Source organism: Misgurnus anguillicaudatus, chromosome 19 (genome assembly GCF_027580225.2).
Source record: "Misgurnus anguillicaudatus chromosome 19, ASM2758022v2, whole genome shotgun sequence".
NCBI classification, from domain to species: domain Eukaryota; kingdom Metazoa; phylum Chordata; class Actinopteri; order Cypriniformes; family Cobitidae; genus Misgurnus; species Misgurnus anguillicaudatus.
The window spans coordinates 47,084,119-47,659,218 of record NC_073355.2 but is presented as its reverse complement, the minus strand read 5'-3'; the positions used below and the strand labels follow the sequence as shown (position 1 = coordinate 47,659,218).

The following is a 575,100-nucleotide window of genomic DNA, read 5'->3' as shown; positions in this document are numbered from 1 at the left end:
CGTGTGCCATCAAACTGTTGTATAAAAGTAATATCGCTCTCAGAGTCATGTGATATACTGTAGGTCAATAACGTCAAGGCTGTGATTAAGCCAGAGGCACGAGGCCACAGGGCAATCACAGCTGTACATTAACATTTAGTATATTTTACTACCTGCTGAACCAATATGCAAAATATATTAAGTGGTGTATTAACTCTCTCCCCGCCAATGACGAGATTTTCCGTCTTTCCGCAATACCGCTTTTATCCACCAGGTGGCGCACTTCCGCAACTTATACAACCCGGAAGTATTGCCCTCTGACAAGCGGCTGCATGTCCGTGTCTGTTTTAGATCGCTGAATGGGATCTCTATGAAAAGTCTGTCACAAAAATGGAATTATCTCTGCTTTTTGCTCAAAATGTGGTTTTTGCAGAAACCTACCCATATTCAAAAGCTGATTACAAAAGAACTACTCAAGGTAGGATGAAACGTTTTTTTTTTTGTTTGAAAGCAGAGGGTCTGTTCTTTCAGTTGGTATATTGTATGTTTATATATCTGAAGAAGAACATTTTCTGGAAGGCATTAAACTTTGGTGAAAATCATGAAAAACGCTGGCGCTGGCTGGCAACTTTTTAATAAAATGCTGGCGGTGAAAGAGTTAATGAACAATACAAAAGTCAAAAAATCACATTGTACTTATACAGCTTTGGCACATTGTAAGCTGACTTTTGTCAATAGAAACATTTTTTGTATCAAATGGGAGGAGATGTAGTCCTATCTGCACATTTTATAAAATAAATAAGCAAAAACATTTTTTGAATCAAATGACTGTATTTTTTCAAAGTCATGACCTGGTATGGCCATAAACCTGTACAACATAACATCCTCAACCTTTAGTATAAAAGTATAAAGTATATTGACAGAAAGTACTAAACACTGTGAAATAAATTTACTAACCCCATTCGTATTTTTGTTTACAGAGCATATCAACAAAATTAACAAGTTCAATTAACAAGTTTGGTAATAGTTTATGATTCTTACCATTCAGAACTTCACATAAGATGCCTACTGCATCTTTGATTTAATAGAAAACCACATGAACAACCAAAACAAACCTTTCCATATATGCTTTGTATAAATGCATAAAATTGTCCTTATTTCAAGGGGGCACACAGGAAAGTACCTTGTGCAGGCCTGTAATAACAGGTAAACATTTTTCTGAAGACAGAAAAATTCCCCACAGTCACCTCTCTATTACCCACTCAAGTTTGTATCTGTATCACAAATCAGAGACAATATACTGACAGTAACGGCGCATTCACACGGGGCGTCAGCGTTAACGCTTAACGGAAGGCTTGTCTGAAGCGTGGCCAACAGCCAATCACAGTGGCCGCTACACATGCTCCGTTCTTCCATAAACGTAATTGGCTGGCTCTGTCTAGGTAATTTGCATAAGGCGATCTGATTGGCATGACGCACGCATTGCCGCTTGAAAAGTTGAGAAATGTTCAACTTCTGCCGCAAGCAACGGTACTGACGCAGCGCCGACGGATCCACAATTCAGTTCGGCAACGCATGACGTCACCCATTAAAAGTGAATGGGAAGCGTTAACGCTGACGCCCCGTGTGAATGCGCCATAAACCCTTAGACCTTTCAAACAATGTAGAGTTTAGTATAGTCTTAGACTTTACGATTCTGTCTTTTTGATGACATCACAGACACATGCACACTCGCATTAGAAGCAGCACTGGACCTCTTTCCCACAACAGCATTCATTTAATTACGTACCCAGAAACATGATCCATTTGACAAAGACTGCGAGGCAAACCGCCCCCACAAATTGCACTGTAACTATAAACCTTCAGACTGTGAACACAAATAAGACTTTTAAAAACACTTGCCTTTCAGTGTGTACGGAAAAAAAGTCTAAATTTACGGTTTCGGAATCTGCAAAAATCACACCTACAGAAAAATTGATTCGGCCAAGAAAATTGCAATCAGTGCATTTCTACTTAAAATAGATCAATCCTTAACAAAGAAGTGAATCAGTCAGAACAGTGAGTAATTTTTTTCGTTGTCCGTTGTTGTTTGATTAATCTACACTGACACTAGTGCAAAATGTATTAACCAAAACACGTTGATCCAATATACTGAACACATGCATGTTATTTCTGAAGTGTTAGCATTTACTTAGACATAAATGACTGTTTTATGGGGATAATCACGGGATACTTTTGTGTTATTACGTCTGCTCAAGTTCAAAACACTTTCTGGGCGCTTGCGTCAAGTGGCCGTGCAAGCAAATCTTTTCAAACAGTGCATTTTCATCGGTTTTGAGTCTTTTTTGATTAAATATTTAAATCTTTCCCCACAATGGACCAGTTAACTTGTCAATTGAGAGAAAACACTTCCCTGCCAATGAGGAGTTTTTAGGGCAAACAATTTTTGCTATTATGCACTAGTTGGCCCTCTTACCCAACTTTAAAAACACAAACATTTGTGAAAATCATAAAAAATGCTGGCACTGTATGGCAACTTAAAAAAAAGCTTCGTGCAAAAGAGTTAAATTGACATGGTCTTAAAACATGTGCAAACTTTTATGAGGGTGCCGCACTGGCCCAATCAGAATAGTGACAGTTCTGTCAACTGGCCCAAGCATTGCTCACGCTTGCCCTGGGGCATTGGGCTGTCTTTATTGTCGAGCCATGAACTATGGTGACACAAAAGGTTAAAACAGATAAAATCTAAAAGTACTGATTCTTCATAATTGTACATTCCAACATACTCTCTCTTTAGGGTTTCTGCAGATTTCACCAAGTCAAATTTAAGACTTTTTAAGATCTTTTTGAGACCATTATGAATTAAATTTAAGACCTTTTATAGTCCAGTGTGCTAATGTCCATGTGTTTTTTTAAGACCTTTTATCTTTCATGACAAAAAAATAAAGAAGTATTTTCTCGACAAGATTTGAGACTGGGTTCACAAAACTAAGATGAGAATAGCCTTAGAATAGAAAATAGCCTTTTATTTAACTGAAATCACAAAATTTTAAACAATCTAGGGTTTTCACTAACAATCATTTTGGTAATTAATAATGATCAAATAATCTGATATTTTTTGGTAAAAATAGACATAAGTAGACAATAGAAGTGACAATAGAAGTCCAAAAAGCTTGGCCATCATGTGAATCATGGAGACTTCAGTTAGTTCCATGGAAGCTCATAGTGAGCCATTGAAGTACACTTTGAGTTAGAGGCAAAGAGCTGTGATTTTTCTTAATTCTTAATAGTCAAGAAATGCATTGATTTACAATATTTATATATCACACTAATATAAGTATTTTTTATAAAATTCTATCACCAATGTTTTTGACATATAAAAACCTCTAATATTACAAGATTCGTATGATCAGCTGCTGGTTTGTGTCTTGTTAAAGGAATAGTCTACTCATTTTCAATATTAAAATATGTTATTACCTTAACTAAGAATTGTTGATACATCCCTCTATCATCTGTGTGGATAAGAGGAACTATATTTTATGGCGTAATAGCACTTTTGGGAGTACTTCGACTCGGCGCAGTAAGATCCTCCCTCTCCCATTATGAGAGGGAGAAGGGGAGCGGACTTTTCAGGCGAGTCGAAGTACTCCCAAAAGTGCTATTACGCCATAAAATATAGTTCCTCTTTTATATCCGCTTAGAAAAGCGCTACGTTTTATTTTGTACCATCAAACTTGCTCGTATAACTACTCGTCTTAAATAGGAAAAACGTTGATGTGTTTGGTCACTTCTAACTTTATCTCTAAATGGTACCATTGAATGAATGGGGCTAAGCTAAATGCTATCGAAGTGTCGCAGCGCGCTCCAGCGCTTACGTGCACGCACACAGATGATAGAGGGATGTATCAACAATTCTTAGTTAAGGTAATAACATATTTTAATATTGAAAATGAGTAGACTATTCCTTTAAGATGTTTTATGCTGCCTCATACAACTTTAAGCTTTAAAATGCATCACACTGTGTAGTATGTAAGCTTATAGGGGCGATTTCCCAGACAGGAATTAGACTATAGTCGTAAAATACTTCAGTCCCCTTGTTTTGCCTCAAATGCACACAAGTAATGTTTTTAGTAAGGCATGTTTGTTAAAACTACCGGTAATTATATTTCCTAGGGGTGTGATGGATCACAGTTAATCCATGATCCGTACAGATCATGACCCATGGTTCGGCACGCACGTGACCTGTGGATTAATTGCGGGGTTTTTTCACTTGTGGATTTATCTTAATTGTTTAGCGATCGCAGAGTAAAGAACGTTTTTCATGCCAATATTGCTTTTTAAGTAATTTCGTTCCTTTAAAGTTAATGCCGAGTTTAAGTGGAACTACACACAGCAGTCACAAGTTCATGTGAACAGGGTATGTTAATCAGTGAACAATGGCGAGCGGAGGAGCAGAAGAACTTGAAAAGCCTCCAGCATCATTTAAATCACATTTATGGGAGCATTTTGGCCTTTCTGTAAAATTGAATGATGACGGAAGAAGGGTGGTGGACAAAACTGTCACAGTATGTAGGCACCGTGGCATGAGAAACCCGTATGAAAGTGGCAACACATTGAGCATGGCTATGTATTTGAAGCGATATAACCCTGGTGTGCCAATGACAGGATACAAAATTCCACAGCAACAGCAGCTTCTCACTGCTCATTTAAACAGCCATTACTGCTCTCACTTTTTATCTGATCTGAAAAATGATCCGATCCATGACTCAAAATCCGTAATGTGATCCGTCACACCACTAATATTTCCTTATTAAACTAAGTCCTAGTCCTTTCTTAAACTAATCCCTGTCCAAGAAACCACCCCATAATGTTTATGCATGTTTATGATGTTATGCAAAGCCTTTGCAATTTGATGTTGAGGAACATTGTTTTTATAGGAACAATATGTACTTGCAGATAAAAGTGTGGTACTTACTTTTCAGTATCTACATGGTATTTAAATGGTATCATACTTACTAGTGGTACATTCTTGGTAGTTATTATGTAACTCTAGATAAGAACTGGGTAATACCAGATACACACTTATAGTGTAGGTATACTGTAACTAACAAGAAACACTACTGTACTTACAAATGGATGTACAATATGTTATAGACATAAATGCATCATATTTTATGGTTTTACTAGTTAAAATAACTCATAGTGGTGTATGTATAATATGCTATATCTAAGGTGGTAGGTCCTATGTAATAACTGTGTAATATGCAGCACTTTATTTTACAGTCCTGTTTCCATGTAGTTACTATGGACACACTAGTAAATGTACCCAGTAGGTAATGTGTATAGTATTCAATGGTTGGGGTTGCCTCACAGTGGCATATCTATATTATGCTAAATCTTAGGTGGTAGGTTCTGTAATAACTGTGTCAAGTGCAACACTTAATTTTACAGTCCTGTTTCCATGCAGTTACTATGGACGTACTAGTACCCAGTAGATAATGCGTACAGACTTAAATGCTTGGGTTTAAAGAGTAGAATAAAAGACAAAGATACGGAGAACAAATGGCACATCAGTAATGTTTGTTATTAGTTATCATATACGTATTTTATAAATACCTTTCATTTACTTACATTGACCAGTAAGTACTACACACTTACCATGTACAGTAATGTTTTTCGTTATTTCAGTATACATACACTATATGTGCTGTCATTAACGTACACTGGCCTGTATGTACTACACACTTATGTACATTTGTAAGTACAGCAGTGTTTGTGTACACTATAAGTACCTGCCATTAACCCACACTTATATGTAAGTACTAAATATTTGTATTGTATATTCATGTGTACAGTAGTGTTTCTTGTTAGTTACAAGTATGTATCTGTTTTTACCCAGTACTTATCTATAGTTTAATAACTACCAAGAATGTACCACTGGTAAATACAGTAATGATACCATTTGATTACCATGTAAGAACCTCAAACGTAAGTACCACACATTTATCTGCAAGTACAACATATTTACCATATATGTACAGGGTAAGTACACGTACTGTAAAATAAAGTGCTACTGGGTTGGTAAACTACAAAAATATGTCAACTGCAACGTCATGCACTGTTGCAGCACCCCCAGGCATGGAGCCAAGAAAAATTAGACGTGCATCAATAAAAATGTTTTAAAATAAAAAAACACGTCCTGCAGTTTTGTTTTTGGAGTCATTTTCGCAGAAATGTCCCCCTACTTTTTAGGTACTCTTGACAACTGAATATTTGTAAACAATAAAACATTGACTGGACTAGAAATGGTTCTACCTGATCACAACAACTTACTTATAATTTAAACGCCCTTATAATTTAAACGTCATCAGCAGTACTAGATTTTAGGTTTAAAACCTGGCTAAGAAATGTAAGAACAGTAATAAAATTTGGCTTTAAATGTGGATCATTTTTTGCCAGTTGCACAGAGTAGCCACTAGATGCCAGTAAATTCTTCACTAACAATGTTGCCTTGAGAAAGCCAACATACTGTTGTTTGACTTCTATAATAAACTTAGTATGAGTGGTGCTTGCAGTCATTGTACAGTGTATAACCATTCATGCTAATAACAATTGTTATTCGTCATACAACACATCAAATAAGGGCAGTCATATAGCCTAGAGGCTAGAGAGTCGGGCTTGTAACCCGAGAGTTTGAGTTCAAGTCTCAGGGCCTTGAGCAAGGCACCTTAACCCCAATTGCTCCCCGGCTGCCCACTGCACCGGGTGTTTAGGAGTTTACTACTCACTGGGATGGGTTAAATGCAGAGGTCACATTTCGCGTATGTGTTCCATACTTGACAAACATGACTTTCACTAAAAAGAAGTGATGTGCCAAAAAGAAGTGATGTGCAAACAAACATTTATGTCCAAACACTGTGTAAAAGTGCATCATGTGTGCCATTTAAGTTCTGCTGTCACTTTTGTTGCAGTAATTCTGTGTTGTTTGGATACAATCCAACCTAGTGTTTAATGTTCCTTGTTATTAAGTTCTGATTTTTTTCCGTCATTTCCCGTCATTCCCTATGTTTGTTCCTGAAGCACAAGTTTATGTACGTATTTATGTATTGATATACGTGCATACACACACACACACACACACACACACACACACACAGACACACACACACACACACACACACACACACACACACACACACACACACACACACACGTTATAGACATTACCACATCAGATTCCAACCCTATTATTAAACCACACCTAAACCAGCTAATCAAGGATTTCAGGATTTCTTTGGAAATTTGGATTAAGTTCCTCATAGAATAAAAATAGCGGTATGTTCATGGGATTTGTTGATAGCTTGGAGTCAAAACATATACCATACAATCATTGTAGTAACAGAATCACACACAACAACAGGTCCAAATCAATTGTTGCAGTGTACATAGGGAACCATATTTACTTGTGTTAAAGTCCCAGCATGCACTGGTACATTAACTATGAGTTGTCATAATATTGTGCAAAAACTGAATTTCCTTCTAAACTAAATTCTTTGTGAGGTTTCCAGTAACTCCACCTACAAAACTCCTATGATGCTTTTAGATTGTTGTTTCTTATGTCATATGACTTCGGGGAACACACACATTGTTTACAGGTGTGTATAAGAAGGACAGCAGAGAACAAATTAAGGAAACAGAAAACCACCAGACAGAGACTTCCACACTCAGGTTTGGCTTTATTTCTTTATAAGATCTATTCTGTTTGTTTTAAATTACTTTGTGTGTTACTATATTTGATTAGGCGAAATTCAAACTGTAGAGATGGGTTTTTTTACGATTTAATGTACATGTACAGGAACATTTACAATACAACATACAGCAGAACAATGTGTATGAAACAATGTTTGACATACTGTAACATGGTGGATATAACTACGTCAACGAGCAATTAAGACTAAAGAAGCCATTGGGATTGTAGGCATTTAACCTGAGAAATTAAAGGCACACAAGGCAAGTCTGAGTATTATTTCTCTACTAGCTCCCCCTAGTGTCTGGGAGTAAATGCTTTCTATATCTGAGACTTTACGAGACTGAAGGACACCGGGTCAGATACAGCGAACTTGCAAGTGGGGTATTCTTCCTACAGACGGTAGGGGCGGGCGAGAGAGTCTTCATTCGTCATGTAATGAGTCATTTAAACATATACCGACTTACGAAGATGATTTATTAACATAAAAATGCTGCCTTGTGTCCCTTTAAAAAGATATTAATCTTTATTACTCTGTTTATTATCCACATTGTGTAAATTTGACTCTGGCTTCACAATAAATCAAAACATAACAAAGAAAAAAAGAAAAAAAGTAACACACTGAAATTTTTTTTCATTCAATTTACTCAGTTTTTTTTAGGGTAAGTGGTCACACTCACTTTATTTAAGCTACATTTAAAAAAAATTAAGAATAAAACATAAAACAAAAAACTTTTGTTTAAATGTAGCTTGAATAAATTGATTGCAACCGCTTACCTTAAACAATTGAGTAAACTGAATGAATCATTTTTTCAGTGCACAACAAATTAAAAAACCCATTACTCATTTACATTAAATTAAATGTAAATGACTTATTGCTTTGCTTATCGACCATGCCAGATGGAATTTGCAGTCTTTTTTGCTTTTTCTGTAGAAATGTTTTGGAAAATCTGCGAAAAGATTTTAAATGTATAAAAAGATATTAGAGAATTTAAGCTGTAAATATTACAAAATTGCATCTAAAATAACTACATTTTAAATGTAGTCCTCTGAATTAAAATAAACCAGCATTAACCAGATAATGTGCATGTCAAGATAGAACTATTCATTCAGTTTACTTAATATTTTTAAGGTAAGTGTCGCAATCAATTTATTTAAGCTACATTTAAACAAAAAGCTTTTTGTTTTGTGTTGCATTCCTAATTTTTGTTTTGTTTAAATGTAGCTTAAATAAATTGATTCCGACCACTTACCTTAAAAAAAATGAGTAAATTGAATGAATCATTTTTTCAGTGTAAAATTCAGTGTAAGTTCTCATTATGAATTAAGCATTATGAAGATCATTTCAGCATTTTTACAACACAATGTAAACTTTATATAACAAGAGCATTCGTCTTGTAAACGGATTTGAAATAATCATAAGCTGAATGCTGACTGTCGCGTCACATAGACGACAGAGTCAGGTCTGCTTAACTTAGTGGTAAGTTTCATTTCATCTCAAATATCAAATGGTTTGTGCTCTCTATCATTAAAAACCGTCAAAGCAAACACCACACGCATAGTTTATGTACTCAGCAGAAGGGAAAAGCTGGTTTCAAGCAGAGGCTGGCACACAGGATTGTGGACACCATTGCTCTGGCTTATCAAAAGCAGGACATGCTATGCCCGCTCAGGTTATGGTCGCACTTCACCAGGAGTATAGTGTAGTATTGGCTCGCAGCGCCTCGCTAACAGACATTTGCAGAGCTGCAGGCTGGGCGACACCTAACACGTTTACTAGGTTCTATATATGTCTCCGGGAGCCCTGGCTTGTGTGTTGACTTGCAGTGCCATTATGGCGCTACATTATTGCCAAAAATCTTGTATTGTAGAATTTAGTACTTCCTCTAATGCCCTTGGCAGTTGTATCCAATGCCAGCCTTTTATCAGCTGAATTCTTGAAAACGTATGCTAGGTTTGGCATCCATGTAAGCCAGTGCTTCTCAAATAGTGGGGCGGGACCCCCAGGGGGGGCGCGCGAGACCCCGGGGAAAATACTTTTTCAGGAAGTGATTTTTTTTTGCATCGTCACTTAAAGACATTACACCCCAATCACGCTGATAAGCTGCTTGAATTATTTATTATTATTTATTGATTTATTTAATTTAATTTTTCAGTATCAAATGGTCAAAAAATATTATACTTTAAATAAGGATTGTTTTTTTATTTCAGGCAAATTGATGCATTTGAAGTCTTTTCTGTTACAGACTAAAAAACAATGTTAATAAAGTTATTCTTTGTTGTAAGTTGATCGTATTTCTTTTTTTGTTTTCTTTAATGTTAATAAGGATACAATGTTTTGCAGATGTGTAATTTTATAGACAAATTATACTATTTACAGTCGCGGTGGAGAGTTGGGGTGCGCAAAATGTTTACTTCTTCCTGGGGGGGGAGGGGCGGGGTGTGTGACAGAAAATAATTGAGAAGCACTGATGTAAGTGACCCCTATGGGACAGCAGATTTATTATCAAACTTAAGAAACTACCTAGCATTATGGACTAACATTATATTAAACTGTCATGTGGTGACAATCGCACAGTGCGAACATCAAAGGCACGATCTGAAAGAAAAAAATAATGATGAGACTATTAATTGTCTTTTTCAGGATAGTAAACAGAAGAAGGAAGCAACAACAAACCTGCAGACACAAGTGCAGAACCTGATCTGTCTGACTCATGGGTAATAAAACAAATAGATCAAATAGAAAACAAATAGAGTTTGTGTATTATTAATAATACTCATCATGAGTTTGCTTTTTTATAGATCACAAGGTTTCTAGACAGCCCTTTGTGGTATTTGGAAACTCCACATCAGTTCGGTTTGATCATGACAACATTCTACTGGGAGAAGAATCACCTCCTCTTAAAGATGAACTATTCTCCAAGATTGATCCTGTACAGATGAAGATATCAGGAAGTCAGGTCTCAATCATCAACATGATTAACCATGATACTAAACATCACCTGGACTCTGCGGATCATCTCATTGGTCAACTAATGCATGACAATGAAATCTCTGCCTTCATCTTTGTTGTGCGTCTGGGTCAGTTAACAGATACTGATAAGATGTGTCTTGAATGGCTACAGAGAGTATTTGGCGACAGTGTTCTTCAGTTTATGATGATTCTCTTCACTTATGAGAGAAAAGAAGAATTTGGATCCATAATAGATGATCTGAAGAAAAACACTGTTGAAGAGAAGCTGGTGAAGAAATGTGGAGGAAGATATCACATCTGCAGCAAAACCATGAACAACCAATCAGAGATGAGTGAACTGATGAGGAAGATTGGCCGTCTGTCTAATGAGAATCAAGACAAGTACTACACTGAACAGATGTACAGCACACAGTTAAGAGAGAGAAAAAAACAGAAAAAGAGTGAGTATCAGAGAGATGAGAACTGGAGGTTACATAGGTAACTGTCCCAGATAGCATATCATAGACCCGAGCTCGGCTGCCCTGCGGCAGCTGCGGCGCAGACTCGGCATCGGCGTTTGTTAACCGGGCCGATTATGGCCCACAGCTCACTCTGACACACATATTATCCTTATTTTTGTTTACTTCCGGGGTTCCGTTGGAATTTCGCGCATGTTGATTCTGACCACTTGGGAAGCAGTTTAGGAAATACGTTCAAATACATGTGGCCAATGAGTGATGTTGATCTTATCACATGACAGAATTTTGGTTCGTTTCAACTGGTGTGGACCAGAGCAATCAGTGTGGTGTGAAAAGGAACCAGAATTGCTAAAAAAGTTACAATGTATCCATTTTTGCTTTTGGTCCGGACCAAATGAACCGAACTACAAATGTGAAAACACCCTTAGTAGATGTTAACGATATGCACAAGGAAAAACCCCAAAGTAAACAATGATGCGAGTTATCATCTCCAATGTAAATCTCTTTTCTTGGACTACAACAAAGACACACATTGTAGGCAACAGTTTACTTCCTGAGATTGGTGATGTAGAAAAGACCGACATTATCATAATTCCTCCCGCTTTAGGCTCACAGCCCGTTAGCATTGCATTGTGACTAACCCCCCAGTCACATTAGCTACAAGAGACAGAGCGACAGGCTACCATTCATTTTCAATGGGAGTGGCCGTTTGCCAGCAACAAGCGACGAACTCGTCGCTGCGCGAGGAAGGTGGGGCCAAAATAGACAAGCAGGCTATTTTATGCAAATGCTGAGCGATGAGACAAAGCAACTTCCAATCGGAGTGAAGGAGCAGCGGGCCGTAGATCTGTGGTCGAGTCGGAGAAAATAATTCAAGATGGCGGAAAATGCGTATTTCTGTATATATCTGATACGTTTTATCTCATATATTTTATATATGACAAATAAATACTTTTAAATCCAAAAACACCGTTCTTGTAACTTAACAATACCTCTAAAGTGACTTTTGATACCGCTTTTAGATACTAGCCAAGGAACGCCCGTCCCTCGGTGTCGCTCCCTTTTGTAGCTAACGTCCGAGGTATTCAGGCCAATCACAGGGTACAGATTAGCTGGCCAATCAGGGACACAACATTTTTCAAATCTGTGTGTTTCAGGAAGAGAGTGAAATCTTATACCAAATACACAAAATAACGTTAATGGGAATTTGTCATTGATCAGAAGGTGCTCCTAATTTTTTCACTGTGCTCCTAAACAAAAAAGAAATGTACTGTAAGCGTAGAGCCCTGCATCCAAATTAAGTTTTGGTGGTTTCTGAGTAACATCACGTGGTCATGCTGATCTCCTCTATCTTGTGTTTTTTCCAGATGCAGTCCGCCGGAATGCCCTGACCAGAGGTCATACAGAGAAGGAGACAGAGCTCCTCATCGCCAGGTGGCTGCAGCTAGCATCTGATAGGAATGGTGGCTGAAGCCAGAAGGCGAACAGGCAGACAACGAAGTAAAATGTTTAAAGTTAAAACTGTTGATATTGGAAAATAGTATTTGAACTCATTGATTTTAAATTAATGGGGTGTGTGTGTATACCTGGTACATTTTGAGGTCCCCATTGTTTTACGGTTCGAAAATTAGTATCTTTTGCCTATTCTTTCTTTTCAGGGTAGGCAAGGATAGTCGAATCTGCAACTATATCCCTAAGTATATCAATCACATTACTTTAAGTAAAGTAGTACTATAAGATTAGATCATACTCACATCAATTTATAGGGAAGGTCTCAAAGGCCAAATTCCAGGATCATGTTCAAGGCCTCATGGCATGCCTTCGATCCTTACGTTTACTGGGGAATTCCCTTATCATCTTCTTATATATACGACAAAGTCTCTTTGTTCTTCTTTGTTTTTATGCTCATTTAACATTTGTTCCACATGTTCAGAACACTGTTAAGATATCTTTTTTTCATCTTAAAAGTATTGCAAAATTGCGTCCGATGTTGCCACTTCCGGTTGCTGAAAAGCTGATCACATTTACTATTGTAATGCTTTATTGGTAGGGGTCCCAAACGCTACTCTAAATAAACTACTGACTGGAGCCAGGATGAGGGATCACATCACTGCAGTCTTGGAGTCTTTACATTGGCTCCGTGTCAGATTTTGGGTGGACTTTAAAGTTCTCATGCTTACATATAAAGCTTTAAACGGTTTGGCTCCTCACTACCTCATAGAGCTTTTAGTTGCCTACACCCCCGTGCGTGCTCTGCGCCCCTCGGAAACTGGCCTTTTAGTTGTTCCTAATACCCGTTTAAAGCTTATTTCTTTAGGGTAGCTTTTACTTAAAATTGATTTCTTTTAACTCACTGATAGTATGTTCTTATTTTGTGTGGTTTTATATTTGACTTGTTTTATGTATTGCTTGTATAATTGTTTCTTTTTTCTTTTGTGCAGCGCTTTGAGATGCTACTTTTAAAGGTGCTATAGAAAGATGAAGTTTATTATTATTATTCTCCAAACTCTTCTGCGCTTTCTCCGATGAAGACAGGTCTTTAAATCATGCTTTAAACCTTTATGTATCTCTTATGTTTTGTTCTATCTAATACATGTATCAATCTCTCTACTCTTAATAAACTAGTAAATACAAAACCATATATGTGTCAAATTGTTAAACATACAATTTAAGAGCTGTCATGTATATATTCCCAACTCAGTGATTATAATACTTTGCAATTTATGCAACACTTGGCATTTAAAATAACAAAAGGAGTATAAAATAACAAACCACAGGTTTATATTGCTCCCAAGGATTACATATAAAATCAGTTGTTACGGCTTCCAATAAGCTGTATCGTTGGGGAATGTAGTAAGGGTATTTGACACGTGATAAAAAAGGTCCATGCAGTCGGGAATACGATTAAAGACAGTTCTTTATGGCTTCATCCGAAACATTCTTCAAGAACAGCAATTTATAATCCATATCTTCAAAAAGGCATAACATCAAAAACAATGAAACTTAACTCCCTGCACGCTACCAGTTCTCACTGTAAAAAAAAACTTAAGCTTCCTTACCCAACTATGCACCTGTCTGTCATTAGACTTGTGCTTAATTATATAGTTCACCAAGTGCCACCTAGTGGACATGAACAAAATGGCTCCTACAGTACTATTTGGCTTAAAAATGTTGGATAATGTGTATTGTATCTTTCTTAAAGGCTGCTCAGCAATTTTAGTATTAACCTGACATGAATGGAAATCAATAAAGTTTAAATAAGCCCAAATAGGAACGGGATTGGAGGAGAGCTATCTGACCTAAATTTATGCCGAGGATCGGTTGAGTGTTTCAGCCTTAATCGCCCTGCTTTCTCTGATGTACAATACACAAAAACAGACACTTAACTGAATCCAGAATACATTTTTATTCAATTTGTGACTCTTTTTCAACCATCACAGAACACACTGAAGGCATTAAAGCCACATTAAGCCTGTAAAACAAATGTCAGATATTGCACACCATGCAGGACTGCTCAGGAAGTGGCAACTGCATGCACTGAATGGCACTTCACAGAAGCTGGAACTTCATTAAAAGCATGCATGATCTGTAACCCAACGAGATAATCTATTCTTAGACAAAGCCACATCCTTTTTGTGATCACCATAACACACAAACATTTGATCAGTGACCCGCCAGGCTGCAGTAACTTCAACATACTGCTGAAGCGCCCTAACTGAGCACAGGACTGAACTTTGTTCATCTGTAAAAGTTGACAGAGTAAAGGGCTTATTTATGTATTGTGGTGACAATACCTTTGGAAGAAATGCAGGATTTCAGTGTTTATACTCAGGTCCCCAGAAAAAACACTGCAGGCTAACTGACAACGCATGCAAATCACTAACAAATCGTGCAGTGAACAATGCCAGCAAAAAAAAGAAAGAAAGGAAATCATACAAATAAAAAGAATAAAAAGAAAAACAATTATTATGCGTTTACAAAATGAAATACAAAATAATCAAAGATATTTTTCAAAGATATCAAAAACCCTTTAAATAGCCGACCTCCAACTCACGCTGCAGTCATGAACCGTAGCACAACTATTATTGTTTTTATAATACTCAATTACTAGCGTGCACTCTAGCCAGACAATTAATATAAACAATATATCATGCAGATGTATTATAGATCAAAATAAACCTCATAAATGTACAGCTTCTTTTTAGGTACAAAGCAAATTTATAAACAAAATACTGCAAATACAGAAAACAAAACACTCTACAGAATAAAAAACAACTTTCAAAAGAAAACAACTATCTAAAGAAAGATGAAAATAAACGTATTGTATTAGTGTGGCCTTAGCCATCACATCCACATTAACTAACGTCTCAAATGGTGAGCACAAGAGGCTACTTAAAACCAAATTTAGATCCCATTGAGGAACCACAGGCTTACGGCTGGGTCGGAGTCGGCTAACACCTTGAAGAAACATTCTAATTAAATGATGTGTGCATACTGACACACCTTCTACTGGTCCTCTGTATGCAGTAAACGCTGCAACATAAACTTTAATTGTAGAACTAGACAAGCCATGTTCTAATAGGCTTTGCAGGAAATCCAAGATGTTACCAAGAGTGCAAGAATGAGGATAAATTTTCCCTTTTTAAAACCACAGAGAAAATGCTTTCCATTTATCTGCATACATTCGACTTGTAAAAGATGCATGTGCATTCACTAGCATGTGTCTGACCCCTTGTGAGCATTTCAATATGATTAGGTTGCCCCTACAGGCCAAATCCATAAATTCAATGTGTGGGGCCTGTTGTGCCACAATGTCCCGTTCATCTGAGAAAGCAGATCTAGTCTTATTGGCAGTGGGCATGGACTGCCCCTCAGTAGCAAGAGATAAAACCATGGGCTGTTTGGCCAGAATGGACCTATCAGTAGAACAGACTGCCTCATTTCCTGAATTTGTCACAATGTCATCTAAACTTGTTGCAGGGGTAGAAATGCATACAGTTAAAAAGTTAAACTCTGTACTTTATGGGATGCAAATGAGTTCCTTAAAGTGAAGAAAGGGGGACCACCTTCTGTGGACTTCCTCTGACATCAACAGCCAACCACGGTTCTGCATCAGGAAAGCGCCAACATGCAAACTCCTCCTTATCTAAAGTTATAAAAGTACCTTTTCTCCCCCTGAAAAGAGAGACATTAGAAGAGTTCTGAGTCTCTGGCCCGTGCGTCCAGAGACTGAGCGGATCACACCACGTTTCGAGCCTCACGTCCAGAAAGGCAATAACCTACGTCTGCAACAAGGTGAAGCTCAGAAGAGCAAACCTACACTTCAAGAGGCCTTTACCTGCGGGCTCCACCTTCTGCACCGGCTACCAGATCACATCTGCATGTTCCAGATCGCTAGAACCCTCTCTGTGCTTCCCGGAGATCAGCATTTTCACAGCACTTCGTGTTCAAGGCTGTTGAACTGAACCTGACTCTTTCCCCATTGCAGTACGAGAAAAGCCTTATACCAAAGGACAGCTCATTCGACCGCACAGAACGTAAATATAACACTCATATATAACGTTCATCTGTGTGCTATTACTTACCAGTTCGTTATTCAGAGTTTTGTGTTAGTTAACACAGTTTTTTTCAGGGGTAGTCTACAGGAGCAACATATAGCGCCCTCTCATGGCTGTAGACAGTAATGTTTTCCTTTGATTCATGTTAGTCAGTATGAATTAATTTAGACATATAAGTCGCAACTGACTATAAGTCGCAGGACCAACCAAACTATGAAAAAAGTGCGACTTATAGTCCGAAAAATACGGTATATATATATAATAAAAGTGCATAAGGCACATGACCCAAGTTCACAGTACTTAAATTGATTTGTTTTAAAACTTAAATGGTCTAATATATATATTGGGGGGGGGGGGGGGGGGCATTTCAAATGTGGTCACCCTGGGGCACTACACTGTGTTAATCCAGGCCAGCTTTGTCAGAGGTTGTGTGCTAAAAATTCTGTTATAGTTAGGGATGCAAATGTTATCAGGGCTCTGAGAAAATCACTTTGTTACTTTCGCCCCCACTCTCCCCTATTTCATGTGACATACTGAGCTGGTCCCATCAAAAGAACTCAAAAACCAGGTATCAAATTGGTTGATTGGTTGAGGTCGAAAAAATAAAATGCCAGCAAAGAAAGCTGCTGGAGCACAAATTTTGTGTAAATAAAGTTATAGTTTCACTTTTTACACCTTTTAATTTTAGTGTTCAAATATGGGATTAGTTCACAAAGGCGATTAGAGCACAAACAGACATACAAAATGTGCAGAGCAATGAGGCACCAAGACCAGAATTTAGAACCACAATCCATTATAATTTTTAGCATGTAGAGGTTGTTACTTTATGTCATGTGATATCAGAGAACTGTTTTCCGGTGTGTAGGCTATAAAAAAAGACACCAGAGAACACATTCAGGAAACAGGCAGACAACATCTATACACACAGACCTTCGCACTAAAGGTTTGGCTTTATTTCTTTTAAAATCTATTCTGTTTGTTTTAAATAACGTTGTCTTATGATAACTGATTATGTGATATCCAAAACTGTAGGTATTGGTTATTGTTTTTATGATTAAATGTACATGTTCTGCTGTATGTTATTTTGTAAATTTTTTCCTGTACATCTCATAATATGCAATAAATTTAATATGAAACAGTGTCTGATATACCGTAACATGGTGGACATAATTATGTTAATGAGCAATTAGGATCAAAGAAGCCAATGTGATTGTATACATTTAAACTGAGCAATTAAAAAGAGAATTATTACTTTACTTTGCTTTTTTATCCACGTTGTGGAAATTTCTTGGCTTCACAATACATCAACATATAACAAATAAAAATAAAGAAACACGTAAAACATAACACATTAAAAAACACATCAGTTATTTACATTTTATGTAACTTATTGCTCGTGGTTGCCTATATATCCTCTTCCTGATGGCAACAATTGAATCTCGCAATGAAGGGTGTGCGAGACATCCTTAATTATCTTTAAACCCTTTTGCTTGATGCTGTCAGTATTTTCTAAAAAATAAATAATAATAATAAGTTGAGCATCAGTGTATGTCCCCAGATACTTAAAATTACAGACAAATTGTTAAGTCTGACTTTATGCACTGCTTCCAGGTTCAAGCTTACCAGAATCAAGCTTACAAATTTTTACCAGACATAGATGTGCATTTTTTACGAATTATTAAAGCTCACGTAACACACGCTGTTTCTGCATTTCTGGAGTACCTATATAGTAGTATTACATTGTTTATATCTCCGAAGAGTCTTTAGTTTAATCAGATTTATAAAAGAAAGATCAGCCTTACAGATTATTTCCGATAACATACAAAACTCATGCAAAACTCCGCTGCTACCCCGGATAAACAAAATATATCCATTGTTTTCATAATGCTGGCTTTCTTCTCCTTATATCCAAAAACACATTTATTTGGCTTTTATTTTAGAAATAAAAGCCAAATGCTTGAACATTTTACAGCCACGTCATTTTCATTATGCATTATTTGTTTTGGTTGTTTAAAAACACACAAAAATTTTTTATCCGATTACTCGATCGATTCAGTGCTAGATTAATCGATTACAAAAAGAATCGATAGCTGCAGCCATACTGAAATTCAATAGACCATATACACAATTACCATTTTAATGTTTGAAATTTACTGACTCTGCATGGTTTTGATGAAGTCAAGAGGAATGCAACAAATGTTATTTCACAATATATATTTCGACACTCTAAAACCATGTCTTGATTATGATTCATGGACCCTTATTATAAAGTGTAACCATAATCTCTTTTGTTTGAAGGAATTGATTTAAGACATCCTTAATATGTGGTCTGACTTTGTACAAGCATGTATTATCATCTATCTCCCCAGATAGACTAGAAGATGTAAACTATAGCTGAAAGGTATCTGCAGATATTATTATCTAGGTTTGTCAGTCTGTATCACCTAACATGTTTTTGCATTCATATGTGAAAGACTGTCTTTTAGATTATAGACCTGTCTATTCATGTTTGGTGCTTCTCTATTAAAAGCTTTAAAATGTTAGGGCAGAATCATAATAACCACAGAAACAGTAAAGTTCAAATCATGAGACATTAACAATACAAGCAGCTTCAGATTCCACTGATTTATGAACAGAGGTGGGTAGAGTACCCAAAATCTGTACTCAAGTAAAAGTACAAGTACTTATACAAAAATGTACTCAAGTAAAAGTAAAAGTATCAATCTAATTATTTACTTGAGTAAGAGTAAAAAAGTATTAGATGAAAAAACTACTCAAGTAGTTAGTTACTCGTTACTTCTGATCTGATAGAGAAGTAGCGCAAAAGCACTGAATTTCAGACTTCTTGGAGGGTTTTCACAAACCTCTCCTTAAGAGTCTCATTGTTCTGCTTATATACAAGTAAGCAGCCTATCTCAGTCCTGCAATGGGTACATTAACATCACATAATGTGTCGTTTGAGAAAAAATCTCAAACACACACACACACACACACACACACACACACACACAGAGATGTTTTTCTGACGGTTAACTCTGTATTTATTTTCATGTTCACAACACAAACTTGTCAGCGTCTGCCTTTAAACATGCAAACAGTAAACAAATAAGAACGTGTGTGTCTGTTTGTTATCATGTTTTTATATAAATAGGTTATTTTCATTGCCATTAAAGTGCAATTACTGAACATAAACAGGAGCTTAATAAAAATGATAATTTTAGAATTTCATATTGAACTTACAGTATCTGTTTTTGCAAATCATCTCTACATTTATTATAATTTATAATACATGTTTCTTTCAAATCAATCTTTATTCTTTTATTTTTATTCATTCATTCTTTAGGAAGGATTTAAATAAAATACAATTCCGTTTTTATTTGAATGTATTTTCTACACATTAGTGAGGTGTCCGGATTTGTGTATAAATGCAGTCATTACATTATGCTGTTAAGTTTGTTTAGTTGTGGGGAAATGATATGGAATTGGCAGATGTGAACGTGCTGTTTGTATGGTTTAACTTACATTAGGATTTGTAATCGCTTGCACAAGAGTGCATATTGCAAAAAAACTCCGACAGTGTGTGAAATGACCATTAATACTGTTCAAATAGACAATACTATGACACTTACTTCAGGCTGGATCTTGAATTCCTGTTCGCTGAGATGTCAGCTCGTTTATTGAACAAAGCACGCATCACATTATGAAACTATTCTTTTTGACCTCTTGGAGTGAAAACATGGACCGAACTTGAAGCCACGCATGATCTGCCTCCGATAACTCGCACAACGCACACGCGCCCTCATCTACTTCTCCTATCCCCTACGCGGCCGCGCGGTCGCGCGCGCTAAAAGAGTGACCTCGCGGTCGCGCGCTAAAGGGTGACGCAGCCTTTTTCGCGCAACTTTCGAACACGCCCTATAAACTTTAAAAATATATATATATTAATTAATTAATACCATTTGACAGTAGCGCAGTAACGCCGCCGAATGTAGCGAAGTAAAAGTACAGTTTTTTCATTAGAAATGTACTTGAGTAAGAGTAAAAGTACCCATCCTTAAATTTACTCTAAAAGTACTAGTTACCCGAAAAATGTACTCAAGTAAATGTAACGAAGTAAATGTAATTCGTTACTACCCACCTCTGTTTATGAATATGGTACTTGAATGGTTTTTGAATCAAAATACCCAGATCTCATTTGAAATGCTATTAAGCAACTGCCCCATGTCAGGATGTTGTGCAAATATCTGAGACATGGTTTCAGAGTGTCAAAATATATATGGTGAAATAACATTTGTTGCATTCCTTTTGACTTCAATAAACCATGAACAGTCAGTAAAGTTTACACATTGTATCTATTGAAATTCAGTTATTTTGAATGGTGATAAGTTTCTTTAAAGGCGCAAAAGAGGATGTTTCCGCCGACTGAGAATCCAAAGATCGTTACTGAGTTTTTTAAATAAGCGCATGCGCAAGAACAGCCTCCCTCCTTCACAGCTCATTTCTAGGAAACGCCTTCCATAACTCGTGCACGAGTATTTGAACGCGAGTGTTTGTTTACCACGGGCATATGCTGTGTCGCGTCAGTGGATTCATTATGTGAAAAGATATGATAATAAACACATAAGACGTAAAGTTAGATCAGTCGACGCTACTCCCATTTCAACTAGCATGTAGCAGACTGGTCACTGCCTTACAACTACAGTACAAGAACAACGTCACTATACCTGAATAACAGTACAACAATAATTATTCCACAAAGAAAGAATAATCACTGTTACCTGTCGAAGAGAATTTTTGCGACCTGCGCGTCTGACACCTCTCTGTTCCTTCATTGCTCTCCAGTGTTGAAATGTTTCTCCAATAACGACTCTGGTTAGATAACATTCTTCTGACAATTTTCTCCTCTTCTCAGCGACTTAAAAACTCTTTCTTTTACGTCTTCCTTCGGGTTTCTTCTCTTCCATGGTGCAGATTCGAGGAGGAAAGCAGGAGCGAAAATGAAAACAAACCGAAACTTAAGACGGATTTTTATGCGCTATGCGCATGCGTCACTCGTGTAACGTTACTGGAGCGCGCACGTCTCTCCCAAGAAACGTAATGGCAGTGATTGACAAGCCAGAGGGCCAATGACGATTGCGATGATTGCATCAACGATTGGCTGATGTTTATAAGGCCCTACCTTATGCACAGATGACATATATTAATTTATTACTTTCAGTGCGCCTAATAAATAGTCTTTTATCATTTAGTAAAGACAGTTTCAGGTAACATTGCAAAAATGTATTAAACAAACATCCTCTTTTCCACCTTTAATTAAAATTACATTATATTAATAAACATGTTCAGTAAACACTAGGGATTCCACAATTCTCAATATAATATTGAACCGTTCGGTTCAATCCCCACGGTCCAATACGTGCATGTGAATTGTGGTTGTTTGGTTTATTCGAAGGTATCAACAGTTTCATCGGACACACGTGCGCTGACGCGATACATGTCTGGATCCGAACTTTCTTCCGGTTTCATTTTTTTAATGGTCTGACTAGTTGCTAAACTGTCTTGAACAAATGCCTCGTCGAAAATAACAAATGTTTTGGTTTCCTATGTAATCTATGTGTTGTTTTTTGCTTGTTATATAAATGCCAACGCTGATTACAAGGGAATGAGCAGCAGGTGTGGCAAATTAAATGGAGCAACCGGTGATTGGAGGTGAGGGTGAAGGCAAGCCACATAAAAAGGGCCAAGGAAGCACAAAGAGGGGAGTTGTTTTCGGGTGGGAGTCCCTTTATGCCTTAGGCAACGCAACCACACGCCCCGTCCCTGGAGGAGCCGAAAGGATGCCGTTGACCCGCGATTCACTTATGGTGTAAGGGAAGAGTGCGGCTGCCAGAAGAGGCGAAAAGGACGGGGCTGTGGAAATTAAAGGGACACTACACCGGGTGCTGGTGGTATACTTTGTGTACGCTGTGTTGCTGCTTTGCAGACGGACCACGCTGGTCGGATCCCTCTCCTGGGGAAGAGAGGAAGAGACAATCAGCTGACGAAGGAATATTGTGGGATTTCAGTGAGAAAGAGTGGACACAGAGCCATCAAGAGCGCAGTGAACAGAGGTTATTGGCAACAAAGCGTGAGTAACCGCTGTGGTACTTATCTGTACATAACTTGTATGAAGAGTTGTCCTGGTGTGTGCTTTTTGTGTCTCTTGAGGTCCCTGGCCCCACTGGAGAGGAAAGCGTGGGTGAGCCGCGGGTTGACCGGAAGCACGGACGAAGCACCGTTCACCAGTAAGCCAGTGGCCCTGTGGGAAAAAGGAAGTGCAGGTGAGCCAGGGGAGTGATAACCAACACGCCGGGCCTGTGAATATCACACATCTCTCCCTCATTTGTGATCCAGTTGTTGCCCAACCATCCTCTCGAGGTCGTCGTAGTCAGGTGGCAAGGACGATCTAAAATTCACGTGAAATTGTATAAGAGTGCTGTGGGTGAGTTTCACTGATTGATGGTGTTTACGCTTTACTTGCTGTGTGTATGCTGTGCGTGTAGCGTTCAAACTGCCGAGCCTCCGACGAGTCACGAGATGACGACATCCGTTGTGGCCTGAGTCCTACAGAGAGAGAGAAAACCAAGCCCTGTGCCCGGGGTGTGACAACGAGAGCTTCGTTTGTACACAGAACAGACAGTGGTAAAACACAGTGAGTAGTATCAAGTGTGTACCGTGCGGATTGTGGGTCGTAACGGTGTGTGTACTGACCTCTTCAACAGAAGCTTGTGGTGAACGGAGCCCCGACGAAAGTTCGCCCCAGCTCGTGACCCCGGTCGTGGAAGAAGGAGGGGGAGTTTGGGAAGCGTTCGGCTCCGGTCATCGGACCCATTAGTCCCTACGACGCCCGGACAGCCAAAGTGGAGGGGCGAAGGAATACGGTACACCGACACTGTAGCGAGTCCACTGTTTGTAGCAACTACCTACCTGTACAAGTGAAGCTCTGTGTGGGACCGAGGATCCCCCGGCACTGTGAGTAACGCAACTTGTGAAATAAACCTGTTCTATGCTTATAGCAACTACCTACCTGAAACCAGTGAAGCTCTGTGTGGGAACGAGGATCCCCCGGCACTGTGAGTAACGTAGCCTGTGAAATAAACCTGTGCTGTGCTTATAGCAACTACCTACCTGAACCAGTGAAGCTCTGTGTGGGAACGAGGATCCCCCGGCACTGTGAGTAATGCAACCTGTGAAATAAACCTGTGCTGTGCTTATAGCAACTACCTACCTGAACCAGTAACGCTCTGTGTGGGAACGAGGATCCCCCGGCATTGTGAGTAACGCCACCTGTGAACTAAACCTGTACTGTGCTTATAGCAACTACCTAATTGTACCAGTGAAGCTCTGTGTGGGAACGAGGATCCCCCGGCACTGTGAGTAATGCAACCTGTGAAATAAACCTGTGCTGTGCTTATAGCAACTACCTCCCTGCATCAGTGAAGCTCTGTGTGGGAACGAGGATCCCCCAGTACTGTGAGCAGCAAAGGAGTACTTACCCTGGTCTGACTGTGTTTGATTCTGCCTCCAGGAGGAGCGGAGCGCGCCACGGATTGCTGGGCCAGAGCCCCGGTCCCCAGTCTTTTCCCCAAGTGGCCCTGGAGGCAAAGAAGAGCCACATTAGTTTTAAATTTCCCTTTTTCCCTTCCCCATTTTCCTTTTTTAAATATTTAATAAAGTTTATTTTAATTATAGTACACTGGTCTGTCTGGTCATTGGGGTGGTCTTGGGAACCTCCTCGAGGTGGAAGAACTGAGAGGGGTGTGACCTTTAGTTTATTCGGGTCTGCCCCCGGCTGTGACATAAATAAACTACGTTTAAAGGACTTTGTTGTTATTTATTCTTACCGGAGTTTACCGGAAGTTACGTGCGGACCACGACAGCCGCTTGTTTATGTTGTTACTGCTGAAACCGTCTATAAAGAGAGAGTTATGACACTCACATAGACGTCGTTGTAAGAATGGAATGCGGAAGTAACAGCGTGTCATGTAGTGACCCATAGTTCGAAACGCAGCACGTAGGCCCATTTATTTCAATGGCACCTGCTGGTAAATTACTCGATGAAATTACTGTTTCTCTTTACATTTTCTGACATTTCATGAATAAGTCAACAGTGATATTTTATGAACTCTGCTGTATGTTTATCATTAATAATACCTAGTTAACTTCTTATATTTGAATGAGTTGTGTATAATGTGTGAATAAAATTGATTTAATTGTTTAATATTTTATTACTGGTGGCCATCTACTTTATACTTATCTTTTTTATATATTATGAGTAACACTAGGGGGCAACAGCGACAAGCTAAATGCCTTATAAGAAAGTCACACTGCTTCACAATTCTGCTATGTGTTTCATTGTGTTTAGTAGGTAATACGAGTGATGTATCCTCGAAAATCATGTATAATTATATTAACATTTAATGTGTACTGTAAATATCATTAAATATGAATTTAATGTGTTTCTGTTATGTTTCACTGTTACAAATAACCGCGTCGGCGATCTTTATTGTGATTTTAATATAGTGAAAGTGTAGGAATTATGTTTTTAGCAGATTAACAGCCATTTATATAGCCATATTTTTCCTACAAATATAAAAGATAAACTGTGTTGCTGTAGTTGGTATAGATAACCACAGTTACTTTGGGTCACACCATTAACTGTTTACCTTTATTACTGTAACTGATTTATTGTATTTCCATCAATCCCTAGTAAAAAACGTTATAAACATAGTAGGGATGTGCCCGAAGCCGAATGCGTTATTCGGAAGGGCACGGATAATGGCTTCAAAACGAATAACGAATTCTTCCGAATAACAGAGAAAATATTCGGCCGGGCATAATCACGTGTTTACTGGAACAGCTGTAAATTATAAACCCCTTAAAGCCCGAATAATGTGAGTGTGAAGTGAACGAGTGCAATCTATAAAATGACATGAATGACATTTTCGGCGCAACCCTTATTTAGAAACGCGAGTTGTTTTGGAATTAGTTTAAAATCTTAAAAACGCTGTTGTATCAAACTTCTTTAAACCCAGCTGTAAAAATGACCCTTTTAGTTTTTTTTTCGTTTTATCTAATTACACAAGACCAAAAAAGCTTAATAAAATGCTGCACTCTAATAATAAAATATTCGTTAATAACTTTAAGTATTGGTTTATACTATTTTTCTGATTAATTCTTTTATATTTTCTAAACTTTAAACAATTGTTGCCTGGCGTTGGGGTTAGAGTTGGGTTTGGGTAGGGATGTAATTTTATGTAAACCTAAACCGAAGCGACAATGGTAAGAAAATAGGTCAAAACATTTGAGTAACCAATCCGTGAAAATGCCACGGAAAAGAAAGTCCGTGCCAGAGCCCCGGAAAAATGCGGAGATCCGTGAGAATCTTGATTGAGGAACAAATTTCTGGTTCATAGAATGATGTTGGACTTAACAGTAGTGCAGTAAGGTATAGCCTTCATTTACAATGAAGTGTTTAATTTAATAAAGTACAGGTATATAAAATGGCAAATTTATGTTTACATGTGTTTATTTTCAAAATATAAGAATTCACGTGTTCCCCAGATTGAATGAGATATCATTTTTTATATATTGTTATTTAATTATATCCAGTGCTTTAAGTGTCCCAAAAGAGGTGCCGGTACTCAATTTTTTTTTTTTTTTTTTGCTGACTCGACTCCTATATTGAAGGGGTTTTGTATTCAGAAGTCAACATACGACCTTGTAGAAAAAAAATAATAAATCCTTTTATAAGTTTGTGGATTTGCTTGAGCTAGAAATAACTAAAATGTGCAAAAGGATTTTGAAAAAAATAAAAGAGCTACTGTAGAAAGAGCTTTTGAACATAAATAAAATGTGCAAAAGGTAGATATGTGAGTAAAATGTTCAGCATGGTTAAATGCTAAAACTAGTTTTTGAGATAGAAAGAGCTTGAAAAAAAAACTTTAAAATGACACCAAGACCATGTCTATTGGTTCAGAATAACAAAATACTGGCCATTTGAAACTCCAAAGTCATTTATTTTGTCCCATTGTTTTCCATTTTGCGGTCGATAAAACTACTGTGCACGTCGTTCAAATTCATTGAAATTTCGTTCACTTGTAGTTTAGCAATTAAACTAAATGTATATTACAATTTCAAGAATGTTTTCTGCACATCGCCTGAGGAAATCCGAAGTTGCGTCGAGGGGAACCAAACTGACAGCCGTGGCAGCGGAGATTATCACGTACCTACAAGGCTTGCGTCTGACCTGCAGCTATCATTCTGGCTTGGTTGGATGTCAGCCAGCGAGTCCTCTGATTCTGACCTTGTTCTTTTATTACTCAGAGTCTAAAACAAGGAGGGCATATTAAGTGTTCATTGTATTTTCATTTTAACCGAGCAGCTATGGTTGCCCGTTTCACACACAAACACACACCTCTCCAGTCCAGAGCACGTTGACACTGACTGACCGACGCATGCGCTTTTAACTTGTAAACACAAGGGTGTATGGGCAATGTAGTCTCTACTCTCTGTGGGAAGAATTAGGAAGCGTACATTAAGGGCGCTCTGAAAAGCCGCAGCGCAGCCAAAGGATTAACTTAAACCTCTGATTTTTAAACAGATGTGCAAATGAGCGTTCCGGTACGCTCATAAAGCACTGATTATATCTTATATTATTTTATCAATAGCAGTGGTGACTGGTCACGAGGGGGCACTGGGGTGCCGCCCCTAAAGTTGGCCAGAAAAAAAAGCTACTTTAACATGTTACAAAAAAGTTAAAAACCATAAAACTTGAAATAATAGCCCGGGCTTTTATTTTCCCAAACCTATCGTCACACCAGGTGTCTAAAAGAGACAGGCGTCTATAAGACACAGGCTTTAAATTTTATTGTTCAAGCATGACAGCAGGAGGTTACCACATATTACGTTTTATTTATAATTTGAATGTGTTTAACAAATTAGTTAGTGTAAGAATAACAGTCTTAAATTATTGGCATCCTAAATAATGCAAATGAGAATATGCTTTTTTATTGATTGTTGCGTTAAATCTTACCCAGATAAACAGTGCTATTTTCTGATTGGCTTTTGTGTAGCCTCTTTTTTTTGATTGGCTGATAAGTGGCATGGCAAGATACATTTTCACACGCAGTTTTTCTGGTTGAGAAATACAATGTGTGGCGGTAGTGCATGTATGACAAAAGACTGAAAGCCCAGCTATTATCAGACGCGGCCTCAAAACACTACCGGCGAAAAGTCCCGACTCTCTCGATTGCTACTGTCATCATCACTGCAATCCTGACGACAAACCTTGTTGTGTTGTCATGAGTAACGGAACGATTGTGTCTGTCACGTGACATCTACCGGTAATCAAAACTTTAGTGTGTGCAATCTGCACCATAGAACTGGCTTAAACAGATGATCTGACGGGTTTTAGAAGATTAAATACAACCCGAAACTAAAAAACAGACCAGGTCTTTATTCAAGATAGGCGTTTTTTTACCCAAACCTGTGGTCACACCAGGCTTCTAAAAGAGTCTCGGCTATTATTTGAAGTTTTACAGTATATAATACAAATACAAAATAAAATTGTTTTGTTGTACTATTTCACTGTTAGTCATGTTATCATTTATTTAAAAAAAATGTAATCGCTCGTTGTGTGTGTGTCATGTTTGTGTGTCTGGGGGGCACCCCTAATGAGTGTCTATGTAGGTCATTAAAAAAGGGTAAAAACATGTGACCTGAGGCTGAGCTCTAATTGGCTGGTTTTGTATCGACCCTGGGGCGCAGGACTGTGTGCCCAAACCCTCCCACTTATGTTGTAAGCGAATCAGAATAGTTTTTTATGTCTTTGACCTCATGTGATTGGATCGTTTTCAGAGTCTCATAACCGCATTGCAGATTGCCATGCAGGGTTTCCCGCAGAAAATTTGTTAGTTAAGGTAGTTTTTTGGGCTGGGGGCGTGACAATCAAAAGGGCAGGGCTTATGCGTCATGATGAAAATCTAAATATTTAAAAAAAATTGAACTCAAATAAAATTAATTTTGAAGAAACTATGACAGAAAATGAACACAATCTAAAGCAGATGTTGTAGAACGTCTGGCGAACTATGATAGATGGTGCAAAAATGGTAAAAACTGATTATTTCCCACCATTAATTACATTATCTTAAAGGAGTTTAACTACTGTAGCATGTTTATAATGCATATTATTATTACTAATATACACTATTATACACTAAGTTCCCATTGATTTTATGTATGTATGTATATATATGTATACAGAGAAGATCATACATAGAAATACACTATATAATAATAAAAGGAGTTTAACTACTGTAGCATGTTTATAATGCATATTATTATTACTAATATACACTATTATACACTAAGTTCCCATTGATTTTATGTATGTATGTATATATATGTATACAGAGAAGATCATACATAGAAATACACTATATAATAATAATTTATACTATGACTCCTCTCAGAAATCGTTTTGCTATGCTGATGTACACTAACTCATGTAATTTTAACTTATTTTTCTTCACCAAAAAACACAAAAATTGGATGAACAATAATCATTATTCAAACTCATGAAATTAAGGACTTAAAGGGCGTGTTGCAGGTTAACCACCACTGTTGATTAATGGGTACATAAATCACTCAAGATATGTATATCATTTTTAAAATGTCTCAAAAAAGGTCTTAAAGACCACTTTTTTAAACGTTTCTGGTATTAACCAAATTCGGCGATGACGTCACGTTGGGTAGAAGTGGATGAAAGCCTCAGCCAGAGCCATAGAGATAGATGAGACTTTTATTGCCGTTTTATTAATACTTAAGTTTATAATATGGAAATCATATATACATAATAGGAAATATATAATGTGGTATACTGCAAAGTTACCCTGCTAATTATTATTTATGATATATGTGGCAATAAATAAAACTTTGCAAATCTGCTGATTTGATCCATTCATGTCCTGACCACTAGGCTAGAGAGTTTTAAACATCCTTAATCCACACTTACTAGTCTATCATATAATATCTAAAATTTATTTTTATGTGAAATAAAAGCAAGTTTGTTATAATGTTTATGCGATTATAACGAATCACACGATCATTTTATACACAGAGGCAGCAGTCAGCAGCTGCAGCGGGCTCGAATCCGACTGCATACATACTGCAATAAACAGGCATTCGGCGGCTTTTTACATCAAAGGACGACAGGCTAGAAACCAATTACTGATCCCCGTATTTTTATAGATCCTGGACATGAGTGGACCGGCCGAACGGGTTGAGCACTTTTATATTTGTTGAGCAGAGAGGATGCACAGTTTGACCAGCGGGCTGCGGGAACCAGCCACACATCAGACCGACAGACGGTGTTGCTATTATAACTCCAAATGTATACAGTAACTATTATCAGACCAGCCAACCGGGAAAGTCCCGACTCTCCCGATTGACACTCCGCTACTGGCTGTAGGGAAATGTGTGTATTTTGATCGCTGTTCGAGGCTCTTACCCCGCGACCAGATGTGACGACGTGCCTCACGCAGCTTCCAGGATTTGAGTCATACTGCCTGAATTCGTTTGTGCTGAAGATCGCATACACCCATTTCAGCAGGATTATGGTCCCCCTCAAACCAGCACGCACGAGTATGTTAATTGTTTGTTTACTTTCTACACAAAGTTATGCTAACGCTATCTGTCTGCCTATCTCTCTATCTGTCTGTCTATCTATCTGTCTGTCTGTCTGTCTGTCTAGTCTATCTATCTAGTCGATCTATATCTATGTATTTATCTATAATTTGCATTGATATAATTTTTGCATTGTACTTTACTCATCTCTCTAGTCACTCTCAATGCTCTTAAGGCAAATTCTCTCCCCAACGTGACGTCATGCAGTATGTTGAGGGGGGAAGGAGAATCCTTGCAAACCGCTGTACTTTTTCATATTGTATTCCGTGTTGTGATAACCAACAACATAAAATACAAAGGATAACAGTTTAAATGTTTATTATCAACAAGCAAATTGCCCAAATTCGTGGAGAAATTTACCCTGCAAAACGCCCTTTAACTATCCTCTGTACCAATATTATACGTGTTGTAATTGTCTTTATTTCTGTCAACTTGTCACATTTGTGTATATGTGTCTATGTATCTGTATGTGTGTCTGTTACCACAAAAAAAAAACAATAATGCATATAAATAACGTGAGCAAGAGCGCTCAACAATTATCACAAATCAACAGGCACATAAAACCTAGCTAGCAGGTTGCTCAAACAACAAAATCACCAGCTAACTTACTTTAAATTTGCAAGAACTATAGACTAATACAATAATAGGCTTAAATAAAGCCAAAACATAAGTCCACTTACAGTTCTCATGGACACGCATTTTATCAACTGGCTATCCTCCAGACATGAAGGACCACGTCTTTATCTCATTTTGGCCGTGTGGCGCGCATGTGCGCTCGTGGTATGAAGAGCATCCTGCTATTCTCCGAGATGCACTTGACGGCCTTTGCGCAGCAATTTTTTTTTAATACACATACATAACATCCACCAGTCCTATATAAATCCAACAGTCCTATATACATCTATCAGTCCTATATACATCCACATACTGAATGTAACATCCACCAGTCCTATATACATCCACATACATAACATCCACCAGTCCTATATACATTTAAATACATAACATCCACCAGTCCGATTACTTTTTTCAAGTAACGAGTAAAGTAAGGGATTACAATTGCAAAAAACAGTAATAAGAGTACTGTTATTTCCCCGTAAGCAGGCTGCGTTACTGCGTTATTTAACCTTGATTTTGTTTCGTTAGACTGTCTCGTGACGTGACGTGAGTCGAGTGACAATGACGTATGAGCGCCGCACCGTCAGTCAGTGTAGTGTTGAACGTGAAAAGACAACATGGAGCGCGGAAGAGAACAAGACTCTGCAACGTTTAATGCTTGGAAGTCCCAACATTACTTTGAGTTTAACACATTTAAAGGTGACAAAAACATCAGCGTCCGCTGTACACTCTGCGTGGGAATAAAACTTTTGTCTACAGCGAAAAATTCCACCTAAAATCTGAGCAAACACCTAGCAAGCCGGCACAAGAATGTAAAACTTACTGAAAAAAAAACTAAACCCCCACTTGACATGACCGCTGCGGCTCCATCTTATACACGTTCACACGAAATCTAATGTAAGCAACAGACTATACTGTATATCTATATTTTGATGAAGCAAAACAAATAGCTTTTTTAGCAGCAAACACTCAACATTAGTTTGGTGCACACAGGGGTAAAATGTACCCCATGTGTAAAATGAAATATACTGCTGTATCTTTAATGTTGTGGGCCTAATTTTCTGCTGGAGGTCCTGGACATCTTGATCATCATGGAATCTATGAAATACCAACAGATAAAAAATAAAAACCTGACTGTCCCTGTTTGAAATCATATACTGGGCCATGGTTTGATCTTCCTTCAGGGCAATGATCCAAAACAAACCTCAAAACTAACACAAAAATGAGTCACTGAGCACAAAATGAGCTTCTGTTATGACAATCCGAGTCCCCTGACCTGAACCCTAAAGAAAATGAGTGGGATGAACTGAAGAGAAGAAGCACCAACATGGAGCTGGAATCTGAAGGATCTGGAGAGATTCTGCATGAAGGAATGATCTCTAAACTCTTGTCTGGTGTTCTCCAAACTTATCAGGCATTATAGGTGAAGACTCAGAGCTGTTCTCTTGGGAAAACGAGGTTGCAAAAAAATTAATAAAGGGTATGATTAATTGTGAGCAGTGTGTATTAAAGAAAAATATTTCTCTCATAATGAGATTTTCACCCATTTTAAAATGATTAATCTCTAATGAAAGGTTGGATTTTTGTAGATTTTTTTAATTAAAGAGTAACTAAACCCTAATCCAACTTTTTTTAGTTACTGATCTGTAAGAATGATGGTTTATTAGTGCTGTTTATTGATTTTAGTAAGTTTTTTGACATTAAGATATAAAGTGTTTCAATACTGCAATATATGGTGTAAAAACGTCGAAGTGCTGCCCTCTTCAGGTTGAACGGTGGCTACTGCAGTTGAATTTTCCTATTGGATGTTGGGTACAAAAAATGACTCGTGACGTAAGCAGGTTCAAGCTTGTTACGATCTCACCACACACTTGGTATGAGCTTAGTTCGTCCCCTCTATCTCTGTTGGGATCTGCCCACTTTTCTTGCATTTTTCAAATATTGCCAGTGGGTAGAGTCAGGCTTTGACCAGGGGTTTAGTTACGCTTTAAAGAGCAAAAGTATTAACGATGCAGATTTATTTTCACAGCCTTCTTTGGTCATATTTACAAAGGGTATGAATAATTTTGAGCTTGACTGTATATATAAAGAAAAACATTTTCTGGAAGACATTAAACTTTTGTGAAAATCATAAAAATGCTGATGCTGGCTGGCAACTTTTTTTTATAAATGCTGGGGTCGAAAGAGTTAATAGATAATAATTATAATGAAACTGAATTATCTTTTTTAGGATAGTAAACAGAAGAAGGAAACCTGCAGACACAAGTGTAGAACCTGATCTGTCTGACTCATGGGTAACACAACAAATAGATCAGAGTTTTTGTGTTATTCATTATACTCCTAATAAGTTTAATAACAATTCTTGGCTGTTTGTTGTAGATCAAAAGGTTTCCAGTCGGCCCTTTGCGGTACTTGGAAACTCTACATCAGTTCAGTTTGGTCATGGTAACATTCTACTGGGAGAAGAACCACCTCCTCTTAAAGATGAAGTATTCTACAGGACTGACCCCATACAAATAAAGATATCAGAACATCATGTCTCAGTCATCAACATGATTGACTTCACTGAATTTCACCTTGACTCTGTGGATCATCTTATTGGTCAACTAATGTATAAAAATCAAATCTCTGCCTTCATCTTTGTTGTGCGTCTGGGTCAGTTAACAGATGCTGATAAGATGTGTCTTGAATGGCTACAGTCAGTATTTGGTGACAGAGTTCTTCAGTTTGTGATGATTCTCTTCACTTATGAGAGAGAAGAAGAGTCTGACTCTATAATAGATGATCTGAAGAAAAACACTGTTCTAGAGCAACTGCTGAAGAAATGTGGAGGAAGATATCACATCTGCAGCAAGAGGATGAACAACCAATCAGAGATGAGAGAACTGATGATGAAGATTGACCATCTGTTTAATGAGAATAAAGAGCAGTGTTACACTGGTGAGATGCATAACACCCAGTTACAAGAAAAACAGAAAAAGAGTGAGTATCACAGAGATGAGAACAAATATTTTCTTCCCTGATGTATCAAATGATTGTTTTCAAAGGGTTAATTTTGCCCCACCTGTGAAAACGTAACTAAAGTCATTTTAAAGGAAAATCAAGAAATGCCCACTACAGTACGTTATACATGAAAAGTCTACACAAGTATTATTTCTGCTAACAAGCAAAATAAATAACCATTAAATAACCTTAAACTAAAGCATATACACTATTACACAGGGCTCCAGACTAACTTTTTTCATTAGGAGCACAGTGGCCCCCAACTGGAAATTTTAGGGGCGCAACCAGAAAATTTAGGGGCACACACTGTAAATCAACATGCTAACCAAATATTCACATATCTACTAATAGGCTTTATGCCCAGCTGCACTACTTATTGAACTTCAGCCAGCTCCTTGTTTCCTGTCTGCCATTATTGGACAAACTGATTAATCCAGGTGTGTCTGATTATTGTTGTTGTGACTACTGAGGTCAGGCACACATGGATTAACCCTTGTGTGGTGTTCATAGTGGTGTTCAAGACGATGTTTGTGGGTCTAGTGGACCCAGAGCATTGTTAGTATCTTAAACAAATGCAGTCATACAAATTTATGTAATATTGTTTACAGATGTTTACTTTAGCCTTATTGCAAGTAACATAGACATAATTTATGGTTAATATTTGTCATTTATCACTGGAAGAGGACTATTAATAAACTAAAGCGCCATTCGTTTTTGTGTTTATATGAAACAAAAGAAGAAAATTGTATTCTGATCCAGATATTGGGGGAAAAAACATGTTTATCTTAAATAAGTATAAATGAAACAAAAATTTTCATCACTGTTGATGTTTAATCTTTGAACTTTTTGAAATTGCACACATTTTTGTCAGTCTACACAGCACAGGCCCCAACTGAACACATGCCGTATCATAAGACAACATCCAGTGTTGGGGAAAGTTACTTTTAAAAGTAATGCATTACAATATTAAGTTACTCCCAAAAAAAGTAACTAATTACGCTACTTAAGTAATGCTTACGTTACTTTTAAGTTACTTTGCGTTACTTTTTCTTACTTGGCTGAGACTTTATCTCTTTCAGGCCTGGGAAGTGGCTTTTATGATCGCAAAAATGTCAAGCTCTGGCCTGCCATCTCCGTTTCTGACTCAAACTGTTCCCGCTCAGGGGCACAGAGTGCATAATTCTATGTTAAAGGAATAGTCTACTCATTTTCAATATTAAAATATGTTATTACCTTAACTAAGAATTGTTGATACATCCCTCTATCATCTGTGTGCGTGCACGTAAGCGCTGGAGCGCGCTGCGACGCTTCGATAGCATTTTGCTTAGCCCCATTCATTCAATGGTACCATTTAGAGATAAAGTTAGAAGTAACCAAACACATCAACATTTTTCCTATTTAAGACGAGTAGTTATACGAGCAAGTTTGTGGCACAAAATAAAACGTAGCGCTTTTCTAAGCGGATTTAAAAGAGGAACTACATTTTATGGCGTAATAGCACTTTTGGGAGTACTAACTTTATCTCTAAATGGTACCATTGAATGAATGGGGCTAAGCTAAATGCTATCGAAGCGTCACAGCGTGCTCCAGCGCTTACGTGCACGCACACAGATGATAGAGGGATGTATCAACAATTCTTAGTTAAGGTAATAACATATTTTAATATTGAAAATGAGTAGACTATTCCTTTAATATGTTCAGTTTAATTCATAACATTATTTTATTTTTTTAATTGAATGAATTAAACTGAAAAGTAACTCGCATTACTTTTTAAAAAAAGTAACTCAAATATTAATGTGTACATTTATAAAGTAATGCGTTACTTTACTCATTACTTCAGAAAAGTAATATTATTACGTAATGCGCGTTACTAGTAATGCGTTACCCCCAACACTGACAACATCCATACTGAACACTTAACCTGTTCATGCCAGCCAACACAACACATAAGAAGCAGATTTTTACTGTGTAGCTGGGTTGTGTATGGATTTCTTGCATTTTATACACATATACTGTGTCCATCTATGGTCCACACACATTGCAATGTGTTGCTACTGGCCACATATTAGAATGATGAAATTACATGGATAATATTTTACTTTCTCTATTATTAACTCTCTCTCACACACACGTCTTTGTGGGACATTTGGTCCACACAACGTGATAAATACCAGGTACACACACACCACAGTTTTTGTGGTAAACCCATGGTTTTACAAATGTTAACCAATATACCAAATAACCATGATTACTACTCTTTTACTACAATAAAACTATGGATTTTTTTGTAAGAGAGATAATGGTAAAATGTAGAATGGTTCCTGTTAGACAGAAGGTAAAGTGTTTGGGACAGTGGGTACAGACAAATGTTCATGCATGACATATAACATGATGTATCCTTGCGGCATTACAGCAAGAGAAGAATGACAAAACTCTGACATGCATCCATCACATATGTACAGACATAAATACAAACACACTCATGCACTCACAGGAGTCACAGGAAGGAGAAAAACAGAGTGAAGTTACATAGCACATTCAATTTTTACACTCTTATTAACCCTGGGTCCAGTGGACCCGAACACCACATATGTAATATAAATGTGTAGGGGGGGTACACAGTGTACAGTAATTATAAATTTCATTATTTTTATGTTCTTTATAGAAAATGAGCCAAGGCCAATGAATCTGAGGTTGAAACAACAACTAATTGCATAATTTTTCTTTCAGTAAACATTAAAAACGGGTCCCACAGACCCGAACATCACACAAGGGTTAATCAGTTTGTCCAATAATGGCAGACAGGAAACAAGGAGCTGGCAGAAGTTCAGGAAGTAGTGCAGCCGGGCATAAAGCCTATTTCCACAGTATTACTAATAAATACTTTAATGATAGATGCAGAAAGTACAATGTGCTGTTTCAAATTCATTGTCACATCACAAAAATGGTCAAATTTACTGGTTGCACATGTGCGACTGGATGTTAAATTCAGTGGCACACTTTCAAATTTATGTGACAGTCTGGAGCCCTGATTACACTAAGCCAGCGGTTCCCAAACTTTTTTTTCTTGTGCACCCCCTCAAATGTCCCCACTTAAAAAAAAAACGTAACAAAGCTTTGTTTTCTTGCACCAGCCGGAAGTAAAAAAGTTGGGTGTAAGTCCTATGTCGGGCTTAGCTACGTCTGACATTGTAAAAAATATTTACGCCTGTTGCACCATCTGAACTACGACCAGACGCAACATCAACAACGTTTCAATTTAATGCAACAAAGCTACGCACAAGCTTCCACTTTTAAGACGTCTGGTGTTCACTCTCATCACCTTTTTTTTGCCATCTCCTTCCCTTCTCTTCGGTTTCCTCCAGCACATCTTCTGACTCCCGCTCATTTTCTATCTCTAGCTTTCTCTATTCTCTCTGCCTCCAAATCCTCACTCTCTCTTGGTCCCTCTCCTCCTTTGTGACTAACAACTTTATGCAGCTGCAGTGCATAACAGAAGAGCAGTGCATAGAAAAAGACAGCAGCTGTCTTCTACGTTTCTATCAAAAAATAATAAATTATAGTTTTTATTTAAAATAAAAGCGATTACAAAGGAAATGTTTACTGTTCATGTTTTTTATTAATTTATTGTATGGAAAAATCCCACTTAAAGAAACAGACTGCCATTACATTTTTCCTCTTGTGCACCCCCTGGTGGCAGCTACTTAACTTTTCTTTAATTATAATGAATTTGAAGTATGTTAAAAGTTTTATTGTAAGCAAATATGTTGTAAGCATACTTTCATTATATTTAAAGAGGGTACATTTATTTCTAAGTATATTTGTAATGTACTATTGCAAAGTTAAATATACTTGAAATACAATAGGGTATATTTATTTTTCACCAGGGGTATTCATGTGGTATTTTGCAGCTTTCTTGATGTAGCTTTTGTTATTGCATTTTGACTTCATACTTTTATATGTCAGTAAACAAGTATAGGCCAAATATACTTAGACATTTGTAATGGCTTCATTTTGAGTTTAGCCATTTCTAGTCGGAAAGTAAAATTGGCACTACTCCATAGCTGAAATGAGGATGATTTATTTAAAAGAGTTAAATTCCAAGTGAAACATACATCCAACTCCATATTGTGTATGTAGGTCAAAAAACTGTATCCCTTCCCACTTTCCCTTGCCACATTACTTCCTGTCTAATATGTCTACCTATGGGAAGTGCCAAGGCAGGTACAACTCTTACCATTCACCACAGGGGAGCACAAAACACCATAAAACAAGTGAACATGAACATTGAGATATGAAATGTCTCGGGTTACGTATGTAACCCTGGTTCCCTGAGAAGGGAACGAGACGCTGCGTCGCCATAGCAACGCTTTGGGGAACGCCTTGGCGTGACTGATCTGAACCACGTGTAACACATAATCAATAATTTGATGATTGGATATAGGCTGGATGCCGTGCGGACCAAGGGTATAAGAAGGCATCCCACACAAACACACTCGCTACCAGTGCCGAAGCAAGTGCCTACAGGGATGCAGGGAGTATGGCATGGGGACGCAGCGTCTCATTCCCTTCTCAGGGAACCAGGGTTACCTATCCCTGTCGAGAAACTCAAGCTGCATCGCCATAGCAACGCTTTGGGGAACAAGATGCCCACGCTTCCATACTACCAAATGCCTGTAGCGTGTATAACTGAACACAGTCAAGGCAAAATAACCTGGGACCCTAAAGAGGAGTCTAGGTCTAAATTATAAAACCTAACGACGGTGAGCGGCAAAGACCAACCGGCCGCATCACATACGTCTTGGAGTGACCCTAAGGCCTTAGTGGCAGCCATACCCCGAGTAGAGTGGGCACTCACAGCGACGGGTAAGGGTATACCCTGATGTTCATAAGCCAGTAAGATAGCATTCACTATCCATCTGCTCAGAGTCTTCTTGGTCACCGGTAAACCTTTTCTGGGTGAACCATAGCACACAAATGACTGCTCGGACTCCTTCACTGAGCAGTCATGTGAACATACGTATCCAGTGCTCGCACAGGACACACCAAATTCAGCTTTTCCTGGTCCGCACTCCTGAATGGGGGAGGACAAAGGGCCTGCAGAACAATGGGCGTCTGCACATTGTTCACCACCTTGGGAACATAACCTGGCTTTGGGTGTAGAAAAGCCTTAGCCATCCCTGGTGCAAACTCAGACCTGCAGGGGATACTGACAGGGCCTGAAGGTCCCCCACTCGCTTTAAAGAAGTAATAGCCAGAAGGAACACAGACTTAAAGGCCAGAAACCTATCTGGTGAAGTCTCAAGTGGCTTGAACGGAGCCAACGAGAGCCCTTCCAGCACGACCGCTCGTTCCCAAGTTGGCATCCTAGTGCGGCTAAAAGGTCACAACCTGCGAGTTCCACAAAGAAAGCGAGCCACTTATGGGTGTCTACCCACTGATCAGCCTTCCACAGGAGTATGGTAGGCAGAAACTGCTGCCGTTAAACCTTAATGGTGAAAGGAGTAAACTCATCAGAGAAACACTCCTGCAGAAACCTCAGAACTACGTCGACAGGGCAGTAAACTGGGTCTGTCAGATGAGCTGAACACCAAGAGATGAAAATTTCCCACTTAAGGGAATAAAGTTTCCCCATGGAGGGATAAACACATCCAGGGGGGGCCTCGGCCACGCCTGTACCATGGAAACCACAGTGGGCAAAGTGTGGTTTCCTGGGATGCAAACAGATCTACCTCTGTGTGTCCAAATCTTTTCCAGATGTGGTTCACCACATCTAGATGTAGTCTCCACTCCCACTGGAGATGTCTGTTGTCTCAAAGGGGCATCTGCCACATTCAGGTGGCCTAGTATGTAGACTTCCCTCAAAGAGTCCAAAAGTGTATGGTAGGCAGAAACTGCTGCCACCTATACGTTAAAGGTGGAGTAATGATATGGTCTCCACAACCTCAGTTGGTAGCATGACATTCTTCCAAAGGAGTATGGTAGGCAGAGACTGCTGCCACCTAAACCTTTGTGTGGAAGGAGTTAACCCAGCAGAGAATTGCTCCTGCAGAAACCTCAGTACCACGTCAAGGGGCAGTTGACTGGGTCTGTTAGGTGAGCTGAACACCGAAAGGTGAAGTTTCTCTACTGAAGGGCATAAGCTTCCTCGTTGAGGGAGCTCTGAAGTGATCATCTGGTTCCCACAACCTCATTTGGGAGCATGAGGTCCTTCCAAAGGAGCATGGCAGGCAGAGACTGCTGCCACCTAGACCTTAAGGGTGGAAGGAGTTAAGCCAGCAGAGAATTGCTGCTGCAGAAACCTCAGTACTACATAAACAGGGCAGTGACTGGGTTTGTAAGGGGAGTTAAACCCCAATAGGTGAAATATTCTCCACTTAAGGGCATAAAGCTCTCTCGAGGGGTTGTCCAGATGAGATATGAGGTCCTTCCAGAAGGAGTATGGTAGGCAGAAACCGCTGCCACCTAAGCCCTAATACGGAAAAGAATTAAGCCAGCAGAGAATTGCTCCTGCAGAAACCTCAGTACCACATAAACAGGGCAGATGACTGGGTCTGTCAGGTGAGCTGAACACCATGAGGTGAAGTTTCTCCACGTAGTGCCTAAGCTCCTGAGGGAGCTCTGGAGTAATCATATGGTCTCCACAACCTCAGTTGGAAGCATGACATCCTTCCAAATGAGTATGGTAGGCAGAGACTGCTGCCACTTAAACCTTAAGAGTGGAAGGAGTTAAGCCAGCAGAGAATTGCTCCTACAGAAACCTCATCACCACATTAACAGGGCAGTTAACTGGGTTTGTCAGGAGTAAAGTATGGTCTTCACAACCTCAGTTGGGAGACCTGAGCCTACGAGCCTGGCCCCCTCAGCGGCCAAACCAACAGGCCATATCTCTGGCAAGCTTCCTCCAGAACTTCTGTGGCAGAGTGATTGGGGAAAAGAGAAAACCATATTGGGCAGTGTGTGCGGTCCTGAAACGCAAACAGATCCACCTCTGCGCGTCCAGATCCTCTCCAAATGTGATTCATCACATCTGGCTGGAGTCTCAACTCCCCAGCAATGGGTGTTGCCATACAGGGCATCTGCCATATTCAAGTGGCCTGGGATCTAAACTGTCGTCAACGAGCACAGTTTGTCCAGAGACCACAATGCCATTATCCCAAAATCAATAATGTAGTGATTTTGTCCCCCTCGGCTTTCCATACTGTACTCCAACCTGTGGGGAGTGTGTCTGGTCAGCGTCACACGCCAGTAGCGCGCACCCAAAAACAGGCCTTAGGATGGAAACCAAGGTTTTCTCCACACCACCAGAGCACGCAGGCAACGATGCGTGACTTTGATTGCAGACCTCCTTAGAAATTTATTTAAGAAACCATCAATGTGATGCCTGTCTAGACAAACACATGATGGCTCCTCAGGTCTAGAAGAAAATGGGACTCCAACCCATACCACCATCATTGCCAAGGCAATTTCAGTGTCATAGCCGATGATGAGTTCCAGCGATTTTGAACCTTTTGGCTTTCCATAATCGCAACAACCTGTGAGGGATGCATCTGACAACGCGCACCCAACACAGGACCTTGGGACAGAAGCCAGGGCTTTCTTCCTGTTACCAGAGCATGCAAACAACGGTGTGCGACTTTGATCATGCGAGATGGGTTTCCCCTCGGGGAAAACCCTCCCGTGTTGAATTGAGACATAAGCTCTAATGTATGCATTACAATCCGTTTCAGTGACAGCATAGAACTGAGCCGCATCACTGAACGATTCCCCTCCTTTTGGAACAATAAAGTAAAGGCTGTAAGCTGTCATTTCTCATGTGGAAGTTCTACAGCCTCCTGCACAAGAATGTAGCCATGCTCCACTACTGGAGCCAGCTGTATGCAGATGAAGGTTAATGGCGGCTGCCTGTCGTACTACGCACCGAAGGGAAGCAGGCACCATGAATCAGGTGTGAGCTGCTTTGCTTCAATAAGAAAGTGAGTGCCATGAACGAAGATGTCACCCGCCTCAGCAGATGAGGGTCTCGAATCGTAACACACAAAATCATTATCTGACTAATGGCGCACCAGCGGCCGATCAGGAGAATAAATGCTGTGCACAGCTAGCATAGACACAAACTGTTTGACTTATCAAACAATGACAAACAGCTCATGCAGGCTGTGACAGGCAGATACACATACATAGCCTACACATACAGGTGTAAAAAAGTATGTATATAATACCTCCATACTGTAAAAAGAGGAGGCTTCACGTGGAAACTGCACGTTTAGCCTCAAACAGTAGGCAGATTAAGAAGAGGATCCATCGGAGATAGACAGCTGAAAATATATGGCTCTCACGCAGAGCGCCTTCCCGATCCGGCGAGAGAGAGAGGAACTTCACATGCAGGCGGAGATACCGAAATCATATGGCGACTCCCACGAGTGCAACCGCCGCTGAAAAGCGGGATCGCAACCGCGAGCCCAAGCTTCCTAGAGAGATGTCACCGGAGTAGGCGGGGATACTGCCGCCTGCACGCACGAGTGCAGTCACCGTTCTGCCTCGACAGAAGCGGGACCGGATCCGTGAAGGCGCAAGCCTGATATATCCTTCTCTAAGCGCGAAGCTGGAGCGCAACACGTGCACAGGAATGCTCACAGAGCACACAGCCAGTTTCCTCAAAAGCCAACTGTGCGTGCTGCGCTCTAAGACACATATACATGTGTATCCTTGTCTGTGATATTGCGCTGACATGGAGATACACATACTTGAACTTCTTAACTCTTTCACCGCCAGCGTTTTTAAAAAAAGTTGCCAGCCAGCGCCAGCGTTTTTCATGATTTTCACCAAAGTTTAATGCCTTCCAGAAAATGTTCTTCTTTGAATATATAAACATACAATATACCAAATGAAAGAACAGACCCTCTGCTTTCAAACAAAAAAAAAACGTTTCATCCTACCTTCAGTGGTTCTTTTGTAATCAGCTTTTGAATATGGGTAGGTTTCTGCAAAAACACCACATTTTGAGCAAAAAGCAGAGATAATTCCATTTTTGTGACGGACTTTTCATAGAGATCCCATTCAGAGTGATCTTTAAAACAAACACGGACATGCAGCAGCTTGCCATAGGGCAATACTTCCGGGTTTAAAAAGTTGCGGAAGTGCGCCACCTAGTGGATAATAGCGGTATTGCAGAAAGACGGAAAATCTCGTCAATGGCGGGGAAAGAGTTAAACATACTTCAGATTTATTCAAACATACACGCAGTCACTTGCTGATTTAGTACAATTTTAAGTATATTTCTGAGAAGTACCTAAAGTACATTTTAGAGAAGTACATAAAAGTAAACTGAAAGTATACTTTCTTATTTTAGTTTAAAAGATGTATACTTTAGCACACTTGAATAAACTTATTTTTCGAAGGGCTGGCTGCCGAATCCACACAGCAGTGATCCATGATCACTGTCGCCCTTCGTCTTTAACTCTCAGCCGGCGTTTTACAAAAAAGTTGCCAGCGCTAGCATTTTTCATGATTGTCACAAAAGTTTAATGCCTTTCAGAAAATGTTCTTCTTTAAATATATAAACATACAATATACCAAATGAAAGAACTGAGCATCTGCTTTAAAAAAAAAAGTTTCATCCTACCTTCATTTGTTCTTTTTTTAATCACCCCTCAAAGGTAGGTTTTTTCAAAAATATAACATTTTGAGAAAAAACTGAGATAATTCCATTTTTGTGAAGGACTATTGATAGAGATTATATTCAGAACAATCCTCAAAACATACAGTTTGAACTGTTGTCTAAGGGAATACTTCCAGGTTTTATAAGTTGGGGTCATTGTTTACTTTGGGGTTTGTACCTTTTGCATCTAGTTTAAATGTACTAATACACAACTACACACTAAAAAAAGTAAAATCATGAATCGGACCATTGGTGCTCTTTAAAGCGTAACTAAACCCCTGTTCAGAGCCTGACTCCACCCACTGGCAATATTTGAAAAATGCAAGAAAAGTGGGCAGATCCCAACGGAGATAGAGGGGACGAACGAAGTGTGTGGTGAGATAGTTACAAGGGCGTGGTGATCTTGAACCTGCTTACGTCATGAGTCATTTTTTGGACCCAACATCCAATAGGAAAATTCAACTGCAGTAGCCACCGTTCAACCTGAAGAGGGCAGCACTCAGAAGACGTTTTTACACCATATATTGCAGTATTGAAACACTTTGGGATCTATCTTGCACCCAGCGCAATTGACTTTGTCAGTGACGCATGCATTTCGTATTTTGCACCGGCGCAAAGCGGGTTTTTCCCTCCACAGACGCACATTGGCAAACTAGGGAATGAACTTGTGCTCCCTGGGCGGTTCAGCGCAAAAAAGGAGGCGTGTTCCGGCGCAAAACATCTCTTATGCTATTTTGCAGTTTCAAAAAACAATTGCGATACTAACCAAAAAAAACTAGTTTAAAGTCAGTGGCGCGTTGCGCGTGGTTCATTATGCTATTTTAAGGGCGCATGCTTGACCATAATGTATAGCGTGCACAACGCGCATTGCTTATCTAATCTACACAGATGCAACAGTTATTTTTGCAAATCATAAATTGTTACAATAAAAAATATTAACACATGAGATAAGGTAAATCATTGTGGTGAGCATTGTGGTGATAGTTGTTATGTATTGTGTGGCTGCTTTAAAAAATTCTCATCCAAATAACGATTAAAATATTTTCATAAGTTTGTTTAGTGGCTGTATTACGTTTATTTTATGTAAATAATAATTAAAATGTTTTCATAAGAAACCTTAATGTATGTGAACTTGATTTGTAAGTGTACTTTGGGGTTGGACCTTGCTTGCGTTTCCGATTTCAAAGCCCCAAACACTTTCAGCGGTGAGGGTGGACACAGCGATGTCCTCTGCTGGCGTCAGGTCATGTGTACAGGCAGATCCACCTCCCGTTACACGGCGTGCCCGATTTATGCTGGAAAGCTTGGGATTCCCCCGTCTCCCTACATCATTGTAGCGCTTGGTGCAACGATGGGGAAGCCAGCTGATGAGACAATTGTGGCTATTTCCTCTCACGGCTGTTTAACCGACGCTGATTTGGGCGGGTTTCTCTTATCCCCATACAAAACAACTTCTCTGTCTTTGACTGCTCTTACAAGAACTTGGGTCTCCTTGGCTGTGAACCGCTCCTGGCGTGCGCCTGGTAAATCCGTCATAATAATAGCAACCCGCCATGGAACTTGCACCCTTGCGTTTAAAGGGAATGTTGGATAGCGTTCTGATTGGTTTATTTGACGTTACGCCCAAACCACACCTATGAATAATGAACCTACTTCAGACCAACCCCTTATTGATTTGCGTCTGGCGCAAGAGTTATTTCTCCCGCCGTGAAAATAGCAACAGCGCCCAAGATCCGCCCACAAAGTCACTTGCGCTTTGCGCTTCGCACTTGCGTTTCAGATGGTTAAAATAGGGCCCTTTATATCCAAATGTCAAAAAACTTACTAAAATCAATGAACAGCACTAATAAAGCCCCATTCTTACAGATCATTACCTAAAAAAAGTTGGTTTAGAGTTTAGTTACTCTTTAAGTGCTATAATTGGGTCCCCAGTGCTTCTATCAACCTAGAAAATGTGAAAAAGAACAACCCTTAAGCCCAAGTTATAATTGTGCGTAAGGTCTACACTGCAAGTTATTCTTAGCCTGTGCGTATCCTGACGTGCCCCTTGCCAAAATTTCAACAATGCATCCATTCTAAGCGGAACGCAAGTGCTGTGATTGGTCCACAAGAACCCTTCCCCTCAAATAAAAAAAACTGTCATAGGTATTTCCGTTTGCAACAGTGGGAAGTTTTTGGAACAAAGATGGACCAACTCAAAGTTGAGGGGTGATTTAACTCAAACTGCAACAAAAGTCGCTGGCTTACTTCCATCACTGCTGGTCTTCTAAAAAAAAAAAAATACACAGCAAGCTGCTTCTTCTTCTTTGTTTGTGGGTTAAATGGCCAAGCTGCTTCTTTATTAAGCTGTCTGCATGTGTGTTTGCACATCGACGCAGATGACAACACAAAAGCATATATGAAAACCTAAGCGTAGCCTATGCCGTTGTGCCTAAGCGTAGGCTATGCCGTAGGACGTACACAAAACTATAATGAGCCCTTTTATATGTATTATCCAACTATGGCATTGCCATTTAGTGCAAAAAAAAAGAGAGAAAATAATTGACAGCACAATTGAGTTTCAATTTTAACAAACCACCATCATTGTGATCAGTGTTTGCCTTTCATCCGCTCATTTGCATTTAAAAGAACACACCAAAAACAGCAAATTTTTGGTCACACCTACAATATGGCAATTTTAATATGCTATAATAAATGATCTATGGGCTATTTTGAGCTAAAACTTCACGTATGTAGTCTAGGGACACCAAAGACTTATTTCACATCTTAAAAAGGTCTTATAATATGTCCCCTTTAAAAGTACTTGCTTTATATGTTAAAATATTCTAAAGGGCAAAAGAACATTAACATTTTTGTGTGTTATTTCTGTTTCTTTTGATTTACAAGACAAACCACAAGGCTGTGAAGACAGCATGAAACTTTCCCCAAAACAGAAATGCATGATGAATACAGGGTAAGTGTTGTGAAATTATTAGACAGACAAACTTTATTTCATATTAACTTTCATACATGTTTACAAATTTATGAAGTAGGTTATAGTTAGATCCTTAATAGCTTTTCAAACCTGTCTCTTTTTCAACTAGCTATAGTCTATTCCAAGTTATATCAATTAACTGACTGATTTTCGATATCAATAAGTCTTACATGAAGTATTTTTTTTCTGGGTTGAGGGACAATGACGGTGTGTTCACACAGGGTTTGGTTTGCTTTAAATTTATCTAAATTAATTACTTGTTATAAGCCTAAACGAAATCTCAAATCCACTAATAAACTTCTGCTATGTTCCACCCAGTGGTGGCTTTTCACGAAAACCTAGGGTATGGCAACATTTCATTGTACAAAAAGGCCATTCCCAAATAACGAATCTATGAAACCACATTATATGTGTACATACTCCACCAACCTGTACAAAATCATACTAAGATTGTACGGATGTACACTTACAGACAGCAATATGGAAGCAATACAAACGAAAACAAAAATAGAAACTGAAAATCATGGTTGTTTAATAATGCTTTTCAAATGTTGTAATTCTAAGTGCAACTCCAGCAACAGACAAACCAAAACAATACATATAAAAACAAAACATACTGTGACATCCCTTCACAAATCTTGTCATGGCAACTGCCAATATTTACCTAATAAACACACAATAAAGACTTTTAAATGATGTGATAAAGCTACTAAGCTTAGACAACTAAGTTAACCAACTAAGACTAAAACACTAAATAAAACTCTTAGTAAAACAGTAAATGCAAAAACTAGTCTTACCTTTTGTCGTCGTGCAGTTTTTATTGCACAAGTGACCATATTCAAAAATCCATGCAAATAATTAATACAATTCACTTCGACTGCACTACAATTCCCAGTGGAACAGAACATGTTTATTTATTAACAGAAAACAAATTATATTACTTCTGGAATAATAAATGCAATATGCATAGCGCGAGTGCTGGTGAGAACCGTGAGTCTGTTTGAATGTTAAAACAAAAAAGGATTTTACTTGTGAAAATAAAGATTAAAACAGCAACAGTCATCATGACACCTCCTGCAAGAGGAACCCACCTATTACAGATTGTTTTCAACTTCAAGCTGCGCTGCAAGGACGACAGGCTGATGACATTAAAGTACAGCGAGGGTGAGTCGACAAATCATCGGAAGAGTTTGCTTTCAAACCGATCTAGCGGAACTTGGATGTCATTCGCCTGTCAGTTCCTGTGTTATAGGATGAAATCGAACCTACGTGTAATTATCACTATTAGGGATGTACCAATATTCAGATATGTTTTACTAAAAATATTTTAAATTATCTTCAATGAGCATCATTATAGCCTGTTGATTTCTGGTGTTTTGTATGAATGCTAGGGTATGGCAACATATAAATAGGAAAATGTTGGCATTATATTGTCACTTATTGTTAGCAGTATGCAAGCTGGAGCCATTTGCTTCCAGTCTTTGTGCTAAGCTAGGCTAGCGGTGGCTGCGTCAGACAGAGTTACGGCATGCACAGAGATGAAAATGTTATGTATGGACTTATCTGGGGGATACGGTTAATAGAGGATATGCATGTGACGTCACCTTCAGCAAAAGTGATTGCAGTTACGCTCACTGGTGGCAAAAGACAAAGCGGCAGCATTTAAGTACCGTGTGAAATCAGCAGAAACACAAAGACAATGGGTCTAAATGGGAAAAAGCTGTTGTGCGTTAGACTGTACCAACAGATCACAGACCACAGGTGGATTGACAAGTTGTTAGGGTCACTATCAAGCAGAGGTTTTCAGTGTTGGGAAAGTTCACATTCTACATGAACTAGTTCAGTTCACCGCTCACAAATTTTGAAATGAACTACTTCAGTTCATAGTTCAAAATTTTGAACTAGTTCACAGTTCCAAAAATCAGAGGTGTAAAGTACTTAAGTAAATGTACTTCGTTACTGTACTTAAGTATTTTTGGGCTACTTTGTACTTGTACTGAGTATCAAAAATATAAGCAACTTTTACTCTCTACTCAATTACATTTTTGATTGGGTATTTGTACTCTTTACTCCACTACATTTGAAAAGACACTTAACGTTACTCGCTACGTTGATTATTCGTCAAATAAAAACGAGACGAAAGTGTCAAAGGGTTATGATGGATAGAATCTGTTGTCGCGAGGTACGCACACACACAACTGAGGGACCTCATGTGGCGCCACGCAGGGCAATCGTATGAAATCAAAGTACTGCGAGAGCGAATCAAATGCATATGGAGAAGTCTGGTCTCGCGGTACTTTGATGTCAAACGCTGAATGGCTTGCGTTGAGCCACCGTAGCGGGACATCTGCGTGCTGCGTATGTCATAAACTGTAGAGAAAAGTTAGCGTCTTATCTGAGAGAAGAGATAAAGCGCAAATATGGATGCATATCACATTTGCTTCTGTCAAGGGACCCTTTGTTAAACATGTGATGCTGCAATCAAAACAAAAGTGATGCGCGATTGCAGGAGGGCCATCCCGCACCTCAAAGGCAAGCACAAATGTTTTATATACTCTGATGCTACTTTATCAGCTAACCTGAGCTGGTTGATATAACTTACAATCAGTGTTGGGAGTAACGCATTACAAAATATAATATATTACAGTAATATATTAGTTTTTGCTGTAACGCAGTAATATAACGCATTACTAATAAAATTTTGGTAATATTTTACTCGTTACAGTCTTAGTAACGAGCGCGTTACAACAATGCATTTCAAAATTAGACTGTGTTATTTTAATTATTTTATTTTTGACCAATGCGCGCGACCAGCATCCACACATGAAAAAGCTGCGTGTAATAGTTATGGCTGCGTCCCAAACCGCATACTTCTATACTATATAGTGGGCGAAAATCACTACTTCTCGTACTCTTTGCCTACCATATAGTATGGAAGTAGGCGGTTTAAACCGCAGCGTATGTCTGTTTCCATGTGCTGTATGCAACATGTTAATTTTTACTTTAACTTTGTATTTGAAATGCGATTTGGACGCGGTGCGCGTCAAATATAGACATGTAGAAGTCCGCGGCCGTAAGCATTGACTAAAGTGGTCGCAATCAGGTCCGGTAGCGCCGCACACGCATATAAGAGCACTAAGTAAAAGCAACAGAAAGTTTCTATCGGTCTCCTGTGCTGCTTGAACCTCAGAAGTAAAAAAACTTTTACAAATGTTGCCAGTAAAATCCATATCACACCAGCAATGACAAGGTAAGCTTTGCTATGATTACAGTGCTAGGCTATTCCTATGCTATCTACAGTTTTATTACAAACAGCAACCTAAACTACAACATAACATAGTGAAGACTTAAACATGGTTATCTAAATATAATTTAGTACATTTAAACATCACTGTTTAAAGTTTTACCAGCCTTTGTATGGGAGCCTATATTCATTGTTTGGCAAAAGCAGTGTTCCTCTGTTTGTCTGTGTTTTATTAAGCAATTATATGTTAGCCTACATGTTATCCTTATATTGTACTGAAATGAGCTGTATAGGGCTTGGGCGCCGCGTTGCATTCTGGGACGTGGCGGCCATGTTGGTGGCCTCGCGAAGGTAAACATACAGCAAGTTGAACGAGGAGAAGCGGCAGATTTGGGAGAATTAAAAGAAAGAAAAAAGATGTTAAAATCCGAAAAAGGATGTGGAATTTACTGGAATACGTTAAACAGGGAAGAAGGGACCGGTATGTGGACAAAATCGGAACTATTAACGGTCTGGATCCTTATGAAAAAAGAGTGAATAAAGAGCCTTTTAAAATAACAGCGTGGTTGTTGTGAGAGCACGATTTCACGCCAATCTGTAAGCAAAGTCACGTACGACCTAGCTTCACAACTAGTTAGTTAATGCAGCAGTTTTTGCTGTCAGCAGAGGGATAGCAACAGAAAGATGAATGTTGAAATTTTCCCGTATTTTGGGCGAGTAAACCGGGACATTTCCCTTATGTTCAATGTTGACATAAGCTATATAAATTAATATTCAGATGTTATACTTCACTTTCGTATATATAAATGTAATTTATATGTCATGTATACACATTACCGAGGGGTTGAGGTTGATGTTTGGTTTCCGATATCGAATAAAACATAATGAAGTTTTGTCCTTATCTGTCATTTTTAATGTAAATTACTTTTAATGTGTTACTTTATTATTAATACAGCAACGGTTTACCATGGTTGAAAAAATAACGACAAATTAATCAAATTAAGACACACGATTGAGAGAAAGTATGACTATAAACAGAGCTCAGCATGGAGCGCAGCAGTAAAGGAGGCTATCAACATGGCCGCCACGACAAGTAATGACGTCACGACGCCCAAGCCCTATTCCTTGAGGCCTGATCCTCCAATAGCACTTTTTGATAAGTTGTGTCAATCCAGTGCATGCCAGGTTTGTGCTGTGAATCTGAATTAAGAGTGATCACTTAAGAATAGAAATGAAAAGAGGTTGCGTGTCTTGCCATGTTATTAGGCTATAGGTTGCATTATAGTGGGCTCTATTGTGTTTGGTATGTGTACCATAATTTACCAGACTTTTACCAGATCATTTGTCTATGTTTTTGATTCTGACAGTGATTGTTACTGTATTTTGCCATAAATCTTCACTTTGCCTATTCAAAGCTCGAGGGCCAACACATAACTTCTAGATTTATAAGCAGCAACAAACTACATTTTAACATTTTATAATGCTTAGTCATACTTCTGTTTTTTTGATGAAAGTAACTCAAAAGTAATGCAAAAGTAGTGTAACTCATTACAGTTCAGAGACAGTAATATTGTAATGTAACTAATTACTTTCAAATGACAGTAATTTGTAATATATAATGTATTACACTTTGGAAGTAACTTGCCCAACACTGCTTACAATATAAGCCAAAATAAACCAGCGATGTCCTGTAATGATTGCCTGAGTAACTTAAGTACATTATAAGATTGATAATAAGTGTACAATTTCACTGTCCTCACATTTAATCAAGTATGCTGTAATGTATTTACTGTAAAGAGGGATGCATGACTGAAGGAATGTAGTGCACTTAATGTGAGATAGTGGTGTTACGTCTACTAAAATGTGTTTTCAATTAATGTTTCAAATGAACAACTTCACATTTTTAATGTGCAAATTTCTGTTACTGTATATTAACTGTAACAACCTACTGGACTCTAATACTGGAATTTTTGATATATTTAGATTATAACTTTTTTAGGATTGGCCTATGTAAGAATATTTGGTAACACTTTACAATAAGGTTGATTAGTTAACATTAGTTAATGTATTAACTAACTTGAACAAACTATGAGCAATACATTTGTTACAGTATTTGTTCATCTTTGTTAATGTTAGTTAATAAAAATTTAAGCTTTAATTGTTTGTTCATGTTAGTTCAGAGTCCATTAACTAATGTTAACAAGATTTTAATAAAGTATTAGTAATTGTTGAAATAAACATTAACAAAGATTAAAAAATGCTGTATAAGTGCAGTTCATTATTAGTTCATGTTAACTAATGTAGCTAACTAATGTTAACTAATGAACCTTATTGTAAAGTGTTACCATATTTATATAACAACAGTTAGGCTATATATTTGTCAGCATGGCACATTCAAGTACACAATACTTGACTAAAATTAAATGGGTTTAAATTAAATTTAATGTAGACTAAAATCTCATGGCATTTAGTTGAATAAAATTAGACTAAAACTAAATGAATTCAGATGACAAAAATGTCTCTTTGTGTTGAGGACTAGTGCATCTTTAAGGCAACATTCAGAACGAGTAAAAATACTTAAGTACTTTTAAATTGGGTTACTTTAATACTTTTACTCAAGTTGTATTTAAATTGGTGACTTGTTACTTGTAGTGGAGTAATTTTTACAGCTAGGAATCTGTACTTTTACTCAAGTATGGCTTTCAGCTACTCTTTACACCTCTGCCAAAAATGAACTAATTTATAGTTATTTTTTCCCATATTATTTTTTAAAAATGATTGCCATTATAGCCCACATAGAACCCAAGGCAGCAATTATTTGATCAGTTTTAACACTGAAGCTAAATGCGTCAGATTTCATCTTCATATCCAACTTTAAATCCTTATCCAACCAGAGTTTACATTAGCATTGACTGTCTTTTAATTTTTGTATTTGCTTGCACGTACCTTGAAAGGTAGCCGGGTGCTTCAAGGCAGGGCCGGAGCGAGGGGGTGGCTCCTGGGGCTCAAGCCCTGAATGTTTTGTCAAAAGCCCCGAATCTTTTCAGATCTGGAAAATTCCTTCATCCAGGACACTAGGTGGCGGCATGCAGCTTTAACTCTCCAGTCCCCCACTCAGTGAAACTGAATGAGAGATTGAAGTTGAAGGCAAATTCATATGCTGAATCCACCCACAGTAAACACATTTTTCATAGTGTTTATTACATTGCCTTCGTTATTACTGCAAAAGTGTATATTTATAGTTATGTGATGTAAATACTGTTAAATAGCGGCAACTAATATATTATCTGCATGGCTAACGGCTAATGTTAATCGTTCTAATCTAGTTTGCCTGCTCTGCTTGCACACTGTTGTTGGTAAAGTCATATTTAAAGTACATTTAATCACAGTGAATCAAAACTATGAAAAAAAGTTGCTAATTGCACATATCCCTTTTTTATACAACCCCAAAACAGAAAAAGTTGGGACACAGTAGAATTTGTGAGTAAAAAAAGGAATGGAATAATTTACAAATCTCATCAACTTAAATTTTATTCACAGTAGAATATAGATAACATATCAAATGTTGAATGTAAGATATTTTGAAATGTCATGCCAAATATTGGCTCATTTTGGATTTCATGAGAGCTACACATTCCAAAAAAAGTTGGGACAGGTAGCGATAAGAGGCCGGAAAAGTTAAATGTACATATAAGGAACAGCTGGAGGAGTATGGGGAGCCAATTCTGCCATATTCATAAATAAATAAATACATAAATAAATATACAAGGAAATGTAAAAAAACAAAAATACAGCAATAAATAAAGAAATATATATACATGGAAATGTAAAAAAACAAAAATAAATGTGTATTTATACCTGTATTTCTTTATTTATGTATAATTGTATTTTTTCACACTATTATTTATTTATTTATTCATTTATTTATACATTTATTTATTTTTACTTTTATTTATTTTCACATTTATTTATGTATAAATGTATTTATGTCTACACGTATTTATTTATACATTTATATATTTCTATATATATTTATTTCCACATTTATTTATTTATTTATACATTTATTTATTTATTCTTTTCTTCGTCTGTATGCTAATGAGGGGGGCGTGTTTTACCTCAGACTTAGCAATCGATCTCTGAGTGCCAGTGCTGAAGCTTTGAGGCCACAGTGACACCTGGTGGTGTGAAAAGCTAACAAAGTTGCACATGGAGTGAATGACTTGGAGATGTGTAATATCCAAAACCTTATTTCAAGTTTTAAATCATTTTGTGTCACCATAACTGTTTTTAATAAAGGGTCACTATACATAGCATACATACTGTACTCAGTACATGGCCGTAAATCGCCATCCGGTCGTGATTTCTAAAATGTCTTGGCATACATAAATATCAAAATGTACGTTATCAACATATCTGATGACAGACCCTTGTAAGTGGACAGTATGCTCCAGGGCATTTACATTAAATGTTATTAATAGTGCATAATTTCACGCGTTTCCATATTAAAGTGTCCACTTACAAGGGTCTGTCATCAGATATGTTGAAAACGTGCATTTTGATATTTATGTGTGCCAAGACATTTTAGAAATCACGACCGGATGGCGATTTACGGCCATGTCCTGAGTACAGTACGTATGCTATGTATAGTGACCCTATATATACACAGTTATGGTGACACAAAATGATTTAAAACTTGAAATAAGGTTTTGGATATTGCACATCTCCAAGTCATTCACTCCATGTGCAACTTTGTTCGCTTTTCACACCACCAGGTTTCACTGTGGCCTCAAAGCTTCAGCACTGGCACTCAGAGATCGATTGCTAAGTCTGAGGTCAAACACGCCCCCCTCATTAGCATACAGACGAAGAAAAGAAGAAACAAACAAATGTACAAACAAATAAATGTGGAAATAAATATATATAGAAACACACAAATGCATAAACAAATACGTGCAGACATAAACACATCCATACATAAATAAATGCGAAAATAAACAAAAGTAAAAATAAATAAATAAATGAATAAATAAATAAATAATAGTGTGAAAAAATACAATTATACATAAATAAAGAAATACAGGTATAAATACTCATTTATTTTTGTTTTTTTACATTTCCATGTATATATATTTCTTTATTTATTTCTGTATTTTTGTTTTTTTACATTTCCTTGTATATTTATTTATGTATTTATTTATTTATGAACATGGCAGAATTGGCTCCCCATAGATGGAGGAGGACCAATGTTTAGGAATAGGAATGTTGTCCTATTCTTGTCTAATACAGACTTCTAGTTGCTCAACTGTCTTGGGTCTTCTTTGTCGCATCTTCCTCTTTATGATGCACCAAATGTTTTCTGTGGGTGAAAGATCTGGACTGCAGGCTGTCCATTTCAGTACTCAGATCCTTCTACCCAGTCTTGATGTTTTAATTGATGCAATATGTGGTCTGGCATTGTCATGTTGGAAAATGCAAGGTCTTCCCTGAAAGAGACGATGTCTGAATGGGATCATATGTATCTAGAACTTGGATAAACCTTTCAGCATTGATGGTGCCTTTCCAGATGTGTAATCTGCCCATGCCACACGTACTCATGCCACCCCAAACCATCAGAGATGCAGGCTTCTGAACTGAGCGCTAATAACAACTTGGGTTGTCATTGTCCTCTTTAGTCCGGATGAAATGGCATCCCAGTTTTTCAAAAAGAAATTCAAATTTTGATTCGTTGGACCACAGAACAGTTTTCCACTTTGCCACAGTCCATTTTAAATTAGCCTTGCCCAGAGAAAACACCTGCGCTTCTGGATCATGTTTAGATATGGCTTCTTTTTTGACCTACAGAGTTTTAGCTGGCAACAGCGAATGACACGGTGGATTGTGTTCACTGACAATGTTTTCTAGAAGTATTCCTGAGCCCATGTTATGATTTCCATTACAGTAGCATTCCTGTATGTGATGCTGTCACGACTGGAATTAACAAAAGACAGAACCCAAACGCAGACACGACTAAAGTAATAAATAAACTAAACGTTTATTTAAAGCATAAACACAAAAACCCACGTGGGGTAAAACAGGTAAATAAACATGGATGATAACACGAAACAAGAACAAACCACTGGAACTAAATAAACACAGAATCATAAGTCAGAACACGGATAACATGAAAACCTGACTGTAGACAACTGTAGACAATGAACGCGCCCACGACAGACAACCAAAGGGCATTATAAAGACACGATATCAATGGGGAACAGGTGAACATAATTAATTACGTAAGACACGAGTACATAAGGGAGTAGGGTGAAAGTGACAAAACACTGGGAACACGTGTCACACACACATGATGTGAAAACACACGTGTTCCCACATAAACACAATGCTGCCATAATCTTGCCCTCTGAAATAAGACCTGAATCTACACCAAGGTCTGGCAAGACCATGACAGCAACAAGACACTGGGAACATGTGGAAGCCACACATATAATATCACTCCACATGTCCCTCACACAGAACATAGTACTGTCATGGTCTTGCCAGATACACTCAGACCTGAGTTTAATACAAAAGATCTGGCAAGCCCATGACAGTACCCCCTTCTTTAATGACGGATACTAGACGTCACAAAACAAAACATTAAACACGAGGAACGAGAGACTGCACAACAGAAGACAACCATGACAAAATTACAATAACTAACAATGGTAAACAAACATAAGTGACAAACGGGTTGGGGTGATTTAACAGAAAGAGTACATGATGAAGGGGTGGTGGGGCAAAAACAGGGGGAACAAAAAGTCCAGGGTGCTGAAAATGAGTCCCACAACTCTGCTGAAAAGCAGAGGGGTGACGTGGTCCAGGTTGCGCAGTTGGCTGCGCAGGCGGCTGCGCCGGCGGGTGACGTGTCTCCGGCTGCGCCGGCGGGTGACGTGTCTCCGGCTGCACCGGCGGGTGACGTGTCTCCGGCTGCACCGGCGGGTGACGTGTCTCCGGCTGCACCGGCGGGTGACGTCTCTCCGGCTGCACCGGCGTGTGACGAGTCTCCGGCTGCACCGGCGTGTGACGAGTCTCCGGCTGCACCGGCGTGTGACGAGTCTCCGGCTGCACCGGCGTGTGACGAGTCTCCGGCTGCACCGGCGTGTGACGAGTCTCCGGCTGCACCGGCGTGTGACGAGTCTCCGGCTGCACCGGCGGGTGACGAGTCTCCGGCTGCACCGGCGGGTGACGAGTCTCCGGCTGCACCGGCGTGTGACGAGTCTCCGGCTGCACCGGCGTGTGACGTGTCTCCGGCTGCACCGGCGTGTGACGTGTCTCCGGCTGCACCGGCGTGTGACGTGTCTCCGGCTGCACCGGCGTGTGACGTGTCTCCGGCTGCACCGGCGTGTGACGTGTCTCCGGCTGCACCGGCGTGTGACGTGTCTCCGGCTGCACCGGCGTGTGACGTGTCCCCGGCTGCACCGGCGGGCGACGAGGCTCCGGCTGCACCGGCGGGTGACGAGGCTCCGGCTGCGCCGACTCCGAAGCTCTCTTCGTCCTCTTTTTCCTCCGTCTAGAGGCAGGGAGGTCAGGACGGAGACTGGCCGCGGAGGTAGTTTCCCGCGCCGGGGGAACGAGAGCAGGCTTCCCCAGCTTGATCGCCACCCGTAAGGATACCCCCTAGCTTAGGTGCAGGTGAAAGGGGTCGGGCAGTCTCAGCTGGGCTCTGTCGTTGAGCGAGGCAGTCTACCAAATCCCAGTAGGACAGCTGGAGTAAACTACCTCGCTCCTGCATCGGTGGAGGGTCATCCATACCCGCCACCAGATAGGCGCTGGCTAAAAACTCCGGGTAACATCCCTTCCTCTTCTCGACCGCCCGGGCGTAGTCATTAAGGGGAAGCCCCTTCTGCGGTGGGAAGGGACTACTGCCGGAGAGAGTCTGGTTGGCAATCGAGGACCACCATTCCGGGTCCGACACACACTGCATGCTGTGTCCGCTGGGTTCAATTGGGCGCGTTCATTCTGTCACGACTGGAATTAACAAAAGACAGAACCCAAACGCAGACACGACTAAAGTAATAAATAAACTAAAAGTTTATTTAAAGCATAAACACAAAAACCCACGTGGGGTAAAACAGGTAAATAAACACGGATGATAACACGAAACAAGAACTAACCACTGGAACTAAATAAACACAGAATCATAAGTCAGAACACGGATAACATGAAAACCTGACTGTAGACAACTGTAGACAATGAACGCGCCCACGACAGACAACCAAAGGGCATTATAAAGACACGACATCAATGGGGAACAGGTGAACATAATTAATTACGTAAGACACGAGTACATAAGGGAGTAGGGTGAAAGTGACAAAACACTGGGAACACGTGTCACACACACATGATGTGAAAACACACGTGTTCCCACATAAACACAATGCTGCCATAATCTTGCCCTCTGAAATAAGACCTGAATCTACACCAAGGTCTGGCAAGACCATGACAGCAACAAGACACTGGGAACATGTGGAAGCCACACATATAATATCACTCCACATGTCCCTCACACAGAACATAGTACTGTCATGGTCTTGCCAGATACACTCAGACCTGAGTTTAATACAAAAGATCTGGCAAGCCCATGACAGATGCAGTGCCGTCTTAGGGCCCGAAGATCACGGGCATCCAGTATGGTTTTGCGGTCTTGACCCTTACGCACAGAGATTGTTCCAGATTCTCTAAATCTTTGGATGATGTTATGCACTGTAGATGATGATAACTTCAATCTCATTGCAATTTTTGTCTTAGAAACTCAGAAAACAATTTTTCGCTGCAGCATTGGGGGAATTGGTGATTCTCTGGCCATCTTGACTTCTGACAGACGTTTTCAACATATCTGATGACAGACCCTTGTAAGTGGACACTTTAATATGGAAACGCGTGAAATTATGCACTATTAATAACATTTAATGTAAATGCCCTGGAGCATACTGTCCACTTACAAAGGTCTGTCATCAGATATGTTGATAACGTGCATTTTGATATTTATGTATGCCAAGACATTTTAGAAATCACGACCAGATGGCGATTTACGGCCATGTACTGAGTACAGTATGTATGCTATGTATAGTGACCCTATATATACACAGTTATGGTGACACAAAATGATTTAAAACTTGAAATAAGGTTTTGGATATTACACATCTCCAAGTCATTCACTCCATGTGCAACTTTGTTAGCTTTTCACACCACCAGGTGTCACTGTGGCCTCAAAGTTTCAGCACTGGCACTCAGAGATCGATTGCTAAGTCTGAGGTAAAACACGCCCCCCTCATTAGCATACAGACGAAGAAAAGAATAAATAAATAAATGTATAAATAAATAAATAAATGTGGAAATAAATATATATAGAAATATATAAATGTATAAATAAATACGTGTAGACATAAATACATTTATGCATAAATAAATGTGAAAATAAATAAAAGTAAAAATAAATAAATGTATAAATAAATGAATAAATAAATAAATAATAGTGTGAAAAAATACAATTATACATAAATAAAGAAATACAGGTATAAATACACATTTATTTTTGTTTTTTTACATTTCCTTGTATATTTATTTATGTATTTATTTATTTATGAATATAGCAGAATTGGCTCCCCATAGCTTTACATGAGTAGATGTAAAGGAGAACACAGAAAATGAATAGATAATATGGTCCGTGTACTTTTGCGTCCATTCATTTTTCTTTTTTAACCAATAAATATAAAAACGAAAAATTTGATTTTCTCTTTTTCTGTTTTTAAACTGGTGAAAAGATAATCAAAATACAAAGTTATTCTAATTATTTAATAGTATTTTACAATTGAAAAGCAAATAATTGTAATTTATTTACTTTACTTACACAGTTTTGCTGTTTCACATTAAGGCTTCTTCTGGCTGTGAATTCGCAGAGCGCGGCTTTATGCACGTGAACATCACAGCCTTTCTTACTCATTTAGACTATATTAAACGCGTAGATTATAACTGGCAAGACTGAACATCTACAATTTTTGAAATTATAAATGTTGATTTGTGATAATGGGCTCTATCTTACGCCCGGCGCAATGCAGCGCAACAAAAACCTGGTCTAAAGTCTAAAGTCAATGGCGCAATATGTTTTTTTTTTGTTATTTAAAGAGCGCATTATATGCGCCGAGACGGGACGACAACGCGGGTTTGCTTAACACATATGATACATGAATGCGCAGCAGCACGAAAACGTTTTTAAATATGAAAGGTTTAAGGATTGAATGTGAAAGATTATTATTGAGTCTCTTGGACATAAATATGGACTAATTATGAGACGTTAGAAGGCACAAAGAGCTGCTTCACCTGCAGCCTGGTAAATAAATGCTTTGCTTTAAACAAATGCATCTGTTTTTAAATGTTTTTAAATGCTAACTCACGGATTTATTGTATATGATGACTCTGTACCTGTGGATATGGTGAGATGAGAAACATTTTTAAGTAATGCTTATAAAAAACTGACGCTGTCCAAGTGCTGAACCTTGCGGAGACTTTGCGGTTTGTAAATTCTTTATCTCCTGTTTGTAACAACGTAACAAATAAAGTATTTTTACAGTACAAACCTTTTCTTATATACTTGTAAATTATTTTTTGATGATATAATGGATAGCCATTTAAAGCAATTAAAAGCCTGCTTTTTTACTTCCATGGGGCAGGTGGCCTTTCTGTGTGGAGTTTCTGCATGTTCTCCCTGTGTCAGCGTGGGTTTACTCCAGGTACTCCGGTTTCCTCCCACAGGCCAAAAACATGAAAGTTAGGCAAATTGGAGATACCAAATGGTCCCTCCCCCAACTTGTGTATAAATCAACTTGTCTGAATAAACTTGTTTATGGATTACCTGGTTCTCGCCATGAATATAGCCGTAGATGCTGGAATGGCGTTAAGAAATAAAGGAAGAAGATTTTACTTCCATGACTAAATGAAAACGGGTTTTAAAGGTTTTAATGAAAAAATAAAAATTTCAATACAAGTGTAAAACAACACATTTATTTTACATTAATCTTAAACTGGGGGTCTTCTTCCTCCGCTTAGTTTTCCAGTTTCAATTGAGGGGTTTTACGATTATAACGGCTATTTTCAATCAACAAGCAGTCGGTGTTCATGCCAATTTGACTGTTTTAGATAGAGCATGATTTGTGAAAATTATATCATATATATAAATAACAAACTACTTTTTTTACTGTTTCAGACGGACGTCAGTCTTTTTTTATACTGCATAATCTCTCTATTTTCGCACAGTCCTTCCCGTTCACTTTGAACATTTCTCTTTGTAAATGAATGTTGATTTGCGTTTAAATACCTGTGTCTGAACCATAACTTGTTGCGATGACAGATGCGCACAGGCTGAATCTAAAACTAGTCAATTGTTTCTGACTGCAATACTGCATGTTCATTTAAATAGCCGTTAATTATAAAACGTGTATCTGTCTTCCGCATGCACCGGCTTCCCAGCAAGCAATTTTGGCTAAAACAAGGCAAAATTTAGGTTGTCAGTGAAAGTCTAATAGTCTAGCCCAAGAATAGACGATGCGTATGATTACAGCATGTAAAAGAAATTAAAGCACACACATTGAGCACCTGTTGCTTACATGATGGAATACAGTAGGCCTACTTCTCCAAGTTATTTTGACAAGCGGCATGTAACCAAATTTAAGGTTATTTAGGGTAGAAGTGTGTTCCTATTGCACATGGCCGGACTAGAGTCTCGGTTTTTGCTTGCTGTGTTAACATAATTTGACAAAACTTGAAGAAATGTACAAAATGCGTAGAATGATGATGTTTACATGCATGAAGCAAAGCACTGCGATCACTGCCAAAGAAGTCTGAATGTGAAATAGCTAATAATCGCGTTTTTAATTTTAGTTTTAAATGTATAATAAAGGTGCAAAAATCATAAACAAAAATCTGAAAATACATCAATATTTGTTTTTTTTGGGTAGGATGTTCTAAAAAAATTTTTTTTATTTTTTATTTTATTTAACCTTTATTTTACCAGGTAGGCACGTTGAGAGCAATCTCTCATTTAAACTACCCGTTCTCACCAAAAAAAACGTACAAATGACACGCAGTGTCATTATCGTGCAATAGATACGCCAAATTCCGATTTTGCGTGCATATGATACGCCAGTCCTTCCCATTCACTTATATGGCGAATCGTTTCGTGACGTTTTATTTATTGTTTTCTCATTTGTTTTCTGTTTTTTTTTTACCATTTTTGCTTGGGTTTAGGGTTAGAACAACTTTTTGTTATATAAAAATGACATCCTAACCCAAACCCCAACTCTAACCCCACCTCCAAGCGACCATGGCTTAAATATAGACAAAAACATAGAGAAACCTGTATTTTAAATAACCTGCTTAAACAAATCTGAAATCTAACCCTAAAACCAAGCGAAAATGGTCTAAAAAACAGAAAACAAATGAGAAAACAATAAATAAAACGTCACGAAACGATTCGCCATATAAGTGAATGGGAAGGACTGGCGTATCATATGCACGCAAAATCGGAATTTGGCGTATCTATTGCACGATAATGACACTGCGTGTCATTTGTACGCATCTTGGTGAGAACGGGTTCCATTTAAAACGGCGACCTGGCCAAGATAAAGTGCCGAGTGCAAACAACAAATAGTTGCACATAAATAACAAGACAAATTTACAAAAAGACAATACAATGTACAAACATTCGTAAAAACTACACATCATTGCATAAGCCCCAGATGATAAGTAAATGGCTACCACCAATAAGTAATCAGAGTTAAAATGACAAGCAGTAACATACAAACAACATGATAAAAGCCAATACTGAGGTAGCGTAGTACAGCAAAATATAAAGTGACAGTACAAATTAACACGAACAGCTATGAGTCAGTAGGTTAGATATTAATCGTTTGAAAGTAATCAGAGGGACCAAAGATTCAAGCTTCAAAGATTTTTGTAACTCATTCCAGTCATTAACTGCAGAAAACTGGAAGGAGAGACGACCGAAAGAAGTACGAGCCTTTGTGGCAGCCAAAGAGATAAACCTTCTTGAACGAAGATTTATAGAAGGAGTGGCTATAGTAATTAAATACAGTTTGAATTTAAATTTTGAAATGTAATATTGCATTTTAAAAATACAACAACCGTTTATATTTTATTTTTCATATCATGGTTTATAAAGGAAACATGAATGGACGCAAAAGTACACGGACCTAATATAAGCAGTAGAATATAGCGGCTAAGGTTAAACCGTTCAAGCGTGCGTATTAATAATGTTACATATACAGTAAAGTGCTAAGTTAAGCCAAAGTTGGCTGACTCTCCCTGGGACGAAAACCCCCCTAGGAGAAAACCCTGTGGGAAAAACTCCTAGAAGGACAAAAACCCTTGGGAGAGATTAATATATGTATATATATATATATAGATACAGTAGGGATAGGAAGCTGGTAAGCGGATTAAACTGGTTCAGCCGGTGGTCGTTGATCGCGCATCGGCTAGGCATCACATTGAAGGACAGCCAGTAGATCAGTGGTGCGATGACCTTCACAGCAACAGGAACTGGGTCTGTTTGTCTCATTGTCCTCGGGTCGAGGACGAGACAGGGAGACAAAAGCAGAGTTCTATTAGCGTAGGGGCTGTTCGCATGTAATGCAAGTGTCATACATTATAGTTGTTTAAGTCAACTCAGTTCCAGACAGGCTAACTATTGCGGCAATAGTGTATTAACCATATGAGGTATGCGAGTGCTTTGTTCTAGACAAAATAACTAGTGCGGAAAAAGTACATTTACTGGACATATTTTATATGAATGCTTTGTTAAAGAAGAATGTCTTAAGGTTACAGGGCTCGACATAAGGGACTGCCCGGTTGCCCAATCGGGCCAGTGCTTCACCCTCAGTCACTAAAATATATTTTCAGTCTGCGGCCATTTGTCTGTATGTACTCTTACGCAATGTTACCATCGAGACGCATTTTAAGCGGCGCGAACGTAAACTTCTTAGCAACATCATAAAGTTTCTCTTACCTTATTGGCTGTTGTGGTGACTGTTGCAAAAAAAAAAAAACGTCGAAGCCCATGAGAAAAGTCTGATAACTCTTTATCTGGTCCACTGAACTTAATGGCGAGACGTATGAATGAGGAGAATTTTCAGCGCATTGACAGACATATCGACACAGCATATCACGTCATCAAGAATGAACAGCCATTGTGTCATTCGAACGTATTGACTTGCTTAAAAAAATAAAAACAGAGTTCATATGGGATCTCAGTACTACACAGATATTGCATGTCCGAGGTAAGAAATATTTGGTTTAACGTCTTTACTAGTAGTTAACTCTTTCCCCACCAATGATGAGTTAAAGGCAATCTATATTTCCGCTATTACCCAATAGGTGGCGTGCTTACCCAACTTATGAAACACTGGAGCATTCACTGATATTATCTGATCTCTAACAAATGTCCTTAAAACCCACCCATATTTAAGAGGTGATGAATAAAAATGAAGATGTAATGAAACTGTATTTTGTTTGAAAGCAGAGGGGTAAGCATTAAACTTTTGTGAAAATCATAAAAAATGCTGGCGCTGGCTGGCAACTTAAAAAAAATCAGCTGGCGTTAAAGAAATAAGTCCACTAAATGCTCCACTATTTGTTAAAATGGATAGAACTGCATGGAAATATATGCAGTATATATTTTCCATACTTCTGTTTGTTTGATTTTGATCTATTATAACATTTTCTAAATATTTATAATTCTAGATTCACAGACACTATCTTTGAGGTTCTTTGGAAAGAGATTAAGGCACTTTATTAGCGTGCTGGCAGAAAAAAACAACACTGTATAAAATGTAATAACACTGTTTTAGTAATATGGGTTAGTTAACGTTCTTGCAACAAGATTTCTTTTATGAATTATGTTTTGTGCAGTTTTTGTGAAGAAATATCTGAGACCATAGCCATGACAGGCTAATGATGAATACAATGTGTAAAATAATATTTGATGTTTGAATTATTTTTTTTAATATGTGAAACAAAAATATTTTTTTGTGGGGCCAGTGAAAATTTTGGCAGGGCAAGTGAAAACCTGAACCACTGGAATTTTTTTTGCGTTGAGCCCTGCGTTATATTTAAATTGATCGATTGATTCTGATACTCAAACATTATTTGGCAGTCTGGCTGCCAAATATCGTAGTCTGGCGGATTAGGAATATAGCTTTCCCAAAGCATCTCTATGGCAACGCAGCGCGAGTTCCCTCGAAAGGGAACGTCTCAGGTTACGTATGTAACTCTTGTTCCACCATTGGTTGGATTTGATATACACATTCAGACACATTCACACCTGAAGGTGTTCCCAAAGCGTCTCTATGGCGACGCAGCGTCTCATTCCCTTCTCAGGGAACAAGGATTACATACATTACCTGAGACATTTTTTATAAGTGTCAGAGATGTTTTTTGCATGCTGCTTATAAATATATCAGTGGTGATATCTCATAACGTGTTTTAATAGTCACAATAAAATAAATAATCAATTGACCAAATTTAAAGGCTGCAGTGCTTACCTGCAGTTCCACAGTGTTTTCGCGTTCTGAGGAGAGAGATTGCTTATTGTTTCCTTTTCTTTTCCAAGTGTTAATTGTCCACACAATGTGACATTATTCCACTTAAAGAGCATTTCACCCTTAGAAACATTAATCTTTATTGAAAGTGCGTCATATTTGTAGTCGAAATATGGTAGTTTATTCAGTGCCGGCCTGAGCCTCTTGGGGGCCCTAAGCAGAATGTGTTTGGGGGCCCCCCTCCCACCACGCGGACACAAATGTCACGCTCTAATGTTACATTATAAATGAATACAGTGAGGTTAAATAATGAAAAAAATCTATACTTAAATAAAATACTTTATTCTTCAATGTGTCATGTCATATTAACAGGCTATGGAATGTTAACATTGGCCAGAAAGAAAAACCTCATCTGCTGCATCATCAGCTGTGGAGGCACTGACACTTGATGAAACATCAGGGGCGGGTAGAGTTGGTTGTGCTCCAAAGTACTTCAACAGTGTTCCTGAAAAAAATAGCATTGGATAAGTGCATAGTTGATCGAGTAGAATTAGTTTATTTTGCTAATTTTTTATTACTTACACAACAAGCAATAAATAAATAAATATGAGGATAGCACTGTTACATCACTACCCACCATATAAATAAGATTGAAGTCTATTTTCATCACAGAAATCTCCCTACCCAACATGGTATTGGTATATATTCTCATAAAGTCCAATACCATCTCTTACCAAAGATCTTAGACAGAGAGCGCATGTGCTTTGCCTATGAAGCTGGAACGTTACCGATGTTGGAACGTTCACTTCAACACATACAGCAATGCTAGCTAGGGGTGTGATGGATCACAAAACTCACGGTTCGGATCACATTATGGTTTTTGAGGCACAGATCTGATCATTTTTCGGATCAGCAGAATAAGGGGTTGGAAAAACTAATAAAAAATGAGGAAATTACTTACAAACATTTATAAAAAGAACAAAGTTGCACATTAAATAAGGGCTAAAATTAGCATTAGGTACAGAAATCAAATCAAATGAATCATAACACCTTATTGTATGAATTAAATATAATTATTCTTTTTTAGAGCTACAGAAGTGATTTTCTCTTTGTCTTGGAAGGTTTGATTAACATTAATGACAGAGATTTAAGTAGGTTAATTAAGGCTACTGTCTCTTTAAGGGAAGCACGGACCTGGTTTCTGCCTAATCTATACATAAACCGCCCAAAGACATAAACAAATGTTTTTATTGGAAAAGAGTACTGTGGAGATCACTTTGTTTGTATGTGCCCTGTCAAGAACAGAAAGATTTTATGTTCGTCTCTCCATGTGTGCCCTACTAAGTGCACTTATACGCGGCGCGCTCACACAGACGGAAATACAGACGGCGGAGCATAAAACCGTTATGTTATTTTCAGTGCTCTATTCCTCAAATGTATGTTAATGGACTACAGTATGACACAAAATAGCGTAACTCTCTCTAAAGTTTAAAAATCAAGTGTTAGTGTTCTGATCTCTGAAGGGAGCTGGGCTGGACAATTTAAACCGCATGGGCATGCAGAATACTGCTCACTTTAGCGCCTTTTTGCGGGATAAATTGTTTAAAATCACTTGAAATGTTAACTTTTGCAAGCCTTTGAAACACGTGCAAATGATAAACTTTCGCTATTTGAGCGCATGCGAGCCGAACCGTGAGTCGATCACGGTCTCGGATTAACGTCGATCTGTCACACCACTAACACAAATTAAACATAACGTTACTCTATATAATCATGCAAACATACCTTTATCTTGCTCTTTTTTTCCTCATCCTCGGTCCTTTTCTTTGTTCTCTTTTCGGCCCCAGAGGGATATATCCTTTTTTGTGACATGTCAAATGGCTCATCATTGTTTACAGTGAGTGACGACGTCGTGCACTTGCGCGCTGACGCGCAGGTGGCGCAGGTGTCTATGTTGCGCCTGACTAAAACGCTAGCACTGCAGACACATAGTTGTCTGCAAATCAAAATTTTCTTGTCTTTAATTATTCATTTATAAATTCGTATTCATTCATTCATCCATTTATATTACCTGTTTAAGTTATTTAATTGTATAAAAAAATAAAAATTAAAAACGATTGGGGCGGGGGCCCCCTGGTGGCCAGCGGGGCCCTAAGCAGCCGCTTGGTTCGCTTATGCCTCGGGCCGGCCCTGAGTTTATTAGAATAGAGTAGAGAGATTGATGGTAACACTTTATTTTACGGCCCGCAAAGTACCGCATAATTAAACCGAATTTACAGCGTACCTATTTGTAACAACAGGGTACCTCTACAGTACGTACTTGTAGGTATAAGGGAACAATATTTTAAGTTTGGGGTAATAAGGGGGTAAGAATATGAAGAATTATAAATTATTTATACTCTAAGTATTTTATAACTATAGGGTACCTATTGTAATATTACGTGTTATGTATGACTTGGTCAAGTCTATTGGGAAATTATGTTTATTTTTTTATGATTTTAATGTGAATTTTTCATATTGACTACTGAATGTTGTATACAGTCGATGTCTATGAGCAACATCGGTAAATAAATAAAACAGCACATCGCTTTTATTTTAGTAGCCTATATTACTTGCTTTTAATAACAAAAGTCCAGCTGATTTAATGTGGTTATCTTTTTTTTAAGGTAAGTACAATAAAAATAGCAACTTATTTCCTATTTACCAGGAACTCTAACATTTGTGAACATATTTGAAGTGGTGCTTTGCAATTTTGACTCTGAAACTCTTATTTCAAATGACACAATAATGGCCACAAAGCAGCACGCTATTTGTTTATTTTTAATCGGTGTTATCATTGGTAGAATAAAACTTTGCAACATGTGTAAACACAAGTATTTTAGCCAAATGTAATTTATGCAATGGCAAACCAGAATGAAACAACAGCAGATATCAGCTCCCGCTAAAGCAAAAGACGACTACATACATTGTAAAAAAATTCCGTAGAAATTTCAATGTTATTGCAGCTGGGTTGCCGGTAATTTACCGTAGATTTACATTTATGTTATTTACTGGCAAGAGTTTGTTCAAAGTTAAATAAATTTTAAATATTAACAAGTCTTTATCTCGTCACGAACCCATCACGTCTAGGGTGGGAAAGTAGGGATGCACCGATCCGATATTCTGGATCGGTATCGGGGCTGATCCGGCCTTTTTTGCTGGATCGGATATCGGACTAACAGGACCGATCCAATTCCGATACTGCACGTTACCCATGGTTGTCACTGACAAGTGTTTAAAATGACACAGTATTATAAAAGCACCATAAACGTTTTTATGCACTATAATCAAAGTCATCTTACACTCAATGGCTTCATGTGAAGGAACAAACGCACATTTAAAATTATTCATGTTCACAGAAACACTGTAACTTACTTGCAAACTGAGTTAATCCACTGATGAGAAGCGGATGGATGAAAACGCGTCATTCAACACACGCACACACACAATAATTGTAACGTTAGGCTTTATTAAAGATCTGATTTTATAAAGTCTCAGTAAGCTGTTGGATGGATGCAATTCAGTATGTGCTGAGCACACGATGCATCAAATCCCTTTGTGTTTTAATAGTTATGAACGCAACTTTACATTGCGGTGCGAGGATTCCCATGTAAGTGTGAGGACGCTTCTAGAGCATCAATGCTGCACCCAGAAAGAACAGTATTGCGCAGAATGCGCACTCAATATGATTTAGGCGCATCAATTCTGCACCCGAAATGTGCATAAAAGGTCCGGTTAATTTCCAAAATAACCATCTGCAAAACTAAAGCTTTTTTACTGTGACGTTTTGCGCAATTAAGGAAAACTTATTTGATCAAACGTGCCTATTTTATTTTCTCCTAAACACTGCCATGGTTAATAATTGCTAATGTTCTTGTAACTTGTAAATCATTTTAAATTATTGGTTTTTACTTTAAAATTATAATTATATATTATATAATTATATTATGCTAGATTTAGCAGAAAGCACTATACACATTTATATATAGTGTGCGTGTGTCTGTTTGTGTGTCTGTGTGTAATTTAAATTGCTCAAGAAAAATACAGTAGTATTGGATCGGCAGGTATCGGAATCGGCCGATACTCAGAATTCAGGTATCGGAATCGGATCGGAGATGGAAAAAGTGGTATCGGTGCATCCCTATGGGAAAGGTCCGATGACAAAATACTAAGAAGCTAAATATTAGTTTTCCCCCTCCCGCTCCTGTCCCATCTCACCACAAAACACAGAAATACGTTCAAGAGTTTTATGTACTCTGTGTGGAGCATCTCTTCGGAAAGGGATAAAGGCCAAAATAACAAACATAACAGGAATTTAACTTAAATTTAGATTATTAACTTACCTACCAAAATAAATAAAACTAAACAAAAGAATAACACTCCATCCCAGACCTACAGCTCGTAAAGTAATTAATTTAACAGAGGAAACAATTATTGAATGAAATTACATCACATTAATAAGAATAAGAAATGAATAGAAAAATATTTACAAAACTCTAATTTCAACTGGAGCCGATCTTGGAGACTCTATAAAGAGATTCAACTCTTAAAGCTAGTAATCTACAGTTGCTAGCCCACACATGAGTCACAATAGACCCTTAAAGAGGAGACAGGAGCTGGAGGGTAGAACGACCGAATGTGAGCTCCGGAACGCGCTCTACCGAAGCTCCCGCACACGGTCTTCTCTCGTGCTTTATCCCGTGCTCACTCATTAGCTGCAGGTGCTTCCAATCACGCGACACTGCCAGGGATAATGAGAAAACAAGGAAGGGGAGAGAAACACATATAGAACAAGGCAATTTTACAAAGACATCACCTCTCTCAACTTTAAGTCCCAGGACGTAACAATCTTTACAGAATAAAACTATACAACAACAGCCTCATGCAAAGCATTCTGGGAATCAGAAATCATAATCAACCTTTTTCTGTTTTTTGCTTCAGATTTTGTTTCCCAGAATGTTTTGCTTGATGCTGTTTTTTAGTTTTACTCTGTAAAGACAAAGACTTTATGTTTAATGTTCATTTAACTTTGAACAAACTCTTGCCAGCAAATAACATAAATGTTAATCTACCGTAAATTACCGGCAACCCAGCTGCAATTGCTGCTGCGCAAGTGTAGAGCGCGCGGCCGTCTGCAGGAGGTTTGCTGGAACGTGATCCTGAGGTGAAATTTCTTTAAGAGGTTTTAAAAACTTTCTACACAGTGGAGTACGGCTGCGAGTGATGTGAGCAGGATCCGCATGCTGGATAAGGTAACTGTAAATATTACACATAGACCATATTACCCATAGACGTCATACATACCACGTAATATTACAATAGGTACCCTGTAGTTATGAAATACATAGAGAATAAATCATTTATAATTTTCCATATATTCTTACCCCCTTATTACCCCAAACTTAAAATATTGTTCCCTTATTCCTACAAGTACGTACTGTAGAGGTTCTCTGTTGTTACAAATATGTACGCTGTAAATTCGGTTTAATTACGCGGTACTTTGCGGGTCGTAAAATAAAGTGTTACCAGATTGATACATGTATTAGATAAAACAAAAGCATAAGAGATACATTACCCTTTAATGCGTGATTTACAGACCTATTTCAGAATGCGACAGCGGATACGGGCTCGGAGAAGTAAAACAAAGAAACTTCTTCGTATATATAGCAACCCAGTATCACGAAATTACGTACTTAAAGTCACGTAAATTTGTGAGTCTTATGCGTGACACTGACATGGTTTTCCACCTTTTTGTGTGAACGTGTCACTCATTTCTGTTTACGTGTCACAGTCACGTGTTTGTTGCTCAGCTTTTCTGTCCTACTTTTTTACCATTGTCGCTTCGGTTTATGGTTAGATTTACATAAAATGGCATCCTTATCCAAACCCAACTCTAACCCTAATGCCAGGCGACAATTGTTTAAGAATGATAAAATATAAAAAATAAACCATGAAAAAAGGTATAATCCAATAGTTAAAGTGACATCCTAATGCAAACACCAAATCTTACCCTAAACCGAAGAATCAATAGTTTGTGTAACAAAGGGGCTGCTTACACAAAGCGAGAGAGAGAGATGAATCCATATGCTGAAGGTTTTATTAAAAAATCCCAAATAGGGCAGGCAAACATATCCAAAGGGTAATCCAAAAGCGTAATCCAAAAATACAGGCAATGGGTCAAAATCCAGAACATGAAACACAAGATACAAGAACCATGAAACCAGACAATAAACACTCTGTAATGCAGTGTTATAAAGACAATACTTCGCAATGTGACTATAAGTATGAACAGGTTTTAAAGTAACAAACAGGAAGTGCGTGGAATGTAAAGCATGATATGACCAGATTTCAAAATAAAAGACTGGAAACAGAACATGATATCAAAATAGACCTGACAACAAAACACAAGACAAAACCATTACAGATTGAAAATAGGACAAAACAGTTGAGTAACAAATACGTGACAGTGACACGTAAACAGAAATGCGTGACATGTTCATGCAAAAAGGTGGAAAACCATGTCAGTGTCACGCTTAAAGGCGGAGTCCACGCTGTTTGAAAAACGCGTTGGAAAAGGAGGCGGGTCTATCAACAGAAGGTCCAGATTCTATTGGGGTAGGGGCGTGTTTGTTTAGGTGATTTCAAATATCAACATTGGCTTTCAAACATCATGGACTCCGCCTTTAAGACTCACAGATTTACGTGACTATAAGTACATAATTTCGTGATACAGGGTTGTTATATAGCCACAAATATATAGGATGACATTGGGGGGCTTTCCCCAGTGCATGTAAGATGAAAGCATCAAAGGCCTTTCAAGTTCTTTGATCATTGGACATGATCAAAGAACTTGACCTTGAGAGTTTGTCTATAAATTGATGAAGTTGGGAGGCTTAGCCAGATCTGCCACCAGAATCTCTGTGGTCTGACAGCCTGAAAATTGTGTGCTTTTTTGAACTTTTAATTGGTAACACTTTAAAATAATGGTCAATACTCAATAGGTAGCCACACAGGAAGTAATGCAGAACAAATGACCAGCGCTGCATCAACACCGCTATCACCACTGGCAACTAACAAAGAAGAGCGACCAACCAATCAGCAGTTAATAGCATACTAATGTTTGGGTTAAGTAACAATTAGTTACTTATTACTTATTTAATAGTCATTATTAACTATTACATGTTGAATAAATCCTGGTGAACAATACATCAACCAAGACATACTTTTAAAAAAACTATAAATTAACTACATATTTACAGATGCTGTAAATTAATTATGATGTGCGTGCGTGCGTGCGTGCGCGTGCGTGCGCGTGTATAAGCTATATGATCACATTTTGATCCTTTATGTTATCTATATTGATTTATGATTAAATCAAATCCAGAACGTAGAATTAACGTAAGACTAGAAACGTAAGAATTAACCCCATCTTAATTATTTAATTATTATCACTTGCTTTTATGGTAAATAGTTAATAAATCCATGTTTGATTTTGAACCCATACGCTGTCGGTTTAAGGAGGAGGTGCATGACGTCATGCGGAAGTCACTCAGACAGCAAGCGCGCGCTGCGGCTAATATTAGAGTTGTTGTGTGATTAATTGAACACATCGATTCAACAAGAAATTTGAGTTGTCTTTTCACAAACTGCTAAAGCTACAGAGAAGAGAAACGGAGAAGAGAAGCAAAACAGAGAAGAGATTTTGCGGCGATGCAAAGAAACAACCAAAGCCAGGCACATGGATTAACAGTTGCCATTTTGTGTTAAATAAGTAATGTTAACGTTAGCCTTTTTGAGTAAAATCTTATGTAAAATATGGCACTGACTACTCATAAATTAAATATTTAACATTTAGTAATCTGTGTAACTATTAAGTATTTTTAAAGAATTTATTAAAAATATATTAAATATGATGAGTCGTATGTTTCTACATGGATGCAGACAAAGGTCCGCTCTACTGTTTGTGTTGTTTCTCGCTTCAGTTTGCATCAGGGGCGTAGGCAGAAATTGTATTTTGGGCGGGCCAGGGCAAAAGTGAGTGGGCCAATAGTTTATCCTAGAATAAAATGACTTAAATAATAATTAAACATTAGAGTAGAAAAAAGAATAGACAATCTGCAAAAACAGTGACATCTTTCCTTTGCAAAAACAGTGACATCTTTCCTTTGCAAAAACAGTGACATTATTTCCTTCCGAAGGCAATAATAAAACACTGTCTAAACATGTTCAACCAACACATAGCTCAATAAAGGCTGGACAAACCAGGCCAGGCAGTCTTATTTAGGCTAGTCAGTACTGCAAAAACAGTTCACCTGAAATAAAGTAGGCTAAAAGTAACAGGAAATTAAAAAAAAGAAAACTCTCAGCAGAGCACGGTTTGAAATAAATAACAACACACTTAACTGTTTTTGCATCACTGATAACGGCTCTCAGTGATGTGTGTCGAGTTCCTGCTATGAAAATACTAATACTTTTATCAAATGTTTACAAAAGCAGGAACTCAGTGTGCCTATATCTTTCTCTATTTCTGTTCTAGTACATGAAAGAAAGCCTAAGGCTGTATCAAACCGTGTGGCAAATCATTCTAATCTGCTGCCTGTGATATATCAAACTAAGATCTCTGTTAGGGAAAAAATTAGTACTGTTAAGTTAGCACTTTTAAACATCTGTTCACTTAAAAATAAATCACTTCTAGTCAGCGACTTAATAACCACAAACAACCTGGATTTTATGTTTCTAAATGAAACATGGCTAGAAGAAAGCTACAGTGCAACAGTCCTTAATGAAACAGCCCCTCCTAACTTTACTTTTATGAATGTCTGCAGAAATGCTAGGAGAGGGGGAGGTGTAGCTTCTCTTTTTAAAGATGTCTATCAATGTAAGCAAGTGTCATTTGGGAATTACCCGTCTTTTGAATATCTAGGTATTGTGTTGAAAGGTACCCCACGCATTCTACTGATCATTATTTACAGGCCCCCAAAATACTCTCCAGCATTTGTTGAGGACTTTACAGAACTGTTATCAACGATTTCCTCAGAGTTTGACTGTTTTGCTCTTGCTGGAGATTTTAACATCCACATAGATAAGCCAGACAGTATTATGGCAAAAGATGTCACAGCTGTTTTAAATACTTTTGATCTGACTCAACATGTACATGGACCCACACACAATCGTGGACACACTCTAGATTTAATTATCAGTAAGGGTTTAAACATCTCATCAATTGTTATTAAGGATGTAGCACTGTCTGATCATTTCTGTATTTTCTTTGATATATTAATCTCTCCTACTATTGAAACTAAATCTGTGTCTGTCAAAAAGAGATGCTTAAATGAGAACACCAGTGTGCTATTTATGAAGGCTATATCTTTAACACCAAGCATATCTGCAGACTCGGTTGATTTTCTCCTTGATTCCTTTAATTCGAAAGTTAAGAGTGCAATCGATAATACTGCTCCTGTGAAAGTCAGGAAGAAGAATGGCAGGCAAAAATCACCTTGGAGAAACTCAACAGAGGTGCAGAATATGAAGAGACAATGCAGAAAAGCTGAGCGCATGTGGCGGAAGACAAAACTTGTAGTCCATTATCATATCTATAAAGACAGCCTTCGTGCTTTCAGTGTGGAACTAGGCAAAGCTAGACAGACTTTCTTTTCAAATATTATAAACAACAACATAAATAACACACGAACTCTTTTTGCTACTATAGAGAGACTAACAACCCCCCCAAGTCACATTCCTAGTGAAATGCTCTCAGACAGCAAATGCAGTGAGTTTGCTAACTTCTTCTCTGAGAAAATCAATAATATCAGAAAGGTGATCAGTACATCCTTGAGCTGCGCAGGGGTCGGACAAGTCAGATCACAACATCAGAAAGTAGTTACGATGTCTGACTTCGAAGCAGTTGATGGTAAAATTCTGGAAGAAACAGTACAGCATCTTAAAACATCAACCTGCGCCCTTGACACAATCCCAACATCTTTTTTCAAAAGTGTCTTTAACTGTTTAGAAGCAGATCTCCTAGAAGTGGTAAATTCATCACTTATCTCTGGGACTTTTCCAAAGTCCCTTAAAACTGCAGTTGTTAAGCCCCTCCTGAAAAAGAGCAACCTAGATAACACTGTATTGAGCAACTACAGACCAATCTCAAATCTTCCTTTCATAGGCAAGATCATTGAAAAAGTTGTTTTCAATCAGCTGAACAAATTCTTAATTTCTAATGGTTACCTTGACATTTTTTAATCTGGTTTCAGACCACATCACAGTACAGAGACAGCGCTCATAAAGATAATAAATGATATTCGCCTCAATACAGACACAGGCAAACTATCAGTGCTGGTGCTACTCGACCTCAGTGCTGCTTTTGACACTGTCGATCACAACATACTTCTTGACAGGCTGGAAAACTGGGTTGGGCTTTCTGGGATGGTCCTAAAATGGTTCAGGTCATACTTAGAAGGGAGAGGTTATTATGTAAGTATAGGTGGCCATAAATCTGAGTGGACATCCATGACATGCGGAGTCCCGCAAGGCTCAATTCTAGCGCCACTCCTGTTCAACCTGTATATGCTCCCACTAAGCCAAATAATGAGAGAGAACCAAATTGCCTATCACAGTTATGCAGATGACACTCAGATCTACTTAGCTCTATCCCCTAACGACTATAGCCCCATTGACTCCCTGTGCAAATGCATTGATGAAGTTAACAGTTGGATGTGCCAAAACTTTCTTCAGTTAAACAAAGAGAAAACTGAAGTCATTGCGTTTGGAAACAAAGATGAAGTTCTCAAGGTGAATGCATACCTTGACGCTAGGGGTCAAGCAACTAAAAATCAAGTCAGGAATCTTGGTGTGATTCTGGAGTCGGACCTTAGTTTCAGTAGTCATGTCAAAGCAATAACTAAATCAGCATATTATCATCTCAAAAATATCGCAAGAATTAGATGCTTTGTTTCCAGACAAGACTTAGAGAAACTTGTGCATGCTTTTATCACCAGCAGGGTGGATTATTGTAATGGCCTCCTCACTGGCCTTCCCAAAAAGACCATTAGACAGCTCCAGCTCATTCAGAACGCTGCTGCCAGGATTCTGAGCAGAACCAGAAAATATGAACATATCACACCAGTCCTCAGGTCGCTACACTGGCTACCAGTTACATTTAGGATTGATTTTAAAGTATTATTAATGGTATATAAATCGCTCAATGGACTAGGACCTCAATACATTGCTGATATGCTCATTGAATATAAACCCAACAGGTCACTCAGATCTTTAGGATCACATCAGCTAGAAATACCAAGGGTTCACTCAAAGCAAGGAGAGTCAGCTTTTAGCTATTATGCCAGTCGCAGCTGGAACCAGCTTCCAGAAGAGATCAGATGTGCTCCAACAGTAGTCACATTCAAATCCAGACTCAAAACACATCTGTTTAGCTATGCATTTACTGAATGAGCACTATGCTGCGTCCGAACTGATTGCACTATATTTTATATGCACTATTTTAATTATTTTTATTTCTCTTGTTTTTATTCTTATTTTTATTTTTAAAAGTTTTATACTTGTATTCCTGTTTTATTCTTTTTCATACATTTAAACAGTTTTTATTAAAATCACATTTATTTTCTTTTAATTGATATTTAAAATTCATGTATATTTGATTTTTTGTTTTCTCATTTCTATGTAAAGCACTTTGAATGACCTCTGTGTATGAAATGTGCTATACAAATAAACTTGCCTTGCCTTGCCTAATAGGGGTGGAACAATACATGTATTCGTTTCGAACCGAATCGGTACGGGGGTCACGGTTCGGTGCATGAATTTAAACGGAGAATACACGGTATGAAAATAAAAAAACTTGCGTGCAAAATAATTAATGTAATGCGGAACTACTGTTAGATACGTGGGTTCTTTATGGACAGCTAATCTGTTGCCCCGCTTTAGCTCTGAAGCTCTGATTGGCGCCAATGCAGCCGAGCTCCGCCTATGTATGCGCTCTATCAGAGACCGTCTACATTCTGGCACTCTGCATTGTTTTGTTTTGACAATCGGTCCAAACAGTGAATGAGCAGCCGACAGCGAGTATGGCAAGTGGTGGTGTTCCGCCAGCCTCTTTAAGATCGCAAGTTTGGCAAAACTTCAGTTTTCCAGTCAGTTACAATAGTACAGGCGAGAGAGTGGTGGAAAAGACGAGGACTTTGCATCGCCGTTGTTCAGCAATTGTTAGGTATGTGAGTGGAAATACATCTAATCAGGGCTCTCAAGTCTCACGCATTCACCTTGACACACACGCATTTCAGTAAGTTCAAACGCCACACTTTGTATTTCTCACGCTGAGAAGTAGGAGATAAATTGTCCTGCTATATACAACAGGCATACGCAGGGCAGTTCTGTCGAGTTCAGCTGCTTTCAGTTTTTTATGCGTGCTCAACTTTACACAGCGCCATCAGCGTCAGAGTACCGCGAGAAATCTTGCGGAGGAGGCTGATTTCAAGTCGATCTCGCGTTACTCTGACATCATCCACTTGTCGTTTCTTGCAGCGCCTCGTGAAGTCGTACACACCTATTAATTCATTCTACAAGCCTATTTTTTTGTTCTTTAGTACATTAATATGAAATAAGGCCAAAATGTAATTTTAAAATGTATTTAGGTAACACTTGTAATACATTTGAACCCATATTTGTATGAAAGATGAGTACAAGATTACTTAAAGAGGTATACATTTTTGAAATACGAGATAGTATGTTAAATGCATTTCAGTTCATATTCATGACATCTCAAAATAACACTGATAAGGACACCTATGTTTTTAAGATTATCTTAAGTACTAAAAAAAATGCCTTCTTCATTTTTGTTTTGCTTTTCCCTCCATTGTACCGAAAAATGAATCGAACAGTGGCCCCTGAACCGAGGTACGAACCGAACCGGGACTTCTGTGTACCGTTCCACCCCTAGTGCCTAATTTATATTAAATCAACCATATACAGTGCAATCAGCCTGGTGGAAATTAAGCTTTTGTGCCAAAAAATAGCAACTCGTTTAAATTAAACAATGTAACTTAACCTATAAGGCATACATCTATACACAACACACCACTTAGTTAAATCACTTCCCGAGCAAAAATTAAGGAAATGAGTTAAACAACAGGCTTAACTTTGTTGTTTTCTTTCTACAAAACGCAAACGCCTGGGTTTAACGTTGAAAACAGAAATTATCTCATTATACTCCAAAGAGTCACAGAGTTATTTTTCAAAAAACAAAAGGCACAGGTTTTTGAGGCGAGTATACTCGTGGATTCAAATTGGGTTGTACGTGGTTCCAGTAGGGCCGTTAGATCGGCGGGTCAACCTGTGTCAGTCTGACCGGGAGAGCGCACTGGAACTGCCGCCAGGGAGCAAGCGGCAACCGGCGCCACCAGCGCGCCTGACTAGCCGCCTTGTGGGTTGATGAGTCTGAAGAACTGAGCTGGTAGGACTCGGCAGATGGATGCAGTGGCGTATCGTCTTCCTCAACTCTTGCTTTTTTAAATAACACATTAAAGAAACTTTAGCCATTATTGTGGCAATTTTAATATCAGCTAAAAAGGCAGTTAGCAAAGTTAGCTGGCTGGCTGCCAGAGCCCGTCGCTCCCAACAGAGTCTACCTGCCAGAACCCCTAGCAACCAATTACGTTCCAGAGGGCGGAGGCTTCCTACAACTTGCTTTAACAACTCCATTTTATTTAGAAAGCAAATTATACACACACCGGTCAACAAAAATCCGGATTATATTAATATATTTTCTTAAATACATTTGAATAATAAAAATAAACAAAAAATGTATTTTGATTAAACTTGCCTGGGCGGGCCAGGGACTTATGTGGGCGGGCCAGTGCCGTCCTGGCCCATTACTGGCTACGCCCCTGGTTTACATAACGTTACTTTATGCCTTTACAGTACCATTTCTTTTATTTGTAATAGTGTTGTTATTATAAAAGTACAGGATTGTGTATGTACTTTTAGAATACAATTTCTTATAATTAATTGTGCTAATTACTAGTACATTACCGTGTTTTTCACTTTAAAATAATGGTCAAGATTTTAAGATTTATGTCTTAAGTCCTGAGTAATTACTAATAAGTTACCGTGTTTTTTACTTTAAAATAGTGGTCAAAATTTTAAGTAATTTCTTAAGATTTATGTCTTAAGTCCTGAGTAATTACTAATAAGTTACAATGATTTTCACTTTAAAATAATGGTCAAAATTTTAAGTAATTCATTAAGAATAGCGTGGTAATACTTGAATAATTACTAATGGGTTACCATGATTTTCTTAATATTAAGTCAGTCTTCCACACTTATAAACATCAGTAAGGAGGAATATATCTAACAGAGGTTGAAAACATGGAATCTGTATTTTGTGAGGTAAGTTAGTTAGAGATTAAGAGATGTATTCCTTAGGTTGTTTATGGTTAAATCAACAGGATAGAAAACAGAATAAAAATGCTAAAAATTAAATGTATATGGTAATATAAGAATTGAATCCTAAAGAGTTACCATATTTTACCCTTTCAGTGATGATAGGTAACATGAATAATTCAAAGTAATTAAGTAAACATATATTTTTTTCAGATTGTATTATTTATAGTTACAGCAGTGGTTCTCAAACGAGCCCCAAAATTTTATAACATTTTGTAAAGTACATTATCATAAATTCTGTGTAATTAAACCTCAGAAAAAATAAAGCTACTAACCAACAGCACCAAATTGTAGAATTTAATATGTTTTGTGTAATAAAAAATAAATAGATTTTACAATTTCGGTACCTTACACAAAGGGGGGCGGCACGCCGAAAAAGTTTACAGGATCAGACTTTATTTATTGGTATGTGACTGTTGATATGTATTTAATTCATAGTTACTTGAAATAAGTCTTAGTTAATGTATTGTTCACCAGGATTTTTCAACATTGCAGTAGTTAATATGTAACTAGTTGTTACTTAACACAAACATTAGTATGCTATACCTACTGATTAGTTAATCGCTCTTCTTTATTAGTTATCAGTAGTGATTTCAGTGTTAATGCAGCACTAATCGTTTGTTCTGCACTAGTTCCTGTGTAACTAACTATTAAGTATTGACCATTATTTTAAAGTGTTACCTTTTAATTTAGTACTTTTTGTACTCTGTATTTTTGTTTCTCTTATTTTTTTATATTCAGTTCAGAAAAACTTGTAATCGCAAACAACCAAATTCTATAAATACATTTTTAAAAGACAAGAAGAGGTATGCGTGCTTAAACTCAGAGATAATAACCACGGGGGGAGTCTTCTGCCAGTTTTGTGTGAGTATGATTTAATCTTGGAATGTTACTTTAACTAGAGTAATGTGATTGGCATACTTAAGGAAAAGATTGCAGATTCGACTATCCTTGCCTATCCGTACCGTAAAACATTGTGCCCAATGTGGGGCTCGATTTGTCATTGATTTCTGGCCAGGATCAGTGACAAATTGTGTCATTTAAAGTCAATTGCGAGTTACTAAGTGTTGGACTTTAAGGTGTCCATTGCATGTTCATAATTAGAGGAAAGACACGGTATTAAAATTAAGTTATTTATTGATCAGATATGAAAAAGTTTTACAGCGCGCTGGGTCATCTCAAGCAACGAACAACCAGCTCAAAAAGTAACATGCATATTCATAAAATATATAACGTCGATCTTTCTTCTTAGAATCTCCACCCACAAAGGCCGTTCCCCTCGTCAATCTGACTCCATCACCACACCCAGTTTTAGTCTGCAGAAGATAGACACACACACACAAAGAAAAAACAAACTTTTCTCCGCTCATCCCTGAGGGCCATGCAGTCTGTCACTTTCTCCCCAGTACTCCTCCACTTCACATATGATTGACTTCACATAGAATATAATAATGCTTTCTTAAAAACAAATCATTAATAAAACATTCATTTATTCATAAAAAACATAAGCTGTAAGATGAAAGTGATTATTATGTAAAACACATTTCAATATCATGACATCATTTCATTATTCGTAAAATCGGTTATATGAATAAGGCACACATTAACTTCTTTAGATAGATAAACACATATTAAATCTTTTACTGCAATACTACTTCTAAGCAAAACACTTTAATCATTATTAAAAAACATCTGTCAGGGAAGAAAAGACACACACACACACACACACAAAGAACAAGCGCAGGACATTTTGTTCTTCAAGGTTAAGCTGCCATCCCCCCATTAGGTTGTTCTGTATGCAACCTTCATTTCATTGGTTAATACACATTTATCAAAGACAACATCATATCTTTATTACATCAATTGTTCAATGATTAATACTGATTAAGTAAGAAATATATTGCATATTTTATCCTGTGAATATTAAAGGATTAGTTAATACATGGTTGTCTGTTTGCTTTTCCTCTTTAAGCCTCACTCTTTATCTTGACCGTTGCCACCGGCAAATTCCTCACTAATCCAACCACGACCTTGCAACTTTTGCAAACACAGAGGCTGCTTCCTCTCAGTAACTTTCCACTCTCTCAGACAAACACAAACAATCTTTTACTTCAGCATACTATAATGATTATTGAAAACACTTCTAAATACAATATTAATAAAACATATGACATTAAAATCCCACATAAGCCTTGTAAATTGTTAAATTATTAAAATCCAGTAAGACCCAAAAGAATAGTTCAAAACAAACTATTATTACAACCCAGAAAGGGTTGTGTGCGACACAAAGAAGGTTCATTAGGGCTTAATGTATGGTTGCGTTAAGCTTTCAGGAAGGACACTTCTTAAAATGACAAACAGAGCTAAGACCCATATTTCCGTGTATGCAAGAGGTGATCCTCGTGCACATGAATGAGATGGTGCCGCTGGAAAACTTGTAATCGCAAACAAACAAATTGTATTAATACATTTTAAAGAGTAACTAAACCCTTAACCAACTTTTTTTAGTTAATGATCTGTAAGAGTGATGCTTTATTATTGCTGTTCATTAATTTTAGTAACTTTTTGACATTTGGATATAAAGTGTTTCAATGCTACAAAATATGGTGTAAAAACATCTAAGTGCTGCCCTCTTCAGGTTGAACGGTGGCTACTGCAGTTGAATTTTCCTATTGGATGTTGGGTCCAAAAAGTAACTCGTGACGTAAGCAGGTTCAAGCTCACCACGCCCTTGTTACGATCTCACCACACACTTGGTACAAGCTTAGTTCCTCCCCTTTATCTCCGTTGGGATCTGCCCACTTTTCTTGCATTTTTCAAATATTAACAGTGAGCGGAGTCAGGCTCTGACCAGGGTTTTAGTAACGCTTTAAAAAGACAAGAAGAGATTTGCGTGCTTAAACTTAGCTCGGAGATAATAACCACAGGGGGAGTCTACTGCCAGTTTTGTATGAGTATGATTTAATCTTAGAATGTTACTTTAACTAGAGTAATGTGATTAGCATACTTAAAGGAACAGTATGTAGGAAAGGTATATCAATTAATCATAAAATGGCCCTGATATGTCACTAGACATTAAGAAATCATTTTCATTTCAAATACATATATAACTCACAACAGTGGTATGGCCAGGATATTGTCATTTAAAAAGTGGAGTTGCAGCCCTCAACTGATGTTTATGTTTTCATTTTGTGTATTGGTCACCGGTTGTGTGATTGCAGTACCCGTTTTAGCCACAAGTGTTGTGATTGCAATACCAGTTTTGGCCACAATCCTACATACTGTTCCTTTAAGGACAAAATTGCTGATTCGACTATCCTTGCCTACCCTGAATAGAAAGAATAGGCAGACTGTACTTGAGAAGTGAGAATACTGCCACACTGTAAAAAAAATTATAAAAACGGTAAAATGACTGGCAGCAGCGGGTGCCAAACAAAATCCGTAAAATTAAAGTAAAATTTTAATCTTAATTCCAATAACATCCAAAACAATAACTTTACAGTTTGTTTCTTTAAAAGTTCTGCAGCCAAATGCTTTTATTTTACAGAACTAACAGAACCCTATTCTACAAGTGTGAACACATCCTAAAAAGTGAGGTTGCTAAACACTAAGGGCCCTATTTTAACGATCTAAGCGCATTGTCTAAAGCGCACAGCGCAACGTCTAAATGGGCGTGTCCGAATCCACTTTTGCTAATTTAACGACGGGAAAAATCGTTTTTGCGCCGAGCGCATGGTCGAAAAGGGTAGGTCCTATTGTAATGGGAGTATTTTGGGCGTAACGTGCAGTAAACCAATGAGAGTCTCATTCCCTTTAAAAGCAAGTTGCGCTGGCGCTATGTCTAATCCCTATTTAGATGACGGACTTTGTAAACTGAAAAACTAAGCGGAGGTAGAAGATCCCCAGTTTAAGATTAATGTTAAATAATTGTGTTGTTTTTCCCTTATATTGAAATTGTTATTTTTTATTAAAACCTTTAAAACCCGTTTTCTTTTAGTCATGGAAGTAAAAAGCAGGCTTGTAATTGCTTTAAATGTATGGCTATCCAATATCATCAAAACATAATTTACAAGTATGTAAGATAAGGTTTGTACTCTAAAAATACTTTATTTGTAACAAACAGGAGATAAAGAAATTACAAACGGCTCTCCTCACGTTTCAGCACTTTGGACAGCAGTTTTTTTAACAAAGAGTTTTTTTAAGCATTACTTACAAATGTTTCTCATCTCGCCATATCCACAGGTACATCATATACAATAAATCCGTGAGGTAGCATTAAAAAAAAACATTTAAAAACAGACACATTTGTTTAAAGCAAAGCATTTATTTACTTATCAGGCTGCAGGTAAAGCAGCTCTTTGCGCCTTCTAACGTCTCATAATCAGTCCTCATTTATAAATATGTCCAAGAGACTCAATAATAATCTCTTAAATTCAATCCTTTAATCTTTCATATTTAAAAACATTTTTGTGCTGCTGCGCATTTATGTACTTTGTGATAAGCAAACCCGCGTTGTCCTCCCGTTTATAGGCGCATATTACTAATGCGCTCTTTAAATAACATAAAACATATTGCGCCATTGACTTTAGACTTTAGACCAGGTTTTTGTTGGTCAATGGCGTAGTCTATTTTAGTTGCCTCAAAATAGCAACGCGCCAACAATGCGCCTGAACACACCTCGTTTTTCAGACCAGAACGCCCATGGGCGCAAAGGGGGCGCAAATGCATTTGCTATTTAAACAACGCGGCGCTAAACGTGAAAATTAGGGTGGAAACTAGCGAAAGACACTTGCGTCGCGCATTGCGCTGCATTGCGCCGGGTGTAAGATAGAGCCCTAAGTAGGCCTATTAGACAAAGTCTCTGCAACATAAAAATACCACATTTTATTTTACAGGAAACAGCAAAAGGATGTTGAACAAAGGAGGGCCCTGGATTTTTACACAAAGAAGAAACAAATGCAGAATCTATTTCAAAGGCTTCAACTTAAAAACAACATCTACAAGAAACTGAGAGCTCCAGATGTTCTTCAGATATCTACACATTCATTACAGTCTTGTGAGTCTTGTGCTGAAAAAGAGTTTGTCAAGAATTATCTACAGAAACTACTGATGATGAACTACAGAGCACGATACATTGATATTAATGAGACCAATGAACAATATCACACACAACAAACAGACAAAGATACATCTGAAAATGGGGGGGATTTTTTTGAAGAAGTATCTTTTTCTAAAATTGTAATGAAAAAAACAAACTCTGTTCACCTGATGGATGTTCAGATGGCTGTGTTTCATTGTGCTGATAGTTTCCTAAAGCAGCTGATGGTCACTAAACTCTCACAGTGTCAGTTTGCTCTTCCTCTGCTTGTTCCTCATCCAGTCACACAACAGATTGAGTTTCCTCTCTGGACATTCAGACACATCAACAAGAGCTGGAAGATGAGAAATACTAACAATGATATCATCAGTAAAGTTCAGCCAGTGTACAAAGCAGAAACTCCAATGGTGTTGTTCTTCAGGTTTGGTTCTGTGTCTTCATCCAAGTCTCAGCTGATGAACAATCTGATCAATGAGAAACACAACACGTTCTTCCACAGGAACTGTCCAGGGAGCAGTGAAACCAGACTACTGATGGATGGAGTGGTGGAGATCGCCTGGTTCTGCCCATCTGGAAAAGACACAGATAAATTTAATAACTGTGTTGCCTTCTGTAATCTTCATGGTGATGCAGGAGTCCATGAGAAACAACTGCAGATTCTGACTGAAAAGTCTTCAGTCAATGTTGTTCTTCTGTCACAGCTTGATGAGAATGATGAAAATGCAACAAAAATGCAAAACCTGTACAAGGACAAAAAGCCACTTGTTTGCCTCTTTACTGAGGATGAATCTGCTGTCATTCGGACACGGAAGGGAAAATACAAAATTGGTCTGAAAGACAGAAATCAGTCAGATGTATCTGAAGAACTCAGAAGTGCTATAAATGATTGTCTCTCATCTTCAGCATCAGCTTTCATGTTCAGACTTGAAAATTTGTTTGAACACTCAGATATCAGAGTAGATGAGGAAGATGATGAAGATTGCAGGAGAGGAAGAGAAGCAGCACAGCAGATGATGAGTTTACTGAAGAATAAAAATCTGAGAGAAATCAAAGAATCATTTCTGCCTCATCAGGGGAAACTCTGGCATCAGTGGTGTCAGAAGAACAAAGAACTTCATCGACCTCAAGGGGAAGACATAGAACAAGAAATAAGCAGAAAACAAACAGAAATGAAGAAAATTCGTGAAAAGCAACATGAACTTAAAATAAGTGAGTTTATAAAGATCTTTATTGAACAAATGTACTCACATCATGAACACGTGAACATATATTTTCTAAAATGGCTCAGATTCCTCCTGAATGAATGTACGTCAGTTGATCTTTCTGCTCTACATCACAAGTATAATGAAATGTGGTCAGAAGTATTAAAACTGAAAGAAAAAGATAAACCAGAACAATTCAAAGCTAATCAAAAAAACCTTAAGGAAATATCTAAAGAACTTCAAGCAGCAAGCTTTGGTTTGGAGCACATCATTAGAGAGATCGGTCAGATTTATGAATCATGTTCATCTGTGAAGAAGAATAAGACAGATCTTGACTTCTCTTCTCTCCCGAGTCTTGCAGCAGAGATGATGATCAGTGGATTTCCACTGGAGCTGATGGATGGAGATGCTGCTCATGTTCCTCTGATCTGGATCACTGCTGTTCTAGATAAACTCATACAGAAACTGGGAGACCAGAGAGTCTTTGTGCTGTCAGTTTTAGGACTTCAGAGCTCTGGGAAATCCACCATGCTGAATGCCATGTTTGGACTTCAGTTCGCAGTCAGTGCTGGACGATGCACCAGAGGAGCTTTTATGCAGCTGATCAGAGTATCAAAGGAAATGAAAGATCAGATGAAGTTTGATTATATTCTGGTTGTTGATACTGAGGGCCTTAGGGCTCTAGAACTGTCTGGAAGATCCACAAGACATCATGACAATGAATTGGCCACATTTGTTGTGGGTCTTGGACAGCTGACATTGATCAACATCTTTGGAGAAAACCCAGCTGAGATGCAGGATATTCTTCAGATTGTTGTTCAGGCCTTTCTGAGGATGAAGAAGGTCAAACTGAATCCCAGCTGTATGTTTGTACATCAGAACGTTTCAGACGTCACAGCTGGAGAGAAAAACATGGAGGGAAGGAGACGACTGCTGAAGACACTGGATGAGATGACAAAACTCGCTGCTGAAGAGGAAGACTCTGATGCTGAATGTTTCAGTGATGTCATTACATTTGACGTACAGAATGATGTGAAGTATTTTGCTCAGCTGTGGGAGGGAAGCCCACCCATGGCACCACCAAACCCAAACTATTGTGAAAATATTCAAGAACTAAAAGAAACTATTCTTTTACAAGCCTCAAAATCAAACGGTATGCGGTTGACACACCTGCATGATCGAATTAAAGATCTCTGGGAGGCTTTACTGAGTGAACAATTTGTGTTCAGCTTCAGAAATTCTCTGGAGATTTCAGCATACAGGAGACTGGAGACAGAATACAGCAAGTGGACCTGGACTCTTCGCAGTGCCATGCTGGAAATTGAGAACAAACTACAAAACCAAATAGAAAATGACGTAGTTCATGAGATTGAGGAAACTGATCTTCAAAAAGAACTGATGGAGAAAACCAAAGAAGTGAATAACTCAATGTCAGATTTCTTTGAGAAAGACATAGATGCTTGTATACTGATTCAGTGGAAAACTTCATTTGAAATAAAAATCAACTTCAGGAAAATGTTGTAAAAGAAACAAAGAGGAAATTAAATGTGATTCTTCAGCAGCGAGACCTGAAGAGAAAGATTGATGCTCAGAGAACACAACATGAAAACGCTCTCTTAGAAAAGAGTAAAGAACTTGCATTAAAACTCAAAGACAAAACAAATAATGAAGAAACTCTGAAGAGAGAGTTTGATTTGTTCTGGGAAGAGTGTTTGAAGAAGATCATCAGAGATACTCCTCTGATCACAGATATTGACATATTAAGAGATGTGAAAAACCTCCTGAGTGGCATCTATGGAAATCTCAATGTGGAACACAGAAGAGAGAACACAAATATTTTCTCTTTTACAAGCTATTTAGATTACATAACAGTTAAAAAATACAGTGGAATTATAAGACCGGTTAAAAATGTGTATAAAACAGCAAGAGAGAATCTTGGTTTTATTCTGTCTAAAGAAGATGAAACACAAATAACAAACTGGATTACAGATGTTGCTCAGCAAACAGACAAGACGATCAATTCATTTAATATTTCAAAGGTGGGCTACAACATCAGCTACATTCAAGAGCTCACAGATTACATCAAAACAAGAATAAAAGATTATGAGAAAAATTCAGGGAAGTATCTGTTCAAGAAGGAATTCTTCATAGATTTGGTATTTTCTATATTTAAGAGAGCAGAAAAGACATTCATTGACCAACTCACAATGTTCAGAGAAGCCAATGATCCTGTTCTCTATCTGAAGAAAAAGAGAGATGAATACTATAGTATTTTCCAGAAATACTGTCGTGGAGCAACATCAGCTGCTATTTTTGGTGAGATCATCTGTCAGAAACTGAAGAGATTCATTGAACAGAGTCTCTATAAAAACATTGCCAGAAATTTAGCAGATGAAATCAGATCATACTTTCCATCACTGAATGGAAACAGATCAAATATGGAGAAACACATCCTGAAGAGACTGGCAGAAGAGGAGAACTTTTCAGCATTCAATGACTACATTCATAATCCAAAAGATCACTTCAAGAGTTTCATCAGAGATGAAGTCCATCAGTACATCAGTGATAAGTTCAGTATCAGTGTTCAACCCAAGATGAATCAGAACATTGAAGTCCTGCAGCAGAAGATCCTGACAGCAGCTCATGAATCTACTGAAGATGTTCAAGTGAAGAGTGGAGATGTTGATTTGTGGTTGAAGTTTTTCACACAGAAGCTCTCAGGTGATCTGATATTATCTGTAAAGGACTTCAGTGGAGTGAATCATGATGATGTTGATGATTTTAAACTCTTAGAAGATGTGATGAGAAAGGAACTTCCATCTATAATATCTGACATCAGCAGAGAGTTCAGCACAGATACACTTGATAAAAAACTGGATCTCAACTACAGACCAGATGAGATTCTGATTGATAATTTCTGTCAGTGCTGTTGGGTTCAGTGTCCGTTCTGTAAAGCCACCTGCACCAACACAATAGAAGACCATGATGAAGATCACAATGTTCCTTTCCATAGAGTGAATGGAATTAATGGATTTTATTATGAAAAAACACAGAATCTCTGTACAGATTTTTGTTCAACTGTAGTGTCAAGTTCAAAAAGTTTTAAATCATCTGATAAGTGGATAACATTTAACAAATACAGGACAGCAGGAGGAGTTTATGCAAAGTGGAGCATCACCCCCGACTTCTCACTGATGCCCTACTGGAAGTGGTTTGTGTGTAGATTCCAGAAACATATAGAAATGTACCATGAGAGAAAATTCCAGGACAAGATTCTAGATGAATGGAAAAAACACACAAAAGAGGACGCAATCGAGAGTTTAGATAAATATTTCTAAAAAATATGTGTTGTGATATCTGATGTGAAATTCCTTAAACAGGAGGATCTTGACAACATTTTCCCAGTTACTTTCACCTTTAAACCAAAATGAGCACTGTACTGTACACCTGATTATCAAAGTATAATGAAACAAAAAATATTTAAGGACATTCATGAGGATTGACAGTGACAGTTTGTATAGAAACAGTACATTTTTTATATTGATTTTGGAATTATATTTTAGTTAGAATAAGAATTTGTTGTGAATTTCTGAACTTACACATAAAAGGACCAGGAAATATTATACACTTACATAGGTGAAGAAAACAGCAAAATGATTAATCAGTGGGGAACAAAAACATAAGAAGTGCTAAACAAAAGTAATTTCAGCTTACAAAATGTTAGCCTTTTTAGAAACAAATCCTGTTTAGGAAGACAGAGACAGAAACAATGTAAATTTATTCAGCGTTTTCAATGCTCTTGTCAAGAACTCACTGAAAAAAGGTTTTTAAATGTTATAAGAAATATGTAGAATCATGTGTACAATTTCTTTAATTGACATTTATTGGTTTTCATGTATTCAGTAACTTTGGAGTAAAAGTAACATTTTATCTACAAGAGTAAAACGTGGATTCAATAACATGTAAGTAATCAGAATTGTCTCTGTCTTGTAGGAGCAGATAAATCTCTCTGCTGTGATGGTGATTACCTGTGAAATGTTCATTTTATCATTTTAAATTACTATACCTTCCTTTCATTATATCCTAAATGAGTGTTTTTAATTACTTATTAATTGGTTACTATTAAATATTATTTCATCTAATAATTAAAATAATTTGAACAAATTCTGAGGTCAGTGTGATTTAGTAAGCCGTTTCTCCATGACCATGTGTCCAACAATAGCACACAATTGCTGAACATAAGCTGGAGTTATCTGCTGTCTGGGTTTGGATCTAAAAAAAGCGTCTCATACATTAACCTTCTGTTGATGTTGTTGGATGGTGTCCAATGTTCATTGGATGTTGCGACATTGAACCATGACACCCTTGGTCAAGAGTGGGGGGTCAGGAGAAGTGGCCAAGTCACATCTTCTTCCCTGGTGTTAGGCTTTCACTCCTCTTTCTTGTTCCATATAAGAGCCTTTTCTGTTGCCTCCTTCAGCTTACAAACTGTGGACTTTCTCTTCTTTTCTGTCAATTTAAAGGCTATAAACATTCTTCACACTGACTAAGTAAGGAATCCTTTACAGTTGACATCAACTAGCAACAGTCATACCTGCCATCCTTTCTCTTTGCATTGTTGCAAGAGATCTTGGTAATTAACACTTTCCTTCTTCTAATGGATCTGTAAATTCAATCAAGATGGTCTTCTTCCTTTCCTCAGACAACAACACCACGCCAGGGGTCTCATTTATAAAGTGTGCATATGCAAAAAAAAAGTAATCATCATATTTATAAAAAGGGTCGAAAAGTGCTTAGCGCCACGTCAGGGTCTGATCAGAGCATACTTTTGATTGTCAGATTGTTGAAGGTTTTTGGAAATATAAGCCATTCTTGCCACTAGTAATGGATTTGAGAGGCTTACGTATGTTTTTGGTTCACACATTCGTTCTATGAATAACATGCACATGCCATTGGAAAATGATTGTGAGAACTAATTTAGAATGGTTCACACACACCTGTTGTGGTCTATGTAAAAAGTTCTTAATCCATAAAATCAGTATTGGGTAGGGATGGGCATTTTCCAGTAATTTACCATTCGAATATTTAAGCTCATAAAGATCGAATATTCGAATATTCGTTTATTTAAATTATCTTAATTAAGACATGTGTGTTTTGTATTTTTCATTTTGTCATAATTATACAGAAGGCTTATAATTAGGAAATATCCACAACAAGCTAAACTTATATTCTGTATGTATATATATATATATATATATATATATATATATATATATATATATATATATATATATATATATTTATATATTATGTATGTATTTTTAAGTTGAAAACAATGTAAACAAATGTATATTTTCTTAAATTCTTCTTAAAAAAATATCCTACAGAAAAAAGACGTTAAAACCCCACACGGAGCGAAGTCTCAGTCAAATCCTTAGTTTCAAGTCGGTCAGTATGAATTAATTACTGTTTGATCTTACATACATTATATTATACCAAATATTATATACTAACCCCAAATCTAAGCGAAGTTTGAGGACTTGCTAAGTTTAAAGTTTGAGGACTTGACAAAGTAGGCTATCATCAAACAGACTCAAAACACCAAAGAGCCCGGTGTTGTGTGAAATTCTGTTCCCGTGAAAAACTGTCCCAATGGGCGGGGCATATATGCATATTCATAGGTTCGCTTCGCGTTCGAACAAGTTATTGGATTGCAAATTGTTGTTTGTTTTCCAGCTCTTTTTTGATATATTATTTCTATAAGGTAGTAAAGCCGAATGATCATATGCCTTGTTTAGATGCACAATTGTTTACATTTTTCACATAATAGGTTAAAATGCTTTGCATGTGAGTTTTGTAAGAACACTTTTTCATGGCTAAACAATGTCATTTTTGCTATTTAGCCTATAATGCTAAACAGCAAACTAAAGCACGGAAAGAGCACGTATTTCTCCTCATTGTTTTTTTGTTGTTGCGATAGTTCATCTCTTGTTTTGTAGTGTATTTTGCTGCATTATTTGCATGCACTGCAATAAATCATATATGTAGCTAACTGCATGTTTAAATAAAGATTTTTATTATTATTATTATTATATTTATTTATTATTATATTTATTATATAATGTTTCCTGGTGTTGTTTTGCCTCTTGGCAGTTTTTAACCCCAGTTGGAATTTATAGAGCCTTAACGAAAAAGCCTTGCAATAATTGAAAATGACATTTCTTATTTATTTAGATTTGCAAAAACATATTTTCTTACTGTTAAAGTAAAGACAAGAAACTCACTCACGAAGGCCAGATTAATCACATATCATGATAAAGTTAGTTATCTTTATTGACAGACTCGAAGTCCAAATATAAAAACACACACAATAAACAAACATCCATAAGATATAAAAGGCTCACACAATATACAAACATCCATAAACAACCACAATCAAACATAACATAAACTACACATAGCACAATGTGCTCACTGGTTAAAGCATACTCATATTTTCTTATAAATTATACACATGTATGTGAACATTACTCTATTTACAGGATTTCTGTAAATAAAAATGGTCTAACATATTTGAAAAGCTATTTACCTAAATACAAGTCTTGCCTAATGCAAAATGTGGTTGTTTCCCTGTGTGCTAAGAGGCTAATTTGGACCATGACAAAAAGGTTATTTTGAATCTAGGCCATAAAAAAGTTGTAGTCACTTGAAAACACACACAACACACATGAAGACTCAACTTTTCTCATTGTAATTACTGGACAAATACATTAAGAATTACATTCCATATGTAATATGTTCTTTGTTTATGCACATACACAAGATGTTACAAAATAAACATAAATGATTAAAGTAACACAGATGTACTACATCCAACTTTTGTACATAAAGGCTATTGCCTAAACTGGGTGATGCAACCACTGCTCCTGTCTGAGCTGTCACCATCGAGCATCCTCTCTAGACAAATCTGTATGTAGTGCAATCTGTATGTATTTAATATATGCCAGATAAAACTGTGGCATAATCTGCACGTAAATCGACCCACACAGAGTATTTACATGTGATGTTAAATGCCTTACACTTGGGGAAAGTGTTAAAAGTGAGGTAAGTTAGGGGAAGCAACCCATTCATATTTATACATCTAAACATTGCACTTGTTTTTTTTTATCAATTGCTTTCGATGTGTAAATCAATCCTCTGTTTAGATAGAAGGGTGAATAAAACTTATCAATGCATTATCTGGTAACTCTGACATTACTTACTGAAAAATCCTTTCAGCCATTGAACCTCTGGAAGGGCAGTGCCATTTTAATGAAAAGGCTTTAAGAAATGCTGATTTCTTGAAATGGATATTTTATGTTAGCAATGAATTAGTGAAATAAACTCTTGTTACAATATGCATATGTACTGCTGTTGGATTCAGGGGAGTATGATGTGCTGATTGGGTCAAATAATGAGAACAACCACTTGACACTCATGGTCAGTTTCTTTTCATTATCATCTTCTCTTTATCACTCTGTTTAAAAACATGTCATTATCTCATTCGGGAAGAAAATTAAAATGTTGTTTTTATATTTTGGTCTCTCTTGTTAGGCCATTTTTTTTACAGGAATCCTGCTTTAATAGAGTAATCATGCATCATGTCTTTTGAATGATTGCAATGCTCTTTTCGTTAAGGCTCTATAAAGTCCAACTCAAAAAGGAAACAAAATAACACCAGAGAACATGTACATTTTTTTATTTATACATGCAGTTAGCCATATCCCTGCCGAAAAAAAACAATAGAAACCATTACAGAAATTATAAGGGTTTTCATTACAAAACCATTACAGACCATTAACCATTAAAACTTTAAAAACCATTACAGATTGCGTAATGGTCTCTATTGTTTTTTCAGCAGGGATTTTAGTTTTATTGCAGTGCATGCAATAAATGCAGCAAAATACACTACAAAACAAAACATTAACTATGGACAAGATACAATAAAAACAATGAGGAGAAATATGTGCTTGATTCGTGCTGTGGTGTTTAGCATTATAAATGTAGGCTAAATAGCATATTGTTTAGCCATGAAAAAGTGTTCTTACAAAACGCACATACAAAGCATAATGTAAACAATTGTACGTATGAACAAGGCATATGATCATTCGGCGTTGTTACCTTGTATAAATATAAAAAGGAGCTGGAAAACACACAAGAAATTGCAATCCAATCGCTGGTTCCAAAGCGGAGCGAACCTATGAATATGCATGTATGCCCCGCCCATTGGAACAGTTTTTCAGGGGGAAAGAATTTCACCGGAGCAAACGAAAAAACACATCTACATAACCGACTGCTCAGTCGCCATATAAATATCTTCTCAGTTTAGTTTGACATGTATTTGTGAATAAAGAAAACCATATTTATCCAACCTGCTTAGATGAAAGCAAGATGAAAACTTCTAAGGCCCATTGCTTTTACACAAGGATATAAGACACCCAGTTAAACTTTCGTTTCCTCAGTTAACTTTCGTTTTCTCAGTTTCCTAATTAAAAGAGACCAGGTGCTATCCTGCAACTATACCCCGATTATTCTCGCCACGATTAGTTTGAGAAACAAGGTCGACATAAGCGATAAAGAAGAGGACGCCATTTCAGATTAGTTATCTTTCGTTTTCTCAGTTAACTTTCGTTTCCTAATTAAAAGAGTGCAGGTGCGATCCTGCGACTATACCCCGATTGTTCTCGCCACGATTATCTTGAGAAGCAAGGTCGAAACAACCAATAAACAAGAGTACGTCATTTTAGATTAGAGAATTCGTCCAGCTGTACTTCGCTACATTAACAATAAGGTATCTGTGCAAGCTAGGCCAAGGCCATGAAAACCAATAAGCAGAATATATCACTTTAGATATGAGGCAGGATGCAGCTGCACTTCTGCTGCATCAAACAAATAAAATTAATTGTGGCAGACCGAGACCAATGAGAAGAACATATGTCATCTCAGATAAGAAGTGTTTGATCTTACTGTATAAAAATGGAGTCAGATGTTGGGAGGGCAGATGATCTTTTAGGGCCTCTATGAGGGGTATTGATTGTCTCACTTTGTTGGCTCGAGCGAATAAAGTAATTTTTGTTTGGCACCTGGAGCCTTTGTCTCCTGAGTATTTTTTCTTATGAAGATTCAAGCTAAGACTTTTTGCCACAACAAAAACAACAAAAATATTTTTTTTTAAATAGATGACAGAGTTTGACAGATTATTATTTGGATTATCACTATCATTGGATTGTATATATACACTGGAGAACACTGCACATTTGGACTTTTAACACGCTTGGACTTTTAGATTGTTTTAGGTTTGGTTTTATTGAGTCTTAAAGGTGTAGCGGAGGATTTTCTTGAATTTAAGAAAAGAACAGCCTTCTCCACTTTATTAAAAAATGCAATTGCGCAAGACTCCTGATTGACTCCTGGAAAAAAAAATCCTCCGCAATACCTTTAAGTTTTAATGTGTTGTTTAAAGTTCAATGTGATCCTTGTAAATACACTTTACATTTAATTTAATTTCACTTGTTTGTCATCCTTTTAACATTGTTTTAACCTCACACAGTAAGATCTGACCCCTTTTAACTATTTGTACATCAGCTAATAGGGCTGACCGTTACAAGCTAACCTTAGGCTGTAAGTAAACAACACCTTCATTACCACCAAGATTTTGACAGCTTTAAAACTTCATTAACCCCTTACGTTTCCAATCTACCATGGGATCAAGACAGCATTATTTGACAGAAAACGTCATGATGTCACAGGAGTGACAATCTTTTGGGCGGAACCAAAAGTTGGGAAAGTTTGGTTCCGCCCGGATGTTTCCGCCCGAACCGGGAAGAGAAAACACCGGACATCCGGTAGCATCGTGAGGGCTGTAATCAGCCAAACTACGTACAGCTGTGCGTTGTTAAGAGGAGCGCCGGGTGATTGGACGATGGCAACACCCAGCAGAGTATTTTAGAACAGTTTAAACCACAGTTTGGGGTTGACGTTATCACCGTTGTTGGTGTGTGCCGTCGTGCTGAGTTGGGCTCACCTGGTACGCCATTTGGATCGTTGTACTCGCGCTCTCTCTCTGTTTGCATCATTGGATTTCTGTTGATGGAGATAACGAAGACCTTATGGGTTGGAGAGTAAACGGATACTGACCTTGGATGAGAGAAACAAAGGAAGAAGGAACGTGCCATCGTGAGTATCCATCTGTGGAAAAGTGGTGTTGGCGACTGGAGAACCGTTTCATCTATATAGCTGGAGTTATTATAGGAAGAAATCAACCTAGGGAAGCGTGGGACGGAGAAAGCACCATAGTCGTGAGTAACAGCATCCATTTATTGGAAGTGAATTGCATGTACTTGACCTGTATATCTTCTGAGTATTTCCAAGCGAGAGCGGGTGGCCCTGCCCCTGAGTCAGCGTGGTGGGTGAGCCAAAGGATCTTTGTGTGAAACAGCTACAGTGACGAAAACAACCACTAGGCCGTGTTACCAACTCCATATTCTCGCCCAGAGCGAAGTGAAGGAAGACGGGCGTCTATTGTGTGCACTGAGCGTGGTGGATGAGTCTTGGATGTAGAAATTTCACTTTGAAGTGGTGCTGTGTGTATTGCAGTGAGATTGCTGTGTCTTGTCAGACGTACCCCGTCTCCAGTCACTCGCCCCGGGGCGCTGAAGAGGAAAGCGGTTCTAGAAAAAATAATCTTGTGTATGATTATGCTGTGAGTGTGTTTCAGCCTTAAAATCACGGAGTGGCCTCCCGAAGTATTTTCGCAGCCAGACGCTTGGCGGACTTGTGTTAGGAGTGGCGGTGAAGAGCGGTACGATTGGCGGTGTGTGAGTATTACGAATTACATTGCTACCTTACCTGTATGTTTTCATCATCGCAGAGTTAGAGGCGAAGGAGATCCGCTGCCCCGAGGTCTCTACGAAGGGGCGCCCCGGTCCGGTTTTCGATTGCCAACGGGCATCGAGGAAAGGGCAGCGCTCGACCCGGTGTGACGGCGTGACATTCTCGCCCCTCTGTTGGACCAATGAGCTCGCCGAGAGGGTTTGGTCCCCGGCGCCATCTTGGAAACCACTGTCCAGTCGACGCATCGCGCATACCAGCTATCGTAAGTCCGCCACCCTGTAAAGTATAGCGTAACCTGTTAAGTCTGTTGATCAACAGGGAAGAGGAGTGTGCTGAGAGAGTTGTGAAGAGAAACCACACCTACCTAGAAGCTGTAGTCAGCGGAGAAGTGAGAGAGCCAATTGAAAACGAGTCACTGTGTCCCTGTGTCCCAGCCGTCGTCTGTGGGAAGTGAGAGAGCCAGCGTGAACGCTAAGACACCGAGCTGTGAAGAGAAATAACACCTACCTAAGAAGCTGTAGTCAGCGCAGAGGTGAGAGAACTGATTGAGAACGATTCACTGTGCCTTTGTGTCCCAGCCGTCGTCTGTGGAGGAAGAGAGAGAACAAACGTGAGCACTAAGGAGGCCAGCTGTGAAGGAGAACCATACGTACCCGAAGCTGTAGTCAGCGAAGAGGTGAGAGAACTAATCGAAAACGATTCACTGTGTCCCTGTGTCCCAGCAGTCGTCTGTGAGAGGAGAGAGAGAGCCAGCGTGAACGCCAAGACACCGAGCTGTGGAGAGAAAACCACACCTACCTAGAAGCTGTAGTCAGCGAAGAGGTGAGAGAACTGATTGAGAACGATTCACTGTGCCTTTGTGTCCCAGCTGTCGTCTGTGGAGGAAGAGAGGGAGAACAAACGTGAGCATTAAGGAGGCCAGCTGTGAAGGAGAACCATACGTACCAGAAGCTGTAGTCAGCGACGAGGTGAGAGAACAAATTGGAGATCGATTCACTGTGCCTTTGTGTCCCAGCTGTCGTCTGTGGAGGAAGAGAGAGAACAGGTGTGAGCGCTAAAGCAACGAGTCGAGAAGGAAAATCTATACTTACCAAGAAGCTGCAGTCGGTGGAGAGGTGAGGAGACCCTTGTGAGAACGATCCACTGTGTCTTCGTGTCCCAGCTGTAGCCTGTGGAGAGAGAGAGAACAGGAAGGGAGAGTGAGTCGATAACCAAGGAGCTGTGTGGAAAGACGGCGACGCGCCGTGAGCTACACACAGGTACACGGACAGAAAAAGTAAAGCACCAACACTGATTAAGTTTTGTTCTGCCTCCAGGAAGGAAGACGAGCGCGCCACGGGCAGAAGGAACCAGAGGCGGGAGCCTGTGCCTCGACGCAACCCCCCCTACCCTCTGTCACTCATTCGGCCGTGGCCCCCTGGAGGGGAGAGCTTGCCATTAGTTTTAATTTCCCTTTCCCCAATTCCCAGTACATTTTAAATATTTAAATAAATAAAGAATATTTTTTATACTTACCTGTCCTCGTTGTTGTCTGGTCATTGGGTTGGTTTTGGGGACCTCCTCGAGGTGGAAGTTGAGAAGGGGCGTGGCTTAGTTACTAGCAGCCAGCCCCTGGCTTGTGACAGATTTTGGCGTAGTCGGCAGGGTTCCACCTCAAGTTGAGTAACCAGACTAGCCCAATGACCGACAACGCGGGGCCCGCAGCCCAACCCCGTGCGGTGCCTGTCTTTATGGGCAGCCCTTGGGTCCAAAAGTACGGAGGGACAGAGTCAAGAGTACGATTAACGGAACGGAAGGCCCAGTTAGAGTATCTAGCCGACCTACAAGGCCTTAGTGTAGCCCAGCGGCTCCAGTTCGTGCTGAACTCCCTGGAGGGAGAGGCGCGGCGAGAAGTACAGGCCGCCCCTGAAGCTGTCCGAACCAATGCCCAAACTATATTCCAGTTTCTCACCGAGCAATATGGTGACCACACCCCCGTAGCCGTCCTCCGTTCTCAATTTTTTAATTGTTAACAAGGCCCCCGACAACCTATTAGAGCAGTGTTCTTCATTGTGCGGCTCGCGAGCCGCATGCGGCTCTGCAAGCTTTAATTTGTGGCTCGCATGGCAGTAAATAATACAGTGATATGATCATGGAGAAATGCGCTTTTACTGTCTTTTCTGCTCCGGACGCTAACTTTGTTAGAAAACATACCTATTAGATCAATATGCACGTCAATAAGAGTGTTCAATCGCATGCAGCGCTTGCACAGAGCGATCGTCATATGACATCAAAGTACCGTGAGATCAGACTGCTTGTTATGCTTTCGAATTGCTCTCGCGGCACAAATGTCACTCGCCAACCGTTCTGTGCAGGGCCGCATGAAATTACAAGAAAGGTGGCCTCCTGGTGGTTTGGGGAGCACTGCATAAGCATATTATAAGAATGCTTAGCATTAAAATCCTGTTTTTGTCATTAAGGGAAATCATCTTGTCTCAGTTACAAAATTGACTGGTAATTGATAAAGAATGATTTGCCCTTGTATTTATTGCATTGCAACAGATTGACAGATTGATAAGCAGACATGCTATTTATCACTGGATGTAACTTTTGATACTTTGCGGTAAAGGCGGCTCTTCTATTGACCCTGACCTATTAGTGTGGCTCTCATGAAAAAAATAGTGAAGACCACTGTATTAGAGCTTTTGCCCTGAGACTGCGAGAGCAGTTCACCCAGCTGCAGACCCCCCGCGATCATGGGCTGGGAGACGGAGAAACCTTGATGCGCGACCAATTCCTTCTGGGGATGAAAGAGGGCCCCGTGAGACAAAGTCTGAGGGTCCAGTTTCGAAGAGACCCCGACCTCACATTTGAAGATCTAAAGAAGGAAGCGCTAGCTTTGGAGGGCGACGAGGTTGAAGTGAGTGAGACCCCAGTATGCGCGGCTGTAAATGAAAACGTGCCAACACAACCTGAGCGCACGGATTGGAAGCAGGCTCTGAAAGCAGAACTTTTGAAAGACGTCCGGGAACAGATGTCGGAATTATCGAAGACTCTTCTGGGAGAACTGCGCCAAGGTAGGGCGCGGGAGGAACCAAGGCCGGCACCCCGAGAGCGAGTATACTCGGACAGGAGCCGAGAGCCACCTGGACGACCAAACCGCTATAATCGGCCCTGGTTCGAATGGGATGACCAGGGGCGACCGATTTGCAACCGTTGTGGTGAGCCAGGACATTATAGCCGTCAGTGTGGGCCCTGCAGGGCATCTGAAGAGGGTTTTTAGGATGACCGGCCACAGTGGGTCGTGTGGCCGGGACCCCTCGAGAAGACCCGGGAAGAAGGGACAGCTCTAGGCAACAGATGGTCGGGCATAGCCCGGTAGCAGAAGTAAAAGTGTGTGGCAAGTGGATTCAGTGCCTGGTGGACACGGGCTCACAGGTAACGATGTTTGCAGAAAGCCTCTCCAAGGAGATATTCGGACAGGAAGGAATACAAGGAACGGAGGCCCCCTGGCTGACGTTGAAGGGCGCTAACGGCCTCGAAATCCCCTACATTGGCTATCGCCTGACGGATCTTGAAGTGCATGGGGTAGTCGTCCCCCAAAAAGGTGTGATCATCGTTGAAGATAAGTGTTTGGGCGCCCACCGAGCCCTATTGGGCATGAACGTCCTCTCCGAATGCTGGGAGGAGATATTCCAGGCTAGGCCTGGTCCGAGGATCTCACCTGCTGAGAGGCCCAAGTGGGAGCGCGTAGTGGCTGACTGCCGCCGGGTCCAAATGAACCAGGTGCGTAGAGATCGGGAGGAAGTGGGAAGAGTAATGTGTCGTTTTGCTTTGTCTATTCCCCCTAGGAGTGAGGCTATCGTATGGGCAAGAGTGCCCCTTCGGGAAGCGAGCCCAGAGGAGTGGGTGTTGGTAGAGCCACATACAGATTGCCCACAGGTGGAGGTAGCACGGGGACTAGCGGCGGTCCACCGGGGAAGAATCCCTGTGAGGGTACGAAACGAGCACCCCTATGCAGTACAATTATACCGACATCAACGACTGGCCCGGCTGACGATGGTCACGCCCCACCAGGTGAGGGAAGAGAGGGACGTCAGCTTCCGTCAGGTGTGCCCCACTGTGATCGAGGTGGCCCTGACTCAAATGGATGCCCCGTCGAGTAACCCGGGGAGAGGTGTGCCAAAGCACCTAGCGGATGAGTCATTGCAAGGGGACGACCTGGGACAGGTACAGACACAGAAACTGCAGGCACTCCTTCGGAAGTGGCAACATGTGTTTGCAGGGCACGATGAGGACTATGGATGCACCAGGGTGGTGGAACACCACATCCCCACTGGGGACGCAGGGCCAAGTAGGGAGAGGTACCGACCGATCCCACCTACCTTGTATGCAGAAGTACGTACACTTCTGCAGGGCCTGTTGGGCCGGGGCATCGTCAGGGAGAGTAGTAGCCCCTGGGCGGCCCCCATCGTGCTCGTACAAAAGAAGACGGGAGCCTGGAGGTTCTGTGTGGACTATCGCAAGCTGAACCTGGTAACAAAGAAGGATGCTTTCCCCTTACCACGAATTGAAGACTCCCTTGCTAGTCTCATGCAGTCAGCCTGGTATTCTACCTTAGATCTGGCCAGCGGATATTGGCAGGTGCAAGTAGCCGAGGTAGACCGGGAAAAGACTGCCTTCACGACCCCGTTCGGACTATTTGAATGGGACCGGATGCCTTTCGGGCTCTGCAACGCTCCGGCCACGTTCCAACGCTTGATGCAACGCTGCCTTGGAGGTCAGTTGATGGAATCAGTATTGGTATATTTGGATGATGTGATTGTGTATTCCCCAGATTTCGACTCACACCTCCGGCACCTAGAGGAAGTCTTTCGAGCGATGGAAAGATATGGGCTGAAGCTGCAGCCGGACAAATGCCATCTGCTGCGGCGAGAAGTGAAATTCCTAGGCCATGTGGTCAGCGCAGCGGGGGTGGCCGTGGACCCCGAAAAGGTCTCTGCGGTAAAGGATTGGAACGCACCTAAGACTGTAAGGCAAGTACGATCCTTTCTGGGGTTTGTGGGGTATTATAGGCGATTTATTAAGGATTTCTCGAAGATCGCCAAACCCCTTAACCAGTTGCTGGTTGGCACGGGACGAAGCCGGGGCCGTGGGTCACCCTCTATTAACTGGGATAATGATTGTGAGACGGCTTTCCAGAAGCTGAAGCAGGAATTGTTACAGGCCCCCATCTTGGCGTACGCTGACTTTTCCAAACCTTTTGTTTTATATACAGACGCGAGCAATCTGGGACTGGGGGCGGTACTGGCCCAACGGCAAGAAGGAACAGAGCGGGTGATCGCTTACGCGAGCCGAAGCCTCCACCCGGCGGAGAGGAACGATGCCAATTACAGCTCCTTTAAACTGGAACTGCTGGCCCTGAAGTGGGCCCTGAGCGAGAAGTTCAAGGACTATCTTTGGGGAGCCAAGGTAACAGTCATCACAGATAACAACCCTCTGGTGCATTTACAGACGGCGAAGCTGGGGGCCGTGGAACAGCGGTGGGTGGCTCAGCTGGCAAATTTTGATTATCAACTGCAGTATCGGCCCGGGCGAGAGCATACGAACGCAGACGTCCTCTCGAGACTACCGGAGGTAAAGAGCCCCAGACGCCGGGGGTACCAAAGGGGAGATAGCCATGAGGAGGGCTATATGATCGGGGCCGTGGAGGCGCCAGGAGGCCAGCAGGAGGCCGTACCAGGGAACTGGGGGTGGGACCCCCGCCGCTGGATAGAGAGGCAGGCCCAGGACCGGGACGTGTGCCAGGTGAAGATGTGGGTGGAGCAGGGCCAACGGCCGACGTTGGCAGAAAGACTAGCCCAGACGGAGACTGGGAGAAGGTTACTGGGACAGTGGGAAAAGCTGGAGTTACAGGAAGGGGTGCTTTGCAGGAAAACCCGCGACCCGAAATTGGGTGAGGAAGTGTGCCAGATCGTGGTACCCGCCGACCAGGTAAATGCATTAGTCTCAGCTTATCATGACCAGTTGGGACACCAGGGACAGGAGAGGACCGTATCCCTACTACAGAGATTCTTTTACTGGCCTGGGCTGGAGGCGTCTGTGCACAATTTAATTCAAGCCTGCCCCCGGTGCGTGCTGTTTAAATCTAGACGAGAGGCCCGAGCGCCGATGGTACCCATCCACGCGAAAGCCCCCCTCCACATAATGGCAATGGACTTCCTGACGCTGGGCCGCCCTCAGGACCGTTATCAGAACATTCTGGTGATCACTGACCTGTTCACCAAATACGCCTGGGCAGTCCTGACGCTTGATCAGACAGCCAACACCACCACCACAGCTCTATGGCGAAATGTTTTTCAGACATTTGGATGTCCCGAGTTTCTGCACTCCGACCAAGGGGCCAATTTTGAATCCAAGGTAATCCGTGAGTTATGCCAGTTGTATGGATGTACTAAAACCCATACGACGTCGTACCATCCCCAGGGGAATGGAAGCTGTGAGAGGTTTAATCAGACCCTATTGGGGCTACTGGGGACTTTAGATCAACGACAGCAGAGCGACTGGGTGAGTGCTTTGCCAAACCTTCTGCAAGCATATAATAACAGTGTTCATAGCACAACGGGGTATGCCCCTACTTACCTGATGTTCGGCAGGCACGTACGGATGCCCACTGACCTGGTCCTGGGAGTAGCCGCAGACCGGGAAGAAGTGAGTGTGACGGAGTGGGTGGGGCGCCACCACCAGCGCTTACACTTTGCATACGAACAAGTGTCAAAGAAGATACAGACGGCGGGAGAAAGGAACAAACGGTTGTACAATCGGACCGCTCGAGATGCCCCCCTGTTACCAGGTGAGAGGGTCCTGGCGAGGGATAACCGGTGGCAGGGAAAAGGAAAGCTGAGCGACCGCTGGGAGGCTATCCCGTATGTGGTTTGCAAGCAGCAGAGACCGGGACAACCGGTGTATACCATCCGGCCTGAGGGAAAACCTGGCCCCGAACGTGTGGTACATCGGAACATGCTTCGCCCCTGTCCGAACTACCCTGAGGCTGTGAAGGAGGGGCCCACAGGGCCAGTGCCGGTGGCCCCCTGGATGGAGGGATGGGCTGTGGTACCGGGTCGACCTGTGGTGGCGGAACCCCCGGCGGCCCAGATGCAGCCAGAGATAGCACCCGAGCCAGCTGAACCCCCGGCGGCCCAGATGCAGCCAGAGCTGGCACCCGAGCCGGCTGAACCCCCAGCTGCCCAGATACAGCCAGAGTTAGCACCCGAGGCCAGCCTAACCCGATTCACCCGTGAGACGCTCCCAACGGGAGAACCGAGGACGCCCCCCGGCCCGGTATGGTGAGTGGACGACACCGAGGCATTCCAGGGACTAGAATGCATTGGCGGGGGAGGATGTCACAGGAGTGACGATCTTTTGGGCGGAACCAAAAGTTGGGAAAGTTTGGTTCCGCCCGGATGTTTCCGCCCGAACCGGGAAGAGAAAACACCGGACATCCGGTAGCATCGCGAGGGCTGTAATCAGCCAAACTATGTACAGCTGTGCGTTGTTAAGAGGAGCGCCGGGTGATTGGACGATGGCAACACCCAGCAGAGTATTTTAGAACAGTTTAAACCACAGTTTGGGGTTGATGTTATCGCCGTTGTTGGTGTGTGCCGTCGTGCTGAGTTGGGCTCACCTGGTACGCCATTTGGATCGTTGTACTCGCGCTCTCTCTCTGTTTGCATCATTGGATTTCTGTTGATGGAGATAACGAAGACCTTATGGGTTGGAGAGTAAACGGATACTGACCTTGGATGAGAGAAACAAAGGAAGAAGGAACGTGCCATCGTGAGTATCCATCTGTGGAAAAGTGGTGTTGGCGACTGGAGAACCGTTTCATCTATATAGCTGGAGTTATTATAGGAAGAAATCAACCTAGGGAAGCGTGGGACGGAGAAAGCACCATAGTCGTGAGTAACAGCATCCATTTATTGGAAGTGAATTGCATGTACTTGACCTGTATATCTTCTGAGTATTTCCAAGCGAGAGCGGGTGGCCCTGCCCCTGAGTCAGCGTGGTGGGTGAGCCAAAGGATCTTTGTGTGAAACAGCTACAGTGACGAAAACAACCACTAGGCCGTGTTACCAACTCCACATTCTCGCCCAGAGCGAAGTGAAGGAAGACGGGCGTCTATTGTGTGCACTGAGCGTGGTGGGTGAGTCTTGGATGTAGAAATTTCACTTTGAAGTGGTGCTGTGTGTATTGCAGTGAGATTGCTGTGTCTTGTCAGACGTACCCCGCCTCCAGTCACTCGCCCCGGGGCGCTGAAGAGGAAAGCGGTTCTAGAAAAAATAATCTTGTGTATGATTATGCTGTGAGTGTGTTTCAGCCTTAAAATCACGGAGTGGCCTCCCGAAGTATTTTCGCAGCCAGACGCTTGGCGGACTTGTGTTAGGAGTGGCGGTGAAGAGCGGTACGATTGGCGGTGTGTGAGTATTACGAATTACATTGCTACCTTACCTGTATGTTTTCATCATCGCAGAGTTAGAGGCGAAGGAGATCCGCTGCCCCGAGGTCTCTACGAAGGGGCGCCCCGGTCCGGTTTTCGATTGCCAACGGGCATCGAGGAAAGGGCAGCGCTCGACCCGGTGTGACGGCGTGACATTCTCGCCCCTCTGTTGGACCAATGAGCTCGCCGAGAGGGTTTGGTCCCCGGCGCCATCTTGGAAACCACTGTCCAGTCGACGCATCGCGCATACCAGCTATCGTAAGTCCGCCACCCTGTAAAGTATAGCGTAACCTGTTAAGTCTGTTGATCAACAGGGAAGAGGAGTGTGCTGAGAGAGTTGTGAAGAGAAACCACACCTACCTAGAAGCTGTAGTCAGCGGAGAAGTGAGAGAGCCAATTGAAAACGAGTCACTGTGTCCCTGTGTCCCAGCCGTCGTCTGTGGGAAGTGAGAGAGCCAGCGTGAACGCTAAGACACCGAGCTGTGAAGAGAAATCACACCTACCTAAGAAGCTGTAGTCAGCGCAGAGGTGAGAAAACTGATTGAGAACGATTCACTGTGCCTTTGTGTCCCAGCCGTCGTCTGTGGAGGAAGAGAGAGAACAAACGTGAGCACTAAGGAGGCCAGCTGTGAAGGAGAACCATACGTACCCGAAGCTGTAGTCAGCGAAGAGGTGAGAGAACTAATCGAAAATGATTCACTGTGTCCCTGTGTCCCAGCTGTCGTCTGTGGAGGAAGAGAGAGAACAGACGTGAGCACTAAGGAGGCCAGCTGTGAAGGAGAACCATACGTACCCGAAGCTGTAGTCAGCGAAGAGGTGGGAGAACTAATTGAAAACGATTCACTGTGTCCCTGTGTCCCAGCAGTCGTCTGTGAGAGGAGAGAGAGAGCCAGCGTGAACGCCAAGACACCGAGCTGTGGAGAGAAAACCACACCTACCTAGAAGCTGTAGTCAGCGAAGAGGTGAGAGAACTGATTGAGAACGATTCACTGTGCCTTTGTGTCCCAGCTGTCGTCTGTGGAGGAAGAGAGAGAGAACAAACGTGAGCATTAAGGAGGCCAGCTGTGAAGGAGAACCATACGTACCCGAAGCTGTAGTCAGCGATGAGGTGAGAGAACAAATTGGAAATCGATTCACTGTGCCTTTGTGTCCCAGCTGTCGTCTGTGGAGGAAGAGAGAGAACAAGTGTGAGCGCTAAAGCAACGAGTTGAGAAGGAAAATCTATACTTACCAAGAAGCTGCAGTCGGTGGAGAGGTGAGGAGACCCTTGTGAGAACGATCCACTGTGTCTTCGTGTCCCAGCTGTAGCCTGTGGAGAGAGAGAGAACAGGAAGGGAGAGTGAGTCGATAACCAAGGAGCTGTGTGGAAAGACGGCGACGCGCCGTGAGCTACACACAGGTACACGGACAGAAAAAGTAAAGCACCAACACTGATTACGTTTTGTTCTGCCTCCAGGAAGGAAGAGGAGCGCGCCACGGGCAGAAGGAACCAGAGGTGGGAGCCTGTGCCTCGACGCAACCCCCCCTACCCTCTGTCACTCATTCGGCCGTGGCCCCCTGGAGAGGAGAGCTTGCCATTAGTTTTAATTTCCCTTTCCCCAATTCCCAGTACATTTTAAATATTTAAATAAATAAAGAATATTTTTTATACTTACCTGTCCTCGTTGTTGTCTGGTCATTGGGTTGGTTTTGGGGACCTCCTCGAGGTGGAAGTTGAGAAGGGGCGTGGCTTAGTTACTAGCAGCCAGCCCCTGGCTTGTGACAATGACATACAACAACAACTCAAAAGCAAAAAGCTAAACATGTCACATATATTTGGAAAGCTGAGATTCTTGTAATGTTAATGATATAAACCCTTTTGATATATAATCAACACAGGAACAGTTAGTGTTCTTTTAGTTTTGTTTTGTTTTTTGCCTTTTCAGAAAAGCCAAAGGGTTCAAACCAGCTACATGTTCCATGATAAAGAAAAGTTAAGTAAATTAATATTGTTTGGGAATTGTGTCCACGTTGCACTGTTTTTGAAATCTTCATGCGTGATGACATTTAAAATTCTCAACAACCTCTGTAGTCCTTTTTTAAGCATGGGGTCCTACTGATGTGTTTTTATTTTGTAGAACATAAAATAAATGAGCTTGTGTTAACCAAATATCTTAAGACATTTAACCAAAACCCAGATTTAAAAAAAACATTGTCAAGTGGGTTGAGATAAGAGCTAAAATGTAAACTCATTTCTGTGTTTTGCTTACAAAAATGTCTTAACTGCAACGTCATGTACCCGTGGTACATAAAAAACTCACACCACAACATGTAGTTTTGTTTTTGGAGTTATTTCCGCAGGTACCTTTTTATTCAGTATTTTTACTTATCATTTAATCATCAACAGCAGTATCAGATTTAAAGAGTAGCCACTAGAGGCCAGTAAATTCTTCACTAACAACGTTGACTTGAAAAAGCCAGTGGGGCTTGCATTTAGTCTATTCATGCTAATAACAATTGTTATTTGTCAAACAAGGAGTGGGTGGATTTTTCATTGTAGGGTGGTTGTGTTCACACACTTTTATGTGCATGAGGGCGTGGAGTAATCATAGCCTAATGATTAAAGCCTGAAATGACAGTTGATAAGCCACTTCATGGGGACCAATAAAGCCTGATTGCATGGGTGTGGTTTTGTCAACTCGAAACTAATCCTGTAACATTTAACCACCTTCAATGTACAGGCTCCAGATCTCTACAACAAATACCTTTTTGAAAATAAAATGTTTTGACTTGCTAAAGATGAGGGGAGACAATGAGCATGTAACAAAAGAATTTAAAAACCTGTAGCTAACATTGAGCTAAGTTATTTAAAAAAAATATTGTATACAGTGTAATAGCTGATGTGTTAGATGCGATATATGAATGAATGTAATTTACTTATTTCCCACCTTAAAGGACTGTTGTTATTAATTCTATTCATGTGGAAGTCTACAGGAAGTTGTGTTTAGTCCACGAAAGCCATTTGTTTATGATGTTGCTGCTGAAACGTAAATAGGACTAAATTTAGGCTATTTGGTTTAACATGCGCATTAACATAACATAATCATCTTTCTCCAATTGTTCTTTTTTGCTTTGACAGCAGCAGAGAAACAGTTTATAATTCCGTGCCTGCAATACATTTTTGAAAAACTTAGTATTTGCGCATAATTATTGAGAAATAATTACAGAGCAACATACAGAACTCACTCTGTCCATGTTGAATGCAATTTGTCATTCGGTTCCGAAGCCACCCTTTCACGTAGACATGCTTGCGGACAAATTATACGTTTTAGATCAAAGCCTGAGTTGACAGAGAAAGTTGAGACCAACACTGGTTTGGTTTTGTCAATTCAAAACTAATCCTTGAATTAGTTTAAACATCTTCATGGTACAGGCCTCTTTTATTCACTCTTTATCTTTGCTGATAAAGTCTTGCCATGCTTTGTATGCACAGTAGTAAATTATGTTTAATTAAGTTCGGGAGGAACACATTCAAATAATTTACCTTATCACCTTGTAATTACGATCTGCTGTCAACAATCAGCAATCAGGTCAGGTGTCCACTTGATCAGCATCAATGAAAACCTATATAGACTGGCACTCAACTCACCCTGGTCCCTCGATAGTTTCAGAATTCGGCTCCTCCATTGCTACAACGCCAGAGAAACCATGTCCACAAAATATGTTTTTTCATCCGACGATGAATCCCTCGTCGGCCTGGATGTGACTGAAACGTCAGCGCCACTTTCCACCACAGCAAAGAGCACTCATGCTCAGATAACCACACCGAAAGCCTCAGCAGCTCAACACGATCACCGACCCAGATGCCCAGCGTCTCGTACCCCAAGACGCCGAAGATCACCTTTACCTTCACCATCAAGACATCCAATATCTTACCCAGCATTGTCCTACGCTTCAGCACATCTGTCAATCCCTGCAAAAGAGAAATGGATAGCGTTAAGCCTAAGACAAGCTTTAACCAATGCTGACATCAACTTCTCTAGGAAAATGAATAAAGCAGAGCTCTACAACCTTTACATCTCCCTCCAACCAACTCATCAATCTCCAAAATCAACCCCCCACCGCAAAACCACAAACAAAACAAATAAACATCATAAAGCTCTATCTCTGCACTCACCAAAAGGCCATCCTTCCTCCCTCGCAAGAGCGGTTCCATTATGCCAAACCAGCAAGGCTTTAGCCAGTCTATGCCATGCTCCACATCCCGTCCCCAAACCCCAATCATGTTCCCACTCCGCCGAGCACGACAAAGCAGCCTGTCGTGCACCGCACACCGCAACACTTTTCAGCTCAAGGATGTTTCAGCCAGCGGTGATGGCCCCGCCTACACATGCCGTTTCTTTGTTTTTTTCTAACCCTTTCCCCTGTCCGTGGCTCCACCATCGGTCTCAAGCGCAAGGCTGCCTCCGCTTGCAGCATAGGCCCAGACGCCCCTACAATTTCACCAGCTTAGTTAGGTTAGGTTACTTTATTGTCCCCGAGGGGCAATTATTTGTACAGCCAGCAGATAAAAAAAACACATAGTCACAACACACAACAATACAACCTAATACACACACATAATAAAAATACCTTAAAACAGATCTGACAAAGTGTTTAAAATCGAGACAGAAGTCGGGATGAAAGAATATCTTAAACTGTTTGACCTGCATCTGGGCATGGAGTACCTACGGCCTGAGGGAAGTAGCTTAAACTGGCAACACAAAGGATGACTAGGATCGGCTGCAATAAATTGGGGCTTGTTTGCTACTCTTTTGGATTAAATGATAGATATCGATGGAAAGTTAGTGCCTGAAATTTTACTACATGTCCTCACAATACTCTCTAGTCGTTTTTTGTTTTTTGTGGGCAGGGAACCAAACCAACAGATAAAACAAAAGGTTAAAACAGACTCAATAAAACAAAAGTAAAACATTCTCATCAAGGTATGGTCAATGTTAAAATTCCTCAATCTACGAAGAAAATACATGCGTTGCTGAGCTTTGGAGCAAATAGCGTCAGTGTGTGACTCAAAACTTAGCTTGCTGTCAATTATTGTGCCAAGGTACTTGTATTCTTTAACTATCTCAATCGGTTGGCCATCAATAATAGTGTAGGGTAGAGAGGGGCTCTGTTTCCTAAAATCGATAATTAATTATTTTGTTTTAGAGACATTGATGTTTAAAAAGGAACGCTTGCACCAATCATTAAAATCATTCACTATTGGACCATGGTCAATCACACTTCTATTTAAAAGAGACACAATAACTGAATCATCTGCAAATTTTAAGATCTGTCTACCGTCATGTTGTGAGCGGCATTCAGTGGTGTATAAAACAAAAAGAAGAGGAGAAAGGACACATCCTTTGGGGAGAGCCGGTAGAAGATAAAAGATTGCCAGATAAGGCACCATTGACTTTAACCCTTTGAGATCGAGACGTTAAAAAATCAACTAACCAGGCTATCAACCCTGGGTTGATATTGTAATTTTTTAAAAGTCTATCAGCTAAAATGTGGGGTTGAATGCAATTAAAAGCTGACGAGAAGTCAATAAATAATAATCGCACAAATTGATTTGACCCTTCCAAGTGATTAAAAACTGTATTGAGCAGACTGCCCGTCGCATCCTCCACTCCCCTACCTGCCCTATAGGCGAATTGTAAAGGGTCCAATTGAGACTGTGTTAATGCTACAATCTCCTGTTTAATAATTTTTTCGAAAGATTTCATAATAAGTGAAGTAAGAGCCACTGGCCTAAAATCATCAAGTGATTTGGGTCCTTTGGTTTTCGGGACAGGCACAATCACTGACTCTTTCCAGAGACGAGGGACCCGATGTAATTGCAGTGACTTATTAAATATAAAAGCAAATATATCCGACAATGGCTCCGCGCAGCTTTTAATAAGACGACCTCCAATATTATCTGGTCCAGGACTCTTCCTTTCCTGTACCCCCCTAAGAATTTTGTGAACCCTGTCCTTGCCTATAATGATAGACACGTTTTGTTCTGAGCATGGTTCCTTAAACACAGATAATTCTTTGGTGAAATCGTAAACATTGAAGCGGTTATAAAAAGTATTTAATACCTCAGCGAGCTCAGAATCTGTCTTACCGTCAAAGGAGAGTTTTTTTTTTATAATTAGTTTGTAAACCTATCATAGATTTAACACCGTTCCACGCGGGGCGAGACTGGCCACTGCTCAGTAGAGATTCAACTCTATCCTTATATTTAAGTTTGGCTAATTTAAGCTCCATCTTAACTTGCTTCTGCAGGTCATTATACACTAAAACATCCCCCTGCATAAAGCTAATATTCCTCTGGTTGATAATATTTTTAACAGATTTTGAAACCCATGGTTTATTATTGGGATAAATAGAAATGGCCTTTTTTGGAATTATTTCATTTTCACAAAAACTTATATAAGCAGAAACAGTCTCAACAAGTTCATCCAAATCTGAACACTCTTCCTTAAATACATCCCAGTCTGTGCATGAGTAACAGTCTATTAGCTCCTGTGTAGCTTCATCAGACCAAACCGGAACCAAACGTCGTTCGGGTTTTGTTCTCCTTAGGACAGCTTTGTAGACCGGAACCAAATAAACAACGTTATGGTCAGACAGACCAAGGGGAGCCCTACTAAATGACCTATAGGCTCCTTTAACGGTACCATAACAGAGGTCTAAACATTTCATATGTCTTGTAGGACAGGTGACATATTGAGAAAAGTTACTTAGCGACTTACCTAACTTACACTGATTAAAGTCGCCCATTATAAAGTTCGGCGCGTCAGGGGCGATACTTTGCAACCGTTGCACAGTTTTTACAATTGTCTTTGATGCAATATCAGTGTTCGCCTTCGGATGAATGTATACGAGTGTGACAAATATCTGTGGAAATTCTCTCGGCAAGTAGTGAGGACGGAGAGAGACAGACATGAGTTCAATGTCAGGGGCGCACACCGTTTCTCTGACCATAACGGTGTTGCACCAGCTGTTATTGACATACAAACACAGACCACCACCAAGAGATTTTCCTGTTGCTGCCGGGTCCCTGTCCAGTCGCAACGGTACTCCAAAACCATCGATTTCCAAATCGGGTTGTAGATCATGCTCTTTAAGCCACGTCTCAGTCAGTGCAATAAGACGTCCCTGTAGTCCGATACAAATTTGACATTCGCTTGGAGTTCATCCACCTTACTCCGGAGGGATTGTACATTGGCGAGGATTATTGAAGGCAAAGGGATCCTCCGATGGCCCTGTCTTTTGAGCCTCCGACGAACCCCGCCTCGACTGCCTCTTTTCCGCGCCCTTGTTGGCCTCGTTCCCTGGTCTCCATTGGAAGGACCATGCCCAATGATCTCCGCCGGGAAGATTCCAGCTGGGTCCACGATTCCTCCTCCAGTATCCCGGAGTAACAATAGGAACTCCCGATTGTAACGGAGGTGGGACTCAAAACAGGGCACCCGCATAAAATGGCCAAAAAGAGTCAGAATGAGCAGAAAACCGGTCAGTCTGAGGTAGGTCATAGTTCTCTGTTATCCGGACGAGGTAGTAAAAGTAACAGTGGGTAACTATATTGGTAATCACACACAAACGTTAGAAACAAACAGACAAACACGACGTGCACCTGCTGCTGCGTGTCGCCATAGAACAGCGCCACCATCATGAGAGAGCTTCCCCCTTTCCCCTCCCATTTTTCACCTCTCAAGCCCCAGGACATCAGAGCACAGATCCTCACAGGTGCAGATATAGATATGTCTTCCCTCCTATCTCTACTTCCTCCTCCTGTTTAAAGCAGCCAGCGATTTTGCAGTTACCCTTAAAAATCCACCACATAACCGTTCATGTGCACTTTCTTTTTGTGTTTTTGATTGCTTTTAACCACTATAGCAAAATTATTTGCTCCGCCTTTCCCCAAAGAAGGCAGGAATTACCTTGTGATCATAGTGGTACCCGCTCTATCTTATGGAGGCGCCCATTTCCACACATAACACAAGCTTTTTTCAGCAAAATCTGCCGTCCATGTTTCCCAATGGAACCAATGCCCATACTGGGGCACTGAAGACACCGATCTCCACACCAGAGTATTTTTAGGTTGTCACAACATCACAAGTGCAGTCTGAAGATCATCCGCTCATTTCACTACAACCTGTCCTCTCATTAACCCATGCCCAAACTCACCTCAACCAAAATCAACCAACAACGTCCCACACCCGGCAAACACCAATTTCAACTCCCCAAGCTCCAAAAAGAATCACGCCTACAATTTCACTATCCAAGTCTATAATAACTTCAACACAGGACATTGCACAAAACAACACTGCCGTTAGATGCACATCTGTAATTATTGTGGCGGCGCTCGTGCTCGCATCATTTGACCTATGAAAAGGTCTCAAAATAAAAATAGTAGACATATTTCCCATCTGTCTGCAGATTTGTCTCAACAATCCGACCCTAACTTTTCCAATTATTTATTGACAGGGCACAGACAGGGTTTAAAACCTGGTGTGGAACGCCTCCCCACACAGAGCTTAATTTGCAATAATCTCCAGTCCGCACTCGCCGAACCAGAAACAGTTGATATGCTTATTAAAGAGTAAATAAACCCATGGTCAGAGCCTGACTCCACCCACTGGCAATATTTGAAAAATGCAAGAAAAGTGGGCAGACCCCAACAGAGATAGAGGGGACAGGGTGAGCTTGAACGTAGTACCACAACATCCAAAAGGAAAATTCAACTGCAGTAGCTATCGTTCAACCTCAAGAGGGCAGCACTCAGACATTTATGTCACGGAGTGACTTTTTAAAGGCGGAACTAAAAGTGATGGAGATTAGTTCCGCCCGGACCATAATCCCCAAACACGAGCTACTTCCGGAAACTCCGGGCAAACGAAATCTGTGTTTCATTGATCGCAGGTGTGCAGATGAGCATGGTGATCGTGGATTGATCAATTCAGAGAAGAGGAGGCGTATAAAGGAGGAATCCGGGGAACAGCGGAGCAGAGTTGTCTCAGGAGCCGTTTCCGGGTGGTCTTGTTTCAGCCGCTCGCGCTGGGCGGCCGCAGGGATGCAGTAAGAGTGGGACGGCAAATGCCGGACGGCAAATGCCGAACGCCAGAACGCTGAACGCCGCAGATGTGTGTGACGCCAAGGGCGTATAGACTGTAAGCCTTCTAAGAAGGAGTCGGAAGGCCCCGTTGATCCGGTGATCACGAGGAAGCGAAGCGGAAAGAGGACAGGGCTGAAGAGAGATGACAATTACGAGCAGTTTTATTCTAGCCAATACATTGGGTGAGACAAGGCGCTTGGATGAGTGAAGAAGTGTTGCGGATATTGTTGTTTGGGCAAAGAAAAGCAAGGATTTGGCATGTGCAGAGACTGGGCTGAGTATACCCTTATTGTTATCTACCGCTGAAAATTCTTATGGAAATGTGTAACGAGCTGTGAATTGTAAACAGTAAGACTTACCAGAAGTACAGCTGAATGAGGTCGCCCTAACAGAGAGATCGCATGGTGAGCTGTGTTGCCATTCAGTATCTGAAAGAATGAGGAAGAGACCTCATGTCAACAAACGTGTGAGTACCCCAAATAATCACCATTGTGTCATCGTGTCCTTATGAGTGTGAAACAACCAGTGAGCCTTGTGTATGAGAGGCCCCACCCTGGGAAGGAGTTGTGGGTGAGCCAGGAACCACTAGAGAGAGAGAACGTTGGATTATCGTAGCGGCAACGCTTTTATCTGGTCACTTGTAGCATCAGTGCTTCCACGAATCCCAGGACGAGTCCTCGGCCCGATGTGGTATTGACCTTATTTTCACTAAGAGTCTGTGGAGTGCAGTGGGTGAGTCTCCTGCTTTGCTGTGTGTTTACAATTGGAACTTTCAGTGTCGTGCTGTGTCCATGTTATCAGTATCCACTCTTTAGGCTGGACAGAAATCCTGTGAAGAGATTAAGTATTGGTGCTAGTGAATGACCACCTTCTCATATATGCCGCTTGTGATTCCTGATCCTTTTTTCCCTCACCCGTACGCCCACGTAAAAGACCCAGTTGCCCTTATGTATACTCGCCGTACGCCCAAAGCTAAAGCCAGCATATTGTATTGTATACTCACTTGTATGCTCAAGTAGGACCCAGTTGCCCTTCTGCATGCTCACCGTACGCCCGGAGCCAAGAGCCCAGTGCACCTAATGCCCCCCCCCCCTTGCTCTGAGAGCCCGAAAGGACTGAGACCTTTTTTTAGTATTTAACCCCCCCCACATGCCTTTTAATATTTAATAAAACTTGACTGGCTACTGGCTACCTGAAAATTCTCAGGTAAGATACAACATAATTCTGCACTGCATAATTCCATGTTCCCGAGCATAAAGAGCCTTATTTCTAAGAATTTTCTCTTCATTACCACACCATTGATCAAGCTATTACCCTAATCAAAATCCTCGGGTATGGCACTGGTCTGGGAAAGGTCAACATCACCTCTGCTTTCAAAGTTATGCCCATCCACCCCGATTCATGGCATCTATTTCATAAGCTGGCACAAATTTAATTTGCCTAACTTTCAGCATGTTATCAGAAGCTTATCAGAAGCTTTTTGCTGGATTCTTCTCAACAAACACGGCATTCTTCACATTGTTCACTTACTTAATGATTTCTTAATCATCTCACCTCCCGATGCCATCCCAGTGACCCACCTCCTCACAGTCCAAGGGTTTTTTCTGAATTAGGGATCCCTATCACCCAGGATAAAACCATGTTCCAAGCCACAACCATTGAATTTCTGGGCATTAATTTGGACAGTTAAATTACAAGCCTCACTACCCCCCCAAAAAAGTCAACAGGATAATTCTGGTAGCATCCACCCTCACAGATAAACCTAATTGAGCCAAACACGAGCTGCTTTATTTACTCGCCGGACCGCCCCTTCATTTCACATCTCCTCTCTCTTGCGTCTTCAGTCTACGCACTCGAAGACCATATCAACCTTAACAGCTCATGGCACGATGAGCTAAAATTATGGATAACCTTCCTTAAACAATCAAACGGTCTATCTTTTCTACAACTATCTGGTGTCTCTCCCCAGAACCCTTTAAACCTACCTAACCACTTGGAAGTGCTTCAAGACCTTCCACTTTTCTTACCTAATTTTCCCTGACTTTCCATACTCACCATCACCTCATTCATATACTACCTCAATCACTACAAAAACCTCTAAGCCAGCTCCATCAAAATACACCTAAGCGGAATCAAATTTTCCATAAACTTATCTTTGTCGTCAATCAAGAGAAAACGTTTCCCCGCCAATGACCAGTATTTCCGTCTTTCCGCAATACCGCCATTATCCACTAGGTGGCGTCCTTTCGCAACTTTTTAAAACCGGAAGTATTGCCCTATGGTAAGCAGCTGCATGTCCTTGTCTGTTTTAAAGATTGCTCTGAATGGGATCTCTATGAAAAGTCCATCACAAAAATAGAATTATCTCATTTTTGCAGAAATCTACCCATATTCAAAAGCTGATTACAAAAGAACTACTGAAGGTAGGATGAAACGTTTTTTTTTTTTTGGTTTGAAAGCTGAGGGTCTGTTCTTTCATTTGGTATATTGTATGTTTATATATTTGAAGAAGAACATTTTCTGGAAGGCATTAAACTTTTGTGAAAATCATGAAAAACGCTGGCGCTGGCTGGAAACTTTTTTAAAAAACGCTGGCGGGGAAAGAGTTAAAGGTATCCAAAGAACTCACCCTACCCGTCCCGATGCAAGTCAGCCAATAACCCTAGAAATACTCACCAAATGCATCTCCGCCATCCGTTGAGGTTACCACTCCATTAACAATGCCCACACACTCGACGCAATGTTCATTCTGGCCTTTTTTCTGTACCTCAGATGCTCAGAACTCTCCATCACCTCCAACTTCAATCCATATAACCAACGTACAGTTTCAGATCTATCACTTCTGGACAACGACACAATTTGTTATTTCATCAGAACAAAGCATAACGACCAAATGAGGAAAGGCCATTTAATTTACATCTACCAATTCAACTGTACCAGACTCTCCTAGACTACCTACATTTTTAAAACTTCCAGGATAGATCTACGTCAGACCCACTCTTTACATACGACTCCAACCGCACAGTTACACAATTCTGGTTCGAAAAACACCTTAAAGGAAAAAAACACAGTTTTTCACTATTTTACTATGTTCTTACCTCAACTTAAATTAATACATGCCTAACTTTTTTCATTGCATGCACTTTAAATCTTTGTACAGCGCCTCATGAATGTGTGTGCATTTAGCCAAACCCCATTTATTCCTAAGGATCCAAACAGGGATGAATTTAAAATATTCAATCAAACTTCTCCCACATCAGAGAAGCCCAGCGAACCCTCATCAGCTCATCCCACCAGCACACAGACAACACAACTATAAGACTCTATCCACTGCTGCAGCAGTGACCATTCTCTGCTCCCGCAGGAGCCTCGTCTCTTCACCGCCGCAGCGGTACTGTTTTCTCTGCTCCCACAGAAGCCCTGTTTTTCACCATCTCCACTGCCACAGCAATGTCATTTCCTCTGCTCTCGCAGGAGCCCTGCTTTTCACAATTTCTGCTCCTGCAGCAGTCTGTTTCTCATCCGCTGCAGCGGTACTATTAACTCTGCTCCCACAGAAGCCCTGCTTTTCACAATCTCCTCTGCCAAGGCAGTGTTATTTTCTCTACTCCCGCAGGAGCCCTGCTTTTCACAATCTCTGTTCCCACAGGAGCCCTGTTTCTCAACCGCCGCAGTGATACTTTTCCTTTGCTCCCGTGGGAGCCCTGCTCTCCACAAATTCTCCACTGCCATAACAGTGATGTTTTCTCTGCTCCCGCAGGAGCCCTGCTTTCCACAATTTCTCCACTGCTGCAGCAGTGATGTCTTCCCTGGTCCCGCAGGAGCTCTGCTTCTCCTCTGCCACAACGGTGATGTTTTCTCTGCTTTTGCAGGAACCCTATTTTTTACAATTCTCCACTGCCACAGCAGTGACTTTTTCTATGCTCCCGCAGGGGCCCGTTTACCTCGCACTTCACGTCCCGCAATTTTGTGTGGGGACCTACACAGTTCCCGGCTGCTGTCCGATGCTAATTTTGCAATCTTTTGGGAAGTGTTCTGGGTTCGGGCCTAAAGTTAAGGCCAAAGCCCTCTCCTCACCAGGAAGCGATTCGGGCTCAGCGCAATAACAAGCTCGGAGCCCTCTCCTCGTACAGCATGCAAAATATGCATTGCATTCTATATGACCATTTTTTTATAAGTGTGAACTTGTGAAATTATGTTTTATAAACAAAGTTTGGGAGGATCATGTTTAATTAATTTACCTAATCACCTTGTAATTATGACCAGCTGTCAACAATCAGCAATCAGGTGTCCACCTGATCAGCATCAATGGAAACTTGTATAGACTGGCACTAACTCACTCAGGTCCCTCGATAGTTTCAGCATCCCCTCACCACCCTATCTTTGCACTCTTGCCTGGTCACCTTCCTAACCAGAATGGGGAGGTGTTCTGGGTTCTAAATTTGATCTTAAGATCATATTTGAAAAGCATGTAAGTGCAGGGATGGGAATAAAGGCATTATAAGTAATCTGCGTTACTAACAGCGTTATTTTTTCAGTAACGGGTAATCAAATAAAAAAATTTTTCCCCCCGTTATAACCTTGTTACCGGTACTGACAATAAAATGCTGCGCGTTAATATAATTGATCTTACTGAAGTGATTTTCACCAGAGTAGGCTCTCTCTCTCAGCCAGACAAGTGTGTGTGTGTGTTGGGGATGGGACAACCACATAGCTGATGATGATTGGCTTAATTTCCATCGCTAGCCAGGAGTTCATACACAAGCACACGCACAGTCAGTTTGAGCATAAAGAGTGTAAAAAAAGAGCAGTGTTGTTAACTTTGTCACTGGATTTACCAACTTTCTAGACCCCTTTAGCGACTTTACCTAGAAAAAACAACTAGGACAAATCTAGCGATATTTTCTGGCGTGGTTGGAGAATTTTGGAGATTGATGTGATCACATTTTATTCATTTTGATTTGTGAATTCATGTGATGTTGGTCCCAATGCCACATATTCACATTTTATTATTATTTATTCCCCTTTTACGTTAAAGCGTGTATACCTCCCAAAGCTGAACACCTACAAAAGTGAAACTACCTTCATTTTGTTCAGCTTGATTTGTGAATTTTTTTCACAATACAGTTTTTCACCGTCAAGTCAGGTTAAGCTGTTTAATGCAAAAGACACATAGTCAGAATTTATGTCAATTCACTTGTTTTAGAAAGAGCCAGATTTGTGAAAACTTTCACAAACGAATTTGCTTGTAATTGACACTATTTTACAACTGAATTGTTACTTTGTTGTGTAATGCGGTAAATCACACAAGTCAAATTGCACTTTAAATATTATATACACTTCAGTTCTATTTGTGAAAACTTTGTACAGCACAATAATGATGATATCTCTAAAAACAAGTGAATTGACATGATTTCTGACTGCGTGTGAACTGTACTGTGAAAAAGTTCACAAATCAAGCTGGAAAAACTAGCCTGAATTGTGTGGTCTAAATTGTGGGCGCTGCGGGGCTGCAGTTGGATACTATACATGGATTTCTCTGCAACGTCATCACTGCTTGCGCACGCAACTGAGACGCAGAACGAAGAGACGTGCCTTGTGTTATAGGGCTAGTAGCGGTGTCTGTAAGTCAAAATGCCAAGGAGTTGTTGCGTGGTTAATTGTACCAACAGAGTCAGTCCTGGGTGCTGATCTTTAACATACCAGAAGATTCGGTTATTACGTTACTAGCCTAAAATGATAATTCATACATGTATCACAGTAACACTGCAAAAATAAAGACAGAAAAACAGATCCAACTAAAATCACGTTTTATTTATATACAAACAATAAAGAACGCTTCAATAATTAAGGTTGTTGCAGTAGTGGACCAGCTCACCAATCGGGCTTTTTTGCCTCCAGGATGCGCTCGCATCCTGTTATGTTTGTAAACAGGAAATCCGTGTATTGGAATTGTGCACAGCCAAACAGTTTCATTTAAATGATGCCTAATTAATGTCATTGACATATAAAAGACCCTGACGTGGTGCTGATCATTTTCCACATCAAAGTGTGAATGTTGCTTAGGATGCACAGTCTATGATCAAATCTGTCCATACGCAGTCTTTATAAGGCCCAGGTGCATGCACGCATGTTTGTATGAATGTACGTGCAAAAAAGTAAATGCATGTGGCTGTGCGAATGGCACGCAGCTGGCAGAGACCCAGAAGATCCGCCTTCTTTACCTTTATAGCCTCGTGTTCCACCTCAGCCAGTAAGGAACTAAAGAAAGAATTTTTTATTAAATTAATAACAACAATTATTTAAAGACTCTGGACAGAGTGTTTGTGAAACACACACATAACACCCCACCTCCAGATGGTGAATGGTGTGCCCAAAAAACTCTACCAATCAGCATGTAACAGCATGCGACAATGCATCTGCCAATACATTATTCTTACCGGCCACATGTTTTATTTACAAATTAAATGCTTTGACAAACAAAGCCTACCTCATTAGTCGCTGATTGGAATTGCGCATTTGATGGATAAAATTAAGGATTGTGGTCTGTATAAACGGTGACGATGTGAGAAGGAATTAATATAAACCTAAAATTATTAAGGGCCATGATTAACTCAAGCGCCTCCTTCTCAATTGTTGAATACGACTTTTGATACTTTTGAAACTTTTTAGAAAAAAAGAAACAGGATGCTCGACACCATCAGGCCCATCTAGGTGTGTGCATCAGGAGGGCTTTAAGAGACTCAAAGGCATACTGGCATTCTGGTGACAGCCACAAATGAAAAATGTATACAAAAGCTGCTGTAATATCCCGCCATTCCCAAGAACCACTGCAATTAACGGCTAGTAGAATGCACTGATATTTAGCCAGATTAACCGTTTTAAAACCTGTGTTAACTGATTAATGTGCCCGTCACATTTTGCAGAATGACGACTAAAGCATGTCCAAAATATAAGAATACGTTAAAAGAACAGCATAAAACAACCGTGTCCAAACCCGCATATTTCCGTTTACATATTTCCGCTTACAATATATCACCAAGTTACGCACGGGAAAACCCCTTTTGGCAATTACGTCACTACCGTTGCGGCACTTAAGAACTGCAAACATAGAACAAAGAAAGTAGCAAAAAACACACAAAAAACATTCAATCCAATAAAAAAAATCATATACAACTATGAATGAATAAAGTAATTTAATACAACAGCAAGAGACGAGTGAGCTCGTAAATAAACTGCATACCAATTGACTCAAATCATGACTCTAACTTTAATTTAACTTTAATTCGGCTTTGATCTCGGACGAGCCCCCAATTATGTTACGGTCCCTATCATAATTGTCTACGAATCATGGGTCACGTAACATAATAGAAGGACAACAGCTAGTGTATTTCAAATTAACTATTTATTTAAACATACTCACAATAATAACAGAAGAAAGAACGAGATGGGGAGTCCTAAAACATAAGACGAAAACAGAAACTAAATAACCAAACTAGGACTCCCCGCTACAAACAAAAACAGAAAAGTAAATGCATGTGGCTGTGCGAATGGCGCGCGGCTGGCAGAGACCCAAAAGATCCGCCTCCTTCACCTTTATAGCCTCGTGTTCCACCTCAGCCAGTAAGGAACTAAAGAAGACAAATGAAATTAAATTAATAACAATAATTATTTATAAAGACTCTGGGTGCAGTCTTCGTGACACAGACATACGCAAAACACACACCTAAACCAGAAAATCAAGGCTTTCAGTATACCTTGGTAATTACCAGTTGGATTAAGTTTTACACTGAATACAATACAAACGGTATGTGCAAGGGATTTGTTGATGTTTTCATGTATCCATGCAGTGCACATTTACAAATATAAGCACTATACAGCAAATCTATACTGAGACAAAACGGACCATACACACATGATTGTAGCAACAAAAGCACACACAACCACAGTTCCTATCAGTTGTTAGGGTGTAGAACGAGGAACCATATTTACTTGGGTTTAAGTTCCAGCATTTACTACATAAACTATGGGTTGTCACATTATGGTTTTTTTTCCTCACTTTAGTAGTTCTCTTCTTGTTCAGCACCTGCCAGAAGGTAGGATGTGAGCACTTCAAATCTTTTATACATATTGTCACAATACTGTATCTCAGAGCACAAACAAACTTCTTTCTAAAAGTAAATTCTTTGTGTGGTTAAAAATAACATCCAGTAAGTGCACCCACAAGACTCCATGGTGCTTTGATGCCTTTGTGCTTGTTTATGTATCTTTCTATGACCATAAAGAGGGATATGGTTAATATAATGTGATAATAGAATGTAAATAAAGGATATTAATAATAAGAGTTATTAAAATTTACTTATATAAGCATTAAAACAAAAGTTACAACAACTTTCAGCATATACATACAATCCAGCCTAAAATTTAGCATGCATTTGGTTGTTCCTGTATGTCATGTGCCTTCAGAGAACACATACATTGTTTACAGGTGTGTATAAAAAGGACAGCAGAGAACAAAAACGAATTAATTAGATAGACAACTCACACACACATTGTTTACAGGTGTGTATAAAAAGGACTGCAGAGAACGGGAAACAAATTCAGGAAATCGACAAACAACCCACACACACAGACTTCCACACTCAGGTTTGGATTTATTTCTTTGTCTATTCTGTTTTTTTTAGTTACTTTGTGTTTTCTGTATTTATTAGGTGAAATTCAAAACTGTAGTGATGGATTATTTTCACAATTTATCCTATAACCAATATGATTGTTTTGTCACATTTGTGGGAATGGATAAACAAACTAAGATGTGTTTACTAAATTGGCACCTCAACAAGAGACAGAGAAACTTAATATATTGGTGTACCATTGGGTTTAATTTTGCAATGATTTTTAATTTAAACCTCCAAGATTAATTGTATTTTTAATACACATTACACTATTCAGGCAATTTAAGCAAATAATGTACCTATTTATTTACTATATGATATAAAAAGCAGTATACAAAACGATCACCAATTTTTTTTTCTTAAAAAAAAAAGAAAAATATTCCAAGTGCATCAAGGTCAAACAATTGATTTATATTAAAAAAAGATGCAAAAGCAGATATCATGTCAATTCACAATCTCAGATCTGGTGTGTACACTCTTTCAGAAACTTCCGCAAGATGAAGCGATTAGGAAATGGAACAGTACAGTTAATCCACGGATTAATACATACCTCGGTTTTTTGGCTATTTAAAATAAATATACCTATAATTAAATTGATTAGTTAATAAACTTAACAGTACTGCAGTACAGTAGCCTTCATTAGAATGTAAAGTGCAAAATCACTTTATGCTGTGTACACAGTACATCATATATTCATATCTTGTTCATCGCTCTAGATAACTTGTGGAATTTATCTTTGCGTCATGTGCGTTCTCCACTTGAGTTAAAAAAAAATTTCAACTTGCGCGAAAGATGCGTTTGAGGCGATAAGCCTGCGTTTGCCTCATTCACAGTACCCCACGCAAATTTGCATCTTTGCATTAACTCAGGGCCTGTACTACCTATAGGCAGAGTAGGCAAATGCCTAGGGCCTCAGGTTTGGAGCGGAGCTTCCATAACAGCTAAATCCATATGTGCTAGGCTACTGACAGCAATAGACAAAGTTATAAGGTGATTTTGTCTTTATGTGGCGCCGCAAGAATCGCAAGCGGATGACATCAAGGTACCACAAGAACAACTGATAGGCAGATTCCTCTGAATCATTTCTCGAAACGCTCTTGCGGTACTTTGGCATCATTCGGCTATCGGTTCTTGCAGCGCGAGAAGTCAAATTAGCCTAGCCTATATGATGAACAACATTCAAAACTTTGCAGTTGACTGACTTTAAGTGACATTGAAAGCAGCTTTCACATACATTTTTCCTTTCAACATCAAAATTTACCTGCCTTCAAACACATATGGTTTTGCTAAATTTTAACATTTAATCCATCTGTTAACTAAATTAAAAAATAAAAGTAAAGGTGAAAACATGTTTAATAACTGGCAGTGCTTAAATATTTTTTTACAGGGTATGAAAAGCACTTTATGACACTTTCTCTCATTATTCTGAAAATTAGAGGGGTGTGAGGGGGCTCCAACATAAATTTTGCCTTAGGCCTCCAAATATCTAGAACCGGCTCTGCATTAACTTACTCGTGCAAATAATTAACCCTCACTACTCGCACACTCATTGTGCAAGTTGTCTTTATAATACCTTGTATCATGTTGTTGCTAATTGGGCTGGCATTTTTGACACACCCACCAAACAAGAGAAAACATATCTCAAACATGTTGCACATCATTTACAGGAAATATGTCATTCAACCTGAAAACTGAGCAAAACGTTGCGGAGCAATTTGAGCTTAAACGTGCCCCTGACTGTGTTCATTATGTTAATGGAGTTCTTTGTTTAAAGCAGTAGTGTAGTTTCCGTGACCTTTTCTAGTGGGTATACGGCGATTACGTTAGTAACCGTCAGTTCCTCTTTCAGCATGTTTGCTTGTGCTTTAGTGCTAAACTTTGCTAAACTTCTGTGTTCATTTTTATATCTACGTTCAATATTTTAATGTAGCCTATACTGTAGGATCTTAAACTTCTGTGAGAAAATTCATGAATGCGTTGATGTTCATATCAGAACTGTGAATTATCATCTTCACTTTGGTTTTTATTAAATTATTTGATTTTGCCATAAAAATTACAGAGCAATTATTTACTGTTTTCCGCCGACTCAGAGGTCCTCTAAGAAATTTAATATATAATGGTAGGGGAAACACTGGTTAGGGTTAACTAAGTTAGCAACCTTGTTGGTTGCAATACAATTTCCCATTGCCAACCAACTAAGTTGCTAACAGGTTAGCAACTATGCTTTTGGGAAACGCACCCTAGCTCAGTATCAATTAGCTTAGCTCTATCGTTTTTCCTTAACTAACCTAAATGTTGGTGATTCAACCTCTGAAAAGGGATGCAGTGACCTTTCTTTCTCTCTTCCTTTTGTTGTTCCGACATCTTTCCCGTTGTGGGCTAATTTGTTAGATTTTTGAACGGTTACGAATCAAAACAACTCACTCCAAGCATAAAACACAAGCAAGATCAGCATCTATTTCTAGTTAAATGCTGTCGCGTAGCTCTCTCTATCCAGATAATGCAACACTGATATTGATCCCAAACTCTTCTTGGATCATTTGGTTGGCTCGTACGCTTACGGGAGCTGTCTTTGTTGACACAACCAGCGACAGACGGTAAAGAGTAATTTTAGTCCATAAACAAGTGCGTAGCCCGACAGGCGTTAACGCATACTTCCGCATTTGTACACGACACTGTTGTCATGTGTTTTTTACATCAGTAAAGGCGGTAACAAAGGGTCCAATGGATATTAACGCCATTGACAGGAGACTGCACTGCCCCGTGTCACTGTTTACAATGGCAATTCTTCACGATTTAGTGGTTTAAAACATTATAGATATTGATAGTAATCAGCTGGACAAAATATATACAGTGGAAAAAAGGTATGTGAACCCCTAGGAATAAACTGGTTTTCTACTGTGATTTGCCATAAAATGTGATCTGTTCCTCATCTAGGTCACAACCAGTGTTGGGCAAGTTACTGAAAATTAGAAATTAGTTACAGTTACTAGTTACTTCTTTTAAAAGTAATTGAGTTACTTTACCAGTTACTGTATATCAAAAGTAATTAGTTACTAGGGAAAGTAACTTATAAGTTACTTTTATGTCTGCTTTTTAAATGTAAATATGAACAGTACTAAACAGTCAAACAATAAAATGATATGGATGGGTTATTTTAAACGTAAGACTCTAATATATCACATACTGTAGGAATCTATTTTGCTTTAGATTCAGCCGTTGAATATTTTTGTTAGACATTATCTTAATATGTAAGCTTAGTTTTATTATGTATATCATTTAGACAAATATTCTGTGTGTTTACATTGAAAATATATAGGCCTAGTGTGTTAAAATTGTGTATTGTCTCTTTAAGAATTTGGAGACAATTGTGTCAACATGTCATATTTTCTAAAATAAATTATAATTTTTCTGATTCCATATTTATTTTAATAAGCCAGAAACCTCTCTGATGTGTCCTGCTGACAGGTGCGGTGTGCACGTGCAGCAGCTGATGCAAATGATGGGTCCTCCGAAGGTTAGACCGTCTCTTTTCAGTTCTCTTCGCGAACTTCTGAGGCTTCCACCTTGAAAGACCGAGTGCTCAATTTTTTAAGTCGCATGCTTGGCAGGGCGCGGCCATGGAATTGGAACACAGCTTGTGAACCTTGCGGCGGTAGTGCGCTCTTTGGTCATATATTGTTTGTATATGTTTTCTGTTGGATTTAAATGATACACAGGAAGATATTTAATCAGGAAACTGAGTATGTGAATTGTTTTGTCTGACGGACACAGAGCGAGTGGATTGTTTTGTCGGATACAGAGCGAGTGAAACTGAAACTGCGCACTCACACATATGGAGTTTTAACACGTTTTAACAGTTGTACAGCGCATATTTTTCTGGAAACAACAATCGTGGATCGTTCTCTTCCATGAAGCCGATGTAAACATCTAAGATTTATATTAAAATTTCTCAGATTTATTGCTTTTGTGGACTACACATGCAAGTTAATGTCATACTGGGATTGCTTGGCAAAGATTATTTACAAACATGAGACCGGATGGATTATGACGCACAATTTTTAAACAAAGGTATGTGGTCCCGTTTAGATTTTTCACGTTCATTCTATATGCACTGTCAGCCATGATAAAGTTTAATTCATTGCGCCGCCCACCACGGTCATGCGACGTTAAATCAAAAATGTCTTGTCTGTAAGTGTTATTTTTTTACAATATAGAGTAACGCGAGTAACGAACTCATTTAATTTTCAGTAATTGTAATTGCGTTTCTTGATTTAAAAAAATACTTTGTTACATACTCGTTACTGATAAAAGTAGTGGAATTACAGTAACGCGTTACTTTGTAAGTTCTGAATTAGACATGCGCATCGTTCAGAAGCAATTTTTGCTCATTCCCCTTTACAAAACCGCTTTAACTCAGACACATTTGTAGGATGTCTGGTGTGAACCACTCTCTGGGGGTCATTCCACAGGTTAAGGTCTGGGCTTTGACTAGGCCACTACAAATGGCGCATTTTGTTTTTCTTAAGCCAGTCTGTAGTGGATTTACTACAATGCTTAAGGTCAATGTCCTGTTGCATCAACTAACTTCTACTGAACTTCAACTGGTGGACAGCCACCCTGACATTATCCTGTAGGATTTTTTTTTAACTTAATTCATTTTACCCTCGATGATGGCAAGTGGTCCAGGCCATGAGGCAGCAAAGCAAGCCCAAATCATGATGTTCCCTCCACCATACTTCACTGTTGGGATGATGTTTTGATGTTGGTAAGCTGTGCCCATTTTGCACCATAACATTTTTCCCAAAAAATTCAACTTTTGTTTCATCAAACCATAAAATATTTTCCCAGTAGCACTGGGGTTTGCCAAGGTGCTCTTTTGCAAACTTCAGGCTCACAGCAATGTTTTTCGGGAGAGCAGCGGTTTCCTCCGTGGTGTACTATCATAGACACCTTGCCTGTCCAAAGACTTGCGTATGGTAGACTCAGGAACAGAGCTGTGTGCCCGTTCCAATGATGTCTTCAAGCCTTTAGCTGTTACTCGTGGGTTCTTCTTTACTTCATTGAGTATTCTGCACAGTGTCTTAGGAGTCATCTTGACTGTGCGCCCACTTCTAGGAAGGGCAGCTACAGCATTTAACTGTCTCTATTTATAGACAATTTGTCTAAGTGTAGACTGATGGAGGTCTAAACATTTTGAGATTGTTTTGTATCCCTTTTCAGCCTTATGGAGTGCAACATCTCTTGATCAGATATCTTTATAAGAGCATGGTTCAGAAGAGCTGATGCTTCTTAAGGACAGCAATCTTAAAATGTGTGAGTGTCTTAATATCAATCAAAGTTTCACTAAACCACACATTTAAACTCATTTTATTAATTGAACTCCAGTTTGCCAGCTTCTGACAAAAAAGCTTTCAATAAAGTAATTAGTCCATGGGCTCACTTACATTTTCCTCCAGCACTGTGAATGTTTAATGGGTGTTTCCAAAAAAGACACAAGAAACTGGAATTATTTATGTCTTGTGAGCTTAGGCACACCTTGTTTGTTTATGCTTGTTACCTAGATGAGATCAGATAACATTTTATGGCACATCACTGTAGAAAACCAGTTCATTCCTAGGGGTTCACATACTTTTTCTTGCCACTGTAACACTGGACTAGTGGTTTTTGGATATTTTACTGCAAATATCTTACAAATTGCACCTTTAATGTTAGAAATGTATTATCTTTCTTCAGGATAGTAAATAGAAGAAGCAAGAAACTGTAAACCTGCAGATACAATTGTTGAACCTGATCTGTCTGGGTCTGCTGATTCATCATTCATGGGTAATAAAACAGCCACATTGGAGTAAGTAATAATAAGATTCTAAGAACAGTATGATTCAGTATGATGATTGGTTTTTATTATAGATCACAAGATTTCTAATCGGACTTTGACATTATTTGGAAACTCTGCGGCTCTTCAATTTGGTCATGGTAACATTCTACTAGAAGAACCACCTCCTCATGAAGATGTAGGATTGTCCAGGATTGATCCCTTACAGATAAAAATATCAGAACGTGATATCTCAGTTTTCAACATGATTGACTTCACTGAACTTCCCATGGACTCTGCGGATCAGCTCATTGGTCAACTAATGCATGACAATGAAATCTCTGCCTTCATCTTTGTTGTGCGTCTGGGTCAGTTAACAGATACTGATAAGATGTGTCTTGAATGGCTACAGAGAGTATTTGGTGACAGTGTTCTTCAGTTTATGATGATTCTCTTTACTTATGAAAGAGAAGACGAGTCTGACACTATAATAGATGATCTGAAGAAAAACACTGTTGTAGAGCAACTGATAAACAAATGTGGAGAAAGATATCACATCTGTACCAAAACCATGAACAACCAATCTGAGATGAGAGAACTGATAAAGAAGATTGACCATCTGTTTAATGAGAATAAAGGGAAGTGTTACACTGAAGAGATCTACAACACACACCTTAAAGAGAGAGAAGACAGGAAAAAGGGTGAGTAGTCTCACTGCTAATATGTAGTAGGGTGTGGGCCGATCCACTTTCCATTACAAATCCGATTTCGATACCTGAATTCTGAGTATCGACCAATACCGATCCAGTTCTAGTATTTTTCTTGATCCATTTAGTATTGTGGGTGTGTACACATAAATATATATACACACACACATACACACAAAATCACAAGAATATCATGTCAAGTGTAAAAAATTTAGTCAAGTTAAAAGAATGGAAGTGTTAGTGTTCTTAAATATTTGTTAATAATGTCAGTTTTTGAGTGGACATAAGACTGAGCAAATAAATAGTTCAAGTACATTTTACTTAATTGAACAAACTGTCACAACACGAAAGATTTCAGTGCGATGCACATCCTGGGAGAAGAATAATGCAATTGAATCATTCTGTCCTTTTTGCACTTCTGGGGCATAGGACAATGTGCTTAAAGCGTCTTCTCACAGATCTTGTATATGCTAGGCATGTAGTGTATTGCATTCATCCAGTGGTTTACTGACACTTTTTAATCAGATGTTTAAAATATGGTTAGTGTGTGTGTGTGTGTGTGTGTGTGTGTGTGTGTGTGTGTGTGTGTGTGTGTGTGTGTGTGTGTGTGTGTGTGTGTGTGTCTTGTGTGTGTATGACGCATTTAATTCACCGCTACTCCAGTGTTTAAACTCTGCGAGCACCAGACCATTGAGTTTTTGTGACCTTTAATATCTTCATATATGCATTTGTTTTTTGCATAAAGCTGTTGAATATATTAGAAAGACTTTGAATATAGTGTATAAAAATTTTAATGGTGCTTTTATAATAGTCTGACTTTTCTATAGAATGACAGTAACCACCACGAGTAACGCACAGTATCGGATTTGGATCGGCCCCGTTATTCCGATATTCCATCCAGCAAAAAAGGTCCGGATCAACCCAATATACGATCCAAAGTATTGGATCGGCCCACCCCTAATACATAGTAATAATACATAACTTTCAAAAACACAAAACATATTTTTTTGTAAATTTAAATAGATGCTGAAGCGTACAGTGTATTTGCAACATTTAATTGTAGCATTATGACATTTTTACATCTACAAAACGTAAAACATTTACAAATATTTTAAGATTGCTGTATAATTTTCCTTTAACCATTTTCCTTTAACCATTTTTTCGATAATGTAACCACCCTACCCCAAACTTACCCTAAACCCAAACCCTTTTTATACAAAAAAATGTATGTATTGTTTTTTATACCTATAATGATGGCTCAGAAACACTGGGACGCCATGTCAGTACTCCGGTGAGGGCTCCCTCTGGTGGTGTGGCGGTATGGACCTTACAGAATCCCTCCCTCTAGGAGCGCCTCCTGACGCTCTACGGGGTCTTCCTCAAGGGCGTGGTGCAGGACTGTCGGGTCTGGCTCGGTGGAACTCTGTCCAGGGCAGTAATTCTGACCAGCGATGCTGTTCACGGGTGCAATAGGATCTTAAGTAGCATCCAATCTCGTGATTTAGCCTCTCCACTTGGCCATTAGATTGGGTATGATAACCAGACGTTAAACTGACATTAATATCCAGATGATTACAAAAAGCTTTCCAAACCTGAGAGGTAAATTGGGTTCCACGGTCCGAGACGATGTCTTCCGAAGTTTCGAAACACATGGTGAAACATGGCTTTAGCTGTTTCCATGGCTGTGGGTAATCCCTTGAGAGGTACTGAACGGCAGGACTTGGAAAATGATCTATAATGACCAATATGGCTGTGTAGTTGTTAGAGCGGGGCAGATCAGTGACAAAATCAATGCTAAGATGGGACCAGGGGAGTTGTGGTATGGGTAAGGGTTTCAGGAGGCCAGAGGGTAATTCCTTGGGTGTTTTGGACTGAGTGCAGACTCTACAGGATTTGACAAACTGAGTAACATCATGGTTCAGAGTGGGCCACCAGAAGGATGCAATGGTGTGAGTGATACCAGGGTGACCGGAACTGAGTGATGTGTGGACCCATTGCATAATGTGGGGATGTAGAGTAAGCAGGACGTAGGTCTTTTTAGGGGGGCATTCAGGTGGTACAGGATCTTGCAGGTGTTCTTGGATGATCTCTTCCATTATAGCCCAGGCTATGGGTTCGATGATGTGAGTGGATGGTATAATGGAGATAGGTGTGCAGTCAGATGGCATGGGATTGTGATAATGTGACAGTGCGTCAGCTTTACCATTCTTGAGTCAGGGTCTCTACGTGATGAAAAGATTAAAGTGAGTGAAAAACAGGGACCATCTTGCCTGGTGTGTGTTCAGCCTTTCAGCTCCCTTGAAGTATTCTAGGTTCTTGTGGTCGGTTAGGATGATAAAGTGATGCTTTGCACCTTCTAGCCAGTGCCTCCATTCGTCCAGGGCTGCCTTAATGGAGAGAAGTCCTTTGTTCCCCAAGTCATAATTACACTCTGCCTGTGTAAGTTTCCTAGAGAAGTAGAGCCAGGGTTAGAGCTGTAATCGGGCCTTAAAAGCTAGGCCCGAAATGTCCGGAGCCCGACAGAATGCAGCCCGAACCCGAACGTACATTTAGATTGACAGCTTGTTAAAAGCCCGAACCCGTTTACAGCCCGACATTATTTAAATGTGCGCACACACACAGCTTTTGTCAAGAATGAGAAATTTACACAGGTTTTAACATTATTTATTAATGACTAATAATCTACACGCCACTTGGAAGTTGAAACAAAGAAATAAAATAAGTCATCTGTAACATTGTAACATCTCATTCTAAATAGGCTTATGCAATACACTATAAATATGCCAATAAAATTATTATTTCTTAATGAATTAAATTAAGATAATACATTCTGAATTAAGATGGGTATTTGGCAATAACGAAATTAAGAGAAAGGCTCCACGGGATTTGCGTCGGCACTTCTCTCCATTACTGCCAACATTAGTCTATATCCTCTGTCTAAATTATGTATTTAAGACTCGATTCATATTTAGTTAAACATTGAAAAACCTACTCACCAAGATTAGGCTACATGTTTTTTATGAGGAAAATCATTAAATCCACTGTAAATAAATTCAGCACGGTCCTGCGCTACTTGACCGCTCATTTATCTCACAAAGCCGGAGCACAAGCCCGAGCCCGCCGTGTAAAATGTTAGAAATGAAGCCCGAAACCCCCCCGAGCCCGTCGGTTCCCGACGGGTCCCATCGGGTTCGGGCAAAGATCTTCAGCTCTAGCCAGGGTATACTTTATTCATCGGACCATGGCGTTGAGACAGAACTGCTCCAATTCCAGTGTCTGTTACGTCCACCTCCACAATTAACTGTTTTTTGGGATCAGCATGCTTCAGAATCGGGGCTGTGGTAAAGCAGGTCTAATTTCTGGAATGCGTGCTCGGCTTGCGGGTTCCAGGATAATTTCTTCGGTTTGCCTTTCAAGAGGGACATCAGGGGTGCTGCCACCATACTGCAGTTACGGATGAATTGGCGATAGAAGTTAGTGAATCCCAGGAATCTTTGTAGGTCTTTCAACAGTGCGGGGTGTGGGCCATTCTGTGACTGCCTTGACTTTTGAGTTGTCCATTTCGACTCCCTGCGAACTGATATTATAACCCAGAAAATTAGTCTTTGTAACATGGAATTCACGCTTCTCAGATTTTGCGTACAATTTGTGCTGGAGGAGGCGAGACAGGACTTCCTTGACATGGCAGATATGGTCCTCCATACTGTTGGAGTAAATCAAAATATCATCAATGTAGGCTATGACATATACTGGTTCAGGAGGTCTCGGAACACTTAGTTGATGAACGACTGGAACACTGAGGGAGAGTTAGATAGCCCATACGGCATCACAAGGTATTCGTAGTGCCCTCTAGTGGTGTGGAATGTAGTCTTCCACTCGTCACCTTCACGGATACGAACAAGATTATAAGCACTGCGGAGGTCCAGCTTGGTGTAAATCTTGGCTTCTCGTAGTTGTTCTAGGGCAGAAGGCACAAGATAAGGATAGGGAAACTTCACAGTTATATTATTCAAACTTTGATAATCAATGCAGGGTCTCAGGCCACCATCCTTCTTTTCCACGAAGAAGAAACCAGCTACAGCAGGAGAGGTAGACGTACGGATAAACCCATTTTGTAGTGCTTCAGAAATATAGTCCTCCATAGCGCGGGTTTCAGGTTGTGACAGAGGATAGACTTTACTCTTGAGGGGCATGGCATCAGGAAGCAATTCAATAGCAAAGTCCCAAGGTCTATGGGGAGGTAACTCGGTCACTTTGGTCTTACTAAATACTTCAGAGAATTCATGGTAGACATCAGGAATCTTAACATTCTTACCAGTCGGGCTTTCTATGTTGGTTGACAGACAGGGTTTGGGTTTCAGATGGTTGATGCAAACCTCCATACAACGAGAAGACCACTGTAGAAATTCTCCAGTCCTCCAGTTAATCTTAGGATCGTGTGCTACAAGCCATGGGTGACTTAAGATGATGTTATAGCAAGGAGAAGAAATTATATACACAGATATGGTTTCTTGGTGAAGGGATCCAACTTGGAGTGTGAGGGGAATAGTATGATGAGTAATGCCATGACCAATGGAAACATTATTAACTGCAATAACTTTTATTTATTAGTGTCAACATTCTATTGTTTATGTTTAACAGCTAACACATTTGAAGTTACTCATTCTAAAATAAGAACAAGAGACTTTGAAGACACTTTATTATAACTAAAACTTCGGTGTAGCACATTTCTGTTACTTGAGTGCAATAAATGTTTTTTGTTGTTGTTGAAAATATGAGAATCGTTTGAGAGAATCGGGATCTCAATTCCCATGGAGAAAAATCGTGATTCACATTTTAGCACGAATCGTGCAGCCCTTCCCATGGTATAACTCCGCTTTGTGTCATGCCACATTACCACCTTGGGTATGCATTATTTTCTTATAATTCAACGGCCTGTCGTCAATTATTCCTTACATATTATGCAATATAATGAATGTGTAAGGAAAATGTTTGTAACAATAGCAACAATATAGCATTTAAAATATATTTTATGCCACTAATAGAGTCCTACCCCTAAACCTGGTCCTCTCTGGAGTATATTATTGTGTAAGATTCAAATTATCCAACCTTTATAAGCCAAATAATACACCTAACACTTAATTTTATATGTACTCCTTAGGAGCAATATAAACCTGTGGTTTGTTATTTTATACTCATTTTGTTATGTTAAACTCCTTTTATTATTTTATACATCAAGTGGTACTTTTAATGCAAAGTATTATAATCACGGAGTTAAAAATATATGCATGACAGCTTTTAAATTGCATGTTTAACAAAATGACAGTTTATGAAGAGTAGAGAAAAGAGATTGATACATGTATTAGATAGAACAAAGCATAGGAGATACATTACGTTTTAAAGCATGATTTAAACGGTGTTGGGCAAGTTACTGAAAATTAGTAATTAGTTACAGTTACTAGTTACTTCTTTTAAAAGTAACTGAATTACTCTACCAGTTACTGTATATCAAAAGTAATTAGTTACTAAGAAAAGTAACTTTTAAGTTACTTTTATGTCTGCTTTTTAAATATAAATATGAACATTTACAGTCAAACAATAAAATGATATGGATGGGCTATTTTACACGTAAGACTCTAATATATCACATACTGTAGGAGCCTATTTTGCTTTAGATTCAACCTTTGAATATTTTTGTTAGAAATTATCTTAATATGTAAACTTACTTTATTTATGTATATCATTTAGATAATTTAGACAAATATTCTGCATGTTTACAAAATATATAATGTGTTAAAATTTTGTAGTGGTTCTTTAAAAATTTGGAGACAATTGTGTGAACATGTCATATTTTCTAAAATAAATGATCATTTTTATTATTTCATATTTATTTTAATAAGTTAGAAACGTCTCCGCTGTGTCCTGCTGACAGGCGCAATGCGCGTGCAGCAGGTGACGCAAATTATGGGTCCTCCGAAGGTTAGACCGTCTCATTTCAGTTCTCTTCGCGACCTTCTGAGCGCCTTGAAAGGCCGAGTGCTCACCTTTTATCGCATGCTTAGTAGGGTGCAGCCCTTGAATTGGAACACAGCTTGTGAAGCTCGTGGCAGGGACTGTGCTCTTTGGTCATATACTGTTTGTATATATTTTCTGTTGGATTTAAATGATACACAGGATTAAAGGAAGATATTTAATCAGAAAACGGAGTAGGCTACGTGGATTGTTTTGTCGGACAGACACAGAGCGAGTGTATTGTTTTTCGGATACGGAGAGACTGAAACTAAAACTAAAAGCGAGCTCACACATACTATGGAGTTTTAACACGGGCGTACAGCGCAGTGTGAATATTTTAGTGGAAACAACAATCGCGGATCGTTCTCTTCCATGAAGCCGATGTAAACATCTAAGAATATATGAACATTTCTCAGATGAATTACTTTTGTGGATTACAAATGCAAGTTGATGTCATAATGCGATTGCTTGGCGAAGATAATTTACAAACATGAGAACGGATGGATTATGACTTGCGCACAATTTTTAAACAAAGGTATGTTGTCCCGTTTAGATTTTTCATGTTCATTCTATATGCACTGTCAGCTATGATAAAGTGTAATGAATCATTGCGCCGTCAACTACGGTCCTGCGACGTCAGATATTTTTTACAAAATAGAGTAACGCGAGTAACAAACTCATTTAAATTTCAGTAATTGTAATTGTGTTACTTGGTTTTTAAAAAATACTTTGTTACATGCTCGTTACTGCTAAAAGTAGTGTAATTACAGTAACGCGTTACTTTGTAGGAGAAAGCGCAGAAGAGCTTGGAGAAGAACAAAGAGACTTTGTAAGGATCGAAGGCGTGCCATGAGGCCTTGAACATGATCCTAGAATATGGCCTTTGAGACCAAGATTTTCCTGAATTTTTGAAAAGAACCGGTTCGTGACTTGGGCCAGGGCTAGCATCGCTCATCATAGCTTACATCAACTTTTAATAGCAGTGATTTAAAATGGATTTCTCCAAAAAGCATGCCAAACTTTACCTGTCAAGTAGAAACTTCGTGACTGAGGCATCAGTGGGAAGCCCAACCTGGTCTTTTTAGCGCACGCCAACGTGTGAAATATTCTCCCAAATACACTCTGGTCTTGTTTCTTTCTTCAGAAGTCTTTCTCTTCTTGTAATACAATTTGTAAACACTTTTTCTCTTGCGACATTTTGAAAAAATACGGTGAGAACGCGAGCTTCAAAGAATGGTTGAAACCGTAGCCCACCACACATATACACCTGAAAGTGAGCCAAATGCAAACGCCTGTGATTTTAAAATGTATTGATAGAAATACATACAAATTTGTACATCTGTCAAGCTGTTAATATGCTTCAGTGTGTATGAAAATGTAAGTAAATGTAGTGCATGTGTGGTACAACCACACCTTATGTAAAAATACACACACTCTCATGAGATCATGTTGGATTTTTTATGAGGATAAAAATATTTTTTTTTATTATAGTGAGGATTGTTCTGCTGGGTAAAGATGTGTCGACAAACAGTCGAGTTGGAAACTTCATGTTGGGAAGATCAGCGTTTGAGAGTGAAGCTCCTCCAGATGATCATCAGATTGAGAGAGTCAGAGGAAAAGACATGATGATCATCAACTGTCCTCATCTGCTCCAGCTGAACCTCTCATATCATCAGATCATACAGACAGTGAGAGAGTGTGTGGATCTGTCTCATCCAGGACCTCATATCATCCTTCTCATCTTTAAACATGATGAGTGTTCAAGAGAAGATCAAGAGCATGTGGAGATGATCCTCAACTCTTTCTCTGATAGTGTTTATCAACACACACTGGTGCTCACAACACACGACTCACACACTGAGGAACAGACTGAAGTCAATGACAACATACAGAAAATCATAAAAAAATGCTTCAACAGACACTACAGACTGGAGAGAAACAGCTCTCCTGATGATCTTAAAGAGACATTTAAAGACATTGTAAAATCAAATGATGGCCATTATCTGATTTGTGATGAATATGAAGATGCACAGAGATTCACAATGAAGCAGCAGACAGATGAAAGAGGTGAGTTTGAACGTAGGAGGATTTAGAATTTGGAGGCTTCTGGGCACAATGTCTTTTAGGCCCCCCATGCACACAATCAAATTATATATATATATATATATATATATATATATATATATATATATATATATATATATATATATATATATATATATATATATATACAAGCATTATACGTTTTCATGTTTTTATTAAACACAACATGTAAACATTCATAGTGCAGGGTGGAAAAAGTATGTAAACCTTTGGGTTTAATAACTGCTTGACTCTCCTTTGGCAGGCATAACCTCAACCAAAGGTTTCCTATAGTTGCAGATCAGACCTGCACAACGGTCAGGAGCAATTTTGGACCATTCCTCTTTACAAAAGTGTTTCAGTTCAGCAATATTCTTGGGATGTCTGGTGTGAATTGCTCTCTTGAGGTCATGCCACAGCATTTTAATCGGGTTGAGGTCAGGACTCTGACTGGGATACTCCAGAAGGCGTATTTTCTTCTGTTGAAGCCAATCTGTTGTTGATTTACTTCTATGCTTTGGGTTGTTGTCCTGTTGCGTCGTCCATCCTCTGTTAAGCTTCAGTTGGCAGACAGATGGTCTTAAGTTTTCCTGCAATATGTCTTGATAAACTTTGGAATTCAATTTTCCATCGATGACAGTAATCCGTCCAGGGCATGAAGCAGCAAAGCAGCCCCAAACCATGATGCCCCCCTCCACCATATTTTACAGTTGGGATGAGGTTTTGATGTTGGTGTGCTGTGCCTTTTGTTCTCCACACATAGCGTTGTGTGTTCTTTCCAAACAACTCAATTTTGCTTTCATCTGTCCACAGAATGTTTTGCCAGTAGTGCTGTGGAACATCCAGGTGCTCTTTTGCAAACTTCAAACGTGCTGCAATGTTTTTTTTTTTTTTTTGGACAGCAGTGGCTTCCTCCGTGGTGTCCTCCCATTAAGTCCATTCTTGTTTAATGTTTTCCTTATTGTAGATTTGTCAAAAAATCTACAATGTACAAAAAAATGTTAGCATGTGCCAGAGATTTCTGTAAGTCTTTAGCTGACACTCTAGGATTCTTCTTCACCTCATTGAGCATTCTGCACTGTGCTCTTGCAGTCATCTTTACAGGACGACCATGCCTAGGGAGTGTAGCAACAGTGCTGAACCTTCTCCATTTGTAGACAATCTGTCTTACCGTGGACACATGGACATCAAGGCTTTTAGATATACTTTTGTAGCCCTTTCCAGCTTTATGTAAGTCAACAATTCTTTATCTTAGGTCTTCTGAGAGCTCTTTTGTGCGGGGCATGGTTCATATCAGACAATGCTTCTTCAGAACAGCAAACTCAAAACTGGTGTGTGTTTTTTATTGGACAGTGCAGCTTTAACCAGGTTGGCTGACTCCTGGCTCCAATTAGCTCTTGGAAAAGTAATTAGCCTAGGGTTTCACATACTTTACCACCCTGCACTATGAATGTTTACATGTGTTCAATAAAAACATGAAAACGTATAATGTTTGTGCGGTATTAGTTTAAGCAGACTGTGTTTCTCTATTGTTGTGACTTAGATGAAGATCAGAACACATTTTATGACCATTTTATGAAGAAATCCAAGTAAGCCCAAAGGGTTCACATACTTTTTCTTTCAACTGTATATATATATATATATATATATATATTAAGAGTTTGGTTCCAAAACGCGATAAACGCCATTTTTGAAAAAAATGAGTTACTGCCAAAATCAGTATTATATTAGGTCAGTAGTTAAAAGTAAATAATTAATTTTACGCAAAATCCAATACCCGCCGTGATATTCTGTCATCTTTTCTCCCTTTTTTCCCAAAATGCGACAAACGCCACTCCTGCCTTTTTACAGAACGCAATAAATCCATTTCTGATATTACAGCGGACCATTCACGCAATGCAAACAACAATGGCGGCGCGCTGAGTACACGGAGTCCTAGTTTTCCTCATCTACTTTGTACTTCGTGATCAACAAACAAAACAAAATAATACTTTAATAGCATTGCCAAACCTGTGATGGTTTTCTGTGACGGGAAAGAAGCCATCAACAGCTAATAATTTCGCGAGAGGCACTTGGTTGCTTGTTCTCCAGACAGCATCAAGCTTCTCATGCTAAAACATTGTGTTCTTACAAAGTAAGTGTTTTGGTTAATGCCATTAATGTTTATTTTTTAATCATTGTATACCACTAGTCAACTAAATAAATATAAAATGGTAAAGATGAATGCACATTTATACATTGATTTAATAGATTTATAGCATTTTGAAATAAAAAACTGTCATGGATTTATTGCATTTTGTGGAAAAAAGAATTCGTTTTTATAATAAATCTTTGAAAATCAAGTTATGGATTTGAATTTTGTATGTTTTTATAACCTAAAGATGCTATGTGAAAGTTTGTAACAGAAAATAGTGGTTTTCATCTTGTCACTTTCTTGGTATAGAAAACACGTTTTTACCGAAATTTGTCAAAATGGATTTATTGCGTTTTGGAACCAAACTCTTCATATATATATATTGTTGTTTGATTTACTAATCATTATTCAACATGTTTAGACTGTGCAAAAAACAACAACATTTTAACAGAACAAATTGAATATTCACAAAATGTGTGGGTCTAGGTAAAAAATGACTTTTTCTGAAAACAACGGATTTATAGCATTTTGGAAAAGAGCTCCTCATATAGACGTTTTCATCAGACGCATGTGTGGTGACGCGATATGCGTCTGGCCCGAACTTTATTTCTAGTTTTTTATGCTCTGACTCGTTGCTAAACTGAACTCTTGAACAAATACCTCGTCGAAAATATAAAATGTTTTGGTTTAGTAGGTAATCTACGTGTTGGTTATTTTGCTTGTTATATAAATAAACTACATTTAAAGTACTTTGTTGTTATTTATTCTTAGAGTTTACCGGAAGTTACACGTTGACCACGAGAGCCGCTTGTTTATGTTTTTACTGCTGAAACGGTCTATATTCCCCACTTTATATGAATGTTAACCCTTCCTGTCTTTTTTTGTAATTTGTTGTTTTCTACATACAATTGTCACGGAGTGACTTCAGCAGGGCGGAACCAAAAACGAGAGCGCAGCAGTTCCGCCCGGACCCGTTTGGACGAACACCCATACTTCCGGGGTTCCCGGGATCCCCGAAATCACCGAAATAAGGCACAGCTGTACCAATAACGCGGCGAACGGTGATTGGGTGAGTCACGCTGGAAAAGGAGGTATAAAAAGGGAAGTTAGAGGAGACACAGGGTTCGTCAGATTTGAAGCATATTGGGCAAACGCTGGGACACTTCCGCTGGGCTGAGCTGGAAAGACAGGAAAGTAGCGTAGCGCTGGGCAAATGCTGGAAATCTGCAACGAGAGAGAGACACAGTAAGAGTCAACAAAGGGTGAGCAACAGAGTGATACGAACCTGGTAAACTATTGGATTGTTGTTGTGTTGCACGGGGGCTTGGGCAAGTTGTTCTCACGGAGCCGTTTGGATTCGAGGACGCCCTGAAAAAGAAGAAAACAGAGGGACAGAAACAACAGAGCCGTGAGTAACTGTAAACATTGTTGTGTGAGAGATCTGCAATATTAAAGGAGTGTGTGTCTTGCCTTCTTAGCGGCCCCACTCAGTGGAAGGCGGTGGGTGAGCCGGGAATTGAGCGTGTTGGACAGAAACAACAGAACCGTGAGTAACTGTAAACATTGTTGTGTGAGAGATCTGCAATATTAAAGGAGTGTGTGTCTTGCCTTCTTAGTGGCCCCACTCAGTGGAAGGCGGTGGGTGAGCCGGGAATTGAGCGTGTTGGACAGAAGCAACAGAGCCGTGAGTAACTGTAAACATTGTTGTGTGAGAAATCTGCATTATAAAAGGAGCATGTGTTTTGCCTTCTTGGCGGCCCCACCAGTGTGAAGCCAGTGGGCGAGCCGGGGACCGGGTGTGTCCACAGGCATTGGACATCGAAGCCTTTAGCCCGGTTGGGACATTGTTAGCGTGACCGACGAGGTTGCCTCCCTTATCCAGAGCTGGTCTTGCCTAAAGAGGAGCACGGACCTTAATTATTCACTGGAGTGTGTGCTGTGCAGCGTGAGAGTGATCATTTGACGTGAGTACACTAAGTTTGTAGTGTGGTGCCGTGTCCTGCTGTCTGTGCTCCCTCTCAGGGAAACTTGGCTTTCTGTGAAGACCATCGAGAGCCGTTACGCTGACAACCGTCCAGCCAACCTTCCATACGCCACGGCCCGTGTCCTGTAGGAACCCGCGGATGCTGCAACAGAGGTACTGAGAGGGAAATAGTAGGTTATTCGACAGCCAACGGTAGAGGAGCCGCCACGAGGGGGGACCGGGGGTCCGGAAGCTGTGTATGTGCCGTGTGTGGTTAGAGTGCATTAACAACTGCTAATCTGTCTAGATCAGTGGTCACCAATCCTGGTCCTGGAGGGCTGGTGTCTCTGCATAGTTTAGCTCCAACCCTAATCAAAGACACCTGAAGCACTTTAAGAGGCCGCAGCGTCAAGAGGAACCCCCCCCCCGCTCCCGTGCCCTGCTACGATCGGTGGTGTGGTGATGTATAACCCCTTTTCTCCACCCCCTCCCGTACCACACTAACCCTCCCATGTAATCTTGAATGTCCAAAGAGTTGTGTAGAAAGAAAATACTTACTGTGCAGCGAGCTAAAGCTAAACCTACCTAGCACATCCTGAATGCCCAGAGACACCTGTAGAAATAAAATACTTACTGTGCAGCGAGCTAAAGCTAAACCTACCCCGCATGTCCCGAATGCCCAGAGACACCTGTAGAAAGAAAATACTTACTGAGCAGCGAGCTAAAGCTAAATCTACTCCGCACATCCTGAATGCTCAGAGACACCTGTAGAAAGAAAATACTAATCTACCCAGCACGTCTTGGATGTCAAAGAGATACCTTAGAACGAAGATACTTACCATACAGTGAGTTAGAGTCGAACCTACCTCGCACACCTCGAACACCTAGCGTTATCTGTGGAAAGAAAGACACTTACCGTGTGGTGAAACGAAGAACACTTGTCCAGTGCGCCCAGAGAAACCTGTAACAAAAAGAGGAAGGATTCAGCGAGACGTCGAACTGGCCCAGTCTGACACATACTTACCTTGAGTTTTATTTTTGCCCACAGGAGGACGAGGCGCCCCGCGAGGAGTCTTTCCGCACAGGAGGTGGGCTGAGGACGAAGGAGCTCCGCCCGGCCCTTGCCCTGTGATTCCTTGGCCCCATAGGATTGACCTCTACCTTCCAACGTCCAGGCCCCGTAGTGTTCCCCCTGAGGGTGAGAGGATATTTTTAGATTCTCTTCCCCATTCCCTTGGTGCTTTTAAATTAAATTAAATAAAGAGTTGTTTTATTTTTACTTATCTCTCGTTTGTCTGGTCATTGGGGTGCTTGGGGACCTCCTCGAGGTGGAACTCTGGTAAGAGCGTGACACAATCATCCATCATAATGGAAAACACACTATATGAAAATAAAATCTTTGATGCTCATTATCAGAGTTTGATGCTTCTAATCTCAGAGTCACAAATATTCAAGACTTCTAAGATTTATACAATTTTAAATCGGTTTGGTTTTAAAGTCAGTTTTAAATATTTAGTTTAGAAAAATGTCTTCACAGTGGTGCAAAATAAATAACTATACATCAGTAATGAGAATTAATTCTTCTTCTTCTTCTTCTTCTTCTCTGTGTTGATCAGCAGTGTCCATTTAGCAATATACAGCCACAGAGCCAATAAAAGTAAACGCAAAACTATTAAACTATTAAAAGGAAAATTAAGAAATGCCCACCATATAGCCTACTTGAAAAGTCATCAAAATTCTTATTTCTGCTAACAAGCAAGTTAATAAATACCCAGTAAATTACCTTATCACCTATTACACTGAGCTAACATTATGGTGTAAATATCATGTAAACAATGTTAACTACAGATCCTTGAATTCTTGCCTGACTGCCGAAACCACACAGATCACTGTCTGTGATCCATGCTCACTGTCACCCCTCGTCTTCAAGACATAGAAACATTTTTATTTGCCACAAGGTGTTTGTTCTAGAGGTCTGTTTAGTCACTAGCCATATATGCCGCACAATCTAACGCTTTTTGGTTTTGGCTCAATCATTCAAACAATTTTTGAGTTTAATTAATTATATTTTTACACAAGCAACACACACAATATATAATAGACAGGTATCCACACTGTATTCATTCATCCAGCCCTTTTCTAACAATAGTTCAATTATAAATGGAGCCAGCAATCATTTGTGTGTAGCCTATTTAAAACAATGGCAAGAATTACGCTAACTTTAGCGGCTTTTACAACCCCAAATCAGAAAAAGTTGGGACACTGTAGAAAAAGTAATGGAATAATTTACTAATCTCATTAACTTATATTTTATTTACAATAGAATATAAATAACATATCAAATGTTGAAAGTGAGCCTGAAATGTCATGCCAAATATTAGCTCATTTTGGATTTCATGAGAGCTATAATTCCAAAAAAGTTGGGTCTGGTAGCAATAAGGGGCCAGAAAAGTTAAATGTACAAATAAGGAACAGTTGAAGGACCAATAGGTCAATTGGCAACATGATTGGGTATAAAAAAGCCTGTCAGACTCTGTCAGAAGTCAAGATGGGCACAGATTCACCAATTCCCCCAATGCTGCGGCAAAAAAATAGTTTTCGAGTTTCTCCGGGAAAAATTGCAAAGAGTTTGAAGTTATCATCATCTACAGTGCATAATATCATTCAAAGATTCAGAGAATCTGGAACAATCTCTGTGCGTAAGGGTCAATGCTGGAAAACCATATTTGAAGCCCATGATCTTCGGGCTCTTAGACGGCACTGCATCACATACAGGAATGCTACTGTAATGGAAATCAAAACATGGGTTCAGGAATACTTCCAAAAAACATTGTCGGTGAACACAAACCATCTCATTCGCCTTTGCTGGCTAAAACGCTATAGGTCAAACAAGAAGCCATATCTAAATATGACCCAGAAGCACAGGTGTTTTCCCTGGGCAATGCTCATTTAAAATGGACTTTGGCAAGTGGAAAACTGTTCTGTGGTCAGACGAATCAAAATTTGAAGTTCTTTTTGGAAAACTGGGACGCCATTTCATCCGGACTAAAGAGGACACTGAGCTCGTTTACATAATCCGAAAATAAAAACTGCATGTAAACCGGAGTGAAGAGGTTAGCTCCAGTCATGTAAACATCTTACAGCGATTAAGACCTTACTCGCATTATTGGAAATAATCGCATTATTGGTGTGCATGTAAATGAGCTGACTGACAACCCAAGTTGTGATTAGCGCTCAGTTCAGAAGCCTGCATCTCTGATGGTTTGGGGTTGCATGAGTGTGTTTGGCATGAGCTTACACATCTGGAAAGGCACCATCAATGCTGAAAGGTTTATCCAAGTTTTAGAGCAACCTATGCTACCTATGGGTTAGTTGTAACACAGCGTTACAATTAACCCCGCTGGGTCAAAATATTTTCAAGCCCACCAAAAAAGTTGCTAAGAGCTGCAGACATATTTCAAAACAATGCTATGTTTTAGTCAACAAGACACTGATTAATGAGACATAACATTGGATTTGGTATCTTACACACCCAACTTAGAAACGGAAAAAACATATGATGAAAAAATTTACTTACATGCCACCAAAACACTTGTTCATCAATAACTGTCTGGAAAAACACTATACATTTCCAATAATTTGCATGAGATCGTCTTTTGGAAGCATGAAAACAATACCGGAAAAAAATTATTTTACATCTTAAATAAGTCTCATAATATTTTCCCTTTTAGAAGTACTTAATATAAAAACAAAATGGTCAAAGAAACATTACCTTCTTGTATGTTTTTTGTTTCACAAGACAAACTAAGAGGCTGTGAAGACAGCATGAAACATTCTTCACAACCAACATGCAAGATAAAAACAAGGTAAGTGTTGTGAAATTACAGACAAACTTTATTTCATGTTAACTTTCATACATGTTTACAAATTCACAAAGTATAGTTAAACCCTTAATAGCTCTTCAAACCTGTCTCTTTTAAACTGGCTATAGATTTCCACGTTATATTAACTGACTGATTTTCAACATATAATATAATATCTAACATGAAGTATTTTGTTTCTGCGTTGCGGGACAATTACAATGTGTTCACACAGGGCAGGTTTGGTTTGCTTAAAATGTATCTAATTTAATTTCTTCTTAAGCCTACACAAAATCTACGATCCGCTAATAAACTTCTGCTGCATGTTCCACGGTCTTGTCACAAGCGCAAGGTTGATTGGACCTTCTTCAATGCCGGAGCTTCATATAGCATTGCTCCCTAACAAGCATTTCACCTTGGGGCGGCAGTGGCTCAGTGTTTCATGTAGGTTGTCTACAAACCGGAAGGTTGGTGGTTCCATCCCCGGCTCCACCGGACCAAGTGTCGAAGTGTCCTTGAGCAAGACACCTAACCCCAGCTGCTCCCGACGAGCTGGATGGCACCTTGCACGGCTGACACCGCCATCGGTGTGTGATGGGTGAATGTGAGGCAACATGTACAGCGCTTTGGATGGCCATAGGTCTGTTAAAAGCGCTATATAAATGCAGTCCATTTACCATTTGAAACATGAAAAAATAGACATGAAGACCATAAAGTGTGATTTATAAATATTTTAACAAAGTAAAATATAACAATTACACTTATTTTATTGTGAGCAACAATTTCAAAATACTCCCAGACATGGGAGGATTTCCTCTTTCTTGGTGGCTCCAGATTACAAAGCCAAAATAATAGGTCACAAAAAGCAAACAAATCAATTAACAACCAGTCCAAATCCAATGACATCCAGTGGCATCGATGATTGATCACGAAAACGTCATCATGTGGATCAAGTGGGTTTATTTATTGTGGTTATGGCGGCATTTGGATGTCTGGTAGGGTAACAAGCGCCTGTGGCAGTAAAGACTTGGTGCGTGTTTGACGCTTTGTTGAGCTACGCAGACCGGCATATAGCATTACTATGCATGATTAAAAAATGGCAACCCGCCAAACCGCGCAATGCTGTGAAGCCGAACACACCTCACATCACCGGCACTGAGGCACTATGGTTTAAAAGGATGCTGTGATTTTCGAATTTACTTCAGTAGGATGAAAATACAGTCAGTCAGGTGCAAAATGTACAGGCTGTCACAAGTTCAATGGGTTATCTTCAATGGGCAAGTTCAATGGGTTATCTTCTCATATATAAACACCAAAAGAAATACCAGAGAGCGATACGAGCATTGAATCTTGACTGAGAACAGGTGAGAGGACGACACGACACAGCTATTAGCTAAAATTATAGAAAAAACGTAAAGCTGCTTAATGTTATGAAGCTTGTGCTTTGACTGAAGGGGCGATTCCAGGGGGCACTGGGGGGACCAAGAACCAGTCAGGAGGGGCAATCAGAAAATTAAACTGAAAATAAATACTGGTTTAGAAAATATTAAGCACGGCTTGTACTGGACTGCTCTGTATCTGACTGTCCCTGACATGGTGTCTTCTGAAAGAAACCTTGTACGTCTTGTTGTCATGTCTAACTCTGTCTTCTTTTCATTTTTAACTGTTTTTCTTAATTCTGCCTAAAAATAAACAAAACCCTTAGCCTGACGTTGTCATACTCAATTCTAGTCAGAATTTGAGTCTGATACCGCTCCATTAGGCTATGATTATGAGATGTGTCTCAACCGAAAAATGCCTCTGCACTCAATTGGATAGACCTATCACCAATAGGAGTAAAGGAGTGTGTGACGTATGTTGAAATGGCGTCTTTTGCAGCCTGACCGAACTGCTAGTTATTTCGCTACAATGACACTAACATTGTGATTATACTAAGTCTGAGTAAGTGAACGTACATCAACACCTACTATGTTCACAACATTTCATGTATATCACAACATGAAGGATATACTAAGTCATACAGTACGACTATCTCTTACCATTTGTACGTTAGTTGAACTTCATCCACGACGATACCCATTACGCTTGCTTGAAAAATATCAGAGCCTAGCATGTCACTCCACTTATTCAGCAGCCATGATTCCGGGGTTCAGAAAAGAAGCTGGCAACGACCGCTAATTATATCCATCTCGTCGTGCACGCCGAGTTGCATCGCCATGATACCCATTTCAGTTGCTTCTTTAACTTGGTTCTCCATAAGTCCAATCAACTGTTGCTGAATCACGTAGGAAGGACGGCAAAAATATCTTTCCGATCAACAAATGCCTTGATCGCGTTTCTCTGTTCCTCTTAAAATCAATGCTCTGTCGATATCTCTTAGAACAGACTCAATGTCAGAATCCACACATCTGAATTCTACAGCGGCAGCCATTTCGTTGTTAATAGATTCAACACACATGCTCTTTGGTGACGTGGTTGGATACCTTACTGTTGATCATCTGTCCATCAACGTATAAAGCCTACCCTGACAATTTGATTGGTCGACCAGCTTTGAGACTCGCATAGTAGATCCTCAACGCAGAAACCCCAGACCGATCTTCCTGTCCTCAAAATGAAGATCGGCTGGAACCCAGGCTACAAAACCCCATTTAATAATAGGAATATTTCACTTTTAATAAATTGTCATAATTTACTCACCCTAAAGTTATTTCAGTTTTTCAGAGTTTTTCTCCTGCTCAACACAAAATAAAATATTTTAAAGAATCTTAGCCAGAAAGTTGATGAACCCCATTGCATTGTTATTTTGTTCCTATTATGGAAGTCAATGGGGTCCACAGAGTTACATGTAGCTGGTATTAGTTAACATTCTCACATATCAGGACCGTTTGGGAAAATATTATTGTGCCTTACTGCCTTTCTTTAGTCTTTAAGACAACAGATAAAGTAATATTTATCTACTTTATATGTACAGTATGGTGTGTGCATTGCTGCTGAATAACACTGACAAAGTCAATTCTATTCAGTAGTCTGCTGAAGTTATGTCAGATAATGTAGATACATGCAATAGCTTGGTCAGTCACACACATAAAAGTTTGACTGGACATGTTTTAAAGCGCACTGTCACGGTGCACATCCACAACAGGAGTTGAACTTTCTGTCCAGTACATCACTTAGTTAAAACCCACTGTGTAGTTTTTTGAGTTAATTCTTAGCAAAAACCCATGTGTTCTTTCAAAAGTATGTGCTCATTTATGTGTAATTACTTCCACCTACTAATCAAAGTATTCTCGTGTGTAGAATCTGCTATTTAGATTCTAACATACGGGCGAGTCGCTCGACTGGCTGAATCCATGTTGTGCCTCCATCTTTGAAATACATTCGCCGACGAGGGACATTCCTGAAATTCAAGCTCCGCCTTTCGCGTTTTCAGATTACACTCACGCTGGCCGCTAGCTGAAGCCTCCCGAGGTTGCATGTGTAGGCGGTAAACGTCATTGAGACTTATTTCAGAATATTAACAATTATAAAGCTGACAATTATTCTAAGTTAATTGTAAATTGATGTAATATGCTTATGACTTGCGAATGTAATGCTCAGTTAATTTAAATAAACCAGGCTTGATGACGTATGCAGCCTCCATATGCGACATGCATAGACTGAAATCCTTCGAATTAAACAATAGCCGCAGACCGTGATGATTCCGCGATCTAATGCTTTGATTTGAAAGTCTGTTGAAGAACTATTCATGAGGACATTAAAACAAGTCGCCAAGGAAGCGAAAAAGAGATTTAAAACGACAACGCGACAGGAAAAACAACAAGACCAAAGTCAATATTAGAGTAATGTTAGTTTTCCAAGATCATGAGGCTCAAGGGACACCGAAGTTGCCTGCTTTCTATCTTCTCCACAGGTAATTCAGCATATTAATTTAAATCTATGCAGTCTATGGTGTAAACTCGAAGTTTTATAGTTCCTTGGCTAACTATAGCATGGTTATTATGCATAACACTTGTTAGTGTGAACACGCATATGGTTTAATGATTTCCAACAACCACACGCCGTCTCTCCAACCATTTATGTAATCTGAGGTGCTGAGATAAATGTTTTTCATATTTTCTGACCTCTAGCACAAACACACGGTGACAGCCCTATTTTTAGCCTTTCATTGATAAAACTAATGCCACTGATCTGCGCGTCTTTCGTTTCATTTTACAAGCGTGTGAAAGTTGAGCGATTTTATTTCAGCAATAGCAGAGAACGCTCTCACGGACATGTGACATGTTTACTTAAAACATAAGCATTGGACTCTGAGATAATATTAGTTTGTGTCCATTTAAACCCATCATTACTCCCGCTCATGTTTACAGTAAATGACAGGAGAGGGACTCGTCCACTAACCGTCCCGTCAGTAATTTGGAGAGAAGCGGTCGAAAGTGGACAAAATTGACGGATTTACATGCCAGGTGTAAACGTGATGTGTTAACAGCCCCTGGGATATTTTTCCTCGCGTCGATGAAAAAGGAGTGTCAAAGCTACATTTATGGTTGCTTTTGTATGTGATTTAAAGCGGACATATCATGACCATCTGACTTTTTCCATGTTTAACATACATCTGTGTGCTTTGATGGATCACAGGCAAAGGACACTGTAAATTGTTCATTAATTTTCATTGCTTTTGCTTTGTACTGGAAGCCATGTTAATCTTGGCATGACACGGCCACCGTACGAGTTAAAACATGCTCCTAATGGGGGGTGGGCACTGAAAGTAATATTCATCCAATCGGGTGGACGTGAAGGCATAAAGTCAAGGGAGATTATTAATCAGAATACTTACCAAAATTTGCTACTGTTCACGCTCACCGTCTCTGCAAGATTCTGTGGGTGATTCAGATTTCTCATGGCACGGCTATTAGAAGACTTACAGTTGTCAGACAGGTTGCTCACATGACATCTACGTCATTGAGCTCAGTTTGAGTCTGCGCAGTACGCTCGACACCCAGTAAGTGCGTGCTTCTAATCGACTTCACTTGTCTCCGTTGAATCCAATGGGGTCGCTGTGTCCATTTCTTTTACTGTCTATGGTTCGAATCCACTGTGATACACCATGGTGTCCCTGAGCAAGATACTTAACTCCTAGGTGCTCCAGAGGTGGGCGACCTCTGACATATATAGCAATTGTAAGTCACTTTGAATAAAAGCATCAGCTAAGTGAATAAATAAATAAAAATAAATAAATGCACTTCCCTACAAAAATCCAAAGCAATCCAACTAATCGTATCTAACTAATCCAACAATAATATAATATAGCTAATAATTAATCAAAATATATATACTATAACTAATTTCTAATGACATACTTTAACTAATAATCAACTCTCCAACACTTTGCTTCTACTACTCCTAATACCTATCCAACACTAAAACGCCACAACACCCATGACGTGGGGCGACTTTTAAAACTCCTTTATCCAGAATCAAGGCCTCATTTGTCATTGGTCACATGATTTCTACGTAAACAACACAAGCCTCAAATCAAGGCTTTATCTGGCATGCCTATTTATTTTCGACATGAGCTCTGAAGCCTTGCTTCAACTGTCCCATCACTAGCCATCCATGCTGCTTATCAGTCCTTCCAGAAAAACACAGAGTTTTTTGTGATTGTTGCGGGCAAAAACCTCGATTTTGCGGCACGTTTTCTTAAAAAATGCGATGGAATATGCGGGATATTTATGCAATTTATGCGATGGAATTGCAGGAATTTGCGAAAATTGCGGAACTTGCAAAAACTGCGGAAACTTGCAAAAGCGGCAATGATGTTCACGTCACATAATCACGTCACTTCATAATGTTCCCATGGCAACAGAGGACACGGCTGCGCTTGTGTGAAGTAAATGCAAAATTTTTCAACTTTCCGCTAATATACATGTGACTTTTTGCTACGAAAATGCGGGGATTATGAAATCATGCAAGCGCCGCATATTTTGTGTGTGGAAATCTGTAATTAATGCAGCGAAAGTGCGTCGTATTTGGAAAAAATGCAGCCCCGCATAAATATGCGGACTTTGGCTGATTATGCAATAAATCGTGCAATCGCGTTTTTCTGGAGGGACTGGCTTATCAATTTTTAGATTTTTATTGAAACACTTCTATAACAGGGGTTTACAGCTGGTGAAACTGGACTGATGTTTAGACTGGTTTAGTGTTAATCAACATCTAACTCAGGGCCAAAAGTTACTCAACTGTTAATTAAAATAAACTGTTTACAATCTTTAATCCGTAGCTAAATCCACTCTTTCAATAGCTATTATCTGATAACTATTGATAACATTACCATGTGCAATTTAATGGTGTAAATGTTTTTAATTAATACACATTTAAGATGACCATAAATGAACTCTTATTTGCATAGTCATTGATTAATAAACTTATTTTTTGCATATAATACAAGCATTGTCTAAAAATGAAAATAGGCTTTTACTTAATTATTATTACAAGATTATCATGTAGCCTAATACCAGACCCCCAAACCAAAGTGAAGAATATCATCTTGAATTTGCAAGTCTGAACTGAACATCAACACAGACATGAATTTCCTCACAGAAGTTTAAAATCATACATCTTGAATATATATATATATATATATATATATATATATATATATATATATATATATATATATATATATATGAACACAGAGAAGGGAAGTTTAACAATGTGAAGCACAAGCAAACATGCTGAAAGAGGAACTGAAGGCAGCTAAAAACCATCAGGACATAAACACAAGGCTTATTTTATTGCATTTTGGAGCCTTACCTACAGATAAAGTATTAAACTGGATTGATGATTTAAATGTTGTTTACTCACATGTGCGTTGTTAACTCTCCGGATTTTATGTTGCAGCACTGCTCCACTCGTTCACTTCACTGTTTGTTTACAGTGTCGCGTGAGCAGCTACACTGCAGGTTTGACTTCATTTGGCGCTAAGCAGACCTCTTGGTGATGTCAAAGTACAGCAAGAGCGATTCAAAGCAGATTTCTCCATGTTATAACTGGAATCGCTCTCGCTGTACTTTGCTGTCACTCTCATGGGTTCTTGTGGCGCCACAGCAGTCTGCTCCCCAGTCACTTTCGCGTCGCTATAGTAATTTGATTTCATACGCCGATCGGATCACGCAGTTCGGCAGGAAGACAACACACCAAATATATAGCCTAATATGTATATGCATTTCAACCCACTAAAGTAGCAAGTGTAGCATGCTACTGGTCAGTGCTTTACATCTGAATTATGACTAAAAGTTTGAAATGTCACAAAACCATGCTGTTACGCACCCTCACGCTATTTTTAGTGGGTATACGGAAATCCTTGACAATTCCTAGTGGGTATACGGCGTATATCTGCGTATCATGTAGACTACACCACTGGTTTTATTTATTTAAAAAAAAAAATGTACAGCTTTCTAGCCTAATGACCATGTTTTGCTGTATTTCTGCATTTTAATGTTCCTCTGTACAGCACTGTGGGCTGTCCTAGCGACTGTAGAAATGTGCATGATAAATAATTAAACTAAACCTCTTTGAAAAACAGTAAAAAAATCGATATCTTTAAAGTGACGTCACACAAAAAGACGTGATCATGTGTAAAATCGTGCTTAAATCATTGTAATACAGAGGCGAGTGAGAAAAGAAACAACAATGTCAAGGCTACAATTAAATACACAGTTAAAGAAACAAAGTGCCCTCATAAGTCTTTATTGATCTCCGCTAAGTTTGCAATAGCGACGTCATGTGAAGGGGCGTGTAAAATCACCTGATGCTTTTCTGTCCAAGGCAGTTTTATCTGATGTCTGATTGAGTGAGACCTGATGCCTTTTAGTCCTATGCCCAATGCCTGATGTGCGTAAAAACGTAGTGTTTGTTAACAGACGCCATCACTCAGTCACGTCTTGATTATGAAAGCAACAAAAAGGAATGCCTTCCCATGCGTGTGAACCTGCGTTTAATAAACTAACTGTGCAGATATATACCCGAGTAAACAAGGTTTTACAAGAATACCACAAAGTGCTTCAATTATGAGGCAATTTGTGGGGGTTTTTTTGTGTGCGTTTGGCCATCGCGTCACTGTCTTTAAATGCTAGATGTTAGCGTTGTCATGGTACTAGAATTTCTAACTTCGGTACTATACCTGGAAATTTTGCGGTATTTAATACCATTTTCGGTACCACAAGGGATAATCTGCGACTGCTTTAAGGCCTTAAACTTTTTTAATTATTATTTTACTATAAGACACATATAACAAGACAGAAATTGTAACATGACAACGAGGTCATTGCATATTTATTCTCCTCAGCTTTTGTCTGATGCTATTAGGCCTATTAGTCAGGGGGCCAATTCTGAAAAGGGCTTCCGTTAAGACTTTTGCGGACATGTTTTGGTACAAGCTGTCACCCTATTTTTTTTGTTAGAAGACACCTATAGGTAAGAGATTAGGGTGGTTGTCAAGCTGAATTATTATTTTTTTTACTTGTGCAAGCGATTTCAGGACAATTTTTTTGGTTTCCAGCTCATCTCGACAATCCAACAATAAATTTTAAAATCTCCACAACCACAAGGACCATATACATAAAAATGGTATCAAATGAAAGCAAACACTCATGGGATGCCTGCTGAAGTGTCAAAATGAACATTTATTGTACAATTTAAGAGAAAACAGAACTAGAACATGAAAAAAACAATCTCCGCCTAAAGAGAACCAGTTTTCAAAGTGAATTTCAGCTTGGAAACATAACATAGTATCCCAAAAGTTCTATCTATCAGTACCCCTATCTATGGGAATGAGTCAAGTCAAGTTTAAAGCTTGTAGGGAGAGACAGTGCAATGATGCACAAGTTATAAAACTTTAATGTCAAGCCGAAATGTAGAACTGTAGATGGTGGTCTATGGTGCTATTTGACTTCATTAATGAACCAGGTTGTAACACATACTATATTTAATTGACATATCACTATAGTTAATAATTCTATCCTAACATAACTGCTCTCTCACTTCTGGGGTTAGGGGTTAGTAACTAGTTAGTAGTAATACATGGTAATGAAGAGCAGCTCGAACATTAAAAAGTAAAGTTTGATTTAAGTTCAGATTTAAAGACTTTACCGCATGTCTGGATTTTAAACTTTATACATACACACGTGAGGAAGATCTTCATTTATGTCTGGACATTGAGGAAGCATTTATCGTTATCGTTACCTAAGAAGAACAATGGAGGACGCACTGGAGGAGGATATTGGAAGTAAGTAACAGTTAATTTATACTATTTATATTTGCTATCATGTAATATGCTCATGGCTTGTGCAGTTCAGCCTACGCACAGTAAGCATCAGCAGACGACACGCTTCGGATTGAAAAAGTTTTGCATTGTTTACAAACGAGGACGCGATCTCACGTAATGGCGGATTTCACTGTTGTATGCTGTACAATGTTAAACACAGTTATTCACTTATATACTTTATGGCAACTTTCAGTAAGCCTGCACTGCTGTATCTTTTAAAGGGATAGTTCGCCCAAAACGATATTAAACCCATGCTTTACTCACCCCCAAGCTGTCCGAGTTGCATATGTCCATCGTTTTTCAGACAAACACATTTTCGATATTTTAGAAAATATTTTAGATCTTTCTGTTCATTAAATGTAATGTTACGGGGTCCAGGAATAGTCCACGACCTTCAAGTCCAAAAAAGTGCGTCCATCCTTCACAAATTAAATCCAAACGGCTCCAGGATGATAAACAAAGGTCTTCTGTGGGTAATCCGTGCGGTGTTGTTGTAGAAATATCCATATTTAAAATGTTATTAACGTTATAAACTACCTTCCGGTAGCGCCGCCATCTTAGACTCAGGAGAGAGTATTAGCGTAGTGTACGCACTTTTCTTAGTGACGTATGACAAATTCGGAGGGCGGGGGCACCGAGCAGCAGCAGAGAAACTCTGTACGCTGCGTAAGCGCTCATCCTGCATGCGGATGACTCTAAGATGGCGGCGCTACCGGAAGCTAGTTTATAACGTTAATAACATTTTAAATATGGATATTTCTACAACAACACCGCACGGATTACCCACAGAAGACCTTTGTTTATCATCCTGGAGCCGTTTGGATTTAATTTGTGAAGGATGGACGCACTTTTTTGAACTTGAAGGTCGTGGACTATTGCATGGACCCCGTAACATTACATTTAATGAACAGAAAGATCTAAAATATTTTCTAAAATATCCGAAAATGTGTTTGTCTGAAAAAAGATGGACATATGCAACTCGGACAGCTTGGGGGTGAGTAAATCATGGGTTTAATATTGTTTTTGGCCGAACTATCCCTTTAAGTGTGTGCTGTAATATGATTCCATGTTTACATGCTTATTTACAAACAAGTACGCGTGACCTCCCGTAATGGCGGATATCTGTTACATGTTGTACAGTGTTAGACACAGTTGTTCACTTTCGTATCCTTCATGGCAACTTTGAGTAATGCTGCACTGCGGGATTTGCTGTAAAATGATTCCATATTGTTTACATGCAAGGCAATTCCATACATTGCGCTTTACACGCGACACCGTTTTTATGAGTGCAGCGTTACACGGAGACGCGAGCCCGCGCACATGGCCGCCATATGCAATGTGTTTTTAAAGTTCATACGCGCTTACAGAAACACGTTTAAAACAAAAGCTAGACGATAAGGGGATGGGCATCTGAAAACAGCTTTTTATATAACTAATCACTGCAGATGTTTATCTGAGATGTTCTGAATTTAGTTTGTGTACATGATAGTTTATATGAATGTACTATCAGTGATATTTACCCATCAGTTATATATGTAAGGGTATTTCTGTGGACAATTTATGCTAACAGCTGTCCATAACTCTATTACAGGTCTGCATCCCTCTCATCAGTACAGAAACTATGAAGTGGAAAAACACTTTTTGGAAATAAAGTTATATGGTAACATTAGCCACATGACCAGCTCTGTTGTTTATCAGTTTCTTATACAAGTTAAGTTTTTGAATTGAGTTTGTTTCTAAATAAACTGAAAATGTCCTACTGACCTTCATCTCTATTTTTATTATATTGTTAACTTCTTAATAAACCTCAAACAAACATGTATACATTTGTCCTCACATTCTTTACTGTAGTTCCCAACATTCCTGCCTCATTATGCAGCTCATTATGCGAGCCTTTGTTTGCTAGCTGTAAATCAATCCTTTCTCGCATACGGCCCCTCTAAACAAAAACTGTCTTACAACTTCTAAATCAATATATTGGTTTATGTGAATGAGTAAGCAGAATGATTTTCACATCATTTTAATGAGAAAACTCTTGACGATTAGATTCAGTTTAGGAAAGTCTTGTTAAAACATGTTTAGTATGGGTTTTGTGGACTTATATCAGTGACTTAAAATTTTTTAGCTTTTTTAAAAACCACGCATAAACATTTTTCTCTCAAAAATACAAACATGTACATACATGTAGCTCATATAATATTTTAGCCCAGTTTGTGCTGAACGCAGTGGTATGCGACACTTGCCATTAATATGTTTAAAGCAACTGAAAAAAGACCAAATGTAAGAGCATGTCAGAACCTCTGACAGTGTCCCAAAATGGTCGGACCCCAGAGGGTTAATGTCCTAATGATCAGCATACTTATTTGTATGTCCCACAGCTGACATGGAACGTTATTAACCTGTTCGGGAACTTCATTTTTTTTTGCTCTAACCGGTTCAGGAACGTCAGTTTTAGGGTAGAATTGAAAACCGGAAACTTTAAAATACTGCTTCTGTTCGGAACGAACCAATTGGGAAAAAACCTGTTCAAAGCCCTGGTTTGCAGACAAACTGTTCTTTATGTGCAGCCCCTATGTGGGCAACATTAATCATCAATCCCAGCTGCCGTTGCCACTTTTTCATCATCATCGGGCGGCAGTGGCCTAGTGGTTCATGTAGGTTGTCTACAAACCGGAAGGTTGGTGGTTCAATCCCCGGCTCCACTGGACCAAGTGTCGAGGTGTCCTTGAGCAAGACACCTAACCCCAGCTGCTCCCAACGAGCTGGCTGGTGCCTTGCATGGCTGACACCGCCGTCGGTGTATGAATGTGTGAGTGAATGGGTGAATGTGAGGCTAATTGTAAAGCGCTTTGGATGGCCATAGGTCTGTTAAAAGCGCTATATAAATGCAGTCCATTTACCATTTACCATCATGATTAGAAAGTTTGGTTCAGACTGTTCACTCTGCTGGATCTGCTGCCTCATGTCAAATCACAGCTAGGCTGACACAACAGTGCCCAATGTGGTGTGGTACTCTTGTGGTATTTATTGATTATTATTTTTTAATGATCATGCTTGCACATAAATTGGATTATATTGCACATTTGCCCAAAATTACAGTAGGACATAGAAAATGGAAGCACTTTGGGGGGGATCCCCTTTTACCACTTTTAAGAATATAATGTTAAAATGGTCAAAAAAAAACATTTACTAAGCTGACAACCTGGCTAGAACACATGTTGAGGGGTTAAATATTAATACTGGATAGGTTGTATGCTTGTACCAAAAAGTGTCCGACAAAGTTTTAATATCAGTTTTGGCCTCCTGACTATATCACACTTCAGGAAATATTTTTGTTTTTCTTCAGGCCTTTAAAATAAACTAACTTACTATCTAGGTAATGGTAATGGTCCAAATGTTAAAATGATTAAAAATGAAAGCATTTATTAATGTAATGTTAAAGCAACACTATGTAGTTTTTTTCCCTTTAAATAATGTCTCTAAAATTATTTCAGTGATAGAACAACTTTTAATTGGACAAATTGTACTGTTGCTGCAACCTGAGCAGCCTCCTAGCTGCTACAAGCACACTCTGAAAGTGGTGGTGGAGGGTAGAGCACACAGCCCCGCCCCTCACCCTGCCTGCAGAAGAGTGTCTGATACCAGGCACTGTTGCGCTTTTTAACCACATGGGGGAGCTGTAAGTCATTTTTACATGGAAACTACATAGTGTTGCTTTAATTTCAACATTTTCTAATACATTTACTTATTAAAATCAAAAGTTGTAGCTTAACATTATCTAGCATAAACAGCATAACAGTAAAAAAGATAAACAAGTACTTAAACAAATGTATGTTTTTTTGTTTTTTAATGTTAGTTAATACATTAACACTTATATGATAATAAGATTATAGTGCCAATGTAAAACTAAACCTCACTGAACGAAATGAGGGTTAATAACTGAGATGTTTGAAACTTTGAAAGACTTTTTAGATCATATACACGTCCAGGTTGTCCCAAGCGGCGACACTCAGTCCACAAGCAGGTGTTGGGCGGGGCCTTTTAAGTTATTTCCGGGCGCTGTGTACTCTTTATCTGCATCACCTGCCATCCACGGATCGTAGGCATTGTGCAGGCACGCCTTGAAGGGTTGGTTCCACATCATATCGGGGGCTTGGATATTTAGTGCAGCCTCCCGGGATCCCACTGTTGTGATATTGTAGACACATTTTAGTTCCTCTTTGATGGCGGCACTGATGTGGCAGCGGTATGAGTCCCACACCAGCAGCCATGGGTTGAAGTTACATTTTCCACCACAGACTTCAGCCAGTGAGCTTTGAGGTTGTCATTCATCCAGCCATTCACAGAAGTGGCGATTACTGCACTGGAGATCTGCTTCTGCATCGCCTTCCCGTCACGAATAGCCCCTTTAAAAACGGCATACGGCTTGAATTTGGTGCCGTCCCCCTCCCCAGTGGTAAGATGGCTTTCTCATGTCCTGTGGTTTTTAGAGCGACACTTTTTGCTCCTCGTGTGTCAACAGTAGTGGGAGACACCATGTCAAACCAAACTGCAGTCTCGTCCATTGCAATAAAGTCCTTCTCTAAAATCTTTTAAGAACTGACCACTGTGCTTATGTAGTCAACATACGAAACAAGTTTCTCAGTTAGTAGATCTGGGTCTTTCTGGACCATGGTAGTGCGACGTCGAAATGAGAAACCATTGCAGTCTAGAATTTTTTGTAGCCAACCCCTGCTAGCCACAAACGAATCTCCTCCATCACTCATGGAATCTCCAACACTTTATTTTGTATCATTTTTCTTGATACTCGGTTGTGTTTTACACGCATGGCGTTGATCCATTCTGGTAGATTTCTTTCTAGCTCCAGGCAAACTTTTTTTCCCACATCCAGCTACACTTGCTCTGCTCTTGTCGACTAATCTTGTCAGCTCATCCTTCTGTTTCTTCCAGTATCGGATTCTCCTGGAGTTAATGTTTAAAGGTCTTGTAGCTTTTTCATCTGAGTTTTTCTCTGCATATTTTAAAACACTTTTCAAATTGTCTTTTGGCTATGCTCCACAAGTTCGTTTTCAATATATATTGTTTTCAAGGTTGTTGAAAGGTCCGTCACTACCATTAAATGACACTGATCTAATGTAGCTACTGCCATGTATGCAGCTGTGCATTGTGATGAACTTGAATGCATTTAGGCAATTACGGGGATTCACAGTCATTTTTTCCTGGCCTTAATTTGAGACCGGCCTTTATTTGTCCGTGATGACCACACCCCAGGCATGACCACACCCCGGGCCGTACCAGAGGCCCAGCGTTTATTTGAATACCAGTAATCTTATACACCCCTTAACCACTTTTATATTGGAAGATACTCCATTCATGCCTTAGCCTACTAAATATGATATGATCTATAGTGATATACAGTACCAGGTATATAGAAGCTGATATATGTAGTCTTAATTTGTGTGGTCAATCTGCATTTAACTTTTTCACCGCCAGCGTTTTTTAAAAAAGTTGCCAGCCAGCGCCAGCGTTTTTCATGATTTTCACCAAAGTTTAATGCCTTCCAGAAAATGTTCTTCTTTAAATATATAAACATACAATATACCAAATGAAAGAACAGACCCTCTGCTTTCAAAAAAAAAAAAAAAAGTTTTATCCTACCTTCAGTGGTTCTTTTGTAATCAGCTTTTGAATATGGGAAGGTTTCTGCAAAACACCACATTTTGAGCAAAAAGCAGAGATAATTCCATTTTTGTGAGAGACTTTTCATAGAGATCCCATTCAATGCGATCTTTAAAACAGACACGGACATGCAGCCGCTTGCCATAGGGCAATACTTCTGGGTTTAAAAAGTTGCGGAAGGGTGGCCACCTGGTGGATAATAGCGGTATTGCGGAAAGACGGAAGCGTTTTCTCTTGATTGACGAGATATCTCGTCAATGGCGGCGAAAGAGTTAAAAGGGTTTTTAATCCAGCTAAATCAAGTAAAACTACTCTAAATCAAGTACTTTAAGCATGCCAAATTGTCAATTTTAATCTAAATATATTTTTCCCAACAACAAAATTGTGGCGAGTGAAAATGGTGAGTGGCTAGAAACTTGAGCAAAAAAAGTTAATGTCAAGCCCTGATAACTTAGAAATTTGATTGTGACATAACACATACTTACAGTGTCTTTGAAAGAAGGACATTTTCTGGCTTTTTCTAGGGTGCATTTAACAGGTCCCAAAAAGAGCAAAAGTGCAAAGAAAAATTGAGATTTGTGTTTGGCTGAATATTAGTTCACTCAAATCTGAAGGCTTGTTCAACTTCACCGACTAAGGATTTACATATTCAAATTAGAATTGTCAAATGTTGCATAAACTTGACTGAAAGTGGAATCATCTATGTATGTGTGCATGGTATGATGCTTATGCACGTGGCTGCCCTGCTTCCATAGCCTCGAACACCTCTGGGGTGGGGGAAGCTTATAGGGCGGAGCGCCTTGCACTGCTGTTCTCTCTCTGCAGTGCGTGTGTATCTCCGGCAATTCTCTTCCCTTAACTTTTTCCTTGAGGAGCGAAGCAATATATCCACATAAATGTCAGCCGGAACATGTGTAAGGGACGTGGCCTACACACGCAATACTCTACAGCGATGATTCACAAAGTATAACAATCACAAAGTATACAATCACAAAGTAAACAGAAAGAATCTGAGGATATGCCTAAAGACGGTCCATATATAACATCAGCTTCTGACGCAATGTCAAGAGACTGTTCTCGAAAGGAAACAGAAATTATGCCAAATGTCTTTCTTTCAAAATCCCAGACGGCAATTTTAAGTGCTTTAATTGTGTGGCATGCAATTACATGCTCACTGAAAAAACTTTTACTCATCCAAAATCAAACAGGACGTTCAGAGTGAAAGGCAGAATCACTTGTTTAACTTCCTTCGTGGTGTATTTACTGACATGCCCATGTGGGTTATTGTATGTGGGCAAAACTAAACGCCAATTGAAAACCAGAATTTGTGTACATAAGTGTAACATTAGGAAGAATGATGAAAGGTCCCCAGTAGCAAGACACTTTAACAGCGCAGGACATGATGCTAACACACTTAGGTTTATGGGTTTAGAAACAGTTAGTCGGCTTATTAGAGGAGGAGATCGTGAGAACTGCCTTCTACAGAGGGAGGCGTGGTATATTTTTAATTTGAATACATGCACACCTAATGGCATGAACGAAGAATTGTCATTGACTTGTTTCTTGTAAAAAATTGTTATTGGTTCATTTGATCTGAGTAACTTTGGTGTATTTATGTTGTAGTTCTGTGTACAATGTGTTAGAAAACAAAAAATGATGATTGTTTTAATTGAATGATTGAATGAATGGGATGACACTACATTATCATTGGTCGATTGTGTGGGTGTATGGAAGGGTAGGAATATATGAATGAGTTTGGAATGTTCATTCACTTAAGCACACCGAGGAAGGCGCAAAGCCGAAACGCGTCTGTGCCAATAAAAATACGTTTTATATGCAAAGTGCGGCCCTTTTCTTTGTTCTTTGCATTTTGGGACACTGTCAGAGGTTCTGACATGCTCTTACATGGTCTTTTTTCAGTTCCTTTAAAACATAATAATGGCAAGTGTCTCATACCACTGTGTTCAGCACAAACTGGGCTAAAATATTATATGAGCTACATGTATGTACATGTTTGTATTTTTGAGAGAAAAAGGTTAATGCGTGGTTTTTAAAAAAGCTAAAATTTTAAGTCACTGATATAAGTCCACTAAACCCATACTAAACATGTTTTAACAAGACTTTCCTAAACAGAATCTAGTAGTTTAGAGTTTTTTCTTTAAAATGATGTGACAACATCCTGCCTACTCATTCACATAAACCAATATTTTGATTTAGAAATTGTAAGACACTTTTTGTTTAGAGGGGGCGTATGTGAGAAGGATTGATTGACAGCTAGCAAACAAAGGCTCGCATAATGAGCTGCATAATGAGGCAGGAGGGAACTACAGTAAAGAATGTGAGGACAAATGTATACATGTTTGTTTGAGGTTTATTAAGAAGTTAACAATATAATCAAAATAGAAATGAAGGTCAGTAGGACATTACCAGTTTATTTGGAAACTAACCCTATTTAAAAAACTTAACTTAAGAAACTGATAAACAACAGAGCTGTAAACTTCATGTGGCTCATGTTACCTTATAACTTTATGCACAAAAAGTGTTAATATGTTTTTCCACTTCATAGTTTTGTACTGATGAGAGGGATGCAGACCTGTAAGAGAGTTATGAACAGCTGTTAGCATAAATTGTCCACAGAAATACCCTTACATACATAACCGATGGGTAAATGATAGCACTACATTCAGATAAACGATCATAAACTAAATTAGTAGGCTATCTCAGATAAACATCTGCAATGATTAGTTATATAAAAAGCTGTTTTCAGATGACTGTTTTCAGATGCCCATCCCCTTATCGTCTAGCTTCTTTTTTAAACGCGTTTCTGTAAGCAAGTATGAACTTTAAAAACACATTGCACGTGGCGTCCGTGTGCGCGAGCTCGCGTCTCCGTGTAAACAACGCGGAGCTCATAATAAAACAGTGTCGCGTGTAAAGCACAATGTATGGAATGCGTTGCATGTAAACAATAACATATTACAGCAGATCCCCCAGTGCAGCATTAGTCAAAGTTGCCATGAATGATACGAAAGCGAATTAGTGTCTAACACTGTACAGCATGTAACAATGAAATCCGCCCTTACGTGATCACACGTACTCGTTTGTAAACAATGCGAAAGTTTTTCAATCCGAAGCGTGCAGTCTGGTAAGGTTGCTTATGTAGGCTGAACTGCACAAGCCATAACATATTACATGATACCAAATATAAATGAAGACAAATGTTTCTTCAGGAATATATCTTCCTCCATTGCTGCGTCTTCCATTGTTCTTTTTCTTAGGTAACGTTAAAGATAAACGCTTCTCTTCCTCAATGTCCAGACATAATGTTAAATGAAGATATTCCTCACGTGTGTGTATAAAGTTTATTAAATTCAATTCAATTCAATTCAATTCAATTTTATTTATATAGGGCTTTTCACAAGTGTTAATTGTTGCAAAGCAGCTTTACATGAGAAGATGTAGAGGAGAACACAGAAAATCAATAGATAATATAAGAAGTAGAGAAAGCGGTTAAACCGTACAAGCGAGCATATTAATAATGTAACGTATACAGTAAAGTGCTAAGTTAAGCCAAAGTTGGCTGACTCTCCCTGGGACTAAAAACCCTCTAGGAAAAAAAACCAATGGGAAAAAGTCCTAGAAGGACAAAAACCCTTGGGAGGAATTAATATATATTTATATATATATAGAAACGGTAGGGATAGGAGGCGGGTAAGCGAATTAAACTGGTTTAGCCGGTGGTCGTTGGTCGGGCATCGGCTGGTCATCACGTTGAAGGACAGCCAGTGGATCAGTGATGCAATGATCTTCACAGCAACCGGAACTGGGTCTGTTTGTCTCATGGTCCTCGTGGTCGAGGACGAGACAGGGAGAGAAAAACAGAATTCTAATAGCGTAGGGGCCGTTCGCATGCAATGCAAGTGTCAAACATTATAGTGGTTCAAGTCAGCTCGGTTCCAGACAGGCTAACTATTGCGGCAATAGTATATTACCCATATGAGGTATGTTAGTGCTTTGTTCTAGACAAACTAACTACTGCGGGAAAAGTACATTTACTGGACATTTTATGTGAATGCTTTGTTAAAGGCGGAGTCCACGATGTTTGAAAAACGCTTTGGAAAAGAAGACGGGCCGACTACCAAAACACACTTATAGCCAATCAAATCAAATCAAATGCCGGGTTGCGTATGTGTGGGGCGGGTCTATCAACAGAAGGTCCAGATTTTATTGGGGTAGGGGCGTGTTTGTTTAGATGATTTCAAATATCAACATTTGCTTTCAAACATCATGGACTCCGCCTTTAAAGAAGAATGTCTTAAGTTTAGATTTAAATTGATCGACTGTGTCTGATACTCGAACATTATTTGGTAAATCATTCCAGAGCTTAGGGGCTAAGTAGGAAAAGGATCTACCACCTTTAGACACTTTTGATATTCTAGGGATAATTAAGTGACCAGAATTTTGTGAGCGCAGTTTACGTGATGGATTGTATTCTGATAGTAGTTCTTTAATATACGAGGGCGCTAGGCCATTTAAGGCTTTGTAGGTGATTAGTAATATTTTAAATTGTATGCGATATTTAACTGGTAGCCAGTGTAAAGATGCCAGAATTGGACTGATGTGGTCATACTTTTTAGATTGAGTAAGCACTCTTGCGGCGGCGTTTTGAACCAGCTGTAGCTTGTTTACCTGATTTGCATGGCATCCCCCGAGTAACGAGTTACAATAGTCTATTCTAGAGGTCATAAAAGCATGTATAAGCTTTTCTGCGTCTGATGCTGACAGCATATGCCGTATTTTTGAGATATTTCTAAGATGGAAGAATGCTGTGCGGCAGATGTTGGCGATATGACTATCAAAAGATAGATTGCTGTCGAACATTACGCCTAAATTCTTAACCGTGGAAGATGGCACCACCGTGCAGCCATCTATGGGCAACTTGTAATCTGACATATTATGTTTGTAGCGATTCGGTTCAATAATAAGTATCTCTGTCTTATTGGAGTTTAGCATAAGAAAGTTTTGTGCCATCCAGTCCCTAATATCACTAATGCAGTCTGTTAGCTTAGAAAACTGGTGGGTTTCGCTAGGATGCGACGAGATGTAAAGCTGGGTATCATCCGCATAGCAGTGAAAACTTATGTTATGTTTCCTGATAATGTCTCCTAGAGGTAACATATATAACGAGAATAGGATAGGGCCTAGAACTGATCCCTGAGGTATGCCGTATTTAACGGGGGAGTGATATGACTCTTCCTCATTTACATAAACAAAGTGATATCCATTGGTTGGATACGATCTGAACCAGGCTAAAGCCTGACCACTGATACCAACATAGTTTTCTAGTCTATTGAGTAAGATTGTGTGATCTATTGTGTCAAAGGCTGCACTAAGGTCTAGTAATATAAGGATTGAGATTTCACCACGATCGGATGTTAATAGGAGGTCATTTGTAACTCTAAGCAGCGCTGTCTCTGTGCTATGGTGGGGCCTGAATCCTGATTGGAACTTTTCATATGTATTATTATTTTCTACGATTGTGCGTAGCTGGCTTGCCACTACTTTTTCTAATATTTTAGAAAGAAAATGTAGATTTGAGATTGGTCTAAAGTTATTAAGATCTCCCTGGTCAAGGTTTTGTTTTTTAATGAGCGGTCTAATAACTGCTTGTTTGAAAACTGTTGGAACGTATCCTAATTCTAGAGATGAGTTAAAGATATTAAGTACCGTGTCTGACACTACATGAAATACCTCTTTTAGTAATTTTGTGGGAACGGGGTCTAATATACAGGACGATGATTTGGATGATGTTACTAGTTTAGAGAGCTCTTCTACTGTAGTAGGATTAAATGACTCAAGATGTTCGTTTGGTAATCTAGTGGAAAATGTACTATTGGGTAGAGTGGTGGCTGCTTGCGTAGTTTCAATGTTTTCCCTAATAAACATAATTTTGTTAGTAAAGAAGTTCATGAAGTCATCACTATTGTGTTGGAGTTTACTATTGGTTTCTGTTTGTTCTTTGTTTCTAGTCAGTTTCGCAACTGTGCTAAATAGAAAACGAGGGTTGTTATGATTTTCTTTAATAAGCGTACTGAGATAGGTAGATCTGGCAGTTTTAATAGCCTGTCTGTAGTGTTGAACACTCTCTTTCCATGCTGAACGCCATACCTCTAACTTTGTGCTTCTATAATTTCTTTCCATTTTTCTAGCTACTTTTTTAAGTGCTGCAGTATGATGGTCATACCATGGAGCTGGCGGTTTTTCTTTGATTCTCTTTTTTCGAATGGGAGCAACGGCATCCAACGTGCTAGAGCAGACGTTGTTCAGGTTTTCTATTATAATATCTAGATCTTCACGGTTATCTGCTACATGTTTCATTTGAGACAGGTCTGGAAGAGTGCTAATAAAGCTATCTTTAGTGGTGAAAATTATTGTTCTGGCTAATCTGTAGCATGTTGTAGACTGAGCGGTCCTATCTAGAAGTATTGTGTATGACAGAAGGCAATGGTCTGAAACGGCATCGCTCTGGGGTGATATTTCGATGTCATTAATATTGAGTCCGAGTGACAGAATTAAGTCTAGTGTGTGATTACGAGTATGCGTGGGCCCTGACATGTTTTGTTTAATGCCGAGAGAATTAGTCCAAACATGCGGTAAAGTCTTTAAATCTGATAAAACTTTACGCTTTGTTTATTATTGTTGGAACTGCTGTCTCTTCATTACCATGTCAACAGCGTGTGGGCGTGAACGAATTAGAGATAATGAGCTCAGCCAGGAAAAACGGTACTCTCTTTACTTCAATGCAGATTATATAAACAGGAAATATTTGTTTTTGATTATAATTAGCTTGTCTAAAAGTAGACATTTCAGGCTTTCTTTGGATATATGTATCATGTTTGTGTGACGAGTATTCACGGAGTTTCAACCAATTTCTGTAACGTGATTTGAGAGACAGCTGGTGGAGACAGAAATGTTTGAATGCGCACCCTGTTTATTTTCTTTATTTGACAAAAACATAAAGATCTCTTGTTATTGTGAATGTACACTAATTAAAGAAGACCCTTCAGAGTTTCAAATGATGTCAAACACGTAAGTGTTTGATTATTAATGATGGAGTATTTTAAATTGATTCTGCTATGATAAGGAGAAAACACGTCAAAACGCGTCCCCGCGTTTTTGGACCCCTGGGGGTTAAGATTACACAAGGAGTCTTTTGATGTTGTAATCACCTCCCAGCACTCCTGTACTTCTTTGTCATCATTACCTTTTAAAATACATTTGTACCCCCCCCCTTGCACTGTAGTATTTCAGAAACTCTTTATTTCTGTCTTTCTTTAACTGTACTTATAAATAACTTATAAATTCGTCCATCATATAATGCAAAGGCAGAAACAGCACGTGTTTTGAGGATTGCTCTGAATTTGATATCTCTCAGAAGTCTTTCACAAAAATGCAATCTCAGCTTTTTGCTCAAAACTTGGTGTTTTTGAAAAAAACTACCCATATTTGAGAGGTGATAAAAGAGAACAAATGAAGATAGGATGAAAAAAACTTTGTTTGAAAGCAGAGGGTCTGTTCTTTCATGTGATATATTGTATGTTTATATATTTAAAGAAGAACATTTTTTTGAAGGCATTCAACTTTTGTGAAAATCATGAAAAAATGCTGGTGGGGAAGGAAAGTAAAAACAAATGTATAATAAACATTCTGTTTATATTTTAAGTATATTTTGGTTCATTTAATACTATGTCTTTTTGACCTGGGTAGATTTGGTCCCCTTAGGTTCTCGGTTAAAAAAAAAACGCAAGCAGAGCAGAATTTTTTGGTCCCAACCAAAAGAACCAACAGAACCCCAATCTACAAATGTAAACACACACCATAAAAAGAAGCTGAAGCATTAAGTAGGCCTATTAGACAAAGTCTCTGCAACTTAAAAATACCAATTTTATTTTACAGGAAACAGCAAAAGGATGTTGAACAAAATATGGCCCAAGTCTTCAACACAAAGAGGAAGCAAATGAGAAAACAAATGCACAATCTATTTATCAGGCATTATCTTAAAGAAAACTTCCACAACAAGCTGAGAGCTGCAGATGTTCTTCAGATATCTTCACATTCATTACAGTCCCGTGAGTCTTGTGATGAAGAAGAGCTGGTTCAGACTTTCCTACAGAAACTACTGATGATGAACTACAGAGCAAGATACATTAATATTAATAAGACCAATGAACATCACACACCACAAACAGAAAATGACAAATCTGGAGATGTTGGGGATTTTTTTAAAGAAGTGTCTTTTTCTAATAATTTGATAAGTAAAGACCCAGTTCACCTGATGGATGTTCAGATGGCCGTGTTTCATTGTGCTGATAGTTTCCTAAAGCAGCTGATGGTCACTAAACTCTCACAGTGTCAGTTTGCTCTTCCTCTTCTTGTTCCTCATCCATTCACACAACAGATTGAGTTTCCTCTCTGGACATTCAGACAAATCAACAAGAGCTGGAAGATGAGAAATACTAACAATGAAATCATCAGTAAAGAAGAGCCAGTGTACAAAGCAGAAACTCCAATGGTGTCGTTCTTCAGGTTTGGTTCTGTGTCTTCATCCAAGTCTCAGCTGATGAACAATCTGATCAATGAGAAACACAACACGTTCTTCCACAGGAACTGTCCAGGCAGCAGCAGAACCAGACTACTGATGGATGGAGTGGTGGAGATCGCCTGGTTCTGCCCATCTGGAAAAGACACAGATAAATTTAATAACTGTGTTGCCTTCTGTAATCTTCATGGTGATGCAGGAGACAATGAGAAACAACTGCAGATTCAAACTGAAATGTCTTCAGTCAATGTTGTTCTTCTGACACAGCTTGATGAGAAAAACAAAAACGCAACAAAGATTCAAAACTTGTACAGAGACAAAAAGCCACTTATTTGCCTTTTTACTGGGAATGAATCTGCACTCACTGAGAGACGAAAAGGAAAATATAAAATTGGTTTAAAGGACAGAAATCAGTCAGAAGTAGCTAATGAACTCAGAAAAACTTTAAATAAGTGTCTCTCATCTTCAGCATCAGCTTACATGTTCAGACTTAAAGATTTGTCCAAACACTCAGATATCAGAGTAGATGAGGAAGATGATGAAGACTGCAGGAGAGGAAGAGAAGCAGCACAGCAGATGATGAGTTTACTGAAGAAAAAAAATCTGAGAGAAATCAAAGAATCATTTCTGCCCTGTCAGGGGAAACTCTGGCATCAGTGGTGTCAGAAGAACAAAGAACTTCATCGACCTCAAGGGGAAGACATAGAAGAAGAAATAAGCAGAAAACAAACAGAAATGAAGAATATTCGTGAACAGCAACATAAACTTTACATAAGTGACCTTATAAGGTTCTTTATTAAACAAATGGACTTATACAATGTAAATGTGAATATATATTTTCTCAAATGGCTCCGAATGCACCTGGATGAATATACTTCAGCTGATCTTTCTGCTCTACATCACAAATATAATGACAAGTGGTCAACAGTCTTAAAACTGAAAGAAAAAGATAAATCAGAACAATTCAAAGCCAAACAAACAGAACTTGAGAGAATATCTGAAGAACTTCAAGCAGCAAGCTTTGGTTTGGAGCACATCATGAGAGAGATCGGTCAGATCTATGAATCATGTTTATCTGTGAAGAAGAATAAGACAGACCTACAGTTTGACTTCTCTTCTCTCCCAAATCTTACAGCCGAGATGATGATCTTTGGATTTCCACTGGAGCTGATGGATGGAGATGCTGCTCATGTTCCTCTGATCTGGATCACTGCTGTTCTAGTTGAACTCATACAGAAACTGGGAGACCAGAGAGTCTTTGTGCTGTCAGTTTTAGGACTTCAGAGCTCTGGGAAATCCACCATGCTGAATGCCATGTTTGGACTTCAGTTTGCAGTCAGTGCTGGACGATGCACCAGAGGAGCTTTCATGCAGCTGATCAGAGTATCAGAGGAGATGAAAGATCAGATGAAGTTTGATTATATTCTGGTTGTTGATACTGAGGGTCTTCGGGCTCTAGAACTGTCTGGAAGATCCACAAGACATCATGACAATGAATTGGCCACATTTGTTGTGGGTCTTGGTAATCTGACATTGATCAACATCTTTGGAGAAAACCCAGCTGAGATGCAGGATATTCTTCAGATTGTTGTTCAGGCCTTTCTGAGGATGAAGAAGGTCAAACTGAATCCCAGCTGTATGTTTGTACATCAGAACGTTTCAGACGTCACAGCTGGAGAGAAAAACATGGAGGGAAGGAGACGACTGCAGAAGACACTGGATAAAATGACAAAACTTGCCGCCAAAGAGGAAGACTCTGATGCAGAATGTTTCAGTGATGTCATTAATTTTGATGTACATAAGGATGTGAAGTATTTTGCTCAGCTGTGGGAGGGAAGCCCACCAATGGCACCACCAAACCCAAACTACTGTGAGAATATTCAAGAACTAAAAGAAACTATTCTTTTACAAGCCTCAAAATCAAACGGTATGCGGTTGACACATCTGCATGATCGAATTCAAGATCTCTGGAAGGCTTTACTGAATGAACGATTTGTGTTCAGCTTCAGTAATTCTCTGGAGATTTCAGTATACAGGAGACTGGAGACAGAATACAGCAAGTGGACCTGGACTCTACGCAGTGCTATGCTGGACATGGAGAACAAAATACACAGCAAAACAGAAAATGAAGCAATTAATAATGAGATTGAGGTCACTTATATTCAAAGAGAGCTGGAGGAGAAAAGCGAGGAAGTGAAAAACTCAATGTCAGAATTCTTTGAAAGAGACCCAGATAAAGGTATACTGATTCAGTGGAAAACATCATTTGAATTAAAAATCAAAGACCTTGAGGAGAACATTGTGAGAGAAACAAAGAAGAAATTAAATGTGACTCTTCAGCAGCAAAAGCTGAAGAGAAAGACTGATGCTCAGAGGACACAACATGAAAACACTCTCTTAGAAAAGAGCAAAGAACTTGCATTAAAACTCAAAGACAAAAATAATGAAGAAATACTGAAGAGAGAGTTTGATTTGTTTTGGGAAGAGTGTGTGAAGAAGATCATCACAGATAATCCAATTAAAGACATTGACATACTGGGAGATGTGAGAATAGTCTTGAGTGAAATGAATAAAAGTGTCTCTGTAGAACACATAAATGAGAACTACTGCATTCTCCATGTTAAAAACTATTTAAATTATGTAATGGTAAAGAAATCACCCATAAAAAAATCCAGTGGACTTACAGGACAGGTTCAAAATGTGTACAAAGTGGCAAAAGAGAAGCTTGGTTTCATTCTTTCTAAAGATGATGAAATACAAATAACAAACTTGATCTCAGATGTTGTTCAGCAAACAGACACGATGATCAAGTCATTTAACATTTCAAAGTTGGGCTACAACATCAGTTACATTCAACAACTCACAGATTACATTAAGAAAAGAATAACAGAATATGAAGAAGAGTCTGTGAATTATGTGTTCAAGAATGAATTCTTCATGGATTTTGTATTTTCTATATTCAAGAGAGCAGAAAAGACAATCACTGATCAACACAGAATGTTCAGAGAAGCCAATAATCCTGTCCTCTATCTGAAGAAGAAGAGGAATGAATACTATAGTATTTTCAAGAAATACTGCCAAGGAGCAACATCAGCTGCTATTTTTGGTGAGATCATCTGTCAGAAACTGAAGAGACCCATTGAACAGAGTGTCTATAAACAGACTGCCAAAGATTTAGCAGATGAAATCAGATCAAACTGTCCATCACTGAATGGAAACAGATCAAATCTGGAGAAACACATCATGAAGAAGCTGGCAGAAGATGAGAACTTTTCAGCATTCATTGACTACATTAATTATCCCAAAGATCATTTCAAGGATTTCATCATTGGCGAAGTCAGTCAGTATATCAGAGATCAGTTCAGTATCAAAGTTCAACCCAATATAAAACAGAACATTGATCTCCTACAAAAGAGGATCATGACAGCAGCACATCAATCTACTCAACATGTTCAAGTGAACAGTGGAGACGTTGATTTATGGTTAAAGTTTTTCACAAAGAAGCTTTCATATGTTCTGAAATTCTCTGTGAAGGACTTCAGTGGAGTCAAACATGATGATGTTGATGACTATAAACTCCTAGAAGAGGTGATAAAAACAGAACTTCCATCTCTAATAACTGAAATAAACAGAGACTTCAGCACAGATACATTTGATATAAAACTGGATCTCAACAAGAAACCAGATGAAATTCTGATTGACCATTTCTGTCGATGCTGTTGGATTCAGTGTCCATTTTGTAAAGCCACCTGCACCAATATAGAAAACCATGATGGAGATCACAGTGTTCCCTTCCATAGAGTGAATGGAATTAATGGTGTTTATGACAACGAAACACAGAATCTATGTACAGATTTTTGCTCAACTGTAGTATTAAGTCCTAAACGCTTTACATCATCAGATCAGTGGATTCCATTTAATGAATACAGAAAAGCAGGAGGAGTTTATTCAAAGTGGAGCATCACTCCTGATCTCTCTGAGCTGCCTTACTGGAAGTGGTTTGTGTGCAGATTCCAGAAACAACTCGAAGAGTATCATGAAAAAACATTCCAGGACAAGATTCTAGATGAGTGGCGAAAATACACAAAAGAGGATGCAATTGAGAGTTTAGATAAATACTTCTGAATGTGTTGTGATATATGATCTGAATTTCTTTAATCAGGAGGATCTTGATCATATTTTTACAGTTACACTTTAAATTCTGCTGGGTTATAAATATAACTATGCTGGGTCAGGCTTGCCGCCATAGTCGGTGAAGCGGTGATAACCGGTGCTTCAGCCTCTCACTGGTTAGAACACTTGCCCACCGTGACACTGATATTTTCGTGTAATTTAATCATTTAGTTTCGTTAGAGAGAGCAAAAACACTAAGAACTGAATGTGTCTGCTGCCTGAATTCAGCGGAGCTGAACGCGCGTCACATCACAGAGCAGCAGGTGTCAGGTTTCATTTATTCCTGAGTGTGCGAGGCAGGCTGACTGACCAGACAATGGCAGAAGCCGCGTGCTTACTCGTTTTTGTTATAATATACATATATGATGTTTAATATAAGTGAGATCGTTTTGTTGTTGTGTTTTTCATCAAGAAAAATAATAAATCCATCATTCAAGCAGCGCTTCATGGAGAAGTAGCCAGTTGCTCTGCTTGGGACTGGCGGGTTCTTACCTGCGCACATTGACTCAAGCACTTAATTAAACCAGCTGTTGGACTCACATTGCTCGCAAATGTATACGCGATTTAACGCAGCGTACGCAAACGCTGCATTTAAACAGTTGCGTAATTCAAAAGTGAAAGTAAAATGTGCACGTCTGCAATCACATTTATAAGCCCAATTTTGACGCACCGATTAACTGGTGGGAAAATTCTGTCATCGCGGCAAACCTATGCTGGGTTGTTGTTAACCCAACCATGAGTTCAAACAACCCAGCATACACTGTAAAAAAATTCACTAGAAATTACAATGTTATTGCAGCTGGGTTGCCGGTAATTTACCGTAGATTTAAATTTGTGTTATTTACTGGCAAGAGTCCGTTCAAAGTTCAATACATTTTAAATATTAACAAGTCTTTATCTTTACATAATAAAACTATACAATAACAGCCTGGGAACCAGAAATCATCATCAACCTTTTCCTGTTTTTTGCTTCAGATTTTGTTTCCCAGAATGTTTTGCTTGATGCTGTTTTTTTTTTTTTTTTTACTCTGTAAAGACAAAGACTTGTAAATGTTTAATTTTCATTTAACTTTGAACAAAATGTTGCCAGTAAATAACATTTAAATCTACGTAAGTTACCGGTAACCCAGCTGCAATTTCTACGGAATTTTTTTACAGTGTAGGAATTAAAATTTAGGCATTTAGCAGACACTTTTATCCACAGCGACTTACAAAGATACAGTAAGGAAACAATCAAGCGGGATGGGATGTAGACATGCAGGAAAGTATGCTGGTGAAGTGCCAGTGAAAGTTCTGTAAGTGAGCACATGCTAAAAGGAGCTAACAAACACAAACAGAGCCAAACTATAACACTTAAAAGTAAATGAACAAGTATATTAAAGCAAGCAAGTTTTCTTAAATCACAACAGATACTAGTCTAGGCAATAGAAAAACAAGGTATATAGCAAACTCGTGTACTATTGTGTTCCATTGAGTTGCTTTCTCCATTTATTTATAATCCAACATGTGTTTTGTCCAATATTTATCCAGCATTGGGTTAAAAATAATCCAGCAAAATGTACGTTTCTTTAAAGTTTTCAGCATGCTCCTCTAAAAACTCACTGAAAAAAAAAAGGTTTTAAGATGTTTTCAAATGTTGTTAGCATCTATCTATATCTAAAAGCATGTGTACAATTTCTTTTATTTTTCATATATCCAGTAAATTTGGAGTGAGGGTTACATTTTTATCTGTAGGAGGAAATAATGGATTCAATAATATGTTAGTAAAATTATCAGAAATGTTTCTGTCTTGTAGGATAGAGGAGCAGATATTAAACTGTCTACTGTGTTGGTGATTAGGGAGACTGTCCTCCAAAAAATAACGACCTCATAAGTCGTTTGTGCAAGCACCTTATTACGACGTAGTGTCCTCTAGCGACAGTAGCTTATAAATACTGTACAACATGTTGTTACGTTTTAAGTTTTTTTGCCTTATACATCAGATTAGACACATTTAAATTTATGAATTTGTAAATTTAACCGCACCCTCAACCTTACAGTAAACCCAACCACTTCTCAAGCATATAAACACAACACGCAAGTAAAATTACAGTCAGGTATTTATTGCATAAAACAAAGTTTAAAAGTATTACAAACCATTTGCATTGCAAACTTTGCAAACTGAAGCCATACAATTATGAAAAACACTCAAAACACAGTCAGCTCTCATTCAAACATAAACCACCATGACATAGTCGGTCACAAGAGCCAATAGCGCATCATATTCTTAGCTAACGTAATGATGCAATCGGTCACAAGACACACGAAAGCTAATGCCTTTTCACAATCATGGCAGTTATTGAATCAGTCTACACCGAATCTGATACTTACCGCGGATTGTCATCATTTTTGCATCTTTTCTTCAAATAAATTGATCGTTTGACCTTGGTACACTTGGTCAGGGCTCAATGCAAATAATTTTTTTATACTGGCAGCTTGGGCCAGTGGTTCAGGTTTTCACTTGCCCTGCCAAAAATGTCACTGGCCCCAATAAAAAAAAGTCAGTGTCACATATTTAAAAATAATAATATAAAAGTCAAATATAATTGTATACAAATACAACAGACATGTTCCTAAGGCTCCCAACTTTTCAGCTTTACCTGTAAACTGACAGCAAACTGTGCAAAATATTGCAAAATATGTCTGCTTCCAAGATGTTAATTGATGAAAATATATTTCAGTGACTGAGGGTGAAGCCCTGGCCCGATCGGGCAAGCGACAATACTTTTTACTTACCCGAACGTCTCTCACGCTTGCCCCGGGCCACAGGGGAGTCCTTTATGTTGAACCCATATTTTAAGTAAATTTTTAAAAGGTTGTGACTGTTTTGTATGTTGTGTTTATATCATATAATAAATAAATGGGTATGTTATTTGCCCTAAATGCCTGAATAGTGTAATGTGTAATAAAATACAATTAATCCTGGCAGTTTAAATTGAAAATGTTATCCCTGTACATGTCATCATAGCAAAATTATACCCCAAAATATAATCTTATAACCCTAATATATTAAGTTTCACCTGCTATTAGTAAATGCATATGTTGGTCAAACGACCAAAGCAATCGTATAGGTTGGAGGATATGTTGTGATTAGGCTGCGAAGTATTCATTTTATCATTTTAAAATGGTGGAGTTCTAAGCTACACCTTCCTTTCATTATATCATGTATGAGTGTTTTTAATTGCTTATTAATTGGTTATTAATAATTAAAATGATTTGAATAAATTTGTTATACATAGTAAAAATGATTTGAACAAATTCTTTATGTGGTCAGTGTGATGTTGTTTCTCCCTGTCTATGTGTCCAACAATAGCTAAAATGTTTTTAATTCTTTTTGCTGACTGCTATCTAGGTTTGGATTTAAAGGTCTCTTATATTAACATTCTGTCATTAGATGGTGTCCAACATTCATTGTGTGTTTTGAGCCTAAACCGTGACACCCTCCAGTTAGTGGGTCAGGAGTGGTTTCCAAGTCACATCTTCTCTCCTGATGTTAAGCTTTCCCTCCCCTTCCCTGTTCCATATCTAGCAAGAGTCTTTTCTGCTGCCTCCAAACTGTGGTCTTCCTCTCCTTTTCTGTCAATTTAAAGGCTATAAACATTCTCCACATTGACTGGGCAAGGAATCCACTATAGCTGACATCAACTAGCAACAGTCATACTGCAATCCTTTTTCTCTGCATTGTTGTAAGAGATCTTGGTGGGTTAACATTCGTTCTATGTATCACAAGCACATGCTATTGAGCAGGGCTCGAAACTGCCGTGGTGTGTGACTTGATTTAGAATGTGTATGCTGTGTGCTGTACCAGGTTCAGTGTTCTCTCCAACATTACATAACCAATCAAATTTTACCATTAAGTTCTTGCGTTTAAGGAAGACCGCAGATTGGCTAATATGAATGTGAATCCTTCCTTGTTGCAGTGCTACGTTGGTATGCAAATCGCTAAAATGTGAGCCAATGTTACTACTGTATTAATGCACAACGGTCCGGATTTAAATGCAACTTCACCACCGAAAAAAATGGCTTAACGTTAAACCTTTCGGAGAGAGAGGCTTAAAGATTACGAGTGGCTCCGCTATAAAAATGGCTCGATGTTACTGTGTTTACCGTAAATCCTTTGAAACAGAGGTTTCAGGTAAAACGGCGTTGGTGGGGGAATTCAAACATTTTAAGCATGAGACCTTGCTTAAACATGGCGAAAGTGCCAAAGACACAAAAAGTGTTGTTGACAAATGTGTTCATTATTGATGGAGACACCGACCTGTCAAAGAGTTTTTGATAATGTATGTGCGCATCATGCTTGAGGGACATCCAACATCCTTGTATGTATTCCAAGTTGAGGTGGACCTTTTACAGTCTATACGGACTACCGGCACATCCGGGAACTTGACTGTAAATTTCGTCACCGCCCCTTTTCGGGGGATAAAAAAGCAGCGCTTCCATTGGCTTCCATTCAAAATAGCGGAACAAAGCAACATTTTTACACAGCCGGCAGGCGTAAATAACTTATGAAATCACTCAGATTAAACATGTTGAGTATTTATCTGTCCATCCTGCCTGCCATACAGCGCGAAAGGTACATTAACACATTTAATTTGGTCAATATAAAAACATGTCCCTTTCATTCTCACAGCGTCAAATTTTGTGTAACAACGCCATCCAGTGATCGCTGGAAATATCGCTAAGCCAGTTAGTTGTATAGCTGGACGGAAAAGTGCACTCATTACTCTAAATATAAAGACATAATGAATAAATACGAAGTAACTTTCAAATACGAAGTAAAATCATTCACTTGCTTCCCTGTTGACTCGATGAGGTATGAGTAAATGTCCGGGTAAGATACCTCTGGCCAATAGGGAGCGTTGTTACACAAATTTGATGCTGGGAAAATGAAAGAGACATGTTTTTATATTGACCAAATTAAATATGTTAATTTATCTTTCGCGCTCTATGGCCGGCAGGGTGGACAGACAACCACCCAACATGTTCAATCTGAGTGATTTCATAAGTTATGTACGCCTGCCGGCTGTGTACGAAGGTTGCTTTGTTCCGCTATTTTGAACGGAAGCCAATGGAACGTCTAGTGCGATTTCCCCCAAAAGTGGGCGTGAACCTGTTCAGAGACATTCTATGACGTTGCGCCGGTTGTGCGTATCGATGGAACACGATAATGCTGATGGTATGTTTTTGTTGTATTTTTAAAAACATTGCCTATTTATCAGTAATAGCATCCTGGTAATGCAGTTAACAATACCAATATATATTAGCATTATATATTAGGGTCAGTTTTGTCACAATTAATCAGTGGTTTACGTGTTTGCTAGATTTTCTATTGTAATCATAGTTATGTTACCAGTAGGGCTGGACCAGAAAATTTGAATATTCGTTCCGTGGGTTGACATTCGATTTTCAGTTTTGAGATTGGAATATATATATAAATATTTTTCAGCGTTAATAATGCAGAGCTTTTGCCAAGCAGGACGTGCGCTTCACGCTCCCGCTCTCTAGGTGGCGCAGAGAGACCAACATCCATAGCCAACAGCCACCAAACCCCACCAGTGAAAGAGATCGCCTCGAACGGAAAGCGTGCTTCCTGCTTTGGCATTCACGCTAATAGTGTTGTAAATAACGTCCAGTTTCTTGCAAAAACTGATTGATTTGCTTCAAAAGACGTCAATATGTCACACGGAGTTATGGGGGTTTAATTTTGTATTGGATATATATGCTTTAGCTCTTAAAGTGTGCGGATCGGTTGACTTGCATGACGGAGCACTGGGGTTTCTGCAAAATATCTTCTTTATTGTTCTGCTAATGAATGGTGTAAGTGTTATCAATAAACTTGATTTTGAAAGTATGCTACCGTTTTATTACAGTTTGTTGAACTTCGTTCATTTATTTTCGTTGTTTTATTTAAATAGCCTACCCTACGTTGTCAGTAATTACTGTGCTGCTAATTTCTGATACGGGAATGTTTGTTTGTTAGAAAAATGTTAGTCTACCTTATTAAAGGTATTGCTCTTGTGTTTTGTTTCACTAATGCTGTTCTCGCATGACGCGTGACAGGCACGCCGCTTTCGGCTTGCGCTGTTCTGTAGTATTTTTAAAGTTTATTAATTCTAAACGTGTCACATGTCCATATTGCAGGGAAAAAAAGGCACTACACTCCCCTGGATCCGCAGCAACACATCCGCCACGTAATAACCCTGTAGATAGACAGACACACACACATACACACACGGAGATTCCTGCCTTTATTAAAGAGAAAAATATGTTCAGCCCCTCCTTCCGAAGCTTCGAATATTCAATTTTATTTCTACTAGAGCTTCGAAGCTCAAAAAATGGTATTCGGAACAGCCCTAGTTACCAGTAATTGTTAAATTATTAATGCTGCTATACTCTTTAAAGGCACACAAGGCAAGTCTGAGTATTATTTCTCTACTAGCTCCCCCTAGTGTCTGGGAGTAAATGCTTTCTATATCTGAGACTTTACGAGACTGAAGGACACCGGGTCGGATACAGCGAACTTGCAAGTGGGGTATTCTTCCTACAGACGGTAGGGGCGAGCGAGAGGGTCTTCATTCGTCATGTAATGAGTCATTTAACCATATACCGACTTACGAAGAGGATTTATTAACATAAAAATGCTGCCTTGTGTCCCTTTAAACAGCATTTGGGTATTTTTTTAGGAATCTATGCAGCAAAAAAGACCAAATTTCAAATCCTGGCCATAAAATGTGTAAAGCCCAGTTGTGGTGTTTAATTTTTAATAAAATAAATGTATTAACTCATACATAAATATACTTATAAATAAAATTCTGGTAGTGTTAGAAGTTTTGAGATGCGCAGTTCTGAAGGGTAAGGTTAGCTTCTCATTCAACAACCTGAGGTAAAACTCTGACTGAGTCTTGCGTGAGTCCGGTACAATAACAAATTAAATCTCACATTATTATATTGCTTTTAGCTGGGATCCGATTCGTAGCTATAGTGTGACAACAAACAACAACGAAATATTGTTTGTTTAAAAACTCGCAGCAGGTAAAAATGTGTGGTTAATTGTCGGACAAAATGGCGAATAACTGAGGCGCCTAATATCGGTCAGGTCGCCTGTCAGTCAAACTCATTTACTGGATCTTATACGTTAATTTGAAATAACAAATTCAGACCAAAGTAGCCTATTAGTTTGCATCCTGATTATTACAATCAGTTGTTTAACATTTCTCATAATTAAACATCTGTACAATTTTCAATGTTTGTTGACTTACAGGTCAGGGGATCTCTGCCCTCATCACGCTCTGGAGCCTCTGTCTGTAAAGTGTAAACGGTTTGATTTGATTTGTCATCTCTCGATTTTTTTGACATCAGGCATGTTTGAACTACGGCGGCTGGCAGAACTGTTGGCGTATGACATCACACTACCGCAAAATCGATTTGAAAGCATACTGAGTCGCCCACTCTAGTTTTGCTCTCACGGTGTTGTGATGTCACATTCCGATCGATCTGCGCAGCACCGCAATGAGTCAGAAGAGTTTTTGTTGGTTTGCTTGTTTATTCTCAACGCTATTCCAGCATCTATGGCTATTCACCTTATTCCGCCACGCCCCTTTTTAATTCTTCGCTCTTCCCCATTTTGTCAACCGACTTCCGCTGCTAATATGGCACAGTGCATTCGGTGGTTAGTTTGGTTGTTAGAAGATTGTTTGTAGTTCGCTATAACTTTAGCGAAATGACAAATATCGCTACTGCTGTAAATGTTTTAAATTAGGAGCACGGTTAAAACTTCATACGACGCTCGGATAGTCTTATATTGTCCCATCAATCGTCTCGTGGTTAGACGATATGAAGCGGCCGCGGCAAGTAACCTGGCATACTTAATTACCTCGTCCTGTCAGGAGTTGATGGAGCAACATTGAAAATTATTAAAAGTATGTCTACCAATATTTACACAGTGATTTCGTCTTTTTTTATAGCAAATGTGCACCTTAACCAGTCAAATAACTATTTCGTTTTTATGTGGTACAATGATAGAATTCATTTGCAAACTTGCCAACACCTATTCCTTTAAATCAGGAGACTTAAATCCTTTTAAGTGGAATCTACAAAGCTCACATATGGTTTAAGAAATTCCTTACAGATAATATCTGATCACACTGTAAAGGCTTATATAACTGCATGGCAGGTTACATCTGATCACATAGTAAATGTTTAATATAACTGCATGACATGTAACAGCTGATCACATTGTAAAGGTTTAATATAAATGCACAACATCTGATCACATTGTAAAGGTTTAATATTGCACAACATCTGATCACATTGTAAAGGTTTAATATAAATGCACAACATCTGATCACATTGTAAAGGTTTAATATAATTGCACAACATCTGATCACACAATGTTTAATATCACTGCATGACATCTGATCACATATGAAGGTTTAATGTAACTTTACAACAGGTAAAGCAAGACCACCCTGCAATAAATTAAGACACAGCTTTATCAGAGTCATCAGGAGCTGATCCCAAGTGTTTATCTGGAAGCTGTTGGTGTATGTACTGGTAAAGTGCTTGGTGACTGTGTAATGGATGCAATATCAACCCTGTGTAAAGCTGAACCAAAGTTGTTTCTCAGCAGAGATTTGTACATTTGTGCCAGCTCAACACATTGAAGCAGTTTCTCGGACAGGGTTTACAGGACTAGGATTTAATTATATTAGGACATTTTAGTTTTTACAAACAAACCCTACAAAAAAACAAGACTGGTGCGCATCTTGTGACAAAACAATGGCACTCATATATATTGAGGTATGTGAGTACAAGGTGTTTTTAAATTATTGTAGCTCAAATATGCATTTTAGCCTGGGACCAGGATAAACCCTGTCAGGGAAACTGCACCATTGTTTATCCATATCAGATGTAGGTTGCTTCAGGTTGAGTTGTGATTTTAAAGTGTAGTTGTGGTCAGAGACGGATGGATCCTCCCATTGTGTTTCTGCATCACAGTTTAGGAACATGTTGATTGTATCATCCTCACAGTTGTCCAGAATGTCCACTGCATCACTACACATCAATGCATCTGTGAAAACAATATAACCATAAACATTTTTATGTTAGTATTTAAAATAAACTTGCATCATGAGAATTAATATATAAATGGCACCCATACTTAAACAGAACAGTGTGAAAGAGAGAGATGCATTAAAAAGAGACCGTAACATTATACACACACATAGGGTTGCCAACCGTTCCGTATAATACGGAATCGTCCCGTATTTGACACATAAAATTCTTGTTCCGTATTGAACTGATACGGAACGCAGTTTGTTCCGTATTTTATGAAAATTAATTCAGTGCAAATACATGACAGACACATAGCTTATAATATGTCAGCCATGAACAAAGACCGCGTCATTTGTATAAGAAAACCCTGACGGTGCGGTAATGTCTCCCTCTGTTTGTCTATGATCAGCGTAGCATTTTTAACATCCTGCAGCCACATCAGGGAATGCCCTTTTAATTGGTCGTTTCAGTCATGTGATGTCGCGTATCATAGCAACGATGACGACAAGTGACAACAGCGGGAAATGTAAAAATGACTGCATCCGAGCAGCCGGCGAAAAGGAAACGAGCACAAAAATATAGAATTGAATGAGAAAATGACTACCCGTGGCTGGAATGCGTGAGGGACAATGAATACACGGCCAATTGTACCATATGCTATCGCGTTTTTTCTGGTTGTCACGGCGGAGTGTGTGATATAAAGCAGCACGCATGAGGAGATAATCACAAGAGGAGCGAGAGACTGCGGGCACAGGATGGAGCAATGTCAAGGTTCATTGGTCGTCAGTCGTCTCCAGAGGCTCATATGGTATGTAATTATGTGGATTTTTAAAACTCAAATATAGTTGATAAGAAAGTGATTATATTAAAAGAGATAGGCTAAACCTGTACTATCTCTCCAGTGCTCTCCCTCTGTTCCTGTGTCCCGGTCCCTCCGTCTCAATGTGTCAATCATTTCTGATGGGTTTCTTATTAAATAATAATTATGGATTTAGATTGCGCAAGGTTTAAAAAGGGGGTGGGGTCTTATTATAAACTTAACAAAACCATGGTTCATTGTTGGCAAAATGATCATGATTGCCTTTATATTTCACATGTGGTTCAGTCTTGTATACTACTTATTAGGCATACTTTGCTTTTTATTAAATATTTAGGCGTAAGAAGTTGTATGAAATATATTTATCTAAATTTATTAATTAGTTTCCACTATTTTCATCAGAAGTCTTCATTTCAGGGGTAATTTTTTTCAAAATTCTCTTCCGTGGGGGCATGTCACCGGACCCAGGCAACCACCCCCCATCCCCCATCCCCCCCCCCCCGTTCCTTATTTCCATTTCAGAAAGGTGGCAACCCTACACACAACCTTTAACTTCAGTGTTAAATAATACGTTGTTTAATAGGTCATTATCAATATCTGAATGAGAAATGAACTGACATTCTAGCATCTGAAATCTCAGTAACTTGTAGGAATCACGTCACGTGGGCTACTGTAAGAATGCAATGTACTATAATATCTCGTTGTACTATCGTAAATATAAAAATATAGGTGGACAATTACAACCATTCAAATAGTTGCATTTTATAAACTAACGTTACTGATCTTAAGTGTATTTGTAGAACGGACTTCACAAATCTAACTTTAGGCGAACGAGCACATAGTTAGCTAAGATAGCTTACCTGAAACTGGCCACCTTTTCAACACCCGGCGTGGTTTAAAGTTACCGGAACATCGTAGTCGAACCTTGGGATAAAGGTATTCCTCAGTTGGCTTTAAATTGGTAAGAAAGAAACATAAAGGCGCTCGGGTGAGCTTTTTAAGCTTTAACGCGTCGCCTTCAGTCACTGCCTCAGCTGCTCATCGTCTATGCGGCCGGAAGAACGTTGACAAAATGAGCGAAATGGCGCCGCCCTTGTTGTCGTGAAAAATAAGGTGAATAGATTTACGGTTAATTCATCCAATCCACACAACTGGATCAATACACATGGTGGAGGAGGAGCAATTTGGTATCTTTGTGGGTGGAAACTGGAGTATACCCGCAATAAACCCACAAAGAATACGCAATTTCCACAAAGAAGATTTCCAGACTCACAGTAAATGCAGATGTAATCTCGAACTTTGAAAAAGTGCGAATGTGTAGCCTTTTATGTCCTCTTTCTGTCATGACGTTAGCAGATTCAGTTACAGAGAGCAGCCACAAGATGTCAGTAAAGATCCATTACAATCTTCAACACGTCATTCAGCACTGTCCTTCTGCTTCTGTCTGATATTCAAACAACACGTACATGTCAGCATTTAATAACATTTAAATGTGCTCTAACAATGTAAAATATTTAATAATGAAATTTATAATTTTTTCCAGCGAAATGACCTTAGTAATTCAGTTTGAAAATGTACTTTACCAAAGCAGCATTACATTTAGTTTTTAAATAAGTTGTTGAGCTGTTTCTTGTGTCTTTGTTTCATGGTCAGTTATATCTATTTGAATATTATTATTTTTTCATGTTACATACCACTGCAGCAAAATTTACCTTAACAAACAACTTTTCAATAACTGATGGTATTTTTCGTCCATAGCATTGTGAAAACCTACATGTAAGCAGAATAATGTGATTTGCCGTAACTCAACAACATAAAAGTCATCTGAACAATAAAATCCTGTTAGAGGAAACCAGCACACAGGGTTGAAGAAAATAATATCTATAAACTACAGGTGACAATGACAAAAAACTCAAAAAACCTGTGCATCACACAAATATCTAAAAGCTGTTTTACCTCTTTGGCGTCTCAGATCTGACTTACAACATAAAGAAGTGGTTTTCCAGACAGGGCTTGAGTCCCAGACTAAAATGCATGTTTGAGCTGTCTTAATTTAAAATCATCTTGCACTGACGTGACTGTCTCAAGATGCACATCAGTATTGTTTTTGTAGGGTATTTTTGTTAAAACTACTTAAAAGTCCTATAAGGCCCAGTCCTAAACCCTGTCTGGGAAACCTGCCCAAAGTGTCTACATACAGTGATGTATGTAGTGGTGCCTGGGTATACTGTTAAATTTACACCCCCATCTTTTTTAAAGTGGCCCAACTAAGGTCGGACTGGTATAATTAGTTCACTCCAGAATGGGCTAGTGTTGTTACTTAAAGCAACACCAAAGAGTTTTGGCTCTTTGCTCCCCCTCCAGGTTAGAAGCGTAATTGTCCATTACCACTGTCATAAATACTGAGGCATAGCTGGCTCTGATTGGATTGTAGGTCTGCCGTAAAGCAAGTTTTTGTAGTATTCACTCGGACTACAGGACCGCTACCCGACGGTTGGAAACTTCTTTAGTGCGGTTTTGGCCGATAGAGGGCTGCAAAGCGAATGTGAAAGTGCTGTTAACCCTGTTTTGAGTGGATGAACGACTGAAACTGTTTTGGAAGCGTTATTTTAAGGTAAAAAAACCTCTTTGGTGTTGCTTTAATACCTGCTGCCTGACTTCTCACCATAAAGATCATTATGAAATATTTAAAGGGATACTTCACCGATTTAGCATTCAGCTTTGTATCTGTAGAAACCCGGCAGTATTACTGAATGACCATGTTTCCCTCCATCATTTCCCCCTGAGAGGAGAGATATCTGCATTTTGGTTCTGCAAAAAAGTCCTCCGATGATGTAATATGACGATTTTTGCATCATCGGAGGACTTTTTTGCAGAACCAAAATGCAGATATCTCTCCTCTCAGGGGGTAATGATGGAGGGAAACATGGTCATTCAGTAATACTGCCGGGTTTCTACAGATACAAAGCTGAATGCTAAATTGGTGAAGTATCCCTTTAATATTTCGGATTAAAACGTGGGTGTATACCCCATGTCATCTAATAAAGAATTGGCTATACCCTGTATTCCTGCGTAAGCCCTACACTACAGCACTGTTTACATATAACAGAAGCAGAATCAATTAATAACACATACTAACCTTAAACAAGGCAAACCCACTTAGCTAAATAAATAAAAAAATGCTTTACTTTCAGTCTCTTATAGTTGCCATTGCCGCTGCTGGTAAACAATGCTTAATGGAAAATTTCAGCTTTTGGACATTTGCTGAAGTGAAATCACCATGTTTTTTGCCAACAGTAATTAATACATCACAATATAATAGTTACTCTTACCATAAAAACCATGAGTAATTTTCATTTCTTTTTTCTATTTGTTATGCATTTAACAATAAATAAAGGATTTGTTTTATAAGTCACTTTTGTCTTTGAAAGCAATGTACTAGAAAACACGAGGGCCCTCTAGTATATGGCGGCCGTGTTGATGCATCACAGCAATGCACCAAAGTGTTCAGTATCAATGTGCCTGTGATCTTAAAGGGACAGTAAGTAGGATTTACCCCCGTTTAGTGGTGAAATTGTATTTTGCATTCAAACGAATAGTGCGTTCTAGCGCCTCGCTTTTCCAAATGCGTGTTCCAACTATGGTAGCCGTTATGTAATCGCTGATCTCCTTGTCCGGGTCCGTTTCAGCTGGTTCACGTGTTCTGAATGAAAATGCGTTATGGAAACTACTACTTTTTGTCCCTTTCTGCTATTATAGTTTATCAATACGGAGGAATGACATGAAAGCCTCCTTGGACTTACCGTTAAATGTAAATAAAGAGAAGAAATTGTAAGCTTACAAAGCAAAGTCAGATCACTGGCAGAGGTCATTTGACACCAACCAGGACACATTGATTTTAATAAAACACTTCAAACCCTACTTACTGTCCCTTTAAACTGTCATTGAATTAGATAACATCTCATTATGTGCATACAGTATTTTATAGCAGTTCTTATTTAAAATATTAGTGTAGAATTAAAGATTATCGTATTGCAGAGCAATGCATTGTTTTTAAATATAAAGGGTAGCTGTAAACATCCATGTTTTTAAACGGTTGTGGTCATCTGTGAGTGGACGTGTTGCCGGACGTGCAGATTTTTCCTCTGGGATGTTTGTGTGTGAAGTTTTATAGTCGCTGCACGCTGATGTTTATTGTACATTATGGTCTATAAGTCTCAGTAACGCGAGGCCCGTGTAATGGCATGTGTTTCCGGAGGGCCTGATTCATTGAGATCGATGCCGTTTTGGCCTCTCTTAGGTAAATGGTTGCCTAGGAGACGGACAGGTGCTTTCCATCATGTGATCCTGAGGGGGAGCAGGAAGACAAATGCTCTCCTTTGGCCTCCCATCGCCCTGGCAACGCTATAACCCTACATCCTTATGACCGAACTGAAAGACAACGGCATTCAATACAGCAGACGCATGTGAGGAGGGAAATTTAATTTTCTTTAAGCACTAAAAGTGGATTTACAGAATGCACATACTTTTAAGTAAGTCAATTTTGGGTTGAAAGCATGTCTTGAATTCGTTTTAAGGTTTACCGAAACTACAGCTTTTCAAGCAAGCTAGTAGTGATGCTTTGCTTGGGAATGAATTAATCTTTTTGAGAAACAAAAAGGAGGAAAATGTTGACAAATGTTTGTTGTGAGGATAAACATCATAAAGCTGAAGTACTCTGAATAAGTCCATTCCATGTAATTTGTAGCACATTATACTAATTGATGCTTGAGTTGTGGATGAATCAAATCATTTGATTCATTGACTCACCAGTAGAACAAACTGTTCATGTTCTCTTTATTTTTAATTGCTTTGGATTAAACTGTGCTAAATAAATAAATGCATTTTTTTTAAATGTATTTTTTTGTGAACGGATTCGAGGCAAGTCAGATGATGTAAAATAGTTAGGAGCTCTGTATAATTATACACATCTACAATGTCAGAAATAAAGGTACCTCTAAAATAAGTATACTGTACCTAAAGGGTGCATATAAGTACCTAAAAGTACATATAATGATCTTTTTAAAGTGCATGTGTGTGTGTTATTACATTGTAAGGCTATGAGAAGCCTCTTCGAACTTTGGACTATCTGACTTTGAATACAATTCACATGCCGCAATTATATAAACCCCTTCAAGAGTACTTAAGCAGTCGAACAGTTATTGTCAGCACACTAAAACACTGTAAGCTTTATAAAAATAATAATGTAATAAAATGTTGCTACTACCTGACCAATCCGCTTGTTAAGTCTGACGTCAACTTCTTGTCCAAATGCTCCATCACATGCCTTAAAGGGGACATATCATGAAAATCAGACTTTTTTCATGTTTAAGTGCTATAACTTCTGTGTGCTTCTGTCAACCTAGAAAACATCAAAAAGATCAACCCAGTAACTCCGCATGTGAAAAAATAGGTCATTGAAATTTGGCTCCCCTTGTGATGTCAGAAGGGGATAATAACACCCCTTAATCTGCACTATCCAGCCATGGCACTGCCATTTAGTACAGAGAGAAAGAAAGAGAGAGAAAAATAATTGATAGCATAATTGAGTTTCAATTTCAACAGACCACCATCATTGTGATCAGTGTTTGCATTTCATCAGCTCATTTGCATTTTAAAGGAGACACCCAAAATGGCACGTTTGCTCGCACCTACAAAGTGGCAATTTTAAAGTTATAATAAATTATCTATATGGTATTTTGAGCTTCACATTAGAGGTCCTCTTGGGTCCAAATAAATGTACCCGACCCGAAATGACCCGAACACTTTATACTCGAACCTGACGTGCATAAATATTTTTTTTTTAAGAAAGACCCGACCCGAGACAAGCCAAAAAAAAATTTGACCCGAGTCCGACCCGAACCAGTTTTTTTATCAGACTGGACCCAAATGTTATGTGTGCAGTCTGGAGCCCTGCACGCAGCAGTCAGACAAAAAAGAAAACCCAGCTGGTCTCGCAACCAATGTGGCGAGCTGCTCCATTTGTTTTACTTTGTTATCTGACGACGACACCAAGGTAACCATTTAAAATTGACTGACAGGTCTCAATGAAAATTAACCTACCGCCAGCCACACAATGTCACAAGCGCTCTTGGCAAACAGAAGAGAGGTTTGAAAAGGACTTTGACGCACACACGCAAGAGAGTTCTGGTCTACGGTCCGTTCAGCAAAAACACATACATTTAAAATGACCCGAGACTCGATGCTGCTAATATTGTACCCGGCCCATGTCCGAGGCACATGTGAAACTTTTACACCTGAACCTGATCGGGTCTAGGGTCGGACATCAGGTTTTCAGATCTAAGTGGACCCGTGAAGACCTCTAATTCGAAATACATTGAACATAAAACTCGCAATCCTAATCTTTATCTCGGAAATCACAGGTCAGGAAGAAATTAATCTTTATAAAGTATTGTTGAAGTATTGTTGCCTGGGACGTACTGAGCTTGCAGAATGTGTACATCGCAAGTTTATAAAAAATAGCTTCAATGCGTGATACAGTGCTTATAAAAAGCTTTTTGAGTTTATAGTCTCATATAAAGTGAGAGGAGGCTTGGACCCAAAAATGGTCTTTATATATCATGACTTAACAAGCAGATAACTAGTCTTCATACCTGTCTTTGTGACAGACAGGTTACCTAATTAAAAAAAAAAAAATCTAATGCACATTGATTTAAAGTAGGTTTACAGAAAACACACATTTCAGTGCAATGCTTTAGGTGTCATAAGACATCATTGAGCAGTTTATTAAAAGTAAATTAGGATTTGGTGTAAAGAAATGCTTTTTACAGCTACTGTAAAAATTCACTTAAAATAGAGTGCCATGCACAGTGATGATGATTTATTTCTATAGGCAAAACCCGGAAGAGAGTTAGCATTTTACCACTTCCATCGTCAGAATATGGGTTATGTTGGGTTAACATAAGCCTATATTCTCATGTTTTATTCTCTGAGATAAAACACACCATGACCCCATTCGTGACTGGTTAAAACGCTTTAAAGGTCACATTAAAGCTTTAAAAAAGTTATTTCTATTATACTGTATATTAATGATATTTCAAACGTGTCTACTCAATTAAATTGTGTTTTATTTGCAGATGATACAAATTTATTTTGTTCCAATCAAAATTTGAGACAGCTTCTGGACATATGAAAATATTTTAAAAAATGATTTGATGTAAATCATTTAATATAAAATCATTAAATATAAATAAAAAGTCATTAGATATAAATAGTCATTAAAGATAAATGAAACTAAATTATTTTAATTTAGTAACAAACAAATAAATACAAAACTCCAGATTAGAATTGATAAGTTTGAACTAGAAATGGTAAATGAAATTAAATTTTTAGGGGTCATTATTGATCACAAGATTAGTTGTAAATCACACATAACTTACATAAAGTCAAACATTTCTAAAACTCTGGCAATCCTGTCTAAAACAAAACAAATTCTTTAAAGGCCTTAAAAGTACTTTACCAGTCTTTAATAGTGCCATATATGACCTATTGTGTAGTGATTTGGGGAAATACATATAAAACAATAATAAAACCAAAACCAATTTGTATTCTGCAAAAACGTGCAATACAGATTATAAATAAAACAAAACAAGTTATTTATAAATTCCAACCTATTAAAATTTGATGACTGAATTTAAAATAGTTAAAATAATGTTTAAAATAATAAATAATAAAGTTCCAGACTGTGTCCAGAACTTGTTTCAGATGAAATCGATCTCTTATGATCTTCGAGGAACATTTATGTTAGGGTTAGGGTCCATTAGTAGATTTAAGAAACTATATAAAAAAAAGATTACACTATATAAAGCAGAATGAATTTAGTTTATTTTTCTTTTAGTCATTACACACAAGATGACTTTGGGTCTTGGTGGTGTGTGTAAAACTAATGATATGTAAAAAGGATCGACGTAATAAGCATAAGCTTTAGCGGATATCTTTTCGGTCAATCTTTTCTTTTTAAATTTTGTATACATTGTAATTTAATATTTGCTTGTAAATTGTCTTTTTTCTTCTTTTCCTTTTTGAAGTTGACCAAAATAAACTTTAACTTACTAACTAACTAAAAGGTGGTTGCTAACAAGTTGCTAAATGGTACTTCATACTATGGGGACTTTAAACGTCATCGCGCGCAAAGATCTCAAAAACAACACAACAGGTTGTTTTTGTTTAATAAAATTTGAAAAAGCTGTCAAAAGCTTGGTAATGATGACGTCGATGTTGAGAGACCGTGGTGTTGTTCACTTGTAGCGTGACGTCAGCTTTTCATTTCTAGTAATCAAAATAAAAGTTGTGTTCATCTGTGAAAATTATTTTGTTGGATAAAACATTTAAGTGTCATAAACTTTGGTTAAACACAGAGCTTATATTTGTGATAATCCAAAAGTCTATGGGAAGAATGAATGGGTTTTTGGCAAGAGAACCAGTGTCCCCCTAACCTGCAGGTTGGCATACAAAAATACATCACCTCTGCGGCACTCTATACAGTATCATATACAAGGCGTCATGTTGTCAAACACCAAATAATCAACTTCAAACATCACACACTCGGACAAATGAACTCAAGTAGACAAGTTTATTAATGTAATAATGATGATGTCATATCAATGGGTAGTAATAAATATGATGTCATAATACTTATAATAATAATCATAATGTTTTTTATGTCAGAATAACAAACAGAAGTTTTGTCTGAGACTTGTAACGATTTTACAAGACAAAGAAAAACTGATACATTCACTGAACTCATGGGGGATTCAAAGAGAGTTTGTTCTTTAAATATTTTCAATTTTTTTTAAATATACCTTGAATGCTTACAAAAATGAGAGATTTAAAAAATCCTTACAAATAAACCTTACTCTTTTAGAACAAAATACAAGATTTTGGTGGCTGGGGAAAGAAGAGAGAACGCCGATATTTACAAGACAGAGTAGAGATAGAAAAACAAGAGTTTTACCACAGTAAAACCAGAGAGATGCCGTCTCTCCTTTCTTTAACAAACCTTTTTGATTCTTCACACTTCTTAACATCTTTTAAATAGAAGATATGAGATGGACTGTAGAGCTTAACCTGAATTAAACCTGGACCAATCCTTTAATAAGCTGATGATTTGTTAGGTCATGTAAACGTCTTGAAATATGATTCGTATTTACTTTGATTTATCAAACTCTAGATTGTTGTCAGTACAGTTCATTTGCATATATGTGTTTTGTCTGTCTGTCTATTCACTGTGTTGACATCAAGGACAAAGAAAATCCTGCTTGTAAACATGTTTTCTTCTGTTATGATGGATTTGTTATGTGATACTGTAGCACATGCACAGTAAATATCACTCATCGATTGTTCATCCTTCAATGACGCAAACACTGATTGGTTGAGTTACACAGTAAGAGCACACAGGTTTTCAAATGTACGGTTTGCATATTTTCAGCTATTTTACAATGTTTGTTTTATGTACAATTGTTTTTAGAGATTGACATTTTTATTTCTATAATTGTGGTTTAATATATCTCTGAGCACCACTCGGTTGTTTAATAACTATTCTCTGTTTGTGTCACCTTCATTTGTGTTTAAAGCATACTTAAAAAAACTTTCGTTAGTATTTTTGTCTTGTTTTCAGTACATATATCTAATATCTAAAAATACTTAAATTAAGATGCATTTTCTTGATCAGTAAAATGACCTAAGATAATAAGTAAAAAATATCAAATTTAAGTGAATTTGTGCACAAAACAAGCGAAAAAAAAATCTGCCAATGGGGTAAGCAAAGACTTTTTTCCTAAACACTTAATTAAATTTTGTTTACCCCATTGGCAGATCTTTCTGCTCGTTCTAATCACAAAATTCACTTAAAATATGATATTCACTTAAGTATGATATTTTCTTAGGTCATCATAATGTATCTTAATTTAAGAATTTTAAGATGCAGGGGTTTTCAAACCTCATGATACTAGCGACGCCTAAATATTATAAACCTTTTGTGAGTGACCCTCTACCTAAAATATATATACATTTACATATTTTTATGTATAACAAGTATAACCAAACTTTAGAGCAGTGGTTCTCAAACTTTTCAGTGTGCAGTGTAGGGTGCATCCCTTTGCGCTCTACCCCAGAGAAAAATCATGACCTAAAACTATCTGAAACTTAGAATTTGAATTAAACAAAACATATCTAAACAATATCTAAAAATTCTTAAATTAAGATGTTTTTCTTGATGAACAAAATTACCTAAGATAATTAGTAAAAATATAAAATTTGTGCATAAAACAAGCGAAAAAAATCTGCAGATGGGGTAAGCAAAAAACTTTTTTCCTAAACACTTAATTAAATTTGTTTACCCCATTGGCAGATTTTTTTGCTAGTTTTAATCAAAACAAAACAAAACATGTTAAATTATACAATGTAGTGCTGTTGGTTGTTTTTTTTTTTGTTAAATTTTATTAAATTTAAACAAATTGGGGCCCACCAGCCCCCTCCCCAGTTTGGGAACCACTGCTTTAGAGTAATGCTATAAACCTAAAGAGAAACATTTTCAATTTAAATGTATTTTTTACTGCAGCAACTTTGACAATAAACCTTGTTTCACGGCAGCTTTACAAGGATACTGCCTTACAAATCCCAGTGAGGACACTGTAATAACGAAAACACACTAGAAAGATACAAAGCAAATAAAACAATACTGGAATATATGTGGCAAGAAATTAAACAAACACATAATAAATACATAAAAAATACTATGACATTTTCTGGGGACCCCCTAGATCAGGGGTGGGGAACCCTGGTCCTGGAAGGCCACTGTCCTGCAAAGTTCCGTTCCAACCCTAATCACACACACCCGAAAATCAAATTAAAGTCTTCAGGATTACTTGGAAATTAAATTCAGGTGTGTTTGATTAGGGCTGGAACCAAACTCCGCAAGACAGTGGCCCCCCAGGACCCTGGGCTCCCCACTCCTGCCCTGGATCCTCCTGGTGGTCCCTGGACACCAGTTTGAAAACCCCTGGTTTAAAAAAAATGTCAAGTCTTGATCTTTCTAGAGAGGAAATAACTCTCAGACATCTGCATCATATCAGCATTATTCAAATAATTCTGAAATCTTTGATCAGAGCAACATGGGTCACAAATGCCTGGTTTGCCCAATCATTGTTTAAAGAACTTTATGGAAGAGGCGGGGTTAGAGATAAACTCCAACCTAAGCAAAGCTTATGAGGCTTTGTAAATATAATAAGTAATATTCATTTAAATCTAAAAAGGTAAAAGTTTTTTCTAGGGTATAATAATCTCAATATATATCAACAATAGACTGTGAAAGTGTATAAATGTGTCACAGAGTACAGGCTGGATAATAAAGCACGATTCAGTTATGAGTGGAATAAAATATAAAAAGAGCGACTCACACGCGCACACACACAGCCACTTCACGCAACTCCCAATACTCAATAATAGATATGTGTTATCTATGTACAAATACATCTACTAATACACTCTGAACATATATGAATACATTCTTGAAAACACGTTGAACGGGAAAATGTTCTTTTAAAAATTCAAGCCATTTTCCTAAATAAAATCCTCTGTTTGTTACACCCCCCTGAAATACTGCGTAGAGCTGACGTATTTACCAGAGAACAGGTTAACAGTCACTTTGTAAAACATCATTTTTAAAGGAAGCATTTTATGTAGGTAAATCTGTGGATATAGTTTTCATATAGTACTATAATAATCCTATAATACTTTTCTAACGTTAAAGACTATAGATGCATCCGTTTCATTTATTTTGGCTGGGAATACTTCACCTGGTTTAAAGTAAACGCGTTTATATAGTAATGCACTTGCATCATGACCCCAGCATAGTGAATTTAAGTGTAAATCATTTGTATGCAAATCACGTGTTTCACAAGCGCGGCCCTCTTGTCATAAACTACAACCCTGACATCACTGAGATGCACTCAAAAAATTTTTTTTTTTATATTTCTGACTCGTATAATATTCTGTTGTCTGAGGCTCTTGTTTTGCAGTTGTGCGTTTATCAACCAGTATGAACAAACTCACCCTCCTCGTCGTCTTAATAGCTGGAGAATACTGATCAGAAATTGACATCTTTAGTTTTATAATAAAATAGTCTGAACCAGGTACGACACAGGAAGTTGGTCGGCAACATTGCCAATCATCAGAGAGTTATGACATCAGCCACAGGAAGTGAATGCGTAGCTCTATCCACATAAACGAATCAAAAGCTGGAAGTGGACCAATTTGTCTTCTTTACAGGAATAGAATGAAATGGTGAGTGAGCAATGAGGACGTAAGCTCCGTCCATGTGGAGTAAAAGAGATTATGGTGGAGAATGTGGGCAGAAATCACTTCACACTCATATCAGTGTCAATTTTCTGTCCATCTTCAACTGAGATAAACATAAACGCGTATCTTCGTGTACATGAACTGCTTCGCTTCATTAACGCAAATATATAAAAAATAAAATGTTTTCAGATGTTTTTCATTGGTTCTTTCAATAGCCGTCTCATTCTTGTCCGTTATTTTCCAGTTGAATGTACATTTTTTTTCATTGTTTTTCTCTGGATTTCCTCATGATGATCGTGTGTCCTGATGTCCTGAGGTGCAGTTCTGTCTCTGTCCATCTTTAACTGTATTTACTGAGGTGAACAAAACACAAACAGATGAGAGCAAATTCATAAAAGTGATGCTGTAAAATCTGATTAAATCAATTTTACAGAAAAATGTACAGTGCCTGAAAAATAAGACTGTATTCACAGAGTTTAATGCATTTTATAAATTTTGCCATTATTTACTCAATTTCACATCATTCCAAAGAAAAGAAAACAAAATCAGACAATATTTTAATCTACATGTATTTTTGGTTAATAGTAATAAGAAATAAATGGCACCCCAAGTCAGATGGTTGCTATTTTATTTATAAACGCTGGTACTGTAAGCTCTTTATTTTATTTTGACATATTCATGAATAATAATGAACTTGAATATATCTATATATAATGAATATGTAAACATCAAATATTATCTTTCATAATAATATTATAAGACCATATCATACACATTGCAGTTCAAAATATCAAACCAAAGTACTTACAACTCACAGAGGGATCAATGAATACAATGAAAATAACATGGTTTAAAGATCAACTGTTTATCTAGAGAAAGTCCACTATATAGCTAATATTCAACATTTATGAAGAGCATCATATATACATATTCACAAAGCATCATTTTTTGCTTTTATCTTTTTTCAACGTGCTGTTCTTAATATATATTTTTTTGCTTAGCATAGTAAACAAGACAGTCCAGAAGAATTGAACCCTGAAGTGTAAATAGACGTCAGTCTACAGGACTTTACATCAGTTATATTCATATCAATTTTTTGTGCTGATATGTAGACTTCATGATAATTGCAGAATAGATACATAATACATTTAAAGATATTTAAAAAAATAATATAATCAAATAAAAAGGCAACTTCATTTTTAAACCAAATCTAACACAGAGAAATAAACATTAAATCACTCACACAGTGTATAAGCATCAACAACATCAGAGATGGACAACAGAGCATCTGTCCTGTCTCCAGAGTAAAATACTGTTAATAATAATAATAATAAAAAAGCTTAGATCCTGAATATTTTTACAACTTCAGTACGATGGAGTGGTCAGTGGGCAAACTTTCACAGACACACACATATATATTTCATTATAAAATGTTGTCATGTCATGTTACATACAGTATTTATAAACCTTTGATGTTTTAATTCTCTTTGGTTGGATATTGCAGAGAAAATAACACATGTACAGCCACAGAAAAAAATTAAAAGACCATTTCAATGAATGATTTACTATTTATACGTATACGTTTAAGTGAAATTTTACTTGTTATATTTTACTTCATTCTGTCAACTACCGACAGCATTTCTGCCAAATTCTAAATAAAAATTATGATTTTATTTGCATTTATTTATTAAAAATTGAAATAGGAAAAACATGGTCAAAATAAAAATGTGTTTTCCGATCTTTAATACTGAGTTCAAATTAACTTCTCAACATCAAAATACTCCTGTTTTTCCATGTATTTTAGGAAAAAATGAAAGGTAACACTTTACAATAAGGTTCATTAGGTAACATTAGTTAATGTATTAACTAACATGAACAAACCATGAGCAATATATTTGTTACAGTATTTATTAATCTTTGTTAATGTTAGTTAAAAGAAATAAAGCTGTTCATCGTTTCCTCTTGTTAGTTCACATTGCATTAATTAACGTTAACAAAATTTTAATAAAGTATTAGTAATTGTTGAAATTAACATTAACACAGATTAATAAATGCTGTATAAGTGCAGTTCATTATTAGTTCGTGTGAACTAATGTAGTTAACTAATGTTAACTAAATGAACCGTATTGTAAAGTGTTACCAAATTTAAAAAATATATTAAAAAAAAAGATTTTTAGTCACATCTTTCATTGGTCTTTGGGTGACTTTATGTCACTTCCAAGGTTTGCTTTTGTTGAAATTCAAAAAGAGACTATACTGAAATGGTTACATTACATCTATGATGAATAAAGTCAAACCTGGAGTGGTCTTTTATTTTTTTCTGTGGCTGTATTTTCAGATGATACGTTCAGATACATCATGTATTGCACAGCAGGTTTTATCTAATAGGCTAGCTTATATCTGATTGGACGGCTTCACACAGGTGCCACATCAGTCCAATGAAAAACAATGTAATGTTACAGTACAGTGAGACTTCTGAGGAAGAACCAGTACTTGAGATATTTAATAGTGTTAAAACACACACAAGCTGTTGTATTTGTGTGTTGACAGTCTCGCATTTAGAGATGATGATATTCTGACACACACACAACTACACCTGATATATATGTGAAGAGATGCAGTTCATCACAGTCTGTCAATATGCAACTGTAGAGGCTCTTCAGAGGTTTATTTGCACTCAAAAAAGTTAGCTTTATTTAAACCATTTATTTTAACACGATTGATGCAGTTTCTGTTTTAATAAAAGTTGCATAATTGAATTTAAACTGAATTGAAATTGTAACCTTCGGCTTAACTTGATGTTTTATTTTGAAACAACATGATTCAGTCAAGTAGGCCTATCACAAACATTCAAAATAATAAATTTGGCTCATTTTTTGTCAAATCAACTCAGATTTACAAGTCATGTCAACAGAGATGAGTTGTCACAACTTACAACATTAAGTTGACTTTTCTCAACTATATTTTATAAGTTATAACAACTCACCTGTAGTTATAACAACTCATCTCTAGTCAAGATAAATAATAGTAAGTTGAAATGACTTGTAAATCCGAGCTGATTCAACAAAAGTTTTTGGCAGCAAAGTAATTTTTACAGTGTGGTTTTAAACAAATTAATTCAATGTGATGTTTTCAAATTTAGGTTTTCAATATGCTTTGCATGGGACTGAATAATGAGAGCAAATGTAGAAATTAATTAAGTTGAACTTAATTATTAATTATTATTATTATTAATTAAGTTGAACTTAAATTGTTTTTATTTGGAAAATCGTGTTGGGTTTACATGAATCAGTCATGTTGTGCTACATTAAGTTTTTATTTTTTTCATGTTAAGTAAACGTGAATTAGTCATTTTCTATCGACGTACAGTAATTGAGTAGAGCTTACATGTTAATTTCATGTTTAAAAAAAACATGGGCCAATCACGTGGATCCACTGATCCAAATCTTTGAATTATGTTCAGCCAATTAACTTTTTTTTAATTTGGTGAAAATCATTGTGTATGCATAAAGGATTGAAAGGAGTTTAAAACATTGTACAATTACTTTACATTTTCTTAAGAGGAATGTTTGCTTTGTAAACATTCAAACTTACTTTTAGCTAAAGATTACAAAGTTTGAAAAGGATTTTGCCTTTATGAATTCAACTCAATTTAAAGTAAGATTTTGCAAACAAACATCACAATGAAATCTGAAACACTGATTATAGAGTTTTTACAAACTTTAACCAGACATTTTAATAAGAAGAAAGAAGAGCTTTGTGAAAGCAAAATCAAGCATGCATTTTAAAGACCAGAGGGGTTTATGAAGATTATAATGTTAAGGGTATCTTGTAAAGCGTGTGGTTTGCAAGAAGCTGCTTGATAAATGCCAAGCGTGCATTTTTGCAATTATAATACAGTTTTGATTCATTTTAGTTTTTTTACCCACAACATAATTCCAATGTTATTTGATCATTTTCATGTTTCATATAATACTAAAATGTACGAGAAACATATAAATAAAGAATGAAACTATTTCTCTATCAGAGCTGTATGAAAAACAAGTTCACAGCTTTCAGAGGTAAATCTGTAATGTCATGTCCTCTCATCTGTGCAATCACGCACATAGACAACCTTCAAATAAATGCTCAAAATATGTACCCCAGCTGTCACTGGGTCAGTAGTACCCTTTAATATTTATGTATGCATCACTAGGTACAGATATGTGTACATTTGGTACCAATATTTTGAGTTTTGAGTTGCCTTTTCGTTGAATAGGATCCTGAGATATATTTTAAAATAAACTAGCAGCTATATACACAATAAACCAAATATTCAACCATTTCATACTCATAATAGTCAAGCAAAGTAGGAGAGACCATAAAACAGAATTATATAGAAATGTGTAAACATTGCCAACATTAAAAACAACAGCTTGAAAAGTAAACAAAGCCAATTTTGTACAATATATATATATACTTTATGAGGCTCTTATCTCCTGATTTCCCACACAACATCTGTGCACAACACAAAAACAAGAAAAGCGTCCCCGTCGTCGTCTTGAGCGGATGTCGGTCATCGCTGTGACCTGGAAGCATTTTAGTTTGAAACCGAACTCCACGTTGACAAAGTTTTATTGGTTTTGTTTGTTTGTTTGTTGTGGTTTAGTATGGCGTGAAGCGATTGTACCCTCCTCTGTACAGGCTAGCCTGCAACATCAAAGATGACAAACGACCAATCAGAGGAAAGCTAGTAACCACGGTAACGGCGGCATTCAATCCCATCAAATTTCCTTCCTTGTGCGTTCTGCGTTGAGGGGCGCTAAACAGCATTGATTTCTGTAATGAGATTGATGCGTGTGTGTTTGCTATCGCTGATGCAGACAAAAATGTAAAAGCATTACAATTCGGATTTCCAGCTGAACTCTATAAACTCTTCCTTAACTTCAGTTTATTAATAATGTTGAGATCAAGGCGAGAGTCCGGTGTACTTTTTGGGTATCTCATTACAACTCTGTAATGCTGTGTGCATTGTGCAGAACTGAAAGTATTAGAGACCCATAACTACATTAAATCAAATTAAAGCCAATGCGCTTCAAAGCCATTGCGAAATATTCCCTTTAAAGTCGAGCATGCAGAAATCTTGCAGCGGTTTTGGACGCATGCATGCACAGAACGGCGGTACTGCCTAGACCTTCAAAGGATAATTCGGACTAATTTAGGAGAATCCACATGCTGGTACAAACCCTCATTTGGTTGGGAGCCTTCTGCAATTTCATGATGCTGGGAAAACCAGCAAAGAGAATTTGATGCAACCTCAGAGGAACTAATTATTAAAAGCAAAAGCTCTCAGTATCGCACTCCCAAACATGAATCAGTTATGATTAAAGAAGCAAAAGTCAAAGTGCATTTTGCCCGACAGATGAGAGATCATTTGACCGCTCTGTAATAATCCTGGATGAGTTGTATTTGTGCATCAATCACAAACACACACACATGCACGCATGCTTCCTACACAGACAGCATTTTTTAGGGAGTGAACGTGTGCTCCTGATATGAAAAGTTTATTCCCTAGCTGTCATTGGAGCGGTACCCTTTCAAAAAGTACTTTAAAGATATAAATTAAGACCTTTTTAAAGGGTACACCCCTGTTTTCGTTCAAACGTCCTGTACAGGCAGTTTTTTCTTAGTGCTGAGGAAGAGCAAGGAAGGAAATTTGCAAGGACTGAAGCACAATATGTCAATAAAATAAATGAGGAGAGTTTAAAATAAAAGCTCTTAATTAATGAAAGCTTTTAGCTAGCAGCTGCACCGGGGAGCTTTATTTACTCTTGATTTCGCCTCTTTTTTTTTCCATTTGTTTTGCAGACGTCCTGTGAAACACTGCAGGCATGCCGGAGTGCCAAATCAGAGTCGCATTTCTGACTCAAAGCAGTCTACTTGCGTTTGTCCCACGGCACACTGCTGCATGCATTACATGCACCTACAGTTGTTGTGAATAGAGAGAAAACCACGCAGCTCCTCTCGCGCTCTGATTGGACCGTTACTGCTTTCATCTTTGATGCTGCAAACGCTAGCTAAAAACAGACATTAACCCATTGATGTGCACCTGCTAAATACTTTAGTCATCTAAAACTGCCATAACAAAAACATTCACTTTTTATAATTGTGGGGTACAACGTTGATTTACACAACAGCAGGAAGCTGAAAAGCTTCTTACAAACAACAGAGATTAAAGGCAATTTGAGAAATATGAAGAGTAAAGGTGTTGTTGTTTTACCATGGTTCCCACGCTGTAAGTGGTTGCAGGGCCGATGGCATGATTATATGGATCTGCTGTTGCATAGACTCGCCCATAACTGTGGACAGACAACAAACACACGCCGAGTTAAAGCAAAGTCACTTCTAAAGGTGCAGTGTGTACATTTTACAAGGATCTATTGGCAAAAATGCAATATAATACTGTATACAGAACATATGTTTTCAGCGGTGAACCATTATGTTTTTATTACCTTAGAATGAGCCATTTTATCTACATTCACTGCGGGTCTCCTTAAAAAGAAGTCGCCGTCATATTTCTACAGTTTCCCTAAATGGACAAACTGCTCTACAGAGCGCATTTTGCCACGTTTTTTTCTTAGACGACAACTTGTTTGTGCTATGGCGGCTACCGTAGCTTCTTTATTTGTTTCGAAAGAGAGGGGTGAGTGGTGGATTGAACCGTTGGTTGCAATTTGCAATCTCATCACTAGATGCCGCTGAAATCTATGCATGGCACTTTTAAGGAAGATACACCATTAGGCAGGCATGCAATGCTTAAAAAATTGGATGAGAAATTGCGGTGTAAATCTGACAGTTCATTGTGATATGATACAATATTGATTATCTCCGACAGCCATGCGATATTTGCTGGTACATCAAACATTTCTTCGATGCAATTACGAATCGATTTGATTAATTTATTGATACTTTAGTATTATGTGCCTAGTTAAGCAGTCACAAATGTACTAAGCCCCTAAGGCAGTGCTTCTCAAATAGTGGGGCGGGACCCCCAGGGGGGCACATGAGACCCCGGGGAAAATACTTTTTCAGGAAGTGATTTTTTTGCACCGTCACTTAAAGACATTACACCCAAAACACGCTGATAAGCCGCTTGCGTTATTTTTTATTATTTATTGATTATATTTAATTTAATTTTTCAGTATCAAATGGTCAAAAAATATACTGTAAATAAGGATTGATTTTTTTATTTCAGGCAAATTGATGCATTTTAAGTCTTTTCTGTTACAGACTAAAAACAATGTTAATAAAGTTATTCTTTGTTGTAAGTTGATTGATATTTCTTTTTTTGTGTTTTCTTTAATGTTAATAAGGATACAATGCTTTGCAGATGTGTCATTTTAAAGACAAATTAAACTATTTACAGTCGCGGCGGAGAGTTGGGGGGGCGCAAAATGTTTACTTCTTCCTAGGGGGGGTGTGACAGAAAATAATTGAGAAGCACTGCCCTAAGGTGACATTGGAGTAAAAAAATCTAAAGTTTAGTTTCACGTACGCGCACGAAATTTCATGTGCTCACCTTTATGTGCAGAAGTTTAGAAGGTTAGTTTTACGCGCTCACGTGAAACTTTCGCGTGCGAACATGAAACTATCGCGCAAGCACGTGAAACTATCAAAGCTAAATGCGGTAGTTTCACGTCCGCACGCGATAGTTTCATGTGAGCACCGGATAGTTTTACATGAGCACGCTATAGTTTCATGTGATCACGCGATAGTTTTACGTGAGCAAACAATAGTTTTACGTGAGCATGCAATAGTTTCACGTGAGCAAGCGATAGTTTCACGTGAGCACGCGATGGTTTTATATGAGCACGCGATAGTTTCACGTGAGCACGCAAAAGTTTCACGTGAGCACGCAAAAGTTTCACGTGAGCACGCAAAAGTTTCACGTGAGCATGCGATAGTTTCACGTGAGCATGCGATAGTTTCACGTGAGCATGCGATAGTTTCACGTGAGCATGCGATAGTTTCATGTGAGCATGCGATAGTTTCACCTGAGCATGCGATAGTTTCACGTGAGCATGCGATAGTTTTATGTGAGCACGCAATAGTTTCACGTGAGCATGTGATAGTTTTATGTGAGCATGCGATAGTTTTACATGAGCACGTGATAGTTTCATGTGAGCACGCAATAGTTTCACGTGAGCATGCGATAGTTTCACGTGAGCATGCGATAGTTTCATGTGAGCACGCAATAGTTTCACGTGAGCATGCGATAGTTTCATGTGAGCATGCAATAGTTTCACGTGAGCATGCGTTAGTTTTAGGTGAGCATGCGATAGTTTTATGTGAGCACGCAATAATTTTTACGTGAGCACGCAATAATTTTTACGTGAGCACGCAATAGTTTCACATGAGCATGCAAAAGTTTTATGTGAGCATGGATAGTTTTATGTGAGCATGCGATAGTTTTACATGAGCACGCGATAGTTTCATGTGAGCACGCAATAGTTTCACGTGAGCATGCGAGAGTTTCACGTGAGCATGCAATAGTTTTATGTGAGCACGCGATAGTTTTAAATGAGCACGCGATAGTTTCATGTGAGCATGCAAAAGTTTTATGTGAGCACGCGATAGTTTTATGTGAGCACGCAATAATTTTACGTGAGCACGCGATAGTTTCATGTGAGCACGCGATAGTTTTATGTGAGCACGCGATAGTTTTATGTGAGCACGCGATAGTTTTATGTGAGCACGCAATAATTTTACGTGAGCACGCGATAGTTTCATGTGAGCACGCGATAGTTTTATGTGAGCACACGATAGTTTCACGTAAGCACGCAATAGTTTCATGTAAGCACGCAATAGTTTTATGTGAGCATGCGATAGTTTCATGTGAGCACGCGATAGTTTTACGTGAGCACGCGATAGTTTTACGTAAGCACGCGATAGTTTCACGTGAGCATGCAACAGTTTCATGTGAGCACACGATAGTTTTATGTGAGCACGCGATAGTTTCATGTGAGCACGCGATAGTTTCATGTGAGCATGCGATAGTTTTACGTGAGCACGCGATAGTTTTACACGAAACTAAACTTTTTTAATTTTTGCTCAATGTCCCTCCTTAGGGGCTCCGTACAAATGCAATCTAGATATATTAAATAAACGTTTAATTTAACTCTATAAAAAATGCAAATCTGTGCCCCAATAGGAACATTTACATTAACAAAGAATTTTTTTTTTTTTAAATAAAGAAAAATAAGTAATAAAGGAACAATTTCACATAAAATCAAGCTTAAGATGGCAACAATAAAAGTCTTTAGTGTTTCAGCTGAGCTGGCAAAGGTTTTGTCCAATCCATTTTCCAAATACAAAATATTTCCAAACCCATGATTTGCGCCCGATAGTCACAACGTCTTCTACCTCTTTCACTGTGTTTTCTGTGCTACAAAAATTTTATTGCTGCATTGCATTCACTTGCAGACACTAGCAGACGAAAATAAACAAAAAATGCGATCTTTGGTGGAAATGCGTAGATGGACGTTACGTCAATAAATGAGGACGCGGAGAGTGTCAAAATAAAGGCACCTCATTTCGGTATTTTCTGTTTTTGAATCGATGCATCGTATCGTTAGAAATGTAATCAATGCATCGATCCACCCCTATGAGAAATAATCTTGAGTTCATTTCTTTAAGTTATCCTTTTCGCCATTTTGCCTTTATTTGACAGACAGTACGTAAGGAGACGACAGGAAAGTATTGGGTGAAGAAATGGATACGTGATCGGCATAAGATTCGAATTTGGAGCACTGCCCACTATAGTCTCCGTTCGGTTGTTTGAGTTCATTTTCAGATTTTTTTGTAATCTTTTGTTCATCTAATCACAGTTTTAGGTTTCAAAATTTTGACAGACTGTTGTCTTCTGTAACTTGTAATAAACACATACCTGTCACTGAAGGCTGTAGCTGTCGTAGGTTGTGTATATCTGTACGCTGCATAACCGCCCTGCAAACACAAACCACAAAACATATAACACACAAAAACATCTGTCTATCAAACACGTTGCTACTTTAAATGATTCAATATTAATGTTGCATTTCTTTGATGTAGTCGCTTTTAACTGCTTAAAATCTGCTTTGAATCAATGTGTTGTAAAAACTTTTAAATGTTTTTCACTTCATGTGTCACATATGATCAACTCTTTCTCTGTCAACAGATCTCTATGTTATAGGACAAAGTGGTCTGTTTTCTTGTGATTTGGTGTTTTGTATCATAATCATGAGAGCAGGACGTGTGGGGTGGAGATCAGATCATCTGTCTGCAGGCTCATCACTAATAACCAACATTAATCAGTACGTCAGAAGATACTTCAGTCCAGTTACCACACAAAACATTCGTGCATGTTCAGATCAAACCAGCAGGAGGAGCTACAGCACTCACAAACATCACTGATGCCTTCTCTTTAGAGATGCTCTGAATGTGAGATATAGCTTGATAACTGCATATAAATTAGGTCCAGAAAGTTTTATGTGCATCGAGCGAATCTGTGACGGTCAGCAGAGCTCTACGCAGGGCTGCTGTATTATTTAACAAGAGCTTTTCACACGCTGCAAAATGCCCGAGGCACATGGATGTTCACGAATGCTGAGAGAAGGTTAAAATCAGACGGTTTAGTCACTGAGACTCAAATTTATAAACATTTCGCGTTCTCAGCTCAGGAGGCTAAATGAAGCCAAAACTATTTTTAGGGGTTAAAGTAGATACACATAGAACAAAACACAGAGCTAAAACAATAACATTGACAGTGAAACTTTTCATATTTAATTGACTAACTTCTTGGCAAATCTGAGCTCACAAAAATACAAGCATACAGGCACAAGGAGCAGATTTGAAATTTCCAGCTATTAAAAAAAACAAAAAACAAGATGAAACTGTACATGTAATGTTGTTTGACAATGCAACATTTAGAAAGATTGCAAATAAAATTTTATTGAATACTGAACGTATTGCTAGTTTACCCATCATCTGTCATACCAGTTTTGGCAATAGAACAAAATGGCACATTTGATGAAGATGTTGGAACGTATGAAATCAGGTTATAGGTGGAGGGGGGAATTGTGAGGTCACATGACCCCTCCCCTTTGTTCCCGTGGGGACAGGAAGTGAGGAGGAGCAGCCGTAGTAAACTTCCTGTGGGACTCTGCTGATTGGAGCCCACGCCTGCAGACACGCGGGGTAATAAATCAGACTGTCACCACCTCTGCCCCAATACACAGCACATGCCTCTTATCAGGACACTGTGAACGAGAGCGCACGCTTTACGATCCTAAATATGGTAACAAAACGTACTGTTGAGAAAATAATTAATGAAGACAAAACGAGACGAGAGAAGATGAGAGCAAATGAGATGAGCTGGGGGTAGAAAGATGAGAGGATGAGAAAGTGAGATAAAATGAGAAGAGAGTATGAAAGGAGATGAGATAAAAAGTGATGAGAGTATGAAAGTGACATGTTTGTCAAGTATGGAACACATACTTGAAATGTGACCTTGGCACTTAACCCATCCCAATAGTAAACTCACTCACTGCAAGTTATAAGATGAGATAAAATAAGATAAGAGTATAAAAGTAGATGAGATAAAATGAGACGAGATCATGAGGTGGGATAAAATAAAATGAGACGATAGTATGAAAATAATAATAACTTTATTTTTAAATAGCGTCTTTAAAAGAGCTTTTCAAGACACTTTACATAAAACAAGAAAATAACAGTTGTGTGTGTATAAGATTAAAAGTGCAGACAGATACTCGTGGGCCAGACCATGCAGTGCCTTATATGTACGCATGAGGACTTTAAAATCAACTCGAAACCTGACCGGAAGCCAGTGCATGGACTTAAGAATTGATGTGATATGCTCATTTTGCCTGACTCTGGTCAGGATCCTAGCAGCTGAATTTTGCACATATTGCAGTTTGATAAGTGTGGATTTAGGAACCTCGGCCAGAAGTGCATTGCAATAGTCAATGCGGAAAAACAGAAAAGTATTAATAAGCCTTTCAGTCACAGAAAGGGATGACATAGAGCGCAGTCAATATTTATTAGATGAAAAAATTAGTTCTTTACAGTGTACCGAACATGAGGGTGAAAAGACAAACTTAAATTAAAAATTACTCCTAGATTTTTTTATTTGGTTTGTACTTCCAGAACAGAGACATCTACGTTTTTAAATAGCAAACCAGCTTTACGAAGCTGATGAGAGGTGCCAATACGCAAGAGCTCTGTCTTATCACTATTTAATGAGGAGATAAGATGAGACGTGATACTGGAGGTGAGATGAGATCAAATGAGACGAGAGTATGAGAGGAGATAAAATGAGACGAGAGCATGAACGTAGACAAGATAAAATGAGACAAGAAAATAAGGTGAGATAAAATGAGACAAGACAAAGAGATGAGATAAAATGAGACGAGAGCATGAAAGAAGACGAGATAAAATGAGACAAGAGTATGAGAGTAGATGGGATAAAATAAGATTAGAGTATGATAGGAGATGAGACAAACTGAGACGAGAGTATGAGGGTAGATGAGATAAATTAAAATCAGAATATAAAGGTAGATGAGAGTAAATGAGACAAGAGTATAAAAGTATAAGAGTAGATGAAATAAAATGAGAGAAAACAATGAGGTAAGATGAGATAAAATGAGACAAAAGTATGAAAGTAGATGATGTAAAATGAGACAATACAATAAGGTGAGATGAGCTAAAATGAGACTAAGGAATAAAAGTAGATGAGATACAACGAGATAAGAAAATGAGGTGAGATAAAATGAGACAAAAGTATGAAAGTAGATGAGATAAAATGAGACAATACAATAAGGTAAGATGAGCTAAAATGAGACTAAGGAATAAAAGTAGATGAGATACAACGAGACAAGAAAACGAGGTGAGATAAAATGAGACAAAAGTATGTAAGTAGATGAGATAAAATGAGACAATACAATAAGGTAAGATGAGCTAAAATGAGACTAAGGAATAAAAGTAGATGAGATACAACGAGATAAGACAATGAGGTGAGATAAAATGAGACAAAAGTATGAAAGTAGATGAGATAAAATGAGACAATACAATAAGGTAAGATGAGCTAAAATGAGACTAAGGAATAAAAGTAGATGAGATACAACGAGACAAGAAAACGAGGTGAGATAAAATTAGACAAAAGTATGAAAGTAGATGAGATAAAATGAGACAATACAATAAGGTAAGATGAGCTAAAATGAGACTAAGGAATAAAAGTAGATGAGATACAACGAGATAAGAAAATGAGGTGAGATAAAATGATACAAGAGTATGAGAGTAGATGAGATAAAATGAGACAAGAGTATAAGAGTAGATGAAATACAATGAAATGAGAGTACGAAAGTAGATGAGATAAAATGAGACGAGAGTATGAAAGTAGATTAAATAAAATGAGACAAGACAATGAGGAGAGATGAGATAAAATGAGACAAAAGTATGAAAGTAGATGAGATACAATGAGACAATACAATAAGGTGAGATGAGCTAAAATGAGACGAGGGAATAAAAGTAGATGAGATACAACGAGACAAGAAAATGAGGTGAGATAAAATGAGACAAGAGTATAAGAGTAGATGAGATACAATGAAACAAGAGTACGAAAGTAGATGAGATAAAATGAGACAAGAGTATGAAAGTAGATGAAATAAAATCAGACAAGACAATGAGGTGAGATAAAATGAGACGAGAGTATGAGAGTAGATGAGATAAAATGAGACAAGAGTATAAGAGTAGATGAGATGAAACGAGAGTACGAAAGTAGATGAGATAAAATGAGACGAGAGTATGAAAGTAGATGAAATAAAATGAAACAAGAAAATAAGGTGAGAGGAGATCAAATGAGACTAGAGGATAAAAGTATAAGAGTAGATGAAATAAAATGAGACAAGACAATGAGGTGAGATGAAATAAAATGAGACAAAAGTATGAAAGTAGATGATGTGAAATGAGACAATACAATAAGGTGAGATGAGCTAAAATGAGACTAAGGAATAAAAGTAGATGAGATACAACGAGACAAGAAAACGAGGTGAGATAAAATGAGACGAGAGTATGAGAGTAGATGAGATAAAATGAGACAAGAGTATAAGAGTAGATGAGATACAATGAAACGAGAGTATGAAAGTAGATGAGATAAAATGAGACGAGAGTATGAAAGTAGATTAAATAAAATGAGACAAGACAATGAGGAGAGATGAGATAAAATGAAACAAAAGTATGAAAGTAGATGAGATACAATGAGACAATACAATAAGGTGAGATAAGCTAAAAGGAGACGAAGGAATAAAAGTAGATGAGATACAACGAGACAAGAAAATTAGGTGAGATAAAATGAGACAAGAGTATAAGCGTAGATGAGATACAATGAAACAAGAGTTTGAAAGTAGATGAGATAAAATGAGATGAGAGTATGAGAGTAGATGAGATAAAATGAGACAAGAGTATGAAAGTAGATGAAATAAAATCAGACAAGAAAATAAGGTGAGAGGAGATCAAATGAGACTAGAGGATAAAAGTAGATGAGATTAAAAGTAGATGAGATCAAATGAGACAAGAGTAGATGAGATACAAAGAAACGAGAGTAGATGAGATCAAATGAGATGAGAGTATTAGAATAGATGAGATAAAATGAGACAAGAGTAGATGCCATAAAATGAGATGAGAGTATAAGAGTAGATGAGATCAAATGAGATTGGAGTATGAAAGGACATAAGATAAAATAAGAGTATGAGACGAGATGAGACAAGAGTATGAGAGAAGATATGACAAAATAAGACAGGAGTATGAGAAGAGAGGAGATAAAATGAGATAAGAGAAATATCTTGTCTTTCAGGTGACTCAGGTTCAGTGTGTGGCCATTATCAGGTCTTCACACTGCAGTCTCAGGTGGGAGTTGAATGTGTTTGTGTGTGTTTTGGTGTATTGTGGAAGAAGATAAATCCTGCTATCTGAACCTGCTTCGTCTTATCGTGATTCACTGGTGGCCAGAGAAACACACAACAGATCTGAGATTATACAGGAGGTTCACATTCACCTGCCTGATGGATACAGCGAGAAACTGTGTCAAATAAACACCTGCCACAAATTTCCCTCAAACACATAACTGAGAAGCTGAACTTCTAAAGGAACAGTCCTTCAAAACGACAACTCTGTCATCATTTACTCAACACACCCCTCGTGTTGGCCTTTCTTCTGTTCGATGAACACAGCAGGTAATGTGTGTTTTATGCTACAAAAGAGACATTAAAGCCCCCCAACAGCCATTCACATGACTTATGTGCTGTATACCAAACCTTCATAACCCATTTGTGTGAGGATCTTCTGCATTTGTGTTCCTCAGAGAACATCATACAGGTTTACAACCACGCAAGAGTGAGTAAATGATGACAGAAAGTTCACAGTTGTTTTTATTTATGTGTGAAGTGTTTCTTTAAAGGCCTGGTGCTGAGTAACACTGCATATGTGAAGAAAACACCATTGACTGTATTATATCTGGCTTGTTTAGTCGTTTTCTTTCTTTTGTAAGGATAGTAAAACAGTTTGTGGTAAATGGATGGAATCAGTAATATTTTGTTATCAAGTTTTTTTTGACACAACACGTGTGCTTAATCAAAGCCAAAACAAAGAATGAAACACAAAGTGACTCACATAGATCTCAGCGCCGTAGAATCCGTCCTGATACAGAACTCTGTGTGACAGAAACAGATAAGACAATAAATGCATCAGATTAACAGCCCTCACAGAGCAGAATTTAGTCATGTAACCACAAGAAATAAATCACTTTGATTCAGAATTCAAAGTAAATTCAAATTCAACATGATCAGAGATTATATGCATGCAAGAGATCAGGTCCAAATCCACCTTCATCTGGTTAGTTTGTTATATTGTTTGCTTTAGTAAGCAGAGGACTCACGCTCCATAGGCCGGGATAGGCGGAGGAGGCGGGGCCGTACGGAAGGGGTTATAAACGGCTCGACCTCTTCCTCTCAGATGAGCACCTCTGTAGGTCACTGTCGCCCCTGCTGTGGGGTACGGGAAACCCGTCACTGTCAAGACAGAAACACAAAGAAATTTAGGAGGATGCTTAACACAAGATGGTTTCCAAGTTAGTTCACCCCCTCACTGATGTTAACCAATGGATCCTACAACAAATGAATAGAACTGAATGCTTGGTTTTGTTTATCAGTGGATCTTTACAGATATCTGTACAGTAACTGATAATGAACAGTGTATGCTGCCTTAGCCAAAAAACATTGATGAAACCTGTGAGATTAAAACTACAGATAAATATGACCGAGGTCTGTTCTGCTAGTCTTCCTGTGGGAGAGTGAATAATCTTCACACATCTTCACTACTTAATGTGCAGAGCAACAATGAGAGATACACTCATCGAGAAAGATCGGACAGGATCTGATATCAGTCATTTATCATTATTTACTTCCTCTCATATAATTTCAAACCACTGTCAGTTTCTTCCTTGGGGCACAAAAGATAAAATGATGATATGACATCAGACCATTAGTAATATCCTAAATGGTGCTGAATGCTTTAATGTCCTGGCTTTTTGTCCTGGCAGCTTGGCCACAAATTTGCCATAATGTCATTTTATAGAAAAGAGAAGCCTGGCCTTATTCTGTGCACCTTGGCAGAAAGAATATGGGTTTGAAATGACATGACAGAATCACAACAGAATGATCATTTTGTATGAGCTATTAGAGAAATCCTCATCTGTGTGTCAATGGCAGCTGTCCATGGTGCTGAAACTGAGGCAGCTGTCCATGGTGCTGAAACTCAGGCAGCTGTCCATGGTGCTGAAACATGGTGCCCTCTATTACTCTCTATCTTTCTCTCTGTGTATAAGTCTCTCAATTTTTCAATGTCAATTTAAAGAATCTTTATTGGCATGATTGTGTCACTTATAATATTGCCAACGCATTGTACATAGAACAAGAAACATACAGTAACACAACAATAACCAACATTAAGGTGGAATTAAGCTAAGGTGCAGGGTGATGGATGAAGTACTATTGCAAATAAAGTCAAATAAAATAGAATCAGAGGATATTTACAATATAAAATAGACTTTGAAATATAAACATTTAAAGTATACAAATGTATATTTATGTAGGCACATGAACTGTAGAATAGAGGATCAGGGCTGTAGATTGTTTCTGAGGGTGTGTTACTGATAAATGAATTTAGCAGCAGCTGATGGGTCTCTCTCTCTCACACTCTCTCTCTCTTTCTCTCTCTCTCATAAGCTTAAATGTTGTCTGTTTTCTTTAGGTCGTCTAAAATGATATTCCGTGTGAAGAGATGTGTCAATAGCAGCATAAATACAGATCATCAAAATAAGACAGGAGTGAGTAAAACAGGAGGCTATCTGCACTCATCACTACAGGCTCATGGGATAGTTTGGGTTACAAACAACAAAGAAGAACGAGGAACTCGGCGCCACAAAGACTTCTATTAGCCCACATATACACACATACAACTCATAACACACCCATACAAATGACCTCATGAACACACAACTCAAAACACACCCAAACAAATGACCTCAATAAACACACAACTCCAAACACACCCATACAAATGACCTCATGAACACACAACTCCAAACACACCCATACAAATGACCTCATGAACACACAACTCCAAACACACCCATACAAATGACCTCACACATACTAAGTCATTAACACGACACAAAACTATTGCAGACTGTTTACACTGCTACGTAGTCAGGGTCAGATTATCCAATGGGCATTATGGGCACTTGGGGCCCAAGCGATGGGAAGAAAATTACATTTGAAAAATCTAAATAATGATATAATTGTTCAAGATGTGTGACCTGTCCCCCTATGCAGGTCCCTGCTTACAACAAAAATATCTACATGTATTGATATTGTCCTACAGGTTGTGATCATAGGCTGCAATGTTTAAGTGTAACACGTGTAAATGTAAAGGTGTTTTTAATAAAAATAACCACATCTTATATAATTCGGGGGGCCTACAAGCCATTGTGCCCAGGGGCCTCCGAATTCTTAATCCGGGCCTGTACGTAGGGATCAAGTAAAGCATACAGACACAATAATAATGTTACATTTATATAGCGCTTTTTCTGCAGACCTCAAAGCACTTTACATATGAATGGGGGAATCTCCTCAACCACCACCTGGATGATGCGATGGCAGCCATATTGCGCGACAACGCCCACCACACAACAGCTTATTAGTGGAGGGAGACCAAGTGATATAGACAATTAGTATGAGGGATGATTAGTAGGCCAATGGGCAAGTTTGGCCAGGATGCCGGGGCACACCCCTACTCTTTTTCGAATGACATCCAGGGATTTTTAAGGAACACAGAGAGTCAGGACCTCGGTTTAACGTCTCATCCGAAAGATCATTTTTGACAGTATATTGTCCCCATCACTATACAGTGGTGTTAGGACCCACACAGACCACAGGGTGAGCACCCCCTGACAAAAATGACCAAATACCTCCATGAAGATATATTTAAAGTCTTAAGGGTCACACACCGGACTCCTGTATTATTCCCCCTCTGCTGTAGCTCTCAAATCACGTTGATACATAGACATTTTCAAACTGAACGGTTTTAATGTAAACAAAATCAGTGATCTCATGCATCTAGTAACTGAAAAGCAACACATTATGTTGTATATTACCAGTCTTGTGAAGTCAACAGTGCAAGCAGGGTTTGTGAATGATAAAAAATGGGCATCTTAGGCCGAACCGTCTCTTTATTCCTCAGCTGTGAGAAACAGGTTTGTGGCTGCAGGCTGGACTGTAGGACGGAGGCAAACTGCTGAACATATGTTGATGTTTAGTCCTGATAAACTGTTACGCAGAGTCTGGAAAACTCAACAGCTGGTGTTGGGAGAGACCCTCCATCCCCACCGATATAGAGTGGACGTGTGTGTGCTGTCGAGTGTGCGTTATTTAAAGACTTTGACTCCGAACACATTTAAGCGTAATGGGCAGAACTCTGATATGGACCGTGAACTTCTCCCAGATGAAATGATAGCAGCTTGCCTCATCAGAATGAAGAGGGTTCATATAACACGCGGCTATCAAACCGGAGAAAGCCCTCGTGAGTGTGTCTCAATGGACAATTACACAAACAACCTGCACCGTATTTCATTTTCATCCATCCACACCATCTGATAACTCATTCTGTACGGTTCTTCCTCCATAACATAACCAGAACCGCATATTAATCTAATTCAAACCATTTAACCATTACTGTATTATTATAATCTATATGTAGTCTGATGTTATCTGCAAGATTCTGGTGAACGAGTTTGCCGGCTTCACACGCTCGCATACGGCTCTCTCGAGCTCGTTTCATTTTCCTTATGAAAGACTTTTACAGTCATTGAGACTTGAGGGCAAATCAGAACGGACTCATTTGGCAAAACAGAGCGCCGAGAATATGAACTAAAGCCAATTACAGCACTGAATCCTTCATTTGTTCGACTGAAGAATTTTACAGAGTAAAATCCGTGACTGCTGATCAAATTGAGCCTAGAGCTAACTAGCAGCGCTAATGATACGACCACCATCTGACTCCAATAAATTAACACCCAGGTTATGATGTGTTCACTGGCGTGTGTTTTTATCGCTGAAAGGAATCAACATGGCATCTAGTTTAGGTAATAGCATGTTTGCGTGAGCGGTTTTATTGGACGCGTGGACTGCTAACACAACAGAGTCTCAGGTTAAGCTTGGTGATGTGGAAAATGACTGACATCAGCATTGAGCCTCCGAGCGTGATGTTTAACCCCAGTTCGCCCCGGGCGACAATCAACCTGTACTACATGTGCTCCTTTGGGCTATCAGCATTCATCATTTATCTTATTTTGGTAAAAAAGGCAAATCAAATGAAAACAAGATATCCTGTTTGCTTATAACACAAGAATTAAATGACAAAATGTAGACATTTAATCAATCAGAATGGTCTTCTCTACAATGATGTTTACTAAGGAAAGAATCACAACTACTCAAAATCCTCTGACCTTAAATATTAGATTTAACATTTATTTATATTTATGCATCAGCAGACACTTTAATCCAGTGCAACTTAAAGGTCATTGAATATGAATAGATTATGTGACCTTTGAGCTGCTAACTCAATGCTTTATGAATTGAACAACAGTAAACTCTGTCCTTCACTCGTCCTTCACCCCTGCAGAAGTTAATGATGCCTTAAATTACAGTTTGTTGATGAAAAATACGCTGCTTTTTCTGTATGACTGCACTTTCACATGGAGGATGATATAACAGGAAAGCATAAATCCACCTAGCAATACATGTACGCATTTGGCAGACTGTTTAAGCCAAAACGACTTACAAGATGTACATTTTTCAACATGTATTTCCTAGGATTGAAGCCACAATCTTTTGTGTTGCTAAAGCAATACTCTACCATTAAGTGACAGGAACAGCAGCTAGCAACACCTTAACATCCATAGAGTAATGGCCTGGCAACTACTAAGAACAGCCTAGTAAACACTTAGCAACTGCACAACACCTTAACAAATCATAGAGCAATGCCCTGGCAACAACTCACTACACCCGAATTACCCCCTAGCAACAATCACAAAGAAATGGGCCGACAACCACCCAAAACACCTTAGTAACCATCTAGCACTTGCACAATACCTAACAAACATAGAGCAATGCCCTGGTAACCACCAAAAAGATCCTACTTACCACCTACAATCACACAATACCTTAACATCCTTATAGTAATGATCTGGCAACCACTGAGAACAGCGTAGTAGCCACTTAGCAACTGCACAACACCTTAACAAACCATATAGCAATGCCCTGGCAACAACTGCGTACACCTGAGTTACCACCTAGCAACTTCACAGCATCTTATGAACCACAAAGAAATGCTCCGACAACCACCCAAAACACCTTGGTAACCACCTAGCAACAGCACAACACCATAACAACCATAAAAATGCTCAACCAACAACCCAAAATATCTTAGTAACCATCTCGCAACTGAACAATATCTAACAAACATAGAGCAATGCCCTGGTAACCACCAAAAATATCTACAATCACACAATACCTTAACATCCATAGAGTAATGGCCTGGCAACCACTAAGAACAGCATAGTAACAACTTAGCAACTGCACAACACCTTAAAAAACCATAGAGCAATGCCCTGGCAACAACTCAGTACAACCGGGTTACCACCTAGCAACTTCACAACATCTTATGAACCACAAAGAAATGCTCCAACAACCACCCAAAATACCTTAGTAACCATTTCGCAACTGCACAATACTTAACAAACATAGAGCAATGCCCTGGTAAACACCAAAAATATCCTACTTACCACCTACAATCACACAATACCTTAACATCCATAGAGTAATGATCTGGCAACCACTGAGAACAGCCTAGTAACCACTTAGCAACTGCACAACACCTTAACAAACCATATAGCAATGCCCTGGCAACAACTCAGTACACCCAGGTTACCACCTAGCAACTTCACAACATCTTATGAACCACAAAGAAATGCTCCGGCAACCACCCAAAACACCTTGGTAACCACCTAGCAACAGCACAACACCATAACAACCATAAAAATGCTCAACCAACAACCCAAAATACCTTAGTAACCATTTCGCAACTGCACAATACTTAACAAACATAGAGCAATGCCCTGGTAAACACCAAAAATATCCTACTTACCACCTACAATCACACAATACCTTAACATCCATAGAGTAATGATCTGGCAACCACTGAGAACAGCCTAGTAACCACTTAGCAACTGCACAACACCTTAACAAACCATATAGCAATGCCCTGGCAACAACTCAGTACACCCAGGTTACCACCTAGCAACTTCACAACATCTTATGAACCACAAAGAAATGCTCCGGCAACCACCCAAAACACCTTGGTAACCACCTAGCAACAGCACAACACCTTAACAACCATAAAAATGCTCAAGCAACCACCCAAAATACCTTAGTAACCATCTAGCAACTGTACAATACCTTAACATCCATAGAGTAATGGCCTGGCAATCACCAAGAACAGCCTAGTAACCACCTAGCAACTGCACAACACCTTAACAACCATAAACAAACATGGAGCAATCAAAGCAAAGAATGCAAAATAAGTGCTGCACAAGGTGTGCATTCCTCATCTCAGTGCTCTTTAGATGTAAGGGGTAATTTACCTAAATAAAGAATTTCCAAGGCACTCGAATGATTTAGAAAAAAGTAAAAAGCCTTTATTTCATCATGACTTAATATTTTAAAAACAGGTGACAAATACACATACTCGTTGCGGCTTACAAGCCTTCGTCAGAGTGAGAGTAACAAACCTAATCTCAATTTCATTTTGAGCAGCAATTAATTAGTCATTTAACAATCACCTGGTCGTGCTGTGCAAGGCAGCCTGAAAACATACTCTAGAGTTATACCCTGCCAACCATCCAAAACACCCCGGTAACTACCTAGCAACCACACAACACCTTTACCACAACAGAAAATGCCCTAGCAACCACCTGGAACAACCGAGTAACCATCTAGCAAATGCAGAACACCTTAACAACCATAAAGTAATACTCCAACAACCACCCAATATAACTTAGTAACCATCTAGCAAACGCACAACACCTTAACAACCACAAGGAAATGTCCTGGCAACCACTTGGAACACCCTACTAACCATCTAGAAATCACACAACAACTTAACAAACCCAGGAAATGGCCTGGCATCCACCCAAAACACCCTGGTATCCAATTAGCAACCTCACAACACCTTAAAGGAATATTCCATTTTCCCAAAAGAAAAATCCAGACAATCCACTCACCACCATGTCACCCAAAATGTTGATGTCTTTCTTTGTTCAGTCGAGAAGAAATTATGTTTTTTGAGGAAAACATTGCAGGATGTTTTTCAATTTAATGGACTTTAATAGAGCCCAACACTCAATACTCAACACGTAACAGTCTCTTCAACGGAGCTTCAAAGGACCACAAACACTCCCAAACAAGGCACAAGGGTCTTATCTAGCGAAACGATTGTCATTTTTGACAAGAAAAATAACAAATATACACTTTTAAAGCACAACTTCTCGTCTAGATCCAATCCAGCGCGACCTAACGTAAATGCGTAGTGACGTAGGGAGGTCACGTGTTACATATATAAAACGCACATTTGCGGACCATTGTAAACAATAAACTGACACAAAGACATTAATTAGTATCAGTTGACATACAACAACGTAGGAACGGTCCTCTTTCAACACACTTGTAAACACTGGGGCGGATGTTCGCGTTCGTCCTCTGTGACCTCTTGACGTCATGACGTATTGCGTGGGGTCAGCTGGCGCATCTCGACTGGATCTACATGACGAGAAGTTGTGCTTTAAAAGTGTATATTTGTTATTTTTATTGACAAAAATGACAATCGTTTTGCTAGATAAGACCCTTATGCCTCGTTTGGGATCGTTTAGAGTCCTTTGATCAGGCCCGGATTGGCCATAGGGAGAACCGGGAGGATTCCCGGTGGGCCGGTCTGTTTTTTGGCCACGAGGGCCGGTGTTGTCATGTCACCGGGATGACGCGTATTTGCGGGTGAGAGATGTCCCCGCCGCTTTATGCACAAGTTGTTTGTGTCCCGAGTCCCGACCACTTATTGGAAGAATTCTTGCATTAGGGTTCATTGACATCTAAAACGCATGGGAAACGCAGGACGTGCCGCTGTCTTCTGGTTTTCAAAGCGCTTACTTGAACACAAGTTTTGTTTCAGACGCGTCTATATTGAGTGCGCTTGCCGGCCGCGCGTCTATATTTAAAATAAACTTGAGCGCGTCTTTTGAGTGCGCTTGCCGGCCGCGCGTCTATATTTTAAATAAACTTGAGCGCGTCTTTTGAGTGCGCTTGCCGGAGGCGCGTCTATTATATTTTAAATAAACTTGAGCGCGTCTTTTGAGTGCGCTTTCCGGCCGCGCGTCTATATTTTAAATAAACTTGAGCGCGTCTTTTGAGTGCGCTTGCCGGCGGCGCGTCAATATTTTAAATAAACTTGAGCGCGTCTTTTGAGTGCGCTTGCCGGCGGCGCGTCTATTATATTTTAAATAAACTTGAGCGCGTCTTTTGAGTGCGCTTGCCGGCCGCGCGTCTATATTTTAAATAAACTTGAGCGCGTCTTTTGAGTGCGCTTGCCGGCGGCGCCTCTATTATATTTTAAATAAACTTGAGCGCGTCTATATTTTAAATACACTTGAGTGCGTCTTTTGAGTGCGCTTGCCGGCGGCGCGTCTATTATATTTTAAATAAACTTGAGCGCGTCTTAATATAAACGAGCTGACCTCTAAAAGGAAAAGAATTTACAAAACGTATTTTTTTATCCATAGATGAATTCTCTAGTCATTATTCATCGTTTATTGCAAGAGGAACAAAAATCTTTGATGCAAAACTCATTAGTTTATTTGAAAAAAGTAGTTTAAAAAGTATATCCATGATGTTTTCTTTTTTTAACACAATGTAGGACTACGTCATTTAGCAATAGACATGATCTAAGTACTAAAAAAAAAGATACAGATTTTTTCCATTTGTTTCCAACGCATACTTGATAAATCTTGCTTGTGTATTGTATATCAGGGGTTTCCAAACATTATCAACCCAGCAGTTAATCTCAAGACTCACCATTTTTTAGAAATAGAAATATAGAGGAAAACACAAACACATTTGTTTCCTTTAGTTTTTGAATAAGTTTACTTTAGTAATATTATGGTCTTATGCTGCATGATTATGGCAAAAATTATAATTGTTTACTGCATTTGCACGGAATATGAAATTATATATTTGAAAAATACAGTGAATTGCAAGGCTGCAGAGAACAGTGCACTACTGCAGACTTATACTACTGAGGGTTTAAAGATATTATTTTAATAATCAGTCGTGAACTAAAGTGGGCCGGTCTAAGGCATGAAACTCCAGGGCTGAAAATGAGTCCCACTCCGGCCCTGTCTTTGATACTCCGTTGAAAAAAACTGTTAAGTGTTGAGTTAAGTATTAAATGTTGGGCTCTATTAAAGTCCATTAAAATGAGAAAAATCCTGCAATGTTTTCCTCAAAAAACATAATTTCTTCTCGACTGAACAAAGAAAGACATCAACATTTTAGATGACATGGTGGTGAGTAAATTATCTAGATTTGAAAATGGACTATTCCTTTAACAACCTGGTGGGGCGACACAGTGGCTTAGTGGGTAGCACTGTTGCCTTATGATGCATTCACACCAGCCGCTGGAAAGGCATCAGGCATGATTTCAATGTTAAGTAAATATGAAGACGCGTTGACGTGCATCTGGAGGTCTCGTGGCGCAAATGAGGCGTTTAGCGTGGCGTGGTAGATGCGATTCCGTCTCATTCCCGCGTCTAGTTTGTACGAATGACGCGAATTGAAAAATGTGAACTTTAGCGGAAAAACGTGCCGAGTTAACCAATCAGGAGCTTGCTCTAGCAGTGACGTGATTACATGAAGCGAGCGCAGTCGCAGAAGCCCCTTCCATGACGCGAATTTCTGCGTGAATGTCTCGATCACTAGAATTTCACACGAGTAAAGCGAGTAAACTCAAAATGTTCAAGTGGCAAACTAGACGCGGTATACGCGAATATGACGCCTCAAACGCGGCTGGTTCAAGGCCCGGCTAGGTCAGGTGGCCTTTCTGTGTGGAGTTTGCATGTTCTTCCTGTGTCAACGTGGGTTTACTTAGGGTACTCCGGGTTCCTCCCACAGACCAAAATCATGCAAGTTAGGCAAATTGGAGATGCCAACTGTCCCTCCCCCAACCTGTGTCTGAATCAACTTGTGCATGTATAAACCAGTTCTCGCCATAAATGTAGCCATAGACGCTGGGAATAAAGAAAGAAAGAAATGCCCTGGCAACCACTTGGAACACCTAACCATCTAGCAAACACCCAACACCATAACAACCATAGAGCAATGCCCTGGCAATTACCCCAAACACCCTGGTAACCTCACAACACCTTAATAACCATAGCCAGCAGCCATATCACCCTGTAGCCCAAGACAGCTTGCCCACTGAAGCTAAGTAGGGTTGAGCCTGGTCAGTATTTGGGTGGTAGACCTCTTGGGAAAACCAGGTTGCTGTTAGTGAGACCAGCAGGCGGTGCTCACCCTGTGGTCCGTGTGGGTCCTGATGGGGACACTATATTGTCAAAAAAGCACGGTCCTTCGGATGAGACGTTAAACCAAGGTCCTCAAGGGGGTCGCACACTGGACACGCAGCTCAGCGCCGCGCAGCGTGGCGTCTAGGACAACTCGGAGGTATCGTACACCGGAAGTGCACATTAAATAGTGCAAGCTTAGTCAGATAGCGTCTACTTCAAAATGCAAAATATACGTTAGCACCCAATGTTAATCATTAATGATTTGGGACAAATATGATGTTATTTAATGTTAAATTATATGAGTGGCGCTCTGTTGCGCGACAGGGATTTGAGCAACTTGCTGGGCACCGTGGACAGGCGCCACCTGTCGGCGCCGCTGTGCATATACTCATAAAAAACAATGTGTTTGATTTTTTTAGAACGGCGCTGCTTGGCACTGAGCTGTGCATCTGGTGTGCAACCCTCTTGACTATATGTGGTCATTAAAAATCCCAGGATGTCCTTAGAAAAAGAGTAGGGGTGTGCCCTGGCATCCTGGCCAAACTTGCCCATTGGCCTAATAATCATCGCCATATATGGGTGATTCTCACGAAACCATTGAAACACCACGGCACTAATGATTTTAGCTATAAAATGTGTAATATAGTAACATTAAAAAGCATCAGAATTAACACAATACTGTGTTCTACCTTGCACAATGTGTGATTTCAACATAAGAATTTATAATTGTACATTTTATCTCATTTTCTGCTGAAATTCTCATTACCGGAATGTGTCCGACTGTGTTTGAACATGCGTTATGTTGTAATTTAATCAAATTAACACAAAAATATTAAGAAAAAAAATAAATGATGTTTTGCTAAACTACTTTAGATGACAGAAAAAATATTTACTGAATATTCATGTATAATAATAATGAAGAAAAATTAGGAAAATGTTGTGTCCATGCCTGATGTTCTCATCCTCCGTAACACAGTTTAAGCACACATACATAATTTTAATAAAGTTTGATTTTGAGTGACCAAGCACATGGACCAGTTACTTCAAGATGGCTACCAGGTAAGATCATTTTTTTACAGTTAATTTGAAATATTGTCTTGTCAGAATGCTTACACGACATTTTGATTATCATTACCGCAACAGATGCTTATTAAATGTTAATTTAATTAATAGAAGCATAATACTTTGATTTTAAATGCATGTGCAGAATCTCCAAATGATGTTCTTTCAGGTTTGTCATGTCATTTTGAAAATATGTCAGTGTTGATGTTTTCCGACTGTTGCGGTAATGAGATTTTTTTTAGGACTAATTTTTTAAATTATGTTACAAAAAGTGTTAAATGATAGGTAAAAGTTTTTAAATTAATGTTCCCATTTACTCCAGACTTTGTTTTTCAATGTCTGGTGGGAAAAAAAGTAAATTTAAGCAATTTTTACATTTTCATGCTTGACATTTTTAAAACCAAGTTTTCGTGAGAATCACCCATATACTAATTGGCTATATCACTCTATCTCCTCTCCACTAATAAGTTGGTGTGTGGTGGGCGTTCTGGTACAATATGGCTGCCGTGACATCATCCAGGTGGATGCTGCACATTGGTGGTGGTTGAGAAGATCCCGTTTCAAATGTAAAGTGCTTTGAGTGCTACAGAAAAGCGCTATATAAATGTAATGTATTATTATTATTAATATTATAATAGAGAAATGCCCTGACAACCACCCAAAACACCCTTTTAACCACTTAGCAACCGCAGTTGTGTTTAGAAGAACCACTTACTGTTTCTTCAGAAAATGAAACTATACTTAAAAACAGCTCATTCAAAATGATTATGATTATTAACAAACTACTCAAAAACTACTCAACAATCTCATTAACGTCGGCCCATCAACATCTACTCAAGATATTCAGAAACTTCCTGGTGTTGCTGTTACTCGTTCACATGCAAAGAAGTCACAACAGGAAAATCACCACAGAGGTAACTTACACATAAAAAATTATTTGTAAATGTCTGAGGTGAAAGATGGTCAATAAAAAATGATGATTTGGTAAGCAGGTTACAGCATCTGTCAAAAACTTCACTTTCCAATCAGTGTTTCTCACCTGCGTAGAGCTCAGGTGCATAAACGGCTCCAACAACTGGATTCAGTTTCCAACCTAAAGAGAAACAGACCGATAAAAACATCCAGCAAACACTTCTGCTTAACAGATCCCACTGGGGTTAAAATAACATCTGTCAGCGATGGTCAAGAGTAAACCGCCAGGACTGTTAGTCTTGTTTGAGGAGCTTACTGTTTGTGTACGAGTTTACTGCTTTCTTATTTGTCATCACTCTGGCTGTGGCGTTGTTCACCTGGGAGAAAGAGAGACAGAGAGATTTAAAAATACATCAAAACCACAAGAGTAAAAGTACCCGCTCATGCACAACATGCATATATGTCAGCATATCTCACGCCTTTTACTGTAATGACCCACAATGCATCTCTTCAAAGCTCTCTGAACCAAATCTAACCACACACACACAATACATTACAGAATATGCTGCAATATTATGAAATTTCTCTGGAAGATGAGATATTATATAATAAAAATGATGATATATATACTGTGCAAGCAATAAGAGATACAAATATACCCAATATATGATCTGATTGATTCATACTGCTTGTGCATCATCCAATGAGAGATGACGATGACGAAAATTCAAAAGATTCAGTCCAGCTTTAATATTTTCCTCAGATTATAAATAAAGTTAAAGGAATATTCTGGGTTATTTTCATAAATTATCTCCTTATGTTTTATTTCTTGAAGCATACCCATTTTGGAGTGATTTCCATCATGTTTCCATGCGACAAGTCATACATAAACTATCTTAAATTGCATTTCATTTAACCCAGAATATTTCTTCCATACATAAACACACATGCATGGACAAGAAGCGTGCAGATGCTCTCGGGAGAAATCTCAGGATGAGGACAGGAAATGAGGTCAGCGGGCAGGAATGAGGGAAGGAGAGAAGGGAAAAAGGAAAGCACCTCGATTTTACGTCCTTCTACGATTGTACCGTTTAGTTTCTCCCGCGCGCGATCTGCATCTGTGCTCGTTTCAAACGTTACAAAGCCAAAGCCCTGATGATGCACGGAGTGAAGCAAGGGGATAAAGAGAGAGAGAGAGAAACAACATTGAAAGGGTTTGGAGAGCGTTAGGAGCACACGACATGAAGAAAGATGAGGAATTAGGATGAAAGAGTTTGCATGTAAAACAAGCATTTCTTTACCAAACTAACACTTTAATTTGATAAGTTAAGTGTGAATGGATGAGTTGCAGAGGAGAGAGAAAGAGAGAGGAATGATTTGAGAGAGAAAAAAAATGAGGGCAAAATTAATCCTTTAGACATTTCACACGACTGCATTTCTCAGCCCTCTGTGTTTTATCATGCAATAATTAGCTTACACAGAGGGGTAAAACAGACCCCATTTTTCAACAAGGACAAACATATTGAATGCAAATTGCTGCTTCGTAGAAAATAGATTGTTTATTAATGGGCCGGTCGGTTCATTATACAGCGATGCTGGTGGTCGGGACAGCAAGGCATCATGGGTAATGGGCTTTGTAGGACACACAACGAGCAGATCGGGCTGTTCTCTTCATCATATCGAGCTGTGGGGGGAAAACATCATTGTGTTGTGTTGTATTGTGTGCTTTACAATTGGCCCCGAACACAAGTACGGGTACAGTGTTGGATAATGATCACGACACACAGTAATGTGATCGGTTCAAACTTCATTATTTCTGTGTACTGGGATTTAATTACATCAGAGGAACAAGTGAAAAGAATTTAAAGGGAAAATAATGAATCGTATTTACACCCTAATGTCATTTTAAACCGTTATGATTTTCTCTTTGTTAGAACAACAAAATAAAAAAAATCTTCCATTTTCTTATATTCAAATTTCCAGAAAAAGAAAGTTAAGAGACAATGACATCATTTGTATTTTGGGGTGTATTATCGCTTTAAATAGGTTAAAGAATAAATAAGATTACAGCTGTACTGATATTGCATTTTTCCACATATACCGATAGCCGATTATTTAAACTGATATCTGTCGATATTAATCGTTTTATAGTGTTTAAGTTAACTTGCATAAACTAAATTCTGAAGATTACATTTTCTGAATGTTGTTTGTTTATATAATTACCATTAATATTTAACATTAAACTAGTGATGTTTCTTTATATTTTTATCGCCGACAGTAAAAAAAGCTTTTATTCGATAGTAAAAAAATTCATTTTATTGTCCGATAGTATTGTCCGATCGGCCAACAGTTAAAAAATTGCTTTTATCGGCCAATTGCAAAAAAAAACGATTTTATTGACCAAAAGTAAAAAAAGCTTTTATCAGCCGATAGATTTTTTTATTTGATAGTAACCCCCCCGCTTTTATCCGCGGATAGTAAAAAAATATTTTAATCGGCCAATTGTAAAAAAAAACTCTTTATTGGCCAATAGTAAAAAAAAAATGCTCTAATCCGATAGTAAAAAAATTGCTTTTATCGTCCGATAGTGAAAAAAATATTTTTATCGGCCAATAGTTAAAAAAAATGCTTTTTTCAGCCAATAGTAAAAAAAGCTTTTATCGACCGATAGTTAAAATCATGCTTTCATCCGATAGTCAAATAATTGCTTGTATCATCCTATAGTAAAAAAAAACGCTTTTAATGGCCAATAGTTAAAAAAATTGCTTTTATCGGCCAATTGTAAAAAAACAATTTTATTGACCAAAATTTAAAAAAAAGTTTACCGGCCGATAGTTACAAAATTTTCTTTTATCGGCCAAATGTAAAAAACCCTCTTTTATTGGCCAAAAGAAAAAAAAGCTTTTATCGGCCAATAGTAAAAAATGCTTTTATTCGATAGTAAAAAAATTGCTTTTATCGGCCGATAGTAAAACAAAAACGCTTTTATTGGCCAATAGAAAAAAATTGCTTTTATCCGATAGTAAAAATAATTGCTTGTATCGTTCGATAGTAAAAAAAAAAACGCTTTTAATGGCCAATAGTTAAAAAATTGCTTTTAACGGCCAATTGTAAAAAAAGCTTTTATTGGCCAATAGTAAAAAAAGCTTTTATTGGCCGATAGTTAAAAAAATGCTTTTATCTGATAGTAAAATAATTGCTTGTCCGATAGTAAAAAAAACGCTTTTAATGGCCAATTGTAAAGAAAACACTTTTATTGACCAAAAGTAAAAAAGCTTTTATTGGCCGATAGTTAAAAAAATGCTTTTATCGGCCAAATGTAAAAAAGTTTTTATTGGCCAAAAATAAAAAAAGTTTTTATCGGCCAATACTAAAAAAATGCTTTTATCGTCTGATAGAAAAAAACGTATTTACTGTATAAGATGATAGTAAAAAATATTTTTATTTTATTGGCCCATAGAGATTATTGGAAGCTATATCGGTGCATCTCTACATAAGATAAGTCAAGATTTATTACTACATCAGGTCCAGATAAAGAGACCGGCAGTGACCTCTGGTACGGCAAGATCACCATACTTATACGCACTTTCATGTCTGTTTTGTTCTTTGACTTTTTCGTCTTTAATCTGACTCGAGGAAGATCAAACCAGCGCCTCTGAGCCAATAAAGGAGTTCAGCAGAGACAGAAAGATCATGACAACCACACAAACAGAGAGAAGAAAGAGTCATTCAAACCTTTGATCCCCTTTCATTAAAGATAATCTCCACGTCTAAGATCTTCCCAAATTGCTGCAGAAAAGAAGAGAGAGAGAAAGAGAGAGAGAGAAGAAAGATGAAGGAGATCGAGATAAATTGATTAGAAGTCTCTCACTGCGTCCATGAGAAAGTTGAGCTTGAATCCTGAGATGAAATAACAACATTATAGCACATAGATGAAAATTACATAACACACAGAATACACATGGCAGACTTCCTAAAATAACATTTAAAGACTTTAGATTATGTAAAACTTTCGTAATTTTGTTATTGCACATAGCATCAGTAAGTGTATCCAGGTCTCTGGCGTGAGGTCTGTGGTTGGAGGTCTCTGACGTGAGTCTCAGCAGACAATTTAAATACCTTCACATTTATTTCACTATTTACGCTTATGACAAGCTTTTGTTTTGCTTTCTCCCTCTTTTCTCTCTCTCTCTATCTCTGTTGTGTGCTATCATTCCTGAGGGGGGAACATTCAGCAATCTTCGATTGAGCTTGCGTGCTGTTCAGATCGTTAGAAAACGCAGGGATGAGGGACGAGCCCAAGCTCATCTAATGAGCTCAAAGCGAGAGAGGCTTTTAATTGCTGTCTGCGATGGCCATATTATTTCATTAAAAGAAATTTACGCTGTCAGGCGTGCTTCATTGCCATCATTCGGAAAAAAATGCCAGAGTTCTGCGCTGGATAACGAGAGATAGTTTGATGCTAGAATTTCGGCAGTACAACAGAATGACCACAAAAAAAGAGAAAAGATGACAAATCAGCGTTACAGATTTAACACTGGTGAACTTTACATGAGGGATCGATTTTGACCAAAAAAGAGCTGCCGAAGATCCGAAGAGGAACATGTGAGATATCAACACACAGTCGTATAACAACATAAACGGATCTCACGTGAATTCATATTCATTCGTATTTTACGAATTGTAAAAATGTGTACAATGTGAGTACTGCATAAACGTATGAAAAAAACCCACTCCTAACATCACGGGGCAAAAGCTTATCATAAAACAACATATAAATATGGTCGTATGAAAGTATACGAATGAGCTACGTCGTAATATATGTACGAATTGCCATGCGACAGCGTTGAAGAAAAATAATTAATTTTATGTTTTTATTTCTCCTAGACAGGAATGAGACCTAATAGAAAGGAAACTGAAACTAAACACATGATGTACTGCACATATGTGTTGAGTAACTAGACAATATTTGTGACTATACAATAAATCCTAATAGTCTTATTTTAGAAATCTCAAACTGTGCTCAAAAAGTCTCGCTATGAACTCAAAATAAAAATAAATGGCACGAGTACATAATGAAATACATTTACAAACACTCGTCTCCTGTGTGAGACTCTATTGGGTCTCATGAGCTATAAAAGCCTTGTTCACGTGATTGTTTAATACATAATGTTATTGCTCATCCAATCAGCATCAGCGTGAAACTGTGGGCTGATATCTATCAATTTCCTCGAATGAATGCACATTTTGCGGAGGGTTCAAACACACCCACACAAACACATTAACTCCCTGGCGAGAGCGCCATGTGTGTGATGGGCTTTTCCCTGGCCAGCGTGTGGCAGATGCTAATTGTTTTAACCAGGCGTAATGGACCATTGATGGAGATTAATTCTTTTGAGGGGAAATTTATGTATGTTGCGATGTTTTCCTCCGAGCATGCTCTGTCGGATGTATACATGCAATGCATTGTGGGGAATGATTTGTCCTAGTTTAGCATTAAACGGTTTAGTACCTGGTCACATTAGAACGATTAATGCCTTAGACCACCATGAAACCACTCGATTTGTTTTGTGTAATGATATAATGAGCATTTATAAAGTGTCTTTTTATCAAAATACAACCAAAAACACCGAACATTTGTATGCAAGATTAAAAAAACTAAATAAAATAAAGTGTCCTTAAAGAGTTCAAGATGTGTTTAGTGACAAAAGAGGTCAACACTTTTACCTTAAAGGGGACATATCATTTTTACATGTTTAAAAAATATACATAACATTTTCCATGTTTAAGTGCTATAACTGGGTCACCAGTGTTTCTATGAACCTAGAAAATATGAAAAAGATCATCCCAGTTTTGGTAAACCATTCTCTTCAAGCATGTGAAAAAATAGATCATTAAAATTTGGCTCCCCTTGTGATGTCAGAAGGGGATCTTATTTTAATAATACCACCCTTAATCCAACCATGGTACTGCCATTTAGTGCAAAGAAAGATAGATAGATATAGATAGATGGATAGATGGATAGATGGATAGATAGATAGATAGATAGATAGATAGATAGATAGATAGATAGATAGATAGATAGATAGATAGATAGATAGATAGATAGATAGATAGATAGATAGATGGATAGATGGATAGAGGGAGAGAGGGAGAGAGGGAGAGAGAAAGAGAAAAAAATTGACAGCACAATTGAATTTAGTGCAAAGAAAGATGGATAGATATAGATAGATGGATAGATAGATGAATAGATAGATAGATAGATAGATAGATAGATAGATAGATAGATAGATAGATAGATAGATAGATAGATAGATAGATAGATAGATAGATAGATAGATAGATAGATAGATGGATAGAGGGAGAGAGGGAAAGAGAAAGAGAAAATATTTGACAGCACAACTGGGTTTTAATTTGAGTTTTGCCATTATGATGATCAGTGTTTGCATAAGTTCATCAACTCTTTTGCATTTAAAATATTTTGTATGCAATATTTTTGCTCAGACCTGCAAAGTGGCAATTTTAACATGCTATAATAAATTATCTATATGGTATATTTAGCTAGAACTTCACATATACTCTGGGGACACCAAACATTTATTTTACATCTTAAAGAAGTATTTTGAAATATCCCCTTTAAAAAGTAATTATTGTCTGAAAATTGATTCTTTTTACAATTCATCTACATATTGTATATAAAAGAGTGAGAAATAAATATGGGATAATCATTAAAACGGCTTGAATTGGCTTAAGACTTTTGCGCAGTACTGTGTACTATATTACATTACACTACATTTATGCATTTGTCAGATGCTTTAATCCAAAGCGACTTACAAAGATAAGTAGAAATACATAAGGCAGAGGCCTTGAAAATAAAATATGTTCAGATATTATTAACAGATAAGTGCAACGGGGGATTCACAGAAACAGCACGTACATGCAATTGAATAAATATGATCGAGGTGGTCGAGATAAACCAGTCTGAACCAGCATGGAAATACACGCTGGTCTTGCAATTCGGCTGATTAATGACCAGCTAGAAACTCTTTAAATCCAGGCACTCTCATCACAAAGTATCCTGGCAAAAACCTCATGCAGGCATTCACGTGAATTTGCATCTGCAAATCAAAGCGCTATTGAGAAGAGCCCAGACAGAGAGAGAGCCGTGTATCTACTGATGTCTTCTGATTGGAGAGTTTGCTCTTCCCAGTGATTCACTGAAGTGTAACCGCTCAGATGGGTTGGGATCGAAGCACATTCCCTAATTCCATCTCTTGAAAGTGAGAACGCCGCAGGTGGAATGCTAACACAGTGGGAAAGCCTGAGATGAAGGTAAGACACCCTTTGAGCAGAAGAAAAGTCCCCAAAGCTGCCACAGACCCATGGGTTTTACGTCGTTTCCTACCTCACATTTCCATATGGACATCCTCTGTAATAACCCACTCGACTCCACGCCACCGTGTATAATGAGCCCCTCGCTCCGATCTCATTAGCGACTCCCAGACTCCACACTTTAGCCATGCGACGCTAACCTGACAGCCCACTCATTTTGCTTTGACTCTCTGTTAGCCAAGCAGCTAATTAGCAACACTGCTAAGGAAACCTTCGGCCCCGCTCGCCGCAGGCTAAATCTCCATTAGCCGTGAGGCTAATCAAAGGCGCCAAGCTTTGTTTAGCGCAGGAGTGAGTCATTAGCGGTGGGCTTTCTTCAATCTGCGCAGGCAGATGGAGTGATTACAGGATGAGGCGGCGGGATTACGTGAGCCGTGAAGGCTACGGTATGGCCATATTGCCTTTGTTTACTTTCCGTCCAACTTTTGAAACACACACAAAGCCCTGTAGAGCTTCGGAGCAATTACAGCCAAGCGCGATCAGTTTGGCCCTAATACTAAACATAAGCCCTCGGAGAGCGAAACGGGGTCGGATTATCTTCCTCGGAGGTGCCAACTTGCTTAATAGTGATTAAACAAACATCCCCAGCCATCCATATCGCGCGTGTACGTGCATGGCCGTTCCCCGGAAAAGCCCCCTGAGTTTGCATCGTATATCTCCGGACCACCTATACACAACGCCTGCGAGCTACTGTAATTACTGTGTTGATTTGGCTTACGCGGGCCTGGCAGCCTCGGAGAACAATAATCCAGCTATCAGAGTGCATGATGGGTAAAGAGAGAGAGGCCACGGAGCACGCCGTACGTGATTTATACGGCTGCGCTGCAGTCTGTGCTGTAATTAACAAAATCTTTGTGAGAGAGCCAGTGGCCGACACCAGCCAAACTAATGAGGGCGGTTTAAAACCGCGAGCTGCTGACGGCCCATTTACATGATTGAAATGATTTACGGAAAATCGCAGGAAAACTGCGAACCCCGTGCGCACCTGACTTGGTGAATCTGTCTTCTGTATCCTACAGCTTTGTTGGGAGAAAGGTAATTTGGTCAATTTGGAGATTCTGTGTCTTTGCTAAATGTTTACTGTGCTCGCATTACCATGTTTCAAATAATCCTGGCAGTCATTACCTTCATATTTAGCTAAATGATATACATAGTTGTAGTTGGTTTTATAGGGCCAGTCGATACTGATCGTATTATCTCAGTGATTTCTAAATTAATTGTGATACATGGTAAATGTGACCCTGGACCACAAAACCAGTCATAAGCCACACGGGTATATTTGTGGCAATAGCCCACAATACACTGTATGGGTCACAATTATCGATTTTTCTTTTTTCATGAATATATTTAGTAAATTTCCTGCCGTAAATATAATTTAATTTTCTAAAAAAAATTTATTGCATCCTCAGATTCCAGATTTTGGCCAAATATTGTCCCATCCTTACAAACCATACATCAATGGAAAGCTTATTTACTTAGCATTTAGATGATGTATAAATCTGAATGTGAAAAATTTTGACTGGTTTTGGGGTCACAAATAACTTTGTGTTTTCTACAAAGTGGAATAAATGTTACTTGCAAGTCGGACGTCTCATGTGAGAAGTCCCTTACGGAAATTACAATGGTTTTCCCAAAGTTAAAACCAAACAAACAAACATAACCATGGTTTTTCCAATAAAACATTCAGACAAATGACCACGTTCGACACGTTCAAAGTCTGTCAGGACATCACAGGACTCACCCCGAACATCTGCCGTAAATCCGGATCCCGGAAGCGGAAGGGAATGTTGGAGACGTGCAATCTCTTGGGTTGCTGTTTTTCTGAGGAGTCTGAGAGCATCAGCTGTTGGGAAACTACAGTTTGCGTCACGTCGTCTGTCTGTCCAGAGAAAGAGAGAAACAGAGACGTCCGTTCATCAGCTCGTAGCTGCAGGTCAGACTCACGATGAATGAAAAATAAAGGATAGTAACTAATCCTACTTATCACTGAAGATCATAACTCACTCCAGCGCTAAACTGACGCTGACTTATGATGACCTACCTGAGGTCATACATCTACAATATCATTATTAATCTCTACCTGTTAGTGTCTCAAACACACACACATATGCGTGCACACACAACACACACGCACACAGCACAGTGTGAAGTTCTCGGGTGGAGGAGCGGAGCCATTGGCTCAATGTTTTTATCATTATGTTGATGATCCGCCACAAATGAAACATCAGACGTCTATGATAGATGTTTTCACTCGTCGTTGACTCGCCCAAGCAGAACACACACACGCACTAACACACACACACATACAAACACGCACACGCAAACACATTTTCTCATGCTGGCTTACGACACCATGTCATCGAAATGTTGTCATTAGCGAAAAAAATGTTCAGATTTATTCACGCGAACGCGCCAACACACCATCAACAAAACTCATGGGCTTCATCAAAACATCAACATTATTGCATTAGTATGAAAACACACATGCACACGCATGCACACACGCACAAGTTTGTGTAGAAAAATGGACAATGTCATTAAGCGATCACCTTTTTTATGAAGTATCACATTTTTGGCACTTAGTGACATTTTTGTTCGGCACAGTTTGCCTTATTACTCTAATGCGTCTGTTTTATTTCACTTTATTCAACCAAATATCCCAAATACACTCTTTTTCTTACGTATGCCGAGCGCACACCGGTGCTGGAATCCCGCGGCCCGTGATTTATGATCACGCACACGCGTGTGCATGCAGAAACATGCAGTACATCATTCATTATTACACACACAGACTTTGGCTGTAGGACAGGGTGTGATACATCGTTCTCATTTATCTCCCAACATTAATCACCCCCGCATCATCATCATCACCATCATCACCATAACCACCATCGCCTTTATTGTTGCCATTATCATAATCACTGTCCCCGCAGTAACGCCGCTCATTTGCACTCTTTTATGACTCTCGTCTGCTCTGACACGTCGTGTTCTCACTCGCAGCTGTTTGATTCCATCTCTCTCACTGGGTTTCTGAGAGAGGCCTTATCTATCCATCAAATGACAAAAATGACAAAACATCAGATACGTGACCCTGGGTGTGAAATCCAGGTTAAAGTCCCCCTGTGGGGAAAATCTGTTTTTTATTGTTGTTTATATGTCTATGTGGTGTTTCTAATATGCTAACAAGCCAAGTGCAAATTCATCATTCAACACCATCGCTGAGTATTTTCTCCATATAATTAGAGACAGTGTCATTCCCGCGGTTTAAAATCTTTTTGGTTTTCAACGTCGTAAACATGTAACCAATCACATCAACACAGTTGAAAGCATGGATCAGCAGTTCGAGTCATAGATATTATGTATGGATGCTGAAACGATTGCAGTACTGAGAGCAACTGTGATGCTCACACATTGTTTATATCAGCGCTTTAAATATTAGTGCTGCAAACGTGCAGCATTGTGTGAACCTGAACTTAACAGTTATGTGTCTAAAAGTGCAGAATGTAGCATCTATTTACATTTATATCTATGGTACGAGGTGGTGGGAAAGGTGGCGGGGACTTATTTGCATATTCATATCTATTGTCCGAGCTGTGCGATTGAGTAGATGCCAGCTAATCTGTACGTTGTGATTGGTCTGAATACCTCTGACGTCAGCTGGAAACGTGACGCTCTTACCATGTTTGAAAGATTTGGTTCCTAATAAGGAGTTAACTTACAGACGAAGCAGAAGGAATTATGATAATGTCGGTCTTGTCTACATCACCAATCCCAGGAAGTAAACTGTTGCCTACAATCCATGTGTTTGTTGTAGTCCAAGAAAAGAGATTTACGTTGGAGAGGATAACTCGTGTATTTGTTTACTTTGGGGTTTGTACCTTTTGTATATCGTTAACATGTACTAATACACACTTACACACCAAAGGAAATGTAAAAATGTGAATCGGACAATAAGTGCTCTAAGCGATTGAGTAGAGGCTGGGACAAATGAACATATTAATATCTATGGTCCGAGCTGTGCGATTATGTAGAGGCGGAGACTAAATTGCATATTAATATCTATAGTCTGAGCTGTGCAATTGAGTAGAGGTAGAGACTAATTTGGATATTCATGTCTATGGTCTGAGCTGTTCAATTGAAGAAAGGTGGAGACTAATTCGCATATTAATATCTATGGTCCGAGCTGTGCGATTGAGAAGAGGCGGAGACTAATTTGCATATTATTATCTATGGGCCGAGCTGTGTGATTCAGTAGAGGCGGGGACTAATTCGCATATTCATATCCATGGTCAGAGCTGTGCGATTGAGAAGAGGCAGGACTAATTCGCATATTATTATCTATGGGCCGAGCTGTGTGATTCAGTAGAGGCGGGGACTAATTCGCAGATTCATATTTATGGTCCGAGCTGTGTGATTGAGTAGAGGCGGGACTAATTCGCATATTCATATCTATAGTATGAGCTGTGCAATTGAGTAGAGGCGGAGACTAATACGCATGTTCATATCTATAGTTCGATCCGTGCGATAGAAACATAGCGCAACACGCCATAACCTGAAAACCACGCCCCCCAGGGGGGAGGGGAAACAATCCATCCGTCTCAATTTCTCCTTAAAGGCTGAGTTTTATGGCTCGACAGCTTATAAAAACTTATTTCTGTGTTTTTTGGCTTGTTAGCTGTACACATTGTCAAACAGCAGCTTTTAGGCATTATTCAGTTTTTTGTTATAAGCCAGAAATGACAAGGAGGCGGCCTCTCGCAATACAAAGTCAATGGAGATGGTTAGATTGTTTCCCCCTCCGATGGGCGTGTTTTCAAACTAGGATAACTGCACACTGTCTCTATTGAGCAGAGGCGGAGACTAATTTGCATATTAAAATCTATGGTCCGGGCTGTGCGATTGATTAGAGGAGGACACTAATTCAGATATTAATATCTACAGTATGAGCTGTGCAATTGAGTAGAGATGGGACTAATTTGCATATTAATATCTATAGTCTGAGCTGTGCGATTGACAAGAGGCGGATACTAATTTGCATATTCATAGATCTGCGTTTACGAAATAAGGTAAGGGTGTAGAGTTAAATTCAAGCTGTTTTAAAGAAATTACTGTGACAAACAAAACTTTTACATATGCTATTATGATGCTTTAAATGAGTTTTAACTCATAACATTATTGACTACAGGGGGACTTTAAAGTCTCTTAATCTAATGATGAGATTTGCAGCATCAAAGTTTGATTTCCAATTGATTTCAATCTTTGACATGATCTTACTCAGTCAATATGAAAGATATCAAGATAATATTTTCACAGAATTATCTTTACATAAAATTGTATAATTTTACTGTAAAAAACAGCATTGTAAAAATATTATCATAAAAGTAGTCCATAGTAAAGATGCTCAATGCACACGGGTTGTAAAAATATGTACTGTAGGCAGTACCCTTTAAAAATGTCCTAATATGTACCATTAGGTAGAGATACATAGTATTTTTCTAATAAAACTAGTAGTTCAGTAACAGTTTTCGTGGTTGTTAGAAGGTTTGGGTATGAACCGACAGTGCATCTATAACACAGCGAGATGAGAATTCACAGTGCTAACCGAGATAAAACAAAAAGCGTGTCCACCTTTCTGCCACGCTAAATTATTAATGCTACAAAATGTACACAATCATCTGAAGAGAAATAAAACACACCAGAGAAAACAAAATAAAAAACACATTTAACCTTCATTCATTATTTCAATAATAACCCGTCTTTCTTTTTCTTATTCTCTCTCTACACACAAACACATTTCTCTTGTATTTATTTTTGTAAGTGTTATATTGTAAATGTTCTGTTTAATGACTGAATGCACAACCACAAAAGCTACAATAAATGATTATACAGCTACGGTTAATTGTCTACAACCCCGTATGAAAAATCCACCAGTTCAAAAGCATTACACCGGGTCACCTACTAGAAACGTCCCTGCATATCTGGCTGTTCATGCATGTAAACATGGAGCAGAAGTGATGTAACCATACATTGCAGTAATGTATGTCAGTGTCAGCATGTGTCAGGATGAGGAGAGGTAAACATGACATCCAGTAACGGTGATAATGTCATTATAACAGCACTGAACCCGACACATCATCACACTGGAGTCAAATGATCTCATTATTTTAGACAGCGGACCGTCTCATTGTCCTATTCATACACCTGTCTGACTCTATTCCTCTATCTGAATATATGATGAAAAGTTGGGATGGTGTGATTATGGCAAATGACCCTCATCCGACACCTTTAGCTGTTTTGGGACACCGTTGTGTTCATAAAGTCAAGTGAGGTTTCTATGATAGCCAATACCAATCCTAATTGATTTCTTAATAATCATTTCTGGTGTAATTGTGCATGATAGTGCAGTGAAGAAGTCTTTGTAATCAAAAATGACTTTCGTTCATGGCTAAATTGCTTTATTGTATCTGCACTTCCATGTTAAATATGTGTGCACAGTGTTTGGTGATGTCACACACCGTTGTCGTGTTGGTACTGCTGGAGATGTCTGGCGTGTTGCTGTCACCGTTGGCCAGCTCGCTGTGTATCTGTGTCGGCGTGTAAAGCGTCAGGCTGTGATCCGGGACGCGGCTCTGTGCCGTGTAGTCTTGCGTGGGAAGGGCGTGCGGCGTGGTGAACTCGGCTGGGATTCCGTTCTGAGCCGGATGGGCGTACTGCGGGGTGAAAGTCTGCGCCATTGCGTCTGCGGGACTGCTGGCCTCCTGGTTACCCTGAAAACATCAATGCACATGAAACAATGCATTAACCCCCTGCAGGATTCCTATATATATGACCATATGTTGGATTTGAACAATGCAGCACGTGTCAGAGCGAGGCTTCAGTGATGCATTTTATCCGTTCAATTCTCTGATGGAGCGGTGAGGGAATATGGCTGCCCTGCGCTTTTAACAGACCATTAACGTAACTATCACATCTCACAGATGATGAGAGAGATATTACAGATGAACAGGACTTTGTTTTGCAGAACACAAGAGTTTTCACAAGACTCAAAGGTTTATATCCGTTGGGATTTTCAACAAGGCAGAAAACAAAGAAATGGTTTCTTGCTAATGTTTATAACAATCAACTCTCAGTCCAGAACAGTAAACCTATTGTGTTGACATACAAAAGCCTTCTGTTCGGTGTTAGGGAACCTATATTGACACTAAATAGAAGATAAACTGCAGTTTGATAGTGTACGAAAGACGAAGGTATACTAGGGCCGTCCGCGTGCCATCCGCATTATGTTATTTTCGTCATCAGGAGGGTCCCCGGACAGTATGCGTACAACAGCACATGCACGAGAAAATATTGAGACGGGACACTCCACTAAAAACAACTACAAAAAGTAATAGCATTTGCACAAAAAACATAATCTTTTCTTCATTTTTCCACTTCTTCCAAAAACAGAAAGCTGTGAAGCATTTTCGTCACCATAATGTTTGATTCCTGTCCTTTTTTTTACTTTTGTTTGCAATGGTGGATCCACTATACTTTTCTTAATCTATTCTTCATTTTTTAACTCATTCCCCCCAGCCTTTTTTTGAAAAGTTGCCCGCAAGCATTATTTGTAAAGTTTCACAAAATGCCTTCCAGGAAAAAGTTCTTGTAAAAATATATAAACATACAAATATATCAAATGAAAGAACAGACCATTTTCTTTCAAATAAGTAATAAACAAACAAACAAACAAAAGAGGGAAAAACCTTTTCATCCTATCTATATTTTTTCTCTGCTTATAAACTCTTAAATACTTTAAAGAAAAGTATTTTTCTTTAAAAATAAATTAAAAAAATAATTAATTAAAATTTTCTGAAAGAATTTTGTTAGAGATCAGATTCAGAATGATTATCGAAACATAAACAGAGTTTAAAATTAGTAATAACATTTTTGCTTCAGTTTTTTATAAATTAAAAATTTATATTATTACGGAGGTGAACTAGAGTGGGAAATTACGACAGTTACAAGTATTCTCCAGCGACTCTAGGGGTCGCTGTTTGACAAAAATGCTGAAAATGCATAGAGCGGCTTTAATTGACAAGTTAACTCGGCAATGGTGGGGAAAGAATTAATGTAATGTAAAAGTCTCAAATCAGTGCTGCCCTGACAGCCTGGTAGAGTAATAATTTGAATAGGAAATAATTTGTATTGTGTATGTATTGAACACGGCCATCCGCGCATAGTCGCGGTTGAGTATACTTTGAAAGCTGCACGGACACGGAAAAAAAGTATACCCAGCCGTTAAGTAGCTAATTAAATTTAAGGGCGGTTTCGCGGACAGGGTTTATCCTAGTCCCAGACTAAAATACATGTTTAAGCTCCTTAATTTAAAAACATCTTGTACTAATATCTTAACATATATCACTGCCGCTGGTTTGCCTCAAGATGCTCACCAGTGTTGTTTTTTGTAAGTTATGTTTGTAAAAACTTGTTAAATGTCTTAAAGACGGAGTGCACGATATCTGAAAAACGCTTTGGAAAAGAGAGTCGAGCCAACTACCAAAACATACTTGTAGCCAATCAGCAGTAAGGGGCGTGTCTACCAACCGACATCATTGCCTGGGTTGCGTATGTGTGGTGCCGGTCTATCAAAAGAAGGTCCAGATTCTATTGTTTAGGTGATTTCAAATGTCAACATTGGCTTTCAGATATCATGGACCCTGCCTTTAATATATCCAAGGTCTAGTCCTGGATTAATCTAAACACTGTTCGGGAAACCGCTCCTAAGTCTATTAAACAGAGCAATAATAAAAAATAGGGATGTACCGAAAACTATTTGGCCAAAAATAGCAAAATATAAAGCATTTTTGGTGTTTGCCTTTATGTATTTGCATTGTGTATGTTTTCTCATAAGTTTGAGAATGCATTGAGTTTAAAATGAACCCGGCTTCTCAAACTTATAAAAACGAGAGAGCCGTATTCATGGTAAAAACATAAACAATACAAACACAAAACATACCAGGTTCCTGCTCTTGGGGTTGTGTTGGTCCTACAGGATTTCCTGCTCTGGTAACATGACTGCATGATATTGATTTTGTTTAAATGCCGGTTTATGGCTAGACGATCCCTGCGTAGTGATTGGCCACCCACATAAACTCCGCCTCCTCAGACAAAAGAAAAAAGCTTGTCCCTTCTGCTGCACATCTCACACTTACATAACTCTTCAACATTTCACCAAATTAAGGTATTTACTAAAAAAATTACAAATTTAACGGGAAACACGACTGTTTTAAAACCAAAAATTTATAAAAATGTTGCTAATGACATCACATTACAACCTGCTACTAAAATATTTAGGTTACGATTTGCTGGAGGAAATGGGGAGGATTATCCCACCCCATATTTTATAACCTAGCCAAAGACAATAAATTTTTTTAAATACCTATGACATGACTAAAGTGACATTTGTGAAAATAATGTTGGCAAAATAAATGATAAAAATTGTACCGAACAATAAAATTTTTGATGACGCGATCAAAAAGCATCGGGTAAAGTGAGAGACACGCAATAGTTTCGGTTGCCAAATGCACCCCTAAAAATCCATGTAGTTAGTTTAAATGAACCTTGCTTCTCAAACTTATGAAAATGAGTGGGCCATATTCATGGTAAAAACATACACAATGCGAATACATAAAGGCAAAAGCAGATGCATGTGATTCAGATTTTGCATCTGAGCTCTTTATCTATTTAATTAGAAAATTAGAGAAGTAAGCTTAAAAATAACTACTGGTAATAAAATATATAAACTGTAAAATGATGAATAAGTGGTTCACATACTCTAAAAAAAATAGCAGGCAGTATACAGTCGAGTGAAATTAGATAAATTGAAACACTTTTTTTTTTACCATTCATCATAATAAAAATATGAATTAGACTCGTTTAGCTGAATTGGCCCTACAGTATAACATCTGTGCACTATGCAGTATGGTAGTATGGTAGAGCACAGTAATCATTTACAGGTACCTGCTCAAAAACAACAACACAATCCAACACACTTAACAGTTCTGATGTTTCACACTTTCATGACGCAACATAAACGCAGTACAAAGCCCAGTTGAGTTTCAAAGCAGATGGCAGTGAAGTGCAACACACACACTTACACACAGATAGTCTACACTATTAAAGGGCGATGCTCCGAGCCACACAGGGAGCTTATTAGTGAAACACAAAGCAACGCTCGCTGCTGTGTGATCTTTACTGTGACTCTGAAGTGTGAGACAAACATGTTTTCAGAGGAGAGATGAACCAGAGGAGAATAAAGACCCTGATAAATCACAGCTGAACTGTAGACACCTTCAACAAGTGCCCTCAAATACCCCGACATCAGACAGATGATAAGTACTGAGCAGAAACCACGAGACCGAGCACTTTGGGTTGCCTGAGGTCTCTAAAACTGAAAGAAGACAAACTTTGGCATTTGCACTTTGATATTTTGTATTTGTTTTCATGTCATGCCATGACCAAAGTGAATGAGCGAGCGAGCGAGTGTTTGTGTTTGAGAGAGAGCACGTTATTAAAATCTTCACACTTTTCATACAGAGACATTAAACTGAGAAATAATCATAAATGTAAGTTTATATAGGGGATCGAATGAATGTACATAATTATTTCCTGAAAGTCAACTTCTTAAAGAAGACATATCATGAAAATCTGACTTTTTCCATGTTTAAGTGCTATAATTTTGTCTCCAGTGCTTCTATCAACCTAGTAAATGTGAATAAGATCAACCCAGTAACTTAATTTTAGTAAACCGTTCTCTGCAAGCATTTGAAAAAATAGATCATTAAAATCTGTCTCCCCCTGTGATGTCAGAAGGGGATAATACCATCCCGCCCCTTAATCTGCACTATCCAACCACGACACTGCCATTTAGAGCAGAGATCAGCTCATTTGCATTTTAAAGGACACACCCCAAATGGCACATTTTGGTCACACCCACAATATTGCAATTTTAACATTATAATAAATTATCTATATGATATTTTGAGCTAAAACTTCATATGCGTACTCTGGGGAAACCAAAGATTTATTTGAGTCTTGTGAAATGTCCCCTTTAACTGATGTACAATAAAAAGGTAAAGATGTGTTGGCTTTAGTCTGGTGTGGTATGACATGGTGAGTATATATTGACAGATTTTATTCCTCTAGCCGTCGGGGTTGTGTTGGTCCTGCAGGATTTCCTGCTCTGGTAACATGACCGCATGATATTGATTTAGTTTAAATGCCTGTTTATGGCTAGACGATCCCTGCGCAGTGATTGGCCACCCACATAAACTCCGCCTCCTCAGACAGAAGAACAAACAGCTCGTCTCTTCTGCTGCACCTTTCACACTCCTAAAACTCTTTAACATTTCTCAAAATGAAGGTGTTTACAAAACAAATTACTCATTTAATGGAAAACAAGACTTTACTTGATGTTTTAAAAAAATTATACAAATCTTGTTAATGACACCACATCACAACCTGCTAATAAAATATTTGTAGGGACAGGGTGCGATTTGCTGTCTTTATATCCCTGACATATTATTTTAAAGGATTTTGCAGCCAAAGACAGTAACATTTGTTAAATGCCCATGAAATGACTAAAGTGACATTTGTGAAAATATTGTTGCCAAAATAAATCATACGAATTTTAAAGAAAAATAACATTTTTGATGACGCAATCAAATAGCAACAAAAATAATTATTTTAGAGGGTTTTGCAACTAAAGACAGTCAAATTGGTTAAATACGCATTTAAATTGTGAAATTTGTGAAAATAAGGCATTTTAACAACTGACTTATAACAAAAAAAAGTGAAATGACTGAACCTAAACATAAGAGCACATGATAAAAATGTGCTCATTTACAAGAAAAAATGTCAGACGTTTTGCATCTGAACTTTTCATATGCAGTAATATATATAAAACTTACTTAACACAACCTATTACTCAAAATATTTAACATCACAACTGTTTACAGTATAAACATGATGTACATCAAAACGAGGTTAAAAACCCGAAAACACGAAAAATATTCCTTGTTGCATTTATTTTTTTAGGTTTAATCAATTTAAAGGTGCAGTGTGTAATTTTTAAAAGGATCTCTTGACAGAAATGCAAAATAATATACAAAAATATATTAACATGGGTGTATAAAGATCTTTTTATAATGACCTGTGATGTTTTTATTACCTTAGAATGAGATTTTTTTTATCTACATACACCGATGGTCCCCTTATGTGGAAGTCGCCATTTTGTGCTGCCATGTTTCTACAGAAGCCCCTAACGGACAAACTTTTTTACTAAGTTGTCTCCGTCAATGACATGTTTGTCCGGTGGCAGCTACTGTAGCTTCTCTATGCGTTTCAAAAGCGAGGGGTGAGCAGTGGACTGAGCCGTTGGTTGCAATTAGCAACCTCACCACTAGATGCCGCTAAAATTTACACACTGCACCTTTAAGTTATAAATTATAAGTTGAAATAAACAAATTTAACGTTATTTTTTTATGTAAAGCAAATGAATTGTAAATTCAAGTTGATTAAACTTAAACAATTAAATGAAACAATTAATTTTTTACAGTGTGGTCCAGTCCCAAAACTCAGTTTTATTTGTAAGATTAAGATAGAGGATAAAAATGATCATGAATAGCATAATTATGGCATTGTGTCAGTGAAACAGCTGTGAATGAGAGCGTGGTCCATGCGGACTGGACTCAGATCAGTTTTAATTATCAGTGACAAGCTGCATGTCACCTGTGCGGTCAGAAGCTCACGCCCCGCTGCTTTCATCTCAAACCTGTTCATTATCACCTGAAATAAAAACCACTAACAGGCAAACTACAACACAATCGCTGAGGTCCAGATGGAGGATTTCCTCCAATTACAGAAAAACAACAGGACAAAAGACGAAGTCTCTCTCTCTCTCTCTCTCTCTCTCAGTCAGGTGGTCTTATTAGTCTTCATTGTGTGCCGCTGAGAACCCACAGTGTCGTTTTTACACCTCATTTGTGGGAAAATACGTTTGGAAAAACAAACAGCATGTCTGTCCTCAGTGCCAGCGTGCAAAGCTGTTGGATTTCCCTCAGAAAATCAAACTTCTCTCGGTTTTTCATCATCTCTCCATCATCTACAGCTGTGTTGTTTGACTTTAATATTAGCCTATCAGCATGTGGAGAGATGTTATTGGAAACTTGTCTGGCTCATAGGTTGATCTTTCATAGCTCAAGAGACTTAAGTTAAAAGCATTAATATAAAAAACACACAAATGAAGTAAGAGTACGGAGCAATAAGGCATTTGATATAAAATGTTGTGATTTTTCTAACGTAAATCTCTGTGTGTCATACAAACACTAACAAGAAATCCTTCGGTCTTTAACATCGTGTCTCTGTGTGTGTTTTGTGATCGAGCGGTGTTATAACGTACAGAAGGCATAAGAGGTCCGTCGTTCCTCTGAGACCAACGCCGAAAGTGTCTTAATAAAGCAAAGAGACAGAAGATCATTTTAAAGTCTTATGACACAAAGTGAAGCCTCCTGTCAGCTCTCAGAGGACCTGAAGAATCATAACACAACAAATACAAACAATAATAACTCTGCTGGTATTAACCTCTCTCCAAACACCCACTGATGCTCGCGAGCTCACGCTGACAACCAGAATTCAATTTGTCAGTTATGACGGTCTGAACCCAAATAAATGTAATATTTCTTCAAATTCAATTAGGAAATAAGCCAAAGAAGAGATTTCTTCAGCAGGATCAAGCCAGAAGATCTAAACACAGCTGGGACGTTTTATTAATCACATCCGACTGAAATTTAGAAGATTCATAAACAAATTCAACTTTAATATGCTTTAATAAGCAGTTTGAATATCTACTGGTCTGTTACTTTTAATTTGGCAGACACTTTTATCTAAAGTGACTTAAAGCAAATAGTTTTCATCAGTATCTTTCTAACCCACGACATCTGCCTAATAACTTAGCTTCAGGTTAACTTCCATTAGTTGCATTATCTCATTACTAATCGAAGTTTTTAAAATGTAATTCTATTTACAACAAAAGAAAATATTAAAGAAAGTCTCACTTTTTTGGGTGAACACCTTTAACCATCAATAGATGCTTCATACAGCATGAGCTGTGCACTATAAAGTCGGATGTTTTTTCTTTATACAGCTTGGTCAAAAGCAATGCGAGCTAGATCACGTGACGACAGTAAAATTGTGTGATGATTGACAGGATGATAATGGAGGAAAAAGCTAAAAAAAAATGTTTTTTAATAAAGGTTTTTTTTCTTTCTTTAATATGTCTTTGTTTTATTGTTGTTGGGTTTTCATAATATATAAAAGTAATAAACCACAAACTAAGCATCTGTTTTAAAGTAAGGGGTCTTATTATTTCTGTAACAATGCATATTACTGTCATATCATCTGGTTTATTTGCTTAGTTAACAACGAATAATGTTAAAACTGATCAAGGTCTAAAGTTGAAGATATCTTTGGTAAAATTTCCTCACTAGCAGATCCCTGAAGACTGAGAAATTCATTAGGTTTGGTTATTTATATTTTGACATTTAAAGACATTTTACTATTTAAAAACTAGACAAACTTTTTATTTAACTCAGAGTGTGGCTTTTGCACTTTTTAAAGTATACTTCGACTACTCTAATTTAGTTATAATAAATGAAAAAAAATCTAATTGAATAGATGTTTAGGCTTCTATCTGATTACTCTGTTAATATGGAGAAAATTATTCAAATAATTGAAGCCCTAGTTTACCATCTTAAAAACAAGTTCACAACAAAACAACCTTCAATGACATTTTAAGTGTTGCTTTATTAAATTAAGAAATAAAGGAGAATGAGTCCCTGTGGAGAGCATCTGTGATCAGACGCTATAATCAGAACTGAGTCTGTTTAAACATGCAGATCATTGAAGATCTAATCAGATCACAGAAAAACTCACTTAGAGAATATATATATATATATATATAAAACTGCTGTCACAAATCTGTCACATATGACTTTCTTTATTCCTTAACTCCAAGGCTATACTTATGGTTATGGTTAATCTACACAAGCTGGGGAAGGACAATTCGGCATCTCCAATTCACCTAACCTGCATGTCTTTGGACCCACGGTGACGCAACGAGAAGAGCATTCAGAGCACCACCTTTCTAAACATGATAGCATCAATAAAGAATAACAGGAAAAAAAACAATGTATTGTGACATGCCTTTTGTGTCAGTAAATTCACTAAAGGTTCACCTGGTGGTAACCCGTAAATGAACGAGGACTGTCATTGTTTCCAATGGAAAAAACAAACCACATAGGTGTCATTTAAACATTTAAATTGGAAGATGTAAAGGGTAGTACCTCTTAGATTGAGAAGTTACAAGGCGTGGTGCATGATTTTTGAGAAACACTTTGGAAAAGGGAGTCGGGCAAGTACCAAAAAACATTGACTTTCAGGGATCGTGTACCCCGCCTTTAAAGGTAAAATACATACCTATAAATAGTACATTTAGATAATTAGTAAAAGTTTTTTTTTTCAACTACAAAAAAAATCTGCCAAATTCCTAATAAAAATCCTGTTTTTATTTGCATTTATTTATTGAAAATTTAGATGTTTTAACATATATTTTAGAAACAATTCAAACGTTAATATTTGATGGAATAACCCTGATTTTTAATCACATCTTTCACGTGTGCTTTCATGCTCTGAGTCTTATAGACCCCTCCAAGGTTCACGTCACAGGCGGTTCCCACTGCGCATGTCGGGGTCAGAAAAGTCATTACAGCAAATAGAGTTGCGTATTATTCGGTATCGTCAAGAATGCCTACTTACGTCGTGGGCTGTGAAAATCGCACCAGGTCTTCCGTTAAGTTTTCGCAATTATTGCAGAATCTCAAAAACAAAAAAATACAACATCTGCGTCTGCAAGCAAAACGTGCAGACTGGAACAATGCAAAGATCAAAGAGGCTGGTGTTTGTAGTGCTCACTTCATTTCAGGTAAGTCATTATTTTTAGCCCTGTTAGATTAAATTATAAAGCCTTGATTGTATGAACAGTTTGACCCCATGCTGCGCGCACACCCGATAGTCATTCAATGTTTACAAACCTTGAAGGGGTCTATACGTTGCTATTGTGTTGGGGTGACTATTTGTAGTTGAACCTGAGGTTCACTGTTGGAAGTCAACAGACACTGGACTGAAATGATAACATGTAGACATTATTATAAAAGGCAAAACTGAAGTGATCTATCATTTTTTCAGTGGCTGCTTTACTTGTACACATGCAATGAATTAAAATGCATCTTTATTTGACGCATAAGCCAAACAACTGAAAGTATCTTGCACGTCAAAAAGGGGGAACCCAGAGCCATGTGCACGTCAAAATATTCAAACATAAACAGGCTTTTAGATCATGCATCTTGAATGAGCGTTTTTAATTTATATCAATTTACAAAAAAATCTAATGTGATTATAACAAGATTTATAAAAATGATTTGTCAGTAGCGGTCCACTGGTTGAGAATCACACTACACTAAGGCACTGTGCTGCCTCCCAAAAAATGATTCAAGTACTTAAATAAAGCTGTACAGTATTTCTTATCATGTGATGGTGTAGATGTTACAGTGTCTTGAATATCTGTGACACACAACAGAGACCATTGTCAACATTACAGTACAAAGATACATGGTGCTCAAGCTATTTCACATTTGTGTCATCACACTGAGTTCTGGAGATACAACACTTTTAGATATCTTGGTCTGATTTTAAACAGAAAAAAACTATTTTACGCTCCCGTTCTTTCTGTGTTTTTAAAGCTTTCATTGTGTTTACAGTGCACAATATATCATGTTTCACGTGTAAAAAAGCGATATTTTTCACACAATTTACTTATCTGTATACCACTTTTTTCACTGTCCTAAAAACGGGCTGATATCTTCCTTGTTCTAAGAAGTTCCTCCATCAGAAATAAGTATCTACTTCTGATTGTGTAGTTTGTTTAGTGTGTTGTGATTCGATCAGCTTAGCTTGCTGTTAGCTTAGCTGGCGACTGACGTATTACTGTGGGCGGAGTTTAGTCAAAAACTGTTCTAATGACATCATTAAAGCAGGAAATAGAGGGCTGTAGTCCAAACCGGCTGATCACCGTAGACTTTGAAAGGCGAATTCTGTTAAAGAAAATATCGCCTGGCAGTGAACTTTGAGCTTTATTATTTTACAGGTATTATTTATGCCATTATAGCAACATTACACACTATCTAAAGTTTGAAAAATGGGATCAGGAAGAATGTGACCTTTAAGAATTTACCAACCAAATGGTATCCTTTATTATCCTTTATATGTGCTTGGTATTTAAACTCTTTGACACACTAGCTGATATTACAGAAGAAACTAAAGAATCTCTCTAACACATTTCACTTTATATTATATAATATAAGATGTATTATATAAGGCCTGTAAGTGTCCAATGCACCCGCATACAGTGTGTGCGTTTGTGTGTGTCTGTGTGTTAGTGCAGTGCTCCAGACACAGCAGTCATGAGCTCTAATGAGACAAAGTTGAAAAGTAAAAGCAAAGTATGATGCAAACTGACCGAACCCTTACACTACACCTCATTACTGACCTGCAGAGAGAGAGAGAGAGAGAGAGAGAGAGAGAGAGAGAGAGAGAGAGAGAGAGAGAGAGAGAGAGAGAGAGCAGATGTTATTGGTTTAGTTCAATTAAATGCTCTGAATTAAATTGAGGGTTGGTGACCACACAGTTTCCAATAACAGAGCCATTGTGTGTGTGTGTTTGTGTGTCGTTGCGTGTGTGCATGCATGTGTGTGTGTGTGTGTGTTCTGATCAATGCATCAATGTTTCTCTCTGTACACTTCAAGTAATTGTTTTCAGCACTACACACTACTGAGGGACTCAAATCAATCAGTGAATCTCAGATTATTGCTCAATCTCAGGGTTGTTTGCACTAAAACAGCGATGTTGCATTCTGTCACGCTGTTAAGTGTTTGAAATATTCGCTTGTTACCGGAAGAGCGAAGGTTTTTTGAAAAGATCCGAGCTGCTGTCACGCCTCTGAAGAATTACATCACTTATAAACTACGTACGCGCTGTAAAATAATGCATGAATAAAAATGTAAAAATCTGCCCTTAGGCTTTTCATGCAAGATGTACGATATACAGTAATGCTATAAAGAGGAATGATTGAGGTCTTTACACATGTATAGACGTGCTAACTGTGGTATAAGGGGTCAAAGTGTGCATGGCTGAATTACTACCTCAAGAATTTATTTCCAACGAGTCAATGGTCAGTTAATTATTCCATAAAAAAGTGTTTTATCTCAGTACATTGCCTCACTGATCTGGAGACGGATGAAATATGGTCACGTTACTGTAAAACATGAGATGAGTCTTGTAGAGTAATCATCAAACATTAAATCATCTCTGAAGCAAAAGTTAAATGTGAAGAATAAACATGGAGGAAGAAAGAATGAGTAAGCTAGTGAAAATCGATGCGTGATTGATCAGAGGACTTTCAGAGAGTTGCATGAGGAGTTTGTGTTAAGCAGAGGCGACAGTGTCACACCGGTGGGTGGAGAGAGAGAGAGAGAGACTGATGCAGCCATTATCAGACCTGAATGAACCGCAGCACAGATTGTTTGTGGTCACACCAGCTCACTCCAGCTGTTCCCACCTCCAAACTTTCAACAAACTTCATCACCGAAGCAATTAAAGCTCTGCCGGTGTGCGCTCGAGCCTGTGGGTCGTGAGATGGGGTGGCTGTTTGGTTTCTGGGCTGTGAGTCGAGTTTAAACGCGGGTCTCTCGACGGCCGTGATGCGGCATCGGGTCCGGGGCGGGAAGCTCTCCGGTGTAAAGAGCTTTATGAGGAGGAAAACGAATCCATCACAACTCCGGATCATCCAGAAATCAATGGAGCTCTGCCGTCTACGGCGGACGCATCTGTTAGCCGAAGCTCTTCACACAAAGCTCTCATTTCCACAGGGTTTCATCCAGACTGCAGTGGAGAGCTGTAAACTTCAGCGAATGCACAAACGCTGCGCTGTGTGAGAAACTCAACACTGCTGAGGCAGCACCACATCCACAGCGAAATCCAATATTATAGAGAAAACTAACAAACTTTACAGGACATGCCACGTGTGTCGGCATGAATGTGTTTATGCACATATTTATATAAGAATACAGGCAATACGGCAAAAATAATTCAGTCAACCCTAAAACAAACCCTAATACAATGTCAAAAACAAGCACACTGTACTACGGCACTTTGGTAAAGTTACATTTATGCATTTGGCACACGATTTTATGCATTACAAGGTATATTTTTAGGCCTGTAAAAGATTAATCACGATTAATCGCATACAAAATACATTTAGTTTTTGCGCAATATATATTTTGTGTGTAATTATTATGTATATATAAACACACACATAAATTTAAGAAAAAAATATAAAAATGTGTGCACACACGTTTTATGCTAAAACAAACTTTTATTTAGTATACGATTAATCGCAATTAATCGTGATTAATCGTTTGACAGCCCTAATATAAACTGTGTGTTCTCTGGGTTCGAACTCATGGTCTTTTGTGCTGCTAACACAATGCTCAACCACTGAGCTATACAGGAGCCGTTCAGTATTACCCTGGGTTCACACCAGCCCCATTTGAGGCGTCAAAATCGCATCTACCACGTCTAGTTTGCCGCTTGAACATTTTCAGCTTACTCGCTTCATTCGTGAGTGAAAGCCACGCGTAAAATTCTAGTCATCACGCGGAAATGTGTGTCATGGGAGGGGCTTCTGCTACTCTACTCGCTTTCTGTAATCACATCACTACTAGAGCAAGCTCCTGATTGGTTAACGCGGCATGTTTTTCCGCCAAAGTTCACATTTTTCAACTCGCGCGTTTGCCGCGGCAACGCTCAATTCGCGCGAACTAGACGCACGAATGAGGCGGAATCGCATCTACTACGCTGCACTAAACGCCTCATTCACGCCGCGAGACCTCCCTTCAAATTGACTTAACATTGAAATCACTCATGCTTGACGCCTCTACCGCAGCTGGTCTGAACGCAGCATTAGAATGGAGTCTGATGTGATTTTTCTGGTCTTAAAATTCACTGGGAATCTGTACAGAATCCTGTCGAGAATTCGGAATGGCCGTCAGATCAAAGATGAGTGGAAACAGGAATGATTGGGTGATAAAGATTAAAGTCCCACTTTAAGACAAGATATCGTATACACTGTAAAAATTATTTGTTGACTTTACTTAAAAAAAAAATCGTATCTCTGGTACGTAATGTTGTTTTGACGTTGTTGTTGTTGTTTAACACAAAAGACCTCAAAGATGGCTGCGCCTACATTTACGTCAGGTGGATAAAAGTCTTTTTTATATCAAGGAAGAAAGTAGGTGACCTGAATTGTTACTGCCTTTAGCAATGTAATACCCAAATGTTAATCACACTTAAAAATGATTTCTGAAATATAAATACAGCCTTACGTCTTTGACCTGAATGAATCACTTCTGATAACGTTTTCAGACAAGAGTGCTGATCTGTACAGAGCGATATCAGATGAATTATATTTCACTGCTGCGTGTGTGTGGTTTCAAAAGACATCAGACTGAACTGCTCCTCTGGGAAAGACCTGAACATTTTTCCTTCCCAACGTACCACGAATCTGTCAGTGGAGCTTCCTCTGGCTCTTGTTAATAGCATCTAATGCATGTAAGAGAGAGCTAGTGAGTAAGAGAGAGATCCTGTGGACAATCCCAGCACTTATAGCGCTCATATTATCTTTTGTTCATATTATTATGAAAACTCAACTCAACAAGAACTTTCTTGTCTGCCGGAATTGATCATTAATTGAAACTAAGCTGCAAAAAAGTCAACCATTGACATCAGAAAGATACATGACCACACATGTTTACATGTAAACGACTCCTATTTGCTGATCAGATCACATGTCATGAATCTGTTTTTGACAGATTACTACAAACACCAGATCTGATGAGAAGAATATCATATGCTAAGGTGCTGCGTGTATCAAGCTTTCCCACAGCACTTTGCAGTTCGGGCGGCCCGCCTAAGCTGGGAAACCCTACCACCTTAACTAGGTCGTCCAAAAAACAAAACGCTTTATACCGTTAGTGGGCACGCGTGCCACATGGCCGAAATGAGAGAAAGACGTGGTCCGTCACTGTCTGGAGGATAGCCAGTTGATAAAGCGTGTGTCCATGAGAACTGTAAGTGGACTTATGTTTTGGGGTTATTTAAGCCTGTTATTGTATTAGTCTTTAGTTCTTGCAAATTTAAAGTAAGTTAGCTGGTGATTTTGTTGTTTGAGCAACCTGCTAGCTAGGTTGCACATGCCTGTTGATTAGATATAATTGTTGACCGCTCTTGCTCACGTTATTTATGTGCATTATTTACATACTACAGTAGTTACACTCCTTTAAGATAATGTCATAAATAGTGGGAAATAATCAGTTTTTACAATCTTCACGCTATCTATCATCGTTCGCCAGACATTCTACAAAATCTGCTTTAGTTTGTGTTTATTAACCCTTTAGTTTCACTTCATCACGCAGCTATTCCCGTTAAAGGTATCTGTTAAAAACATTTAATTCATTAATAATCTAGTATGTGTTTTCTGTCATAGTTTCTTCAAAAATAAGTTTTAAGTGTTTTTAATAAAAATATTTTCATCATGACGCGTACGCCCCCGTCCCTTTGATTGCCACGGCCCCAGACCCACCCGCCCAACAAAATGTGGGCGATTACATAGGTAAAGCGGAGTCGGACTGCACGCCTTGCTCATGCTTCCAAAATCCTGCCCCTTCTGTGGACACGGCCCTTCACGCCCGTTTAAGAAACATATTTGCACAAAATGCTTCCACTACACGACAAAAGCTGTAGCTACGTGCCAATTTGGCTGTTTGTCGCGTACTGCGTAAAACGCATATGACGAAATCTGCGTTATGCGCACTGTATGCGGACCCTTGCGGATGCGTAAAAACTGAACTATACTTCTAGCTTTATCCACCAATCTAACATTACATAACCAGAGATTCCCATCATGATCATTTACAGTAACAGTTAATCTGTCAGACTATCATAAAAAAAAGTCAACTATATAAAATCCAAAATCTGTGTTTTGGTGGATTGAAGCACTGATGGGTTGTTTCCTACACATACAGCAGCAATAGAGCATTAATCTGTCAGGATCAGAGAGAGAGAGTCATAAAACGATGGCTGTTTTGGCGCGAAAACACTTTAATAACATTATTAGTGGACCTCAGGGAACAAGTACAATAAAAATAGTAGAATATGAGCCATTTGAAAGCTGTGAACGTTTACTGTAATTCTGACACTCTGCCACAATCCTTCATGATTCAGTCATTTATCTCTCGCTTTCTCTCTTTTTTCAATTTTAGTGTGCTTTATTGGAACGACAAAACTGTACGTTTGTATTGCCAAAGCATTTGCATCTGGGCCGCGTCTCTTTCCAAATGTACTTCTATCCAAAGAATGGTTTCTTTTTTGAAATTGTCATCAAAACTTCCTGATATTATAAAAAATGCAATTTTTCATCCTTCCGCCTGCGACGGAGAAAATAAAGTCTGACGGTCGTAATCACAGCACGACGCCACCAACCGAACACTCATCATCTTAGCGTAGGCTGCAACGAAACTTAAGTGAACACATCCTTCGAAACAGGCAATCTTTCACTTGGCCCCGCGACAGTCTTCAACAGTCTCCGTCTGCTTATCAAAGCCTGTTTGTGACATTTGAGAAATTTCAACTTTCCAAAGGCCACGTTTTTGATTGGAGGTGAGGAGATCTGATTCTAATGCTCTCCTCGAGCTCTTATGAAAGGCTGAGATTTCCCAGCGGAGGAGATATAGAGATCTTCCTGAGGTCCGGCCGTGTGCGGTAATGACTCTCTCTCTCTATAATGACTCCGCTGAGAGAGCATTCTGGAAGAAGCGAATAATCAGGTCGCACGCACTCAAGTGAGGGTCGAAGATTTGGTCAGCTTCCCTAACCGCTCCACGTCTCTCTGTCTATCACCCAACCCGATCGAAGCCCTGCGGATGGTTTTTGTCACAGAGACGCTGTCTAATTGGCACGAGGAGTCCCTGCATTGATGAAGCTGAGATGTGCTGGTACTCTCTGAATCATTCATGGAGCCGTTTGCCAGCTGCCCCCTGAGGCAGGGTTTTTCTGCACCGGTGCGTTTTTGCCCCAGTCTGGTGGAGTAATGGGGTAAAGCTACACCCACACAGGGGCTATGGAGAGATCTCAGGATCTCAGAGAGGAGAGATGGAGAAAGCTCACATGACACACATCTCACCTCCAAAGTGCTTAGGAAACCAAACACGCGCAGCTGAATTACATCTGCTGTGATGAATGCTTCTGACAGAAACATCATCACACAGGACTTTATTCTGAACCAGACTTAAACATTGACATCATCTTTTACTCACAAACCACTACGATGCTGTAGCTCTCACATCAAACTAGGGCTGCAACTAATGATTATTTTTATAATCGATTAATCGGGTGAGTTTTTCCAATTAATCAATTAATCGGATAAATATTTACTCAATTATTTTAGCTTTTAAAAGTACACTTTTTTTACTAATTTAATATTTTTGATTTTAATTTAAGCTTTAAATTACAAATAATAACTTTTGAATAGTAAAACATCTTTAAATTTCAACATATTAATCTGTGGCAACTTTCCTCACCAGCACATCCCTTTTGTTTATTTATAACTAATTTTAATCTTTAAATTGAAATCTTTATGAGTATTAAAATTATTCATTATTAACAAAATAAATAATCCATATAAAATGAAAGTGATACATGTGCATTTTTTACAGTAGGATAAAAACTTGGATTTCCCCCTTACATCAAAACAGATGCTTTGGTTCATTACTATTTTTTTGAAAACCCAACAACAATTAATCAGTATATAAACTCAAAATGAAACCTTTATTAACCAGCATTCTTTTGGACTTTTGCTTTCGTCATTGTCCTGTCAGGTTGCCAGATCCGCGTAATATAACCAACCTAATGGCCATTTAAAATGATTATGAAAGCATCCCAATGACTTTAATGAGTGCTATTCACAGCCCAAATGCCAAAAACTAATGAACCAAATCCTTTCATCTCTAACCTGCAGAAAAACATCAACCTGTAGAAACAGTTCAAAAGTAGCCCAATTCAGAACTCTGCCAAAGGCAGAGGACCTGGCAACGCGCCATGCTTAACGAAGCTGGTCGGGCGGTGATAAGATGAAGCGACCGATAAACGTGCAGCTCATGTTGAATGAACGTCAGTGCCTGACTTTGAGTACACAGATATAAGATAAAGCAGCTGACTTTAATTATAACGCAGAGAGCATGTGACACACAGACCAAATAATCGAATTTATTAATTGATTATTATTGATCATTAATTAGTTGTTGCAGCCCTATATCACACTAAATATATATCAACTACTTTTGAAGAGATTTATCCTTTTTGTACCTCAATATCATCAAGATTACAAAAGAAAGTGGGTCACGTGGGTTTGTATGAGAGATGTTTTATATGTGTGAAATACAGTACAAATACACTTCGGTACAATATTTTTGAAAATATATAGAATATATCAAGATGGCCGCCCTGGCGACAGAAGTGCTGCCATCCAGTTAAAAGAACCAATCATAAATGGATAAAGAGGAGCTCTATACAGTCACCTGAGGTGCTTAACTTGTGGGCATGCAGCTGAAACAACTTCAAACTACGTTTTTAGCACAATTTCTGGTACAGTTGACGTCAGGTATAATTGTGATGTCAAAGGGATTACATGACTAAAAATAACTGCCCAGAGGCGTTGCAAACATGGCCCCCTAAAGGGCCCTCCATTTTTCTTTCTGCTAACTGATGACAAAGCATTAAATTGTTGATTTCAGGTAAGACTGAACCGATAGCTAAAACACAAACACTGATCACTGAGTTTATTAATGCAGCTTCCACGGGAACTTACAGATCAACTGCAACTTCTGTTCCAATCATGATGACATTGATTATACAAAAACTATGGGGCAAACTTACTAAACAGGTCAAATAAGAGCACAACCCCAAAAAACCAGAATGGCATTGGAAATACACAAGTGCATTACCAACACATTTTAAGACATGCTTTTTTGGGCATTAAATATTGGCACAAATACCAGTTAACCGTGGAGCAGAAACCTTGGTAAATCACATTAAATACTCTCCTTCCATACATTTTTATGGAAACTCCTACAAATACATATACACAAGGTCAGTCACCAAAAAAATAAAGAGTCCACGCCTTTTCAGCGCAAATTTTTCCAGTGCACGTCTTTAGTAGATTCTGGACCTATGCACACTTAAACGTTTCGAAAGTGACAACAGCATTGAAATGAGGGGGTGAATTTCCTAAATCAGGGTTCCCACACCTTAGTCAACTTCAAATTCAATGACCTTTCAAGGACCAGGGTCATTGCACAAGATCCCGGGCCCTATGCATAGGCAGTCCTGATGGGCCCCCATGCCCTACCCCCATAATATATTCCAGACTTTTCAAGGGCCCTCGCTTCCTTTGGGGCCCTGGTAATCAGTACTGGTTTTTACCCCCAGTCCGACGCCCCTGTCAAGGACTTTCCAGGTCCAATACCCTCAAATTCAAGGACTAAATGTGGGGACAAGAGCAAGGTTACATCGTGTTACCTTGTAAGATACAATGTTACAGTTCCCTTTCGAAGGAACTCGTGCTGCATCACTGCAGTGACACTTTGGGGACGCCTCCAGGGGTAAGTGCGTCTGAATGTGTATATCAAATTCAACCAATGGTGAGGCTTAACGACAAAGACAGGGTGATGCGGGAGCCAGGAAGTATATCGCTATCTGAAATATTGCCAAAGACGGCGTTACAGGGAAGCAGGAAGTACGGCAAGAGAGACGCAGCGTCTCGTTCCCTTCTCAGGGAACAAGTTACATACGTAACCTGAGACGTTTTCATGTGTAAAACACAACTATTGGTATGAATCAACATTCGTATATAGAAGATATAAGCATTTAAAGCGAACAGTTTGGCACGTGTGCTTAATAAGTCTAGAATTTTTATGATATTATCCTACACTACACAGGGAATAATATGGATTTTTCCAAAAAACTTCTTGAATAAAATAGATTCAAGCATTTTCAATTACCTGTATCTATGTCTTGAGGGCCTTGAATCTTTTCCCCCAGATTCACAAACTTTCAAGGATTTCAGGGACCTGTAGGAACCCTTCAAAATGTTCATTCCTTGTCTGTACAGAACAAGACTCATTCAAGAAAGTGCGATGATTGACAAAGAAGTAACCATAGCAATGTTCTGCCGCCTCGCATGGTTATCTTTCACTGCTTTGACCAAAATAATATTACAGCATTGTGTTTTGCTATTTTAGTAAACCAACGGCTTAACCTTGGTTCATGAAGTGATAACATTTTTGGTGTTATTAAACTGGGAAGGTGCCGGTCCCAATATTTTGGTCTTTGAGGTAAAACATTTTTATTTTGGTTTATTTGGTTCGCCATTTATCACTCTCTCTCGCGACCATGGCACCACCCGCTGCTATGGGATCTGCCCAGACATGCGCACACCCGATTGATTTGAACGTGCACAAGGCACTCTAGAAAGAGCACAAGCATGGCAGAGAAAGTGCATTCAGAACTCTCAGAAAGTGAATTCAGAACTCACAGTACCTGCATATCCAGTCAGCGAAGGCAAACAAGGCAAAAAGGGAATAAACGAAGCAATCAAACGAGAGTAAATATCACGTGGCTTTTCCTCGAGTCGACGATGCGACGTAACGGTATTGTCTGCGTGTGAGTGTAGTCCTCATCAGAGTCAACAATGCTTTTATCACGGAAACTCTTCCATGCAAAACACTGGCTTAATAGTGAGTACTAAAAGCCATCCTATCTGTTTATATTCCTAGTGATAAAGTTAGGTGCATTATTACACGTGATTGTGACATGATGTTACTACATGCGCCGCACTCCTTCCTCTCCGCTCGTCTGAGGTAAATCCTTCTCCCAGCAAAGCTGTCGCTGTCCGCGCGTTCATGTGTTTTGGGGGCGTGGCTTTAGAAGAAACCCAGAAGGGAGGGGGTGGAGTAAATAGAAAAAATGAGCTGTGTTTAAAACAGTGGTGAGAGGTCTACAGACACTCGATTTTTATACTCTCCTTTTCACAGTACTTACATTTTACTTATGTATTGATATATAAAGACAGTTTAAACAAATTTGTAAAAAAAGTTTTTTTAGATAATTCCTGCCTATCCTGCCTTTAATAGTAAAATGCGGTTGTCAGTCCCGTAAATTCCTGAAGTGTGTGTACAGAAGAAGATTAAGCATTAAAAGTGAAGTGACACACAAACAATAAACAATAACAATAAAAACTCAGATAAAAGTCCTTTACAAAAATGCAAATCTCAGCTTTTGGCTCATAATTTGGTATTTTTAAAGAAACCTACATATTTGAGAGGTGATAAAAGAGAACAAATTAAGATAGAATGAAACTTTTTTTTATTCTTTCATTTGATATATTGTACGTTTATATATTTCAAGAAGAACATTTTCTGGAAGGCATTCAACTTTTATGAAAATCGTAAAAAAGCATTAAAACAATTAAAAACGCAGGCGGGGAAAGAGTTAATGGCAAAAAAGGCATTTGCGCTGGTGTAAACTGTTAGTAAATCTGGCTTTATACAGTATGTGCAAAGAAATTGTCAAACGATCACACATTTAAATGATATAGCAGCTATTTAATGCCACAGACAAATAGACCATTAAACATTTAAAACCCCAAGAGAGAAGACTTGTTTCTGCAGAAGTGTTTTTTGAAATACAGACACATTTATCATAAACACATCTTCACATCTGTCTGTATTTTATCAGCTGGAGTTCATTTGTATTCAAAACTAGACTCACTTTTGGCAAGTCGAGTGAATTGAATGACTGTGTTTAAGAAAGATGCAAGTGTGGTCCAGTCACAGTTTGCTTTTATCTTCTGGTAAATATCAGACGGCGGTGACGGATGACTAAAGCATCAGATAACCTTCACCTCTCTATTCCGGCTTCACGCCGCACAAAAGGAGAAATTACAGCAGCGATCTCAGCAGTTCATCTGAGCAGAAACCTCACAGATGAGACTCGTGTCAAACCACAGGGAGCGTCTATGACGGGACACAATCACAGCAGAGAGGTCTGGATGGTCTCATTGACATTTACAGGGAAAGCCCTGCGCCGCATGTGATTATCAGTATTTCACTCTCAGCGTGAGGGCTGTAAATCTCTCTGATATCAGCTCATATCTCACTGAGCTCTTCACTAAAGACAAGACCACACACATACACAATATCAACACTTTAAGACATTACTCTCCAGTGACTATAATCACAACAGAAGCAGTGATATGATAAAAAACAACAATGATCTATAAAGAGCTGCATTTATTATTAATGCAGAGAAATAATTATTTATAGGGAGAGTAATCTATGGTACAATAGTTCATACAATGTATGCAGATTTATAACAGCTATATATGTAGATAGATAGGTAAATAGATAGATAGATAGATAGATAGATAGATAGATAGATAGATAGAGAGAGAAAGAGAGAGAGAGAGAGAGAGAGAGCAGTAAGGATTCAAACTGCTGAACACTGTATAAAATATTCATTCACTAAGTGCTACACAATTCCTCTATTTGAGAGCTTCATGTACTGCTGCTCAGAGCGCGCACACACACACACACACACACACACACACGCGCACACACACAGAGATGAACATGCATAGTTTAGTTGTGTATTTGCTGTGGTCTGAATTTCAAGCTTTCATTTTTTTATGAGGTTCATCTTTTTAAGGTCGTCAGTAAACATGACCTGACCAGGTGTGCCGGCTGGTCAATAGAGGGCGGTAGGTTGCCACCCTCGTTGCGCCACACACACAAAGTAATATCATTTTGTAAATAAAAAATATATAAATTGTTATTTATATTCTGTGACATGATAGAAAATCATGTGTGGAAAATATTTGCTTTCCCAGCATGTCCCCTTTGCCTGTCTGCTCATCTCAGATTTAGCCGTGGGGCAATCGAGAATTTGCCCACAGGAGGCGGGTCTTTGTTGAAGTTTAGCCAATTGCTGATTCAGGAAAAGCACATATTATGATATAACATAAAATTAGGGCTAGAAACAACGAATTGATTAAATCGATAAAAATCGATTACTAAAAGAGTTGGCAACGAATTTCATTATTGATTCATCGTGTCGCGTGACGCAGAGACGTTTAATTTAAAAAAGAAAAAAACAAACACTTCAGTTAAGCGCGGAGCGGAGTGAACACACTTGTGCTGCGTCCCACACAGCCTATTTCTATACTATATAGTAGGCAAAGAGTACGAGAAGTAGTGCTTTTCGCCTACTATATAGTATGGAAGTATGCGGTTTGGGACGCAGCGTCGGTCTCTCTCGCGCACTGTTGATTGCAGAGTTCAGCGCCTCATAGACAGGGCGGGGAAAGATGAAAAAAACCAGCAAAGGTAGAGGAAAACCACATGTCAATGTTTTACTCCTCCCAAACGTAAGCGCGTCACCTGGAAGTTAGCCGGCAAAGAGGTAAACAAAAAAGACGACACGCTTATGCTTTATGGAGCGACGACAGCGGGGAAAAAAGTTTCTAGAACGAATAAAAAACTCCAAAGACAAACTCCAATGATATTAAACAATGAAATAAAACTTTGAGAGCCAGTTGTATGAACGCTTTTCCCCGTCATGGACCTGCACGTAAAATCATCGCGCCGTCACTCTCCTGCTGCTCTTTCCTGCGCGTTCCAGCTCATGCCGAGCAAGGAGACGCACGTGCCCGGCCCAACATACAGTACAACGTACAGTAAGTGCTGCCTTTTGTTGCATAAACATCGTCTTACATTTTTTAAGGCGAAGTAATGAATGGTGTATTTGCATTTTGCGCGGGAGTAGAAGACGCATTTTCCGTATACATGTGTTTTTTTTATTTTATTATTATTGTAACAGCTCAGGTATGTTCAAGGAGCAACATGTTTGTGCAATTTCTAAAGATTTTAGTTCTGTTTTAAATAAGGGGTTGGAAATTAACGCTTTTCTTGTTTTTTTGTTTTTTATCCGATTCATCGATTAATCGAAAAAATAATCGACAGATTAATCGATTATTAAAATAATCGTTAGTTGCAGCCCTACATAAAATGTAGCCAATCAGCGTCCTCATATCTGATCCGAGATGGGCAACTTTTCTGTTGCCCCAAACTGATAAATTTAGGACTGAGAGATGGGGCACAATTTTTTTTATCTGGGCAATCTCCTTCAATGTCTGTTTAAGAAGATAACTTTGGCAGAAAAAAATTATGTAAGAGCTTGATCCAGATCAATCTGACTGTTACCAATGCTTATGGTTGTTCTTTTCCGTTCTTCTTTAATAAGGGGTCGTGTACACATGGATCCTCTAATATTTTACAACGACTATGGCTTTACTACAAATATATTCTTAAACCTATTTTTGAACTGCCTAAAAGCATGCTACTACGCCTTTACTATAGTAAAACATGGTAATTTAAAGAATTTCAGTATCAGCTGCGCTTTTAAACAAACAAGATCCCCGAATTTAACAAATCAGTAATCAAAAGAAATTCTAATATGAAACAACATCAGATCAAATTCTAAATAAATTCTTATGAAGTTAGTAAAAGCACAAACCATGTGCTCTTGTGATAACCTGAATGGGAATAAACTAAATATTTATTTCATAATCAGAAACAATTGCAAAAGAAGAACAATCAGTTTCAGTCACCAAAACAATCAATCAATCAATTATATTTTTATATTAATAATATTTTTTTAAATACACCAGTAAATTTTGGTTAATTGTTTTGAGAATTTATGTAACTTTGTTTACTCTCTTGAATTTTCTTAAATCGTATAATTTTAAATAAATTTTCAAATACAAAATTAATACACTATGATGTATAATTTTAGAGCCTGTCAGTCAACCTCAGAGCCCCACCCTCAAGCAGATATGCGTAAGGACACTAAACGTCTGGCAAAAATCTGTTTAGTTATCTGAATGTAAAACTTATACTGTGTTGTGCCCTCCCCCCAAAACAATTTAGCACGAGCTGCCCCTGCTGACCGGTACTGTCAAACCCAGACTGCCAACTGAACAGAATCTACAGACTCACAGTAAGTCAGACAGCGTGACGACTTTAGTCAGGATCTTTGACTACATACTGTAAAATAAACAACAGTCTCGTCTCATGTCCAGGAACTGAAAGACAGATAAAACTGATCATGAGATGAGTCGATGAATGAGAAAGTCGTTTATAAGAAGAGATCCCTTTTACTTTTTTTACACAATTGCTCATATGTGTCTCCTCTAGAGCTTTAGCCGAGATTGCAAATAAAAATGGCAATATTTCTCATCAAACACACACACACGACACATGTGAACAGGGAACATTATTATTGACCAATCTATGGATCAATATGACACAACACACATTTCACACCCAGAGAGAATGAAAGAAACAACACAACACTTACTAAGAGTGTAGCATTATATTCAATATAACATGTGTGACATCACACCTCTGTCATTCAACAACCTGTGTTACACAAGCAGAGTGCAAAGCCATACAATAATGTTTAACATGAATTCTAGAGACAGACTAAATAAATACTTCACAACATTAATGACTACATTTATAAATCATTCTTCCTTTAAAGGACATCACTGAGAGTAGATTTTGTGTAAATGAGTTCAGTTATATGCACAATTATGCCCTAATATAGCTATGCAAACACACAGTGGATTGCTTTCTATCTGATTTAAATTACATTTAGAAAAAATAAGCCATTAAATTGTTGCAGTAAAAACTGTTTGCCTTCAAAGTGTAAGTCGCTTTGTGTAGAAGTACACACCCTAAGTGTGCGCGTGTGTGTTTAAGAGATTGTGACACCATGCTACTCTCTCTCTCTCTCTCTCTCTCTCTTTCTCTCTCTCCGCATCTATATTAACCAGAAACATAAAATCTCCTTATGATGGCCACCACTGTATCTTCATTTCACACACTACATTCCCATTCTCCATCACTATTTCCATGGCTACCATACTCCATCCGTACTTACATAGCTACCATACTCACTCTGTGTTACATGTCTAGTGTACTCACTCTGTATTTACATGTCTAGCGTACTCACTCTGTATTTACATGTCTACCGTACTCACTCTGTATTACATGTCTATCGTACTCACTCTGTATTTACATGTCTAGCGTACTCACTGTGTATTTACATGTCTAGCGTACTCACTCTGTAATACATGTCTAGCGTACTCACTGTGTATTTACATGTCTAGCGTACTTACTCTGTATTACATGTCTAGCGTACTTACTCTGTATTACATGTCTAGCGTACTCACTCTGTATTTACATGTCTAGCGTACTCACTCTGTATTTACATGTCTACCGTACTCACTCTGTATTACATGTCTATCGTACTCACTCTGTATTTACATGTTTATTGTACTATCTCTGTAATACATGTCTAGCGTAATCACTCTGTATTACATGTCTAGCATACTCACTCTGTATTAAATGTCTAGCGTACTCACTATGTAATACATGTCTAGCGTACTCACTCTGTATTTACATGTCTAGCGTACTCACTCTGTAATACATGTCTAGCGTACTCACTCTGTATTACATGTCTAGCGTACTTACTCTGCATAAAATGTCTAGCGTACTCACTCTGTATTTACATGTCTAGCGTACTCACTGTGTATTTACAAGTCTAGCGTACTTACTCTATATTTACATGTCTAGCGTACTCACTCTGTATTTACATGTCTAGCGTATTCACTCTATATTTACATGTCTAGCGTACTCACTCTGTATTTACATGTCTATTGTACTCATTCTGTATTACATGTCTAATGTACTCACTCTGTATTACATGTCTATTGTACTCCATTTGTATTTACATGTCTAGCGTACTTACTCTGTAATACATGTCTAGCGTACTCACTGTGTATTTACATATCTAGCGTACTTACTCTGTATTTACATGTCTATCGTACTCACTCTATATTTACATGTCTACCGTACTCATTCTGTATTACATGTCTAACGTACTCACTCTGTATTACATGTCTATTGTACTCCATTTGTATTTACATGTCTAGCGTACTTACTCTGTAATACATGTCTAGTGTACTCACTCTGTATTTACATGTCTATCGTACTCACTCTATATTTACATGTCTAGCTTACTCACTGTGTATTTACATATCTAGCGTACTTACTCTGTATTACATGTCTATCGTACTCACTCTGTATTTACATGTCCATCGTACTCACTCTATATTTACATGTCTAGCATACTCACTCTGTATTTACATGTCTACCGTACTCACTCTGTATTTACATGTCTAGTGTACTCCATTTGTATTTACATGTCTAGCATACTCCATTCTTATTTACATGTCTAGCGTACTCCATTCGTATTTACATGGCTACCGTACTGCACCTGTATTAACATGGTTACCATACTCCCTCAGTATTTACATGCTACCGCACTTCATCCGAATTTACACGGCTACTGCACTGCCTTTGTATTTACATGGTTACCGTACTCACTTAATATTTACATGGCTACCATAATCCATCTGTATTAACATGGCGACTTTACTCCCTCAGTAATTACATGGTTACTATAGTCCTTTACTATTCAAATAGTTATGTAGTCCCTCAGTATTTACATGGGTACCGTACTCCCTCATCTGTATTTTTTTCTTAAACGCACACATTGGTGAAGGCCTGGGGAAATCAGCAGCTTATTCACAGATAAAGACAGTTAGCAGTACAGTAAGTGTGTTAAGTGACTCAAAGCTTCATGATAAGCACTTGCGAAGTCTTCAGATGTTCAGCAGCGGGCTCAAAGCTCTAGGGAAGTTACACATGTGAACTGAACTGGTTTCCAGTGTCATGCCTACAGGCCACACTCTGTGTTTCACAGCCTGAAGAGCAGTAACGCTCACATTAAGATCTCTGCACACTCTCTCCCTCTGGCACATCGAGGTGTGCTCCGATGTGATCACGTTTAATGAGCACTGTCTGCACAAGAAGATGAGAAAATACATTAAGTGTTGATCTGATGCCTTCTGGAAAGCCTTGTTCACATCGCACACATTATTCTGGCCATGAACAGACCACTTCAACAAGACACAGCTTGGGTGTATGCATTGACAAACGTGTGTAAATGTGTAGTAGGGGGTCAGGTGGTTCGAAGTCTGGATCTCAGTTTTTAAAATGAAAGCGGAATAACACAACAGAGCTCTAACGCTTATATGCATTTCTATTGATAATCTCTTGTCTCTATCTGCCTCTGCTTTTTGTGTGTGTGTAGGAATGTGTGCTGGTGCTTCATGTCTGTCAGTTAACAGGGTTTAACAAGAATCTATGACAAACACTTTCAGATCACTGAGATGTAATAGAGTTTCGGCAGCTGGATTGTTTGTGATCTGCGTGAGTGCTGATGATCAAACTGCTCTCATCAGACACGAGAAACTTTAAAGAACTCAACTACAAACACACAGCAACAATACAAAAGAGAAAAACTGTGTTTGTTTGTTTGTGTGTCTGGATAAATACCAATGTGCTTACAGTATTCCTTCATCAAATATCTCCATAATGCCTCCCTCAAATCTCTCTCTCTCTCTCTCTCTCTCTCTCTCTCTCTCTCTCTCTCTCTCTCTCATCAGAGAATATGGTGAGTGCTTTACAGTCCATTGGGTTTCTTTGGCTTATCAAATTACAGCCACCCCTAACAGATCACTGTGTGTGTGTATGTTGAAGCACACAGATGATTTCCAGTTGATACAATGTGATTCAGATTTTATGGTATATGTGGTTTACGGGGAATAGTGTATAATGGCATGTTTATAATGCTATACACAGGAAGTGTCCCTGTAAACTGAACGGCTTAAAAAACCTACTTAATGGTACTTTTACATAGATTAAAGACTGCTAACAGGTTTTTGTGATGGTTGGGGTTAGGGACTGGGTTAGGGGAATAAAGTACACAGTTTGTACAGTATAAAATGCATTGCGTCTATGGACGTCCGTAAACCATGTATGCCTGACTGTGCATGTGCGTGTGTGTGTAATTTATAACACATAAATAAAACAACAAATAATTGATTCACAGAAGTGAATCGCTTTGACAAACCCCAACAAGTTTAAATTAGACACTATAATCACACAATTCATTATATTCATAAACATCGCTTAAATTGGCATCATGAATAAATGATCACAACTAATGGCAACAAACCAAATCTGATGAAGAAACCAAAACTCAGCATCTCAAATCTTCACCTGCATGCTGTTTACAATAATAAAGATTTGCGTGTCTCATTAGACTTCATTTAAACCTCAGTAATAATCATTCAAATATACCTCACAATTAACATATGGAAATAAGCTTAAGGTTACAAACACACACAGATGTTAGAGTTTTTTTTTGTTTTGTCCAAAAATAAACATTGCTATTTTCTCCTCTAATTTTAACTCATCGTCATTTAATGGTCTAATTACCTTCATTTAGACTGACAAAAAACTATTTGTAAGTTTTGTTAGATGTAATGTATTTTTTATTGTATCTTTCTATTTTACTTACTTTAATATTGCACAATATCCATCTTCTTTTTCTTTATAAACAGAGTTTTTGTCAGGACAATAAAGTAAATGTAAGCCCCATTCACACAGCACCAATTTTTCAAAAAAATGTCAGAGATGCTTCTGTGTGAAACACAAACTTTAAAAAAAGATGGATGACGCGACGTCACATCCTTCCATGTAATGAACTGAACGCAAAATGTCTGACGATGGTCGCTGACATGTTACGCATAAACGTCAGTTTGGAGCCAGGGCATGTGCAGAAGGAATTGTCCGTGGAGCCCGGAGGCGGAGCCGTGGTATCAAACTTCTGCCAAAACGCTTGTGCGCTAATTCAACCATACTCCTTAAACGTCTCATTTGCCTGGCTTGCTAAAATAAGGTAAGTTAAATACACCAATTTTTTTCGGTGTGAAATAACAGAAATAAAAAATGAATAGTTAATTATATCTTTAATCTTCCCTCAAAGCTCAGAGAGTCCACTCGGAGAAGCTGTCAATCACAAATGTCAATCATAACACCACGCCCTGTTTCTATAGCATCAATTTACTATCTAAAATGAAACTTATCACAAAAACGAACAACTGAACATATATCAGCGTGATAACAACTACCTCAAAGGTCCAAAACCATCTTTATAAAAATGTTATTGGAAATGTAAGGGAAGTGTTTTGCCTTAATCTCGATCATTTGAAAAGAGAGAGCTGGGTTTATGACTTGTAATGCATCCAGCCACCAGGGGGCGATCAAAGAGCCAGCGGCTTCACTTTTCAGGATGTATGAGCACACCCGGTATGAACACAAACACATCCCGTAAATGGTGTGGTATTGGGAGGACCTTATAACATTGACGTAATTTCACGGAAAGCATTGTGTGAACAACAGGGCAGAAACAATGCATTAAGGGGCGTGCAGTAGTGAGGACATGCGTGTCAGGAAAAGACAACGGCAGTGCAAACACCGTTCAATAGCGTAACACGGGGATTTAAAGGCCAATCAACATCAACCACAAAAAAATGACGACAAGCTGGACGAACAGAGATCAGGGAGCTTGTCACTATTAGCGCTGAAGCTAAGATCAAACTAAAATGCACGCGTCTGTTTTTTTGAGAGAGAAATAATAAGCAAACTTCGGACGCTGTGGAAAAAATAAGTCACGTGTCTTTACAGCATCGTTACAGTATGTGTGTGAATGCATGTACAGATTCAGGAAAATGATTGGCAGTGTGAATGAACCAAAAATCAAACAATAGCGGAAAAATTCCAGATGCATTTTCAGTGTATTTTCCCTAATCTGTGTGTGAAAAGGGCTTTACATTGAAATGGAGAAAGAAAGTGAATGAGAGTGTTAACCAGCTTATTCTGCCTGCTGTGGTATTGTTGTATTTAATTGAGTGACTTCAAATACACAAAAAGCATCAGTGGTGCATTCAGACGAACGCACACACACACACACACACACACACACACACACACACACACACACACACACACACACACACACACACACATACAGGAACTTTTTAAGTCAACACACATTTACCTGAATAGAGTAACATAACCTGATCACAGTTACATTAGATATCAACTCCACTGACGTAAGCCGTCTCATCTCGTTCTCATTCTCATCTCATCCATTGAGTTCTGACAGTAATGTAAGATGTAAGTGAATTATTGTGAGGATATTCTTATTAAAACATTCAGCAGTAAAGCCACAGGTTTGGACGCGACCCAAAGCTTTTGTTCGGTTGAATCTCTGTACGAATGCTTCAGACAGAAGTGAAAGATTAACATCATACAGACAGAAAATCATCTATCTTTTAGTGTATTTTAACTCAAATCTATTTAGTTGTGTGTAGTCTGAACATAACAAAACCACGCGAAATCAAATTACTTTCAAACCCGATCCAAACCATATTTGTATGTGGTTTGAAATCTGATTAAAACTGGATTTTTGTCAAGACGCTTCTGTCCGAACGCACAGATTGTACTGAAACGTTTCTCTTATTTATTCTGCACGACTTTAATGTCAAACACAAAGTGCTGTACTGGAGCACTTTTGAGCACCGATTTTTATAAATATAACCATTTTATAAATGGTTTTACATCATTTTGACTGTGCCTTTATTATTTATTTTGCTTTATCTCAAATGTATTTTAAGTATAAAATGTATAGTTACTGCTTGTCTAAAACCTAAACATTCAGTGTGTAGGCTACCCTATAAAAATCTATTGTGAAAATATTAAAGTTTAGTATTTTATTGTGATTCAATTCAAATATTGTCTATAAAAAGTTACATTAATTATTTGTGACCATGGACCACAAAACCAGTCATTAGGGTCCTTTTTTTGTAAAATTAAGACTATTAAAACTATTTGAAAATCTAATGGGGAGAAATCTAAATATAGAGAAAATCAACTTTAAAGTTGTCAAAATAAAGTCCTTAATAGGGCTTTCAAAAGATTAATCGCGATTAATCGCATACAAAATAAAAGTTACTTTTTGCAAAATATATGTGTGGCAGTGTGAGTAATTATTATATATATTGAAATACAAGGAAAATATATTTATTTTAGTGCTGGGAAAAAGATTAATCGCGATTAATCGCAAACAAAATAAAAGTGATTTTTTTACATAATATATGGGTGTGTGCTGTGTGTAATTATTATTTATATATAAATACACACACATTCATGTATGTATTTAAGAAACATTTAAATAATGTGTGTGTGTATATATATATATATATTATTTTTATTTTTATTTTTATTTTTATATATTCTATAATATATATATAAATTTAAAACATTTATATATAAATAAAAAAAAACTAAAATGAATATATGTATGTGTGTGTGGTTAAATATACATAATAATTACACACAACACACACACATATTATGAAAAAAAAAACACTTTTATTTGTATGCGATTAATCACGATTAATCTTTTCCCAGCACTAATAAATATATATTGTTAGAATTTTATACATTTTGTAATATATATACATTTTCAAATATAAATTTTTCATAAATTCATACATGTATGTGTGTATTTATAAATACATAATATTTACACACACATGTAAATTTTGCAAACACAAACTTTGATTTTGTATGCGATTAATCACGATTAATCTTTTGACTGCCAAATGATACTTTTTGATATATTGAAAGTAGGAAATTTACGAAATGTACTTAATATCGTAATGATTTTTGACATAAACAAAAAATGTATTATTTTGACCCATACAATGTATTGTTGGCATTTGCTAAAAATATACCTGTGCTACTTATGACTGGTTTTGTACTCCGGGGTCCCATTTATATCACAGTACCGTATTGTAAAATGTGTGATTTTGAAGTGAATAATGAATCTTTAGCGGGATGTCTCCATGAGTAAAGGATGATCTTTTAAACACATCCGTCGACGCTCCTGTCGCCATCTGATGGAAATGAAATTAAACTCCCAAACGCATGAGGAGACGATCGCACGATCATTAATAAATGGGAGGACGGGCTGTGTGAAGTCACTGAGGTGTTGAAGACAGATCTAGTGTCTTCACACGCCTCTCGTAAATCACCCCGAGCTGCCCACTATTTATGAGCGCACGTCTCTCACTGCTGTCTGTCATTTAGACTCTGCTGTCAGTGTGATTCAGTACTAAACCATCCAGAGAGAGAGAGAGAAGAGAGATGAAAGTGTGGTTTCTGAGTCATTTCTGCTGGTGACAGTAAGTAGTTTCTCATCAGCACCTGAATGATCTTTAGAGTTGTGAAACTCGTTTCTGTACTGTGAAGAACTTGACATCTCTGTTGATGATCTGACACTGAGCACTCCTACAGATCCTGGACAGATGACCATTCACAGACGCTCTGAAATGTATTCACATAACTGACAAGAACTAAGATAGATCTCATCACTGGATTCGAAAAACTGTGGTATTAAAGATACTCAAATTTTTGTGTGAGGGAACCATTATTAAGTAAAGTGCTACATTTTGGACACATCAAATGTTAGATTTATGTCATATTAACTCATGCCCGCTAGCATTTTTGTGATTTTTACAAAATGCCTTCCGGGAAATTTTTCTTGTAAAAATATATAAACATACAAATATATCAAATAAAAGAACAGACTCTCTGCTTTCAAACGAACAATAAACAAACAATTGAAATGGGGAAAAAAGTTTCATCCTATCTTAATGTTTTCCTGCTTATAAACTCTTAAATATGAGTATTTTTCTTTAAAAATTAAAAAAATTAGCAAAAAGCTGAAATAATTGCATTTTGGTGAAGGAATTTTGTTATAAATCAGATTCAGAATGATTATCAAAACATACACAGAGTTTAAAATTAGTAAATAATATCGTGGTATTACAGATTACCGTAAAAACTCACCAGGAACACGTTTTTTTCATGCAAATGTTTTTTTTTAATTGATGAGATAACTCATCAATGGCGGGGAAAGAGTTCATTTTCTCCATGTTGTTAGTTTGACATGGTTACATGTTGAAATGTACACCATACAAAAATGATCTCATGAGAATACGTGTGTATTTTTACGCTAAAGTGTGATACCACACGTACATTTACTTAATGTTTTCATACACACTAAAAATTTATAATATAGACGCATTGACAAGACTAATACATTAATCATTTAGGTATTAACAGTTTTACAGATGTGCAGATTTTTGTGTATTCCTATTCATAAATATAACATGGGGATTGCAGTTTCCTACTCGTATTAATGACTTTTATTAGTTATATTTTCTGACTTATTTACTGCTTGTCAGTCTTCTCCAACCCAGTCTCACCCCATGGCGTCAATATTTGACGACACTTGACCATGCGTCAATATGTTGACGCGGAGGGTATACCTTTCGCGTAATTTTTTGACGAACTGGGGACTTCAATACTATTAAGTCCGTTGCATTCTCTTTCCTATTTTCTTACCATTTTCGCGTCGGTTTAGGGTTAGATTTACATAATGACATCCCTACCCAAACCTAACCCCAACGCCAGGTGACAACTGTTTAATTTCGCGTACCTAATAGTATTGAAGTCCCCAGTTCGTCAAAAAATGACGCGAAAGGTATACCCTCCGCGTCAACATATTGACGCATGGTCAAGTGTCGTCAAATATTGACGCCATGGGGTGAGACTGTGTTGTCTTCTCCTATGCAACAATAATTAAATAAAAACATAACAAATTTACAAAAGATGTTTATTTTATTCATTCACTGTAATCCACATAGTTAAAATTCATACAATTGCGAGACACACATTCAAATTCGTCCCTTTATCCAGCGATCTAAATTTCAGTTTTCATCAGCGACCGTAATGCAAACATCAAATTTTGCATTCGTTATTGAATTCAAATATTGTGCCTCAAACATTATCAATAAAATGGTTAAAGAGAAATTATACAGTAATCTTAATGGTATGAAAGATTTGTAAATGTTTTACGTTTTTGTAGCTGTAAAACGTAATAATGCTATGATGTAAGGGGACCCTCAGTGTATGGAGATAAAAACGTCTCATTCTAAGGATATTATTTTGCATTTCTGTCAAGAGATCCTTTTAAAAATTACACACTGCACCTTTAAACATATTAAAAAGTGTGTTTTGTGTTTTTGAAAGTTACTTATTATTACTATGTATTAACAGTGAGACCAGGCTGTCCATACATGTTTTTATGTATCTTTAGTTTATGGTCAAGTATATGTTCGATTTATTGTGAGTTTATGATCTAAATAATCATGTTTAATAAGAGAGAAACAAAATATCATTGGGTCAAAAAGCCATTAGGTTAAATTAGGCCAAAAAATGTTTATGTTTGACCCCACAATGGGTTAAAACAACTCAGCATTTTGGTTTGAAACAACCCAGCAGAGATTAATTTACAACCTAACAGACTGGATTTGTTCATTTTTATCCAACATCGGGTTGAAAATACTTATAGTGTAAAAACAGCTGGGAAGTGGTCATTTTTACTAATATAATACGTGTACGTATAGACAGTTTATGTGACAACAACATAAACAAACAGCTTTTTTGGCCCAAATTTAACTTCTGGTAGACATCCGCAAAGAATAAATAACAAGCTAAATAAGCTAAATAAATAACCAGTAAATTACCTAATTCAAAATCTGTGCGTGCATCAGATGAAATCGTCTATAAGCAAGATGGGAATATATATTCTTTGCATGGCACTGATTAGTGCACCTTTAGCGAAAACTTGTTAGCATTGAAGCAGGTCATGTACACCTTTTTTTACGACTGTTAAGTTTAAAAAATAAAATAACAATAGCATTATAATCCGTGTTTGGACACTATTATAGTTGTCAATAAAGTTATTGCCATTATATAAAGCATTGTGTGAGCAATGCAAATGTCATGGGTTCAATTCCAGGGAGCAGGAATGCTGATAAAATGTATTGATTGAATGCACTGTAAGCAGTTTTAGATAAATGCGTCTGCCAAATGCATACTGTAAATGTAATGCAATGATTTACCTGCAGCAGTGTTAGTCAATCTAACAGCAGTATGCAGCAACTGGACTCCAAGTCTTATGAAGGTCTGTTTTGCCTCAATAGATAAATCTTCCCTGACTTTACATTTCCTCTAAATATCTTATATGAGTTATGCATTAGTGAGAGGGTTTATCGTGAGTTAAGAGAAACCTGCATTCAAGTTTCAAGTCCTGTGCCTGTATTTGTGTCTCAATCACATGATCACATTGCTACCTCACTGTCAGGTCCATTAGCAGCTGTGATACATGCAGTACAGTTTCTACAGTCTTGAGCTCCTGCTGAGAGAGAGAAGTCTCCTGAGAGTCACAAGACGCGAACACTACACTAACCTGAAGATATCTACACACTGATACACAGATACTGATGGGATGCTACGTTCAGCTAGAAGTTACAGTCATACTGTCATTTTATAAATGTTGTTTGTTATGCGTCTACTAAAAAAATGAATAACTACATGACTGGTGTTTGAGGGGGGTCTTATAAACTATATAACTATTGCATAAAAATCTGAACTAGGAGAAAGAGAATGAGAGAGATGTTATACTGTGACATATATATTTTGGTATTGGTCTGATTTATCCTTATTTTCTCCTTTATCTAGCACCTTACTTTAATGCCACCTGACAGTTTGTTATTATTGTGAGAAGACCAGCTGGGAGACCAGCCAACCCACCAGGTGACCCACCAGCATGACCAGCTTTGCCATCTTAAAGGAATAATCCACTTTCATAAAAAAAGATAATTTCCTCACCCCCATGTCATCTAAGATGTTGATGTCTTTTTTGTTCATTTGAGAAGAATTCATGTTTTTGTGAAAACATTCCAGGATTTTTCTCCATATAGTGAACTTTAGTGGACCTCAACAGTTTACAATACAGCATCAAAGGTTCTGAACGATCCCAACAGAGACATCTAGCGAAACGATTGTTATTTTTACCAATACATAAATAAATAAAAATAAGTACTTTTAAACCACAATAGGGGTGCACCGATATATCGGCCAATGATGCTTGCTATGCTTCTCAGTGAATTACAGTGAAATGCCGCTACATCCAAAAGCCAGAGGGCGCTCTCGTGCAAAAAAAACATAATATGCATTACAGATGAAGAACCATATACACGCAGCTATGACACACAGCTGCAGGAAATGTCTTAAGGATATATGTATATTGCTGTACAATAATTCAAGCCTTTCAGCTATTTTTATAATAATACAGAATATGTATAATGATTATGTTTGACGACTGTTGCTTTTTCAAATGCATGTTATAAACGACTCAAACTAACAGTGATTTCAGATCGATAAGGACTTACTGATCAAAAGTCGTAGTACATGAAATAGCTGTGAATAATATCCGCTGTGCAATTCAGAATAGTTAGTTTTCATCTTGCACGAGCCATGTGAAGCTCCAGCCCAATCTTATGTATTATATAATAATATTGAAAGGTCACGCATTACATATGTGAAATGCACACTTTAAACAATAAACTGACACAAATACATTAATTAGTATCATACATCATCCATGACCTTTCCTCGAGATTACATAATATGTAAGGTCGCACTGGTGCATCGCACGGCTTGTGCAAAATGAAAAGTTGTGGTTTTAAAAGTACTTCTTTTTATTTTTTGGCGAAAATTATGAGGGTTTTGCTAGATAAGACCCTTATGCCTCGGTTGGGATCATTTATGGCGCTTTTCCATTGCATAGTTCGGGTCAGGTCGGGTCAGTTCACTTCACTTTGGCTTGGTTAGCTTTTCCATCGAGTTTATGGTGTTTTCCATTGCATAGTACCCCACGGTTTAGGTCAGGTCAGCTTACCTCACTTGAGGTTAGCTTTTCCATCGAGTTTAGTAACACTTCGCAGTGGGAGGGATTGTAGGCGTGTCGTTATATATGTGCTGCCTACTGCTGTAACATCATACAAGTGAGAGTGTCATTGTACATTCCCATACATTTATTTATTTCTCAGTCCACCACAAAATTAAAATTGACCACCACAAATAAATGTTTACACATCGTGTTTATCACTACCTCTGTATCACAGTTTCTGTACAAACACTCGACGCGCTCCGCTGAACCTCATTTAAGTTTTATTTTAGCATATATGTGGAAATGCGCATCACGAATGTGCCGTCACAAAGTGCAAGTCTTGAAAAAACTGTTATGGTGTTCCTGATTCTCAACCTGTGGATGTTTTTCATCGCTAAAAGGGAGTTTGGGAACTTATAGCAGAGCACAGATGACAACATGTTTGCTCGAGACAGCGCAAGCTAGCATGAAGGTAAAGCTAATATTTAACGTGACGCTGGTAGTGACGATTCTCTCAGACCAATCTGTTATCTACAGTGTTTTCGCATCACATTTTGGTATCAGCTCGAGTCGCTTGGAACCCCAACCAAGGTGGTCTAAAACAAGTATTGGGTACTATGTACTGCACTCAGTGAAAATGCCCCAAAAGTAAGCGGACCCGACCCAAACTGTGGGGTACTATGCAATGGAAAAGCGCCATTAGAGCCCTTTGAAGCTGCATTGAAACAGTAAACTGTTGAGGTCCACTATATGGAGAAAAATCCTGAAATGTTTCCCCCAAAAAACTTTATTTCTTCTCAAATGAACAAAGAAAGACATAAACATCTTGGATGAAATGGGGGTGAATAAACCATCAGGATTTTTTATGAAAGTGGAGTAATCCTTTAACCCAGTGGTTCTCAAACTGGGGGCTGCGAGATGGTGCCAGGGGGGCCTCAGTTTAATGGTATTTTATAAAATACATTAATTTATCATGAATTCTTGTAATTAAACCTAAAAAAATGAGGCTACTAACCAAAAGCACTACTTTAATATGTTTTTTGTAATTAAAATGTTGAGTTTTAGAAATGTAATACATATTCTTTGGGGGGCCGCGAAGGAATGCGCCGTACACAAGGGGGGCCGCATGCTGAAAAAGTTTGAGAACCACTGCTTAACCAGCTATGCCAGGCTGGGAGGACCATCATAAACCAGCTAAGCCAAGCTTCCAGTCTGACCTGCTAAAAAGTGTCCAAAACCTCTCTTAATCCAGGCTGTCACACCAGCATACCCAGCTAAAACCAAACTGGAAACCAGCTAAAACCAGCTTAGGCCAGTTTTAAAAGGTCTTTTCAGTAGATTGGAAGCAGCAATATGAGAAAAACATTTCACACAGCTGCAAATGACATGAAAGTAAAGTTTCATTAGTGATTTCAGGAAAGTGTTCATCTCTTGTGATTGAAGTCTTCATCATGTGAAGTATAAGAGCACAAGTCATGATGAACACTAAATACTACCTCTACTCTCCAGACGAGACCATTTACAATCACATACAGACACCCAGAGTAAAAATACAAACTCCCATCCAATCTCTGATCCTAAAGATTTCTATACATCACACAGTGTTTTCAGCCAAGCAACAACAAGACAACAACAATAATCTTCAGCTCATTCTAAAGAGGCTCAATAAAGTGTGAATGAATATTTATTTCTTTCATTTTCCCCCGCTCTTCTCATTTTTCATATTTAAATCGCATTACATTTATGAAACGTATCAATAATTCAGCGATACACACAACAGCGCTGTATTTGAATATGAGATCAATTAAGAGCATAAACGCACGCACACACATGAATGATGTCTCTGGAGGAATGAATGCCCTGATTCTTCACAGGGCGACCCAGCATCAGGACCTCATGTGTCTCTGTGTCTGTGTGAACAGATGGGGGGAGGAGTGAAGTCTTATCCTGGTGTCTATGAGAGATTTAAGGGTAGGACACTGAATGCTCTCATCTCTTTTATTGCTCTCTGGTGTCTCACTGGTATATCACTCCATATATATATGGAATAAACAGATGTTACTGCTCCAATAATGATTTTTTGTAAACATATATCACCTTGGAAAAAAAAATAAAAAAAATAATATATATATATATATATATATATATATATATATATATATATATATATATATATATATATATATATATATATATATATATATATATTATTTTATTTTTTTTTTTTTCCAAGGTGATATATGTTTACAAAAAATCATTGCGTTTTATCCTAAAAACTTCTGAATTGTGGTATCAATACATTATAATGTAATCATGAGTGAATAATAAACCTCAATAACGTGACCACGAAGTCGCATTTACAATACAAATAAAAGGAATGAAGATGAATTATTCATTCATCATGTTTGATTATGTGACAAGACATCATGAAACCAGTAAAGATCTGTGAGAAATGATCAAATACAGGCCTATTGACTACAATAAATCTCATGCACAAAGTAATTCATGTTCATTAAGACGACAACTTCAACATATGCTAATATTGATGGTTATGACCTAAATATTTCTGTCTTAAACAAAATAAAATTAAAATATAATACTGAGCGATTAACGACAAATGATGAATAACTCTCTGTCACCAGTCATGACAAATTAGTCGAAAGCTTTGAAATGATCTGCTTGTAAGATCAATATCAATTCAGTCAGATGCTCATACAAAAACAGTTATGTGTGCTAATACATTATAAACATAAACGTACGCTTTCCTTTAATTATTACAAATAAACAATTAAATACATTTCTAAAATGTATTAAGTTAACTTCAGACAATGAGCGCAGGAAAAAAAATCATGAATAATTCATGAGCGAATCTGCATATGCTAATATCGCTAATAATGATCTATAATGAGTTCTGTGTCACACATGCATGTCAAATATAACTCAGTCTAGCTGTTAAATGTGAAAAATGACATCACAATCAAATTTCGTATTTCACACCAAAATCCAATGAACTTCTAAGCTCATCTATTGTAACTATAACACAAAAAACCCGTAAGACTTTCACATCACAATCAGATTTTACATAAAGACTAAACTACAAATGTCAACACTGAAAGTGAATCAGTGCTGAGTCAATGTCAAATAAAACAGCACTGACTCAGGTCAGAGGTCAGGGGTCACAAACTACATGCTGACGGATGATTTCGAGAGGAGTAAAAGTAAATGAAAAAAGATCTTACCTCGGGCAGGTAAAGGTACGCAGGTGGACAGTGAAGTGAATGTGGCAGCACACCACAGCCTGACAGCAACATACACGCCGAGTTTGCCATGAGCCCAAATTCACCAGAGAGAGAGAGAAAGAGAGACTCTTACTGCCTTTATCTCTGTCCTGCTGGAGATTAAATGAACCCTGCCAATGGTCTACGCTCGGTCTGTGTGTCTCTCTCTGTCTCTCTCTCTCTCTCTGAAAGCAATAAAGATCATCTAAACATTCACATACAGAAGTAGGAGGAGTCATGAGGGTGGAGGAGGGATGCGCGAGTGCCTGAAACAGCACCGCATGTGTGCTTTAATTGCCCACGACCCCCTTTAGAGCGTAACACTGCCAAAACCCTTTCAAAACACATTCAAGGACACACACACACAATCTAAAGCTTTATGTACACAATTGAGTTAGTCTTACTATGCAGATTACATTTTATTTTAAAATCAAACAAGAGAGATAATTAATTACATTTTGTAAAAAAAAAAAGGTTTTATTGTAGCAGTAACATCTGTTTTCATTGGTAGAGTATTTTCATATTTAAACACATTTTCCCCAAACTCCCATTCATGTAAGAAAATAAACACTATTAGAGTAAAGCAATGATAAAGAAAAGGATAGTTAAACTGTATGTATTCATTATAGTAGTTCTACTAGCTTTATTTATGCTTATTTAAGTAATTGTATATGTCATGTTTTACAGTAAAAAATCTTGCTTTACAGTAATATGAATAATGATTATGGAAAATTAAAACCTCTTAACAAGCACTTACAGCATGCTTGCTTAAGGCTTAACAACAATTCATAGCATTCTAGTTTAAAGTTATTTCACAAGCAAACAGCATCCTGCTTCTTTACAGAAGTATCATTACAAAACGCTATTCCAGGAAATATCTAGAATAATACTTATATCGCTGTTCTTCAAATTGTTTCAGGTATTTTCATGATTATAAAAAATATTTTGAGTGATTTTGTTTAAAGAGTGTTGCTTTTTAAATGCACGTTATAGACGACTCAGACTCATAATGATTTCGTAGTACATGAACAAGCTGTGCACGAAACACAGAATCGATTCAAAATCGATTCTGAATCGATTTCAGAGGCATTTTTAATGGGACACGCAATTAATCGTTGCTGACCTACATTTGTTATTTTTCAAGTAGGGATGCATATCAATTAATCGCGATTAATCTATAGCAGAATAAAAGTTTTTGTTTACATCATATATGTGTGTGAACTGTGCATAATAATCATGTATATATAAATATGCACACATGCATGTATAATTTTAAGAAAAAAATATATTTATATTAAGTATTTATATTTATATATAATATAAATTATACATAAATATACAAATGTATATACAAATGTAAACATTGCTTAAATATATACATGCATGTGTGTGCATTTAACTATACAAAGTTATTATACACAGTACACACACATATATGATGTAAACAAAAACTTTTATTCTGCTATAGATTAATCGCGATTAATTGATATGCATCCCTATTTTCAAGAGTTAATTATTCCATTTATTCTAGCCGGGACGGTGTAGGTTCCGCGACGGTTTTCATGTATACTTTTGCGTCGTTGTCTGCATCGAGTTGCAAACACACAAGAGGGGTTCTGGTGGACCAATCACAGCGCTTGCATTCCATGTAGAACTGACGCGCTGTTAAACATTTTGTGAGGTGCACGTCAGGCTACGCACAGGCTACAGATAACCCACGACGTAGCTACAACGTAGAGCTTACGCGCGACTATAAATCAAGCTTAATTTTTTTGGTACAAATGATTGTTTTCTACCCAAGGCTTTTAATGGTTTTCTGTGCACAGATAAAAATGGGAGTGTGAGAGAGACTGATGTTGAGTAGTGTGTTAAGAGTATGAAGTGGTCACATCTCTCCCATGAGCTTTAATAAAACATGCGCGCACACACACACACAAGCCCATGTGCACCAATCAGTGTGTGTGTGTGTGTGTGTGTGTGTGTGTGTCAAAAACAGATGTTCTGTGTACAGCAGCCATCACACATGCATGCACTAATGTGATTTCACTCCAAATTACATCACTGAAATGCACACACACACACACACACACACACACACACACACACACACACACACACACACACACACAAACACACACACACTTGCGCACATGCAGACTACTGACAGTGTCTGATGATGTTACTTATGTGAACGGAGTCACGAGAATGACTTTACACAGACCTACAACGATACAGACACATACAACTTATTATAGAGACATCATTCACCTGAGACATCACAGAGACAGGCAGACAGACAGAGAGAGAAAGATAGAGAGAGAGAGAGAGAGAGAGAGAGACACAAGGGTTGTAGCGTAACACATTACAGCACCTGCAAACACTTTTGTTTGTGTAAACAATAGGCCGGTAAAATCTTTAATCTCTGTGGTTCTTATGAAAGTGTTTAATTTAATTGAAATCATTTTAAAGCTGTGGATTTATGTTCTTTTTGTAATCGGCTATTATACTTTAAATTAATTTGATATGCAATTTTAATAAAGCCGCTGAATGAGTGCTTTAAATCAAATGAGTGATGTTTCTTTTATTTTATAATTGAACTTTTGTTTACTGGTGAACAGTTTAACCCAGACCTCATCTCTCGAAGTTTATAACATAAGGAATAATTGAAGACGGGCAGTTAAATTATTAGAAAATAGGTCATAATGCAGCAGTATTTAAAAATAATTCAAACTGGAGTCAATCCTTCTACTTATACCACAGTTCCCATAGACATTGTTCTGGTGTTTATTTTAAAACATTTGACAGGTCAGGTGTGCGTTTATCGAAAAATAATCCATACCCGTTGAACATTTCTCAACCAATCAGAATAAAGCATTCAACAGCTCTGTGGTATAAATGATAATATTACATATTGTTTAAACGGAATATATTTACACTACCGGTAAAATTTTTTGAAACACTTAATCATTATATTTTTCACATTTCAGAATAATAGTAAACTCCTAATGATGGAATTTGCGAACTTTTATTGCTTTGTGGACATTTTTTGGAAAAATCTGCGGAATGATTTTAAATGTTTTAAAAGATATTAGAGAATTTAAGCTGTAAATATTACAAAATTGCATCTAAAATAATAACTTTTTAAAGGCTTACAATGAATCATTACATCTGCGGAATTTCTCGGGCGCGGATTTCATTTATGCCTGCTAATGACCTAATAGGTTGAGATTCATAAGCATTCAATACTATATTCAGAAGTCGCTCTCGTTGTATTTTGATTTCGGTCTGCGCTAGTCACGGTTTTCAGAATGAGAGAACAAAATAACGTTTTAGTCACATAACATCGGTTGATTGAAACACCATTATTTCAGCATTTACAAAATAACGCTAAAATGTTGCGCAAATCTATAATGAAAACCATCAGACAGTGTGTTTTTTATCAAAACGGCTTCTGAAGTCACTTTAAAGGGATAGTTCACCCAAAAATTAAAACCGTTCATGAGCCCCATTCACTTTCATCGTTGGAAAAGTCATACTATAGAAGTGAATTGGGCTCACGAACGGTTTGGTTACAAACATTCCTTAAAATATCTCCCTTTGTGTTCATAAGAACAAAGACATTTATACAGGTTCGTAACAACATGTGTGCCAAATGGAAACTCACCAATTTCGCAAATATTGCTATATATCTCCAAATATCGGTGGATGTATGAAACACAATTTCATTAGTTAACTAATGTTAATAATAAAGTACATTTCTATGGTGGACAAAAAATGATTTAAGTGTGTATAAATAAATAAATTAATAAATAAATACAAAATGCATAAATAAATAAATGAAGAAATACATAAATAAATAAATACAGGAATAAATAAGTAATTAATTAAGGGGAGAAATAAATTAATAAATAAATGTAGAAATACATAAATACACGAAGAAATACATAAATACGCTCTGGTGTGGAGGTTTTTCAGGCAATTCGAACAAGTAGCATGATCATTCTTTAAATGTGGCGTGTATGATTGGTTGGAGGACAAGACAAAGGAGGTCTAATAAACTTCATGTGGCATCATAAGAACCGACAAGTGCATGACATCTCTGTATGCTTTTGAGTCGCTTTCACAGTATTTTGATGTCATACGCATGTCGGTTTGCGTGCCGCCGAACACACCCACCACCATGGTTTTTGGAATTACTTATCGTAAAAGAACAAAATTATGCTTTAGTGATATGACATTGGTCAATAGAAAGTTGTAATTTTGTTGACATTTATAAAAAAAACTCTAAAGTTTTGGGCAAATCTGAAAAAAAACAACACCGTTATAATGCTGCGTTTACACCAACCGCGGTAGAGGCGTGAAGCGCGAGTGATTTCAATGTAAAGTCAATGTGAAGACGCGTTGACGCGCGTCTGGAGGTCCCGCGGAGCGGAAGATGCGTTTCCGCCTCATTCGTGCGTCTAGCTCGCGCGAAATGAGCGTTGTGCGCAGTATGCGCGAATGGTGCTTTTTGTGCATTTTGCGGTTCACGCGAATTTGCGGCTGCCGCCCGAGTTGAAAAATTTGAACTTTGGCAGAATTTCACGCCGCGTTTACCAATCAGGAGCCTGCTTGCTGCTGTGGTGGCAGCCCCGTCCGGAGTCACTCATTCAACCAACGCTTGATATTGTCCGTAAGCAGTCACACAGAGCTATACAACACAAGATCTTATTTCTATAGAGACAGAAATAAAAAAGGACCTTGCTTGGAAGAGTGTCAGTGAGGACATTGGGCAACCTGGTAAGTTGTAAATACAAATTTCAATTTTGAGTCACGTGACGTTTATCGATCCACACTGTTTATTTTGCCCCTATAGTAAGGTGACCAAATACAAACCGGTAACTCTCTCGATAAATGCACAATCAACATCAGTCATCTTGCAAACAGACAACGCATAGCACTTGCCCCTCCCACAAGAAGCAAATTTTGCCTCTGACGCGCGTCAAATGCTTGCTTTTCCCGCGCGTCTACTCCGCTCTACACGTGCGAATGCATTCAAACTGTTCAAGCGACAAACTAGACGCGGTAGACGAGATTTTGATGCCTGAAACGCGGTTGATGTAAACTCAGCATAAAGAATCTATATCATCAGAATACAGCAAAGACATCTGATGATCACATTTCTTTTCTAGACTGGCAAACATTCACAGGGAAACATCACAACATGACAATACACACGCACACAAGTTACTTTCTAAAGCCACGTCAAGAAATCACCATGTATATCAGAGACAAACTTTACAAAGTTTTTTAGAAACTTTACAAACAGCAATCCAACGCTTCAGTGTCCAACAAGCTCATGTCAAGCCCTATTTTTAGAGGTTGTTTCTTCTTTATGGGCAACAAACATTAAATTTTAATGCGCACCCAGGAAAGAGCGAGTGATTGCTTTAAAAGAAGCACATTGTGCTGGAGAGACCACAGCCGTCTGCTTCACTATATTAGTGCGGAGATCTCTTAAAGGTCTCTATAGGAACTCTCATAAAGTTTTCATAAAAGTGTTTTATTAGCACAATTATATTTTTCTCTTCACACAAAGCTGCGGACATTATTACAGGGAAATTTAGTAAAAGTTTTGTGTCTTTTTACTAATAAGGACCATGCACCTAAAATGTCTGATAAATTCATGTAAAGTATAACTACACCTGTACACAAACACTGTCCATTACTTTAACCTACTGTATTAGCTTTGGCAATTGTAAGAACTTGACTATTGGAAACATTTAATTTCCAGTGAGATAAATGAAACAGAAACAAAATCAATCTTCATTTTAAATTCCAGACTCACTGTTATAGTAAATTGGCAAAATGACATTCATAAGCAACATTTATTTGGCATCACTGAAGTCAGGGGCTGGTGGTTTGTGCAAACGTCCAACACACCGAGCTCTGTTGACCATGAGGGTTTTTTAAAGTCCCCCTGTAGTTGATAAATTTATTCTTCAAAACTCATCTTTGAGCATCAAAACAGCATGCGTAAAAGTTTTTTCCTGTGACAGAAATTTCTTTATACTTTAAAATAGCTTGAATGTAACTCTACACTCTTGCCTCTTGTATGTGCAGATCTATTAATATGCAAATAATTATCTACTCAATCACACCAGATCAGACATATATAGATATATATGTTAGGGCCGGGACTTTAACGCGTTAATTAAGATTAATTAATTACACAAAAAATAACGCATTAAAAATTTTTAACGCATTTTAATCACACTTATTTTTGCACCGCGGAACATTTCTCATTGGATGAGTTTCGGCGGACCGATTATACTGGAGCACCAACTAGCATTCATGACTTCAGACAACAACAAACCACAGGTGAACATGAACGAATAAGCTGATGAGATCGCTTTGGTTGGCCCCGTGGATGGGAATTTTTTTTTATAAAAAACGAACGGATGGAAGCGTCGATAAGAGCGTGGTTGTGTGTAAGCTATGCAACAAGGAATTCACATATCACCGCAGCACATCAAGCCTCAAGTATCATTTCAATGCAAAACATATAGCAGCTAGCGTGGACATTAGCCCGACTCCGCGTACAATGACTTGGTTGAACAAAAATAAACAATATTTTGTTGCTTAAGCTTATGTATTCAGTCATTATTTATGGTATACTAAAAATCCATGTGAAAAAATTACTTCTCAATGTTCTCAGGTCAAATATTTATATGTGATTAAAATGTGATTAATTTCGATTAATTAATTACAAAGCCTCTATTTAATTAGATAAATTTTTTTTAATAGAGTCCCGGCCCTAATATATGTATATAGATGCCACATTTGGCATTTGCAGGCACATAACTGATAAGTCCAGTTTCACACAGGGATATTGCGATGACAGAATTTTCCCACCGGTTAATCAGCGTGTGACAAACAAGTATTACAGGGTGGGAGGGGCTTATAAATGTGCATGCAGTCATGCGCATTATACAATTGTTTAAATGCAGCGCTTGCGTACACTGCATTACATCGCTTATGAATCCACATGCAATGCAAGGGCAACAATTGTTTAATTAAGTGTTTAAGCCAGTGTCCCAGTGCACAAAACGATATCGCTTATATGAAACATTTTATATGTATATTATAACAAAACGAGTAAGCACGCGGCTTCTACAATCGTCAATGTCAGTCAGCTCACCTCGCACACTCTGACAGTAATAAATAAATTCTGACACCTGCTGCTCTGTGATGTGACACGCATTCAGATCGCACTGAAATTAGGTAGCAGACCAATTCAGTTTTTAGGGTCTGCTCTCTCTAACAAAACTAATTGATTTAATTACAAGAAAATATCAAAACGACAGTGAAAGGCTAAAGCTATCACCGGTTACACCAACTATCGCAACAAGCCTAATGCTGCGTTCACACCAGCCGCGGTAGAGGCGTTAAGCGCAAGTGATTTCAATGTTAGGTAAATGTAAAGACACGTTGACATGCGTCTGGAGGTCTCGCGCAGCGAATGAGGCGGTTAGCGCCACGTGGTAGACGCAATTCCGCCTCATTCGTTCGTCTAGTTCACGCGAATTGAGCGCTACTGCGGGAAACACGCAAGTTGAAACTTTGGCAGAAAAAACGCGCCGTGTTAACCAATCAAGAGCTTGCTCTAGTAGTGACGTGATTACAGGAAGCAGGCGTAGTCGCAGAAGCCCCTCCCATGACACGAATTTCCACGTGAATGTTTTGATGACTAGAATTTCGAAGCGGGTACATTTAAAATGTTCAAACGTCCAACTACGCGTGGTAGACGCAAATTTGACGCCTCTGGTGTGAACACGTCTGGTGTGAACCTGCAGTAAAGCTGATGTTAACAGGTTTGAGATCACAGCAATTAGCCACGTAACTTAACTTTGAACAATCCAATTGGTTCTCAATAGACAAATTCAAGTCCAGCCCTGCCTTATTTCATTCCATAAGCCGGTTTCACTCGAATTTACGGCACCACGAGGAACATAAGACAATCGCCACTTCCGTTTCATGGCGACTTTAAGTGCAACTTTATGGAGAAAATACTCAGCAATGGCGATGAATGCACAAAGCAACAAAGACATATAAATAACAATAAAAAATTGATTGCTACTACAGGGGAACTTTAAAAACAGGTTGATCTCAGATTCTCTTCTCATATACAGATATCCGGTTTTAAAGATGAATCTGTCCAGGTGGATATTTAGTACTTTAATAAACAGGCCGCGGCACATCGTATCCCAGAAGATCTTCTTCAACTAGAAACTGCTAATACATAAGCCAGCAAATACATCCCAGCACTAAATGAAGACGGAGATAGACCAATGGTTTAAATGACTCAATACAGAACAACTCAAATTCACAACATGACCAAATAACAAGAGCACAAAAATATCTGAACATGCAATACTACTGTATTTAAAGAGAACATTCGTCATGATTTTCTCATCCTAACCATTGACTTCCATAGTAGGAAAAACAAATATTGTGAATGAAACTCAATGGGTACTGTCAACTGCGTACTTATCATAATTTATCACAATATCATTTATCGCAATACTTTCATAATATTTGTTATCCTACTATGGAAGTCAATGGTTAGGATGAGAAAATCATGACTGAATGTACTCTCGTACTGGAGATGATGTGTTACAACAAATATTTTATACAACAAACAGCAGCAGTGACTCTATCATGATTCATCCCAGATATTTTCAGGCTGCAGACAATTGCGTCCGTGTCCCTCTTAATAAACTTCGTCAGTGTAAAAAGGCGAGACGCGTCCTCCATCTCTCTCAGTAAAAAATAACACACTCTCTCTGTGACCTTCTGCTCTCGGACACAAAACACACATTCATCTCCGCCTCGCACGCGCCCTTTGATTAGTACCATAAACTCTCAAAAAATTGGTCAATATCCCATAACACTAATGTCAGTCTGTGCTCACATTTTACAGCCCTTTAACACACACGCGCGCACACTCGGCACATCACCGCAAGGGCTTTACTGGCCCCCGGTGAGACCATATAAACCAGATTAAACACTTTTACGACTCTTAATGGTGAAGAGATTTTAAAGGAAAACACAGCCGGAAGGCCGACACATACATGACATCATATCTGAAGACCTTTCTCTTTCCATCTACTGTATAAAAATAATACAATACAATATGCTGAAACTGATCGGCAGTCTTGAAAGCTCTCATCCAACCAGATTGGAGAGATATACCAATAATATGTCTGGTTCTCCAATCTGATTGGACAAGAGCTTTCATCAGGGTTCCCACACCTTAGTTAACTTTAAATTCAAGGACCTTTCAAGGACTTTCCAGGTCCAATACCCTCAAATTCAAGGACTAAATGTGGAGACACATTTTGTGTCACCTTTTAAGATACATTGTTACAGTTCCCTTTCAAGGGAACTCGCGCTGCGTCACTGCGGTGACACTTTGGGGACGCTTCGAGGGGTAAGTGCACCTGAATGTGTATATCAAATTCAACCAATGGTGAGGCTTAACAACAAAGACAGGGTGACGCAGGAGCCAGGAAGTATATCGCTATCGAAATATTGCCAAAGACGATGTTACAGGGACGCAGGAAGTATGGCAAGGGAGACGCAGCGTCTCGTTCCCTTCTCAGGGAACAACAGTTACAAACGTAACCCGAGACGTTTTTAAACACAACTATGCAAAAAAGCATTTTGGTATGAATCAACATTCGCATACAGAAGATATAAGTATTTAAAGTGAACAGTTTAGCACGTGTGCTTAAAAAGTCTAGAATTTTAATGATATTATCGTACACTACACAGGGAATAATATGGATTTTTTTCCCAAAAAACTATTTGCATAAAATAGATTCAAGCACTTTCAATGACCTGTATCTATGTATGTATATTTTCAAAAACTTCCCAGGGCCTTACATTTTTTCCCCAAGATTCACAAACTTTCAAGGATTTCAAGGACCCGTGAAAACCCTGTTTCAAGATGTCATCATCATTAGTAAATGTCATAATTTATTTAACACATGTAGACTGTGATGTCTATTGCCGTTGGTGTTTGTAGTGTTTGTGTCAAGTTAAGGTGTGTTAGTGGACAGCGCGTGCAGTCCATCACAGATGACGTCTTTACGATAAATCTCTGCTGATATATCAAACGTGGGTCGATGTTATCTGTCCCTGCGGGGCGGCCGAGAGCCATACTGACCGCAACGCTGACCGCCACACACCAAGACGAGCAACGACTGAGAAACTAAAGGCATTCGTACGGACGTGATGTGCTGACACACGTGAAACTCTGTCACAGTTGTGTGGAGACGCTCTGGACCGGTGCGGTTTGCCGGATCTAATGATGGCAGGTGACTTTCCGCACGCAACTCGATGCTCTCGAGCCGTGATTCCCCCCCGAGCGGTCCTCTCTGTGGACATGTTTATGAAAATCTCGTGGTTAGCGGTTAATCAATATGAAGCAGGTGACGTCCCTGCTGTTATGAACAGAATGTGAGGCGAGCCTCTGGTCAGATCGTCCCGCAATCTCACGTCTCACCGTCCTGAAGGGAGGAATTATACGACTCCACTAACAACAAGCCATATGTTACAATTCTGAAGGATTAATGGTTTTTAACCCCGCCTCTGCGAACCATGCTGGTGAAGAGTGTAATGTCTCTCTCTTTCTCTCTCTCGTCCATTACCATCATGCCTTGGTTCACAGTGAAGTCCCTGTTGTCTTCAATTATTCATTATTTTCAGAGCAGGACACAAAAACCATTGCCCCTCTTTCTCGCTCTCAAGTCTGACCTCATGTTATGTCTCAGTCATTTCTCAATCACAGCTCATTCAGAGAGATTAATGCTGCTGTGTGTGTGTGTGTGTCAGAGAGAGAGAGAGAGAGAAAGAGAGAGAGAGAGAGAGCAGCAGGGGACAAAGAGCCCAAGGTGTCACTCTCAAAACGAACATCTGTTTCCTGAATAAATATTCAAATGAGGAGTGAACGCAAGGAATTCCCATACTGCATTGCAGCTTTGAGAGACAGACAGACAGACACCTCACACATGTATACTCTTCACCATGTGCATCACAGTTCAGCGCATGTCTCCAATAACAAACAAATACACACATATTTGGTAACAATTTGTCTTATTATGTCTTTATACAGAATTACAATGGTAGTAGGGTAAATTATATCTTATAAATTATGTTGCATATGTAAAAGATATGGACGTAGTGTCCGAGACGTCACCCATAGGTTTGTGAAGAGCTTATTTGAAGCCAATATGTGGCAGGCCTGCACGGTGCCATCTTGGCATCGCGTCACTGTGCATCACTTAACGAAAATGGGTAAAGAGGCGGGACATGGGTGAAGCTGAGGTGGCTGGTTGCTGAAACCACACCCGCCTAGCTCGATTCTAGTGACAGCAGTGTCAGTTTACCCGTCAGTGGCCACGCCCTTAATTATGCAGAACTTTAAGGCATAATATAATTAAATGGATGAGTTACAAAAAAAATCACCCCCCTCACAGTTGTCATGAAGGGCAAAAGTAGATATTTGGAGCAAAAATACGTTTTGTACCAGACTGTAAACTTTCTGTTTCTGCTGTAAAGTTGGGCATTTTAACATGGGGGTCAATTGGGAATTGACTCCCTTTTGGAGTCAGTCGATGAGTTGCAATTAAAATCGAAAGGTTGCCCCTTGATAATTACATGCAACTTACCCTTAACAAAACCCTAATCCTAACCCTAATGTTGGGGAAGCTACTTTGAAGCTGTTGTTAGATAAGCTATACGAAACTTATCAGTAAAAGTAATTAAACTACAGGCAAGCTACCCATCTGATAAAGAAGTTAGCTACACTACAAGTTACTATTAAAAAGTAGCTAGCTGTCGGAGCCGATGGTATAGTGGGCACGGACATGTAGTGTGTTCGCACTTTTGGCGATCTGAGTTCGATCCCATACTCGTCTCTCATCCCTGTACTTTCCTTAAATAAAAACATTTAAAAGTAGCTAGCTACATTAAAACAAGTAATTACAAGTAACCGAATAATTGAGTGCATTTACATGCACAGAATAAGCGGATAACTAGCAAGAATCTGCTTTTTAAAGAAAACCGATTTAATGCGCTTACATGCAAATCAATAAACCGGCTATGCAGACAACTGCGATTTGAAGATTTGTCAGGTTTCTCGCATACAGTGACGTCACCGCCTATAGCACGTTATATTTGTTTAAAAAGTTGTATCTCTTCTCATGTCTGCTGAACCTGTAAATGTAACATGAGCTTTCATTTTCACAGTTTCCAACTGCTTTAGTCCAGCGGAGACATTTATGCGTTACTTTGTGCTTACTTCCGCGTCTGACGTCTAGCTTTCACCGCAGAGACATGCGCACATGGACAAAACCGTGAGAAAGCTGGTTAAGGTGTTTACATGCCACGTGAAATTGTGATAATGAGCATAAATCTGTGCCGATCGGTTTTTGCTGTTTATGGGCTTTCCCCCAATAAAAGAAAATCGTTTTACACGTTTACATGACCCTACGTGATATCCATTTATTAAGCATAATCGGCATAAGACTGTGCATGTAAACGCACTCATTGTTAATGAAGAATGTTTACAAAAAAGGATTTGGGGTTTAAAACTTGTAATATAATACAATTATGATTTCAGTGTTGTTTTAGTTTGTGAACTTCAAATATTTATCTCAATGTCTGCAAAACTGGCAATGAAATAAGCATTAAAAAAATAACAAAAATGTTTTAATGGCCTATAGACACTTTTATGTCAGCTCTTTATAATACAATTTATGAATAGATATTAATAATAATTAACAAACTAAGATATATAATTAAATCATTGCCTTTTGATCTTCCATATCTGGATTTCTTTTTCTGTTTGATTGGCAGACGTTTTGCTAAAGCAGTGGCACAAACACAATGTTAGGTTCATTACAAAACTGGCAGGACAGATTGGATTTTGGTGAACCACCATAGTTTAAATGATCAATGGGAAATACAAATTCATCACTGCAATTAAAACAGAAACAGACATTTGATATAGAAGCAATAAAGTGGAAGGATTAATTTAAAATGGCTATAACTCACTTGCATCTGCTTGAAGTTTTCGACGCAGACAGACAAACCTTTGATTTGCACACATACGAATGTGTAAGCTTTGATGTTTGTTTCTTTAAGAGACGTGAACTTGGACAAATAAGGCCATGGGCAATTCATCTCTACATCTTCAGATTGTGCCCTCATGATTTACTCCAGCACAGACATAATAATAAGATGAGCATGTCGACTTTACTTCAGCACGCTCTTTACGTAATCATCAGATGATCTCCGCAAAGATACGTGACAGAACATTAAATGGCAGTAATGAACAATGTGTGTTTGTGATGTAAGAAGAGAAGAAGATGCGGTTGCACTGCTTAAATTAAGGGATTGCAAGCAAATATTTACCACAACAGATATATTTGCTACTTACTGGATAAAGCATTTAACCACTTTTAAAGCTAAACTCTTTTAAAAGTAACTGAACTACCGTCAAGCAACAAAAAAAATTATTTAGTTAGTAGCATCGCTACTTGTAGTTCTACTCCTTAACACTGCCTAACCCAAACCCTATAGTAAGTACATGTTTTTAATCATTACTACTCAGAACTTGGGTAAAATTGATGTATTACACTGTAACAGTGACACCGTAAAATAAAATGTAAACACATATTTCTATATAAAGAAATATGCAAACGGCAGATGTTGACACGCACATATGATGTATTTTAAAAGTATGACATATTTAAAAATAAATTAGAACTGTCCAATGAATAATCGTGATTAATCGCAATTAATCGCTAAATAAATAAATAAATAAATAAAAGTTTGTTTTTGCATAATATATCTGCATATATATTTTTGTATATATAAACACACACACATGCATGTATGTATTTAAAATACATTTACATGTACATATTTATATTTTTATATAAATTATATTATATATAAATTAAAAATGTATATACATAAAAATATTAAATATTTCCTTAATTTATACATGTATGTGTGTATTTATATATACAGAATAATTACATGCAATACACAAACAAATATATTATGCAAACACAAACTTTTATTTTGTAAGCGATAAATCGTGATTAATCTTTGACAGCCCTAAAAAAGAAAAATGTAACAAAGATTATAAAGGACTAAATGACTGGCATGATTACTGTCTCTCATTCTCTCTCTCTCTCTCTCTCTCACACACACACACACACACACACACACACACTTACAGTAAATCCCCAGTGTGTTAAACTCACACAAACCGTAAAGTGCAGCACAAAGCTTTTATATGTTTTACTATAAATCACAGGACAGAAGGTTTACAGTAGATCTCTCATATATACTGTAAAACAGATTTCTTTGATGTTTGCATCTTACTCCTGTGGATATCTGATCTCCAATAAACGTCTCTCGCGGTCCAAGAAAACATAACTCAGTCACATAATCTGTCAGCGAGATTCTTAACCAAAAACAAGTCAATTCAATAAAAACTCACAGTGTAAGACTCAACAAAACACATCTGAGAAACACAAGTGCTTGTGATGGACACCACTGAATCATAAAAACACTCACCAATGCTAGAAATAAATATAATCTATTTTAAATCTCAGTTTTTTTGGATGTCTTAAATGTCAGAAAGAAATCCTTTTCTATTCCATAATCATTTTTCTATTTCAAAATGCATTTTTAAACTTATATCATGTCAATACTAGAGTTATATTATGCAATCTCAATAATATCTCAAACAGTCCTCAAATTTGCAAAACTAAAACTTATCTCATTTTAGAAGTTTATACTTCAATGCAATACAATTGAGAACTCTATTTAGCAATAAACGATTGAAATCTGAGCAATACCACCATCTCCGCAGCTTTAATAAACTTTCTAGATAAAGTACCAGTCGGCACGCCAGCCTCTCTCACACGCACGTATATACATATTTTCCCTGCGCATCCATGCAGTACATGCGATGATTTTATTATACTCACCCAAAAGTACATCATCATTTCGGCTCACAGTAGCCCTCTACGCACACCTACAGTACGACTCCCTGTTTCTCGCTCTTTCTCTTAAGTTCAGGACGCCTCTTTTCTCCTCCACTTTCCTCTCGTCTCTTCGTCTCCTCCTAAATGCTCACTTTTTGGATGTTTTTGCGGTGCGAGTGGTTTATCAAATGAAGGGCCAGAACACACACACACAATCTCTCGCTATATCACACTTTCATTGCGCTCTCCTCTTACAGCAGCCGCACTTTAAAACTGCTTCGGCTTTCAGAGTCTCAACCAGGATAACTGCAGCCTCCAGCAGAGAGATGGAGAGAGAGAGAGAGAGAGAGAGAGAGAGAGAGAGAGAGAGCGAGAGAGGGGTTTTCTCTAATGACAGTATTGATGGTGGATGTGAGAGAAGAGAATCTACCCACAATCCTCTACAGATACGTTGTCTGAAACCCGACATCCACCACAGTGAAAAATGAAAATAATTTGTAAAGACGCAGAACAGCCGAGTGTTTCTTTCTATGTGCGATGTGTGTTTAAATTAACGCAGCAAACCATGAATCTCTGTCTTATTCACACATCCTGCATGGATGAATCTCTTCTGTCAGGAATATGTTATACTCATATTTCACTCCAAAAACTAGGAACTGCTTTTTGCTGAAGGAAATCTGATGAGAAATTGGTGTGAATTGTGTTTAATTATCATGAAAAACAATGGCTTATTTTTAAGTGATACGCTAAATCAGGGCTTTCAAACTTTTTGATAGCAGGGACCCCCACATATGATGACCCGAGGGACCCCTTTCCTAAAATCCATATTTTGTATAAAGGTTTAAACTGTGTTAGGTAAATAGTAATTGTAATATTATAAAGTCAGCAAATTGTTTACAAAATTAAATATTTGTCTACACTGTAGAGGTTTTCACGGATCCACTTATATCCGTGTAGGTCCAACACGAGCGGGTTCGTGTCTAAAAGTTTTACGTGTGCTTCAGACACGCATATCAGGTATAATATTAGCGACCTCTGGTAATTTAAAATGAATGTGTTTTTGCCAAAACGGACCAGAGAAGATCCGACCTATCTTGCGTATGTGCATCGAGTCCTTTTCCAACAACTTTTCTGTCTGCCAAGAGCGCTTGCGACATTGGGTGGGCACTGGCTGACGGTAGGTTAATTTTGGATGAAACAGACCTGTCAATCAATTCTAAATGCACATTTTAGCGGTTAGTGGTGTCGTCATAAGATAACAAAAAAATATATATATGGAGAAGCAGGCCAAATTGGATGCGAGGCCACTAGGGTTTCTTTCTGTCTGACCAGCCTGCACTGTAAAAATTTGCAGCATGAAGTTTAAATAACTAAGTTTTGCAACACAATTCAACCTACTATTTTTGGCTTAAAAAAAGTTGACATAACTTATAAAATCAGGTTGAAATTGTTTAACTTAAAGGCGCTCTAAGCGAATCTGTGTAACGTTACTTTTTGTTGATGTTTGAACTGTTTTCAAACAAACGGAGCGTAGCTAGCTCCTCCCCCTCCCCCTCTCCTCCATTCCGTGCTTTCATGAACGTGCCCAACCCCCACCCTCAAATCCTTCTTGTCGTTTATTGGCTGGAACAATTTGTTATGTTTTGTGATGGTAGGTTTGGCCACTTTGTTTTTATTGCAGTTTGTGGAGCCTGGGCTGTCTACAGAGATCGTGTTTTTTTACAGTTAGATCAGCGGACAGACAGCAAGCAGATAGTGAGGAGATGTTTACTGTATGTAACAAAAAATGTTTTATGGTCTAAAACGCGTGAATTCACTTAGAGAACCATTCATATTTTAAGTTAAAGTAACATAAAAATGTTGATTTGACAAAAATGCTGCATTTTTTTTGTTACAGTGTAAATTTGTACATATTTCTAAAGGTGGCTTATTCGTATTAATTTGTATGAAATTAATCATACAAAAACTTTACGAAACCCCAAAAACTATAAAAAAACACCACCCCTGATTTGCCCCAACCCCTAACACCACAGGGGCAAAGGCAAATCGTATATAAAATGGATAAATGTGGTCATATAAATTAATACGAATTAGCCATCATCGCAAAATACGTATGAATTGCCACGAGATAGCAGTGGCGGCCGTTGACTCTTTTCGAGGCGTTCGATGCGAAGTTCGTCACAACATATATGTAGCTCATCATGTGTGTGGTTTGTTATTTCAAAATATGTGTTCTGCGCATCGAGAGATCTTGTGTGCATCACATGTTTTGTCAAAATAAGTGCTTGCTGCAGACGCGTCTAAAGAGTTTATGATAACAGAGACGCTCGCGTTTGCCAGATACTCGCAAAATCTTGTGTAATCAGAATTTACTGTTAAGGGAGTGTCTTGCGTGTATTTTGTGAACGTGAGCATCTCTTTTATCATAAACTGTTTTGACGCGTGTGCATCAGGCACTAATTTTGCCAAAACACGTGATGCACATGGTTCACATGACGCAACAAACACATATTTTGAAAACGCAAGCAACACACATGACACTCCAAACACTTATTTTGATTTAGTGCCCCTCAAATGAGCAGTCACGAGCCGTCACTGTGAGATAGCATTGGTCTGACTGGTGCATGTAGGGCTGCAAACTGCACACATGTCAGTGGCGTTTACATTAAGGTTCAGTCAGGTTAAAAAAAATTGCCACTGGGTGAGACAGGGGTCTAATTTTCTCAGGTTTGTCTCGGGTCGGGTCTTTCTTAAAAAAATATATATATATATATTTATGCATGTCAGGTTGGGGTAAAAAGTGATTCGGGTCATTTTGGGTCGGATACATTTCTTTGGACCTACAGTAAACTTTTACTAGTTTTGCTTTGTCTTTTTTCTCTTGAAATTTTCTGGGGAAACTCAACCAAACTCAAACCAGCTTGGGGCTATTTCTGAGACTGACATCTCGGCGGAGGGCCACAGAGCAATTTTAACATAAAAAACATTTCTGTAAATATACAGTTTTTCTATTATTTAACATATAATAATACTTATAAAATATAGTTTTTATACATTATTTTAACAGTATACATCTTTTTTAACCCTATCTTAAATAACTTTATATTAAAACATTGGATTAAACTAACAAATTTAATTCCTGAATCCATTTATTAACTATAATACATTTTTTGCAACCAGGTAGTGAGTCTGTTTAGATTTATTTAGGTATTTTTTAAGTCACAGACTTGACTTGGTTATGTTCCATCTCTGTAAACATTTGTTTTTGCTACTGCTATGTGTAACTGCATAGCAAACAACATAATGATAATATATACTCCATAGCATACAGTCTTTAATCTTTTGAACATTTCTCCTCATCTTTCCCCTTTTCTTAACCTGGGCATGATGACTTTTTTTCTCATCTGTAGTTCAATAAGTGTTGCATTACATCTCCACCTTTCCTTCCCTGTATGAGGTGTCGCCATTAAAACTGTGACTTGGCATGAACAAACCCCGCCGCATCTCTTTGAGTAACAGCCGAGTAACAGTTTTTTTCTAGACGAACACTCCAAAGTCTTGACAACATTAACCGATCGCATGGTGACAATTGACGTGAAGTGCAGATGAGCAAATAAAATCCGCAAACAGCCCATGGGCCGAGAGTTTGAGACCACTGCCTTAAAACCTTTAGGGGGACCCCTGTGAGTCCCCGGACACCAGTTAAAAAAAACCTGCGCTACATCATTGAACCATCAGCAGATTTTAAACAGACAAGAGTATCCTTTAGGACAAGATAAAGATAACATGTCTTCTCATATAGATGTGGTGGTATTTTTGTAGTGTAGTGCAATGTCGTTTACTGTTGTTGCTATAGTATAAGTGTCTCTTCTCTAAACTCTTGTCTACTGGTTCAATTGGGTTTGCAATGTAGCCATTTTTTCTCTAGGATCTATAATCGTATCTATACTCTAGTGTTTATACAGAGTATCTGAACTTGGAAAAACAGCATTAGTACTGTAACAATAATTCATGTATTTACCTGATAAAACTTTACATACTGTGACTCGTTTTTGAAGTAAAATACAACGTACTGAAATGAAAATTACACACATGCACAAATGTGCACACACACACATACACAGTATGAATGTAATGTCATCAACTTTATGAGCATTATTGAAACTGTTTAGTCGTGGATGCACAAACAAAAACAAGCACTTTATAGCACCTCATATCCACACTGAACAGTATGTCGACGTGTGGTCTCTCCATTCACAGAGATGAAACAGAGATGAAACAAATGTTTATATTTCTCACCAGTGTGATGAACAGAGGATGTCTGATTCGCCACAGGTGATCGGCCAGGCCCGGCCCGCTGCACAGCACGTTCCCAAACACAGCTACAGCGCCGGACGTACAGAGATCACCTACCAAAAAATAAAACAACCGCACGTTTAAAGACTACAGCATATCGAAGACAAAAACATGACTAAAATATAAATGTTGTCTAGGTGTGTCTCTTAAACCTCATTCAAACAGCACACTTTGGTCCCAGAACATTTCCATAAAATTGGCCAAAAGGCTTCTGTGTGAACACAAACATGTCCCGTAAATGTTCTGGGATCGCTCCCCTACACTGAAAAAATAATTCATTCAATTTACTCTTTTTTTTAAGGTAAATTGTTGCAATCAATTTATTTAAGCTACATTTAAACAAAAGTTTTTTTATTTTATGTTACTTTACTAATAAATAAATTGATTGCAACCACTTACCTTAAAAAAAATAGTAAATTGAATGAATCATTTTTTCAGTGTAAAGGCAACCTAGTAACATTGCCGTAACATTCACAGAAAGCATTTTGTGTGGACAAGACGCAGAAACAATGCTGTAAGGTGTGTGCCATAGTGAGGATACGTGTCTCATCGCAACAAGAAGTCCTGGTTCAGCTCTTTAACACACTGATTTAAACACAGATCAACATTCACAACGAGAAATGTTTGCAAACTGGACTGAAACAGAGATCCAGGAGCTCCTTACTGTCCTCGCCGAAGCTGTGTCACACGTTCCTATCATAAACAAAAATGCATGCGCGTGGTTTCTGGAGAGAAATCAAAGTAAACTTTAGATGCTGGGGAAAAAGTGCAGGACTTTAAATACATCACGTGTCTTATGGGATCTTTACAGCATCTGGGTGAGTGCATGCACAGATTCTGGAAAATCATTGACAAACAATCCTGGACAAATCCCAGACGCATTTTCCACAATCTGGGTGTGAATAGGGATTTAAATTCACTGTGGAAAAATAAACATAGACAGTATTACATTGTAACCTGTGTATGTATAGACGGTTTTAGCAGTAACAACATAAACAAGCGGCTTTCGTGGTCATCACGTAACTTCCGGTAAACTCCGCGAAGAATAAACAACAACAAAGTCCTTTTAAAGTAGTTTATTTATATAACAAGCAAAATAAACAACACGTAGATTACATAGAAACGCAAAACATTTGTTATTTTCGACAAGGTATTTCAGTTTCAGTAACTACTCAGACCATTAAACAAACCGAAACCGGAAGTAAAGCTCGAACCAGACGCTTATCGCGTCACCGGACGTGCGCCCGGTGAAATTGTCTAAAGTAAAGCATACAACTTTGAGCATAGTGTGGACAGTATAGATCAGATTATATATCCTATTACATTTAAAGATGCAATTTGTATTATCTGCGCCGCTAGATGGCGCCAGATCAAATCAATAACAACGATGTTGTTTAATGACGCTCTGAAGCAACGTGGAATTATGGGATTTGTAGTCTTTAACTCAACCGCTGATGGCCATCAATCAGACGCGAACGAGAAATCACGTTGATGGATAAGGTAATCAAGTCTTATAAATGTTGCGTTTGATGACATAGTTTATTTCATTATGTAAGTTTATATGTGTGATGTTCAAAACTAAATTGTTAGTCATAGATGTTACACTATTAGTCCAAATTCAATGGTTAACACAGCACAGAATTAAGTTTTCAACTTACAATCTACAATGATTTTTCACATAACTTTAATGTATTGACAGTACAAATCTTATTGTGAAGTGTCTTAAAATGACCATTTATATTGCTGTACAATACCTTTTGATGTGCACATCGTCCGCGGGAAGACACGCTGATTACAGTCTACACACTAATGTTGTGATCAATATAATAGCATACGTTTTTTGAAGGGTTACGAATCAAAACAACTCACCCATCGCGTAAAACACAAGCAGGATCAGAATCTCGGTCTAGTTAAATGTTGTCGTGAAGCTCTCTCCATCCAGATAATGCAACACCAAATTGATCCTCTCTCGTTTTGTTCCAAACTCTTCTTGGGTCGTTTGGTTGGCCCGTACGCTTACAGGAGCTGACACAACCAGCGGCAGACGGTACAGAGATATCCATAAGTCCATAAGCAAGCGCGTAGCTCGACAGGCGCTAACGCATAGTTCCGCATTTGTCCACGACACTGACTGCATCCGAAAACTCAAGGCATAGACGTGTTGCCTCGCTGCCTCATGAGGACATGACTTCGGAGGCCTGAAGGCAGCTCAGAGAAAGGTTTTCGGATGCACTTCAAAGGCAGCGTGTTTGAAATATAAACAGAGAGCGCCTTTGTGATAACTAATCACATATTTGAAAACTACAATACTAATTTCTCGCTAGAAATGCAATTTAAATGTGTAAAAAGTGAAAATAGACCTTTATTTACACTACATTTGTGCTCCAGTCGCTTTCTTGGCCGCCATTTTATTTTTTCGAACTCGACCAGTGTTGTCATGTGGGTTACTGTACGTCAGTAAAGGCGGTGACAGAGGGTCACATGGATATTAACGTCATTGACAGGAGACTGCACTGCCCCGTGTCAATGTTTTGAATGGAAATTTTCTGACGATTTACAAGTAGTTGAAAACATTACAGATATTGATAGTAATCAGCTGGACAAAATAAATAACACTGGCCTAGTGGTTTTTGGACATTTTACTGCGAATATCTTACAAATTGCACCTTTAATGAGCAATTTTTGAGTGCATATTCAGATCTGTGACTTCTGATGGCAGACTTGACATTGTGATATATGTTTTGACAGAGATGCATGTGACTGCTGGAGAGAAACATCTGAAAAACAGGACACTTCAAATCTAATATCAATATTCTTTAAGAGAAACAAACGAGATACTGAAGATCATTTTTGATTTATTGAATGGTTGTACACGCAACACAAATATAAAGCAATCGCTATTCGCAACACACACACACCGCCTGTGCTGACAGTGCATATATTATTTAAAAGAAAAATGTCCATTAAAGAGGTTCTGGTGCCATTTCCAATATATAAGTACTACAATACTACAACTAGACACACACACACACACACACACACACACACACACACACACACACACACACACACACACACACACAATTAGAGGATCTAACAAGCTCTCCTACAATATAAATCAATATATAAAGCATATGTGACTAAAGATATGAAGAATTCGTTTATTGTGTTTAAAGATCTGTGACTCTCCACCAATGAATAAAGAGGATCTAAATATTGTGTAGTATATTTGTGCAGTGATGTCATCGATTACACAAACACACATTCAGCCCTGTTTTAGATGAGACACACTTTTGAGTTGATATTGAAGCAGTTTTTGGGTTGTTTTTCGCAGAGTCGACAGCCTTCTGTACCGACTGCATCAAATATTAACACAGCGATTAAACGCTACACACACACACAGAGAGAGAGAGAGAGAGAGAGAGAGAGAGAAACACATCGATGGTTGTTGTGTGGTACACTGCCGCAGTGTGTATTTGAGCTCACACACATATGGGTCTGATCTGGGATCAGTATGTGTTTCTCTGTATCTGACCTGAATTAAAGAGTGACTGATATTCTGTTCAAATAAAGTACAAGAGAAGCCTTGTGAGAAGTGAGAATGGTCAATCGAGGTTGTATTAATATTTTTTTTTAAGTCCTGAATTCGACTAGTAAAGAAGTTTGGGCGGAGAATTTTGATCCCTGAGGATTTTTGAGTGATTCTGCAGTTTATTTTTGGGAAGCATGAAACCGTGTTTAAAACTCCTGCTCCTGCTTACATTATATAAGAGAGAGAAATAATTGCACAAACTCTTCATTTTTATTGAATAAAACAGGATTAGAAAAAAAGTTTTAATAATTCAAGACGTGCGGAAGGTGTGTGTGTGTGTGTGTGTGTGTGTGTGTGTGTGTGTGTGTATGTGTGTGTTAGTGTACTACAGTACGGTTCATTTACTCACCAGCATGAGTTATTAGAGATGCACTGAAGCAACACTGGTGTCCTTCACAATCTGACTCTCCCACAAAAATACAAACTAAAGCAGTGACATATACAACATTTATCAACATCAAACCATTTACACTAAAAGACGAAGAAAACAGTTGTGCTCTCTCTCTCTCCCTCCCTCATGTGATTTGCTCATATAAGCATTCATTTATTCACTTAAAAATGCAAAGCACCATGGGAGTGAGATGCACATCTGTCATAAATTATTATTTATTCATTCATTAGTGCCATAATCTATTCAAACTGAGTATATTATTCATCCAAGCTTGTAGTAATATTCATTGTTATAGTCGTTATGCTGAATTTTGTAAGTTATTTACCAAATCTGCAAAGTAGGGCTGCATAATAAAAGTTTTTGTTTACGTCATATATGTGTGTGCACTGTGTATAATAATTATGTATATATAAATACATACAAAATACATATTTACATGTGTATATACACTTAATTGATATCATATATAAATATGAATACTAAATAAATAAATAAATAAATAAATAAATAAATAAATAAATATTCTTAAAATTATACGTGAATGTGTGTATTTATATATTGGTGGTTTCATCGCTCGCACATCTGGTGACGCGAAACGCGTCTGTTCCGAAACGTGGTTTCAGTTTTTATAATGGTCTGACTAGTTGCTGAACTGAACTCTTGAACAAATACATTGTCGAAAATTACAAATGTTTTGGTTTCCTAGGTAATCTACGTGTTGTTTATTTTGCTTGTTATATAAATAAACTATGTTTAAAGTACTTTGTTGTTATTTATTCCTAGCGGAGTTTACCGTAAGTTACGTGTTGACCACGAAAGCCGGTTGTTTATGTTATTACTGCTGAAACCGTCTATACATAATTATTAAACACAGTACACACACAAACAGTATATCATGTAAACAAAAACTTTTTTCTGCAAACAATTAGTTGTGATTAATCGTTATGCAGCCCTACTGCAAACTAGGAAGTAAACTGCATAACAGGCGGCTGTGATGTCATTACCGTGAGAATTTCTGAGCGTGTGGTTTTAAGCTCTGAATGTCACATCAAGCAATCTTCTTTCACAAGAGCAAAAACTATGAATGCAAACACAGAAAAAAAACACACAGGTGTGTTTGTGTGTGTGTTTGCTGTAACGTGATGATTAACTGATCAAGGCCTTTAAACGGCTGAGGCTGTTTACCTACTTCAACTACCAATCAATGAGCTGCCGGCGGATTAATTGAGATGCTTTCCATTGATTTCCGTCCATCCACATAACTAGAGAAGCGGGAGCGAGGGGCTGTTGCTGAGGTGAACTGCAGGGTCAGGGGTTTTAGTTATCAGACCGAGTGACTCTTATATCAGCACACACACACTACAGTGTATCTGCACATTTACACACTTCACATCATAAACATCAACAACACAAAATAAGAATGTTTAAATAAAGTTAGCGCAGTGATATCACACTGCAAACTCAAGACAAAGCTGAAGACACAGCAATGTTTATCTTAGATCAGGGGGTTCAAACTGCCGTGCTCCTGCGGCCCGCATACTGTCAAAAATATAACATAACACATAGTTTAGCATTAAATAACATCATATTTGTCCCAAATCAAAACAGATTAAAATTGGCTGCTAACGTATATTTTGCATTTTGAAGTAGACGCTATCTGACGAAACTCGCGCTATTTAATGTACACTTGTGGTTTACGATACCTCCGAGTTGTCCTGCGCTGAGCTGCTCGTCCGGTGTGCGACCCACTTTAGGGTTAAGTTAGGGGTAGTACTAGAATGAAAACAGAACTTCTGGCTAGAAGGGATACAGCTATGGCCAAATCTCATAAAATGTTGGGCTTAGGGTTAGGTGGTAGAACTAGGCTGAAAACAGCGATTCTGGCTAGAAGGGATACAGCTATGGACAAATCTCGCGAAATATTGAGTTTAGGTTTACGTTTGGAGGTAGCCTGGTCCAACCAGACTCTCATTCATTTCATTTGTACAGAGAGTCTGGCCATGCTCCATTGCAAAGCGTTACTTCCGTTAAGAAGGGTCCTCTGTTAAAGTTCAAAACTATTGGATCTGCCCAGAGTCACTCAGGATCCAATCGCTAACGTGTGGTCGTGACGTATATCAAGCGCTGAAACCGACCGGAAACAACAAGTCTGAATAATCAGACCAACAAAACTTAGCAAACCTGGTTCTTGCTCCTGCTTTAACTTCTGTATATTCGGCGGTTTTGCAACAACGGACCGAATAGCTTTTCTCACATCTTTATCCGCTGCCATTAGTGAACTACAGCTCAAACTGACGAACAACCTCAACGTCATCATTCTTAGCCACCCCCCTCTGTTCGCTGATTGGACCTGCAGATTTTTGCAGGAGAAAACGAAACCCTATACAGCAGTCCCAGACGTAGTACTGAAGCGTAATGAAAATTAAGCGGAAGCACGTAGGAGGGCGGAGCCAGGCTAGTTTGGAGGTAGGATTAGGATAAAAAGAATGGTTCTGGCTAGAAAGTATACAGCTATGGCCATATCTTGCGAGGTGTTGGATTTAGGGTTAGGTGGTAGGACTAGGATGTAAACAGCGGTTCTGGCTAGAAGGGATACAGCTACGGCCAAATCTCGCTAGATACTGAGTTTAGGTTTGGGGGTAGGATTATTATAAAAGAGCGGTGGTTCTGGCTAGAAGGGATAAAGCTATAGCCGAATGTCGCGAGATATTGAGTTTAGGTTTGGGGTAGGATAAAAATAATGGTTCTGGCTAGAAGGTATACAGCTACGGCCAAATCTCACGAGGTGTTGGGTTTGGGGGTAGGATTAGGATAAAAACAACGCTCATCCATTGAGTTTTTTAGCATTTGCTGTATCCCTTCAAGCCACACTGACGGCGAGGAAAATTGGATGCATGATCGGATTGCTCATCTGCACGTCACGTCAATCAATCATATCGTCGTATGGTCAGTTAATCCAGGGTTGACTTTGGTCTTTGGAGTGTTTCTCCAGAGACGAACTTCATATTCAAGCAGTTAACCAAAGTATTTGAGCCTGTAGTTGCTCTGCGGTTACAATCTTGTCTAAAACTCATCTCCATCAACACAACCGTCAGAGTTTGGCTTCATTCATCACAGCGGTGCATCTTTAAAACCCGTCGCACCCATCGGGCAAACACACAAACGCACACTCGTGCAAGCGCTAGACAACCAATAAACTCAAGCGGCAACAAAAGATTGAAAAGGAGAACGTAAGGAATGGCTCCGGGCGATCTGGAGAGCTTTACAGCTGGCAGATTTATCAAGCTTTACGAAACTGCTCTACTTTCAGTTGACAGGGCCTACAGAGCAATTTTCTTTACACAATAACATCAAAACCAGGATGATGTGGTTTGATCCTGACGGCGGGACGATGATTGAATCTCGTCTGTAATTATTAGACTAATCGGGGCAGTAGTTTATTCAGTCAGGGCTGTTGTGAAGGCATGTTAAATGAGACGCTGCTGGAGCTCTGAGGGGTTTACCGTTGAACGGTGTGCAAAAGATGTACAAAGATTTCACTTTGATGCTAAACCTGATTCAGTGATGAGTCTAATATTTGGATTATAGTTGAGCACGTTCACCGTATTGCTGAAACACTGGCCAGCCTAAAATGTATCATAATGATCATAAATAATCCAGTAAACCACCTCACACCATATCCAAACCAGATACAACACAAACATTTCCTATTAAAGTAATCTGTCTGTTTGCAGGCAAAGTAAAGAAAACCCTGTTCTGATTGGCTAAGAAAAAACTCACAAATGTATTGTCTTGTTAGGTCACACAGTTTAGCAGACTGCAAGGATAAACCGACTTCTAAATACAGCATATTGCTGTACTTAACGTGAAACCGTTGATCGTAAGATCATCAGCGATAAGTCACGTACAGCAGATGTGTACAACTGCAGATTTCCCAGACAATCTGCGCAGGTGTGATCTTAAGGTGCACGGCTGCGATGTTTCGTTCATTCTTCCGTCTGTCACATGCGCTAATTTGATTAGCGACTGATTAAACCATCACTAATGCAGTCAGAGGCGCGGCGTGCTAATGTAATAAAATCACTTACGGCTAAAACCGGTTAGCTTAATTGGCAGTAGGAGTGATGCTGAAGATTTGCATTAAATCAGTTATTTGCGTGGCAGACGCCCTCACGCACCTCAACATGCAACTCCATTACTCACATTAGCCACTTGCCGGGCTAATTGAAGTCGAGAGACTTCGGTCGAGAGAGTTCAAGGGTACGGCGCTGAAGTGTTTGCACGACTCTTTAACTTGTTAGATACTGTAGCTCTGAAACAACATACTAACATACTAAACTTATTTAAATTCAGAATGCTGTCTTTGAAGTGAGCACACAACTGGTATTCTATTTTTGCATGAAATCAAAAATAGATTACTGTCAACATTTGTCAAAATTTTAAGTATATAACCAGAACGCAAGTGGAACACAGGACATATATGCCTATTTCCACAAGTGTAAGCCAATAAACCACAAGTATTATTAATCATGATATTTAACATTCTCTTTGTATATTATACAAAATTTGGATGTAAATGTGTGTTGGCAGTGTGTGAACACAACAACCCTACCATGAAAAACATCCACTATCTCCTTTTTTTAATCCCAATTAAACAAGAGCAGTGTCATTAGACATACTGTTTTGATTCTCTTGTTAATGTGATATCACACTGAAGCTCCACCCATAGCCACTGACTGACCAGTATATACTGTTTAGTAGAGAAGAGTATTTTCTAAGAATTTAAATGGTAGGGCTGGTAAAAAATTAATTCTTCAATCTAACAAAAGAGCGATTCTGCATTGAAGGGATACAGCTACAGCCAAATCTCACAAGATATTGGGTTTGGGTTTAGGTTTGGTTGGTAGCATTAGGATAAAAGAGCGGTTCTGGCTAGAAGGGATACAGGTACGGCCAAACCTTGCAAGATATTGGGTTTAGGTTTGGTGGTAGGATTAGGATATAAAGACCGGTTCTGGCTAGAAGGGATACAGCTACGGTCAAATCTCGCAAGATATTGGGTTTAGGTTTGGGGTTAGGATTAGGATAAAAAGAGCGGTTCTGGCTAGAAGGGATACAGCTACAGCCAAATCTCACGAGATATTGGGTTTGGTTGGTAGCATTAGGATAAAAGAGCGGTTCTGGTTCTGGCTAGAAGGGATACAGGTACGGCCAAACCTTGCAAGATATTGGGTTTAGGTTTGGTGGTAGGATTATGATAAAAGAGCGTTCTGGCTAGAAGGGATACAGCTACGGCCAAATCTCGCAAGATATTGGGTTTAGGTTTGGTGTAGGATTAGGATAAATAGAGCAGTTCTGGCTAGAAGGGATACAGCTACGGCCAAATCTCTTGAGATATTGGGATTGGTGGTAGGATTAGGATAAAAGAGCGTTTCTGGCTAGAAGGGATACAGCTACGTTCAAATCTCGCAAGATATTGGGTTTAGGTTTGGGGTTAGGATTAGGATAAAAAGAGTGGTTCTGGCTAGAAGGGATACAGCTACGGCCAAATCTCGCGAGATATTGGGTTTGGTTGGTAGCTTTAGGATCAAAGAGCGGTTCTGGTTGTGGTTAGAAGGGATACAGGTACGGCCAAACCTTGCAAGATAGTGGGTTTGGTGGTAGGATTATGATAAAAAGAGCGTTCTGGCTAGAAGGGATACAGCTATGGCCATATCTCGTGAGATGTTTGGTTTAGGGTTAGGATAAAAACAGCCCTAATCCAGCAAGATTTCGGCATTTGCTGTATACCTTCTAGCCAGATTCTCCATAATGGCAAGGAAAACGGAATGCATGATCGGATTTTAATCATCTGCACGTCACGTCAATCATTTCACCGTACGGTCAGTTAATCCGGTCTTGACTTTGGTCTTTGGAATGTTTCTTCAGAGAAGAACTTCATATTCAAGCAGTTAACCGTCGCACCCATTGTGCAAACACACAAATGCACACTCACGCGCACTAGACAACCAACAAACTTTTTAGTTCCAGTTACCAACATTTATATTTAATTATGGATTTAATGTCTGCAAAACTAACATTTTAAACTAACTTACCAATATTGAAATGAAATCGAATCAAATCACCAGATTGGTCGCAATACCCATCCCTATAAGCTAGCATCGTACACCTGTGATCTGATCGCTGATGTTTCAGTATCACATTTAAAGCCGTCTTTAGGTCAAGATCATGCTCATTAACCACAAGTAATGTGCCTTCAATACAAGTGAGGCTAGTCAACAGCCCGGGTCTTGGTACATTGCTGTTGATCATTTAAACTAATAGGCAACATCTACCTGTAAACACATCCAACCTCCAAAGCTAATGTTTTGTGACATTAGCATTAGCCGCTCATCCTGAGCATCCAATGGACTTCAGGCGTAATTGCACTGGTCCATTAGCGTTGACATCAACCAGATGGTATTCTAACACGCTCATTGCCAAACACATGCAGCCACATACACAGGGTCATGTGATCTGTGGAAATATTCGGAGGGCCACACAACCACAAGTCAACATTACCATTTAAATATATATCCTTATACAGACCTCTGATACGATGGATTGATGGGCAATGTAGTTACAGTATCATGGCATCTCTGCATCTTACAAGCCGTGATGCGCCAAGAGATCCAATATCGGGCAGTCAGAGGATTATTTTGACTTACAAAACCAGATACAGACATTTTACCCCAAAATCAATCATCTTAATGAACATTTTGTTCCCAATGACTGTTCTCATTCAAATGTTATTTCCTAGGGTTTCATTTTCTTAGCAAAATAGTCCTTCATCTCTTGAGATGAAACACAAGCAAACTATTGATGTAAAGCAGGGTATTACCCCTCTCAGAAAGTAAAGATCATGTTCACAAAGACTCTTCTGCGTGTAAGCTTTGGTAAATGCTGTATTTAACTCCGGATTCTCCGTTCTGGCACCAGCGTCTGCAGTCTGAAAAAACGATACTTTACAGCGCTCTGAGGTTTCACTGGCCGTCCGCCACTAAAGCTTTTGATTGGATTTTAGCTTAAGAACATTTGCTTAAAGATAAATCAATATTTTCTTTAAGCCTGACTGTCAGATAACTGATGTTAGTCATTACATTATGGATCCCAAACACTTCAGATGCCCGAGCCGCCACACGTATCCACCGTAGCCCAAAGAATTTACCTCAGATTTATGCAAATGTGATTGCATTAAACCGCCAGGTAGGACGTTTAAAAATGATTCTGGGATTTAGATGCAGATCTTCCCATCTGAACCGCAGAATACACGATTTAAAACGGACTGGAATCGCTAGCCGGTTCGCCCCGGGGTCTCTTAGAGAAAAGATTTCGAGACAAACTATTTGCCAAATGAGCACGCTTCAGACCTCGGGACACACCGAATGTTTTTCTTCTGCTTGAACAGCAGTGTAGTTTGCATTAAGGGCCGAGTGAGCTAAATGGAGCTGTTTTCAATTAGTTTCCAAAGTGCTTATCCCGTTAAAGATAACAACATATTGATTTAACCACAGCTGAGCGTTTGGTGTGCGGCTCATTGCTGTTATGACTTCACTGAGCCTTTTTCCCTCCTTGTTTCTCATATCTGATGTAAACGTCGTCCTCTGGAATCTGTGCCGCTGCATTTTTCCTATTAGTTTGTGTGAATCTGTAGTTTATTTTACTCAGTGAGACCTGATTTTCATTGACTTTATTTTATACGAAGTTATGATAAATGAAGTAACCCTTACAGCATGGCTAGTCAAATGATGCCCGGCGGGCCAAATTCTGTCTGACAATCATTTTTTTCCGGCCCACCAGTCATCTTTGTCTGATTTAAAATCAGTGTGGTTACTTTAAAAACACATTCCACTGTAGGACATGACGGCCAATAAACTGGAAGGAGAGTCACAAAGGGGATGCGTGGGGTGCCAACCATTTATGGATGTGAACTTTTTCCGATTTGAGCTAAGGATGCATAAAAAAATTTGCAACTACACCGCGACCGGAAATGATGTATTTCAGTGTGTTCCAATCAAAACATTGTGTGCAAAGTGAAATTATTAACCCTTTTTTGTTTAACTTTATTAGTAACACTTGGCATATATGCATAGCTGTTTATTGTTTTATTCATTTGGATTAATTTATTTATTCGCCCATTTTGGCACGGATTTCAAATTATACAAAAATGAAATTTCATACGACTGCCACTAGGGGACGAACTCCGACAGTCGTGTTCGAATGTTGTGTAGCATAAAAAGGCAATATAAAGCCTATATATCTTTAAAATGCTAAAAAAAGAAAACATGAAGTGCAATTTTAGTCATTAGGAGAAGACTGGTTATGTAGTGATTGTTATATTTTATGTAAACGTATGCATGCAATTTATGAAAGTTAAACATTTAAAAATATATATGTTTAAAAGCTCTGCATTACAGTTAGTGCTATACAAAAATACATGTGTTGATTATTTACACTTTTTTTGTGCAATGTTTATAGTTGAACTATTAACATTTGGCTCTTGCTATGTTAAATTGCAATTGTTTTTAAAATACAAAAAAATAAAATACGAGTTTTCAGTATTTAAAAGGCAAAATACCGCATACAAGATGTGTGCACCTTTTTTTATGTTTTTTTACACTTTATACACTCACCTAAAGGATTATTAGGAACACCTGTTCAATTTCTCATTAATGCAATGGTGTAATGGTGTGGGGAATGTTTTCTTGGCACACTTTAGGCCCCTTTGTGCCAGTTGGGCATTGTTTAAATGCCACAGCCTACCTGAGCATGTTTTTGACCATGTCCATCACACAAATCTCCATCAACTGCAAGATGCTATCCTATCAATATGGGCCAACATTTCTAAAGAATGATTTCAGCACCTTGTTGAATCAATGCCACATAGAATTAAGACAGTTCTGAATGCGAAAGGGGGTCAAACACAGTATTAGTATGGTGTTCCTAATAATCCTTTAGGTGAGTGTATATGATCTATAACAAAAAGTAAAAAAAATAACATGCATAATAATATAAATAATAGGTAAAATATAAAAACGTTAAAAATAGTGGTGAAAGTTTGGCCAGCATCATATTTACATTTGGAGAAGAGTAGTTAAGACACCATTTTTTTGCACACTGTAAAACATGATATCAAGTGCATTTTTATACTTTCAATATACATAATTTGTTAAGTTAATTATGAACCAATTACAATAAATTCTTTGTCTGCTGCAATAATGTTGATAATTTATTTGGGCCATCAAAGAAACACGTGTTTTTGGATGTCATTTGGTTTTAAAATCTAGTTCTGCCCATCTCAGAAATGATCTGAAGGTTTTGTTGGTGCTGGCGGGTCCTGTGTTTCTGATCTGTGTGAAGAGCCCGTTTGATGTTAGATACTCTGTGAGACTTCTCCTCGGGCAATAGCACACACTGTACAAGTAAAAAAACCTTTGAAAATCTCCTGATCTCTATTCTGCTCCAGTACATCCTCTGCTACTGTCTGTTAGCTATTCTCTCATCTCTTTCTCCTCTCGTGCATGCTTTACTGTATGTAGAGAAGTAGATTTTACTCATGTAACATTTTAGTGTTGTATAAGCACTTCTGTGTCAGAACGAGACAGCCGGAGGCTGCTGAGAGTCATAACTTATTCTCATTTAAAGCTACAAAAATTACTTTTTGCCTCTCTATCGCCATCTCAGTTTGAAACATAAAACTGCAGTTATTTGGATAGTAATTATTTTGAATGCGTTGGGTTCACCCACAACTCTAAGCGGATGAATCTGGTATCTGTGATCACGGCATCAGGGTGGATCTGTCATTATACATCCTAAAAATATATCTCTTAAAACTTCATATCTGCTGTGTTTGTTCACACTAAATAAAAACGGAAATGTTTCAACATAAATCAGATCGCTGATGTCTTACCTATTTATTCAAAGCGATACTCCAGCCAAATATCAAAATTATCTCATGATTTACTCACCCTCAAGCAATCCAAGATACACATGCCCATCATATTTCAGACGAGTTACTTTAGTAAATGTCCTTGCTATTACAAGCTTTATAATGGTAGAAAACAGGGATCAGGGAACAACTTCTGACTTCAAATCCCAAAAACTGCATTCATCCTTCACAGAGGTAATCCACACAGCTCCAATTGGTTAATAAAGGTCTTCTGCGGGTAATCAATGCAATTTTGAAAGAAAAATATCCAGATTTCAAACTATATAAACTATAATAACTAGCTTCCGGTAAGGCGCCATCTTGGACACGCGCGATCGCCAAGAGAGTTTTAGCGTAGTGAGCATTGGTTTACATGGGTACATTGCGGAGTTACTCTCGTGAATTGCGAGTCCAAGATGGCGTCATTATCGGAAGCTAGTTATTATAGTTTAGAAAATTTAAAATATGAATATTTTTCTTACAAAATTTGATTGATTACTTGCAAAAAAACTCTATTAACCCCTTGGAGCTGTGTGGACTACTACTGTGAATGATGGATGCACTTTTTTGGCTTCAAAGTCAGACGTTAAGCTTGGAAAAGCAAGAATATTTACTAAAATAACTCATAAATAATAACTGTTTGTCATCGTCTGAAATATGATGGATATGTGTATCTCGGATTGCTTGAGGGTGTGTGAATCATGCGTTAATTTTGATATTTAGCTGGAGTATCGCTTTAATCTCTTCAAATGTTTAAAAGCTTGCTGACATTAACTTGATATTAATATTGTTTTAGCACAAGCTCTGTCATGGTATTAGGGGTGTCACGATTCTCCAAATCCTTGATTCAATTATATTTTCGATTCTAAGGTCACAATTCAATTCGATTCTCGATCTTTATTTTTTTATTGAAAGACAAAAATGCTATGCCATTACTTATTATTATTATAGTTTCACATTAACATGCACATTGCATGCTTTTCCTCGCATGGGGGGTTTGTGGGCTTCACTTTACGCGTGAGAGCTTGTAGAGAGAGGATTCCTTCTTGCACGCACATCGACTTAAAGCGCACGTCTTGGACTCCTAGCATCTGAAATAAATCCAGCGCCTCATAATCAGCTGAGCTTCTCTTTGTAACCCTTACGTATTTCCTTCACTTTTATGTGTTTCATGCGAGCTGAGGCAAACTATCCTTTTGTTTAAAATATAACCCCCTGCATCTTGGCGACTCTCTTACTCTCGTGCACGTGCAGAGGTCAGATCACTAGGTAGTAATCCTGTTTATGATATGCATTTCAAGGAGTCGTAGCAATACATCCCTCATGTTTAAAATATAAATCGCATTCCGCTGGACCGATGTTTGTAAAGGAGTTTTTTTCCTCCGCTTGGCAAGCCGATCGAACGTGACATGGGGGCGTGGCAGCATCAATCCCCTTTTTTAATTCGAAGTTCGAGGTTGTGACTTAATTTTGATCGATTTTGATTTAAAATCGAAATCGTGACACCCTTACATGGTATGTAAGGACATAATAAATTAAAATGTTTATAAGTTCCCCAGATGATCATCGATTAACTCTCTCCCCAACACCGTTTTTTTTTTAAGTTGCCAGCCAGCGCCAGCATTTTTTATGATTTTCACAAAAGTTTTGTAAATATATAAACACACTTTATATCAAATGAAAGAACAAACCCTCTGCTTACAAACAAAAATCATCCTATCTTCATTTGTTCTCTTTTTATTACCTCTCAAATATGGGTAGGTTCCTTCAAAAAATAATTGCATTTTTGTCAAGGACACTTGATAGAGATCAAATTCAGTGATCCTCAAAACATACACAGAGTTTGAACTGTTTGCCCTAAGGGAATACTTACAGGTTTTATAAGTTGGGTAAGAGCACCTGGTGGATAGTAGCGGAAACACAGATTGCCGGAAAAACTCGTCATTGGCAGGGAAGCGTTTTCTCTTAATTGACGAGTTAACTCGTCAATGGCGGAGAAAGAGTTAAAACTTTACAGATTTATGCCGCCATCTATTTGACCAGTTTAAACTCTAAGCAACTGTTGAACAAACTACAAACTCTTCGTCATCTGCAGCAGCACACACACACGTGACATAGACCACCTCTTCTTTCTGTTTCAAAGTTTTATTTCGTACAAAATCCTGACCAAGCAAATTATAAATCATTATTATAAGCTTACCATTTTTGGGTAAGATAAGGAAACAGTTTTAATCCATGCATTTTTAATCTGTACAGTGTACTACAATAAAGTGCACATAATAAAACAACCTGCCAAAAAACAACTAGCATTACTCACGCTGAGCAGGAGAAAACCTCTCCATCATTAACTCCACCACTGACTACACTTCTCAATCATCAGCTACATCATCATCAGGTCTTCATCATTAGATACACTTCTCCATCATCCGCCTCCACATCTCCCTCACTAGCCACACCTCTCTATCTTAAGCTACTTCATCATTAGCTAAACCTCTCCATCATAAGCTACACCTCAACTACAGGAACACTTACCCAACAGAAGACACACCATCTACAGCACCACACCAGACAATATGAGATGGCCATTACAGACACTACATCAATCATTTTACAGATGTGGCTGTAATGAACCTAAGAAGCATTGACATTATGTTAAACATCCAACTGAGTTTGGTTTCTCCCAACTTTATAGCCAAGCCAGAAAGATGCTAGCAATGCCATAGCAACCACCCACACACCCCAGCAACCATGACAGCCATCACGGCAGCAGGTTTCACATGGGCATTTCCTTCAGATATGTACAGATCATTTAACATAATGTTTCTCCCTCAAGATCATTGTAACAGTCATTACTGAAGGACTTCCATATGCTTTGGTCTATCAGAAGTTTGTGGGATAGAGCTCTGAACGCTTCAGTGCGTGCGTGCGTCTGTCTCTCAACATATTTACACGTGGGTTGTACTTCCCAGAATTCCCTGAGAGAGAGTCTTTAAACTCCCATTGTGAAAAGTGGGTGTTTCACACCAGATTGGAGTCAGCTGATTGGAAAGGAGGGGATGGAAAAAAAAAAGATAAAGTAATATATTATATTTTGTCAAAAGATGGCAAAGACAAATGTTACAAAACTAAATATTGTCTAAATTTGATCAACATCTCATCAGTGCTGATCGTGTTCGATCCTCTTCATTTCTTTTTCACTTCATGTTGTCCTCTCAAGCTTCCTCTCCCTCTTTTTCTTTCAGCAGCGCAGCAGAGTAATGAGCAAAGATGTGTCTTGCTTTCTCTCGGCTCTCAGAGGGCCAATAAAAGCCCTGCAGTACCGGAAGGTACGTGAGTAACTGTAAACACTGTTTACACATTATAAATGATTCTTTCTTGTCTTGCCCAGAAATGAATATAAATGCAGACTAACAGCGGAACACACTTTTCCTAATGTCAGAGAAAACTGCAGCATGAACAGCCGATAATCATCTCTGTAAACGGATCTGCCAGAAATGTGTGTGAAAGCATTAATAAACCACTTGAGGAATCAGAACTGTGAATTGGAACTTTTAGTCTGAACCGTGAATCATGACTGCAAATCAGAACTGTCAATCAGACATGTGAATCAGAATTGCAAATCAGGACTGCGAATCAGGACTGGGAATTAGAACTGCAAATCAGGACTGGGAATTAGAACTGCGAATCAGAACTGTAAATCAGGACTGCGAATCAAACTGTGAATCAGGACTGCGAATCAGAACTGTGAATCAGGACTGTGAATCAGGACTGTGAATCAGAATTGTGAATCAGGACTGCGAATTGGAATTGCAAATCAGGACTGTAAATCAGAACTGTAAATCAGAACTGTCAATCAAAACTGTAAATCAGAACTGCGAATCAGAACTGTAAATCAGGACTGTTAATCAGGACTGTGAATCAGGACTGTGAATCAGAACTGTAAATCAGGACTGTCAATCAAAACTGTTAATCAGAACTGCAAATCAGAACTGTAAATCAGGACTGTTAATCAGGACTGTGAATCAGAACTGTGAATCAGAATTGTGAATCAGGACTGCGAATCGGAATTGCAAATCAGGACTGTAAATCAGAACTGTAAATCAGGACTGCGAATCAGGACTGTGAATCAGGACTGCGAATCGGAATTGCAAAACAAATTGTGATTTAAGAATGTGAATCAGAACTGTGAATCAGAACTGTGAATCAGAACTGCGAATCAGGACTAAAAATCAGAACTGTGATTCAGGAGTGCGAATCAGAACTACGAATTATACTGCGAATCAGAACTGCGAATCAGAACTGCGAATCAGGACTGCGAATCAGGACTGCGACTAAGAACTGTAAATCATTACTGTGAATCAAAACTGTGAATCAGAACTGCAATTTAGAACTGCGAATCAGGACTGCGAATCAGAACTGCGAATCAGAACTGCAATTTAGAACTGCGAATCAGGACTGCGAATCAGAACTGCGAATCAGAACTGCGAATCAGAACTGTGATTTAGAACTGTAAATCAGCATTATGAATCAGAAAAACAATGTGGACAGTATAGTGAAGATTAGCTTTCTAAAATAATGTAGCTTACACTCATATCATGTTTTACTTTTCTCTTAACTTATTTGAGTGAACAATATTTATACTTGTGCAAAAACTTTTGACGATAAACATAACTGTACCTTAAATGTAATAATCTTTAAAATTCTGGTTTAAAAACAAGCATTTTAAGTAAAAATTAGACATTAAATGTCAGCGGCCTGCAGTGACACATAGTTAATAGTATATAGTCTACAGATGAGTCTTTTTCGATTGCTAATCTCTGTTCATGAACTTAAATGCAAAATCTACAGCTTTACAAAAATAATGACTAAGATTTAAACAGTTGATGATGTCATGATATTGAATGACATCAGCCCAAACCTGAGAAAATTTCTAAATGTTGCCAATGTATGGTGCGCACATACATGCATAAATACACACATGCACATACTGTATACATACACACGCACACACAAATACACACGTGTACATATACAAACAAACAAATGCTTACAAATACACAAGCAAGTATTCCCCGCGTTGGTGACCTGTTTTCGTCTCTGTTGATGTTGGTTTGAGCTTCAGGCTGAGTCTAGTCTTCACCAATCCACATCAAAATAAATTACCCACTGTGTACACACACACACACACACACACACAGACACAGACACACACGCACACCACTCACGCACAAAACTATCTACATAAAGCAATGTGTTTTTATGAGTTTATGATGAGTGATATTATTTATCATTATGAATAAGACATTAAGCAATCATTTAGGCATCATTATAAGGTATGCTAACTTTTACAGGATATAAACTGTATGGTTATGACTGGACAGTCCAGAGGGATCATTAAAAATGTATAACAAGAGTAATACAAGCCATTAAATATGTTTGTGTGTTTACCTGCAAAGCTCTCATCAGAGAACTTTATTTATCAAAACACTTACACAGGTGATGGGCTGAGATTTTGCTTTTATTACAACACATAATACAACCCCTTAAACCAATAATTATGCAATAGATCTTTTGATTTTAATGTCTTCTCACAGATTGTGTCATACTAACGATGCAAACATATAATGATTCAGATAAAAATATTATGATGTACAAAAGTATTTTAACATCCTACGTGCATCTTCTGTGTTGAGTAAACACAAGGTGTTGGATAAATCATGTAGGATGTATTCAACAAGACCTTCAGACTGATAAACAAACTTACAGTCACATTATGAGGTTGTAGACCTCCCTAAACTATCATCACAGACTCAAAACACTGACAAATCCCTCAACAGATCACGTGAAACTTTTGCACGCGCACATGAAACTATCGAAAGTTTCACGTGATAACGCGAAACTAAACGCGGTAGTTTCACGTGTGCACACAAAAGTTTCACTTGCGCACGCGAAACTAAACTTTATTTAATCTTTGCTACATGTCCCCTTAGGGGCTCCGTAGGGTTTATCCTAGTTTCAAACTAAAATGCATGTTTGAGCTGCTTTAATTAAAAAAAACACCCTTGACATTTCTTAAAATATTATACACATTGTTTTGTCTCAAGATGCACATCAGTAATTGTTCTTTGTGAGGTTTGTTTTTTAAAAACTACTTAAATGTCCTAATATAACTAAGGCCTGATCGAGATTCAAGACTTTTATCCTGGATTAATCTAAACCCTTTCCGGAAACTGGAAAATTTTTATTTTTTATTAATTAGATGTGGATTTATTATTGTAAATAATGTGCACAATAAGATGTGTTTTTATCGAATATACGTTATGTTGAATGTAGCCACGCGACAAGTGCGCTCAAATAGAAAATACTTAAACCACATCAAAAGCGCGTTATAAAGAAGGAGGGGAAACGACGTGGTTACGTTTTCCGCATGGTTTTAGACTCAAACTTAAACCGCCCCTATCTGTGTTTTTGCTTTTTTCTCAGTTAAAGGCGGAGTCCACGATGTTTGAAAAACGCGTTGGAAAAGAAGACGGGCCGACTAGCAAAACACACTTATAGCCAATCAAATCAAATCAAATGCCGGGTTGCGTATGTGTGGGGCGGGTCTATCAACAGAAGGTCCAGATTCTATTGGGGTAGGGGCGTGTTTGTTTAGGTGATTTCAAATATCAACATTGGCTTTCAAACATCATGGACTCCGCCTTTAACTAAATCATTTTTATTGTTGGAAAGAAAATACTGCAAGAGTGAATGTCATTTGAGTTCAAATCATAATCTTATATTTCGCAAAATTTATAAAATTAAGTTTTTCCCAACTTTTATTTTCTCACTTTAAGTGAAAAAATGTAAGTGAAAAAAAAACCTGAAATAAAAATACTTCAGTTTGTAACACCTAAAAATTAAGCTTTTTCAAATAAGTTAATAAAAAATACCATTTGAAGTTAATCCAACTTTCAATTTTTACTGTGTATCATAGAGGTGATTTATTTACAATCTGGTCGCAAGACATTTTATATATTTGTACAAAATTTATGCATATTATACTTTATTTTTGCATTTTTAAACAATTTGCAAAGTAATTATTATTATTAGAGATCCACCGATTGCAGTTTTCTTGGCAAGTTCAGATTTCCGATTTTTCTGTATGTGTGACCTGCCGATATAAATGCCGATTTAGATTTTCTTTCCAAGAACATAATTGACAGAATATAGGCTACAAGCAAAAGTCCACATTTCTTTCGTCATAAAATAAATTATGAAACATTGCACTTTCACCCAAACTGAATTAAATTACAGGATCTTCTTTCATTTGAACAGATCTTGTGTTAGATGTCCAAATTTCATCGGGATCAGCTCGTAACTGACTGTGTGTGTGTTAAGACACGAGTTTAAACAAGACAGGGAAATGCGACGTCCGAGTTGGGCTAAAGAAGTTTTTAGATTTCTAAAGCCTCTGCCTGGAGAACGGCTGGAATCAAAATAGGCACGGGAGGACTGCGGGTCTAAAACCCAAGACAATTTCAACTCGTTTCCATATTTTTTAAAAGTCTAATTTCTAATTACGACTCGATTTGCGGGATCGGTTCGTCTTTTTATCTAACAGATCTCTTTTCCAGGTACGGAATTCAATTAATGTTGCTGTTGGATAATAGCCTCAAGTGGTCAGTCGATGAATTGCAGTTCCGTATTGGATACGATTCTGTATTGGAATTCTGACTCAGAATCAGAATGTCGTCAGACTGACAGCCGGTAACGGTACAGGCATAAAATTATCCATTCCAGGTCTCGGGTCGGTTGATCGGTGCATCTCTATTATTAGTGTCATAATTATGCTGTCTAGAGGTGATCATAATGTGTGAAATCATTACAAATTAAATAACGTGTCAAGGTTTAACACTTTGGGTAAGAGGTTTGATAAAACAGTAAGAGATTTCTTCCTTAGTAAACAACACTAATGATCGTTTCAATGACAGCTATCTCAAACACTAAACCTCGTCAAACTCAATCTCATGAAAATTCTGTCATTCTATTTTACATTGATGGATTTTAAAATGACTGACAACATCACATATATCAGCTTTAAGTGTTCCGATGAATCACCATATATTTCCACAGCTTCCAAACTCTCCCGTTTAACATTAAAACTAATGTCTTGGCTTCAGGTTCTTTCATCAAGCTGTTTAACAGATTGGATCTCAAATGACTCGCATTTCCCCATAAAGACAAATGCTGTCATGTGGCGTTCCAAAACATCAATCTCACTGTCACGCCCGCAGTGCATTATGGGAAACGACGGTTTTCCACAGACTTTGCCGCATTGTGTTTTTCCAGTAATTGTCTCGAGAACGACTCTAGCCGTCGATACCGGCGTCATTTAACCCGACAGACAGTAAACAATCCATTTCATCATTTAAAACAGTGCGTGGCAGCGCTCGCTCATTCTCCGAGCCATGACAGCTCCTCAATGTCCAATCTCTGCTAATAGCCAAGCCACAAAACATTGAAAAGAAGAGATGCATTAGGGAGACACTTGCCAAACGACGCAATGAAGAAGTTCAACCGACCGAAAAACATGAGCTGTAATTAGACGCAAGAAAATCTCTGAATAATCAAATCACGCTTTGCTCTGGAGGTGTTTCAAATGAAGTTAGTGTGCTCACGTAGCGGTGCACTGCATATCTCTTTGCTTTCCTTTGGAAAAATGCGGGTGGAATTCAATTCCCTACGGACTTGATAGAAATCTAGTGAGGAGTAATCAATACGACCGTAATTCCCTCTCACAAACGCAAAGAGATTCGGTGCGTCTCTTTCTGTCAGGTCTGGTGAGGATGTCCTCCCGAGGAACGCCTACAGTGCCTCACAGGACCTGATGGAAAGTTCTGGGATATCCAGAAGAAAGACTCGAGGATTATGTCAAGATCTTCAATAAATCCTGCTCAAACTGAGAATATACTGTCGATACTAGAAATATAAATGTTTAAAAAGAAGATTTGTACATTTTCTCAGGAAACTTCCGAGTGATGTCGGTGCAAAACTGATATCTGGTTGCTAAGGTGTTCAGGTTGGTTGCTAGGTGGGGAAAAAGAGCTCATCTCAAAGTTTAAAAAATAACACTTTTTAGAAATGCTGCTTTGAAATAATGTAACAAAAGCGCTATATATTTGATTTGATCTTAGATCCAGACTCGTATCATATCAACATCTGACTCATTTGTGTCTCAAACCCTGAGATCTAAAGAGAAGCATATGAGCGAAATGTCTCCAGCCTGGAGATCAAAGGAAAGAAAGAGAGAAATAAAGGAGCTGACGCGCTGTGATTCTGTGCACTGTTGCTCAGCGTGTGGTGTACATCGCTGATTCAGCAGCTACGAGCCATGGTGCAGAGATAATGTCTCTCTCTCTCTTTCTCTCTCTCTCTCTCTCTGAGCCATATGTTGTGCATACATCAGTCTGTGGCCTTTCTGCCCATCGCCGTGTAGATTAATTATGACCATCACAGGCAAAGCCCAGCGCTCATAAATCACGAGAGCATAAAATAATCCAGGGGAATAATATTCATGTATCAGTGAGAACTCAGCAGATGACCGTGAGCTTTACAAAACTCTCACAACTAGAACTGGATACTGACAACAATCGTACACAAAACCAATGTGTTTACAGGTGTCTGGATTTTGACATGAACACAAAGCATTCACCACAAATTCAAGAGGACTGAAAGAAATTAGCATTGTAACACTACTTTCAAGTTTTGTTTAAATTAAACACAACATATTGCTTTTGTTGTTCGGGATGTTTCTTGACAGTCTTCATGAAGTTGACCCATCAAGTGGAATTCCACGGTGATGATGGTACTGATGCTACAACTGTGTGTCTGCATTACAGCTCAAATAGTAACACACATGCACACACATGCACACGCACACACATGAGAACAGATGTAGTTTCTTAACAATTCTGTGAGGATCAGCAGATCTGCTATAATACTCAACTGTTATTAACATGACTATTAAGTTGCAGCGCAGAAACACACATCTACTAAAGATTTATTGTGCTTCATTTTTTATTCTCAGTGGCTTGCAGAAGAAATTGAAAGACTGTATTTTTATTATACACTGTAAGAAATCAAATTATTGATCTGCATTTTTCTCTTCTTTCTAAAAGCAAAACTGCATCTAATAGTCCAGGTGTCTTTTAGGCTGGATTCATAATGCAAATCAGAGTACTGCACGGGTCCATTTTTGGAGACCCGTCGCTACCCGTACACGCAAAATTCAGCACCAGTTCCGACCCGTCACCTGTGATGATATCAAAATTAAATCCACACCTGCCCAGACCCGTTAATATTTGGCCCATTACCCGATACGTGCCCGCGATAAATCACACACGCTAAAAAACATTACAATTGAAGTGCTTTACTTTTTATCTCGCACCTCTCTCAACAACACAATAGCATCATGAATGGGCTAATAAAACAGGCCAAAGTGTGCTTTGTCTTGCACCATTCAAGTAGCCTACCATCAGCACCTAAATAAGCTATGGAACCTGATAACTATACACAAATAGACCTGTTAACTAAAAAATGAACAAGAAAAAAAACTTGTATTACACCACACTTTCTCTACACATACAATTTTGCCTTTAAAGACTCGTTGTCAACAATTTGATATACTTCACTCGCCAACTTTACTTTTACTTTATCCATAGCTACTCCTGCAACACTCGCTCCAACTAGGCTAAGGGGCGGTTCACATTTCGCGTCTAAAATCGCACTCGTTTGGTTTGGACCTGCGATGTGCTTGCGGCATTCTGCGGCATTACAGCCATCGTCCTCCATTGCACTGCTAAGAAGAGTTATGTGATCGCGGGTGGTGTCCACCTGACAAGCAACGCATTTTTAATGAAGCACGACACGTCTTGTGATGGGAATATCCGATCTGACCGCTTACATTGCGGAGGCGAATGCATGTGTCCGATTCATATCCGATATGTTTCAACATATGAATGATGCCTGAAACAAATCGAAGAATATCGGATTTTATGCACTTTTTTCCTGGTTACACGTAGGGCTGTCACAATGATTAAATAATCGTAGATTGTTTGACCACGTCGTAATGATTTCAGATCACCGCAATGATTGCACGTATCTCTAAAAACACAAGGGGGAGCTGAAGGAATTAGGGTTAGGATTTTTTTTTGCAGCCACTACAGACATGTGGTCCAGTACTAATATGACCTTAGTAGGACTGGTTACTATTTAAGGCCTGTTCTGGTATATTCAGTTTATTTTGATTGCATTTTTATTTTCAGTTATTTTTCAGACAATTTATTGTGTTTATTTCTTATGAATAATTTTCATTTTTTGAAAGATATTTTCATTAAATATCGACTTTTAAATATGTGTAATGTTTATTAATATTTACTACCAGATAAACATTGCAAAAGATTTTATTTAAATAATCACAACAATGTGTGAAAATTATTTCATGAACAAACAAAAAATCTATGAGAATTAAATGTCAAAGCAATAAAACAGACAATTAGGGCTGTCACTTTTCGTTCGAAAATCGATTGCACAATCGATCGGACCAACCAAAAAACGTTTCGAAAACGAAAATAGGCAATCGATTTTAACCAAATATGTACACTATTAATTTTAAAAGAATTAAACAGTTAAAATATAGATGTAACAAAACTCACAAACAAGCAGAAAAAGAAAATAAAGAATTCCGAAAGTGCAGTAGGTGTGCGAAAGCTAGACAGAAAATACCCAGCAATTTTACGCACCTATAGTTTCACGCTTTCAATCGCTGCATCTAGTGTTTTGCAAAGAAAATGGAGGACAACGTCAATAAACCTGTGCAACACGAGACAGCGTCGAAATTGTGACCTTACAGGAGATGATGAGTTATGACAAGGAGCCACCCTTGCGAGCTGACAGCGACCCGCTTTTGAGATGGAAGATTGGCAGTACGAAATACGCAGCTGGCAACGAAGTACCCGAGTTTCCCTGGGACATCAGTGCGGTCGGAGTGCGTCTTCTCAACAGATGGACATATAGTGAATGAAAAGCGCTCTGCTCTTGAACCCTTAAATGTTGATCGACTTGTTTTCCTGACCAATAATTTGTAATGGCCCTAGTCTTTTGCGCATTTCATTATGCCTGCCTAGTGCCGCCTAAGTGTCGGTTACGTTTAATAAAAAAAAATACACAGCATGTTCTCAACTTCAAGTAAGTCTATTTAAAGTTTCATTTTTGAACAGTTGTTTGAAATGGATCGAATCATTATTTAAAATAATTTTTGAATTGCCTAAATCATAAAAGCAGCCGGTTGAACCTGCAGTAATGTTTTTCATTTATGGCAGCAGTCCACTCTGCATATTTTTTTAGAGAATGTTGCACTGCTGTTGCTGTTTTTTATTCTGCACGAAACTTAATGACAATGAATAAGAAATATTGCTGACGTGTGCGTTTCAGGCGCTCTCTTTACATTTGTCTGTTATTTGGCGTTAAATGGAAACGTCTTTTTTAGACATGGAAAATCGATTTTACAATCGATTCAATGAACACTTATATATTAAAAATCGAAAATGATTTTTTCACAAAAGTGACAGCCCTACAGACAATTAATCATCATAATTTTGATTCAGGGCTCCAGACTGCCACCAAAATTTGAGAGTGTGCCACTGAATTTTACATCCAGTCGCACATGTGCGACCAGTAAATTTGACCTTTTTTATGTGATGTGACGCTGAATTTGAAACGACACATACATTTCTGCATCTATCATGAAAGTATGTATCAGTAATACAGTGGAAATGAGTAGAAATGTGAATATTTGGTTAGCATGTTGATTTACGGTGTGTGCCCCTAAATTTTCTGGTTGCGCCCCTAAAATTTTCAATTGGGGGCCACTGTGCTCCTATTGAAAAAAGTTAGTCTAGAGCTCCGTAATTAATCGTCAATGCTTGATTGTTCAATAGCTGTGTTTTACTAAGATATGAATGCTGCACCCAACAATTCTGTGTATAACTAAAGTCAATTTAGGGAAGTTGCATCACTAGGCCATGTTTGCAATACCTCCGGGCAGTTATTAATGTCATACAAGACTAAAGTCCTATCTATTTGAATGGGAAAAGACAGGTAACATCACATGCTAAAATCACAATATCTGCCCAACAATTTAACCATACATCAATTCTACCATAACGTTGTTTCTTAAGCTCAAATTGCTCTAAAAGCTCAAGCTCAAAGCTCAATTTGTTCATGTTCAAGAAACCAATTTTAAATGATTCGAGCTTTGTGACATGGTGCATTATCCTGCTGGAAGTAGCCATCAGAGGATGAGTACATGGTGGTCATAAAGGAATAGACATGGTCAGAAACAATGCTCAGGTAGGCTGTGGCATTTAAACAATGCCGAATTGTCACTAAGGGGCCTAAAGTGTGCCAAGAAAACATCCCCCACACCATTACACCATTGCATTAATGAGAAATTGAACATGTGTTCCTAATAATCCTTTAGGTGACTGTTCATCTATATCCATATAGCATGTATATATGGGTGATTCTCACGAAAACTTGGTTTTAAAAATGTCAAGCATGAAAATGTAAAAATTGCTTAAATTTACTTTTTTTCCCACCAGACATTGAAAAACAAAGTCTGGAGTAAATGGGAACATTAACTTAAAAACTTTTACTTATCATTTAACACTTTTTGTAACATAATTTAAAAAATTAGTCCTAAAAAATCTCATTACCGCAACAGTCAGAAAACATCAACACTGACATATTTTCAAAATGACATGACAAACCTGAAAGAACATAATTTGGAGATTCTGCACATGCATTTAAAATCAAAATATTATGCTTCTATTAATTAAATTAACATTTAATAAGCATCTGTTGCGGTAATGATAATCAAAATGCCGTGTAAGCATTCTGACAAGACAATATTTCAAATTAACTGTAAAAAAATGATCTTACCTGGTAGCCATCTTGAAGTAACTGGTCCATGTGCTTGGTCACTCAAAATCAAACTTTATTAAAATTCTGTATGTGTGCTTAAACTGTTCTCAAAAAGTGTTGCGGAGGATGAGAACATCAGGGATGGACACATCATTTTCCTAATTTTTCTTCATTATTATTATACATGAATATTCAGTAAATATTTTTTCTGTCATCTAAAGTAGTCTAGCAAAACATCCATTTATTTTTTTCCTAATATTTTTGTGTTAATTTGATTAAATTACAACATAACGCATGTTCAAACACAGCTGGACACATTGCGGTAATGAGAATTTCAGCAGAAAATGAGATAAAATTTACAATTATAAATTCTTATGTTGAAATCACACATTGTGCAAGGTACAACACAGTATTGTGTTAATTCTGATGCTTTTTAATGTTACTATATTACACATTTTAAAGCTAAAATCATTAGTGCCGTGCTGTTTCAATGGTTTCGTGAGAATCACCCATATGCATGTATGATTTTTTTGTTGTTTTTTTCTTCCCCCTATCGGCATCTCTCTAAACTTATTTCTTATGTTATTCTACAAACAGAGTTCAACGTAGATGCATTAGAAAACATATATTAAAGATGTATTTTTTTTAAAGATTAAAGATTAAAGATAATTTGCATCTAATCAAACACATCACACGATTACATATGTATCTCACTTTTTGATTTATGTTTCTTGTATTGATGTTATTGTCTAATTATTGTCCAATATAATAATGTTTTGTCTTATGCATTTCGTTAATAATAAATACTAATCTTGTTATATGTTATAAATATCTTTGGTATCACTGCACAGCACCCTTAACAACTATTTTTCTAGTGGAAGGAAAGCTTAAAGTAATTTTACTTTGTTGATATGTATATTTATATATTTTTGGTGTAATATTTGTAATGGGTAAATGCAATAAGGTACTCTAGGCTAGTGTAGTATGGTGGCACAGATTGAATTCTCCAAGTGAATTTATAATAAACAAACATTTCTGTTGTGGTAAATTATATGACAAAGATCTGAAGTCTAACTGTGCTTACAGTTATCTCAGATGTGTTTTGCTCGGGTAGCCAATGGGTAGACTTTTTTAATTGGTACAAAATCCAGTAAACATTCATATTCTGATGTTAAATTGGTCCATGGGGCATTTGTTTCTTGTTTTAATAGAGAAACCCAGAGGACTGGAGAAATGAAGCGTATTGGATTTATGACAAAATAATCTACAGACAGAATTCAGTACAGTTATTAGCAACTCTGGTAGGAAATCAGACGCTAGTTGTAAGGTTTACAGTATCCGAACTCTTTCTGTAATAAAATACGACCTTTCACCTCTGAGATTTAAATGGCCATCACACAGAGACGTCCCATGAGCAGAAAAGATGTTAGATGAAGAAAAATGATTTCACACCGGGATTGATTTATTGACTCTAACTGGTGTTTGATCACCGATCGCTCTCTACATGCAGGTCTCATTTGCCTTTGAGAAATGGTTAAATTTGCACCATTAAAGTGACAATCTTAAAGTCTTTCGTAGGTCACCCTTTAGGGAAATCGCACTCTTAGGCAGCCGTGTGTAATTTCTCTGGGCGGTTACTTCAATCGTACAAAACTAAAGTCCTATCTACTAGAATGGGGACGGGTATCTCTAAAATCATGTGCTAAAATGACAATTAAACAACATATTTATGATTAACATCATCAACTCTACCCTAACATCTGTTCAATTTGTGCTAAAATACCCTTGTGCTGCATGCAATCCCCAGTGACTTTGTCGCTGTGTGTTGCCCGTCTCCTTTTCAATGAGGTCATTAAGAGGAGTTCCCAATTCTAGTCGCTCCTGAAAGCTGCTTTCCATTTGCATAAAGTTGAACTTTTTTAACTTTGTGGCCTCACTGGACACGCCCACTTCCTGTCGCCAGCGGTCACTGTCACTCATGTCACCAAGCTTCCATTGAAATTAAAGAGATTGGGTTGCTATTTGCTGGCGGTGGACGCGGCTTTAAATTCAAAGGATGACAAGAACAATATGTGCATTTCTGTGACTTGCCAATCTCTCTATATAGTGTGTGTTCATCTGGAGATCTGTCTTACACTTCTAGAAGTGAGCCAATTAAATAAAGCATGATGCAAGTTTGGACCGGACCTCTCATCAGCTAGTTAACACTGACCTGAGAACTGTCCTCCTGTCCTGACAGTCCTGCTCTCTTAGGAGAAATAAAAATAGACACAAATGAGGCAATTGTTGACGTACAGTATATAGAGCTATAACAATAATGTGGACCGCATGGCTCAAATTGCTCGGACAATTGCTGGAGAAAATTTCGTGAGAAATTTTTGACTTTGTATTGATGCCTTTCATTTTTTGACTGCATATCTGAGGATAGTGTGAGACATTGTGGGGTCTCAGGAAAATAACCGTGAAAAAGTGAAAACTTTTTAAATAAGTTAAAAACTAAGTTTAATCATATCATCTCATCTATGTCTAAGAGAAATAATAGAGGTATTAGGGATCTTATATGTGATTCTTTGTCTTTAAAGACTTTAGTTTTTGAACGTTGGGTTTTGTAACATCAGTTTGTTTCTAACTATGCGTTCACACCGGACGCGGAAGAGGCGGCAAAAACGCGCTACTCGCGTGTAGTTGGATGCTTGAACATTTTGGGTTTACTCGCTTCATTCGCAGGTGAAAGTCGCACATGAAATTCAGTCATTCGAGACCTTCACACGTAAAGCCAGCAGATCCAAGCTTTTACCCACTCCTTTCTAAGCAAATGTTCAAATAGGCACTATGTTAACTTGATAACCTGCGCGAGGACGTGGATGTACTGAAGAGCTATTTATTTACATAATTTAAATTACTGTTAGTTTAAATGTACTTACATTAAACAACTATACATCATTAAAAAGTGTTTTGATTTAAGATTTAGTTTTTGACCTTTATTTTAATCTGAGAATCCTAGTAACAGTAATTTCTTCATTTTTGTCAGGAGTTATGAAAATGAAAAACGGTACATACCTTTAATTTGAAATATAACCCTCAGCCGCACTCATTGATAAAAATACTCCTCCGTGATCGTCATAAAAGCACTCGATAAAACAACATCTATCGGGGCTTTTAATTCAAAGTATGCATATTTGGAGAAATATTACTTAAATTTTATATGTTTACTTCAAATTTCTGCAGGGGGGGTAATATTTCACCCATTTTTATTCCAAATATGGCGATATGAGCAAGTTTGAGTCTGCATGTCATTCACACTCAGTTTGTTTCATTCATACGTGAAGCCGGAGGGCGCTAAAGTCTGAAAGTCTTTCATAAACTTTCATAGAAAGAATAAGACGTCAGAGCTCAGCACAGCAGCAGCTGTCAGTCAGACGTGAACTTGAACAGTGACCTGCAACGAGCGATCGCTGTTTTTATAATAACATGCAAATAAAGATGTTTTGATGTTTTAAAACCACGGAGACAATAAACACGATTAAGATTATATATGGTTTGTCTGTATTTTTAACGCTATGTCTGTTATTTTCATAACAGTACTGTATATTATAATGCTATGCTAAGCTAACAGCTTAAATAACATAAAATTGTTTATTTTCGTTCTTATTTTATGATCCAAAGCCACATCAGATCACGCATGATTGTTTAAGCACTCGACTTTTGATGTTATAATGTGAGTTTTATTATAAATGCTTTTATTTGTAGTGTTTTGATGGTATGCTAAGCTAACGTACTAGCTGTTCTGTAAACATCTGCTGTCTGGAGATATGAGATATGTGTTTCTAGGAATAATTTTGACTGGTAAAGCTTCTTTAAGGTAAGTTTCTTTTTGTAAGAAAGGACTTTAATAAAAAGAAAGTGAATTGAGACAAAAGGAGGAAATAAAACACTAAATAGAAATTATGAGCAATTATTATATTGTTTATAATAATAAAATAAACATTTAGACAGCCATATCCCGGATTAAAAGTTGTTAATGATTCATCCGGATGCTTATTTAATGAGTCTGTTTAAAACACAGAGCAATAGGACAATAAACTGAAAGGATGTAGTGAGATATAAATAAACAAACATTAGCTTAGCATTTTTGCTGTTTTCTCTAAATAAATTTACATGACATGGGTCTAAAAAACATTTCATAAAATACAGAGTTTTAGAGGTATCATCTTCAGATTTAAAACAGAACATGGTCAGACCTGTGGCTTTAACTGCAGAGCATTTCTAGATTGCTCCAAGGCCAATTTCATTGAGATTTTCATAACAATATTTCATACATGTTTGGTGGAGTTTATAAAAAAGAATAATTTAAGCTCTCTATAACAACTTTTTTCATTATGAAAGTAACTAATGTTCACCTCTTAATAAACTTCCAAGTGTCTGCTTTCAAATGAGACCAAACTTATGCTTTTAGTGCAAAGACTTTATAAACTGTATCTATTTTAGTTTGGCTATGACAGTTTTTGTGGGGGGGTTCGGAAAATGGAATGAGGGCTAACAGGTTAACTAACCAACTGCAGATTTGAATATTATGCATATATATTCTCACCTAAATCTTAAAGCCGCTCTATGCATTTTCAGCATTTTTGTCAAACAGTGCTGGAGTCCCTGGAGAATACAACTGTCGTAATTTCCCACTCTAGTAGACCTCCGAAGGTAATGTTTTACAATTTCATACAAATACTAGGCTACTGCATAGTCTACTAAACTACAGATGATGGTAATAGGATAATAAGAAGTTTATTCCAAGTGTAGAGTGCATATAATAATAAAGTACCGCGTTTGCTGGCTTATAACGTTTTTACATGATTGCAGCTAAATCACAAGTAAACAGTCTATAGTCTATGTCTACTGTATCATTTCATTTGTGTTCTTGTAAACATTACAAAATGCGATGATAAAGTTAATTGTGTATGTTGCATTATTTCATAACATTGGTCCCTATAATGTCACTATACATGATTATATATCATAATAGTTTGCAAATTGTGCATGTTTACACTATTTACAACCTCTAGGCTTATTTATGTCCTGATAATTATGTGAGATATTGACAACTGTTGTCATGATAATCGCATGACATACTATAAGCAAGCGCAACCACATACAACATAGACCGCAAACAAGTTTACAAATAAGAGATTTACTTACTAGTCCATCAACAAGATCGCCAGATCAGCATCCCATCCAGTGCTGTCTTTTAGCTCACGCCAACGAGTAAAAACCTGACCGAGTGGGACTCTTGTCCGGTTCCTAACGCGGTCAGATTCTCTTTTCCTCTCCTACTCTCTTCCGAACGCGCTTTCTTAACTTTTAAATTGTTTAGCATCACGTCTCAAATTCGCACGTGCAGTTGTTGTTATAGGCTTGATCGACTTCATGCAGCGCTGCAAGATCCCACAGCCGGATGACGTCAAAGTGCCGTCTCGGATCATTCTTGCTGTACTTTGACGTCATCCGGTGGTCGGTTCTTGCAGAGTCACACGAAGTCGAACAAGCCTAACGTGTGTGACGTCGTTGCCGTAAAGCAAGTCGTGATTCTCGCGAGATTTGTCAGGGGCGGTTCTCTCAAGCTTGCATTGCTGGTTTTGCTAGCAGCGTCCTCCCCGAGCTTCAACAGGAGGATGATTCACCTTACTATGACTTTGTTTACCACCGAAATAACTTTGAAGCTGTTATATTAAGGTAAAATAACTGCATAGTGTGTCTTTAAAACTACACTTTGTGTCTTGGTAATAGTGAGAAATGGCTATTCCGTCTATTAGAACATTGCTATTCATAAATATCATGTGACCTTTTACGTCATTCCAGTTGCCTGCCGCCATCTTGAGTACCTACCGACTACCAGTAGGCTACTGACAAGCATTGGCTAGCTTGCTACGATTTACAGATTTCTTATCTTTTACTGTCTATGATTCTTACGGATACAGTAAAGGGCTACGAAAGACAGCATGTCGCACCTCGACTGTCATAAAAAGAAACTTTAAAAAATATCTTGGTAAGGGTGTGATGCTGATGCGTTCTTCCAGCCGCTGTTCGCTGCTACCGAACTACCACTATTTTACAACATAAGAAGGCGCGACACAACATGAAACTTTGCTCGAAGTATCACCTGGATCTCTACACATGAATGCAAGCATTGAGAACATTGTTTGTGTACACAAAGTTTACAAAAAGAAAGGTTTTGAACAACTGACTTTAGCTGTTATGGTGTCTGCTCGTCATCTTTGCCAGACGTAAACAATCGATTTCCGAATGCGAATGAATGAACCTCATATGAGGCTCGTTTTCAACTAGAAGGTCAATATGGTTTTTCACTTGCGACAAAACAGCAATTTGTCCGTGCATTTATATGAAACTATGCTTTAGGAGTTATCCATCTTTACTCTCCTCCCTCCTTACGTCACATTCGGTGATCGATACATATTGACTGCAAGATGGCGGCGAGCGGACGCCAAAACAACCAAAGTCAGTTGTTCAAAACCTTCTTTTTAGTAAACTCTGTGTACACAAACAATGTTCTCGATGCTCGAGTTCATGTGTAGAGACACAGGTGATACTTCAAACAAAGTATCATGTTGTGATTAATCAAAATCCAAGGCACTACTTCCAGTTCAAAAATATATAAAAAGCCTTTATTCAAAACATGGCTTACTTGAAAAACATTAAAAATGATGACTAAAACACTGCACACTGATGCATCAGATATTAATCAGATATTAGTTCTAACCCAACCAAGAGCACCTTCTAGGACATACAAAGTGGTCCTTTCAGCAAGAAGCGCTCCTAGATTCTCTCTTGGATTAAAGTATCATGTTGTGTCGAGCCTTCTTAGTGTTGTAAAAATAGCGATTTTGATGCTCACAACATATTGAAGGCATAGCTTCTAGTTCTTTTGCAACCACTTCAGGTACTCAAAATGGCGGAAGACAAGTTTGAAATGTGAGTGACGTCAGCCGAAATTCATGAATATAGTTCAAATTAAGTAAACTTACCAGATTGTTTGACCTCCACTTACTACAAGATCCTTTAAATTCCAGTAAAAGTACAAAGATGTCGCATATAGCGATGATGATTGTCCTCCATTGTTGTTTTGTATTTCTGCCTCTGCTCGCTTCCTGTAATCACGTCACTACTAGAGACGCCTGATTGGATAGTGCGGCCTTATCCGACAAAATGCCAAATTTTCAACTTGCGCGGTTCCTGCAGATCACGTGTCAACACTCAAACGCTTAATTCGCGCCGCGCCATTTGCGCTGCGCTATTCGCGCTTACCGCACCCCAGGACGATTACCGGTTTAATGGTTAACCATGATAAAAATGTCCAATGGTTAGTATTACCGCATCATTTTTTTTACATTTTAACCGTGCCACCATCATGGCTCAAAAACTCCTGTCCAGCATAAACCATTCATTCCTGTCTGCTCCCATGTGTTTGTGATGACAGTGTTTCACTGACTCAATATAAATCCCAAAAATGTTGACATTTAGGAAAATCTAGTTGTACTGACACATGCTTACTTAATTTTTTTTTAGACAGATCCAACTTTTTTTTTTTTTTTTTAATTAAATGATGTGATCTGATGAGTTTAAAGCTCTTTTTGTTTCTTCCATGATTGCTGTGAGCGCAGGTGTCTTGCAGTTTACTCCTGGGTCATAAAGTACACCTGGTTTCTTACAACATATGCAGACAGATGACTTGCTGATTTGTCCTGTGTTTATATGAAAATCTGATTTACTCACTTGTGTTTTATCTGAACTAGATGAACATTTATTAATGCTATTTCATGCATTCTGACTTATTAATCGTAATCGTAATCCTCCTGCTAAAGATAAGCAAAGTGTCAAAAAAGCAGTTGAGCTTGTGAAATAGTTTTTCTCGGCCAAACTCACGCCTCCTTTTCCTACAAGTTACAAAAAGTTTTTTTTTTCGAACGGAGGTATTCTTTATGACTGAATGACCGCATATTCCTTTTATGGGCCTTTACCCCCAGAAAAGCACACCTGCCCTGGGCAAATGGTGATCAATTACTGACTCAATATCCAATTCTGGATCATATGTGTAAGGCTGTATCTGACTGTAAGCCATAGTAAAAATAGTAAAAAAAATAAAAAAATAAATTAAGTTTGATTTTCATCGATGTCACAGCTATTAGATGAGTATCCAAAGGTCACGCGTACTCGTAGTTTTAGCTACGCCCACCATACGCATTCAATACGCATTTGATGTTTATGCAAACAAAAGTCCCCTTACATGTAAATCTATTTTAAATTTGGTTTGCATCAATACTTTTTAATATATTTCCAGAAATTGTTCGCAAAACACTGTAATATTGATAACCGTTGTGATTTTGGTCACTATAACAGTAAAGTATAATGTTCATTTGTTTTTATCTCTAGTTCCTACACTGATCAATTCACATACAAATGTTTATTTCAGAAGGCCCCACAAGAGCTTTGAGAGTGACCTTTAACCTCTGTATCAGATCAAGAGAGTCCTAACAGCGAGGTTAACAACCGACCAACAGTCAGTGTTTAGTAACAGGTTTTATTGACAGGGAGTGATAATGAGAAATGAACACATTTTCTATTCATTATGTTAATGGGCTGTGAATGTTCCTCATTAAATGCTTCTTGTGTTATAATTGACAGAATAGTGCAGATCAGTGATGGTCCGGGCTGTTTTCATTCACTAATAGCTCTCGTTTAAAGTTTTTTTTTTTACGGTGTGAGAATTATTTTCTTTGTCATTTAAACACCACAAAAACACAACTGCATTACTGTAAAGCAAAACAATATTGTTGACATTATTATAATGCAAATAAATAAAAATGCATATTTATAAAGCACAATGTAAGTAGATACCATGCAAGTATTTTCTGTTATGTTTAATTTATGTTTTTTTAAAAAAGATGTGTTTGTTAACATTAGTAAATACTAGGGGTGACCCCGAATAGTCGAAGATTCGATGCATCGATAGGAGAAGCCTGATTCGACTACCAATCTCACAGTCGAATCATCGCAGATGTGTTATGAAATGAGGATCCTTTAATTTTGGCCGTATATGGGTGCACTGTGCACAACTCTGATTTCACATATAACAGCTTTCTCCCAATATATTAATATACAGCATTTTATTATAATTCTGCAAATAATATGTGAAGTATCAGCTTTCAATAAATATTTTTAAAATGTGTTAATAAATCCAGCAACCCCTGTGACCGGGCTACACGTCCATAAGAGGTTCCTATGTTAATAAACCATTGCCTTTTTGTTTCTACATTTAAAAGAAAAAGCTGGCAATTTTGGCTATATGTTCATTCTTTTAATAATTTCTTTATTTTATTTTATTTTATTTTATTTTATTTTATTTTATTTTATTTTATTTTATTTTATTTTATTTTATTTTATTTTATTTTATTTTATTTTATTTTATTTTATTTTATTTTATTATTTATAAATCACTTTGGGTTATCTGATGTATCTATTTGGCTTGTATTTTGTTTTTGTGCATGCACATATTTGTTCTGCACTTTGTTACTTCTGACCTTATTTTATAAAAAAAATGTATTTATTATAAACGTAAATTCTGATCTAATTTAAGTCTGTACATTTTGGATTGCTTTTTGTTGTATAGATTTTGCACTATTGCGTGCTGGCCATGCTTGCGCATGCAATTTAGCCGAACGTGCTAGGTGCGCTTCGTCTCATATTTAGAAGTTCATCAAACTAAACATTAAAAAACGGATGTTTTCGACGGGTATAAGTTTTTAAAATGTATTTAAAACATATGGTTATCTTGTCAAAAGTTAAACTACAAAATAGGTAAGCTGTTTCTTTAAATTTCGGTGATGAAACGGAAAATATCTGCACCGAACCTATATTTATGCCTGACACGACTGTCTTTCTTGTGATTCAATATTCTCGTCGGTGTTCACTTTCAAATGATAGAAAAGAGATTCCTGAAATAAATATCATCAGTTGTTTCTGTATCTAAAGTGAATGGAGATGATCAAAGTGAAAGCAAGCAGGTATTTTTGTGCTAAATAATAACGCGTAGTGTCTATAAAATCATTAATTTCAGTGTTTTTATGAATTGTATATAAAGCTTATAGTTTTTATAATTTGCAGTAACAATCACAAATTATTTGTCATTTCTCATTTGTCGTTTTTTGATCATGACTGCTTTGACGCGCTTAATCTCCAAATTAAATAAAAACACTGAATTAGCCGAGGTTTCCAAGGCAGGATCACCTTTGTTATATATTTTTAGGTTTAGTTATCAAAATGTTTTTTGTGTGATGTTCTGTAGATCGTGGCTTTAAAATGTTATGAGGAATAATTAAACAAATGTTGCCTTACATTTTACCTTAACAATATATAAATGCATCGTCAGTTTTGTCTTCGTTCATCACTTGAAAGACAGTTTTGGTCACTTTATCAGAAAGTTGTTTATGTGTGCTGCTTGTGAAAGAAAATAAAAGTTATCAATTAGTACCTGGTCTGACCCCCTCCCAACCCATGCACACACACACATAGATGATTCGACTATCGGTCGACTATGAAAAGATTCGACAATTCTGATTCGAATATGTAAATCCTTAGTCGAGGACAGCCCTAGAAAATACCTTTCCGAACGTGAACCAGCTATAAGCAATGTCTTTCATCAGCATTTATTAATAATCTTTGTTAATGTTAGTTTATGCCAATATAAATGTTCATGTCAGTTTTGATAAAAAAAGAAAGTACTATTAAATGTGACCCACAAAACTAGTTTTAAGTTGTTCAGGTATATTTGTTGCAATAGCCAACAATACATTGTATTACATAATTTAATGATTTTTTTAAAAACAAAAACAAAAAATCTTTAGGATATTAAGTAAAGACAAAGATATTTTGTAAATGTCCTACCGTAAATATATACAAAACTTTGTTTATCATTAGTAATACTGTATTTGTTGCTAAGGACTTTATTTGGGCAACTTTAAAGGCGAATTTCTCAATATTTTTGCACCCTCAGAGTCCAGATCCAAATAGTTGTATCTCGACGAAAAATTTTCATATCCTTGCAAAACTTAAAGCTTATTTATTCAGTCATGACCCTTATAACTGGTTATGTGGTCCAAAGTCACAAATGACAATATAACTTTTTTCGAAAGAGTTGAAAATTATTCATTGCTAAAGTGTGACATGGTCACTAAATAAGCAACTTTTAATCTGAAATAAGTTAATATTTTGTGATATAAAATTTGAATTATTGCAAAACAGGAAAAAAGACAACATCTTCCCACCAAGCACTTCAAGAAGCAGTTTTCCAGACATGATTTAGATGAATCCAGGACTAGTTATTTTAGGACATTTAAACCTTACAAAAAACAATACTGGTGTGCATTTTGAGGCAAAACAATTACACTGATATATGTTAAAATATGTCAGTGCAATATGTTTTGAAATTAAAGCATCATAAACATGCATTTTAATCTGGGATTAGGATAAACCTTCTCCGGGAAATCGCCCCTAAGAATTTAAGAAGAAAGAGCGCCTTTGCGAATTGATGTGAAAAAAATGAAGTAACCAATTTACTTTTATTAGAAACAACACAACAATGCATCATGTTACTTTGAAAACGAACAAACCCTGAACATTGCCCAAATGAGAGAATATAAAACAGAGTAATCTCTCACGAGAGACGCTCACTGTCTGAAATAAAACCGCTGTCTCTTATCGCCGATAATTGTTTGAAATGAGCGAGCGAGCTCTTAAAGAAGCGATCAAACTCAAGTTTACGTTTACTGTTGATATGAACCTCGTGAGTGATTCTCTCAAGCTGTATTTGTAAGTTTGGTGTCATAAATCACAGCTGATTCATGCTGCAGGTATGCAGACAGCTAACAGTAAATCAAAGCGCATCTGCCCGGGGGACGCCGCTCGCACCCGCAGCACAGAGTCATCTGTCATGTCAATAGTGCCACCGATTTACATTTATTTACATTTAGCGCCCGGCGCCTCATTACGCACGGGAAGTTGAGAGGAAAATAACGTGAGGAGGGAAGACAAATACTCATTTCATAAACAAAAACTTTTGAAGGAGAAATCAGATCTCACACTTCAAAAGATGTGAAGATCAGAAATCTACACCTGAAACTCAATTCTCTAATCGTTTAATAACACTATAAATGATAAATCATCCAATATATCCAATGATAGAGGACTGGACAGATATCTGACTGAATGAATCTGCATCAATGACAGCTATCATTGGTTTTTTGGAAAAGAAATCACCTGAGCTGCTGTTTTGCTTTAATAAAAACTGAAGACATTAAAAGACTCACTGGATATTTCTCAGAGATATGCATGGTAAAAATAACTAGTCAGTGGTGTTGTACATCTATTAATCAAACTTATACAGTCCAGAAAGAAAGAAACAACACACGTGATGTGATGCACTATAACAAAACTCACCTAAAAATATCACTTTTCTGAGTTATACCAGTTTCATATCTTGAAGATGTCAGTCATACAATCTCACGCTGTGTAAGTGGGTGATTTTTGGACAGAAATGGGTGTAATATGAAGCAGACAGGGAACATGATACTACACCACCAGTAATTGAAGAGATCAGCACAGTGAATGGACACATACAGTAAGTGTATCCCACAATGCAACTCTTCTGATGGTGCGCACACAATCTGAAATATGAGATCTGACATACTGTCTAGTCATGTCTGATGCATGTGTGAGGTACAAATGGATTCATTGTGATAAATAACAATGTAAATATGAGGTCTCTGCACTTTTAATGCGGACATTACACAGAAACGCACAAATAATACTGTCATGGTTATAAAATTTGCCTGACGATTAAAAGTGAAGATGAATCAGTAAATTGTCTTCTTCAAAGCTTTGACAATTATGACTTTAATAATTGTTATACAATTATTTCCATTTGTTACACAACAATTTCCCCTGCTTCATTCATTTATAATTTTCACAAATTATTGTAATTATTTAATTTACTACTTCTACTCCAAGTTCCCACACAAACATATTAAGTGGCGGACTGCAAGTTTGTTTAGCAAAGCCACTAAAAGCAAATGCATTTTTATTCCACTTCCCTACTTTTTTATTGCTTTTTATGTAAAAAAAATTAACATGAACTTTAATAAATGCTGTAGAATTATTGTCCATGGTTAGTTCATGTTAGCTAATGCATTAACTAATGTTAACAAATACAAATTTATTGTAAAGTGTTACTGAATGAACATCCCAGTAAATTATGAATGTAGAGCTGCTGCAGATACGACACATCCTCTTGTTTTTCTACAGGTACACAATAATTGTGGTTATCTAAAGTACACACTCACACAGTTTCTTAGGTAAAGCTGACTGTACTATTTTTCCGTATGGCAGAAAGTAGCCAGTGTCAAAATGATGAATGTGCGATCAAAACAACAGCACGAAACAGGGCTCACAATGCAGCGAAGACGCACATACACAAGCATGTGTAAATCTATAATGTCAAGTGTTTACTCTCCATCATTGGTGTTTTGTTATACAGCAGGTTATGTGTATGAACAGCTTGAATATATAAATGACAACATGCAGTAGAGATGAGATATGTGTGAGATCTCTGTACTGTAGGTGAACTCTATCTGCTCTATTTCTCTCCACTTAGATTGTTTATGACACAGGTAATATTACCTGTTGAACCTTGACGCCTCCAGATACATCTACTCTATACATCTACTCACTACCATCTATCTACTCACTACCATCTACCCACTACTCATCCATTCACTCATCTATCTACTCACCCATCTGTCTACCTACCCATCTATCTACCTACCCATCTATCTACCTACCCATCTATCTACCTACCCATCTATCCATCTAGCCATCCATTTACCTCATTACCATCTACTCATCTATCTACTCATCTATCTACTCATCTATCTACTCATCTATCTACTCATCTATCTACTCATCTATCTACTCATCTATCTACTCATCTATCTACTCATCTATCTACTCATCTATCTACTCATCTATCTACTCATCTATCTACTCAACTATCTACTCAACTATCTACTCAACTATCTACTCATCTATCTACTCATCTATCTACTCATCTATCTACTCATCTATCTACTCATCTATCTACTCATCTATCTACTCATCTATCTACTCATCTATCTACCCATCTATCTACCTACCCATCTATCTACCTACTAGGGCTGCACGATTAATCATTTTTAAACCGAAATCGCGATGTGAATGGATGCGATTTTCGAATCGCAAGAAATGCGATTATTTCGATTCAAAACTATTAAATATAACAATCATCTAGTACGCAGTTTTTGACAGTTCGCTTCATGCGCATTTTACGTTTGATGCAGTTTAGACCAATAGAGTGCATGAACACTGAGGTGCTGACTACACGTCATCACACCATTTGGAAAACATGAGCGCGAGCAGCAGTTCAACTCCGCAACAAAGTGTACGGCCATATGATTTCCGCGATGCGGAATACACGGACAGAATCGCGAAATGCATACAAATGGAATTAACTGCACAACGCGGAATGTCATGAAGTTGGCAGATTTTGGATTCAGTCATTTTAAAAACGCATTATAACTCATTAACCGGCAAATGAAAGGACAGAAATGCGCGAAAACATTTCCCTTTTGTGTAATGTTGGACTTAAAGAAAGGTGTATATACGTCCGTTTCTCGTCATGCATCGCAAACAATGACAAACGCCTCATCAGACTATAAGCAGGTTTCATTAAAGCCCGGAACACAGCAGACGAAACAGGTACATTATACTTTCTTGAACGCGCACATCTGCACCGCTTTGAATATTTACAGGCACGAGGGTTCATGAAGCGTGCACACAGAGAGCAGTCAGCACACGCGTGATCACTAAACTTAAGTTTTCTTTCTTGTCTAAGTGAACATAAACAGCTGGATGTTTATCAGTATATTGAAGCAGAGCAGTTTTAAAGCTGTCTTGTGTCTTAAAGTGACAGTAACCTGGTGCTTTCTGTGTTAGAAATGTTTATTACACACTAAAAATTAAAATCAGTCCTTAACTGAACAAGCTTCTGCAGCTCCACATTTAAAATCCTTCAGTGAGGACTGTGCAGTCTTTTATTTGTATTTTTTGCTTATGTTAAATCATAGATTCTAATAACTAATATATTTACATTTATTACAGATGCCTGAAAAGTAAAACAAGATGAGTATAGTCTTATGATTAAAAGAAAAACTAAACATTTGCTTGTCAGAAGCATTGTTGTAGTGACAGCCAAAATACATTGGCCTATATGTTATTTTAAATAAAACTTTCAAAAAAAAAAAAAAAATTAAATTGTATTTTTTTATGTTCTTAGATTAAAAAAAGTTTGTCTGCAGAATAGCAAAGTCCTGCAGACAACTTGGTACAATGTTTAAGAGGTTTTAAATAAACAGTAGCACAGCATCTTTCTTTGGTGCTATTAAAACCACCACAACAAACCTGGATGTACCTCTTTTATTATATACTAATGAATAGCACTTTAAATCGCGAATCGCAATTTTGATCAGAAAAATCGAAATTAGATTTTTTCTCCGAATCGTGCAGCCCTACTACCTACCCATCTATCTACCTACCCATCTATCCATCTATCTACCCATCTACTCTATCCACCTACCCATCCACTTACCCATCCATCTACCTCATTATCATCTACTCATTATCCTCTACTCATTATCCTCTACTCACTATCATCTACTCACTACCATCTACTCACTACCATCTACTCACTACCATCTACTCACTACCATCTACTCACTACCATCTACTCACTACCATCTACTCACTACCATCTACTCACTACCATCTACTCACTACCATCTACTCACTACCATCTACTCACTACCATCTACTCACTACCATCTACTCACTACCATCTACTCACTACCATCTACTCACTTCCATCTACTCGCCTACTCATCTACTCGCCTACTCATCTATTCGCCTACTCATCTATTCGCCTACTCATCTATTCGCCTACTCATCTATTCGCCTACTCATCTATTCGCCTACTCATCTATTCGCCTACTCATCTATTCGCCTACTCATCTATTCGCCTACTCATCTATTCGCCTACTCATCTATTCGCCTACTCATCTATTCGCCTACTCATCTATTCGCCTACTCATCTATTCGCCTACTCATCTATTCGCCTACTCATCTATTCGCCTACTCATCTATCCGCCTACTCATCTATCCGCCTACTCATCTATCCGCCTACTCATCTATCCGCCTACTCATCTATCCGCCTACTCATCTATCCGCCTACTCATCTATCCGCCTACTCATCTATCCGCCTACTCATCTATCCGCCTACTCATCTATCTGCCTACTCATCTATCTGCCTACTCATCTATCTGCCTACTCATCTATCTGCCTACTCATCTATCTGCCTACTCATCTATCTGCCTACTCATCTATCTGCCTACCCATCTACTCACTACCATATACTCACTACCATCTACTCATCTATCTACCATCTATTTATCTACCTATCTACCTACAGTGGGGCAAAAAAGTATTTAGTCAACCACCAATTGTGCAAGAGCTGGGACCAAAGTAACAAAGGCTACCATCAGTAACACACTATGCAGCCAGGGACTCAATTCCTGCAGTGCCAGATGTGTCCACCTGCTTAAGCCAGTACATGTTCGGACCCGTCTGAAGTTTGCTAGAGAGCATTTGGATGATCCAGAAGAAGAGTGGGAGAATGTCATATGGTCAGATGAAACCAAAACATAACTTTTAGGTAGAAACTCAACTTCTTGTGTTTGGAGGAGAAAGATGCTGAGTTGCATTCAAAGAACACCATACCTACTGTGAAGCATGGGGGTGGAAACCTCATGCTTTGGGTCTGTTTTTTTGCAAAGGGACCAGGACAACTGATCCGAGTTAAGGAAAGAATGAATGGGGCCATGTATCGTGAGATTTTGACTCAAAACCTCCTTTCGTCAGCAAGGGCATTGAAGATGAAACGTGGCTGGATCTTTCAGTATGGCAGTGATCCCAAACATACCGCCCGGGCAAAGAAGGAGTGGTTTCGTAAGAATAATTTCAAGGTCCTGGAGTGGCCTAGCCAGTCTCCAGATCTCAACCCCATAGAAAATCTTTGGAGGGAGTTGAAATTCCGTGTTGCCCAGCGACAGCCCCAAAACATCACTGCTCTAGAGGAGATCTGCATGGAGGAATGGGCCAAACTATCAGCAACAATATGTAAAAACCTTGTGGAGACTTACAGAAAACGTTTGATCTCTGTCATTGCCAACAAAGGGGATATAACAAAGTATTGACATAAACTTTTGTTATTGACCAAATACTTATTTTTCACCATAATTTACAAATAAATTCTTAAAAAATCAGACAATATGATTTTCTGGATTTTTTTTTCTCATTTTGTCTCTCATAGTTGACGTGTACCTTTGACAAAAATTACAGGCCTCTCTCATCTTTTTAAGTGTGAGAACTTGAACAATTGGTAGCTGACTAAATACTTTTTTGCCCCACTGTACCTACCTACCTATCTATCTATCTACCCATCCATTTACCTCATTACCATCTACTCATCTATGTACTAATCTATGTACTAATCTATCTACCCATCTATCTACCTACCCATCTATCTACCCATCTACTCTATTCACCTACCCAACCATTTACCCATCCATCTACCTCATTACCATCTACTCATCTATCTACTAATCTATCTACCCATCTATCCATCCACCTACCCATCTACTCTATCCATCTACCCATCCATTTACCCAACCATCTACCCATCTTTCCATCTATCTACCCATCTACTCTATCTATCTACCCATCAATTAACCCGTCTATTTACCTCATTACCACCTACTCATCTATCTACCCATCTATCTATCTTCCCATCCATCTATCCATCTACCCATCTATCCATCTATCTACCCATCTATTTATCTACCCATCTATCTATCCATCTACTATATATATCTACCCATCTACCCATCCATTCCATTTACCCATCCATCTAACCACCCATCTATCTACAATCTACCCATCTATTTATCTACCTACCTATCTTTTTATTTAACAGTAGCTTATTCACTGGCATATCTTAGTCACACTTATTATTAATGAATTCATATTTATAGGCATAAAGCAGACAGTAAAAACACTGTTGACCCCATCAGCCCACCGTACGATGACCTGTCTGACCTTACGGAAGTCTTTTAGAAACTCTACTGCGAGAAGAAGCTCTCAGTAATGAGATCTGCACAATCTGTCGACGTTTGAAGTGCCATGTTGTGTTTAATGGTATCACAGATTGTGCAAGCCAAGCGTTACTCTAAAACAACGATGCTGACACAGGCAGTCAGATGCCAAACGATGATAGTTACGGCCTCTCGCTGCACGCGCAGATAAAACACGTTTAATGACAGACAACCGTCGCTCATCTGATTGACTGACAGTGTCTGATGAATCATCTACGGACTGATGAATGCCTTAGAGATCAGATGTCTGATCTGACACATCTTACACAAATCTTACTATGTATAACAGTTGGGCAGCAAAATCTTTACTACAGTACACAGTATGTACAGTAGTTTCAAGGCTTATACAGTATATCTAAAATTAAACATTGCTAAACAGTGCTAATAAAATAATTGGATTACTATTAACATACTTTTCTACTGTATATGATAACAGTTTACAGTACGGTTGTATTTGTTTAAAGGGATAGTTCACTTTAAAATGAAAATTCTGTCATCATTTTCTCATCCTCATGTTGTTCTAAACCTGTATGAATTTATTTTTTCTGATGAACACAAAAGAAGATATTTTGAGAAATGATGGTAAACACACAGCAGATCATGACCATTGACTTCCATAGTAGGAATAAAAAAAGTTGATGGAATTTAATGGGTACCGTCAACTGTGTTCTTACCATCATTTATCAAAATATTTTTTCATCATTTATCACAATACTTCCAAAATATTTTTTCCTACTATGGAAGTCAATGGTCACTTACTGCTGTGTTTATACCATCATTTCTCAAAACATCATTTTTTTGTGTTCATCAGAAAAAAAATTCATACAGGTTTAGAACAACATGAGGATGAGTAAATGATGACACACTGTAAAAAATACTTTGCTGCCTTAAATTTTTTTGTTGAATCAACTCGGATTTACAAGTCATTTCAACTTACTATTATTTATCTTGACTAGAGATGAGTTGTTATAACTACAGGTGAGTTGTTATAACTTATAAAATTAAGTTGACCTTTCTCAACTATATTTTATAAGTTGTGACAACTCATCTTTGTTGACATGACTTTTAAAATCCCAGTTGATTCAACAAAAAATTTTAAGGCAGCAAAGTATTTTTTACAGTGCAGAATTTTCATTTATCCCTTTAATGCAGGGGTCTTAAACAGGGGGTCTGGGGACCTTTAAGGGTCCCTGGTGGTATTATCAGGGGTCCTCCAAATAATGTTTCAATTTGATTTTTTTGGGTGGGGTAATTAGTTATCCAACAAATTGCATTAATAGGCTAAAAATAAAATTAATTCAAAATTTAATAAATAAAATAAAGGATTTCACATTCAAATCTATTCAGTAAATCTAAAATGTTATGTATTGTGTAAACAGTATGAGACTGTGCATACCAAAATGATTATTTCAATATCTTTGCAATGTAACCTTTATAACGAAGTATGTAAATCCAGTCTTTATTTGATACATGTACTGGGGGTCCCTGCGCTTCCTCTGTATCGTTTTAAGGGGTCCTTGGCCTGAAAAAGGTTAAATACCCCTGGTTTAATGAATTAGTACACTAGTTAATGCATTAGCTAACAGGAACTAACAATGAACAACAGCATATATTAATTTAGTGTTTACAAATACATATTTTTAATCATAAGTTGTGTCTATAGTTGTGCTACAAGTGACATGTAAAATTTTAATGACATAACTTTTACATAGATTCATATATGCTGAAAAACTATACTGATCATTTATAGTTCATGTTAGCTTATCCACTTACTAATGTGAACAAATACAACCTTACTGTAAAGTGATACCAAAATATTATTACTACAGTCAAAAGAATTAGAAATTAATAAATAATTAAAATAATAAATGAATAAGATTTAGTGCGGTGTGTAATTTTTGGAAGAATCTCTTGATAGAAATGCAAAATAATATACAAAACTATATTATCAGGGGCGTATAAATTGTTTTTATTAGCTTAGAATGAGACGTTTTTATCTACATACACAGAGGGTCCCTTTACGTGGAAGACGCCATTTTGTGACGCCATGTTTCTACAGAAGCCCTTAATGGACAAACTTTTTTTACTAAGTTGTCTCCGACGATTACATGTTTTTTTCGGTGATGCTACCATAGTTTCTCTATGCGTTTCAAAAGCGAGGGGTGAGCAGTGGACTAAGCAGTTGGTTGCAATTCGTAACCTTACCACTAGATGCTGCTAAAATTTACACACTGCACCTTTAAAAAAGTAATGTTATAAACACATCACATTGCAAAATAATTGTTATGCAAAACAATCAAATTTTTTATTTTTACAGTGTCTATTTGCAATGAGTGTAAATTACATCCCTTTTTGGCAAACGCTATTTACACTAGCTCCGCCCACCAATGTCTGGTTGGATTGCTAAATATTGCATTTTTCTCGCAATATTTCTGGTTTGAATCTGCCATTTGCCGACCTCGCTCTTCTCCCTTTTCCTATCACATATCTAATCGAAAAGGCATTCATTTTCAAAAAAAAAAAAAAAAAATTAGAAAATGTTTGAAAAGTGGAAATAAAGTGCCTAACAAGTGTTTATTAAGAACAAAAGTATTTATTGGGTAGGGTTAGGGGTCAGTGTACACTGAAAAAAATTATTAATTCAATTTACTACATTTTTTAAGGTAAGTGGTTGCAATCAATTTATTTAAGCTACATTTAAACAAAACTTTTTTATTTTATTTTACTTTTTTTTGTTTAAATGTAGCTTAAATAAATTGATTGCAATCATTTACCTTAAAAAATTTAGTAAATTGAATTAAGATTTTTTTTCAGTGTAGGGAGGGCTTTTATTCTCCCAATTATGCAGCATCCATTTATTAATTTTAATTTTAACTTATTCATTTACACCATGAGTGCGTTTACATCCACAGTCATATGCCTATTATGCACTGATGGGTCATGTAAACGCGCAAAACGTCCCATAAATGGCCCAAGCAAAAAAATGATCGTAAGCAAGCACAAAGTCACACATAAAAGTCTGCACTCGATACAAGTAGTTGACAGAGAGACTGTAAAAATTAAAGCTCATGTTACATTTACAGGTTTTCACACATTAGAAGAGATACAATGTATACCTGCCGGTGACGTCACTGGCCTGCGAGAAACCTGACAAATCTCCAAATCCCATGTAAATGCAGTTTTCTGAATATTGCATAAATCAAATTATTATTTTTTATAATAAGCACACAGTGTTTCCGCTATATACATTCAACCGTGGCGGGCCGCCACTCCTAAAACATCCCCGCCACGCCTGCGGTTGTGTATAGAAGGGATACAGCAAACTAAATCTCGCCGGATGAGCACTGTTTTATCCTAATCCTTCACCCAAACCCAACTCTAAACACAAAATTTCACAGGATTGTAGGATGTATTTGTCTCTCATTTAGCCAGAGCCGCTGTTTTCATCCTAAAAATCCTACCTCCAAATCTAATCCTAAACTTTTCGGCATTTTCTGTATCCCTTCTAGACAAAACCCACGGCGGCAGCTCGCAAAATAAATAAAGCTACCGAAATGTCCGCCCTGCCAGACAGGCTGTTTTAAAGAAATAAATTCCTTTCTGCTTTCGCGTTGTTCACTCATTTATAATAAATAAATCTCCTAAAATATCATCATTTCCCCCGTGGGTTTAGTTTCATGCACAAATAGATTTAAATAAACAGATGATGATTAGGCTACATCTCTGTTTTGAGAAATAATAATAAAATAAATAAGCCTACACGAAATATGTTATAATTATCAGATTGACAAAACGAATAAAAAAGTATTTGAGTTGCTGTTCTTTTTTTGTGAGGCGCTGTTAAACCAAAGCAGCAGAAAGCACGTCATGTTTTTAATGATTTTAAATAAGCACAAGGTTTTCTCCTTATTGTGAGTTTACACAAATAAATAAAAAAAATTCAGTTTCGAATGTTATTTTACTTTTATCTGTATGGCATTAAATTACGGGTAATTTAAGTTGCAAGGTCATCACGCGTATGCTTTTCACATGCGCATATACACGGACGCAGCGCTGGGCTGCGAGAAAAGACATGATTAAACTTTCGATTTAACATATTACAAGTTTTTTGGACATTCTTTGGAATCACTATACTGATATTATCAACTTATCAGGCCATTAGTTATACAGAATATAGACTATAAGCGCAGCTGTCAGTCAATCTTCTGTGCTTTAGATCGACCCTCACAAAGTTTCACATTAAATGATAAGATGTTTGTCCAAAAACAAAAGGCTAAACACTCAATTCTACTTATATGGGACTGCAATACATTATTCCCGTGGAAGAGACGGACGTTGGTAATAAAAACTTGAGGCAGACGGTGAGACGGTTTCATCTGTTTTCAGACAGCAGGATCTGGGTACCCACGGGTGAACCGCATAATATTTGATGTAACGGGTGTAATAATATTACCGTGTCATTTGCGTTGTAGATGCAGGTCGGGACTCAATAAGCAAGAGTAGGCTAAACTGCAGGTCTAACATCCAAGACCAAAATTCGACTCGATTCCGATAGGTTGCAGTTTTTAAATGGCTTATTTGTGTTTAAGCTCTGTCTGAAGAACGTTAAAGGTTTATATTTAGCTGCGCGATTTGCGGTGTGACCGGGTCGGGCTCTTTATGTCAAACAGGCCGAGTGTGGAATGCTGGAATAAATTGCTGCTGATGTGGGATAACTGGTCAGGTGTTCAGTTCTGTCAATCACAGCGGTGCGGATTATCAAACAGGACTGTGCGTGACTTTGCAACAGCTCTGTAACGCTAAACATGAGCATGAACTTGCACACTACATTAAAACTACAATGAAAGATCCGTATAAAGCTATAAAACTTACGTCTTTTTTAAGAAATACAGTTTAGATTAAACATAGAAAAGCAATATGCTATAAATATAAGGAAAAGTAAATGACAGCATGAAAATTATAAAAAAAAAAATGTTAGTTTACTGTAGCCTATATTCTACATAAAAAAAGTACATTAATCATCATGGGCGCCCCCTGCCGCCACAGCTGGAAAAAATCCTAGAGGAAACACTGAGCACATGTTTGATAGTTATCCACTTAATCTGTGCATGTAAACGCACTTCATGTTATTATTGAATCCTATTAATCTACAAAAATAATAAGGCGCAAATAGTATCTGCCAATATAGATAGGATTTAATTACTATTTACACAATTTGATAATTTTATTTTTAAAATTAAACTTTTATCACCTACTGTAAATAGCATTTAGCTAAGAAAATGCTGATATTGTCACTTGTAAATAGAAAATATCTCTTTATTAAATAACACCTATGTATAATATCTAATGGTATTTTCACTTAGTGTAAATAGCCATTGCCTTTTTATTTATTCTGAGATAATAAATGACCTGGACAAGTTTACACACCACTACACAAATGTCTTGTGTAACAGTCAAAGAACGAAACACAACCTTTCCTGTTAGACTGATATAAACCAGCACACATTCACTCTTGTTTAAAGCTGGACATTCAGATTGAAGCTTGCTGTTCAAAACTCCTGATGCCTAAGGCTCACACTAGTTTAACAATGTAGGTCCAACAACCATCCACTGAATCGAAAAGCACAACATCTCCCGAAAACACAGAGTAATGAGGCCGCAGCGTAAGATATATATGGCAAGACAACGCTACAGATTCAATGAGTGATGGAGGCAAAGCACATGCAGAAATCTATAAGAAAAACCCCACCATGATTGAAGATGCAAAAGCAGGCCATATTAAAACAGTTCAGAGCTTATTACATGTTCCCTTTTACACAGAAACCAATTTACTTTCCATTGATCGTTTTTCAGGCAATTAGATTTCCATCGACACTAAAGTGGTGGAGGGGGGGGCGGGGGGTCAGCGGCGCTGTCGGCGCGTCAAACTTCCAGCCGTCTGCAAAACGCTCGCATCTCTCCCCGTCCCGATAACAAATAACTCTCTGCGCATGAAAAGTCCTCCAGCCTCAGATTATGTATCCGTCTTTGTTTCCGATATTAGCCGTTTCTTTCTGCAAACTTGGCTGGTTTTCTAAATTGCGTGTTATCGACCGATCCAGGATCTCTCCAGGCAGGGCTGATGGGGCGGCACGTGGATCCACGCCAACGCTTGTAACCATTAGTCTGTTCAAAGGCCCGGGCACCAATCCACCTCGGCCCTTACCGCAGGCTCGCTAACGCTGCAAACGGAAACCCAGATATCCCAGAACAGCACCGGAGACCTAAACCAGAGCCCAAACGAAAAGATTCGACCAATCACGTCGTCGGCTTGGAGTCAGTCAAGGTCACGCGAGGAATACAGGACACGTAAAAGTGTCCAACTCGTACCCCGTCCGAGAGCGCTCCAAATACAGCCAAAAGCACCCGAGCCGCTCGGGAGAATTGCCTCTTTTCTGATATCGAGGTATCTGTTTCGAACAAGTGCCGTTGTGATCTGAGAAAAGCAATCAGATCCTGTAAACTCACATTTCACAGAGAACAAATCTGGTGAGTTACACAGAGGAAGATTTCCGTGCTTTTTCAAAGCTCTGGAGGCATAATAAAGTAATCATTTTAGCATCAGATTTACCCCAAACTTCTCCTAAGAGGAAATAAAAATAGACAGACATGAGCTAATAAGTACAAAGCTTTAAAATCGATGCGCAGTAAAAAGCTTGTACACATTTGAGAAAGGATTGATTTTATATTGAGAAATCTGAGCATGCATGAGGATTATTTTATCAAGAGAAAAACTTAAGATGCAGACTTCCAGCCTGATTTCACGAGAATTCGTACATAGTTTACGAGTTTGGAAATACGTATGAATTCCTACGAAGTTAATCGTATGATCATCATAAAAATACAATAACAAAAAGCCCACCCCTTACCCTGAACCCAACCCCATGGGGCAAAGGCAAATCGCACAAAAATTTACGAATGTGGTCGTACGAATTAATACAAATTGGCCATCTCGTAAAATATGTACGAATTGACATGATATAGCGTTGAGACTTCAGAGGTTTAATCTCAACTTTCACTCAGATTTCATGTGTAATATAAAATTAGCCAAAGGAGGATTTTACGGCCCGGGAGGCTTAGTGAAAGTAAGTTACATTTCATTTAGAGCTGTAACTAAGATATTTCTTGGGGAAATAAAAAGACAAAAATAAAACAACTGATTTCATACAATAACAGTATAGAGTCATGAAACAGCAAATCTCAGATTATTTGATTTTACAGAGCACTTCTAAAACGGCAAAGCCACAGGTTTTGCTTTCACGTGTGGGAAGTTCAACTTTACCCATACTGGATTTTGACAAATGCCTCTCAACCCCTCACGATCTTCAGACAAATGTTACACTTAAACCCTGATGCTTAATTTCCGCCTGTGTTGACGGTGGGCAGCGGTCATTAATCAGAAGCGTGTTTGGGGCGCGACGGCTAAGCGTGCTAACAGCCAGATGCTGGCGGCCGCGGCTCAATCCATCAGCTGTGATTGGAGAACGAAAAGGTTCAGGAGTTCTGAGTTGCACCCACGACGAGAGAGTAATTGCCCACCGCGGTGGGCGTTTTAGCGAGACAGCAACCCTCTGCTTTGCATTCTGGGTATTATTCAAAAACGTTTCATCATTGATTATGCGGGCCATGCGCCGCCCCTTTAAGTAAAGGCAGAGTTAATGAGTCATGCTGGAAGATTTTCATACATGTATTCATGCCTGTAAATGACAATGTCAAAAACTAAGCTTGGGTTTGCCTCAGCTATTTTAAGAGAAACATCTGAGACTAAGTCATTTTTCCTGAGCTATGAAAGAGCAAACTCTGTGCAATAACATTTTCCTCTGGGCTGCTTCGCCTCTAAAAGCACTTTCCTTGTCAGGGGACGTTGCCAAGTTCATTTAAGTTTCAGCCAATAGCTGCAGGTGTTTCTTCACGATTGACTGCAATCTCTGATTCGATCTACCCTAGAAAAAAACAAATCCTGTCCCATATTTCTTTTTTTGTCAGTGAATACTTTCTGGAACATCATGAAACATCTGTCTCCAGCTCTCTGCAACATTAGCACCATTTAATTCCTGCTGGTAACACAAAGAAAATTCAGGTGAGATCTCTATACTAAAATGCTGCGTTTTTTCAACCCTTGATGGGCTATAAAGGGACAAACCTAGCAAATGGGTGAAATTAACACCAAAAATGTTTATATTTGACCCAATAATGGTTTAAACAACCTAAGATAGGTTAAATTACACCCCAATAGTTGTGGTTTGCCCTTTCTGACCCATCACTTGGTTGAAAATAACCTAGAAGCACATAGACATTTAGGGATGGAGCTCTTGTCGTGGTCCAACCCTAAAAAAACACATAGCAACACCCTAGCAACACATACTGTAACAACATCCTAGCCACAAACAGCAACACCCTATCACCGCATAGCAACACCCTAGCCAATAAAATCAGCACTCTAGCACCACTAAGCAACACCTAGAACCACAAAAAATAGCAACACCCTAGTAACAACTAGAAATACTAAGATACTCCGTAATAACAAATAGCAACACCCTAACACCACTAAGCAACACCTTAGCAATAAATAGCAACACCCTATCAAAAAACAACACCCCAGCACTACACAGCAACACCCTAGCAATAAATAGCAACACCTTAGCAATAAATAGCTACACCCTAGCACAACACATCAACACCCTAGCAAAAATAGCAACACCTTAGCAATAAATAGCAACACCTTAGCAATAAATAGCAACACCCTAGCACAAGACATCAACACCCTAGCAAAAATAGCAACACCCTAGCAATAAATAGCAACACCTTAGCAATAAATAGCAACACCTTAGCAATAAATAGTACCCTAACACCACACAGCAACGCCCTAGGAAAATAGCAACACCCTAGAAAAAAAGCAACACCTAGTAACAACTAGCAACACCCTAACACCACTAAGCAACACCCTAGTAACAAAGAGTAACACCCTTACACCACTAAGCAACACCCTAGCAATAAATAGCAACACCCTAGCACCACACAGCAACACCCTAGCAAAATAGCAACACCCTAGAAAAAAAGCAACACCTAGTAACAACTAGCAACACCCTAACACCAGTTGTTACTAGGGTGTTGCAAAGTGGTGTTAGGGTGTTGCTAAGTGGTGTTAGGGTGTTGCTAATTGTTACTAAGGCCCTAGCACCACATAGTAACACCCTAGCAAAACATATTAGCACCCAAGAACCACATAGCAAAACCCTGGTAACAACTAGCAACACCCTAACACCACTAGGCAACACCCTAACAACAAAGACCAACCACATAACACCCTAGCAAAAATAGCAACACCGTAACAATAAAAAGCAACACCCTAACACCAGACAGTAACACCCTAGCAAAAATAGCTTGCTATTTGTTACTAGGGTGTTGCTTAGTGGTGTTAGGGTGTTGCTATTTATTGTTACGGTGTTGCTATTTTTGCTAGGGTGTTGCTAAGTGGTGTTATGTTGTTGGTCTTTGTTAATAGGGCCCTAGCACCACATAGTAACACCCTAGCAACACATATTAGCATGCAAGAACCACACAGCAAAACCCTAGTAACAACTAGCAACACCCTAACACCACTAAACAACACCCTAGCAAAAATAGCAACACCTTAGCAATAAATAGTAACACTCCCGCACCACACAGCAACACCCTAGCAAAATAGCAACACCCTAGAAAAAAAGCAACACCTAGCAACAACTAGCAACACCCTAACACCAGTTGTTACTAGGGTGTTGCAAAGTAGTGTTAGGGTGTTGCTAAGTGGTGTTAGGGTGTTACTAGTTGTTACTAGGGCCCTAGCACCACATAGTAACACCCTAGCAAAACATATTAGCACCCAAGAACCACATAGCAAAACCCTGGTAACAACTAGCAACACCCTAACACCACTAGGCAACACCCTAACAACAAAGACCAACAACATAACACCCTAGCAAAAATAGCAACACCGTAACAATAAAAAGCAACACCCAAACACCAGACAGTAACACCCTAGCAAAAATAGCTTGCTATTTGTTACTAGGGTGTTGCTTAGTGGTGTTAGGGTGTTGCTATTTATTGTTACGGTGTTGCTATTTTTGCTAGGGTGTTGCTAAGTGGTGTTATGTTGTTGGTCTTTGTTAATAGGGCCCTAGCACCACATAGTAACACCCTAGCAAAACATATTAGCACCCAAGAACCACATAGCAAAACCCTGGTAACAACTAGCAACACCCTAACACCACTAGGCAACACCCTAACAACAAAGACCAACAACATAACACCCTAGCAAAAAAAGCAACACCGTAACAATAAAAAGCAACACCCTAACACCAGACAGTAACACCCTAGCAAAAATAGCTTGCTATTTGTTACTAGGGTGTTGCTTAGTGGTGTTAGGGTGTTGCTATTTATTGTTACGGTGTTGCTATTTTTGCTAGGGTGTTGCTAAGTGGTGTTATGTTGTTGGTCTTTGTTAATAGGGCCCTAGCACCACATAGTAACACCCTAGCAACACATATTAGCATGCAAGAACCACACAGCAAAACCCTAGTAACAACTAGCAACACCCTAACACCACTAAACACACCCTAGCAAAAATAGCAACACCTTAGCAATAAATAGCAACACTTCCGCACCACACAGCAGCACCCTAGCAAAAACACAACCTGATCTCACGAATTTCCGTGGCATAGTCACAAAATTTTTTGCAAACTTTTTCGTGGCATTCTCACGGATCTCTGCATATTTCCGTGGCCCTGCCACAGACTTTATTTTCCGTGGCATTCTCACGGATTGGTTTTTTAACAGTTTTGTCCTATTTTCTTACAATTGTCGCTTCGGTTTAGGGTTAGATTTACATAAAATGACATCCCTACCCAAACCCAACTCTAACCCTAACGCCAGGCGAAAATATAAAAGAATACATCAGAAAAAATTGTATAAACCAATACTTAAAGTGACATACTAACGCAAATACCAAACCAAAACCCTAAACCGAAGCGACAATGGTTTGAAAATAGGAAATATATATATAAATTAGGGATGCACCAATATTTTGGCCTATAATCACCGTCAGATAAAAACATTTTTTACAATAACAATAGAACTGCAGTTTGTACACTGCACTTCTAAGATTTAATGAAAATCAAATATCTGTATCAGCACAGACATTTTGTATCGGTGCATCCCTTATTAAAACAATATGACACCATCTCTATTCAGTTGCAAATAGTTTTTACATTTGAACACATATTTACATAAGAGTAATAAAGAGTATGATATATACTATACTGTACAACAGAATACAATAAAAATGTAGGAGCAGCCGAAGCGTTGACCCATTGAAAGTCTTCCTGTAACAGATGTTCAGGTGAGCTTAGAGCAGGTAACAGGTTGACCACCTGACTGCTGTGTTAGTGTCGGTCACCTCTGTCTGTATGGGGTCACGGGGTCAGTGTGAACAAGCTCTGATACCCACTGTGAGCACAGATCACTTATGTCTACTCGTGCCTTCATGTTTATGAGGCTGTTCGTCTGCCCGCTGTCCGTGCCAAGTATGCCAACACAGATCTGTTGCCACACGTGTCTCAAACACACAGCGAACCACCGACCACTGCCAACATCAGGACGGTAACATAAAACTCTCAATAATTCTCTCTTAATGCTGTCATAATAAAAAAAACATCACCAGCAGAATCATATCGGCCAGCGTGCTAGTATGGCCTGCATGAAAATCCGATTGACAACCTTTGACACTTTTGAGAACGTCATGCACTAAAGCACACCAGACATGTAGATAAATTACATATTTTTATGCTTAGCTCAGGCACTTAAACGTCAACAACTAAAGGAATACAAATGTGGTGTGGCTGCTAAAGACCAAATGAAGGCATGAGAGCCAAGCGAAGAGCTAAACAGGAAGTTACTCTGTCACATTTAGAGCACTTAGATCCAATAATCGCTCCATTAGCAGAAACATGATACCATGATGAATTCTGTGCGTTCTGCACCATGTTAATGGTGCCCAGACTCAAAGTGCAAATGGCACACATGTACAGAGGTTAATCTTTCTGAGGCCCGAATCCACGGCACAACTGCAAGACGAGACAGCGGTGAGAAATAACCATGGACCAACAGAATGAAGTGCTTTGGTGCCTCTGACAGAAACTCTTCAGACTTCTCTCTCTGTGTTTTAAAGCTCACGACTGCGGGAAACTGAGCATGTGCTTCAAAACATTTAAGTGCAGTAACGCTGTGTCTCTTTAAATGGGTCATAAAATGGAAAACAGATATTTGGCAATTTGCTTGTGATGTTCCTTATTTTTAAGTGGCTTTGGATAAAAGCATCTGCTGAATGCCTAACTGTAAACCAAGATTTGTTTTATTACATTGCTGTAATTTTATTTTCTTGTAACATATAAGTGTACGTCCTGTAGCTCAACTGGTAAAGAACTGCATTAGCAGCGCAAAGGCTGTGGGTTCGAGCACACACACTGATCATATATATATGTTGTAATGCACTGAAGTTCACTTTGGATAAATGCATCTCCGTAATGGGCGTTTCACATGGTAGGTGGCAGTAGCAAATGTCTAGTTCATTTTCAATACAAAATGTGCGGAAAAATTGTTAAATGTAGGCGTTTACAGATCTGGAGTGGTGTGGGTTCGCACGCCTTGCTCGTGCACCCAAAATCCTGCCTCTTCACGACTCTTCATGGCAGGCGCTGTTGAAGATAAATCTTTTAGCGCTTCTACTACATGAGAAAAGCTGTTGCCGTGCTGCGATTACGGCGCTTGCCACGTATCGTGAGAAACACCATTAATGCATAAGGGTGATTCTCACGAAATCCAGATTTAGAAGGTGTCCAACATCAGAATTTTTAAAAAGCCCTTGAGGCCAATTTTATTTTGCACATATAAGATTAAGGTCTGAACTTACTATAATCATTTTTGTTAGAGGATTTAAAAAATATTTCCTATAGAATTATTTAAATTTTTTAGGTTATCATTATCAAAAATTATCATTACCGCAACATGATATTACATTAAATATATGCATTTACAAACTCATGTTTCGGTAATGAGAACTAAAAAGTTGTTTAGGTACTATGACAAACAAAATTTTAACTTTTATCTGGAGAGAAAAAATAAGAACTGCTTATCTGGTATCTTGAGTGTCACAGTCAATTATGTCCCTTCCAACAATTTTTTTTGAAAATGTTAGTTCCTTGAGGGCTTACACAATGATTGAAAATTGTTGCGGAGGATGAGAAAATTGGTTTTTGGACACATTTATATTCCTTATTATTGACTCTACATTTACCAATGATCACCAAATACCACATGTTTCTTTACTGTAAATGTTTTAGTATAACATGCACTGAAGCTTTTTATTTTTTAGATTTTGTAATTATAAATATTTTCATGTCAAAGAACCCAAATCCAGTCATGGACAAGTTGCGGTAATGAAAACTTTCCCCTTAAATGTGGAAAAAACAACAAAATTGGTTGGTATGATGTCATTTGAAATCACGTGCAAAATAGTACATGAAGAAATGTTTGTAACTGTATGCTTCTTATTTGATAGCATTTACTTTTTTATCTGAATGTTTTATGACACCTCATAAGTCTAATTTGCGAGAATCACCCATAAATGTAAATAGCACGAACATTTACATCTCATCATGAGCAGCCCTGATGAACAACAGTGTAAACAGCCTGAGCTCATGGGAATTCCTACGTATTTTACACTTTGGCTAATTTGTATGAATTGCTTCGAAGCGAATCATACAAAAACTTAAGATAAAAAAAAATGAAACTCCGCTCCTAGCCCAACATCACAGGAGCGAAAGCAAATTGTACAAAAACGTACAGACTTGGTTCTACGAATTAAGAAGAATTAGCCACCTTGTAAAATACGTACAACTAGTCCCGCAGGGATGATATATTTCTGTAGGCAAAACCCGGAAGCAAGTTAGCATTTTAGCACTTCCGATTCCATCGTCTCAAAGTCAGTGGGTTTTTTGCATGGGGTTTTAGTAGGGATGCGATGGCCGATAACTACTCTGAATCGCACAGTCGATATTATTCACAGCTATTTCATGTACTACAGCTTTTGATCAGTAAGTCCTTATCGATCTGAAATCACGGTTAGTTTGAGTCGTTTATAACATGCATTTGAAAAAGCAACACTCATCAAACATATTAATTGTACATATTCTTTATTATCATGAAAATACATGAAAAGGTTTGAAGACGGCAATATAAATATATGCTTTAGCCATTTCCTGGAGCTGCCCGTGTAATGGTTCTTCTTCAGCGGCGCATATTGAGTTTCTGCACGAGAGCGCCCTCTGGCTTATGGATGTAGTGACATTTTACCATAATTCATTGAGAAGCATAGCAAGCATCATCAGCCGATTTATCAGTGCACCCCTAGGTTTTAGTTAAACGCCTTAAATAAGATCTTCTTTTAACATAAGCCCAAGACGTTTTCATGTTTTATTGTACGACTTAAAACGCACCAGTAATACTTTTTAAAGCTTTAATGTGACTTTAAAAGGGTGCTTGCTAACAAGTTGCTGCATGGGACTAGAGATTATGGGGACATTAAAAGTCATCACGCATAAAGATCTCAAAAACAACTCAACATGGGCACAATTCCCAACATGGTAAAATGTTTTTAAATGTGTTTGATAAAGTTTAAAAGAACTTTCAGAAGCTTGGTGGTGATGTCGTTGATGTCGAGAGGCCGTGGTGTCCTTCGCTTGTAGCCTATATAGTTGGCTTTTTATTTCTAGTAAACGCATTTAGACTTCAAAATTCATAAAAGTTGTGTTCATCTGTGAAAATGATCTTGTTGGACAAAACTTGTGTCATAAACTTTTGCAATAATCCAAAAGTCTATAGGAAAAATTAATGGGCACTCCAAAGATGGCGCCGTGCATGTGGTAGTCTGTTGCAGCAGTTCTAAAGCTAAATTTCCCTCTGGGATTAATAAAGTTTATCAAATTAATCACATTTTTGTGAGGGAACCAGTGTCCTTCTAACTTCCGGGTTGGTTACCAAAAAACATCATCCCTGGGGCACTCTGCCATACTGTAGGATTGTGTTAGAAAACATTGCTGGTATGTGTTCATTAATCAACCAATTACAACAGAGGTCTTAAACAAAAAAATCTTAAAGGTGAACATGTATAGACGGTTTCATCGGACGCACGCGCGCTGACGCGATACACATCTGCATCCGAACTTTTCTTCCGGTTTCTTTTTTTAATGGTCTGACTAGTTGCTAAACAAATGCCTTGTCGAAAATAACGAATGTTTTGGTTTCCTAGGTAATCTATGTGTTGTTTTTTGCTTGTTATATAAATAAACTACGTTTAAAGAACTTTGCGGAGTTTACCGGAAGTTACGTGCGGACCACGACAGCCGCTTGTTTATGTTGTTACTGTTGAAACCGTCTATACGTAACTTAATTATGTGACATACTTTTGGACCACAGTTAAAACAACATGTTTCTAAAGCCATTCACTGTGTTTTCACAATTCACAATTGTCAGTTTAAAATACTTTAAACTTTCAAATAATGGCAAAATCATTATTTTACTTTACATTGGTAGGTCTATTACTTGAATCTGTTGACGTTAACAATCCTTGTTGCATTACATGCCAATAGTGACCGTTTAAAGATGAGAAAATGCACTTTTTGTGTGTTTGTTACAAATTTTACATGCATGTTACTTAAAGGGCACCTATTTCTAAAAAACAACGTTATTTTGTGTATTTGGTATGATACAATGTGTTTGTGTGGTTTATTGTTTCCACATACTGTACATTTTTGTAGCTCCAGGCTTCACTTTCTTCCTCAAACGCTCTGATTTTGTACAAAACTCATTGATTTGAAAAGCTCTGTGTTCCGGATTGGTCAGCTAATCTGTACGTTGTGATTGGTCGTCAGCAGGAAATGTGTTGCTCCTTACTATGTTTGAAAGATTCGGTTACAATGCAATGCTAACTGGAGTTAATTTACAGACTGTGAGACCGAAGCAGGAGGAATTATGATCATGTCGCTCTTTACCACATCACCAATCCCAGGAAGTAAACTGTTGCCTACAATCTGTGGCTGAATCCCAAACCGCCTACTTCCATACTATATAGTACGCAAAGTAGCGCTTTTTACATACTATATAGTATAGAAGTAGGCGGTTTGGGATTCAGCCTGTGTGTTTGTTGTAGCAAAAAAAAAAAAAATTTATGTTGAAAACGATAACTTCGTCATTGTTTACTTTGGGGTTTGTATCTTTTGCATATCGTTAACATGTACTAATATACACTTACACACCAAAGGAAATGAAAAATCGGATAATTGGTGCTCTTTAACAATCCCTATTACTTTATGTGCCTTTAGTGACCATTTAAAAATAAGGAAAAAACGTTTTTGTGTGTTTTTTCCCAAAGTTTACATGCAGGTAACTTAAGATGTATTTTCATTATCTTAATAAGATTTTATACGGTGATTCTTAGTATCATTATTTGTAAAGTGCTGTATGGTACAATGCCAGAGATATTGGGATAGCAATGGGGCTCCAAGTGCAAAATATCAAATTGTACCCATTTTCAATAATCAAAAACTAATTGTGGGTCATCTTGCATACAGAAGTGTATTGCATTTAAAGAAGAAGGTCTGAGAAACAGATAATGTTAAAACCAGTAATGTGCTTTTATTTATTTGCATAAATCAAAAGTGTAAACATCTCGATTTTTGGGAGTTCAAAAATATAGTTATTAAGAAGGAAAAGTGGCTATTTAGCTGGTGCAATATTTTTATTGTCCTTTTTGATTTTAAAGAGAAAACAGGAGTTATATATCCAATATGTCCACCCATCCTCTCTCACTAAATTAAAAAAGAGAATTAAAGAGAAAATCAACCTTTTGGCAGAATTAAGTACAATGAAAAATCTCTCTCTCTCTCTCTTTCTCTCACTCGCTCGCTCAATGTGTGTGTCAGTGGTGCAGTGGAGAGCCACAGTAGATTTATGGAGCCCTCTAATGGGCTCTACAGAAAAACCCTCAGTCAGCATATCTCTCTCTCTCTCTCTCTCTCTCTCTCTCTCTCTCTCTATCCTCCACAGGGAGAGAGAGAGAGAAATAGTCTAAGACTGATAACTGATTCACTCAAACGATGGAAGTGGGGTGTCTTTATTTCAGCATTTGTGTAAAATATTTAATTTTCATGTGTGGGAGGTGAAGGATGAAGAACTTCTGCAGTCGTTCGTCTCTGTTAATGATCAATAGTTGCATTGAGTTTGGACTGAGCGATGTGAGCTTTGCTGTCTACATGAGTTTTATCGCTCTAAATGTATGTGAAAAACAGATTCATTTGTTGCCTTTTTATTTCTCTATAGGAAGCACCTGAGATAAAGATATTGTATAAATGAAATGTGAGAAGTGAATCCTCCTGTGAAAGCTGCGAGGAATAAAGAGATTTGTGTGTGTAAGTGATCAGAGCTGAGGGAAGTTCAGCCGAAAGAATAAACGCTGGAGTTTCCTTATAAACGCAGCAGTCAATGCAACAGAAGAATATAAATCAAACTCTACTGCCCACTGACAGATATTCAACACCATCAATCCAGAGAAACACTCCACCTACACACAATCATACAATCACACACACAACTTCACACACAAACTCTCAAACTCACACACACACAAACTCTTGCATACAAACTCAAGCACAAACTCCTGTATACAAACTCACAAACACACAAGCTCACACACACACACACACACACACACAACCTCAAGCACAAACTCACTGACACACAAGCTCACAAACAAGCTCATGCACAAACTCCCGCATACAAACTCACAGACACACAAACTCATGCACAAACTCACTGATGTGCAAACTCACTGACGTACATATTCACACACACAAACTCACGCACAAACCTAACGGACAAACCTACCGCACAAACCTAACGCACAAACCTAACGCACAAACCTAACGCACAAACCTAACGCACAAACCTAACGCACAAACCTAACGCACAAACCTAACGCACAAACTCACGCACAAACTTACACACAAAATAAAGCAAAACTCATGCACAAACCCACACACAAACTCACACAAAAACTCACGCACGCAAAATAAAGCAAAACTCATGCCAAACTCATGCACAAACTCACTGACACACAAGCTCACAAACAAGCTCACACACAAACTCCCGCATACAAACTCACAGACACACAAGCTCACACACAAACACACACAAACTCATGCACAAACTCACACAAAAACTCACACACAAACTCACTGACGTACAACTCACACACACACACACACACACCTGCACACGCACAAACTCACGCACAAGCTCATGCACAAACTCATGCACAAAATCACGCACAAACCTAAAGCACTAACTCACACAAAAACTCATGCACAAACTCACACACAAAATAAAGCAAAACTCACGGACACAACCCACACACAAACTCACACAAAAACTCACGCACAAACTTGCGCACAAAATAATGCAAAACTCATGCACAAACTCACTGACACACAAGCTCACAAACAAGCTCACACACAAACTCTCGCATACAAACTCACAGACACACAAGCTCACACACAAACACACAAACTCATGCACAAACTCACACAAAAATTCACACACAAACTCACTGACGTACAACTCACACACACACACACACCTGCACACGCACAAACTCAAGCACAAACTCACGCACAAACCTAACGCACAAGCTCATGCACAAACTCATGCACAAAATCACGCACAAACCTAAAGCACTAACTCACACAAAAACTCATGCACAAACTCACACACAAAATAAAGCAAAACTCACAGACACAACCCACACACAAACTCACACAAAAACTCACGCACGCAAAATAAAGCTCACACACAAGCTCACACACAAACTCTCGCATACAAACTCACAGACACACAAGCTCACACACAAACACACACAAACTCATGCACAAACTAACACACAAACTCACACAAAGATGCACGCACAAACTTACGCACAAATAAAGGAAAACTCACGCACAACAAACCCACGCACAAACTCACACAAAAACTCACCCACAAACTTACGCACAAAATAAAGCAAAACTCACACGCCAACTAACACGCCAAATAAATCGCAAACTCATGCACAAACTCGCACACAAAATAAGCACAAACTTATGTACAGAATCATGCAAACTAGCGCACAAACTCACGCACAAACTCACGCACAAACTCACGCAAAAACTCACGCAAAAACTCACGCACAAACTCACGCAAAAACTCACGCAAAAACTCACGCAAAAACTCACGCAAAAACTCACGCAAAAACTCACGCAAAAACTCACGCAAAAACTCACGCAAAAACTCACGCAAAAACTCACGCAAAAACTCACGCAAAAACTCACGCAAAAACTCACGCAAAAACTCACGCAAAAACGCACGCAAAAACGCACGCAAAAACGCACGCAAAAACGCACGCAAAAACGCACGCAAAAACGCACGCAAAAACGCACGCAAAAACTCACGCAAAAACTCACGCAAAAACTCACGCAAAAACTCACGCAAAAACTCACGCAAAAACTCACGCAAAAACTCACGCAAAAACTCACACAAAAACTCCTGCACAAACTTACGCACAAAATAAAGCAAAACTCACGTGCAAACTCACGCACAAACTTACTCGCCAACTCACGCGCCAACTCACGGCACCAACTCACGCGCAAACTCACGCGCAAACTAGCACGCAAAATAAAGCACAAACTCACATACAAAATCATGCAAACTTGCGCACAAACTTACACACAAACTAATGCACACACTCACGCACAAACTCAAGCACAAACTCTCACACACACAAACGTAACTTTTGAGAGTTGCAATTTTCCCAATTTACAGTGACAGAACCTCAACATTCCTCTTATAATCTTCTGTCTTTTATAAGAATTAACACATTTATTAGAGTATAAATAACCATCAAATATCATGCCCTTTAAAATATATGTGTGAGAGAGAGATAGCAAAAGAAAGCGAGTGAGAGAAAGAGAGAGAGATAGCAAAAGAGAGCAAGTGAGAGAAAGAGAGAGAGAGAGTGAGCGAGAGCTTAAATGGGTTTTGAGGCGAAGTAATAACCATGTACTTTTGCAAACAAGGTCTTGGTACTGTAGTTTGATAAATGTGCTTAATTTTGAAATAACCCAGTTACTTCACATCGAGGAAGGGAAAGCAGGTTATTTGGTGCCTATTTACAGTTATTAAGCAGGCGATGAAGAAAACAACATGAGGACTGTCCTGTTATTCCTCACAATTCATCAATTACTTAAACATGCAGAAACATTCAGAGACATCCAGCACATTTTCTTAAAGCCCAAGCAGACCGTAGGGCTTAAACGCAATATTAGCTGATCCGTCTTAAACCCCAGCGGACGCAAACATCACAAATGCCCAACACCGAATGAGCTTTACATGCAAATGCAAGACGCAGGTAAGCGTTTGTGATTACTGCGTTCAATCACTGACCTGTCCAGCGGGGAATATCCATGTACAGATGACCAGTCTAATGAAGACTCTCTGTGTCCACACACACTTTTCTTGATCCTGTAATACACAAACACACAAAACAAAAAATCATCAATATTCGTCACACAATCTTCAGCATTTTAATGTATTATAAGTGATGTGCAGTATCTGATTCAAAAGTAACTATTTAACCCAAATATTATGCACACCCTTGTGTTTACTTAATACAGACTAATGGTGCTTTCACACCAGACGCGGAACAGGTGGCAAGTGCGAGTGATTTACATGTTAAGTCAATGCAAACACGCGAAAGATGCAAAGACGCATACTTGTGCGCGATAAGCACAAATGACGCAGGAAACGCGCAAGTTAAAAAATCTGAACTTTGGTGAATATTCACGCCACATTAACCAATAAGGAGCTTGCTCTGGTAGTGACGTGATTACAGGAGTAATCGCAGAAGCTCCTCCCATGATGCAAATTTCCCTGTGAATGTCTCGAATTAATAGAATTTCACGCGCTAATAAAGCGCATAAACTCAAATGTTCAAGCATCCAACTACTCGCGAATAGCGCGTTTTTGCCGCCTCTACCGCGTCTGGTGTGAACGCACAGTAAGGTTTTGCGATCATTTAATGTCATCATTTTAATGCGCTCATTTTGTCTTTTTAGTATGAATGTTAGCCTCAAGGGGGCGTGCAGACCAAAGCTTTTATGCCGGCACATGTTTTCAATTGTTTCCAATGCGCAGGGTTTTTCAAAAGAGCCAGCAGTTGGCTGATTTTTACTGCGCTTAAAGCCGGCACTCAGCGTTTTTTCCACGCTCAGGGCTGAGCGTCGAGTTGAAACAGATTCAACTTTGGGTGAAAAGCTTCGCTTTTCAATGTCAGTTCTCACACAGATGTCCAATCCCAGTGGAGAAAGGGCAGGACAAATATCACAACAACCAACCGGCTCACAGCTCAAAAAAAAAAAATCACAGCTACCAAAGAGCTCAGCTGAAGAAAGCTGGCACTCAGCTGAAAAAACAGCTGGCATTCGACGTCCTTCAGGCGCGTTTAAAAGTTTTGGTGTGCACGCCCCCCCAAGTGCGATTTATACTTTTGCATTAGATCCAGTGGTGTAGCATCATAAAATTGGGGGGAAAGGGCTTTCAGTAGATATAGTTGATAGTTTGAAGCTCAACCAGACGCGCGTGCACGAAGGATGATTCGCCTTATAATGCTCACTTGTGATTGGGTATCGTCGTACGTGTCCCCCACGTATTCTACGCCCATGGTAAGACCTAGGCCATAGCCTAGGTTTTTACCTTCGCAAGCGGAAATGTGTGCGAGAAAATGCGACGCAGATCTTTTAGACCTGAGAGAGGTGTTTTAGCAGACCAATCACAGTGCATGTGGACCACGTAGCATTGACGCGTCGTTACATTTTGGAAGAGATGCGCATCAGGCTACGCTGTAGGCTACTGCGTAGGGCTCGCCTCTAAAATTCACCTTTAGAAGATACTGCATTCAAAACAGTTTCTTCAATACGGATTAACGATTTGTAAGACATAACTCTGCACTTAAACTAAACACTACTGGCTACTTTAAAAGGAGGAGGAGCCATTTACTGCCCCAATCCTAACTTCCTGTTTTAGTTTCAACAAAGCTGCATATTTCAAAACACTTGAGTGGGATCCACTTCATCAACAGTAGGTAAATATTTAGTAACAAATGACTACCTGTCTCATGTCAATCAAATAAAGTTTAGAGGTCATTATACAGCACTGCTTGACTACAGAACTGTCATCAACCAATCACAATCAAATATTCCAGCAGGGTACAATAATTCATGTATATTCATGTATAGTGGAGTGTTGTGAGCGGTACTGATGTTTGGAGTAATGAGAGCCGGCTGCTGTGATATCACACTGTAGGTCGACTTCTCTTAACCGCTTAATTCGAGTCATTAATCTGAGCGTTCATATCTGAGCAGCTGTCATCACTCCCTCACTAAAGAGGAAGAGGAGGAGAGAGGAAGAGCATCGGACGCTGCGGGAATGAAGTCAATCCGGCATCATTCATATTTCATATTATTGACAGACCATTAAACATGAATTGCTCATAAAACAAACACATGCAAATAATGACATGCACTTCTCTTTCATACACATTATATATACATATATATTCAGGTTCAATAAAGACAGACCAGCTCTTACATGTAGACGATTAAGTTAATAGGGTTTATGGGGTGTTAATAGGTGCTTACATTATTAACTCAAGTAAGAGCAATGATGTCACAATGCGCGCATATATAAGAACACACACATTCACTCCTGATGTTTTAAAATGTTTTGAAGTGAAATTATAAATTCGACTCAAGCTGTGAAGGATTCATTCTTACACACACACACAGAAACAGAGAGCCAGAAATATTCATAACGCAAAACGCCCTAAATTCATCTTGAACTGCTGAAATGCTTCAAGCATATGACTTTACAAAGTCAAATTAGGTCAAAGTCTGGGAGTTATCTGAGGATATGTACCTCACACACACAAACATCGACTCTTCTAGAAAGAGAAAACATGTCAGAAGTTCATTCACATAGCATTATTTGCATTTACAGATACATCGGTAAGGACATAAATTGAACTCTACAATAGTGAAGCAAGTTTATATATCTGAAACATAACTAGGTATGTTTACATGCAACCAAATAATACGTTTGCAATCGTATTGATGGCTCAATCAGATTAAAAAGCCTTTATTTAAACACCTTAATACAACTGAGGCTGCCAATTTGGATTGTATTGAAAGGGGTGGTGAAGTCCGATCTGTGATCCGATCATCAGGAGAAAAGTATGCATGTAAACATGTGAATCATATATTTTCTCAATCGGATGCAAAAATGCCTTGTGCACATGCACAAAAGGAAAGTTCACATCTTATATTCTCGTCACAAAGGCATGCAATAGCAAGGTAATGGCAACACACATTATTAACTCTTTCGCCGCCATTGACGAGATATCTTCGTCCTTCACAAAAATTGAATTTTCTCAGCTTTTTGCTCATAATTGGGTGTTTTTGAAGAAACCTACCCATGTTTGAGAGGTGATTACAAGAGAACTAATGAAGGTAGGATGAAACGTTTTTTTTTTTTTTTTTTGAAAGCAGAGGGTCTGTTCTTTCATCTGCTATATTGTTTGTTTATATATTTAAAGAAGAACATTTTCTGGAAGGCATTAAACTTTTGTGAAAATCATGAAAAATGCTGGTGCTGGCTGGCAACCTTTTTTTAAAAACGCTGGCGGGGAAAGAGTTAAGGTGAGAAATACATCAAATAGTGTTTTGCCTTTCGAAAAGTGTGTTTTCATTGCATATATCTCTTAGCTTCTCAAGAAAAACTTTATCTAACTCAACTTTGACTTTGTACATAAAGAGATGAAGCGTGAACTCGCCGAGAGATGCTGTACGCTACGTTGCCAAACCCTCTGCTTTTTTGCGGACTTTAAGATTTGGGCTACTTTTAAACTATCAGTGAGTTGATTTTATTTCTGCGGGTTAAAGATGAAAGGATTTTATTCATTGGTTGTTGGTGGGCTGTGATAGGATTGTTTTGAATGTTCATTGGGCTGGTTTTGATACACCAATCTGGCAACCCTGGCTGTGTGCATGTATCAGTACACACTCTTAAAATAACTTTTAAAGCCCTAAACATCTTATATATTATTACCACCTTTACAGTAAAACACATGGCATTGTTTAACTCTTTCCCCGCCAGCATTTTAAAAAAAAGTTGCCAGCCAGCGGCAGCATTTTTCATGATTTTCACAAAAGTTTAATGCCTTCCAGAAAATGTTTTTCTTTAAATATATAAACAAACATTTTCAACAAAAAAATTTTCATCCTACCTTCATTTGTTCTCTTTTTATCACCTCTTAAATGTGGGTAGGTTTCTTCAAAAACACAAATTTTTGAGCAAAAGGCTGAGATAATTAAATTTTTGCGAAGGACTTTTGATAGAGATCAGATGCAGAGCGATCTTTAAAACATACATGGAGTTCTTTCTCTTTCATGTGAAGCGCTACTTCCGGGTTGTATAAGTTGCGGAAGTGGTGGAAAATAGCGGTATTGCGGAAAGCCGGAAATTCTCGTCAATGCCAGGGAAGCGTTTTCTCTTAATTGACAAGTTATCTCGTCAATGGCGGGGAAAAAGTTAAAAATGGTTACAGTAAAGACAGGTGGATACCATAGTACAGGGCTAGTCAACTGGCGGCCTGCGGGCCAAATGCGGCCCTCCAATCATCTTTATCCGGCCCGCTGGTCATCTGAGTTAAAATCCGCATGGTTACTTTTACCTTTCCACTGTACATGACAAAATGACGGCCGAAAAAACTGAAAGATAGTCAGAAATGGTCTGCCAACCAGCTGCAAGTAGTGCATAATTATCGGATCCAATTTGAAATTTTGATGCATAAAAAATTTACTTGTGTGACGAAACCGCGTGACACGCTGACCGGAAGTGATGTATTTCAGTGTGATCCAATCAAAACACTGTGTGCCAGAGTCGCTGTGTGCAAAGTGAAAATTATGAATCCTTTTTTGTTTAACTTTATCAGTAACACTTGAATCCTTTAAAAACGATTTATTAAGTAAATTAATAGTAAATACTTACGTAGATTGAGACTATTGCCTTGACCAGATTTACGATTAAACTGAAATTTCATTACGACTGCCACTAGGGGGCGAACTCCGACCATCGTGTCTGGATGTAGTGTACAATTAAAAGGTGGTTTAGCTTATGTAACTTTAAAATAAAAAAGAAAACATTAAGTGCAATTGTAGTCCTTTGGTGAAGACTGACTTGTTGTGAATACTTGAAATGTAACAATTTATGAAAGTTTAAGTTTAAGAGCTCTGCAAGTGTTGATTATTTACACTTGCACTTTTTTGTGCAATGTTTATATTTGAACTATTAACTAAAATATGCGTTTTCAGCAATTAAAAGGCAAAATACTAGATACAGGAAGTGCGCATCTTTTTTGAAAATGCGTGTTTTTTATTTATGACCTATAACAAAAAGTAACAAAAACATCAAGTTATAACATATATAATAGTTCAAAGTAAAAAAATATATAAAAGCTAAAAAATAGAGGTAAAAGTTTGGCTCTCGAAGAAGAGTAGTTGAAGACCGCTGCCATTGTAGATGGCTGGAATACAACATGGCCCAAGATGGTTGTAAGACAGGCCATACCTACACACACACACACGCACACACATACACACAGACAAAATCATTGCTGTCTGTGGTGACAGCAGTTGCGTATAAAAGCCGGGAGCAGTGTGTCTATGAATTTCACAGCTGACACATGAAACTGAAGAATCGTGGCATTATGAAAAAGTGTTTCATCAATGAGAATCATATTACTGTGATAAAGAGCAGATTCACGGCTGTACGGCATCGATTCTGTCTACGGCCGTGTCCGAAACCACACTTACACACACCGCACAAACACATGAATCATCCGCCACAGTCACAGCGTGTCACGTATAAAGTTTAAAGGTTTATAATGAAACTTTAACTTTCATAAATGTTTTTATTTAGTCATCAATGTGGGTTATGGTTAGTCTATAATAATTATATTTACAAACTTTAATCATTTGTCCTTAAACGTATTAGATTCAGACAGGCTGACTCTTACCCGTCCACTTATTGATGGACACTTAAGCAATATGGCTGGAGTAGGAGTGTGATATAGCTCTAGTTCAGTGTTTCTCAAACTTTTTCAGCCCAAGGACCACTTTATCTTCCAATTTTTTTCTGAGGACCACCTAACAGAATCCCACTCTAACACGCCCCAAAAAAACAACAAAATAGGAAGGATAGGCTAAATATAAGTTTAATATGCACTAATAACTAATTTTGTAAGCACAAATGCAATGCTATGTTCAGAATTTGTTATATTAATTTTATTTCATTTGAAAAAGTAAATGTGAAATAAGTTGCAGCTTAATCTGAAAAATCTACTAAAATAAGTGACAATTGTATAAACACCTAGTTTAGGTCATCTTTTGGCGGACCACTGGGGGGGTTTGGCAGACTACTAGTGGTCCGCGGACCATACTTTAAGAATTACTGCTCTAGATCATCACTGTGATGATATAGAGCTATCTCACACGACTCTGAGAGCGATATTGCTTTTATACAACAGTTCGACGGCACAAGTTTGATAAACGAAAACTAGAAAACAACAACGGAGTTATTTTAAAAGGGTCTTTTGTGAGGAACTACTTTCTTCTGCCATGCACTTGAAATGCAGACTGACAGGTAACACTTTCGGCCGTTTGTTTTTTAATGTCAAATAGATGTAATATCCGTTTCTGAATATTACCGTTTCTGGGTCACAAAATGTAGTTTAAACAGGCGAGAATATATATGAAGAGTTTCGTTGCAAAACGAGATAAATCCATTTTTTAACATTTTTGTCAAAACATGTTTATTATTATGTTATCATGTTATTACTTTGTTTTATGGTGCTACTTAGCTGTATTTTTAAGTTATGAAGGTTTAAATCAAAACAAACCAACTGCAGTTGCATTGAAATTAATAGGAATGCACAACCAAAAAACGCGATTTCTGAACAATTAACAAAACGGTGGTTATCTCGTTTTGCAACAAAACTCTTCATATGTATAATATTTAAATGTGAAATCGATTAGTAAAGATAGCACCTATTCAAACATTTGCTTAAAAAAATCTAACCAGCGGGTGTCAAATATTTGCATACGCCACGGACTACAACCTCATCTTGGACAATCATATTTGATGCTGGCTCTGCGGTATCTGTGACTGATAATCAAAAAATTGATTTTATTTGTTTGCGGTTGACTCATTAATCTATTATTTGTTTCTTTTATTCATATTTACTCATTTGTTGCAATTTTTGGCGGATGTAAAAATCCATTACTATATACGAAACTGATTTTCTATTTAATTTTAATGCGGTACTAGAGCACTGCCTTTTTACTGGACTTTGTTCTTGTCAGTAATATGAAACAGACAAATGAATCGCCTTTTCAATTGCATAGTTCCCCATAGTTTGGTTTGGGTCAGGTCGGGTCAGCTCACTTCACTTTGGCTTGGTAAGCTTTACCATCGAGTTAAGTAACACTTGAGTGGGAGGGATTATAGGCGTGTAGTTATATTTGTGCTGCCTACTGCTGTGACATAATACATGTGAGAGCGTCGTTGTACATTCCCATACATTAATTTATTTCTCAGTCCGCCACAAAATTAAAATTGACCACCAAAAAGAGATCGCGTTTATCACTCCCTCTGTCTCACATGACAGTTTCTGTACAAACACCCATGACGTCGCTTGACGCGCTCCGCTGAGCCTCATCTACGTTGCATTTAAGCATATATGTGGATGTGCGCGTCATGACTGTGCCGCCACAAATTGCAAGTCTGGAAAAAAACTGTTATGGTGTTCATGATGCTCCTTCATCGCTAAAAGTGAGTTTGGGAACTTATAAAAGAGCACAGATGACAACAGGTTTACTCGAGACAACGCAAGCTAGCACGAAGGTAAAGCTAATCTTTTAAATTATAAGGATGACGCTGATAGTGACGATTCTCTCAGACCAATCACTGATCTACCGTTTTGGTATCAGCTCGACTCGCTTGGAACCTCAACAAAAAAGTTTCGGGTACTACGTACTGCACCCAGTGGAAAAGCCCCCAAAGTAAGCCGACCCAAAGCAAACTGTGGGGTACTGTGCAATTGAAAAGCGGCATAAGTTAAAAAAGAGTCAGAGAGATGCGGTTTCTGCGTGATGCTTATAAATGTCAGTGGTGTCGTCTCGTGTTTTAATATTCACATCACCTGAAATAAGTCAACAAGCGTCCCGAATCCCTGATGTATAGTTAGCCAGTGTCCTTACCTGTGCCCGAGCGCCTGTACACGATATACAAGCTGGGTTAATTCCAAACATTATGCAATGCACTCAACCTTCGATTTCCCGTGTGACTCAAGCTATGACTGCACTACCAACATTTATTTCTGAAAGGATGACAAGGCACCATCTAATAAACGCTGCATAAAACACACACACATGCAATGATGTCATTGGCATGTGAACAAAATGATATACAGTAATGTACAGTATGCAGACAGCAGTACTCTCAAGTATTTCATTTCTAACATGTCAGAGATAGAGAGAGCGAGCAAGAGAGAGAGAGAGAGAGAGAGAGAGAGTCACTGTGTCCTGCGAGACTCAAGATCTTTGTATATGTTCCTGTATTAAAAGAGCCAAATAAAAAAGAGCCTTTATTCCACTGTGTGCCGTATCAATCAGAGAGAGAGAAAGAAAGAGAGAAAGAAAGAAAGAAAGAGAGAGATCTACCACCATCTACTGGCAGTCAGACTGTATCAGAAGTTTACATTTTCTTTATGCATTTCCTTTGAATTGTTATGACGATCACAAAATTACAGTCAGATGTATTTAAAGAATACTTAAGGATAAAATAATAATGAACTATTCAACTATTCTTTTTCGTCCTCTATAGTTTATATCAGGGGTCTCCAACCTTTTTGTTAGCAAGGGCTACCACAATGAATAAAACAATCTCAAAACATTTTGACTTATTTTATTTCACATGTTTTATCATTGTTTAAACTGAGACTTTTAATAGAATGAGCTTTGGACTCGGTGTGAGCAACCTGATGCCCGCGGGCACCATGTTGGCAACCACTGGTTTAGAGTTTTCTATACTACTAAGCTGTAATAACCACCATGTTTGTGTTCAATACCATAATACTAGGACCCTAATTGGATTATCATGTAAATACCATGCCATTGCAAAACTGCAATTATCCAGTACCATGTATAAAGTACATACACAGTACAGGAGGAGAGAGACAAGACAAGAAAAAAGATCAGAGAGGAATAAAGGAAGAAAGGAAGAAAGGAATAAATAAAGAAAGACTTATCTCATCATCCCATCAGTAACAGTCTGATCATTAGACACATCCGATTATTAAACACATCTGTTTGACTGGCAGATGTCTTATAGACTGCAGTTTCTCTGTTCCTCCAGCAGATGACTCTACTATGATAACAAATCCAGTTTTACCTTACATGACCATGTATCCTTAAATAATCCCAGACGAAAGCTACACCATGTTGTACATACACTGACACTAGATGGCTGTACCATAGCATCCTTAAACATGTTATTTGCAAACCATGATACCACCAAAGTTTTACAAAAATCACCCTTACAATTATAACATTACTAAGTTCCAGGAATGTGGACTTGAGTCACATGGCTTGCAAATTTTATGACTTGCGACTGGACATCATTAAAAAAGACTTGAGACTCGACTTGAACTTGAGCCCTGTGACCCGGAAAGACTTCATAATCAGATCAGAGTCCTTATCACTGTAGACAGGTCCCTGCAGCATGCACTTGACCCACATCCCTGCTCCTGAAAACCCTACTCTGTCCATGTGATCGCCGCCCAGGCCCAGCAAACAATTGGTCGCAATCACTGGTGCTCGCCTCATCTTCACCGTTACTGCTGATATTAAATGTTAAACATATTCCTCACTTCTTTTGTTTGTATGACATCCGCTTCCCGGGAATCCCGCTGCAACATTCCCACTTTGAAAGCGTGATGTGCTTTAATTTTAAACTCATCGCTGAGGCAACTACAGTTTTGTTCAGTCAGTCACATATTTTAATTGCTTGTGCATTTTTTTTTTATTTAAACCTCTATTAAATTAATCCATAATTGCAGAGATGGAAAGTAAGTTATTTTTATAAATAAAAAAATCAGGTCAGGAGATTTGTCTTGTTCCCATGCGATCTCTCCCTCCTCCCCTGCATGTGTCTGCGAGTAAGCAGCAAACATCTCCGACACTGGCACATCACATCACAAGGTAGGCAGTAATTAACCCTTCATAGCTCCTAATTCAGTGTATTTTTTTGCTTGTTGTTTACTGTGATAAACAAAATACTAAATAGCCATGACAAATGTATTTAACTTGTGTCTTGGTAACATACATGACTCGTAAGCAGCTCATGTAATAAGTTAGCTCAAGTTTTAACGCAATAAGCCTACATCATGGCCATACAGGCTAATGTACTGTACTAGTCCATTTATAATAGAGACACTATAGGTGGATACAGTAAAGTTTGCGTCTAATAATGTCATCAGAACCACCATATGCAAATTAAAATGCGATTCTGTCATGTTTAAATATACAGTAGGGATGGGACGATTACTGGTTTCACGGTTAACTACGAAAAAATTTCCTGACGGTTAGCATTTTCCTTTAAAAAAAAATTTCCATTACAACCGTGTTTGATTACCGTGATTTTGAAAACTCGGTATAAATCCTGTCCAGCCAGAATCAGTTTGAGGCAGGCGCGCACATCCAACATAGTTTTTTGCACAAGGCATAATAATTGTACAAGGATAATGTATTGTATTCATTCATGGTAAACTTATTAGACAGATTTATTTTTTTTACCACATAAATAATTTCAGGGACATGAAATATTAAATTGTTCAAATGTTTTCAGTGTGTGTATCAGTTCTTTTTGAACATTTCCATCTCATTTTAACAAAACCATGATAATATTGATAACCCTGATAACTTTGGTCACTTTAATCATGATATGAAATTTTCATACCGTCCTATCCCTAATATACAGATTAGCATATTTTGGTTAATTAAAAAAAATCTTTTACATATGCAAACAGGTGAAGGGTAGAAGGCTTAAAACAAACACAATAATAATAACAATAATAATAATAAAAATAATAATAATGTGTATTTTTAATTTTTTTTCATTGGACTAATATAAGAACAAACAAAATTAGTAAGCTGCTTCATTAGCTGAAATCTTTTTGTATGAATGTATTAAAATGATGTGAGGTACAGCTAAAGTGTTAAACTAAAACAAATAGTATTTATGGCTACTTTTTACTTAAGTACACGTGAGAGCCCATACTGTACTTTTTTACTTTAACTTATGTTTAAATACACTGATTACACGTTTTTACTTAAAGGAATATTCCATTTTCTTAAAAGAAAAATCCAGATAATTTACTCACCACCATGTCATCCAAAATGTTGATGTCTTTCTTTGTTCAGTCGAGAAGAAATTATGTACTTTGAGGAAAACATTGCAGGATTTTTCTCATTTTAATGGACTTTAATAGACACCAACAATTAATACTTAACTCAACACGTAACAGTTTTTTCAACAGAGTTTCAAAGGACTCTAAACAATCCCAAACGAGGCATAAGGGTCTTATCTAGCAAAACGATTGTCATTTTTGACAATAAAAATAACAAATATTCACTTTTAAAGCACAACTTCTCGTCATGTAGATCCGGTCGTGATGCGTCAGCGTGACCCCACGCAATACGTCATGACGTCAAGAGGTCACAAAAGACGAACGCAAAACTCCGCCCCAGTGTTTACAAGTGTGTTGAAAGAGGACCGTTCCGACATTGTTGTATGTGGAATGATACTAATTAATGTCTTTGTGTCAGTTTATTGTTTAAAATGGTCCGCAAATGTGCGTTTTATATATGTAACACATGACCTCCCTACGTCACTATGCATTTACGTTAGGTCGCGCTAGACCGGACCTAGACAAAAAGTTGTGGTTTAAAAGAGCACATTCTCTATTCTTCTTGTCAAAAATGACAATCGTTTCGCCAGTCAAGACCCCCACGCCCCGTTTGGGATCGTTTATAGTCCTTTGAAACTCCGTTGAAAAAAACTGTTAAGTGTTGAGTTAAGTGTTAAGTGTTGGTGTCCATTAAAGTCCATTAAAATTAGAAAAATCCTGCAATGTTTTCCTCAAAAAACATAATTTCTTCTGGACTGAACAAAGAAAGACATCAACATTTTGGATGACATGGTGGTGAGTAAATTATCTGGATTTTTCTTTTAAGAAAATTGAATATTCCTTTATGTATCTGTACTTCTACTTAAGTAAAGGATGTGTGTTCTTTTCTTATCTTTGCATAATCGAGATTTAATCTGAGTTTAAAGTTATAGTGCAATAGGACTAAAGTTAATCTTAAATATAACTTAAATCCCAACACAGTTTTAAGGCAAGTCGTGTTATAGTAACACATTTTTTTATTAATTTATTCATGTTTGATGACACCAATAGCCCCTGTTTTTCGTGTCTCTGGAGACGAATGTCTTTTTCGTCCATCCTAACACAAACTTCTATCAATGGCTGTTTGTGTCTGTGGCACGACTGTCTTTATCGTTGTCATTTCATTCTTCTTCTCATCGTTCCTTTCCACTTCCAAATCATTCTCACTTGGGGTTAGATTCCAGGTTTGCGTTAGGATGTAATTTTATGCATTGGTTTCTACATGTTTTGCATCTGCTTTTAAAAGTATTCTGGCCTGGAGTTGGGGTTAGAGTGGAGAAAGTGATGTTAACCCAAACCCAAACGACAATGATCAAAAAATAGAAAACAACGATGAGAAAACAAAATATAAAATGGCACGATAAATAAAGTAGTGCCACAGACACGAACAGCCATTGGTTGAAATTCGTGCTGGGAAGGACAAAAAAGACATTCGTCTCCAGAGACACGAAAAACAGTGCCAATTCGTGTAATCAAACACGAATAAATTAATAAAAAATTTTGACTTACCTTGAGACTGAGTTGTAAATCCATGATTAAAATGATTGGTTTAATTTAAACCTCTTTTTTATAGTATTGATGTTGTATAATTTTGGATTTCTCTGCTGTCGTAGCAGGAGGCCCGAAATGTCTTGAAACAGCCCATTAGGATTAAGGTAGGACCATACGTCCTCTTTTCACTGTCATTTCCTCTTTTAGGACATAAAAAATGCGTCTGGCCAGGAATTCTAAATTGCCAGGGATTCAGTTTTTGCATTTCCCATTCATTATGTGCGTTTTTGCATTGCTTTCTCTTTATAAATATGTATCTCTTCAGAAACTGAGAAAACAGAAGGTGATGTTACAAACTATGCAGGTGATGGTTTGCTTCCTGCCCTCATTGACCTCTATTTTGTTACTGTTTTGATCATCTTGTTACTCCCAACAGAAACCAAAACATTTTACATTTGTATGAATCATATTAAACATTAGTTTGTGTGTATTAGTGAATCACAGAGACATTTCGAGTGTCTTCACAATACGGGAACTGTGAGGTTTCTGTGCTTTGCAAGGTCATGGTGTCAAACAAGCACACACAGACAGTTTTCACTTTGAATAAATCCTGAGAGTTTTACAACAGAACAGAAGTATGTTGAAAAGACCGGCTGCTATTCAAAATCAAATCATTTCAAAAAGTCTTTCAACAAAACGTCTACTTTGCTCTGAACGAGTTCAGGGTCAAACAGATTCCAAACGCTGCTTTCCTAAAGTGAACTCCTCACATTGATCAAGCTCTCTATAAACACACATCAACACAGGCCAGACTTCATTCTGTTTATATTACAGAAATGTGAGAAGAATCACAAAGCTCAGTAAAGTCTGTACACAGAGTTAGTATATAGTATCAGGTATTTTGTTATCTTATGCAATTAAAACTCACACCTTCAAGCCACAATAAGTAAGTATTTTTATAATTAAATTTCTGAAAAACACTTGCGCGGTGTAAAATATTTAATGCAGTTGTGTACTTACATTAGATCCAAAGAAATACCAGTTAATGGCTCGTCACCTGTCTCCCTTGCAATCGTTGCCCTTTTACGAGTTGACAAACGTGGACAATCTAACAAGCAATCTGTAAAAAATTCAACCTTTTTGTCAGATCAATATATATATTGCCGAATTGTTTTAAAGCTCCGGTTCTGTCTGTGATTTTGAAGCTTTGATTGTGTTTATAGTGGGCAATATAACATGTGTTCATATTTCACGTGAAAAAAACGTGCTATTTTTCACACAATTTACTTATCTGTATAGCGCTGTTTTCACTGTCCTCAAAACAGGCTGATGTCTTCCTTGTTATGTGAAGTCCCTCCTTCAGAAATACGTAACGAGTTCTGATTGTGTTGTTTGTTTTTAGTGTGCTGTGATTCGATAGCTGCTTAGCTTAGCAGAGCCGTTTGAGCCAAAGCTGGTGACTGACGTATTCATGTGGGCGGAGTTTAGTCAACGAACTGTTTTGCTGACGTCATTAAAGCAGGAAATAGAGGGCTGTTGTCCAAACCGACCGTTCGTTGTAGGCTTTTAAAGAGGAATTCTATTGAAGAAAATATATCGCCTGGCAGTGAACTTTGAGCGTTATCATTTTACAGGTATTATTTATTCTATTATAGCAACATTACACACTAACTAGGGTTTAAAAAATGGTATCAGGAAGAACGTGACCTTTAACTTCATGCTGCATTTTTTGACAGTGCAGCAAATTCAATACGATGGCATAAAATAATGTGATCAAGCGTACAGTTAATAAAACATTCATTTATCACCTCATCTATGAGCATGATTAGCGAAGTCAATACATCTTTGGAAAACAACATCTCTCATCGTTCCACTTTCCTTTATAACGTCATTAAGCTTCGCCTTTGTTAATGTTTTACTGTGTCATAGTGACCTCTAGTGGTGAAAATCCTACATATTGTGGCTTTAAGTGTGACATAAATCTTTTGAGGCTTCTGTGTACATTATATGCTATGCCTTATCAAATTATCTTGAGGGACAAAATATGGTGTCAAAGATGTCCTATTAAAGGAACAGGTCCCCTAAAAATGAAAAATCTCTTAATTTACACACCCTCTTTCAAGATGTATGACTTCTATTTTCAGCATAACTTAAAATGTTTTGTTATAAAAAAAATCTGATGAATTTTCTATGCTAATTTAATCCAACGGGTTTAAAGGAAAACACCACCGTCATTCAATATTATATTATGTTCTCTAGAATGAATACATACCTCTCTGTTTTCCATGCGTGCACTTAGTCATTGTACAGCGCGTCGTGAATGTGTTAGCATTTATCCTAGCCCCATTCATTCCTTAGGATCCAAACAGGGATGAATTAAGAAGCCACCAAACACTTATATGTTTGAAAACTATACTGGCCCTGTCCCAAATTGCACACTCCGGACTTGTGGTCCTCCTCAGAGTCCACACTTTGATGACATCATGTAGTGCAGACCTTAGGGACCCTTGATGCGAGTCCACATGGGTGCACCGGAGTCATATTTTGGGACAGACTCGAGCGTCACCCCGAAAATAGGTAGGGAAGTTGCCCATCAGTGTGAACTCCTCCCTTTCATTGTCTGATTGGTCTGACTGCTCTTTCGCAAGGACTTCTGGGTTGGTAAAGTGCGAGAAGCCTGCTGGAGTGCGGGCTTTGCCGAACGCCGCATCAAGGGGGCAAAGGGGGCGCTGATGAGCACACTTCGAAGCGTAGAAATGACAGATGGGACACCCTACGGACTTGTAGACTAAGTGAGCACACGCAATTTAAGGCCATGAGACCAAAAGTCCACATGAAGTGCGCTATTTGGGACAGGGCTTCGACCTCGGCAATAGGGAAATCATGGAAGTGTTTGATGGCTTCTTAATTAATCCCTGTTTGGATCCTAATGAATGAATGGTGCTAGGCTAAATGCTAACACATTCATGACACGCTGTACAAAGATTAAGTGGACGCATTGAAAAAATATAGGGATGTATTCATTCATCTAGTTGAAGGAAGGACATAGTAAAATATTAAAGAGAACCTATTTCATTGCTAAAAAACAACATTATTTTGTGTATTTGTTATAATACAATGTGTTTGCGTGGTTTATGGTAAAAAAAAAACATTTTCCACATAACGTACATTTTTGTGGTTACAGATTTCACTCTCTTCCTGAAACGCACAGATTTGAAAAGCTCTAGTCTCTGATTGGCCAGCTAATCTGTACGTTGTGATGGGCCTGAAAACCTCTGACGTCAGCCGGAAAAGTGACGCTCCTTACCATGTTTGAAAGACTCGGTTGCTAACAGGAGTTAATTTAGAGGCTGTAAGTCTGAAGCGGGAGGAATTATGGTGCATTCCCACCAGCCGCGGTGGAGGCGGCAAAAACGCGCTATTTGCGCGTAGTTGGACGCTCGAACATTTGAGTTCACTCGCTTCATTCGCGCATGAAATTGTAGTCATTTGAGACATTCACACGGAAATTTGCATCATGGGAGGGGCTTCTGCGACTTTACATTACTACTACAATAAGATCCTGATTGGTTAACGCGGCGCTGAAGTTCAAATTTTTGTACTTTCGTGTTTCCCGTGGCAATTCACGTGTACCGCGCCGCAAGATGACTAATCGCGTCTTTGCATTGACTTAACATGTAAATCACTTGCACTTGCCGCGTCTACTGCGTCTGGTGTAAACCGTGCATTATTATAATGTCGGTCTTCATAAATCTCAGGAAATAACCTGTTGCCTACAATCCGTGTGTTTGTTGTAGTCCAAGAAAAGAGATTTACGTTGGAGACGATAACTCACGTCATTGTTTACTTTGGAGTTTGCACCTTTTGCATATCGTTAACATGAACTAACACACACTTACACACCAAAGGAAATGTTAAACGTGAATCGGACAATAGGTGCTCTTTAAAAAAGATGGGTTTTCCTTTAACTCAACCATGGCCTGAAAAAACAGCATGTTAAATTGTGTAATTCACGTTATGTTAGCATAATCTAAGAATGTAACAAAAACAATTTTATTTACTTTAAAGTATCACATTTATTTGCTTGCCTTTGGAGCAGTGTTTGCCAATTCTGGTCCTAAAGGACCCCCTGCCAAAATGTTTTAGATGTCTGCTTATTTAACACACCTGACTTAACCCATCAGCCTGTTAGGGAGACATGTTTACAATTTTGGAAGGAGGCTGATAAGTTTAATCAGGTGTTTTAAATAAGGAGACATCCAAAACTTTCTGGGAGGTGGTCCTCGAAGACCACGATTGGGAAGCACTGCTTTAAACAATGCAATTAATGTATTTTGTGCTTGATTTTTGCAGAAATCTTGTATCATTTCACATAAATATATTTATTTCTCCAAACTCTAAACAGATTGCCAATTTTTTTATTATATACAGTAAAGAAGCCATTGTGTATACTGTGCAGGCATTTGTACTCTTACATGTGTATTTTTGGAGTGTGTGCACGCATATCATTATGAGTCTCTATTGTTGCCAAATTGAGGTTTGGATGTTGTAGTGCAATTGATGCAGGTGACCCCATGACCCAGGCAGGAAAGATGCGGGCGATGCAGTTTGCCACCCACTCATCACACACACATGCACACAAACACATGCGCACACACACACACGCACACGTCCCTCTCCAAACATCTCGCTAATGAGATGAATTAGCTGAATGCAACAGATGAGTGTGGCTCAATCGAATGCTATCCATCTGTCAGTCAACAAATACACACCATAGATGACATATACACACACACAAATTAGATGCTACACAACACATGATAGATGACTAGAACTAAAGTTTTATACAAACAATTATTAAAGCACACATAAACCTTACAAGACAACTAAAGGCACTGCACAGAAACGGCCGAATATATGATGCAAGCTTAAAACGTGCCAGTATCAATAAATGAGACTCATGCACCCTGATGCACAACAGAGACTGTTAAACACAAGCTATTAGTGGCTTATAAACTGGATTCAAACTGGAAGCAGATGTAAACAAGATTAATGTGTAATCCGGTTCACAGGAGGCGTCTGTGCCAAATGAAACGATAACAGGCCGGTAATGAATGGCACACCGTGTGTTTGTGTCTCCACTGACTCGGAGTGTTTGACAACATTACAGTGTCAATGAAGAGGGGTCGACGGGGGGCAGAAAGCTTTCGAAAAACAGCGCTCGTACACCCAGCAGGAGATAACGCATAATCACGTACTCATATACAGAAATACTAATTCATAGAACACAGATGAGATGTTTTTGGGTTGATGATGGTGGAACAATAGTGATTTTTTTAAAGCAGTGTTCAATGCTAAAAACACACACACGGATGCGTTTTATATTACAGCACCATGTTACATTGTTCCTGTATACGTATCATGTATCTTTACTATATTTAATTCATAATAGCACACAGGAGTCAAAATTAAATGACACCGGGTACGATTTCTCATGAACAACTCGACTAAATAAATGTATGACTTAACAACTAAACTAAAATTATAAGTGGACTTCGGGGAAATAAGAAAACACTCCAAATATGTCGAGTATGACAACATAAAGTTGATAGACGACAGATGTTTCTGAGAACATGCAGTAATCTCATGTGGAGACGTGCTAATGGCTGAGGAACGCAGGAGGTGGAAAACAACAGGGTAAGATAAAATAATAAAGATAAAAATAAAATGAAGTCTGTACAGATGGAGCAGACGGTAGGAGTGATTTGGCCGCTCTTTAGTATTTCTAAATAAATCACTTTAATTCCCACTAGAACATCCCATCACGTCCAGAAATGACCAGATCAGTGGGCTTATGTGACTGTCAACACTTCACTATCACACGCAAACACACATAAATACATATGGAGCTCACGATCTGCCAACACAAACACAAGCATATGTCAACTCGCTTTATTCTGTAAACACTCACTGTCTCCTGCCAATGAACGTAATGTAGACAGACAAAGATTCGATCACATTACGTCCACTCTCAGCTCTTTAAACTGGTTACCAATCCAGTACCGAATTACTTTCAAAATTCTAATTTTGGTTTTTAAATCACTTCTACCTCTCAGAAACACTTTCTATTTATAATCCCACTAAGTGTTTGAGATCCTGTAATACTGGCCTCCTTAAGGGCCGGGTATACTTCCATTGTGCATCCGCAGAGTTTCCAAAAGTATACTCAACGCGGTTTAGGCGCGGATGGCCGAGTTTGGCACATGCGCAGTACAAATGTTTCGTTATACCCCTCTTGAGAGGTCAGCCCAGAGTCGCGTCCATGTACAGGACATGCACAAAATCAGGATAGAAGAAAATGAAGAAAAGGTGCTGCTACTACTAGTGATGGGAGAAACAAAGCTTTTCGAAGCAATTGGTTCAATTAGTTCAAAAAGTAGACAAAATGGTAGTGTTATAAGTCAGAAGGATGAATGTTTTATGATCTTGCATAATAAAACTGACCCGAGTTCATCGAACCATATTAATCACTGGTCATTTGTGATCAACTCCCCCTAGTGGTGAACCATCGAATTTTCAAAACGTTTCGAAACAGTTGTGACGTAATGAAGCCTCGTTTGCTAAAAAATTATGTAATTTGGCCAGTTTGAAACACGCTCCAAACCAATGATTCGAAACAAAAGATTCATAAAATTTTCGAAGCCTCATGAAGCAGTGCTTCAAAAGCGACCATCACTACCTACTGCATTGCAAACAACATTCTGAAGAGAGAAGAAAAAAAAAAGTCGCAGTCCATCGTGTTTTCTATTCTTTCTTTAATGGGCTTATTTGTATCGATCGCACTCTTCTTCGATAATTGTACTGCACTATGTGTATAATTTGCGCGTGCGCTTGAGTCGAAAATGGTGTCATGCAGACGGTGCGCGTACACTTATGGCCCTACTATACCTTGGGCTTTATTGTTTCAAGAGAAAGGCTCAAATGCAGAGGTGATAGAGAATAAAAAAACAGACAGATAGACCAGTCCCTCCAGAAAAACGCGATTGTGCGATCGCGCGATATACTGCATAATCAGCCAAAGTCCGCATATTAATGCGGGGCTGCATTTTTTCCAAATACGACGCACTTTCACCGCATTAATTACATATTTCCACGCACAAAATATGCGGGGCTTGCATGATTTCATAATCTCCGCATTTTCGTAGCAAAAAGTCACATATATATTAGCAGAAAGTTGAAAAATGTTGCATTTACTTCCCAAAAGCGCAGCCGCGTCCTCTATTGCCATGGGAACGTTATGAAGTGACGTGATTATGTGACGTGAACATCATTGCAGCTTTTGCAAGTTTCCGCAGTTTTTGCAAGTTCCGCAATTTTTGCAAATTCCTGCAATTCCATCGCATAAATTGCATAAATATCCCGCATATTCCATCGCATTTTTTAATAAAACGTGCCGCAAAATCGAGGATTTTTTCCCCGCAACAATCACAAAAAAACTCTGCGTTTTTCTGGAAGGACTGATAGACAGAGAGAGAGAGACACTTTTTGTGCTATATTTCAAGTAGGGCCACACAATAAATTGAAAACATCGCAATATCGCAGACATGCCTGTCGCAATACTGTATGCATATCACAGTAGTTTGCAATAACTGAATAGTTTTAATGCTTTAAAAGGTTGCACTGAAAAGCATTAAGTTAATAGTGCTTGTCTGTGTTCTAACGGAATGTACATGTAATGTGAAATGTATGTTTATTATACAACTATAATTTTTAAATATACATCATTTAGGGCTATTAATCACAAAGAAAAATTGTGTTTGTATAATATATGTCTTTTTTGTCTAACATATACACATTTACATATGTATTTAAAAAAAATTGCATGTGTGTATTTTAGATAAAATAGACATTTTATATTATATAAACACATTTTAAAATATTATTTATACATAAAAAATTTCTTCAATTTATACATGTATGTATGTATGTATGTATGTATGTATGTATGTGTGTGTGTGTGTGTGTGTGTGTGTGTATGTGTGTATGTATGTATGTGTGTATATATATATATATATATATATATATATATAATGACACACACACAGACACTTTTATCTTGTATGCGATTAATCACGATTAATTGTTCACCTAACCCTAAATTGAATGTACAAACACAAAGCATTATCGTTTTAATTCATATCATTAAGCAACTTCTTATTGCATATCACATTTTTTCCTTCAATATCGTGCAGCCTTAATTTTGAGCCTTTAAAACCAAAATAAAAACTAAAATGTAAGTTACTCATCAGATACTAATTTGAATGAATAAATGAATGAATGCTGACTTAAAGAGATTTGAGTATAATTTCATAGAGGGAGACACAAGGCTAATATGCCACCATTGCCATAATAAACTTCAGCTAGATAGGATGTCAACACCAAAACAAGCTTACACGAAATAATTAAAAACCTAACACTACAACATCACAATCATTTCCCACAATCCTTTGGGGCAGGATCATTTTCCTGCTAACATGTAGAAATGAATGTCTGGGGTTTTTTATTTTCCTGCCCTTGTCTTTTCCGCCGTAACCTCTAAAATATGGACGGCGAGATCATATCACGAAAGCAATACCTGCGCCAGCAGCCTTCATACAAATTGATTCCACCCGCCAGACGTCCGGCGAGCTTCCTGCACACCCCGTCAGCACAACACACAAATGTCATGGTTATCTTTATGAGCTTGAGTCGGGCACGTGCCATTTGGCACCTGTCTGAGATTAACACCCAAGTGAGCGTGTTAGTTTGCCAGTCAAAATCACGTTGTGTGTTTGTTGATAGTCGTTCATCATCACACAAATAAGAGCGATTCTCAATTAGAGACATTTGTAAGAGGGTTTGTGATAAAGTCATTATATGAGTAAACAAAAATACTTTTTCTTTAAATAATATGCAATGATGAGATTATTTCCAGTGTGCACAGATAGTGTTATAACTGGGATGCATGCATGCTTTGATCAGGATTGACCTCATTGGTCAATCGCACCTGTATATGCATTTGTCAAACGCTTTTTACCCAAAGCGACTTAATGTATACAGTGAATTCATGCACACAGTATTTGTGTTTCTGGGATTCTTTGACAAAAGAGTTTGATTTATTGTTGTAATATAGAGATGGGAGCGCACTGCTCAACACAAACGTCTCAGATGAGAACATTCGGTACACTTTTCTTCCTGAATTCTGACACTTACTGTCACAAAACTGCATACAGACGAGCGGCGTATGCTGCCACGACAGTTATATTCCCTCCTACACCCACACTATTCCCAAAACATCGCTCCAAACTCTCTCTCCTTCTCACACGCCGACAAATAAAAATCCGAGTAGATTTAGAGGCGTACAGCGGCTGGAGGAGACTTATCTCCTGTGACTGCTATTATGTATCTTGCTTGTAAATTCTGAAGGGTTGTTTCATCATCAACATCTCTCCACAGGAGCAGACGGTACGCGAAGGAGTGTTACACAAAACCCCAATATTAAAGCACAGCGGCACCTGTGTTAACAGAGAAATCCCACAGATGAAGACTTTACAGCCAAACTGTACTACAGTACAATGGTTAAAAATGATCTAAATATTAACAGAAAATTCATTGTGAGCTTCTCAACAGTCCATACATCTGTCTTAAAACAATCAACAACATTTTATAGATATTACAGATAAATCTGAACTTTCATTCTTAAAATCCTTTTAAAGCTATATTCATTACCAAACACTATTTCCTAAACGTGTGAATTCCTCTGTACAGGTGAGAAAAATACTTTCACAAGTCATTAGGCAAGATTTACTTCAATTAATGTTTGTCGACATAATTACCCATGAACACACACAAACCCACAAAATAATAATGAAACAAAAATGGTTCAGAGATTAAAAAACTGGATTAGTTAATAATAAAAATGTATCAGCAGATGTAGTTCACTTTGTGTGGAGCACATGTAAGTGTTACAAACTATTAAGATGACATGCTAAATATATAACAAATTCTTAAAGTGTATGACAAGCTGAATGTCACGTTGAGAGCTCACATTTATAAATTTAAAATCAAAGCACCATAGGTGTGATTCTCTTCACAGTTTTCATTAAATCCTGATGTCATGCAGCAGGTGAAGCTACAGACATTCATATACAGGTCACTTAAAAAGTAAAGAAAAACACTTTTCAACAAGTCATGTGATTTATGTCTCAGTCATGTTCATATCACGAATCCATAAACTGTATAGTAAAACATGGACACAGTGTCCATGATGTCACCCGTAGGTTTCTGAAGTTTATTTTTGAAGCCCAAAGTGGGCGGAGCCGGCCGTCGCCATCTTGGCAGGACGTTACCACACCACTCACGCATAACCAAATATGGGAAAAGAGGCAGAAAGTGGGTGGAGCTGAGGTGCATGGTTGCTGAAACCATGCCCGCCTAGCTTGACAGTAGTGACAGCAGCGGCAATCCACCTGTCACCCAAGAACTTTAATGGACGCAAACTTGAAGTAAATAGACGCAAACTTTAAACGAATAGACTCAAACTTTAAGCGAAAAGATGCAAGTTTTAAGCAAACAGACGTGAACTTTAAGCGAATAGACGCACGGACTAAGCAGATAGATGCGGACATTAAGCAAATAGACGTGGACTTTAAGCAAATAGACACGCAGACTTTAAGCGGATAGACGCAAACTTGAAGCAAATAGACGCAAACTTTAAGAGAGAAGACGCGGACATTAAGCGAATAGACGCAAACTTTAAGCGGATAGACGCGGACATTAAGCGAATAGATGCAAATTTTAAGTGAATAGACGCGGACATTAAGCGAATAGACGTGGACTTTAAGCAAATAGATGCACAGACTTTAAGCGGATAGACGAAACTTGAAGCGAATAGACGCAAACTTGAAGAGAGAAGACGCGGACATTAAGTGAATAGACGCAAACTTTAAGCGAATAGACGCGGACATTAAGCAAATAGATGCGCAGACTTAAAGCGGATAGACGCGGACATTAAGCGAATAGACGCGGACATTAAGCGAATAGACGCGGACTTGAAGCGAATAGACGCGGACTTGAAGCGAATAGACGCGGACTTGAAGCGAATAGACGCGGACTTGAAGCGAATAGACGTGGACATTAAGTGAATAGACGTGGACTTTAAGCAAATAGATACGCAAACTTTGGGCAAATAGACGCACGGACATTAAGCAAATAGATACGCAAACTTTAAGCAAATAGACGCACGGACTTTAAGCAAATAGACGCAGACATTAAGCGAATAGATGCAGACTTTAAGCGAATAGACGTGGACTTTAAGCAAATAGATGCGCAGACTTTAAGCAGATAGACGCAGACTTGAAGCGAAGAGACGCAGACTTGAAGCGAATAGACACAAACATTAAGCGAATAGACGCAAACTTTAAGCGAACAGACGCGCGGACACTAAGCGGATAGACGCGGACATTAAGCGAATAGACGCGAACATTAAGCGAATAAACACGGACATTAAGCAAATAGACACGGACATTAAGCCAATAGACGTGGACTTTAAGCAAATAGATATGCAAACTTTAAGCAAATAGACGCACGGACATTAAGCAAATAGACGCACGGACATTAAGTGGATAGACGTGGACTTTTAGCAAATAGACATGAATAGACACGCACTTGCACGGGGTGATGAGGAGAATTGCCGTGATATTGGCACAAACTCGCAATGTTCGCTTTTAAACACGTCTTCTGTGCAAGTTTGGTCTAATATATATAGTGGCAAGAAAAAGTATGTGAACCTTTTGGTTTTCATGGTTTTCTGAATAAATTTGTCATAAAATGTGATCTGATCTTTATCTAAGTGAAGGGTATTGACAAACATAATGTGTCTAAAAATAATGACGCAGAAAATTCTTTCATGTCTTTATAGAACACACTAATTCAAAGTGGCAGTGGAAAAAGTAAGTGAACCCTTATAATTAATAACTTATTGACCCCTCCTTGGCAGCAATAACCTCAACCAGGCACTTCCTGTAGCTGTGGATCAGACCTGCACATCGTTGAGGAGGAATTTTAGCCCATTCTTCCTGGCAGAACTGCTTTAGCTCTGTTATATTCATTGGATGTTTTGTGTATGGCCCTCTATAAGTCAATCCATAGCATCTCTATTGAGTTGAGGTCTGGGCTCTGACTTGGCCACTCCAAAAGGTGTTTTTTGTTTTTCTGAAGCCATTTTGTTGTGGTCTTCCTTCTGTGTTTTGGGTCGTTGTCCTGTTGCATCACCCACCTTCTACACAATTTCAGCGGACATACAGACCTTCTTACATTATCCTGACGTCTGATATACTTGGGAATTCATCTTCCTTTCAATGATTGCAAGTTGGCCAGGTCCAAGTCATGATGTTTCGTCCACCATACCCTACAGTTGGGATTATGTTTTCATAATGATATGACGTGCCCTTTCTACACCAGATGTAGTGCTGTGGGTTTTTTCAAAATAGTTCAATCTAAGTTTCATCAGTCCACAAAACATTTTGCCAATACCGCTGTGGAGTGTCAATGTGCGCTTTTGCAAACTTCTGGCATGCAGCAATGTTCTTTTAGTAAGCAGTGGCTTCCTTCGTGGTGTCCTGCTGGGAAAACCCTTCTTGTTCAGTGTTTTACGTATTGTAGACTCATGAACAGAGATGCTAGGAAGTTTCAATGATGCCTTCAAATCTTTGTCTGTCTTATTGCTGAGTTGTGCTCTTGGTGTCATTTTGACTGGGTGCCCACTTCTTGGTAGAGTAGCAACAGTCCCAAAGCATCTCCATTTGTAGATTGTTTGCTGTAGACGGGTAAATTTCTATATAACTTTGTAACCCTTTCCAGCTTTATGAAAAGCAAAAATTCTTGATCGTAGCTCCTCTGAAAGCTGTTTTTGGTGAGGCATGGCTCACATTGGTGTCTTATTCTTGTGCAGAGCAAACTCAAAAAGTTTAAGGAGTTTTTATCAGTCAAACTAGCTGTAGTCCACCCCTCCAAACGTATTATCTTAACCAGACTCCAGGTTTGCTAAAACTGGACTCTAATTAGCTTTTTTGAGGTCATTAACTGAAAGGGTTCACATACTTTTCCCACAAGCACTATGAGTTTTTTTGGTTGTTCTCAATAAAGTCATAAAAGATCAGAATATTTTGTGCAATTATTTTTAGACACATTATGTTTGTCAATACCCTTAACCCATTTTATGACATTTTTTTTTAGAAAACTATAATATTCCAAAAGGTTCATACAGACTTAGTGTCCATGATGTCACTTTCTGAAGTGTATTTTTGAAGCCCAAATTGGGCATAGCCAGCCATCGCCATCTTGGCAGCACGTCACTGCGCCACTCTCAGATAACCAAATATGGGAAAAAATGCAGAAAGTGGGTGGAGCTGAGGTGCCTGGTTGCTGAAACCATGCTCGCCTAGTTTGACGGTAGTGACAGTCCATTCAAGAGGCGTCTAGAAGCTGTAATCGCCAACAAAGGCTTTACTACAAAGTATTAAATAAAGTGTGTTCAATACTAATTCCCTGTGTCATTTCACTTTATTTATTATGACTCAACTTGTATACTTAAATGTTCTGATTTCTTTGTATGAATTCAATATTTGTCTTGATGGCTACATCTGGTGGAAATTTTCTGTCAAAATGTCTTTGCTTAGAAATCCCCTTACTGATAAAAGTGCTCAAATACTTATTTTCCTCACTGTATATATACCCAAAAACAATTTTGGTACCTACCAGGTTTAGGGATGGGCGATATCTTATCGTTTGCGATATACTGCCAAAATTTATCCTCGCAATGAAAATCTGTCGCCTCACGATAACAACGATAAATCTAGTTGATTAGGTAGTTTGTGTGGCGCCCAATTCTGTTCAAGTGCGGAGTGAAAACAAACATTGCGGAAGGCGGACGTGAGGCTGAGGAGGTGCTTGTTGTTATTACCATGAATTTACCAGAATGAATTTACCAGTAAATACGCAGTGACAAAAATGCAGTGACGTTCCGTCTTTTTACCAGTTAGACATCATTCACACGTATCAAATTACCAGTAAACTCGGAGAAAAAGCGGAAGTTACCTGTGGCCCGTGGCCGGTGAGCACAGTGTCGTATTTGTAAACAATGGCGGGTTATGACTTACTGTAATATCCACGGTCCGTATTTTGTCATTTTCACATCTGTGGCAAACGCTGACGGTCGCGAAGTTGCTCGTGACCAAACAACATTGCGTTAGGCGGCGTCAAACGGAACCTGTGTTTGCGCTTCACAGAGGAGCGAGGTAAAGATAGTTTTAGGTTTGATATTCGCTGCATATCCGCCTAGGCTGCTCTAGGGGCCGTCTGCAAATCACAGAGGGTGTGCTAAGGACGTTGGCAATTTGGCAAATAGATGGTAAGCTGTTTGAAACAACTTTGGTGAAGAAATGTGGATGTTAACTTCAGGTGTGCTCGACTTTTAAGCAGCACATGTGTGGAAACATGCGGGGGTAAACGCGTCATCTATTCTATATAAAAAAAAAACGTTCTGATTGGCCCGAAGCTGTCAGCGCGGTCTGACGTTGTCTGTTCTAAATGCCGGTAATCCTATATTTTTCGTTCACAAATAGCACTTACTGGTAAATTACTGGTAATCTTAAAACCTGTTTTACTGGTAAATTGGGAGTACAGATTTACCGGAAAGGTTCTGTTCAAACATCACCTGTTAACTGCAATTTACCAGTAAATTACCAGTAAAGACTGTATGTGGGACTATTGACTGTTTCACACTGAACTTCTATATCAGGTTACGTTAACATGTTTGTTACTTTATTTGCAGTTGTACTCTGTTGTAATTTTGAAACACATCTAAAGACATTGTTACTTTTCCTGTTTGCACTATTTTTGCACCATGAGAGTATAAATAAATACAGAATCTGTGTTTACATTTTAAACTTGTAATTGATTTGAATTATTATTGTGTAATTGTTGTTGTGTGATGTTTTTCAGCACAGTCATTGGAACACAAATTAAACATAACCTAATCTGATATTTTACAGAAGAGAATAATTTATCGTATTTTTTATCGTCACAGCAACAAACAACTGAAATTACCGTGATAATTTTTTTTTGCCATATCCCACATCCCTAACCAGGTTATAAACATATTTATTCCTGCTGTAAGTTGGGCATCTTAACATTAGGGGTCTATGGGATTGACTCCCCTTTGGAGCCTGTCTCTTGCGGCCAGTCGATAAATTGAAACACTTCCGGAAGTGTTTAAGTACGAGCAACATGATCTGTGATAACAAACACTACTAATTAAAAAAATAAAGCCTGTTAATGGTTGAGAAATGTTACATTATTTATAATATTTCTAATCCTAACAGCACATATTATAAGCAAACAGCAGAAAGTGTGAATAAATGGGACGCATTACATTAAACTACAACACACGCACATCATCTCTCTGTTATCTCTCTATTGTGGTTCAGCTACTCATCTTCCCTCTGATTTCGATGTCATTCGCTCATTATTCTTTCTTCAAAGTAGATTGAAATGAACTTCTAAGCGACCACAGTGACTAAGAGAGATGTACACATATTCCACTCTCAATGTACTTCACTACAATACAACACAACAGAATTAAACACAACCAAAGAACAAAATAAACATTTAGCACATTGATAAAAATAAAATCACTGTATTGTATCAATAACTCCCGTCCGTCACCTCACACATACACTCATTCTCCTCTGTTCATCACTTCATGCTCTCATAAAAACACACAGACCTGTGTTTCAGCTTCACAGCAGATTCCTCCGAACAAACATCAACCTGAGATCCACAGCGAGAGAGAAAGAGAGAGAGAGACGAAAATACAGCGCATACAGCCACAGTGATGCTTCAGCTAGCCGGAGACAAAATGAGCGTGGTGGAGCGAGAGAGACACAAGAAGAGAGAGAGGGCGGAGAATACAGTCACACACACATGCACACGCGCGCACGCACACACATGCTCAACTGAGACACACACACACCGTTTCTCCTGAAAATACGACAATTACCACAGTACATCATCTCAACTTCTGACACACACGTGTGTCATTGAGAGATATTTGCCTGCTGGACTATCCAGAACTGTCTCTCTCTCTGTCTCTCTCTCTCTCTCTCATTCACAGAACAGAGAGATATTTTAATCCTAATGAGAGACGGACTTTCTGGTTTTCAGAAACTTTTAACAGTATTTAGACTGATATAAATTGGGCCCTATGATTTTCGTGATGCGGAAAACAAGGACGTAATCATTTACGACCATTGTAACTCATTTTCGTATGCTATTTATTTTTCATTAATCTGCAAATAAAATGACAGAAATGCGCAGAAACATTTTCCTTTTATGTAATGTTGGACGTAAAGAAACATTACTTTTGTGTAATGTTGGACATCAGCAAAAGTCCCTCGTTTTCTTTACGTTTCTCGTCGTGCATTGCAAAAAATTATAAGCATTGCCTCGACCAGGAACGTGGCGCTCTTCACATCCATTTAAAAGCATGTATAGCTCGTATACAGCACCAGCAGTCAACACACGCGTGATCACTAAACTAAGTTTTCCTTTTTTGGTTTAAACAAACATAAACAGCTGGATGTTTATAAGTATATTGAAACAGTGCAGTCTGTCTTGGGTCTTAAAGTGACAATATATCCTGCTGCTTTCTGGGTCAGAAATGTTCATTACACACAAAAAAATGAAACTCTTCACTGAACAACTTTTGCAGCTACACATTTAATTCATACAGTGAGTAGGGTGCAGTGGTTGAGTGGTTCATGTAGGTTGTCTACAAACCGGAAGGTTGGTGGTTCAATCCCCGGCTCCACCGGACCAAGTGTCGAGGTGTCCTTGAGCAAGACACCTAACCCCAGCTGCTCCCGACGAGCTGGATGGCGCCTTGCATGGCTGACATCGCCGTCGGTGTATGAATGTGTGAGTGAATGGGTGAATGTGAGGCAAAACTTGTAAAGCGCTTTGGATGGCCATTAGCCTGTTTAAAGCGCTATATAAATGCAGTCAATTTATCATTTACCATTTATTTGTATCATAAATCATAAATTGTTGATAGGGATGCACCGATATGGAAATTTTGGCCGATACCGATAACCGATAACTCTTTATATTTGGGGGCGATAACCGATATATATATATAGGCCGATAAATATTCATATTAAAGCAACACCAAAGAGTTTTTTTTACCTTAAAATAACGTTTCCAAAAAAGTTTCAGTGGTTCATCCACACAAAACAGGGTGAATGGCACTTTCACATTCGCTTTGCAGCCCTCTATCGGCCAAAACCGCACTAAAGAAGTTTCCAACCGTCGGGTAGTGGTCCTGTAGTTCGAGTGAAAACTACAAAAACTTGCTTTACGGCAGACCTACAATCCAATCAGAGCCAGATATGCTGCAGTATTTACGACAGTGGTAATGAACAATTACGCTTCTAACCTGTAGGGGGAGCAAAGAGCCAGAGTTCTTTAGTGTTGCTTTAATTTCACAATGAAAAACTTTCAGACCGTGGACATCTTGTCTTTGCGCTAGACTAGCATACTCTTCTTAAGCCCACAACATGTGTCATCTTTGTGCTATGTCACAGAAAGCACCAATCAAAACTCCACATGGCCAGCAATGAGCAAGTGAAGTGGTTCAACAAACCAAAATAATCCATCATTTATCGGCTTTCGTTTATCGGCCTAATTTTGCTATCAGACCGATAACCGATAATATTAAAAATAAGCAGTTATCGGCCGATAACGATATGTCGGCCGATATATCGTGCATCCCTAATTGTTGACAATTTCATAACTAATATATTTACATGCCTTAAAAGTAAAACAAGATGAGTATAAGCTTATAATTAAAAGAAAAAAACGAAACATTTGGTTGCTTGTCAGTAGCATTGTTATAGTGACAGCCAAAATACATCGGCCTATATTTAATTAAAAAAAAATGTAATGATTTGTTGTTAAGTTGTATTTGTTTTATGTTTAAGTTGATAAGATATGCTTTTTGATTACTGAAATTTATTTTAACCACTAAAAGCAGAATCCAGAAAAATGAAAACGGCAAACACGGAATTTGGAATAAATTTAGGGCTGTGCAAAAATCATGCGCATCTTGTCAATAAAGACGTTAATCGCCATCACTTGCTTTCAGATGGAGCGGCATTTACTACAACAGAAATGTAGTTCACCGAGAAAATCGCATAGATTATCGGAGTAAATTTTTCTCGATTATGAACTTGATTTTGCCTAGCTTTTCTGTGAACTACGGCTTTGTGTAGTAAATGCCGCTCCATCTGAAAGGAACTGATGGCGATTTAATACTAAGTAACCGGCTTTACTGATAAATAGGGCTGTGCAAAAATATCGATACAGCTAGTGATAATTTTTCCAAGATAGTGTATCCATATTTCAATCTCTACTATCTATATTTAAAAAAAACAATCTCTCTGTGTGCGTCAAATGACCTCCTTAGCCGCTGCTGTAGTTGTCGCTGTCCAGTTGTCTGTCATATGTCTCAGAAGTTAGTGGGAATGAGAAAATGGCAGAAAATGTAAAAACACCTGCAGCTTTCAAAGTCGACGTGTGGATGCACTTTGGCTTTAAAAAAAGTTTTTAGAAAAATACATTTTTTGATAAAAAAAGAAAAAGTATTGCAATGTATCACAACATGCAACGTATTGTATCGTATCATGAGGCTCTTGCCAATACCCAGCCCTACTGATAAAACACGCATGAGAATCGCAGGCGATTTTTTGCACAGCCCTAGAATAAATAAAACTGAATTTGGGGAAAAAACAATTTCATAGGGCCCTATATTAGGTTATTTTTCATCTATGCTGATTTTCTTAAGATCTGTTATTAATGGACATCAGCAAAAGTCCCTTATTTTCCGCATCGTGTGAATCATAGGGGCCTAGATATAAATGTAATTTGAGAAAGGGCCATGGATGTGTATATTCCTCAGATATTCTTTCAGAATAAATAGATTAAAGAACAGCGCGCGCGCGCACACACATACACACACATGCGATCTCTTCCCTTGTGTTACTCATTAGCTGTCTGGAGAAACAAAATCACAAGAGCCAAAGAAATGATGCTCTGCTGTTCAGTGTGTACATGAGAAATCCCTCAGGGGTGACAGAAGTGTCTTTCATCACTGTACAGCAGTATGTGTGTCTGAAAGAAAACAAACTCGTCTGGTCCACTGGTCCGCAGTACTCGTCTGGTAACAGCAGACAAATTCAGCACCACGGACAGCAACATGAGTCTAAAAATATGCAAACGCCTCAGTTATTACATCAGATACTAGCTCATGTCAAAGTCATTTATTTCTTATCCAAGCCCCCCGAGACAAACACGATTAAACCAAAGGATTTCAAAAAAGCATGTTTTTAAATAAAACGGTTTCCAACATTAAAACTAAGGGTGCACAATATATCGCTCCAACAACGACATCACCATATGTGTATTCACAATAGTGTAGTAAGTATTTATAATGCGTAAATAAATATTGTAACGCGTGTCATCTCCCATCACAATATTGTGCAGCTCTAGATAAAACAATATATTTAGTGTTCAAAATAAAGAGAAAATTATTGTGGTTGCAGTATTTGAACTGTGGGGGAGCAGACCTCCTATAAGCATCGAGGGACCCCCCTATAAATCACAAAAACATAAATTTGTGGGGTCCCTGGTTTTTAATAAAATTAACATACAACATGAATTTAAAATTTGCATGCTGCGCTGCAACGAAGCAATACTGTCTATTATTTGTTACAATTTCGCAATAAACAAACCCAAAAGATTTCTGTCTGAAATAAATGTAAACTCTCAAGTGCGCCTCACGCTGTTTTCTGGAGATATTGTCAGACTGTTATTGTGCATTCACATCAGATGCGGAAGAGGCGGCAAGCGCGAGCGATGTACATGTTAAGTCAATGCAAAGATGCGAATAGGCATCCTGCTGATGGTGTGGAATGTGCGAATTGAGCGTTGACGCGCAAGTTGAAAAATCTGAACTTTGGCAGTTTTTCACGCTGCATTAACCAAACAGGAGCTTGCTGACATGATTACAGGAAGTGAGCGGAGGAACAAAAACTAAACAACAATGGACGACAATCATCATTGCTATACTAGACATCTTCGTACTTTTACAAGAATTAAAAGGATCTTGTTTGGAAGAAAGTGAGTGAGGATTACGAACAATCTGATAAGTTAACTATATAAGCCCCTCCCATGACGTGAATTTATGCGCGAATGTCTCGAAGGACTAGAATTTTGCGTGCGAATGAAGCGAGTAAAGTCAAAATTTTCAAGTGTCCAACTATGCGCAAATACCGCCTTTTCCGCGTCTGGTGTGTGAACACACAGTTAGATGTTGATTTAGGATTGGGTAGGGTTTTTAAAAAATAAATCCCAAACTATTTGAGGGGTAAAAATGGTTAGGGTTTGAGTTAAGGGTAATTTTTTGGTTTCTTTGATTAAAACGTTGATCGAGCACCAACAAAAAAAAATGTAATGATAATGGGGGGGTCTTAGCTAGGGGACCCTCATAATCTTTGACGTGTGTGGTTGTCAAACAAGTTAGAGAAATGAGATTTTGACATTTTTAGGCGTGAAAAAAACTTTCAGCCTTCATTTTGAACACCACATATCATGATTTATTTCAAATCTGACACATTTTAATCATAGCATAGCAGTGCTGCAAGAAACCAGACATGAGAATACGATGGTCTGCTTTGCTGATCCAATTTTAGAGTAACCAGCTGTCAGATACCAAGACATTTTTTTCTTTAACACGAGGAGTTCGGATGAGTTTTGAGAAGCAAAAAGCCAGTGTAACAATCCTACAAACTTTCCACCTTTCCTTTAACCAAAGTCAGCGAGAGACAGACGCTTTTCTGTTTGCTTTTTTTAATCGGTTGATACTCTACAGAACACAGAGATGTAAGCTTTACCTTATTTTACCACGGTATCTCATCCACAGCAGCCGGAGGAAGACTTTGTTCTGGGTGCATTACAAGGTTACTAAATCGGCTTAGATGGAAGAAGCTATTGCAATACGCCTCAACACCCCTTAATGTTGTCAGCCTAATCAAGATCAACTTTAGTTGTAGTTATGAACAGTTCCAAGTAACTTCTTACCACATAGTTAAAGCGAAAGCGAGATGAACGAATGAATAAGACCTCTCAGAAACATCTGCTCACAGTTTAATGTGTTGCTAATCAGGACAAGAGGGCAATCTGTCCACACTGGCACACTGTGGAAAACATCCATCTTTCACTCCGCACGCCCATCTAGTGCGGTGGCGGTATCTTCCTGGAAATGAAATAACGAGGGGTTTCCATAGTGATGAGTGAGGAGTGGGAATTTGACTCGTGTGAAGGATGAAGCCTGTTCTCCAGGGGTCCCCGGGGAGCCCAGGGCTTTACATCTTTCTCTTTTATACTCTCTCTCTCTCTCTCTCTAGAGGATCTCTCGCTCTGGTGTGTCAGGGGTAAGTCTGCGTGTTCAAAGCGTAAACTCGAGCTCATAGAGGATATCGCATCATTACTGTAACACAGGAACAGTAAGCAAAGGTTCAGTGTGACGTGTATGTCTATGAACATTTCCCTCAGCTTCCATCTCGATGACCTTTCTGTCTCGTTCAATCACTCTCTGTCTTTTTTCTTTCACCTTTATTTGTCTTTGGCGAAGTCAAACATACCTATGAAACCTCAAGGTTACTGAGAAAAAGAGTTTCAGAAAGATATCAGACAGTCACAGTGAAAGGCAATGAGAAGCAGCGTTGCGTAAGGTTGAAGATCAGCGGTCAGATATAAGGCAGGAGTCTGTATGGGTTTGCTTTATTCTTGGGTGTCTCTGACTTATTAAAGAACTCTTATCGTTGGAAAAATATATATTTTTCTGCTTTTGAATTTAGGTAGTTTTAAGAATGTTCATATTGCCAGTTAACCCTTAACTGAATGTAATAATCAATGCCTAATATTTGGCATCAAATGCCAAAAGACAATGATGTGCACAGTCTGCCAACTTCTAAATATATTAGGTTCTGAAACAAAGACCACCTTGTCATCTTTGAAGCCTGTTATGGAGCACATCACTGGCATACTGGAAGAAAAAGAGGAAGATGATGCCCTAACAAAACAAATGAAAAAGGTAATGATGGATGATCTGCAACACCGTTACTCCTCTGAGAAAGTCAGTAAGGTGATCGACATTGCTTGCTTTATTGATCCTCGTTTCAAGGGCAACTTTTCTCAAAACAAGGATGAGACCATCAGGTTTTCTATAGAGGAAGCTGTGAAACTGGAAGAAGAAATGACATCACTGCCACCTCAAGAATTACCTGCTTCCACTACAGATCAGATGGTGCATTCACACCAGCCGTGGTAGAGGTGGCAAAAAGTTGGACGCTTGAACATTTGAGTTTAGTCGTTTTATTCATGTGTGGAAGCCTTGCGTCAAATACTAGTCATTAAAATACATTCCGCTTGCTTTCTGTAATCACGTCACTACTACAGCAAGTTCCTGATTGGTTAACGCGCCGCCGAATCTCAGATTTTTCAACTCTCGCATTTCCCGCGGCAATGCTCGGAACGCGCTTTACGCGCTGCAGGATGCCAAATCGCGTAACATGTAAATCACTCGCCCTTCGCGTCTTCGGTTCAAGTGGACAAATCCCCGTACCTCACTGTCCTAACTTAATCCAGGACAGGTGAACATGCTCACATTCCTGCACCACAACTTGGATTGAAAGGAATGTGTTTCCAAAAACATTGTTGAGCTGCAGGTTTAATGACTGCATTTTTAATTTATTTGCTTTATTGGTTTAACATAAGTTATTTTGATTATTGAGCTGCAGGCTTGGGTCACTTAAATGTCACTGCATTTTTTTTCATTTAGAAGTTTTTTATTTTAAGAAAATAATTTATTTACATTCTGATTATTGTTGAGCTGCTGGTTTAGGCTTTTCATAAGTGACTGCATTTAATTTAATAAAGAATAATTAAATTACTTATTTTCATTATTTAGCCTGACATGTTTACTGTTAGGGCTGGGCGGTATGACGGTATATTCCGTTACCGCGGAATAAAATGTCAGACGTAACAAATTTTTCTATTCCGTCTATTCCGCGGAATGCAAATAAGTGGGCGTGGCTAACTCTGCCCTCACGCTTGTTAGACTTAACAGTTAGTGTGACGGAGAAACAAGTAAAATAATTCACTCATAAAAAATGAACGAGTTATTTGTGTAATTTTTATAATAACTGCCAGTGAATCCACAGCGGGTCTCGCATCGAGACTCTCTCTCTCTCTTGCGCTCTCTCTCTCTCTCTCTGTGCTCATGCAGCAGCTGGCCGGTCTCTCGTGTAGAGGTCTCTCTAGGCAAGCGCAAGGAGCTGCGACGCCAAATAAAAAGTTCTTCTCTAACATAATGCTAATAGTTGTAAAGTTTTCTGAACTTTAAGCAAGCTAAGACAAAACTCGCGTTTATATCAGTGACACGTGCGCTGCTAGAGCGATAGTTTGAAGCGCCATTTGCTTACAAACATATTTGATCGGAAAGACGAGAAAGTGACGCAAATGTTAAGGTCTAATAGAAAGTAAAGGGCGTCAAGACCTTAAAACAGACTTAATGATCATCACATCATAGCACCTGTCATATTTATAATATCTAAAGCTTCGTCTCTCATATAGGCTATATAGGTATTCATCCTATCTGTAGGTTTTTGCATATATTTATACCTGTTCATTTTACATATTGCCTATTTTTAATAAGTTGTGCATTTAGTTAAAAGCTAGAGTGAGTTGCAAATTTTTGTACATTTTTATAATAAAAAAATATATAAAATGAAAAACATTTATTCCGTGAAATATACCGTTCCGTGAAATAAAATGACTCATTCCGTGGATCAGATTTTTGGTCATTCCGCCCACCCCTATTTACTGTTTCGAAATGTTCTAGATGTTTCTTAAAAATATAATATATTGTTCTGTGTAAAAAGTTGTTGTTTTTACCCAGACATTTAAAAATAACATATTTCAGAGCTGCAAGCGTAATACCGTGATGTTTTTAGTAGGGATGTAACGATTCAATCGCGATTCAATCGCGGTCCTCATTAAAAATGCCTGTCTGAAATCGATTCTGAATCGCAAGGCTGCGATTCTTTGTTTTATGCACAGCTTGTGCCTGTATTACGGCATTTGGTTAGTAGGAAGTCCTTATTAATCTAAAATCATTATGAGTCGGAGTCGTTTATAACGTGCATTTAAAAACGCAACACTCAAAATCATTCAAAATATTCTTTATTATCATGAAAATACCTGAAACAATTTGAAGAACAGCGTATAAATATTCCTGTGTAGACATTTCCTGGAATAGCGTTTGTAATGCTACTTCTTGTGTGTGGCACTTGTGTGGCATGAGAGCGCCCCCTGGCGTTCAGATGTGCCGGAATTTCACCGTAATTCATTCAAATTCATTCATTGAGAAAACGCGCATTTGCACGATTAATCGTTACACCCCTAGTTTTTAGAAAAGGTTATCATACCGTCAGAATCTCATACCGGCCCATGCCTAGTGTCGACACGTGCCTACAGACATTTTGCCACTTTTCTTTTTTTGAAGGTTTTTTTTTGGGCAAGTTTTGCCTTTTTTTGATAGATAGTAATTAGTGATGGGCACAGATATTCGAATATTCGATCGGCAATAATAATTCGAATTTAGAAAATGTTATTCAAATGTTTGTTTGTTTTTAATGTGCCACCAAAGGTTACGACTTATTTAATGCTTTTTCCTTCATCTATACTGTCTTTTACAGACTTAAATGTAAGATATACATGAACATTAATTTGTATGTATTTCTGATTGTTTGGCAATGCAGATAGCAGACGAATTTAAGTTTTTCCATTTATCTCTGGGTTTGGCCGCGCCGCCGTATTTGGCCACTGGATCAGTGAGGGCTCACGTGTTATTAAACGTGCTTCTCCGCCGCCCGCATCAACACATCATGAGAGATTTGTAAGCTTTCTGTTATAAAGTCTACTTTATTTTGTTAATAACGAGACAGACACGGAGAACGCAATGAAATGGAGAACATTTATTATATGCGGTGCTCTTTCGAAAATGAACCGGATAACTGCACATAGCAGTTTAAAAGCAAAGCTCCTCATAAGCCTTTTGTGAAATTATGACAAAATGAAAAATACAAAAGACGCATGTCTTAATTAACATAATTTAAATAAACGAATATTCGAATATTCGTTCTTTATGAGCTTTAATATTTGAATAGTAAATTACTGGAAAATGCCCATCCCTAATAGTATTTACAGAGATGACAGGAAAGTATAGGGTGAAGAGAGTGGTATGGGATTGGCAAAGGACCTCGAGCCGGGATTCGAACTCGGGTTGCCAGAAGTGCGTCTGCACCATGTTTTGGAGCATCGTCCACTACACCATCGGCTCCGACAACATTTTGACACTTTTATATCTTTAATTTGTGAATGGCCTGTAAATGATGTGAATCCAAACAGGGATGAATTTACAAACCACCAAACACATAAGTTACATGAGTAGTTACACGGGTAAGTATGGTGGCACAAAATAAAACGTGACGATTTTTTAAGCGGATAAAAATGAGAACTATATTGTATGGCGGAAGAGCACTTGATCTGCAGCACTTCAACCTTGGTGCGCAGTGACATCATCACTGCCGACTACTCTCCCCCTCGCTCAAACTTCCGTCAATATTACTGCACCGAGGTCGAAGTGCTGCAAAAGTAGATTTTTACAGTGAAATACATGTCCTCTAAATATAATCTTTCAGTTTAACATTATTGTCATATGTAATTTCTCAAAAAAACAAGCTCTTCTACACCCCTCACTTAAAAAAACTAAACAAAATAAAAAATTAAGACCCCTGATAAACAACACTCAGTTGAAATTAATTTAAGATTATCGTATTATGTTTTAACTGTATTATATGAGGGTTCTCCAGTTTAATGTTTTATTGTGTGATGAATTGGGTAAAGGTGATGACATTTTCAGTGTGGTGACAGTCTGACCCTCTTCCCCTTCAATACCTTTCATTTAACTCTTTAACACTTTACTGCATCTCATGACACAGACCACTACAAGTGAGCACACATCATTGATCATAAGATTGTACTGGAAACAGCCATGACAAAGAGACAGAGAGAGAGAGAGAGAGAGAGAGAGAGCAGAATAAATGAAAGGTTTGTGAGCGGAGATGAGTTTCATCAGAGTACTAAATGAAATACACATCAGCACATCTATTGACCTGAACACACAAGCGTTGAGTCATTATGAATCATTTGCCAGCGAATAATCATCAAACTCTTATTTCATTTGTTTCGGCATATGTTTTCTCTCTCACTCAACGACTGCTCATTCATATCATGAGTCATAAACACAAACAAACAAAACAAACATATTCACTATACATGAGACCTCATAGCTTATCTTATTTTCAAAGCCTTTGTGTTTTTTGTAGTGGCCTAACAGCAGTCATCTCTTCTTGCCGTTCCTAAAAAAATGCCAAACACAGACTACATCCAAGAAGCTTAGCGTCCAAGATCACAGTATGACAATCGAGAAATTCATTCAGCGTACAAGTTAGTAAAAACAGACTTTCCTGACAGTTTCAGACAGTTTCAACAAATATACTGTATACAGACAGCGCTTTTGCTCGTGGCCACAGGGATGATGGAAGAGTTTATTATCCCTGCAGCCAAAACCTGACAATTTCGCACAAAAGTCTCATTAGAAATGCAAAAAGAATATATATTAATTAGTATTTAATTATTCACACATTTAATTTACGTAGCGCTGCAAAACAATGAATCACAACTTATCGTTTGCATAATAAAAGTTTTGTTTACATCAAATATGTGTGTTTCCTTTGTATAAAAAATATGTATGTATAAATACACACACATGCATGTATATATTTACGAAATAATTACATGAGTATATACATTCATATTTAAATATAAAAATAATTAAAAATAATTATTATACACAGTACACACACATATATAATATATGATGTAAACTTTTATTCTGCAAACGATTAGTTGCAATTTACAATATGCTAATTGAAAAAATAATAAAACAAAAAATACTAATTTGCTTCACCATTACTAGTACATGAACTTGAGAAATTCAACAGTAGACTGCTCTCACACAATCTATCTAAATAGTCATTTTGCAACACAGCATCAGTAACTAGTCTCTTCTCCCTCTCTCCAAAAATCAAGCAGATATCACAGGTGCTAGGGAGCCCTCGAGCGCGGGTTCATCTCTCTTTCATGATTTCACATCAAACACGTCCCGCTTTTAATTCCCTCATTCATGCAGTCAAGTATACATTTTTGTTCATTAGGGGCAAACTGGACAACAGTTAAGTAGTTTACATCCCTGGATTTTACTGTCGTCAAACAGCTGTCATATGAAACGTTTAGCTGATCCTCACTAAAATAGGCTACTTAAAAGGTAACTTACCAACATTGGCATATAAATGCAGTCTCTCCTCTTCATGAGCTCCATCTCCAGTAACTTTCCTCACACATTAACATGAAAATTAGACTTCGGTGTTTGTTTGAAATTGAAGGTGTGATCGACCTCGTGCGGCGATGCACAGACTGATCATATGACGCCAATGTACCGCGCGAGCGCCGGTAATAAAACGCTCTCGCGGTACTTTGATGTCATACGCCGATCGGTCTGCGCAACTCTGCGTGAACGCGAACATACCTTCAAACCAGGCTCTGCTTTTTTGTCACATGACTACCAGGTCCCTTTTTTTATTGAATCATTTTTTAACATACTATCGATAATAGACCTTAACAAAAACCAAGCAGCATATTGTAAATAATATAAATAAAACATGAAAAGCAAAATTATAACTGAGTAAATTAAGTTCCAGGAGGGGTTAAATCCATATATTTTGACAGAAATTTAGAGAGTTTTAAAGCACTCCTCATTTTTTGTTGTTTTATGGAATTAAATAAAATTAAAGTCATTAATTTTAAGTCATTTTTAAATGCCTCAAAACAAGGAGAAACTGTAACAAATCTACATTTGTGTAGATAAAATTTGGCTATAATCAACACATTATTACACAAAAATTCAATGTCTTTGTCCAAAAAGACTCCAAATTTATAGTCAAAAGCAGGAATTAATTTTTTTGGCTCCACCACTCATACAATCTGTCCCAAAAGGACTTAACTGTACAGACTACCAGGGCAGGTCACTTGACTTCATTATTAACGCTGCGTTGACGTCGTGTGCTTATCGTAACTTAAAAATGTCCTTGCGTCCGAAATCAATTAATTTAAAGTCAAAATTATTTATGCAGCACTTTTCATAATTGTTCATTGTAAGCAGCTTTACATGGAATAGAAACAAAGAAAAGTATAGAAAAATGATGACAATTTTTGAATAGGCTATACTATGTTAGAATGGAGTAGCCTAGAGTTGTATTGCATGGTAAATGGGTAGGACCCACTTCTAAATTCTAAACATTGATTAAATTTCATAATTATTCTTCCCATACAGCAAAAATAAAATTATTTGGCCAAAAATATGTTGTAAATATATGATAAATATACATTTTGTAAAAATTAATTTTTAATTAAATATATTTTTGAAAATATCGTTAGTTTTAATCTTCATATTAAAATATAATTTCTAAATGTATTTCAGGGACAACAAATACATTTCTTATTTAACACATACTGCAAAAATATATATTTTTCCTGGCCAAAATATAAAGGTTTGTATAAAATCTAAAAATATATTTGTTCAGGTAAAAATACTTAATTTTAATCTTTTCAAACCTATTATGTTTACAGGTTTGTAACATACAAAGTTTTTCTTTCAATGTGACATAAATAGTGGGGGCCGAGGGGCGCAAATTCAAATTTTGTGCTGCTCGTCATGTCAAAATATGTGTTGGTTGCATCATGTGAACCATGTGCATTATGCAAAATGTCAATATATGTGCTCTGCTGCACATGTGTCGAAAGGGTTTATGAGAACACAGACGCTCGCTTTGTACGTTTTGTCCACAAAAGCCGTTTGTTTATGTTGTTGCTGTTGAAGTTGTCTATACCGTCTAGCCACCACTACACCACCGAGTACATGCACTGCAAAAAGCGCTTACTGCATCATTGACTGTGGGGATATCTTTTGCTTTACACTTCACAACCTACAAATGAGTCACATAGCCATAAACATTAATAACAAGTTTTAAAATATGACTTATCAGGTATACTTTTGTTGTAAAAAATATGCCATCCCAATTACGTCTGCTTCTATTAAATATGGCTATCAAAAACAAGTAACAAATTTATGTACAAAGTTATCTTTGCAGTCCAATTCTAACTATAAATGTTGATCACTAATTCAACATTTGCATTTAGCAATTTTATCTCTGCTGCCTGTGACACGTTGAGACCTAATGCATACAAAGACACAACACAAAATTCACACAACACTCTTCTGTAAACCCTGTAATGAGCAAAACCAAAGTGTCTGATCAAACGCAAGACCAGAACCCATCAATCTACTGACAACCTGAAGAAATGATAAAAACATCACTTTAATTTTAGTATTAACACAAGTTCACAGACAGCAGCCCTGCAGCCATGACAACATCATCACAGTTGCTGGTTACCAAGTGCCAGCAGCACTTAATGTGCCAAATGACAGACTTTAAAAGCTGAATATTAACTGGGCGGACGGCGAGTGCGGGCGATGATAAGGTGTGCGTATGCGAGTGGAGGCGGATTTCAATCTGATTATCCTAATAGCTGAAAATAGCACATGTGAAGGTAACACTGACAGAAAGAGACGTGCGGAGAACACAGCGACGTGTTAAACTACAGAGGACGATCATTAGCATCAGACGATGGATTTATCACTCCACTGACAGTGTGAAGATCGGACATCATAGTGTAGGTCATTAGACAGGTGATTGGCCTTTTAAATGCCATCATTCAAGTCTTATATCTTGGTAAACTGTGATATCTAGTTCAGCCCGAACTTCTGACACTAATATCAGATCTACATTGGGAGAGAATGACATCATATTGTGATTAATGTGTGTCTGATGGTGTTGAACTGCACGTCACTTCAAAAGAGTCCCTACACACTCTCAGATAAAAGGTACAAATGTTGTCAGTGGGGTGGTACCTTTTCAAAAAGTACACTTTTGTACCTAAATGTTGCATATTGGTGCTGCAAAGATACACATTGGTACCTTAAAGGGACACTCCACTTTTTTATGCTAATTGGGTGATTCTCACGAAACCATTGAAACACCACGGCACTAATGATTTTAGCTTTAAAATGTGTAATATAGTAACATTAAAAAGCATCAGAATTAACACAATACTGTGTTCTACCTGCACAATGTGTCATTTCAACATAAGAATTTATAATTGGAAATTTTATCTAATTTTCTGCTGAAATTCTCATTACCGCAATGTGTCCGGCTGTGTTTGAACATGCGTTATGTTGTATGTTGTTATTTAATCAAATTAACACAAAAATATTAAGAAAAATAAATAAATGGATGTTTTGCTAGACTACTTTAGATGACAGAAAAAATATTTACTGAATATTCATGTATAATAATAATGAAGAAAAATTAGGAAAATGATGTGTCCATGCCTGATGTTCTCATCCTCCGCAACACTTTTTGAGAACAGTTTAAGCACACAAACAGAATTTTAATAAAGTTTGATTTTGAGTGACCAAGCATATGGACCAGTTACTTCAAGATGGCTACCAGGTAAGATCATTTTTTTAACAGTTAATTTGAAATATTGTCTTGTCAGAATGCTTACACGACATTTTGATTATCATTACCGCAACAGATGCTTATTAAATGTTAATTTAATTAATAGAAGCATAATACTTCATTTTAAATGCATGTGCAGAATCTCCAAATTATGTTCTTTCAGGTTTGTCATGTCATTTTGAAAATATGTCAGTGTTGATGTTTTCTGACTGTTGCGGTAATGAGATTTTTTAGGACTAATTTTTTAAATTATGTTACAAAAAGTGTTAAATGATAAGTAAAAGTTTTTAAATTAATGTTCCCATTTACTCCAGACTTTTTCAATGTCTGGTGGGAAAAAAGTAAATTTAAGCAATTTTTACATTTTCATGCTTGACATTTTTAAAACCAAGTTTTCGTGAGAATCACCCAATTATCCAGCTCCCCAGAGTGAAACATTTGATTTTTAACGTTTTGGAATCCATTCAGCTGATCTCCGGGTCTGGCGGTACCACTGTTAGCATAGCTTAGCATAATCCATTAAAACTGATTAGACCATTAGCATTGCGCTAAAAACTGACAGAGTTTCGATATTTTTCTATTTTATACTTGACTCTTCTGTGCCTTTAAATGCACATATGGGTACCTCAAAGGTACATATCTGTACCAAAATGGTACATATTAGGATCTTTTTAAAAGGTACCATCCCAGTGGCAACTTTTGTACCTTTTTTCTTAGATTGCACTTTAAGAAATACTTTGCATGAGTTATTTTAGAAATGCAAAACAATTTTACACATTAATTTATGTATGAAACGGACAACAGCAGAAAAATTAAGGGCTTTAATTGATGTAGATTAAAGTTTAAATCTCCTGTATGTCATTTTGTTAAAGTTGGAATAAGTCACTTTTGCCCCTATATTGCCATCTAGCTTGAAACATAAAATTGCAGGCGACTTTACGTATTTATCTTTACATTTTTGGAAAAACAACTGATATTTCCCATAAAATCCAACCCTACAACTCAACTTCAAAATTATTATTATAACTGGCCGATGCAAATCATGGTTAGGAAATGTTGATCATTTATGTACTTGCTCAAAGATTTCTGTTTATTTTTAACAACAACAAAAAAATAATGGATTTAACATTTAGTTCGCAAATAAAATTGAAATTAAAACTGTAATTTGTTTTGGTATATTGTGTTTTATTTACAAATGACTTATCTGCGAGCTTCGTTATTTTTTTTTTAATTCATGTGCCCTTAAAGGCGCTCTAAGCGAATTGAAGCGTTTTAGACCATAAAACATTTTTTGTTACATACCAGAAACATCTCCTCACTATCTGCTTGCTGCCTGTCCGCTGATCAAACTGTAAAAAACCGCGATCTCTGTAGACAGCCCAGGCTTCAGAAACGGCAATATCAACAAGTGGCCAAACCTAGCATCACATAACAAAACAAAGTATTCCAGCCAATAAACGACAAAAAGGATTTGGGGGTGGGGGTTGGACGCGTTCATGAAAGCACGGAAGGGAGGGGGAGGGGGAGGAGTTAGCTACGCTCTGTCTGTTTGAAAACACTTTCAAACGTCAACAATAACTAACGTCTCGCAGATTCGCTTAGAGAGCCTTTAATCTTTAATCAAAAATCGTTTTATACTATCTTCATTTGTTCTCTTTTTATAACCTCTTAAATATGGGTATAGATTTCTTAAAAAATATAAACTTTTGAGCAAAAAACTGAAATAATTGCATTTTTGTAAAGGAATTTTGTAAGAGATCAGATTCAGAACGCTTAACAAAATATATACCAAGTTTAAAATTAATTAAATAATTTTTTGCTTCCGTTTTTTTTATAAATTGTATAAATTGCCATCTAGTGGATAATAGCAGGATTACAGATTACCGTAAAAACTCATCAGGAAAGCAAGGACATGTTTTCTGTTAATTGACGTGATAACTCGTCAATGGCGAGGAAAGCGTTAAGTCACATTGTAAGTGTTGTCAGGGAACAATACATAAAACAAAGTGTAGAATATTTATAAAGTAAACAAATAAAAAAATGTTATTAAATTCAAACATTTGCATACCACATAATCCAATCCAATAACGTCTCAGCTTCATTTACCATACAGATCTCTCTCCTGACTCTCATAAGACTCATAAAAGAGAGCGTGTGGTGTGATCCGGTCTTAACAAGCTAATTAAATCTGTTTTTTACTAACTCTGGCTGCTTGTTTATTTGTATACTGCTGGTGTAGCTGAAAGCACCAAAGCCTCATGTGAACTTCTGATCTAGTGCCGTGTTGTGCTGGGTCATCGTAATAAAGTCAACCCACAGTGAATTAGTCTTTCTAGTCATTTCTTCACTAAAGTCCAGCTATATTGTTAGTCCAGGTTTAACAAGAAGCATTTAGGTTGCTAGTCAGGCGTTGTAGGTGGAGCTAAGATGTTAAAGTGTTCATTAGTGTTTGTTTGGTAGGCATCTGACAGACAGATCTAAATAGGTCAACAACTTAATTTCAAAAGATTAAAAAGAAATGTTTTCCATGCCATAAGGCTTTTAATTGAAAAATGAATCAGATGATTTGAGCAGCATTCCTCTCTGTCTGCAGGCACTTCTGTCTCTCTCAGATCTGCATTATTCATGACTGTACAGATTATTCATGTGTCTATTTATTATCACACTGAGGTACAATTAAACACTTTCTGATTCTGGATGCGTTTCTCCTACAAATATTGCATAAAACACAAAACAATAATCCCTGACATCAGTCACTGAATACTGCACATCCTCTTACATCAGTTCCTTTATTAATGTTTGTGTGATGTAAAAGTAATCATTCATCATTCATCACCACAAAACCAGTCATAAGAGTGATTTTTGTTTATTTGATTTATTCATCATCTGAAAGATGCAAAAATAAGCTTTTCATTGATGGATAGTTTGTTAGGAAATAAAACTAATATATGAAGTTGCCAAAAAATCAAGATATTGAGAAAATCACATTTAAAGTTGTCTGAAAGTCCTAAGCAACGCATATTACTAATGATAAATAAAGTTTTGATATAGCCTATTTATGGTAAGAAATGTGATGATGATCTTTACTTAAAATCCTAATGATTTTTGGCATAAAAGAAAAATTTATCATTAATGTATTGTTGGCTATTGCTTTAAATATACCCATGTGTTTTATGATAGTCCAGGGTCACATTTATAATATTTTTAGTCATTTTAAAAGGATAGTTCACCAAAAAAAAAAAAAAAAAACTGTAAGCACACATAGTAGGAAAAACAAATACTATGGAAGTCAATGGGTACAATCAACTATGTGCTTACCATCATTTATCAAAATATCTTCTCTTGTGTTCAACAGAATAAAGAAACTCATATAGGTTTACAACAACATGAGGATGAGAAATAGTGACAGAGTTTTTATTTTTGGGTGAACTATCCCTTTAATATGAGCCTGATCTCATGTGAATTTGTATATGTTTTACGAGTTGGCTAATTTATGAATTCATCTGAAGTGAAACTTACAAATGTACAATTATTAGAAAAAAAAACAAGGAAACCCAAACCCCACCACGAACCCCAACACCACATAGGGGCAAAAGCAAATCATACAAAAATAATACAAATGTGGTTAATACAAATTTGCCAACTCGTAAAATATGCACATAGTGCTGTGATACTGTGTTGCTTTCTCATATAAAGTCAATGTTAAATCCAATATATTTTTCTGTTGCTGTTATGTAAAAGCTTTCACTCTCATGGGGCCTCTTTATAAAGCGTGCGTATGCACAAAACGGGTCTGGAAACGTGCATACGCCAGTTCCCACGCAAAGGTTGAGATTTATAAAAAAAACTAACTTGACAGGAGAATAGGCTTGAAGGGTGGGATCTGAGGATGATTTATGTATACGCACACTTGCAGGTGATCTGTGATTTTTAAAGAGAATATTGCTTTGTTTTATAAGTCTTAATATTTTTTGGCTTTTGTGCGTACACAGACTTTTAGTAAGGATCCTAAGCACAGTTTTATAAATGAGACCCCAGGTCTGTAACATTTAAAATTTATCAGTAAAAGAAGGCAGACATTCCCAAATATGGCAAAAAATACATTTGGCCAAAACCAAATATATATATTTAGTTTTAACCTTCAGATATTAACATATATTTCAAAATGTATTTTAGGGGCAACAAATACATTTCCTATTTTACAACCCATAAGGCAAAAATGTATTTTTCCTGTCAAAATATTAAAAAGTTTGTGTATAGGTTTGTATAAAATATTAAAATATATTTTTGCAGTTTAAAATATATTTAAATTTAATCTTTTTAAACCTTTTATGTTCGTAACAAACAACGTTTTTCTTTTAATGTGACATGAATATAAATGCTTTAAAGGGGACATTTCACAAGACTTTTTAAGGTGTCCTTTTAAATGCAAATGAGTTGGCCTGAAATGAAAATGGCAGTGCTGTGGTTGGATAGTGTAGATTAAGGGGCGGTTTTATCCCCTTCTGACATCACAATGGGAGCCAAATTTCAATGACCGATCTTTTCACATGCAAAATCCGATTTTCATGATATGTCCCTTTTAAAATGTATTTACAAAAATTGCCCAACAAATATATTGGTGAAAAATACATTTTTGTAAACATATTTTAAAATATATTTCAGCACATATATATTTTTGGCCATTTTTGTATATTTTGAAATAAATTTAAAATTATATTTGAAAATGTTTTTTTTGCCCTATGTGTTGAGTGTAAGTCTTCACATTACCAAAAGTAAAATCTTAGACACCAACACAACTCGAAGGTTCTCCAGAATTACTGAAGGTTTATGGGAAGATCAACAAAGTAGATGAGTCCAGAGTCCAAACTTAAAGGGGACATATCATAAATATTTGACTTTTTCCATGTTAAAGTGCTATATTTGTGTCCCCAGTCCTTCTATAAACCTAGAAAATGTGAAAAGGTCAACCTAGTAACTTAGTTTTGATAAACCATTCTCTGCAAGCATGTGAAAAAATAGCTCATTTAAATTTTTGGCTCCCGCTATGATGCCAGAAGGGGATCTTATTATAATAATACCGCCCCTTAATCTGCACTATCCAACAACTGCACTGCCATTTAGTACAGCTTTTATTTTATTTCATTTGCATTTAAAAGGACACACACAAAACAGTACATTTTTGCTCACACCTACAAAGTGTCAATTTTAACATGTTATAATAAATGATCTATATGATATTTTGAGCTAAAACTTCACATATGTACTCCAGGACACCGAAGATTTATTTGACATCTCAAAAAATGTCTTGTGAAATGTCCCCTTCACGGTCACAATAGCTTTGACTGCAAGTGCAACCAATATTTTACATTCATCTGTGTAAAGTTGATTTCAACATATCTGTATTTCTTAAAAATGCTTTCAGCATAAAAATTCAATCTCTAGACATTAAACTTTCACACACATCTCATTTCTCTCTTACACACAGATTTCTATCTATTATGAACAAACTTCAAACTTCTTCCTTTTTACATGTTTCTCACATGACTTTCTGAACATCACTTCCAGATGTTACATAATACGGTAGCCTTGAGGGAAGACAGAAATGTTTCTTTAGTCCATCATTCGCAATCTGCCTGCCAATTGTCAATTAAAACTGCATATTTATCCAGGGAGCCAAACTCATTATTTTACAAAGAGAAAAAAAGCCAGAAACTTTTATGTCTGTGTCTAAATTAGAGATACACATCATTAGTGGAACTTCAATGAGTTCAGTTGTGAATTTCTCTGAGAAAAAAAAAAACTCACAACAATTCGAAAACACAGCACCCTAACCTACATGAACAGTACACCTAGTTCTTCACCTTGTTTGTACACTGTTGTACAGCACTTCACTGTGTATTAATGTTATCTGAGGATGATTTTTATAATTGAATTGTGTAGATCAGATTTTCAGTCTCCCTGTTGGAGATTTCTCGCTGTATCACCCTGTGTGTGTTTGTGAGAAGAGCTCAGCGTGAGACCACAGTCCTGCTGGGAAACACATTCACAAAGTTATTTCTGTATTAACTCAATGCTTTAGCATCAATAAATTCATGCCTTACTGACTACAAACCTATCAGCATTTATATATTCATATATTCAAATTAGACAGAAGGTTAAAATATGCTCTTCATTAACATTTGGAGAGGCTAAAGTAATTATGCTCATTTGCAAATGACCTCTACTAATTAAAAAAATCAACAAATGGAAAAACCTTACTTAGCAACAACAGGTCTAAACAAAGAAATCATGGTAAACTCCAATTACAAGTGCTGAACAACATGTGTTCAAGTGGAGCATTATAATTGATCTACATTCTTGCAAATCTTGTTGTGAATGATTCATCAGTGCATGTTATTTGAATGTGAGTTTCATAACATTTCATCAAAAAACCTTTATATCTCTGAAATATATTTCTGCACATAATAACCAAGGAGTTCTGGAGAATACCTGCAGATATCTGGGATCTGTTATCCCCTCATCACAATGCAGCTGATCACACTTTATACAACCCCTTCAGAAAAACTGACATGCCTTTATTCAAAACCAAAATCCTTCATTCAAAGCACAGATCACTCGTTTTTAAACACAAATCTATAATTCCAAACAAAAATAACTTCAATACCCTTGTCCAAAAGCATTTCATTAAAAACACACAAATTCAGATCCTTCATTCAAAACACGGATCCTCATTCAAAACAGAGATCCTTACTTTATAAAAAGATCCCTTATTCCATAATCAGATCCAGTGGCGGCCGGTGACTTCTTTTTTCGAGGGCGCACAATGCGAAGTCCGTCATGTGTGTGGTTCCTTATTTCAAAATATGTGTTCTGCGCGTTGAGTGATCCTATGTGCATCACGTGTCTTGTCAAAATAAGTGCCTGCTGCAGACGCGTCTAAAAGGTTTATGATTAAAGAGATGCTCGCATTTGCCAGATACTCGCATAATCTCATGTGTAATTAGAGTTTACTGTCAATTTAGTGTCTTGCGTGTATTTTGTGACCATGAGTGTCTCTTTTATCATAAACGTTTTTTTTACCGATCAGATCCCTCTTTCATAAAATAGATTCCTTTTTTTAAAACACAGATCCATTATTCATAAACCAGATCCCTAATTCAAAACAGATCCCTCATTCATAAAACAGATCCCTCATTCATAAAACAGATCCCTTATTCATAAATCAGATCCCTAATTTAAAACAGATCCTTCATTCACAAAACAGATCTCTTATTCATAAAATAGATCCCTAATTCAAAACAGATACCTCATTCATAAAACAGATTCCTTATTCATAAATCAGATCCCTAATTCAAAACAGATCCCTCATTCATAAAACAGATCCCTTATTCATAAATCAGATCCCTAATTCAAAACAAATACCTTATTCATAAAACAGATCCCTTATTCAAAACAGATCCCTTATTCATAAATCAGATCCCTAATTCAAAACAGATCCCTCATTCATAAAACAGATCCCTTATTCAAAACAGATCCCTCATTCATAAAACAGATCCCTTATTCAAAACAGATCCCTTATTTATAAATTAGATCCCTAATTCAAAACAGATACCTCATTCATAAAACAGATCCCTTATTCAAAACAGATCCCTCATTCATAAAACAGATCCCTTATTCAAAACAGATCCCTCATTCATAAAACAGATCCCTTATTCAAAACAGAACCCTCATTCATAAAACAGATCCCTTATTCAAAACAGATCCGTCATTCATAAAACAGATCCCTAATTCAAAACAGATACCTCATTCATAAAACAGATCCCTTATTCAAAACAGATCCCTCATTCATAAAACAGATCCCTTATTCAAAACAGATCCCTCTGTAATGATGGTGCATAAAGCAGTCAGAAGCAGGCAGAGGATCCAAGTGCAGTATATATTTTATAAAAGTAAATACAAACAAGTACAAAAACACAATCTAGAAACTGGCATGGTAGAACATAGCGACTGAGAGAACATTACAATTATCAACGACCGACATCAGGCTATGCAAACACAGGGATTAAATACACAGAGTAATCAGGGAGAAACAAGACACACCTGGGAAACAATCAACACAAGGACCAATGAACAAAAGGACTACAAAGGACTACAGAAATGGCAGACAGAGCAGAACTTCAAAATAAGAGACATGACATGGGAGACACAGAACAGGATCATGACAGAGCCCCCCCCCTAAGAGCGGCTTCCAGACGCTCCCAAGGCGACAAAAAAAAAAAAATTGTTCAGGTGGGTGGTGGAGAGGATGCGGAACTGGGGGAGTGACGGTGGGCCAGGACCATGTGGTGGCCAAGGCAGGGCAGGTAGCCAGGGCGGCGCAGGCAGGGCAGGTAGCCAGGGCGGCGCAGGCAGGGCAGGTAGCCAGGGCGGCGCAGGCAGGGCAGGTAGCCTGGGCGGCGCAGGCAGGGCAGGTAGCCTGGGCGGAGCCAGAAGCCAGGGCGGAGCCGCGGGCGCAGCCTGCAGAGCAGGAAGCCAGGGCGAAGCCGCGGGCGGAGCCGGCAGAGCAGGAAGCCAGGGCGGAGCCGGCAGAGCAGGAAGCCAGGGCGGAGCCGGCAGAGCAGGAAGCCAGGGCGGAGCCGGCAGAGCAGGAAGCCAGGGCGGAGCCGGCAGAGCAGGAAGCCAGGGCGGAGCCGGCAGAGCAGGAAGCCAGGGCGGAGCCGGCAGAGCAGGAAGCCAGGGCGGAGCCGGCAGAGCAGGAAGCCAGGGCGGAGCCGGCAGAGCAGGAGCCGGCAGAGCAGGAAGCCAGGGCGGAGCCGGCAGAGCAGGAGCCGGCAGAGCAGGAAGCCAGGGCGGAGCCGGCAGAGCAGAGACCCAGGGCGGAGCCGGCAGAGCAGGGACCCAGGGCGGAGCTAAAGACCAGAGAGGGACTGGATACCAGGGTGGTGCCGCAGGAGGGACCAGAGACCCGAGGGAGATTGAAGACCAGGGCGGTGCTGGTGGCAACAGGAACCTGGGTAGAGGGAGAGAGGAGAGAGAGACCCTTTGGGCCAGGTTAGAAAGGGCAGACAGTTCAGGGAACCCAGAGATGGCCATCTTGGACCAGGCAGAGAGTTCATGGAGCTCCGGAATGGCCATCTTGGACCAGGCAGAGAGTTCATGGAGCTCCGGAATGGCCATCTTGGGCCAGGCAGAGAGTTCACTCTGCTCTGATGAATCACTCGGCTCTGATGAATCACTCGGCTCTGATGAATCACTCGGCTCTGATGAATCACTCGGCTCTGATGAATCACTCGGCTCTGATGAATCACTCGGCTCTGATTCGTCCGAGGAAATGAGCGATCCAGAAATCCTGGCTGCTCGGACAGTCATCAGCGGGGTATCTGCCAAACTGAAGATCAAGCAGCCAACCCGGGTCCTCACGGGATGAACCGGATCACCTAACATCTCGTGCACAGGCTCAAACACGGGGAAAGTCATCTCATAGACTGGCTCGGGAACAGGCATACTAAGGACAGGACAGAGTTATCGCAGAGCATTCAGGTATCCGTGGCTGATCTGGCTCCTCAGCCCACGGAGCCTGATGCCTACTGCCCCCCCCATAAAATATTTAGGAGTGCCGTCCACCTCCACCGTGCTAACAGTGAAGGAGGACCTGCTCAAAAATAACGCCAAGTCCACAAACTCCTTAAAAGCCCCCACATCCTGGCCACGGGGCATGAGATGACGTACACTGTCCCTTAATCAAAAGCGGAAAATATCCTTGAGCGCCACCTCACCAAATTCCACCTGGTTACTAAGGTTCAGGAACTCCCTCACATAATCCTCCATTGAGCGGTTACCTTGGCGAAGGTCAAAAATAGCTGCTGGATCCATAAGGGTCGGTCGTTCTGTAATGATGGTGCATAAAGCAGTCAGAAGCAGGCAGAGGATCCAAGTGCAGTATATTTTTTATAAAAGTAAATACAAACAAGTACAAAACACAATCTAGAAACAGGCATGGTAGAACACAACAACTGAGAGAACATTACAACTATCAACGACCGACATCAGGCTATGCAAACACAGGGATTAAATACACAGAGTAATCAGGGAGAAACAAGACACACCTGGGAAACAATCAACACAAGGACCAATGAACAAAAGGACAACAAAGGACTACAGAAATGGCAGACAGAGCAGAACTTCAAAATAAGAGACATGACATGGGAGACACAGAACAGGATCATGACACCCTCATTCATAAAACAGATCCCTTATTTAAAACAGACCCCTTATTCATAAAACAGTTTCCTAAATCAAAACATATCCCTCATTCATAAAACAGATCCCTTATTCAAAACAGATCCCTCATTCATAAAACAGATCCCTTATTTAAAACAGACCCCTTATTCATAAATCAGATCCCTTATTCAAAACAGATCCCTCATTCATAAAACAGATCCCTTATTCAAAACAGATCCCTCATTCATAAAACAGATCCCTTATTCAAAACAGAACCCTCATTCATAAAACAGATCCCTTTTTCAAAACAGATCCCTCATTCATAAAACAGATCCATAATTCAAAACAGAACCCTCATTCATAAAACAGATCCCTAATTCAAAACAGATCCCTCATTCATAAAACAGATCTCTTATTCAAAACAGAACCCTCATTCATAAAACAGATCCCTTATTCAAAACAGATCCCTCATTCATAAAACAGATCCATAATTTAAAACAGAACCCTCATTCATAAAACAGATCCCTAATTCAAAACAGATCCCTCATTCATAAAACAGATCCATTATTTAAAACAGATCCCTCATTCATAAAAAAGTTTCCTAAATCAAAACATATCCCTCATTCATAAAACAGATCCCTTATTCAAAACAGATCCCTCATTCATAAAACAGATCCCTTATTCAAAACAGATCCCTCATTCATAAAACAGATCCCTTATTCAAAACAGAACCCTCATTCATAAAACAGATCCCTTATTCAAAACAGATCCCTCATTCATAAAACAGATCCATAATTCAAAACAGATCCCTCATTCATAAAACAGATCCCTAATTCAAAACAGATCCCTCATTCATAAAACAGATCCCTAATTCAAAACAGATCCCTCATTCATAAAACAGATCCCTTATTTAAAACAGATCCCTTATTCACAAATCAGATCCCTTATTCAAAACAGATACCTCATTCATAAAACAGATCCCTTATTCAAAACAGATCCCTCATTCATAAATCAGATCCCTTATTCAAAACAGATCCCTCATTCATAAAACAGATCCCTTATTCAAAACAGATCCCTCATTCATAAAACAGATCCCTTATTCAAAACAGAACCCTCATTCATAAAACAGATCCCTAATTCAAAACAGATCCCTCATTCATAAAACAGATCCCTTATTCAAAACAGATCCCTTATTCACAAATATTCATCTGTTTATTCAAAACAGATACCTCATTCATAAAACAGATCCCTTATTTAAAACAGACCCCTTATTCATAAATCAGATCCCTTATTCAAAACAGATCCCTCATTCATAAAACAGATCCCTTATTCAAAACAGATCCCTCATTCATAAAACAGATCCCTTATTCAAAACAGAACCCTCATTCATAAAACAGATCCCTTATTCAAAACAGATCCCTCATTCATAAAACAGATCCATAATTCAAAACAGAACCCTCATTCATAAAACAGATCCCTAATTCAAAACAGATCCCTCATTCATAAAACAGATCCCTTATTCAAAACAGAACCCTCATTCATAAAACAGATCCCTTATTCAAAACAGATCCCTCATTCATAAAACAGATCCATAATTTAAAACAGAACCCTCATTCATAAAACAGATCCCTAATTCAAAACAGATCCCTCATTCATAAAACAGATCCATTATTTAAAACAGATCCCTCATTCATAAAAAAGTTTCCTAAATCAAAACATATCCCTCATTCATAAAACAGATCCCTTATTCAAAACAGATCCCTCATTCATAAAACAGATCCATAATTCAAAACAGATCCCTCATTCATAAAACAGATCCCTAATTCAAAACAGATCCCTCATTCATAAAACAGATCCCTAATTCAAAACAGATCCCTCATTCATAAAACAGATCCCTTATTTAAAACAGATCCCTTATTCACAAATCAGATCCCTTATTCAAAACAGATACCTCATTCATAAAACAGATCCCTTATTCAAAACAGATCCCTCATTCATAAAACAGATCCCTTAATCAAAACAGATCCCTCATTCATAAAACAGATCCCTAATTTAAAACAGATACCTCATTCATAAAACAGATCCCTAAATTAAAACAGATACCTCGTTCATAAAACAGATCCCTTATTCAAAACAGATCCCTCATTCATAAAACAGATCCCTTAATCAAAACAGATCCCTCATTCATAAAACAGATCCCTCATTTAAAACAGACCCCTCATTTAAAAAAGATCCCTTATTCACAAAACAGATCCCTCATTTAAAACCAAGATTCATTCAAATCACAAATCTCTCATTCAGAACAAAGATATTCATTCATAAAACAGATCCCTTATTCAAAACACAGATCTATAATTCAAAATACAGATCCCTCATGCAAAAAATTGCTCAATTATTAAAAACCCAGATCCTTCATTAAAAACCCAGATCCCTTGATCAAAACGAATATCCCTCACCAAACACATAACTCTACAATTCAAAATACAGATCCCTCATGCAGAAAAGATCCCTTATTCCATACTTGGATCCATCATCTCTCGTGGTCCATCATTAAAAACACAGATCCTTCATTCAAAACACATGTCTACAATTTGAAAAAAACAGATCTCTCATTTAAAACACATGCTGATTCTTTATTTAAACCTCAGAGCTGCTTTGCTTAATCGGTCCTGGTTTGTTTGTGTTATTGAATAATCATCTGTATGGTGGAGGTCACCTGATCTAATCAATGAGACACAATCTACAGACAACAGTGCAGTTTGAGGGTTGCTGTCTATAAACCTTACATGTTTTATGATGGTGTCTGTGAACCTATGAGATGCCTGGCCCTGTAGAAAAAATATGAGACAAAGCCATTTCAATTGAGTGAAATAAAAAGCTTGGCACAGTCATTCAAGGTTTATTTATTATTCGTCTTTTCTCTGCTGCTCCACGGTTGGTCAAAGAAATGATATAAGGTGTTAATTAGTGATGTCTCTGGTGTATGATGAGTCAGAAAGTCAATGTTCATTATCAGCCGCTACACTACATATACGCTCAGCCAAAACTATACTAGATCACGACTACATCCTGATGTGACAGAACTAAAGATAAGACAGAAAGATACAAATACAGACTAACAAACTGAATACTTTACTTATAACTTCCAAATTATAGCTCCAAGAGGGTCTCATGCATAAAACTGTGCATGGGATCCTTACTAAAAGTCTACGTATGCACAAAAGCCAAAAATGGCATACACCAAAAAATATTTAGACTTATAAAACAAAGCAATATTCTCTTTATAAATCACAAATCACCTGCAAGTGTGCGTACATGAATCATCCTCAGAATCCCACCGTCGAAGCCCATTCTCCAGTCAAGTTTGTTTTTGACCACTTGTTGGTAGATAAAAGTGAGTAGTTCTAAGTTCAAAGTCTATCTACATTAACTACTGTATCAGACCATATATATTACTGTAATAATGTATTTGTCTTTTGCCTATGAAATCAGATGTTGTGAGATCAGATGTTGTTAGCACGGCTATCAAAAATAATTATGCCGAAGATAATTCATTTAATATAACGTCTACGGATGCTAAAAATAAGTTGTTTTGACAGATGGAAAATGCAAAACTAAATGATTACTAAAATGTTCTTAAATTGTTTTACTTCTAAGACTATTGAGAAAAATTACAGTCTATAACAAAAAGATTAATTACTTTTATGCAAAAGGCATAAATATTGAGAAAAGAAAAACAAGAGATGCATTTACTGTAAAATAAATGTTTTTGTAAAATAGGTGTTTCACCTTTCAAATTAAAACGCCCAAAAATGGCAATTAAAACTGTGAAACAGCCAACACACTTTAATCTTTATAAATACACCGATTATCAACACCCTATGGTACTTGGCATAAGATTTTTTTATGTTATATAATATGTTTATATATTAAACATGAATGTGTTATCATACTGCTGTTTAATAAACCAGTAAGGCACTGGTTTTACTCAGTCAAAGCCTTTCCATTATCTTTAAGGTCACTGGTTCCCAATCTGGGGTCTGGGCTCCTCTTAAGGGTATACCAGGGGCGCGATTCTAACAATGCCAAAGTAGATCTCTTGTGTAAAATAATAATTTAAATTTTGCTCACTCTATACCTCAATGCAAAATCAAACATAAGGAGAGATGTAGAGGGTTGGGGGGGGGGGCTCAGATTGTTGTATATGTACTCAGGGTGCCCTAAGGAAAATGTTGGGAACCACTGTTCTACACTCACCTAAATGATTATTAGGAGCACCACACTAATACTGTGTTGGACCCCCTTTCACCTTCAGAACTGCCTTAATTCTACATGGCATTGATTCAACAAGACAAGGTGCTGAAAGCATTTTTTAGAAACGTTGGCCCATATTGATAGGATAGCATCTTGCTGTTGATGGAGATTTGTGGGATGCACACCCAGGGCACGAAGCTCCCGTTCCACCACATCCCAAAGATGCTCTATTGGGTTGAGATCTGGTGACTGTGGGGGCCATTTTAGTACAGTGAACTCAATGTCATGTTCAAGAAACCAATTTGAAATGATTCAAGCTTTGTGACATGGTGCATTATCCTGCTGAGAGTAGCCATCAGAGGATGAGTACATGGTGGTCATAAAGGGATGGACATGGTCAGAAACAATTCTCAGGTCGGCCGTGGCATTTAAACAATACCCAATTGGCACTAAGGGGCCTAAAGTGTGCCAAGAAAGCATCCCCCACATCATTACACCACCAGCCTGCACAGTGGTAACAAGGCATGATGGATCCATGTTCTCATTCTGTTTACCCCAAATTCTGACTCTACCATCTGAATGTCTCAACAGAAATCGAGACTCATCAGACCAGGCAACATTTTTCCAGTCTTCAACTGTCCAATTTTGGGGAGCTCGTGCAAATTGTAGCCTCTTTTTCCTTTTTGTAGTGGAGATGAGTGGTACCCGTTGGGGTCTTCAGCTGTTGTAGACCATCCGCCTAAAGGTTGTCTGTGTTGTGGCTTCACAAATGCTTTGCTGCATACCTCGGTTGTAACGAGTGGTTATTTTAGTTAAAGTTGCTCTTCTATCAGCTTGAATCAGTCGGCCCATTCTCCTCTGACCTCTAGCATCAACAAGGCATTTTCGCCCACAGGACTGCCGCATACTGGATGTTTATCCCTTTTCACACCATTCTTTGTAAACCCTAGAAATTGTTGTGCGTGAAAATCCCAGTAACTGAGCAGATTGTGAAATACTCAGACCGGCCTGTCTGGCACCAACAACCATGCCACGCTCAAAATTGCTTAAATCACCTTTCTTTCCCATTCTGGCATTTAATTTGGAGTTCAGGAGATTGTCTTGACCAGGCCCACACCCCTAAAAGCATTGAAGCAACTGCCATGTGATTGGTTGATTAGATAATTGCATTAATGACAAATTGAACAGGTGTTCCTAATGATCCTTTAGATGAGTGTAGGTGTTTGCTGTGTGGTGGCAAACCGCTTCCCGATGAGTTTTTATTAAATATGACTGGATGCTCAGGATACAACAGTGAATATTTAATTTCATTTGCATACGTTCACACATTTGCTCAATGAAAAAAGACACATATGTCCCTCCTCATGTTTGTGTAAGATCGTTTTCACATATGTGTAAAAAAACATTTCATGCGTGCTGCTGACAGTACAGTGAACAGCGCAGCCTCCTGTTGCCGGACCCTGATGCCAGGCTCTCATCCGTCTGTGCCAGTCATCATACGGCCGGAAAACACAAAGCTGTTGGCCAAAAGACGGTGGAGGCCGTGCCAACAGACCAGCAGAACCAGAGAGAGACACCACGGGCTTTAAAAACCTCTCCAGACTCCGTGAATTCAACCGAGAAGGGAGAAGAGACCGGAATTTCCACATGGGAAACATTAGAAAAAAACAAGACCCCAGAGGTATGACAGAAGTGAACTATAGGCCACATACGAAATAACTTCATTATTATATAAAAAAAAATGTGAATACTACAGTACGTTTTAAGCTAAACTTAATAGTTAACCTGGCTATATATAAAGGTCCCTCTCAGGGACGTTGCTAGACATAAAGCTGTACTGGGGCATGAGTCCCCATTCACATTTTTGCGTGGGTTGCCAGATCCAAAATCAGCCCAATGGTCAAAAAGTAGCCCAAAAACATCCCAATAACCAGTTACAGCCCAAATATCAACAAATAACGAGTGAAATCCTTCCATCTGTAATCCACTGAAACAAATCAACTTGCGGAAACAGTTTAAAAGTAGACAAATTCTTAACTCTGCCTGAAGGCCGTGGACCTGGCAACACACAGTCGTGTGAAGACATTGGTTTCTCCGTCAGTTTTTAAGTTGCCCGAAAGCATTTTTTTGTGATTTTCAAAAAAGTTTCACAAATGGCCTTCCAGGAAAAGTTTCTTCTAAAAATATATAAACATACAAATATATCAAATGAAAGAACAGACCCTTTGCTTTTAAACAAACAAACAAACAAAACGGGAATTTTTTAATCCTATCTTCATTTGTTCTCTTTTTATAACCTCTAAAATATGGGAAATAATTGCATTTTTGTAAATAAATTTTGTTAGAGATCAGATTCAGAATGACTATCAAAACATACATGGACTTTAAAATTAATTAATAATTTTTTCTTCAGTTTTTTATAAATTGGGTAGGAGCGCCATCTAGTGGATAATAGCAGAATTACAGATTAACGCAAAAACTTGCCAGGAAAGCGTCATTGGCAGGGACATTTTTTCTCTTAATTGACGAGATAGAGGGGAAAGAGTTAAGTGAATTGGGTTACTACTACATTGCAATGCATACAGATTCTGCATTTTTTTGTTGCAATGATCAATGTAAATGAATACACTAACAATTAAAGTCAATTAAAAGTTAAAACTTGAGATTTATACTGTGGCACATGGCCCAGTAAAAGGGGTCTAGCGATGCCCCTGGTCTCTCCTACAATGCACGTCTACTGCATCACTAAATAATCTTTACACTTGCTTAAAAAAAATGTCTGTTACTTTACTCTACTGTATAAATTCAGTGAAAAACATGCACATCATAACTGTTTTACACATCATTAAAGGCGTTTTCTGATTGGCTGAAACTCAGAAAGTGAGAAATAGCATCCAGATACACATGAACACATCTGATATATGTTAAATAAAGCCCACACAGCACACAACATGCATCTAAAAGCAAACATCTCTCCAAACACCACTGACACACGCAGACACCTGCTAACCTTTACAGTATCGACCTGTAAGACTGATCTGTGACCTTACAGACATGTGTTTATCAGCTTTAACATGCGGAAAAGTATGAAAGTCATGAATCTCTAATGTAAAATGTCTTTTACTACAGTCATAGCAGAAAAAATGTTTAAAGAGAATCTTAACATGTTTACATAAGTGAGCTTTGTCACCACATCACAACACCATTTTTGTTAGCCCCCATAAGCAAGACCACATAATAAATATGTACACTGAAGTTACACGCTTGCAAAATGTACAGGGTTGCCAAGTCTGTGCTTTTCACACTGAATTGGGTTACTTTAATACTAATATCACGGCTGTTTTTCCAACATGTTCTCACGGCAAGTCATGTTATACTTATGAAAATTTTTGTTAATTCAGCTTTTTCATTTTTTTCTTTTTCATGTTAGTCGCACACATTTCTATAAATAGTTTGTCCGTTACACGACTTTCTTTTTCGTGTAATTTTATGTATTGTTTTCTCACCCCCCCCCCCCCAATTTTTAAATCATTGTTTTTGGGGGTTATATTTGGGGTTTGGGTTAGGATGTACCTTTATTATGTATTGGTTTCTTCATGTTTTTCTTCTGCTTTTAAAACTACTCTCGCCTGGAGCTGGGGTTAGAGTTGGGGTTTGGGTTAGGATCTCTAAAAATGTAACAGAAATTGATTCTAACCCCAATGCCAAGCGACAATGGTACGAAAATAAGAAAAAAACTATGAGAAAACAATACATAAAGTGAAATGAAAAAGAAAGTCTTGCCACAAACACGAAAAACTATTTGTAGAAATTCATGCGAATGACACGAAAAAGACATTCGTGCGCAAGAGTAAAAAATAAAGCGGAATTTCGTGCCATGGACACAAATAAATTAATAAAATTTCTTGTGAATATAACACGACTTTCCTTGAGATCAGTCTGTGTTTTTCATGTCTGCTAGTTGAAGTGACCCCAATAATGTTATATTTAGTAGCGGGAATGACAATTTTAGTAGACAAACCTTGCCAAAAATGCAGATTTTACCCCTGGAACCTGTTTGGGCTAGTTTCATTGTAAACCTGGCAACCCTAAATGTGTAAAAAAGGAATGCAGAATGATGTTAAAACAACTTGGTTTTGCAAGTCAATTCAACCTACTGTCTTAAGTTTTGACCTGTGAATTGTTGACATTCTGAAATTGTTTACTTAATTTAAAGTATTTTAAAAATATATGTTGAGTTGACCAAAAATGCATTGTTTTTTTACAGTGTATGTATTCCAATATATACTTTTTAATCTGAATAGTCAGTCCAACACACTCCAGCAAATAGGTGTAAAAAAACCCTGCATACAGTACCACTTTGCATACTATCCACCCTAAATAGTATTTAAAGGAACAATTATTATTTCTAAAATCATTGTACCAATGTACATATCAATATATGAGTATTAGACGGTCTACCTTTATTCTGTGAGAGATTTATGCGCACTCAAACACTTACTATTACCACTAATTAATTGCAATAATTAATAAATGATACAGTAAAACTTACAAAAAGAAACATGAATGAATGAATAAAAACTAAAATAATGATAAAGTCGTCTTCTGTATAGCTCAATGATAGAGAATTGTGTTAACACAAAAGGTCATGGGTTAAATATAGCTTGTAATGCACCATAAGTTGCTTTGGATAAAAGTGTCTGCCTAATGCGTAAATGTAAACGTAACATCCAAGAAGACGATCAAAACATCTGTCTAGGCAACAATGTTCACTTCTATTTCGTGTAGTATGTAGGAGAAAGCGGGGCACAAAATAATGCTTTTTTGCTTTATCATTCAAAAAATATTTAAGTTCGATGAATACATTTTTAATTTTTTAATTTTTTTTTAAGTTTGTTTGTGGGACCTACCATTATTGTACAATTACACCAAAAGTGACAGGAGTGCAAACGTTACCCCATAGGTGGGGTTCAGTGTAACAAACAGAGGGTTTGTTGTAACACCTACTAGAAAATTTAGTTTAAACACAAATAATTCAATCAAATTCTGTCTACTAAAGGTGAATATTGTTATATATCTGCCTATAATAGATAGATATCCACAAATGCATCCATCAATCATCCTTCATCTAACCACCCTTGTATTGTGCATCAATACATATAAATAGATTTAAGACAAAAAAAATCTTAATTGTGAGTTATTTTCCCTGATATTGCATTAACAGTTATCATTTTGATGAATAGTATTGACATTGTTTTCATTTCATTATCTTAATGGTAACACTGTGTGACAACTAACCCCGCTGTGTCAAAATGTTTTCAATCCCAGCTATCAGTTACTAGGAGTTGCTGACATGTTTCAAAATGATGCTATGTTTTAGATATAAGGTTGGATTTGGTTACTTACACACCCAACTCAAAGCGCAAGTGACTTTGTGGGCAGATCTTGGGCGCTGTTGCTATTTTCCCGGCAGGAGAAATAACTCTTGCGCCAGGTGCAAATCAATAAGGGGTTGGTCTGAAGTAGGTTCATTATTCATAGGTGTGGTTTGGGCGTAACGTTAAATAAACCAATCAGAACGCTATCAAACATTCCCTTTAAACGCAAGGGCGCAAGTTCCATGGCGGGTTGCTATTATTATGACGGATTTACCAGGCGCACGCCAGGAGCGGTTCACAGCCGAGGAGACCCACGTTCTTCTTAGAGCAGTCAAAGACAGAGAAGTTGTTTTGTATGGGGATAGGAGAAACCCGCCCAAATCAGCGTTGGTTAAACAGGCGTGAGCCACAATGGTCTCGTCAGCTGGCATCCCCATCGTTGCGCCAAACGCTACAATGATGTCAGGAGACGGGGGAATCCCAAGCTTGCCGGCATAAATCGGACACGCCGTGTAACGGGAGGTGGATCTGCCTCTACACGTGACCTGACGCCAGCAGAGGACATCGCTGCGTGCACCCTCACCGCTGAAAGTGTTTGGGGGCTTTGAAATCGGACCCAAGAAACGCAAGCAAGGTCCATCCCCAAAGTACACTTACAAATCAAGTTCACATACATGAAGGTTTCTTATGAAAACATTTTAATTATTATTTACATAAAATAAACTTAATACAGCAGCCACACAACAAACTTATGAAAATATTTTAATCGTTATTTGCATGACATTTTTTTAACGTAGCCACACAATAAATAAAAACTATCACCACAATGCTCACCACAATGATTTCCCTTAACTCATGTGTTAATATTTTTTTATTGTAACAATTTATGATTTGCAAAAATAACTGTTGGATCTGTGTAGATTAGATAAGCAATGCGCGTTGTGCACGCTATACATTATGGTCAAGCATGCGCCCTTAAAATAGCATAATGAACCACGCGCAACGCGCCACTGACTTTAGATTAGTTTTTTTCTGGTCAGTGGCGCAATTGTTTTTTGAAACTGCAAAATAGCATCAGGGATGGTTTGCGCTGGATCACGCCTCCTTTTTTGCACTGAACCGCCCAGGGAGCGCAAGTTCATTCCCTAGTTTGCCGACATGCGTCTGTGGAGGGAAAAACCCGCTGTGCGCCGGTGCAAAATACGAATGATACTTGCGTCACTGACACTAACTAAAACACATCAAAACTTTTCACAATTTCACAGCAGATCATCTTCTGACAGTAAGAGAAAACGACCACAGATGTTTGCACTTTCCCATAACAAAAACAGTATACACTTTTGCGGCGTACTGTAGTATGAATAGGAGAAATGGGATGCAGCACGAGATGTTAGTGTTGAAATCAAGCACCATTTGAAACACAGACTCGTGAGCTTTCACTGCAAAATAGACAAATATACAGCAAAACAAAAGCTTCAAGATTCACTGAACGCCACTTTGTCACAAACACAAACCTTCACAATATCCTCATCAGTTGCAGGTGTCAAACAAACACACACACGCATGCATGAGATGTGTTGAAATGTCTCCCTGTTCTGGCATGAAGCACCTGTGAAGAGTCTGACACAATGAGACTGCTCATAAACTCTGGGCTTTATTACTGTACAGCGACAGGAGACTCACACGCAGGCTTTTCTCTCTTGGATGTCAGTGCAGTAATATTTACACAGATGCCTGTAATAAAGTGTGTGATTAAGGGTCTCTACAGCACGCTGGGATCTCAGAGACGCTGTAGTGTTCTGCCACCTCGCTCACTTAATGAATCTTAATGGCTTCCTAATGACTTCCTAATGACTTCATCCGACTGCACGGGACGCCACCAGAGCTGGAAAATGCGCTGATGTTACTACGTTACCATCGTGGTTTACTATAGCAGTCACGGTGTAGTGCGCTAGTGTACTAGTAAAACCAGGAATACAGAGGCCAGGTTTTGGCAGCTCTCTTTGTCCTCATGACCGGCATTGAGTCCAGCTCTCTCCAGAGAGATCGGAGCGCATCTGTTATTCATTACGGAGAAAGGGTGGAGAGATTATTTCATTGGCTCGGATGCTTAGCATCGACGCCGGGGCTTTTGAAGAAATTTGATTAAAGAATAAAATAATAAAATTTGTACTGGAAGAGTCACAGCATGCATTTATTTAATAATGAGCTGAAGTGATATAACAGACCTAATTCTCTCAGAATAGTCAACAATCTGAACATGCTCCACTTGACGACAATTTTGTGCCTTTTAAATGCATTAAACTTAAACATGAAGCATGGAACGGTCCAGAAGGGGACATGAAAGCCCTCATGGTCCTGCAAGAAGGGCGAGGGTCTGGGATCAGATGCTCACATGGGACCAAAGTCTGATAGTTTCAACTTCCATAGGGTTTAAACCATGACTACTTTTCCAGGTCAAGACAATGTCATTTGTCAGCGCCTGCTGAAGTGTGTAAAACACTCGGATGTGAGTAAAATGGTGACAGATAAATGGCTCTGGTAAGTCACATCATGTCCATCATGCACACGACACTCAGATAAATTCATACTCGCCTGAGAAAGGTTCTTGTGTATGCAAAGTATCAACTCTGTTAGCAACAATCCTTAAATATTTGCCACCGTGCTGACAGGAGGTCAACAATTCAGATGAGAAATTTTAAAAATAGTTTGCATATATATTGCAAAAAGACAACACATGCGGCTTGAATGGAGAATGAGGGCTCTATCGGGCTGGAATAATAGAGAGATATGAAAAGTTTAGCATGTTATTGACTGGTTAAAAAGGACCTGAACATTTACGCGTCATTGAATAGATGCAACTCTCGAACTTCCCAGAGAGAGGAGAGAAACAGACAGGCTGTAAAATCGGCTCATTATCAGCGTTGTTTAACTAATTGGTGTAAGTAAACAGTCCCGGTCTCTCAACCGTATCAGTAAAACTCATTCTTTCATCAATGTCTAAACCAGTTGAAAACACTTCACCCAAAACTCACCATGCTGTCTCATATAATGGATCTTACACATTTAGAAAAAAATGGCCCCATGCTTTTCAATGCTAAAAATGATCCTAATATGTATTTACTGTAGGTACAGATATGTGTACATTTGGTATTTATATGTAACTTTGAGGTACTAAATAAACTCTTTAGGTGCAAAGGATGTATGACTTTCTTTCTGTTGGGCAACATATGCAACTTTTTTAAGAACATCCATAGTGAAAGTACATGTGGACTGGTGCTATTAAGATCCAAAATTACAATCAAACACCTTAAAAATACAATGAAAGTAACCAACTCATGTGCTATATTTGAAGTATTCTGGAGTCACACAATACAGTGCTTTGTGTAACAAATTAATGTTTTCACAAGGGCTGTCAAAAGATTAATCGAGATTAATTGCATACAAAATAAATGTTTGTTTTTGCCTAATATATTTGCGTGTGTATTATGTGTAATTGTTAGGTATATAAAAATACACTTAAACATGTATACATTTTAGAAATTTTTATTTATGCATATATTTGATAAAATATATAAAAATTTAATTAAATAAATAAATAAATAAATAAATAAATAAATAAATAAATAAATATATATCTACACATGTAAATGGTTCTTAAATACAAACATGCATGTGTGTGTATTTATCTACGCAGTCTCACAAAGTTTCGTGATATAGTCACGTATTTTTTTTAAATCTTTTTTCGTGCTATTATCACAAATTTTCGAGTTTTTTCGTGATCGTATAACGAATTCCTGTTTTCGTGTGATTATCTTGTATTGGTTACTCAACTGCTTTTTCCTATTTTTAAACCATTGTCTCTTCGGTTTAGGGTTAGATTTGGTGCTTGCATTAGAATGTCACTTTATATATTGGTTTACACTATTTTTTCTGATTTATTTTTTTAAATGTCGCCTGGCGTTAGGGTTAGAGTTGGGTTTGGTTAGGGATGTCATTTTATGTAAATCTAACCCTAAACCGAAGCAAAAATGGTAAGAAAATAGGAAAAAACAGTTGAGTAACCAATACGTGATAATCACATGAAAACAGGAATTCGTTATACGATCACAAAAAAAACTTGAAAATGTGTGATAATAGCACAAAAAAAAGAATAAAAAATATGTGACTATATAACGAAATTTTGTGAGACTGGGCTGGTATTTATATATACACAATAATTACACACAGTGCACAAATATATATTATGCCAAAATAATAATAATAATAATAATAATAATAATAATAATAATATTGTATGCGATTAATCACAATTAATCTTTTGACAGTCCTAGTTTTTATTGATGACTTTTAGAGCTATAAAACCATTCTTTTTTGCTTAGAATTTAGTTTTTTTCTTGTTGTAAACATCATGTACACTTGTGTAAGAGAAACAGTTTGCCAATGGAGTAAGGAAAAAGCTACACCGATTCAGTATGAATAGTCCAGAGCTGGGTAGATTACTTATGAATTGTAATCCGTTACTGATTACGAATTACATGACAAAATTTTTAGTCAGTAATATAATCTCTTAGATTACACATCCTTGGTAACGTAATCTGACTACTTTTTTAAAAAAGTCGGACTAGTTTTGGATTACATTTAGATTACTTTTGACATCATATTTGATTTCAAATATATAAAGAGTAAAAATTCTGGCATGGCAAGTTAAAAACTGAACCAAAATATTTCCTCCAGATCTGCTTTATTTAAAATAAATAAATAAAATACGTAATATGTAAAAAAAGACAGACATCAGTGGTTATATGTAAATAGGCCTGCAGATTCATCGTTTGGTGGAAAATATTGTGGGACAATTCAGTGTTCACTGAATATTGGTAGGGTCATGTCCCTAGCATCCCTACCCAAATCAGGGCCTTTCCATCCAGTGATCAAACGCTGAGTGCTGCTACATTTTGCATCTTGTCTAACGTAAGCGGAAGGTAAATTTATTATGAAAAATGTAAAAAAATAAGAGATTTAAAAAAAAATTGAACATCATACAGCCATAGTGTGAATAATATGTAATCAAGTAACACATAAAAAGTAACAGTAGTCTGATTACGAGTATTTTAAAATGTAGTTTAATTCAATTACAAGTACTTGAATTTTGGAATCTGATTACTTAATCTGGATTACATGTAATCTGTTACTACCCAGCTCTGGAATAGTCATATCTTCCCATATGGCAAAATATATATTCCAAAATATATTAAAAAATATACAAAAAATGGCCAAAACATATTTACTGAAATATATTTTGGAATTTGTTAACAAAATAATATATTTTTCACCAATATATTTTTGGCCATTTTTATATTTTGATAAATATTTTAAAGCATTCAAAATATATGCACTGCAAAAAATGATTTTTAACAAAAAATTATCTTAGTATTTTTGTCTTGTTTTCAGTAAAATATCTAAAAATTCTTAAATTAATATGCTTTTTTTAAGCAAAACACCCCAAGAAAATAAGTCTAGTTTTTAGACCAAAAATATCAAATTTGAGTGATCATCAAAATCACAAAAAATACATCTTAATTTAAGAATTGTTAGATATTTTTACTGAAAACAAGACAAAAATACTAAGACATTTTTTCTTGAAAATAATTTTTTTGTAGTGTATTCAGCCCTCCATTTAAAATCAAGGGAATATAGTCACATTGCATTGAAAGAAAAACTTTATGTTTATGTTACAAAACTTAAAAAGTAACATGTTTGAATAGGTTAAAATTAAACATATTTTATATAACATTTAATTTTATATTTTAACTTGTATCTAGCATATATTTAAAAATATATATTTTGGCCAATAATTCATTTCTTCCCATATGGATTGTAAAATTAATGTATTTGCTTGTCCTTGAACATTTGAAATATATGTTGATATATTCTGTATGAAGGTTAAAACTAAATATATATTTTTTTTAATTAGGCTTTAGACAAAATGTATTTACCATATCTTTATAACTATAAAAAAATTGACCAGAGAAATGTATTTTTTGCCGTATGTGTTGTGGTTTCCATCCATTAAATTCTGAATAAAAATAAAATCAAATAAGACTTTAATTCATTGATTTACCCCAAAATAGGCATCACTGTATGGTTCTTAATTTAAATCTCCAGCAAAGATAACTCATTACAGTGGTATTAAATAACTAAATGCTAAAAGATTTCGGTCACACCACCCACCTCCACACAAAAGCTGTGTTGTCTCTTCTACTGCATGAGAACAGATGGTGGAGTTAAAGAAGAGGGGGTGGTCTGATATCTCTGTCCATCACTGATGTCTCTCTACTCTCCTCCTAATACTGTGTTTCAGCAGATGATGGTTTTACTAATGGTCGAGTGGGTGTAACTCTGTCATCCTCCTCATTTTTAATTCAACTTTCCACGCTAGCAACACATTCATGCCTACTTTACCAGCAAAATCCAGTACGCACTGTTTGGGCAAATTCATTCAGCACAAAGCAATGATAACAGCTTAAAGTCAAGGTAAAGGTGCGTTTGAAACCATTATAATATAGACTGAAGGAGAAAGTAGGGCAGAGTTTGATGCGAATGATAAAAGTGGTCTCTATATACAGTACAACAGAGGTCTTCAACCGTTTTCAGGCCAAGGACCCATTAATGGAGAGGAGGAGGAGGCGATCTCAGCACATGTATTAAAATGAAGACTTAATTTACATGTTATGATTGTTACGTTACAAAGTTACTAAAATTATCATTTTTGGCACACTACATAACATTTTTATTGAACTGAATAGATTTTATTGTGGCATTTTTATGTTTTAATTTTTTATTATTACTAGCCTATAATATATATTGCATTCAAACAATATTTTGGCTATCTCACGAGAATTCGTACATATTTTACGAGTTGGATGATTTGTATTAATTCATACAACTACATTCGTAAGTTTTGGTGCGATTTGCCTTGACCCCTGTGACGTTACACTGTAAAAAATGCGCAATTTTTGTCAAAATCAACATATATTTTTATGTAAATTTATCTTAAAAAATTAAGTTAAACAATTGCAACTTGAGTTTATAAGTTATGTCAACTTTTTTAAACCAAAACTTAGGCTAGGGTAGGTTGAATTGACTTGAAAAAAAAAGTTGTTTTAACTTCGTTCTGCATTTTTGTCAGGGGATTGGTATCGTTGTTGTTGTTTTTTTCATGAGAATCGTACGATTTTCCACAATTAACTTCGTATGAATTCATACGAATTAGCAAACTCGTAAAATATGTATGATTTCTCGTGATATCAGGCTGGAGGATCACCAGTAATACCACCATGGACCCACAAGGGTCCCGGGACTCCCTGTTGAAAACCCATGGAGTACATCTATAGATCTACATTATAGATTTTAACTATCATGTTTTTTTTTTACTTACGTGTGTCTCATGCACATTAGGATAAGAAAGATTGTAAATGGAGTAAATTTTGACGTAATGATGACCTGAACTTCTCAGCCTAAATGTTATAGACAACAACAGTCAAAAAACAGTCTTGTAAAACCTAAATGGTTAATTTTACAGTTTTTTAGGAGTCTGCAAAGGTTTATATCAGACCTAGAAAGTTATCACACAGCAATGAAATTACTCCAGTTTGTCTCTGTTAAAGCATGCATTTTAAATTTTAAACGTACATCAACTGAAAGACGGCAATCAATGTAGTAAATCTGTGACGTGGCACGCAAGAGCCATTAGCTGTGTCCAAATTCAAAGACTGTACTGTATGTCCTTCAAAGGTCACATCCTTCAAATGTGACGCGCGATGAATCTCTTCTATCCTTTTTTGAGGCTGCATTTTATGCACCCTTTAAACAACATGACGCTAAACGTGAAAATGATAACTGCGTCAAGCTGAAACTAGCAAAAAACACTTGCGTTGCGCTTTGCTCTGCATTGCGCCAAAGTGTATGATAAGAACCTATGTGTTAAATTTACTTCATATTTATTTCACAAATGCAAAGACCTCAAAGCATAGTGCACATACGTTTCGTCGAAACAAACACTATTGAGAATTTGTCACATGCTCAGCTTTTATCATCTAAAATCCTAATACAGTATTGAATGATAGTGATATTGATCTACTGGTATTGATTTTGCACATACATTCATTCAAATTTTTAGTCAAGTAATCTCATGGTGCATTCACACCAGACGTGGAAGAGGCGGCAAGCGTGAGTGATTTATGCAAATAGGCATAGGCAATGGTGCAGAGCAGGTGGCGCGTTTTTGCGCGAATTAAGCGTTGACGCATGATCTGCGTGAGTTGAAAAATCTGAACTTTGGCGGCAGAAAAACAAAACAACAATGGAGGACAATCATCATCGCTATACGAGAAATCTTTGTACTTTTACAGGAATTAAAAGGATCTTGTTTGGAAGAAAGTGAGTGAGGAGTTCGAACAATCTGGTAAGTTTAATCAATTTGAGCTATATAAGCCCCTCCCATCATGATGCGATTTTTACCTGTGAATGTCTCAAAAATTTCACGCACGACTTTCACGCTTGAATCCGAATAATCTCAAAATGTTCAAGCATCAACTATGCGCCAATGGCCTATTCTGCCTATTCCGCGTCTGGTGTGAACGCAGTTACTGTGGACACATTGTCATCGATTTTTATTCAAATAAAAATCCAAATCATGTCATCTTTAATGTTTCAGAGACAACAGCACGGCTGTGAGTGATGTTTGCTAACTTTATTATTACATGCTAAAACATAGCAAATAGTTCCTGGAAAATAGCGCATCTTTATAGACGGTTTCATCGGACGCACGTGATACACGTCTGGATCCGAACCTTACTTCCGGTTTCGTTTTTTAATGGTCTGACTAGTTGCTAAACTGATCTCTTCGAAAATAACAAATGTTTTGGTTTCCTAGGTAATCTATGTGTTGTTTTTTTGCTTGTTATATAAATAAACTACGTTTAAAGTACTTTGATGTTATTTATTCTTAGCGGAGTTTACCGGAAGTTCATGCGGACCGCGACAGCCGCTTGTTTATGTTGTTACTGCTGAAACCGTCTATGTAAGATTTGTTTATTATGGTGTATTATTTTATGAGTGTTTATTTAGTTTATCTAATGTTTATTTCTATTTTGTTCCCCTATAAATAAAGTAAATATATCCGGTTCTTTTAGTCACTGAGTTTAGTTTTTTGGATGGAAATTTCATCGCTTGGATAAATTCCATTTGGGCGGTATATTGGGTTTGTTAAACTTATTTGGGTTCGGTAATAAATCAGATCCTCATTTTTTTACAACAGAAGCTTTGCCAGAAATCAGACATAAGCTTTCCAACCTCGCATGTTGTGTAGGTGTACACTTTTTTATATAGTGAGGAAAACCCTGACTTTGAATTTTACTTTCATCATACGGGTGATTCTCACGAAAACTTGGTTTTAAAAATGTCAAGCATGAAAATGTAAAAATTGCTTACATTTACTTTTTTTCCCACCAGACATTGAAAAACAAAGTCTGGAGTAAATGGGAACATTAATTTAAAAACTTTCACTTATCATTTAACACTTTTTGTAACATAATTTAAAAAATTAGTCTTAAAAAATCTCATTACCGCAACAGTCAGAAAACATCAACACTGACATATTTTCAAAATGACATGACAAACCTGAAAGAACATAATTTGGAGATTCTGCACATGCATTTAAAATCAAAGTATTATGCTTCTATTAATTAAATTAACATTTAATAATCATCTGTTGTGGTAATCACAATCAAAATGTTGTGTAAGCATTCTGACAAGACAATATTTCAAATTAACTGTAAAAAAATGATCTTACCTGGTAGCCATCTTGAAGTAACTGGTCCATGTGCTTGGTCACTCAAAATCAAACTTTATTAAAATTCTGTATGTGTGCTTAAACTGTTCTCAAAAAGTGTTGCGGAGGATGAGAACATCAGGCATGGACACATCATTTTCCTCATTTTTCTTCATTATTATTATACATGAATATTCAGTAAATATTTTTTCTGTCATCTAAAGTAGTCTAGCAAAACATCCATTTACTTTTTTTCTTAATATTTTTGTGTTAATTTGATTAAATTACAACATAACGCATGTTCAAACACAGCCGGACACATTGCGGTAATGAGAATTTCAGCAGAAAATGAGATCAAATTTACAATTATAAATTCTTATGTTGAAATCACACATTGTGCAAGGTAGAACACAGTATTGTGTTAATTCTGATGCCTTTTAATGTTATTATATTACACATTTTAAAGCTAAAATCATTAGTGCCGTGGTGTTTCAATGGTTTCGTGAGAATCACCCATACGCTGTTTTAATAAATGTGATTCTGACATCATTAGGCACTGATTTGCATGTAAACAGTTTGATGGAAAAACAGAGATATGTGTCGTATATCGAGATATTTACAGAATTTTGATCAGTATCGCTCAGTAAACGTGTATGCGATGACAAACATCTTTAATCTCGCTTCATTCAGCTGTGAACATGAGATCTGCCGTACAATTGCTCATCTCATTTACACCCTGATTTCTTCATTCAGTAACTCAAGTGTTCATGTTATTCCTGAAGTGTTACCCAATTATCTCTGTGATTATATCTACAGTAGTGTTCCCGCGCTCAACAGATGAAAGAGAGGTACTGTACCGTATAATATTATTTCTCTTCTGTTATCAGCAACACACACACACATGTATAATAGCCAACATGCAGTGTGGAAATAATCACAATTAACATCAAACTGCTTTTGTGTGAAAGCCAGACAATTACAACAGATAGAGAGAGAGAGAATACAGACAACCAGACCAAAAATACCAACACTAATGTGTGTAGATAATAATATACTTAGGCAAACTATGTGCAATATATTGCAATAGCAAACATGACTAAAGAGGAAGATTATGAAATGTTTCACAGTTATAAATGTGCTGGATTGTTTTCATGGTAAATGAGCTCAGTTTGTGTTGTAATGTCTGATCTCTATGGGGTTGTGATCTTATTAATGCTCTTCAGTCTGACACTTTATCATATTAAACATAAAGCGCAGTAAACACTGAGCAATTATTCATGACAAAAAACACTGCAGTTTAATATCTGATGATTTATGAAACACTTAATAGTACAGCATGTGTGTGTTGTCTTGCATGCATGCACTTTGTGTGTGTGTGTGTGTGTTCTCCAGTAAACAGATGGAGTTGTCACAACTGTCTTTTCACTTCATGTCTGTTTGTCAGTTTCTCTCCCATGATTTTCATCCACTTGTACCAAAATCAATCCGTGTACCAGCAGCAAAATAACAGCCATCGCTGTCAAAGCCCAACACACAAACACGACACTGCCAGGACAAAAATATGCTTGTAATGCGCTGGCCAAACATTCACGTCTGTGTCTGCATTGAGTTTATTTCTAGATTTACAGATCAAAATAAACCAGACATAAAAACTAAACAATACACAATACTCTCTATGTTCAGAAACAATAGCATACACTTTATACTGTGTAACATACTGCTGATGCACCCTACAGTATGTAGTGTGTAGTATGTTATACAGTATAAACTCTGCAGGACACCGGCCCTCCAGGACCCAAGTTGCCCATCCCTGCTGTATAATGTACTACACGGTGCACACTACATACTGTATAATATATACAGTTGCAGTAGGCTACAGTATACCATATGTGGTGTACAATATGCAGTATACACTATGCAGTATGCACACTATGTGCTGTATAACGTTTAAATCAGTATTTTTAACATCTTACAGCATACAGTAAAAGCAGCTGTAACAGTTTCATGTCAAAAAGGCTCTCTATCTCTTCTACGCGTCTCTGTGAAGTGATTTGAATCAGTGAGACTTTATTCTTAGCATCATTAAAACTCTGTGACCATCCAATGTTTTTAGGCACGCGTCTCATTAAAGCAGATCTGCGTGTTCTGGAGAAATCATAGCAGAGAAGATCTCTAACAGTAAGTGTGAAGAGATGCTGATAGACCTGCAGACTAAAGCTGACAGTAAAGTCTCAGTGTAAACTTACAGCTGTAGATCCCTGAAAAAACAACTCCTCATGTTCATTATTACTCTACTGGTGGTTTCTTCTGTGAGGGAATCTCTCCACTGTAGTTTATCTGAGATATCTTCAGTCAATTCACAGGGTTCCCACACATTAACTTCAAATTCAAGGACCTTTCAAGGACTTTCCAGGTCCAATACCCTCAAATTCAAGGACTAAATGTGGGGACACATTTCAAGTGAGAGCAAGGTTACATTGTGTTACCTTTAAAGATACATTGTTACAGTTCCCTTTCGAGGGAACTCGTGCTGCGTCACTGCGGTGACACTTTGGGGACCCCTCCAGGGGTAAGTGCGTCTGAATGTGTATATCAAATTCAACCAATAGTGAGGCTTAACGACAAAAACAGGGTGACGCAGAAGTCAGGAAGTATATCGCTATCTGAAATATTGCCGAAGATGGCGTTACAGGGACGCAGGAAGTATGACAAGGGAGACGCAGCGTCTCGTTCCCTTCTCAGGGAACAACAGTTACATACATAACCCGAGACGTTTTCATGTGTCAAACACAACTACGCAAAAAAGCATTTTGGTATGAATCAACATTCACATAAGCATTTAAATCGAACATATAGCACGTGTGGTTAAAAAGTCTAGAATTTTTATGATATTGTCCTACACTACACAGAGAATAATATTGATTTTTTTTCCCCGGAAAACTTCTTGCATAAAATAGATTCAAGCACTTTCAATGACCTGTGTGTTAATTTTCAAAAACTTTCCAGGGCTTTTAATATTTTCCCCCAGATTCACAAACTTTCAAGGATTTCAAGGACCCGTGAGAACCCTGGATTCCGATCAATGGACAGAGATTGCATGGTTATATATTTAAATGCTACAATTACTGCAATATAGTGCAAAATCACCAGTCACTTAAAAGCAGCTAGATTCTGTATCATGAAGTTCATATTGACCGGTTAACTGTTAACCTGAAAAGGTACGATTTTATGACCGATTAATACTACAGCTAATTAAATTAATGCATGGTGCGTGTCAACACGTCCATACAGACATTTCATCACTTTTCTATCCTAAATTAGTAAATGGCCTATAAATGATGTGAATTATTGCTGCCCTACTCTGGTAAAGTAATAATTTACATGAGAAATCATTTGTACTGCATATATGTCCATGCTTGTATGGTTTAAAAGTGTGTGAAAAAGATGACACGGCCCGTCTCAGTCTCGCGCGTGTCCGGACAAACCTTCACTGATCGCCTTTGTCAAGGACGCTGAACATAAACATCTCTCTTTTTGCACAAACAGAGAAAGAAGACATAAAAACTATCAACTGTATTTTTACTCAATGACAATTTATTTTTAAAATCTTAAAGTTAAAGGAATATTCAATTTTCTTTGAATCCAGATAATTTACTCACCACCATGTCATCCAAAATGTTGATGTCTTTCTTTGTTCAGTCGAGAAGAAATTATGTATTTTGAAGAAAACATTGCAGGATTTTTCTCATTTTAATGGACTTTAATAGACACCAACAATTAACACTTAACTCAACACGTAACAGTTTTTTTCAACGTAGTTTCAAAGGACTACAAACAATCCCAAACGAGGCACAAGTGTCTTATCCAGCAAAACAATTGTCATTTTTGACAAGAAAAATAACAAATATACACTTTTAAAGCATCTGGTCGTGATGCGCTAGCGTGACCCCACGCAATACGTCATCACGTCAAGAGGTCACAGAAGACGAACGCGAAACTCCGCCCCAGTGTTTACAAGTGTGTTGAAAGAGGACCGTTCCGACGTTGTTGTATGTCAACTGATACTAATTAATGTCTTTGTGGCAGTTTATTAAAATGGTCCGCAAATGTGCGTTTTATATATGTAACACGTGACCTCTCTACGTCATTTACGTTAGGTCGCGCTGGACCGGATCTAGACGAAAAGTTGTGGTTTAAAAGAGCATATTTTTTATTTTTCTTGTCAAAAATGACAATCGTTTTGCTAGATAAGACCCTTATGCCTCGTTTGGGATTGTTTATAGTCCTTTGAAACTCCGTTGAAAAAAAACTGTTACGTGTTGAGTTAAGTGTTAATTGTTGGTGTCTATTAAAGTCCATTAAAATGAGAAAAATCCTGCAATGTTTCCTCAAAAAACATAATTTCTTCTGGACTGAACAAAGAAAGACATCAACATTTTGGATGACATGGTGGTGAGTAAATTATCTGGATTTTTCTTTTAAGAAAATTGAATATTCCTTTACCAGTTAATGTTCAGGTAAGAATATGCAGTTGTCGGTTGGAAAAATTGACTGAAATTAACATTATATATATATATATATATATATATATATATATATATATATATATATATGAAATATTTGTAGATGAGGTTGTAACAATTTAATCAGAAAGTAGTAATTAAATCACTGAATATTGTTAATTTCCTCTTATAACAAGCTTTAATCTGGTGTCATCCCAAGTAAACGTGTCTCGTTTTAATGATGTTTGGATATTTTTAGTGGAAAACAAAACAACAGCACTGAACACAAATATCTTTTTTTTTGCATTGAACTCATTGCATGTGAGTTGAGTTGTTGTAAATGAGACACATGAGATTGTTTTTTATTTGTACTCGGGGTGAAAAGCTTCAGTCTTGTACACACAGATGAGTTGCACAACGCTGGAGAAAAACTGATAAAGTGATTCTCTAACCTGTTGTGAAATATCTAAGAGATGGACCATTAGACTCCTACACACACCTAACATACAGTACATGTGCTGTTTTACCTGTGGACATGCTGGAAATAACAGATATCTGTTTGGGTGTTGGATACCTGCATTAAAATGGGTTTTGGTCGATCGGATCACAAGTGGACAAGACACATTCCCGTCCACACCTTGTGTTTTAATCCATCTCTTTTGTAAACTTTCATCTGCTTTTGTTCAGATTACTTTGAGAAGATGGTCTGTGGACCGGTCCTTAAAACACAATTGTAAGAAATGATGGGTTTAAATTGATATAAACTAATATTTAGTTCATACAAAACGTATTTGTTTGTATGTTTAAATAGATGCTGAAGCGTACAATGTAGGTGTACATTTATAAATCTTTCACAAATCTTTTAAAAAACTTTCATAATTTACATTTAACCATTTTATCTATAATGTTACCACCCTAACCCTATCCTAAACCCTACCCTAAACCCAAACCCTTTTAATAGAAAAAAAAAATAATAATAATAATAATAATGATAATAATTATATATATATATATATATATATATATATATATATATATATATATATATATATATATATATATATATATATATATATATATGTATTCTTTTATGCAACATAATGGACAGAAATGTGTAGAACATTTTTTTTTTGCAACTATAATAACAATATAGCATTTAAAGGTGCAGTGTGTAATTTTTAGAAGGATCTCTTGACAGAAATGCAAAATAATATACAAAACTATATTATCAGGGGTGTATAAAGACCTTTCATAATGCACTGTTATGTTTTTATTACCTTAGAATGAGACGTTTTTAATCTACATACACCGAGGGTCCCCTTACATGGAAGTCGCCATTTTGTGCATCCATGTTTCTACAGAAGCCCTTAACGGACACACTTTTTTTTACTAAGTTGTCTCCAACAATTACGTTTGTCCGGTGGCGGCTAATGTAGCTCCTCTATGCATTTCAAAAGCGAGGGTTGGGCCTTGGACTGAGCCGTTGCTTGCAATGCGCAAACTCACCTCTAGATGCCGCAAAAATGTACACACTGCACCTTTAAAAGACATTTTAAGCTGCTAATACAGACCAACGCAAAACTTTAATGATGTACTTTCAGGAATCAAAAGCACAACAGACAGACAAGTGTAATCGCAATAATTTATTTATTTCTAATTGTCAAAAGCAGTACCAAAAGTAGTAAAAATGAAGAGCCAATGAGCGTTTGTTATCACTGCCATATCATAAAGCTTCTTGCGCAATATATCAAATTCATAACGAACGCGAGATTTAACGTTTGCAGTCGCTGATGAGAACTGGGATCAAGAAAGGGTTGAATTTGGATTTGTTCCTCGTAATCATATGAAGTTTTAAGATGTGGATTACAGCGAATAAATAAAATGAACATCTTTTGTGAATTTATGTTGTGTTTTGGTGTAATTATTGTTGCATAGGACAAAAAACACCTTTTGTGTGTCATGGCAAACAAACTATATTAGACTTAACTGTAATTTCTACAGTTACTTACCACAAAATGTCCAGTAAAAAACAGTTCATTACTGTAATATGCATTGCATTATGGGTATTAATGTTTAATTTACAGTGATTTACTGTATGTTTTGAATTTGCGGTAGACCGCTGTAAAGCAACAGCAGTAGTGCTACTGTAGTTGAATAAAACGGTGTTATAAAAGCATATCAAATGGAAAAATAAAATGTATCTATAAAATGAAATACATTTTATTTGTTATGCTTTTAGCAGTGAAGCAAATTTCAAAATGTGAATTGTTTTTCAGCAGTCTAAAAAATTTATTGAGTATTGTAGATAGAAACAAGAAAGGGATTATGGATAAACGCTTGACCGTCAGATTTGAATTTGACCTCAAGACTTCAAAACATTAGTGACGCCAAGATTTCGAGTGTTGGGAGAGTGACAGAAGAGGCTACTTGGGCAGTGTAGCAAGTAACTTATATTATGTGGCACTAGTGTTACGGACCTACGACACGAGCAACCTGGGTTCGATAACCCCTCAAAGCATTTTTTTAAAAACTTGGTTACAGTAAGGGTATTATACTGTAAAATGGAATTGCGGTAAAGGCATCATACCGTAAAAAACATGTACAGTTATGTTACTGTAATGGGGCAGTTACAGTGAGTTACCGCATATATACAATAAAAATGTCTAACAGTGTAAGTATTACAAAATGGTTAAATTATTAAAGAAATGTTATTAATTTTGAGGTTTTAAAGTGTAGTCTTTTTAATATTGTGTAATTGTATGAAAGTCATGAACATTTCAGGAGGTAAATGACTAAACTGTCTTAAACAAATATGAAAGAAAATACTACTGAAAACATGTCATTAATATGAGTAAGAAACGCCAATGGCCACAATTTTAATATTTTTGAATAGGAATATGTACAAATTGTATCAGTGAATGCCTAAAGGCCGCGCTAAACACTGTGTGTTCGCACTAAAAGTCAGGACCAATGTAAAAACATTGTGCTCAGTACATTACATTTAAAGGTGCAGTGTGTAATTTTTAAAAGGATCTTTTGACAGAAATGCAAAATAATTTACAAAACTATATTAACAGAGGTGTATAAAGACCTTTCATAATGAACCGTTGTGTGTTTATTACCTTACAATGAGATGTTTTTTTGTACATACACAAAGGGTCCCGTTACATGGAAGTTGCCATTTTGGGCCGCACGTTTCTACAGAACCCCTTAATGGACAAACTTTTTTTACTAAGTTGTCTCCGTTAATGACATGTTTGTCCGTTGGTGGCAACAGTAGCTTCTCTATGTGTTTCAAAAGTGAGGGGTGAGCAGTGGACTGAGCCGTTGGTTGCAATTCACAACTTCACCACTAGATGCCGCTAAAACTTACACACTGCACCTTTAATCAATAGGTGGAAAGTAGGCGCTATTTTGTGGCTGCTCGAACACATTTGAGCACATGCAAGTCTACGCCACAAAAGCAATCCAGTCTAATGCGTTTTCGACTACCTATGAATGTGGTCGAAAGTGGACGAGCTCAAAATGTTTTACACACCGTTTACACCTGTATTTAATGTTGTCTACTTGTGATCCGATTGACCAAAACGCATCTCAATACCAGGTAAAAACAGCACAAACAAAACCTTGTTTTTTCCATCAAAGAAACATCTGAGAGTTAACAGACAGAGTTAGGAATGAGTCACAAAATGGAAATAAAGCGTGCAGCTTAATCCTCTGAGCATTACACACAAACAAAAACACACAAACAAAATCCACAGACGCTCAAGAGACTCACGCCAGACAGACAGACAAATTCCCAAACATACAAGACCATCACTCCAGAGACACACACACAACTACACGTCCCCAGACAAAAAAAAGACAACCACCTCAGACAGACAGATCCTCAGAAACACAGGACAACAGATTCATTCAAGACAGAGGAAAAGAAAGAAACAGAGAGACAGACATAGCGAGAGACAGTTCTTCAGAAAGACAGGTGTAATGCTGTAAGTGTAAGAGTGGAAATAAATCAGATTTCCACCCAATTCAGTCAGAAGTTCATGAGTCATCACCTCTAAGTGAATCAACTTTTCGGGAGAAATCTGATGATCCCGCTGTGAGTTTGTCTTGATGCCAGGGCTCAGGAGGAGGTCAGGAGACAAGAACAGCAACACATTTTACATCAGGACAACACCGAGTCAGTTTGTCAACAGGAGAGGAGGCACAACCTTTAATTAAAGTGAACAAATGTTTTCACAAGACCCACGCAAAATGTCGAGCCATTCATAACATTATACATTACATGCAGTGCGGTGAAAAAGTTACAGCGTGCAAGTGCTGTAAAAAAGTTAAATAATTTATGAAGTATTATCTTAAGGTTATCAAATGTATGTTTTATATATGTAGACAGATGACAAACAGACATAAAAAAGATAACTTTTTGCCTCTCTCATCCAGTGCCCATCGCTACATCTTTTAATCAAAAGTCCACTACACTGTAAGCTGGATTAATTTAAACATTTCTTTAAGTGAAAAAGGTAACACTTTACTTGAAGGGCTGCTTATAATACTGACATGACACCTTCATAATCATGACATGACACGTGTTATGAACATGAAGGAGAATTTATGCACATTTATGACAAATGTCTTTACATTTTATTCGTTCAATTATGTCATTTTTAATGCAAAGATGACATTGTTTGAGATGTCTTTGTTATAACAACTTGACATAAACCAATACATCATAACTTGTCATAAATATGTCATAAACATGACATAGCAGAATAATTATCAAACTTAAAGGAACAGTATGTAGGATTGTGGCCAAAACGGGTATTGCAATTACAAAACTTGTGGCTAAAACTGGTACTGCAATCACACAACTGGTGGCCAATACACAAAATGACAACATAAAGATCAGTTGAGGGTTGCAACTCCACTTTTTAAATGACAATATCCTTGCCAGAACACTGTTGTCAGTGATATAAGTATTTGAAATGAAAATGATTTCTTAATGTCTAGTGACATGTCAGGGCCATTTTATGATTAATTGATATAAATTTCTTACATACTGTTCCTTTAAGAAACTACCTAGCTTTATGGGTTAACATTACATTAAACTGTCATTAAAATGTCATTAAGTGTTAATACTCTGTCAAATAGTTTTATAACAGCATCATTATTATTTTTCTTGACCTCAACTACAGTGGTACAAATTGACAGCCCATTCTCACGAAATTTCGTTATATAGTCAAGTAATTTTTTTATTCTTTTTTCGTGATTTTATCACAAATTTCCACGTTTTTTCGTGATCGTATAACGAATTCCTGTTTTCGTGTGATTATCACGTATTGGTTACTCAACTGTTTTTTTCCTATTTTCTTACCATTGTCGCTTCAGTTTAGGGTTAGATTTACATAAAATTACATCCCTACCCAAACCCAACTCTAACGCCAGGCGACATATAAAAAAATAAATCTGAATAAATGGTATAAACCAATATATAAAGTGACAGTCTCTAGCACCAAATCTAACCCTAACCAAAGCGACAATGGTTTAAAAATAGGAAAAAGCAGTTGAGTAACCAATACATGATAATCACACGAAAACAGGAATTTGTTATACAATCACTAAAAAACGCGGAAATTCGTGATATCACAAAAAAAGAATCAAAAAATTACGTGACTATATCACAAAACCTCGTGAGACTGGGCAGACCGAAACATGCAATGATACTTACCAGGAGAAACGTATTTTAGCTTATGCAATAATTCCAATGTGCAAAAGCAGCTGGGGATCATCTAATATTCTGGGTTCTCTTACAAATAACCTACTTATTAAATTTTTTATCTCCACCAGATGATAATTTGACCCATAAAAGAAGTAAACCCATATCTCTCCTTAACAAGCCACATGATATATATATATATATAGATATATCATGTGGCTTGTTATATATATAAAGAGAAATGCAGATAATCTGACCTGTAAGATATTTTCCTCTAACATGTATCAAAAGTGAAAATCTTTTCAGCTGTAATTCATACATCATTACTGACCTCAGATGCATAATTCATATCAATTCTAGCCTCTTTATTCAGAAACACCTCATTAAAACGCCCCATTTCACACCTGAAGTGACACGTGCTTGTTTTCTGATATCAAGTCACCTTTTCTCATGGCTGTCTCCATCAAGCGTTCTTGTATCAGGTACATCATGACTCATTTTCTGAATGCTTCATCTTGACCTTTAAAGATCTGAAGCATCACGTCTGGTGGATGTGTCATCTGCTGGAGTAAACTTTCTGTCAGTTTAGTTCGCTCTAATTGAACGTTTCTGTCACTTCCACAACATGATATTCGTTTCACCATCTCAAGTTTCTGTGTTTGTGTAAATATATATATTTACCACAGGTTTTATTTCCTCTTATTTCACTCTTTATAGTTTTATTGTACGGTCAAATTGATTTAATATCCTCAGCACATCACTGTGATGTTTACAGTGAAGATATTTCGCATTTCGTTGCGTACCAAAGATCAGGTTTGTTAAACTCTGACCTGCAAATTCATATCACGTTGAAATATGTGACTACCGGTACGCCATGGCGTGAACTTTCTCTACTAAAAACCAAAAATGGACGAAGCCAAAAAACTGATATTGACGAAGCGTTTCCCGCTCATATTCGCAGTAACGAATTAATTTTTTTTGCATGCTCAAAATTTAGCGTGACCCCCCCCAAATTTAGCCACTATGGGGATGGCACATACTGTAAAAACACATACAGGGTTCAAACCTACATCCTTTTTATCAAACAGCCATTACACCACAATGTTCCTGATCTCACTGTCGACATATCATGACAGGTTCTGCACGCATTTTGTCCTTGACCTTTCCACATCGCTTTCATCCAGAGGTCAAGCTGACTGATTTGAACGCTTTCACATGCAAATCTGAAAAAATGAGATCCACTTAAATCTTTTCACGCTCTGCTTGTCTGTTCAATTATTCCTTCAGTCACTTACTAACATGCCTGTAAATGACCACGTTCACCCGCGATAATCTGAATGTATTGTTTTCATCTTCAGACATGTTAGCGTGAGGACTCATAGCTCACCTCCAGACAGCGTCTTCAATCTTTCCCGTCATTCTCCTCATGACCCCGTCACGCGTTCACCGCCTGTCCATTAATTACTTTTACGATGCCATAAAGAGCAGTCGCTCTTAACGGTGGCGTAACGCGGCGATCTAACACGGCTAATGTTTGTGCCACATTAACGCTCTTAATTTGGTTAACCCTCCAATCCCATGATTCATTCTCCTGACTTCGGTTTTTGCTTTAGTCATTTATTACACTTAGAAATTATGATAATTAATGAAAGTTGGTAGAGTTGGGCATGAGTTACAGCTTTAAATAACTGATATCTCGGCTAGTCTGATCTATATTAAAAGCCCGGTAATTACTGAAAAGTTCAGCTAAACAGATGCACATGAAGTTTCTTCTCCAGACAGGACCTTCTGATCCATCACATCTGGATGTTTTATCCACTAGCGCATGAATGCTTAGAAATTAAACTCTATAGAAGAAGAGATGCAGCAGTTATCTGAGGGGGGAGGGACATTACATCAACATAACTTATGAATATTAATTAGTTGACACTGCATTCACCCAGCAGGTAGATGTGTGTGATGATGCGAGCTGTAAAAGATCATCGCCTACCGCGTGAGCAATACTTTGTTCAGGGTTCACAGGCATTATGATGTGGTTTGGAAAGCTTTTTGATAACATATCATCATTATACATAAAGTAAATGTATAATCATATTTTTACAGTAAATATTGCTTATTTGTATCTTTTTAAAATCATTCCCCACCAGCATTTTTTTAAGTTGCCCACTAGCATTTTTTGTGATTTTCACAAAGTGCATTTCAGGAAACTTTCTTTTATAAATATATAATTATACAAATATATCAAATGAAAGAACAGAATCTCTGCTTTCAAACAAACAAACAAAACGTTTCATCCTATTTTGATTTGTTCCTTTTTTTATAGTCTCTCAGATATGGGTAAGTTTCTTCAAAAATACAACATTTTGAGCAAAAAGCTACACATTTTTTGTAAAGGGATTTTGTTAGAGATCAGATTCAGAATGATTATCAAAACATACTCAGGGCCCTATTTTAACGATCTAAGCGCATTGTCTAAAGCGCACGCCACACGGTCTAAATGGGCGTGTCTGATGCCACTTTTGCTAATTTAACGACGGGAAAAATAGTTTGTGCGCACAATCGAAAAGGGTTGTTCCTATTCACCTAATTAGTAATGGGTGTGTTTTGGGTGTAACGTGCAGGAAACCAATGAGAGTCTCAGTTCTCATTCCCTTTAAAAGCCAGTTGTGCTGGCGCTATGTCTAATCCCTATTTAGATGACAGAAAAACTAAGCGGAGGACGAAGACCCCCAGTTTAAAAATAATGTTAAAAAAGTGTTGTTTTCATTTTTATTGAATTTTTTATTTTTGTAATAAAACCTTTAAAAGCCTTTTTTCAGCCATAGAAGTACAAATAGCAGGCTTTTAAAGCAACACTAAAGAGTTTTTGCTCTTTGCTCCCCCTACAGGTTGGAAGCAGAATTGTCCATTATCTCTGCCGTAAATAATTTAGCCTACTCCAGCAAAGCTGGCTCTGATTGTATTGTAGGTCTGCCGTAAAGCAAGTTTTTGTAGTTTTCACGTGAACTACAGGACCGCGGCCTGACGGTTGGAAACTTCTTTAGTGCGGTTCTGGCCAATAGAGGGCTGCAAAGCGAATGAGAAAGTGCAGTTCACCCTGTTTCAACGACTTTTGGAAACGTTATTTTAAGGTAAAAAAAACTCTTTGCTGTTGCTTTAATTGCTGTAAATGTATTGATATCCTACATAATCAATGTAATCTCATAAAATAATTTGCAAATATGCAAGAAAAGGTTTGTACTCTAAAAATACAATCAAGAGATAAGGAATTTACAAACGTGCGGAGAGCCGAAGCGTTTCAGCACTCGGACAGCACCATGGAATTTTTTCAAAGCATTACTTCAAATGTTTCTCATCATATCCACAGGTACAGTGTCATCATATACAATAAATCCATAGGGTAGCATTTAAAAGCATTTAAAAACAGATGCATTTGTTAAAAGCAAAGCATTTATTTACTTACAAGGCTACAGGTGAAGCAGCTCTTTACGCCTTCTAACGTCTCATAATCGGTCCTCATTTATGTCCAAGAGACTCAATAATAATCTTTTACATTAAATCCTTTAATCTTTCATGTTTAAAAGCGTTTTTGTGCTGCTGCGCATTCATGTGCGTGATAAACAAACCCGCGTTGTGGTCCTGTTTATAGGCGCATATTACTAACGTGCTCATTAAATAAAAAAAAAACAATATCACATTGACTTTAGACTTTAGATCAGGTTTTAGTTGGTCAATGGCGTAGTCTATGTAGTTGCCTCAAAATAGCAACGCGCCAACAATGCGCCTGAACACACCAGAACGCCCATGGGCGCAAATGCATTTGCTATTTAAACAACGTAGCGCTAAACGTAAAATTGATAATTGCACCGGGTTGAAGCTAGCAAAAAACACTTGCGTCGCGCATTGCGCTGCATTGCGCCGGGTGTATGATAGAGCCCTCAGAGTTTAAAATGTTGAAAAATTAGTTTTTGCTTCAGATTTTATAATTTGGGTAAAAGCGCCATCTAGTGGATAATAGCTGAAATACAGATTATCGTAAAAACTCATCAGGAAAGCGTCATTGGCAAAGACACATTTTCTCTTAATTGACGATTAAAAATGGGGGAAAGAGTTAAAAATTGTGAAACACATGCTTGTTTGTATGTGCTTTAAATATAATGGTATGCAAAACTACAGACACATACAGCAAAAAATATATTTTCAAATATAATTTGGCCATTTTTTGTATATTTTGAAATATATCTTAAAGCATTCACTTTCCATTGAAAGACGTGAAAAATAACACGTTTAAAAAGATTAAAAAATATATTTTTAACAGCAAAAATATACTTATAATTTTATACATATACATTTTATACAGACTTTTTTATTTCGGCCAGAAAAAATATATTTTTCCATAAGGGTTGTAAAATTAGAAATGTAATTGTTTCCTCTGAAATACATTTTGAAATATATGTTAATATATGAAGGTTAAAACGAATTTAATATATTTAATACTGTATATTAATATTTAATATTGCATATATATTGTGTATACATTTAAAATATATATTTTGGCCAAATAAATAATTTTTTTTAAATTTATATAAATTTAGTGCAAATTCAAAATATGTGTTTGTTGCATCATGTAAACCATGTGCATCATGTGTGTTCTCCTCTACATCTTCTCATGTAAAGCTGCTTTGCAACAATTAACACTTGTGAAAAGCGCTATATAAATAAAATTGAATTGAATTGAATTGAATTGAAAATACATGCCTGCTGCATGTGCGTCTAAACGGTTTATAATAAAGAGACAAGTTCACAAAATACTTGGAAGACACAAACTTAACACTAAGCTCTGATTACACATTAAATTAAGCAAGTGAAATTAAGCAAATGCGAGTTTCTTTTATTGCATCACACTCTCTCAAAAGAAGTCACCGCTGCCACTGAATTTTAGCACTTTATTCTTAAACACTTAATTCAAGAAAAAAATCAAGAAAAAACCTTTTTACCCCATTGGCAGATTTTGCATCTTCATTTAAGAATTTTTATACAATACTAAGATAGAAAGTTTTGAAAAATACTAAGTAAGAAAGTCATTTTTGCAGTGTAGAAAGATGACTAGAACAAAAAGGTTTAAATAAAAAGCAACCATTGAGACTTTAAAGAGTCTGTATATCTGAAGAAACACCCGAGGCATTTAGGATAATAACTGTAAAGTGAGTTGGCAGAAGAGAGACGGTCAGAGAAACAGGTGATGTGTTATTTCTCACACTGGGACGGCGCTTTGCCGGCGTGCTGCCGAACTATCGACTCTCGTGAAGCGTGTGTTCACGCTGCTCTGCTTTCATTACAGATCAGGGGAAACGGTAATTAGCCGCAACTCCCTACCGGTTTTAAATTACCTTAAGACATCCACTTAACTTCATCCCCGCACAGACGGCTTCCTGGAGACCAGCGAGCTCAACGCTGCCAGCAGATGTCATAAAGAAACTGGACGGATCCTCTGTGAGACGCTTCTGCTGTTAGCTTCATTAACAAACCTCAACACAACACCAGATGAGACCTTCAACACAACATTACACGGGCCAGATTATGTGATGAGAAAGCACAGAAATGATGCACATTTCCTCCAAAAATATCCTGCGTTATTTATTCTCTCTACAAGGCGTTTAGTTTCATTTATTTATTTCATTTACTTTTGGTTAGATGTCTATTAAAGGTTTAGTTCATCCAAAACTGATAAATTATTCTGTTGAGAAATTATTCTTTTGAATGATTAACCTCGTACGAATTTATACGAATTAGCCAACTGGTAAAATATGTACGAATTCTTGTGAGATCAGACTGGGCTGCCCATTGACTTCCATAGTAGGTAAAACAAATACTATGGAAGTCAATGGGTACCGTCAACTATCCCTTTAATGGGGAATACACACCAAATGCAAATTCAACGATTTGCGCGAGTAGATTGCATACAAAGTCAATGAAAATTATAAGAACTATTCATTAGCTTAGCAAATGACTTTGAAGTTTCCTCTGTTTTTAATTTGTTTTGGCCTTTGTAAAGAGATCTTTGGCCATATTCCCATTTATTAGCATTTGTGTTTCTAAGCCCCAGCACACCTGCAAAGCATTTTTTCACATTAGACCGAGTTCACTGGACTCCCACTGTTTTCTGAATATAGATATATTTGCATCTCAGAGGGAGGTGAAATCGGGACAGCGCTTAATATCCGCACACGGGTGAAATCTTCACATGGATCCTTCCCAAACAAAGCAGCTATTTGGCACGGCGTAAAGCGGCTTTACACAATATTACACAAAAGCCCCTTCAAATGAGCAGAGAATACCCATAGAAATTAAACACTGGCAATTTCATTTCATTTCTTTTCATTCTGTTTGACGATTACTTTACCGAGACCAGAGGCGCTTTGGTATCGTAGAGGTCAAATATTACGTGCACATTAAAAGTTGAAGTTAAAAACAAGCTCTTCGTTTTGTAAAGAGGCTGAAAGGGAATATAAAAGTGCGACCTTCACAAAGAGCACCAATGAATGCCAAACATCTCAAAGACATAAAAACACACACGGATGCAGATTACCATTCAGACATGACTTCCTACACGAATGCTTGACGTTAAGTGAGACTGACCTTGCCGATGTCAAAGGTGTGCAAAGAGATTATGGACATCTGAAATCACACATTCTAAACATCCTAGCAACCGCATAGCAATACCCTGGCAACCACCTACATCACAGCATCCTAGCAACGAGGCAAAAACATCATTACTTCCACCTGATGAAGTATTCTGGGATTGTTTTGACAAAGTTGAGAGGATTTATGTAACTTATTCCCAGCTCCTACATATTCCCACTTGATATCTTCGGCTCATGACAATAAGTTGATCCTTTGCCTAACGCCTGTAAGATAATGCACAAATACGTAATTTTGCCACTTTATCATGTTCGCATGATGTCAGACACTCAAGTTTTTCATACAAGTTGGAGATCAGGTGACATTTAATAAACTTTACAACTGAAAAGTTGGAGTCCAGAGGAATGCATCATCATCAGCCCGACGTTCGTTAGCTCATCAGAAACAGGTGCGATTTGTTTAGCGTTCCGATGAGCCGGTGAACTGTGAGCTATTTACTGAGCTTTGCCTTTAGCACCTGGTAAGATATAAATCTGTTAATGTGATCGTACGACGGCAGACGTGATTTATGAAGTTACTGTTGACGGGGTCCACCGGCAAACCGAGCCAACGTCATTTATCTTCCTTAGGTGTCGTTTCGATCTCACTAAATGTTTAATAAACTTCCCCTTTTTCTCTTCCACGCCGGGATTTATAGGTGTCTCTGGTTAACACAACAAATCAGGACATAAATCAATCAATACACGAGTAATGAAAGCAAATTGAAGTTGCGAAAGCAGAACTGGGTTGAGGAAATGAAGTCGGTTGTAACAGCATCTCAAGTTCATCTGTAAATGATGACTACGGGGAAGATGCTGATTATCACCTGTTAACGCACCTGCCACTGTCTGCGTATGGGAATCAGCTCTGCTCCTGTTATCATACACACCTGTGTTTGCATTTACACTTCAATTCAAATCTCAAACAGGTGCCAGTGATTCATTGAAGCATATTTCTTTTTCAAGGAAACTACTGCATGAAGGTGAACTGACACACACTTACATTTTTACATTTACAAATTTGGCAGACGTTAAAATGAAATTAGAAACTGGGTGATTGGAAGTGAAAATTTTAACTAAATTTACATTAAAGGGATAGTTCACCCAAAAAGGAAAATAATGTCACTCACCCTCATGTCGTTCCAAACTCGTAAGACCTCCGTTCATTTTTGGAGCACAGTTAAAGATGTTTTAGATTTAGTCCGGGAGCCTGCTGACCCTCTATTGAAAATCTACGTACGGTATTCTGTCCATGTCCAAAAGGACATAATAAAACATCATCAAAGTAGTCCATGTGACATCAGTGGGTCAGTAAGAATGTGTTGAAGCATTGAAAATACATTTTGGTCCGAAAATTTAAAAAAATTACGACTTTATATAGCATTGTCTTCTCTTTCGTGTCTGTTGTGAAAGTCACGTGACTGCAGTGACACGAATGACGTGTTATCTGGTGCACCCCAGCTGTTTTTGTTTTTTTGTGTGCGCCCGGCCTTCGTTTACAGTCTGAAGGAGACGCACGCTGTAAGTTTGAAAAAAAAACCTTCGCAAAATATCTGGGGATAACACGTCATCCGCATCACTGCAATAACGTGACTTAAGTCTCATGCTTCCAAGCATATTTGATCATCACTTCAACAGTTGTGCGATATAAATGTTAATGTTGTTTTTTTTCTCCTAGGGGGTTTTTCAACCCGGGGAGGCAGCCTTCTTGGGCTTAACTTCTATACTTTACATTAGTAATACATTCGTTTTAATGTTAATTTATAGCCGCAGCAAATTTAGCTGCTTGTGCTATGTGTATTATGTTGTGCTATCTGTCGATTTTCTGTGCTTTTCACTGCTTCTATTAATGTAAAGCTGCTTTGATACAATTACCAAATTGTGAAAAGCGCTATATAAATAAAATTGAATTGAATTGAAAAATTGAATGTATAAATTAGATGAATGTTGATTTAAAAAAATAAACACCACAGTCTTTAATCATATTTTCATTGTGTCTTTGCTGCATCTGTGTTGGTTGGGAACTGCGCTTTGTTGCAGACACACTTGATTCTGAGAAACTACTTTGTTTGGCAGAAGAGTAATATTTGTACTAATATAATTATAACTTATTTGCATTTCATTTTATGAAATTCTGCTATGCATATGAAGTAACAGTTTCATAAACGCAATAAGCCCCGCAAAGCAGTGGTGTTACAGTACATTTTATAACATTTATAACAGATTCGCGTCATGCCTAACAACGCCCCTTAGCTGTTATAAAATGCACTGGTAACCCACTGCTTTGCGGGGCTTATTGCTTCATTATGCGACTTACCAGCCTGATCTCACGAGAATTCGTACATATTTTACGAGTTGGCTAATTCGTATGAATTCATACAAAGTTAATTTTGCAAAACGTATGATTATCATAAAAAAATTGCAAAACCTAACCCCGCTCGTAACCCCAACGTCACAGGGATCAAGGCAAATCGTAGAAAAATCTACGAAATGTGGTAGTTTGAACTAATTTGAATTAGCCAACTTATAAAATATGGACGTATTTTTGTGAGATAGCGTTGGACTTACTTGCATAAGCTAACCTAAAAATTTGAATAAACTGCTTCCATTGCAGTTTTGAAAAATACACCTTTTCCAAATTGCCCGAAAAACAAACTTTTTAGCGATATATGGGAGTTTTTGCTAAAATTATGTGTTCGATTGATTTCCGAAAAAGATTTTCGATTCACAATGTCAATTTTTGCGCAATTTAAAGGGTAATGAAAAGCTTGTTTGGACACTTGGGTAAGCAAATAAGAGAACCGCATCAGGACTGGGATCAGTGAATACAAAACCTCCTCATGCAGGTTATAGGTGCAGGACATTTATAATGCCAGTGAGCAGCAATTTTCATAAACAAGTGATTCACCTGAGGTCACTGCGAGAAAGATGGATGCTGAAGAGGCGTCATAAAGGTTAACAATAAATAAGTAAACAAACAAACCAATAAATAATGCTCGGCTCGCGCATGAGGAAACACCACACCTCCAGAGATCATTAGTCACCTGAAAGGTCTCACTGAGCAGCAATGGATTGTGGGTACTTTGAGAACTTCACCGGCACAGGACCTCAGGGAAAACACTTCAGGGCCAACAATAAGTAATTAGCAGCAATTAGCATCTGAGATTAACTGCCTCTGTGAGAGGAGGAGGAGAGGAAGGTGAAGGGGAGCAGAAGATAACAGATTGAAGGTTTTAGACCTCGCTAAACCCTCGCAAAGTGCACTGCATATTAAACGGAGAAAACGCCGGCGTTTGTGCTTCCTCACTTCATGTGACCACACACACTTGTATTGAGAGAGGACCCAAGCGATAAATACAGACCTGAAGATCATAGACAGATTTTCCAGGAATGGACATCAAGCATCCCATACATTAGATTCGATGGACTTGATGTTTGTCAGTCATTTCAAATGCATACCTTATAAACTACCTAGCAACCTTCTGGAGTGTCTTAGAAACTGCCTAGAGACCACCCAGAATACCTTAGCAACCTCATAGCAAGTTACTTCACAGAAGACCGGAGCAACGACTGCACACCGTCCATTAAAACAGAGATTGAATTACATGTGCATATACTGACAGCTCTGCCTGCGTGAGGAGCGCAAATAAAACCCAAATGGGATTTTGAGAAATGAATGAGAGAAATATGAATATCCTGACAGGGCTGTTAGTCACAAGCAGACGTGAGTGGATCTTCATATGCCTTTGTAGTGGTTCTTTAAATTCTGTTTCCCTCGATGATTCAATTAAATGCAAATAAGGGTGATGTAAACCATATTGCTTCTTTCATCGCTGTCAAATCTCTACAGTCAAATCCAAATTGGTGCAATGAGGATTTAAAATTGTAAAAACTCAGGGAATATTCAGCACCTCTGTTCTCACGAAAATATACTATGGTTGTACCGTGGTAAGAAGATAGTAAAACCGCAGTACTTTGACGTATACATTTAATACTGAATGATTATCCTGATAATTTACTCACCCTAATGTCATCCAAGATGTTTGTGTCTTTCTTTGTTTTTTTTTTTGTTTTTTTAGGGAAAACAATCCATATAGTGGACTTCATTGGACCTCAACAGTTTATAGTTTCAATGCAGCTTCAAAGGACACCAAACGATCCCAACCGAGATATAAGGGTCTAATCTAGCAAAACAATCATAATTTTTGCAATTTTTTTTTTTAAATTTGTACTTTTAAATCACAACTTCTAGCCGTGTGATGTTCCAGCGTATTATGTGGAAAGATCACGCATGATGTATGTGAAACTAGTGTTTACAAGTGTGGGTTGTATGTCAACCCAGTCTCAACGCAAGTCATGTTATAGTAACAAAAATTTTGATTAATTTATTTGTGTTTGATGACACGAATTTCCGATATTTCCGTGTCTCAAGAGACGAATGTCTTTTTCGTCCTTCCCAGCACGAATTTCTATCAATGGCTGTTCGTGTCTGTGGCACGACTTTTTTTATCGTGCCATTTTATATTTTGTTTTCTCATCGTTGTTTTCAATTTTTAACCATTGTCGCTTAGGGTTTGGGAATCACTTTCTGCGACTTCCTTACCCAAACCCCAACTCTAACCCCAACTTCAGGCGAGAATAGTTTTAAAAGCAGATGAAAAACATGTAGAAACCAATGCATGAAATTACATCCTAACGCAAACCCCAATCTAACCCTAACCCCAAGTGACAATGATTAAAAATAGAAAAGAACGATGAGAAAACAACATATTAAATGGCACAATAAAGAAAGTCCTGCCACAGACACGAACAGCCATTGATAGAAATTCGTGCTGGGAAGGACGAAAAAGACATTAGTCTCCAGAGAAACGAAAGACAGTGGAAATTCGTGTCATCAAACAGGAATAAATTAATAAAAATTGTCGTTACTATAACACGACTTGCCTTGAGACTTTCCACATGATTACGAAATACGTAAGGTCGCACTGGCGCCTCGCACGGCTAGTGCAAGATGAGAAAAATGGTGCTTATTTTATTTGCTAAAAAATGACTATTGTTTCTCTAGATAAGACCCTTATGCCTCATTTGGGATCGTTTAGAGTCTTTTGAAGCTGCATTGAAACTGTACACTGTTGAGGTCCACTAAAGTCCACTATTTGGAAAAAAAATCTAAAAAAACTTAATTTCTTCACAATTAAAAAAAACATCTTGGATGACATGGGAGAGAGTAAATTATCAGAGTTTTCTTTAAAGTACCTGCAGTGTTGCCAGATGTATGATAAATATCGTATTTGTACCATAATTTTGACCTCTGTATAAAAAAAACATAATGTACGATAATTTCCACATTTTGTGACACTTTAAATGGTCGCTGCAATAATAGGGCTTCTATACTTATTGATTTATCTGTTGATCCTACGTCATCTACCATCAAAATTTTGAGGAGAATTCAAATGCATGTAACGCATGTCTTCGATCTCTTGGTTTTGGCTAGAAGGGATACAGCTATGGCCTAAATCTCGCAAAATGTTGGGTTCAGGGTTAGGTTTGGGGTCGGATTAAAATAAAACTGCGCTAATTCTGCAAGATTTCGTGATTTCGGCAGTTGCTGTTTCCCTAGCCACAACTCCATCTCTTCTTACATTATGTCTTCTCGGCCAATCATCATTGAGACGCTCTTTCTTTTTTCCAGTTATTTTGACTCTCTGACTAAGGTACACTTCACAGTCATACACAAAAAGTCTACAAATGTGGTCATATGAATTAATATGAATTAGCTGACTTGTAAAATATGTACGTATTCTTGTGAGATAACGTTGGACTTACTTGCATCAGCTTCCAATCAGTTTCCATTGCAGTTTTGCGAAATACACCTTTTCCGAATTGCCGGAAAAACCACCTCATGCGAGCGTACAAATTTTTTTGTGATATATGGGAGTTTTTGCGAAAATTATGTGTTTCCATATTTTCGATTAAAAATATCAATTTTTGCAAAATGTAAAGGGTAATGGAAAGATAGTGTGGATAATTGGGGAAGCAAATAAGAAAACCGCATCAGGACTGGGAGAATCTGAACTTTAACTCCAACTGCAGGCAAAAATATTTTTAAAGGCGGACGAAATACATGTAGAAACCAATCCATAAAAGTACATCCTAAATCTAACCCTGAGTCTAACCCCAAGCGACAATGATTTGAAAATTGGAAAAAACTAAAAATCCGTGGGAGTGACACTGAAAAGATATCCGTGCTCCCGTCACTGAAAAAGCTGAATTCCAATAATAAATTAAATTTTCGGTGACTATAACACGGATTTCAATGAGATTATGTTGGAAAATGTGCAGGGTATCAAAAGTTATTTGTCTAGATAAAATAGCTGTATTGTGCACATTTGACTTGTGTATGATAATTTTCTTCCAAATACCATCATTTTGAGGTGCTGGTATGATACTTGGACATTTCCAATCTGGCAACACTGAGTACCTGCTACTGCAGGTAAAAATCATCATGCATATTCAAAACAACTGTTGTGTAAAGTAAACATTGCTAATGTTAACAACAATGACAGGAGGGTTATCTAACCCTAACATGTGATGATCAGTCTCATGACCAAAAAAACGGCTTTGGGCATCTTTATCTATTTGAGTATTTAAGGGAATATGAAATGTGTTATCAGATACAAATGCTCCAGATCTTAGCTTCTTCAGGTGTGTTCCTGTCTACATTAGGTTTCTGTTTCATCTACACACATCTGGGACAGTTTCTCGTCTCACTGAAGGGACTGCAACACATTATTCTTTCTGAAGAGGCTTTGGAATAAAGTGTACTGTAAAGATCAAATAAACAAGGAACCATTCGTCTGTGCACTGCAAACTAAAACAATCTGTGTAATCTCTCATTAATACGTGATGAGTTGCTTTGCTTCTGAAAGCATTTTCCCATTGAGCCGACATCACCGATCTCTCTGTTTGCAAACATGAAGAGTTTCCTCCCTGCATGAGTCACCGCATCAGAGAGAGAGAGAGAGAGAGAGCGAGCGAGAGACACCGAGGGCTCTGATAGTATCGACAGGACGGCCGAGGGCGGCCCTCAGAGAACACAAAGAGCAGATTAGACGTGAAAGATTGGACTATCAGCGTCCATTAAGCCACATTTCTCTCTCAGTCAAACACACAGAAACTCTTATCACACACACTCAATCACTGAATTATTCATACTCAACAGACTTCAGCTATCACACTGACTTCTTATGATGGAGATACACACAGCTGTGAAATCACAACATGCCCATAAGAAACATCAATCCACAAATTATTAATCCTTTTTAACCTTTAATTGGTGTAATGTGATAAGATTAACACTCTGTTACGCTTACAATCATCTCGGTATTCATTTCTCATTTGCTGTGAAAATGACATTATTAGTGCTGTTGTAGTGAACTGCTTTGCTTTGCTGTCTACATAGGCAGCTGCCTTCTTAGACAGCTTTAAAATGCATGCACTACATGCATTACTAGCACAAATGTAAACATAACGTAAAGCCGAATTTACTGATTTACTGTCTGCCAATGACGCAAACGATAACATTAACTGCATTCACTTAAAGTTATAGAAGTTGGTCAGGAAACTTCGAATAGCTGAACTTAACACGAAGGATTTTTGGCAAAAAAGGAATTTATTTAAAAGTAAATATGGATTAATCTTTTTTTTTACAAAAAGATTCAAAGCGCCATTCCGGGAACACGATGCGCCTACTGTATGATGAAATCATTATGTAGTGTGTGCTGTACGTTAATAATTCTCCTAATATTTGTTTTTAACAATGTGCTGCGCTGCCGCACGTCGAAATAAACACGTCGATTAACGGGAAGTGAATTATTGGAGGGAGTGAAACCGACGCACTAAATTTAGGGTGGCACCCCGTGAGTCTAATACAGCATAAAATACACAGAGAAATATTGCATATGAACTTCATCATGCTGATATGTTTATAGAGATTTTTTATGAAGAACTTTTTAATGCAATATTTAAACTGCATTCTGGGATTGTTTTATCTGTGATGAAAACATAAAGTGTTGTCTTAAACTGGACTTGGGAGGCAGGCAGCATCATTGAGTTGTGAGAAATACGGGGCCCCCAGGGGGCCGCGAGATGGTGCCAGGGGGGCCCCAGTTTTATGACATTTTATAAAATACATGAATTTATCATGAATTCTGTGAAATTAAACCTATAAGGCAGCACTACTTTGTATAATTTAATGTTTTGTTTAATTAAAATGTGAAGTTTTAGAACAGTTTTTTGTCATAAATTTTCTTTGGGGGGGGCCGCGAAGGAATGCACCATACACAAGGGGGCCGCATGCTGAAAAAGTTTGAGAACCACTGATCTACAAGATAATGTTAATCTGGACCCGAGAAATAATGTCTGAAACATAGACTTTCAACCTGCTGAATGAATAATTGCTTGTAAAGCTTTAAGAAAGGACCATCAAAGTACTTAAGAATACGTGCGTGCATTTTTACATAAAGCGTCCATTTACTTACATTTCATATACACTGAAATCTATAATATTGACATGTTGACATGACTAATACGGTAATTATTTATGTATTAATGGCTTTACAGGCATTACAGGCATTTCTTATTCATATTAATGACATGTTTTCAGTCGTATTATCTGACTTATTTATTAAAGACAGTTTACTCATTTACCTAATGAAATGTTCATGACTTACACAATATTAAGCAAGACTACACTTTAAAACCTTCAAATAAATAACATTTCTGTAAGCATTTGACCGTTTTGTAATATTTAGTTTGCCATGACACACAAAAGGCATTTTCTCCTATGCAGTTTTCTTCTATGCAATAATAATCACAACAAAACAACATAAATTCACAAAATATGATCATTTTATTAATAGGCTGTAATCCACATCTTTAGAATTCATACAATCCAAATTCAGCCGATCTTGATCCCAGTCTTATCAGTGACCATCTCAAGTTCATTATGAATTTGAGTTCAAATATTGTGCTTCAAAAAGCTTTACGACACATCGCTTTACGGCAGTGATATCAAACACTCGTTGGCTTTTGTGTTCTTTGTCACAGATTTGCAACATTGGAGTCTTTCAGTCGATGTACGTTTGAAATTTGAAATGTGTGTCTTGACAGAGAGAAGCTAGATTAACGTTTCTGGATTAAAAACTCTTTAAATGTACAAAAAACATTGTGTTTTGAGAGTTACATAATTACTACTGAGACCATGCTAAAAAAGACATAAAACAACAACCATTATCAGCACAAAAGGTCATGGGTTTCAACCCAGAGAACTCACATAATGATGAAAAATGTAAACTTTTAATGCACTATTAGTCAGTTTGGTAACTGTCACGGTCCTGTCGGACATCCGTGCTAGATGTAGGTCTGAGTGCATCTGACAGGACCGTGGCAGTATCATGTTCTGTGTGGGGACATGTGGGATCACATTCTGTGTGTGGCTGCCACATGTTCCCGGTGTCTTGTTGCTGTCGTGATCTTGCCAGACCTTAGTATAGATTCAGGTCTATGTTCTGTGGGCAAGGTCAGGGCAGCAGTGTGTGTACGTGGGAACACGTGTGTTCACATCATATCTGTGTGACACGTGTTCCCAGTGTTTTGTGGCTGTCATGGTCTTGCCTGACCTTGGTTATTATCCAGAGGGCAGGACCAGGGCAGCATTGTGTTTACGTGGGAACACGTGTGTTTTCACATCATGTATGTGTAACACGTATTCCCAGTGTCTTGTCACTTTTACCCTACTCCCTTATGTAATCATGTCTTAAGTGATTAATTATGTTCACCTGTTCCCCATTGATGTGCTGTCTATATAATGCCCTTGTGTTCTCTGTGTGGTGTGCGTGCGTTGTTTGGAGTTACTGTGTTTATGTCACTAGTTTCTAATCCGAGTTTTTCTCGTGTTCTGTTTTATTTTGTGTTCCAGCACAGTGTTTTTGTTCCCTTCTGTTTTTACCCCCTCGTGGGTGTTTTCAGTTACAGTTAATAAATAGTTATATTTTTGTAAATCTTGCGTTTGGGTTCATCTATTACTTTTCCACCATCCGGTTCATACCAGCCGTGACAGTAACACTTTATATGAAGCCCATGCTTATCATGAATTATAACCCCCTTTATAATTATTTATAGGCAGTTATTACTATTCTATAAATATATTTATAAAGATACAACAACACCTATACCCCATTATAAGAACAGTATAGTTACATTTATAATATGTTTATTATAACTTATAAGTGATGAATTTGCATTTCATAATCCACTATACACTGATTTATTTATAAGTAATAACTACTCAGTTGCATACTTCCATGAGGGTATTTATAGCCTGTACTGCTAAAATGTCATTATATTACTGTATTCACTTCTACAGTATTTTAAATAACTGATTTGATTTATACTGTTATAACCATGTTAAAAGTTACTTATTATGAGTCATAAACAAACATGCAGAAACCAATACATAAACGTACATCCTAACCCAAACCCCAAGCGACAATGAATTAAAAATAGGAAAAAAGAGAAAACAATACATGACATGACAAAAAAGTTGTGCCACGAACACAAAAAAACTATTTACAGAAATTCGTGCTTATAGTGACACGAAAAAAGCTGAATTTCGTGCCATGGACACGAATAAATTAATCAAATTTTTCGTGACTATAATGCAGCTTGCGTGAGATCTTGTTGCACAAAACTCACAATGTTACATTTAACAGTATCAATAGACACTGTTAACCAGATGTTGTCTTTACTTAAACAATGAACTAAACAACACTTAATATTTTGTGTTTTGCACATATCCTTAAAAAAGTCTTAGTTCACTTTCTTCTACTTAAATTATTCACTAAAAATTAAATATTTAGCTTTTACACAAAATAAGAACTGATTAAGGGCTCTATCTTACACCCGGCGCAATGCAGCGCAATGTGCGACGCAAGTGTCATTTGCTATTTTCCACCCTGCGCAATTATAATTTTCACGTTTAGCGCGGCATTGTTTAAATAGCAAATGCATTTGCGCCCCCTTTTGCGCCCATGGGCGTTCTGGTCTGAAAACGAGGTGTGTTCAGGCGCATTGTTGGCGCGTTGCTATTTTGAGGCAACTTAAATAGACTACGCCATTGACCAACAAAAACCTGGCCTAAAGTCTAAAGTCAATGACGCAATATATTTTTTTGTTATTTAAAGAGCGCATTAGTAATATGCGCCTAAACGGGAGGACAACGCGGGTTTACTTAACACATACATGAATGCGCAGCAGCACAAAAATGCTTTTAAATATGAAAGATTAAAGGATTGAATGTAAAAGTTTATTATTGAGTCTCTTGGACATAAATGAGGACTAATTATGAGACGTTAGAAGGCGCAAAGAGCTGCTTCACCTGCAGCCTGGTAAGTAAATAAATGCTTTGCCTTAAACAAATACATCTATTTTTAAATGTTTTTTAAATGCTACCCCACAGATTTATTGTATAATGATGACTCTGTACCTGCGGATATGGTGAGATGAGAAAGATTTTTAAGTAATGCTTAAAAAAACTCTTTGCTTAAAAAAACTGACGCTGTCCAAGTGCTGAAAGGAGAGTAAATTCTTTATCTCCTGTTTGTTACAAATAATGTATTTTTAGAGTACAAACCTTTTCTTACATACTTGTAAATTATTTTTTGATGATATTGGATACATTTAAAGCAACTAAGCCTGCTTTTTTACTTCCATGATTAAAAGAAAACGGGTTTTAAAGGTTTTAATTAAAAAAATTAACAATTTCAATAGAAGTGAAAACAACACAATTATTTAACATTAATCTTAAACTGGAGATCTTCTTCCTCCGCTTAGTTTTTTTTAGTTTACAAAGTCTGTCATCTAAATAGGGATTAGACATAGCGCCAGCGCAACAGGCTTTTAAAGTGGATGAGAGATGAGACTCTTATTGGTTTATTGCACGTTACGCCCGAAATACTCCCATTTCTCATTAAAAAATTGTACCAACCCTTTTCGACCATGCGCTCGGCGCACAAACCATTTTTCCCATCGTTAAATTAGCAAAAGTGGCTTCGGACACGCCCATTTAGACGTTGCGCTGTGCGCTTTAGACAATGCGCTTAGATCGTTAAAAAGGGGCCCAAAAACTTAAACTAGTTAAATATGTGTTAATAAAATGTCATATAGGTTTAAGCTCTTATATTATTGATGTTGTTTTGTTGATAATTATAATTTTGTTAAGTCACCGTTCAGGTGATCAGTGTTTACATTAAGTCAAATTCTGGGCGTTTCACACGGTATGCAGCAACCGTGAGTATTTAGTTCTTTTTCAATAGGAGATGTTCGGAAAGCGGCAAAACGGGAGCGGTTACAGAGGTGAAGCAGAGTTGGTCCGCACGTCTTGCTCATGCACCCGAAATCCTATTCTTTTTGCGGACACGGCTCTTCCTGGCAGGCGCCATTGAAGACAAACAGATTGGCACTAAATGCTGCAAAAAACGTTTCCACTACATGAGAAAAGCTGTAGCCGTGCTGCGATTTTGCCGCTAGCAGCGTACCGTGTGAAACAGCCATTAGAAATTCAACAAATGTTTATGTTAATTCAACTTGTCTGGGTTAACAGTGCAGATAAAAAATACTGTACAAATTAGGGCCCGTCCCAATACCTCCCCTTCCCCTAAATTTTTGCCCTAACCCTCACATGGCACATGCACGTGTAGGGCGACCCATTACTTTAGGGAGCAATACGGAGTGCTATTTTCCCCTTAGAATCAACCCTCAAAATGTAGTCAGGACCGATGCAGGCTTAAAACGAAGTGGGAGATAAAATTACCCAGGATACCTTGCGAGCCAAGCGAGCTTGTCAAACTTTTCGACCAAGATGGCGGGCGGCGCTGTAAAAAACAACTATTTTTTGCAAATAAGCATATTAAAATTCTGGAAATTGTTGGAATATGTTAGTTTGAACACAAGCTTGTGAAGTTTTGAACACTAATGTTAGAAAATATTTCACGATGCTATCTGACGATGACTCCTGACTGCTTCGAGAGAGTCTGCCCATCATCTAATCTGGGAAGTTTTATCAATATTCAGGATTATACTTTATAGGGAAAGATTATAATCTATTTCATATGCATACAAAACACATATTCATGCATCACCCACGAAACTTTATAGATGATCAGTAAAAGACATCACAGCTTATATCAGTGAATCAGTGTCTCTCTGCAGCTGTCTGTTAAGGGTTTCATATAATATACTCATAAAATCTCAGGTTATTACTATCGTTAAAAACTCTCAGTCGCAATTAAACCTTAACTTTCACTTCTAACTGAAGAACAGACTGTCTGAAAACTCAAACTCTCAGAGTACAACATATACTGTAGATATTACTTTATCTCTGGAGAAAGACAGAAATAAGAGACAGACAGAGACATACATACATTGAGGGACCGAGCGAGAGAGAGAGACTTTATATATTCCAGACAGGGTCAGTCGTCCCTGACAGACGAATGAAGTTTTATTGAGTTCAGTGGTTTATATCTTCATGTGTGTGTCCATGTGTCCTGCTGTTGTGAGGTTTAGACAGGACTGCAGTACCGCGGTAAAGCCAGTCACATGAATAAATAACACACAGCGGACAGGTACAGATCACACAAACACTACATGTCTACACACACTTTCCCTGTCAGAAAAAAGATACATGAGCTGTCACTGTGCCAGTACCCTTTAAAAACGTCCTGTATGGGTACTGTATGGATATGTATGCATTTGAGATACTAATATGGACTCTTTCGGTGCACTTTTTGAAAGGATACCACCACAGTGACAGCTCTTGGTAGGTTTATTTCTGACAGTGTCTGAGGCACAGACCATCAAGTCAGGAGTTATTTTATACACCTGCCACGTAAGAGTATTGTCTGTGAGAGGAAGTGATGTAACAGCATTCATGAATGAGACATGCCTGAGAGTGAGACAGACATACAGACAGTGTGTATTCCTGTAGGCAGAGGTTACTCAAAATTTCAGAATATCGTTGTCATATAACTGGGAGGTAAAGGGCTGTAGTACAAAAGTGGTTTTCTGTAGTCCTTGAAAAGTGAATTCTGTTAAAGAAAATGCATCGCTTGGCATTGAATTTTGAGCTTTATAATTTTGCAGGTATGATTTGTGCTCTAATAGCAACATTACCCACCAACTAAAGTTTGAAAATGGGATAACGAAAAACAGCACATTTAAAGCGACACTATGTAGTTTCCATGTAAAAATGACTTACAGCTCCCCCATGTGGTTGAAAAGTGCAACAATGCCTGGTATCAGACACTCTTCTGCAGGCAGGGGGAGGGGTGGGGCTGTGTGCTCTACCCTCCACCGCCACTTTCAGAGTGTGCTTGTAGCAGCTAGGAGGCTGCTCAGGTTGCAGCAACAGTACAATTTGTCCAGTTAAAAGTTGTTCTATCACTAAAATAATTTTAGAGACATTATTTAAAGGTCAAAAAACTACATAGTGTTGCTTTAAGACCTTGCAGTCGTGACCTGAAACAAATACGATGTACACGTGTTTGTATTGATGATGGGTACAGAAAACTTTAAACACACAAATCCCACAGTCATAAGTACACTTTACAAGAAAATAAATAAGATTATTTTTTAAAATGTGAATTGTTCATGCAAACCAATATTGATTGTTGCACTTAAATTGTTACGTTTAATTAACTTAAATTTACTATTTATTTCAGTTGCAATAATTTATACAATTAAGTTGAATACGTTTAACTTATTTTAACTTTTAATTTTTTATAATTTACAGCAACTCCACACTAGTCAAGAAAGTTAAAATTATTTGTAATTTCAAGTTGATTAAACTTAAAAATGTAAGTGCAACAATGCATTTTTACAGTGTGGCTGTGTCAAAATAATTAAAAAGGCAAAGCAAGTTATTGAATTTGTTTAAGAAATTGCAAAGTATAAGGTAAGTACATCAACATATTGAGAAAGTAAAGAATGCAACCCCAGATGACAATAGTGCACTAAAATACACTTTAAGTACACTTATTTTCATGCACTACTTTTGTACTTAATATACAATAAATAAGTCTTTAGTACTTCTAAAGGTAAACTTAGACATGATAAAAAGTATTTTCAACTGTGCTATTTTAAGACACCATTTATTTCAATAAACTGAAGATCATTTTAAGTATTACTGGTATTTAGTATAGATGTTATTCAAGTGCAATGAAGTGAAGTAGAACTATTTTAAATGAGTACATTTGTAGTGTACTTTTACATTAAGCACAAAAAAACAATGTATTACAAATGCACTTGCTGGTATTTAAGCATATTTTAGTCCATTCAAGTATACTTCATTAGGGACTTTGAATAAAAATTCTTCCATAAAAACAACAAAACTGTGAAATGATTACAGTCATACTTTTAAATAATCAAACTACTAGAAATATGAAGTGTACTATTTGTAAGTGAAATATTTTAACCTTCCTCTCCATTTTGAATCCCTTTCTGTAGTGAATGAGCGAGATAATATGAGATGAGAGTGTGCGTGCTTGTGGGAGCTCATAAAATGACAGAACTTTCAATGTTCAGAGTTTCCATGGATACCTGAACTCTGAGGGGATGAGAGCGGCATTTTGGACTGAATGAGATGAACCGCAGGACAGATAATAACAAACCCATACAATCGAGGTCAGACCCAGAGAGACCCTCGCACAAAAGCCACGGGACACGGGACCCTCCGCTGGACTTTTGCATCCCAAAAACAGAGAGCAGGCGACCACAGACGTAGAGGACCATCTCAAAAACAGAAGAGGAGATCTTGAAATGACCTAAACTCTTACAGATCTCAGATCTTCAGATTATAATAAACACAAACAAGTCAAATCCCCAGAGCCCTGTTGACCCACCAGAACTTAAAGGTCATGTGTGTGTTGTATGTCAGCACCGATTATTCATAAACCATCTGCACACAGAGCTGTCATACAATAATATATGCAATAAATTAAATATATGAATACATTGAATATGATAGATGGCTTGGTAGCATTCGATGTACTTTAAATTTAAGATTATATGAATTTTATATTACATATCTGACAAAAAGCTTGTAAAATAACTGCAGAAAACAGGACCCTTGTATTGTATTGTAATGCATTGTTTTTTAAATACACACAGACAAGATCAGATTCCTACTAATATTCTGATCAAATGGCTTTTCACGGCAAACGTGCAAGTTTGAAATGTTAGATTGTTATAAGATTTAAAATGCATCTGAAATTATGCAAAAGCTTGAGTGTTTAAACCTGTATGAAAAGATAATCCCACTAATACAACAGTCAAAACATACAAAATCAAATGAAAGATTAAACCATGTTCCTCTCTGTGCATGAATACAAATCAAACTCATTAATCGACATTGCACCTGTGGTTTTTAATATTTACACCTCATTACCTGATAAAAGTAAAAAGACATCGAACAAAACGGATGGAGAGATGGATAGACAGAAATATAGATACACTATCTTAACATCTCATCGAGGTGACTGACCCTGTCTGAAATAAGAGACAGAAACACTTGACTGAAGCCACTTTGACTGTCCTGGAGTAAGAAGTAAAGCCCTTACAGAGACTCCCGGTGTTATGTTTTGTGGTTCAATGACACTCGGAGCAATTAGACAAACAGAAGACAGAAGAGACCGAGAGTCTATTGATCGTGACGACACATCGAGTGTTTGAGATGTAGGTCAACAGAAACCATCTGTCCAACATCTACCTGCACCAATCGTTTTAACTTCCACCCTGACTTTCATGACTCACAGGATGAAATCACATCAAACATTTCTCATGAACAGATCCAAAGTCTTGAGATTTCTGCCTGACCTTAAAAAAAACATACTGCCTCACCTCATGCCCAAAGTAAAACAGTCTAACCAGCACAGGTGTTGATGACAGCCACAGGTGGACTTGTTCCTCACAACATTCAGATTCAGAAGAGATTTAAACAGTATGAGATTTTTGCCCAGAGCTATTTCTGCAGAGATCAATGTATTACATTATAGAAGTTCAATTATATCAGCTACCGAGGTGCAAGCCATAGGCAGAAATCTTGTGGGAGGGTCGGGGAGACTGGTCCCCCATAAGAGAATGATCCCCCTTAAAACTATCTTTAAAAACCATGTGTATTATTAATAATATAAACAAGTTAAATAAATGTGTAAGTAAACAATACAATCGGGGCAGAAAAATGCGTTTTAAGTTTAGAAACATTATGAGCCAGCACTTTTTGTGATTTTCATAAAAGTTTCACAAAATACATTCCAGCAAAATTTTATTCTAAAAATATATAAACAAACAAATATATCAAATAAAAAAACAAACCCTCTGCTTTTAAACAAACAAACAAAATGACATTTCATCATATCTATATTTTTTTCTCTTCTTATAATCTCTTAAATATGGGTATTTGTCTTTAAAAATATTTTTTTAGCAAAAAGCTGAAATAATTGCATTAGCTAAAAAATTTGCTTTAGTTTTTATAAATCGGGTATTCGCGGTATTACAGATTAACATAAAAACTCATCAGGAGCATGTTTTTTTCATGCAAATGTTTTCTCTTAAAGGAATAGTCAATTTTCTTAAAAGAAAAATCCAGATAATTTACTCACCACATGTCATCCAAAATGTTGATGTCTTTCTTTGTTCAGTCCAGAAGAAATTATGTTTTTTGAGGAAAACATTGCAGGATTTTTCTCATTTTAATGGACTTTAATAGACACCAACAATTAATACTTAACTCAACACTTAACAGTTTTTTTCAACGGAGTTTCAAAGGACTATAAACAATCCCAAACGAGGCATAAGGGTCTTATCTAGCAAAACGATTGTCATTTTTGACAAGAAAAATAAAAAATATGTACTTTTAAACCACAACTTCTCGTCGAGATCCGGTCGTGATGCGCCAGCGTGACCCGACGCAATACGTCATGACGTCAAGAGGTCACAGAAGACGAACGCGAAACTCCGCCCCAGTGTTTACAAATGTGTTGAAAGAGGACCGTTCCTACGTTGTTGTATGTCAACTGATACTAATTCATGTCTTTGTGTCAGTTTATTGTTTAAAATGGTCCGCAAATGTGCGTTTTATATATGTAACACGTGTCCTCCCTACGTCACTACGCATTTGCGTTGGGTCGTGCTGGACCGGACCTAGACGAAAAGTTGTGGTTTAAAAGGGCGTGTTTTTTGTTTTTCTTGTCAGAAATGACAATCGTTTCGCTAGGTGGGACCCTTGTGCCTCGTTTGGGATTGTTTGGGGTCCTTTGAAACTCAGTTAAAAAAGAATGTTACATGTTGAGTTAAGTGTTAATTGTTGGTGTCTATTAAATTCCATTAAAATGAGAAAAATCCTGCAATGGTTTCCTCAAAAAAACACAATTTCCCCTCGACCGAACAAAGAAAGACATCAACATTTTGGATGACATGGTGGTGAGTAAATTATCTGGATTTTTCTTTTAAGAAAATTGAATATTCCTTTAATTGACTGGGGAAAGAGTCAATACAGATGACACTGAGTCGTTATTAAACGGATCATGACAAAAAAGATAATTACACCAAATTTTTTTACAATATGAATAAAAGACAAGTAATAATTTCGTGAGAACAAATGTGACCCGCTCTGGCGAAATGAGTCGGAAGTTGCAACGTTCCATTTCAAGATATGAGCCGATAATGTGGAAAAACAATGAAATTATCAGAAAAAAATAGTTTTAGCTAATTTCAAAGAACAGACATTAAAAAATAATCTCCCAAAGTTTCGTAGTCCAAATAATTGAGTAAAGGTGTTTAAATGACTATTAAAGTTGAAACAGTTTTACTAAATTCGCTGGAAATTAACATTGCTTTTCTCAAATCATCCCATCACCTCCGAGCAAGCCAATCAGAAATCTTCATAAACCAAGCCAATCAGAAATCTTCATAAACGCTGATGATTTGTCAATGGGAAACCCCGGAGCACGCGATTGGTCCAGCCATCCTCCTGTCATACTCGCAGCACTCTCCTCTCTTATTTAACTCCTTTTTGAATTGTTTACACTGTTATTGTCAACTAGCCTCCAAAGATATGATTGCATAGGCAAGCATTATTTGTTTTCTTTTTGCTTGTCTCTCTGTCTCTCTCAATTTCTCTCACACGCGCGCGCGCACATGAACACGCGCACACACACGCGCGCGCGAAGGGAATCTCTGTCAGAGATGTAGCCCAGATCAGGTGCTGGTCAGCGGGGTGAGTGAACACTGACGTTCTTTTGTGCGTTTGGGTCTCGACTGAATCTTTCTAAGCAAATGTTCAAACAGGCGCTATCTTTACTAATCGACTGCAGATTTGAATATTATACATATATATTCTCGACTTAACTCATCTTAAAACTACACTTTGTGACCAAGAAATGGTAAGATTACGAAACATCTATTTCATCTATTGAGTTGTTATGAGATTCAACAGCCGAAAGTGTGACCTGGCCTTCAAATCCGTGGCGGAAGAAAGTAGTTCCAAACAAAGAGGCTTTTTAAATAACTCTGTTGTTGTTTTCTAGTTTTCTTTTTCCAAACGTGTGTTGTATAAAAGCAATATCGCTCTCGGAGTCGTGTGATATAGCTCTATATCACCACGGCTGTGATTGCCTCTGGCCTGAGCTATATCACACTCCTACTCGAGTGATATTGCTTAAATATTTATTTATTTATTTATTTATTTATTTAAGACCTAATTTTACACTAACCAAATGAACTCTGAAGTCATTTATATGTTTGCTGTATGTTGTTGTGATATGATATCATTTCTCAGCATTACTTCAGTTTTTCCATCCCCACTGTTACATCAGCCCAGCCCCCCCCCCCTCTCATCCACCTGTTCAGTTAAAAGCTTTGCTGCGGAGAGAAAATGAATTAAACATCAGCATGTGTGCAATGAAAACCCACAGGTGAAATGCAAAGAGGAGTAAAAGCTTGGTTCCTGGGGTGTTTAAACACATACAGAGTGTTTGACCTCTGTCATAAGCTCTCTCTTTCATCTGTCTTTCAACAAATCCTTTTCTTTCATTCATTTGCTTGTCAGTGCTCTGTATCAAAATCAGTGTTAAATAAATAAAAGTATGTAAGTAGCATTACAACAGTATATAAAAATATTGACGTGTTTAAAATACTGCAAATTTCCAGCGATGAAAAAGCACAACAACACTGTTTGTCATTATATAGCACTTTAATGCAAAGAAAAACTGATCATATTACCAAACATGCTCTTCTAAACCTCTTTAATTTAAGCATTTATCAGATGCATTTAACCAAAGAGACTTACAACAGTGAAGAAAACAATAAAGTGATTCATCTTATGGAGTTTGGTGTCTCATTCCCTTCTCTCCACCCTTTAATTTCCTGTCCTTTCCATACATTAATGTCAGTCACTTAAAGGCAAAAAATGTCCAAAAAGTTAACTTAAAAAATAAAAAATTATGGAAAGAAATATATCATACTCTCCCTGTTTTTCTGCATTTATTTTTCTTTGTTTTTCATGTAAGGCTGCTTTGAAGCAATGAAACATTGACTTGACCGTTTTACAATATGCCAGATAAAACAGAATTTACACCATCTCATCTTAACAAGCTTCCAGTCTTCTACTTGTTGTCTTACACGTGTAGTGTAGTTAACATGATTTTAAATGGATATCTTAAGTGAAGTACTTTAAATGAAGAGATGATATAATTAAAATGAAAGAGACAAAAGCAGGAGAGGCGTCTGCTGAAGGACAGGAGAGATTAAATAGAGATGTTGAGAGCCGAGTGTGGGCCGGGTTCTCCTGCAGAGGCTCACGCTGCTCTCTGTAAATTTTGGGCCAGGAAACACCCACACAGGAACAACACGAATTATGCAATTTTCTGCCACCCATGCACAGCGTAGGATCCTCCATCCTCTGCAGAACCAGAGGACAACAAAAAACTACAAAATCCTGATTTAACACCAATTGCAGAGTCACCTAACACAAATGTGCAGAGGAGGCGCACTTAAATTATATTTGTGTTTTGTTGTTTTGTCCCAAACAACTTACAGGAGAATTATAAAAACTTTCAGTTTTTTTCCATCTTTTGAGATCAGGTTTGATGGTAATATAAAACTTACTGTAACTTTTTGAACTCAAAACTTCCTGTCTAGTTATAAAATGATCATCTACTGCATGGGTGTCCAACTCAAGACCCAAGGGCCAAATCCGGCCCACCCCTTTATTTTATGTGACAATTATTCTATTGTTATTAAAAGTTTTATTTTTTGCAGGGTATTTCAATCAATTATTTTTTTTTAGTGGACGTCAAATGATTTTTGTCCCGCCAAAGTCTTTTTTTAATAATCTAATGTAATTAAGGAGGGCAAGAAATGATGACAGCAAGAGTGACAGGTATCTGAAAATGCCTCTCATTTTATTACCTGCACAATGAATGATAAAAGAGAAATAGGAGAGTGTGCTTTTGTTACCATTTTTTACATAATCTGTATATACACATCCGGTTAAATGATATATAATGTTTGACAGTTACGTGAAGTCTCCAGATGTCCTGCTGTCTCCAAAATCTGTATGATTTATAGCTTTGTGTTTTAATCCTGTCGTTTCTTCACCTACAGCTTGGTTTAAAGATGATCTGACCTTTTCCGAAAGACTGCTCACATTTCAGCAGATGTGATTTCAGCCGCAGGTGGAACTCAGGGGTCATGTGATGGGTCAGTCTGCACGTGCTCAGTGTGAAGAAACCGAGTGACACCACTGTCATTATAAACATACAGAGGGATAACTACGACACTTGACGGAGAGAAGAGCGAGAGGTAAACCAGACCCTGCTGAGATTATGTGAGGTCAGCGATACACTTGTCACTATAATGGTGAAATAAAGATGCTTCACATAACACTTACTTATGGTCCTTGGATGAGAGGTGTCTCAATAGTGCTGATATAGGACAGTGACACAGTACAAACAGAAGATTAACTGCATTGCATTATGAGATGCGCACCATTCAGTGTGGGATTAAATCAAATGTATTCTGGGTATCTCATATTATGTTCAGTATGGATATTGCTGAAATGAGAGTGCTATTCAGAACTTAATCAGGGAGTCAACCTAAACAAAAGGTGTACAGTAATATCTGGACTCCCTTTGCTTTGTCTAAAAACAGAATACACCTGCAAAAAGCAGCGTGACATCATTAAAAACAAGGTTTTGGGATGTCTTTACTTGCATCGAACCGCTCATGATCAGACAGTGAATATGAATATGCTTCATTAAAGTTGTGTTTCTGATCAATTATTTACATGGACTGCTGTCCCCAAACACTGTTATTATGATCTGCAGGACATCAAAGAGCAGAGATGCGACTCGTTCCTCCTGATGTGCTCGTGGTTTGATAAAACATTCTGTTGAGATATCAAACCACGAGATGCAAAGACTTCAGATCTCAAAAAACTGTGTGTTTCTCTTTTAAAAACAGACCTGATTGACTAAACACAAAAATCGGAAAATACAGTAACTATCAACTCATAGACAGCTCTAAAACACACTAAAAGAAAACAGCTCTCACATAGTTTTAAAAGCCAAACTATAAAAATAAGTTTTAAGATCACATTTAAAAGCACCAAGAATTTTCGCCGGTCTAATTTTACAGGGGCAGGCTATTCCACAGCTTTGGGGCCGCCACCGCTCTTCAACTTTGCCCGTGGAAAACATAAGTGATCAACAGATCTAAGTGCACTACGAGGAGCATACAGTTTGCTCAAGTCAGCAAGATAGCTTGGACCATTTAGAGATTTAAAAACAAATGCTTAAATTTTTAATTGGATTTTATAATGGACTGGTAGACAATGAAGGGAAGCAAGAATGGGGGTGATGTGTTTGCACATCCAAGTACCCGTCAGCAGGTGAGCTGCCGCATTCTGAACCATCTGCAGTCTAGATAGGGAAACTTGACTGATACCAACGTAAAGGCTGTTACAATAATCTAGAACACATGTCTAGAGATAATTGTATGTACAATTCTTTAGATGACAAGACAGATTTCACCTTGGTGAGTTGTCTTAGAAAAAAAACTAGATTAAACTACCAAGTTAATCTGTTGATCCATTTTAAAATAGGGCTTCATAAATGATTTCAAATCACCAAGGTCTAAGTCTATTGGCTCACCGACGGCATTCCCTGGCATGAACAGGATGACATCTGTTTTCTCTTCCTTAAAATTAAGCAAGTTCATTGCCATCCATGCCTTAATTTCCTCTAGACACTGGAATAAAGATACTAACATTGATGAATCCTTTCTTTTCAAAGACAGATTTTCATGTAATCTGCATAACAATGAAATGAAATACCATATTTTCTAAGAATATGTTCCAAATGCAGCATAGAGAGAGAGAACAGAATGGGCCCCAAAATGGAGCCCTGGGGGACCCCACAATTAAAAGAAGCACTTGAGCAGACAAAGTCTCCAAAATGAACTGAGAATGTTTTATCAGTCAAGTAAGATGTAAACCATCCCAGTGCATTACCCTAAATACCAACATATATACACTAGGGTTGTGACAATTAATCGGGCAAATGCACATTTTCTCAATGAATGAATTTTAATGAATTACGGTGAAATGTCACCACATCCAAAAGCCAGAGGGCGCTTTTGTGCAGAAACTCCATTTGTGCCACAGAAGAAGTATCATTACTAACACTATTTCAGGAAATATCGCTTTATATCGCTGTTTTTCAGATTGTTTCAGGTATTTTCATGATAATAAAGAATATTTTGAATGATTGTGTTTGACGACTGTTGCTTTTTTAACTGCACATTATAAACGAGTCAAACTCGTAGTGATTTTACATTGATAAGGACTTCCTACTGATCACGGAGCCTTGCATGAAACACTGCATTGGAGCCTTCGAATTCAGAATCGATTTTAGACAGATCTTTTTAATGGGAACGCGATGCATCGATGCACATCCCTAATATACACATTAATTCATTTTGCTTGTGTTTCATGAATAAAGCCTGATTTCATACTGACAACAGGTGTCAAGATGTATTGCTTTAAACTTGAGTGTACAAATTGGGAGGCCAACTGCACCCAAGTCCCCTTCAAAACAATCATGTGAGTTTTGGTTTATTTAGACTGTGAAACAGTTTACGTTTAGTATAAAATGCAATCCACACTAATTAGTGGAAGTGATTCGAGATTTATTATTTGCCTACTACAGTAAACTGCATAAAATTTCCGCCCAACAAGTATTGTCTGAGATGAGTAGCTATAGCACTCTTCCCTAAAAAATAATCATTCATAAAAAAGAATCAAAACAATAATAACCATAAGACAAGATGAAGAAATGCAGTAGTGTCAGTCTTTGGCAAAGGCAGTCCACACTTTTATAGAGAAGATTAGTAGAGATTTTATTGTATGATTACGTCATTAAATAGCAAAGTGAGACACACACACACACACACACACACAGTCAACAAATGAATTTTCACAATTTTATGAATTGTCACTTAGATCATAAGAGATTCATGAAATCATAAAAAAATAAGTTTATCTCCTTTGTGTTTTGAAAAACTTGCATGACTTTACCATGCATGCATCTTATAAGGATGAAGACGCTGTTTGCCTCCAGATGGAGGTGTGAAGAGGTGAATTAGGAGACGCTATGAACCTCCTGTTGTGTGCCTCTGTCTCTGACAGACAATCATAGAGCAGTATGCTGTATAAACTCACATCCGCATCAGACGTGATCTTCACACTTCTGTCTCCCTGCTGAGATACTGCCAGTCTGTCTCTCTCTCTATCTATCTACCTGTCTGTGTGTCCTGAGGCTGGACTGACACTCTGTCAACACAGATTCATCTCAGCATAACGCGTGAGGAGAGTCTGATAAATCGGTGAATTATGGGTATTCCTATAGCCACATACACGACTGCCACTGCTCTCAATGCTCACAAGAGAGTTAACTAAATTCACTTCAGAAAAATTAGGTTGTGAAATTTACATTTAAACTGTACTATACAGATGAGAAGTACAGCTAGTAAGTCGTATCATTAGATATGTCTAAGTTTTCAACCAAAAAATGTAAAGTTTTTATGCATTTTGCCTACACCACAACAGCATTTGCATGCTTTTGAAAATGATGGCGTTGTCGTTTATGTGTATCCAGGCATGCAAAAGTACTTGACAACCATAACAACAATGTCAGCCCACAGGACTGTGTTTATCAATGTTACTCCAAGTAAGTTTACAAAATGTTGCTTCTTTACAATCCAAGGTCACTACCTTGTCATCTGTTCAAATAAAACTGATATTGTGCATCTTTCATCCATGCACTGTACAAACAAATCACAGAAACGCTGTCTGTTTCTCTTACACATCAGTCCTATGGATAAATGTTTGATGCTGCCACCAAAATAAAGTTATATTCTCTCAGTTAAAATTATTTATTAAAAAGCAAATGCATTTGATAAATTATAATGCAATGCAGTAAAAAAATCAAACTTACATTTTATACCTTTATCCAGCTCCATTTTCTGGTTGGATCAGGGGTTTTCAAACTTTATGATGCCAAGGACCCCAAATATGACAAACCTTTTGTGAGGGACCCTTTACCCAAAATAACTATAGAGTAGACATTTATATATTTTTCTGTATAACAAATTTTTTTTTTTTGGCTACAGTAATGATGGATACAAGTTTGACAATAAATCTTGTTTTATAGCAGCTTTACAAGAACTTCTGACTTACAAACCGCAATACAATTTACAAATTTTCTTTGGCCTTTTTCTCTGAAAATTTCTGGGGAGCCCCTAAAACCTCCTGGAGACCCCCTGGGTGTCCCAGACCCCAGTTTAAAAACCCCTGGTCTGGATTGTCTCTGTCTGGTCCGTTGCTCTCGTGTTTTTTTCTGTCATGTGTCTCACAGCAACCAGCGTTAAGCACTCCGGCTTTAGTGAAATGGAAAAGCTTTTACACACAGACGGATCCATTTACTGACAGCTGTTTATAAACAGACACGTATCTTTCACACATAGACGCGTATGTCTGTGATACGGTAAAAACAGAAAGCTTTTATTAAATGCCATGAGATTTAAACAAGTGCCTTGAAAGAACGTTGAGAGACAGCCGAGCGTCTGACAGTAAAGACTGTATTTCTGTATTTCTGGTGGTTTTAGAGGTCAGTACGCTACAGAATCATCAGCTGCTGATATCAACGCTACTGAAGGATACCAGCGAGATATCAGACATATAGCAGACAGAGCTCAGAGAGATATCAGAGAAACCTCAGACAGATATGAGAGATTTCACAGAGAGCTGATAAACACCTGCCAAACTGCCAACTGAGCAAACACATCAGACTAGAACACAAAATGAAAAACTACCAAACAAAAAACAGATCTTCCAGCGTCAAGTTATTGAAAACTTAAAATTTGTGCTCTCATCCGGAGCAAAGGCACAACAGTTATGATATATCACAAATGTAAACCATAAAAAACAAGTCTTATAATTTCAATTTTTTTTCCATTTCAATGTCTAATAAAGACAGTTTATCGCTTATTGTGAACATCATTACTTTTATTTAATTAATTAAATTAATGACTAATGGCATTTATTAACTACATTGTAAATAGTCCCATACAGCAAAAAAACCTGGCCAAAAATATGTTTTACATATATTCTATTCTACATATATTCTCCTTATTAAATATATTTTTGAATTGAAAAATATATTTTGTTTTAAAAATGTATATATTAACAAATATTTCAAAATGTATTTCAGTCAAGCATTTAATTTCAAGTAATTTTACAATCCATCCAGCAAAAATATTTTTTTTTTCCTGGCCAAAATATATTTACATAAATATATCAATTTTATTAACAGTGAAGTTAGGTTTAAAAAGTATATTTTATTTTAACCTTTTCAAACCTGTTGTGTTTACAGATTTGTAACAAAAGCCAAGTTTTTCTTTCAAATGCGACATGGATATATTTCCTTAGATTAAAATATAGACGGTTTCATCAGACGCACATGCGCTGACGCGATACACTTCTAGATCCGCAATTTACTTCCGGTTTAGTTTTTTTAATGGTCTGACTAGTTGCTAAACGGATCTCTTGAACCAATGCCTCGTCGAAAATAACAAATGTTTTTGTTTCCTATGTAATCTATGTGTTGTTTAAAGAACTTTGTTGTTATTTATTCTGAGCGGAGTTTACCGGAAGTTACACGCGGACCACGACTGCCGCTTGTTTATATTGTTATTGCTAAAACCGTCTATATGGAGGGCTTAATATTTTTAAATAGTTTAAAATATATTTATTTATTTTTTTCAAAAAATGTTTCTGAACATTTTCGTAAACATATTCAGCAAATATATATTTGGCCATATTTTGAAATATTTAAAATTATATTTCACAATATTTTTGCTATATGGGGTGGCTCTTCACATTGTACCCAATCACACCTTAATCATAGTAATCATGGTGTTTGTTGTTGTTCTTGTGTCTGTCAGCAGGACTGTGTGTTGTTGTTTTAGATATGATGGATGGCTGCATGGGGTTTATTATATATATGCACTGAACTTTCCCCCTTCTCTCTATCAGAAAGAGGTTTGAGCACATAGATTCATCGTCTATAAAGGTCACATGAAACAGTGAGAGATCATTCATACAAACACAGACCAAACAAACACAAGCTTCTCCAAAACCTTTCAACGCTTAACATGAGGGACAAACATTTCTCATCAGATTATACAAATTGTCTAATCTGTGTACTCCGCATTATCTCATTGTCTCGTGTGCGTCTATTTTTGAGCTATAAAACATTGAGTAAAATTTATATCACTATTAAACAAGTCCAGCTAAAATCAATGAACCTGTATTTGTCAGTGGAGACTTCAGTGAAATGTAAATGTGAACTCCATTAAATCTCCTAAGCAATACAAGGATCCTCTGGACTGGAGGACCTAAAAAACCTATACAGAAAACAGATTAAACCGAACTAAGTCTTGGTCCAGTGGGATGGGTTATTACTAGCAGATTAAATCGAGATCTTGACTAAATGATCTTGAATTAGATTAGGACACAGCAGCTTGCCAGGGGACAGTCGGCACAAACACATTCACACAACCGATATCTCTGCCAGATGACTCACGACCAAACAATGAGAAGATGAGAAAAACTGTGCTGTATGGAAATATGACCATGATATTTATCTGCTCTAAATGTTATTTTGTAAAGGTCTCAGAGCTGATGCTCAGACAGTCACTGTTCAGACTGTACAATGAGCTTGAATGAGAAATTTTCACACGCATATACAGTTCAGAGCAAATGCTGCTGTAAATCACATCCATCCATCCATCCATCCATATATCCATCCCTTTTCCATCATCCATTAATATATCCATATATCCATCCATCTATCCATATATCCATCCATTTATCCATCCATATATCTATCCATCCATATATTCATCCATATATCCATAAAGCTATCCAATTATCTATCCATGTATCTATTCATCTGTATGTCTGTGTATCTGTCTGTCTGTTTATTTCAATCAATCAATCAATCAATTAATCGATCAATCAATCAATCAACCAATCATCCATTTATCCATCTATCTATCCATCCATCCATCCATATATCATCCATCTATCCATCGATCCATATCCATCCATTTATCCATCCATCTATCCATATATCCATCCATTCATCCATATATCCATCCATTTATCCATCCATATATCCATCCATCTATCCATATATCCATCCATCCATATATGCATCCATTTATGAAGATATCAAAGATACCAACCAACCAACCAATCATCCATTTATCTATCCATCCATCCATATATCCATCCATCTGTGTGTCGATCCATATATCCATCCATTTATCCATCCATCTATCCATTTATCCATCCATATATCTATCCATTTATCCATCCATCCATATATGCATCTATATATAAATCCATATAGCCATCCATGTATCCATCCATCTATTCATATATCTATCCATATATCCATCAATTTATCCATCCACATATCCATCCATTTGTGCATATATCTATCCATATATCCATCCATATGTCCATCCATCCATCTATGTGTCCATCCATCCATCCGTCTGCCTTATCCATCTGTCTGTCCATTTATCCGTCCATCTGTGTATCCGTCTGTCTGTCATCTATCTCAATCAATCAATCAATCAATCAATCAATCAACCAATCAACCAATCATCCATTTATCCATCTATCTATCCATCCATCCATCCATATATCATCCATTTATCCATCGATCCATATATGCCTCTATTTATCCATCCATCTATCCATATATCCATCCATCCATCTATCCATATATCCATCCATCCATATATGCATCCATTTATGCATCAATCAACCAACCAACCAATCATCCATTTATCTATCCATCCATCCATATATCCATCCATCTATGTGTCGATCCATATATCCATCCATTTATCCATCCATCTATCCATATATCCATCCATATATCCATCCATTTATCCATCCACATATCCATCCATTTGTGCATATATCTATCCATATATCCATCCATATGTCCATCCATCCATCTATGTATCCATCCATCCATCCGTCTGTCTATCCATCTGTCTGTCCATTTATCCGTCCATCTGTGTATCCGTCTGTCTGTCTGTCTGTCTGTCTGTCTGTCTGTCTGTCTGTCTGTCTGTCATCTATCTCAATCAACCAACCAATCAATCAATCAATCATTCAACCAATCAATCAACCAAACATTCATCCATGAATGATTAACAATCAATTAACAAATAAATGAAAGAGGTACAGTTGTATATTTCACTCATCAGATCAGATGACAGGTGATAAACATCCTGATGGAGTGTAAACATGATTCAGATGTCACATGTGTTAATGATAGAAAGGACACTGTTGCCTCCAGTCAATAATAACACATGACTGTGTTACAGATGGGCAATATAGTGTGTGTGCGCGTGTGTGTGTGTGCATGTGTGTTTTAAATGGTGTTGTCAGAAGGCTGGAGTGATCTCATTTCCTGAGGCATTGATGTTGAGCGCGTTAAGTCCTGGGTGAACAAGATTAAAAACTCTCTCTCTCTCTCCTGAAAGTTTCTCACAGACATTTATAAATTTAATAATTGAACAATTATTTGGTGTCAAATGAGAATTGACCATCTGAGAGAGTGAGAGAGATAGAAAGATAGAAAGAGAAGCCATGTTTCCATTAAAGATTTGCACAAAACCTTAGCCCTATTTTGAAATGTCGACAAAAAAATTGTGTGAATTGACAGTGTTTACATTAACCAATGTTAATTCAATTTGCACAATTTAAAGGGTAATGGGAATGCAGCTATAGAGAGACAGAGATAGATCGAGCGAGAGAGTGAGAGCGCACGTGATAGAGTGAGAGAGCGAGAGAGAGAGAGAGAGAGAGAGAGACAGAGAGAGAGCGAGAGAGAGAGAGAGAGACGGCGAGAGGGAGAGATAGAGAGAGGGAGATATCAGTCAAGACACATTGACAAAACCTGGTTTAACCTCAACATTTGAAAGTCAAGGCACAGCATGAACCAGTAAAACTCATGACGTGACTCTTCAGTGTTTCAGTGTTCAACGTCATTCATAGTTAATACGACATCATGTGAGATTCAAAAACTGAACCTATTCACTTTCTCACATATTACTCAACAGTCATGTTAGTCCAAAGAAATACAATGTTTGCCTTCAGAGACTTCCAAACTAACAGAATTTAAGAGAAAAGATCTCATTTTAATGTGAGACAGTGTCTGTCTGAATAATAAGAAATTACACATCTTTCAACAAACCGATTGTCTCACCCCAAACTCACACCATTAGTTGAGCTCGTCTAAGGGGTGATTTACATTGCGCACCAATCTTTTTTTTCAGGCGAGGCGGCACCAGAGCCAGTTGAAAATGCTTGAACTTTCCAGAGTACCACGTTGAAAGCGTATTAAAAATAATGAAGGGAAGTGGCCCTGCCATGCTTTCCGTGCCGTTTAGACGCGAGATGTCAACCGCCCTTAGGGCACTGTTTCTAAACCTGTTTCTGGAGGCACACCAAGGCTGGATATATACTGTAAATCTTGATGCCCAATTCCAGTTTGTTGCCCATATCCGATTTTTTTGACAACCTGCTTACATCATCTTTCAAAAGCGACTTGTATCCAGGCTTGTGCACAATTCAGAATTTCAGAATTGGCCTCCATTCAATTCATGAATTGGAATTTTAATTGAATTGACTCCGCCCTACAGGAAGTTGAATTTGAATTGGAATTGGAATGACAGGAAGTGGAATTTAATTCATGCCAATTCAAAGAAATTCCAGAGTCACACAACAGAAATAATCTCACATACATTCAGTGTTAGAAAAGTTACTTTGGAAAATTGTTTGGCAACCATTCCAAATACTTGGTTAAAGTAAAGCATTCTGGGGAATAAAGTCATGTTCCACAAAATTACAATTACAAAAAAATCTAACTTAATTATTTGTTATGTGACTAGAGTTTTTAACATTAATTGCTGGGGGAAAACATTTCCTGTTAATGTAATCTGTACAAGTAATTCAAACTAATATAATTTTTAGAATATGTAATGCAATCATATCTGACATATACTGAAAGCTTCATTTTTAACACTTCACTTACTGTATAATATGTATATTAATTTCTTAGAATTTCTATTGAATTGCAATTCTGCTTCCTTTAATTCAAATTCGATTTTTAATTCTAGATCCTGTTTTTGACATCAATTCAAATTCAATTCAAAATCAAGAATTGAATTGGAATTCAGGAGTCATTCTCAATTCAATTCTGAATTGTGCACAAGCCTGCTTGTATCCAATATCTGCAATTTTTGTGTGAGCATATCAGTGAACACCCCTGACCACTCGGTGAGTTTCACGCATTGTAAATGAAAGTTTAATGCATTTTAGGAAGGATTGTTCCTGTGCACCTATAAACCCATTATAGAGGTGGGAGGTGATACAAGAAACACCCAAAAATTCTCGGACCAGCATAATATTCAAATTTCAGTCAAAACCGTTCTATTTCATCATAAACAATCTGAAAACAGGGCTTTAAGTGTAAAATACAGAATATGTCCTTTAATGTACAACTTTTCATAAATGTTTAAAATTTCTTCATTTTTTAATAAAAAAAAAAATGGTGGGAGGGGGCCCCCCAAACAAATTCTGCTTAGGGACCCCAAGAGGCTCGGACCGGCACTGCGTGAGTACACGTATCCAATTCATATCAGATTTATTTCCACATATGAATGAGGCCTGAAACTGATCAGGGAATATCGAAATATATGCCCTTTTTTCCTGCATACATGGGACATATAAAATTTGTGCCACATGAGGGAAATTGAGTCACTTCAAACATACAATGTAAACGCAGCCAAACACTACATATTTTCCAACTCTTATTCAAACACACCTGAATCCACTCATCAGATGGGAAATAATGGGGTCAGATGTGGGAGACATCCAAAATTTACTGCGTTGGTTTACCTCCAGAAACAGCCCTTATGGAAATTAACCATGGTTTTAATACAGTTGATACAGTTAATACATGAACTATGCACCAAAAAACAACAACAACATGGCTACTGTAGTATAACCATGGTAACCACAAAATGGTTATGACAACCATGGTTTTCAAAAACCATAGTTAAACTATGGTTAGTGTATTAAAAACATGCTTTTGCTGAAGTTGGTTACTACACTTTTACCACAATAAAACCATGGTTAATTTTCATAAGGGAGGGTTAGACTAAAGATCTGTCTATCTGTCTCTGTCTGGGCTATCTTTTTAAAACCGTAAAGTATCACTCTAGTAGACAGACAACTTCAGGTCGCCATGATGGAGAACTTTAATATTTCTATCTAGAAACTGAATTTGATCTCCTTTCCTCAAGTTATCCACACTCACATATACTCACACAATTCTTTAATGAACCAAATCTCTTCACTACTTTCAAACTCAAACTTAAAGCCTCTATGATATTTCCTCAGAAAAGCTGTTGAGAACATAAATAATGAATTTCACACTACATGAGATGACTTCTGGTTATGAACCGACTAAAAATACAACGAATAAAGGTTGCCGCGTTTAGTCAGAGTTCAATCTTTCAAGCTTCTGGATTTGATTCTTTATCAAAGAAAACATTTATATCAGCCATAACCGTGAAATATTGCAGTGTTCTCCATTGTGCCGTCTCAGATTGCCTTGTAACGTCTTCCTCAATTCTCTCACTATCTGTGGAAATTTCTCATGTTGTTGAAGCAGATGGCGGGTAAAGCAGTGCGGAGCACTTTAATACACTACAACTATTCTCCAGAGAGACGCCAATCTGTCTGCGAGAGGAAGAGAGAGAAACTGGGAGTCTGATGGATGGAGAGACGTCTCCCAGGCTAATCTAACAGACGTTTGGTGTTTCTGCAACTCAGAGACTCAAAAAACGAGAACTTTAGCGGTTACAATTAAGCAAATATTCAGGAACCTCACAATAGACGGACATAAAAGTAAAAGTTTCTCATAGTAAGATAAAAATACAACTGGGAACCTGAAGTCTCCTGCTTATCAGATTTGACGACAGCATCACAAGAGAGTCAGATATTTCAATAGGAACTCAAACATTTCTCATCATATTCCTACAATCCCAAATTAAACCACGTGGTCCTTAGCTTTTGTTTTACTTGCCGGTTTGTGTTTATTATTTCTCCTAAGGAATTTTAGGAGAGACCCAAATAACATAGCGACTCTGTTAAGTCTCCAGAGTTATAAATCGGCAACCGGTGAATAAAATGAAATTTTTCCCAAACACACACACACAGTTCAGACGTACAGCAGCGTGAAACGATCACACTCGCAGCATTTAAATTCGTTCAGCGCATCAGCCTGACTCACATCACACAGCGGACAGCATCACACTGAGAGCGAGTAATGTGTGAGGTTTCATTACTCACAGTGTAAGAGGCGTAATCTTCCTCAGTCAAGACCTCTGCAGGGCTTTCCCTCCTCTTCCTCTGATGAAGAGCTGCAGGAAATACAGACAGCACACGAATGAGAGAGAGAGCGAGAGAGAGAGAATGAAAGAGAGAGCGAGAGAGAATGATTGGCCTGTCGGTCCTTGAGAGGGGAGTGTATGCAGAGGTGGAGAGAGATATGATCTCTTGTGTGTGTTTTTGTGTGTGTTGATGACACGGAGTCTTAATGTTTGTGCAACTACTATGAGTTCGACAAACACATCCAGCCAATAATGAATTACATGATTACATAAATAATTCATGAGAATGAATAAATTAATGACTAACAATGATTATCAATAAGATTAACAATTCAGGCTAAAGTTCAAATCTGATTGGGCGAGGCTCCAAAAGGCTCCAGAGTCTAAGTGGATGAGTCGTGTTTGAAGTCATTGTAAAGTAGATGTCGCCGTGCATCAGTTGATTATATATCAATGCAAAACTAAAAATATAAAGTTATGTAAACTTTATTTTATTCTTACATGGTTAAGAATTGTAAAGTCTAGTTTTTAGACAAAACATATTAAAATTTAAGTGAATTTGTGCTTCAAACAAGCCCAAAAATCTGCAAATAGAATAAGATTTTTTTTCTTGAATTTACTTAATACAAGAAAAAATCTGGAAAAAATGTCTTATTCCATTGGCAGATTTATTTATTTTATTTATTTTTTTGCTTGTTTTAGGCACAAATTTGCTTAAATTTGATATGTTTTGTCTAAAAAAGTTATGTTCTTAGGTCATTTGCTCATTAAGAAATTTTTAGATATTTCTACTGAAAACAAGACAAAAAAAACTAAGTAAGAAAGTCATTTTTTTGGCAGTGATGCAGCTTATGATCGACCAAATGTTAAATTTAAAGTTGATCACAATTGTCCTTTCCATAAATCGTTGCCGGTACATGTCGAAATGGTGCACAGTGTCATTCACACAAATGCAAAACACCATGATGGTAACCACATGTGACATAAAAATATGTTTAATAAATAATAAATTTGTTTAATAATAAATAATGTTAAAAGTTTACTCCTGTTTCATAAAAAAATATCATAATTTATTCACACCCATGCCATCCAAGATGTTTATATCTTTCTTTGTTCAGTCGAAAAAGAAAAAGAAAAAAAAAAAAAAATATATATATATATATATATTTTTTTTTTTTTTTTTTGGGAAAGACATTACAAGATTTTTCTCCATATAGTGGACTTTAACAGTTTACAGTTTTAATGCAGCTTCAAAGGTCTCTAAACCAGTGGTTCTCAAACTTTTTCTGCGTGCAGCCCCCCTTGTGTACGGGGCATTTCTTCGCGGCCCCCCCAAAGAAAATTTATGACAAGAAACTGTTTTAAAACTCAACTTTTGATTAAACAACACATATTAAATGATACAAAGTAGTGCTGTTGGTTAGTAGTCTTTTTTTTAGGTTTAATTGCACAGAATTCATGATAAATTAATTTATTTTATAAAATGTCATAAAACAGGGGCCCCCCTGGCACCATCTCGCGGCCCCCAGTTTGAGAACCACTGCGATCCCAACCGAGGCATAAGGGTCTTGTAGCGAAAAGATCGTCATTTTCACAAAAAAATACTTTTAAACAACAAATTCTCATCTGAAACTTGGCGTGTGAAACTATCAGTGTTGGGGAAAGTTACTTTTAAAAGTAATGCATTACAATATTAAGTAACTCCCCAAAAAAGTAGCTAATTGCGTTACTTAGTTATACTTTTCATGGAAAGTAATGCTTGTTACTTTTTAGTTACTTTTGAGTTACTTTTTCTTGTCTGATGCTTGATCTCTTTCAGACCTTGCAGGTGTTTTTATGACTAAAAAGATCTGCATTCAGAAATTGCATATTTCATCACAAAAATGTCAAGCATGCCATCTCAGTTTCTGACTCAAACAGTTCGCACAACGGCAATAAAAAAATTATCGATTTAATTCAACAAAAAATTTAACTTGCATTACTTTTTTTAAAAAGTAACTCAAATATTAATGTGTGCATTTAAAAAGTAATGCATTACTCTACTGGTTACTTCAGAAAAGTAATATTACGTAATGCATGTTACACTTGACAGAATAATATGCTGTTATAGTCCATATAACTCAATGTACAAACCAGAAATAAAGCTTTGTTTTGCACAGGCCTACTGAAGGATTAACGGTGCCTCATGGAGATCAACAGTAAAAACAACAAATTTTGTCTCTTTGCAAAAGGAAAAACCACCAACAATCAAGAATGCATGATTATAAGGTGTCACAGCATTGCAATCAAAAAATTTTGTTATAATGAAAGTCAATGGGCAAAAACAGTAAATGAGGGAGAAAAAAAGTGATGTTGCACGAAAACTAACAATGCATCAAAGCCAATGTTTTTACTAATCTTTGACATGCACAAGACTGTAAAAAGATAAAAAATATCCAGTCCACAATCACTTTTTATATTGAAAATCAATCATCGGTGACATCACTTAGAAACCCAGCAATTAAAATCATAATTTTTTGGTAAAGATTTGGTAGTTTTGATCAGTACTGAGGTTGATTAACAGATTTATGCAAACAATTAAAAAAAAAAAATACATCTAAAACATTTTAACAGGCGTTTAATTTAGTAGATGGGTGATTCTCACGAAACCATTGAAACACCACGGCACTAATGATTTTAGCTTTAAAATGTGTAATATAGTAACATTAAAAAGCATCAGAATTAACACAATACTGTGTTCTACCTTGCACAATGTGTGATTTCAACATAAGAATTTATAATTGGAAATTTTATCTCATTTTCTGCTGAAATTCTCATTACCGCAATGTGTCCGGCTGTGAACATGCTTTATGTTGTAATTTAATCAAATTAACACAAAAGTATTAAGAAAAAAAAATTAATGGATGTTTTGCTAGACTACTTTAGATGACAGAAAAAATATTTATTGAATATTCATGTATAATAATAATGAAGAAAAATTAGGAAAATGAGTGTCCATGCCTGATGTTCTCATCCTCCACAACACATTTTGAGAACAGTTTAAGCACACATACAGAATTTTAATAAAGTTTGATTTTTCAGTTACTTCAAGATGGCTACCAGGTAAGATCATTTTTTTTACAGTTAATTTGAAATATTGTCTTGTCAGAATGCTTACACGATTTGATTATCATTACCGCAACAGATGCTTATTAAATGTTAATTTAATCAATAGAAGCATAATACTTTGATTTAAAATGCATGTGCAGAATCTCCAAATTATGTTCTTTCAGGTTTGTCATGTCATTTTAAAAATATGTCAGTGTTGACGTTTTCTGACTGTTGCGGTAATGAGATTTTTTAGGACTAATTTTTTAAATTATGTGACAAAAAGTGTTAAATGATAAGTAAAAGTTTTTAAATTAATGTTCCCATTTACTCCAGACTTTGTTCTTCAATGTCTGGTGGGAAAAAAGTTAATTTAAGCAATTTTTACATTTTCATGCTTGACATTTTTAAAACCAAGTTTTCGTGAGAATCACCCAGATGTTTATCATCCACGAACAATCTGAAAGGGTAGTGAATTTGAACAATGCACAAGTGTTACATGTTAACATATTTTTTTAATGAAACATCATCAAATGTACACGGATCAATGATGCATGCTCACCATTTCTTGACTGCAATGTTGGAGTCCCACAGGGGTCGATTCTCAGACCAATTCTGTTCAGTTTATATATTAATGATCTGCCTACAGTTTGTCCAGAGGTCCAGGTTCAGATGTATGCAGATGATACAGTTGTTTATACTCATGCTAAGACTGTTTTTGGGCAATCATCTTTTTCAGTTAGAGCAGCAGAACGATGGAATTTAATACCTGTTTATATCAGAGAAAGTAAAACACTTAGTATTTTTAAAATCACGCTTAAAGTATGGCTTAAGGAAAATCAGATATGTGATCATTGACTTGGATTTGTGTTTTTTTAATGTAGTATAATGTGATATTGTATGTATTGTATTGTATTGTTTTTTTTTTTTATATTGTAATTTTGTAACATCATCCTGCCCAGGGACTGCAGATGCAAATTAGCTTTATAGCTAACTCTGGCACAACACTGTTGTTGTGCGTTGTCCCTGTATAAATAAACGAATAAATAAAATGAAAAAAAATGAAATGTAAGGAATCAAGGAAAGAATTGGAACAGCCTTTTACTGTTTTTCGCTGCAAATTTTACAGTGACTTGTATTTAAAAATATATATTTTACAGTAATATACTGCAACATTGAATATTATAGAGATTATTACAATTAAATATATGGTAATTCACAAATTTACTTTCAAAGAACTAAATGTATTGTTTTGCTAAATCGATTATAGATTTTAACTGTATATGTCAAGGTTTTATTAGAGTTAAAGGAAAACACCACCGTTTTCAATATTTTACTATATTCTTACTTCAACTTAGACGAATGAATACATACCTCTCTTTTTTCAACGCGTGCACTTTTAATCTTTAGCTATACAGCGCTTCTTGAATGTGTTAGCATTTAGCCTAGCCCCATTCATTCCTATGGCTCCAAACAGAGATGAATTGAGAAGCCACCAAACACTTCCATGTTTTAACTATTTAAAGACTGTTACATGAGTACTTACACCAGTAAGTATTGTGGCACAAAATAAAAGTTTTGTTTGGAGCCATAGGAGTGAATGGGCTGTACAAAGATTAAAAGTGCATGCATTGAAAAAAAGATAGGTGTGCATTAATTTGTCTAAGTAAAGAATGTGTTTACAACATTTTAACATTTTATTACACAGCAACCACTCAGAGAACCCAAAGCAACTAAAAATCACATTTATTTTACTAATCATATATTCTTAAAACAAATCTGTAATAAACGTTGGTGTTTTCTTGTTATATTGCTGTTGCCATTGTTTTATAGAAATAAAATGAGATTTTACTATGGTTAGAGTAACCTTACACTGCATTGTACTGCATCAACAGTCAACAAATCCCAGTAAGCACTTTGCAAATCACATCCTCGTATGGTTTATTGCTTCATAAGCCCACATGAATGAAGACATGAACATTAAAGAGAAAATCTGTGTGATTCAGTAGTGGTTCATATCAAACACACACTGCAGCATTATAATCCTGTACTGCTCCAAATTCAATTAAAAAGAGGAATTGCCAATTAGAGGAGCGTTATGATCCGAAAACAATGAAGTAACCCCGTTAATCATTGGCTGGAGATCCCAGAGGGCTTCTGTTCTGATAGGCCGATCCATCCTCGCAAACACAAACACACACACACCTGTGCAAACATATGCATGCCTATAAACACACAGCGTTTAACTCATTTTCACCCCGCAGCAACACAGAGAGAGAGAGAGAGAGAAATAAACAAACCTGATTTGTTCAATCTGATGTGTGAAATCTGGCACAGATATTTTATCTGAATCATTTCTCCACTCAGCTGTCCTTTATTAAATTACCCATAATGCATCTGCCTAATGAATGAGGGGACAGATTCAGGATAAACTCACGTCAATAAGGCAAACGTAGTTTAACCCTTTGACCAAGATGTCAATACACAAACTGAAAACTGTGCAAGGAGCAATATGTGCTGATGTCCGCACACACAGACTACGGTTTAATTGTTACAGGTGTTAATCTGCTGTTTGACATCACCAAGCTCAAAACATCACACATAAAAGATGCTTCAGTCAGGTTGAGTCTGGTTAAGGCTGTTAGAGAGACATGGGAAGCAATTACTGACAACGACTCTGGCAAGACCTCAGGCATCAGACTGAAACGTGCTGAATGCAGCCTGAAGCTAAAGACTGCTACTACTCATGTGTGTGTCTGTCACTCATACACAACACAACACACACTTTTACGGCTTTACTACACTGTTGTCGCTATAATTTAGGTCAAACCAGCATAAAGTCAACATAATTAGGATCCTGTAAACATCTTTATCTGTATGTCTGTATGTTTGCGAACGCAAATCTTACAACAACGTATAAATGAGATCGAAGAATTTTGTAACACGTCACAAAGTCAGGAGATTGTGTTGGGATGTGAGATACAGCGGTGTGATCAGACATTAATTACAGATCTAAAAACAGATAAGTTAAGAAAAATGACAAAGTGTGAAATGAAGAATAAAGTAGTAAAAGAAGCACACACACAAACTTGAGAAGCTCATCTGCCCTTCACTGGATTGGGGTGAGAAATTGTTTCAGTGTTTTATGAATTTTCATGACCAGAGAGCGATGCGGCTCATTTGGGCCGTCTGTGATTGACAGACGCGGGGCCGGAGCATATTGAGAGTGATTACGGGCAGGAAAACCTTTCGACGGATGAATATTCAACAGCACCTGTCGGAACGCTGCTGGAACAATACCTGGATGCTGCTGAACTTTTTTATTTCCAGCACAATCGGATGAGCTGTCAGCGATACGCCGGGTCCGATTTCTGGCAAGTGAACCTATCAAACATTTCGATTCATTAACTTACAGCGTACACGGAAAATGAGTTTAAAAGATCACTTTCAGAAATACTGGAGATCATGTTGAGTCTCTGTCAGGAAAAGTGAGGAAGCATCTTCATTTGTGCACAAGCTGAACACAGGGCACAAAACTTGACAAATTTCCATTACACCATGTTCTGCAATTTAAAAAATTCTCTCACAATAAGTCATTACAAAAATCATGGTGATGTGCGTGTTCAACTTCATATTGTCTGAATGGCATCAAAATACTACTAGAGCGTTTCAAAGCATACAGAGCAGTAGAATCGCGTTCGCTGTATTTTGATGTCATCCGCCTGTGGCCTGCTAAGTGCAGTATTAAGTCGTTCAGCTAACACAAATACGTAACTGTTGTGTAACGTCGACGTAATAAGATGACCAAACCGGAAAAGTGAAATTCCTGGATACGTCGCCTCGACGTAACTTCACATCTGCCTGTCTGGAATGTACTTGGTTATCTCGCGACAATAGGAGAGCGTACTGGCGACGTAGTGATTTGGTACTGAAATGGTAATGAAATTACCGCCCTAGGACGTAACAGTTACGTTGTCAGCTGATAAGTCATGAAATTACCAAAAATTACCAATAAATGATGTAACTAATATGTTGTGTATTAGCTGGGGAACACACCCAAACATACTGGAATGATCATGTGACTTTTACGCATGTTACGTGACATGTAAATAAAAAACAGTTTCAAGTGCAGTTTTAAATCCAATATATTTCATTTTAAATTGTCTTTAAGCACCTGGTGCAAGCATAAAAACCTTTTTTTACGTTATATGGGGAATTTTGTGAAATTAACGTGTTTCCATTGGGTATTTTTCACTAGTGCAAATTGAAAGGTAATGGAAACGCAACAGCAGTCTTGTTTCCCAAGGCTGTGTGTGTAAACAACAATTATTCAGCCTAAAAACACCAAAATGATACAGTAGATACAACTATGGCTATGTCCAAAATTGTTAGATACAACAGATCCAACTTTTATTTCTAGCTCGGACTTACTTTGCCCATGCACGGACTAACTTTGTCCATGGCCGAACTAACATTGCCCATTGCCGGACTAACTTTGCCCATGCCCGGACTTACTTTGCCCATGGCCGGACTAACTTTGTCCATTGCCGGGCATACTTTGTCCATGGCCGGACTAACTTTGTCCATAGCCGGACTAACTTTGTACATGGCCGGACTAACTTTGTACATGGCCGGACTAACTTTGTACATGGCCGGACTAATTTTGCCCATGGCCGGACTTACTTTGCCCATGCCCGGACTAACTTTGCCCATGGCCGGACTAACTTTGTCCATTGCCGGGCATACTTTGTACATGGCCGGACTAACTTTGTACATGGCTGGACTAACTTTGTACATTGTCGGACTAACTTTGTCCATGTCCGGACTAACTTTGCCCATGCCCGGACTTACTTTGTCCATGCCCAGACTAACTTTGCCCATGCCCGAACTAACTTGTCAGGATTCTGCCGGAGTCTTGTTGGGTTTTAATATCTAGTTCAGTATGGCAGGGTTCTGACAGTACAATGTTTTGTGTGGGAAAACGTGGTCTTAGTATTGTTATATTAGACCACGTTTTTGCCGTGTCTCGTCACTTTTACCCCGCTCCCTTGTCATCCTCCTCTTTATTGTTTAACCCATGTCACCTGTCGTCCTCATTAGTTCTCCCCTATTTAAAGTCCTTGTGTTTGATGTTCTTTACACGTGCGTTTGTTTCTCTCCTGTTCCAGTCCTGTTTCCTGTGAGTTAAATCAAATAGTATTTTTGTGCATTGTGTAATCTTGTCTTGTTTATGGTGTAGTTTAGTGTATATATATATCTTGTCTAGTTCAGTGTCAGTTAGTGGTGGGCAGAGCGAGGCTTCGTGAAACACTGAAACAGTTGAATCAATTGTGCCGTATGTTTCGAGGCTTCGAAACATCAATCCGAAACCGCCTCCACAATGACACCTAGCGGTCGTTTGCATATCTTTACATGAAGCAGCCTTGACAAGATTTTAGACGAGCGCTGACAAATTGTATCCCACATGTTGTTTGATTGACACACAAGTGGTAGAATGGGAGAGTGGATAGTGCTTTCAACTCTCATGCGTAGATCTTCAGATCGAACCCGGGAAATGCATGCGCTACGTCATCATATTAAAATGCTTTTTGTTGTTGTTGTTGTTGTTTTAACATCTGTTTGACAACTACATGAGCTTTTAGGCTCACAATTGTCAATAACTATAGGCTATTCGGGTCTATTTAATTAAAAAAATGGAATAGAGATATCCCAAATAAATAATAAGAGATTCATAAAATATATCAAGCCATAATATGCCACATTGTTTACATATATAGATCTTTATTCAAATATATAAATTGTTCTGTGTTGATAAACTCAACCAGCTTCTTTTTTTTACATATAATTTCTCCAGCCTTTGAAAACATTCTCACACAAGGGACACTTGTTGCTGACATGCATTTTTTGTAAGTAGCCTAAGTGTTACATACCTATGAGGAAAATTACTTCTTTTCAGTAATTTATAGTATTTGATCTTGCCAAAAACGCATCTATGAGGTATTGTCAGATTTGTTTCCTATCCTGTCAGTTTAAGATTCGACGCAGATTCGACAGGTACGCCACCTTTCGAAACACTTGTGAAATGCACCGCTTGGTGTTTCGAATCACTTCATCACGTGACATGGGTGTTTCGAATCACATTTCGGAGCAGTGTTTCGAAACATTTACGCTTCGGGATCTCGACACAGTGTCGAAACGTCAGTTTCGCGGGAGCCATCCCTAGTGTCAGTTTAGAGTCTTGTTCATATTGTTCTGTTTTACCCCCTCGTGGGTTTTTGTTTTCTTGTTTATTTGTTAAATAAATTATCTGTTATCCTCATCTGCTGTCTGCATCTGGGTTCATCTGGTACCAAACCCTAACATAACTTTGTTCATGCCCGGACTAACTTTGTTCATGCCCAGACTAACTTTGTCCATGGCCGAACTAACATTGCCCATTGCCGGACTAACTTTTCCCATGGCCGGAATAACTTTGCCCATGGCCGGACTAACTTTGTCCATTGCCGGGCATACTTTGTACATGGCCGGACTAACTTTGTACATGGCCGGACTTACTTTGTCCAAGTCCGGGCTAACTTTGCCCATGCCCGGATTTACTTTGCTCATGCTTGGGCTAACTTTGCCCATGCCCAGACTAACTTTGCCCATGCCCGGACTTACTTTGCCAATGCTCAGACTAACTTTGCCCATGCCCAGTCTAAATTTGCCCATGCCCGGACTAACTTTGTCCATGCCCGGACTAACTTTGTCCATGCCCGGACTAACTTTGTCCATGCCCGGACTAACTTTGCCCATGCCCGGACTAACTTTGCCCATGCCTGGACTTACTTTGCCCATGCTTGCACCGACTTTGCCCATGCCCAGTGTAAATTTGCCCATGCCCGTACAAACTTTGCCCATGCCCGGACTAACCTTGCCCATTCCCAAACTAACTTTGCCCATGCCCAGACTAACTTTGCCCATGCCCAGACTAACTTTGCCCATGCCCAGACTAACTTTGTCCATGGCCGAACTAACATTGCCCATTGCCGGACTAACTTTGCCCATGCCCAGACTTAATTTGCCCATTCCCGGACTAACTTTGCCCATTCCCAGACTAACTTTGCCAATGTCCAGACTAAATTTGCCCATGCCCGGACTTACTTTGCCCATTCCCAAACTAACTGCCCATACCTAGGCTAACTTTGTCCATCTCCGGACTTACTTTACCCATTCCTGGACTAACTTTGCCAATGTCCAGACTAACTTTGCCCATTTCCAGACTTACGTTGCCCATTCCCAGACAAACCATGCCCAACTTCATCTGACTAGAAGCTGATTTAGCAGGCGATATTATACAAAACACAGACAGTGAAAAAATTTTCTGTTTACAACATTCTCATGACGTTAATAAAAACCTTGAAATAGAGACCATTGGAAACCTGTTTCTACTTGTAAAGACAATACAGTGCCAACATAAGACTTAAATAATATGTTAGAAAAGTAATGTTAAAATATAATAATACAAAATAAAAATTAAACTAGTCCATTAGAAACAATTGAAGACATATGCCGGCCACTGGCGTAAAAGCTTTGGTGTGCACGCCTTCTTATGCTGCTTTTCCAAACTTCTGCATTTATTGAAACTACACAACAAATATGCATTAAAACTTAAAACATTGTCTCAAATTAAATGTCACTGATTTAATATGAATCAAAATAAAGAGTATAAACAAACTTCATTTCTTTAAATCAGAATATTTTGTATTTTCCATTCTTTTCTAGATTTAGTAACTCTTAAATATCAATATTTCGTGAGATATATTAAGAGATGAAGATAAAGATGAAAATATATGTATAATATACTTAAATACATGTCAGTGGGGTGTGAGAGAAAAACTTTATACAGTGGGTGTGTAGACATCTAAATGAGCTTGCCCTTCAGTAGGGGTCTCTCTTTGGCCTGACACCCCATCATTTCAGACGGCCATGACTCTCATTGAGAGCTGTTAGACCAAAGACTGTCTGTCAGGGTGTGATGGACGCTGATAGATCGCTGAAGTGTTGTTCTCTCTCAAATCACACAAACAGACCTTCTGTAGCTGAACTTCATTTTCTATGGACTGTGACTCGTGTAATTGAGAATACAACATTACACCTGACAGACTCTGAGTCATACACAGAAAACACACGCTACACTGATCCCACAGCAGTCTGAACACGGTGTGAAATTAATATCTCACGGCCTGATTGTGTATTGTTGTGCCCGGCCAACAGCGAAACAGAATCTAGACTGAAGAAATGACTGACAGTACTGGGGGAGAAGCCTCACTGATACACAACACATGGGCTTCAAAGGGCTCTAAATGATCCCAACTGATGCATAAGGTTCGTATCTAGCAAAACCATCATCATTTTTGGCAAGAAAAATAAAAAATAAGTACTTTTTAACCACAACTTATCGTCTTGCACTAACCATGTGATGCATCATGCATGACGTGTGCAAAACTACCACTCCAGTGTTTACAAGTGTGGAGAAAGAGGACCTTTATGATGTTGTTGCGTGTGTTATGATACTAATTAATGTCTTTGTGTCAGTTTATTGTTTAAAATGGTCCGCAAGTGTTTTGAAGCTGCATTAAAACTGTAAACTGTTGAGGTCCAATAAAGTCCAGTGTATGGAGAAAAATCCTGCAGTGTTTTCCTCAAAAACTTAATTTCTTCTCAACTGAACAAAGAAAAACATCAACATCTTGGATGACATGAGGGTGAGTAATTTTTTTATGAAAGTGGAGTAATCCTTTAAAGTTGTCACACACAAGGAAATCAGGTCGAATTTGGGCCAATTTTCCCCCTTACGACGATCCTAGGAGTCATGATCGTCTTGGTGGCTGAACCAATTATCTTATCCAATTTTTATGTGCTGTGCTAAGGGTGATTGAATCTGCTCGAAAAGCACGTCGGGCCGCTTGTATCACACTTGTATGGGCACTCTTTTCTCATTCACTGAATTTCTTGAGAAGCGCAGGCTTCTTCTGACAAAGAGCCAATGGGCTGACAAAACACTGACAAAGCACGAGCCAATGGGGTTTGAGTATGAGCTGTGACAGAGCATATGATTGGCTCAATGTGCTGTACGAATATGCCCTTCAATGAACGAGTTGCTGTTTTGAATCTGAACGAGAGAGAGAGGTCACGTTCGTGAATGAAATGAATGACGGGTACATTTTGTTCGCGAACGAAATGAGCGAATCGGCCCTGTCGTCCACGAATGAACTGAATCACACATGAGACACTCATTTTTGAGACCTATAAAGAAATGGTCACTGAATGAATCACTGAACAAATCTGACTGAATCATTTTGGTGAACAAACTGAAAAGTCACTTTTTCACAGAATCTTTCTTATATTTTCCACCACTACTATACAAAAATTTGAGTTATTATAAAAATTTGAGCACAAATATTATTTCCACTTCACAAACCACAACAAAAACTTTAACCATTTACAGGAACAACAAAAAAAAACGACAAATTTTCATACATACCAGGGACATCAGATCAAGCAGTGAATCAGAGACACAAGCGAAAACACCTGAAACACAAACAACCTGCTTTTATTTCTACTTATATTAGTATTTGTACTTTTAATGCATTTGACATTTGTAAAAATATGTTTGTGTGTTAATATGTATATTTAATGATATGTTAAGCAATATGAAAGGCTCCTTTTTTACCATGCCAATAAAGTTATCTACTTTAAACCTTGAATATAGGAGGGATAAATAAATAATTCAATGCAACAAAAGTGAATTGCTCTGTAATTTTTTAAATCAAGTGAACATTACAAGAGCAAGAGAAAGATAGAGAGCAAACGAGAGAGCAAGCAAGCGAGAGAGCGACTTGGCTAGTAATTAACATTTACAGTCAACAAAGATGATAAAAATTAATTTACATCTCTAAACATTTTAAATGCTGTACAAAATCATGAAATGACAGGATATTGTATTTTGAGTTTCTAATTAGTACTCTTATTTTTCTGTTTTTATATTTAGTACAGTGTGGTTTGTGCAATGGTATAGTGGGCATATATAATTATTTCATTATCTCTTTATTTGAATACAACCAGAAAACACAGGAAATTTGTATGCAAGACATTATTCGAATTGGGGGGGGGGGGGGGGGGGGGGGGTTGGTGTCCCTTACAAAAATTACATGGTTTTATTGTGGTAAAAGTGTAGTAACAATGTTTTTTTGGTGCATTGATTACTATTGGCAAAACCATGGTTTAACTATGGTTTTTGAAAACCAAGGGTGTCAAAATCATTGTTATATTGTGGTTACCATGGTTTTACTACAGTAAAGGTTTTGTTTTTTTAAGGGGTAAAAATGGTTAGGTTAGGGGTAATTTGGGGTCTCTTTCATTAAAATGTTGATCCAGGATCAAATTTTACTTTGTAAAATCACGGCAACCCTACAATGATGCGGGGTTAGCTAGCAGACACCCCAAAATCTTTGACATAATTCGAATACCAAGGCAAGATTTAACTGAACTTCTAACTGAATAAAATGATCACCTAAAGTTTAAGTATTTACTGAAATGAAATCCTAATATCTAATTCTAATTTTATAAAAATTAAAGACCTCTTTTATTGCTAATAATTAATATTTTTTAAATATTATTTTTTATTTATTTTATTTTTTTTAAGTTTATTTTTAAGTTTAAAATATATTTAAAAATATTAAAAACATTTTTTGTATATTTTTATATATTTTTTTAAATGTATAATATTGTCTGATTGCATACGGCAAAAAAATATATTATCAATTTTAAAAAATATATAAATATATAAAAAATGGCCAAAAATAACAGTGAAAAAAATTATAAACAAATGGCCATTTGGCCATTTTTTGTATATTTTTATATATTTTTTTAATGACTTCAGTCTCCTTAAAAGATGTGTTTAGTGTCAAGATCAACAATAAATACTGCCACATTTTTAAAAAAATTTTTTCTAAAAATTGTTTTTTTTTTTTTACATTTCATGTACATATTTCTGTATTTTGTTTATATCTTAATTAAAACTGGACAAATCAAGATGGCTGGTCATTAAACAACAAATCTCATGGTGGCCTAAGGCTTTTGTACAATACTGTATATATTCTCCATTTAATTTATAAAACGTATTTGTCTGCAAAAGTTTCTAAGCCTTGACAATGCAAAAAGGTATTGAATCTCAAGTGAGAAAGAAACAAAGAAGGAAATACTTGACATTGATATTGACTGCATTTCTATCTCTTCTATCTTTTATCTTAGAAAAAACACTAACTTTCTCTTTTTCTCTCAACAGTTATTGTTAAACTACAAGTATAGTGAAACTTGTATAAGCACCTTTTGTACAATTGCCTAATGACACATCGCTTTGTTTCCTAATCTTTGTAAGTCCCTTTGGATAAAAGCGTCTGCTAAATGCCTAAATATAAATGTAGAAGGGAACTAAAAGTGTGCTGCGTGTATGAGTGGTGGATTTACAATCAGGACGTTCATCCAGCTAATGTCATTAGAGGTATAAATGAGAGCTCTATAACAAAGACGATGGCATTTAATGAATAATGCCCTCCACACAGGTCAGGGGCCGTTCAAGCCCTTGATCACAGCACGCTTGTTTTTATCTCCCCGCGGGCGTCATGGCAACCTGCCGATGGATAAAGGTGCCCTCTCTGATAGAGAGAAAGAGACGGGGTGATGGCGTTATTGTTTCCGCTGTGAGACTATCATTTGAAATCATTAGTGATGGGGTCAGCGCTGACGGACCCTGCGCACGCTTCACCTTGAGTGGGAGAGCGAGAGACGGACCCTGGTGACCAGGAAATGCGGACGGTGGGGGGAAATGGATTTTTTACAGCTTCACGCTGTCTTTCGTTAGCCTCGTTCCTAGCGTATTCCTCTCAGAGTCGCCCGGGGGGCCGTAACCCTGAGAATCAGCGTTCGGAGTCCCAAAGTCACCATTAATATAAAGCACTCGGGCATATCCTCACCCCAACACCCCACGGGATTCCTGCAGAGTGTTAAAAAAATGAAGTGTGCTGAAATCTCACTTCTGAGCGTTTAAAAAGTGACCTTTTCTCAAAGTCAGAGTCTGTCAGATTCTGGATCTTACAGGACAATGTAACATACTGTGCCATCTTTATACTGTTTGATCTATGACGATGGGACGAGATGACTGTTTACTTGCAAATGAGTGAGTAAATAAATACGCCTTTTGATTTATAGGGTTTTTAAACGATGTGCTTATCATCTAAAACCAATCCCAGACAGCAGACGACTCTGGGCCGGATTGGCACCAGATCAGCGCCAGAGCTGTTGACTTCGGCACAGATCCGGAGCGGCCCAGAGTCGTCTGCTGTCTGGGATAAAACTATGGAAATTATTTTGGGCTGTTTGAGACTATATACTATAAAAAAGATGGAGGATGTTTCTCCATAGCATTCATTGTAAAAACAAATGAAGCCAAAATATCTAAAAAATGGAGGCTGGCATTTTGCGTCTGCACAGTAATATTTTTTTTTTGTTTGACTCAATCACAAACACACAAATCAAGTCATCGCACCCCTTTGTAATAGCATCTAATAGCAAACCTTAACCAAACAAACACTTAAAGGTATATCAAGATGATAAGTAACAATAAAAAAGAAACACAAATCATCGCTGGGAAATTTTTATTTGAAGCTTAACTTGATTTAAGTCCCATGTGTTTACATAGAGAGTGCAAGGTTTATGACCTATATTGCAGCCAGCCACCAGGGGGCGATCAAAACGTTTCGCTTTACTTTTGAGCACTTGTGTGACACGCCTGGTGGAGAAAAGTATAACATTTTAATATTTACACCGTAGGGGTGATTCACATTTCGTGTCTTTTGCGCCCTCAAGTTCGGTATTTCAAATGTATGCGCGCTCATAATGAAAGCCGACGTGCACACAAAGTGACATGCTTGTTTTTTCCAGGCAAGTCCGCACCGCATCGAGTTAAAAACATTTCAACTTTTCAGAATGCCGCATGCGCACCGCAGGTCACGTAACAAGAACCAACCAACGGTCGCATTTTCTGTGCGGTTTTAGACGCGAAATGTGAACCGCCCCTTATGCATTCATTCAAATAAAGCTACACACTTTTATCCAAAGCAACATACAATGCATCCTAGTTATTCATTTGTTTAGTACACTCTCAGAAAAAAAGGTACATAAAAGGTCTATATTGGTACTAGATTTTAGTTTTAGATCTTTAATGGGACACACGGTTAATCGTTACATCGCCAGTATGTCAAATCTGATTAGTTTTTAATGATATTCAGACTTAAGCCTTGAGATTCTCAGTTCTCCAGACATACAATCCTTGAAATAGATGTGTTGGTCGGATAAAACTGTAGGCTGTTTATTCTATTTATCTGCAATAGATTAAGAGTAAAATAAAGTGACAGCAAATCTCACAAATTCAGAGTTTAAAAAAACACCTGCATTGTGAAAACTCCTTAAGTGATCTTCCAGTTTCTCCTGCTCTGATCTGTCTGTTAGTTTGTTAGTTTAGATCCGTCTCCTGCTCTGATCTGACCTGTAGATGTTTGGTCAGCTTTTGCTCTCGCTTCCTGATCTCAGAATGCCTATGTTGTTATTTCAGAAGTGTCTGATAACCTTGAGACGCAGACAGTCTGACGTAAAGTCTTTCAGTGAGTTTTCTCTTTCATCTGAGAGGAATACAATGAATGTATAGCGTGTAACGTCTGCTACAAACAGAACTGTAAAAAATAAAGGTTTGTTCAAACAGCTTGACATAAAAAAGCTCCAAAGTAAATATCATCATTTAGATATACAAGGTAATTTCATATGAGGAGCTCAGATGCAAAAGCCGATAAACGCCACCTATGTCAAAAATTAGATGGCGATATTAACCGAATGCTCTTGGCACGTACTATACATACGTTCATCAAATACTTTCACTTCAAATCCACTTAATCCCAGCCTTAAAGATTGTTTACATTTTAACAATACTGATAACTATAACTATAAAAAATATAGTTTTGAAAATTGTTTTATATCAAAGAGAATAGCGAAGTTCAAACCACAACTATTACGATAAATATACAATGAACGAAATCGTTGGGATCATTTCCTGACGGATTCTTCCCACCTGATTTGCCCACCTGATATCATTAAAGGTGTGTGAGCGAATTAGCATAAATTTATGGTTGTGGACGCTAATATATTTATCATTATAGTTAACGTTATCATTATAATGTGAACGGCCTTTTAGGTCATTCTGAAATAACTGTTTTGTTGGCAGTAGAGTCTGATAAAAAAACTAATTTACAAGAAAACATAATGCACTTAAAGCAACACTATGTAGTTTTTTTACCTTTAAATAATGTCTCTAAAATTATTTCAGTGATAGAACAACTTTTAACTGGACAATTTGTACTGTTGCTGCAACCTGAGCAGCCTCCTAGCTGCTACAAGCACACTCTGAAAGTGGCGGTGGAGGGTAGAGCACACAGCCCCGCCCCTCCTCCTGCCTGCAGAAGAGTGTCTGATACCAGGCACTGTTGCGCTTTTCAACCACATGGGGGAGCTGTAAGTCATTTTTACATGGAAACTACATAGTGTTGCTTTAAGAGGGTTTTGATCTGAGCTCTTCAATAACTTCTGCAAGGGCATAAAAAATGTACTTAGCTTCATGAGTTCAAACCAGGTATAAAGTATAAATCCTCTCACATCTTAAAGGTGAATTTCTGCTGACAGACAAATCACTTACTCTCTACACTCATATAACCACATTTATGACGTTTAGCGTTTATTTGTAATTTGGCTGTATTTTATTATAAACAATTTGAGTTTATAAATTCATTTTTGTTTACTAATTTTATATTTGAAAAATATTATAAATTAAAAAATTGTGATCTGACAATATGTGTACTGAAAGATATGTTTAAGTTTGGTTAAATATAAGGATGAAAAATGTTAAACACAAAACTTCAACATTCAGTTCAGCCTCCTGGAGATCCCCAAAACAACGCAGACATTTTAGAGTCGGATATAAAGATGCTTTGAAATGGCAGCAGGACTCAAGGTCGCCATCAAAGGCAGAGCAGGGGAACGACCGCGGGTACGAGCCCATCGGGAAAACTCATCCGAGGGTTGTTGTTCTTCACTGTGGGTCCCAACGGGAAACGGCATACAGAAAACTAACGGCCTCTTTCTCTCTCCGGACTGAACATGTGCTCTTTATAGAGTGACACTTTGACTTTATTGAAAGGCCTTGAAATACTCTTTCTTCTGCTAATAAAATAATACAAGACAAAAACAAAGTTGAGGGATTGTGTTCCATCAGAAACCCATATAACAAGAGACGGATTTTTATAACAACATTTTTAAAGATTTGTATTTGAACTCTTCATAAGTGCACATAACATGTTTTCTTGTAAATTAACATTTTTTATCAGGCTCTTATGTTTAGGTTAAGCATTTTCACTTTAATGGCATTGAAAAGGTTATTAGGCAGTAATTGAAATGCTTTATTTTCACAAATGTCACCAAGTCATTTCATTGGTATTTGATTGCCTTTCGCAAAACCCTCAAAATTTGTTCTGGCATATTCTTCCATGCACTTTGAGCAAGACATAAGCATGGTTTCCATTGCAGATTTGTGCAAAACTTCGATGTTATTTTCTAATGTCTACAAAAGACAATTTTCAATTAGCAATGTCAATTTGCGCAAAGTAAATGGTATTGGAAATGCAGCAATAGTAAACAGTTGCAAAATCACCAAAGATGCAACTAGAAACATTGCTAATAATGTAAGCCATTATTCACTGTCATAGACGTTGCTGCCACATTTGGGTTGTTTGCCGGTACAAGTACTCACAAAGGACCCATGTTTAAATTAAGTCCATGGTCATTTCACATTTGTTTTTCGTGCACTTTGATGACTTTGTTGGCAGAATCTGTTAAATCCGTTTTTTTAGCAGAGTGCCATTTCTGAATGGCCTGACCGGGATTAAGTGGATTTGAAGTAAAAGTATTTGATGAATGTATAATATGTGCCATGAACATTCGGTCAATATCATTATCTTAATTTTGATGTAAATATATGATTGACATCATTTTTTGCTTCAGATTTAATGTCTTTTCCTAATTTACCAAGAACAAGTCAGTAAACCTAAAATTACTTGATTTTTTGTCTGTTACAAAATTTGTAGCATCGCTGTTCTTCGGGGTCAATTTGACCCCATACTCTTTAAGCTGTATAAAAAAATCAAAATTTTAAATGCATTTGTTTTGTTGGCTTTTGGATGATATTGAGGTCACTATAACATGCTATAATTTTGTAATATTCACAAATTTTATATTTTCAATATCCAAAAATCTTCCCTTTGTTTCTTAGATCTAACATAGCATGCAAACACATAACATAGCAATTAGAACAGTGTGCACGTACTGCGCGCACAGCCGGATATTTAATACCCCATGTACATTGTATGCATAGGTTGCACATGTGGCTACAAAAGATTGGAGTATGTAACCCAAGACATGCATTGCACTTTGTCGCAATGAGCATGCGTCGTTGGTCGGATAAAACCTCTGTGTACACGTACGAGTTTAGGTGTAGTTCATATTTTGTGTCTTTAGGGCAAGCAAATACTTTATTTTTCATGTAGCACGCTCAAGTAGATCCAGACGTATCGATACCACAGGCAGTTGAAAATACTTCAACTTTTCAGAATGAGGCGTCGGAAAGCATGACAAATGACAAACTTAGAGGCTGTTTACACTTGGCATTAACATGCGTTTTCGTCGATCGGATGACAAGTGGACGACGTTAATGCCAGGTGTAAACAGTGTTCAAAACGTTTTGAGCATGTCCACTTTCGACCACTTTCAACCACATCCAGAGGTAGTCAAAACCACTTTCGAACGGATCGCTTTGAAGTTGCGGAACGCACATGTGGTTGAATGCATTCGAACAGCCACACGCGACCATTTATCCGCCCATTTATCTAATCTGAGGTATTGAACACAAGTTTTACGTCTTTTTTTACTTCTGGCATGACCAGCGCTATTTTTAACCTTTCATTGATAAAACTAAGCGGCTGATCTCCGTAGTTTCGTTTTGAAAGCGTGTGAAAGTTGTGCAATCCTATTTAATCAATTGCGCTGAAAATTCAGAGAAAGCTCTAACATATACACGTAAAAAACACTGTGCATCATGTTTACTTGCTAAACAAGCAGCGGACTCCGACATAATATTAGTTTGCGTCCATATAAACTCATAATTACTCCCGCTCGGGTTTGAATTACAGCAGAGAGTCACTCATAGTATTCAGCACAGAAGCGGTCGAAAGTGGACAAAAGAGACGGATTTAAATACCAGGTGTAAAGGTAATGTGTCTCTCTCGTCCACTTGTGATCCGATCGAGGAAAACACATCTTAATACCAAGTGTAAACAGCCCCTTAAAGTGGAGGAGGGGGAGTATGGGGACACTTGGAAAGACAATGGCCTTGTCCCAAATGGCACACTCCAGACTTGTAGACATCCTCAGTGTCCACACTTTGATGACAACATGTAGTGCAGACATTAGGGACCCTTGACGCGAGCCAACAAGGGAGCACCGGAGTCATATTTTGGGACAGACTCGAGCATCACACCAGAAATAGGAAGAGAAGTTGCCCATAGCCGTTTCTCAATACCAAGTACGCCAAACTCCGACTTGTGTCCTTCGTAGTTCGAACTTGCAAGAAGAACGAACTCCTGACGCGAAATGCATTCTGGGAAACTTTGCTGTCATAAGTCCACACAAGTCTCCTCTGATGCATCCTCGATAAAATGGGCAGATCAAGAACACATCCGGGGATTTAATGTGAACTTGGGCTTAATGCGAACTTTGATTTGGAACAGTACTTGGTCCGCGACTGATGACGTTTCACAAGTCCACAAGAACACAAGTACAGTCAAGAACGCATATTGAGAAACGGCCCATCGGGGTGAACGCCTCCCTTCCGTCATCTGATTGGTCTGATTGCTCTTTCCCAAGGACTTCTGGGTTGGTAAAGTGTGTGAAGCCTGCTGCAGTGCGGGCTTCACCAAAGACGGCATTAAAGGATTAGTCCATTTTCTTAAAAGAAAAATCCAGATAATTTACTCACCACCATGTCATCCAAAATGTTGATGTCTTTCTTTGTTCAGTCCAGAAGAAATTATGTTTTTTGAGGAAAACATTGCAGGATTTTTCTAATTTTAATGGACTTTAATAGACACCAACAATTAATACTTAACTCAACACTTTGATTTTTTTTCAACGGAGTTTCAAAGGACTATAAACAATCCCAAACGAGGCATAAGGGTCTTATCTAGCAAAACGATTGTCATTTTTGACAAGAAAAATAACAAATATACACTTTTAAAGCACAACTTCTTGTCATGTAGATCCGGTCGTGATCCGCCAGCTGACCCCAGTGTTTACAAGTGTGTTGAAAGAGGACCGTTCCTACGTTGTTGTATGTCAACTGATACTAATTAATGTCTTTGTGGCAGTTTATTGTTTAAAATGGTCCGCAAATGTGCGTTTTATATATGTAACACGTGACCTCTCTACGTCACTACGCATTCACGTTAGGTCGCGCTGGACCGGATCTAGACAAAAATTGTGGTTTAAAAGTACTTATTTTTTATTTTTCTTGTCAAAAATGACAATCGTTTCACTGGATAAGACCCTTATACCTCGTTTGGGATTGTTTATAGTCCTTTGAAACTCCGTTAAGTTAAAACTGTTAAGTGTTGAGTTAAGTATTAAATGTTGGGCTCTATTAAAGTCCATTAAAATAAAAAAAAACCTGCAATGTTTTCCTCAAAAAACATAATTTCTTCTCGACTGAAAAAAGAAAGACAGCAACATTTTGGTGAGTAAATTATCTGGATTTTTCTTTTAAGAAAATGGACTAATCCTTTAAGGGTGCAAAGGGGGCGCTGATGAGCACACTACAAAGCATAAAAATGACAGATGGGACACCCTACGGACTCGTAGACTAAGCAAGCATGCGCAATTTAACGGCCGTGAGACCAAAAGTCCAAATGAAGTGTGCCATTTGGGACAGAGCCTTTGATGTGACTGAATTGCAAGCCTACATTGGGTTGCTCATTTTGGCAGGAGTGTACAAGTTTGTTTTTGATTATATTTATTTATATATATGTCATTACTATAATCTCATTGCAATTAAATGACAAAAGACTCGCACACGTCTCACACAACTTCAAACACTAAAGGAAACTCGCTCTCTCCTCAGGTGTATATGGTCCTCTGAAGACAAATTTAGTGAATGGCGCATCGTCCTTGTCCAGGAAAGAAACAATAAACGTAATGTCACCAGACAGACACTTTTGATACAAGAGAAAAGAAACCTGGGACATTCTTGCTTTCTCTTTTATTTCTCTCTCGCTCTCTCTCTCTCTCTGTCCTTGATGTCCATCTGTAGCTCAGACTCATCTCACACTCTTTGAATCCTCTGTTCAGCTTTTTGCCTTTAAATGTCTCTTGAGAGTTGAGAGTCCTTGGTTTGGAAACAGATCTGCTCGTGTCTCTGTGGATGTGCTAGACTGTCTCACGAAGAGACTTTTTCCCTTTAAAAGACATAAAACCACATATGACTGCCTGTCCTTCTTTATACTTCACTGTCAACACGTCAAAGGCGTCTTTTTTAAACATCCATCACACTGTTCAATGAAATAAAACATTTTTCACGTCATTTGTTTCACCTTCATCTGTCGCTTTACTTTTTTTGCAGTGATATCGCCGTCTGAAACATCTGCCCAAATGTTTATGCTTTACACGAGTACTTTTTGGGTATAGCTAACATCATTCATCTTTTTCACATCAACTACTGTCATGGTGCACGACAAAATCTGCAAAGTAAAAATATGCAAACAAAAAATGAGAAAATAATTTATCTAAAAGGTACATTTTTTCATGATCTCACAGCATCCTGATGATGTCACAGAGTTTCAGGGCGTCTCTGTTCTGTTAGAGGTCATCCTTAACTCGTGACCCTGCTGTAAACAGATCGATTCTCACCTGTTTTCCCCACCGGCGCCAGCAGCTAAAAATAAACTCATCGTTCGTCACCCCTGACCCATGACCTTTCCACCAGCCCGGCATATGTATGTACATGACAGGCACAGGTGACCTCTGACCTCAGCAGTGACTGTGGGAGAAAGTGAGCGATCGTCGACAGACCGTGTTCAACAAAGACATACGATGAGAGAGGAAGAGAGAATAAATAAAACGCTCCGCTCGGTGGGCGGTGACAGCACTGCAGCGGCCCGTGGCTGTTACAGACTCTGATTGGCTGAATCCACTGCTATTGATTTCCAATAGTTTAGATCAGATAGAGAAAGATTCATGCACACAAACACACACACAGAGGTCAGCCACAGCAAATATCATTATCACAGGATTAAAAACACACACACAACCTGAGAGAGCTGAAGGAGAGCAGAGGGTCACGGTTTAGTGGGTGCATTCAGCATTTGTAGGTATTAAACAGAAAGCACAAAAACACCCGCAAGTGGTAAAATGAAGTTGATTTTTTAATGTTTTTTTTAGGTTGCTTGCCAGCCTGCTGTTAATACAAATAAGTAACTTTTCGTATTTTTTGTATGTTTGAATAAAAACGTGTTAAATAGCAAAAGTGGTTCACTGGCTCGTAATCATAAGAGAACCATTTTAAGTGCCATATAGCAACTACAGTACACTCACCTAAAGGATTATTAGGAACACCATACTAATACTGTGTTTGACCCCCTTTCGCCTTCAGAACTGCCTTAATTCTATGTGGCATTGATTCAACAAGGTGCTGAAAGCATTCTTTAGAAATGATAGGATAGCATCTTGCAGTTGATGGAGATTTGTGGGATGCACATCCAGGAGACGAAGCTCCCGTTCCACCACATCCCAAAGATGCTCTATTGGGTTGAGATCTGGTGACTGTGGGGGCCATTTTAGTACAGTGAACTCATTGTCATGTTCAAGAAACCAATTTGAAATGGTTCAAGCTTTGTGACATGGTGCATTATCCTGCTGGAAGTAGCCATCAGAGGATGAGTACATGGTGGTCATAAAGGGATGAACATGGTCAGAAACAATGCTCAGGTAGGCAGTGGCATTTAAATGATGCCCAATTGGCACTAAGGGGCCTTAAGTGTGCCAAGAAAACATCCCTCACACCATTACACCACCTCCACCAGCCTGCACAGTGGTAACAAGGCATGATGGATCCATGTTCTCATTCTGTTTACACCAAATTCTGACTCTACCATCTGAATGTCTCAACAGAAATCGAGACTCATCAGACCAATCAACATTTTTCCAGTCTTCAGCTGTCCAATTTTGGTGAGCTTGTGCAAATTGTAGCCTCTTTTCCTATTTGTAGTGGAGATGAGTGGTACCCGGTGGGGTCTTCTGCTGTTGTAGCCCAACTGCCTCAAGGTTGTGTGCGTTGTGGCTTCACAGATGCTTTGCTGCATACCTCGGTTGTAACGAGTGCTTATTTCAGTCAAAGTTGCTCTTCTATCAGCTTGAATCAGTCGGCCCATTCACCTCTGACCTCTAGTATCAACAATGCATTTTCGCGCACAGGACTGCCGCATACTGGACCTTTTTCACACCATTCTTTGTAAACCCTTGAAATGGTTGTGCGTGAAAATCCCAGTAACTGAGCTGATTGTGAAATACTCAGACCGGCCACGCTCAAAATTGCTTAAATCACCTTTCTTTCAAATTCTAACATTCAGTCATTGTCTTGACCAGGACCACACGCCTAAATTGAATTGAATTAAATGCGTTGAAGCAACTGCCATGTGATTGGTTGATTAGATAATTGCATTAATGAGAAATTGAACAGATGTTCCTAATAATCCTTTATGTGAGTGTATGTAGTACCTGTGTAGAACCATATTGTGCTATATAAAACCATGGTGCTATATATAGTGGTGCAATATCACCCCAGGATGGGTGCTATATATAGCACTAAAAATGGTTCCCCTATGATTACGAGCTTTTAGTGCTATTTAGCACCAATTTTTTTTAGACTGCACCATAACCCTTCCCCAAAAATTTACCCTAAACCCAAAATATTTTTATACTAAAAAATTACAAATTGTATATATTCTTTTTTATTAATGGGCTGAAATATAACATATGGCATTTTTTAAGATATAAGACATTTTAAGCTGCTAACACAGTCTTTCCCAAAAAAAGTTTATTAAAATCATATACTCTTACAGATAAACAGCATAACAGACAGACAAGTGTAATCACAATAATTAATTTATTGCGAAATTTCAAAGCAGTACCAATAGATAAAGGTAAAGCAGTAGATTTTCCCGAATTTTTTAAAAGAACCGCCCCTCCACTTTTTTTTAAATGCACATGCGCAACACTCAACTCCTCCCGAGAGGGAACGCCTATTAAACGTGCGCATGAGTGTTCTTTTCTTTGCTCTGTTTACAAGCTGTTTCCAAGTTGTCGGCATGGCTCATACATAAGATTTTTAAAGTGTCTGTGCGGTTCGTGACTTGTGCCAGGGCTAGCATCGCTAGTCACAGCTAACATCAACTTTTACTAGCAGTGATTTTAAATGGATTTCTCCAAATAGCATGACAAACTTTACCTGTCGAGTACAAACTTTGCGACTGAGGCATCAATGGGAAGCCCAACCTGTGTGAAATAAGTCTTCCAAAAACACTGTTTTGTTCTGTTTCTTTCTTCAGAGGCCTTTCTCTTCTTGTCATACAATTCGTAAACACTTTTTTCTCTTGCGACCCTCAGACATAAAAAAAAACACGATGAGAATGCGAGCTTCAATGATTGGCTTAAACCGTAGCCCACCACGCATATACACCTGAAAGTGCGCATGTGCAGAAAGCGAACCTAGGGACGAGCACGTATGACGGCCTTACGTAAACATATCATCAGAATGATTGACAACTGGGATGACCAATAGTCTTGATGATCCACCCGGAAAAAGAAAATCTTCCGCTATACCTTTAAAATGAGTCTGCTGCAGTCGCGATCCTTTCTGGAGTTTATGAAGTAAAAAGGAATATTAAAGTTATTAATCCACAAAAATGCGAAAATGTTAATTTCATGTTAACGCATTTCAAATTTCAAGTACATTGACTAAAAGACGGCAATGTCGCAAATCTGTGACATAGCACGCAAGAGCGTTTGATATCACTGCCCTAAAGCAATGTGTCGAATATTTTAATTTCAATTCATAGCAAAAGCCAGATTTGACATTTACGCAATCGTATGAATTTTTAAAATGTGAATTACAGTGAATTAATAAAATAAACATCTTTTGTGAATTAATTTAGTGTTTTGGTGCAATTATTGTTGTGTGGAGAAAACGCCTTTTGAGTGTCATGGCAAACAAACTAAATATTACAAAATGGTTAAATTATTACAGAACTGTTCTTCATTTTAAAGTTTTAAGCATAGTCTTGTTTAATATAGTGTAATTCTCTGAAAATCATGAACCTTTCATTGTAAATAACTAAACGGTCTTAATTTAAATAAGTCAGAAAATACTACTGAAAACATGTTATTAATATGAGTAAAAAACACCAATGCCTGCTATTTTAATATTTATGAATAGGAATACGTACAAATCTGTTTGTCTGTAAAGCTGTTAATATGTAAATAATGAATGCTTTAGTCGTCAAAACGTTGATATTATACATTTCAGTGTGTATGTAAGCAAATGTACCTGTGATACAACCACACTTCATTTAAAAATAAACACGTATTCTCATCAGATCACTTTGGTGCATCAGAAGAAAGTCATACAACTAGAAACATGAGGGTGAGGAACTGGCAAAAAAATATATATATATATTTTAAGTCCCCGCTGTCACACACACACACATATACACAGCATTGTGTGCATTATCCTCTTATCTTTATCTCCATCACTGAAGATATAGAGCTCAGGATTAGGACATTGAGAGAAATAGTTTTTAGTTTCTTGTCTGTGCAGTGTGATTATGAGAACCCAGCTGCTCTCATCTGACGCTGGCAGGGATTCCCTGGTGCTCAGTGTCAGGTTAATGCTGATGAACACACACATACACACTTTGTGTCTTTGCTCCAGAGATGCTCGGGGCAGGTGACACAGGTCAAGGAAGTTTCTGTAAGGTTAAAGTCACTCTCAGTTCATTTTATAGCCATTATATGGAGTCATTTAAACAGTTTACGGAAGACACTAAAGGAGAAACCTTTACACTGATCAGTGAAACAAAGAAACATAATTGACTGTCATCAAGTTCTGGTGGATGTGGACACTTTGTACACCAGTGTCTGATAATGATGCATGAAACACAGAATGACATTAAGGGCCCTATTTTAACGATCTAAGCGCATTGTCTAAAGCGCACAACGCAACGTCTAAATGGGCGTGTCCGAATCCACTTTTGCTAATTTAACGACGGGAAAAATGGTTTTTGCGCCGAACGCATGGTCGAAAAGGGTAGGTCCTATTGTAATGGGAGTATTTTGGGCGTAACGTGCAGTAAACCAATGAGAGACTCAGCTCTCATCCCCTTTAAAAGCAAGTTGTGCTGGCGCTATGTCTAATCCCTATTTAGATGACGGACTTTGTAAACTGAAAAACTAAAAGGAGGAAGAAGATCCCCAGTTTAAGATTAATGTTAAATAATTGTGTTGTTTTTCCCTTATATTGAAATTTTTATTTTTTTATTGAAACCTTTAAAACCCGTTTTCTTTTAGTCATGGAAGTAAAAAGCAGGCTTGTAATTGCTTTAAATGTATGGTTATCCAATATCATCAAAACATAATTTACAAGTATGTAAGATAAGGTTTGTACTCTAAAAATACTTTATTTGTAACAAACAGGAGATAAAGAATTTACAAACGGCTCTCCCCACGTTTCAGCACTTTGGACAGCGTTTTTTTAGCAAAGAGTTTTTTTAAGCATTACTTAAAAATGTTTCTCATCTCACCATATCCACAGGTACAGAGTCATCATATACAATAAATCCGTGAGGTAGCATTAAAAAAAAAAACATTTAAAAACACGCATTTGTTCAAAGCAAAGCATTTATTTACTTACCAGGCTACAGGTGAAGCAGCTCTTTGTCCCTTCTAACGTCTCATAATAAGTCCTCAATTATGTCCAAGAGACTCAATAATAATCTTTTACATTCAATCCTTTAATCTTTCATATTTAAAAGCATTTTTGTGCTGCTGCGCATTCATGTACTTTGTGATAAGCAAACCCGCGATGTCCTCCCGTTTATAGGCGCATATTACTAATGCGCTCTTTAAATAACATAAAACACATTGCGCCATTGACTTTAGACTTTAGACCAGGTTTTTGTTGGTCAATGGCGTAGTCTATTTTAGTTGCCTCAAAATAGCAACGCGCCAACAATGCGCCTGAACACACCTCGTTTTTCAGACCAGAACGCCCATGGGCGCAAAGGGGGCGCAAATGCATTTGCTATTTAAACAACGCGGCGCTAAACGTGAAAATTAGGGTGGAAACTAGCGAAAGACACTTGCGTCGCGCATTGCGCTGCATTGCGCCGGGTGTAAGATAGAGCCCTTAATGTATCAGCTACTGTTTAACACATGGTCTAAAACTGTGATGGAGTCTTAACATGCTGGTCAGAAGATCTTACATCTTACTTCTGAGGTTGTTGTTGTTACAAGTGTCATGTTGTTGTGGCAAATTGTGTTTCTGTTGGTGGGTGCTCAGACAATAAGATAAACACATTTATTTTTTTAAATGGAGCAAATTTCCACATCCAGTATTTAAATAATGAAAGCTTAATATATTTACAATAGGACCAAATACTACTGTCTACTGTTGCAAAGTGTAAGCAAAACTGAGGAGAAAATCTCTCAAGTCAGGTCCCTAATGCACATTTGTTCAACTAATGTCAATAAAAACATATTTGTACAACACCAACAGACAACAGCACATGCTTAGACAGCTTCCACATAACGCAAAAAAATATGATGTGCCACGATGGGCACAACAAACTATAGGGTTACCATGTAGTCATAACAATTAGCTTTATGCTGTATGAACAATTTCTGTCTCTGGTGCTTCTTTGTGCAGCACGTCAGCGCCACCTCCTGCCCTGTCTTTTTATCAGCAGTAGAATAAAAGTGTGGCCAGGAAAAAAAATACGCAGGAACCAAAAACACAATAACTACAAAAGAAAATCACTACCAGGTTAATATTTTGGAAATGGAATATTAATTCCAATTATTTTATAATGTGATATAAATAAATAGGCTACATAATAAAAACTAGCACTTCTATCTACAAAGTCAGCTGCAAATGAAACAGTCACTGTTGGATACAAAAAAAGCAGTGTCAACCAGTGAAACAAAACACATTTTAAACATGTTTAAAGCCTTAAAAAACGGACACTTTACCAGCACAAGGTACTAAAACACAGGTTAACACTGGTTGGTCTTTAGAAAATTTAGATGACTTTCCTCCAACACTCTAAAAATGGCTGGGTTATTTTTTAACCCAAAATGCTGGGTTGAGTCTGTTGGGTTGTTTTGCTGGGTTATTTTTTTACATTTTAAACCCTTTTTGGGTAGTTTCAGTTTTCTAGGTGCTGGGTTAAAACTGCTGGGTTATTATGTTGGGTTGTTTGAAGAGGCTCATGTGCTTCGCGCCCTTGATGTTTGAATGTGCTCAGCAACGATCCTCGTGAAAGGACAGAATCACTGGAAGCAGTTGTTTCAAGGTAAGTTTATATGTTTTTGTGAACATTTCATGAATATAATCAATATTATAACATTTTGCGAGACAGCAACGTGTTAATTTATAGAGACTAAGACGACGGGTGTAATTGGAGGAATGACGACTGTTACCTCAGATCGCCATTTACACAAATTGACTCGAATAATCATTCTAAGATGTTTGATATGGCATATTAATAAAATTAATAAAATCGGTGTTACAAAATCCCCATCACACGGTTGATTACGTTAACTCGTGACAATTTCTGTAAGCCTTTAACACACCCGTCGCTATGGGCGGGCCTTAGGGGGCCGGGCCCGCCCTCAAGGACGCTTGTGCCCCCCCCAGTATTTAAAAAAATACTGTCATTTTAAATTATTAATGTTGCTAATTTTGTGGTGCATTAATGTTGTATTCTTTATAATTCAAACATTAAAAATATAAAAAACAATGGTGTGATTTTGTTTGATTGATGGGAATCTAGCTACACTGCAACAGCCTATCACGAGGCTACGTACGACACGTACGTGACGTAGCCTACGTCAGTGTAGCCGCTCAACAGTTACCGCACTTTTTTTAGACTGGATGAGTTTTCGCTTAGCTATACTGCTTTAAGATGGATATTATCCGCAAATGGTTAAAAGCCCAACAACAGTCTCCAAAAGACCCGCAGCAGTCAGACAGAAACAAACTCCGGTGGCCTTGCAACCAATTTGGCGAGCTGCTCCATTGGTTTTACTTTGTTATCTGACGACGACACCAACGTAACCGCTAAAATGTAAATGTATAATTGACTGACATGTTTGTCTCAACGAAAATGAACCTTCCGACAACCACACAATGTCGCAAGCGCTCTTGGCAAACAGATGAGAGGTTTGAAAAGGACACTGACGCACACAGGCGAGAGAGTTCGGGTCTTCTCGGGTCCGTTCAGAAAAAAACACATTAATTTTTAAATTACCCGAGACCCGATGCCGCTATTGTTGTACCCGACCCGTGTCCGAGGCACATGTGAAACTTTTAGACCCGAACCCGATCGGGTCTCGGGTCGGACCTCGGGTTTTCGAATCTAAGTGGACCCGTGAAGAACTCTACCGTGGAGCCCGACCCCGGGCCTAACATACTACTACATTCAGAAGATATGGACTTGTTCACTGCGGTGATTCAGCTTGCTTCTGAAAAGGACCTCACTCACAAGTTTAATTCCGAGTGGACACTTTATTAATGAGGAGCTTCTGCTCTGAGAAACGCCGCCTGCCGCTGTACTGACAGGAGGGGAGGGAGAGACGACAGCGCTTGCCTCCACAGTACCGTAGGTTCAAAGTCTGCGTGCGTGTGTGTGTGTGTGTGTGTACGTGTCTCATGGCAATGCATATCCCTTTGTTGACTGCTTTAAAATGCAATGTTTGAGAGATGTCTCTGGTGTTACATGTAATATGTTGTATAGATTTATGGATATTCATAAAATTGTTTCTATATGTAATGTGGTGTGTAGGCTATATGCTATCTGGTCATATTGCTGATGGTTGTTTAACGTGGTGATTACGTGCTGCGCGAATAGAGTATATATTATTATAAGTATACGTACTGTAGGCTAATAATAAGTGTGCCCTCCCATGCATTTCATATGCCCCCCTTAAGACTGAGGTCTGGCGACGGCTCTGGCCTTTAACAAAGCGAGTCAAAACCGGTACCGAGTCGACCTCCGCAACCCCCACTTCGGCTTCTTAGTCACACACGCGCACAGTTTTCCCTTTCCCAGCTTAACAAGCGATAGCGACGCTGTTAAATTAAATTTAGCGACAAACGAGTTGCTTTCTTGTCATTCGATATGTAAAGACTGGGTAGGTAAAGACAGACCGCGAGGCGCGAGCACATGTTAACAGGCGGCGGAGGATCATGGAGGCTCGGCTCGAGCCGGCGTCTACTCTGTCACTGAGGCAGGGACAAGCAGCACATCTGAAATGTAGGGTTCGGAATGTAGTGAATAGTTATAGGTGCGGAAAGCAGCAGGCAGTCGGTCAGAACTGAATGAGCTGCTTAGTTGTGAAAAGAAGCACTACAGGACATAGAAAAGGTTTTCTTGCTTTACTGAAGACTTTGTTGAATTACAAACTTGTGTGTGGTTTTTTTTTGCTTGTACGCACACAGCAACTCAATACACACTTGAAGTTAGATTAAATGAAGCTTAGATTAGTTAGTTTGCACGCGATAAGTTTCTCACGTGCAGCACCTGCTTTTTCTCTTAGAACAGTTTCTTCCTCTTTCTGTGACGCTCTGATGACGTTGCACTTCCTGATTGGTCTAAGGCATCTGAGATATTTAGGACCTTTGAGCCTTTTGAACAGCCGCCCCCGAATTCAAGAGTTGAATTCACTCATCTTAAAAGGTCTATATCCTGACATCAACTATCCTCAGGTAAAGCTGGAAGCTGAATGAGTCGAGCTACCGGTCGCATGTATGTCCTATCCTTAACTGCCACATTAGCTGCTCGTACTCTGCCATCTGAACCTGGGAACACCTGAGTGATTTTTCCTACTGGCCACAGGGCACGAGGTAGTTGGGAATCAACGATCATAACCACATCACCAATCTCCAACATTTTCTTGTCTGACTTCCACTTCTGGCGTACTTGGAGACTGGGCAGGTAATACTTAAGGAAGTGCTTCCAGAAATGATCTGCAAGTAGCTGGCTGTGACGCCAACGTCGACGACTCAACATCTCTGACTCTTGGTAGACCACCTGAGGTAAAGAGGTATCTCGTCGTCCAATGAGGAAACAGTTCGGTGTAATTGGGTCAATGTCAGCTATATCAGAGGAGGTATATCCAAGGGGTTTGGAATTAAGGATACCTTCCACCTCCATCAGGACTGTTCTCAGCACCTCTTCTGTGACAGTCTGCGCCCCGATGGTCACTCTGAGAGCCGATTTGATCGAGCGGATCTCCCTCTCCCAGCAACCGCCGAAGTGAGGTGCACCTGGTGGGTTGTAAAGGAACTTGATCTGTTGGCTGGCAAGGTGACTCTTTAGTTGACTCTGTAGGGCATCAAAGGATTCGCTTAATTCACGGTCCCCTCCTTTGAAATTAGTTCCCTGGTCACACAGCAACTCATGTGGCTTTCCTCGCTGAGAGATGAACCTTCGTAGGGCCATCAGGAAGGAGTCAGAGTCCATACTTGTGAGAATGTCAATGTGCACTGCTCTTATTGTCATACACTTAAAGACTATGCCCCATCTCTTCTCATTACGACGGCCAATTTTGATGAGGAAAGGCCCAAAGCAATCCATGCCTGTTGAATAGAAGGCTGGTCTGAAGTACCTTTGTCTGGTGAGAGGTAGATCGGCCATAAGAGGCACTTCTGGGCGGCTTCTCCATTTCCTACACTCGACACATTGACGTTGATGTTTGCGGACTGCTTCACGACCCCTTAATATCCAATATGTCCTTCTTATGTCTGCAAACAACCGCTCTGAGCCAGGATGAAGCAATTTGTTATCGTAATCTCTGATAACTAATTGAGTGACAGGATGTTGAGGGTCAAGGACAATTGGATGTACTATATCTCCCTCTAAAACGTCACAATGGCGCAAGCGGCCACCTACTCTAATAAAACCTGAATCTTTGTCTAGTTCAGGGGAGAGTGAGGCTAATCGGCTGGTGGTCAACACTGGCTTTCCTGACCTCAGGAGGCTTAACTCAGTAGGAAAAGACTTAGCTTGACATTGACAGAGGACTGCTCGTTGGACATCTCTTTGGGTGTCAGCACATGAAGTATAGGCCGCCCCATGAACCTCCTGACCATAGGCATTTAGGTATTCTGAGAGGGTGTTGTACTGCTCTGGCTTTGGCAAGGGTGTAGTTACATTTACTGATGCACAGAAAACAGACTGTTTTAACTCACTGCTTTGTGTTTCGGAAGCCAAGGGGGGTTGTTCAGGCCAACTATCTGGGGGCAGCTTAAGGAAAGGCGGTCCTTGGCACCATCGGCTCCTTGCTGAGAGGTCTCGAAGGGGTTTGCCTCGAGTTATGTCGTCTGCTGGGTTGTCACTGGATCGAACATAACGCCAGGTAGCTGATGCAGTCAACTCTTGGATCTCTGCTACTCTGGTTCCCACAAACACCTTATAACGACATGAACTGGACAACAACCATGTGAGCACTGTAGTGGAGTCTGACCAGAGTGTGACAGAGTGGATGGGGATGGTAAGCTCAGTGACTAAAACCTGAGAAAGTTGTGCACCACTAAGAGCTGCACACAACTCCAAACGAGGTATGGACTGCTGCTTGCGAGGGGAAACACGAGACCTGGCAGCTACAAAGGTAACTTCTACGTCACCCTTAGTGTTTTTTGTCTGTAGGTAGGCTACTGATCCGTATGCCTGTTCCGATGCATCACAAAACACGTGGATCTCATGTCTACAGGATGGTTGATCCATCTGTGAACTGAAGTAACATCTGGGCAGGGTTATCTCCTCTAATGCACTTAACTCTTTCTCCCATGCTGACCACATGTCAAGTAAGTCATCAGGTAACTGTGGGTCATCCCAGTCCCTCCTCTTATCCCACAGACGCTGCACTATGATTTTGGCTCTTGTAGTAAAGGGAATGATGTAACCGAGGGGGTCATACTGACTTGCCAGAACACGGTAAATGTTGCGCATAGTCACAGTAGAATAGGATGTACCTCTGTGCTTGTAATGCAGTGTGTCAGATTGGCAGTGCCAGTGCAGTCCAAGTGTCGACTCATGGGCGTCTTGTTGGCCTTGACGAAGCCAAAGATCACAGGTGTTGGATCTAGATTCAGGGGGAAGGTGAGTGATTACAGATGGACAATTGCTGGCCCACTGTCGAAGTTCAAAGCCTCCAGATGACAGAAGTGAACAGAGCTGATCAACTAAATCTTTAGCTTCTTCCTTGGAGGTAAGACTCTGTAAACAATTGTCAACATAGAAGGACTTCTCAATAACATCCCTGACCTTATCCCCAGGCTGGCTGTGATCCATGACATGCCTTTGCAGGGCGTATGTAGCGCAACAGGGGCTGCATGTCGTGCCAAAGGGCAGCACCTGCCACTGATACACATCAGGATATTGCTCTGGTTTTACATCCCTCCACAGGAATCGAAGTAGAGACTTGTCATCAGGAAGCAGCCTCACCTGGTGAAACATACCTTTAATATCACTGCTTATAGCTATGGAGTGCTCACGGAAACGCAGTAATACTGCCAACAATGATGGGCCTAGTGTTGGTCCTGGAAGGAGGAATTGATTTAGGCTTTGACCTTCATAATGAAAGGAGCAGTTATAGACAACTCTGTACTTTCCGTTATGTTGCACTATATGGTGGGGTATGTACCACGACTCATTGGAGCTGTTCACCTCGCTTTCCTCCAGCTTTACTGCATAGCCAGCGTCTACTAACTTAGTGATCTCAGTTTGATAGGTTAAAGCCTGGTCTTGGTTCCTAAGCAGCTTCCTTTCTACACTTCTGAGTAGAGGGAGAACAGCATCTTTGGGCATGGTTAAACTTGGCATGTTCTGTACCCGAAGCAGTGGTGTGGCATAACGCATTATTCCATCTACTTCCACTCTTACGGGTTTCTCCTGCAGTATTCTAACAGCATCCTGATCCAGTTTAGATCGTGTCACAACCTTGTCATTGTGGTAGGGAACTACATCCATTTTCCATAGTCTCTCAACGTGATCCAACAGGTCTGAGTTGGGAAGGACAGATGTGAAAAAACATTGATGAGAATTGACTCCATGCTGAATCTCATGCGTGGGCCCTTGTAAGGTCCATCCCAGGCGGGTCTTAACGGCTGCTGGTCCACCAGGTGGGCCTAACAGAACAGGTTCAATGGGAGTGATTAGATGTGGGCAGTCTGAACCAATTAACAGCATAGGTTGCACTTTATCAATCTGTTGCAGGGGAAGACCAGCTAGATGTCGATATCTCTTTTGTAAGGATACCACTGGGTATGTATGCTCTGCTAAGCCTAGTCTGTCAGCTGTAAATGCACCTTTGATATGGAATTTCTTGTTAGGGTTAGACACAGGAGACACTGTGAAGGAGACTGACGCCCCATGCAGGACCTGCTGATCTTGTTTCACTGTTCTCAATATAAGGTCTTCTGACTGCCCCTTGAGATTTAACTGCTGAGCTGCGGCATGGAGGAGGATAGTCCTTTCTGATCCATCATCCAGCACTGCATACGTCTCCATTGATTTATCCCCATTTGTGATGATTACCTTGCTCAGTTTAAGAAGGACTCTGCGGCTGGTGACAGAACGGTCCACATATAAGATATCCTTTGTGGTGCTCACAAGACAGGTGGTTTCATTAGGTTCAGGCTCAGAGCTGGTATCCACAGCTCGCTCATTAAGCTCATGTAATACGAGGAGATGTTTCCTGTTGCAAGTCTTGCACAGCGCTTTCAGAGTGCATCTGGATGCCTGATGATTACGACCGCATCGCCAACAGCGGTTATTCTTTCGAATCCATGACTCTTTCTGATCTTTAGTCAACTCTCTGAAATTAAGACATCCATTAAGAAAATGACTGGAATTGTCACAATAAGGACAGTAAGCATGTAATTTTCCTCCATACTTGTTAGAGCTAGATCTAGACTCCGAAGCAGGCACTCTGAGTTCACGGTCTGTTGCAGGCTTCTCTGTGCCCAGCAGGATGCTCATCGATTTCCCTTGTGACTTTGATTCATGACGAGTATCTCTTCTCTTGGTAAATGAATCTGGAGCATGGATAGCTGTTTTGCCTGTATCATCCTGAACTTGAAGTTCATATTCTAACCAGTCTGCAAAATCCAATAGGGTAGGAACAGTAATTCTTAATGGGTGGACATGCCTCTTGAAACTAGTCCTGAGCTCATGAGGGAGTTTACCTTGTAGTCTAGACACGTGCGAGCCACATTCCAGTTCAGCTGCTCCTTCAGGTCCCAACTGCTCCAACATACTCACTAGAGAGCGCACACGGAGAGCAAATAACTTGAATGCTTTAACATCTCCTGGCTTAATGTTTGGACCTTCCAGTACCTCTGTTATGTTTCGCAGAACGAGCTTGTGAGGTTCACCATACATCTTCACAAGGGCTCGCATAGTGTCTGTGTAAGGTCTAACTGAATTGCAGTAGGAGTCTGCCACCAGCAGGGCTTCCTCTACCATCAAATGATCAGTCAGGATCTGATATTTGAAGCACTCACTTGCATCTTCTGGCAGGAGGTTCTCTAGTGCCATCCGCAGTCTCGAGAACTGTCTTGGGTCAGCTGCTGTTAAGCGAGGTATTGTAGGAGTTGGCCCCCTATAAGCTTTCTCCTGTTCATGGAACTTTATAGCTCGAGGTGTTATCCCAGTTTGGGGTAGCCCATGCATCTCCTGCTCCCCTGAATAATGTCCATGTATGGCTCGTGGAGTTTCATCTTCATAAAAGACAGCTTCAGCAGGCTGTGATGCGTAAGCATAAGACCTTTGTGAGGGGGTATGATGGCTCATGTGCTCTGATCTGGGTAAAAATGTCAAGTCCCTCATCTCTCTGGTCAGCTGCTCAGTCTGAACTGATCTACGTGGAACGACATGGGAATATAGTGCATGCTCATTCTGGGTGGCAGATAGCTGCTGCCTCTGTTTGGACGACACACTAGTACGCGGGGCTGCTACTGGGGTTACTTGTGGTCTAGGTGCCTCGGCACGTGTTGCTAATTGCTGTATCTCCTGCCTTATGTTGGAGTTCTCTGTCTTGAGCCCTTGTAATGCAGACAGGATCCCAGGTAGGATGTGACTATGCAGCTCATCATTGCCTCTCTTCATCTCATCCCACATAGACTTAATTTCAGATAACTGTTGTGATTGCAGATGCTCATCATCCTCTTGCCATTCATCTTGGACATCTAGATCATCAAAATATGATAACTGGCTCTTTGGGGAGGATGATCTTGATACAGTATCTGTCCTCAATGGGGCTTCATCCCTTACAGCTTCATCTAACCGACTAGTTGGTAATGCTCTTTTCACATTCTCTATTCCAGAAACAGCATAATCCGCTAAATGTGCAGGCGGCCTTATTTGTCGTCGAGGTCTGACAACACGGGGATCTGGTTCAGAATGGGATGTCATCTCTCTGCTGTGATCCGCATCCGGCTCGAAGGACCAATTGAAATGTAGGGTTCGGAATGTAGTGAATAGTTATAGGTGCGGAAAGCAGCAGGCAGTCGGTCAGAACTGAATGAGATGCTTAGTTGTAAAAAGAAGCACTACAGGACATAGTAAAGGTTTTCTTGCTTTACTGAAGACTTTGTTGAATTACAAACTTGTGTGTGGTTTTTTTTGCTTGTACGCACACAGCAACTCAATACACACTTAAAGTTAGATTAAATGAAGCTTAGATTAGTTAGTTTGCACGCGATAAGTTTCTCACGTGCATCACCTGCTTTTTCTCTTAGCACAGTTTCTTCCCCTTTCTGTGACGCTCTGATGACGTTGCGCTTCCTGATTGGTCTAAGGCATCTGAGATATTTAGGACCTTTGAGCCTTTTGAACAACATCACTTCACAGTCGGTACGGCAGGTAATGCGTCGATAAATGTAAACGAAACAGCGTTTCCAAGAACCGGTGTCTTATATGTATGCTTGTTCCTCTCTTTTAAAATGAAACAATAATTTAAGTGTTTGGACATGAACTTGAAAATATAAACGTATTTGTCACCAAAACGGAGGCTGCGTGGAAGTGACTATCGGTTAACAAACATGTATGTGTTATATGAAATTAGATGTGTTATTGAGTCGTATTTAGTTACTATTTTATATTCATTTCATAATATTTTTGGGTTGTCTTCTGTGATTTCACATTTATATTGACCAACCCTCTGATCTGTGGCTGATACTGTAACAGAGATGTTATGTTTTTAGCAGAGATCAGATGTGATGTTGTTTTCCAATTCTTTTTTTAGTGTGTGCAGAGTTTTAACGTCCATCCATTGATGAGGCTAGCAAGACCTTCATACAACTTCAGCCAGTAAGTATAACATTTAATAATTCCTATTTAAAATGTATTGGGAATGTCTTAATTATCTGCTACATTTTAGTTCTGCAGTACTTTATTCTTTATAGTCAGGTCATCCTATTTATCAGTCTGTGTGGTTTGCAGCCTGTGTTGTTGACACAACAGTTAAAGGAGTGTAACACCAAAGTCTTATGCAAACTGACAAAAGGCCATGGCATTTTTGGAAAAAAAAATCTCACACGTGGTGGTAATGCGGCCAGGGATGCAAAAGAAAGCATTATAATTTTTATAAAATGTATAATTCACTTGGCCCACATGGTTTTTTGAATACTTCAATCTGATAATTCAGTTCAGACCGCTAAAAGTTTTTTCCTCTTTTGTAGATTGCAACAAATGTGGTGGAATTTCTTCTCTGGACAGAATCCTCGAAACCCTTTCCTTTCGTCCTGGCCATGGGAAACATGCAGCAGATCTCTCAATCTTTTTTCTCAATCAGTCTCTCTGAATACGGAAGTGACTTAAACTGCAATTCGGCCAAGATGGCGATGGCACGCACCGCCTACTTTAAGCTTCAAAAATGCTCTTCACAAACCAATGGGTGACGTCACAGACACTACTTGCATATTTTTTTACAGTCTCTGGTTTAAAGGCATTTTAAGTGCTTGAAAATAAATACCCCAGGCAATGTGCTTCTATGGGAATTCCTGTAGTCTGTCGTTTTTCAAATAGATGAATCCTCTCCTGTTCGAATCCTTTGAACATCTTTGTTTGCGATGAGTAACTTTAGAGTAACTTTAATAAATGAAGTATTTTTAGTCAAATACATTCCATTCTGTGAAACTTAAAACATTCATTCTGTAAAAAAACTTTACACATCTATGAATGATTTTACTTTTAATTTAACAATTACATTGTTTCTTTTCTTACACTGCTGTAGTTTTGTTTATGTACATTTCAGTATTTCATTTATATACTGTAAAATTACAAATTCTGTCTTAAATTCAAACGAATTGATTCAACCTGTTACATTGTTACTTCAATGTGCATAATTTATGATATTTTATAAATATATTTATACTTGGGTCAGTAAGCAGTCCTTTAAATGATTTTGCAACTTACAACTGTGAAAATGTAAGAGTTTGTAGTTATTTTGCAGTCAAATAAACATTTATTTGCTGTTAACAATGGTCTTGATTTACAATAAAGCACATGATAAAAATAACCCAGCAAGAATAACCCAAAACCCAGAATATTAATCCCATAAATGGTTAAAATGACTACATGTTGGGTTTTCTCAACAACCCAACCTGCTGGGTTAAAATGTGTTACCCAACATGCTGGGTTACTTTAACCCAGCATGTGTTCTGTCCAATATTTACCCAGCGCTGGGTTGCCAATTGGGTTGTTTTTAACCCAACCATTTTTAGAGTGAATTAAAAAAACAGAATAGATTTCCTTTCACATTCAATTCCTTTCAGGTTTTTCTTTATCTTATTACACTAAAAATGCTGGGTTATTCCAACCCAGCATTGGGCCAGAAAGTGGCGAACCCAACAAAATTACACACAAAATTCTAGGTTATTTTAAGCAATTGCTGGGTCAAATATAAACATTTTCTGGTTTAATTTAACCCAGTTGCCGGGTTTGTCTCTTACAAACCCGTGTTTAAAGCGTAGAGAAACATGCTCAGACTTCTCTGTGTGAACATGAGGAGAGCTGATTTCCCACATTTACTAAAATCACATTGCAGGCTAGTCTGTCTTGCCACATCTAATAGAGGGGTTGCAAGTTTACAAACATTGCAGGGTGCGCGCCCGCATCCAGGAGGCAGAAAGCCTGATTGGTGAGCTGATCCGCTACTGCAACAACCTTAATTATTGAAGCGTTCTTTATTGTTTGTATATAAATAAAACTTGATTCTAGTTGGAACTGTTTTTCTGTCTTTATGTTTGCAGTGTTAATGTGATACATGTATGAATTATAATGTTATAATTATAATGCTAGTAACGTAATAGTCGCATCTACTGGTATGTTAACATCAGGCACCCAGCACTGACTCTGTTGGTACTATTTTCCACGCAACAACTCCTCGGCATTTTGACTTACAGACACCGCTACTAGCATACAACACAATGCACTTCTCTTCTTTCTGCCTCTCGGTTGCGCGCGCAACTAGTGATGGTCGTTTTCGAAGCACTGCTTCATGAGGCTTCGAAACATTTACGAATCTTTTGTTTCGAATCAGTGGTTCGGACTTCGGAGCGTGTTTCAAACTGGCCAAGGTCACGTGATTTTAGCAAACGAGGCTTCATTACGTCATGACTGTTTCGAAACGTTTCGAAAATCCGATGGTTCACCACTAGGGGGAGTTGATCACATGACCAGTGTCTAATATGTTTCGGTGAACTCGGGTCAGTTTTATTATAAAAGTTCATAAATCATTTATCCTTCTGACTAATAACGCTGCCATTTTGTCTATTTATCGTTTATAGACAGATTTAATGACAAAAATGTGCATAATTAAAGGCGGAGTCCACGATGTCTGAAAAACGCGTTGGAAAAGGAGACGGGCCGACTACCAAAACACACTAATAACCAATCAAATCAAATCAAATGCCGGGTTGCGTATTTGTGGGGCGGGTCTATCAACAGAAGGTCCAGATTCTATTGGTATAGGGGCGTATTTGTTTGGGTGATTTCAAATATCAACATTGGCTTTCAAACATCATGGACTCCGCCTTTAAAAGGGTAGTTAGTTTTAATAATTTGTTTGCCCTAAATAAAACTAAAAACACATAATACACTTTTAACTATGTCTTAATTAAGTTAAATAATTTTTTAAACATATTTTAATAAACATCTTGCTATTATTTTGTAAAAAAAAAAAGTGTAAAATGTTTGGCCATATCTGCTTTACACTATTTTGACCAGCAGGGGTCGCCAGCATGTGTGGTGTTTCGAACTGCTTCGAAAAACTGAACCAATTTTCAAAGCAATTGGTTCAATTGATTCGATGCTTCGAAAAGCTTCGTTTCTCCCATCACTACGCGCAACCAGTTAGTGACGTCGCCGTGCAACCCGTCTATATGGCGGCGTTACTGACGTATCGCAGGAGCGGGCCAAAGCGGCCAATGGGCGGTCTAGGTTAAACGCGATTGGTTCTTTGGTACCGACGTCACTCTTTCATGCGCATGCGTTCGAGGATTAATCGTAAATTTAAGATAAAAGCCTGAGTTGACAGAGCAAGTTGATAAGCTGCTTTATGGTACCAGCCAATCGTATTGGTGCGGTTTTGTCGAGCTAGTCCTTTACCTTGAGCTTGTTTAACCTAAAATCAGACCTGCAAACTTGACGCTTTTCGGCGACAATCGCCGTTTTCTTGGTCAATTGGGTCATTCACGTGAATCGCGTAGAACCGGAGAGTTTTTTTTTTTTAGGTGGTGGGGGGTCGCGAGGCTGCCCTTTATCTGAATGCCATGCGGGCTAGAATTGCCAAACATCATTGGATAATTCTTATAATTGACATTTCTCTGGGCCATTCGGAATCTTAGCATTTGCTTTTCTCTGGGCCAATCGGAATCTTTGCATTTGCTTTTCTCTGGGCCAATCGGAATCTTAGCACTTCCTTCAGAATCTTGAAGACAGCGCGGTCCTTTGGATGAGAGACACACCTGGCTACCACGCGAGTCTGATGGACACTTTTAACGTGAAGGAACCATCTTATTCAAGGTAAGTCTACTTTTTTGGAGCAAAAACAACAACTATTTGTTTGCTTGATTTAAATTAGCGTTAGCTACCGCTTATATTGTGTTTTTAGCAGGGCTTAAAAACGAAAAAAATCAGCAATCGTTTCACTCCGAGCAGAATCGATATTTTAACGTTTCCGGTTTTGCGTTCCTCATTGAACATTTACGTTCCGAAAACGGTTTACTTAGAAAAAATACCGGTTAATAACGTTATTTTAATTCAGGCTATACTTTAACAAATGCATGCATACAGACTAATTTTCACACAAAAATAATAACATAACACATGATATAACTAAACTTCAACATTTCATTAATTGTTAAAACCACAAAAGAAATACCTGCATTAATTTTAGGTATAAACAGCTTAAAAAAAACGACCCGTTTTATGCCGGTCTTTTACTGGTTGAAACCGCAGCATACTCTGCTGGATGTTTACGTTAAATGTGCCTCTGTAAGTTACTTCAGTGAATCCCGGCTACTGTACTTCTCCCCCACATCCTTTAATATTGCAGACAGACTTGTTAAGACAGCTTGTCATAAGAAAAATAATAACAAAAAGGAATTTCTTGGTGGCGACCCATCTAAAAAGTAATTGACAGTGGTATAAGTCCCCTGGCTTTTTTGAGTTACAGTTTGCATCTTCATATTTCCAAGCAAGTTTTAACTTAAACATACCTCTGAACATTTGATGGGTAGCTTTGTGGTTATTTAAGACAAATGCTATCGGGCCAGAGACTCGATGACTGCGGCGCGGGCATTTCACTCACGCTATGTGTCAAAGTCACTCACGCTTGATGCGTCAAAGTCACATGTTGTACTGTTCAATTCATGATTGGTCACTGATAAAGTACAATATTAAAGAAAACGATAAAATAACGTTATTAACCGGTTAATGGTAATTTTAAATAAACGTTTCTGTTCAGAACAATTAAAATTGATTTTGTTTCCGTTTTCGTTTTTGTTCCTGTTAAAATTTCGTTCGTTTCCGGTTTTCGTTTTCGTTCCTTGAACCGGTTCAGAGCCCTGGTTTTTAGGAACGAGTCAACGCCGAGTAATGCACAAACGTAGACCTTGCATAAAGTTTGTCTATGCTTCGAGCAAAATGACTAATGCTAGCTAATTTAGCAGGACGATTGTTAGCTAGGCTTATCGTTACCCGGGTGCTCTGCCCTGAGTTCCGATCATAGACCGTAAAAAAATATGGACGTAGTGTCCGTGACGTCACCCATTGGCTTGTGAAGATCGCTTTTGAAGCTTAAAGTAGGCGTTGCCTGCCGTCGCCATCTTGGCCGGGCGTCCCCGCGAATTACTCGCGGAAAACCGAAAATGGATAAAGAGGCGGGACATGGGTGAAGCTGAGGTGAAACAACGCCCGCCTAGCGCGAGGCTAGTGACAGCAGTTCAACCGACACTCAAGCGGCCACGCCCTTAATTATGCAGAAGTTTAAGGCTTAATATAATCTAAACGGATGAGTTACAAAAAAATTCACCCCCCTCACAGTTGTCATGAAGGGCAAAATTAGCTATATAGGCCAAAAACACTTTTTGTACCAGGCTGTAAACATATTATTTTCTACTGTAAAGTTGGCCATTTTTAACATGGGAGTCTACTTGAATTGACTCCCTTTTGGAGCCAGCCTCAAGCGGCCAGTCGATGAATTGCAGTTTAAGTCACTTCCGTGTTGGCTTCATTAGAGAGATCGGACGGTTGCCCCTCGGTTCCGATATATACGGCTACAACTCGAATTCTGAGCTAACGTTACCCTGAGTAACTTCATTACGGTGGCTGTGGTGCGCGCTTGCGCAGGCAGTCATTCGTGATGTGGGTAAATGTGACTGTTTACACAATAGCTGATGCGAGAGTAATGTTAAAGGAAAACCCACCGTTTTTCAATATTTTACTATGTTCTTACCTCAACTTAGACTAATTAATACATGAAGAGTTTGGTTCCAAAACGCAATAAATCCATTTTGACAAATTTTGGTAAAAACGTGTTTTCTATACCAAGAAAGTGACAAGATGAAAACAACTATTTTCTGTTACAAACTTTCACATAGCATCTTTAGGTTATAAAAACATAAAAAATTCAAATCCATAAGTTGATTTTCAAAGATTTATTATAAAAACGGATTATTTTTTCCACAAAATGCAATAAATCCATGACAAGTTTTTATTCAAAATGCTATAAATCTATTGAATCAATAGCCTATATAAATGTGCATTCATCTTTGCCATGTTATATTCATTTAGTTGACTAGTTGTACACACTAATTAAAAATATAAACATTAATGTCATTAATCAAAACACTTACTTTGTTATATTAAGATCACTGTCATTGCGGTTACGTCGTCGCTTAACGTCTTTCACAGAGATCAGCTGTAAAATGTTTTTGGTCCTGCTCGATTTTCGTTGACTTTGAGTAAAATTATGGAAAGTTTTTCATAAGATCCTCTGGGGTCAATGTCCCAGCCAACATTGACATGTGGGTCCCATCTGGGCAGCATGGGTTACATGTGGGCATGGGCTTCACATGGGCAATATATGTGGGTCCCATGTGGGTTTCCTATGTGGGCCCCATATGGGTTTGCCCATGTGAGATAATAATGTGGGCCCCTCATGGCACCTATGTGGGCAAAACATTTTTATGCTTGAAATACATCTTTATACATTTACAATCTTAAAATAATAACTTTTGGTTGATTGTCACTTTTAAACAAATAGGAAATAATATAACAGATATGATTTGATCAGTATAAAACATTTTAAATAAAAATGCATTATTTTTTACATTTAATTAACATTGATATGTGGGCCCCACATGGGCAACATGGGTTTCATGTGGCCATGGGCTTAACATGGGCAATATATATGGGTCCCTTGTGGGTTGACTATGTGGGTCCCATGTGGGTTTCCCTACGTGGGCCCCATATAGGTTTGCCCATGTGGGATAATAATGTGGGGCCCTCATGGCACCTATGTGGGCAAAAAAAATTTATGCTTGAAATATATCTTTATACATTTACAATCTTAAAATAATAACTTTTGGTTGATTGTCACTTTTAAACAAATAGCAAATAATATAACAGATGATTTGATCAGTATAAAACATTTTAAATAAAAATGCATTATTTTTTACATTTAATTAACATTGATATGTGGGCCCCACATGGGTCCCATATGGGCAACATGGGTTTCATGTGGCCATGGGCTTAACATGGGCAATATATATGGGTCCCATGTGGGTTGATTAAAAAAATGTTTCAAACATTCTGAAAGGAGTCTGATTAGTGGAGTCAGGTGTTTCATATAAGGAGATCTGCTCACTGCTATGACACATTACGCTTGACAAAGTAGTTCTGCTTCAAATGTTTTTAATTTTTAATTTTATCACATAATATAATATCATATTTTAAATAATCTTTGCTAAAATAGGCAGACTTTTAAAATTACAACTATAAAGATGATAAACATTTAAACTACAAGAATTTCCGCTCAGGCGCAAGGATACGGTTTCTATCGGAGCAGCAGGAGTCTCTCACAACTGTTACACTTGTCATTTATCCTGAGTTGTGTTTTTAGAAAATGTAATACTACGGTACAAGTTCACGGACTGCACAGCGATGAATCAAAACAAACGTGCAAGGACATTTAATGAGTTTGGCTGTGGATGCTTTGGAAGTTCTTCATACAACGTTTGAGCAAAGATTACTTGATGATCAGAAGACCATCTCCAGAAGAGTGAGCAATGTTTGTGTTGTTTTTGAGTTCGAAGTGTTTTAAGAGTTTGACTTCTTTCAATGCTTATTTTAAGTGTTATGTTAAATTGTTAGTCATTACCTGCCTTAGCAGTTTTGAAATGTTCATGATTATTTTAGCATTGTATTGTTATAAATTGACAATAAAGTATTTTGATATATTGAACCTTTACAGTTTTTTAATTTGATTTCTCATATTGCACCTCCTTCATGTTTTGTGATGTTACAGATGAATGAACTGTTGAATATTTATGCTGAAATCTGATATTTACTGAACTGAAATGATTTGCTTTTATCGGTTTTCAATTTAAAACAAATATATTATTTAAGTAAATTACAATTAAGCATTAAAAGTGTAATTATTTCATAATAAGGGACCAGTCCAGTACCCATTAAAAATCCATTCTGGGCCCTGATATGTAACGTGGGCTTCATTACGTGGGTGCAATATGGGCCCTATGTGTGTTGCCCACGTGGGCCCCACATAGGTCCCACTCAGTTTCTATATCAAATTCATGTGGGCAACCCAGGTGGGGCCACAGTGGAACCCATGGACAAACCCATATAGGGCCCACATTGGAAGCCCATATGGGGCCCACATGGGCCCCACCTTGCAATGTTGGCTGGGTGTATTAGCATGAGAAGCTTGATGCTGTCGGGAGAACAAGCACCCGTCTCCCGAGTGCCTCTCAGGGAAAATATTAGATGCTGATGGCTTACGTTTCTTTCCCATCACAGAAAACCATCACAGGTTTATCAATGCTATTAAAGTATTATTTTGTTTTGTTTGTTGATCACGAAGTACAAAGTAGATGAGGAAAACTAGGACTCCATGTACTCAGCGCGTCCGCCATTGTTTGTTTACATTGCGTGACTGGTGGGCTGTAATATCAGAAATGGATTTATTGCGTTCTGTAAAAAAGGAGAAGTGGCGTTTATCGCATTTTGGGAAAAAAGGGAGAAAAAAGGACAGAATAACATGGCGGATATTGGATCGTGCGTAAAATTAAGAATTTACTTTTAACTACTGACCTGATATAATACTGATTTTGGCAGTAACTCATTTTTTTCAAAAATGGCGTTTATCGCGTTTTGGAACCAAACTCTTCACATACCTATCTTTTTTCAATGCTTAATCTTTGTACATCGCGTTGTGAATGTGATTTAGCCTAGCCCCGTTCATTCCTGGTGGCTGTATACCTGGTAAACAGTAATTTTTAACAACATAGGGCTGTTTAGATAAAACAATCTGGCGAGCGTGTTGTCCTAGGCTAATACACCAACAGCAAATTTCTGTATAATAAAGGGCTACATCAAAGTCTGTCAATTCTGACAGACACAACACAAAGTCTTTACATTGGGTTGTTAGTTGAATTTATATTATGAACACTAGCACTTTGAGATTGTTTATTCAATGTAAGGAGCCCAACATATAAAATGCATTATTATAATTATTGAACAGAAATGTATGTTGATATTCACTGCATATCAGCCATACAGTATGGAGACACGTTGTTTTATCATATTAGTCGTATGTATGATAATTTGCAAGTTTCATTTGAATAATTTTAATTTGCTTTCAGGCAATGGTTCTGGGCACTTTGGTGGAGCACTCACTGCCATTCACAATGGCCCCTCATCGTCATCCTTGCACAGACGCTGGCTGAGGACAAAGTGGCAAAGTGTTGCACGAAGCTTTTGCGGACATCGGCAAAATATATATATTTTTTCATTTCTGTCTGTCTCTTGTTTTTTTTATTTCAGTGTCATGCTTCACAACACTTCCAGGCGTTTCCGTGAGTTGTAAACAAAAAATGTGTAAAATATTAAGTGTGTCATGCTCTTAAGCGTCAAGGATGTTTTAACATTGATTTTTGATTAAGGTCTGCTGATTTTTATTAAGTCACGCTCAGAATCATATTAAAATCACAAAAAAAATAAAGCTGGGGTAACCCCCCACAAATACACCAACCCCCCCCCCCCCCCCCCTTCGTGCGACACTGTCACCTTTTTTACTCTGAGGAGTTTGCAGGTCTGTAAAATAGTGTACAGGCGCAGACGTTATTCGTAACAGGAAGTATATGCACTCAGTTTGGGCGGGGCTTAACTAAAGCGAAAGTGATAGTGAGAGAAAGAGAGACATTTTACAAAAGATAGCTGTTTTACATTATCGGTGTGTTGGAAGTCTGGTATTAATAGTGATAGATTGGTTAAAACTTCCCTAGGTAAGTACGGACATACTTTTTTCTGTTGCTTCAAAGACATTTTTGTGAAATATAAGGGATCATAGCATAAACTTATAAACACCACCTGTCCGTTTTTCTGGCATTTTCCCTAGTGATGGACCGCATTGCCAATCTTCGATTTCTGGTGTTCGGAAAAACCGGTTCAGGAGTGAGTGCTTCTGGAAACAACATACTGGGATTTGACGCGTTTCAGTCGGGCGGAGGATGTTCCTCAATTACAGAGCGATGTCAAAAGTACACGGCCGCCATTTCAAACGGAACACTTACAGTACTTGACGCTCCAAACTTGTTTAATTCAAAAAACGTCGACGTGTGTGTGGAGTTAAAGAAAGGAATACAGCAGTGCTCTCCAGGACTCCACGCGCTCCTATTGGTTTTCTCTTCAGATGCTTTCACTCAACAAGACGCGGAAATCGTGTCCTTATATAAACAGACATTTGGTGAGCATGTTATGACATACACCTTTGTCGTCTTCACACATGGAGATAAGCTTCAAAATAGATCAATTGAACAACTAATAAGACAAAATGAAGAGCTGTCCAAGCTAATAGATGAGTGTGATGGAAGATATCACTTACTGAATAATGAAGATCCGTCAAACAGAGAGCAGGTCACTGAACTACTGGAGAAGATCCACACAATGGTGTCTGTGAATGAGAACAGCTGCTATACACTGCAAATGTTTCTCAAAGCTCAACAAAGCGCACGTCTGAGGAGATTTATGAAGCCTGAATACCTGTATGCGGTCAGTGTTGTCATCGTGTTTGCCATAGGATGCTTAAAAGTAGAAAATGAAGTTTTTTTGGACTTTAAAACATTTCTACATGGTTGTGTGGAGGGTGTGGTAGCAGGGCTGGCAGGGGCAGCTTCAGGACACATCTGGAGCTGTTTATTTGGAGAGAAATTTGCTCGGAATCCTCTTTACATACTGCCAGGAGTCATTTGTGGCAGTGGTGCTGGGGTGATTGGTTGGCGTTGTGTTGGCAGAGGGGGTTTATCAGCTGCAATATTAACAGGGATACAGGGTGGTGTTATGGCCTTTACCAAAATGCTGACAAAGTGGGGGTAGCAGGGGCGAAAGTAATTTTTTTCAGGAAAAAAATAATCTTTGAAAGACAATGTTTTAGAGATATATTTTTGTTGTTGTCAGTAACTCACAAGTGTGGTCTATTAGTACCAGGTGTAATTTTGAAGAAATGTAAAACGACTTCAGTACAATTTTACTTTTAACATAAGTAGTGCATTTTTACTTATGACCCCATCAGCTGGGATAAAAGTAACACACAGGTGGGTAAAAGTAACACAAACGAACAAGATATATTTTGTGTTACACTTGTTTTTAGTAAATATGCATGACTATGACCTTGTTAATATGTAACTGCAAACATATTTTGTCTTTTATCTTTGTAAAAAATAATGAAATCACATTTTTATGTTACATTTCAGTTTTATCAAATGTTTCAAAAGCAACCAACAGTACAAACTTGAATTGTTGGGAATAAAACATTTTTCAACAGTTTGAACACTTTGAAAATGAAATTATATCAAATTAGAATAATATACATTTTCAACATATACAACAGTATTAGTAGCGGGACAAAAAAGTAACAAGTGTTTCTTTCGACCCAACAGGATCTACTCACATTTGATTTACTTTTATTTTGAAAAACTCAGAGAAGTCAAACTTCAGGATGTGTAAGAGCCACTGATCTATATGAGTGACTGGATTGCGTATGATGTCACAATTGTGAAGCCACCACGACGCCATAAGCCAAAACATTTTTATTATAGAGTTATGAGGTTTAAATGATAAAACACTACTTTATCAATCTCCGTTTTTATATTTAAAGTCTCCTTGTTTATTATTACAACACAAACGTACTAAGCATGTACATAGTTATTTATTTAAAGTTGATTAAACTAACATTTGATACAGCAATATAAAAACAACACCCAATTCGACGTTGCTGCGCTATAAGTTTTCATTCAGAGAAATAACACTGACCGTGTAGGCTTTCATTGTCATAAAACTTTATTTACACCTGTGTCATTACAACAGAATGCAGCAGACACACTCACCTTAATGTTTTCTATAAATCTTGTATCCTACTCGATTTTAACATAAACATTGCAAATAACATCAGAAGTAACAATTAATTTGCCCACATATCTTAAAAATTTATGTTGTGCGACTGATACGCTATAAACCGGGTAAATTTAGATCATGATTTTGAATGTAACCGTGTGTCTCAATCAGCTCCCTTGTTCAGTAGTCAGGGCACTGATAAGGGAGTCAGCCATTTTAAGGGCTGTCTCAATCGCAAAATTCGTTCAGTGCACTGGACGTTCGTTCCCTAAAAATTCCCACGATGCAACCCAAAAACCAGTGAGCATCGATGGTCCCCATAGATATATACACTAGATGTCGCATTGGGGCTCTGAGCATGCGTCAAAACCGCTGCCATCTTGGAACAGGGGTCTTGTCATTGGAAGCTAGGTTGTACTTCGAATTCATGAACGATGCCGGACTTTTGTGCTGCGTATGGATGTTAGTGCTACTAGCACTATGCATTACAGTTAAAAAAAGTTAATTTTCATAAAATCAAAACTTTTATTTTTTCCTGTACTAAATGCTAAATACATGTTTGACTGTTGAAAAAAAGAAAACCAAGAAAATCGCTTTCATGACGATTTATGGTGATTTCATTTCGGTTACGCCATTGCCTACAATGACGCTGATGCAGGATTCCCCTGTTTCAAGATGGCGGCTCTAGTTGACGCCTTCGGTCCAATGAACTGCCGTAGCCAAGGCGACATCTGTGTCCGAAAACTTAAGGCAGTGACTGGTTGCCTCGCTGCCTCATGAGGAAATGACTTCGGAGGTATGAAGGCATCTCAGAGAATGACTTTCGGACACACTTCAAAGGCAGCGTGTTTGAAATATAAACAGAAAGCACCTTGTGATAACTAATCACATATTTGAAAACCACAATAATAATTTCTTGCAATGCAATTGCAATGCAATTAAAAGGTGTAAAGAGTGAAAATCTACCTTTATTTACACTAAATTTGTTCTCCAGTCGCTTCCTTGGCCGCCATTTAATTTTTTCGAACTCGACCAGGCTCGACCAATCACATTCTTATTGTACGCCCACGCATAGGTATCTCAGGAGACAGGAAGTAAATCTAACATTGAATTCGGACATGCCTTGATGCCTTCCTGCCTTGGAAAGCTGCCTCAGAAGGCAGCAATTTAGAGTTTTCGGACGCAGCTCTAGTGTATGTATCTATGGATGTTCCCTATGTTCCCTAACCGGAAATCACGTGACCTTTTTTGAAGCTCCCAAACCGAACATCACATGATCCAACTCAATAAACGTTATGAAATGTTACAGAACTTTTATAAAGACAAACGTTTGTTTTAGTTGTAAATATAAACACACGTTGCTTCACAGTAAGGGACCACAATCTACTCAATATTTAAAATAATAATATTTATTTAAAATTGTAAATATATTTATTACATTTAAAATGTAATTATATGCCTCCAATTTTATGCACAGATATGTAAGAGAATAATGATAGCATTTTTGTACCGTTTTTAAAATTAAGTCGGTTTTGCCGGTTGTTGATGAGTAACAGCTGTTAGTGATTACAACGCGCTTAAGCAGCCACGTGACAGAAAAATAACTGAACATTGTCCCAATGTGAAGTGAGCTAGGGTCCTTACCAGTGCCCGAACCTGTGTACATGATATACTGATTCACGAACTCGGGAGCTAGGGAACGAATTGAGACACATGGTAAGTCAATGACGCCCTATGCCGGTTGGGAATACCAAGATGGCGGCTCGAACTCTGCGATGGCTTAACCTCTCACTGTTACGTTAAGCGTTCTATGCGCAATAACCTGTAGATTGATCCGTATTGTAACACATGAAACCAGAAACGCAACACCTTATAAGAAAACAATGACCGCTTTAGGAGTTTACTTCCCAGGTGAAAAAGAATCAGATCAGAAATGAATGAATGAATCAATCAATAACTTACATTTACAAGTTAGTTTGAAAGTGTTAGCATAAAAACAAGACAATTTAAGTGGTTCTGCTTTTATTAATCACAAATTACTGAATGACTGAAAATGCAGCGAACACACTCTCGCTGATGCAGTGATTTTTTTGAAAAGTAAAAGTTTTTCTCCTGATTGCAGCAGGCAAACCACGCGATCCGGCGTCTTTTAGTCAGCTCCTGCACCGGCTTCCCTTGTTTTTTCCACGAACAAAAGCTGAAAAAACGTATTCTGTTGTTCAGTTTCCTCCCTGAACGATCGCGTGACCTGCTTGATCGAGCAGTACTGACCAAACATATCGAAGTTTATTCAAATCTCGACAGAAAATACAAAAACACCTCCAACACATGAACTCAAATACAGCGGGATAGGACGCGATCCTGCAAATATGGCGGATACCCATAATGCAACACAGGCCCGGTACTAGGCTTGCTGGACTGGGGGGGCAGTCAGGATTTTTGGGTGGGCAGCCATTTCTCGACTACAAATGATTCATACACTAAAATTATGGATGTTTCAATCGAATATTACTTTGCATGTCTTATAATAAAAGGCAATTTATTTGTCATTTTGCACGTTCAAATTTAAAAGTAGATGCAATTAGATTAATGATTTATAATGTTATAGTGTATAATGAATGATACACTAGTTTGACACATTTAGTCACAGTTAATGAAATCAGGCAAGCAGGTGATATAAATATAAAGCTGTACATATAGCTATATTTTATTAATGTTTACACTGCATTTAATCTATTATTTCACTTATAGTTAAATTAAAGCCATTCTTATACCTACCCTACCCAACATATGCCTTTATTCTAAATAAACACTTGTTAGGAACTTTATTTCCACTTCTCAAACATTTTCTTCATTTAAAATAATGCATTTTCAATGTGATATGTGATAAGCTATATTTTCATTAAATCCTGACCCTATCATACATGCTGCTGCAGCAACCTCAAATATCACAACAAAGCACAACGCTTTAAATAATCTATTTTGAAACATCATGTAAGCAATTTGACATGACAAATTTGTCAAAGGTTATCCTGTTTGCCTATAACAGCACCAGACAAAACAGTACAAGCCCTAAAATACTGTAAGTGTGATTTGCGACGAGACCAAAGATAAATCACACTGCTTTGTTCATAACACAGCAAATTAGATATTATAATACAACGCATTGCAACATTATAAAATACAACGTTTTACCTTACGATGACCTTGCGGAGTGAAAGCTCCTCCTGAACTTAAAAGTCTATAGATTTTTGCGTGTGAAGTTTTTCTCAAACGCGAGCTGAATGAGCTGATGAATGACGAAGACAAAACCGCTAAAATTTGATTTTAAAACTGCACGCGATGCTCAGCTGTTACAATACTGTATATTTACTGTATAACCATCTTATATCATTTATATTTACTATATAGTATACCACAACCAAACTGCATATTCTAATTGTAATAAACAGAACTACGTCTAAAACAAACACATTAAATGCTGCTGGAGACTTGCCATTGGCTGTTGTATTTGCATGAATAAATAATGAGGTGAGTCTAAGAAAGGATAAGGGGCTATTTTGGGCATGTTTTACTATAAAAAAAAGTTTTAATTTAATATGTGTTGGGTTATTACGTTTATGTAATACTAAATTGCATTGTTTTTGATATATATTTTAAAGATGCGTTTTTTTTAGTTACCGTCATAGAGAACAGTAGTACTTCTCCTATGACTTAAATACTGCTGAAAAGACCCCCAAGGCTTGAATAAGCTAATCATACTATAGTGGGCGGTAGCTGTAAACGCTAGCGCTTGCCTAAAGAAGACGTTTTTGTTTAAAGAGACTCCGTTATTTTAAGGTTGGCTGGACATTTTTTGGGGGGGCAGAAGGAAAATCTGCCCCCCTGTAGACCCGGCCCTGATGCAACACGGCGTGACGTAGGGTTGTGCCGATAGACGATAGTATCGTGTATCGACGATCTTCAGACATATCGCCAATGGCAGGCTTTCATGGCGATAGTCATGACGATAGTTAGCGAATGTTTATTATTATTATTGTTATCATCATAGTTTTACATTAACATCCACAATGCATGCTTTTCCTCACAGGAGGGTTTGTGGGCTTCACTTTACGTGGAGAGCTTGTAAAGAGAGAATTCCTTCTTGCACGTACCTGCACTCACTGCGCGCGTCTTGGTCTTCTTCTTATGGCAAGCGAAAAGGGTCATATTTACGCAATAAATGAATCGCGTTTGCATCCAAACGCCGTATTTAAAGGTAGGGTAACAGATTTAATCCTGAAACATTTTTTGTTATGCTGGTTAAAAGTCTCCTTACATCCTGATAGCAATCATTGTGTTAAGTTGTTTAAATGTATTTGTAGAAATTTATGTCATCTGTGAAAGGCGTAGGACCAAAAAATGTTCAACAAATCATAGATTTCGGTCCGAACGGACGTTTCCATTTGTGTCCCTCATACGTAAGCATAATTTGAATGCCCACCGCGCAGCGAGTCCACGCAGACACCATACGTCATCGGCGCGTTCACGTCCCAGACAGCAATTTCTTTTGGGCCGGATCCGCATGAAAGCCTTTAGATCCGTCTGTAGCGGACATACGGTATCTGACTGTGGGCCAGATCTGCACCTGATAAGATTCACTGATACAGGTGCAGCATCATACTGAAGGTGAGTAACTGGTGGATCAGAGACACCTTTTAGCAATGTGGATGGATCGTCCTAGGTCACAACAGCAGGCGGCTCAAGTTTATCGGATGTCTTGGACCTCACATCAGAACAACCTGAAAGTGAAGCTTCCCCTACAGCCTCACCAGCCAATGGTTTAGAATTAAACTCAGGCACGAATGTTGCAGCATCATGGTTTAACGGTGTTCTTTTCCTTCTTTCCAAATAAGAATTCATTCCATCTGATTTCGCAGAAGCATGAGACATACGAGATCCTTCAGAAGCCTTAAATACACTCACTTTAGCCATAGACGCTGCCAGCTCCATGTCCAAGTCCAGCTCCTCCTGCTTTCTCCTCAACAGTTCTTGCTGTTCCTCCAGGGCATGCTTCTGACTCAGCAGCCTTTGACGAGCCATTAGAGAGCTGTCTCAGCCTTAGCCCTTATTCTGGCTGATGATGTAGTGGACATAGATTTACTCATTACTGTACTGCATCTCTTCGACCTCACTGACACATTAGAGACACTATCACTTGGCCTAATGTCATCGTCCACCACATTTTCCACAATTTTAATTATGCATGCCTCATTATCATTAGGAACAGTAGATCCTAAATGTGGAGAAACAACGCCCTCTACTGGTGCGTCTGGCGCCTCCAGCAGCCATTTATTTGTCTCCTCCACAAAAGCAGTTTTATGTTTCTCAACACTATCAAACCAAGCATTTTGTTTTTCTTGTTCTTCATGTGGAAGCATAGGTATCACAACACTATGAAGATGACTTGCTTCATTAAACAAGCTTGACACATTTTCAAGATATGACCACATTTTTTCAGCATTATCGGCATTACCATTACGCATTAGGTCTTTCATTTCTTTTATTACACCTTTAATCTTTCTTATTTTTTGCTTGGCGTTCTTCTTGGAGTCGCTCCAATTTATATTCAAAAGCTTTGGGTGTAAGTATTGTTTGTCTTTTCTCATCTGACTTGTTAGCATTCAACTCCATTTTATTCACAAATAATAAAATAAAATCACAAAAATATTGTAACATTAAACACAGCACCCCTTTAACACTTATGTTTCCACTTAAACAAGGTACAATGCGTTGTCTTTGATTCCCCCTAACTTATCCATCAAAGCTAAGCTAAACTCAACCCTCTTCTGTGCATACTAGCGGTGGGTATTTATGTACCTCAATACCGATAGTCTTGAACCAGACAAACCGTCTTAGAACCAGAACTTCGGCAGCACTCCCAAGCACAATGCTTCACCCGAGGGCTGTTTCATAAAACTAGATTACAGAATAAGCCAGGCTTATTTTGTTAAGTCTGGCTTATTGCCGGTGGATTTTGTTTCATAAAACAAACTTGAAATAGCTCAATCCCGGTTACTATGGAAACTTATGCTTGCAAACTAGCCTGGTCCGGAGCAGGCTAACTGTCAGGCTAAGCCTCAGTTGTTGCTTAACTAGACTTACACTGAAATGTAAATGCAATGATATTACAGCTGACTCTTTGACATTTTATTTGACTTTATTAACCACTATTAATTTAAAAATAAAAAAAATCTACTTATATATTAAATTTGATAAACTTTGTTACAATAACAATGAACAAAATATAGACATGTGTTTCACAACACGGCATATTATAGGCCTATCAAATGTTGAATACAAATGACAATCTTAACTACCCCAATATAAGGATAATAGTTTATTAACAAATTTAAGATGAATCTAAATTCATATAATTGCAATGTATTGATGATATATTTAATTTTTTTAATTCAGATTGTCTGTCACACAAAGAAGAAATTTAATTTAAATATACAACACACAAAAGTCAAGTACAGTCATTTAATTTTTTTATGCTTGGTGTGCATAAAAATGCACATTATTTTAAAGATCTACAGTATATGTATCTTTCTCTAGTTGTTAAATTTTTCTTGAAACCATGGCTGAAGGAATACAATATAATTATGTGATGGTATGCTCTTGGCATTTTGTTGTAATGAGTTAAAATTCTTTTTTTATCACAGAGAAGATTGTAAGTGTCCTGCATACAACAATTGTTCACCTCACAAGGCTTGTACTGACTTACAGTATAATGTGCTTATACCTCAGGCTTTTCTTCAACTGATCCTCACCCTGTAACCATTCATAAAACTCTGTTTATCTATCAACACCTAACACTACACTGTTAAAAATTATGTAGAACTTACAGTATTACTGTCAGCTGTTTGCCAGTAACTTACTGTAGATTTATATGTATGTTATTTACTGGCAACAGTTTGTCCAAAGTTAAATGAACATTAAACATTAACAAGTCTTTTTATTTACAGAATAAAACCATCAAATAACAGCCTCATGCAAAGCATTCTGGGAACCAAAATATGAAGGAAACAACAGAAAAAGGTTCATGAGGATTTCTGGTTCACAAAATGCTTTGCATGAGGCTGTTATTTTATAGTTTTATGCTGTAAAATCATAGACTTGTTAATGTTTAATATTCATTTACCTTTGAACAAACTGTTGCCAGTAAATAATAAACCTTTAAATCTACATAAGTTACTGGCAAACAGCTGCATAACTACAGCTAATTTTTTAACAGTGTGATAATAAACCAGTGGTTTAAAATCTCTCATATTCCCAGGGTTTAACATGATGACTTGTGACTCTATAACGCACACATAATTTGCCATCAAAAATGTTTTGAGTAACATGTCAAGTAATAATGATTGGTCAAGAATATGTGTAACATACATGATTTTACACAATCATTTCTTGTACTACTGTAAATTCAGAAATGCATATGCTGTTCACCCACCATGCTCTCAGTGACCCCATTTTTTTCTTTGAAGAACAGTTCATCTGCAGGAGTAAAGCTGTGCTGCTGATAGATGCCAGTGCTCTCCTCACTGAGCACTCAACATCTTTGGCAGCTAACATTATGAGATTAGACACTTCTGGAATATGATTATGCTTAAATCAACTACACTTCTTATTGACAATATATTTATATTTTATTTTCACCCGTTATTTTATTGTCCACTCAAGTTGCTGCTTTTGAAATGTGCCCCCAAATAAAAATAAAAGTTACATTTAAAGTTACTGTAAATGTATTAAAATCATTCATCTGCTAAATATGTATTATATAGGTTACTTAGTAAACTACAAATTGTCTTTTAAAAGTTAAGATTTGTGCTATTTTTAAAAAGTACAGTATATAAAAATTAGCAAAGCCTAGCCACATAAGCATTGACGGGGATCGAACCCGGGTCCCCGCATGCGCTGCTGAGCGCACTAACCACTTGGCCATCATTTCTAACAGAGTTTCCTGCTTTCATGTGATTACTTTAAAATAAGACAATATATTTAAATTTAGTTTCTGCATGCAAGGATTTAATCCATAAGGACTTTCCAACTATTTTATGGGTTTGTTTATTGCAGCAGTATTATAATTTTCAGTCAGTAGTACATTTTCATACATTTTTATCAAAAATGACCGCTTTCGCTTTAACTTTGATCGATTTGATCCACGCTCGACCTCTAGGGCTGCTCAAGAATAGCGTGCACGCGCAATTATCTTGACTAGGGAAATCTGGATCACATAAGTTGGATTGCGTTAGCTTCATTTGCCTTTTTTGAAACCGCTTTAGCCTCGCCTCATTTGTTAGGTTAATTCAAGTCGAGTTTGTAACTTTAATCCTCGCTTTTCCAAGCGAGTTTTATGAAATAGCCCTCCGCTTGACACACAAACCAAAACACTACCAAAAAACCCAAAATAAACATAACAGAACGATCACCTTATGTGAAAGTACCGCTAAGCCTAACGGGGAATACAATATTTTCTTTGACAGACAATGCACAATGTTTATGAATATAAACGTTTCAAAAGAGGCGACTGTGATGACTGAATAAACATCGTAACAGCCAATTTGTGAATGAATGGGCTTTACGCGAGTCAAATGCGCGTTCACGTATATTGTTAGGAAGGCTTTTAAACTGTTAGGTTCTGATTCTGTATTCGGACGAGTAAACCCTCCTGAGTGCCGGTCAGAGCACTAATAATGAGGAGACAGGAGTTCAGTTTAACAGATTGTATTGATGGTAAAGGGATGGAGCACAGATGCATACTCAAAGATGAACATAGTCTGAAAAATAATAGACAATAAAGATAATGAATAAACTAATATAGATATATGTATATATATATATATATATATATATATATATATATATATATATATATATATATATATATATATATATATATATATATATATACCATTATGAATATTCACTACATAATTAATTAGCATTTATCATTCACATCAGTTATATTTCTATGAAACAAGGAAATAACATCAACAAAACGAGGTATTTCTCAGTAAACTCTCATAAACAATCCTATCATTACTATGCAATGCCCATATATGGATTGAATAAAGACGCAGCATTTACACAAACGCAACGTAAATCTCACTCGTTTACAACTTCTCAAACACCCAAATCTTGCATCATTAAATTATCATCATAAACCCGTAATACTGATCTGTAGCTCAATACAGAACGAATAATCATAAGAAACTTATATTAACAATCTTAATATAACAGAAAGATTACTTCAGGGCAAGTCTGGGCATGTCTGTATTATACAGCATACATGTAAAGCCGTTCAAATCGCTAATAACACAAACATAAATCACAAAAGGCTTACTTTGAGGTCAGTGACTAACATCTTGATGTTACATCTGCAGCAATCACCATCAACAAACAGTTGTTCACATCATTTAGATGACAGCTCACACAGTTCACACAGACACCACAGACAGCGGCAGCTCAACTAACTACACTGTTTACAATCGGCAGAACAGCGGCGGCTCCGGTTTCAAAATAAAAGTCCCTTTTAAAGGAGCCTTTAATACATATATCGTTTACAAAGTTGAAAGCGATCTCAAAAATCCAGCGTTGTCCCGACGTTCAAAACAATCCGCTCAACAACGAAAACCTTTTGTTGACATAATATTGCGGCATAGATTTAATCAAAATCAAAACCAAACCATAACAAACCGCAGCAGGCTGAACACATGAGAATAGACATTGAAGACGCGTCACGCTAAGCCATTGCACATGAGGGGATGTCTTTATTTCTCTCTTTCACGTGTTTAGAAAACACAAGCACTTACTTTGATTGATGTACTTCATAAAATGTGCAAAGATACTTCAGACAACCACGGCGAAGACGATGACGGTGAACAAAAAGTTTCTCCTCATGCTTACCCCGCGGCCATGATCCATAAACACAGGTGAGCACACACACACACTGATACAAACACCACACCCTCGAGTGCCACCCACAGTAAGCAATGACGTCACGAATGCAGGTGCACATACACGACAGAATAAGAAGAAATGAGTAATTATGGTCCTGTCCCAAATGGCACACTCCGGACTTGTGGTCCTCCTCAGAGTCCACACTTTGATGACATCACGTAGTCCAGACTTTAGGGACCCTTAATACGAGTCCACGTGGGTGCAACGGAGTCGTATTTTGGGACAGACTCGAGCGTCACACCGGAAATAGGTAGAGAAGTTGCCCGTCAGTGTGAGCTCCTCCCTTCCGTCGTCTGATTGGTCTGATTGCTCTTTCGCAAGGACTTCTGGGTTGGTAAAGTGCGCGAAGCCTGCTGCAGTGCGGGCTTCGCTGAAGACCGCATCAAGGGGGCAAAGGAGGCGCTGATGAGCACACTTCAAAGCGTAAAAATGACAGATGGGACACCCTACGGACTCGTGGACTAAGCGAGCACGCGCAACTTAAGGCCACGAGACCGAAAGCCCACATGAAGTGCGCCATTTGGGACAGGGCCAATAATAGAAAGATCAAACCCAATGTATGGCTCCTACACACAGTAAATTTGACAGGGCCCCCTGCTGGCCCAGTGCCCTGGGCAAGTGCCCAGTAGGCCCGTGCGTTAATCCGTGCCTGCGGCCGCGGACCCTCTTGATGACGAAAATGACGTCATGCGGACGGCGCGCATACGCGGACGTCCCTAGTATACTTTCGGCTTTAGACTAACTTACATGTTCCGAGCAGGTGTTGTCAGTGAACAGGCTGTAAACTGTTGGCTAAGTTACAGACACTCGTGAAAAACTGATGCTGATTATCTGGGAAACATTCTCTAACAGCAGTCAAATTGTCATTGTTTGTGTCAAAGTTGTGCATTTGTTGTAACATTAAAAAAGGAGATCAGACTTAGGCTACTCTGTGCTGCTCAAAGTGATGCTCGGAGCTCCATTCCTCTATGGGTGTGCGAGGCTATGCTTTTTTAATACATTAAATGCATTTCAAGATGTATTTAAAATCAATTTTAATCTATTTGCATTATATTTAATATATTGAAATTGTGTTAAATTGGAACAACTTTAAATATATTTATTGCAATTTAAGTGTACTTCTTAAAAATTCATTCGAAATGCACTTCTCATACACTTAAAAATACACTTAGGGGCCAGTCACACCAAAAGCGCTTTAAACGCTTGCAAACGCAAGGCGCGAAGCACTGCCTTTAAAAAAAAAACAGTGTGACGTGGCTTTTCATATTGCTAAGCAACCACCGAGTCAGCTGTCTTGTCAATCAAATATTGAAGCGTGAGCGCTCTTTTGCTGTTAACTGTCATATTAACAGAAACTTTAAAAAGAGGGCGCTTGCTCTGACCTTGTTTGAGGATGAGAGGTGCACAAACACGCAGGAGAGAGTGAGCGAGTGGAGTCCGGTTCTTCAAAGCAACTGTAAACTTCCCTCACCACAACGTAAGTGTAAGGGGTGCTTTAAAGAAAGCAAAGAGAAGGGGAATCCATGTGCAAAAGGTGTTTATTGTGTAAAATCCCAATAAGGGCCAGCAACCAAATCCAAACAGGGTTAATCCAACAAACGTAATCCACAAACAGGCAAAGGTTCAGGGCAGGCAGCAAAGCAATCAGAATCCAGATAAACAGGCACGGGTCAAAACAGGAACAGATACAGGTAACAGGATACAGATATACAGATACAGATTAACAGAAACAGGCAGATAAACAGACTTGGTATAGGCGATGTAATAATCAGCCAGGAGCAGGTGAACAGGATGTGACTTATATACAAGAACAAACAGGAAGTGTGAAGTGAAACATGGCAGGATGTATATCAAAATAAAAGCCAGAACAGAACAGGATGTCAAAATAAAAGTCCAAAATACAAAAATACACAGAATACAAGAAAAACACAGAACAAAACCATTACAGTAAGGCCCGCCTCTCCCCTCATTTGATTAGACAATGGAAAGACGCAAATGACGTTGGGTGCTTCTCCGCTCTCAGCGCTCCTCCAAAAACGCGTGCGCGGCAAAAAACCGCAAGGCGCTTGGCGCGCATAAACAGCGCGCAAACGCGCCCTGCCCATAGAATATCATTCAAAAAAGGCGCCTGCAACTGCCATAAACACTTTTGGTGTGACTGGCCCCTTAGAATACACTTAAAGCTTAATTTAACTGTGCTTTAAGAACACTTTTATAGTACTTCAGCATATTAGAAATATACTAGCATTACATAATAGAAATGTATTAGCATTACACCAGGGCCGTGCAGAGACAATTGGAGGGGCATGTGCTCAAAGAATAAAAAGGGCACTTTGCTCGCTGACACGCAAGCACACAACTGAAACAAATAATAAAGTAATACAGAATAGAAAGATGATTTTAAGTCTAACGCTTTTCTTTATTTTCCTTGCAAATAGAGTGAGACAGAAAAATCTATATAGACTGAGTTTTATATCTATATATTTATGCATTTGGCAGTCGCTTTTATCCAAAACGACTTAAAGTGCATTTCATTTTGTGTTTGTTTGTGTCAACAGTATATGCAGTTTTGAAATTATATGATATTATATATTGCATTGTGACATTAAGATATTATTACGTTTACAGGCTTGTGTTTTTGTTGTCATATTTAAAATATAATTCTATTCTATTCTAATCCTGTTCGAAATTTGTATACAAAGAGAGTAGCCTACATATTTTAGTTTTGAATCTTGTTTGTGTTGTGTTTTTGCACACTTTGATGCCTTGATGACAGGACAATAATATAATGACATTCATCTCTCCTTTCATTCATTTCATGAAGCCTCTAGTACTTTCTTTATTTTCAGGTAACCTAAAACTGGTTGCAAAGCTTGGAGAGTTTTTGACTGAGTTAAAGCTCACGTAACACACGCTGTTTCTGCATTTCTGATATTAATCTGGAGTACCTATGGAGTAGTATGACATCCTTTATATCTCTGAAGAGTCTTTAGTTTAATCAGATTTATAAAAGAAAGATTAGCTTTAACGAATCTTTCCGATAACGTACGAAAAAATGAAGAAGGAGGAGTTATAACACGGGAGGAGCGAGTACGAGTCATGCAACACTATACAACACTTTTTTAACTTATGATTCAATACATGTTCGTGTCATTTATATAATATACACGCGCCTATTTCCAACATAAGACAGAAGTCTTACTTACCACGTGTAACTCGTCATGACCCGGTTCTGAAAATCCACCGCATCAAACACACACGCAAAACTCCGCTGCTAATCCGGATAATAAACTATATCCATTGTTTCCATGAGGCTGGATGTCTTCTCCTTACATCCAAAAACACACTTCTTGTTGTGCCATTGTTGACTTTTGAAATTAAACAAAGCTGAGTGGCGTGATAAGCTGTTAGCAAGCTCTAGCGTCTCCTGCTGACTGACGGCTGGGCGGGGTTTTCCGGGGGAAGTTTTCCGGCGGAAGCCCATATAAAGAAGTGATACGTATCGAAAACCCCTGAAACGTCAGTTAGAACCGTAATCGAAAAAAATTAGCCGAAACTTGTACGAACCCTGGCGAAGTGCATTCGGCACAGAAATACTCTGAAACACGCCCAACTGCATTTTTGACACTTTGCCTACGTTTAGCATGAGGAAACAACTCTATAACTGTGTTAATAAGTCAGAATGCTTGAAATACCATTAAACCCCCCCTTTAATAATTTAGCACGAGTATATTACCCAACATCAGCTCACATCAGTAGCGGAGTGGCCATCGGGAGAGTCGGGACATTTCCCGGTGGGCCGGTAGTGTTTTGAGGCTGCGAGGGCCGGTCTGATACATTGCAAGTTATATAGTAACCCCGTCTGGCGGCCTGATGTGCGGCCGCTTCCCTCTGGTCAAACTGTGCAGCCTCTTCCCTCAACACAGTAGGCTATATAAAAGTTCTCAACCTGTTCGGCAGGTCCAACCATGTTTAGGATTTTTTTAGGATTATTGAACGGCCCCTCTCCAAATTGCATAGCCTCTCGGCCTTTGATGTGAAAAGCCGCGTTGCCGAATGCCTGTTTATTTCAGTACATACGCGGTCGGATTGATCCATCAAGCGGAGACTATTTGATAGAAAGTGTGGATTAAGGATGTTTAAAATCTCTAGCCTGGTGGTCAGTACTTGAATGGATAAAATCAGCACATTTGCAAAGGTTTATCTCCATATGGCTATATATAATAAATAAAATTTAGAAGGGTCACATTTTATATTTCCTACTAGATTTCTATTAGATTTCCATATTAATAGACGAGAGTATTCAACTGAAATATATAAATATCCTCACAACATTATTATTTCTCAAAACTTTGACAAAAATTATTTTCAAATGAATCTGTATTCTATATGCACACTCCGGATATGATTTGAATATTAGACGAGATAATATAACGGCAATGAACGTCTCATGTGCCATTAAATATCCATATATAAATTAACATTACAGCATAATGAAATGAATAAAAAGACAAGGAAGCAGGATTGGCATGTAAATTGTATTATTATTAGCGGGAAAAAAGCAATATTACTGAAATAATCTCTGAGGTAATGCGCCAAACACGTTAAAATAAATAAGCAATAACCGTGGAAAAAAACATTATTCTCTCTCAAAACTTTATATGACAAAAATTATATCTAAAGGAAATATTCTTACAGTTATTCAAAGATGCACAAATTATTCCATATTACTCCGTTTATGAGCACATTCATCTCTGGTCTCGCTCTGTTATGTAATGGCTGATTGACAGGTGCGCAACTCCGTCTTTCAAACAGGTATAATTTTGTATAGTTACTCATTTAGGAAAATTAGCTATGATTTTATTAATATTATGAAAATGTTTTTTTTTTGTGCAAATTGATTACGATTTGTATTACCCTAGTTTTACTACAAATAGGCTACGAGACATTTTTTTTACCACGGAGGGCCGGTGGTATACGAAATTTCCCGGTAGATTTTTTGGTCCCACTCCGCCCCTGCTTATTACAATTAATGAATCATGTTTTGAAAAAAGTATAATTTATCCAAATACACTATGGGGCGGTTTCCCGGACAGGGATTAGACTAGTCCTAGACTTAAACACTTTTAAGAGCTCTCCAAACTGAAAACAACTTCCACTTACATATCTTAAAATACATCAGTGCCCTTTGTTTTACCTCAAAATGCAAACAGGTAATGTTTTTAGTAAGGCATGTTTGTTAAAACTAGTTATATTTCCTAATTAAACTAAGGCCTTGTCCTGGATTAAGCTAATCCTGGTCCGGGAAACCGCCCCTAAAACTTTACTAGAAGTACATTTATGTTTAGCATATTTCTTAAAAGTGTAATTACGCACATATTTATTACCAGCATACTTCTAGTACACTTAATATAAATACATTAAAAATATTCTTAAGTTTAGCATATTTCTTTAAAATGTAATAAAGCATATATTTATTACCAGCATACTTCTAGTACACTTAATATAAATACATAAAAAATATTCTTAAGTTTAGCATATTTCTTTAAAATGTAATAAAGCATATATTTATTACCAATGTACTTCTAGTACACTTAATATAAATACATAAAAAATAGTCTTAAGTTTAGCATATTTCTTTAAAATGTAATAAAGCATATATTTATTACCAATGTACTTCTAGTACACTTAATATAAATACATAAAAAATAGTCTTAAGTTTAGCATATTTCTTTAAAATGTAATAAAGCATATATTTATTACCAATGTACTTCTAGTACACTTAATATAAATACATTAAAAATATTCTTAAGTTTAGCATATTTCTTTAAAATGTAATAAAGCATATATTTATTACCAGCATACTTCTAGTACACTTAATATAAATACATTAAAAATGTTCTTAAGTTCAGCATATTTCTTAAAAATGTAATTAAGTGTATATTTATGTACGTTTAGTATACTTTAAAAAATATGTTTAAATGCAATTTAACATATTTTTAATACACTTCAAATAAGTATGTTGGAAATACAAATGTATTATAAACATACATTAAATACTACGTCTTTTTGACCTGGGTTATCATGGTTAAAACCAGCTTTCTGGATCTACACATGGAAAACAATGAGTAAATAACACAATATTTGTCAGCTCTGTCAAGGGTTGTGTGCTAAAGATGCTGTCATAGTTTGGGATGCGAATGTTATCAGGGCTCAGAGAAAATCGCTTTGTTACTTTTGTCCCACATTACTTTTGCTGGTTCTCCCCTATTGTTATTTTGACATTGATTTTGTGTCATTCTCAAAATTTGTTTACGAACACACTTATTTTTTATATTCATATTGATAAAGCTCATATAAATGCTTACTTAACTTTTCTTTAAATATTACAACATTTTTGACTATGTTGTTTGTTTTTATTTTTGTTTTATTTGTAAAATATTGTATTTATGTCCTTTACTTTATTGTAAAGCGATCTTGTGCTTAGGAAAGGCATTTTATGAATAAAACTTGGCCTATTATCATTATAATTGTTATGCACAATCCATCAGTGGCTTTAGAGTGAATCAGTGAAACAGAACCAGATACCTTGGCTTAATGTTGTTTTTGTAATGACTTGTAAGAGACGGAAGCAAACGCAGGTGAAAAATATAACAATGTTTATTAAATGTAAACAAAGAGAGAGTATTCAGAGTTAATGCGGAAGTAATCCAGTCCGGTGTTGTTGAAGGCAATGGTGACGATGACTACGGTGGAAGTTGGTGCTTTGAGTGCGACGTTGGTGGAGTGTTGAGCAGTGGTGAAATCCAGGCTGACACGGAACATCCACACGAAGACGACGACGACAATACACATCCAACTGAAACAAGTAATCCAGAGTACACGAAACAACCAAGCAACACGGAGACTGAGCAAACAATAGAATCTGGCAGGGAACAGAAAGTCAGGTGAGTATTTAAGGAGATGATGTAATGATGAACAGCTGGAGCGAGACAATCAACACACAGGTGAAAGGGATTGCTCTAACGAGCACATGGCAGGGTAAGTGAACAACACACACACACAAACATGACACGGAGGAAAACAATGGATTTTCCTACCGTGACAGTACCCCCTCCCCTAGGAACGCCCCTCGGCGTTCCCAGCCTGCTTTACCTGTTGATTGAATTCATCAATAAGGCGGTGATCCAGTATGTCCCGAGCAGGAACCCACCTTCTCTCCTCCGGACCGTAACCTTCCCAATCCACCAAGTACTGAAATCCGCGTCCCCTCCGTCTGGAGTCCAGAATACGGTTAACCGAATATGTGGTTTCCCCATTAACGATACGAGGCGGAGGGGGGAACCGGGGCAGGCGGATTAAGACGGGAAAAAATCACCGGTTTAATTTTGGAAACATGAAAGACGGGGTGAACCCTCCTGTACGCAGGAGGAAGGCTAAGACGCACTGTTACCGGATTAATGATCTTGATAACAGAAAACGGGCCAATAAATTTGGGAGCAAGTTTATTCGAGACGGAACGCATCGGAATATTCTGGGTTGAAAGCCACACTCTTTGACCGACGACGTATCGGGGAGGCTTCGACCGGTGGCGATCGGCCTTGGCCTACGAAGGATTCTTGGAAACCAGACATCGCAACACCCTTTCGACGTCCTGATTGGCTCGCTCGGTTTGACCGTTGCTCTGGGGATGAAACCCGGACGAAAGACTAACAGTCGCCCCTAGCAATTTGCAGAACTCTCGCCAAAATTTGGACACAAACTGGGGACCCCTGTCAGAGACCACGTCTGTCGGGAGGCCATGTATTCGGAAGACGTGGTCAATGACAGCTACCGCTGTTTCCTTGGCTGATGGTAATTTGGGCAAGGGAATGAAATGGGTCGCCTTCGAGAACCGGTCCACTACGGTCAAAATCACCGTATTACCCTTAGAGGGTGGGAGGGCGGTAATAAAATCTAGCGATATGTGAGACCAGGGTCTCGAAGGGACAGACAGCGGTAAAAGTAACCCATCTGGAGGACGATTGGAAGTCTTACCAACGGCACAAACCGAACAAGCCAAGACGAAGTCGTGGACGTCACGAGCCATACCAGGCCACCAAAATCGTTGCTTGACTAGAAACCTAGTTCTACTAACCCCTGGGTGACAAGCAACACTGGAACCATGAGCCCACTGGAGGACGTCTGACCGTAACCCTTCCGGCACAAATAAACGGTTCGGTGGGCAGCGAGCCGGGGGCGTTACCCCTTCTAAGGCTGTCAAAACCTTCGATTCGACCTCCCATCTGAGCGCAGAGATAATGATTTTCTCTGGTAAAATGGGCTCGGGAGTAGCAGTACGATCGGAACGCTCAAAAAGACCGGATAAAGCATCGGGTTTGATGTTTTTGGAACCCGGCCGGTAAGAAAGTGTAAAATCGAAACGACCGAAAAACAATGCCCACCGAGCCTGCCTGGAGTTAAGTCTTTTGGCAGTTCTAATGTACTCGAGATTCTTATGGTCCGTCCATACAATGAAAGGTACACCCGACCCCTCAAGCCAGTGACGCCATTCTTCCAGTGCTAGCTTGACCGCCAACAACTCTCGATTGCCAATGTCATAATTAACTTCCGCAGGAGATAAACGATGGGAATAATACGCGCAAGGATGAACCTTTCCGTCTGAGGATGCGCGCTGGGACAACACTGCTCCTACCCCCACCTCTGACGCGTCGACCTCCACTATGAATTGACGTGAACGATCAGGGGTAACGAGAATGGGAGCTGAAACAAAGCAGCTTTTCAGTTTGGCAAACGCAGCCTCAGCTGCGTCTGACCACCTGAACGTCAAACTAGGGGAAGTCAAGGCGGTCAGAGGTGCGGCTAGTTGGCTGAAATTGCGAATGAAACGCCGGTAAAAATTGGCGAACCCCAGAAATCTCTGCAGGGCCTTGCGAGACTCTGGGGATGGCCAATCTACCACAGCCTTAACTTTCTCAGGATCCATGCGAACACCCTCAGTCGAAATGATGTGTCCTAAAAAAAGAAACAGACTGTGCATGAAAAACGCATTTCTCCGCCTTGACAAAAAGCCCATTCTCTAACAACCGCAGAAGCACTCGTCGTACGTGTTGCAAATGTTCCTGGAGAGACGAAGAAAAAATCAATATGTCATCCAGGTAAACATATATGAACTGGTCTACCATTTCTCGCAACACGTCATTAACGAGTGCTTGGAAGACTGCCGGCGAGTTCGTGAGACCGAAAGGCATCACGCAGGACTAAAAATGTCCACGAGGGGTGTTAAACGCTGTCTTCCATTCATCCCCCTTCCTGATGCGAACCAAAGGATATGCATTACGTAAGTCCAATTTAGTGAAAACGGACGCTCCCTGCAACCTCTCGAAAGCTGAAGACATCAACGGTAAAGGATAAGTATTCTTTACCGTGATGTTGTTCAACCCTCGGTAGTCAATACAAGGTCGCAAGGATCCGTCCTTCTTCCCCACAAAAAAGAACCCCGCCCCCGCTGGAGATGAGGAAGGGCGAATGAACCCCGTTGCCAGAGAATCAGAAATATATTTCTCCATGGCCTCCATCTCCGGAACGGACAGAGAGTATAACTTGCCCTTAGGCGGAAACGTACCTGGCAATAAGTCTATCGCACAGTCATAGGGACGATGAGGAGGAGGAGAATCAGCCCGCGACTTACTGAACACCTCCTTCAGGTCGTGGTACTCCGCGGGCACGGTAGACAAATCCACTGCTTTCCCCTGAAACACAGACTCAGACACAGAAACACAAGCAGAGACAAGACAGGACTTATGACACTCCTCGCTCCAGCTGGTAACCGAACCCAGTTTCCAGTCAATTCTTGGGTTATGGGAATGAAGCCAAGGATGTCCAAGAACTATGGGGGAGAGAGTAGTGTCAGTAATAAAAAATGAAATAGTCTCTGTGTGGTTTCCGGAAGTAATAAGTGTGATAGGTGCAGTGGTGTACTTGATAGTGGGTAACTGATGTCCGTTGAGGGCGAAGGGCGCAATCTGGTGGGTGAGTGGAATGAAAGGTAACTTGAGCTTACGTGCAAGTGAGCCGTCGATGAAGTTGCCCTCCGCCCCCGAATCCAGAAGTGCGTGCCCTGAGTGTGACATAGTGGACCACCGTAGTCTCACCGGAAGGAGAGTGGATGTTGTAGAGGTCTTCTGTGCGGAGATCCTGCCCGATAGTAGCCTCTGTCTTACTATCGGGCTTGGTCTTTTACCGGGCACCTCTGGCATTGGTGACCCGACTCGCCACAGTACATACAAAGACCCAAGGATCTCCGCCGCTTCCTCTCCTCCCGGGGTAACCGAGCTCGACCCACCTGCATGGGTTCCGGATCTGAGAGACCACCAGCGGAAACTTCGATGGGTGGATCCGTGGACTCCGCTTGACGTAGGGACGGACTTTGAGTCTTCCTTCTGGCAACGGTAGAAAGGCGTGCGTCAACCCGGATCGCCAAGTCCACCAAACCGTTGAGCGACTTCGGTAATTCCGCCGTGATGATCTCTCGATGGATCCGATCCGCCAACCCATGCAGGAAATGGTCCCACTGCGCTTCCTCGTTCCACCTGCACTCCGCCGCCAGGGTACGGAACTCGATGGCGTAGTCCGAGACCGACCGCTCCCCCTGCTGGAGATCCGTGAGGAGCCGGGCGGCCTCCCTCCCGGCGACGGAGCGATCGAAAACCCTCTTCATCTCCTCAGAAAGCGAGGCGAACGAGGAACAACAGCTGTCCTTGTTCTCCCATACCGCCGTCCCCCAGAGGGCAGCCTCGCCCGAGAGAAGCGAGAGCGTGAACGCTACCTTGGTCTCCTCGAGGAAGAATGTCCGGGGCTGTTGGGCGAAATGTAAAGAACAATGAGAGAGAAAAGTACGGCAATAGTTGGGCTCACCGGCGTATTTCTCCGGGATCGGAAGTCTCGGTTCCTGGATGAAACTACCCCCTGGAGGTGAAGATGGTGCGGGCGGCATGGGTGGCGCAGTGGGAGGCGTGATGTCCGGAGATCGCTGAGAGAGCTCGGAAACCTTCGCCACCATTGCCTGGACGGCCTTCCGCATGTCTTCGATGGTTTGATCCTGATGATCCATACGAGCCAGAGATCGCTGGAGAAACTCCTCCAACGCGGAGATCGGCTGACCACCTGCTGCTTCCATGTTGGCCAGATTCTTCTGTAATGACTTGTAAGAGACGGAAGCAAACGCAGGTGAAAAAATATAACAAGGTTTATTAAATGTAAACAAAGAGAGAGTATTCAGAGTTAATGCGGAAGTAATCCAGTCCGGTGTTGTTGAAGGCAATGGTGACGATGACTACGGTGGAAGTTGGTGCTTTGAGTGCGACGTTGGTGGAGTGTTGAGCAGTGGTGAAATCCAGGCTGACACGGAACATCCACACGAAGACGACGACGACAATACACATCCAACTGAAACAAGTAATCCAGAGTACACGAAACAACCAAGCAACACGGAGACTGAGCAAACAATAGAATCTGGCAGGGAACAGAAAGTCAGGTGAGTATTTATGGAGATGATGTAATGATGAACAGCTGGAGCGAGACAATCAACACACAGGTGAAAGGGATTGCTCTAACGAGCACATGGCAGGGTAAGTGAACAACACACACACACAAACATGACACGGAGGAAAACAATGGATTTTCCTACCGTGACAGTTTTAATGTACTTTATTGGCATGACAAATAAATTATTTTACTGTCAAAACATTTACAGAGTCTAAAACATACTAAATTGATAATGTAAAAAACTAAAATAGAAATAAAAACGAAATAATAAAACAATATGATTAATAAAACAAATGACAAAGTATATGTGGTGGGATATCAACATATTTATTACTCAGGTCTGTGTGTCAAAGATTAAGAAAAAGACACAACTTCTGTAAATTCAAGTCCTAAATTTTCAAGTTGTAAATTTCCTCATACTAACTAGGTACACGTATTAATTTCACTAGTTCGCCTGTGCATTCAGATCTTAAAGGGGACAGAGAATGAAAAACCATTTTACCTTGTCTTTGCTGAATAATGGTAGTCTACCCACATTCACAAACATACAAAAAGTGCTAAACATGCTAAACATCTCAGTCTCATAGAAATTCCTCTTTTAGAAATGTTAGCCAGAAAACAGCCCAATCTGGAAAACGGATGCTTATGACATCACAGGCATCTCACTGTCCATCCAATTTAAAATAATTGGCTAAATTTTTTGAGTGGCAGCAAAGTCAGCCAATCAGTAATGAGATTGCAAGTTAAGCCAGTAGGGGGAGCCAAATAGGTGCAAAACCACCCCTCCCTAATAGAGCTATTTGTAGGTCCGGATTAACCATACGGGCAACTGGGCAATTGCCCAGGGGCCCAAGACCTCCAAAGGGCCCAGGGCAGCAAGGGCATGAGCAAAATACTGTATCTGGTAATCTCCCGCTGGCCGCTTTATATTAAACAAACTGTCAACGTGGGATTTTGCGCTGCAAAGAGAGACGCTGTGCTGCCTGTTACTTTGAACGTGAGTTGAGAGCGGTTGAGTCTCATGCGGCCTGACCAATGAAGAGAGGGCCTCAGGTTAAGACCCTCTCCTCATTGGTCAGTCCGCATGAGGTGGGTGAGTCAAAGGTTCGCCGAGCATTACGTGACACAAGGCGTTAGTAAAATTAAAAAAGGAAAAGGACATCAGAAACGCAGAAAATGTAAAGTATAAACAGTGGTGTAGTCTACGTGATACGCAGGTATCTGCGCGATCCAATCGGCGTATGAAATCAAATTACTATAGCGGCGCGAAAGTGACTGGGGAGTAGAGAACCTACAGGCGAGTGACAGCTAAGTACCGCGAGAACGATTACAGTTATCACATGGAGAAATCTGCTTTGAATCGTTCTCGCAGTACTTTGACATCACCAATAGGTCTGCTTAGCGCCAAATGAAGTCAAACCTGCAGTGTAGCTGCTCACGCGGCACTGTAAACAAACCAACCATGAGGACAGTGAACGAGTGAAGCAGTGCACAACATAAAATCCGGAGAGTTAACAACGCACATGTGAGTAAACAATCCAGTTTGTTACTTTATCTGGAGGTAAGGCTCCAATAAAATAAGCCAGTGTTTATGTCCTGATGGCTTTTAGCTGCCTTCCAGCATGTTTGCTTGTGCTTCACAGTGTTAAACTTCCTTTCTCTGTGTTTATTTATATATCTACGTTCAAGATGTAGCCTATATGATCTTAAACTTCTGTGAGAGAAATCATGTCTGCGTTGATGTTCAGTTCAGACTTGCAAATTAAAGAGCATTTTCTTCACTTTGGTTTTGGTGTCTAATATTAGGCTATATGATGGTCTTGTAATAATAATTAAGTAAAAGCCTATTTTCATTTTTAGACAATGCTTGTATATGCAAAAAATAAGCTTGTAATATCAATGACTGTGCAAATTAGAGTTAATCCATGGTCATCTTAAATGTGTATTAATTAAAAAGTTCTGTTAAGTCAGATTCCGTCAACGACGAGGACAACTCAGCTAAGTTAGCCAGGACTTTTCTACACCGCCAGCTTATGTTTACAGCCCGGAGATTATATAGATGCTGATGTGTTTTGTTTTCATAGCATCATATGTGAGTGAATGTCTTTGATAGGGGACATAGTAGTGCATTTGTATGAGCATTTAAATATTTGTAAATCAAAATACACCTGATGACAGTTAGTATTTGAAGTATTGAGTATATGTACTCTATAATGCAGTAATATATTATGTATATGACCATATTATGGTGATCCTTGGGTCGTGATGATGGGGCCCTTGAATATTGTTGCCCAGGGTATAACAAAGTGTTAATCTGGCCCTGGCTATTTGAGAGAGGTTTTTAGGAAGCTTCTAAGGCATTACAGACCCAAACAAAAATGTTTTTGTCTCAGGTCACATCACATAACAAGGATAAATACTCCGTTCAATCATTCTATGTCACCTTTAATGATAAATGGTAAACAAACTTGGCTTGCTGTCCTCGAAGGGAGCTCTGCACCAGTGCTCTGAATCTTCAGAAAGAGCAAACCTGAGAGCTGGGGCTCGAGCCCCATGTTCAACCCCCCTACAACAGAACTACACACACTCTAAAAATGTCTGGCTTATTTTTGCCCCATAATGGGTAAATATAGACCTTTTGCGAGTCGACGTCACAGTTACGTCACGTGCGCAATGTGGTGGCAGAAAAACTGTGGAAATGAATGAGACACGAGTGAAACGAATAATATAACTCACTAGAAAATGTTTTGTTGTGCTGTTGAGTGTCAGAATAGGAATGCCAAAATAGATGACCTTCATTTTTATAGTATACTGTCGTCGGAGACACCATTTGAAGATAAACGTAGGTGTTTATGATTGCAATAAGCCCTTAAACGGACAGACTGAAGTAATGAAATCATCTGAAAATCTTTTAATAATTAGAATAGAAAATAATTAGAGAAGATATCCGGTGTTCTGTCGACTATGTGTCTCTTATAGCCTTTTTATCACGTTACATTTATAATTTATTTAGAAAGATTAAAGATTTGAATGAGTTCATAATATTAATAATATTAACATTTATTAAAGTTTTATTTTTTTCGTTTTCTATTACTTCTTTTTACCTTCTATCTTAGCCTATGTTTTCTTCCTGTTTGTTCTAAATTATGACGTTTACTAATAAATATATAAATAGCACACACACACACACACACACACACACACTCTGGTTTCCATGTTTTGTGGGGACATTCCATAGACGTAATGCATTTTATACCATACAAACTGTATATTCTATTCCCCTTACCTACCCCATTCCCTAACCCCAACCATCACAGAAACCCTTCTACTACTTCACATTCTCAAGATACTTCATTTTGTTTGATTTATACGCTTGTTTCCTCATGGGGACATCAAAATGTCCCCACGAGGTCACAAAAACACTGGTATTCCTATCTTTGTGGGGACAATTGGTCCCCACAACATGATAATTACCAGGTACACACACACACACACACACACACACACACACACACACGATGTAAAGTGTTAATACAGTTTTTCGCAATTGCTAAAACACTAAAACCCATTGGCTGAACAAAGTTTTCATTTACCTGAAGTCATTTATCTAATTGTGCAATCTGTTGTCAATATCTTAAACCATTTCACATCATAAAACACAATTTGCAGATCTTGCTTAGACATTTTAGCAAAACTCCAAACACATAATCATTCTCAAAACACATTCTGCACTCTAATGCACATATCATGCATATTGCTAAACACAAGCAGCAACAATCAAATACAAATGTCATCACACATGTCATTTATTAAACACAACCACTCAAAATGGATTTAACCTGTTTCAAATGATGTGACACAACCAGTATAAGCCAGATCACTGTTGTATACAGAAGTACAGTGCATTTTAGGCTGTATACTGTACAATGAAAAAAATTGTATGGCCCTGAACATTGTGCTTTCCTTTTGTTACTGTACTGACTGCTTTACAGTTTTACAGAAACAAAGGACAAGTTTGTGAAATGCAGGGTACAGTAATGTAAAACTAGGGGTGAAAAGTCTGAGTTCATCTCTCAAAAGTAAATTTTTACATTAGTGGACATGTCAATCCCATCAAAATGGCAGTCTGTGTGTCATTGTTCATGAACAAGACAGTCAAAATGTTGCCGTGTTGTCAATATACCAAGTGTACACAATTATATGTGTCAGTATTTTTTATGTAAACTGTGGATGAATTTACATTTTCACCCTTTTTCTGTAAACAAATAACACAAATTGTGATTTTGAAAAAAATGACAGTAAAAATAAAAATGTCAAAAAATGACTCCAAATCTCAGGATTCACTCGACAGGAATTTATCGATTCAGTTCACGATTCAGTTCTGTTCATTTACAAAAAAACCCATAGAAAACATGCTTCATGCTTACAGTAGCAGATTATGACACATATGGTCAACAATTTCATGCCTTGCACGATGAACTAATTCCTAAATGTTTTGAGGTGTAAGACTATTCAACAGAAATCAGTATAATGTATTTTCATGAAAATTAAATTGAAAATGCAAACAGCAGACATTTTTACACAATCATCTGCTTGATTGTATCAAAGCATTTGCAATTTGTCCAAAACAATGAGAGTTACACTGTAAAAATGTAAAAATGTACTCCCTGAGAACTATATGTTTTGAACCATGTGTTTTCTATTTTTTGGTGTAGTGTTTACTCACTGTTTGATAGTGTATATAATTTTGATCACTTATGAATTGAGAGCAGAGTTTGATTTTGAGCACAGGTAAAACTGTTTTGAGAGCAGTATTTGATTTTACACACAGGTAAAACTGTTTTGGGGCGAAAGTTTCATTTTGCAAGAGAAGTCAGAGGTTTTGCAAATAGTGCTTGAAGATGAGGTTTTGTGTTTAATGTTTTCAGAAAAAGGAGCAAGGTTTCAGAAATTGTGTTTTAGCAATTGAGAAAAACTGTAATATGTAGGCCTATACAAATTATTTTTTGTAAACATAATAGTTTTAAATCAAACACGTATGCTAAAAATATAAGGAAGAAATTGAAAACAGGAAATGATGAAATATTTAATAAATGATATTATACAGAATACATGATAGTATTGCTCTTATAAGTACTTCAGCGATGCATACTGTAAAAATAATTGATTTACCAATAAAGAACAATACATATACATTACATACATGCACACATATCAGTAGCCAAGCCATTTAAACTTAATTTATTTAACAAATAAATGTAACTTGGTGAAAACTTTATAAGAAACATTACACCTAAGAGAAATATAGGGGAAACAGACTTTTACAGAACACCAGATCCATAAAAATCACAGTTTAATGCTAAAACACTTCACACCGCTATTGCGGAGCTGTCACTTTCTGCCACCAGGTGGGCTCCGCCCACAAAAAAACGTCATCTCTGTTTGCAAACACGCAAAAGGTCTATTGGACAGAACACATGCTGGGTTGTTTTAACCCAACCGCTGGGTTATAATACCCCATGGTTGCGTTACAACAACCCAACATTGGGTAATTTTTGGCCCGGCATGTGTTCTGTCCAATATTTACCCATTGTGGGTCAAAAATAGCCCAGACATTTTTAGAGTGCAGACGAAGAAAGTGAGCAGTGAAGGAGGAGACAAAGGTGGAGGGATGCCGGAAAAATTGCAGCTGGAGGCGAAGCCTAAAGGCTGCCTTATATATGCCCATAATGTGGCTTGACAGGCCTTAATGTTTAGGCTCCTCTCGAATCTACGGTTGGAACTTCATTTAAAGGAATGTTCTCCTCTGTGTTAGAGTCACTAATTTTTCCTCTTAAAAGTTGTATTGCCCTCATACAAAACTCTTTGATTAGGTGAATCACATATTCAGATGAACTCATGTTTGCCTTTTTAAACATTTCATTAGTGTATAATTGACCTCCCTTCTTCTCCATCATTGTGTCAATCATCTGCAGTAATTTAGTAACCTGATCTCTGTCGTTCATACATGTATTGTTAATGAGGTGATATCTGCCTCCACATTTGTTTATTACATCATAGAGTTCTTTGTTATTCTCTATGCTTGAATCAAAATTCTTGTAGTTACATTTATCCCCACCAGTGAAGACAATAGTAATGTGATTTGTTACATCTTTCCCAAAAACCTTCTCAAGTCGCGTCAGCATTTCTGCCTCCTGCTCTGTGAAACGGCCATATGGAAAAACTAGAAGGAGAGCATGAACTCCTTCTTCAGCTTGTTTCAAACACATTCCAATCTCAACAGCTAATTTATCTATATGAATTTTTGAGTCAAAGAATCCAGGTGTGTCAATAACAGATACTTCCCTCCCATTGACTTCTGAGTGGTGTATTTCACTTTTTTCAGTTACAGCATTTAAATCAATTTTGGATTTGAAAACATTTCTTCCCAGTATGGTGTTTCCGGTTGCACTTTTCCCAACACCAGTCTTCCCCAGAAGTAATATTTTACGAGGAGGGAGATTGTTGTTCTTATCAGAAGATGTGGTCTGTGTAGCTGCTGCAAAAATGTTTATTTTATTTTATATATTTTACTGATGCCCCTCACCAGTTTGTTAGCTCAAAGACAAACATTTAGGAATAAACATGATTCTGGTATATTCAAAAATATCATAAATGTCCTCACCTGCTGAATTTGCCAAAGGGTAGTTATGGTCAATGCTTGAAAGGTCTTCTGTCTATAAACCAGAAAATGTAGATGCTTTATAAAATATTCTCTTTAGAGAAATTAAAGAGCTCAGGCAATAACGCACAGGTCACGTGCGGACCCTACAGACCCCTGACTGACGTGATCAACTGCATTCTTATGAAGGAAAGTTTATAGAATGCAGCTTCATTCTAGTTTCACAGATTGCTTCCCTGTCATGTATGTCAAGGTATTATTAATCTGTACAAAAATGTTTTTAGACTAAATAACAACATTTTCACATAAACATCTGTATGTTAGAAATGCAACTAGATGGTTTCATCAGGCAGTTACTTATTTATAGGTCTGGCTAGTGCCTAAATTGATCTCTGAAACCAATACCTTGTAGAAAATCTAATGTTTTGGTTTGCAAAAGACGAAGGGAGACAACAAGCATTATCACAATTGTGTGGTTTGGCAGCCATGCAAGAATTCGAGGATCTGTACAATTTTACATTAATTTTACACAACAACTTTTGCTTAGTGTAATAGTTGGTATGCGATAGATATTATATATGAATGAAGGTAATTTACTTTCCCTTGTTATCAGAAATAAACTACTGTAAAAGGACTCTGTTGTTATTGTGTTTAATCCACAAAAGGCGTTTGTTTATTTTGTTGCTGCTGAAACCGCCTACAATGTTTACTTTTTAATTATGTGGCCCTGCTTGTGAAAATCTAGCTAAACAGGTTTTAGTGATTTCCTGTTTTCTAGATAAAACCATCATACATGTAAAGAGCATTCTATGCAGGGGTGTTGCACAAGATCTCGGGCCCTATGCATTGGCAGTCCTGATGGGCCCCCATGCCCCACCCCCATAATATATTCCAGACTTTTCAAGGGCCCTATTTTCCTTTGGGGCCCTGGTAATCAGTACTGGTTTTACCCCCAGTCCGACGCCCCTGATTCTATGAGAATATAAATAAAACAACACACTCCCATTTAGAGCTGAGTCAAAGTAATGCTGCTTTATTAATGCTAAAAAATTGTGAATGCTCAAAACACAAATATAGCATCTGCATATCATTAAACTAGGCTTATTTTGGGTTTGTTATTTAAGCATTAGATATTTCAATCTACTAGCCTAGCACATGCAAAACATGAACTATCTATACTACACAACACAACAATCACTCTCAAGGTAAACATTTTTTTACTACACTTTGCTAATATGGGTTGTCATATAGTAACCTTAAACAAATGGCACATTCTATACCAATAACAGTTTTACTATCTTTCCACACAGGGCCACCCCTAGCTTTTTGGGGGCCCTAAGCAGATTTCAAAATGAGGCACCCATCATCTAATGTACACAACATACTAACCATACACAGATTATATCACAAACACAATCTGACAATGTTAAATAACAACACAACATAATTTCATTTTGCATGCTACATCAATGTAATTAGAATACATACAACACAGGCATTTTATTTAAAAATATAACACCATTTAGTATGTTTACTAAGCGATTGGTCATTGTACAGAATCATATTTTCAAGTATTTTCAACTATGTTTTACATATCTTGTTCATTTAACACCAGGGGCGTATCATTTTAAAAGTGGGTGGGGGGTGCGAAATGTCTACTATTTAAATTCTGCTGGGTTATTTTTAACCCAACGTTGGGTAAAGATTTTTTTACAGAACAAATGTTGGGTTATATGCTGGGTTGTTGTTAACCCAACCATGAGTTGAAACAACCAAGCATTGCATTGAAACAAACCAGCACATGCTTATTTATTAACCTAACGTGTTCTGTCCAATATTTACCCAGCGCTGGGTTAAAATTAAATGCACGGAATGGCATTTTGGCCCAAACCGGCCCACTTCATAGGATCACAAATACCACCCATCTTTGTGCAACCTTGACTATGTACCAAATCAAAACTATAAAATGATTAAGAGCTGACACGTGACATTAAAATAATATAATGGCACCATTGTAACATGTTTTAAAGGTTTTTTTAAAAATCTGCTAATTGTCATAGCCAGTGTGCACAATGTGTAAACTAACAATTCAGACCACCTTATGATGACACTGAGCCACGAGTCCCATTACAGCGTGTGCAGAATTATTAGGTATGGCGATATTTTGATCACTTTTCAAACTACAGCAATCTTAATAACTACCATTAATTTTGTATATATTTTTATCTTTCATCCTATTTTTGTGACCCTGCTGTCCCAATCAAGATTTATTGTCTAATGGTCACATCTCAATTTTGCAATTTCTATAGCTTCTTTAGGCATCTTTCTTACGAACATTAAATAGGGAATTTTTTAGGGTGATGCACCTTTTTTTGGCCCATTTTACCTGTAAAGGAAAATGTGCCTAATGGGTCATTCTACAAAAAAGGTGGAAATGCTTGTCCTTTGCTTTTGCAGACCCCTTAATCATTTAATTTGACCCAATAGTCCCATAATGATATACAGTATATCAGTGGTGCCTGCAGAAGTGGGTATACTATACATTTTGCCCCAAATTTTTTAAAGCGTCCCAGCAATAGATATATTTTAGTATTAAGTTATTAACATAATTAACATAATTTACAAGTTCCTGTTATTTTAAAAGTGCTCACTTTGTTTGACGTCTTTGTTGGAAACTGTAGCGGGACGGGCTGCATTTCTGTCGGCATCCTCTCTGACTTGGGGTGCGGGAGGCGGATGGAGCGGACGAGTGTGCTTGGCAATCGTTAGCTGAGCTGCTGGCTAAGAACACTGATGTTGATTACTATCGTTAGCTTAAACTGCTAGCTAAAAACGGGGATGTAGCATTGCGATGTTGTTTGTAAATCTGGAAAAAAGTTTCATTAGTTCGCTTCATCTTTCCTATTAATGATATCAGGCAGTGAACCAAGTACTGATTGACAGTTCTCTAATCCAATTGCGTTGGGCATTGTCAGATTGACGGTAGTCTCAGCCTCAGACGTCACGCCCACAAACTGTTGGCTGAACGTCTGATGTTTTTCGTACACTTTTCTGGAAACCCTGTGAGAATGTTAAAGTCGTCTTTGATTGGTTGGAAAAAAACGGATTTCCAGGAGACGCGAGTGTCGCGATTAGTTTCAGTCCCTGGAAAACAAAGCTCTGACGTTCCATTGAGGAAGAGAATCAGTCGTGTTCATGTGGATAATAATGAGCAGTTATCATGATCAGCTAAACATTGGATTCTCAAAAATATGCAAAGTTTGCGGCATCGACTCTCTAAAAGACGTCCAAGAGTTTTCTTTAAGGCAGTTAGTGGAGTCAAAAAGTTTGGTTCTCCTGAATTGCTTGTATGTGTTTAAAAGTGGAGAGATATGCTTCAAACAGACGTTTAACAGGATCGTCTCATTGGTGTGGCTGTTGATGAAGTGCACAACGTTGTCCTATGGTGAGTAATGTTGTTTATTTAGATACTATTTGGATGCGGCTGGTTATTTCAATAACTGACTTGTTGCCAGCCGGCTCATTATTGTGGGGAGTCCGAAACGTGACGCTAGATGAAACAAACTGTGATTGGTTGTTTGACATGTCGGTCAAACAGCTCGTGGGCGGGCTTTGTCCAGAAAAAGCAGCGAAAAACACCAGACCTTCAGTATTGAAGGTCTGGCTACGCGAGACTAGATTGACGGCAACCTGGCCCAATGGCATTTAGGCAAATTATCAAAGGAATCTGGTGCTTCGGTCCTCCTTATGACATAAGTAACCTATTTTACTGAGTGTTTTAGGGTATATTTGCATTTATTCACATCATGCGATTGGATTAGCTACAAAAGAAGTTAAAATATGCTGTATACCTGCGTATACCCTCACTAAATCACTGTTTAGAAGTGGGCAGAGGCGTCATGCCCATTGAAACTGAGGGGCAGGTGCCCCCTCGGATTTTTGAGCCAAATGGATTTTGCAAGCAACCTCAAAAATAAAAAAGCGTCCATTAATCTTTTTGTCAATTTTGTGCTGCATCCGTGTCACTTTTCAGCGTTTGATAGTGTTTTGATCGTGTACATTACTTTATTCTGGCGGCAGGCGCTGCAGTCGGCGCAGCCGCGCTCACGAGCTTAGCTGTTGCTGCTGGCTGCATTTGGCTATCTTAGGAATTAAAACGTGTAAGACACGCTCACAACATTTCCAAATCCTCAGTACGGTAATGTGTAGTTAACCTCCTCTGTGTAGAAATTGTATGGTTTATGTGACCGTCTCGACCTTATATTAGTAGCAGGGGCGGCGTTTGCGTATGGCAGGGTATGGCAGTTCAGACAAAACACCAGAAATCAACAGGCTATAATGATGCTCATTAAAGATAATTTAAAATATTTTCAGTAGAACATATCTAAACATTGGTACATCACTAATAAGGATAATTTACACGTGTGTTCGACTTCATGCTATAACACTGGAACCGACAAGCGGATGACATCAACGTGCCGCGAAAGCGGTTTGAAATCAAACTCTTCCGATGATTCCTCGACTCACCCTCGCGGTACTTTGACGTCATCAGCCTGTCGTTCTTGCAGCGCAGCTTGAAGTCAAACACAATCTATAGTGCGTTTCGCGCTGCAGGAGGTCTCATGACCGCTGCTTTTATAATCTTTATTTTCGCAAGTAAAATCCTTTTTTTGTTTTAACATTTAAACAAACTCATGGTTCTCCCCCACACTCGCGCTTTGCATATTACATATTCCAGAAGTAATATGATTTGCTCTGTGGATAAATAAACATTGTTGCGGGAATTGTTGCGCGCATTTTTGAATATGTCCACTTGTGGAATAAAAACTGCACGACGACAAAAGGGAAGACTTGTTTTTGCATTTAGCTCTGTTAGGGGCTGTTTACACTTGGTATTAAGATGTGTTTTCATCGATCGGATCACAAGTGGACGAGAGAGACACATTACGTTTACACCTGGTATTTAAATCCGTCTCTTTTGTCCACTTTCGACCGCTTCTGTGCTGAATACTATGAGGGGGTGGTCTGTGAGACGGTGGGCGAGTCTCTCTGCTGTCATTCAAACCCACGCGGGAGTAATTATGAGTTTATATGGACCCATACTAATATTATGTCGGAGTGCACTGCTTGTTTAGCAAGTAAACATGCTGCACAGTGTTTTGTACATGAGTATGTAAGAGCTTTCTCTGAATTTTCAGCGCAATTGATAAAATAGGATCGCGCAACTTTCACACGCTTTCAAAACGAAACTACGGAGATCAGCCGCTTAGTTTTATCAATGAAAGGCTAAAAATAGCGCTGTTCACCGAATGTTCACGCCAGAAGTCAAAAAAGACGTAAAACTTGTGTTTAATACCTCAGATTAAATAAATGGGCGGAGAGAAGGCGGTCGCGTGGGGCTGTTCGAACGCATTCAACCACATGTGCGTTCCGCAACTCCAAAGCGATCCGATCGAAAGTGGTTTCGACCACCTCTGGATGTGGTTGAAAGTGGTCGAAAGTGGACGAGCTCAAAACGTTTTGAACACGATTTACACCTGGCATTAACGTTGTCCACTTGTGATCCGATCGACGAAAACACATGTTAATGCCAAGTGTAAACAGCCTCTTATACTAAGAGTTTTATTTAGTGTTTTAGTTGGATATGTGTGCTCTATCACATCATTTAAAAGTCTTTATTGTGTGTTTAGTGGTTTTGGCGGTTGTCGTGACAAGATTTGTGAAGGGATGTCATAGTATGTTTTGTTTTGATATCTTGTTTTAGTTTATGTGTTGCTGGAGTTGTACTTAGTTAAGAATTATTTGAAAAGCATTTTAAATAACCATGATTTCTATTGTTCTATTGTTGTTGTTTTTCATTTGCATTGCTTCCGTATTGTTGTCAGTAAGTGTACATCCGTGCAATCGTAGTATGATTTTGTACAGGTTGGTGGAGTATGTACACATATGTGGTTATAGATTCTTGTACGAAGAATTTTTGCCAGTTGTTGTGCAAAATGCATTAATGACAGAATTAAACAAGTCATTAAACAAAACGTAAATAGAACACATGCCATTATTCAGATGTAAATATGATGCCAATATGTCATTAATCCGATTGAATAGTATTTGATATGAAAGTTAGTCAACACTTTTATTTTGGGGGTTTTTGCACTATGGCAGGGGCGTTTAGAATGTTAGAAATGTAAGTGCCATGGAAAAGACTGAAAGCTCTATAATATTATTCGTTTGATGTATGTGTATGTGTCACGGCCAGGGGCTGGCTGCTAATAGGCTAAAGCCACGCCCCTTCTCAACTTCCACCTCGAGGAGGTCCCCAAAGCCAACCCAATGATCAAACAACACGAGAACAGGTAAGTATAAAACAA

At 38.1% G+C, this 575,100-nt stretch overlaps 6 protein-coding genes and 1 pseudogene across 14 annotated transcripts; 5 read left to right on the top strand and 2 right to left on the bottom strand.

Annotated features, from left to right (window-relative positions):
• The first annotated feature begins 10,363 nt into the window (after window positions 1–10,363).
• On the top strand, window positions 10,364–13,831 carry LOC129436746 (uncharacterized). The gene is made up of 3 exons (XM_073857802.1): window positions 10,364–10,444; window positions 10,529–11,140; window positions 12,526–13,831. Exons 1-3 carry the CDS (start codon window positions 10,441–10,443, stop codon window positions 12,627–12,629), a joined length of 720 nt encoding a protein of 239 aa, XP_073713903.1. The 5' UTR covers window positions 10,364–10,440; the 3' UTR covers window positions 12,630–13,831.
• Window positions 13,832–33,521: 19,690 nt separating this feature from the next.
• Window positions 33,522–90,833, top strand: LOC129426222 (interferon-induced very large GTPase 1-like; annotated as a pseudogene).
• A 46,164-nt stretch (window positions 90,834–136,997) lies between these two features.
• Window positions 136,998–138,098, top strand: LOC141350871 (GTPase IMAP family member 7-like). Its single transcript, XM_073856711.1, has 2 exons — window positions 136,998–137,037; window positions 137,497–138,098. Exons 1-2 carry the CDS (start codon window positions 136,998–137,000, stop codon window positions 138,096–138,098), a joined length of 642 nt encoding a protein of 213 aa, XP_073712812.1.
• A 7,889-nt stretch (window positions 138,099–145,987) lies between these two features.
• Window positions 145,988–173,894, top strand: LOC141351212 (interferon-induced very large GTPase 1-like). Its single transcript, XM_073857791.1, has 2 exons — window positions 145,988–146,050; window positions 169,005–173,894. The coding sequence occupies exons 1-2, from the start codon at window positions 146,010–146,012 to the stop codon at window positions 173,770–173,772; spliced, it is 4,809 nt and encodes a 1,602-aa protein (XP_073713892.1). The 5' UTR covers window positions 145,988–146,009; the 3' UTR covers window positions 173,773–173,894.
• A 20,427-nt stretch (window positions 173,895–194,321) lies between these two features.
• Window positions 194,322–489,849, bottom strand: LOC129436739 (RNA binding protein fox-1 homolog 3). 9 transcript variants are annotated; one of them, XM_073857796.1, is made up of 14 exons: window positions 393,938–394,092; window positions 365,445–365,522; window positions 298,507–298,616; window positions 238,232–238,483; window positions 233,458–233,595; window positions 228,060–228,113; window positions 225,384–225,476; window positions 224,641–224,701; window positions 224,452–224,505; window positions 212,058–212,190; window positions 211,793–211,832; window positions 206,016–206,074; window positions 202,350–202,428; window positions 194,322–196,443 (listed from the first exon to the last, which is right to left on the bottom strand). In XM_073857796.1, exons 2-14 carry the CDS (start codon window positions 365,464–365,466, stop codon window positions 196,441–196,443), a joined length of 1,098 nt encoding a protein of 365 aa, XP_073713897.1. In that variant the 5' UTR covers window positions 365,467–365,522; window positions 393,938–394,092; the 3' UTR covers window positions 194,322–196,440. The 9 variants fall into 9 exon arrangements, with proteins under 9 accessions (XP_073713897.1, XP_073713895.1, XP_073713894.1 ...); XM_073857794.1 differs by lacking the exons at window positions 194,322–196,443; window positions 393,938–394,092 and adding exons at window positions 198,250–200,779; window positions 489,735–489,836; XM_073857793.1 differs by lacking the exons at window positions 194,322–196,443; window positions 393,938–394,092 and adding exons at window positions 198,250–200,779; window positions 405,728–405,879.
• Window positions 489,850–538,287: 48,438 nt separating this feature from the next.
• LOC141351213 (GTPase IMAP family member 9-like) lies at window positions 538,288–539,967 on the top strand. Its single transcript, XM_073857801.1, has 2 exons — window positions 538,288–538,415; window positions 538,529–539,967. The coding sequence occupies exon 2, from the start codon at window positions 538,531–538,533 to the stop codon at window positions 539,503–539,505; it is 975 nt and encodes a 324-aa protein (XP_073713902.1). The 5' UTR covers window positions 538,288–538,415; window positions 538,529–538,530; the 3' UTR covers window positions 539,506–539,967.
• Window positions 539,968–566,867: 26,900 nt separating this feature from the next.
• On the bottom strand, window positions 566,868–571,440 carry LOC129426204 (uncharacterized). The gene is made up of 3 exons (XM_073856710.1): window positions 571,384–571,440; window positions 568,736–568,787; window positions 566,868–568,609 (listed from the first exon to the last, which is right to left on the bottom strand). The coding sequence occupies exons 1-3, from the start codon at window positions 571,438–571,440 to the stop codon at window positions 567,825–567,827; spliced, it is 894 nt and encodes a 297-aa protein (XP_073712811.1). The 3' UTR covers window positions 566,868–567,824.
• Window positions 571,441–575,100: the final 3,660 nt, after the last annotated feature.

Excerpts from the sequence above, each read along its gene's own strand:
- LOC141350871 (XM_073856711.1), top strand. The coding sequence starts at position 136,998 with ATGGATTTCTCCAAAAAGCATGCCAAACTTTACCTGTCAA. Across the intron at positions 137,038-137,496 it reads TGCCAAACTTTACCTGTCAA|TGAGGATTGTTCTGCTGGGT; the intron begins GTAGAAACTTCG and ends TTTTTATTATAG.
- LOC129436739 (XM_073857794.1), bottom strand. The coding sequence starts at position 365,466 with ATGGATATTCCCCGCTGGACAG. Across the intron at positions 212,191-224,451 it reads TGCACCTGAGCTCTACGCAG|TGACGGGTTTCCCGTACCCC; the intron begins GTGAGAAACACT and ends CTGTCTTGACAG. Across the intron at positions 211,833-212,057 it reads CCTATCCCGGCCTATGGAGC|AGTTCTGTATCAGGACGGAT; the intron begins GTGAGTCCTCTG and ends TCTGTCACACAG.
- LOC129436746 (XM_073857802.1), top strand. Across the intron at positions 11,141-12,525 it reads GAGAAAAAAACAGAAAAAGA|ATGCAGTCCGCCGGAATGCC; the intron begins GTGAGTATCAGA and ends TGTTTTTTCCAG.
- LOC141351213 (XM_073857801.1), top strand. The coding sequence starts at position 538,531 with ATGGACCGCATTGCCAATCTTCGATTTCTGGTGTTCGGAAAAACCGGT.
- LOC129426204 (XM_073856710.1), bottom strand. The coding sequence starts at position 571,440 with ATGCCGACAGAAATGCAGCCCGTCCCGCTACAGTTTCCAACAAAGACG. Across the intron at positions 568,788-571,383 it reads CAACAAAGACGTCAAACAAA|ACAGAAGACCTTTCAAGCAT; the intron begins GTGAGCACTTTT and ends TCTGGTTTATAG. Across the intron at positions 568,610-568,735 it reads CCCTTTGGCAAATTCAGCAG|CAGCTACACAGACCACATCT; the intron begins GTGAGGACATTT and ends ACATTTTTGCAG.
- LOC141351212 (XM_073857791.1), top strand. The coding sequence starts at position 146,010 with ATGAAACATTCTTCACAACCAACATGCAAGATAAAAACAAG. Across the intron at positions 146,051-169,004 it reads ACATGCAAGATAAAAACAAG|GAAACAGCAAAAGGATGTTG; the intron begins GTAAGTGTTGTG and ends TTTATTTTACAG.